Source organism: Athalia rosae, chromosome 2 (genome assembly GCF_917208135.1).
Source record: "Athalia rosae chromosome 2, iyAthRosa1.1, whole genome shotgun sequence".
Lineage (NCBI taxonomy): Eukaryota > Metazoa > Arthropoda > Insecta > Hymenoptera > Athaliidae > Athalia > Athalia rosae.
Genome location: NC_064027.1, coordinates 25,367,294 through 25,777,959, shown reverse-complemented (window position 1 = coordinate 25,777,959; position 410,666 = coordinate 25,367,294). Strand labels below are relative to the sequence as shown.

General features: G+C 39.9%; 43 protein-coding genes, 5 long non-coding RNA genes and 1 other non-coding gene across 91 annotated transcripts; 24 read left to right on the top strand and 25 right to left on the bottom strand.

Moving 5' to 3' along the window:
* The first annotated feature begins 20,267 nt into the window (after positions 1-20,267).
* LOC105687824 (protein-L-histidine N-pros-methyltransferase) lies at positions 20,268-43,833 on the top strand. The gene is made up of 6 exons (XM_012403730.3): positions 20,268-20,743; positions 26,404-26,615; positions 38,995-39,207; positions 39,740-40,130; positions 40,193-40,307; positions 43,352-43,833. The coding sequence occupies exons 1-5, from the start codon at positions 20,438-20,440 to the stop codon at positions 40,265-40,267; spliced, it is 1,197 nt and encodes a 398-aa protein (XP_012259153.2). The 5' UTR covers positions 20,268-20,437; the 3' UTR covers positions 40,268-40,307; positions 43,352-43,833.
* LOC125499884 lies at positions 22,862-25,074 on the bottom strand. Its single transcript, XR_007276922.1, has 2 exons — positions 23,510-25,074; positions 22,862-23,265 (listed from the first exon to the last, which is right to left on the bottom strand). It is a non-coding gene; the product is annotated as an uncharacterized LOC125499884 (long non-coding RNA).
* LOC105687823 lies at positions 40,313-45,814 on the bottom strand. Of its 3 annotated transcripts, XM_012403729.3 has the most exons (7): positions 45,664-45,813; positions 45,036-45,272; positions 44,537-44,921; positions 44,068-44,467; positions 43,873-43,995; positions 43,292-43,424; positions 40,313-43,208 (listed from the first exon to the last, which is right to left on the bottom strand). In XM_012403729.3, the coding sequence occupies exons 2-7, from the start codon at positions 45,269-45,271 to the stop codon at positions 43,160-43,162; spliced, it is 1,326 nt and encodes a 441-aa protein (XP_012259152.2). In that variant the 5' UTR covers position 45,272; positions 45,664-45,813; the 3' UTR covers positions 40,313-43,159. The 3 variants fall into 3 exon arrangements, with proteins under 3 accessions (XP_012259152.2, XP_048505911.1, XP_048505912.1); XM_048649954.1 differs by having other exon boundaries at positions 40,313-43,424; positions 45,664-45,814; XM_048649955.1 differs by having other exon boundaries at positions 40,313-43,424; positions 45,036-45,813.
* A 140-nt stretch (positions 45,815-45,954) lies between these two features.
* On the top strand, positions 45,955-52,663 carry LOC105687825 (splicing factor 3B subunit 3). Its single transcript, XM_012403731.3, has 13 exons — positions 45,955-46,106; positions 46,325-46,793; positions 46,983-47,155; positions 47,252-47,748; positions 47,931-48,096; positions 48,336-48,504; positions 48,993-49,144; positions 49,397-49,552; positions 49,807-50,098; positions 50,286-50,952; positions 51,038-51,154; positions 51,336-51,714; positions 51,797-52,663. The coding sequence occupies exons 2-13, from the start codon at positions 46,397-46,399 to the stop codon at positions 52,283-52,285; spliced, it is 3,654 nt and encodes a 1,217-aa protein (XP_012259154.1). The 5' UTR covers positions 45,955-46,106; positions 46,325-46,396; the 3' UTR covers positions 52,286-52,663.
* A 2,258-nt stretch (positions 52,664-54,921) lies between these two features.
* LOC105687742 lies at positions 54,922-63,725 on the top strand. 2 transcript variants are annotated; one of them, XM_048649948.1, is made up of 4 exons: positions 54,922-55,437; positions 58,064-59,626; positions 59,693-60,926; positions 61,051-63,725. In XM_048649948.1, exons 1-4 carry the CDS (start codon positions 55,435-55,437, stop codon positions 61,362-61,364), a joined length of 3,114 nt encoding a protein of 1,037 aa, XP_048505905.1. In that variant the 5' UTR covers positions 54,922-55,434; the 3' UTR covers positions 61,365-63,725. The 2 variants fall into 2 exon arrangements, with proteins under 2 accessions (XP_048505905.1, XP_012259017.1); XM_012403594.3 differs by having other exon boundaries at positions 59,693-60,930; positions 61,051-61,294.
* Positions 63,726-64,773: 1,048 nt separating this feature from the next.
* Positions 64,774-67,205, top strand: LOC105687749 (COP9 signalosome complex subunit 1). 2 transcript variants are annotated; one of them, XM_012403617.2, is made up of 5 exons: positions 64,774-64,933; positions 65,164-65,253; positions 65,347-66,468; positions 66,539-66,673; positions 66,743-67,205. In XM_012403617.2, exons 1-5 carry the CDS (start codon positions 64,901-64,903, stop codon positions 66,818-66,820), a joined length of 1,458 nt encoding a protein of 485 aa, XP_012259040.1. In that variant the 5' UTR covers positions 64,774-64,900; the 3' UTR covers positions 66,821-67,205. The 2 variants fall into 2 exon arrangements, with proteins under 2 accessions (XP_012259040.1, XP_012259039.1); XM_012403616.2 differs by having other exon boundaries at positions 65,161-65,253.
* Positions 67,206-67,406: 201 nt separating this feature from the next.
* LOC105687745 (probable ATP-dependent RNA helicase DDX17) lies at positions 67,407-73,416 on the top strand. Of its 2 annotated transcripts, none has more exons than XM_012403605.3 (8): positions 67,407-67,573; positions 68,085-68,447; positions 68,521-69,174; positions 69,392-69,564; positions 69,648-69,707; positions 71,630-71,893; positions 71,971-72,672; positions 72,999-73,416. In XM_012403605.3, the coding sequence occupies exons 1-7, from the start codon at positions 67,557-67,559 to the stop codon at positions 72,636-72,638; spliced, it is 2,199 nt and encodes a 732-aa protein (XP_012259028.1). In that variant the 5' UTR covers positions 67,407-67,556; the 3' UTR covers positions 72,639-72,672; positions 72,999-73,416. The 2 variants fall into 2 exon arrangements, with proteins under 2 accessions (XP_012259028.1, XP_012259029.1); XM_012403606.3 differs by having other exon boundaries at positions 67,408-67,573; positions 71,971-72,144.
* A 401-nt stretch (positions 73,417-73,817) lies between these two features.
* LOC105687746 (DEAD-box ATP-dependent RNA helicase 20-like) lies at positions 73,818-83,311 on the top strand. 2 transcript variants are annotated; one of them, XM_012403608.3, is made up of 4 exons: positions 73,818-74,036; positions 74,199-74,309; positions 75,390-75,831; positions 75,910-83,311. In XM_012403608.3, exons 2-4 carry the CDS (start codon positions 74,278-74,280, stop codon positions 77,536-77,538), a joined length of 2,103 nt encoding a protein of 700 aa, XP_012259031.1. In that variant the 5' UTR covers positions 73,818-74,036; positions 74,199-74,277; the 3' UTR covers positions 77,539-83,311. The 2 variants fall into 2 exon arrangements, with proteins under 2 accessions (XP_012259031.1, XP_012259030.1); XM_012403607.3 differs by having other exon boundaries at positions 73,822-74,036; positions 75,384-75,831.
* A 608-nt stretch (positions 83,312-83,919) lies between these two features.
* On the top strand, positions 83,920-89,924 carry LOC105687748 (ATP-dependent RNA helicase p62-like). 2 transcript variants are annotated; one of them, XM_012403612.3, is made up of 7 exons: positions 83,921-83,979; positions 84,126-84,220; positions 85,041-86,096; positions 86,296-86,474; positions 86,548-86,607; positions 88,699-88,944; positions 89,028-89,924. In XM_012403612.3, coding segments are annotated over exons 2-7 (1,647 nt in total). In that variant the 5' UTR covers positions 83,921-83,979; positions 84,126-84,218; the 3' UTR covers positions 89,132-89,924. The 2 variants fall into 2 exon arrangements, with proteins under 2 accessions (XP_012259036.1, XP_012259035.1); XM_012403613.3 differs by lacking the exons at positions 88,699-88,944; positions 89,028-89,924 and adding an exon at positions 87,440-87,819 and having other exon boundaries at positions 83,920-83,979.
* LOC112695060 lies at positions 84,817-84,954 on the top strand. The gene has a single exon (XR_003150336.1). It is a non-coding gene; the product is annotated as a small nucleolar RNA SNORA57 (small nucleolar RNA).
* Positions 89,925-90,105: 181 nt separating the features above from the next.
* Positions 90,106-103,567, top strand: LOC105687743 (altered inheritance of mitochondria protein 3-like). 10 transcript variants are annotated; one of them, XR_007276916.1, is made up of 23 exons: positions 90,205-90,485; positions 90,676-90,796; positions 90,880-91,009; positions 91,118-91,231; positions 91,310-91,431; positions 91,503-91,699; positions 91,770-91,924; positions 92,240-92,305; positions 92,385-92,542; positions 92,643-93,584; positions 93,670-93,897; positions 93,989-94,038; positions 95,284-95,390; positions 96,897-96,935; positions 97,002-97,205; positions 97,290-97,577; positions 98,317-98,489; positions 98,567-99,294; positions 99,365-100,840; positions 100,918-101,068; positions 101,262-101,368; positions 101,616-101,875; positions 103,489-103,567. XR_007276916.1 is itself a non-coding variant. In XM_048649949.1 (18 exons), the coding sequence occupies exons 3-17, from the start codon at positions 90,701-90,703 to the stop codon at positions 97,556-97,558; spliced, it is 2,877 nt and encodes a 958-aa protein (XP_048505906.1). In that variant the 5' UTR covers positions 90,106-90,241; positions 90,419-90,485; positions 90,676-90,700; the 3' UTR covers positions 97,559-97,577; positions 97,650-98,315. The 10 variants fall into 10 exon arrangements, 3 of the variants coding, with proteins under 3 accessions (XP_048505906.1, XP_048505908.1, XP_012259020.2); XR_007276914.1 differs by having other exon boundaries at positions 98,567-99,644; positions 99,744-100,840; XR_007276920.1 differs by having other exon boundaries at positions 98,567-99,644; positions 99,741-100,840.
* LOC112694783 lies at positions 100,377-101,874 on the bottom strand. The gene is made up of 6 exons (XM_025747256.2): positions 101,690-101,874; positions 101,428-101,616; positions 101,108-101,357; positions 100,891-101,031; positions 100,562-100,813; positions 100,377-100,502 (listed from the first exon to the last, which is right to left on the bottom strand). Coding segments are annotated over exons 1-6 (957 nt in total). The 5' UTR covers positions 101,813-101,874; the 3' UTR covers positions 100,377-100,500.
* On the bottom strand, positions 101,826-102,791 carry LOC105687731 (sperm surface protein Sp17-like). Its single transcript, XM_048651295.1, has 4 exons — positions 102,489-102,791; positions 102,331-102,415; positions 102,151-102,263; positions 101,826-102,083 (listed from the first exon to the last, which is right to left on the bottom strand). Exons 1-4 carry the CDS (start codon positions 102,576-102,578, stop codon positions 101,826-101,828), a joined length of 546 nt encoding a protein of 181 aa, XP_048507252.1. The 5' UTR covers positions 102,579-102,791.
* Positions 103,547-110,207, top strand: LOC105687744 (modular serine protease-like). The gene is made up of 10 exons (XM_020853397.2): positions 103,547-103,949; positions 106,661-107,019; positions 107,109-107,899; positions 107,998-108,108; positions 108,342-108,610; positions 108,701-108,916; positions 108,995-109,159; positions 109,245-109,543; positions 109,616-109,772; positions 109,841-110,207. The coding sequence occupies exons 1-10, from the start codon at positions 103,874-103,876 to the stop codon at positions 110,029-110,031; spliced, it is 2,634 nt and encodes an 877-aa protein (XP_020709056.2). The 5' UTR covers positions 103,547-103,873; the 3' UTR covers positions 110,032-110,207.
* On the bottom strand, positions 105,626-106,667 carry LOC125499883. The gene is made up of 2 exons (XR_007276921.1): positions 105,997-106,667; positions 105,626-105,858 (listed from the first exon to the last, which is right to left on the bottom strand). It is a non-coding gene; the product is annotated as an uncharacterized LOC125499883 (long non-coding RNA).
* Positions 110,208-110,387: 180 nt separating the features above from the next.
* LOC105687752 (dihydropteridine reductase) lies at positions 110,388-112,891 on the bottom strand. Of its 2 annotated transcripts, none has more exons than XM_012403619.3 (5): positions 112,363-112,891; positions 111,474-111,557; positions 111,138-111,384; positions 110,879-111,071; positions 110,388-110,816 (listed from the first exon to the last, which is right to left on the bottom strand). In XM_012403619.3, exons 1-5 carry the CDS (start codon positions 112,450-112,452, stop codon positions 110,717-110,719), a joined length of 714 nt encoding a protein of 237 aa, XP_012259042.2. In that variant the 5' UTR covers positions 112,453-112,891; the 3' UTR covers positions 110,388-110,716. The 2 variants fall into 2 exon arrangements, with proteins under 2 accessions (XP_012259042.2, XP_048505914.1); XM_048649957.1 differs by lacking the exon at positions 112,363-112,891 and adding an exon at positions 111,673-112,194.
* A 41-nt stretch (positions 112,892-112,932) lies between these two features.
* On the top strand, positions 112,933-119,568 carry LOC105687747 (E3 ubiquitin-protein ligase KCMF1-like). Of its 3 annotated transcripts, none has more exons than XM_012403611.3 (8): positions 112,933-113,137; positions 114,159-114,326; positions 114,411-114,550; positions 114,645-114,841; positions 115,130-115,322; positions 115,597-115,817; positions 116,487-117,018; positions 117,376-119,568. In XM_012403611.3, exons 1-8 carry the CDS (start codon positions 113,122-113,124, stop codon positions 117,571-117,573), a joined length of 1,665 nt encoding a protein of 554 aa, XP_012259034.2. In that variant the 5' UTR covers positions 112,933-113,121; the 3' UTR covers positions 117,574-119,568. The 3 variants fall into 3 exon arrangements, with proteins under 3 accessions (XP_012259034.2, XP_048505909.1, XP_012259032.2); XM_048649952.1 differs by lacking the exon at positions 112,933-113,137 and adding an exon at positions 113,216-113,863 and having other exon boundaries at positions 115,148-115,322; XM_012403609.3 differs by lacking the exon at positions 112,933-113,137 and adding an exon at positions 113,223-113,863.
* Positions 119,569-121,251: 1,683 nt separating this feature from the next.
* On the top strand, positions 121,252-124,493 carry LOC105687750 (ribose-5-phosphate isomerase). 3 transcript variants are annotated; one of them, XM_012403618.3, is made up of 8 exons: positions 121,252-121,437; positions 121,523-121,583; positions 121,744-121,859; positions 121,926-122,059; positions 122,173-122,314; positions 122,386-123,509; positions 123,575-123,700; positions 123,781-123,861. In XM_012403618.3, exons 1-6 carry the CDS (start codon positions 121,276-121,278, stop codon positions 122,578-122,580), a joined length of 810 nt encoding a protein of 269 aa, XP_012259041.2. In that variant the 5' UTR covers positions 121,252-121,275; the 3' UTR covers positions 122,581-123,509; positions 123,575-123,700; positions 123,781-123,861. The 3 variants fall into 3 exon arrangements, with proteins under 3 accessions (XP_012259041.2, XP_012259067.2, XP_048505913.1); XM_012403644.2 differs by lacking the exons at positions 121,252-121,437; positions 121,523-121,583; positions 121,744-121,859; positions 121,926-122,059; positions 122,173-122,314 and adding exons at positions 123,992-124,136; positions 124,221-124,493 and having other exon boundaries at positions 123,192-123,352; positions 123,449-123,509; positions 123,585-123,700; positions 123,781-123,914; XM_048649956.1 differs by lacking the exons at positions 121,252-121,437; positions 121,523-121,583; positions 121,744-121,859; positions 121,926-122,059; positions 122,173-122,314 and adding exons at positions 123,992-124,136; positions 124,221-124,493 and having other exon boundaries at positions 123,211-123,355; positions 123,449-123,509; positions 123,585-123,700; positions 123,781-123,914.
* A 612-nt stretch (positions 124,494-125,105) lies between these two features.
* LOC125499882 (odorant receptor Or2-like) lies at positions 125,106-126,858 on the bottom strand. The gene is made up of 3 exons (XM_048649958.1): positions 125,796-126,858; positions 125,494-125,652; positions 125,106-125,418 (listed from the first exon to the last, which is right to left on the bottom strand). Exons 1-3 carry the CDS (start codon positions 125,868-125,870, stop codon positions 125,365-125,367), a joined length of 288 nt encoding a protein of 95 aa, XP_048505915.1. The 5' UTR covers positions 125,871-126,858; the 3' UTR covers positions 125,106-125,364.
* Positions 126,859-130,063: 3,205 nt separating this feature from the next.
* LOC105687781 lies at positions 130,064-143,907 on the bottom strand. Of its 3 annotated transcripts, XM_048650668.1 has the most exons (9): positions 143,770-143,907; positions 143,278-143,315; positions 143,052-143,186; positions 142,206-142,406; positions 141,842-142,092; positions 140,904-141,110; positions 130,969-131,147; positions 130,768-130,867; positions 130,064-130,357 (listed from the first exon to the last, which is right to left on the bottom strand). In XM_048650668.1, exons 3-9 carry the CDS (start codon positions 143,062-143,064, stop codon positions 130,334-130,336), a joined length of 975 nt encoding a protein of 324 aa, XP_048506625.1. In that variant the 5' UTR covers positions 143,065-143,186; positions 143,278-143,315; positions 143,770-143,907; the 3' UTR covers positions 130,064-130,333. The 3 variants fall into 3 exon arrangements, with proteins under 3 accessions (XP_048506625.1, XP_012259089.2, XP_048506624.1); XM_012403666.3 differs by having other exon boundaries at positions 143,278-143,901; XM_048650667.1 differs by having other exon boundaries at positions 130,781-130,867; positions 143,278-143,901.
* On the top strand, positions 135,671-140,433 carry LOC105687782. Of its 2 annotated transcripts, XM_048650669.1 has the most exons (5): positions 135,671-136,028; positions 136,084-136,172; positions 139,585-139,662; positions 139,904-139,976; positions 140,067-140,433. In XM_048650669.1, the coding sequence occupies exons 1-5, from the start codon at positions 135,749-135,751 to the stop codon at positions 140,324-140,326; spliced, it is 780 nt and encodes a 259-aa protein (XP_048506626.1). In that variant the 5' UTR covers positions 135,671-135,748; the 3' UTR covers positions 140,327-140,433. The 2 variants fall into 2 exon arrangements, with proteins under 2 accessions (XP_048506626.1, XP_012259091.1); XM_012403668.3 differs by having other exon boundaries at positions 135,680-136,172.
* A 198-nt stretch (positions 143,908-144,105) lies between the features above and the next one.
* Positions 144,106-146,796, top strand: LOC105687779 (5-aminolevulinate synthase, erythroid-specific, mitochondrial). Its single transcript, XM_012403664.3, has 2 exons — positions 144,106-145,637; positions 145,713-146,796. The coding sequence occupies exons 1-2, from the start codon at positions 144,348-144,350 to the stop codon at positions 145,968-145,970; spliced, it is 1,548 nt and encodes a 515-aa protein (XP_012259087.2). The 5' UTR covers positions 144,106-144,347; the 3' UTR covers positions 145,971-146,796.
* Positions 146,797-146,902: 106 nt separating this feature from the next.
* LOC105687780 (tubulin alpha-1 chain-like) lies at positions 146,903-149,076 on the top strand. The gene is made up of 4 exons (XM_012403665.3): positions 146,903-147,041; positions 147,207-147,429; positions 147,514-148,343; positions 148,417-149,076. The coding sequence occupies exons 1-4, from the start codon at positions 147,039-147,041 to the stop codon at positions 148,711-148,713; spliced, it is 1,353 nt and encodes a 450-aa protein (XP_012259088.1). The 5' UTR covers positions 146,903-147,038; the 3' UTR covers positions 148,714-149,076.
* On the bottom strand, positions 149,001-152,879 carry LOC105687778 (NHL repeat-containing protein 2). Of its 2 annotated transcripts, none has more exons than XM_048650664.1 (10): positions 152,703-152,879; positions 152,303-152,499; positions 151,407-151,573; positions 151,161-151,320; positions 150,669-151,084; positions 150,352-150,581; positions 150,044-150,269; positions 149,768-149,962; positions 149,588-149,701; positions 149,001-149,510 (listed from the first exon to the last, which is right to left on the bottom strand). In XM_048650664.1, exons 1-10 carry the CDS (start codon positions 152,756-152,758, stop codon positions 149,121-149,123), a joined length of 2,151 nt encoding a protein of 716 aa, XP_048506621.1. In that variant the 5' UTR covers positions 152,759-152,879; the 3' UTR covers positions 149,001-149,120. The 2 variants fall into 2 exon arrangements, with proteins under 2 accessions (XP_048506621.1, XP_048506622.1); XM_048650665.1 differs by having other exon boundaries at positions 152,699-152,838.
* Positions 152,880-152,950: 71 nt separating this feature from the next.
* Positions 152,951-153,662, top strand: LOC105687784 (HIG1 domain family member 2A, mitochondrial). Its single transcript, XM_012403670.3, has 2 exons — positions 152,951-153,200; positions 153,294-153,662. The coding sequence occupies exons 1-2, from the start codon at positions 153,062-153,064 to the stop codon at positions 153,452-153,454; spliced, it is 300 nt and encodes a 99-aa protein (XP_012259093.2). The 5' UTR covers positions 152,951-153,061; the 3' UTR covers positions 153,455-153,662.
* On the bottom strand, positions 153,656-182,494 carry LOC105687777 (rhotekin-like). 5 transcript variants are annotated; one of them, XM_012403654.3, is made up of 9 exons: positions 181,109-181,364; positions 177,499-178,604; positions 156,836-157,026; positions 156,549-156,758; positions 156,265-156,444; positions 156,084-156,178; positions 155,791-156,005; positions 155,431-155,701; positions 153,656-155,358 (listed from the first exon to the last, which is right to left on the bottom strand). In XM_012403654.3, the coding sequence occupies exons 2-9, from the start codon at positions 178,387-178,389 to the stop codon at positions 155,153-155,155; spliced, it is 2,259 nt and encodes a 752-aa protein (XP_012259077.2). In that variant the 5' UTR covers positions 178,390-178,604; positions 181,109-181,364; the 3' UTR covers positions 153,656-155,152. The 5 variants fall into 5 exon arrangements, with proteins under 5 accessions (XP_012259077.2, XP_012259083.1, XP_012259079.1 ...); XM_012403660.3 differs by lacking the exons at positions 177,499-178,604; positions 181,109-181,364 and adding exons at positions 160,865-160,893; positions 161,178-161,396; XM_012403656.2 differs by lacking the exons at positions 177,499-178,604; positions 181,109-181,364 and adding an exon at positions 182,348-182,494.
* On the top strand, positions 170,774-171,935 carry LOC105687785 (probable pancreatic secretory proteinase inhibitor). 2 transcript variants are annotated; one of them, XM_012403671.4, is made up of 3 exons: positions 170,774-170,925; positions 171,012-171,269; positions 171,739-171,935. In XM_012403671.4, exons 2-3 carry the CDS (start codon positions 171,041-171,043, stop codon positions 171,768-171,770), a joined length of 261 nt encoding a protein of 86 aa, XP_012259094.1. In that variant the 5' UTR covers positions 170,774-170,925; positions 171,012-171,040; the 3' UTR covers positions 171,771-171,935. The 2 variants fall into 2 exon arrangements, with proteins under 2 accessions (XP_012259094.1, XP_048506627.1); XM_048650670.1 differs by having other exon boundaries at positions 170,832-170,899.
* A 179-nt stretch (positions 182,495-182,673) lies between the features above and the next one.
* LOC105687730 lies at positions 182,674-183,492 on the bottom strand. Its single transcript, XM_012403582.3, has 3 exons — positions 183,221-183,492; positions 182,978-183,150; positions 182,674-182,900 (listed from the first exon to the last, which is right to left on the bottom strand). Exons 1-3 carry the CDS (start codon positions 183,345-183,347, stop codon positions 182,718-182,720), a joined length of 483 nt encoding a protein of 160 aa, XP_012259005.2. The 5' UTR covers positions 183,348-183,492; the 3' UTR covers positions 182,674-182,717.
* A 46-nt stretch (positions 183,493-183,538) lies between these two features.
* On the bottom strand, positions 183,539-184,364 carry LOC105687769 (NADH dehydrogenase [ubiquinone] 1 alpha subcomplex subunit 13). Its single transcript, XM_012403643.2, has 3 exons — positions 184,213-184,364; positions 183,927-184,077; positions 183,539-183,856 (listed from the first exon to the last, which is right to left on the bottom strand). The coding sequence occupies exons 1-3, from the start codon at positions 184,310-184,312 to the stop codon at positions 183,649-183,651; spliced, it is 459 nt and encodes a 152-aa protein (XP_012259066.2). The 5' UTR covers positions 184,313-184,364; the 3' UTR covers positions 183,539-183,648.
* A 584-nt stretch (positions 184,365-184,948) lies between these two features.
* LOC105687828 lies at positions 184,949-198,230 on the bottom strand. 2 transcript variants are annotated; one of them, XM_012403733.3, is made up of 5 exons: positions 197,127-198,230; positions 190,228-192,205; positions 186,912-186,997; positions 186,607-186,731; positions 184,949-186,505 (listed from the first exon to the last, which is right to left on the bottom strand). In XM_012403733.3, the coding sequence occupies exons 2-5, from the start codon at positions 191,379-191,381 to the stop codon at positions 185,933-185,935; spliced, it is 1,938 nt and encodes a 645-aa protein (XP_012259156.1). In that variant the 5' UTR covers positions 191,382-192,205; positions 197,127-198,230; the 3' UTR covers positions 184,949-185,932. The 2 variants fall into 2 exon arrangements, with proteins under 2 accessions (XP_012259156.1, XP_020709044.1); XM_020853385.2 differs by having other exon boundaries at positions 197,671-198,230.
* Positions 198,231-198,792: 562 nt separating this feature from the next.
* Positions 198,793-202,135, bottom strand: LOC105687800 (ubiquilin-1). The gene is made up of 7 exons (XM_012403689.3): positions 201,974-202,135; positions 201,658-201,850; positions 201,252-201,540; positions 200,483-201,151; positions 200,280-200,406; positions 200,078-200,216; positions 198,793-199,985 (listed from the first exon to the last, which is right to left on the bottom strand). Exons 1-7 carry the CDS (start codon positions 202,073-202,075, stop codon positions 199,909-199,911), a joined length of 1,596 nt encoding a protein of 531 aa, XP_012259112.1. The 5' UTR covers positions 202,076-202,135; the 3' UTR covers positions 198,793-199,908.
* Positions 202,136-206,655: 4,520 nt separating this feature from the next.
* Positions 206,656-210,696, bottom strand: LOC105687798 (nonsense-mediated mRNA decay factor SMG5). The gene is made up of 4 exons (XM_012403687.3): positions 210,419-210,696; positions 207,600-210,202; positions 207,192-207,527; positions 206,656-207,088 (listed from the first exon to the last, which is right to left on the bottom strand). Exons 1-4 carry the CDS (start codon positions 210,490-210,492, stop codon positions 207,021-207,023), a joined length of 3,081 nt encoding a protein of 1,026 aa, XP_012259110.2. The 5' UTR covers positions 210,493-210,696; the 3' UTR covers positions 206,656-207,020.
* Positions 210,697-211,642: 946 nt separating this feature from the next.
* Positions 211,643-214,934, top strand: LOC105687801 (aldehyde dehydrogenase, mitochondrial). The gene is made up of 8 exons (XM_012403691.4): positions 211,643-211,803; positions 212,034-212,285; positions 212,615-212,860; positions 212,954-213,200; positions 213,260-213,594; positions 213,658-213,960; positions 214,383-214,540; positions 214,627-214,934. Exons 2-8 carry the CDS (start codon positions 212,181-212,183, stop codon positions 214,772-214,774), a joined length of 1,542 nt encoding a protein of 513 aa, XP_012259114.1. The 5' UTR covers positions 211,643-211,803; positions 212,034-212,180; the 3' UTR covers positions 214,775-214,934.
* On the bottom strand, positions 214,930-218,767 carry LOC105687799 (myotubularin-related protein 10-B). Its single transcript, XM_012403688.3, has 11 exons — positions 218,629-218,767; positions 218,470-218,553; positions 218,112-218,306; positions 217,899-218,054; positions 217,667-217,791; positions 217,186-217,341; positions 216,795-217,099; positions 216,568-216,714; positions 216,315-216,487; positions 216,062-216,232; positions 214,930-215,998 (listed from the first exon to the last, which is right to left on the bottom strand). Exons 2-11 carry the CDS (start codon positions 218,530-218,532, stop codon positions 215,531-215,533), a joined length of 1,959 nt encoding a protein of 652 aa, XP_012259111.1. The 5' UTR covers positions 218,533-218,553; positions 218,629-218,767; the 3' UTR covers positions 214,930-215,530.
* A 64-nt stretch (positions 218,768-218,831) lies between these two features.
* LOC105687811 (nucleolar protein 11) lies at positions 218,832-221,322 on the top strand. Its single transcript, XM_012403704.3, has 4 exons — positions 218,832-219,172; positions 219,339-219,870; positions 219,961-220,997; positions 221,080-221,322. Exons 1-4 carry the CDS (start codon positions 219,041-219,043, stop codon positions 221,206-221,208), a joined length of 1,830 nt encoding a protein of 609 aa, XP_012259127.2. The 5' UTR covers positions 218,832-219,040; the 3' UTR covers positions 221,209-221,322.
* LOC105687812 (cytochrome b-c1 complex subunit 2, mitochondrial) lies at positions 221,308-223,583 on the bottom strand. The gene is made up of 7 exons (XM_012403705.3): positions 223,426-223,583; positions 223,021-223,157; positions 222,755-222,946; positions 222,452-222,668; positions 221,948-222,379; positions 221,636-221,857; positions 221,308-221,557 (listed from the first exon to the last, which is right to left on the bottom strand). Exons 1-7 carry the CDS (start codon positions 223,468-223,470, stop codon positions 221,471-221,473), a joined length of 1,332 nt encoding a protein of 443 aa, XP_012259128.2. The 5' UTR covers positions 223,471-223,583; the 3' UTR covers positions 221,308-221,470.
* Positions 223,584-227,901: 4,318 nt separating this feature from the next.
* Positions 227,902-232,409, top strand: LOC105687810 (tonsoku-like protein). 2 transcript variants are annotated; one of them, XM_012403703.3, is made up of 6 exons: positions 227,902-228,080; positions 228,213-228,470; positions 228,574-228,742; positions 228,810-229,219; positions 229,294-231,315; positions 231,396-232,409. In XM_012403703.3, exons 1-6 carry the CDS (start codon positions 228,032-228,034, stop codon positions 232,334-232,336), a joined length of 3,849 nt encoding a protein of 1,282 aa, XP_012259126.2. In that variant the 5' UTR covers positions 227,902-228,031; the 3' UTR covers positions 232,337-232,409. The 2 variants fall into 2 exon arrangements, with proteins under 2 accessions (XP_012259126.2, XP_048506029.1); XM_048650072.1 differs by lacking the exon at positions 227,902-228,080 and having other exon boundaries at positions 228,329-228,470; positions 228,550-228,742.
* On the bottom strand, positions 232,407-233,507 carry LOC105687841 (U6 snRNA phosphodiesterase 1). 3 transcript variants are annotated; one of them, XM_012403752.3, is made up of 4 exons: positions 233,368-233,507; positions 233,123-233,265; positions 232,724-233,067; positions 232,407-232,662 (listed from the first exon to the last, which is right to left on the bottom strand). In XM_012403752.3, the coding sequence occupies exons 1-4, from the start codon at positions 233,457-233,459 to the stop codon at positions 232,606-232,608; spliced, it is 636 nt and encodes a 211-aa protein (XP_012259175.2). In that variant the 5' UTR covers positions 233,460-233,507; the 3' UTR covers positions 232,407-232,605. The 3 variants fall into 3 exon arrangements, with proteins under 3 accessions (XP_012259175.2, XP_012259174.2, XP_025603040.2); XM_012403751.3 differs by having other exon boundaries at positions 232,407-232,646; XM_025747255.2 differs by having other exon boundaries at positions 232,407-232,646; positions 232,724-232,770.
* Positions 233,508-233,579: 72 nt separating this feature from the next.
* Positions 233,580-236,050, bottom strand: LOC105687842 (cytochrome c oxidase subunit 6B1). The gene is made up of 3 exons (XM_012403753.2): positions 235,929-236,050; positions 234,006-234,098; positions 233,580-233,925 (listed from the first exon to the last, which is right to left on the bottom strand). The coding sequence occupies exons 2-3, from the start codon at positions 234,083-234,085 to the stop codon at positions 233,757-233,759; spliced, it is 249 nt and encodes an 82-aa protein (XP_012259176.1). The 5' UTR covers positions 234,086-234,098; positions 235,929-236,050; the 3' UTR covers positions 233,580-233,756.
* On the bottom strand, positions 234,054-235,926 carry LOC105687840 (probable splicing factor, arginine/serine-rich 7). The gene is made up of 2 exons (XM_012403750.2): positions 235,784-235,926; positions 234,054-235,424 (listed from the first exon to the last, which is right to left on the bottom strand). Exon 2 carries the CDS (start codon positions 235,330-235,332, stop codon positions 234,517-234,519), a length of 816 nt encoding a protein of 271 aa, XP_012259173.2. The 5' UTR covers positions 235,333-235,424; positions 235,784-235,926; the 3' UTR covers positions 234,054-234,516.
* A 72-nt stretch (positions 236,051-236,122) lies between the features above and the next one.
* LOC125499907 (low-density lipoprotein receptor-related protein 2-like) lies at positions 236,123-241,984 on the top strand. 2 transcript variants are annotated; one of them, XM_048650074.1, is made up of 9 exons: positions 236,123-236,234; positions 236,993-237,272; positions 237,341-237,895; positions 237,983-238,321; positions 238,836-238,967; positions 239,037-239,153; positions 239,236-241,327; positions 241,440-241,676; positions 241,776-241,984. In XM_048650074.1, exons 4-9 carry the CDS (start codon positions 238,039-238,041, stop codon positions 241,852-241,854), a joined length of 2,940 nt encoding a protein of 979 aa, XP_048506031.1. In that variant the 5' UTR covers positions 236,123-236,234; positions 236,993-237,272; positions 237,341-237,895; positions 237,983-238,038; the 3' UTR covers positions 241,855-241,984. The 2 variants fall into 2 exon arrangements, with proteins under 2 accessions (XP_048506031.1, XP_048506032.1); XM_048650075.1 differs by lacking the exons at positions 236,123-236,234; positions 236,993-237,272; positions 237,341-237,895 and having other exon boundaries at positions 238,184-238,321; positions 238,836-238,971.
* Positions 241,985-242,417: 433 nt separating this feature from the next.
* LOC125499908 lies at positions 242,418-245,016 on the bottom strand. The gene is made up of 2 exons (XR_007276948.1): positions 244,879-245,016; positions 242,418-243,416 (listed from the first exon to the last, which is right to left on the bottom strand). It is a non-coding gene; the product is annotated as an uncharacterized LOC125499908 (long non-coding RNA).
* On the top strand, positions 243,386-276,006 carry LOC105687774 (low-density lipoprotein receptor-related protein 2). 3 transcript variants are annotated; one of them, XM_012403652.3, is made up of 22 exons: positions 243,386-243,476; positions 256,381-256,500; positions 257,595-257,726; positions 257,968-258,222; positions 258,303-258,557; positions 258,643-258,759; positions 258,842-260,933; positions 261,031-261,903; positions 261,999-266,227; positions 266,311-266,940; positions 267,017-267,412; positions 267,507-268,068; positions 268,143-268,386; positions 268,453-269,060; positions 269,191-269,483; positions 269,573-270,090; positions 270,177-270,414; positions 270,540-270,794; positions 270,906-271,412; positions 271,492-272,467; positions 272,553-272,652; positions 272,739-276,006. In XM_012403652.3, the coding sequence occupies exons 1-22, from the start codon at positions 243,458-243,460 to the stop codon at positions 273,018-273,020; spliced, it is 13,701 nt and encodes a 4,566-aa protein (XP_012259075.2). In that variant the 5' UTR covers positions 243,386-243,457; the 3' UTR covers positions 273,021-276,006. The 3 variants fall into 3 exon arrangements, with proteins under 3 accessions (XP_012259075.2, XP_048506027.1, XP_048506028.1); XM_048650070.1 differs by lacking the exon at positions 243,386-243,476 and adding an exon at positions 245,112-247,039; XM_048650071.1 differs by lacking the exon at positions 243,386-243,476 and adding an exon at positions 251,704-251,788.
* An 8,255-nt stretch (positions 276,007-284,261) lies between these two features.
* Positions 284,262-287,898, top strand: LOC105689060. 3 transcript variants are annotated; one of them, XR_007276754.1, is made up of 10 exons: positions 284,262-284,960; positions 285,042-285,096; positions 285,213-285,371; positions 285,489-285,701; positions 285,770-286,069; positions 286,148-286,252; positions 286,315-286,475; positions 286,600-286,993; positions 287,082-287,454; positions 287,508-287,898. XR_007276754.1 is itself a non-coding variant. In XM_048649193.1 (10 exons), exons 2-10 carry the CDS (start codon positions 284,850-284,852, stop codon positions 287,348-287,350), a joined length of 1,767 nt encoding a protein of 588 aa, XP_048505150.1. In that variant the 5' UTR covers positions 284,262-284,648; positions 284,806-284,849; the 3' UTR covers positions 287,351-287,898. The 3 variants fall into 3 exon arrangements, 2 of the variants coding, with proteins under 2 accessions (XP_048505150.1, XP_048505149.1); XM_048649193.1 differs by having other exon boundaries at positions 284,262-284,648; positions 284,806-284,960; positions 287,082-287,898; XM_048649192.1 differs by having other exon boundaries at positions 284,263-284,655; positions 284,806-284,960; positions 287,082-287,898.
* On the bottom strand, positions 286,083-286,606 carry LOC125499773. The gene is made up of 2 exons (XR_007276755.1): positions 286,330-286,606; positions 286,083-286,257 (listed from the first exon to the last, which is right to left on the bottom strand). It is a non-coding gene; the product is annotated as an uncharacterized LOC125499773 (long non-coding RNA).
* Positions 287,684-316,038, bottom strand: LOC105689137 (proto-oncogene tyrosine-protein kinase receptor Ret). Its single transcript, XM_012405947.4, has 19 exons — positions 315,418-316,038; positions 299,217-299,444; positions 299,009-299,130; positions 298,379-298,514; positions 298,029-298,294; positions 297,365-297,533; positions 297,196-297,293; positions 296,262-296,533; positions 295,998-296,171; positions 295,733-295,905; positions 295,458-295,655; positions 294,908-295,007; positions 292,687-292,855; positions 291,315-291,619; positions 290,406-290,607; positions 289,965-290,094; positions 289,679-289,880; positions 289,431-289,609; positions 287,684-289,365 (listed from the first exon to the last, which is right to left on the bottom strand). The coding sequence occupies exons 1-19, from the start codon at positions 315,473-315,475 to the stop codon at positions 288,932-288,934; spliced, it is 3,615 nt and encodes a 1,204-aa protein (XP_012261370.2). The 5' UTR covers positions 315,476-316,038; the 3' UTR covers positions 287,684-288,931.
* Positions 316,039-327,181: 11,143 nt separating this feature from the next.
* Positions 327,182-338,929, bottom strand: LOC105689073 (synaptic vesicle glycoprotein 2B-like). 4 transcript variants are annotated; one of them, XM_012405829.4, is made up of 12 exons: positions 338,324-338,647; positions 330,435-330,491; positions 330,180-330,341; positions 329,882-330,044; positions 329,456-329,577; positions 329,097-329,341; positions 328,791-328,975; positions 328,529-328,712; positions 328,319-328,433; positions 328,054-328,213; positions 327,824-327,951; positions 327,182-327,513 (listed from the first exon to the last, which is right to left on the bottom strand). In XM_012405829.4, the coding sequence occupies exons 1-12, from the start codon at positions 338,376-338,378 to the stop codon at positions 327,461-327,463; spliced, it is 1,629 nt and encodes a 542-aa protein (XP_012261252.2). In that variant the 5' UTR covers positions 338,379-338,647; the 3' UTR covers positions 327,182-327,460. The 4 variants fall into 4 exon arrangements, with proteins under 4 accessions (XP_012261252.2, XP_020709773.2, XP_048505192.1 ...); XM_020854114.3 differs by lacking the exon at positions 338,324-338,647 and adding an exon at positions 330,582-331,142; XM_048649235.1 differs by lacking the exons at positions 327,824-327,951; positions 328,054-328,213 and having other exon boundaries at positions 338,324-338,929.
* LOC125499783 lies at positions 337,436-341,179 on the top strand. The gene is made up of 2 exons (XR_007276759.1): positions 337,436-337,571; positions 338,923-341,179. It is a non-coding gene; the product is annotated as an uncharacterized LOC125499783 (long non-coding RNA).
* A 31,396-nt stretch (positions 341,180-372,575) lies between these two features.
* Positions 372,576-395,060, bottom strand: LOC105689095. The gene is made up of 5 exons (XM_012405855.3): positions 393,952-395,060; positions 389,396-389,816; positions 376,538-376,656; positions 373,152-373,245; positions 372,576-372,974 (listed from the first exon to the last, which is right to left on the bottom strand). The coding sequence occupies exons 2-5, from the start codon at positions 389,600-389,602 to the stop codon at positions 372,804-372,806; spliced, it is 591 nt and encodes a 196-aa protein (XP_012261278.2). The 5' UTR covers positions 389,603-389,816; positions 393,952-395,060; the 3' UTR covers positions 372,576-372,803.
* Positions 395,061-410,666: the final 15,606 nt, after the last annotated feature.

The window sequence follows — 410,666 nt, the reverse complement described above, 5'->3', positions numbered from 1 at the left end:
AGATTATCAAGGTAAAATTGATAATGCGTTTTTCGGTTGTATAAGTGTCATGATGAAAATCCAAGACGACATAAAAAAAAAAAGAAAAATGAGAGAGAAAAGAGAAAATTGGTAGATAAATTGAGGGATTTGAAGGAGGAGAAAAAAAAGGGAGAGGAAGAAAAATTAAGCCACGTTTAGACGCATAATATTTATGATTATTATTAATATTTAATGACGTAATATCAACTAAGCGGGCGCAGGATCGGCGCAATCATGTTCCTACTAGGTTTCATATCTAAGCAAGTAAACTAATATTATATACTACTAAATATAATAATATGATGAATACGATGATATTATATATTATTGGATATATATATATTATATATATATAAACGATATGACTAGCTGTAGCCTGTAATAACAACAAAAATAACAACAATATAGCAACAAAAGCGAATTCAAACCAAACATTGCGACTATGAAAATGAAAACGAAAAAATAATTATCACATTTAATAACGATTAAATTTTTCCTCCCATTATTTGATTCGAAAATACATTTTTCCACATACGAACATAAAAAATACACACGCACACACACTCACACGCATCTCATCAAATACTTAATATAAATCGTCCCGATTTACCTCAATAAACAGAAAAAGCAAAGAAACAAAAACTTCTCATTTTCCACACTACGCTGAAAAACTCCGAAAAGCTCTTGTTGGCGCATAGAAGACGAAAAAAAAGCTAAGAGGAGAACATATGAAACAAATTTGATGCAGTTCACAAAATTTCCTGAATTTACTGTACGTAGATCTAAAGAAAAAATCCTGACTAGTTCCTGCAGCATATATTATATATATATATATATATATATAATATATACGAAGAGGGTATATATTATATATATATACACGAACTTATTAAAAAAAGAAAAGAGAAGAAAAAAGTTACAAAAAGAAAATAAATAAATTAAAATGAAATCGATCTTTGCGATATATATAATATGTATATGATGCGAGTGAAGTAAGAAAAAATTGTGAGGACAAAAAAATGAAAAGAAAGAAAAATTATAAAAAAAAAAGAAACAACAGAAAAAAAGAAGTGAAAAAACAATTCGAATTCGAAAAAATATAAACAAAACAGCTCTTATATATACAACATTTGGTTCCTATATACATATAATATAATAATAAGGTATTATATGTGTAAAAAGAAAGAAGAAAAAAAGAAATGAATAAAATGAATGAATAAAAAATAAATAAATGAGTGAATAAGTATAATTATTACAAAACAAGAAAAAAACTAAAAACAGAATAGACGAATGGGTTGATAATGTTAATCGTCGGTATGCAATGCAAACGTTGGAAGAAAATTTTTTTTAAATTCATCAGAAACTATGATAGAAAAAAATATATAATATATTTCCCTCGTATTATACATAATAGATTCGTCACTTGTACATATATTTTGACTTTTATACAACGATATCAATAATTTTATAATGAAAAAGAGACATTTATAGAGACAAGTATGACGTATGTTGTTATGAAAACAAAAAAGAGAAAAAAAAAACTCAATTAAAAGTTTCATGGGATGAAGAAAATCCGTGACGTTTTTATAGACATGTATAAAATAATCGAGGGTAGATATATCTATATAAATGGCATTTATCAACGGGGTTATCAACCCCTTCGATTATATGAAGTCTGATGGTTTTATTTCCGGTTTCCTCGCGTCCCATTTCCGGAATACCTTTGATATCAGTTTCTATATCCTCATGCAGAAACGCGGACCAGAACCCGGAGGATTTACATAAACCGTGGAGGAATATTGGTACAGAATTCAACCGTGCAGTCTGATTTATTGTACGTAATAAATCCATGGTTTGTGTAAAGCAATTTATATATACCGAACGAAAATTCGAAAAAAATTCTCTATAACAACCGCAATGATTTTTCTTTGATTTTTTTTCATTCTCTCGCAGCATTATTTTTTTTTTTCTCTGCGTTACTCTGATACACGTCTTTGAAAATTTTTGAAATACACGCAATAATTATCAGCTCTGATCAGCCGATTTTTAATATTTTGTTGCACCACGAAATTGATGAAATGGTTTTTTGATGATCGGAATAAGAGGAAAAACTGAATAAAAAAATGATAGAATTATACGGAAAAATGAGGAAAGAAGACACAATAAATTATACAAAACACACAAATTCCCTCACCTCCTTCCCCCCGAATTGTACACTGTGTATCGCAAATCGTCTGGATTTTTCTGAAATTCAATTTGGAAACTATAAACTGTAATGAACATCAACGTATTCTATTAAACGCTAGTTTATCAGAAAATTAAACATCACCGAGTCATTTTATTATACAACGAGAACACGATATTTAACCTTTGACCTGACCTCACCTGCTATAAGTTTCCAGTTATTCACCCAACCTCACATTCGTGACTTCTTCCAGTCCCACAGTTTTTAAGAGGCATTTTTATACGAGCAAGGAAGGGTGGACCTCCATTTTGAATTCTTTTGTCAGATTAATGACGTATATAATTTTGTGGAGCTTCTACGTCGTCGATTCGGCAGAAACAAGGTGAGTGAAACTTTGATATTTATCTTCATAATATTCAATTGCATTTTCGACTCGTTAGCAGACGGTCATTTCAACCCCCTTGGGAGCGCTCTTACCTCAAAATCCATGAAATAAATGGCGGCTCGAGGAGGACTTTAATGTTGTCTGTGTTTCTCAGGATATATTTAATCTGGAAATTACGCCATCTTTTTTCGTCAAATAAGCGATAATTGGGGGTACTCGGAAGAATTGCACTTCTCACGTAATTGCTTTTCTTCAAATTAAATTATGACTCGTTGCCAGGTAGGCTACTTCCAAAGCAGGAATTCGTTCTATTTTGAAACAATTAAATAAAAATACGCGAGATACAATTTTTAAGAGGACGGCGAGCTGCTTTATCACGAAAAATATGGCGGTGCCAGTTTCTCGAGGGAAAAAATGAAATCAGGTAATAATATCTCAATTTATTGATCCGGAATATTTACCGCGGAATATTTAAGTGATGGACAAACATGATTAACAAACAATATCGCAAACAAGTATTACGCATATCATTAAGGTGATTTATTAACACATATATCGTTGTTTATAGGAGGGTCACCTGCAAACAATCAACTAAAATATCGCAGAATGAAATCAACCGATTTTGTTTTCGTCATTCTAGTTCATCCGAGTTTCCAAAATTTCAATTCAAACGCACCGCGGACAATTCCTTCCACAATTAATCGACGAAAATTATTTTTTTCTTCTCCTTTTTTTATACGCATATTAGAATATCTTCTTACATTTATCCACCTTCTTTTTTCTCATCTCTCAAAATTCGACCTTCCCTCGCTCTCCCCGTGTATATCTAATACAATTGTGAATGCAAATTCCTTTCACGGTTCACCCAGGGTATTTTCAAGTTTGTTTTTCGTCGGGTATCGACATTCTTTTTCAAATTCTCACGGGAATTTGCTTTGCAGAGCGTCGCGACGCCGCCGACTCGACTATAATATAGGCTGCCCTCTTCCTTTTTTTATATATAGATATATATATATAGATTTATTTTCCTTTCTTTTTCGTCAAGTGCCATCGAACTGCGCCGTGTAACGGGCGTCGCTACACCCCCGTCATCTTTATATTACGCGTTACCGGGTCTACACCGTGAACGTACATACAACTTCATGCACACAAATTCATGTATTACATAGGTATGTATTTCCCTGACTCCTGGCTTATACTCCCAAAACACCCTGACGCTCGTGCAGAAACGAAAAAATCAAAATCGAAAAATTCTCATGTATGTTATACGAAGTCACGGAAGCAAACGGCTTTCGATATTCACGAGACATCCATAATTCCTCGACATTATTCCAGAAATATGATCGGTTGCCAGAAATTATCTACGAGGAGAGAAAGAAAACGGAATCGCGACGGGCGAGGTGTTGATCCGAACGACAATTAAGTCAGAACTCCAATTATCTTATCACGTGAATTATTATTAACGACGGACGACAAACTGTACATATCGGGTTACGTTTTTTGCATAAAATATACGTACGATATATACGCTAGGTGCGCGCGTATCGTGTACAATTTATACGGGAAAGTGTGATCTGGAAGACGCGCGAGTGAGCGAGTGTGCGGCGACGCGTCTGTGAAAGTGTGTAAAATATCGGAGCGATACATCAAGAGTATTTCCACCCATTCCACGGTCCTGACGCCCCCTTCAGAAACGTCCCGTATGGATGCGCGAAGAGTGTTTGCCAGCGAGATGGAAGGCAAATTAGGTTTCGACGGGGATCGAACTCCGACGGTATCGAAATAAAGGCAGCACGTAAAATATACGCCTCAGCCGACTCCGACTTTCTCTCCTCCCCCTCGACCCCCCCCCCTTCCCTCCCCCTCCCCCTCCTTATTCCCCCATCTCCTCTCTTACTACTGATTCGACTCGACGCGCGGCACGTCGAGGAGTAACCTTTGCACGGGGTGTCATCCCCCCTTACGTCATCCTTCCAACGGGGTAGGCAGCACCTCGTCCCGAAGTCGCGTTTGCTCTTCCCCGCCGTCTCTGCACCCCTTCTTGCCAAGGATATACGTGTATATTTTCCGCACAAACGTATACGCCGCCTAATGTCCACGTGTGTATTCGTGAATGTGGAAGATCGCACCGGTGCGATGAGGAAGAAGAAAAAAAAAAAAATTAGAAATGCGTGAAATGGGGTTTGCGGGAATAGTGTGTCGGTATATCGTGCGGTAGGTTGCACGCTACTCCGATATCCACCGATACATAAATACGTGCGATACGTACATACGTATTATACGTATCATGGATATAATATATCTGCATGTATTTGTATGTTGTATATGCCACAAAATTGCGACCTCGATATCTTCGAATAAACAGGAATAACATAAGACGAGGCCGGCGACATGCACGGCGAAAATTGCGTGACAACGACGCGACTAATTTTTTTAAATATATAATAAATACCCCGTTGCAGGCGTGGTATGTTCTCATATACTTAAAAATGTATTGCGCGTTGTATAAATGCGAACACCGATTAAAATTACTCCGTTCACGACGACCCGTACCGATTCGTTTGTTTTCCTTTTTTTTTTTCTTTTTTTTTTCGTCCGTATACAGGCGATACATATATGATACGGGGGGTGTTACCGGGGATGAAACTTTCCTCAGGATTTAAAGGATATAGAAAAGAAAGCTCGTATCTTCTCGTTAGTCGCCTAACGACGTATAAGGATATTTATACCTGTCCCACGGGTCTGGCTGGGATCAGAGTCACGTTTTTAATTTCTACTCTTCCCCGTCCACCCCCGCCATTCCCGGACGCCGCCCCAACTGGAGAAGAAGCTTTTTCCAGGACCTCCGCGGGACGCCGGTGATATCAAAAGCCAACGATGTTAAAATCCATAAACTCAATCGTAACAGCGATGAATTGTTATTGTAAAACATGTGAAACGTTGGGGGGGGGGGGGGGGAACGAGGAAAGAAAAATGGACCGAGGAACCCGGTGGACGTTTCGTCTCCTGAAACCGGGAGACGGAGGAGGAACGCATAGTACGAGGGGACGACCACCTTCTGCACCACCGACATATATCTTGTGGACACTTGAGGGGGTAGAATATGGCGTCGGTTCTCTTCTTACTTAGCATGCATGTGTTTGCCTTTAATATATTTTTCGTTGGTGTTGACCGAGCCGCACCCCTTGTAGGTACATATGTAGATGGGTGAAAATTGTGGTATTGGTAACCATCCCATCGAACGCTCGCCTATATCTGAGGGAGCAATTGATCATTCTACAGCAGGAGCCGAAATCGAAAATGAAAAATAGAGGGAACAAAAGTATGAGAAGGTGGGAAAAGGTGAAGAAACAAAACGACGCGGGTGGGGGTGATCGGGTGAATTTGTTATACTTTTCGTACAAAGATTACACGGTTTACTACAAAGATTTTCCAAACCGAATCCTGCGCGGGATTTTCCTCCTCAAGGATTCTTGGGATTATTTCGAGTTATTTCGAACAACTCTTTTCCGTGCATCCTGAGGGTTCGCCTGAAGAATTTTTCGATCCCTTGATTTCTCATCCTCGCGTAAATAAGCGAACCGGCGCACGTGCGGCGATCGAATTATGAAATCCTGGAAAAAAGGAAGAAGGATCAACGTTCGAAATCACGCCGTTCCTCGCGCTGTCCTTCCATACGTTTTTCCATCACCTATATGAATGTACACACCCGTATATGTATAATCCCGGAGGACTCGTTGCTCTACGTCTCATCGCAAGCCACTCAGAGGGGACCGTCTGGGCATGTTTGTCCAATAAGAGTAACCGGAATGAGGATCCTCCCGGTGTACGTACACCGAGGAAAGATCTGAGGAAGGAAAGAAAAGTGGATTCCATCGTTGGTCCGGATAGGTTATCCCAAACTCGCTCGTACACACGTACCCCCTCCGTGCATACGTAGGTACGTACGTACGTACGTACACCCTGCATTCACGTACACCTACGTACATCGCGGGGGTTCGTTTCTCTCTCGGTTTTTTGCCTTCCTTCGCAGGACGCGGAGAAAACCAGGGTGGGTGTCGCGAACTCCTCTTAGCGCATTTCAATATACGAACCGAGAAGAAGAAGAGGAGGAAGAAGAAGAAGAATCGCATCGGAATAAGAAAAAGCCGAAGATGCAAAAGAAGGAATAAAAGAGGAGAGAGTAGTAGTGGAAGCCGTCCTTTGAGGTTGAAGGAAAGAGGGCGCTATTGATTCCTCTTTTAATCTCGTCGTATCCCGTCGTCCCCCCTTCAACCCCTGCATCGGCTGGTACGACTTCAGGGATGAGAGGAGGGCCGGGACGCATGCGGTGGAAAGTGGGACGGGGGGGGCGACGGGGGGGAAGGGTAGGTTACTTATTTGAATGTGTCGTCGCGCGCGCCCCGCGAGACAAAAACGAGAGAGAATCCGTGAAATCGATGTGACGCTTCCCATCCCTCCTGCGCCCCTTCGACCCCCCCCCCCCCCCCCCCCCTGCCCCCCTCCGATGTCCTCCTCCTCGGAAAGAGAAACCCGCGGCTCTTTATACTGCAGCGGCACGTTACCTCGACACTCCTCCCTGTGTGTATCGCTTATGGTTTTTACATACGCTAAATATATAATATGCACACACGTGTGAACGTAGTCGTGTCCTTGTGTGTTGCTATTGATTGACCGATGGAAAAGAAACGGGGAGTAAGGTGTCCGAGAAAAAAGTAGAGTCTGGGCATCATCGCGTCACTTTGCTCGTAACCCATACGTACTCGCGCGTAACTTTTTCGAACTTTCGAGAGCCCGATGTGTCCGTAGACGGAATTCAAAAGGGGAGAAATTACGTGCGGTACAAGAGACGGGGCAAAAGTCGAGGGCGTGGGGCAACCGATTCGGAATTACGAGGGGCACTGGGGGAGGGAGGTATCGGGGATCGTTCGGCGCGGAAGGGTGAAAAAAAAAGGGGGAAAGGAATTCCTCGCGAAAGGATCCGCGCGTGGTCTCGATAAAAAATAATGAAAATCGCCCCGATTACATTTCCCCGCTAATAAGGGGATGCGACTATCGAACTGACGTGCGCGACTACGCGGGGACACGTAATACGGCATAAATTCTCGATACTCATCGTCGAATTGAACCGGTTTTTAACAACGCCCGTGGAAACGGATACTCACCGATTACATCTACTAACGGATTCTAATGCCACGGCCGCAACCTGTGTTTGTTTGTTCCTTTATTATTTCGTTCATTGCTTTTTTTTTTTTTTTTTTCTTTCTTACGATCATTCTTTCTTATCCCGTTTCTACAGCTGCTGCTGCTGCTGGGTGCCGCTGGTGTATACCGTACGTTGCCGCAAAGACCACGTTTCATATCTCGGCTTCAACCAAACAAAACCAAACCCCATTTCCCCCCTCTTTCTTCCTCCCGGGAATCGGCTCGTTCCTTTTCTCGCGCTATAACAGTGTAATCCAACCATCGAGAGACACGGTGTTTCTTGTCTAAATTATTAATTACTACAATCAACACCGTAAACCATGGATTATATATCAGACAGCGTATTGTTTTTCATTGGTAGAGAAAATTTTTCAATGTCATTAATTATCGCCGGTTATAACATATCCGAGGTGTGGGCTGTAATACGCTATATACGGTTGTGAAAAAATTCCCCCCTATCTCGGTTACCACCCACATCGTGACGTGAAAATTTCTTCTTTCCACTTCTTCGTTTATTTAACGCTCTCGCAAAAATGTGCGGAAAAAACTATGTGAGAAATAAGAACAAAAAATGAAGTAGAAAAGTAGAATCGCGCGGGGTGAGAGTAAAAAAGTATTCTTTTATACATACACGTACAGCAGCGGGGTGTACGGGGGGTTGGAACGTCGACGCGGGTGGCGATGACGCGGAGGTACGGGGAAGTTATTTTATTTTTTTTGTTTTTATTTTTTGTTTTTTTTTATTTTTTTATTTTTCTTTTTATATTCCGTATTTTCCTCTTCTTTTTTTCCGCGAGGGATTCACCGAGTTGGGGAGTCGCCCTATTTTTTTCGAGCCGAAATGCGTGGGGTAAGATATTGATTTTTTTATTTTATAATTAGGGGTGCGCACCCCTTGGCTGCCAGAAAAACACGTCACCCAGATGCAGAGCCAGGGTTAGGTTCCTACGCGTACGCGTAACTTTGGCACGCGTGTGCGCGTATATTCCGTGTACGTGTGCGCATAAAACATAAAGGGACGGGGAGACTAGAAAATCAACCATCCCCAACAAATGTATAGGCTATACGTCGTCGTGGTGCTGGCTGAACGAACGATCACGCTTATTCCGCCGCTGCACTGCACGAGAATTACACAAGAGTTATAATACGAGAAACGTCCCCTGGATTTCAGGGGGTACGAACTCCCAACCCCCCCTGTCCGCCCCTCCTCCGCCGCATACCCCCTCGATCGCTTGTACATCTGACTCAATGCTCTCTGTGCCTATGGAAGTTTTCGCGCTCCATGTTTTCTTCCGTTTTCCAAAATTTGCTTCCAAATTCGAATCCGCGAATCCGCAGGTGTCAGTTCAGTTTTCAACGTTAAATTTTCGGCCGACGTCCGAGTTTCGGGTTTTTTTTAAGTACCTTTACTCTACTTTTTATAATCGTACCAGATGGAATTGGAGGTACTTCGTGGAAAATTTGGACGTTATTTTCAGGAGGGGGTGGGGTGGGGTGGTGTCGTAGGGAGACACGGGATTCCGGTAGAGTCCCGGGCTATCGAAAACGGTTATTCTCGTTTAATTCTCGTCGATCGTTTCGCGTTTCTTTGTTTGTTAATTTATTCGGCGTCCACTATAAAATGGCATCGAGATTACTTTGGCGTTGGTTGATCGCGCGCGCGGTGTGTCTGCAGTTTACAAAGGTTAGCAGTCACGGCGATAGCGGTTGGCAATTAGCTTCGGAGTTTCAGACAGAGTCCGAAACCCCTCTCTGATCGAGGCTTTGAGCCGAAACCGTGCTGGTTCTTTCGTAACGAGGCAATTAAAAATCCACAAGAAAAGGAACCCAGCTTCGCGGGGATAAGAGAACGGAAAAAAAAAAAAAAAAAAAAAAGCACACATAATCTTCGTCCTCTCCCGATACGCTGACCACGCTGCCGCTGCGGCGCGAGCGAAACTAATGAAGAGAATTGGGAGATTCTGAAAAAAATGAACCAAAAAAAAAAAAAAAGAAACAAATAAAAAAAGACCCCCCGAAAAAAATAACGATTTCGCGGGTTTTTTTAGGAGATCTGTATTCGCTCTTATTGATTCTCGATTATTTGTACATAGAATTCATAGGATTGGAAAAATGGTTAGGAATATCACAAAAAAAGAGGAATCGTGAACGCTGAATCGGATAATTTTGAAAAATTTCGTTGCTTGGCTCGAAAAGTTTGACGATTCCGGTGCTTGACCGCCCCACCTTCGATCCTAGGGGAGCTGTACCGGAATGTATGATTCGGTTGACGAAATCCGGGACTCGCAGACTCGCACAGTTGCATGATATCCGTAAGAGTAAATATACGTGTCTTCGGTTCGTCTTCTTTCGATGCGAAGAATGATGCCCGCAAGAAATTCCCTCGGTTTATACAATCTATCTTGCATTTTTAGTTTTTCACTTTCTCTCGGTACACATGTGCGCCGTACGTAATATCTTCTCTGTCTCTCCGTGCAGCGATTCTCCCGTATTACTTGCAATGAAGGGAGAAAATAGAAGAATAAGAAGAGAAAAAAAATAGAGGAGAAAAATTAGAAAAAAAAAAAAAAAAAGAAAAAAACAAGGAGAGAAGAGAGAGGAGAGAGCAGAGCGTCACACTTGCACGGACGCACGTATACACAGGAGTCGATTTTAGTCGGCGCGTTTCAAACCCTCCGCACATACACGCCGCACACGTCACACACAAAGATCTCTAGGTTCGGTTCGCTTGTCACATACAGAGTATAATATGCAAAGTCCCGCCCCCACTGCGTTACCCTGGCAACGAGAGTTCCGGCGCGAGAGAGGTATAAGGTGGGTACCCCCTCGAAAACCCCCGTTACATATATATATGGATATGTACATGTACATACACATATACGTACGTAGGTAGGTACAGTGTGGGTGCCGGATGAGAGGAGTATGAGAATGAGAATGAGAATGAGGATGAGGAGCGCGAGAGGACAAGGACGAGGAAAGGAGACGCCGAGAGTAGTAGGATGAAAGAGGAGTCGGGGGTGGCGAGGAGGGAGCAGACACTCTTGGAAATTTGTATAACTACCCCCGGGGGCGGTGGGTGGCGAGAGCGAACTCGGGGGCTACACCACATCGATCCGAAACCCTCCCCCATTCCGCATATTCCTTCCCCCCTCGTAGAGAAGTGCGGAGCCGGGGGGGGGGGGGGGGAGGGGGGGAGGGAGAAGAAGAAGAAGGAGGTATAAGGTAGGTAGCTGTAGGTAGATAGGTAGGTATGTACCCACCTCCGTCATCTCAGAAAGGCAGCCAGCCAGGAAGATCCTCGTCCCTGTTCTCCCCTTCAAACTCACCCCAATTTCACCCACACCTCCCAACCGCCATTTCCCAGAATTATTCGCGAACTCGCGCCGCGCGAGCGGTCCACGCTAACGTTTAGACACGCGTTTTTTCACCCCCTAAAACGCTGTCTCGTGAAGGAGAAAATGAAAAGGAAAAAAAATTGTATATTTTCAAGACGTGGAAAATAGGCGCGGGGTCGAAATCCATATCTTGATTTTACCCTGTCTTGGGGTTTTTTTTTTTTGGGCAATAAAAGAGAATATTTTTACCGAACGTTATTCAGATGAAATAGCTAATCGTGAATCTTAGCAATCTGTATACGGAGAACGAACGAAATCGCCGATACGTCCCGAAGCCTCCTCGCCTTAGTTTTTTTTTTTTTTTTTTTTTTTCACCGGGGAAACGTCTCGTGTAAATTTTTGATTAGTCGATTACGTTTCCATAACGTTCCGAGTCCTTGATAATTTCACGCACCTGTACAGATTTTCTTCATCTTCTTCATCATATTTTCTTATTTGTACAGGTATACGTACCTACTCTCGTGTACGATGTAATGACTGTGCCTATGCGAAGTACACTACGCGAAAGGCTTACGCTGACCACCTGCGCTCAACGATCTTCGATGCTTCGCGCTAATTATCCTCGCGAGGGTATAACATAACTTCATATTATACAAGAATTAATTGCGCGCCAACGTTCGGAGCACTCGAAAATTCATGCGATGCTCGTCAGAAGAATCAACGGTACAACACAGGTGAGTACAGGTGAGTACAGGTACATAGATGGGTCCCGAGAGTAGAGCAGGACTTTATTCACAGGATCCCCGTGATCGCCGGGATTTTTACGAATTTTCTCCGCGACACCGAAACGCCATGAAAAAACGGAAGACAACCGAAAGTTTTCATTTTTTAGCGTCGATCGAAACGAGCCGCAAAATTTTGCGCTAATCTCGATCAATCGATGAAACAGTATCTTCGCCTGTATCCTTTTCATTTTCGGATCTTCGAACCGTTCGATGGAAGATTTTCCTTCGATCAAAAAAACTAATGATATAAAACTGGAGCAACGTACGTACGTACGTACGTACGTACATATAAAAACGCTATCGAATATCAATGGAAAAGTGAAAACGACTGCGGCCGGCCGTTGAGATGTACCTACTTATTTTATACCTACGGGAGGGCAGAGTATGAGACGTGTAAAATCCTTTCGTTTGGGTGAGTGTGGCGTGGGTGGTACCTCCGCGCGTCGGACCCTCCGGGCAGAATTATCATACTAACACAAGTACAGCGGTAGGTCTGATCTAATCACACTCCCATATACATAAAATAACCACTCTACGCTGAAGGCTTGCTTTTGCGGCGCGTTGTGGTCCAGAGCGATAGCCGTAGCCCGTGTAGCATTTGAGACGGGGCGCAGCTGTATGGTATACACACGTACGTTACAACGTACGTTGATTCTCGGTTCGTCGAGAATTGTGGAGAGCGGGAAGGAACGAACAACGAAGGAAGACGACCAAGAAGGAAGGAAGAAACGGAACGAACAACGAAGCGAACGTTTCTACATGAGGCGCGGTACACACCGTCGGCGCGCACACATACAGTAGAGGCGGATTGTTTTCAGCTGGGACTCTGCCGAGTATAAATTGGCCAATTATTCGGAAATAAGGTAATTATATAAGAGGGAGTGATCCTCGATATAAGGGAAAGGGGGGGGGGGGGGGGGGGGATCCGAGGAGGGAGGAGAGATCGAAGAGAGAAATCAAAGACGATTACCTGCCTATGAACCGAAGCGAAGCTCGAAATCAGAGAGCGTTGCACCACCACAACCGACGTCGAGGTCCACCGTCATCATCCGCACTCCCTTATAGGTACACCGAGGACCAAGAATTTCTCGCTTCTTTATGCCCCGAGGGGGTCCGAAGGGGCAACTTATATATTCCTCCACACCTCAACCTCCCGAACGATGTATGTATATATATAAATCCATAATTCAGGGTGGTTCTTGTTTAGGGTGTGGAAGAATTTTATTTATCTCATTTAGTCTTCTTTCCTTCCTATTTATTTACTGTTTTCACTCCGTTTGTTTGTTTTTTTTTCCTTCTATTTCTATTTCTATTTCTATTTCTCATCGACGTTCGAATTAATCGACTCCGCGAACACCTGCGTGTAATAATTTACATGTGATACGATAAAGAATTTCGCAGTCGCGGCATTTACCTCGTAAAAAGTACAATTAATTCGCCGATATTCTCTGCCTTTGAGATGCAAATCGAAAATGAGGTATATAAAAAAAAAAAAAAAAAAACAAGGACAGTACAAAAACACGACGAGGAAAAAGGGGAGGATTTGTGGGCACGCGCGCCTGGGTGGCGGGTATAGGTACGGTCTTCGCGTCATGGTGGTTGGACGGGCACGACCACGATGTTTGATGTTTATCGTTTATATCCTTGGGACTGCATATAATTATAATTAAAAGTGATCAAGTTCCGATACGATTACGATACCGGTATAATATCTACTTACACGCGTATGTATGTACGCAATCGTCGAAGTTGGACGCGTAGGTAACGCGCGCGCGCGCCTCTTCCAAACTCGGTTCTTTCTCTCCGTGTAATAAAAATAGTTCGATTCTCCCATAAATTCTATGCATAGCTACGACTATGAATGTACAAGTGATCGGGTTACAGACGTCTTCGCTCTGAAAAATTTTCTCACCGATTCACGAATCCGAAATTTTGCACTCCGGGTAAAAAATTGTCACCGTTCAACGACCCGCTCGCTGATGTCGTACCTTGGGAAAAAAAAGAAAGAAAGAAAGAAAGAAATCAAAACGAAGGAATAATAGAAATTAAAGAATAAAAAGCGCAACATCTTTATGTGTTGGATAATTTGAAGGTGCGCGCTGTCGAGGTTTTCCGTATCTTATAGTTAAAGCTGGAGGAACGAGCAGGTATTACAGAGGAGGCGAATAGTGGCATAATACCCGCTTGAACTCAAGTTATATATTCCGGATGAGGATAGCGAAGCACAGCGTAGCTCCGACTTAGCTCGTGTGGAGGTGGAGCTGCCGTTGCTGCTGCCGTTGGCCGGTGCTGCTCCGACTCGAAGGGTATGCTAATTCCGGCCCGGGGCCACCACGCAGCCCTTAATAGCTGCCCGAGAGTTTCCGAGCTCAATTCCGACCGCTCCATGACCTCTTCCTGATACGCTGATGCCCGTGCCGATGCTGATGCCGATGCCGATGCCGATGCTGATCCCATATTTCCAGAACTCGCATCTCCGCATCGCCGTACACCGCCGCCGCCGTCGCTGACCGCGCCTTATTATTTTAATAGCCAACGTATTAAAAATAAAAGTAAGGAGAAAGAAGAGAAACACCCTTTCTCTAATATACGAACGAGATATACGCACCAAATTGAGCTAACAATTTTTAAATACCATTTTTCATGACGGATCTTCACACTTTTTTCATTTTCTTTTTGTCAGCCGGAGAGAAGTACACGTGTCTACCTATAGTTCCCAACGCAGAAAGTGAGTCTTCCTTTTTTACTCATCCATTCAATTCGAAAGAACTTTGAAACTTGTTGGGTACTTTGTACAGATTTTCTGTTAATCGAATGATATTTTTTTTTATCTCAACAAAAAAAAAAAATTCTTGGTTCAACTACACGCAGGTATACATTTTTCAAAGAATTAATAGAGTATAGAAAGAAATCCCTAACGTGAGCGATTTTTTCATTTCGATTTCAAAGTGACTTTCTATTTTTTTTTTTTTTTCGATTTCTCTTTCGGGCCACCCTGTGCACAACACGTTGCAAGGTCCCTAATTAATACAATGTGGGGTTATAAGACACATAATTTCTTCGCGGCGTATAGGAAAATTACATTTTTTTTATTCATATATTTTTTTTTTTTTTTTTTTTTTACGATCCCAATGTGCCCGTTTTATCGCCAATTAAGTCTCACGACTTTGGAGCGCTCGAACGCAGCGCGGTGCAGTTTTAACGCTCTCATTATACATGTATACTGTGCTTTGATATGTATGTGTGCACCTGCATAGGTACAGGTATAGTTACAGCAGCAAAAGTAACGTATCTTCTCGTCCGTAAGACAGCGAAAACAGCAGTAGAGAGAATTCGAACGATGAACGAAGTGCAAACGTGCAAACTTCAACCGAGGAATGCTATATGGTATACGGATGCGGTGGATCGGTATACCTCTACTGCACCGACACCTTTTCACCTTAACCTTCGACTTTCGTGTATGAGAAGGTTTTCTGATATATGCACACAGGCTGTGAGTGTATTTTAAAACTTGCGCGCGAGTCATCGCGGTATATCGTACCGTTTCATTATCTGTTTGTGCATGCGAAATTCGGTAGTGAAAAAAAAACCACTTTTCGTTTTTCGGCTCTCGTCATACTTGAGAAAGAAAAAAAATCGAGTAAAATTTCGACAATCGTTGCGCTCTTGTTGGAAAATTCAGTTAAAAAAAGAACGCATAAATCGTCGGGACGTATATATTCGCGTGACAAAATTATCAACGCGACCGCGTGGACTGTTTCTTTACGGTCATACACCGTAAAGATATTAGATTAAACAGTCGTCACGTCAGGTGTAAGTAAGCGTGTCAGAATAACGTCTCTATCGTCGTACGGGACGAAAAAAAAAAATAACAATCGCAAGATAGTTAGAATTGAAAAAGAAAAAAGTATCGTAAACGGGTTCCCAAAATCCACCGCTAACGGAGTTGAAAAATTTCTAGTTTCCGTAACTGCGCGAATGGATCGAGTAAAGAAAAAAAAAAAAATAACAATTCTTTCTCCGTTCTCGTATAATTTCGCGAATAAAGTTTCGGTGTAAATAAGCGACTACATATACGTACGTACGTAACGTGTACAACATCCTTGTATTACTGATAAATTTTTTAAGAGTAGGGCAATTAGGAATTTAGCACGAAAGTTGCAATGAAAGAATTGTCGAAGGAGTGCTACACAGGTAGGTATACGGGGGAAATTTAATGGGTTTTTGAGAGCCGCGCGGTAGGCAGTTACTCTGTACCGAGGAGGGCAGGCTTTCAAACCTTTGCCAAGGGATACGAATGTTGTTCATTTCGTTTCATACCGTGTACGTGTATGCGTATTGCACGTCACACACGTACACGGAGCTCGTTGTATACCTTGTACGGAAGATATCTACTCGAAGGGCGAAGTTTGAGTTCGAAAAAAGGTAAAAAAAAAAAAAAAACAAAAAACAAAAAAGAGGAGGCATTGGCAGGCGGTTTGAAATACACTCGACTGAATTATGAACCGTAAAAAACTCACGTTGGCAGCTTTTGCGCTCTTTTTTACCGTACACGGTAACCGTATAGGCATTACGCTTGTAACTTCTACCTACTCTCTCTCTTATCCTATATCATTTTTGGATATTTTTCACCTCGTTTATAATTACGAGTCAACATTTTTTTTCTGCCAACACTCTGAACTCGCACCTGACCGTTGAGAAGGGGAAAAAAAATAAAAAATAAAAATGAAATAAAATAAAATAAAATAAATAAAATTTCAGCGCGGTCGTTCGTCGCGCTCGACTGAGAACCTGAAAACTTTGTCAACCGATCGTTATATTCACAGACGGATGATATTCTTCGCTGCGGATGACCCAGCGAATTAAAGGCGGACCCTTGAGACCTTGGATAGTCCTTTTCAATGCCATATTCGCGTGTCATCGTCGCCCTGCGGATACGTAAATTTCATCATTTTTCTTTCCTCGCTCGGCTATGAAGGAAGAAGATTTTGCTAGAGAAGTTGCGGGAAATAATACGGAATCCTTAACATTCCGAAGAAATATAGGTGTACGCGAATATCGTATGGTATGGTACGTACGTACGTACGTACGGTACGTTTGTACCATAGCGCGTGCAGTTATTACGAGCGGGAATAATAATACTCAGTCATTCCGCGGTACGGCGACGAAGACACGCTGAGGGAAGAGAAGAAAAAGGGAGCGGCAGGGAGGAGGAGGAGAGAAAGATCTCGTGTAGTATAATATCGAGGAATGGAAATATAATGGGAAATGAGCAGAGAGCATCGCATCGCGTAGCCGAGGATAACTCTGAAATGTACGTATTTATATTATATACGTATATATACCTGATGTACATTAGAGAGGAGAATTGTTCCATTCGCGGCGCGTGATATCGATGATATCGAGTGCAACGAAGAGTTGAGTCGGGTTTAAGATCAGGGTTATATATGCATAGGTATACACCTATGTGCCTACGATATTTACGTGTACCGGTGTACGTACGGCTACGTATAATACCTGAGATAATAAGGTTGTGTAGATATGTGTACGGTGCGCACACCGATATAAAGCTACCGGCTACTTCGTCGAAGCATTGAAAACCGCAGGCGGCATTATTCAAATTGAATTCAGTATATATATATATGCGCATGTGAGCATGATTATTATTACGAAGCAAAAAAGGATGAAGGAAATTTACTCCATATACGTGTACGGTGCCCGTACGTACATTTTATGTATAACGCGTACGGTCAGTACGTTACATACATAATTATTACGGGAGAAATTAGCGCCGGGAAAGTGAGAGGGTAAAGCAAATTACCTCGGGACATCGGCGAATAATAATCGTCGCGAGTTAATTACTCGAAGATCGATCGAACTTTCTCAAATTTCTTTAAATTCTTGCTCCGGGTAGGAACATTTTTTTTTTTTCACGCCAACTCGATGAAACCAGTCGATCCCGCCAAGCGGTCTTACGACTCCGAAAAAAAAAAAGGGCCCCCTAAAAATCTTTGAACTTATCAAATCTCGCGGCATAAATTTTCCTTTATTTTCCTCCGAGCTCCTCGATTTCTGGTCGGTTATACGAAGCGGAAGCGCGGGTGGTGGATAAGGACTCGGATGCGGAGGATGATGAGGAATGAAAATTCCTGTTGCGGGAATGATTGAGTTAGGCTTGAGAGCTCGGATAGGAGTTTGAGGTTTGAGGTTACGCGGCTGCAGGAGGATCATTATATCGTCGTCGACGGTTTCGCCGGCGTATCGCTATGTCTGCCTTCATTTGATGCCCGTTCGTTGCAGTCCCGGAGGAAAAGGGTCCCGCGGCTAAAGGGGAGGGGGGAGGGGGGCGGAGGGGGGTGGAGGGGGGTGGAGGGGGAGAGGAAAGGGGAAGAAAAAGGGGAGGAGGGAATCTGTTCGGGAGGCTGAGGGGGTGGTCGACAAAAACGAGGCATTAGCGGCGACAGGCTACCGTGCTGAGCTGTCCGCGCGCGGTCCCGCGCCTTCATCGTTTTCTAGATTTATATACACGCACACGTCTACGGTATACAACAGAGTCCTGTAGAATTTTTACTTATATCAGGGAATTTTTGTACGCCAGGTATAGACCCGAATCGGCGTTATTACCCCGTTACACATCTCGAGACGCGTCTGCGGAGTATTTTATACATGATGCGAATTTATGATACATAAATTCATTTACTATACGGGTATATAACTGTACACATGTTCATGTACCGTACACGTACATGTGCTTCGCGTACGATGTGAGAAAAAAGGTCCGCACACGCGTAAAAGACAAGCGCAGCAAGGACGCGTTATAACGATAACGACCCGAAACGCATCCGCATTATAACAATTTTGACGACAAATTTCACGTGTATGGGTAGATGTGTCGTACGTGTGTATACGTAAATATATGTTTTGTGTACATGTACAAGGCACCCGATGCATCGGAAACCACATGACGCGTGAAGTACAGAGGCGCATCATCTGCGGAAGATTTATAAAAAACGAGGAAAAAAAAAAAAGGAGAAAAGAAAAAAATCCATTTTCACACAACCTGACTGGCATATTAAAGGGTCAAATAACTGGACCCTGTATGTACACGTGATACACCAGCACCTACAACGAACGGAGGTGAGGGTATTGAGTTGTTCGAATTCACGTGTTCATCTCGGATTATACAACAGGGTAGAATTTTTAAACTTCTGGTCGGAATGAAGAGGAAAAAAAATCTGAGGTGAAACGAAAACAGGTTGATATAAAATTCCATCGATCTGAAAATATCATGTAATAAATTTAGAGGCGGAAAAAAATCAAAGACTCACCTTAATTTTAAGCTTCGGAGCACGCGAGCTGTGATAATCATGAAATTAAGGGTGCGTCGCTCGTTTTTTGAGGGAAGCTGTCGAGAGAAAAAGGGCGAGAAAAAAAAAAAAAAAAAAAAAAAAAAAATACCGCGTATAGTTATAATATATAAGAAATGAAGAAAAAAAAATTCCGGGGGTAGCTATATACGTATAATATATATACACATAGCCGCGGGGGCGGTTGTCAGAGTGTCGGGGGTGTCAGGCGGCGCGGTGAAAAATTCGCCAATTAAAAGAATCTCATTTCTTCAACGCGCCCGTGTGCACCGCTCGCCTGGGTAACGAGCGCCTTGGCTACTCGCAATTAACGTCAGAAGCGAAAATGATTTATGGTGGGTGAAGGGAAGGGGAGAGTCGGCGAGGAGCTTATCATAAATTAATGAATTATCATTACTAAAACTGCTGTGCCACGAGCCGCGTGCGGTATATAAGGTGGTTTATGTCTATACCTATATATGTATATGTATTTTTATGTACAGGGGCGCCGGCTGGTGGCTACAGGGGGTTGATGGCTCGGAAGGTATAGGAAAAAGGGAAAAAAAAAAAAAAGGGAGGGGTGGAAAGCATCGATACACCAACCTCTGAAATATTCATCGCAAAAGGATCCCATTAAGCTCGTTCTCTTCCTTGCTACTACTCCTGCTTCTGCCGTTACTCTTGAAACCCACCCTCAGCGTATAACTGCGGAAGCTAGAAAATAAAACGACGAACGCAGGAGATGAAGAATATAATCGCAGTTTTTTCATCGCTAAGAAAATCCGCAACCGCCGAATATGAAGAAAAAAGAAAAAAAAAAAATCAACTTCCCACGTTTACCCAGTCCTTAATTTGATCGCAATTCGAATCGTGGCGGTTGTCAGTCGAAATATAATCGAAGTCAAGGGTGCAAGGATAGCCGGTAATTGGAGTTAGAGATTTCTGTTTTACCGACGGAAAATGTGCGCGAGTCGAATCGTTTGGACGTTACAATTTGCCCCGTTAGGTAGCGTCTGTAACGCGGTCAACATGGCCACGTGCTGATCGTTCCGCTTGAGTATTGGGAAATCTTGTCGGTGGAACTGAGATAAAATATTGATAAGAAAGTGGCCCTTTCAACAATGAGCGAACGTGTTAACGGTGCGGTTCGTTACGTTTCGTGATATACAAAGTGAATGGCTGTATTATTCGTCATATTCGTTGGCATGGCAGCAACGTCGTCGTCTTGTACTGCGTGTACGTCATGCGCTCCTCCCGGGGGATCCCCTACTACCTCTTTTTCATCTACTGCTTCTAGTTCTACTCATCCCATTCCCGTTGCGCCGCCTGCCGCTCCTGCAAACTCCCTTACTCGCAATCAAACGGTTGACGCCGCAACCAGGAGCGTAACCAAAACTTACAGACCACACGGGAGTCTGGCGAGATTAATATTCGACAAGCAAAGGGCCGACGAAAGGCTCCAGGCCTATGACAAGACTCAGGTAATTCGAAAGTATTTTTTGTTTGAATTTGAAATTCTTTTTTTTCCCGTATTTTGTTTTATTTTACCGAAAATTTCACATTCTGCGCAAGTCGACGAGACCCAGATCCAAGATACGCGATTAAAGTGCGCATGGTTGTCCTAGTCCAGGAACCTGCTTCTCTCCCCGCGTCGATTTAATTCCAAGAGCGTATCAAACTCCAACATCACCCCGTACCTTACGGTGAGATTTATTATCCCCGTAATCTGGTCGTAAAATTTTCAATGTACGTAGGAATATCATCGACGCGTATCATCTATCGGATTCTCGATGGATAGGACAAGGGGGTAAAAAACCCCGTTGGAAACGCAAAGAAAAAAGGTACATCCCTTTTTTTTTCCATACTGTTTAAATGGCAGAGTTGGAGAGAAAAGGTTTTATTATTGTAGCCAGAGGCGAGGATGAGGTGTTTAAAAATTGGAATAAGCACCTTACTCGGTATAATACATTTTAAAAAATGATGAGAGGGACGGAGGGCGCGGGGCGAGGGGGAGGGGGAGGGGGAGGGGGAGGTTGCAGAGGCTCTTCTTGGCAATAGCGTCGTCGTTAAAATTACGAGAATTAGTATTTTCGCGAGCGCTAGGTAATACCGTGAAGAGGAGAAAAGGACGGACGAAGGTGGGAAAGGGGATTGGAAAAGAAGAAAGGGAAGGGGAACGCCGGTAATAATTAGTACAATTATCGTACAAGGCCAACCACTAGGTTCCCGGCGTCCTACGCCCTAGCCCATAAGAGTCTGGGGAAGAGTCTTGAGGCATGTTTGGTTGTTGCTCGGTCTCGAGGATATTCGAGTCGAGAGTTGAGTCGAGTCGAGTTGAGTCCGTCCGTGAACGGTAATTATGCGTAATTACGTCGTCGATATTCCTGAAACATCTCTCGCCGTTGCTGTTGCCGCTGCTTGTATATGTATATGTATATTATATACGTATACATACACATATACGCGATGTATGTACGAGAAACTTCGGTATCTTTATATAATACCACAGGCCTATTTATAATTACCGATGCCGATGCTGCTGCGTGCAGCAAAAGTCTCGCTCTCGGTGCAATTGAGAATAATCAGAGACAGAGACGTGCATATAATGTGAAAAAGGAGGAGAAGAAACGCTTTAATTTAAGCTGCGAGTCAGGGGCGTGAGAAAAAAAGGCACTCTTCTCAATTCGTCTGTTTTGATCCTGCGTCAATCTAGAAAAATCGACGGATTCGAGGAGATTAGAATTTGAGCAGATCAACAGATCTCTCGAAAAGTGTCGCGTTTAGCATTTATTTAATGGGAAAAACTTTCTGTGATCTCATTTTTTTGAGTCACATAAAGTAGGGATATCATGTAGTGCGTATATACTTAGTGTACATGAAGAGGAACGTATACGAGACGGTTTTTCTCACGTTATATATATATGTATAATGTCTAGATTGCAAACTGCAAAGTCTAACTAACCGTGATCGGTATTTTCTGTTCTTTCTATCCCTTGTCTTTTTTTACTATTTGCTCACACTACGAACGCAGTTCCAACTGAAGATGATAACGAAGCTAGCTGCAAATCGAGAACGCGAACTGAAATATTATAGATTTTTTCTTCTTCTTCTTCATCTTCTTCTTCTTCTTGTTCGTCGAGGAATACCAAGTTTCCGATAAAAACCCTCAGGGCCATCAGAATCTGCAGTGCAGTCTAGAATTTTATATCCAACAGACGAGAATTCACACGTGCTTTGTTTTTCCTTTATTTCATTTCATTTTCTTTTTTATCGTACAGTATGTGCGTATCATACGTCCAGCCAAACCCCATCGACTTACAGATAGACGTCTCATATCTTCCAAGCCTAATTTTCCAACTTTGGAACATTTCGAGATTGCGAAATCGCTGTTCTCGATCAAGTCAATGCAGTATACTAAACCGGTGTGCCCGATATATCGAATACCACACAATTTGCTATTTGAAATTTTGTTTATTATATTTTTTACACTCTAAAAAATACATAACGAACGATAATATGTGTACGTAGGTGTGTAAAACATTGTTGTCTGATGGGGTGAGTTTTGTGCTCAGCTGAAGTTTTTTTTTTTTTTTATTTTCTTTTTCCTCTCAACCGTCGTGTGTTTTGCCCCTGGAGCTTCATCCATCACTCACTTAATATTTCAGGGCTCCTCTTTCCCTTTTTTTAAAACCTTAAAACACCGTCGATATACATGTTCGTATATATACCCATACACCCGTCTAGGAAATATATGTATACCTACGGGCAGGCACTCGACCTAAGAGTAAAGTTTTCCGATGCCACCGACTACATGAACTCTCCCTATATAACACTCAAATGGGGGTTGACGATGCGCACGTGCTGCACTTTTAGTACACCGGATACCTATACATTTTACATTCATACGCCATATTTGACGAGACAAATTCGAGTACACCTTCCATCGTAATTAAATATATTCAATTTGTATCGTTCGAAAGATCTCAATCGACGTCAAAGTCCTCTGAAAATAAGGAGAAATAAAATTTTTCCAAAAAACTTTCCGCTATCTACGTCAATTGACGTCAATAAGCGAACGAGAGACTTGAAGATTAATTCACGCCCATCTGACGTCTGTGGACCGAGATGAATCGAAAGCATATCGTGCGAGTTACGTCTTTGCTTAGACATTGATTAGAAAAAAAAAAAAAATTGGTATGAAAAAGAAGAGATGTGGATAATCACGTGACTTTTGTACCGTTATTTACCCATAGATCTCCTTTATTTCTGGTGCATCTCGGAGCACGACCCGTGGAACCATAAACAACCGCACGCCATTTACGCTCGGGGCGGCGAATTGTAGGGATGTTTGACCGCTCGTAAGTGGAGCTCTTCAGATTCCTCGGGCGTGTTGGTACGTGGCCATGGCGCATTCTACGCGTACGTTGTTCCTCCTATATATTTCTGCCCTCCCTCCCTCCCCCCCCCCCCCCCCCCCCCCCCCCCCCTCTCGTCGGCACTCCGCGATGTCAGACACAGTAAAGACCGAACTAATCGATTTCTCTATCGACTCTCGTCTTATCCGTACAACCACGTCTCAAATATACACACGCAACGCACGCCAGATTTTTCAAAGGCTACACAAATCGCCTACGATTCTCTTCGATTTCGGGTCTCACAATCGAACAATTCCACCTCGGGATTCCGTTATCGCCATAATTTTTCGCTCCGGAAAACGAGAGACAATAAAAATTTGGATGGAATTCGCAGCTCGCGAGTATTCGAACGGAAAAGAAAAAAAAAAACAACTGTTACACGCGCATCCGCGTTCGGAAGACGGGTGCAGCGCAGCATCCGGATAACGTGCGCTCGGGGATGATCGCGTTAACCCTTTTAATCAACGTCGTCGGGAGCATTGAGAGGATCGAGGGGGAGCGGTAGTTCCGATCTGAGTTTGTCTCTTTGGTAGCGCGTAACTCTTATTATCGAGTGACCAGAAATCGCCGCTAATGACGCGAAGAGGAATGCCCCTGCAGGACGGTTTGTGCCCGCGGAACCTCAACGCACACAACAATATACATGTATACTGTAACGCGGGATGTGCATCGGCTTCAGCCGCGCGCGGGTAGACGCGGTGTTGAAAACAGCTCTCACTCTTTATGCGCTTCTCTACACACTTCTGAGCTTCTCCGGCTAAAGGCGGTAGCCCCCATGATTTGTAACGCCCGGGGGAGAACGGAGCTGACAAAAAACCGAATCAAAGTGTGATGACGCTCTCTTTTTTCCCTCCCTCTCTCAACGCCCGGTATATTTCTACATCTCTCATTCTCTCTCTCTCTCTATATATATATATTTCTCTCTCGCTCGATTCAACGCGATATAATTAGCGACACATGTGCGCCTCCGACGGCATATGGACATACGTTATGTACTGTTTTATACATAGCGAATCGCACAATTAACGTAGCCAAGAAACGCGCATTATGTCCACCGATAATTGCACCGCGTGAGGGATTTCTTGATCATTTTGCTGGCAATTTTCAAACGAGTATTCCGTAATTGAAATTTCACAAAAAACGGGCTGATTCGTTCTCGATTCTTTCCGAATTCCGAATTCTCCGTGGGGAGGGGGTAACAAATGTCTTATCTCAATTCCGTTCAATTTCCTTAAAAATTTTCAACGCGTCTTTTGGAAATTTCAACACTACAGCCGATGCGTAGAGGATATACAGTTGCAGCGGTATATAGTTTAACGTTATAAGGCCACAACCACTCCTGGAATTTCTGATCGTGGCTCCTGGATACTTACGAACACCTATACATACGTATATATATATATATATATACGGCGGTAATGTATATAAAGTCTCGTGCACATCCCCACACCAGGGAATATAATATACCTGCCTACTACCGCACATCACATCGCATCACCGTAAACAACTCCTTAGGTTGCACACCTGGCGTGAGGCGTTAATTACTCTCCTCAGTTGCGACCTGCCCACCATATTCCGTCCATCTCCATCATCATCATCATCATCATCATCTTCCTCTCCTTTCTTTGTCTTCTTCTTCCTATCCTCGTGTGATCCTCCTCTCCTCCTTTCTCCCGCTTCGGACGGTTTTATCTCAACGGCCTAGGTGGTCGACTCTCTTGTGCGGCAACTCGAAGTGGGGGGGGAAAGGGGGAAGAGGGAGAACGCGGGGGGGAGGGGGAGGGAGGGAGTTTTCTGGGGTGGTTCGACGGGAGGGGGAGGAAGAGGAATGAGTGCGAGAGAAGGAGAGCAACAAGTGTCCCCCCGTTGCGAAGCAAGCGCGAAAGCCCTTATATATACCTAATTACCCTCGCCCCATACAACGGGCAGCGATATTTATACACGCGTATACTTGTAGTATACGTCTCATCGTTCGCGCAATCATGGACCATGTATATACGCGCTTATAAAGTAGGTACATGGGTTTTACGCGTACGATGTACATATGTATATATGTACATATTTGTGTACATAGTGTGGAGTAGCTAATGGTAATGGTGGCGCAGATTGAACGAGACAAAACTCGCGTTGATTACAATTTCGTTTAATTTCAACGTCCGCTGACGCAGATTAGCCCACCACCGTCCGACCGTTTATACGTTATACGGATGATTGTATGTATTATATGGTTGTATGTGCAACCGGCTACCGCCGATGGTGATGGTTGCGCAGCTATTATACCTACTGTACATTTTGTATATCGGTATAAGTTCCCGTATACATACGTATATATATATATTAAACCATTCAATTGGATTCATTCCCCAATCCGGTCGGCTATCTCGCATAATTGCTTATTACCACCGTAACAAACAACAATCTAATCCAATCAACCTCTAGATTTTATAGTCGCACCCTAATTAGATACGGCGTGGTATATAACATAAACCTATTATGTATATATACGTACGCACGCACACGCACATACCCATGTATATACGTACACATGTATCTACACCGCTCGAAACTCATCAGGAATAAATTATACCCACCTGATGCAGATATATATACATACGTATGTATACATATATACATACATATATATATGCTATACCTGCAATGACTGATTATATTTTGATTTAATTTGTTTCTTTTTTTTGTAATTCGTATTCTCCTCATTTTTCCAGTGGTACAAAGTGGACCAATCACTGATTCGGGAGGACCTTGGAAAACTGTGGGTACCTCTGGGGGTCGGCGTCAATGAGGATCAACCGGACGAAGCCGCGAATAATTTTCTGGAAAATTCAACCGAGAGATCGGATTCACTGCCTCTTCAGGCGTGGCACTCGCTCGCGAGGTCGGCACTCTCCTGGTTCCTCAGCAGGACTTCCATCAACGGGTGAGCTTTTGTAAATCTTTGTATTTCGTCGTCGCGCTGCCATATTTTTCTGTCGAATAATTTTCGACGATCCATTGATGACCACGGATCGGAATTTTCACCCGTTTTGACCCGGGCGAAAAATTCCAACTTCTCGATGGAACGCGGTGTTTGTTTTTCAGCGGTTCACGCGGCGCACGATACCCATAACCTTTCCTAATCCAACCTCTGCCGTCCTAATGCAAAGATAATATATCACGTTCGCTGTGGATGTGTGTATAAGAGTGTACAGGTACGTAGGACACGTATGTATATATGTATATATATATATATGTATATATAGGTACACGCGAAGTGAAAGGTGATGAAAGAGGGACTTCCCCTTTCCCATATACCGGTTAATTAATAACCTCCGTGGAGATAGAATCTTTACCCTGCAGGACCAAGACTATATACACACACATATGTATATATATATATATATATATATGCGGCTGGTCGCTCCGCGAGGAGGAAAAGGTTCTTTGGTCTCCTCGCGTATTATATACCGTGATCTGTGTTACGCGCGTGTATCTATATATATATATATATATATATATATATAGATATATATGTATATATACATGTTCTCCCATATATACGCTTACGTACATATTTTATCCACGCATACATATTCGCTCGCGGTATATATACGTACGTATTATGACTAACTTGTAGCACGTGAGGTGCGGGGAAAAGGTTTGACCGAAGAAGGTTATTGATGATCGGGTTTGCTCGTTGCTCTTTTGGAAGCTCGACTCAACGGTTCAAAACCGTTTATTAAAAACTAACGCCAGTTATTAACCTCTGATATTTGATGCCCGTCAGAATCATCCAACCTCCTTCATCTCCGGCACCGTATCGAGAACCGGAAGGGCGTAACCGTGAAAAGTAAACGGAGTCGAGAGAAATTAATCCATTACGCGTCCGCGGTCGGGTGAAAATCATACAGTTTTGGGTACGCGTCTGGAATACGAGGTGGTGATTTCCGATTTTCGTACCTCGATATCCATCCACTGGGCATATATACAATCGCTGCAGGAGCGCGTCTTTATTACGAAATTTTTTGACCGTGAAACGAAGCAGGAGAAAAGAAGAAAAATAAGAAAAAAAAAAAACAAGAAAAAAAACATCGACGAAGGAATTGTCAAATCGTTATTTTCGTTCAGTTATTTTATTTTATTATATTTTATAGTTATTTTTTGCTCTCGAGAGCAATCTTCGTACACCGCGTGATATGTGGTCCCTTTGTGTAACACCTTCACACTTTATTTATACAATATACACACACATCGAGCTCGGGGAGTTCGTAATTAAGCGCGTTCGCCACGCACGTCCTTTCGACTTTTATTAACTCCTGCAGTACACGTGATCCTACTCGATCCTGATGCGGTAGGACCAATATATATGTATAAAACGTACGTTCGCGTACGTATATGATATACCCGTGTATTATACAAGGTGAGTTTCTTTTCACCTGCACCCTTTGCCGTATCCAAAATCATTGGAAATTTGTGTGACCAAAAAAAAATATCTCAAGGATTCAAATTTCAGGAAAAATCAAATTCGGGGTACATCGATTATTTCCGCACGCGGTGCGATGACTTTTACCAACGTTGTCGGTAAAAATTAAGACGACAGAATTCTTTTACCCCGATTTTTTTCTCTTGCTTCAATTTTTATGTCATTTTTATTTTCGATAAATTATAGTGTTCCTCGATAAATGAATTTCGATTCCCTCTCGCGGGTTCAACTTACGCGTCAAGAGCTGTATGCGTTCAATCGTAAAGCACAGGGTATAGCATTACCGCAAAATTGAAAACTATGCTTGAAAATTCTTCTTCTTCTTATTTTTTTTTCAATCCGATATAACATTACATGGGCTGCCTCGTGCAATTTTCTTTTAATTTTCTCTCGGTAAAACTATCGATGATAACGATAATGATAATGATAATGATGATGATGATGATGATGATGATGATGATGATGATGATGTCGGACTGATGCGCAGGGGTTTAATTTAATTCACGAGTGCAACAGGGTAACACGGTAGCCGCTGTCTCCCGTACCACCGTTGCTACAGCATCATGTGGAGAGGAGAAGAGTATATGGTATCTGTGAGGAGTTGATGTAGCATATTACCTTACTCCTTAAGGAACGAGCGAAAACCAGTAGCCGAGCTTTTTGTCCGCGGTGCACAGCACAGCAGCAGGTAGTGTTTAGTTCCGCGCACCACCTGCTGCTTCTGATTCTCGTTTCTCCTTCTTTTACGCACCTCATACTCGATATGTATACCACCGCAGGTATACCACACGCGTGTATGTATACCACTCGTACTCTCATACGCACTCCTACGGAGTATTTTAAACCCTTCTCCTCCCTCCCCCCTTAATTTCTACCCTGATTAGACCCCCGAGTGATTTTTCGTCCTCTAAAATAGCTTCGCGAGGCATGTACACATGTTGTACAGGATCTATCCGGATTTTTTTTGCTTTTTTTTGCACCTCGAGATATCCAACGCGATCAAATGTCGAGATCAAATTTGAAATTTTATTCGGCGGGGTTGATCTGTGGATAGATTTAGTTCGTCAAAAATTTATCAAATATCAAGTGAAAATATTTATTCAATTACATCTCATTAAACCTCATTTTTTTTATCTGCGATTGCATCTGGAAAAAAGACCAACAAAAAAAAAAAAAAAAAAATAAGGGATCCTTTATTTGAGGATGACAGAAAATGCAGTCAGAGGGTTGAAAGTTAATTTCAATCTCGATTCGTCTATAATTAGTCGTTTCAATTAAGGGTTGAAAATTTCATTTTTATATACGACGGTACTTTAACGTCTTGTGTCGGACTATACAAATTTGCGACTAATTGTAAATGCTGAAACACCGTACGAACGAACGTCGGGAAGAAATTGATATTTTCTGATGCATCATCACATATGTCCCTATCCCGCCGATGCATGGTCCTTAAAAACTTTATTTTCTGTTTTTTTTTTTTTTTTTCTTTGTTTTCCTCCCCCCCGTCTTTCGTATACACAAGTATTCGTCCTCGTCATTATGCAGTAGCGGAGTATAGAACTCGACGCGATGGAATTCGTAATTTTCAGAAACGACAGAAACACACGCCAACCGCGTCGCTAGCGCTGCTGCACACGGCGGAAAAAAAATTCCACCACGAACCCTTTATGTACCTTAATGCTCCCCCGTATATATACCTCGAAAAAACGTATATACATATGTGTATATACGTGTGTAGCGTATGATGCGAGCGGAATCCCAAAGGAAGACCGTGTGTCTGTATAAAATTGATTATTTCAACGATTCTTCTAAACGACGTTAATTCCGACCGAACGAAATGCAAGGACCGCCAAGTCGAATCCACGTACACCGGATCTCTGGAAATTGAACGTGAATGTGCATAAAAAAAAAAAAAATAGAAATTTTTTATCCTCTTCGAAAATTAATTAACGCCCCCACACATTAGCGAATGTGTATTGTGTATATATGGAGGAAAAAAAGATTCGCGCACGTACGATATAGTCCTCCGATTTTCCACTCGGAGTCCTCGTTCCTCCTCTTCCCCTAATTCCCCGGACTCCTCCCAGCGTTCGATTGGCCTTATCGTTGGTGGCTCCGGCGGGCGGTCAGTAATTATCATTAACGCGTTTGCGCGGTGGCACTACGGACCAGAATCCGAGCGGAGCTTATGTACCTCGCTGCACGTGTATAGGTATACCCATGTACCTTTTAGTATATATATATATACAGAAAGTTCTCCAATTGCTTCAGCTCCTGCGGAACACACCGCGTCCTTCGTCCCGGCAAACCAGCCGGCAAGGGAGGAAGGGAAGAGTTTCGCACCCCGCGGTAATTAACGAAAAGCGCATGCGCCACCTCTCGCCGCTCGTACGTGTGTGCGTGTGTATTTTATTTATACACACATATATATATATTTGGATACATACCTACGTGTACACGTACGTATTCCTCCCGCGGGATCCTCACGGGCGACACACACACACACGCACACACTCTTTCGCGTCGAGGTCCTACAGGACTGGCTGCACCGGGTGTGTTCGTATACGTGTGTTTGTAAATATGTATCGGTGTATGTACGTGTTTCGCGTACACGTATCCTCCCCGAGAGCTCCTCCCGGTCTCACCCCGATGCGCCTGGATATTCCAGCCCTATTTACTCGGCGGTACATATATATATATATTTCGCGTGTATATCGCGCGACGGTTTCTTCGCGGGAGGGTCGACCAGTAATTAAAGCTCAGGGGCGGAGCTTGTACGGGAAAATTTCTGCTCTGCGACTGCGCTATTTATTAATTAGTAATCAACCCTGTTTCGCAATTTACGGATTATATATATATACATATATACCGATCCAATTACGTACCTCGACTAACGCCCGCGCAGATGCGAGAATCTGCACACCGCGGGTGCGGAATCGAGGAGTCTGTATATATAAGTCGTATATACACCTGTAAAAGGGAAACAAAATGGCGGATTTTAATCACAAAAATTCATAATTGATGAAGTTACACTCTACGCAATGTATACGAGGCCGTTTAATACCTTCGGTGCGGTATACACTGACAAAACAATCTTTCCATGTACCTCATACCGTAATTGTTTTTGCTCACAGGGTTTTCATTTCTCCGTGATTTATATAATTAAACGTTATCGGCGCATTTCATGTGAAATTTTATTGGACAGCGAAGGATGTGTGCGTAGAGAGGCACCCGCACATTTATAAAATTTATAACGAAAAGAAACGGCATCGTTGTATCGCATATGGCACGACCAACATTGCATCGTGTGTATATGTTGCTGTATTCGTCTATATACTCGAATGTGTCCGTACATACATATATATATACATATACACGGGTGGAAGATAAATCGAATAATATGAAGAAAGTGAACCGCGCGCGGCGATTCGCTGCAGGGACCAATCAGAGTCGTATTTAGCGATCTATAAAAAGTTGGGCTGGATATAAAACCCCCCTCCGCACGTTACCTTATAGCCTGCACATCCCCAAGGATCCTCCTGCACCGCTGCACCAGCAGTCAGATCGCGACGTCCTCCATTATTATCCATTATATCTCGGTATGGTGTATAGATACGCGCAAAACTGTACGTGTATCCGTTTACACACACACACGCGCACCGTCGTAGCCTACATATATTCGTATTATATACATATTTTATTGACCTCACACAACGTCCGGCAAAAATTGAGACAATGAAACTAAAAATCTGATCCAGCGTCATGGAAGTTCGAATACGTAACGATCGCTGATTATCATTCCGCAGACAACAGAAAGACAGAATATTGTACGTAGGAATAGAAAATAATTGATTAGAAAAATTGATCAAAAACAGGTATCAACAATTTCTTTACAATATCGTTTGTTACACCTACTAATTACATAATGGTATAGTGTACGCCATGTTCGCCGACATGTTGTTTTCTATTTTGTTTTTTCTTTTGAGCTTTTTTTTTCGATTCGCCTCATCCAGGGGATGGCGATGAACGTCGGGGAAAAAATGTGAAAAAGCTATCCCGCGGGTTCGCCGCTATATATACTATATACATGCACGCGCCCACCACCTCCGCGTATACCCATTTACCAATGCGTATGTATTCCACATACGTATGTATACATACATATGTATAAATGTCCTTCGCGTGGATGGACAGAATTAATGTGTCGTATAGCGCGAGTTGTTTTCTCCTATTGGATTTTATAGCGTTCACCTTTACGTATATGTCCCCACGTATATATGTATCATATGTATAAATACGTCGCGTGTATACGTAGACGTATCGTATCCGTACACAGTCTTTTGGCCCTCTCCCGCTCACCCATATACACACACGTCCACGTACAGAGTCGCGAGGTCCCTCTCATCTACGTCGCGTATATATACGTGTGCGGCCTGGCATAACGATCCCGTTTAAGAATCTGCCTCGCTGCCTGGGCTCCCTGCTGCACCCCCTCGTCTTCGATTCCTCTTTTTTCCCCTCCTCTTGTCCTTCCTACTTCTTTTTACTTTCCTTCGTCTTTTCTTAGCTCTCTCCTGCACATTCACCCCAGTTAAGCTCGCCGCTTCGTCCTCATCGTCGTCGACGACGTCGACGGGGCGAAATAACAGGGGCTCCTCTCTATCCCTCTCTGTTTTGCGTCGTCCTCCCCTCACCCCTCACTCCTCCGCGCTCCCGTATAACTCGCCCCCGCGCTCACATGTAGACGAGAGAGAGAGATTCGCGCGGATTGTGCCGCGCGCACACACACACGCACACGCGTCACGGCGGAGCAAAGGACGCGCTCGCGGGGGCGAGCGGGGGGTAGAAAACTGGGAGAGGAACGGAGGGGTGATGAGAAGGAACATGTTATACGACCGATACATGCGCATCCGTGTACGATATACACACACACGCCGGGTACATAGCCTAGGTATATAAATTGCAAGGGCGGCGGCAGGGGGGAGGGGGAGGGGGATATAGCGACCCGCGCGCGCGACATTTGCAAGCTCGCGTGTATAATTGTCCTTTCCCGCCCTGGCTCGGGGGTATTTCGATTTCCCCTTTTAACGCTTGGGGTAAAATTCCCACTCCTCGGTATATAGTTATACCTAACTAGGTATTCTCAGTGGGCGTGGCAACCTCCCTTCCATGTAACGTTAACGGGGTGGTCCATGGGTACGCCTTGATTTCTCCCCTCTCCTCCCCCACGGACGATTTTATGTATCTACAGACATCTGTGTGCGTTGGTACAGCATCCGTGGACCACGACGAGAAGGAGCGGTGTCGGTGTACCGGTGTTGTCTGTGTGTGCGTGTGTGCGTGCGCGTGTGTGTGTGTGTATTACTCTCCTCACTTTGCTTTTGGTCCTGAAGGCAACGCGTCGCGACGCCTGAAAGGACGAGGACACCGAGGCCGGGGGGGAGTAAGTTGGAACGAGTCGCGTCGTGTGCTCTCTTGGTGGTGCTGCGGCCCTCTCTCTTTCCTTCTTTCTTCCTTTCTTTCATTTTCTCCTCTTCTTCTTCTTCTTCTTCTTCTTCTTCTTCTTCTTCTGCTTCTGCCTCTTCCAGGTCGTTCCCGATGCGAGTCTCGTTCCTTTTTTACCTCCACCTCCGCGGCTCCTTCGTCTCTTCCTTCTCGTTCTCCTTCTTCTTCCTCATCGCCCCACGGAGATGCTCGCGAGATGAAACGGAAAGAACTCGAGGGGTATAGCTAACGAGACGACGCCGACGCGGGTGACTGCTATACTTATACACCGAATGCCTATAACTACCACCATTTCCACTACGGCCGCCTTTGGAGAAGAGGAACATTGAGGGGAAGCGGGGGGTGGGGCGGGAATGCTAAATACACGGGACCTCTCGCGAAGAATATTTTCCCCCGCAGGATTTCTCATCCGTTCCCGCCATCCTATATGTCTCCCTGCAGATGATGATCGCGTTCTCCTCATTTTTATACCGCACATACCTACACCGCGATCCCAGCTGCGACAATTTCTTTTCAATTCTCCGTCCGTCGGGACGTTGATGATAATTCGACGAAAAATCGATAAATCTGGCAAATTTTTCGATAACCGCGGTTCACCTGCTCGTTTCTCAACGCATCGCGTATACCGTACCTTCGATTATACGTACAGCGTCCACATGGCAGACGTATATACGTACGGAGGTCGATCTCCGGGGCTGCAGGAACGCGTCAGGAGAATGACTGGACGAATTCCTGAGACCCGAGTCCAATCAGATCGCGTGTCACTCGCTTCATTAGCTCGGATAAACCAGCGTGTGCGGCCAGGTGTCCAAAACCCATTGCTGCATCGCCACGTATGTATATATATATACATATATATTTCTTATGTATATACATTCGGTCATACCTCCGAATACCTAATGGACAGTCCTCGTATCAGCCAACGCACTAAATATTGTGTAATAAATTCATAATTCATCGCAAAAAATCAGCCCTCACGATCTCACTCCTCAGTTTCGGGATTCACGAATCGAATTGATCATCGTTCTTCGCGCGCATCCTTTTTGTTTTTTTTTTCATCCTTTCTCGTTATTTTTATTTTTCTCTGGTCATTGCGATTTCGTGATACATAAGTAATGACGAAAATATAATGCATGTGACGGAGTGTATTTATTGTACGAATACTTGGCATTATACCTACATATACATATGTATAGGATATTTATAACACGGTGGCGAGGTTTTCTCAGCGTGCATCGCCTATATCTTTATAAATATCTATATATATAATGTGGTCTTCTTCCCGTTTCTCGTTATCTTCAGGTACACACAATATAGGTGTACGGATTATACGTGCGATTCGCGCATGTATTGTATACGGGTATTTTATACTTTGCAGTAGCTGCAAGTATGGTGATGGTCGTGTTTATATTGAATTTATACGGTGCGACCCGCGCCGCGGACTGTCTAGTCGTTAAAATCCTCATGCAGCAGCAAATGCTGCGGCTCAACATGGCTTATTATATTGGGTATGTACAGGGAATACATAATATTTATATACGTCGATTTATATGATGCGCCATTCCTATATACCAATTATTGCTAATGTCGTTATTTATACCTTATGGAATATCATTCGTACACATGCAGCGGTAACTAGCTGCAGCGGATCAAAAGAAATTATAATCTTGGCCGTATACCTCGCTTATTAATTTTCGTTACATTACGACCGAATGCATCTCTCCGATTCCCTTCATTCGAGCCAAATTTCATAAATCGGATATTCTGAATTTCTCCAAAACCAAAAAAAAATACACGCGCATTTTTCAAAAATGCGGACTTGCACCGCGTGTGCACTCCGCAACGTTTTATGAATCGAAAATTTTTGAATTTTTTTTTTTCAACGAGTCCAACGCAATAACATCATCGCCTACCGCGTGTGCAATATACGATCCGCGGTATAAGGAAATTCCTCGCCCTTCTCCTTTTTTTCTTCATTCGTTTTTTTCGACGTATATTTTTGTCTCCTTTTTTTTCTTATCCTCGATTGAGCTCGCGGCTGTGTCGTATCGATTATTGTTGTTTGCCCTGTTCATAAAATAGGTGGGTATAAGGTATAAGGTATTATAGTATAAGGGCGCCAAGGCACCAACAGTAAAAGCTAAAACAGCCAAAGCAAAAGCAAAAGCAGGAGCAGCCACAGTGTTAAGGATCAGGCGCGCGCCTTCGCGGACCGACCAACCGTTTACCTAATAATAGCAATAATATGGAAATGCGACTGGTATCAGCCGCCATCTAAAGAATCCTCGCTGCTCCAAGCCTATTGTTTGCAAATCCCGTAGTTTAACTCCTACCACCTATACATCCTTCCTTCTCCTTCTCGCCTTCCTTCCCGCCACACTCTCCATCTTTCTTCCCATCTCTCTCCATTTTTTCATCATTTATTTTTATTTATTTATTTCTTTTTTTTCTTCTTTCAATCTTTCTCTTCTTCTAATTTTTTTCTCGTCCTTTTTTTTCTCCACTTCTGCCGCGCAGCTACTTCGTCCTGGCTGCACTGCAACTTGCATATTATACATCCTGATGCCGATATTTTTTTTTATTTTTTTTTTTTCTTATTCTTTTCGGTGTTTTTTTCTTTTCCCCCCCTTTCTGTAGCCGCGGGGGTTGTAGCCGCGCAGACAACGTGAATTTTCCCTATAAAATTCCCCACCTCCCTTTTACTCCAGACAGACGTCACCTGATTTTCTCTCTCATATTCCTTCCTTCATCCTTTTTATATGTATACGTTATGGATTTATTCGATTCGGTTTTTGATTTTTTTCAAATTGTTTCTAGTTATATTTTTTGTTGTGTTTCCTTTTTATGTATATACGCGGTTTTTTACCTTAGATCTCATCCTCGCGTCATTATCATATGATGAGTATATATCTAATAAATATATATTGTATAATATCTAATCCTCATGCAGCTTCTGCTGCTACTGAAATTGATTATTGTTAAGTCTGTAGTTTTTTTTATCTTTCCTTTTTGTTAACCATGCAGATTGAGTCAATTTCATTTCCAAATTTTTTCCCAAATTGAACAACTATGATTCTTGGGGACAGAGAAATCTTCAAATTTGAAATTATAACAAAAATTATTTGATAATTCAAAAATAGGGTCGCTGACAAAATTCCCAAGTATACAGACATACCGAACTTTCATTCGGTGCACGACGTGTGCGTCGGAATAGTTTTTTTTTTTTTTCTATTTCTCTCCGATTCACAAGTGTAATAACATCGTGTACGATCGTAAAATATTGTGTAGGTACAAAGAGCTCTAGGTATGCTATGTATATGCATATGAGCGTAGAGTTTCTCAGCTCAAGACGCGATATATCGACATACCACGGACCCGTCCAGACTGCTTGTCGCCGGTTGCTTCGAGCTGCACCAGCTAACCGAAGAGCTACTCGCGCTTTCCGTAGTGCAACCCGTACATAAGTTTGAGCTATTTAATCGACGAGTTACATAAAATATGTACCAAACTCTTCATCCGTCTGGCTCATTGTCGCTATGTAACGCGTACGTGTTGATATTGAGTGTGTGCAGATATTGGGGGTGTAGCATTTTATAAACACATCTACCGATCCGCGCCGGTGGTGGTGAGAGAAAATTCTAACGATAACGAGGAAAATTATAATGTTCCAATAAGGCACTGTACTTATGGTAATAAATACCTATACGTATAATGCATAGATTGCGAGGGTTGAAGAAACAAAAATTCATTATTCATACATGTACTTATATACACATGTATCCACGCAGACGTACACAGGTGTGCGGATGCGAGAGAATGAGGGGAAGAATAAGAAACGCGTCGGGTCGTAGGAAGCGAGATATCTTTGGCGTTATATCGCGTCGGTTTTAACACAATGGGATATCGAAGAAGAAGAAGAAGAAGAAGAAGAAGCTGCTGGCTGCATGGCTGGTCAGCCGACCGGCTGACTAAAGCGAAGTAAAAGAGACTAGCAAAACTCCGCGGAGCAGCAGCAGCAGCAGCAGCAAAAGTTGGCGGAGTCGTCTTCGCGATGCTTCTCAGCAGCACCCCGGCACAACGGCGAAGCAAAAGCAAAAGTAAAAGTAAAAGCGGCGAATTAATTGTCGATTGCGCGCGAGCTGCTGCTGTTGCATCTATGTATATTATGTATATGTACGAGCATATACATCTGTACATAGTTTATATATGTATACATATATAAACAGTATGTGCGATGCGAGGGCTTGATTTGTGGTCCGCACGTGTGTGTCTTGTACGCGGCGTGGAGTTTTGCCGGACGGCGATTCTCCTGCAGTTTTGGAATATACATATACGTATTGTGTATATTCGTATGTACACAGGTATGTATTTTATATACATACGTATGAGTTGAGTATATACGTGTATACCACACGACAATAAGGGCAAATAAAATCTGCAGAACGCTATACCGCTGGTTAAACTCCTGCAGGTTGTCGTTGTCGCTGCGCTATACAGCCGCGTATATGTATGTCCTACGGGATAAAACGCGAGCGACGCGATTTCAGAAGAGGAACAAAACGCGTATGCACAAGCTAAAAGCTAAAAGCAAACAATGCGGCAGCCGAATATAAACCTATATAATACATACGTATATATATACAAGTAACCTCTGTATACGTGTACACATATGTACGTATATGCGCATATATCAAGATACACGCGCGTGTGTATTTTACCTCCTATATATACCCCCATCAGCTTCGTCTCGTCCTGCACGGTTCCCTTCTTCTTCTTCTTCTTCTTCTTCTTCTTCTTCTTCTTCTTCTTCAGCTTCTCCGACTTCTGCTTCTGTCGCGGTCGATTCTTCTATAGAAGCGAGCTTTTTGCTTTTTTTCCGTTTTTGATTTTTTGGTTTTTTATTTATTATTCAATAGGGCGAGGTGCTCGTTAATTGATGGCACCGGCCCGCGTCTCTCGAGAGTCGCATTGCGGCGGGCAGGCAGCATCCTTTTCTGCTTCGAGAACGAGAACCAGCAGATTCGCTTATTTATAACTTTGTTCCTGAATGCCCACGATCAAAATCTGCTACCAAACTTATACTGCTGTACACATACATCGCTTTCACTGTCCCGCGTGATCGCAAATTTAAGCAAAAGCGACGTATGAAAAATAAATTAAGTAAAACAAATCTACCAATGAAAAGTGCGCTAAAAAAACTCCTGTCATGCATAACGAGTCACGAACACATAATTATCCATCTGCATATTGACCGGCGTGACGTCTTGATTGTACGAAAATTGATTTCTTCGACTCGACTTTGAACAAATATCGTTGATATTTCTGATTGCAGACTCCTGGGTCGGGGATCTATGCACGTTTTTTCATCGGATCAATTCGAGAAACTGATGAGAGCCAGTAAATATTCGGGAGAGTGGAACTCTCTCGTTGATCTGGGAGCCGGTGACGGAGCGACCACTTCTCGGATAGCTCCTCTTTTCAAAAAAGTATACGCGACGGAAATTTCACCGCCAATGAGATGGACTTTGAACCGTTTGGGATTCACGTGAGTTTGACGAATAAGTAGAATGTTAATTTAATTTCAGAAGCTTTAACGTCGCGAAGGATTTGAAATAAAACGGGGGCGGGGTGGGGGGGGGGGGGGGGGGGGAGAAGAGAGATTCGCAAGGTTTTATGGTCGTTACCACGGGGAGAAATCTTAATTGAAGTCGTTTCAATCACTTAGAAGTTATCGTTAGTTCGACGCTCAAGGGCTGCAGACTTCAATACTTGGGGATAAGTTTAGTGCGCTGCACAGCTGCAATTGCCAATTGCCAATTGCCAATTCGTTCGTCTTATTCGTCTTCGTAGGAACGAGTTACTAGGGCGGTTGCTTGATTAAAGTAGATCTTTATGGGAGTTTTACGTATGGTCAACCCGAAGCTGCCAGACACAATCAGTTCAAGTTCTCATGCGATGAAGAATATACTCTAAGACGACCGCTCGCCAAAGATACATTTCGACAATATAGAAAACCTACCGCCACCAGCGAATCTATGACGAAAATGATCAGTTGAAATGTATTCATAAATTTTTAGAGTATTAGACGTGGAGAAGTGGCACGAAGAGGCAGGTCCTTTCGACGTGATCCTTTGCCTGAATCTACTGGATAGATGCGACAAACCGAACACGTTGCTTCGACGTTTAAAATCGACGTTGTCACCAGGTGGCCGGTTGGTCGTGGCTCTTGTTCTGCCGTTCAGTCCCTACGTAGAAGTCGGTGAACGAAATGACCACAAACCGTCCGAATACCTTCCGATAAAGGGTAATGGTCTTGAAGGGCAAATAGCGAGTCTGATAGACAGAGTCTTCGGCCCGCTGGGACTAAAATGTCTGGCTTGGAGCAAACTACCTTACCTGTGCGAGGGTGATTTGGGGCAAGCTTTTTATTTCTTAGATGATGTAGTCTTCGTACTAGAAGCGGAAAAGGTGAGAGTTTCGAGTAATTTTGGGTATCAACTGTTCCATAAATTACCAATGTAATAATACAGGATGCGTCGTACTGTGACCGGCCCTTATCAGAGGATGCAAATGTCGACGCTATGCTGCAAAATCAAGGATCATAGGAGCGGGATTGGTCATAAATAATTATAATTCGATACTCGGGTGAGTCACACTTGTAAAAACTTTTTATTATAATTATATCAATTAATAATATAATATACGCTGGAATACAGAAGAGCAATACTGGCAAGCGACGACAAATTTTTAATTATTTAATTTTTTTTTTTTTTCTTTTTTTTTGCGGTTTTCTTTTTCAATATGCAGAGACAGCGGAAGTAGGCATTCTTTGTTTCGTTTATTTGTTTGCATTCATGAACGTACAGCGAAGTGTAATTTGTATCGTTCACATGTGCTTGTGGACTTTATAACCGAGTGCGGCAATTCATTATATTTGATCGTAACTACTATATGAAAGTATAGGACGACATATGAACGTATTCGCCCTTGTTTCGATCCAGATATCAAAAATTCTTCCGGAATGTGATCGATATCAAGAAACGTTATAGCAAAATTTCAGACTCTAATTGAATATTTTCCATTTTTTTGCACATGGGAACTTTCAAAGTGTATTTCTATATTTTTTTTTTCTTCATTTTCTGAGTTTTTTTTTTTTACCATCGGTATATTAAACACTTGGTACAGTGATACTTATTATATTATTATGTAAATTGTCATAGCGATGAAAATCAGCTGACCACATAAATTACATATGTGGTAATCAGTATCTTTTTATAAACGTATGCGACAATTATAATTCATTAGGTAATTAATATACGGTAGGTAGATAGTCAGATATTATAATATTGCAGCGGCCAAAAAGTACGAAATTAATATATAGGTATATGTATAATAGTTATATACTGTACAACATACGCAACGTAAATACATATAAAAGAGCGACCAATTTTTTCAATTTTCATTCGTTAAAACATACTATTATTATTACTATTGTTATTTTATTATTTGTTTTTTTTTAATTAACTTGTCGAATATGCAATAACTAAATACATTCATAATATAATGATAGTCATGATAATAATAACAATAACAATAATAATAATAATATCGTTTTCTTTTTAATTTATTAATAACACATTTACGCACACTCGTACATTGATTCTTTGCTATTTCATAGCCGAGGTTCACAAACTTTCTATTCGATATTTTTGTCCCGCACACTTTTACACTTTCATACTAAAAATTCACTTACACCTACCCTATAGTCGGAAACGTTGCTTAAATATTTCAATATTTTAATTTTCTTCATTCGTTAGTGAAACTTTTTTTTTCACCATTCAATTATATTAAACAATACTTATAACAAACGGTGCTTTTTCTTACTATCAATTACAATTTTTTATGCGACAAATCTTTTCGTGACTTTTTTCAATTAACAATAAATCATGATTGTTTTTTTTTAATTTTTTTTTTTTTAAGATTATCATAACTATTTTTTATTATCGTACACTCATTGAAAACAGTTCTACCTTGTATAATATATAGTCGAGTTTAAATATCTATTCAGAGTTAATTCGTGATATAAGCGAACGTTTTATAAATAATAACGAGATATTATTAAACTAATTGTCAACGAGTAGATATGCTCCATCTATCTATGTTTGTGAACCAAATAAAGTTGAAAAAGAAATAAATTCGGAAACAGTTCCGAAAATTTGAATAAAAATAACAAAATTTCGCTAAGATGAGTGGAAAAGAATATATGTGATTATACGTGTGTAGCTATCTACTTATTTCTCGCATTTTACATTCATGTAGTAATCTCGATTGAGAAAAATTAGAAAATTGATTCGATTGTTTGCTTTTTTTGTTTTTCTCTCCGTTAATGTTAATATAATATAAATAAATCTCTGAAATAAAATAAATTATTCAAAATAAGCAATAATCTATATGCATGTATAGGATCTAGGTTTGATCAATATAATTTCAAACTGGAACATAATGAAAAAGAATAAATAAATAAAATAAACTGTCAGGGCACCATCGATTCGTCGTCTGATGGATGAAAATTTTTCAGTCTTGTTTAACGGACCAAATATATATTATAATATATATATAAATATTTGTAATAATTATGTATAAATGTTTGTCGTCGCAGGGTTTTTTGAAGCAATCTAGGTACACATATACGGTTTTCCATCATTTCAAATTACCCTGTCATACATTACATAAATATAATTATGTAATAAAATTCATTGCGAAGAAACGATTAGAGAGAAAAGAAAGAACCGTTTCCAATAAAGCTTTTTCATAATAAAATTTTTGAATCCTTCTTATGGAAAGATTTTTTAGTTTTTGTTTCATAAATATATTGGTGATATCAATGTTATGATTACTCTTACTTAACGCTCGATAAAACAACTAAACTAGCCGAACATACAAAACAAAAATTGAATCACATTAATACTGATTAAACAAACGCCAATTTCTTTTCTTTCTTTCTTTGAAAATTTTACATCGCACAAGGCGGGAGAGAAGCACCATGAGCAGATTACACTCAAAAACTGAAACGTGAATAGCATCTTTAGAATAAATAGACTTACCGATGAAAGATGAATAGTCGACTCCGTAATAGTATTGTGGCAACGTAACTATAAGTTGACGTAACAAAACACAACGTAACACAACACTCTGATAACAAATTTGGTCTAAAGACGCGGATGCAAACTTTTCTCTTTTTTATGAATCGTTTTTAATTTTTTTCTTTAATTTAAAATTTTTTTTTGCACCATCTACGTTTATCACAGACCACGCATGACTCGTTTTGGCTCCTGTATCTCCTCAACTTCTAAATTCCATCAACCTTTGAGCAATCCATGGGGGGAAATGAACGAATTTTCTTTAATTTTTTCCAATTTTTAACCTAATTCAACGGTCCGCGATACTCCGACTGACTAGAACACCGAAAAGATTCTTTTAGGCCACGAAAACACTGCCTAATCTAACTTGCGTTGTTCGCACATCTCTTCTAATCCTCCTGCTTTTCTGTAACAGAAGAGAAATCAATCGTCAGATATGTAGTTATAATATTTTGAGCCACAAATTCAATAAGATAAAAAATATTGTACAGCGTAGGGTGATAGGAAGATCCAGAATGATCTAATCGATGTTTATCCTCGTTTTTCCAGCTAGATACTGGGATGTGAGGTGGTGGTAGAAAACTCCTCAAAGATTGCACAAGCTGTATCGTGTCGACGAGTGCTGAAAATTGAGATATGTCATTATTCCAAATTTATGACGTTCCCACTAATTGGAGATACATGAAGAAAAAATAAAGAAGATGGAACAGGTGAGGAAATCACTCCTCAATCGTATGTTCATTATCTACATTTATACTGACTGCACAAAAATCATCACGTTATCGCTGTTAATTGGTGAATAGATTACTCTATATTTGATGAATGATAATCAAATAGTCTCTTAAGTGACATATTCCAAAAAAAGACTAACAATTTATAAAATGTCCTTTCTATACTCTACAGAGGACATATTATGAATTTAAAAATGTAGTATTGCAAACAGTAGATATTGTTTTATTAGTATAACTTAATACTCAATAGGTATGTGGAACTGATTATATGATATACAATAAAAAACAAATTTCGCGCAATATTTATTCTATTAAATTGAGAGAAATTCCAGCACTCACTCTTTTGCAAAGCTTCCGATTGTTTTCCATAAGGTTTACACATCGCTGGGCGAACGCAAGCCTTCATCCTCGCCATGTTTTTCATTACTTCAGCAAATGCTCTAACTATCTTTTCTTGTCCACCTATACGAACAACAGAGAATTGTTGAATATTTAAGTGCAATGAGGCAACAAGCTAGAGATATTCTCTCTTACCCTCCGAATTTGAAGATGAAGACCGAGATCCTTTTTCACTATCTACGGACCAAGCTCCATTATGAAGAGCCAGGAGATCTTTATTAGCATTCCCCAATCCCTGAAGATTGCCTAAAGCTCCAAGGCCTCCAAGACTGTCGAGATTATCTAAATTAGCTCGCAGGAAATCTGTCAATTTATGATCCGATATTGGAACGGTGGGTATAAGTGACTCATAATGTTGTTTGTTGCTGGTGCATTTCTTTTCCTGTGAACTAGGCCGATGTGGAATATTGAGAGAAGGACGACTGGGTGGACGCTGGAGATTCATTTGATTTGCATTTCGCATCTCCGACGAACCACCCAAATCAACTGCCGAATTACCCATATGGGTGTTAGGAGGTGGAGCTCCGCTGAGAGCCTACAGAAAACGAAAAAATTGAGTAACAAGAATTTTCAACCTCAGACAAGGCTAAACTTGATAACCTACTGCCTGAAAGTCAGCGTTATGAGGAAAGCTGGAGCGTAGAAGAGACGCTGTCGTTTCGTTGTCTTGAATATAAGTTGGCCCCATGTGATTCATCTTTTGGGTCATTTCAAGCTGGTTTTTATAATAGCGGCAGGCTGGGTTTGGGCAATTCTGTACCACTTCAATAATGAACTCTTTTTCCATTCCAAAACACTCCCGCCCAATGGTATATGATTCCATAACTGCTCTAACTGTTCCTTCCATTCCTAGATGAAGCCCATGCGGTCCATTCATGTGCTTTAGCATGACAGCATTGGCAAAATGTTCGTAGGGGAGTATTATCTTGCCATTTTCTCTCAGGACCAGCCTGCCTTGTGAATCCAATGCCACTCTTGATGCCATCATTCTAAAAGTGGATTCATATTTGTTGGTTCTACAGTTGCTTGAAGGATGTTGATCATTTTTGGTATATTGAAAAATTGTTAAAATAGTGTAAATTGAATAGTATCATTATTCTTACTGAAGGTAGGCGGCACTAGGAAGCATCGATGCTTCTTTAAGTTCTGTAAAGCATTGTAATAACTCGATGCTGGGATTCCAGCCTTTGTTTTGAAGATAGAGCTGAAGGAGCATATACATTTTTTCTGTGACGTAACCAGCGCCATTTGCACCCCCAGGGTACCCACCTCCAGGAGGTCCCATCTCTGTTTGCATTCCCTTGGCTACGATGTTCTTCATGGTTTCAGCTAAGTCCATTCTAATAGCGAGAAAATTATATACAAGTCTGGGTGTTTGTCGATCACTTCCCCAGATTGTTCAAATCTTTTCATCGATCAATGTTGAATTATATTTGATGTTACTAATAACAGTAGTAATGAAGATATTAACTATGAACATGTGTTTCTAGCAGACATGGTAAGTGATATAGTAGTTGACTAGGAAAATAATAAGCCGAATGATTTCGTAAAAATAAAAAATAAAAATACTTTGACATTCGCACCCCTAATAATACCAAACTCGAGTGATGTTTATTGCTTTCGGCCATTGTTGTTTTCTACAAATGCAAGCAAAGTTGGATAGCGTTGGAAAAACATTCTGCTCAAAAGAGCCGCCCCCCGCTGTGTTTGCAAAGTACGAAATATACTTACCCCAGCCTATTCGAAAAATTCACAGCACCCTTTTTATCACAAATTCAGGGCCTAATCGCCCCTACCTCTCATTTTATAATTAATTAACTACTTTGCATTTGCAAATAACATAAATCGCAATTATTATTTCCGCGATTATAAGTTACAACTCCAGCCGCCAGAGGCGGTCTGCATATAAAAAAGTCGTCTGGTCTTCGCTACGTCACTTCCACGACGCTGGGTGGCCTCAGAGTTTCGATACTGAAATTCATTTCCGGTCATCCCATTTATTCCAACTTCCAAAGACGACGCCGCTAACTGACGCCATTTCACTTCTCAAGTTGCGTTCAGCTGGGTTGGTTGTATACTCTTCACACACATCTTTTTCGCAGTGAATCAGAAGGGCGTAGTAAAGAATCCGCTGGCATCGGCGGATCCTTAACGACTACGAACTAACGAACAAGGTAAACTTTATTGACGAAATAACCATTTCTATATACATAATATATTTCTGTTCAAGACATATTCTGTAAAACAGAAAAAGACATGAGAATATTTACCGGCAAATTTTCTCACGTTCTCGTACCGCCATCTTGCCCAAAAAAACCATCATTCCTAATGGACTTGAAAATATTCATATTCATCTTTTTAAAGTTACATTTATTCTGAATACTTGTTTCAGAATGGCTACGTGGTGATTTTTGCTTAACGCAGTGATCGTCGACGTGGAAACTACCGTTTCCGAACCATCACGATGTATTTATACAATCTAACGCTTCAGCGTGCCACGGGTATAACCCATGCCGTACACGGGAATTTTTCCGGCAGTAAAATGCAGGAGATCTTGGTCTCGCGTGGCAAATCTCTAGAACTTCTAAGGCCAGATCCAAATACGGGAAAAGTCCACACACTGTTGACTGTCGAAGTATTTGGCATTGTTAGATCTCTAATGGCATTCCGACTCACTGGAGGTACCAAAGACTACATTGTGGTTGGATCAGATTCTGGACGAATCGTCATTCTGGAGTACATACCTGCCAAAAATGCCTTTGATAAAGTCCATCAGGAAACCTTTGGCAAAAGTGGATGCAGAAGAATCGTTCCTGGACAATATCTAGCTATAGACCCTAAAGGAAGAGCAGTTATGATTGGTAATTATGATTATAAATTCCACTGAAATTTGAAATGAAATGTTTTTCGTATATGATGCTGATCTTCGGATCCGTGTTTCACCTGACTACCAGTGATTACAATCTACATTTCTGATACCTCTATGAAATCCAATGTGATTTGTAAACAAGATATAATTACGAGATTTAATTTGTTCTTATTTGTTTTAGGTGCTATTGAAAAGCAGAAGCTTGTTTATATCTTGAACAGGGATCCAGAAGCCCGTCTCACAATCTCATCCCCACTTGAAGCTCATAAAAGTAACACATTGGTCTATCACACTGTTGGCGTTGATGTTGGTTTTGAAAATCCAATGTTCGCTTGCTTAGAAATTGACTACGAGGTAATTATCTAAAAATGGCAATCGTTAATGACAAAATTATTCCTTTTTTTCATTAAGCATCCAGTAAATCCAATGCCTAACAAATTCTTTCTCCAGGAAGCAGACAGTGATCCTACTGGAGATGCAGCTGTAAAGACTCAACAGACCTTAACCCTGTACGAGCTTGATCTTGGATTAAATCACGTAGTGAGAAAACATAGTGAGCCTCTGGAAGAGCACGCTAATTTCCTGGTTTCTGTACCTGGCGGAAACGATGGTCCTAGTGGAGTGCTCATCTGCTCCGAAAATTATCTGACCTATAAGAATCTCGGTGATCAGCACGACATACGTTGTCCAATCCCCAGACGCAGAAATGACTTGGACGACCCGGAGCGTGGAATGATCTTTGTCTGTTCTGCAACCCACAAGACAAAGAGCATGTTCTTCTTTTTGGCACAGACTGAGCAGGGTGATATCTTCAAAATCACTCTGGAGACGGATGAAGATATGGTCACGGAAATAAAACTTAAGTATTTCGATACCGTTCCAGTTGCCACCAGCATGTGCGTCTTAAAGACAGGGTTCTTGTTTGTGGCTTCAGAGTTCGGAAACCAGTGAGTATAAAATATATTTATTTCACATCATTATGCAGCTGATATTAAATGATGTTTTTATCAATCCGTGTTTCAACTGATTAACATTGATTATAATTTTTGATTCTGATGGTTCTATGCAGCCAAAAGTTATTCATCAATTCTGGTATGCCGGTAAAATACTTATTCCAATTCTGTTTCAGCTACTTGTATCAAATAGCTCATCTGGGTGATGATGATGATGAGCCAGAATTCAGTTCTGCAATGCCACTTGAAGAAGGTGATACTTTCTTCTTTGCACCAAGGCCCCTGAGAAATTTAGTCCTAGTTGATGAAATGGACAGTTTGTCTCCAATAATGACCTGCCAGGTAATAGACTGATACAATTATAACCATCTGAAATCATATTCTGCATTCACAAGTAGGCGATTGACGATCTTACGTTTTTTTCCTGTGATTGAATGCGATAATAAAATTATTCCTTGTCGCCTTCGTCTTGCATTGTTACACGCCGAAGTGAATCAAGGAATAACAATTTGATCCCAATAAATTACCCAATACTTTTTCTTGACTGTGGATCGATGTAATATCATTGTCGATTTATACAGGTTGCTGACTTGGCAAATGAAGATACACCTCAGCTGTACATGACTTGTGGGCGAGGGCCAAGATCAACACTTCGTGTTTTGCGACATGGTCTTGAAGTATCCGAAATGGCTGTCAGTGAACTTCCGGGTAACCCTAATGCAGTTTGGACAGTGAAACGAAGAGTTGACGGTTAGTTGGGCATATTATAAACTCAAAAAACGTTTGGTATATAGTGAGTCTTCTATGAGTAAAGGGTATAGAGTTGGAGGGTTCAGCCAAATCCTTTTGTTAGCTCCAAACATTTTTTCGTAACCCCATGACATTGAACTTAAACATAGCCAATTTGCTCAAGTTTAATGAGAAAAAAAAAAAAAAAAAAGAATATTAACGAACCTGGTGGCTTGATACACTTTTATCAAACACCAGTTCTCTCTTCCAGGCTACCAGGGAGCTAGTGGTTGACTGAAGCAATGCTGAAAGACTAAAAGGTGAGGATCTTATCGATCGGCCCTGGGACACGTCCGATCAGACAAAATATAAAACTCAAATTCAGCGTCGCTTATTTATTGCCAAGACTATATTGGCGTTGCCGAAATCACCCTGCTCATCTGTACTTTCTAGGCCCGTTTTTAACACCTACCTAATAATCTAGACGAATATTCTGATTTGGGTTACAGAGGAGTATGATGCTTACATCATAGTGTCCTTCGTCAATGCCACTCTTGTGCTTAGCATCGGTGAGACTGTTGAGGAAGTCACAGACTCGGGTTTCCTTGGCACAACACCCACTCTTAGCTGCTCCGCCTTGGGAGAAGATGCGCTAGTGCAGGTGAAATTTTGTTTGCTCCTTCAATTGATAATTTTGATGTATTGCACTGCGGTATCTCCGGCGCCTGGTCAACCACGCGCCGGTCGCAAAAACAGTGCTATATAAAATTTCGGGGTTTCGCATCGTTGGAATACACAGTAGTTTAAAAGTGTAGTCCTGGTAATTTAACTCTGACACGCCCAAGATGTAACATAGTTGTGCGCAGACATTATCTCAAACGCATCGAAATCACATTCATGGTATTTTTCTCAGGTATACCCTGATGGTATTCGTCATATCAGGGCTGACAAGCGTGTGAACGAGTGGAAAGCACCCGGGAAAAAAACCATCGTCAAATGTGCCGTGAATCAACGTCAAGTCGTCATTGCTCTGACGGGTGGTGAACTCGTCTACTTCGAGATGGACCCTGTAAGTTAGATCATTTCTCTCAGTTATCAAATTATACGGCACCGTTTGTTCTCTCTTTGGTGATTCTTTCTATCTTTGGAGATGTAAATGGTGCAAAAATTAATCTGCCCTTGTCGCCTCTTCTCGATTAAATCTTTACTGAGCGGAGTGAATCAAGAGTAAACATAACAAAAAAGACGAAAAATTGTGACTTTTATCATGAAACTGTTTTAATTCTGTAATTGGATGTTAGTTGAACTGGGTTTTTCTTCTAGACTGGACAACTGAACGAGTATACGGAAAGGAAGAAGATGCCTTCAGAAGTTATGTGCATGGCTCTTGGTAATGTAGCTACTGGGGAACAGCGCTCCTGGTTTCTGGCAGTCGGATTACAAGACAATACTGTAAGAATCATTTCTCTCGATCCATCGGATTGTTTGGCACCTAGAAGTATGCAAGCCCTACCCGCAGCTGCTGAAAGTCTCTGCATCGTGGAAATGGGATCGAAAGAAGCTGATAGTTCCGAAGACTCCGCACCTCAACAGTCTAGCTTGTACCTGAACATAGGTAAGGAGCAACTAAAAAATTTTCTTGAAAGCAATTGTCCGGTACAAAAAGTATAATTTATGATGACAAAAAGACAAGTTCCCTGAACTTTGATGAAAAACCTGCAGTGCTGACTATTTATTAATTTTGAGTCGTTGAAACTTATCAAGATGTCAGCATTTCTAATGTTTTACGTTGTGATTTTCAGGATTACAGAACGGTGTCCTTCTCAGAACTGTTCTTGATCCAATATCAGGTGATTTAGCAGATACGAGAACCCGTTATTTGGGGTCAAGACCAGTAAAGTTATTCAGAATAAAAATGCAAGGTAACCAAGCAGTATTGGCAATGTCTAGTCGGTCGTGGCTCAGCTATTATTACCAAAATCGTTTCCACCTCACTCCGTTGTCCTATGAAAGCCTCGAATTCGCTTCTGGATTCAGTTCAGAACAATGTCCCGAAGGAATTGTGGCCATTTCTACTAATACCTTGAGAATTTTGGCCCTGGAAAAACTTGGAGCGGTTTTCAACCAGGTCAGCTTCCCGTTGGAATACACGCCTCGTAAATTTGTCATTCATCCTGACTCCGCCAATCTGATAGTCCTCGAGACCGAGCACAATGCTTATACTGAAGAAACTAAGCAACAGAGACGCCTACAAATGGCCGAAGAAATGCAGGAAGCAGCTGGCGCAGAAGAAGCGGCTGTAGCCAGAGAATTGGCCGAAGCCTTTCTTTCTGAAGAACCTAACGAGGCAGTGTTTGGAGCTCCTAGAGCTGGACCTGGCTTATGGGCATCCACTTTGAGAGTTGTAGCACCTGCAACCGGACAAACTATCGAGCTTCATCGACTGGAACAAAACTTTGCTGCTCTATGGTAAGCGGTATTTTATTCGTCCATTTAATTGATGAAATTAATGTTGGTTGGAATCAGTTACTAATTAATTCAATATGATTCACAGCTTGGGATTGGTGAGATTTGCAAACCAGGGTGATCAGCAGTTCCTGATCGTTGGTGTAGCCAAAGATTATCAATTGAATCCCAGAATGAGCAACGGTGGATTTCTATACACATACAAGTGAGTAAGCCTTGTCAATGAATAAGTCCAATAAATTTCTTGCTCCTTATGTTATGATGACAAATATCACACTAGTATCTGTATCCTGATGAAATACCTGCAGTGCTGAACACCGTTCAACTAATTTTTCGGCACCGCTATGGTAAGATTGTAGTTACGATCATTCAATCATTTGTTACAGAGTTAATGCAGACTGCACAAGTCTCGAACTGATGCACAAAACTATAATGGACGAAGTTCCCCTCGCCATTTGTCCTTACCAAGGTCGAGTTCTAGTGGGAGTCGGAAGGATGTTGCGTCTCTATGATATGGGAAAGAAAAAACTATTACGTAAATGCGAGAACAAGCACATTCCGAACGCTGTTGTATCCATCAATGCCGTTGGACAGCGTATCTACGTTAGCGATGTTCAAGAATCCGTCTACGCAGTCAGATACAAACGACAGGAAAACCAGCTGATCGTATTTGCCGATGACACTCACCCACGATGGGTAACAACGACGTGCGTTCTCGACTATGACACTGTAGCTACCGCTGACAAATTCGGGAATATCGCCGTGGTTAGTTGAAAACTGAGATCGATTAATAATGATACGTGTGCGTTGAGGAATCATTTGTCATGAAGGATGTGTTCTTTTTCAGATCCGACTGGCATCTGGGATAAATGACGACGTTGACGAAGATCCCACAGGAAACAAGGCGCTATGGGATCGAGGACTTTTGAACGGAGCGAGTCAAAAAGCTGACACGGTAGCCTGTTTTCACGTCGGAGAAACTGTTATGTCTCTTCAAAAAGCGACTTTGATACCAGGAGGTTCCGAGAGTTTGGTGTACACGACTTTGAGTGGAACGGTCGGCGTTTTAGTTCCATTTACGAGCCACGAAGATCATGATTTCTTTCAACATTTAGAAATGCACATGCGGTCGGAACACCCGCCACTCTGTGGTCGCGATCATCTCTCATTTAGATCGTACTATTACCCGGTGAAAAATGTAATCGACGGAGATCTCTGCGAACAATTTAACTCCATCGAACCGGCTAAACAAAAAGGGATATCCGGTGACCTGGAAAGAACCCCATCTGAAGTATCGAAAAAGCTTGAGGACGTCAGAACTCGATACGCTTTCTAAAAGGGTCGGAAGTAAATTAAAATGCCGACCCCCTTCCCCGGTCTACTACGTTCTTTGACTTCGGTGATGAGAGATGAATGTCTGTCCCAGCAAAGATAGCTGTAATTTGTCATTCATTAGATTTCACTTCAGGATCAATATTGTAAATAATAGAGAAGAACAGCCGAAATAGTTTTACATTCGTGTTAAGTAGACATATTCCGCTCATGTTCGTTTATGTCCGAATCATTTTATATTCCGAATATCTCTTTTTAGTCTGTAAGATTTCCTTTCATCATTAGTATTAATATATTGGTCTGTATTTCCAATAAGCTAAGTATAATTAATTTTACGGTTTGCGATAATAAATGATAATAAAAACGAGAAAAAAAAAGTTAAGCCTGATGGAGAGAGAATTTTGCGGAAGACTGTCCTCATATTCGTGCAGATCCCATCAGCTCCGTTTGTGCGCCCTTGAGAGCGTTATGAAGGATCATCTCCGTCGACGACGTAGATGAAAAGGCTTTTCTGCAGTTATACGCGGCTAGTCACGAGAACCGCGCGCTTCGTATGTTATCGATCATTACCTGAGCGAGAGCCGAACTCCGCAGACGAGAGGAATGGAAAAGAAAAGTGAAGGAGGGAAGAGGGAGTCGGTTGGTACTTGAAAAACCTCTCGTCTAGCGTCCAAAACCAAGCTCAAGAGGCACGAATGTTTTAAACCACCGCAGGTACAGAATATTATTGGCCTGGTCGCCTTAGAGTTAGAAATTTCTGACGGTACGAAATTTCTGCTGATTTATTATTGTCACCGTTTGATATCAGTTTATTTATTTATTTATTTTTTTTCTCCATTCGCTCTTTGTCGTGAAAGCCACAATATGTGCGCAATGTGATACAGAAACTGGACATATTACACGCGGTTTCTCTTTGAATCATGCATCGACGTTCCGAAACTGGCGCAACCCGGACGTCATCGACTTCTATGCTTTCTGACGGTGCAAACCGTCGACGGGCGTTTCTCCCGATAGCCAAAATCAATGAATTCGTTCGTTGGTTCGTTTTATAAAAACCCAAACCAATCTCTTCACCCCTGTCGAAAGAGTAACTTTTCAATAATGTAAACTTTACATATCCGGGTAACGGATATTCAAGTATAAAGCATTCGTGCTGGTTTCAGATTACATCTTCCAATTAAAAATTAACGGCCCGCACGTTTTCGTCGTGTTTTGGATGCCCGCGCCAGTACGGCTATCCTGACTTTGCTGACCGAATTAACTCTGAAATATTGATGGGTACACACAATTTGTCCCTTTGGCAACCCTCTCGTTAAACCTGCAAACAATTCTCAACCTTTTCCCATCAAGTGGAGAGATATAATTTTCTCATTACGATTTATGAAAATGAGTCGAATAAAATACGCATGACAAAGCAGTGTCGTTTTTTGATTTATTCAACGAATTTATTGAAACTGATTGATGCTTTGGGTAAGGCTGTTGAGTTAACGACTTATTTTCAACGTGATTAACATTTTAAGAAGGTTTTGAGATGAGAAAAAAAAAGTTTTTCCTTGCACCTTTTTTGCAAGCTTTCGTCACAGATATGAGGCAAATTAACGGGTAGATTGAAATACATGAATAACAGTAATGTTTTCAATTTCTCTGCAGCAGCGTGCTCTTGGAAATCTGGATAAGGACCCGGAAGTAGTTCAGATTTACGCGGGGCATCAACCTCAGGCTATAGATCTGCTTGCGCAGCGCGTTATAAAAATGCGGTATGCACATCATCCTCGTTATCTTCAAGGGGGAGGAAAAAAGAGAAAAGCATATTTACAGAGAATCATTCTTCGCCACCCCAATATACCGTGTACGTGTATATTCTCTTCCTGCTACAGAATTAAAATCGTAATTATAAATGAAACTCGTATATGACAATAGTCTACTTTTTGCAAGCTCGCTGTTATTCCTCATCAGATTCAACGAGGACAATATAGGAGATAAAAATCAACAATGATTCGCTCTGTATTTGTTTGTGTTGGCAAAACACAAATCGACGTTCGTCATACAAACTGCACAGAATTATAAACTTACGTCTGCGTACTAGTGTTACGAAAATCTAGGGGTGTCAAAAAATTAACAATTCCCTTCAAAACTTACAAAAATTACGCTAACAATTCTCACGCGTGTAAAAACAGTCTATAAATTTTATCAATTAGTCTTACATTTAAAAAGTTTTCCGCTAAGCCCAGCTATTTTCGATCAAAATTGATCATTTCCTTACTGTATTCTACTGTGTTCTTCTATCCTCGACGAAATTTTTTAATTTCAGAGAGCGCGCGCGTTAATTTTACTGGGTGAGGGGTCAAAACTCCTTAAGCGTCTAGGGGAAGTTTCAGGATTTTTTCCCCCTTTTTCTATGAGATGCGGAAAAAGAAGAGGAGAATGATGTAGAGGAGGGGTTGGGGGTGGAGTATTTCGGGGACACGGTGTACGTAAGGGCGACACGACGATCGATGCATACGGCGCCCAGCGGCCAGGCTCTCGGCTCTGCCCCCAGCACATCGTGCCTCGTGCTGCGTGCACCCCCAGCGTAAAATTCGCTCCCGGGTCGCCCGTACCGAGGGTGCGTGCAGGTGGGGTGCGTGTCCTCCACGCTTCTTGCGGTCTAAGGAAAAGCGAATGAAAATTTCAAATTCCACCCAATAAACCATTATTTAGTGAATTCCACCGTGCAGTGCTCCTAGAAAAAATTGTTCATAGTTTCCAAAGCAATAATTTACATAATTATTATCGTCATTAAATTTTGGTGCAACGTGTTCTACGGTCAACGGCGTGCATGATAAAGTTTAAAAGAAATCTCAGTGTCATAATTTATACGATATACCTATACTTATGCCACATTCGAATAAATTTATATAGAAAAATAATAAGAAAAAAAGAGAACGGAATTGAAACGTGAAAGAAAGTGCATGCGGTATAAGGCAAAGAATAACTACAGCCTGCAATAACTTAACAATAAATAACTGGCGGTGAACATTAAATTCATCATGCTGCTGACGACGTTTGTGATGTTGCATAATTGTTCTTCGATAAAAATGACACGCGTTTTTTCGCACCGGAGATCTCCAGACACCGAGGAGTTCGCGGCCTAGAGCTGCATGACGACCAAGCATGGTGGGTCATCGTCATCCGTGTAACCGATTTTTCAGTTTTCTGTGTTTTCAAACTTGTTGGAATTATGGAAAATTAATTTTTCTTTGAACTTAATTACGTGCAGACATTAAAACACGTCTCATTTTTGTGAGAGGGACTTGCCCAGAGTCTAACAATTCATTTTATGGTACATTCACATGGCATACTTTCAAAAAATATACACAAAACAAATTGTTTATCTCATTCATCATAATAAGTGCAGTAGCACTATTCGCGAAATATTATTCGTCTATTCACTGGTTTGTTTCGCTGCGAACTTCGAAAAAATCCCAAGAGTAGTTTTTTTTTTTATTCCAGGTGTATTAATTGGTTAAAATTGAAAAAATTAAAATAAAGAATTAACAAAATTCACGATTTACTTACGTTTTTGATGAGATCAAAGTGTATGTTGAATGTAAGGGATAATAATTCTCTAATTAATAGAGTTTGAATATTGTTTTAAAGATAAAAAAATGAGTCGGACATTTATCTATACCACATGTAAACTAGTTGCGCGCCGCATAGTTCGACATTATCACTATGGCATATACTTAATAATCGTTGAATAAAAAATTCTTTGCATAAATATTCATGTTGAAATACATTATTCTTTCTTCTGTGCCGTGCACAATGTTTCGCGGGTATTAAATTCTCCGTAATTCAGGCTAAGCTGCGGAATGAAATGTTATTGATTATATTCAAGAGCAACGAACTGGTTGATCGGAACCAATCTTTTTTTTTTATCTAGTTTTTTTATTTTGTTGCGTAATTAACTTTGCAGAGCTTATCCGCTCGAATCTAATTACAAGTGCATGTATTCTGTACACATCGCAGGGCCTGGAATCAGGCGCAAATATATATAATTATGCATATGTATTTCGTTAAATAATTTCTACAATTTCTCTATACTGCCGATAACGTACAATTATGTAAGAATTAATTTAACATTTCGCTAAAAGTAAAAGCAATTAAAACTTATCATTAAAAGTCTTAGTTTGTTTCGACGTTGAGACAAATCAAAATATCACATCAAACAGCTTTTTAAGTGGTTGGTAGAGACTGAATTGATATTTTTTTTTAATTGGTTTTCGCATTCAGTTTGTGCAAAATATATGAAATATTATTTCCGGTAAAGATTACGGAGGTCACGTATCCTTTCTATTTGACTATGCGGGATCGCAAAGGACGACAAGACAAACGTTATGTACAGTAAAAAGTGGTTTATAATACGCGATGTACGTACGTACATTGACTTATATTATACAAACGGCGGACGTGAAAAGCCAGAGCTTTTGTTCAACTGCAAACTTCTCTTGCGCTTTCTATCTATCCGTCTCTCTTCTGCTTCTTCCTCTTTATTATCTCTTTCTCTCTAATATACGCGACCTAACGCAATATTACCCCATCTCTTTTTGTGTGATTCACTGTCTCTCTTGTTCTTTCTCCCGTAATTCACACTCGCAAAAAAGCTCTCTTTAGTATACCTTGACACCTTGTAAGAATGCGAGGGTAGAGATGAAAAAAAGAAAAGGAAGAAGAAAGCTCTCTCAAAACTGTGGTTTGAAAAGCATTGTTCGAGTATATTTGCATCCTTTAAAGGACAAAGAGTCGCGTAATCGGCAACAATAAAATATCCCAATGTTACATCATCACCGCTAGGCACTCTAGATCTTTTATTTAGATTCAGATTCGGAATTAGGTACTAAAAAATTTTACGGTTTACCTGAACTTCGTATGACAAAAGAAATCATTTCAAACAACCAAATATATAAATTACTTTCCATGCTCGGATTTGGATTGGCTATCGAGTGATGTTTTTCAATAGCTCTTTATACCGTATCTTACATGATATGTACGTACAATGAACCGTTTATTTTAAAGCGCTATTGTTTGCCAAGCAAAACTCTGCTGCAGCGCCGGCCTATAATCGAGCTTGTAACTTTGCCTGTTGCATGTTCTGTCGAGGGGGTTTGCTCGATGGAATATTAAGCGATTTTCGTGCAGAATATGTGTTTACCTAAAGGCAACACATGCCCATTAGAATATAAACGGCTCTTATCGGATGATATTTTGAACGATCATTTGGGTCGTAGCACTCGCGTCGAATAGTTGCGACCGATTTCACGTTTAAACGTTAAATATTCTGTGTATTTAAGATTTGTTTTTTACAAACTGCGCCTCGGACTCCTTTTTCCGGAGAGTGAGGAGAATGTAACAAAAAAAAATCAAGCAAACTTTTCGGGCCCGACATCGTTTGAGTGCCTCGTACTTCCCGTTGTCTGTCTTTCAGGATAAGTTCTCTTCAGTTTCCCGGTTCACGCGATGAGGGGAAAAAACACCCTTTTCTTTTTTTTTTTTCATTCCTACACGCGGACAATGGCTCGGAGGGTCCTGAGAAACTACACGACAACTTACGGGTGATAATAACGCTCTCACCTAAGGGAAAAACCACCCTCTTCACCTAAACCACCCGATAAAAATGACGAAAAAAATGTATAAAGTACCTCTCGCCCTTTATGAAACGTCTCATGATACTCTGAAGAACTTTATTCTTCGTATTATACATCGGACAAAATTATAAATTTTTTTACCTGTTTTATTGTTTCAGGGCAGAGTTGATGCTGGGGGAGGTTGGAAAGGAGCCTGGATGAGTGTTTTGGTGAGCTTGGCTATATTGGAAGAACGTTTTTCCTTGGGAAAAGTTGGAGCTTCCGGAAGTTGTGGACTTGCAGAATTTACATGCAAAGATGGTCGTTGCGTACCTTTGGACGCTTATTGCAACGGTAAAGATGATTGCGGAGACGCCAGCGATGAGCCAACGCTTTGCACGCCATGCAACAGAACTTATCACGGTGAAGAAGGAAGAACTTATAAACTCATTCTTCAAGGACCTTTGGAAGTTCGTCTTCCATTCCTCTGTCACCTGACATTTACCGCCGGTGGTCCCGGTCATGGTGAGCTCGTTCAACTCCTCTGGGACGCTTTTAGCGTTGGTCGTTTCGATCCAAACGCCGAAGATCCTATTGGTAATTGTCCTGAGGGAGGCTTACAACTCGCAGAACTTGGGAGACCGTTCACCGGAGGTTCTTGGTGCGGTATTGGAAAAGGTCGAGCTTCTTACTACAGTGAAACAAGCACAGTAACAGCTTCCATTCGGTTATTCCAGGCGCCAACTTCTGTTCCATTCGAATTCAGTTTGAGATACCGTTTTGTAGCGAGAAACGAGGCTGTCGCCAGATTAGGACAGCCCGGTATCCCCTTCGAAAGAGGCACTTCTGTTCCAGGAACATACTGCTCCAGGAATTTTTATGAATGTTACCGAAAACGGTGCCGGGTACAGAGTCCCAATTACCCTGGAGAATATCCGAGAAATTCGACCTGTCTCTTAAGTCTACGACAAAAAGAAGTTCCCACGTGTAAACATGCCATGATGTCAGTTAAACCGAGCACCCCTGGACCGGCCGGACTTGCAACAAACAACGCAACGTTAAGCGTCTGGCAGGATTGCCCCGTTGAAAGAGATAGAATTATTCTGAGGGACGGTGCTGGGCCCGATGACCCTATTTTACTAACTTATTGCGGAGGTCCTTTGCCGCGTGTTACAGCAAGGGGCCCGACAATGCTGGTCGAATTCCGAAGTTCCGCCTTAGCGATTCCCTTAGGAGCCTCTGCGATGCGTTTAGAGCTGGAAGCGGAAGTTGTTTTCGTAGATTCCGATGGGCTGGATTACGCCCGAGGCTCCCAAGGATGCCATTTCTTCGTAAATGGAACCGCGAAGAGATCGGGAATACTTCGAGCACCTCTCCATTCCTTACCACCTGGTTCCAGTTGCACGTGGAACATCCAAGGTTTAGCCGGAGACAGAGTTTGGATCTACTTTTCTTCGTATTCTCAAAGGGACCTAACTGGGAACCTGGAAAACAATGGGACCATTCAAAGCGATTTGTGTGCTGTTAAAATCACCTTGTGGGACGGAACTCCCAGTAGCGGTCCACCTATCGTATCGCTGTGTGACGAAGCACCGAAACTTTGCGCACATGCTGCCCTGAGAAACGCTACAAGGGCCACAAGACCATGTACATCTGAAGAAAGCTACCTCACTCTCGCACCCTCTTTAACTCTCAGGATGGAAACGGCTCCCGGTACTGTTCTACACACCGTAAACTTTCAGGTACGATGAATTAAAATTTTTTTCATATCCATCAACGACGACCGGTTGACTCTTCCATTCTTTTAGGCGAGATACGAATTCGTGGCAACTCTTCAAGGCGGTGACAGCTGGACCGAAGGTCCTTGCAATCGAGTCTGGCGTAAAGTTCGTACGGGTATGATTTCCTCTCCAAGAGACATCCGATTATTTGGACGGGGTGGTGCAACACGTTTGGAGTGTCATTATCGAATAGAGGGAGGGCCAGGAGAACGTATTAGACTGACCCTTCATAATGCAAGCTTGGGGGAGGCTACTGCCTGCGTAAGCGAGCCAGACCCGCACACAGAAAGACCTCGATGCGCCCCTGAAATTGGATCGCGGAAAGCTCACCTAATGCTTTATGAGGCACCATGGCCCGATATCAAACTACCGAGAGCTTGCCTGTGCGATAATACCTCACATTTACCCTTGACTCATGTTTCGGCTGGACGTGCCCTTGAAATAGGATTCCTAGTTGACCACCAAGCGCCTCATGAAGATTTTGAAACCCTCTTTTTCCACGCTAGTTTCGAATTGGTGAGAGCTCCGGAGTGTCCGAGGAAACAACGTGTCCGCGGAGAAGGTGGAGAGCTTAGATTTGTATCACCACCTCTTTCAAGGCCAGATATATACTGCGAAGGTCTTCCGTGGTTGGTAGAAGCCAGAGAAAATCGCTCTCTTTTTTTACTGACCTGGGGATGGTTTCTCCCTTTGGAACCCCCTCCAATTGTCGACCTCGCGGCTACCGGAGACCCACCCAGGTGTCCAACGTTAAATCGAGTGCTTTTGTACTCTGGGAGACCTCCAAAACTCCTTAAAGTTGTTTGTCCAGCTGAACCAGGAGCAAGGGAATACACCGTTCATGTATTCTCCGAAGAGTGGCTTGGAAAAGGTGACGAATCCTGGCCAGGACCTCCGAAACCTCCAACTCTTCTGTTGGATTTCATAGCCCGTGAACCTGGGCAAGCAGCTGCTTCTTGGCTGGAAATTTCAAAAAGCAGGGCTGCTCTCCGCAGGCAACTTCGCCTTCCCGAAAAAGGACCCGAAAACGAAACTGCTACAGGAAATGGCGACTGCCCCCATAGATGTCCTGAACTTGGTGCTTGCATCGCTGCAAGTTTGTGGTGTGACGGAAGACCTCATTGTCCTTCAGGACACGACGAAGAACATTGCGGAAGCGGAGCAAGGCTTCTGGGCATGTTACCGTCGGCGATGTGGCTCGTAGTCGCAGGAACAGCTGGCATAGTGACAGCGTTTTCCTGTCTCCTGGCTATCCTAATTGGCAGGTATTCTTATCTTCTGTCTATCCTTGGTGTTGTCTTCCCCTTGACCCCCCCCTACCCGATGTTGTTGTCTGTTTTTTGACGAAAAATGTTGCGACTAATTGAACTCCGCTACTGCGATAGGTCCAAGAATAGGACGAGGAGACTTCACGCCGAGGGAAGACAAGAGTTCAAGGGAAAAAAGCCGAGGCGAGCACCAACCGAGGAAACACTTCTGGGATCAGCATCCTGACAACAGCAGCCCGGTTTCGTGGAGTACATCCACGTCGACCGGGAGACGACAGTCTAGAGATACCATGTTGTATTTTACCGTCCAAGTTACTAACTTAAATGAAAATAATACCCCCAGGTGCCAAGATTATAATTCACCTGGCACCTTTACAGGGGCGTATCTCTGTGATACACCGCCACGATCTATTTTAGATGGGGACTTCTAAAGCGGGATGTGCCCCCCTTCGTTTCTATAATCTTATGATCGATAAATTATCCAATGACCTGTTTAGCTATATTTATTATGCGTAGGTAACGTTATATTATTATATTTCATCTACGAATAATCCGACACTCGAAAGTTTCGCATGCAAAGCCAAACGACTATATAAATAAATTAATAAATTAATAAAATACCAGAAATCGTAAATTCGTTGACTGGAATAATAAAGAATCGTGATTATTAGTTCAAAGTAGTGCCTCCAGTCTCCGAAAATATGATTTAAGTATATAAAAAACCTCATCGAAATGAGATATGTAGAAAAATTGGCAACAGTATTTGCAGTTAAAGAATATGAAAGTGCATTGAGAGAGAATTCGAATAATTTACTTCGTGTAAGTGATTCTCTACTTTTATATAAGAAGTGTACCTAATTCTCTCTCTTGGGATTGCGCTGCAGACCAACATCAGCAGCGGTAGTAGCGGAGCTTATAAATTCACCATTAAACCAACCCTAGTGTCTATGTCTCTCGCTCCGCTGCCACCCTTTGTACCAATAGACTGTATGTACGTACATGAATCTTGCTCGCTCGCTTTTACCCCCTTTTAAGAATCCCTCTTTATGTGGAGGTGACCCACACTTACACTGCACATACCACTTCTGCAAACACATACACATTACTACGAACTATATATAATATAAGTACAATTCCACATAGTCTAATTATACACATAGGTATAACTTGAACGAACTCAATTAGCACACTCAAATATGATATACAGAGGAACATTCATTTACATGATTATACATGTAATCACAGCGCGTCCTGCATGACTACCTATATAGGTGAATACAGACTGCAATTTAATTAATTAATTAGATTATAGTTAGTTAGATTTATTTTGTTCTTGACAAAATATGGATCGATGCAGGAATTATTAAATGAATTGCAGGACGCTCATTAAAGAAGAAAAATATGCTACGTTAGAGCGATTAATCGTTCACACTGAAATTATTATAGATACAAAATATAGGTAGCTATATAATAAAAAATAAATTGAACACATGAATTTTTAATATTAATATATCTAAAAGTGTGGAAAGAAGAATATTGACTTTATTGGGCATATATAAATTATATTATAAGATATAAAGAAATACATGATCCTGTAGATAAATTATTGTTATTAAAGTTTAACTAGTATAATATTAGAGATGTACGTTAATTAGTTCATGGCAACATTATGATTAAGAATTTTACTGCCAAAATTTCCAATTCTTGCATTAAAAACGCAGTTTAGATTATGTAAAATAGAATACCACGTAATCCAGTTAACAGCGAGCACGCATTTTTCCTCATACGTAATTCCACAAGGTTTATAATTTTATATCCACTTATTCAGTATGTACATGAATATACATAATAGTAGTAATACGACATTTAATGCGGTTGCTTAATTAAATAATTAATTGATTGGATTACAACTGTACCTCATCATATTATATTACCTAATGAATTGATTATTTATGTAAAATACAACGCGTAGAAAACATTTCGGCGCTTCCCGCACGCGGCGATTCTGATTTGGAAAATTTAAAAAGAAAAGTAAATCAGTCTATTAATTATGAATAGTAGTAGTTGTAATAGCTGTTGAATAAATGATATTGATAGTATTATTAATATAATAATAGAGATAGATACATATTATATTTAGTTTAATCACACATAAGAAACCACCTTGTAAATAATATAATATAGTTATATACATATATACATATATATTATATAAAACAAATATACACATATATACCGAGGTATATGAATAAAAAAGTAATTAAATTCGCTGCACCGTTCGCGCGGGTCGGTAGAATTTATTACGGTAGGACCCCGCGGTCAACCATATAAACATAATACTCATTATATCGATAATTTGGCATATACATAGATTGTTTGTGTATAAAAAGAAAAGGCAAGAAAAAAAAATGGAGAAAATGTACGCGAGTTATCACCAAAGTTTGATTACATTCAAATTATTCAGATTAATCGATTTCAAAACAATCTCATAAGTATTTGAAGAATGATCAAGGCAAGATTAATATTCCTGATAAATCACATCGCTACATAATTATACATTTACAAGTATAATAAATATAAGTATAAATATTGCGAAACGCGCGACCGTCGTAAAAGTGCAAATCGATTTTATGCTGTACGATTAAATCTATGTACGTACAAGTGAGAAACCAGGTCATCTGTATAGTATTATACTCAAAAGAATGAGCAGTAAAAAGAAAAAAAGAATCACCACCACCTGTACTATATACTATATACGAGTTCCAATAAAAATCATACATCTTGTAGTAAAAGTGATTTTTATACCTATTGGTGTGTAAAAGAAACTACACATACTAGGTATATGCATATAGGTATGTAAAAATATGACCCAGCTCTATCATAGATACGGCTTGGTCATTGACCTACATTAAAAACTTGGTTGAATCGCTGCATCGTTTTCAACCCTTCATACATGATTCTTTTTTTTGGTTTCGACATTGCTCGACGAGATGTATTCTTCTACCCGCAGAGGTAGTTACAGCGGAACATCGCGCAATAGGAACCGTGAAAAAATCCGATTCAGCGAATGACATTCAAGACTTGCGAGGATTCATTGAGACGACTATACGTGTACAAATACGTACTTGGAGCTTTAAGAATTGTTTATTCATTCGGCTTTGTTACGGATACTTTACTTAATCGATGAGCATTAAACTTCTTATAGAAAAAATGGCGCAAGACTACGGCACGGTGTTCAATAGGCTACAGCCTCGTTACCGTTGCTAAATGTTCTCCAGAGGCGTTTGAGCTTTTGTTCTAGCATCTAGGGCACATGAGAAGAAAAGAGAGACTTTTCAAGTATTAGAGTATTCAACTCGTTACAACATTGTGTGAGTTTCATTGTTCACTTTTATAGGTGAAATGGGTGAAACAGTAAGACTTCTCTGGAAAAAGAGAGAAGAAGCGCTTGAACGCAAGAAACGGGGGGTTCTTGATCATGGGATGAGGTGAAAAAAGGGAAATAAAAAATGGCAGAATCGATCAATTTGATAGAGGAATTCAGACGTTTAAAAGTTTGAATTTATTCCACCCCACTCTTTGCGGCAAAGTTAGTACTTTAAACCACCAGTTGAGGCCGACACCGCCTGAAACAATTTACAACGAACAAATTCACGTCTCGGTACGTGGCTATGTAACATCAGCTGATAAAAAAGCAATAAGTAATTATTTCACCTACCTACAACGAATAAACTTCAGCTGTTGACTGAAGATAAGTGAACAAGACGACAGATCTTCAGTCAACGCTTCAGCCAATAGTCGCTGCAATAGTACAAAGTTTTCTCTACTCGACGCTAGTTGGATTCATTTTGGATTTCTTCCTTCTAACAGTTTGACGATAAGAAGTGTCATAAGAATCAGACTGGAAAATTATATTTTTGGAAAGAATTAAGAGTGAGCGAAACTCAGGGCACGAACTTTTAACATAATGCCACTGCCGATTCAGGCTGTGCTTTTTCAGGTAAACGATCTATTTTAATTTTATTGTTATCATCAATTCACTCGGTATGATAAAATCAGAGTACCTACTAGCTTCATAATTAGGGTTAACTTTAACAGATTTGAACATAACACTTAATTCCCTGTGAATTATGATACCGAATCCATTGTATATGCACTTACAAGTCTATTTAGAGTCCCCTTAGTCCGTCAGTTTCCTTTATTTTTGACAATCTGTTTATCTTACAGCAGAATGCAATGGAGCCCATGCAGGTTGACGCTCCTACCGAAGACAATGACAACACAGAGGAGGAACCGTACATCGTGGAAAATCCCTCATTAGTATGGAAACTTTTTCTTCAATCGATTGATTGATCAAAATTATATCTAGAGATTACGATCACCTATGTACTTATACGATTGTACATTTTCCAGGACTTAGAAGTTTACGCTAATAGCTACACTGGTCTTGCAAAGTTGTATAGACTAATCTATATCGCAGATCATTGCCCTACTCTGAGAGTTGAGGCTCTGAAAATGGCGATAGCTTATGTGATGACAACATATAATACCGGGGTCTATCAGACTCTGCATAAAAAATTGCAAGAGGCTGTTGGAACACCTGGTTTGCCAGATATAGCTGCTCAATCTACATCTCAAGACATACCAACTATTCAACACATGTGGCTGGAGTCTCGGACAAAGAAGGCAGCTTTGAAATTAGAAAAGTTTGACACCGATCTTAAAAATTATAAGAGTAATTCTATCAAAGAAAGCATTCGAAGGGGTCACGACGATTTAGGAGACCATTATTTGGACTGCGGAGATTTAAGTAACGCTCTCAAGTGTTACTCTCGAGCACGTGATTACTGTACAAGCGGTAAGCATGTTGTGAACATGTGCCTTAATGTGATCAAGGTATCGGTCTACCTACAAAATTGGTCGCACGTTCTCAGCTACGTTAGCAAAGCCGAAACTACTCCTGATTTTTCTGAAATTCATGGGAAGGATAACAACCAGTCAATTATTACAAAGCTGAAAGTTGCCGCTGGCCTTGCCGAACTTGCCACTATGAAGTACAAAATGGCTGCTCGACATTTTCTACAGGCTTCTTTAGATCATTGTGACTGCCCTGAGCTGCTCTCTCCGGGAAATGTTGCCTTGTATGGTGGTCTTTGCGCACTGGCTACTTTCGATAGACACGAACTACAGAAGCAAGTCATATTCAGCAGTTCTTTTAAATTGTTTTTGGAACTCGAACCTCAACTTAGAGATATTATTTTCAAGTTTTACAACTCAAAATACGCTTCGTGCTTGAAGTTATTGGACGAGATCAAAGATAACATTCTTCTTGATATGTACATAGCGCCTCATGTTGCCTCATTGTATACACAGATCAGAAATCGTGCTCTCATCCAATACTTTAGCCCGTATCTAAGCGCTGATATGAGAAGAATGGCGACTGCTTTTAATAGAACTGTACCAGCCCTCGAGGATGAACTGATGCAGCTCATTCTTGATGGACAAATTCAGGCGCGCATCGACTCGCACAATAAAGTAATCAATGTTTTTTATGCATTCAGATATCAATTTGCTGGAGTGTACTAATGTTGGTTTGATTCTGTAGATTCTGTATGCCAAAGATGTTGATCAACGTAGTACTACATTTGAGAAATCAATCAGCATGGGAAAAGAATATCAGAGGCGTACTAGAATGCTCATTCTTCGAGCTGCGATGCTGAAGCATCAGATCCACGTAAAGGTAAGTTCTTCCGATCTATTGAAAGGGCGTTCTATTACAACTGGTTTAAGATAATGCAAAATTCTTCAGAGCCCACAGCGTGATACAACCCAAGGAGGTGAGATGTCTGTGGCGCCGGGAAACAGCAGTCAGACATCGAGCACCTGAAGTAATTTATTTTGCGTCTTGAGAATGTGATTGAATGAAAATAAGCGCATCACTGCTAGAGCTAAGGCTTTTATGTAAATGAACTCTTTGCCATTGTGTTCTCTGAAAGTTTGAATTTTTTCGTACGTCATATTAACTCACCATTGTATATAAATATGGCCTATACGTTATAAATAAACCACCTAGTGTCAATCAAGAATCGCAATATTACACCTAAAAAAGGCATTTCAATTGTCAAAGAACTCGACCGGCTCCAGTGTTAGTTATTCGTACCTAATTTGGATTGCATGGTACAAAGAGTCACTTCTCATGGGAAGCTTTGTTTGGATAATAATTTGCACATGTCTAAAACTAATTACCGATTAATAAATTCAAATTTTTTATATTTTAGAAGAATACAGTATACTTGACCCTATCCTTAATATTTCAGTAAAATCTGAGGAATGAGATCAGTCAACGCCTGGAAGTTGAATGTGTAAAATTGGAATATTCTTTTGACTCTTTGCGCGCCGGAAGTAGTCAGAGGAATCGTTAATATTTTCTTCGATCATGGAAAATTTCGACTACAGTGTCTCGACCCTCGAATAGTCGAACTTGGCAGCTTTTGCTTGCGTCTAGTAGACGACGCGTTGATCATTTTCGTGAATGTATTTTCGTGGTTTTTTATTCAAACTAAATCAAGCTAAATTTCACTGGTGATTAATAATTCATAAAAGACAAAAAAATAGCGTAACAAATGGGCCGTTTTCGGAGGTACGTTATCCAGATAATTAGCAAATTTTCAAAAAGATTCACCGACCCTATCTGCACGATGGCTTAACAAAATGGAAGTTGTTTCGCCGAAAGTGAACCAACGACATACGTCAAGTACGTTTTTCCTTTCAGTGTTTGAGTTTCCCTCAAACATCCGGTCTGCCAATATTAGAGTGGCAATAACATAATTTTACAGGAGTGAATGAATATCACATTCTGACTCCTGAATAACCTCATTTCGCTTTAGTATGCTTGAATTCAAACTCGCCATTTTGTACGGCCATTCACCTCCTTTGCGCATTCGTGAAAGATGAATCGATGTTCACGTTACAGCGAGCATTCATAAACGAATACGCTACATAAATATCTGAAGGAAAATTAACCCGCTACGATTTCATGACAAGATGGGTCAGTCACCTTCGAACAAAAATAATTCGCCCTTTTAGAATATCTTTCTGCGAATAACATTTCAGTCTTGTACTCTAATGCCCTGCAATTCTTTTCCACATAGCCGCAGCCGGGACAAAGAGAGGAGGCGTAGAAGTCGTAGCCGCTCAAGAAGTCGCTCCCCCCGCGATCGAAGGGGCTGGGGTGGCGGAGGCCCAGGAAGAGATAGAGGCGGAGGTGGAGGAGCCAGAGGTGGGCGCGGACAGCCGGGAGCAAATCTACGAAAACCAAGATGGGATTTGAGTCGTCTTGAACCATTTAAAAAAGATTTTTATGTACCTAATGATACTGTTCAAAACCGAGATCCTCGTATTGTCGAACAGTACAGAAGTGACAAGGAAATTACATTGAAGGGAAAAAACATACCAAACCCAGTATTTACCTTTGAAGAGGCCGGATTCCCTGATTATGTACTCAAGGAAGTAAAGTAAGCATTCGAGCTGTTATGTAAGAAAGTAATAAATCTCCCTGAACATATTTTCAAATATCAACCTTTACAGGAGGCTCGGTTTTAAAGAACCAACATCGATTCAGGCGCAAGGATGGCCGATTGCCTTAAGTGGGCGAGACATGGTCGGAATAGCATCTACTGGATCGGGAAAAACCTTGTCTTATATACTGCCAGCTATAGTGCATATAAATAGCCAGCCAAAGCTGAGCCGTAAAGACGGCCCCGTGGCTTTAGTTTTGGCACCAACTAGAGAATTAGCGCAACAAATACAGCAAGTCGCTGACGATTTTGGACACTCGTCAGGAATTCGAAATACATGCCTTTATGGCGGTGCGCCAAAAGGTTCACAAGCTAGAGATCTTGATGGGGGAGTAGAAATTGTAATAGCTACCCCAGGCAGGTTGTTGGACTTTTTAGAATCTGGTAGGACTAATTTAAAAAGATGCACTTATCTGGTTCTTGATGAAGCAGACAGGATGTTAGACATGGGATTCGAACCCCAAATAAGAAAAATTATAGAACAAATCAGACCTGACAGACAGACACTCATGTGGTCTGCTACTTGGCCTAAAGAAGTGAAAAATTTAGCCGAAGATTTTGTCAAAGACTACACTCAGATCAATGTTGGATCTCTGCAGCTTGCTGCTAATCATAATATTCTACAAATTATTGACGTTTGCCAGGATTACGAAAAAGAAAACAAGTAAGTTACTGATATTAATTTAAATCACGATTTGCGTACAGATTCATCGGTACTTGTATGGCTACTAGTACCCCAAATCACACGTGCGCTACATAAATTGAAGATAAATTAACTTGGCTTCATTTCATTAAGAAGTCTAGTCAGTCCTCTTCAAACAACCAAAATAGAATTGCATGTGTATGCTTGAGGTAATTTTTTTATTTTTCTTTCACTACAGATTAAGTACTCTGTTGAAAGAAATAATGGCTGAGAAAGAAAACAAAACGATAGTTTTCATAGAAACTAAGCGCAGGGTAGATGAGATCACGAGAAAAATGAAGAGGGATGGGTGGCCTGCCGTCTGTATACATGGTGACAAAACACAACAGGAAAGAGATTGGGTTTTACAAGGTAAGAGTTGACCTAATCAAATATTTATTTAAGTCCTCTGCTCCATCTTCAAACGATTCATATACTAATTTTATCTATTTTAGATTTTCGATCTGGAAAAGCACCAATACTGGTAGCAACAGATGTAGCCGCTCGGGGTCTTGGTGAGTTGTCAGCCTTTAATTGTTTTTTTATAATCATTTATTTTTTGCATACAAATATGGTTTTCGTGATGTAATGACACTTCATAAATACGAAATGCCGCGGGAATTTTACATCAAGCTATTTATATTACCGTTGTATATTTCCTTGGAGTATGTGAAAAAATAATTATTCTTAAAAATAGTGAGAGAATTTTTCAACCTGAGACGATTTTGCTTCAAATTCAATTTAAAGATTCATTCTTACTACCTTGGGTCACGTTATACCTATTTTGAAGCTTGATAATATGCATTATTTAGCGTGATTTCCCATGATATTGTCTTCCCGCAGCATTGATGCTTGGGATGACTCGGTCGCAGTACGTGATATAATCAATTCCTTATCTATCTACACTTTGTCTCCATCTGACGATTATTTCATTATTAAATTTTACATTTTTATAATTTTTCAATTATTTACTTTATATTTGCTTACTTAATTTTTTTTACATTTACTTGCTATGTTGTTTCACAAATATACAATAGAATTTAAATAGAAGAGGTTAGAAGGGAAGCAGAAGAAATTCTTTAAAATGCATCTGAATTTCATACTCTCGTCTTGTATTTAGAATCAGTTTGGAATCTCCTATCTCTGGTAAAGAAAAATTCCTACAATGCCTTACCAGTGATAAAGAGTGGTGGCAAGGCGGTAATATTTATATGTTAAGAACGAAAACTAAACAACTAAGAATCTAAGAAACTTGAAAGTGATCTCAAAACTAGAAAAAAGGTATCTACATATAGCTAACGCGGCTGGATGTTTGTTTGCATTGCAGAGGCACATTGCGCGCAGGCCCACGCGGGGTAATGCAAAGCATGGGAGGCTTCCCGCCTCTTTGTTTGGTGGTGCACTGGTTTGCATTGTCTGCGCTGGCTGCTGCGCGTGCCTCTATCCGTCAATTGCGTGATGGGCTAATCCGGGCCTAATCGGGCCCTACTTATTCTACCTGCGTACTGGATATCTCACTCCTACGCTACTACGCTGTACGCCACCTGGGCTGGCCAAGTTGTTGTTGCCAGAGTAGAGTCCCTTCCTCTGGCCAGTCGTGCTAGTCTAACCCGACAGCGGTCCAATGAGAGGTGGAGGCATTCTAGAGCAGATGCCTGATCCTCTATCGGGCCCTAAGCAACCGAGCCGTGGAGGCTGTTGCTGGAGCGAACGCAAACAGCCAGGCCCTGCCCGTACGTTGCTTGCGAAACTCGCCCACTGCCTAATTTTAGTATGATTACAACTATCATATCAATTGATCATCCATCTTTCCATTCCTACTTTCCCATAAACTCTCAAACGAAACATTCCACATCATTTTATCCACCTTGTCGGCGTAACAATTTTCCTGTCATGTCATGTTATCACTAACCAAAGCACCAGACATCTACTATATATACCTATACATATTTATCTATTAGATTTGAAACTAGGACTCATATGTTTTACCCTTAATGCCGATTTAGCATCAAACTTCTACTACATGATTACTATACGGAGCACAATCGGTTTGAAATTGAGATAATTAAATTGCTCATTCGGCATTATGGGTTATAAACTTGATTATAGAAGAACTTTGATTTTGGTTAAAGTATTCGTCGTGCAATCGATGCTCTTCAGAAACAATTTGTTCTACATATAGATCACTGTCATCCATATAAAATTCGTAGTTTGATACTAGAGTCTTTATTTTATCTTATAAACTTTGCCTTTCAATGAAAGCTTGCCCTGTATTTCAAGATTCATTTTATTTTTTCAAGAGTATTCGATGGCACAGGTGATATGTAACAATGAATCTAAACAATGTAAAATGTTTCTAGCAACAACAATGTAACGGACGTATATCTACAGGTAACAGTCTTAGAGAGCCTTTCCTAACTGTACGTGTTGGTTTCAGACGTTGAAGATGTTAAGTTTGTCATCAATTTTGACTACCCCTCATGTTCCGAGGACTACGTGCATAGAATCGGCCGAACAGGTCGGAGGCAAAAGACCGGAACAGCCTACACTTTTTTCACTCCGAATAACTCTAATAAGGCAAACGATTTAATCCAAGTTCTGAAAGAAGCTAATCAAGTCATAAACACCAAACTCCTGGAGCTTGCCGACGGCAGGGGTAGTGGTGGTGGAGGAGGCGGTGGAGGTTTTGGAAAACACAGAGGTAAAAAATATTAATGTCAGTAATCACGTACATGTATTTCTGAAGCATCAATTACATTTCACTTGCGTATTTTTTAGGTGGAGGAAGAAATAGATGGCGTTCAAAGGGTTGTGGACGTGGTGGTGGAAGGGATCGCAGCTTCTCGAGGAGTCGAAGCCATAGTCGTAGTCGTGAGAGGAATGGTCGAGGCTCTCGGCGAAGCTACAGTCGGAGCTACTCCCGCAGTCGCAGCCCCATAAATAATCGCACAGGCAAGTCCTCAGCCAGTCCCACCAACGGCAGGGGCTCTGTTCCACCCCCGACCCTTGCAGCTGTTCCCTGTTTGAATTTACAGCCGCCTCAACAGCCTTCACCAACGTTGCCCTCCCAGCCTTCTCCGGTTTCATGCACTCAGCCACCTCCTCCGCCTACGCCTTCCATGTCTTCCGCAATGGAATCTATGAGACCTCCGCTACCTTCCCATGGCCACGTTGCATATGCGGGTGCCGGGCCACCCCCTCATTTGAATGTAATGGGGGTGATGGGGCTAGGAGAAGCTTCTCCTATGCCAGGAATGAACTTGGGAAACTTGGGAAATATTGGTGGAGGTTACCACCACCAGCACAGGGGTAACCCACCGGAAAACCTGAGCATGGCCCCTCCTTCAAATGTAGTTGGAGGAGGTGGTTACCCCAACATGCCTCCCCCGACGTACTACCAGCCGCCTCCGCCGCCTTTGCATCCCACCAATGGCTTTCATCATTAGCTGCGGTCCTCCTGCTGTGCTGCGTGGCCACAAGGTTTGTTTAGATCATCGGGGCGTATTCTCTCAAGAGTCCGGGTACTTATTTTAATCACGAAGCTCAAATTGTTTAGTTTGGTGGTACAGAGAACAGCCAGTACTCTTTAACTTCATCGCATTTTACATGTCCGTTACAGCTTCGCCCGTCGACTAGTGTCAACTGTATCATGCGGCTCCACCCTGTCAATGTTGACATCCTTACGACGCTAGTGTCCAATCAAAAATACTAGTATCCTCCTTTTTTGGGCTATCTGGTTCAAAGATATCAGAAGAATTTTCGCCCTGTCCAAAGCAAATCCACTAATATATAACATCATTTTTCAGAAGTTATCGGGAAGAGCTACTGGAGCAGCGAAAGATGATCCACAGTTAGCGGTTTGCAATAAAATTGCTACTCGGTGAGCTCACAGTATCATCTCAATCCCTGCACGACGACCGAGGACCGAGAAACAGTAATGAAGTCTATTATTTGAAAATACAAGTGACTCGTAAATTTTAACCCATTAACGCATTTTAATATTTGAAATAGCAGAAATTTCAATTGTAACGTTCATGTCACAATCACGTAAACCTATAGGCAACTTAAGTTTTATTTTTAATCGACTCGTAGAATGATAGAGAATAAATTATCTGTGTTCACTTGCTGCTCATTCCTCTGTAATTTATAAGTCTAGCAAGGATTCATTAATCAATGTACAGTATTTAACGTGAATATTATAACAAATAAAATTTGTTAGTCATATGATCTGCTGTGCTAATATGATTCCTTGATATACTCGACGAAACTGTTAATGACCGTGACTTCTTCCACCAATGAATAATGCCTACATGATCTTTGGTCCCTCTTTTCTGTATTGATTTTATTCGAACACAGTCTCGTTGATTCTAGAACCACCTACTCTTTTTTCATTCTTCAGGAAAAAAAATTGCATTGCTTGTTGGAAAATCGATAGTTTGAAGAGGTGCAGCTCGGGAATTATTGGTTCGAAATGTTTATAACAATCAGTAAAATTCAATACTGTAAATCTTGTAAAAGCTCTGATTCGTTATTGATTATATAAATATTATTTTACACGATTATATTGTAAATAAATAATAATTCCTCTTATTACATAAGAATGCGCACGTCGATGCGCGATGTGTGAGCTAATATCGATTTCACAAAGCTACGGGCTTCGGTTGGAGAATAAAATGTGACGTCATTTTTAGTAGGTAACATGATTGGTTCATGGAATTCATGCGCCGAGATAATCAGCTGCTAGCCGGAAACGGATTCTAGTAGAAGGCTGGTAGCTTGCAGCCCGCTTCCATCCTCCTAGTGCCTGTCAGCCATTATCGTTTTGTTCTCGCCGGGTTTCGTAGGTAAGTCGGTACAAATTTTGAAGGAAATCTAGCGATTGAATTCTGACATTCTCGGTTAAGTTTCCCCGCCGTAAATGTTCCTTCTCCATCAAACGTTCTTGGCAAAAATTGAATTTACGGGTGAAAGATCTCTGGAGTTTACCGAACGTTCATTGTCCTCAGGTTCGATTGGGGGTAGCTGACACACATTTTCACTTAAAGATCATCCCAGGTAACGCACTGTGCGTAAAAGCTGTACGAGATGTACAGCAACGGATATTCCAATCAAACATCGTGAGTTTTTAATATTGCAACAAATAATTATTCATAGATTTCACACAATTAGTACATATTTCGATTTAATCGCCTATCGCACGATCAATAATACCTGGGCTCGAGTGAAGGACCGAATTTCTATGCGAGCATCCGCCATTTTGTTCATCTAATTTCTATTCTCCTTTTGTATATTCACATGTCTGTATCTTTGTACAGATATATTGTTCGGTTGCCTCGACTTTAAATCGAATATGCCGTTGATCTGATTCCAAATTACTATGATTTCCAAAATGACATTTCGTCGTCCCCTTCGCTATTCGTTAACCGGATTAATAATCTATTATAGTTTCCTGTTATGAATATATTATTAAAAATATTTCACAAACTATCGCATGGCCCACTTTCCCAGTAATTATTTTTATAATTACACAGCCGCTAGTTGAAGTGAGCCATCTATCTTTGATCCCTACCTAATCTTTTCTTGCGAAACAAATCATTGGAGATGTCTGCTCATTCCCATACGTTATAGATCGTTTATACTAGATTATCAAATCCCGTTATTCAGCTCTTATTACCGCTAGAGACAAAAAAAAGAGAACAATGGTTTCTCAATTCACCTCCTCCAAGAAATTGCTCAAACTTTTTCTGCCATCTTCATTGTTTCGGTTCATTCAAAATGAGCAATGGAAGAAATTTTACAGCCCAATAAGAATCTATGAAAGAAAATGATACCTCTCACCTAAAATTAAGGAGATTTATTCAATGATATGTTGCTTTTGTAACAATAAACTAGCTTGAAAGTCAGTAAAGGGATTTTAGGTCTCCACACTCTGAGTACCAGATTGAGGTAAGTCGTGTTTTATTTTTCTATAGTGTTTGACTAGATGTTATCAAGAGAAAGTCAAGCATGCCACTCTGATAACCTGTTAATTTAAATCTCTCATATACTGCGGTGACATAAAAAAAGAATCTGAAGATATGTCTACTTAACTAAAATGTGCTTTCCTTGCCTGAGATCCTTGCCATCATTGGCTATCCGAGGAATATGGCTATGATTAATAGATTCAGACGAGTTCATTCTGGTGAAAAAAGTTACAGATCCAGAGGAGACAGAGAATATGGCAACCGAAATGGCGGAACATACTGGAATAGCCAACAACAGCCGCACGGAGATATGGGCGGGCTGAAGCAGAACCAGAAGAAAACCCCTGGAGATCTACTGAAAAAACCTGACTGGGACTTGAATTCTCTGCAACCAATAGCCAAGAATTTATATGTCCCGCACGCAAATGTCGTCAGTCGTTCTCCGGACGAAGTGAACCAATTTCATGCTGGAAAAGAAATCACTGTAAAGGGCAACAACACTCCATTTCCCATTCAGACTTTCGAGGAAGGAAATTTCCCAGATCATGTAATGGAAGAAATTAGAAAACAGGGGTTCAAAGAACCTACAGCTATCCAGTCCCAAGGATGGCCCATAGCACTCAGTGGGCGCGATATGGTTGGAATTGCCCAAACTGGATCTGGAAAAACTCTAGCCGTAAGTATCAAGTCATTTTGAATTTGTCAGTTGTAATTACTATCACTAACAGTTTTATTCGATCGCAATTTTATTTAGTACGTGCTTCCTGCTACGGTACATATCAACCACCAGCCACGCCTAGGGAGGGGAGAAGGACCAATTGTCCTGATTTTGGCACCGACTCGGGAACTTGCACAACAGATCCAAAGCGTAGCCCGTGATTTTGGTTCATCATCTTGCATTCGCAACACTTGCATCTTTGGAGGATCACCCAAAGGGCCTCAGGCTCGTGATCTAGAACGTGGTGTAGAAATTTGCATAGCTACACCGGGACGACTGATTGACTTCCTCGAAAAAGGTACAACTAATCTCCGTAGATGCACATATTTGGTTCTTGATGAAGCAGACAGGATGTTAGATATGGGATTTGAGCCCCAGATTAGGAAAATTATCGAGCAGATTAGACCAGACAGACAAGTGCTTATGTGGTCTGCTACTTGGCCCAAAGAAGTACAAGCCCTGGCCGAAGATTTCCTCAGCGATTACATCCAGATCAATATTGGGTCTTTAACTCTTGCTGCAAATCACAACATTCGTCAAATTATTGAAATATGTCAAGAGCACGAGAAAGAACCCAAGCTATCATCCTTGTTGAGAGAAATCGGGGCCGACCGCGGTAACAAAACGATAATATTTGTGGAGACTAAAAAGAAAGTTGACGACATAACTAAGGCAATCAAACGTGAGGGGTGGTCTGCGATAGCTATTCACGGAGACAAGTCACAGCCTGAGAGGGATTACGTTCTGTCAGAGTTTAGGAATGGAAAAACTGCCATTCTGGTCGCGACTGATGTGGCTGCTCGCGGTCTTGATGTCGAAGATGTAAAGTATGTTGTAAACTTTGATTATCCCAACAGTTCAGAGGATTACATACACAGGATAGGGAGAACAGGACGTTGTGAAAGTGCTGGTACAGCTTACGCTTACTTTACTCCAAACAATGCAAGACAGGCTAAAGAACTAGTCTCCGTATTAGAAGAGGCTGGTCAGCCAATAAATCCTCAGTTATCAGAAATGGCTAATTCGCAAAGGAATCAATTTGGAAAGGGTCGTCAACGATGGAATAACTCGCGAACCACAAAAGACATGAATGGAGGATCAGGAAGCCCAAGAAACATAGCAAGTCCGAATGCAAACAATTGGCAGAATAATCAACAAAATGGAAGTCAGGATAGATCGACTCCGCGCCAACAAAACGGTTACCAAAATAACCGGCAAACGAACTATCACAATAATCAGAATGGCTATCAGCCGAGACAGCCAAATGGATATCAAGCCGGCTATCAGAATGGCAATGGCAGTGGAGGCGGAGGTGGAGGTGGCGGTGGATATCAAGGAAACTATTATAATCAGAATGGTGGTGCGCCAAGGTATCAAGGAGGAGGACGTGGAGGATATCAAGGTAACAGATATAACACCAGGCAAAACGGTTACAATGGAAACCAGAACGGACAAGGAATGTACTCGATGCCTCCACCCTTCATGATGCCGCCAGGAGGTCACACAGACGCAGGTATCCAAAGTCTTGTAAACAACAAGTTCTTCCAGACGAACAGGCCTCCGCCAGGAACGAACCCTTGCGCTTATCAGTCGATGGGATACGGTCAGTTCCAGCCTGTCCCACCCTACGGATATCCCTACCCACCAACTCCAGTACAGCAGTGACGTCTTCCGAGGGGAAAACCCTCGGGGACGCGGGCCAAGTAAGCGAGAAACTTGAGATACTTGATACTTGATTAATAAATATAATATTTGTCTGTTTTCTGTCTGGTTAATATTTCAACAATTCAATGTAACTGGTAGGTCCTTCATTTCCTTTTTTTTTTTAAACTCAATTCGTTCTCAACGTAATATTGATCGTATGTTTTTGTTTCTACTTTCTATTGTTTCTACTTTATATCTACCTATATTTAGGAAAAAATTTTGTTTCTTCATATTCGTCTTGTTCTTGATTCTTCTACTTATTTTTCAATATCTTGTTTTTCCTTTGATTTGTACTTCTCTGGAATGGTGCTAAGTTTAATGTGTTTAACTGTATCAAAAGTTTGAAGATCTGTTTATATTTGAAAATTATTAATACTACTGAAATTAGTTTTGATAAATTCTCTTTTGAAAAATTGAGTTCAAACCATCTGCCAACTAACTGAATGGCGGTTTGTCGGGCTCTCTACTTAAATAGTTTAAAGTTTAAACAAAGATTGTGCAAATTTGACGAGTAATCGTTGAAGACAAAAAAAAGAAAAAGAATAGAATGATAAAACGATACTACGCTACTTTTTGAGGCACATTCCAGTCGAGTCTTGATAGCTTGTTAGTAATGGTATACTGATATGAAATAATAGTAATGATATGAATATGAATAATAATAATACTATTAATATTAATATTAATTAATTGGAAAAAAAAATCAATAACGATATGAATAAATATTGAATGTGACCACAAGTGTAGTAAAAGGTGGTCATCATCATCACTATATGATAATCGATCTTATGATAACTATGTAATTATACCTGTATGCTTTTCTGAAATGCACGAAACATATAGAAGGGGGGGTGGGTTAGGTTTAATAAGTTAATTTATTTATATTATGTATACAGGCGATGCTCTACTCAATGTGAGGCCTTTTGCATAAAAATTAAGCCGAGCGCTTAAAAGAAAGAATGAAAAAACCATATTGTACTCTGACGAGACTGGGTGTGTCTCGACGTAGAAAAAAAATTCTTGATATAGAAATTCGGGGATCACTAAATACTAATTAATTAAAGTAAAAGTAAACTTTAAAAGCTACTACTTGGGGGGGCCTAATATCAGGCGCGTAGTCATATGGCTGTGCATCTCAGAGCAAAAGCTGAGTTTATTTTTATATATATCAGAAGTAATTTTTCTTGTTAAAATGAGAAATATTATTAATAATATTAACATTGTTGTTTGATATTTATGCAACTGGCCACCCAAGTTGCCAACACTGCGTAACTTGATCGCAAAAGAAGAGTAAAAAATAATGGCAAAAAACGCGTAACGATAATAGAAACAAAGGCTAATAATATGGCTAAAAGGCTACGGTTCAAAATATCCCTCATATGTACCTCTGTTTAGTTCGGATTAAAAAATGAAATTGACCATTTTTACTTTAGTAATTATACGAATCTAGGTTGTTATGTATAGATAAATTCGTAATAAGCTGCATAAGATATACACCTTGTACATGAGGCTAGCAGCCCTGAGCCGTGTTCCATATTATATACTATATTGTATAGTACAACCGTATTATCGTGCTATATAATGCTAGGACTATAGGTATTGTACTCTCGAGAGATAAAAAAAAAATAATATACTGCTCCGAAAAACCCGCTCGCATAAGATGCAGACGAGTGAGAGAGAGCTCTGGACTGTGTTACATTTTTTGAGCCTCCAGCGTCACTAGGTTTTTACCCGCTGTGAAAATTTTATAGGATCTATAAATCTAGGTTATTATACACACAAAATATATTTGAAGGCAATGAATATATATATCAAGATGAAATCCATCATTTTCTCATTAAAGAATAGCTACTAGATTATCAATTGTCAAATTATCTGACCAATTGAAAAAAAAGAATGACGTAATTCCAATCAGAGCGTAGCAGAGTAAAAATGATGAGAGTTGCTTGATTTTACAGAAACTATTTTATCGATAACTTTTCTGTTTATCAATTGATATTAACATTTCCTTTCTTTCATAATGAGAAAAGTAACAGCTAGGTATTGAGTTTATTTTGTATCACCTGATAAGATGGAGTACAATCACCATTTTGTGTTGAGAATGGTATTATTTTATCACAACATAGGGCTTTGCTAAGTATTCAAATTATCAATTATTATTCAACTACTAAAGTGCAGGTTCTACCTATTTCCAATTCAAACAAAGACTTGTGAAATAGTTGGAAAAGAATATACATATTCCGCAAGTTTTTTGAATATGATCTGGAGGCTTATGCACATTGCGTACTCCCTCTATCTAAAAAACAAAAACAAACAAATTATGAATTATTTGATCTGGTAGTTCTGATCAAGGGTTAACACGCCACGGCTTTTTTAATTTATTCATTAGCAGAGTGTAAAACCTTGGATAGATGGAACGAGGCGCAAGGGGATATTTGATAATAAATAACCAAACACACAGGATAGCGGGTGTACGCGTATAGTTCTGTGATATATAAAATATAGCGTATTATAGACCCACTGCTGTATTTTACATGATGGTTATACATTATTAAGGGAAAGATTCTCTAAATCAGTCTTGAAAAAAAAAAAACATTTGATCAATTTGTATGGTATAATCATATAATAGGTCTTTATAATTCTTATGACTAACAGATTAAAATTAACATATTATATATACTTTTTTTGATCTCCTAAAATCATAAAGAGAAATTTGGAATATTTCCTTTTATTTCGTTTGCTAGAGAGTCGCTGAGTTATATAATGTGGTGAAAAAAAGAAAGATGCGTGCAAAGGAAACTAAACCATCTGGTGGTGATCAAAATTTATTATACACACAATATTATAGATTAACAGAAGTACACACACCTTTAACACCTACAAACTAATGTCGTCTCTCGCCAATCGATGAGAAAGATAGGTGTGCTTTCTAAAAAAGGATTATATATCCCAAGTCACAAATTGGGGCAGTGAGACTGACAATTGTTGTACCTCGCTTTTATCATCGCATCATTATTATACATGTATGTAATTGAACACTTTGTAGTAGTATATAAGTTGTAATTTTGTCGTTGATTATTTTGTTTCTCTTAATATTTCTTCACTCACTGCTTTGTTTTAACGAAGAAACAAACGAAAAATGTGGGCGTTGTTGGTTTTCATCAAAGACAAAGCATAAATATAATCTCGCTGCCCTGTTTGTAAAATGAATTAAAAAAGAAATTAATTCTATTCCATACTAACGAATGAATATAAAGAACAAGTTGAAAAATGTGCGTGGATGTCGCGGCTCAGTATTGCTCTGGTTATATTTGTCAACTAATATATATTTACCTACATCATAAAATTGTGTGTGGGATATATATAAGTACCTAATCCAACCTAATTTCATATTACGCTGAGTGCTGTGATATCACGTACGTACATTAAAACTTTTTTAATTATTAAAAAAGTTAATGAAAACAAACAAACAATATACGCATATTATAATGTTACGAATTATCTCCTTTATATACAAAGACTGAATCTCTCGCCAATTTATATACAATACAAATACAAGTTTAGCAGCCGCAAGTACGCGTTACATACTGTACACTATAAATACCTATTTGTATATTATAAATTACATACTATATTTTAAATATATCACTGGATACACTATCCCAACGGATGGGGTTGAACGATACAGCTGTACTATTGCTTAGTTTGATAGTTGGGGGCACATTCGTATGAACAGAAAACAAAGCTAACAGTTAGTTACATTGAATTGAGAGTTAGCAGCTAAAAAGGCAACGTTCGAGTAGAAGTTTCAACTTTTGATGCACTGCACTGATGCCAATTAATAAAATCATTTATCGGATGAATCTTGTGAAAGCTTTTTAATATTCGTAAATGACAAATATTTTTTTCATTCCTTGCAAAATCAATCCTTTCTTCAATATCTCTGGAAACTACTTTTTTGAAATAGTAGTCTGACTTGGAAATAAATGAAATTTGAAGCGGCTCTAATTTGTTACACATTTTTTTTTATAAAAAACGAGTGATTAGATCATAGTGTTTACTCTTTTATGATGATGAAATACGGCGCTAGATAAAAACTCCTACCTTTCTCGTGCGTTTGAGACAATTTTCATAACACCATATTGGTAATACTGAGAAATAAATAAGTGAATGAATAAACTCATAGCACAACACATATTATTTCGCCCTGGATTGTTAGAAAACGAAAAAAATGAACTAATAATATTTAAATAATACCTATTTTGTATGTACTGCAATATTATTATCAGCTGTATTTTTTGTCTTGTAAAAATTGTTTAATCCATAATCACATTGTACCGTCATCTACTTTCTATTAGTTACAAATTATAATCAATTGGACATCGAGATGTAATATCTCTTGGTAAATACCTGAATGTCCAACGGTTTAATGAAATTATTTTGTCTCAAGGCCTGTTCAGGAAATACGTTTTTGTCTTTTTCTTCCTCATAGTAAAAAATCTCATCATTTTCACTAATATTATTGTAATAACACAAGGCATACGTTACAATATAAACGTGTGTGATAATGATAATATTTATGTACACAAAAAAAATCTAGTCAAAATTGTTTTAATATGATACTTAAGATTTATAGAACGATTAGAGCACAAAATCCCTTCAGTTAAAATGTATAATTTTATTTGATGAGCTTGTGATGAATCGTTCATTTTCTGTCATTATTACTTTTTTCTCTCAATTTTATCTGTTTGTTTAAAAGATAAAATATGAAATTTTTGAAGAGGCCTTTATAGCGTTATGACTTTTTTTTTGTTTCTTGTTTTATTTAATTTCATATTCTTCTCTTATTATATATTATTATCCGTTGAGCAGCCACTATTTTTGCTCAATACAATCAAACTGTTGCGGTGATATTATGAATATAAAAAAAGGTATTATATTGTGTAAATGGAAACGAACTTGACGGGCATGTATAAGTTTTTATATTTGATACTAATTTACGACAAAAAAAAAAGGAAGGATCAAACGTAACACAATGAAATGAATACTTCTGTAAAAGAGAGTAAAATTATTCCTTGTTCGGTAGCCGAATGCTTATTCCAGCGACGCTAGTTTTGACTTGGAAAATATAATGAAATATAAAATGAAATGAAGAATAAGAAAAGTGAGAGAGAGAGAGAGAGAGAGTGAAAGAATATTACTGTGAAAAAAAAACATTTATTTTTTGACCATGACATGATTCAAGAGTAAAAAAAAGAAACGAAACAAGTAATATTTAGTAGTGTATATGATGATATGAATATATTGTGCATCAAACCCTTGCTGAGCAAAAGTATCGTCTATCAATAATCATAACATAAATGTACTATGTATGATATTTAATTGCCTTTGCTGGTTAATTATTGTTGTACTTGGCTCATCATCATTGTATGGTTATTATTTCATTATTAGGGGATAGAAATCTGTTTAAATAAATAAAATAAAATAACAAAGTAAAAAGAGAAGAAAGAAAGAAAATAAATTATATAAAATTTAATAAGATCGCAGGAAGCAAGAGACAGTCAAGCAACAAACAGAAGCAACATATAAATAAAGAAGTAAAGGAAAAACAATTATAATAAAATACTACTCTAAATTCAGGTTCTCTTCTGTAGGTTTCACTAAAGTGCATTTCTTGTATGTTATACAGTATTATGATAGAAATTAATAATAAAAAAAAATATTGCGATTATAATTACGTTGACTACATCATTTAATGAAAAACCCTTTATCTTATCCTCGTTTTTCTCATCATTGTTCATCTTGAACAAGTGTTCATCGGTATTCTTTAAAAATATGACAAATATTGAATAAAAGGTGAGCTCATTTCAAGTTTAATTTCTGTATTTGAAATGCCCAATTTCCACTGCGATGGGTTTTCGTTTAGTAATTCTTCAGCCAAAAGAATGTCCAGTATACATTTCTATTTTTTGGAGCGTTGCAGATTTGGCCGTGTAAAATAGTTCACAAATATTTGAAATCATCAAGATATCGCTAGTTTATCGATTCCAGAACTAGAAAAGTTGAGATATCTCAATTGATGTTAGATGTGACTTAATTTAATTGATGGAATCGTGTTTCTGAGGTCCAAATATCATGGAAATTAGACGCTGTATCATTTATACCAGATTTGGGGAGTTGTTTGTGTGCGCCCAGGTGAATAAAATCATTACGTAATGTCTGTTTCGAAACATCAATCAATATTTTCGCGCCGCAGGAAAATGATGGCGAGCTAAAGGCGCGCGCATGACGTCTGCGATGTTTCCCCTTCTTTTTTTTCGATTTGGAAGGGGAACCGGGAATCGAGTGAGTCACTTCCTGGATTTGCCATACCCGTTCTTTCCGTTCCTAGTCGCGGCAGAGGTAAGTCGTATTTTGCTCATCCATTGACTTAATGTTAATATTTCACGGTGTGACTACAACTATAATTTGCCCAATTGGACTGGTTACTTGTCTAACCAAAATGTAATTTTGCGAATTTCTATCTAAAATATTTCAATTTTTTTCAGAATATCTAACGCCGCGTGCAAATAAACTCTATCAGAAATTTCCATCAATTCAAAGGAACAAAGGAAGCAGTTCATACTTCATCGAGCATTATCATGTAAGTAATACAGCTTTCACTATTTTTCAAACCACTAAAAGATTATTCGAACAAATCTAAACGGTAGTAGAAATTATATTGTAATAAGTTTGGAATTTTTTTCATTTATCAAGCAAGTGCGTCATTTTATCATCGACGTGAGTCGTGAGTGGCACGTGTAAAGCGCACACGCGTAGTTATCGATCCAGTATTAACCCGTCAGACAGTTACGTCAACTAATTAATTATCAGTCTCGGGAAAGCGATAGCAATAAGTTATTGCACACATTAGGGAATTCAATTTTAACCCAAGCGTGCTCGTTACAAAATGGCTACCTATTCGCTACTTTAGAGAAGAGGACCCTGCTGCCGCGAAGGTCTTAGGAATAGAAGATGGCGGCCTATGCTATAATTTTGCCTAGCGTACAATTGGCCTAAATAGTTCTTGCAAATTTGTATATTTCTTTCATCTTGCTACACAACCAACTCAAATCCAATTCAACTTGCCCTTTTGTGCATTTCTTAGCATTCATAACGTGAATTGACAATTTATCAGATACATGATTTCCAATGGGAATTTTCTCCATATCGTTCGTACGTTCAATCTCGCTGCACAATCCTCCCATTTTGGCATGCCTCTGTTTTGTTTCTCAGCAGAGCATGAATGCTTATGGGAGGTACATTAATAGGGGGAACTTATGCCTTCGGTGTCCACACTCTTGCGTCTGGATCCCATCCTCAAAGTTCTCGACAAAATCGATAAAGTTACAAAATATATAACCTTGCCCTTGTCTTCCCCATTCCTTGTTCATATCAAGTTAACAAATTTTTATTTAATGCAGGACTTACGGAGGATCTTCAGGTGGGTATCGTAGCAGCGGTGGACGTGGTGGTGGTGGTAGCCAAAGAAGCGGATATGGAAGCAGCAGCGGTGGTGGAAGTAGCGGGGGAGGAAGTGGCGGACGTTTCGGAAGTAGAGGAGGTGCAGGAAATGGTGGAAGCCGAGGTGGACGTGGAGGTGGTGGAGGAGGCAGTTTGAGGAAACCCAACTGGGACTATGAAAACCTCAAACCGTTTAAGAAAGATTTTTATGTGCCACACGTAAATGTTCAGAGCAGACATCCACGTGAAGTAGAAGCCTACAGGGAAGAGAAACAAATTACTCTGAAAGGAGACGCTTTGCCAAATCCTATCCAGTTTTTTGAAGAAGGAAATTTCCCAGATTACGTCATGACCGGAATCAGGAAACAGGGATTCTCTGAGCCCACAGCCATCCAGGCTCAGGGTTGGCCCATTGCAATGTCTGGACGCAATATGGTCGGCATTGCTCAAACTGGATCTGGAAAAACCTTGGGTTATATTTTACCTGCAATTGTTCATATAAACAACCAACAGCCTCTAAATCGTGGAGATGGACCAATTGCTTTAATTCTCGCACCTACCAGAGAACTCGCTCAGCAGATTCAGACAGTTGCTAGTGATTTTGGTTCTCTTTCATACGTCAGAAATACATGTATCTTTGGAGGAGCCCCCAAAGGAGGTCAGGCTCGTGATTTAGAACGTGGTGTAGAAATTTGCATTGCCACACCTGGTCGTTTAATAGATTTTCTCGAGAGGGGAACTACCAATTTACGGAGATGCACATATCTGGTTCTTGACGAAGCCGATAGAATGTTGGACATGGGATTTGAGCCCCAAATCAGAAAAATTATTGAGCAAATCAGACCTGACAGACAAGTTTTGATGTGGTCTGCAACGTGGCCAAAAGAAGTTCGCAACCTTGCTGAAGAATACCTCACAGACTACACCCAACTGAATATTGGATCACTTACTCTCTCTGCTAACCACAACATCTTACAGATCATTGACGTCTGTCAAGAACATGAAAAAGAAACCAAGTAAGTTTTTCACAATTGAACTTGAGTACTTTTAACTTACAACTAATTTCAAAATGATGAGAAAATTTTATGAATTGCTGTGATTCTTACCACACACCAAATACCTCTAAGAAGAACTGATTTCTGTTTAATAAGGATCTTTTTTTCACCAATGTTAGCACGATATTGTTCCTAACAGTCCTTTAATCAAAAATTACAGATTAGGCAGCTTGCTACAAGAAATCGGCAATGTCAACGACGATGGAGGAAAGACAATAATATTTGTAGAGACTAAAAAGAAAGTTGAAAACATCACCAGAAGTATCCGCCGATACGGATGGCCCGCAGTTTGCATGCATGGTGACAAATCTCAACAAGAACGTGATTATGTTCTCAGAGGTAATTCTTATTCTTCAATCTGTTATCCTATTTTGTTGGATGAATTTGAATCAATGCTTACTTTCTGTTACAGAATTCCGAAACAAGAAGGGTTCTATCCTTGTAGCAACAGATGTTGCTGCTCGTGGACTAGGTAAGTTGTTTTTAACTGATTATTCGAGCTATCTGATTAAAATTTTCAGATATTATCTGTGTCCCTCTTAAATTTATTTCTTGCGTCAAAAGGAATAGATCGATACGCGTTTTCAATTAAATTAACATGAGATAGGCGGGTGGCGAAGTAGCACAGACTGGTTATATGAAGTGATGCCTCACTATTTACGATTTTCTCGAGATATTTATTAACATTACTAATGAAAACAATTCGAACGTTTTTAATCGCGTGTGTCCGCTGTAATACAGAGTCGAATTTAATGGAATGGAATTGCAGGTGGACAATGTTCAAATGAGGATTAACATACTTGTAAATAAAAAGATTACGACGTTTTAGGCTAGAGAAGACTTTTGTAGGCTACATTTGCAATCCTCTCAAAAGTTGACAGCCTTTCAAGTTCACTAACATCGATCTCATCAGGACGACTGTTTATCAATAATCATAGTTAACTGAATTAAATTTGATTAAGATCCTCATTGGCACTGATTCATTTCTGCCAGGTACATCAAGGACTGGATTTTTCTAAACCTCTACCATTTAGCCCTAGGCGAGGTACTGTGTAAAAGAAAGTAGTGTTCTAGTCCATAATCTAACTCGGTCTTAAAATAAACCAAGATAGCTTCGGTATTATACCTTATCAGGTAATGCTGAGAGATTTTGCCTGAAAAATACCAGATCCTTATAAACCGTGGTGAATTTCGTTCTATTTCATCATAGTAAAATATCCAAAATAAATTGATTATTTTTTTAATTATAAGAGTGAGCATCTTCGAATTTATGTTAATCAGTCTGGTTGTCCCTTTTGTTTCAGAGGCACATGGTGCACAGATTGTTTTGAGTGTACATTGAACAAAAAAAAAAAAAAGCAAAGAATTCCTGACTGTAACTCACTCACTGTCTGTGCTCTAAAGCTATATATGCAACTGAATATATAGATGACGTACTTGCACAATGTCGTTTGTGTAACTGTACGTAATGTGCCTCTGTGTACTGTGCCTGTGTACCACGCTATTAAATATGGTGGTGCGCGGGCGAATTCGTGCTGGCTGGCAAAAAGTATCTTACCGGTTTACTTACCTACGGTACAACCAAGACACGCTATTCATAAAGAAGCCCGACGTTCAGCCAATGCGAGACAACAAAACTATTCATTTTGCTACTATCGCTACTCTCTGGAAATATGTAGGACAAGAATCTTTGTCAATTGAACTTGCATTCAAGAGTTATACCTACAGCGATGACCCGCCGGGATGTCTTATGCAATGTTCAACATTACAAAAAACGGTTTGTATTTTCACCATGCAGCTAACATACATTCACACTATCAAGTCCTGTTAAACTAATTAGGTTCTATTTCAAAGGCAGATCATATTGTTCGATTGAATGAAAATTTTCCTCGTGTTGGGTGACCTGATTCAGATCAGATATGTTTGTAATAGAAAATAGAATTTTTTTTCTTTCATTCTCTGCCTGAAATTTAGAACCTGAAGTATAATTAGTATGCTGCTCACTCACATGGATATGGCAAAAGTGGGCTAAACGATATGGAAAGACAAAAAATTTTTTTTTAATGAATATCGTGCGTGTCTATATCCACATCAATCGGGTCGTGTGTCATGTCTATGCAGTGTGAAAAGGATATGTGTGAATATTAGCTGACTGTTGGCATCGGGCGGGTTTCCAATCCATCTGTGTTTCTTTCATATAAATAAATACATACGTCTATAAATTTGATGAGCTTATCGATCGCCTTGTAGTTATCGTTTTGGTTTATTTTATCAGTGCTGATTTCCTAAGGAGACGGTTTTATTTGGACACGTTTGAATAAATGGCAACTTTTGTCATGTCTGTAGAGTATTACGTTCATTGGCTTTGATATTAAATCTATGTATACATATGAATGTATACAATTATTTATCCTGCTTGTTTGATTTAAAAGAAAAAAAATTGTTTTCGAATTTGTAAATGATGATATCGATGGCAATTTTCGGATATAATTATCAGTAGTTTATTATATTTATGTATTTGATATATTTTCACTAAATTTTTATTAATTCACCCTCCCCATAGATGTTGATGATGTGAAGTACGTGATCAATTTTGACTACCCCTCATCATCCGAAGACTACATCCACAGAATCGGAAGAACTGGACGTTCTCAAAGTACAGGAACAAGTTACGCATTCTTCACACCTCAGAACAGTCGACAAGCCAAAGATTTGGTGAATGTACTACAAGAAGCCAATCAAGTTATTAATCCAAAACTCACAGAAATGGCTTCCCGAGGAGGTGGTGGTGGAGGTTATGGAGGAAGAAGTAAGTATTCCAAATTTACAATTCCCATTTATTCTAGTGAATTCTCTCATATCATGGATTAACAATCTTTGTGTATCTTGCAGATCGATGGGGTTACGGAGGTGGTCGTGGAAGGGAGAATAATTTCTCTGGATCGCACAAACGTTTTGACTCTGGTCGCAGCAATGGATACAGCAGTTATAACTGATTTAGTATTACTTAGCTTCTGGGCCGTAATGCTGAGCATAAAATCGACCGCCACTTAGAAGCTTTGGCATAATTGACAACACTTGAACTGTGATCTAACAAAGAAAGGATAACAAAAAAAATAATTAAATAACGATATTTAATACCTTCTATTCCGGTCGGTTAGTAACCAGAATATGCCAGTTTTTAACGCTCGGCAAATTTTACCCATTGAATTCAATCATAAATGATGTATCTATTTTATTTTTATTTTTTTTTTTCATTTTCGGTGACTAGCAGATCAGTGTTAGTTCATACAAATTGATTAAAGACAATTGTTATTCAAACCATCGCCGATTACAATAATCCATATTAATTATTAAGAGCCGAGTGGAGGCACGGACCATAAAACTCACACTTCAGTATTCATTCCAAAAAAACAAAACTTGAAAATGGAATGACCCCTATGAAAGTTATTTTTGACTTCTCATTAGAAACTGAAAGATGCTACAGAGTTGGTAAAAACCAGACTGAACTTGTATGAAGATTACATACAGATTAGCTGGTAAACTCGAAAGATTTTTTTAATCTCAATGAGATAAAATATTGTCAAGTAACTAAGGAGGGTACAAACGTGAAAGCGATCTGAGGGTTGCTGACCCATAGAAAAATTTAAATTATTCTCTAGACCTATTTTCTCTCATCTTTATATTCTAATTCCTCGAGAACAGAAGAAACAAACATCTGTCATTCGTACATTTTGCTGTGAAGTGTACGACACATCTTAAGTACAATGCAATAAAATTTAAAACAAATTAAGCACTTTTTATTTGAACATTCCTTACATTTCAACGCTAGTAGATACTTATTTACAGGAATAAAAAAGTTACGTATTCAAGGAGGAGCGAATTATAATTATAATCAGCGACACGAGATTAATTACCGGTGAAATTCAGAAGTTCTGGCGCTAGCGACCAGAATATGGCGTTGAAAGCACCCTACTGCACAGAGCCTACCCATTCCGTTTTCTTACCCAACCCCACGTTCTACACGTTCGCTCGCTGGCGCCAAAGCTTCTGTATTTCACCGGTAACCAACTCAATTCGTTAGTTGCGTGGTGTCAAAGAGGAAGGTAGTGCTTAATTATTTTCGATAATTATCATTGTTCCTTTACATCACGCGCTGAATAACGTCATGAATAATTATTGAAGACCACGGTTCGTTAGGGGATATTGATGTTTCTTGAATGAAACTTGTGGATGATACCGTAGTGTAAATCACGATCCTGTTCATCCGTTTTTTCTTGCAGAAAATCGCATTCTCGACTTGTCAATGTCGCAGTGCTTGTCAAATGACCTACAAGTTCTATTTCATTGGTAAGAATACCTCTAATTCATTACAGCGTTATCATTGTGCTCTCAATCTGCACCTTTATTATGATTTGATGAAAACAGAAATGTTTGCTTTCCCTGCCATCTATTTACTCTTCATTCAGTTTTGCTACACTTTCCATTCATTGAGTTTGTGGTTGGAAGATACCTTAGAATAAGTTCTGTCATATTCCAGATGAGTATCAAGTAGTTTCTGGAGTATGAAAGCAGCAGCTCATGCCGCTGCAAGAGTCGATTCTGTACTAATGGCAAAAGGAAAGCTCCGAGGTTCTGACACTAACAACAAAGCAAGAAATGTATGCATTGCTAGTTATTTATATTCAATTATGCAATGCTACAGTCATGTTTCCTGGCTTGATTCCATTGTTATTTCTCCTAGTTTGCTGCAAATGGTGGATTCAAAGGCCAGGAAATGTATACGACAGAATTTGAGATCAATGAAGCACCTCCAAGTGCCCGAACACTACTCACTAAAGGCTACGTCCAAGAAGAAATCAACTCCTATTCTGGTAAGATTTTGACAGTTTATGAAAAACACTCATAAACATATGAATAAACTACAGTTTGTTATGTTTGTGTTTTGGAATTGGATAATATTCGAAATTACGATGTTACAGGGGCTATTGTATCCACTCGTGGGCGATTTATGACCGAACAGGAAAAAGCGCGATGTTCTAACGAACGGTCTCTTTACTTGTACATACAAGGGCATAATAAGCATAATATTGACTGTGAGTATGCTCAATTATAATTAGTAACAGTTTTGGCCCATACTTGAAATTCATTCTCATCTATGTAAATTGTTTTAGTGGCCATACAAAAAATTGGTGAAATCATCAAAACTGAGCATCAGAGTTCTCTCAACAGGCCTAGCAGGTTCACAAATGCACCTCCACCATTAATGAGTTTACACTCAGCGACACCAACTGTAGTATGTTTTTCTGCTAGCATATTTGATACTTTGAAGTACTAACTTATTAAACCACTTCAATATTTCACCAGGAAAAAATCTGTGTTGGGATAGAGAATGCGCCTCAAGGATTTGATTTGCGGGGTCGAATTATTGGTGCTGGTGGTTCAAACTTACTCTATATTCGGGGTGAAACGGGAGCAACAGTAACACTACGAGGACGAGGTTCCCAATTCGTTGATCCTGTTTTAGGTGTAGAATCACCAGAGCCTCTGCATCTATATATTGAGTGAGTATATAGAGATTTTTTCTTGCCTTATATCAATAGAACGTTCTCATAATGTTTGCATCAATGATAGACACATAAAAGCAGAGGTGCTCCAAAATGCAAAGCAGTTGGCCATCAATCTGATACAAACAATGCAATCCGAACTACAATCTTATATCCAGCAACAGCCACCTCCTATTCAACCACAAGTTATAGAACAACCTCATATACAACAAATCCAACAAGGTAAGTGCATAAAATTTTGTGGAATATATTGTTACAATGGCTAAATCTTAGATTAGTATTTCCTCCGTGTAATTTGCATGGTCTACTTCGACGGCAGGCTATATTACTTCGGTTCTGTCAGATCGTCAGCTTGCCGTTGTCGTGATACAGGTTTGATATAAAAAAGACAATAGAATCTGTTTTGTACTTGAAAGGCTTGGTTTGCCTTTTTGAATAAACTGAGATTCTTGGAGAATATTTTCCCATGGATTGTAACAATATGTTATTTTTTTAAAAGCTTCATTATTGTATTTATGATTAACACATTGTTTACAGCCCAGTTTCAGACCATGAATATCGGTGCACTGGGTCAGCCAAATGTTGTAACTATTCAGCATCAAGGTAATTGTAGAAAGTGACGTGAAAATTTTTCAGTAGACTGAGATGGAGTTTCATCTTTTAATTGCTATTTTAATTTCAGATTTAATACAACATCCACAAAGTAGCGTTATGACTCTTCCAGCAACAATTTTGACGGCAACTGTTGCTGGAGGCCCAGGAGGCGGTGTCAGTGTTCCTCCACCTGGCGTACATATACCTTCTCATTCTGGACCCTGTGTTTCCTCAGGACAACCTCAGGTATGAAGTGAACGCAGTTACAAAGACGAGCTTGATTTTTTTTTTGGCCCTTGGAGTATACAGCCAAGTACTCTGTAACTTTTTTTTTTTTTTTTTTAAGGAAATGCAGACTTTTATGTCTCCACCTCCAGTTGGGCAAGTGCAGCTTATCGGACCTCCTCCGACTGTGAGTCAAGTCCAGTACCAGATTCATCCTGCACAGTCCCTGCAGATTCAGGGTATCCAAGTTCCACCTCCTGGCTCTCAAAATTCGCCTCAATCGGTGACGCAAATGTATGTCATGAGTCAGCCACCTCCACCGTCTCCAGCTCAGCAGAATTACATCGCTAGTAGTAGTGTACCTGTCAGTAGTGCTGTTTCTTACGTTTATACACAGCCCAACATTCAGAGGCCGTCGACCCCTTCGCAGAGCTTGATCGAGACCGTGAACGTGAATCTACAACAACCTCCGCCATCTGCTCCCATAAATATTACACAACAGCCACCACCACCTCTTCTCCATCTCCATTTTCCTCCGCCTAACTTCCCGCACAACCAACCACCACCCCCCATACCTCAAACTTATCAGATACAATACCAACAAGTACAGGCACCTGGCAATCAGTCGCAAACTCAGTTTGTTCTGCAGCCTGGAGAGCACATAGTTCCTCAAATGCAGCAAACGCATGAACCGCCTCCTTCGCAGCATACGATGCCGCCGCAATTTGAGGGACAGCATCCACCACAATTTCACCTGCAAGTGCCTCCGCCTTCTACACAAACTTTTTTAGTACCTAATGCACAATCTGCACAACATCAACAACCCCCACCTCAACTTGAAGAGATTCCGCATCATCAGCAAGATGTCAACCTTGAACAAGGACCTCCGCAACCAGTTCCACCCCCACAGATGGTTCCTCCACCATCTGCTAATCAGGGACAAAATTCTATGAATATTATTACTAGTGTACCACCCCCAACACAGGTACCACCTCCACAATCTGCTCCTTGGCTCTATCAACCTCAACCGCACCAAATGCAACAATCACAAGCCCAGATCCAGGTGAGACTCGATAACATTATCATCAGTCTAGAATATAAGTGATCATAAAATTCACGATCTTTTAACCGTATTCCGTTGGGTACAGCTGCCGTCGGCAAGTTTGCCGATGCACAGCGTACCTCCACCCCAAATTCAGGCCCAAATTCAGTATCACACACAGCAAATCCAGTACCAGAATGGGCAAATGCAGGCACAAGTTCACTACACAATTCAACCACCCCCGATGCAACAGCCTCTTGATCAAAAGCCTGGATCTCCAGAACAGAAGCACCATGGAGTTAAGCGGAGATTTTCTGATGCAGATGGATCTCAGGTAAACTATGTTTACGACTAAACAATAAATTTTAATCGAGGCCCTTGAAATTCCAAAATACATATCCATGATGATGTTTACTTCTGTGCAGGAGTCTCTGTTCCAGTGTGGACCACCACCAATTGAAAGGCATGGTACCGGGTAAGTCACAACGCCATTTACTCATTTCCAATGCTTATTATTTCTGGCTCTAAGGTTCACAGTGTCACAATGTTTGTGAAGAAATTACGGGTTCGTCGGCGGATATGTTTGTCGATTATTATATATCACTTACGCAAGAAGAAATTTATTTTATTGGGACTCGTGCAGTGGTTCGAAGACGCAGCCTTATTTTTCTTTTTTTTTTTTTTCGTAACTCATTCCTGTCCCGATGATGTCTTATTCCCGAAAATGTGATTCAGTATGTTTAGAGCTGGGATTCTGGATTCCAACAATTAATCAAGATGAATAATTGATTTGTTGATAAGGTTTCTCTTTGCACAGAGGTCTGCACCAAGTGAGCCTCTTGTTATCAACGAGTGAATGGATAAGAGCAAGATAAAGCTGACTAATAAGGACCCCTCGTTAACAAATATAATTATAGCGCACCGTATATCAATATCGTACAGTAAATTATGAATTAACAACCCAACTTTTTTTTCTTCAGGAAAAGAGACAGGCAGTTTTAGTCAAACTTGTCCCAATCTACTATGAGATCTTTAAATTGCGAAGACCAGGATCTCAATAAGTAGAATCAAGAGAGAAAAGAAAACTTTTCCTTACATGATATCAATATTTTTTACAGAACAAACATTATCGTCGGCCTTCTGAGCATATGTATTATTTGAAGTTCACAAATTGCGTATCAAAGATATAATTTATTCGCACGCGATTTTCTCAGACGTTAACATTTTTTACAGATAAATAGCTACCGCTAGGACGCCGATATTATCAAGTAATTGTCTAGTCTAGAGAAATATTCATTAGACCGAAAAGAAAGCCACTGGTACTGGATATAGGAAAAAACCAAAAAATATTCTGTGGAACTTACTACTCTAAGGGTACCAGTATTAATGCACTGTCAATGCTTTAAATTGCCGAATGTTGTGCTCAGTTGATGGAAGCAGAAAACTAAATTTCTCAGGCATGCACAAATAGATTAGTAACGTATGCGAGCTTTAAATACCTGAGTAGCTAGTTTCAAGAATATTTATAATAGCATTACGTGAGAAGTGAAAAAAAATCTTTGATGAAATTCGTTTACAAATAGCACAAGCACAGATGTATCATAGCTATATCCACCAGATTGATTTCATCATTTCAGAATATTCATGGGTGTATCCAGTTGTACTCGTACTTGAAATGCTTATTATTCATTACTTAATGAAGTTGACTGACTTGTTTAAGCAGAGAAAATGACCGGCATCAGCAAATCTCAAATGGCCCACCACCGGGAGGTATCGGCGCAGCAAATGGCAGCCGAAACAAGATGCTTATACCGTCTCCACATCCAGGTCTGTAGCTAAGAGTATTAGAGAAGGGAGAGTGTTGAATGCCAGGTAGAATTTTTATGACAAACTTTTGTGATCATATCCATATTTTGCGATCTACTCAGCTTCGGTTTTAGTTTTTAGAATCATTTTCATTTTTTTTTAAATATTGTCTTCCAGTGTCTTCGTTTTCAGGCTCCAGAATTCACAATCTATAATTTCAATCTCATTCCATCACTCTAAAAATTAATTGTAAAAAAATGATGATCAAAATCCTTCCGTTGTTTGAACTGGTATCCATCACTGCTTGCCGATACTCTTAGACTGTAGTATACATTGATTAAATTGATGCAATGATGACGATAAAAATGTGTAACTAGTAGTGATTTTCAGGCACGCATATTGATTCTTGTTTCAGTAATTCTGATATTCTTCATCACTTAATCTCATTTGTAAAATGATTTATAATGCCACCAATCGAATGAAGTGTGATTAATCGTGAGAAAAAAACAATAATGATTTACTTTGCACGCTATTCGACAGAAGTTTGCTTTCATTTTAGTTGAAAAACTTGAGAGGCTGCTGTTTTGTTGGAATAAACACATTTAATCGATCATTGAATACTGCTGTCACCTTTGTAATCACGAATTTCTCAGTTGATTATCATTAATTTTTTTCATTTGACTTCCAAATCATTGTTCGTACTTTAGAAATATTACAAAGCTTTTCTTGTACAACGATCAAGATCATTGGTTTATTTTAACAGAATTTTATTCGTTGTCATTTTCTTCGAGACACATCCATGGTCACTAATCAATGGATCACCTTCAGTTTCCTTACTTTTGTGATACCTTACTTTTCAGTCAACAATTTTAACTCTAGGTGTGTCCAACTTTACTTCTGATGTGGCTACTGGATCGCAGTTCTGGATGGATATCCATGTTTATTCTTGTGTTCACAAATTGTTTGTTATGTATAAAGCAGAGGATTTTATAATAGATTTAAAGCTGAGCCCAATCCACACATCTGAAATCCAGGATGATGTGAACCTACACAACAAACATCGATGTATATGTTATGTTTTGTTGGGGAACATTGAGAAACAAAAATATTGTGTGGAAGATATTTTTGAAAATAATGCGTGCTATTCTTTTAAGTTATAGTTGATAGATTTCCTTTAATTTTCAGCCATAGCTTGCATGAAATAAATATTACCGAAGCAGCCTTGTTGCAGTTCGATTTCTCTCAACAACAAAAATTTAACTCTCGAATACATAATCATTAATCTTTACAGATTTTGGAGGATGAGCTAGGAGTCTAATTTTGTTTCAGCATCAGCAATGACCAGTACTGCATGTAAAAGAAGTTGCAGAAGTTTCCTGTTTGTTACAGCTATATGATTATTTGAGATCTTAAGTTTTTCGTACCTGCTTATATTATGTATGTAAAGTAACGGTATAATTTTTCACATTAACATCACATAACCCGTTCAGAAACATTGGTTTTACTAAAACTATTTTTCTCATTCAGGTGAAAAGCGGAATGGGGATAAAAACGTCACCGGACATGGTATGTTTTATTCAAAAATTCGATTCATTCTGGTTACTCGATCGTTTTAAAGCGTTGAATAATTAGTTCTAGGAAACGAGCAAACTAATTCTTGCGAGTCCAGTGGAGTAGTTCCTGCTGGACCTCCGCCCCAGGCTCCGTGGCAAGCTTGTCACATAAGAACTCCTTGGGGACGGCCTCCACCCCCACCACGTGACGGAGAACACCATGTGCTTTATCCAGCACCTCCACCAATTAATATGCCTCCTCCACAGATCAGACCCCACCGAAGTAAGAAAGCTCGTTGTATTCGTCCCTTAAAATATTTAACAAAGTTTCAGGATATCAATTAACGGAATTTCATTGAACTTCTAGATCAAATAGAGGGCAGTCGATCTCCACCAAGTCATCAGAATGTGTTGACCGATCATTTATCTAGCCCAGAGTATCACCAAATTCCACACTATACGACAAAACCACCCCCTTACAATTCTGTGCCATTAATGCAAGCTATTTGCAACCCGCCGCCTCCTCCTCCTCTTCACCATCAACGGCACCAACACCTGCAGCAGACGCAGCCCTACCAAGTTCCGATCTCACAATCTTATCAGCCACCAGCGTCTTGTCCGCCATGGATGAACTGAGAAAATTGATTCACATTGAGTGAGTAAAATAAATTTGAACTACGATATCACTGCCAACAAAAAACTAAAAACTTGCTCATTTCATTTTCAGGCAAGCGTATTGACTTTAATCATTTATTATGTACATAAGTATTCGATAATCAATTATCGAATTAGTTATTGACAATGGCCTAGTAATTACTCGTTAATCTCTTTACTAAGAATTTTTGTACAGTTGTTTAGCAATTTTTCGAAATGCTTCATACATTGGTGCTATTCCCTTAGCTACACCATTAGGTATTTGATTTGTAGATATATTACTTGTTTGAATTGAATGTGAAATAGAGTTCAGGACAAACGATGGTACTTCGGGAACAACTTTAACCAAGGAAAACTCGCTAGTATAAATATTTATCCTAATTTGCTAGTGAAATTTTTCATCTGTTGAAAAATTTACACAGTGTAATATATAACTGCATAATATATTATGTACAATTGAATCTATATATGTATCTATACATACATATAAACATATGTATACGGTATTTACTACAGCACAAACTTGTTTTCCTCAAATCCAACTTATTGTTCCTATTTTTAAAGTGCCTATAAAGAATCCGAAAGCGTGCAAAAGGCAAACATTTTTGAAACAAATGCATGATACTTATACTACATTCAGATAATATCTATTCGATCATAACCCAGAACATCTAAGCAGAATATCATTATAAAAAGTGCTCGAAAGTCATGTTGATGGTTGAAGAATCTTTACTTTGTAGATCAATACTGCAATAATTATTGAGAAATGCCACAAATTTGTCCATCCCAATCTCGTCAGCTTGCTGCAGCTTCTATAGCATTCCATCACGCACGACAGAAGTTTCCGAAACACTTGGGTATTTGCTCATGCTCCAGGGATGTTTATAAAACTCCTCTTGAAGCCTATCCCATGGTAATACTTCTGGAACTGATAACACTTTCTGTTTTTCATATTTTGTCTTACTTCATTCTTATTTCCTTACTCTACAGATTAAGAAAGCTGTGATAGCACCAACCAAGGAAGATTTAGTTGACTCAATACTTGAGTATAATGCAACAACTGACTGTTCTTATTCATCTCGTCCTCCAGGGAGAAAGAACTACAAGTGCTTTCCAACAGTTTCATCTTTCCGAACAGCTTCCTGGACGAATGGATATCCCGTATGTGGAAGAGAGCAGAAAAATAATGGTAGAAATAGTGAACTAAGACGTAAAAGTCTTTGCACTACATGTGGGAACAGACACAACTGCATCTCGTCAAAAGACGGGGTTCAGGATATCCCCGAGATCATGGTTGATGCTGGTGGTGCTATTGTATCTAAAAAACCTCGCAGCAAGATAGCAGCATCTGTACGGGTTGTAAATTCCCAAGAATCTAATCAGACGTTTAATCACATATCACGGAAGCCGCTACGAGATCAGAAGACTCATGAGACTACTTCCAAATCCACCCACAGTTCAGCGGGCCGGAGAAAACGTAGACGCGCTAGACACAGACGCTCTTGTGTGTATTCCGGAATTAGACTAAGAACGCCTGGCAGCAGATCTCCTCCGAAAACCCAAGGATGCTCAATGACATGCCAGTTTCACCGGTTTTCTTGTTCGTTTACAGCACTCTGAATAATTATTTGTTAATTCCATTCTTTATTTGTTTATTCCCTCCTCAGCAGCCAGTAGGAGGCAATCGTCAATACCTCGAAAGCTTCAGAATTCAAAATGTAAGGGATTAATTTTCCATCAAATTCGGTGAAAATTTTTCACTTCTGTGCCATTGTTACTTATGCATAGACTGTCATCAAGAAGTCTTAGCCAAGGATAGAGAACGACGATGTGATGAGCCAGAAAAATCTTACTGCAGTGACTCGCCAACCCTTGTTGACTTCCCAGCTAAACTTCAAATCTGGAAACATAGAACGCAGCAGAATTCTTACAGAGAATCACGAAATTCCAAATCGACAGAAAAAAAAAGCCGCCAAGGTGCATCTCAACAAAAAGACGCTCACTATCAATTGGAAAAAGAAACTAATCAAAAACAGACTGAACATTTCCAGTTGAATGATAATAATAGGTGTGTTATTTGATACTTCAACATCTATTTAGTTGCAGCAACTGAACTTCACTATTCCAATGCATATCGATCCTTCTTTTTCCTTTTTTTGCAAAGCAGGGACTTGAATTATCCGGAAAAGCATATAGCAGCAGATGTCTGCCTCCGACCATCGGTAATAAAAGCTGCACAGTGTAAAATGGAGCTTAGAAGTAAACCAGAAATAAAAAGCTATTCGACTGGGAGTCATCTGTCAAAGAATTCAGATATGAAGTCCACGTGGGAGGAAAACTTGAATATTATAAACCATAAAGACTCAATTTCAATACTAATGGACAAGTTTAAAAAAAAAAATAAGCAGCGCAATCTCAAGTTACAGAATATTCACGAATTGAACTCCGTTTTGGGAAGTAAGGCGAGTTGCGGAGATGGTGAACCACATCAGCTGGATGACATAACTAAAATTCGACAACTATCTGACTCTGTTACAAACCAATCTCTACAGCCTTTTGGTAACATCGAACCCAAGGATCGTTTTCGACTTCGAACGAGTCTATCTGTCTTAAATCCTGTCACTAAACTGGGTAGGGTTGCCAATCAGGCCCTGAAAGAACATAAACCTCATTTTCAAAACTTTCATACACGACTCAACAATACCAAGAGAAGCTGTTCCCCGAAAAGTACGCAATGGGGACCCGCTTGTTAGCCTGCCTTAATTCAGAGAGATTTCAGTTTGGGAATAAATTATGTAAAGAGAGGAAAGAAATTTTACTGAAAATCTTGACATAGTTTTGTATGGGATACATTATATTTCTTAATAATCTTTGCATTGAATCTCAAGAGTGGCGATCTTCTATTTTTGGCTCTCCTTAGGTGATTCTGAAAATAAAATACAATGAATCGCGTGAAAAAGTTATTAAAGAAGTAACAAAACATACATTCAACAGCCTTTTCATTGCCATCTTGCTCTACTTCTGTAGCCAACTCATTTTTTTCATGAGCTTCATGGTGTTCTATTCCAACTGGAGCTTCAACAGCAGGTTCTAAGATCGTAACCGGTTTGATCTCTGGCTCATCAACAGCTACTGATTCTTCTTGATCATCGCTATGTTCATGAGGCTCAGATTCTACCACAACTTGCGCCACTGTCATTTGTGCATCTGCTTCCAAAACGTCTGTGACTGCGAGATCTAAATATGCAGACGTAATCAATCCAGGTTGGTAACTGAATTTTTTTCCTTTTCTTTCGTCTGAAACTATAAATTACCTTCTTTTTCTTCACTGATTGGTTCAGCAACGACTTCAAACTCTTCATTAGCTTCTACCTCCTGGATGAAATCCTCTGCATCCACTGCCTCTATCTTCTCAACTGCTGACTCAACTCTGTCCTCATCCGAATCCTCTGTTACTGAAGCAAAAAATAATACATCCGGCTTCGAAATCTGGTGAGAAATATCATCAAGTATTTTCTTTTTTTGATTTACACTGTTCAGAAATTCTAATATTCCTCTGCTTGTTCTTATATTGTATCTGTATCTCGTCAGCGGCTTGTTCCATCTCCTCACGCGATCCATATTCCTCTGGAAAGTTTTCACTAGACTTGACTCTATCCCATATTTGTCCTCGTATATTTTCTAGTATCGCTTCAACCACCATCGACTTTGAGGATTCCTCTCTTCTTGCTTTTCCATCAGTATGCATATTATTGCGAGCACGGAAGCCCCTGAAAGCAGCCTACGAAATACGTAAGAGAATTTTTATAATTTTATGAAAAAATCAAAATAACTTCAGATCTTATTCTCGCCTGAATAGTCGTTGCCGCTTCGTTTGCGCGTTCTATTGTGTGTTTTGAGTCCTGATACATCATGTCCATCCAAGCTACCGCTTGGATAGTTTCCCTTGGTTCTAAAACCCCCTCCCTTGGTCTCTCGGGTTCTTCATTAGCTAATTTTAATCTTATGTTCCTCCTTATATAATAACCACGATAAGAAGACTGCAAGCAAAAAGGAGAGTCAGATGAACTGACGTACGTACAAGGTGCGCCAAGCTATGCGAAGACGTATTACTTGTATAAGAGTTACTGCCTTTGCAGCCTCTTCTTGAGAGACACCAGCTTTTCTGAGGATTGCTATGGTGTTTGCAACTGCTCTCTGCCACTGGACCTCACCTCTTGCTTCTCTAGCTAACATTTCTTCGTAATGACTACGAAAGGCTGCCTAAATCAGATCCAAAAAATGGGAAACAGAAAAAAGGTTTGTGAATATTAGAAAAAATAATTTTGGCATTTGAATGTATGGTTGCCTGGATCGTTGAGGCAGCTATTTCTGCATGCTCCCATGAAGTGCCGGTTGTTTTCAGAATTTCCCTTATACAGATCCTGCTATTTTCCTCAACCATTTTCCTTTCGGATGTTCCGTCTTGTTGGACATCTACCAAATCCAGATAAGATCGAAATACCTTCTGTAATGTTAGAAATAACGGTGAAAAAAAGTACCGATCAAACGACGTATTTCGGGTTTCCTATTACCTGAATCCTTGTCGCTGCTACAGCGATTTGTTCAAGACTCAATCCACTCTGGTAAAGAATGCCAACGATGGACTCGCTCCCGATCAAAATATTATTGACAACTCTCACAGCAACTGTAATCAGGGTCCGTCAATTATATAAAATTGAGGCGATATATGTAATCCAGTAGAACAGAGAGACCCTTGGCATTTTCACGTGTTATCAAAAGCGCGTCTATGTAGTCTGCGATGAAGGAGTAAATCTCTTCCGGCTGAGCCCTAAGTACCTGCGACAAACAGTTTGGGCTATAATCCAATTCATTTAAAAATAGTGACAAATTTTTTCTATAAAATTATTACTTCACGAGAAATATCTGAGCATAATTCTCGCAATCCTTCGGGCAACCTGTAAACATGTCTTGCACCATGTTTCTGGAGAGCAGCGTACATTCTCAGATACTAGAATATGCTAGGATATACCAAGAAAACTACCGCCATGTGACAGACAAATTTCGCGCTCTTGATTCGCTTTTATTTTCTTGTAGCATCTTCTAGATTTGAAATTAAATTTTGCGGCGCGCCACAGAGCGTCGATCGATCAGTGATCGATACTACACAATTTGCTCATTCGTTTACTGAAGTCTCATTGGCTGCGATGAAAGCATGCTGAATATTTGTAAGGCAGTTCGGTCGTCACGTCAGTAGCGTCGCTTCCCGCCACACGACTATCACGCGAAGTATTTTCGCCGTAAAAATGACCACAGCGAGCCAGAATAAATTACAAATATTTATCACAGTTGATTGTATGAATTAAAAACTTATTTGAAACAGAGTATTTAACTCCCTGGTACTCTAGTGTTTTCGGTATAAAAAGTAATGCTCAAATTACTGTGTCTTGTGTTCCCAAGTTTTCTGGCTTACAACGACGAATAAACCGGATTTTTACATTTGCGAAAATAGGCAAGTAGTCAAACCGAGAAAGTCAGCGATCTAATTATGTGGAATAAAATTAGCATCTGAATATTCAAAATAAAAATTGTTGCTACTTATTTGAATACGCTGTTTAATATTCGAATATGTGTATATTCATTACTCCTATTTGCTTACGAATCATGTTTCGCTGCAAGAATGAACTATTTGTATCGGTAATAATTAGTTTGTAATCAGGTTATTACTGTCTATCGGTCTCTGTAATTCATATTTGTGTACATATTTTGGGCAAGTGTGTTCGTTAAGAGATTACGCAATAGCTGATAGTCAACCTCCGGCATTTTCGATACCTTCGGGACATCCCGGAGAATCCGAAAACCAAATAACCAGTCATGATCGTATCAGTTAATACCGATTAATATCGTTACAGCTGAGAGCTGAGAACCGACCATCAGCTGAGCAGAGGCTGTAGACCAACGAAGAAAAGGAAATAAGAAGAAGAGGAAGAAGAGATCAGATACCAGCTTTACGCTTTGAACTTCGCTTCGAACAGACGTTAGACGGGTTCCTTTTCAGCGCCAGATGCTCCTAGGGAGAGGAGGGGTGATAGTCTAACGCCTAATCTACAAAGAACTTTAGAAAAAAAAGAACGAAACCGTTGAACCGTGGTTCACTATAATAAACTAAGTGCCATAATTAATACTTAATAAATTAGTCCAGTGAGGTGAAAATCATTTAATTCTTACGCTGGATTTGTGAACCCGGTTAAGTCCTGTTACGATTTTGCTGCAGTTTTATTACTGCAGGTTTTCTACATGCTGTTTAATACCAGAGCCTGTTTTCTGCTGGCTGCTGTTGCTGCGGCGGTCATCGAGGTGTCATGCGGTGACAGTGAGTAAAACATGCAGTTGTATTTTTGATTCTTGATCGTTAACGACTTTCTTTTAAAAATTATCAATATCACTTATCTGTATAAAGGGTATAATAATAGCTGCGTTCATTGGATTTTGATGAAGACATATCATCCATCGACGACGAACATGTACATAGTTAATTACCGCCAAATTCTTAACGTTGAAATCGTCTAATCGATTATTGAATTAATTATATTCATTCCCCCAAGGGGAATTCCTCATTTATTTACATACATCAATTTATTTATTTATTCATTCATCGATAGCTGTTATTCTAGGATTAAAATTTTTTTTTTCTATCTGATACCCAGAGATTGTTTCATTATTTGTATAATTTACAGAATTAGCTGTATGATCGGCCAATTATTATACCCGCTTATTTATTGCCGTATACGAACTGTTATGTAAAGAAGATACGCGACTGTAATCATACAAGCAATTGATGATTTGAACATCTTTTATAACGTGGACACATTTATTAGCGTTGATGATGAATTCATCATGATTATTATTATCGCTAGTGTATATCATGCAGAAAAAATAATTGCAATTATCTGCATATATCTGAAGAAAACTAATATACGGAAATAAAAGAATCTACACGCCTTGCGTTCGGTAAAAATTTTCGGGAAAATATTCTCAACTAATGATTTAGAACATCATTACGCTACAAGTCACCAACGAGGTGCGATAATTGGTATTTATTGTTACGCGGGTATACGACATTGGAGTTAATCAGACGCTTTGAATATTTTCTTCAGAAATATTATATCATTTAAACAAAGCAAAGGTCAATCTTTTGTAAATAAATGACGTATGAATTAACAGCGAAATTAAATTTGTATAGCCGCTGGGCATCAGTACGTTGTGGCAATTCCGGATATAGTTTCTTTTTTTTTTTTGTTCAAAATCAAAAAAATCTGCAGGCACAATGCCATGCGCTCGAACATATCATACGCCAATAATAATCGGTGGCTCTTTAGATTTTGCAATCACCAATAATTATGGGGAATAACGCGATGGTCACGAGAAACCGGTTCTTGGAACTGTATCAATTAAATTTCATATCAATGTTAACATAATTTAGGCGACACAGAGACCCGTCATTTATTTATACATTTACATACTTATAACCGTACATATATCGTATATTGTGAGAGAACGGGATTGATAATTTTTATATTTTTCTGTCTTAACGCGTTGAACGCGATTCGCGAATCTCTGGGATTAATAAAGTTCCGAAGAACGTAGAATGCAACTTATAACCAGTGATTTTTATTTCCTTTTTAAATTTTCCGAAATTTATTGATCGTTATACACAGTTTCTTAATATAAATCTGATTACGCATCACAAGTAAATTTTATTTAATTCTTTTCCACAAGATCGCAATAATTTCTTTCCAATTTTAATTACTCACCTAATCAAATAATTGGAATTGAAAAATCTATTCATATTTATGTCGTTATTTGTTGTTGTTTTTCATTTATTGCTGTTACTATCATTTTATTCTCTGTGCATTTTTTTCTTCATGCGTGATAGAATATTCGCCGTTTCAATACTTATTACACTTATCAAATTAGTCTCATTGTCAGTAGATAGAAGTGGAAAAGGAGGAAAAAATTATTGATATGTATTTATATACGGTGGATATAAGTGACCCCAAAACTTTCGGGTCATTGTAAGACGTGTTTATTTTCATTTTGCAATCAGTTCACTCATTTAGGCAATGATGGTATTACACATTTGAGGAGTATATAAAAATTATTTGGCTCTTAGTTGATCGTAAATTATTCCTACGATTCTTCTTTTTTCTCCAAACTTATGCGTCTGAGTTGCAGCTCGATAAAGATTGCATGATCGCGAATGTAAGAATTCCAAGAGGCTGCTGTAATTCAATCATTTCATGCAGATAAAGATCCTTGACATTCATAATAGAATCAGGGCCCTTCTATGCTATTTTTATTTATCTATAATATGTTAAAGTTATGTGTACCATATACAACGTCATGGAATTTTATCATACCTATTAAACCGCGAGCTCATCCCGGACAGATGATTCGGGGAAGGTCTTTGCCGTGAATCGCGAGGACGATGAAATTTTACAATATTTTGTTGGCTGACTAAAGACTACTACGTAATTTGGAAATGCCAAACGTCAAAGCAGACGCATAAAACAGCTTTTATAAAGTTGCTGCCATTAACTACTTTCGACCACTTTATAACATCCCGTATATACCATGTTTTCGGTCAAACTCCCGTACCATCATTACCAAGCGCGATAACAGTTTTTTTTCCTGTTTTTCTTATAAATTTTTTCTTTTACATATAATATGATACATTTACATATATATATATACATGTGTACATATAGGTATATTTAATCTGGGATATATATGTACATATATTGCTCGATTAAACGTCGAAAACACTTCGTGTACAATTCTTTTATTTTTATTCTATTACATTTTTCTTCGTTTTCTTTTAAGTTAAAAACATAATTATATCCAGTTTCAGAATACTAACAAAAGTAAGACTTGGTGGCCAAACGAAAAATTAATTGATGATCAACTTTTTCCCCATTTTTCTGAACTTGGAACGAAAGATGCGCTTTTTTGTTTAAAACGAATAGCTGACGGATAACATAATTATGAGGAATAACATAAATATGCACCTCTGCAATGCTTTAGGTGATGGGACGGACAAACGGGAAAAGAGACAATTAAACCTGAATTTTGGGACCTCGGTTGGACGAAGCTCCCAAAGTTCGGTGGATACTTATGGAGCCTCCAGAAATGCAGGAACCAGAGGACGAGGCCAGGGATTTGCAGGACAAGCTCCAGGAAGAGGATCAAGCCTTGACAGAAATCCCAATCTCCAGGGAGGAGCCGTTGGTGCTTATTCAAATTCTCAGGGTACGCCAGAGATTGGAGGGCGCATGGGAGGAACATCAGAAAATACAGGTCTAAGCGTAAATCTGTTAGGAAATGTTATGCTTGGATTAGGGGGAGGATCACAGACAACTAGTCTTCCTGGGGGAACGGCGAATGTAAGAATTGAAGGAACATTCTAAGTAATACTTGTAACTTATTGTTAGTAATTGGAACAATCTTCTGATATTAGAATAAACGATTTTAGACAGGGTATAATCGTGGTGGTCAACAAAGTAGCGGGGGTCTCCTGAGCCTCGGAATAGGTTCGCAGACGGGGGGTGGCGGTTTGTTGGGTCTGGGAGGTGGATCTCAAAGTGGAGGATCTCTCCTTAACGTCGGAGCATCGATGCAAGCTGGTTATGGGTCGGGGCAGAGCCCTGCATATAATAACAGGCCAATTTCAGGAGGTCAGGTACAACCCTCCGGTGGTTTGAGTCCTAGCTACGACAATGGTGCTTTGCAGCCCACTCAATCAGGAGATGGATATACGATCGGAAATCCTCAGGGCAGACCGGGAAACCCGTCAAATCCACAGCAGGGAAGACCAACAGGCCCCCAGCAAAACGGGAGACCTCCACAGAGTAACGCCGGTCAAAATGGGAGACCAACTGGACAGTCACAAGGCTTTCAACCTGGAAGACCAGGTGCTGAAACTGATGTAGGTCAGAACTATAGGCCGACGGGAGGATATCCGGATGGAGAACAAATTGTGAGACCTGGACAGGCAACCGGGCACCAGAACACCAGACCAGGCGATGTAGCTGATAACTCGCAAGATTATGATTCTATAAACGGCTATTCTCAGGGTAGGCCTACAGGACCACAGAATAATGGAAATAATGGCAATAATGGCAATAATGGCAATAATGGCAACAACGGAAGACCTTCTGGAGGAACGCAACCTGAAGATTTTGGAGATGGAGTCGATATCTACAACGGAGGTCCTGCTGCTGATGCTCGTCCGCAGCAAGGTGGTGGCAACAAGAAAAAATGCCGGTGAGTATTGTCCTTTGAGATAGTTGAGTTTCTTTTTCAGCTGTATTGATCGATGGTATGAAAACTTGAACACTAAAAACACAATGATTTTCTTGCAGTGGAAACCAGTACACATGCAGAAATCGTGAATGCGTTGCTAAAAATGCAAGATGTAACGGTGTTAATGAGTGTAGAGATGGATCTGATGAAGTGAACTGCTTCTCGGGACAGTGAGTTATCAATCTTTGATTACGATTTTACTATCGTTCACGCGTTACGTTAGCAATGTTACGTAACATCGAAACTGGGTAAAAAATGAACAAAAAAACTTGATTGATAATTTCTTGCTCTAATAAGAAACAATTTTTTGTTTTCAAGATAAAAATTGCCATGTTCTATACTGGCCAAGCTATCATAAATATGAACTTTGTAATTTGTTGCGACGCAACTAAACTTTTTCCAGGAACCGTCCAGCAGTGGACTATGAAGTGACAGCGTCACCGTTTGGTCCTACGACAGCGAGTCCTTCGCGCGGTTGCAGGTATCCAGAACCCTTAGTGGGGGGTGTCTTTGAACTCGACACTTGCAAATTACCATGCGACCTTTCACCAGGTACTAAAGTACCAATCAGTAGCTTCCTTACCTACAAGTGCAACGAAGGATACACCCTGAAGGGGAATAATGTATCCTTCTGTCATGATGATAAGTGGTACTTACCACCAACTTGTGTCAGTAAGTCTGAAACTTGTTAAATTTTTATGGAAACTAGAAAATTTCCTTTGTTCGAACTGACTTTGAGTTAAATTGATACATTCATTCTAGAAACTTGTCCACCCCTGAAATCCAACAGCGTGGACATTGTCTGCAAATTGAAAGGAGAGACTGTTTCCTGCGAATCAGCAATAACACCTGGCACAAAGGCAACTCTTGCTTGCAAACCTTCGTACAAAATACCGCTTTCTGACGATCCTGCTTACAGAGAAATCAACTGTCTAGAGGACGGAGTCTGGGATCGAACGCTTTTCCGTTGTCTACCTGGTAGTTTTTGACTGATTCTAAATATAATAGTTTTAAAATCAACGATAAGATAACATTTTATATTTTCATTCAAATTAGAATGTGGAACAGCAATCGCTCACGGCAACACCTTGATCGTCAACGGGTTCACAGCTAAATTAGGGGTATTCCCATGGCACGTGGGAATATATGATAGAGGGTCCTCCGACGACTATCAACACATATGTGCAGGGACTTTAGCGAGTCATAGTCTGGTGATATCGGGTAAATAAACAATTGAATAACTGAGTAATTCATGATAAAACGATGAGCGGTTCATCATTATTGTTTTTGCTTTTACTTTTTGAAGCTGCTCATTGTTTCTACGATGATACTGTTAACGAAGTTACGGATGCAAGCAGATACGCGGTGGCTGCTGGAAAGCATTATCGCAACTACAATATGCCCGAGAAGTACGTGCAGAAATCTGACGTGAAATCTATCGAAGTAGCGAGCCGATACTTCGGAGCTAGTGGAAACTTCGCCGAGGATATTGCTCTCGTTCGTTTATTAACTCCTTTCGTTCTTACGACTTTGGTAAGACCGATCTGCCTAGACTGGGACAATATGTATGAAAGAGTACAGCTACAAAGTGGGCAGGTTGGAAAGGTGAGAAAAATTACATCAGTTCAGCTTTTATCGTTACTCGATTCAATTATATTTCAATTCTGATTTTCTTAGGCTGTTGGTTGGGGAAAAACTGCAGAGGGGCAACCAAGTGTCGAACTTCAGGAGATAAACTTGCCTTATATTCCATATCAAGAGTGCGTATCTGCAGTTCCAGAAGAATTCAAAGGCTATGTAACCGCAGATAAATTTTGCGCTGGTTACTTGAATGGTATGTAAGCATTTTATTTGGTACAAAAAAAACCAAAACAAAAACATCAATCGCTCTTTTAATTCCAGGGTCAAGCCTCTGTGAGGGTGACAGCGGCGGCGGCCTTTGTTTCCAGTTACACGGTCTTTGGTACCTTCGGGGTATCGTGAGCGTAAGTCCCGTCCATGAAAATACTTGTGATAATAATTATTACACAGCTTTTACCAACGTTGGACGTTTCCGGGAGTGGATTCGTGCTGCGTACGTCAACGAGTCGTGAAAAAGTGAATGACTAAAAATGGTATGAACAATACGTAAAAATTCAACTTTGCCGCTGACGTGAAAATGCATTTGTCATAAAACTCCGACGTTTTAACTTCAGAACGAGAATTGTATAGGTAAAAAAATGTAGGTTTCACTTCAATTTAACAATGAATATACATTATTATACATCAATGCGAGACGAAAATTTATTTGACGATAGCTAGAATAATTTTATCAGTGACTAAAGTTGCTCTACGTTTTATAGTAAATGATAAGAATTAGTTTCTCGTTTCAGTCCCATAGCCATCTTCACTTTGATATAAAGAAAAACCAAAGGTCCAAGGTATAGTAATCCAAAAAGACAAGGAGCAATGTTGTTATATAACTTCATTCATTTCCTGTAGATATACATAATCAGAACAATGTGAGACCTCGAGTCTAAAAATGAGATGCTCGGGGAATCATTACAACAGATCAACTCCAACAAAGTCACAATAAATATTCGAATATTATCAAACATAACTAGTTATCATTTGCACGACTTTTCAACATCGTTTTACGATTAAAGATTACACAAGGGCTGGTCCACGTTCAGATATTTTACTTACATATGCACAAATATTTTTATCTTGTCTCAATTCCCATCTATTAACCTGGTCTTTAATATCAAATGAGTTTGCATTTTACGTTTGTTCAAGCAATTAAGCCGTGATTAATTCGGTTTTGTTCGCTTTTGTCACTAGTTGAAGAAGACTACCATTCTCTGGCCTCTCTTGATTCTGTCCCCACTTCACGAAAAGTCTGGAAAAACATATTTGTGTCATCATAATAACATTTATGAAGTTTTATGACAAGTCTCTTACTCTGCAACAAATTCCAGAGGAGTCCAGGTGGATGTATCTGCCTTAGGCATCCATTTTCGGTTCATTGGAGTGTCTAAAGTAATTGGCAGGATTGTCGCGACCAGGGCATCCTTTGGGAGACCGCCTTCTTCTGATGCCAAGGATTTTGTTAGCTGATGAACCGCAGCCTTAGCCATTCCATACCCGATCATACCTGGTAGGCCAATGGTTAATTCTAGTTGTTTTTCATATTATTTCACTTTCCTATATATTCACCAACCTGGTGTTCCGGTCAAAGCAGGCTTTGCACCAGTCAGAGTTAGAAAGCCTCCTTCCTTTAGATGATGAGCAGCGACACTAGAGGCGATTACAGAACTCCAAACACTCTGCTTCCACATCAAGTCACTGTTCTTCACAAAATCTTTACTCGCTGCATTCCCACCTGCCCAACCACCTGCCACACAGACTACACCATCCAACTTTTCTCCTTTCAAAATATCCTTTATCTGGGCAAGGATTTGATCCTCCTAGAAAATAGAAGTGGATATGATGAATAATATGTTCGATTTTCTTGGTGGTAAGTGAAATAAATATAGACATTTTTAATATTATGTACCTGCTCCTGCCATGAGGCATCTATTGGGACAATGATATTGGCATCAGCCTGATCATTCTCCTTCATGTCAATTGACCCAACCCACTGAAATGGTAAATAAATGTATGCATGAAAGAATGGCTAATAACAGGAAAAATCTAGTATTGCTCAGTAAATAGTTATTTTTAAGAAGATTGTTATAATATATAAATTTTATGACCTTTGCCAGATCTTATCTGCTGATATTTGGTCATCCCATATTATCAAGTTTGTTGCTCCATAAATTTCAATTACAAGAACTCGAGTTAATTTTTTTTTTTTTTTTAATTAATTAATAGCGAATGGATTCTGAAATACAATTCAAGACACCAGCTGTCCAGATTCAGATATATTTATAAATAATAACGTGAGGATAGATCATATCCTACTTGTGAAAGGTTCTGGTTGAATTCCTGCCTTGGCCTTGATATAGTTTCTGCTTTAGTTGCAACATATTTAAAAAAAACTCAGGATTGAAATTAACTTTCTCTCATCAAATGGATAGATGTGTATAGTGATACAAACGGAATTCTCAGTGAACTTATTCAAATATTCATGTTAACGCAACATTCATTGCATTCTGAGAAAGATCTAAACTGGTTTTTGAAAAATGAGAGATAAACGAAAGCTGCTCTGGTAAACAGGATTTAATAGCGATGAACGGGGGGAAAACCGGATAGGGAAATTTGCGGTTTAGAATTTAAAGCGCGTATTCGAGATATGAAATAATTCAAAAAAATTTACTGTCATCTTCGTTAGGAATTTGTTTCAAAGTGTAAAGTATAACACAGTATTCGAATCAACAAGTTGTAGTAGTATTATGATTCTACCATGATCAATGAAGGGATAATCTTCCCCCAAAAATACTCACCCAATTTTTTGTCTTAAACTGATTCACACAGACTGAACCAAGAGCCCCCTTTCCTCCGTACACAAATACACGTCCCAGAGCAGTAGCCATCGTTGAATTAAATGAATTTACGTTCAGAAATCAAACCAAAGCAGTTGAGGAAATGAATGGAATGGAACGAGTAAACCGGGCAGCTGAAGTTGCAATTCTTGACCAAACGATGGAAAAGGGGCGGGGAGCGCAGTCGTAGATTGTGTCCTCAAGGCGGCGCTAATTTGAAAAGATTCCTAAAAAAGAATCTCCTGGGTTCGAAGCTATGAAAAGTAGTATGATTTTTTTTCGTTATTTATGCTGCGTGTGCATTAATTGATGCGCATCAATCGTGTCGTTTTGTGATTAACAAGACGCTAAAACTTATCTGTTATTCAACGACGATCACACCCATTCACCGCGGTTGGGATATTCGAGACAATTGCGATCGCAAGATGTAAGGGTTCGTTTTCGTTCGCCTCAATTCGGCTTTCGTCGGTTTTTCTCAGCCCGCAACGCACTCTGGGAGAGTATATCTAGTGTGACGTCACAGTAGCCTAGTTGGGTTAGGTTTTACGCTGGAATTTGTAACGAGAAATTTTTTGTTCAACACGGTTAATGTTTTTACGTTTCACCTGTCCAACAGATTGCTGTTAAACTTTATCGGCGTGTTCCAAACATTCGTGTTTGGTAATAAGTGCTAGCGCGCAGCTCGTGCTACGCGGCGTATATGAGATTATTAAATAGAAAATGAGTCGACATGACGGTACGTGTGTTTCAACTTCTTTCATGCGCTACTGCTGCTACTGAGTGCTGAGTGGTGGTGGGCTACCTTTACGATATTGAGCCTCAAAATTCAAGGAGAATTCTCCAATCAGTTTATAATCGGAATACATTAAAAATTTCATCCATCTGGGATGGTCAGAGCGCATCCCTCGGGTGTGCCGTTCTCGATGAATACCTAAAATAAATTAATTTTGTTCCTCGGTTTCTTAGCCCCCTAGTACGTACAAGAGCGAGCCAAAGAAAGAGCCAGATATAATGTCACTGTGCAGATGGCAGCACGCATTATTAGAGAAATTTGTTAGAAATTTTTGCAAATTATTCCTGAAACATTTTTCATAAATGAATTGCGCTTCGGTTGGGCTTTGGATTAGTTGTCACCTAATCTTTTTTCTCGCCACCCAAAATAATTAGCATCCTACTTTTGTAATCTGCAGTGGATTTACATTTATACCTGATGACAGCTGATTACTGTAAAGACCAACTGTCAATTAGAAACTCCGTTTTTATACACGCTAGTTAAATTTTCAATATCTTCCCTTCACTTTCGTGAGACGACTCATATCGTAACATATCGTAGTTTGTTACTTCTATCATCAACTTCAGACTTGATTTCCGAGCATTCACTTTCCTGAATCAATTCCTGGAAGTAATTACTATATTTTTTCTATTGAAAATTCATGAATGACGATGAGGAATAATCACGAGGGTAATTTTAAATTTCCATCTGGCATAGTAGTTTTTATTTTGTTCAAAAGTAGCTGTTTTACGAAAATAAACTTGACTGGGGAAATTCTTTTGGCTTGAATCCAAAAAAGAGGTGTTCTCTTAACCTGAGGAGCATATTTATTGTTTATCAATGTATTGCTTGTAGTAATTATCATGTAATCACTCAGGTTGTAATTGATACAGAAATATAATCTCCGTTTTGACTAACAAATATTAGTAGCTTACTCTCTGTTGCATTAATCACTTGAATAATAGATCGAAACATTTGTATTTAGGGGTAAGCTGCGACTCCTGCCTCAAGGGTAACTTTAGGGGCCGTAGGTACAAGTGCCTGGTGTGTTACGATTATGATCTGTGCGCAAACTGCTATGAGGCAGGTGCAAATACAACTCGGCATCTTGTCGATCACCCTATGCAGTGCATTCTGACAAGATCTGACTTTGGTAATATTCGAATTATCTACCTAAAACTTTTTTTGCAAACATATAATCCAAGAAAGAGGCTATAAAGTATTTACTCCTAAACAGAACTCTACTACGGTGGAGAAGGAGTTAGTGTTGAGCAGCCACAGTCCTTGACTTGTCCTTACTGCACCAGAATGGGATTTACAGAGGCAACTTTGCAGGAACACGTTGCTGCGGATCATCCGGACACATCCTTTGAAGTGGTAAAATAGAATTCGTTATGCCTTAATGAGTCCCAATTTTCTTGTCTGCATGTTACAGTGTGACTGAAGTAAGTGCTTTAAAATTCCTGAACAGATATGCCCTGTATGCGCGTCTCTGCCAGGGGGGGATGCGAACCTTGTGACCGATGATTTTGCGGGACATTTGACCCACGATCATCGTAGTGGTCCCAGAGATTTAATCTCGTTTCTCGATGAGCCAGCTGCTAGTCGCCATAGTGTTCGACGAATACCACACCCCTCACGAGGTGTGAGTGCACCAAGACCAAGGAGGTATGCTAGATTGATAATGGAACCTCACAGAAAATAGTGAATCATTTGAAACCGAATTGGGATGTTCATAAAAATTTCTGAATCAAATAGAAAAAGGGACTTGGCATAACTGTACCCTACACATACTATCTCGTGCCGCTCATATTTTCAAATCAATCTTTCATTGAATAACGTTTGAATTTCCTTGAGCTACTATAAACCTTTAGATTTCCCCAAGTTTTTATTTGCCCCTGGATCCTAATCATCTCATCTTAGATAATTTTCATTGGAGTGAATTTGGACCTGCAGGTCCAACATGCATTTCAGTTCTTCGGGAGGACTAAGCCCCAGCAGTCGAGACAGCATTGATCCCATAGCAGAACTGCTTACACAATTATCTGGGGTACGTAGAACAGGAGCGGGTACTGGTCAGGGTTCCTCAGCACCTTCGCAACTTCAACAGCTGCAAATGCAGCTGCAGCTGGAACGCCAGCAGGTCAGGGTATGTGCAAAAAATCTCATCACGATTCAAAAATTTTATGAATACACGAGGTTTAGAATTTGAAATGATCTTACAAAGATTCTCTATTACTAATGATGAACTTTAGCCACAAGCCCATCTCTTCATTATTGATTTTGACAGATAGTAAGCTGATATCTTTCGTGTAGCATACTCATTTTGTTTTGGTACAACTCCAAGTTGATTTGATTTATATTAGGCTTACGACAAATCACTTTGTGTACCCACATTAAATGTATATGCAAATACAAAACAGGCTGCAAGGCAGCAGTTAGAGAGATTGCCAAGGAGGCAACCACAAGTGATTGGCACAGTTAGCGGGGGTGTGGCTAGCAGTGGACATTCAGCTACAATGGCCAGTGTCGTCGCCAATAGTTCCACGAGCAACAACAATGCTGCTGCAAACGGTAATAATGCTGCTAATCCAGCTAATGCCTCGTCGCTGAATTCGCAGAACTCAATGTTCCTGTTACCCAGGTGAGTTGATGTATAAATCGTGCGAACTTTGCCCTCTAAATTTAGCTTAAAGTTAAGGTTGGTGAAGGTATATTAAGCTCTGCTACTCTTTATTTCCTATCTGTGTCAAGGCGGCATAGTTCTGAGCTATCTGTACACTACAGAATGCACTTACAATAAGAACAAAGATACAAGCTTCACTATTGCTTGAAAGTTTTAAAGCAGTTTATTAACGGATTTTCTTTGAAATTCTAATTTTTTATCTGCTTTCACTATTCAGATATAAAGACGAAAAATGTGATAAGATAATATTTTTCTTTAAATTCATGATTAATGGCCCTCATATAGTAAAAATGGTAGAATTTATGTTAAATGAAAAACCGCTGCCTCAAGACCGAATCTATATATAAACCAAGAAGTGCATGTCATGTTTAGGTAGTCGGCTGCCAAACCAACTGAGATATTTCATTTCACCCAAAAATTCTACATAAAAACAATCTTGCTTTAAACATCAGTGTTGTTAAAACCGAAGTGAAAGATGGGGATTAATCTGAACTCAAAAAATCACTAACAAAAACCGAATCTTTATCATTTTGTCTTCACACTCTGTGTTAAAATGACTGCTGATTCTCCAACAGATTTGTCAGAGTCAATAATTATAGTAATACAACCACCTCCTCGTTTGCGCAGATGCATGACGAATACGCTATCCGATTCCCAGCTTCAAAGTATAGAGAGAGAGAGTGCGAACAGGAGTTTGTTCGCGCGTGAGATAGTCGTTGGTACTTTATCTCAAGCTTTACCCGAGCTTACTCAACAATCGGCTGTACAGACTCCAGGATCTACGACAACGACCTCCCCAGAAACACCGAACGCATCTGTTGTACTTTTACCAGCAAAGAAAACTAGTAACTCGACTAATCAAGAAGTGAAAAGGGATCAAACAACCACGAACAAATTAGCTGCTCAACAAAATCAGCAGCAGCAGCAGCAACAACAACAACAACAACAACAACAACAACAACAACAACAACAACATCAACATCAAGTACATCCTCCAAATTTACAGGCTGCTGCCGCAGCAGGGAGTCAGTCCCAATCCGCTCCTTTTATCGGATCACAAAATCAAGGCTTGCCGCCTAATCCTAATTCTAATGCTATAGCTGCTCAGAATACGCCTATTGTTCAGACTCTTATGCACAGCGTGTTGCCGCAACCACTGGTAAGCTCAATAATACATTATATTGTTACGGTACTGACGTGACACACATTGGACGGATTCACATCGACTATGTTTGGCTCGGACTTTGACAAAATGCTGACCGATATCTGACGGGCTGTACGACGATCGTGTAAATTATCAACAGTCTTGCCCAAGACACAACTGTGACAAGAGGGTTAACAAACCAAAAGGGATAACTGTGTTTGTATCGCAAAGCGATTAAGTCTTTGAATAAAGGGAATTGTGTGGAACAATAAACTGTGTGTCGTGTCGTTTACAACAATATATTTCAACAAAGTTGTCGCACAACTTTTTATTGATTAAGTTCATTTACCAAGTTTAATTCCCTTCTTTCAGGTATTGCAGCAGCCTCTTCCGCCAGCTCCTATAAGGAATACTGGCACAGGAACTATTAGGGAGCCAGTAGCTGCTCCAGCCCCGGCTTACTTGCGAGGTGGTGTAGGTCCTGTTAACGTTACAGGAGCATCTCGCAGAAAACCTGTCCGAGCAGTTGACGGGAGGAACCAATCCACTGAGCCACCACCACCTCACTAACCCCGCCCAATTTCCGTGCTCCCTCCACCCCAAAAAAACAAACTACCCCTACAGGCCCTTTAGCACTAGTCCTAGCACTGTTTAGAACACCTCATCATTATTGTTATTATTATTATTATTATTATTATTATTATTATATCATATATTAATAATTATTTCAAAACCCCTTACCCTACCCTTTTCTCCTGTTACCTTAATTAACCAGATTCAAATCTTCTCAAAGCTACTACCTTTCTCTCGACCTTCCTGTTCCTACCCGAGACAACTGATATCAATAAATAATATTTGGTGAAAGGTAGTCTGCCGAATGGGGCAGGATTTAGTTGTGATGCCAAAAAAAAATTTCTTTTTTCTCATCTCAACTATGAGAGATTTTTCCTTACTTTTTGACGACAAAACTAGTTGACGGGTGAACGTAGACTGTGATACAGCGATATTGTTTGAAGATGAATCTGAAGACTTCACTAATTGGGATAAGACTTGGGAGAACTGCGACGAAAAACGAGTAAGGGGATTTGTTATCATTATCATCTTTTTTTTTGTCCTAGCTTTAAAATTATTTAGATGCTCAAAAGTATCGGCGGACTACCTGTTGCGGAACTACCTACTAAAAAAAAGGCTTTAGATAAAAATAACAATTATATATTATTATTATTATTATTAATATTATTATTATTGTATAATTTAAAAGAATCGAATGATCGTGGGGATTTTTCTTTGATTCTAAAAACAAAATACACACTTTGTACGCTGTGGCTACCTAAGTAGAGCTGAAGAATAGGTGAAGAACAAAAGAAAAAAAAAATGTTTTAACAACAAATTGTAGCTGCTTTGGAATTAAAACAGTCAGAATTATCCTGTTGTTCTATAGATAGCGGCTGCACTTTCCCAATGTATTAGTATTGATTTTGATTCCTTATTTGTCATATCTTTAACCATTACCTAATTACACCTATCTTATTCTTGGGAGGTATTTGAAAATAAATATGAATGGTTACAGTAAAAAAAAAAATTGAAAAAATATAACACTCGCTGCAAATAACAAACAAAAAAAAACCAATAAAAAAACGAGGAAAAATTACAAAAAATGAAACGGATCAAATTAATTGTATGGATAAAAGATTATTTGTCGAATCATGTGAAAAAGAATATGAAGAGAAAAGATAGGAAAAAATTTACAGTAAGAATAGTTAATAAAAGGTAAACAAAAATAAGATAATGATGAAGAATAAAGGATAGAAAAGAAAAAATAGGAACTGGAATTTCGGAAGCAAAATATATTGAATAGCGCATGTGAAATTTTTTTTTTCATTTCAATTTCATATACACATTACTATAATAATTACCTAACTACTCGTCAGATAGAAATTTTCCTTATTCGTTGAGTATGTTTTACCCATGTGCTAAGTACTGGAATTATCTCCTGGTCAATACGTTGCACATTGGACTATAAATGTTTATAGTTTAACAAATGAAATATAACGACACACGTTTGAATAACATCAATATTTCGTGTCGCATCATTTTATTAACATACAAAAAATTAAGTAAACAAATATATTATATATTATAAACAAATTAAGCTTCAGTGCATTAACACGGTGAGTATTTTATCATCAGTGTTTCAAAACTTCGATACATAAAAGAGAAAAACGAAAAAAAACTTGATTGTTTTCAACATTGGAAAAGAGAAAGAAAAGAAACGATGAGTAAATAAACAAAAATCATACAATTATTGTGCAAAACCATGAAAAAAAATAACACCGCAGATAAAATAAATGACAAATAAAACATCTACTTGACAGCATAATGAGAATATCCTTCGTTGTGAAAGTGAGAACGTTATTGTATAATTAGTACTCGCTCCAATGCGGTTCTGATTTATCAAAGCCAACAAAAAAACAAGAAATAAAAATAGGAATCGAGGAACCACACTTTGTAAAATAGCTTGAGTTAAATAAATGATGAATATAAAGAGTTTTAAAATAACTAGAATTTAGAACATGGTGTTAAACTTACTCAGTTTCAAATTATCTTATCCCTTTATTATCCCCAATTGGTTGTACTGCCTAATTTTGAATTCACATACGAAAAATTGTACATCAATCCCTCATCATCGTTCGATCTCAGAGAAAATTTTTGATTTGATTTCTTTCTTTGTTCTTACAAGACACTCTCTGACTAATATACATATTAATGATAGATGTGATCATAATGGTTGTACTTTAGATTAGAGCTTTAAGGCTCGGGGTGGTGCAGCAGTACTCTGAAGAAGCTGATTGTAATATAAATATATAATTATAATTAATTATTAATTGTAATTAATTATTAATTGTAATTTTTAATCATTATTTATATATTTAGAGTTTAAACAAATCCATGCTCATCAGAAAGACAGCGTACGTTCAATTTTTGTTTATTAGTGATAAAAAAGTAGAACAAAAAAGAACAACACCAAAAATATATAACTTACAATTTTCAGCAGCTGTTCAAGAGGAGATGGGAGAATTGTTATAGTAGATTATGATCGTTGTGTAATTATGTAATTGTTAACTGCAAAAAATTGGACGCGATAATTATGACAGAGAAAAAAGAAAAAACTATCTCGTTGTTATACTATACACCTAATTATCTATTTTTGGGCATTGTCACGCTGTATCCTATAATCTGAGCTATGGATATGAAGCGTGTTTGTTGCGAGGAAAAAATACTACAAATTCGAGAGATAGAGAAGGATGCGGCGTATATAAAAATAAAAATTACATAAAAGCAAATTGAGAGAGCAGAGCGTAAATGTATTCGTAATCATTCTACTTATATTGCTGAATCGATTTATAGTCTTATATCTTTGGTATATCAACCTGTGCTGTCTTCATCGACTGCTCTATCGTCATTGACCGAATATTTTGCAAAAATCTTACAATTAAGTTACCTGATATCTCTCTCGCAGTTCAAACAACGACATGCATTTAACAATGATATCAGATTCGTAACTGCTACATTGAATTGATTCTTATTATTTAAATTTTTAATATTATCATGAAAAAGAAGGAAAACAATTTTCTTACGTGTAGCATAATTTCAGCAATGGTTTCAGCAGCTGCCACTTCAGTGTTATTCTATGCGATAAATTTGAGAAAAATCTGCCGTTATGTATGATACTGTAATTGATATATGATACACGTATAATTTCTCTAGTATAATAATATCGTAATAACGTAAGAAGATGTGATCAGATTTTTAAGAATTGCAGATTAAAGAAACTTTTTCGTGACAAACTAAGAATAACACAAAAAATATAATTGATAGTAACTTACATACTAAAATATAATAATTACACGTATACACATTAAATAAACAGCTCTTATACAATTATTATGCATATACTAATTAACTAAGTATATTATTATCATTATTAATATCACTATCATCGTCATCATCATCATTATTATTAATATTACTATCATTAATAATAATGAAATGTACATTGTTTGGTTGTATTTCGTGCTACGTGCATCTCAAACGCTGAATATATTGTAAAATTAATCAGGGTTTGATTCATCAGTTACGCACGTACCCAATTTTTGCGATTTTAATTTCCCCGCCTCAAATCGATCGATCGTTGATTTGTCGGATGTGCTGAGTTTCGATATAATTTTACAGCGGAAAAGGTATATATATATAGGCAATGTCTGTTTTCAAATGATTATCAAATATTTGTCTAATCTTCACGCGCTCGTGTCAAAGTTCGTTAGTGTTTCCAGAATAAGTAAAAGATCTATAAAGTTCTTATCAAGAGAAATGGGGCCTCTCGAGAGTGCGAAAAAAGTAGCGGCTTACAGAGCTGTTGATGAATATGTTAAAGTAAATTATAATGATTCAAAAGACAGCTAGCCTTAACCTTAATAACTTACACCGACAGTTTAACTAACGTATCCTTTATTTACAGAATAATACAGTTATCGGTATTGGTAGTGGATCTACAGTGATCTACGCTATTCACAGATTAGGTGAGAAAATATTTTTATCGCACGTTTGATGCAAAAATCTCGTTTTTGTGCGAAAAAAACCTGTCATTTTTAAGAATTTAGTGTTTGCATGAATCTAACAATAACTCTCTGAAGAGCGTCAAGTGATAATTCGCGTTGTCATTCTATTTTTTGTTCCTAGCTGAACGACAGAAAGAAGAGAACTTGAAGGTTGTTTGCATCCCCTCGTCTTATCAAACCCGACATTTAATCATCAGTAACAATCTACCTGTTGGTGACCTTGAAGCTCATCCAAAGGTATCAATCAGTCGTTATTCGTTGCATTTGCTACATGTATTCCTTGTTTTAATATGTTCTTTTTAGATTGATTGTACTATTGACGGAGCTGATGAAGTCGACGCAGATATGAATCTTATTAAGGGTGGAGGAGGCTGTCTGTTGCTTGAAAAAATTGTTGCCTCATGTTCTGAGAAGTTTATCATTATAGCTGACCATACGTAAGTCGAATTAAGATAGTTGATTGCTACTTCTTGCTCAACCCTTACGTTTGGGTCAAAAGAATAAGAGGATTGTAGAATAATGAATGTTCTTTCACTCTGACAAAATCCAGAAAAAACTCTCAAAAGTTTGGAGATAATTACAAAAAAGGAATACCTATCGAGGTTGTCCCATTTGCACATGTGCCTATAAAGCTGAAAATAGAAGAGAAATTTGGAGGCACCGCAGAAATCAGAATGGCTAAAGCCAAATACGTAAGTAAATGTAGGTTTAATAAAAAAATGTTGAATGTTCACATAAATTAATATTTATGAATCTTGAACAGGGGCCTATCGTCACCGATAATGGTAACTTTATTCTTGACTGGCACTTTCCACTTGATGTTGCCGACTGGAATAAAGTTTACACCGACCTCTTGCTCATACCTGGAATAGTGGAGATCGGACTCTTCATGAATATGGCTGAAAAAGCATATTTTGGTATGCCCGATGGAACAGTTGTTGAAAGATCTGCTACATGATTTCGGAAATCCTCACTTCGGATCACGCGACAGATTGGGATCAAATCCGCTTTATTAAATGCGGCTAACAATTGAAGAATTCCAAATTTTTATTGAACATATATTCTTAAGAATCTATTTTTTACGTGACAAAAATTTATTTCTAGACTAGATTTTTTGTTACTTATTGATGTACTTCGAATTCTGTTATTGATCATGTGAATATGATATTATTATGCTGTGTCGGGCGAATGTCTGAAAAATTGTTTTTTGAAATATATATGAAAAAAAAAAACGTTACTAAATCACATTTCTTTTAGTTCACGACGGGCAGCGGGTATCACAACTTCATAAATTGATCCCCCAATTGTCAGATACCAAAAGTAATCATACGTTGATTGATCGGATTTTAAGAAATAATATATGAGAATCTCGAAATAAATGTCAACATTCTACTTTACGCCATGTCATAACAACCAATGTGGCATAATTCAAATTCGTAAACTTTTATGGCTAGTGTTATCATAATGATGGGATATACAAGCTGCGAGTAGAACACGTTTAGATAACAGTAAAAGAATGTTCTTTATCCCCACCAGACCGGACTTATCTCAAACGATGACCGTGTTTATATTGTATCGATGTTGAAGGCAGTCAAACTAATAGTCGTTGATCCATCAGCATTACTACGAAATCCGCTGCTCCGAAATTTAATTTAATAATGGTGAATCCTACGGTTATCGAAAGCGCGAAGAAGGCCGCCGCTTATAAAGCTGTCGATGAAAACATTGCGGTGGTTTCAAATTTTTTTATAAAATAATAACAAACATGAGTTACATTTATTAAGAGTCATGCATAATATATTAATGAGTACGTATTTGATTCTCAGGATAACAGCATAGTTGGAATAGGTAGTGGTACCACGGTTCTCTACGTAATTCAAAGATTAGGTGTTTATTAAAAATAATTTATTCATCGTGTACAATGAAAGAAACGTTCATATATTGAATTGAAGTTTATTACAGTGGAGCTAGTGAAGGAGAAAGATTGGAAAATAACGTGTATTCCAACATCGTTCCAGGCGAGACAGCGGATTTTAAGTAATGGTCTGACTCTCGGTACTCTAGACAATTACCCAAAAGTATATAATATTTCAAAAAATTATTATCTCTTATCCGAAACGAATGAACCGAAATTTTTATTATAATTTCTTTTTGCCAGGTTGATTGTACCATCGACGGAATAAATGAAATAGACGAGTCGTTCAACATTATAAAAGGCGGAGGTGGTTGTTTGATGGAGGAAAAAATCGTCGCATCTTGTTCGAAACGGTACATCGTCGTCGCGGATTACACGTAAGTTATGATCACCAGCAGAAAAAAAGTTATTACTCAAACGTTCTTTCATATCAAGTGCTGATTTACATTTTCAGTAAAGATTCTCGTAGGCTCGGTACGCAGTGTAAAGACGGCTTAACGATCGAAGTATCTCCGCTGGCATATGTGCCGGTAAAAAATCGTATCGAAGAAAAGTTCGGTGGTAAAGCCATCGTCAGAATGGCTGGACCAGCAAATTATGTGGGTGAAAAATATTATAGCGTGTGTTTCTAACTCGCGTGTAATCGAATTTTTTAATGATCACTATTAAATTCTTCACTATAGGGTCCTTTCCGATCTGATCATGGGCATTTTTTTATTGATTGGCACTTTCCGGAGGGCATCGAGGACTGGGAGAAGATAAATACCGAAATAATATTAATGCCAGGAGTATTAGAGACTGGACTCTTAATTAAAGCAGCACACAAAGCGTATTTCGGAATGCCAGATGGTTCCGTTTTTGAAAGAACGCCATCGTAGTGACTTGTATTCTAATTTTATATCTTTTAAAGGCGAAACAGAGATATAACAATAAAAAAGATTACGAGATTAGAAGAAGTTGATCTCCTTCGTCAGTTTTATTTTTCATTTATTTATTTTTTCTTCAGCCTCCCATTTTTTCGGGTATAATCCACCGTTATATTCACATTATTTCACAACTTTTTACAGTAAAAGTCAACAGAATCTCGGTGACGATTGGAAGCATGGTTTGGCAATCGAAGTGGTTCCCTACGCTTATCTACCATTGAAACAACAAATTGAAGAAAGATTCGGTGGTCAAGTCGTTCTTAGAATGGCGTTTGCCAAATACGTGGGTTTTATTTGCTTATAGAATTATTATTTTTTGATCTTCGTCAGAAAAAAGAAAGAGAAGAAAACGTTCCATTTTTATCACTTGTTCTGCTACAAGGCCCGCTGGTAACGGATAATAGAAATCTTGTACTCGATTGGCATTTCCCAAACGGTATTACTGACTGGGAAAAAATCAACAACGAATTATTGATGATCCCTAGGGTATTGGAGACAGGAATATTCTTGAAAAATTTCATCACCAAGGCATACTTTGCGATGCCCGATGGAACTGTCAGGGAACAAGACAAAGCCTGAGTAAGTTTTTACGATTGATAACGACAACATTTTTGAGACCCCTCAACAATTTATATATTAGAATAATACCGCGAATCAACGATTGATTCCTGAATGTTGCGACACATTATCGAGCTTCTCAGCTTGTGGGAAAGAAATATATAATTGGTTGGATGAATGTAGATACGGATTAGAATATTTTGTGTTTATTATATTTTATTTCATTTTTCATTTACAAATTCGCCTGCTTTACATTCACTGTTATATTTAGCTAAGTTACAGATAGCGTATTATAAGTCTAAAACAAATCGATCTACTCTTTCATTTCTTCTTCCATTTCTTGTTAATTCTCGACCTTCTTTAAAACGGCAAAGCAGGAATAAGCTGCTCTCAATATCTGCGGAATAAAATTGACAAAAGTTTTCTTTTATTCTTAATCAAATGACTTTTAAAATTGAAAAGGGGTTCTTACTGTGGTGAAGGTATCAAGCGTCACATTAGCGAAGCCGCCAGCCGTTATCAAAATTACTTTTTGGGATCGGTGAGTTATCATCCTGATTCCGAAACGGAATCGTTTGGATTTTATATCCGGCCAAGCGCTATCCCAGGCTGCGTTGGCGACCGACACACTCTGCATTATTATTTCAAGATTTTTATAATTGTGTACATTATTATAATTCACTATAATTGTAACGAAAAATGATCGAATGATTTAATAATTGTATATTTATCGATAAAAGAGCTGTGTTAGCTTGAAATCGTGATCCATATTACCTCCAGCATCATATCGTTGCCGAACCAGCAATAAATGAAAAGTTGGAATGCGGTAGCTCCAAGATAAGAAAGCATGGATGCGAATTTGGTGGACAGAATTGGCGTCTATGAAAAGTAAATGTGCCTGATTATTAAATGACTGCACAAATTTTACTACCGAAATCTACTCTTTTATTTTCTTTGTCCAAAATAAAGAATTTCCTAAGATAAAAGCCTTTGATTTTTTTCGATTTTGGATGAAAAATCAACTTTTTTCTGTATGAATTTTCAGCCCAGTAGTCGAAATCAGTGAACTGAATTACTGAATTACCCCCTGTAATAATGGAGTGACCATATTTATTCCTCCGAAAAATGCTCCAAAGGGTTTAACTCCTGAAAATCAGCCGTTACTAGATTATTTTCGAAGATTTATTAATCTCGTTCACCGATTAAGGCATAAATATTTGTATGGTACCAAATAATACCGTCCATTTGTAAATGTAACAGCAGTGTTCACTATTTGCACATTGGTATATCAGGAAAGCAACGATTGTGTTACATCATGTTTTTTGATCTCAATTCTTTTTTTATGTTTCAGCGTAGAAATGAGCAGCCTGCAAAGCAACTCAGGCCCACAACCAGCACACAAGACTCATCGCAGCACGCACAGAATAATTATCAAATGTGTTGAGTAATGAATGATGTTTAAATTTTTCATGTACCCATAAGAATAGTACTATGGAAAATGATCAAAATAATATTCTTATGATATTGTAAAGCAATCATTATACAAAAATAATTCTACGTGTAAATAAATTCTCAACGTACAAATCAATGTATTAACTCGTATTTTATATCGATGATTTATCAATAAACAATTACTATTTCTTATATCAATAGTTCAGTTCATTCGAATTCGACCCCTGCAACTATCATGCACTAAGACCCCATGTGCGTCATTGTGTGCATTCAATCATGTGTATTCCATCCTTCTCCTTTACCCTAGGATAGCAACATCACCTAGTTCCTTGCAGGACTCATAAGATACCTGCCTGTGCATTCAATCATTCAATCATGCTTTCACACAAGCCAGAGGAGATAATGCAGAGCTCTAGAATACCGGCCCTGAAAATTGAAAGTTTGCCTAAAAGTGGAGATTTGTATCAGGAGAACAGGAAACCCGAGGAGGTGGTCCGAAACTTGGTGCCTCATCATGTGCATGCATTCAATCCTTCATGATTATTTCTAATCTGATAGAGAGAGCGATGGATTCTTTGCAGGACTAACTATATGCTTGCCTATGTATTTATTTATTCAATGAAGCGTAGATACAAGGGGAAAAGAATAATTTCTAGCTTTAGAACAGCGTCTTCGAAGTTTAGAATTTAGGGCAAAAATTTTTCTGGGTATCAGGAGAACAGGAAACCCGAGGAGGTATTCCGAGACCTGGTGTCTGATAGGGTGCATGCGTTCCACCCTGTTTATTTATTCCTAGTATGGGAGAGAGAGCAACTGATGCATTGCAGGACTGACTGCATGCATGCCTGTGCATTCGATCATTCAATCATGCTTCCACACAAGCCAGAGGAGATAATGCAGAGCTCTAGAATACCGGCCCTGAAAATTGAAAGTTTGCCTAAAAGTGGAGATTTGTATCAGGAGAACAGGAAACCCGAGGAGGTGGTCCGAAACTTGGTGCCTCATCATGTGCATGCATTCAATCCTTCATGATTATTTCTAATCTGATAGAGAGAGCGATGGATTCTTTGCAGGACTAACTATATGCTTGCCTATGTATTTATTTATTCAATGAAGCGTAGATACAAGGGGAAAAGAATAATTTCTAGCTTTAGAACAGCGTGTTCGAAGTTTAGAATTTAGGGCAAAAATTTTTCTGGGTATCAGGAGAACAGGAAACCCGAGGAGGTATTCCGAGACCTGGTGCCTGATAGGGTGCATGCGTTCCACCCTGTTTATTTATTCCTAGTATGGGAGAGAGAGCAACTGATGCATTGCAGGACTGACTGCATGCATGCCTGTGCATTCGATCATTCAATCATGCTTCCACACAAGCCAGAGGAGATAATGCAGAGCTCTAGAATACCGGCCCTGAAAATTGAAAGTTTGCCTAAAAGTGGAGATTTGTATCAGGAGAACAGGAAACCCGAGGAGGTGGTCCGAAACTTGGTGCCTCATCATGTGCATGCATTCAATCCTTCATGATTATTTCTAATCTGATAGAGCGAGCGATGGATTCTTTGCAGGACTAACTATATGCTTGCCTACGTATTCATTTATTCAATAAATCGTAGATACAAGGGGAAAAGAATAATTTCTAGCTTTAGAACAGCGTGTTCGAAGTTTAGAATTTAGGGCAAAAATTTTTCTGGGTATCAGGAGAACAGGAAACCCGAGGAGGTATTCCGAGACCTGGTGCCTGATAGGGTGCATGCGTTCCACCCTGTTTATTTATTCCTAGTATGGGAGAGAGAGCAACTGATGCATTGCAGGACTGACTGCATGCATGCCTGTGCATTCGATCATTCAATCATGCTTCCACACAAGCCAGAGGAGATAATGCAGAGCTCTAGAATACCGGCCCTGAAAATTGAAAGTTTGCCTAAAAGTGGAGATTTGTATCAGGAGAACAGGAAACCCGAGGAGGTGGTCCGAAACTTGGTGCCTCATCATGTGCATGCATTCAATCCTTCATGATTATTTCTAATCTGATAGAGAGAGCGATGGATTCTTTGCAGGACTAACTATATGCTTGCCTATGTATTTATTTATTCAATGAAGCGTAGATACAAGGGGAAAAGAATAATTTCTAGCTTTAGAACAGCGTGTTCGAAGTTTAGAATTTAGGGCAAAAATTTTTCTGGGTATCAGGAGAACAGGAAACCCGAGGAGGTATTCCGAGACCTGGTGCCTGATAGGGTGCATGCGTTCCACCCTGTTTATTTATTCCTAGTATGGGAGAGAGAGCAACTGATGCATTGCAGGACTGACTGCATGCATGCCTGTGCATTCGATCATTCAATCATGCTTCCACACAAGCCAGAGGAGATAATGCAGAGCTCTAGAATACCGGCCCTGAAAATTGAAAGTTTGCCTAAAAGTGGAGATTTGTATCAGGAGAACAGGAAACCCGAGGAGGTGGTCCGAAACTTGGTGCCTCATCATGTGCATGCATTCAATCCTTCATGATTATTTCTAATCTGATAGAGCGAGCGATGGATTCTTTGCAGGACTAACTATATGCTTGCCTACGTATTCATTTATTCAATAAATCGTAGATACAAGGGGAAAAGAATAATTTCTAGCTTTAGAACAGCGTGTTCGAAGTTTAGAATTTAGGGCAAAAATTTTTCTGGGTATCAGGAGAACAGGAAACCCGAGGAGGTATTCCGAGACCTGGTGCCTGATAGGGTGCATGCGTTCCACCCTGTTTATTTATTCCTAGTATGGGAGAGAGAGCAACTGATGCATTGCAGGACTGACTGCATGCATGCCTGTGCATTCGATCATTCAATCATGCTTCCACACAAGCCAGAGGAGATAATGCAGAGCTCTAGAATACCGGCCCTGAAAATTGAAAGTTTGCCTAAAAGTGGAGATTTGTATCAGGAGAACAGGAAACCCGAGGAGGTGGTCCGAAACTTGGTGCCTCATCATGTGCATGCATTCAATCCTTCATGATTATTTCTAATCTGATAGAGAGAGCGATGGATTCTTTGCAGGACTAACTATATGCTTGCCTATGTATTTATTTATTCAATGAAGCGTAGATACAAGGGGAAAAGAATAATTTCTAGCTTTAGAACAGCGTCTTCGAAGTTTAGAATTTAGGGCAAAAATTTTTCTGGGTATCAGGAGAACAGGAAACCCGAGGAGGTATTCCGAGACCTGGTGTCTGATAGGGTGCATGCGTTCCACCCTGTTTATTTATTCCTAGTATGGAAGAGAGAGCAACTGATGCATTGCAGGACTGACTGCATGCATGCCTGTGTCTTTGATCGTTCGATCATGCTTTAAACCGGAAGTGATAATGCAGAGCTCTAAAATGCTGGCCCTGAAAATTGAAAGTTTGCTAAAAGGAGGTATTTGTATCAGGAGAACAGGAAACCCGAGGAGGTGGTCCGAGACCCCATGTGCCTCTCATCGTGTGCATTCAATCATGTTTAAACACCCTCAATTTGGGGCTTTCGGTCCAAAAATTAATTTTCATGAAACGATGTCAATGAGTGATGGATGGAAGAGTGTGCTCAATAATAATTAAACAATCAATGTGTGTATAACAGTAAATGTTTATTGATAAATCCTTGGTATAGAGTAAATGATAAATAATAAATTAAAATGCTTGTTATAGATTTCTTTTCGCAAAGTAGTTAGGTAATCTGTGAGACCAATGTATCACAATCTCATGGATAACAAGTTCTTATCTCAATCATGCAGAGGTGTATCATAACTAAATTGTACGCAACAAATTGCTCCACCCATATGATTCCGTAAATGTGTCGAGGAGTATTGTGTTTCAGATATAGGAGCCATAGAAAATACTACATAGGCTGCCGATTTCTCATCTGAAAAATAGAGAAAAAATTATTGGCGAGCAAAGATGACGAAATTGAACCGCATCCCAGATTGAAGAAATTATGATATCTTGATCAGTTTCGAGTTTGGAGAAATTCATCCAATAAATTCGCTTTTCTGATATAACAGGATTTCAGGAAACGTTCCTCAGACCATTTGTGAAATTATTCAATAACCAACCCTTGCAGGAATCTCGTCATTATACAAACTATACACCATATAAAATATATTGAATGTATAATATCTATGCTTAACACTAATTAATTTTTTTAATGTTTTGTCCTATTATTAAAAGGTTCTGATATTTAAATATTTGTTAATCAGATATGATTATTTGTCGAGGTAGCGTGATTCTAAGTAGATAATTTTCCATGAAATCTTTTTAAGTTCAATAACTCACACTAGAAACTTGCCATAGCAGGGCGCAGATTGCCAATAAACTGCAAACGAACTGCAGCAGAAGTTGATAACTAAAAACCGACTCCAAATTCTCGGATAATCTGAAATAAATCGTTGAATCAATTTTTCGGCCACAGAATTAACTGGAAACATCTCTATTATTTGCATTTCAATTGTAACATAATATTTTCTTTACACTCACTTTATTATTGCTTGATGATGTGCAACGTTTTTCTCTACACTTTTTTCCATCCTTTCAGTCAAGTTAATATCCATATAATTTTCTCTAGTTTCCAAGGAATGAGTCTGATTCACAATAATTTCACTCTGGACATGCTTTTTAAGGTACCTCAGATTATGCGAAAGCAATTGAAACTGTACCTAGCAAAATTATATACAAAGAATTTAAATATATAAGAAAAAGTAAAACTCAGAAACGAAGGAAATGATATTTTCATCATGACTATCAATTTATTTTGCTTATTCATTGATCGTATAAAATGCATCAGCAGCATGAGACATCATATCTTGCGGTTTAAACTCGCCATCTTCATTTCGTCGCCATTCAAAATGATCCTAAGATTTCCATATGAATCACATTATACGATTATGATAGCGCGTGCATATAGGTTGTATTATTCGATATAAAGACGTCATAACTGCGTTACAGACAATCCAACGTGTTTATGATGAATAATAATGGATTATTGTAATTTTGAATTTTACTTATATAGCAACGATTCATTTGTTTCTTGAATCAAATTTTACTAATTTTAAATACACCAGACGAAACGAAAGGCAAGAGACTTTTATATCATATATATGTATACAGATAGATACATAATGTGTTATAGGACAGTACACATATCTGTCATCTTCAGGGACGTCAATCCTGATTTATTTTTTATTTTCTCCCTCAAACTCCGCGACATCTAAATCCGAGGTTATCGGCATTACATGACGCATGTATTTGTTTCGAGCATATAACTTTATATTTTATCCATAAATATATATATTGTTTTCCCGCGCCAGAATTTAGACGGGCCTATAAATATATCCTGATCGGCTACGAAAATTCCCTAGGGAATCGAATATAAAATAAAGGACATACGCATTACACATATTGCTGATTCCAGACCAAATGATATGTAAATAGGATGAGTGAATTTTTATGTTTGTCATTATTAATATAGATCTTAACATTATTATTTGGCTAAAAAATACGCACTTTTAAGTGTATCATGAAGGTGACGACCATCGTATCTAAGGCCATAACCATTACTGCGGTATAAGCGATCGACACGACCTGGTATGCGAATGTAAATTCATGAATCGGTGATAATTCTGTTGAAAATGGATACCAAGCGTGAAAAGGCAACCCTCTCACACTACGCTGATGATTATGATTCGCGTCAAATTGTTCGGAAGAAAAATTCTCCGACGTATTTAAATTGTTGATCAATTCAGAATTCATCACCTGCTCGTCGTGTGAAATAAATATTTTTTTCATATATGTTGCACGTTAGCACGTATGTATATAAAACCTGTACAAATTTTTTTTATCTAAAATTGTGATTAGAAATTTTACCTTTTTTGTTCCATAGATCGCCGTCAACGTACTATTCAACATTAAACCGATGACAAATGACGAATAAATGTAATAAAGACATTTTGATTTAAAAACAGCTTTAGTTATTAATTTATTGGCTGAGAAACTGTCTCTTTCTCTGGAGCAGCAGCAGTCGATGTGACGAAATTTTTCTCCCTCGATTTCATCTACCAAACTTTGGGAAGATTGCATCGTAATTTATTTGTTATTAACTATTTATTTATTTGAATGATTTTTTCGTCAACTTTCATTATAGTGTGTCATGATAAAGAAGGAACGAATATTAATTACATGAAAATATATCGCTCACCGCATTAGATCGACTCGTTTGACCATAAAAAGAGCGATTTTGAAAGCCGCCATGGTGTGATTGATCATGTAACTGATATTATCGGTAAGATCGTCTAGATTATTTTCAAGGGGTATAGCTATGCCTTTAGTGACGGTATTCAGAACAACGAAAAATAAGTAAACTCCCCAAAAATAAATCGAGTAAAATAACCGTACGAAGAAATTGAATCTTTTGAAATCCAATGGATGCATTCCGGTAATCAAACAAACATTCAACGGTAATGAAAAATAATCTACCGCAGGTTTTATCGATTTTTTAACCTTCATGATGCCGATAATTATTATCAAAATTGTCACAATTCACAACCCGTACGAAAATGCGTGTACGAAAAATTATAAGTGAACAATGATCACCCGACAGGACTAGAGTGGATATTTATACATCTTCCATGGTAGAAACTTTCTAGACGTGCGAATTTAACGGCTGATACTTTTGAGGAAATTATACCAATCATATTCTCATTCTTCTTATTCTTCTTCTTCCTCTACGGTTCATTTTTCTTCTTATTATATTCGAGAAAGAGAGAATATAGAAATATTTTATTCATGTTCATATGTTCACTGCAGGGTAGGTACATAGAATTCTCTATGGGCTATGATTTTACATCGAATACATGAATGTTTCAACTGGTAGATTATTAAAAACCCCTGTTTAGTCTAGCGAAAGTCTTTTTAAAAATTCAGGACACTTAATCGAATAACGAAAAAAAAAACGAAACCATACGAAAAAAAAAACTCAACAAATAAAAACAGAACAATCGTCCGAAGGAATACAAAGTCTTTATAAGACTGAAAAAATTAAAAATCAAAAGACGAGGGCGCGCTCGCAGACTTAAGCAGCTGCACCTATAAAGGAACGATGGAAAACTTTCAGAGGATTTTCAGTCTGTTTATGAATAATTTTTTAACTCGTCATACATATAATATTATGAACATCATTTCATGAAACAGAGGTCTCTTCGTCCCGAGTAAAAAACGATAATAATTAAGAATTCGAATTTTATTTGAAACACCATCATCTAGAACAAAAATCAATAGAACGAATAAAATATTAAGCAAAACAAGAAGATATAAGAAGATGAAACAATATGGATACTCGCACACAGAACTGAGGTAAGAAATTTTATTCATTTATTTACTTACTATTCCTTCAATTTTTATTATTCTCTTTTACAAAAGGTGTTAGAAAACTTTATACACGAGGGAAAAAAAATAATTATTATTTTAAACTTCACCGTACAGACATAATTCTTTGATGTATAATGAAAATCATATATTTGCAGTGACGCTTATCCGCGATAAAAACGAAACGCAAAAAAAAACGTTGTTCCTACTTTCTTTCTTGTCGATTTTATTATTATTACTGATATTATTATCATCATTATAATTATAATTATTCGTATCATCATTATTAGTATTGTTATTATAATAATTATTATTATTTTTGAAAAGTATCCGTACACGTAGACGACACAGACGGTATAGATATAATGTCCAAAATTATTATATTTTACGTTATAATAAACGATCTGCGTCCGTGTCATCACGTATGGGTATCCATAGGTATATAAGTATGTCTATGGAATAGAAGCGAAATCTTTGTCATTATATTACCTATATTATACATATACATACACGTGATGATAAATTATCGGGATTCTATTCATCAAATAAACCTGATCATGATGTCGTTTTGATCCATCATAATCAGCTTACATTGATTCCCCCACCCTCTTATTCATCATGATTAATATGTAATGATTGCGCAACAACATTAGTTATAAAGGGTTATATATTAAAAGGGGTTATCAATAATTCGACTTTGATTTTCTAAATTTAATAAGTATTAAAATTAATGCTTTAATTCAGAAAAGATAAGGTAGGTGAAAATTCTATGAAGAATATAGGAAAAACAATATAGCCATAGCTCGCCTCCAGGTGTCTGTGATTTTTTTGTTTGTTCGTCGTGCTTCATTGAAAACTGTGATTCTATCTCAAGTAGGGAAAACCGATGTTTTTTTTTTATGATTAAAGGCTGAAAACTTAGCTGTCACACGAAAACGTATACAAATTTGAATTCAATCGGCATATTTTTGTAACAGCATACGAGTTCATCGCATGTATAATATAAAGGAAATGTAAAATGGTGAAAAAAAACGGGTGAAATCAAAATTTTACAATTCTGAAATTGAAGTTTGAAATTGAACAAGAATAAATTAATATAGTGTGAACGACGATTTAACAAACTCATAGCTCAAATAAAAGAACAAACAAACAAAAATTAATAGGTAAAAATAATTCTATGTAACTAACCTAGGTACATTGGAGTCGAAATTTTTTACTTTCGAAAATATATAATATTTATTTCAGTTACGGATATATAAAACTGACCGCGTAAGCATATACTATAATATACACACAGCAGGTTCCGATGGCTTAACGATGTTAGTATGTTACAACTACTCAGGGACTAAAAGCCACCAAGCAATTGTTCTTGTTTTTCCCTTTTTTGAGTTTTTTCTTTGAGTTTTTCTCCTCTTCTCTCTCTCTCTCTTTTTTTTTATTTAGATATCATTTATGAAGTACGTACCCCACGCGTAATAACATCGAGTAAATACACTTCCGGCATTATGGGTATTATGTGTACGCACATTATAACGTTTCTCAGTATACCAAAATAATTCAAATATATTCAAAAAGTATCATAAAGAGAAGCTCATATATGTTCTTTTTTCCATTGTTTGTTTCATGTAAGAAGTAATTTTAAAAGAAATAAATGAAAAAGTTTTTTTTTTTACCGTCGTTTGTGAAAATCTATATTTGTAATCGCCATTTTATAATTCTAATTTGGAAAAGAGATTGGAAAAAAATTAGCGTAAAAAATTTTTAATCGTTTATTCTTTTTTCTAGTCAGTTTCGTTTTTTTTTGGCAATTAGTAGGGGATGAGAATCACATCTCATTCTTGATGCTTGGACATGCAGTAGATTAATTGGCGAAATATTTAGTCAGCGTATATACTACATGACTTGTATGTATGTACACGTACATATACTGTTGTACATAAATTGTATGTATAAATATACAAATGTATATTTTATATATCTATATTTGTATGAAGAGGGCGTGTTCGGGGTTAAAGCGCATGTCAAAATAGTGGAAGTAGGGGATGTAAAAGCAGTTACCGCGGAATTTAACCCGCAAAGGAGAATCAACCGAGCGCCGAAAGTCGACGATAGACGAGATAGAATATCCAAGAAGAAGACCAAGAAGAAGAAGAAGTGTAGTTGGAGAAATTTTATCGGTACAACATATTTCTATTTCGAGTAGTATAATTATTCAGAGGAACGAATTCGCAGGGAATAACCAGTACCCCAATAAATACCATTCGAGGATTCATCAAACGCTGCAGAAGAAGAATATCGTTATGAATACCGAAGCGATTAAGGTATGTGTAATGCATTGTACATAGTATATAATGTATGTACCAACATAAAAATTGAATACCTCCATTAATTAACTAGAAAACTTGTATAAGAATAATTCAAATAATCTGCATTCTATATTGGAATGTTTGTTCCGGCAAAGATTCCAATAGTTAACTCAATATTGTAAAATAGGACAGGTTTATCTTTCGTTCCCAATATCAAAGCTGTCTAATTAATTTTCAAAGTCGCGCGCGAATCTCGATCTTGTAAAATATGTATGCAAAAGGTTTATATTTCTGACTAACTAAGCAGGGCTTTTCGAATATATCCTTGTTCATACATATCATGTCAACAAAACGACGTGATTGAAATGAAAATAACAAAAAAAAAACCGTTATCATTATCTGGAATCAAAATTTATCACACGGAATTTCACAAAACGCAAGAGAAAAAAAATAATTTGACCAAGTTGAGATGAATAATTTTTACACTGAAAACAAATTGTTCTCCCCTCTCGGAGGGAAGAATACAAAAATGCATTTATGAATTCTCGAATCGCTCATTTTGCATGCTGCACATGATGCGAAGCTTTTTCTCGCTGGTTTTTAAAATTTGATTAAAAGGTTTTTCTTTTTGTACTTCAAGTAACGCGTGACTCTCCACGTGTATGGCGGATGTGCAACATGCTTATACGGAAGGCAATGAATGAACGTAATTTTCTCCATACCATTTCAAAACTAGTAGAAAATCTTTTTCTACCTACACAGACTTCAATTGCTTCGAAATAAAGCGAGAATCGTTTTGTCAACTGCACCTTTTGTGGAAATACTTAATAAACCAGACGGACAAGAATAAAAAAGACAACTGTCCCATTGTTAGTACTTTTGAATGAAAAATGGAAAAAATAAATAATTGCGAAGAATAAATTGCTTTAGATGAACCGAGAAAAATTAATAATTGAAATTCACGATTTAGAATATGTATAATTCAATTTTTCCAATACCAATGTAAAGATCCGTGCTGCAGAGACGATACAAGATATCGTTTCGATTTTCACCGCATTTTTTCCTTTTCCTTCTACTGTATATACATACATTTTTTCTTATTCCATCATGTGGAATAATTCCGAATTGTTTCACATGAGATTTGTCGCTTTCATCGGCTTTACGCGTCAAACTCAGCTCCCACCTCCGTGCACCTCCACTAGGTATTGCATATTTTCATGGGGGATATAAATATTAAACAGATTTTATTACATGGTAGAAAGAAGTAAGCTGAATTGATCCTCTTGCGGATGGAGTGCAAAAATATCAGAAGAAAGAAAACAACAATTTATTCGCCTTATATGTTAGTAAGAATCTTCTCAGAAGATTTATTTCTAACGCGCGAACATTCCAAAATAGAAATTAATATACTTTCAAACTTACATATTTATGTATATATTCACGCAAGGATATGTATACATCATGAAAAAAGAGGATATCGTTGGTTCTTCTGTAATTTTTCATCCATAACTTTTCTTATAAATTTGGTTTTATTTCATTTTTTCTAAATAGGTTTCAACAGACTTGCGATCATCATTAATTAACTCTTCCGTTAGCGTACGTCGCACGATTATGTTATTATTTATTATTGCAGGCGTACGTAAGCTTTTATAAAAACTACGACGATTTTTCATTTACTTGGAAAAAAAAGACATAGTGCATATAGAGCAGCTGTTGCAATCGTGTTCATAATAATAACTATAAGCGTTGCATGAATTCAAAATTCAAAAGACGAGTCGGGAAACAATCAGCAATTGCTTGGTTTTTTTTTCCTTTTTCCTTTTCCTTTCTCTTTTTCTTAATATTTCTGTGCCTTTTTTTAGCCTAGCTTCACGTGCACGAAAAATCTCTTTTTAAATGAAGCTTGCATCGTGATTGTTAGAAATTCTTACTGATTAAAAATGTAGTGACAGAAACTCCGCTTCTATATATATGTATTGCATATCCTTAAGAATAAAAATTCTTTGATGTTACCCGTGGGTACGATTTACTATGCTATACACACATACATATACCTAATCTTATACCGGGAACAAAAATGAAAAAAAGGATCATTGGTAACAATAATGACATCAGAAAAGATAAAGTAATCATCTTACCCGGATAATTTCATAACGAACAATTAAAGCGCGTGGTGCGCAACAAATTATTACCCATTTTAACTGCATAAGAGTAGATTATATCGTTTCCTTTCGTCCCATTTCTTAATCTTTTTTTGGCGTGACTCGAAACGATAATCACACCAAGCTTATTATTATCAAGATAGCAAACAAAAATAAATTTTAATTGTTGATCCAACATCATAAAGCCGATATATTACACAGAATCTTCAACCATTTACAATTTTAGATATGCAAAGTACAAACCAAAGAATAAGCGAAAATTTAAAATTTCAAAAAATAAATGAATAAATATATAAAGCCCCAAGAAATTGTTTGCCTAAGGCGAAGTATACAACCTATGCAGAATTGCGGTATTTCAAGTATAACGATATCCTCTAGGGGTGCAACATTATGCATAGGGTTAAAAATTGAACATTATCCAAACCTTCAACTTATGCGATACGGATAAAACAGAACGAAGGGGGGGGAAAAACGGAGAAAAAAAAGTCGCGAAATTGTCTTGGCATACAATTTTCCAACACATGTATATCGAGAAGGGGTAAAAATTACCCAAGCATCACAGGAGCTCTGCTTCATGTATTTGACACATTAACAAGGTGCCGTTTAAAACATGATATTGTGAGATTATTTAAACAAAATGAATAGACGTCAGTGACAACCTTTTATAAAAAGCAATTAAATTTTGTAATCGATATACTGATTCAATATTTCAGCTACATCGTTATATACATTTCATGTAATCTATTCTTATTATATTATAATGGTTTTTTCTTTTTCTTTGCTTATTGTTAGCTTCATTTTTGCTGTACGAAATTTAATCCGTCGAAACCCTTTTTCTAATTTCTAATGGCATACCACGTAAAGCAGCCTGACGTATAGGAAGATACGTGTGACGTGCCCGTAATGTTAACAATATAATAATGACGTGCTAATTATTTGATATGATGTTCTCCCTTGCAGTTGAAATTTTCGATAACGATCTACAATTATCGGAACATCCGATACTACATAAGCTAAACTCATTATTTGTTTCAATACAGCTTATTATGAAAATAATCCTTGAATCGAAACAACGTAGTTAGATAATGCAATGATAATCGTATCTATTAGAATTTTATCTTAAAAGACAATGAACATAAGAAAAGATAAGCAAATAAAAAATAAATAAATTGAATGATAAAAAGAGTTAAAAAAAAAACAATCGTTGTAAAATAATTTTAATGTGGTAACGCAAAAAAAAAATGTGGTTCATTTTCCAATTATAGGTTTCCGGATACATCCGATGTGCTCTAATGATCATTGTTCTTGTGAACGTTGTTAACGCGGCAGTACCGCAGGACAGGGTATGCTATTAAATTAGTTAAATTATAATAAAAGCTTCAATTTTCAATTAATTTACCACTAGCCACCCACCAATTCTACAAGATTTTCCTTTTACTTTTCCAGATTACACCTCGCAATACGCTAACAAGAATAATAATAGTATTTAAAAAAATGATAAAAACAATTCTTTTTAGCGAAACAAACTATCGATTTTTATATAATTACTAATTTTTTATTTGTTTTTGTTTTTTTTCATCACAGATAGATTCCCAGATCCTGGACCCGTTCGTAGTGGACGTGAAAGCGAAGAGACCATTTTGCAATGCATTCACCGGTTAGTTTGGGAAACAGCTTTGATAATAAAGACTCCTGAATGTAACTTCGAAAAATCCGCACGTTGATTGTTCTTTTCTAATTTTTCAAGGTTGCGGACGGAAGCGCAGTTCTCCGGGCGTAGGACAAAATTTTCAGGCATCTTTCGGTGCGGTCGCTGGTGGAAGTGAAGGTATGAAAATTGTACGACTTCCGCTTCCCCTTTACCGTGCCCTACTTCGTGCAGCGTCTCAAGAAATGAATAATCAAATTGATCAATCAACCGGTGATTATAGACTTCAAGATGTTCCGATTCAAGAATTCGAAATACCCGCGCAAAAACTTGGCGCTCGCGATCAGTACGAAAGTTAATTTATCTCCGTTTAAAAATTATACAAAACAAAAAAAACAACAAAAAAAAAACAAAAAATGAAACCAACAGACAAAAACAACAAAACATACCTATACGTACATATACATACATATTATCGAGACGATTATAATTAATATACGAATGTAATAAATGAAGATAAAAAAACTGTATAAGTGTCTAACTGTACCTGTTCAAAGATTAAGAAAAATGATATGTATAATTAATTAAAACCGATTCTGTTATGAGAATTGATTAATGTCTGAGTTTCAGAATTATTTTAATCATCGATTGTTGATACTTCGTTGCATATGTAGATAGATTTTTTGTGTTCTTCTAGTCATTGTATTAATTGATATAACATAATTCCGTTGCCAACGAAATCTGTATAACGATTATATGAGATATACGTATGTATTTATTATAAATAAAATTATTATTTCGCGTTATTCAATATATCTACGTTATTACCTTCTTCTTCCAAAATAAACAGACAAAATTTTCCAACAATAATCAAAGGAAAACGGTTAATTTAACGACTAAATCACCCTCCCAAATATACATTCTGTGATTACTCGCCATGTGTGATTGTGAATATCGTTCATGGTTGTTGTCTGGCAGTATAAAACTCAGAGGAAAACCAATTCCAACGCCTTCAGGGTTGTCGGTATTCATACCCTGCAGGATCATCGGCCGCCTCCAAGGAAGGGAATTCCTCGAAAGCGAAGGATCCGATATTCGGGAACTTAAATCTTGACGATCCGCTTCCATTGAGTGATCCAAAATCTGGTAAATGATAATATCAATATATAATAAATTTTTATCATATGATATGATATGATTTTTCAAATACCAAAATCTATATCGTTATTGTATATGTGTACGTATTATTTCTCGGGTTGAAATCTGGTGGAGAAAGGTTGATAAGGGAATCGCGGATAAAACTTGAGATCGTGATCAATTTCTAGATAGCAGTAGTTATAGATACGAGCACGTAAGAAGGTCAGCATCAGCTCATTCGGGAATAACCCTTTTCGTCCACTTGACGGTCCGTATGCCCCAGTATCACAATCTTATCTGCCTTAAAAAATGTATTATCTTCAAAGTGAAATCAATCCCACGCGTTCAAATTGGCCCATTCAATTTCCTTTGAACTACGATAAGATCTGTACATTTTAATACGGAATTCATTCGCATATATCGCATCCCCGAAAATACAAGGAAGCCCATAATCATCATCGATAATAAAAGAATTAAAATGACGATGACAATAGGTAATAATAATAATAACAACAATAACAATAATAATAACAAGAAGAAGAAGAGTAAGAATAATGGTAATCATAAAGAAGCAAATAAACAAAATGAAAGAAAGATAGACAATGTTAAAACCTCTGTATTAACATTTATTCCCGTGATATTCTATTGTAGGAGAAGTTTTCTCGTTCCTGTTATTTTTTGAACGACGAAGAGATAATAATATCATAACGGTCAAGAGCGGGAGAAATTCTCTTTACCTCTATTCGGTGCTTCAGAGAAAATGGCCATTCAAGTGTCGAGTCAAATGGTCCACGAGTTACTCCAGCTCCAATGTTGACGAATGTAACATCGCCTTGTTCGTCCCTTGGGGTCACTTTAACGTACATCGCGTACCCACCAGGACCAACCGTGAAGGTAGAACTGCGTTCAAACCTCCCAGATTCCCAGCGAGACGTTTTTTCAACGAAATTGTCAATACGCAAAAAGTAGGCGAATACTCTTGCTGTACCTGCACGTAAACGAATACCAAAAAAAATCGATATCAATCGAAAACTTATAAGATAATACAATAATATTATTGTAGGCATAATAATTATACATATTGTATATCTCTGATTATACCTAACGGCATGTTTATGTAATGTATCGTTCCGTTTAATCTTTCGATTTCATCGTGCCTAGGATCAATAATTGCAGTGGAATGAGATGTTTTTGATATCTCATTTTTTTTCCTCATAACCAGGTAGTCCAGCTTGTGGTTTATATTATCGAATTCGCGTTTCAGTAAACTTTCCAATTGCTGGAAACGCTTTTCTACAGTTTCTGTAATCAAATATAAATAAAAAAATATATCAAATAAAAGCTTCCGGATTATCCACTAAGTATAACAAACAAAAATCTCTTCCGGACAACGGTATTTAGACCTTATTCATGCGTATACACATGGGCATGAGACTAATAATTAACCACCGGATAAAAACATGCAGAGTATACTTTTACTTGTAATGCATATTAGCTGGAAGGTCATTGAATTAATACTATTCTGAAGAATGAAAGTAGATATAGTAATAATGATAATAATGACAATTGCACTATAAACTTGCACATAAATACGAAGCATAGATCATGACTGTTTTTCGTAAGCTACTACTACTATAACAACAATAAAATTCCTCCTGCCACATGACGTGGTAAATTGTTCTAAAAACTTTAGATATATGCCTCAACTATATGTCTTCCTATTTTGCAAGAATATTATGACGAAGGGTAAGAATATAAAAATCTGGCGTTTCCAACGCGTCCCGTCCAAGATTCGGAAAACTATTTCTCAACTGCAGTTCTTTTTCTTTCCTTTGATATTTTGTATCGGCCGAATTGTATCCACTAATTATTTCAACCAGTGGAAATTGACGACAATGTTTAATTCATTTTGAATTAATTATTTTAAATTAATTGCAAGGAACAGACCTGCGCTGCACATCCCTGTAAGCACTCTCGTAACAGTCGCCTGTGCATTTGCAACCAATTCTTCGGTGCTGATTTTGCAAGTTGCATGTTGCGTTTCAGTTACCGCGCCAGTGATATTGTTGGTGGATATTTTAACTGTAAATTACACAGAATTAAAAAAATCTCCAATAAGCAATGGTTTTTTTTCAGTAAGCCAGCCGAATGTTGCCAATTATCCGTTACTCACAATCATGTTGCGATAATTGATCCGCATGAGCACAGAAACTGTGAAAATGATGATTTATTACAGCGAAAAAATATAAGAAAATTATATAAGTCACGGATAAACTCTGCATTTTTAATACTGCTGTTCTCAACACCTTTAGGGTGTATGTTGAAATGTAGAAGCTACGGAATGGGACGGACCAAAATAGATCAAGTTGGTTGATTTGATTTCTCATATTATGCTTTAAAGCAGCTTAACTCGACGTCCTCTTTTTCAATATTTCTAACTAGTTGCGTCAAACATTGCAAAAATCCTATGTTTATGATAAAGAATAGGAACTTCAAACTGGTACTAAGCATAGGTCGATCTGCCAAGGACCGATAATAGAATAAAATAGCACCTGTAATTTGGGTATCATAATTGTTCTACAAATAAATCAATCATCTACAATTTTTGAATCACAATCGAATTCTGGGATCGAATCTGATTAATGAGATGGACTTTGAAATTTACCCCGCGTGCTACAGCTGTATACACACACGGAGGATGTTGAGCAGACGACGAGAAAGTCATAACCTGGGAGTGAAATCTTGTTGCTACAGGGTTTCAAATATTTTCTCTGCAACGCGATTCGCTAAAAAGTCAAGATGATCTAAATTTGGCTTGTCATCGTTGATAAGCAATCGAATATACGACGCCGATTGATCATTATCACGACTGTGGAGAATGCTCGCGAATATATCAAATCAATTTGAATATAAAAGCGATGTTTCTCGCACGGTTAGTAGTGACCTAGGTTGATTCCGAGAGAACCTTGACGTTCACTTTCGGGTTCGCTTGCACAGCAGCAGGCAATAACTTTGTCAGTTTGTCCTCGTTTCGCTTGAAGTTACGTTAACACGGTGGCTGAGTGGGATTAGCCAACGTATTCGCTCTCTCTGCATTCTCTTGCCAATTGCGAGACAGTCTAAAACAGTCTTGAGTTTATTCAAGTGTTCACATAATAATCGGTATTTTGAGGTAGTGCCAGAGTCAAGGTGATTCTTAATACATCTACTATTCTCTGCAAAAAATCATAAAAGAAATCAAAAATGCCCTGTCCATTTTTGACTCGCTTATCAAGCAGCTATGTAAGAAATTATGGAGCTTCGGTGATAACAAACTATCGTCAGCATTGCCCAGTGATGTCTCGGCTAGCTAGTTCATCTGCGGATACTACTAGCCGTGAGAAATCCATAACTGATCATCAGCAGCAAGCCAGAGAAAGCCAATGCCCATTTTTGTCTGTAGAACAAGGTGCCGTTAGAGAGGCAAGTACAGCTGTTCAAGAAGATGTGATAAAACTTGACTCAAATTGCACGACTGCATCTGACAAAACCTTTCCCTATGAACACTTTTTTCATGAGCAAATAATGCGCAAGAAATTAGATCATTCTTACCGCGTGTTTAAGAAGGTGAATCGACTTGCCGAAAAATTCCCCTCTGCAGTCGAGTACTCGTGGGGAGAGAAGCCAATAACTGTTTGGTGCTCCAATGACTATCTGGGAATGTCTCGTCATCCGGAAGTTACAAAATCGGTCAGAATGGCTCTGGATAAGTTTGGAGCTGGAGCTGGGGGCACAAGGAACATATCAGGAAATTCCATGGGACATGAGCTCCTTGAGAAACGTCTAGCATTGCTCCATCAGAAAGAGGCAGGATTGCTTTTTACCTCCTGTTTTGTCGCTAATGATTCCACCTTATTTACGCTAGCAAGAAGTATGCCAGGATGTCAGATATTCTCTGATGCCGGTAATCATGCCTCAATGATCCAGGGAATCAAAAATAGCGGAGTTCCAAAGCACATATTCAGGCACAACGATCCCAATCATCTAGAAGAACTTTTATCTAGTGTGGATCTCTCGGTCCCAAAAATTGTAGCCTTTGAAACTGTCCATTCTATGACTGGGGACATCTGTCCTCTAGAAGAGCTTTGTGATGTTGCAAAAAAATATGGAGCCTTGACTTTTGTGGACGAGGTGCATGCCGTAGGACTCTACGGGCACTCAGGAGCTGGAGTGGGTGAAAGGGATGGCGTGCTGCCTAAGATGGACATCATTTCTGGTACTCTGGGTAAAGCCTTTGGAAATGTGGGTGGTTACATCGTTGGGTCTGCCAACCTGGTTGACATGGTGCGCAGCTACGCAGCTGGTTTTATATTCACAACTTCGCTCCCGCCTACAGTCCTTTATGGGGCATTGACCGCAGTAGAAATTCTAGCTTCTGATGAAGGGCGTTCATTGCGAGAAACGCAGCAGCGAAATGTCGCCTATTTAAAATCAGAGCTGAACATCGCCGATCTTCCAGTAGAGCTATCACCTTCGCATATCATTCCTATAAAGGTAATGTAAAGATTGTGACCTTACATTGCTACTTCGCGAATAAATATTTAAAGTAAATCTCTTTTTAAATTACAGATTGGAGATCCGCAGCTTTCCGCTCAGCTAGCAGATACGCTGATACGACAAAAAGGGCACTACGTTCAAGCGATCAATTATCCAACAGTGGCAAAGGGACAGGAAAAATTACGACTTGCGCCGACGCCTTTCCATATGCCTTACATGATGGATAGTCTTGTGCGAGACATTCTCGAGGTTTGGAATACTCTGGGACTTCCAAAAGCGTCAGAATCTAAACCCGCCGAACACATTGCCAGGGTGATCTCTGTTCATTGACGTATGCACTCATCGGTACCTAAGAAAAATAATTGCTACATAATAATAATGATAATAATATATGCTATACATATTTTAGTATTTAAAAATGTGCGCTTGCATTGGTATGTGCGTCACATGCATATATTGAAAGAATCAGGTAATTTCCGAGGATGGCAATCAGCTCAGAGTTTTAACTTTTGAACTCTCTAATATGCAAGTCATAAAAGACATCAGTATAAATTTTCGCTCGGAAAATACGACTAACTTGTTTGTGCCATAGTTGACTGTCATCATTATGTAATAATGCCGTGCAGCTGACGTATTATCAATGGTGATTTAATTCATGACCTGTTTTGCAATTTATGGCGACCTTCTGGTTCATCTGTTGCGTAACAGGGGCAAGCTTCTAGAATGTTCAGTTTATTTATCACGTGTCAAGGCTGATTGACGTCTCGGATTTTCAATTAGTTTATTTCTTTGTTTTTATCACTTGATAACTTTTTTATTTTAAATCGGACTTCGGCAGAATATATTTGAATTTGATATTCGATTTTTATTTTTGCAAACATTTCGAAGGTATTTATGATCTGAAATGCATCCATACCTGTATTCCTAAGATAGGCGCAACGAATATAATATATATGTATATTTTCGTAAGTTATAATCAGAAGCTGGAATTCGGATGATAAATGTTATATTTAACAGATTGAAAAAGAAGTATGGCAAATCTGTACTTAGATTATATAAATAGAAAAATAACTACAAAAAAAGTATACCCCTCTCGATTGTCTATCGCAGAGAAATTATGATCTGTTATTGATGCTAAATATATGATGAATGTAAATTTTTCTGCTTAATAATTAATCCCAAAAACCTTGCAGGTACTACGTGAATGAGAAAACACCATATAGAACAGTCTTTTGAAATAAAATTAGCTCGCATTGTTGTGAGCTTCATCTGCTTCTCCATAAACAAATGTTATTGTTTTAATATTCATCCGCGGTAAAGAATTTAACGGAGAAGCACGTAGCTCTCTCTTCATTTCTGGTTAAAGTTTCAAAAAGTTAATCATCACCACCACAAAACATGGTAAATTAATTTGGAAGCAGTAATTACGAGTTTAATAATTCAATCTAGACTTTTTTTCACCTACCTATCAAAGTTTGATACAGTATACTCACTATATGCGAATCATCTTTTATCAATTCCACATAAATTTTCCAAGTCTTCAACTATGTCTATCTGAATTTCTAGCGCGAGTGTCTATCGGTACACGTAGGCCAGGGTGGCGTGCAGATTGGTAATGCTTGCTGGGAGCTGTATTGTTTAGAACATGGAATTCAACCGGATGGTCAAATGCCATCAGACAAAACTGTCGGAGGTGGAGACGACAGCTTCAATACTTTTTTCAGCGAAACTGGAGCCGGGAAGCATGTCCCCCGTGCTGTATTCATGGACCTAGAACCAACTGTAGTCGGTAAGTAAAAAGATATAATCATAGATCTACATGGCCTATTTTTCAGAAGCAAAACTTTCATCCAAAATATTTCCATCCCCACAGATGAAGTGAGAACCGGCACCTACCGTCAGTTATTTCACCCCGAACAGCTAATTACAGGAAAAGAAGACGCAGCTAACAACTATGCAAGGGGTCACTACACGGTCGGGAAAGAAATTGTAGATCTAGTATTGGACAGGCTCAGAAAACTGGCTGATCAATGCACAGGGCTCCAAGGATTTCTGATTTTCCATGCATTTGGAGGAGGAACAGGATCTGGTTTTACAAGTCTCTTAATGGAGCGCCTCTCAGTGGATTATGGGAAGAAGTCTAAATTAGAATTTGCAATTTATCCATCTCCACAAATTTGCACAGCGATTGTTGAGCCCTACAATTCTCTGTTAACTACACACACGACCCTTGAACATTCAGATGCCGCTTTCATGGTAGACAATGAGGCGATATACGATATCTGCAGACGAAATTTGGACATCGAAAGACCCACGTATACGAACCTGAATAGATTGATAGGTCAAATCGTTTCATCGATTACAGCATCCCTCAGATTTGATGGAGCACTCAACGTGGATCTGACAGAATTCCAAACAAACCTGGTACCATATCCAAGGATCCATTTTCCACTGGCTACATATGCGCCGGTAATATCAGCAGAGAAGGCTTACCACGAGCAACTGACAGTCGCAGAGCTTACAAACTCATGCTTTGAGCCTGCTAATCAAATGGTGAAGTGTGATCCTCGGCATGGCAAATACATGGCCTGCTGTATGCTCTACAGAGGAGATGTGGTACCCAAGGATGTAAATGCCTCGATTGCTACCATAAAAACAAAACGTACGATACAGTTTGTTGACTGGTGTCCCACAGGGTTCAAGGTAATTTTGAATTCCCTGTGTAATCGAAAATTACAGTTTCGACACTTGTGTATTTCTATTCTTCTTGTTAAAGGTCGGAATAAACTATCAGCCACCGACGGTCGTCCCAGGAGGAGATCTAGCAAAGGTACAACGAGCGATTTGTATGCTCGCTAATACTACAGCAATTGCAGAAGCTTGGGCTCGTCTGAATCATAAATTCGATGTAATGTACTCGAAGCGAGCGTTCGTTCACTGGTATGTTGGCGAGGGAATGGAAGAGGGAGAATTTTCCGAAGCCCGTGAGGACCTGGCTGCGCTTGAGAAAGATTATGAAGAGGTTGGCCTGGACTCGGTCGAAGGTGAAGGAGAGGGCGGAGAAGAGTATTAGCCGAATATTACTCAAATACGACTTAACTACGTTGATGGTAGACCCGCGTATTTATACCAGATGGAAGTTGTTACGTATCGATAGTAAAAATGACTTTTATCATGTTCTTCTTGCGTTAATAAAGGATTGATTAAATTTTCGAGTAACTACAGACGACTGGATTAGTGTTGACACATGGATGTTGTTAAGCGGTGTCGCTTCTATTGAGCTAATCAATTAATTCTAATTAAAATTTGTTTCAAAAAATGCTATCAATCAAATAACTTCATTAACATACGATTAAAAGCTTGGGTAACATTACGGTTGTTGTAATATATTTCATCTTGTTAACGATGTTGCATTAAAAAGTATACTCCAACTCCATTTCACTAAATATTTACATTAACCAATCCTTCAGCGTTTAGCCATTACTCTATTTTTAGTACTTTGTTCAAATTTACTTTGGACGGAGCATTGGGCTTCCTGTGCACGTTCAAAATCGCTTCTAGTTTCTTTGGTATGCACTCGTCGATCTTGCACATTACTATGTCCAAAGTAACATGCAGTTTTGTTTCGACTTCTCCTTCCGGGATGTCCACAATTATCGGAGTGGTCAAATTGCCTTTGGAAGCACTCGTTATCCACTTTTCCGGTAAATTTACAGCCCACCTTTGCGGGGCATCCGTATTCAGCTTCAAGTCATTCATGAATTTTACCTCAAATGAGACTTCCAAGCTGCCTCCACAAGTGCTAACATCTGTGTCGAAGTTGTAAGTGTCATCAGCAGCTACACCATCCCTTGGTAGATCAATAGCAATCTGTAGAAATTCAGCAAACATTAATCATGATAACGAATTTTGAAAACAATTATTTCAATTCAATAATAGAAACTTACAGTCTCTATCTTGTTGTATTCGATTTTTATCGAAACGACGCGGTGATTATTAGTATCAGCGACATACAGTGTCTTGCTCTCAGGATCTATAGCTAATCCGCTCGGTTCATCGAACTAAAAGATACGATAAAATTCGATGGAATACTTAATCAATTTGTTTAACGGTCTAGTATTTCATACCACGTATTTAGAATCCGGTTTTCCTGCTCCATAACGGGTTTTGCAGTTACCAAAAATGTCGACCGTCTTCACTTTATGATTGTAGGTATCAGCTATGTAAACCACAGACTCCGTGGGGTCCCAAGCAACACCCAAGGGATGTTGTAGTTTCACTCCGTACAATTTTCCATCTACATCTCCAAAGTCATGCAAGTTCTAGAATCAAATACAATGCTGTACAACAATAAACAGATTATTCTCCTGACTGTTTTAATCAGAATGACCTCAAATATTTACCGCAGGGTTTTTATCCGCGCCGCAAACTGCGGCCACTTTACCATCAATTAAGTGCACAACTCTGATAGAGCTGCTCTCACTGTCTGCAAAGAATAGCAAATTTTTTTCTACCGCTAATGCCAAACCAGATGGTTGCGCCAGACTAGCCGCGTGAGGATATGAATTGTTGCGATTCTCTTCCCTGCCATTTCCAACTATTGCCATGCAAGTACCTGCTTTAACCGACCTAGAATATTCAAATGAAAAAGTCAATTAGTATTTCTGAAACTAATAAGAGATGTTTATTTTCACAAAAAAACAACACTCACTTTTTTTTCCACCAAATTGTATCTTCCATAAACAAAGCCCAAATCTGGTGCGTACCAGCAATAGCAATTAGCAGAACTGGCACACTTTTATTTCCCTGATCCAGTTGGTACAATGCGATATCCCAAGGAGATGATAGACTCTGATTTATACCAAGTTGGCCTCCAGTATAATCATGGCCCTGCTCTCCTGTGCCTGCTAATGTTGTAACTGTTTTTGAAACTAGATCTATCTACAAACAGAAAAGATTGTGTTATCACAAAAGAAAAATAAGTAAATAGCATAACTTTTCATAGGAAATGCTATAGGCGAGCACCACCTTTCTAATTGCGTGATTTTCAGTGTCTGCGATATAGAGATTATCTCCGAGACTACAAATTCCTTGGGGAGCGTTAAACTTGCTGGTTTCATAGTCTCCGTCTTTAAATGCAGGTGCGTAACCACCGACGACATGTTCAACTTTCCCTTTAGTGTCCATAATCAAAATTCTGTTGTTTCCTGTGTCAGCAACCGCGATTTTGTTTGTATTTTTAGTTTTAAACAAGTGCACTTTGCCAGGAAATAGTAATATGTCTTTAGAAACTGGAAGCAGGTGCTGCGACGGTTTCAACGGTAGAGAATGATCAGATATTTCGTTTAAGGATTTGAAATACCGCAGGGCTACTTTTACATATAAAAATAGTTCCTCTCTGTGTCCCTCGCCAACTAAAGCAAACAATGGCTGCCCTTTAGGTCCTGAAAAAAATTTATGCAATCAAATCGGCGAAGAAGTGCAAGGAATTTAATGTCATAAATTATAGAGCTGATGTACCTAAAATCACCAAACTGGGCCAGCAAACAATACCAATATCCCGCCACATGGAAAGTTTGGCATCGTTAACTACAGGGTGCTGGATATTGTACCTTTGCACAGCAGCTAATATCTTACTGGAATCCCTTTCATTGGCAAATTTTGCACTGTGAACTCCAATCTTAAGAGGATAATTATGAAATAAAATTAGTAGGCTCGTGGAATAATTCGGGTCAGTCATAATCTCGAATAATACAATGTACTAACAACAGCTAGACCATCTTCTATGGAGAATTTCTTTTCAAGAGCAGCCAGGTCCGGTAAAATATGCATGCAGTTTATGCAGCAATAAGTGAAGAAATCCAATACACATATTTTCCCTGCAAGATCCTTGCGCATCGAGAGACCTTGTGATACGTTGAACCATTCTAGACCTACAAAACATTCAGGAAGCATAAAATGTACATTTAAATTCAGCAATCACCTTGCTCACTATCTGAAAGTGAAATCCGATTCCTGGTTTGAAGTGAAAAATGCATCTTGATACAAACAGGTTTATTTATTTCAAGGGCTTGTACATAAGTTAGGTTCATTAGTTTCAATCATTGAGGGGCAGATCATATTTTTCGTGTAAACTAGAGACAGTAACTCCATTAGCATTCGCCATTGCTCCAATGATTATTTGAGCGGCATCTTTAATATCGTTGTATCTGTGCAACTGTTCCATAGTTTCTTTTGCAGACGATCCTTTCACATATTCAGAATTTAATTGTTCTAGTTCTTCATCCAAATTTTTCTCGACTTTCAGAAGTTCTAAGTACTCTTTCATCATCGCATCTCCAACTTTTTCTGTAACTCCTTCCTTCTTTTTGAGTTTGTCATTGTCCTCTTCAGACTCGGAATCGTAAGTTAATGGTCTCTTGAGTCGTTGCATTAATTCCACAGACGACATTATGGGAGTATTTTAAAAAGACCTGTTTTTTTGGGAAACACTCATGAAGTTCAACCTAACCCTGTCTTGAAACCAGGGTTCTATTAATTTTTCGAATGATGAGCCAGGGTTTTACCAAATATTATAGATCAATTGAGTTTCTGTTCGCTTAAGCTATGGATTATGTGAGAATGATTTAATTTTGTTAAATGGAAAGGATTTGAATTCGTACCTTTTTGGAACTCGTTGACGTAGGCGTCCTTAGCGGCAAATTCTTTTATATGTCGTAACGCGATCCTCTCTTTTTCTTTAGGGTCCTTGACACTTTTCAAATCTTGTCTCACCTCAATTGAAACTTGGGTTAATTCCGTTATAATATCACGAACACTCATTTTCCCTGTAAGATCACCACCGTCACTGCCCCAAATACTGCAACGATTGCAGCAAATCATCCAACCGTTTATGGTTTGGGTGTGAAATTGACGATTGTCACACTATTATTGTTATGTTATACATATGAATCACCATGATAAAGTTCTAACAATGTTACAGCGTTGACTGAAGATTAGTGTACAGAAAGAAAAAAATAATACACGATAAAATTACTATGATGTACAGTAATACGTACGTACGTTCGAGAAACAAGTGGAACTCTTTTGACTAATGCCTGGCAGATGAAAGTAAACATTTCATTGACCCAATTATAATTATCACACCGTATTGTGGGGTTAACAATAATTATTAAAACTATTAAATAACAAGTAAAATTCAAAGAGGATTTGACAGTACGCCCGAAGTTATGCAAACACACACACCTGACAAATGGTGTTCAAGCTATCGAAATATCGAATCTAGAATGTCACACATCCACTTTCAGAGCAGTACCTAGCTCAACCTAGTCAACCTCCAATTTCTCCGTTGTAGACAAACACAGTTTGACGGAACAACCGAACGTGTCTTAACCTCAACTGCATATTATTAAATCGTGAGAATGCCTGGACCAGCGGAACAGCTTGACGAATTAGACTGGATTCAACTTCGTCAGGATATGGATGCGGTCGGTCGAGGTGCTGAAACATTTACCGAAAAATTTAGTCGTAAATTTGGCGAAAATCCGCTGGTTCCTATTGGTAATATTACTTCAATTCCACTATCATATACTATTCATCATTTTGATTATACATACAGATAATCACGTAATCGTGAATTATTGGCTTTCATAGGTTCTCTGGCAACAGTAGGTGCACTAAGCTATGGGCTGTACAGTTTCAACCGCGGCAATCGTAAAATGTCACAATACATGATGCGACTACGTGTTTTTGCGCAAGGATTCACCATCATAGCGTTTGGGGCTGGAATTGTGATGACTGCCTTCAAAAAATGAGAAACGCTCTCACCCTCTCTGTAGTCGATCTCTATTTTGTGTTGTCTCCACTATTCTCATGCCATAGTGTAAATATTCTAAATTAAAATGTCAGTGAAATTGCTAAGTCTATCTGTCCTACTTTAGGATTTTGAAGATCATATATATATGTATGTATAAAACTTTATTTATGTAATAAAAAAAATAAGAAACTGCACGATATTATAAATACTCTGGCTTTATTACATGTATAGAAATCATTATATGTGTGGTAGATATATCATCTTATTATAATTATTATATAAAGTATAGAGATTACAATATTAATATCATCATATTCTTGATTATTTTGTAATAATAATTTTTATAGTCATTGTATACTTTTTTGACGTTGGAATTACAAGGCGATGAAAAAATCTACGTACAAAACGTTCATATTTATTGATTTATTTTACCTACAGCGATATCAAAGAAAAGATATTTTACTACTTATTTTCGAGAAGAAAATTTATGAACCCATGTATAAACGCGAAACGAAAATTTTTTCCTATCATGAAAAAAGTTAATAACAAAAAAACAGCAATGAAAAGAAATAGGGTAATTATTAGAAAGTAACGAAAAGACAACTGATGGCTATTGATTACACGTATTATGGCAGTTCGCTAAGATTATGCGTACACTTGTACTGAGTTTCAAACTAACGATTCATTAGTTATGTCTACTTACGGACAAATTCGCACAATCATTAATAGCAGAATACTTCTAAACAGGTGGCTATCATATCGGATTAAACACTCTATAATTTACGATAGAGAATATACGACAGTTCAGTGCATATTCGATGACAAAATTCGCATTAATAAGTGAATTTTGAAAAGAGGAAAGTATAGACTTCCCAATTCCCTCTGTGAATAAACTTTCAAACATGAATGATGATTACACATCGGAGAATACGATACTATGAATATTACTGGCAAACGTACTCTCCTTTTTTATCTATATTCGCAAGATATGAAGAAAAATTTCATGGGTTTATCACGAATGATTATCACCTATTCCCTAGAAGTCTAAGAATTTTAAAGAGCACTTCGTGATGGACCACTTTGTTACCTCTCAGAATAAATTCGTTAAACTTTTCAACTCTAGTCGAACCTAAGCAACATCTTTTTTACCGCAGTACGTCGCTCGACGCAAGTAAACGTGGTTTATTTGCGCGAAACAATCATAAAACCGAAAAACCTAAAGGTCAAACAAAAAAAACCTAATAATATTAAATAAGGATAAAACGAATGAAGAAGTACCCGGTTTCAAAGTAAAAATTATTTTGTTCTTTCGTTTGTTTCAATTCAAAGAAAATATTGAGTATTGTTGGAGATTTCTTCCGGATTAATTAATATCATATCTTGTCTACTAAGAATTTTCATTCCGCTTCTACCGAATAATTTTTCTGTAGTTTACTTTTTCATTTTCACCTTCTCTTTCTCGTAAATGCAATTTCGATGGACACCCAATAGCTTCGGTCATCCCTTCAATAAACGTAATTCAGTCTTGAGCGTGTTCTACACGCAAGCAATTACATAATCAAACGCTGCTCTGTAATTTTAATGATTAAGTCGTCGTTTGAGTCAATATTTATCTATGTATGAAGAACTCAAATTTTTGATTATTAATCCTCAATTGGCGCTCTAAGTCCAAAAGCTATTTGAAGGGACGTTAAATTTAGTCGTGACTTTTATTTGAGAATGGCCAATGTGATCGTAGAGTATTAGTCCCTAATTTTCTCGATCCACTCGTGCTCAATGACCTAGATCTGAGGCTCGGAGGGCTGCTCGTGGAGCTGCAGCTACTCAAACTCGTGCTGGGTGTCAAGCCGAATATTTCTTGAACGGTCGGACGTGTTGCCGTATAATCCGATTGAACAGATTCTGAGAAAAGTCAAAAATGAATCCAGGAACGGAAATAATTTCGAGAACTGATACGAACGTTGGAACACTTACCTATCAATGGGGTTTCGTCGTAAAGAGAACCCTGTCTTTTATTACTAATGAAGGAGTTCCTTGCACTTTCTACAGATGGTACTTCTTGGATAGTTTCGGCTGCGTGTTTCCACCTTAAGTGATCTTTTGCGTGTGCCACGAGCTGCCTTACCCACTTTTGAGCCTCATCGGCGGTGTCCAATTTTATAATAGTTATCTTTTCCGTACCATCAATGGTGTTGCTGATCCGGAGTTCTCTCGACAACGACTTTGAGGGTTGGATTAGTGTTTCCTGTAAAAGAATAACACATGTAAAATTAAACGATGAATTTTTGCCGCGAAGGATTTGAAACTTGATTTCTTGTGTAAATTTTTGCTCACTCTGTTGATCGGTACGTTGCACCACGGGTTCTGGTCCTCTTCGGCAAGTTTTCTGGAGTCCCAAGCCTGCAGGGTAAATCCTTGAATTCTAGCCCAGCAACTACGTCCATCTAGTACAACGTGACCGCTGCATGCTTCTTTGGTAACACATTCGGGTTGCGCGGCCAGCCGGCAGCAAAAGTGTCCGAACAAAGGAAGCGAGTGGCTTTTATTTTCTGGAATAAACGTGGAAGGTCAAGGAATATTCTAGAAACGATAGATCGATTCGTGAGGGTCTTTGTTCGAAACCTTACCTAAGTTATTGAGAACTAGATCGTGAGTATGAATATTATCCTCAGTGTCGTCTAACGTAAGTCTTGCAGAAGCCATAAGTTCAAAATGTGGTCCACTGAAACAATGAAAATGAATTAATTACATACCCGTTCGATCAATGATATTTCAAAAATTACTCCCAAACTTATATCTTCGACTCACATTTTTCCAGAGTTCAATTCATCTCTCAATGAAGCGGCGAGTTTTTTCCCAACGGTTCTGGATATTGAGGAATGAATCGATCTCTTGATTCTCCGCGGCGTACTTGCAATGCTTAGATCTTCCTGCAGGATGTGGCTGTATATTTCAAGCGTGACCTCAAAATCCGCCGGCACATTGTTGCTAATAAGATAAAAATAAAAAATTAGTACGAAGCAAAACCAATCGAAAAATTATTATTTCTTTCGTTGCAATATTTTTATCCAAGTAATAATAGGTGAACTTACAAGACGAGGATATCGGGGAAGGTGACGTCGGTGAGGGCTCTGTCTACTGGGCAAAGAAGTGCGGTGTCATGAATTTCGGTACCGACACGAGCTAAGCAAAAGACTGCGAATCTTCGATAATCTCCACGATTTTTGAAGTGATCCGAATCCCTCCACATCAGAGGTACCCGAAGATCCGAAAGTGAAACCCTTGCAGTGCTGACAGGTAAACTGGCGTATAGAAAATTAGATGTTAGAATTTTGTAGTTGAACAATTGGTCACTTTTATTCGTCATAGATTAACGTACCTTGGTTTGTTCGAGGGTTCTTTCTTTCGTCGTTGAAGTTCCGCCATATAAGCTGACATTCGTTCATTCGATGTCAGCAATGCCCTCGCGGCCTCGAGACTTTGTGCCCTGTGTCTAGCTGCGGCCAAAAGTCTCGCCGATCCCTCCCGCATTTTAATCTCAACTTCGATTTTTTGTTCGAGATCATATTCCTGCAAAAATAAGACAAAAGAGAACATAACATTTAATTGATCTGTACGAAACAATTTATGGAAGATGGTATAATATAACGACATTACATTACAGACTAAACATCAATGATACGATATGTATTACATCAGTATTACATGAGTATTACAAAACTCTCCTCGCAAGAAGTTACGAAAAAATCACAACAATCAATTTATTCTTTTATAACATTAATCAAAAATTCAGGTCGAAGCGATTTCTGACCCAATTTACACCGTCTCAGCGAAACAAAAAAAATATAAGAAAAAGAACCTGCAGACTACAAATTTAGAAAATAAAAACTAAAGTTCAGATAGAAAAATCTCGAGTCAACTATGTGCGAAGTTATTTATGTCACGATCGTCTGTTCTTTCCTTTTTCATTCCTGTTTCTGCGTTAAAATTTTCCTTTTATTTTACACAATCTGACATTGTCAAAAGCGAGCTATATCCGAGAACGAGCTACTGCACCTGGTTTAAACTTTTAGTGTCGTTTATTTAGCTCGGTCAAGAATGAAAAATAAATTAAAACAATCACGCGGCGTTGAAATCTCTCCACGCCTCTTCGAACGAAACGACGTCGCTTTGGGTTTTCCCTTTGACTACATTATCCGACACATAGAAAAGCGAATTGCGTTACACTTTATAGAGTTATAATTGTAACATGCGATAATTAATTCTCAATATCTTCCAGTGAATCGACCGATAATAGTATTTCCATCGATCTGGAGGGTTGCTGATTTTCTTTTGCGTTAATTACATCCGGTTCGTTAATTTCAAATATGATAATCAAATTTTATATTACTCCGTTTGGTTCTATCGATCGATAAATCTATAATAAGGTTTAATATTCGTGTTCGAGGTAGCGAGTAAATTAACTGGAGTAGAAGGAGCAAAAAATCTAAAAGGAGAGGTAAAGATAAAGAAAGCAAATAATAACGGCAAGGTGATTTTCCATAAGAATACGTATAATAGCAGATTGAAAGCTCACCGTCTGATATTTCAAGGAATTGTTAAGGCGACACATTTTTATGCTTGTTTTTGAATTTCCAAAAATGTAAAATCACCGTACACTATATAAATCTATAAAAAAAGCTCGACTGTATAATTTATTCGAAATTAACCAAAAAAAAAATCGAAGAGGTGTAAAGAATTTTTTTCCAAGTGTTTGGAAAAATCTGAATAATTTAATGAATATGAAGTTTGGAATTTTTTTCAGAGTGCACTTCCTTCGTCACCTTCACACCACCACCTCCTCGTCAAACCAAAACCGCAGAAGTGACCGACTATAATTTCTGCGACGAACTTATGTTTTCTCTGCAGTTTAATTATACATGCTTAGTTAGTGAGTTATAAGAGCCCTGCACAGGCAGTTATATGTTTATATATAGGTATATAATTAAATTGAACCGGTGGCACAAGCTATACATAAAGTACAATATACTTGGAAAAAGTAACCACGGAAATGTGAGACTACCTAGCCAGTTTTGAATTCCCGGTATAAAAGAGACGCGATATTCAATTCCTAACGTTAAATAAGTTAGGTCTATAAAACACTGAGGAATCAATAAATTCAAATTCACATAATATGATACACATAGCTATGTATAAAGTATACGTATGTATATAAATGCGAAATCTGAATCGTCGCGTGCGTGGCATCACGCCACTAAACACCTCATTCGAGAATCGCTGATTCTTGAGTAATACCGAAATAAGTTTCGAGGAAGAAAGGAAAAGCTCAGCTGAAATTTGATTTGAAAAATTCAATAATGGAAAAAGCACGTGCTCACAGGTGCGGCTGGCGTTGAATTTCATTTTTTCGCTCATGTTTTAATCACGACCGTACATATCCATATGCATAATCAAATATTAAGAATGGTGCAGGTACAATGAAATGGAAATTCGTGAAAGAAAAATAAATAGAAATCCAAAATCTTTCAAGTCTTCGTCTGCTTCATTTTAGCATCCATTCATTTATTCATTTTTCTATTGCAGATGTTATAAATTGAGAGCGTGCAAAGTACGTATAGATATACCTATGGATATGTAGAAAACGCGGAGGTGTTGTTGATGATCGCAGATGGTTATAAATAATCATTTATTATACAACAAACTTATTCACGGACGTCAAATTTAAGATTGAAATCTCTTTTATATACCCATATACTAGCTGGTATATAAATTTTCATCAAGAATAATAACACTAATAATATTTCATGATTCAAATTTTGCAATTTCGAGGTATGACAGAGAAATCACAACTTATCTCAGCTGGTATACAACCAAATGATCTACAGATATGAAATTATGTCAACAATTATGACAAAGAAAAAGGAGAAAAGAAAAACGACTATATTGAAGTGCGTTACACTTCATACGTGCAGTAAACAGCGATTAGTTTATAGCTTTGCAAGAGTTCAAGTAGAACATAACCGTTATCTTCGAGCTTTCGACTTATGTATATTACAGTTTGCAGTTAAGTGAGTAGCGCACAACAATATTTAAAGGGCGGATAAAAAAGCCGAGTTCTTAATGAGTTTGACCAAACGCACTTGTACCATTATCTATTCTATATGTTACTATATTACCCATGCTGCACACGCACGATTAGTTTTTCACTATAGATAGAAAAACAAGTAACCGACAAAAAAAGTATTACGGTTTTTCTCGGCACTTTAGCCCACAGATATCACAATCTTTACGATGCTGCGGCAGCTGGCCGCATAATTATAATAATGATCATAATTATTATTTTACAATAATAATATCCAAATTCATCATGTACGGACTTTATTGCGCGCGGTATATCAATACTTGATATTGGTATTTTAAACTGTGCATAAAAAATTAATTCATGAATAAGGGGAACATTTTGTATTCATATAAATTTTTTTTTTGTGTTAGTTTTTCTTCCATTTCTTGTTTCTTACTCGTTTATTTTCTTATCATATAATTATGAAGAGGGATAATTGCTTTAAATTAATTGAAAAGTGTTGGTCTTCTGTTTTCATGGAGTGTAGAAAGTATAATAAAAAAAAGCTGAAAGATTACAAGGTGCAGATCTTTACGCATATGAATTTTAGGGATATTTATACCGCGTATAATAAAATGAAATTAAAGTAAATTTTTGTTTTATTTGATCTGCAGAAGCGGCAGTGCCACGTGTTCGAAATTAATCTCAACTGCTATACCCACATATGCATATGGAAATAAAAAAAAAATTATATCATTCTAAAAACTCGTATTATATACATATATAACGATAAGCTTTGGATTTTCTGTGCGGATCCGAAGAGCCTTGAAATAAAATGAAATTTTTATCCGCAGGTAAGTATAGTTATGTGCCGCATTACAGAGGTAGAAGAATAGGGGGGAAGAAGTCGAAAATAATAGTAAATGAATAAATGAAAAAACCAATATAAATTCCTTTTCTATTCTATGAGCAACATCCGCTCATGCTGACGGGGTCGGTATACACGCAGTAAATATATATAGAAAAAATTCAACACGACGATATGATATTCTATGTAATCAAAGAAATACAGCGGTATACATCAGCAGCGTGAACCTCAGCGACGATTGGAATACTAATTAAATACCATATATTTTAGGGAGAAGAACGACCGTGAAAACAAAAACCTGACTCGTATATAAACGTATAATTATACCCACGTAGAGTCCCGAATCGAAAATATCGAGAAGAGATCGACGCGGGTAATCAAAAAAACCGAAAGTAATTCGTTAACGATTCGTTTTTTCTGCTTCTAATATAACATTTTGATATTTCTTCTTTTTATTCTCCACATTCGACATATTTTACCTTGTTAACAGGTTTAGAGATGATCAGATCTGCAGCCATCGCGTTGAGGATGTGAAGTTGATAAAAAAAAAAAAAAAAAAAAAAAATGGAAAAAAGAGCAAAAAACTTTTTTTTAATATCTCTATAGATCAGGATCTAATTATAAAGAGTATACAAATGTAATATCTTGATTATTTTTGAGGTATAGGAAAAATAATTTTTGAAAAATTAAGAAACTTCATCATTCTTAAGTAAATTAATCAAAATATATTTCGCTACTTGTGGTCAATTAAATCTCAATAAAAAAATGAATAAATAAAAAATTTATACACACCTAACGCACACGATAGAGGAAAGTTAACGAGCTTTATAGAAAAACTCAAAAAATAGAAGGAAAATCGGAGAGAAGTATTAAAAATCTTAACGAAAAACGTCAGAATCTTGCACCCTTATTTATTGCAAGGCTGATGGTAGCGCCGGATCAGCACTAGCAGTAGCAGCGGCAGCGCGGTTATCGGTATACTGATTGTACTTGCGAAGAGAAACGCGAGCTCTCCTAGAAAACTGAAACGCGGGTTGCATAGCATCACGTTAGAGGGTGGTTTTAGCGCACCTATATTATGTACATACAAACTATGCCTATACATACACATGGATACCTGCATTGAAAGTTGCTCTATAGAAAAATGGGCGGACCTGCGTGTCCGAGACCATCGCACAGGGGGATGGAAAGGAGTTGTTATTATCGCAGTTATCATTATTATTTTTTTTTTCACTTTCGGTCCGTGTTCGGTCGCAAGGCTAAGGGTGTAAAAGGAAGTTGGAGGGGTGGAGAGCAGGACGGACGCTCTTGGCGCCGTCGAATATCGATCGGTGTCGGGCGTCGGAGACTAGGCATGGTGGTGCAGGTCGCATGCATTTCCTAGATTTTACAAAATGTACCGTTACGCGCAGCAAACGCACGCGTTTCTTTTTCGGATATTATTTAATTTCACCGGTTGGATTACTCCGTTTTTTCAAGCTAGGGGTACGTTTTACCGCAATCGGTAAAAATCGGAAATTAGATGCTTATATCGACATCGAATTTTACCTTCTCGCAACGCTGTTGCAAATCTAGGTGCACGTGAAATAACGTGAATTGTATAATTATTAAAATCTCGATTGGCATAAAAACTGAAAATTTCAGCACATCTGTAGGTATACGTACGACGTACACGTATCTATGTATAGTTCAATACTATCGTAGTTGCCAGTTTGTATGTGTACATGCTCAAATGAGAGCCTTGTTAAGCCCTGTTACGGAGTTCGTAGGTCAATTCTACCGACGCAGCAGAAGCGCGAATGTCGATTGTACATATTTATATATACATATGTATATGTATACGTATAGGATACATAAATTTATTTACGCTATATGGCTAAAATAAACGCGAATATATGTCGTGAAGCACCCAAATAGAAATTAGACATGACTCTTTACGTTGAGTACACCTATGTACAGTTGACTTCCAAAAAAACGTCATCAAGTTTAATTTTCAAACAATAATCTGACATAATACCTGTGCGCGTAAGGTACGTACAATATTATCATCTACATCGCTTGTACGTAAGAAGAATAATTTACGCATACAATACACGTAAGATTCTCGTCATATCATCCTAATGTGAAACCTCAAAGTTTTCTCTCATGATTTTTCTCCGCGCGACTGACGAGTTGAAGTTAAATTTTTTTCTATTCAATCTCCGAAGCGATCCGCGAGGAGAAAAAACAAAGACAAAAAATTCCTCGAGATTAAAATTCAAACTGCGCGACAAACCACTGATAAAATCCCGGTAAAATAATTTATATCATTGTTTTACAGACGGAGATTGAACCGGTCGCGCTTTGTCATATATTTTTCTGTTATCTGGGGTGTTCGTTGTCAGCAATCGCAACAATCGTCGTCACGATACTAATAATAATAATGATAATAACAACAACAACAATAACAATCGGAGATGAGCATTATCTTGTTATAGTTAATATCGTTAGAGGGTCGTCTCTGCGTGAGCAACACTCAACGGAAGAGAGTGTCCCGTTCATTTTGGCCCTCCAGGAATAGACGACCGGGGTCCAGAATAGACCCTCCTCTTTTCTGCTGCAGGTCGTCGAGCCGCTTAGCCTGCAGCAGCTTTCGCTTTTCTACGCCGCAATATACAAAGCTTATAATATACCTATATATATATATATATATGTGTGTATGCCTATACGCATCCATAGGTATGCGAAGAAACACCATAAATTTCGATGCACCGGCTATGTCTCCCTTTTACATACTACTTTAAAAGAAACATCAAATAAAATCAAAAAATAAAGAAAAATCCTTTCTTTTTTCTTCAGGTTTAGTTCAAACAAATCTTCACCTCAAGAATATCATCTCTGAACTACTGTGCGCTCATATACGACTCAATATCAAATTCTATACGATCTTCAATGATTCGAATTATTTATACAACTGGAGAAAAATAAATTCTCATTTATTCGTTAATAATCTTCATAAAATGATCATCGTTATATAAAGCGCGCGGTGTCAGTAAACTTTAATTATGGAACGCCGAATATGTATATACGTACATAATCTATATGTATAATATGTATATAAAAAATCATTTATTTTTGCTTTTTGCTGAATTTGCAAAGACTGTATTTACACGCACGCAATTTAATAATATTATATGGGTACACATAGTCCGATGTAATAATCGTTCGATTTTATATATGAATGCAATAAGTAAGCATACATGTAGTACCTATATAATGTACATATAATTATGTATACCAAATAAATGTCTGCAGCTCGATTGAAAAAAAAAAAGAAAATGGAATCTGCTGACATAAAATTAGGTATACCATACTCGCGAAGAAGAAAAAGAGAGCGAAAAAAGAAACAAAAATTCTCAAATCTTAGTTCAAAAATCTCTTCAAGGATTGATCGACTATAAGATCCAGCGTGACGCAAAAAGATGGAATAGAACACAAACTATAATCGAAGTAAATTACCTATACTACATGCGGGTGGCGATTACTGCAGAGGTAAAAAAAATCGCGATCGACAAATGAATGAAAAAAGGAAAAGAAAAAAACAAAACGAACGAATGAATGAATGAATAAATGAATTAATAATGAATGGATGGTTGGTTCGGTCATATTGTTGTTGAATGTGCGATTGAGCCAGTGGATGGAAGCGAGTGGTCAGCAGAAATAAGAAAAAATGAATAAAAAAAAAAAAAAAAATACAATAAAAGAGCCTGCAAAAGGTTCGGTTGACTCATAATTGGGTGTGTGTATATATACGTACGTACGTATACACATGTATTTGTTCACGAAATGAAACACAACTTGCCAACGATGATGTCAGTAGTATTGTAGGCATTTCGGCCATTTTATAAACTTATACAATATTTTTTTAATATAATGTGTACATACAGACGTGGGGGCACCGCTCGCCGAATGGCGAAAACTTTGGGAGAAATGGGGAGAAAATAGATCGGTAATTGAAATTTTGGAAAAAACCAATAAATCGAAAAAGGAGTGAAATTGTGCACAAGCAGCCCACTTGGAGAGAGAGAGAGAGAAGAACCGTTACATTATTCGACCGTTAATTTAAATTCTATGAGATGAGTTTTATTTTTGAATTAGAGGAGTGTCAGGGTCGTGCGTGTAAACGGTCTCAAACGAGGTTGGTCGTATGGAGATGATATTGGAAGATCGACCTATTAAAAATAAAATAGATAAATAAACTGCGATCCTTGATAAAACAAATAAATGTCATGTATACATAAATCCCGTTTGCGTTACCTTGAGATTGTGGGCAATTTGTCTGATGTAGTAAAGATCCAGATCCTGTAGAATTTCAATTTTTCCCGGTGTATTTCCACCGTTAATTATACCATTATTGGCGCTAGAATTGTTATCGCCGCTGCTGTGACGATTTTTTGCCAAATTTTGGGTCCCGCTTGACTTTTTCGGATGATCTCTCAGACTCAAGGCCGCAAGTGGCGGAAAACACGAGTCCATTTTGGACGCGATTTTTTTTTATTCTTTTCCCCTTGGTATCCTCCAAATGTTATGACAACACTTTCGACTCTTCACGAACGCGATGAATATATATTACGAATAGATAAATAGAAAACAGTTCGTTGTAAAATATAAAATGTCACGTGAGGTCAGACGAATTTTTTCAAATTGAGTAGGCAGGTATAACAGAACCTGTGTGTTGTTCAGGCCTCGATCATTCAAGAGGTGACGTAATACCTTCTCTCCATTTAAATGGAGAACAAGAATACTGTGAGATCTAGTCAAACACAGGTGTGTTTTATGGCTACGGGGTAAAGGTGTTTTCCCTGTTGCTTCCGAGGTTGGCGGACTCACTTCACTCGATATTGCCCTATTTTTTTTCTTCTTCTTTCCCTTTTACGTCACATTTTCCTAAAGCTCTTCTATTAATAATACCATTGTACGATAGCACTTCAAGTAAAACAGAGAAAAGAAGATTGTTCAATAAAACGGAATCACTATCGAACACACACATGAAAAAAAAAGAGGCAATTTCTCTTCTCTTTCTATCCGCGTGGGTTATCAGTTGGAAAACACTGTACGAGGACACCACAAAAGAAACAGGGATTAATTGTAAAATTTTACTGCGATTCGAATGATTATATTTAAAATGTTCGACGTTAGTTTACGTATATTTAGGATGGAGTTGAAAATGAAAACCGCGTGAGTGTTTCTCGTTATAGTTGCAGCAACATAACATATACAGATATACACACGTACTTGTATATATGCAGAGGTCGTTTGGCTCTTGTTCAGAAAATTTTCAATCCCGCCAGTCCGACTGGCATTGAATTATCAATATGTTAGTTGTTATAGCAAAGATGTATATATAGCTTTGTTTATTTTCTTATCGAACAAAAAAAAAAAAAAAATTTTCATCATTTTTACACAAATAAAGAAACAGAAAATCAGGAAGATAAAATTTTCTATTTTTCTTCATTAAAATCACGTACTCCTTTCAATGATCGAAAAATCATCCAGTTTGTCGTATATTTTCACATTAAAAAACAAACTAACAAATAAGAAGACAACAATTTTAACTCGCACACTTTTATTTGTCGAAGTTTTACGTGTGACGATCAACCGCAGACATTACACTATATCGATTTTTTTAATTTCAATTTAATTTTGTTCAGCACAGTTTTGTTCTCACCCACAGTTTTAAAGTTCTGTGTCTCAATGACGCCTGGCGTCCGTCACTGAGAGCTTGAGAGTCCAATGTGGTTGGGTTTTGTGTGATGGTAGATGCAGGATCGTTTTGGTCCGTGGTGGGGACCAGAGCAAATCAACAACCCGAGCAAGAGAGGGCAACGTATGTATACACGGTAAAATAAGGATAGAAACAAAATAAGAGAGAGATAGAAAAAGATCGGGGAAAAAAGAAAAAGAAAATACAAAAAACCACGAATATGAGAGAGACGCACGAAGGGATCGGGGGATACGCACGTGCGTCCACAAAGGGACCAGCCGGCCGGTCGACGATGATCAGTGGTTGTCAATTATCAGCTTCCATGGATCTGTCATCTGTTTTTTATTTGTTTTTGGACCACTGAATTTTTCTTCGTTCGATGCGATGGACCGATTTTTGCTCTTGGGATTCGATCCGATGACTTTTGAAAGCGTTTTTCCCTCACGTCGCGCTGAATTTTTCAAAATCGCGTATCGTTCGATCATTTGTACGGACGTCACGCGAGGATTTTTCCCTCGACAATTGAAGAAGAGCGTAAGGGGGATGAAAGCGTTAGTGATATTGAAAATTCTGTGTTAGAGAGGCTGCGAATCTCTGTTTGGTAATTCATGTGCGGTGCGTATACTATACATAATATACGCTGGACCACAATGACGATGGTTCTCTAAACCTGATGCGTTATGTGGTGCTTTTCAAACGTTTCTTCCCATGGTTCGCTGACAAATAAACTAACCAACCAAGCCTTATACATATGCAAGCCTTTCAGTGCGCGCGGAAATCGATATACAGAAAACTTGACGAGATGAGATAAAAGAGAAGGCATCAAAATCAAAATTTAACAAAATATAAATGAATAGTTCAAATTATTTTTAACGCATCCTTCACGTGAGGTTTTGTGAAATTTTCGTCCCAGCCATTTCTCAAATGGAATCTTACAGATATATGCTCCGGAATAATTGAAAAAAATTTTAATTAAAACCGTCAAGAGATCTTTCTCGAAGATATTTTACCACGTGTGATAAATGGTCATAGTTGATTTGTCATGGAACGTACCATACATAAAAAGAGAAAGAGGATAATGAGAAGAGTATAAGAATCGTATGTGGGAGGTTGCCAAGTGTGATCCGTGCACCACACGCGTTACGTTATATATATATACATAATTCCATATAGTAAATATAGACTAAAAGAATCATATACCTATATCTGAACTGCAGTATTAATATAAGTAAGAAGAAACCAGAGTCCCACGTGACGGCGGGCGCGTTGCTTTTGAAATGAAAACAGAAAAAAAAAAAAAAAAATTAAACGAAATAAAATAAAACATATGTAGTAAGTTGAAACAAAAAAAACAGAAAATTAAACCCTCAACAAAAAAGAGAAGGAAAAGGAAACAACCTTTACAAGTTTTTTTTTCCCTTTTCCCCTTCTTCTTTGGAGCGTGACATATTTTTTGGGGGGATGCAGGCGCCTCTCCCCTATTCGGCACACATCCTGTCTTACAATTAGTTAAGAGTCCTTTTTAGCAGGATAAATATCAGGAATTTTCATCAGGATGTATATGCATGCTACGTATAACGAGTGGAACCGGATGTCCAATATAAGGGCTCGCAGTCTATTACATAATACGCGTTGGAAGTGGATACGAAAAACATGACGTCACGTTGTGCATCATCATCCCCCGAGGATACAAAACCTGCGCATTTATAAGGCGGGATAATTTATGAAATAATTAATCTCGTAACGTTTTTAAAAATGTCGAGCTGTTACTTTCGCACGTACAGCTTGAGCGGAGTCGATTTTTTCGCATCGCATAGCGAGACCCCTGATCGTGTCCTACCCCAACGTAACTCTCATTGCCCACCGAGTGTTATAAATCGACTTCTCACCCTTTTTTTCCAGAACACTGTAGTTTCACGGTTCACCGATCAAGAATACATCATCGCACATCGTACTCGTCGCGAAAACCTACAGGGTGGCCCAAAAGAAACTCGAGAAACAAATTATTGTCTTCAAAGATTTCCAGAGTTAGAAGGAAAATTGAATTCCCATGTATCTCTAGTTTTCTTTTCTCATCTCACGTTAAAATTTCAACACAAACTTCTACCTCGATTTCGTATTGTTCTAAATTTTTTTTTGGCTACCCGTTAGATGGGTTACACCTCGTCCTTCTGATATCTCTAGTAGTCTGATTCCTGAGGGATCTTTTTTCATCATTTTTCATAACGCTGCAGTGGAAACAATATAATAGGATGAATTGCACGTTGCAGTCGCAGTGTAAAATTAATTCTTTTAATGAGAGATCATCGAACTAATTGCAGTTTCGAAAGTTCGCTATAAACTAAGAACAAAAAAAAAACAAAAAACCATCGATTAATGATTTCATTAATTAACCAGACCGTGTACTTAACATCGAACAGTGAACTCTGTATGTGCATATAATATACAATGTCATACGTAATCACCGCATTGAAAATAATTACACGTAAGTAACGAGCGACCAACAACAATAATAATATTAATAATAATGATGGGAATAATGATTATTTCGTTTGTCGGACTGACCTATGGCATCGTTGAATATTATATCGCTCCGACATACCATGCAACTTCACATCACCATTCGGTTATTGAAGCAGCAATAGGAATACGTATTTTAAAAGCTCCCGCAGTTTGACCAGCAACAGCTGTTTATTTTTTCATAGACGCGTAACATTATAAACTCAAACTAATTGAATTATAACATACGCGTACATGTGTACACACGTATGAATATGACGACACCGTTTGAACTTTAGCAAGCTTTTTTCTAGTGATTTATTTATTTTTTCTTTTGCTTTCTTTTTCCGTTTTTTTTTTTTTTTTTCAGCACGATTATCATGCCGGTTTGCACCGTACGACGACATTATGAGCATACTTAAATACCAAGTCAGAGCGACCATGAGTGTATACCTATATAGAAACATCCGGAATATATCGTTAAAATAGTTCGTGATCGGAATTAGGAACTGTGTAGAATATCCTAGCGCAGTTATTAGAAAAAAAAAAGAGAAGAAAGAAACCGGTAAAAAAAAGCTCCCACGATTCTCCATTCGCAAATATTCGCAGTGTTAATGAAACAATTAAGTTTTATGAAACAAATAATGGTGAGTTCGAGAAGAATTCAAGTTAGAGACCAACGATGTTATACATTAGAAGGTTGCGAAGGACGCGAGCGACGTAGAAACCGGAAATCCTGAACGCAACTGATAAATTAATGAAATCGCTCGGTAACCTTCGTGCAGCAGGAAAAAACAGCATATGCGGTATGAGCGTGAGCGCACAAGAGCACGTGCATGTGGTACCTATATAAGAATGACAAAATTCTCGTAAACCGCACACGATGGTTGGTCCGATAAGAGAAATGAAAAAATCGAATGACACGACCAAAAGAAAAGAAACTTTATCACAGGGTTTACGAAAATTCGCAACTTGCGATTGCCGAAAAATTGTGAAATTGATCATTGGAATTTAGTTGGTTGAAATTATCATCGCTACATTGATGATCTCATAGAATTTGCTATACGTACGCCGATGTGTCCGATATAGTTATAATTAAATTATACATCATCTCAGGCGTTATTACACTAAATGTGATAAGAAACTCGGGCCGGAGTAAGCGATACTAAAATAACGTTTCCGGCTGCAGATTACATACTATACATGTATACCTAATTAGGTATGTATTATATATACCGACTAACCGCAGACGTCGCTTCCGAGTAAATGATCAATTACTCACGAAATATTTTGACAAAAGGAAGACACAAAAAAAATTTTAATAAAATAAATTACCGCAGTAATGATTACTTTTGGTTTACCTATACACGTGATTGGGTAATTAGGTATATTCTACGTATATTAAAAAAATACTACACGAAAGATTAAAATACATGTTGAATTTAGAATCTATATGAATTACTTGTTGAAAAAAGTTTTATCCGGATCAGATCAATTGGTTGCTCAAATTTGAAGCTCGTAGAGAAAAATTATTGAAAAAAAGAGTGAGAAGAAACAGAAAGTTTACTTACCGTCCGACGGCATATTATTTAAACTATTCATTCTACGTGTCGGTAAGTTTTCACGGAGGGTAAAAAAGAATAGATAAAGAAATTGTTACTAACAATTGGCGTTGTTGATAAAGAAGGGAACCATACAAGAAACTGAAGATCTTTATCGAAATCTGACATGTATCGTGATTTTAATCTACGAGGGCCACCACAAATCTCTCTAAACTATTTTTACAATAAAAAAAAAAAATCGTTTTTAATTTGAATACTTATATCTAAGGAGCCAAAAAATTATTATGTATGTTAAAGTCCTTGAGCAACTATAATTGCCTAATTAATTCTTAAATCAAGTTTTAGAGGATGTCCTTTTTTTGGTCTCATTGTTTTATTCGAATTTCCATTTTTCTTTTTATCAATAGTTATTATCGAGCGGTCTAAATGATGAAATGATGGAATGATAAATCGATCAAGATAACGAACCGGGGATGAACAGATATTCTGGAAGGGGAATACAACAAATTGTTACAAAATTAATCCCAGACGCCTTCGAAATAACAAAGGGAACAAAAAGATTACAAAATATAATCTAATCAATCATTGATAACAAAACGACTCACGCACTGAATCATCTATCCACACGGTCGCCGTTGTCCCAGTCTGTTTTAAATACTCGGTTCAGAATCGTATCCAATAAATTCCGGTCAACCGTTGGAAGAAAAAAATTAATAATATAAAAGTGAATATACAGGTACCACAGATATTGTTCGAATTTCGTACCGCGCAACCTTAATTACTTTATTAAATTAGATTGACGTTATCATTTTCATTTTTCAGGAACAGTACATACAAAAACCACGTTAAAGATGAATTCATCATTCAAACTAAGCTTCCTTCCAATCGCATTATTAATTCTACTATGCGCATTGAATTATTCAAATTCCGAATGGATTCAACCAATGAATAGGCAACAACCAGCTTGCGTGTGCACTATGGATTACACGCCAGTTTGCGCTTCGAACGGTCTCACATACCCGAATTTGTGCGCTTTTAAGTGCGCTCAGAGAGAAGCAGTCGCCAAAGGACATGCCGCAGGTGAATCAAAATGACATTCTATCTAATTGGAACAAGAAAAAAAAAAAAAACACATTGTCGAAAAGCTGAAAATGAAAAAACGAAACAAATTTTTCATTTCAATGATGTGGCACAGTATTGAAATTTCGACTACTCCAAATCGCACGATATCGTGTTTTTTTTTCCATCGTATTGTTTTCCCCCCACATCCCCTACGCGTACGTATAGAATATGCTAATACGAAACTGACACTGATAATCGATAATTCCTAACGAATTTAAAAGGTTTCTTTTCTCGCGTATTTTGTTACTAATGCTTCTCACGCACGCGATACACAATCCGCACACGATATACAAATTGCGTATACACACACGGTACATACACACGATGATACAGGGAGAATAATGATTCGACATGAAGATAAAATTGACCACGAAGATATGAATCAATTATATTAATGATGTAATTTTTTGTTCCATTCTCACAACAGATCTAAGAGTGGTGCGCGATGACCAGTGTTAATTTGGAGCAACGTAAAAAGGAATAAGATATACCTGCGTAATCGATTTGAGTTGACGAAAGAATTTCAAATCTCATTAATTGATCAATGAAATGGGAAATAAAAACTAGAAACTAACAAAGAAAAAAAGAATGTTACACGAAAAGAATTATATTATTGTGTAATAACGTATGCGTGTATGATTAAATCAATTAACGATGAATAAAATCTGATGAAAAATGCAACAAAAAAAAAAAAGAAATACATTTTTTTTTTTAAACCAATCAAAAAAGATGGGTAATAAAAATATACGTATACGTATAAGTGCGTTGACAACTTAACGTCGGGCATCATTCGAGTGTGTAGCAATAATTGCACATACGCAGATATTTAACACCTTCGTTGATCCTTGACACGTTTTCCCGATGCATCTAAAACTTCCATTATTATGCGTATCGCAGTGTAGGTAAAACTACGTTCATTGATCGCGGTTCATCGTCCGCATGATTAAATATCTGCAGCGAAGAAGATTTGAAAAATGAATAAGTTATGGTATGTATAAGAATAGGAGAATATCTTTGTTAAGCGTAGGTGAAATTATATGCAGTCGCAGTAAATCATCTATGCACAAACGATTACAATAAAACCCATAACGTGATTTGCGAAATATTTCGCAATTATATTCACCGATTATCTGCATACGTGCGATATTAAACATCTATACGACTGTGATGAGTTGTGAAAAAAAAGGGTAAGTGAGATTCGATCCGATTTTGAGATAAATAAATTTCTCTACTGTATACTACCGTTATACGTGATATCGATCGATTTGTATAAAAAAAAAAAGAAAAGTACATATTACAAAATTATCGATTTTTTATAATCATATCGTTTATATTCTAAATAGGCATCGCGATGCTCACACGTATGTATATCTATGATGCTATGCGTTTCATAATTAAGAGGCGCGACTTTTTTATATAATAATAATTAGTATGGAAAATTATTTCACAACCTATTCCTCAATATACATACATATATGTATTCTTTGAATATGCATATATATATTCCGATGATGCAACAAAAAAATCGATTTTCCTACGTCGATCTTTGTTAATATTGTTTTATGATTTGATTTTTTTTTCTCTAATTTATCAACTTTAAAAAGCATCATATATAATCATGCGATCGTCACGTTCATTTTGACTTTTTTTTCAATGAACTGCTCATTTTTTTGTTCTTCTTTTTGTCTTCAAATTGACTCGAGAGTTGACTTTCTTCAATTTGTGTATTCGAAACTCGTCGTATTTATTATACATATTGTCTTTAAATTCTTCTGACAAGATACGCTGACTTTCCTCTATTATTGCTGTACGTACATTCGGCATAGCTTAAACGGAGAGAGAAGAAAAAGTAAACGAAAAAAAAACTTCCGTATTCCGGGCGCATCTCTTACATTCGAGCATGTGATGCAGAAGCCGCCCCAGATATTGTAATTCCGGTTTTACTTTATTTAACGACATGCAAAAGCTGCTCTTTCTGGTATTTACATATTACCTATATATATATATATATATATTCCTTTTGCGATTTCTAGATCACGCGGTATTATAGGTACGCTATATGTGCAGCCTATTTAATGGAGCTTTCCTCATACACGTACGCGCCGACTCGCTAGGAAGTAAAACAATTTTGTTTTTTACACAATTTTATACGCTCCTTATTAAAGTCTATAACGCGTTCTCTCTCTCTCTTTCTCTATGCAATTTCAAGATCATGGGGGGTTGTGTATCCAAGTGAATTTGTTACGGATCAATTTTCTCCTCGATCAGATCTGTAATTAATATAGGAACATCGAACTTGGTGTTCGTCTTAGACTTCAATAGTTTTTTTTTCATTTCATTATTTTCATCAATTTATGTGTCTAGATTCTTCCAAACCACACGCATGTATAAAATTTAAAATAATGATAACGATGATGATAAATAAATGAATAATTGATTGAGGAAAAATGAATAAAATGGTCAAGGTTGTGGAAGCTCATTAAACTGATATGAGAAACCCCATAAAGATTATATTTGCAAAATCGGTGCAGCAACAGCATTGGCGTTATTACGAGTGATCCAATTTCTTCGGCACAAGGCAAGATATTAAAATGCCCGGTTGCAACTGGCCTAGTTGAAAAACTGAGTTGAATATACCTATGTAGTTATAAATAATAAATGCATATGTACGTACGGCATAAGTATATAACTACGTGAAAATTTCAATGGCATAGACTTTTCAAAAATAAACCAATTAAATCAATAAAATACGATTCACACGGAGGTATATAATACACACGTATTACAAGTATTTCGAACACCGAATTTACCGTTGCAACTGCACTTATGTATTGAAGTGGGATGCAATTCGCAACTTCCATTTCCAATTTCAGATAATGATTGCGAATAGTTTTCATAAAACACCATATCCAAATAACAATATCATTTTGAGAAACCTTTTTCTTTAATTTCTCTAAGTTTCTATTCTTTTCTTTTTTTTTTTCTATTTGCATTCGAGATATATAATATGATATATACCAGTTAAAAAACCAGATGAAAAAATTAAATAAAAGAATAAAAATCAAGAATGAGACAAACCGTATACAGATATACATGTCACTATTAAAGAAACTAGTAATAAAGTTTTTTCAAAAAACTTTGAAGTTTCTCAAATAATTCGTGAGATTTTGTTTTCCCCATTTTGTTTAAATATAGAGACATATATACCTGTGTGAATGTAACGTGTATACACATAATATGTATACGGTACATATCTCGTTCTATTAACACAATTTCAGCTTGAAAACTCTATAGTCGTTGACTGTAATATCTAGTTTCTAATTTCGTTTATATATCGTTGCAACGGTGTGCAGTAGCCTCATTGTCAATAACAACAGATGACTTGGGCATTATAGAGAAAGAGAAACAAAAAAATTTTTTTTCATAGGTATACGTACGTACGTGGTACATGGAACTTATCTCGTCTGCAAAAAAAAACGAAAAAAAGTATTTGCAAGAAAAAAAGTAATCGATCAAAACTCGGATCAAGCTCGAATCGTTCGGTACGTAATGATTAACCAAAATTTCTATTTTCACTTTCTATTTTTCTTCCTACTACCCATAAAAGTTATACTATACGCATACTTTGAAATCTGGTATTACAAGATTCTAGCTCGTCCTAATCGGATGTGTTTAGGACGTGAATGATAATAATAATATAAATAGTCGAACGTGCGAAACGTGCGTAACATAAATAAGAAAAAAAAAGTTGATAGACAAAATCAAGTAGTATAACTTTCTTTACGTCTAGTTCGAGGTATATGGATTTTAATCGGTATTCCAACATAATTGGCAATAAATTCTAATTATTCATACGTACGTGATCTATTAATATTGAAAAATGAAAGGAAATCGGAATTGCAAGTACATTCAATCAATATTGTGTGTGAAAAAAATGTAACAAAAAAAATCAAAAAATAATAAATATAGGGCCAAACGAAGACCTATAGGTATTTAGTTTGGTACATGATAATTGTAATTTTTGTGAATTGAAATCATAGTAGAACCGGTGAACAAAAAGAAAGAATATAAAAAAAAAAAAGATTGAAAAAAAATTAAAATAATCTCGAACTACGTGCATAGATTTAATCACTGTAATAGTTCAATTTTCATTTTTACTATGTAAATGGAAAAGAAAGTTGCTATACACGAGTAGAAGTATGTAACTCTAATTTTCCGAGTAATTATTCATAAATAATATACTCCATATTTATTAATTAATGATTCGAGTAAAGGTAATCGATACAGGTACGGCTATAGATGTAAAAGCATATCCCTCGAGTCGAGAATTAATTATAAAACCGGTAAAGTTGATCACCTTTCGCATCGTAGTTACAGATATCAATGCGCGTACGTATACCGTACACCTCGTATGTATGTACAACTGCAAGTGGAATGAACCGCAATTAAAAATATGTGTAAAAAAAAATTGATCAAACGGAAAAATAAACAAACAAAGAAAAAGGAAAGAAAGAAAACTGGTTCGGTGACACGAGTTATAACAAGGTTCCATATACTCTCGGGATCATGACGCCGGTTGAGCTGTACATGCACCTTTATACGTAGCTGTGTACACCTCGTGCTAGGCAATATAAATTTATGTACAACATGCCTGAGATACATCAAGAAGTGTATGCCCCATAGGTATGTAAGTCGGTAGGCATACCTCTACGAGTATCAAGTATAATGAACGAGGAACGAAAGTTGAAATCGAAAGTAAAACATATAAGAAATACGTTCATATACGTATAGGAGGTGTACTGCAATATATTGCAAGCTTATGGTATTCACACACTGCAGTCATACAGTTCAAGAAAACGTTATATACGCACCTGCATGTGTAGAAAATATGTAGACGTATACCGGTATACAGGTATTTATTTATTTTATTTCCCTTTTCCTATGTATAGTATATTGCATTGGAAATATTTTCAATCGGATTTCGCGGTATTCGCGTCCGGTTTGAAAACTGAGGAAGCATTCTAGTTTCGATTATTGTTTCCTTTGATTTTTCGATCCTTTCGAAAATATTACAGCGGTGAGTAGACGAGAGAGAATAAATTAATTCTTTTTTTTGTTCCTTGTTTTTTCGATTATATCGGATCGCGGGAAGGCCTCGCGCGGCCCGACGATTTATAAGCTTATCTTCATATGCTTATGGGGGACTCATTGAATGGGCCAACTTTCTACATAGGATATACTATAGGTTTAAGATACATCACACAGTCACGTGTACCACAAATGTAAGCCACTTCATGACATTTAATTTCGTAACCATTTGAACACGTATAGGTATATAATTGCCATCGATATCCTAATATATGTAAATTTTAATATTGCAGAAAAGCAGAAGAACAAAAAAGGAGAAAAAAAAATACACAGATTACAGATGAACAAATGCAATTTGTTACGTCAATTTCATTTTACATTTTACGGGATTGAAATTTAATTTTCTGTGATTATTTCAATGACGTATACACGTGAGAATTTCATCCGGACATATTTTATACCGTAAAATATTGCCCTTGGTTCGGTTTTCTCACTCGCTATAATATTCACCATCGGTTAGAATTAATCTGCACGTGTACAGCTAAGTTAAATTTGAGAAAAAAATGCCATGTATGAAATAGCGCTGACTAACCTTCGCTATTTTGTGTACAAACACCTATATACAGCTGTAGGGAGTTATAGAATATAATATACATATATAAACGAATTATATCGGCATGACTGAGCAACGCACACACTGCGGAAAAAATAATACAATAATGTTATCTGATTTGTTAGGCACATATTTGTATGTGTATATGTATGTTATGTACTATGTACTTATTAAAATGCAGGACTATTAGCACAGACGGTATGTAATACGGTTGATATTTATGCATATGTATATATATATATATTTAATAACAATCGTCTTTGCAAAATGGCAGTAGACCAAAGTTATTTTATTTTATTATTATTACCATTATACTTTTCACGACACAAAACTTAAAAGGTTACCAGCGTCGCTGCAGTAACAGCAGCGCAATGAAACAAGACTAAAAAAATATTATACGAATCTAAGTCAGTTGAAACAGAAAAGGTGAAGGAAAAATTAATTAATTAATAGAATCAAATAAAATTAGAAACTGATAATGCTCACCCTGTATCTGTTGAGTTTGTTATTTTTTCTCAAAATAACTGAAGGGTTAATACTGTTGTTCGGTGTTGAATTTTGTTGAATCGTTGCACCGTCAATTTTTAATTGAATTTTTTGAATTTTATCATGTCGCTGTAGCGCGATGGAATCTTCGTTTGATTCACAGCTGTTTTTTTTATTGATCGATTGATCGGGTGAGGATACCTCAAAAATTGGACTCAGAATTCCGTGATGTTGATTGTAACTACCGTGGATATTGTTGTTGCCGTTATTAATCTGTTGTCCGAGATGATCGTTCGCAATTGCCCCATTTCGTATCAATTTTCTCGTTTTAGCTTGTCTCTCGATTAACTTTTCCTCGAGATTAACGGCAAATTCTTTAATGAACGGCGATGAGAAAACACTGTTGTTAATATTTCCTTTCTTCGGTAGAAATGAATCGTTTTTTGTCAACGAACCGTTTTTCTTATCGTTATTAGCGACTACGTTATACTTGATTGCTATTTGATGCGGTTGTTTGTTAATTGATTTGTTGTCGTTGTTGTTGCAACGTTCGGATGACCGATCATTTTTAGAATGCAGGATTTGCAGCTGTTGTTGTTTTATTATTTGCTGCTTCAATTTCGGAACCATATTAGAATCCGATCTTATTCGATCTTTTTGTACGACGTTCAATTTTAATACTCCAACGCTGTTGCTGCTGCCGTTGCTGCTTCCGCCGATAGGGCGACGGGAATTTCTACGATGCATGATATTAGCTGGTAAATCCGATGAATTCGATGAATCTAAATCATCTATCTGCACAACTTTCTTGACAGAAGATCGCGAATCTTCTTGACTGCATTGTAAGTCCTCCTGTGCCTCCGGAACGACGTATAAACGTATCTTGTGCATTTTCACATGAAGATTCAGTATTCCTTTTTTTTCTTATTTCTGCCGATATTATTATAACATTATTCGGTTTGATCTAGACCACGAAATCCAGCTTCCTGGTGACATCGAGTGTAGTCGAGATATGAAATTACGTGTTATCAAACTTGTATTTTTTTAATTGTTTTCTCTCTTTGTCTCTTCAGTCTTTCAAATCGATGACCGTCCAAATAATAAATCTATAAAATAAAAGATTACATAAGAAATCTCATCGTTTCGTCAAAAGATATTATTTAATTGATACAATTAAAACTATATGTAGTGGTGATAAACTGCAGCACGTGCGGGAGGAATAAGTTTGCTAATTATACAGGTTCTCTGTGATCTGAGATTCTGAGATCAACATACGTAAAAATACAACAAAATATTACCAATAAAATTTTTTTTACTTGTGACTAAAAATTGAGATTTAAAAAAAAAATCGCATGTAGCTTCGTAAGAAATGTAAAAAAAAATTAATAAATAAATGAGGATGGATAAAATAATTGCGCCACACTCGCCGTGTTCAATTACCAAATTATTGTGATAATCATTTTCATAGAGTATAACATGCAGAACTTGTTGATGTAGGCAGAAAATATTCTACCTAATGAATCGCATCGCAATAGTTTTAACCTTTTTCGTTTATTTTCTCGCATTTCTTATTCTTATTTCATTTATTTCTATTTTTATCACATGCAGGTATAGGTGTACATGTTATAACATATTATAAATGATGCAGTAGGTGATTCGCACGCATGTAGTAATTAGCGACCCTAATTATGCATACCAGCTCATACGTATGTTACGCACCCATAGCATTAGTTACAAAACAGGCGTGCGTGGTAAGTAAAGGCGGAAATTTTTTTCTCGGTATGTTTTTTCTTTCTTTCTCATCTTGTTAGTCGATGTCTTTTTTTCCTCTTCTTTCTCAGAGAATTTCCACGCCTTTTTTTTATCCGTGTACGTGTTACGTGTATTATATACGTATTTACTTGCACCTACCTCTAACGTGCAGAAAAACTCTCACTCTATATAGATATTAATTCTTCCTTATTTCGTTAACAACAATTGTTGTAGTAGATCTATTGTATATGGTGTGCTGTATTCTTATCGCAACACACATAACAATAGTCGCAGATATTTTATTAGCTTACGTAACCGCATATTGAAAAAAACAAAAAAACCAAAATTATTATTTCTATATTATAATGAAACAATGGAACGAAATTTTAGGTGTACAATTCCCCTGCAGAAAAAAGATGTGGGATCATCTCGTCTGATTTGCTTGGAGATACGAGTGTCAAAAAAAATGAAAAAGTAAAATGACGACGAAATATGAACGTAAGTACATTCCACCATACGAATTAGTTGGTATAAAAAACGCGTAACTGAAGTGAAGCCATGTGCATTGGAACATATCGCACGTGGCCTAATAAAACGGCGTAATTATCGTTACTTTTAAATCGTCGTCCTGCGTATTTATTACACATTATTAAATACTTCACGTCCATGAACCAATCCCGTCCTCTGTTGGTTAGTGCTAACTATCCAGTCCTTCCTATTTCTACATTCCCAATACCGTAGGCTTATACACAGCGTCTTATTTGGAATTCAAAGTGACCGCACTACCTAATTTTTTCATCTCGAACCGACTTCACCGTTTTTCGGGGCCCCGTGAAGTGGTGCGATTTTCGTCTGAACTATATCTTGACACGGGGAATAGTTTTCCCGATAAATCTGATCCTAGTCATTCGAAATGATACACCCTGTATTACTTGCACAGGTATCAAACCAGCTATGCCTATAATAAATGATTATACTTTGTGTGCAGATCGTATAACTCGAATGAAACAAGCGCCTTGCGTAAGACACGCGTCTGAAACGACCCACTGCAGAAAAATTAGATATACACGACATGAATGCATGCCGACGTACGCATATGTGTACCTAATTATAATAATCCAAAAACGAACAAAATATATACATATAATTTATACCCTGATGTTTCACACCAGGAGTGATACATATATTTGTGCAGTTTCTTCCATTTTTGGTTCCTTTTTTTCTTCGGGTGTCGTTTAGCTGCCGGCTTTTATTACACCTGCCGCATTGTTACGTTATCTAAATTAATGGTAATCTCGTAATTGTATTCTTTTTGGTTTTTCTCTTTTGCGTTTAACACTCATGACCGCGGTTCGCTATAAGAATTGAATTATTGAATTATACGATACACGTAGTACACAAGTAGTGAAAAAAATATTTCCCTAAACAGGAATATGTGGTAATATGATTATCGTATCTGATAATAATTGATGCTGTTTAAACATCGTCGTTTGAACACGAGTGTATTTCAAATATACACATTGGTAATATGGCCAACAAATTGTATAGCAAAACTCACAATCAGCCTCTGTAAATCCTGTTTGTTGTTCTCGCGCCGTGCGTAGGGTGTTATTTTTGTCTCTTTGTAAGTAGGATTCATATAGATATCCCAAAATTTTATGGCATCTCATAATAACGAGATGTTTACCTATTTTATGATTCTATCTATCATGTTATTCGGTTCAATAGTTTACGTCAATAATTTATGACTGTAAAATAATTCTCATAATTATCAAAATTATCCTCCCACAAGAGCGTTATCATTATATTACTAAAATATTAGTTGGACTGTTACAAGAAATTGAGAATTCATACTTACGATGAATGCAGCGGTTATAATCCCAACAATCAATCGGGTCTCGAAGTATCAAGTCCTCTTGTATTTTCCCAAAAATATGTCACAAGACAGGTAAAGAGGACGCATGTTGGCACTCGCGGTCAAAGAAATTTTTTTCTGTTATTCCGAGGCAACATTTATACACAAGCGAAAGATCTTTTTTGAATTATTACGAACGCCGCTTTCGGAGTCCGCTGCGCGATGGATTCGACGGCACTGACACTAAAGATCACTTCGATGCTTACCTAGACCACTTCGATAGCAGGGGCAAAAGCGAAACGTGAAACTTTACCAGGAGGGAAAGAAGGAGGCCGAGGGGAACCGGGAAGGGAGACGATGAGGAGAAGAAGGGACCGTATTTATTGAAATTCAATAAATAGGTGCGCAAATAAGTACCAAATTAATATCGAAGACTCTTTAGCAAGAATAAAAAATTTTGAGGGCAGACAATCGGTGTAAAAGAGGGGAAAAAAGTTAGAAGTTACCGAAGCGTTTCGTTCTAGAGGTAAACAAGATATTTGAAGCCTACAAGGTGTATGCGACCTTGCGACCGGTTTGTACTCAAAATCCGAAACGAAACGAATTATCGTCAACTGAAGGATTTACAAATAATTAATTCCTCGTTGACGGAGTACAGCGGAAACAAAAGTTGAAATAAAAATATGCAAATAAACAACACAATTTTCATAATCAATTACCAATTAAATTCTTCATGTGATTCATCTCTAGACTGGATTTGTATGAAAATTGTAGAAATAATGAATTCATAAGTGTTCGAAGAATATTCACGAGAGATCGCCATTTACGCATTCGAATTGTTCGTAGTTCTGACATTTGAACAATCAATTACCTGTCGATTTTATCATAACACACCACCAGCCGTGGTAACTGCGATCTACAGTGTTCTTCAGAACCAATGGAGAAATACCTGTTACGTTGGAAGACCCGGATTTGAATCTCGTCAAACCGCAACGAACGAGACTGCAACCGTACAACAATGATGTGGTTCACTTCTTGGACGTCGATCTTTTGCATTGATCAGACAGATGTATCAGAGATTAGGAAATTCACATTCTAATAAGCGGAACACCGCTCGAAAACTGAAATTTTCCTCTCATAACTGATGAAAAGCCTTCGAATCCGAAGCCAAGGAATGAAGCCGACAGCAGCAACAAGTGGCGACTGATGCGATCGTCGATTAATATTCAAATATCAACTTACCGCTTGGCTTTTTGCACTCCGAAGAGTCTCGCGTCTCCTAACTTTGCACTGATAGTCACTCAAGCCCCGAAGATAGTTATTCTCTTTATCATTTGCACTTATAATCGGCTTCCGCGAACTGTTTACAATCTTCTTACGAGGCGCCATCTTGGCAATACGTATGCAGCGACCTCCCTGCACGAGGTAAAGGAGGCAAATAATTCAAACGGTCCTAGGCAACTTCAGTTCATTCTCTGATCTTGATGCGCGCGCAGTTCAAACCGATCCTAATAAAGGTGTATAGTAGTACTGAAATACCGGGAATTCTGTGAGAGAATTACAAATTATTGAAAAGTATACAACAGAATTTATTAAAATGAAACTGTCACTTTCAGTAACCTCCCGTTGGTTCTCTTAGGGCTAAATCCGGTGGTGTAGTGAATGAACAAGATCTGCGAAAGGGTTCATTGAAGTCTTTGATCTCTGATCGCACCCTGAGCGTTCCTCTGTCAAGTTGTGACTTGTAGTAAGACTGAGCAGTGGCACCGCCATAGAGAGGATATTTGAGGTGTTTCTGCAAGAGAATATATTTTATTTGTAAGAACTATAACCTAACTATTTCTTTGGTCATTTCATTATTTGATTACCTACCTGAGTGTTGCACTCAGTTCGATCCATAAATGGTGTGAATTTTGAGTCACAAAAGTTATCAACGTACTCCGAAGGACTCATGGTACAAAGTGAAGGTTCTGCAATCGTTTCGTTCACTATTTCTTCGGAAACACGTTTGGTAAGAAATGTTTTCATCAACTCGCGTCTCCGGCCTGTTAATCAATTGATAAATAGATATGACTCATGGAACTAACCTAAGATTTTTAAATCACAAGCCTATACCAAGTATTCGTGGGTGTGTAATGGGTGGCGGTACATAAGAATCATTAGTCACCGTTTTCCACCGATCGATTTTGTCCTCTTGTGAAATTTCAGACTTTTCTGCCCTGTATATGTTGGTGGTATCCATATTAATGTCATTTAGACCCGATAAAATTATTCCTTTGCATTTTCAATACATTCCTGATCTTCCATCAGTAGGGAACAAATTTTGTTATGTACTATCTACTGTATCATTTCCATGGCAACGATGTTCAAACACCAGAGGGGGTAACTTCGGGATAAATTCTTGGGTAAATTAGGAATATTTGAACACTAACGTGATATTGATTAGTTACTTTTATTTCCTGTATTATAATAATTACAATTGGTTGCACTATGAAGCATCACGAGTCAAATTGAACTCTGGGTGATTATTTTTGCCTCTCACCTCAAGTCCACATTTCAAAATCTAGTCTGTTGATATAATCGCGACGCGATGCAAACGCGTAGTACTCGAATAAAGCTGGTTCGGTGAGTTTATCGGCAGGGGTAGTTTTAAATACTGGTGATCCGTACCAAGTCCCCACCTCCCAGTTTGGCACATTCTTCATGAGTTCACCTTCCGCTTCACGGTTGCGCTTCAACTGCTTCAGGAATCTGAAAAGTTCTAATAATCAGCTTACAATTCTAAGATACTCCAGAAATGTTATGTTCAAAACTGTCATACTCTCGATCTCTCTCAGCCAGAAGCATTGGATATATTGCAAGTCTTGCACTTCTCATTTCGACCTCATGTTTTCTGAAGGCCTTATAGGTCTGGGCATAAACGAGTAATGCTCCGGTGGTGACTGCAAAGTAGCCCAAGATCGCATTTCGTCCTGTGGACCATAAATATCAGTATTAGTTATGATTACTTGGTGATGAGGAAAGAACAAGGTTACATAATATAACCCTTTTATTGTTGAGGACACAAGACGGTACTGGGCCTCCGACTATTTTGCATGAAATCTCACCCGAAAGAATAGTTCTCAGCTTAACCCTTTCTGTGTGGAGTGGCCCGTAGCCGCCCGCAGGAGGTAAATCCTGAGGAGTAGTTTTGGCAGCAGTCGCCATCTTACTACCACAGCAATCGGCCCACTTGCCTCTTTGACTCTGCGCTGTCTCTTTAAAAAAATCAGCAACTACCCCCACCCCTTCGTCTCTAGAATCCGTGATCCATATGGTGCTGCTCTAGAGGTGCATTCAGAAACTACATTTGCCGCAAAGTGCAATTGTAAATTTATTTCAAAATGCAAAATTATTATTTTCCCAGGTCCAACTTACAATGTTTGGTCGTGCTGACCACGTCGCGAAAACAGATTCATTAAGCATCCATGGTATTCTTCATTAGATTCCGTCTGTGATCCCTTACTTTTTTGATATCCACCTTTTTTCATCAGGGGAATGAATTTCGCCTGAGATCGCGATGAGTTGGTAGAGAAAGAGGATTAGGTGTTGGTCATTCCGAAAGAACGAAGAAGTAATGATTAATGAATATTCTACTGCACCCCCATAAATAAGAATAACTCTCGCTGTAAAGAAAATTTGCATTTTCCGTGACTCCGCACGTTTGACGGGACTTAGAAAGTTATTTCAAAACCATAAATTTTCCCCAGCCTTTTGAAAATTCATGCGTGATGGATCTGGTCGTTGCGATATTTCTCTTGGACTCACTAGTAACATAACGTACAAAAAAACGTGAATGGTGCATTAAAGTTTTAGAATAATTTATTTCTTCTTAACTACGAACTACAGAACTGTACTTTTTTTTTCTTTTTTCGTCATTCGTTTACTGGTTTTCTGATATTATAGTAGTAGTACAGAAAGCTAAAACACTTTTGTACCGCAAAATTATTATATTACTTTATATTATGTGGACCCAATAAGTTATTTATTTTTATTTTTTCTCATTATTCATTGTTTTTTCTATGTAATTATATTCGTATATAAAAATATATACATATATAATACTACATACTACGTGTACAAATTTCTACTCAAATTATATATATTTATATATAAAGAAGGTAGATTCGATTAAAGCTAGACTACTTACAAAAATGGCAAAAACATGTATACATAATAATAGTATATCTTTGCTTATTACTTTTTTTTCTTTATATTAATTATATAATTTACATATATTCACTTTTTTTACCCTGCCCTGTACAATACAACCAAACGAACCATATAAACAAGAACAGGCCAATTTTTATCATTATTAAAACTGTGACAAAAATTTTCCTAAAAGGCAATCCAAAATTTACCGACCGGAGATATTGATATTCATTTATATCAAAGCCCGTTGATCGGGTCGTTTTCCCTTACTCTCGCTCTCTCTCGCTTTTTGCTACTTTACGTTCTCCCTCTCTCGCTCTCTTTTGCTCTCTGGCATCTGTACAGATTATTAATAATATAATAATGAAATAATATGTGTGTTTCCTCAACACCTAAGAAACATTAAAAGGTATATAGAACTAGAAAGAATAAATTAATGATGGAAGATTATGTTATACTATATTATCTGTGGATATTCGCTTTGCTTAAGCTTTTGATTCACCGCAATGATTACTATCATCAATAATATTAATTGTAGTAGATTAAAAACAATTTTATTTACAATGGCAAGCTAATAAGACAGTGCATCGTCCCCTATTTTCTTCAATTCAGGAAGAAACTTTTTAAAAATTTTATTCAAACAAGAGTCGACAATTCATGAGGACTGTTAGTCGTAGCAGCACTGCTAAGATCCAAAGTAGCTGTCGGAAGTCCTGGACTAATACTACCGCTGATTTCTCTAGCAAGAGTGTGTGATCTATTATGTTTGTGCGTAGGACTAGGTGGCGAAAGATCTCCTCCTGGTGTCGGGGGTGTCGCTACGTTACTCCGATGAGAGCCAATTTGGTGTGAATGATTATGTTGAGAGGAGTTAGTTTGCGGAATTGACATTGACATGGAAACGTGATGGTGGTTGTGATTGTTGGGATGGTAAACCTGACCTTTAGAGTGAGGCAAGCTAAGAGTCGCTGTTGAATGATTTGGGCTTAGAGCGTTGGATTTTTGACCCATTCGAGCTGTAGAATTAGAATTTTGTAGCGTCGATTGCAGGGCTGAACCTCTTTGATGATGCTGCTGGTGCTGACTTTGCGGTTGTGAATTCTGGTCTCTGTGCTGTTGTTGCTGCTGTTGCTGAATCTTCTGTCTTTGGAGAGCTGCAGCAGCCTCGCATTGCTCACGAGCAAGAGCTTTTACAGCATTCGTCTTCTCCTGTTGAAATAAAAACCAAACATTTCAATAATTAATTATAACTCATCTTCTCTCTGCGGTGTATAATAATTTTCCATGCCATAGCTGGTCCAAATATTCACCCTTTGCCACACGAAGACGTTGTGTACCATTGCGCAGCCACAGAATATTATCCCCAGACCGATGAAAACCGACATTACTATCGCTGGCGTTAATTGAAACTGTATAAAGGTATACAATATCATACCTGAAGCAGAAAAATAAAAGTGTATTCATCATTTGAACAATAGTAATAGGTCAGCAGTACCATATGATTCCTTTTATTGTTTCTTTGTCACGTTTTCTCTTTGACATATATAGCGTGTTAAGAATGATAACAAGATACGTGACAGGTATAACTATGTTCAAAGAGTATAAGTAATCTTACCAGTAAGAAATACAGGTATACTGATGAAGAATCCTCCAACGGCACAAACCCTACTGATGGATGATTGTTGCAGGTAAATGTTCGTTCTGAAAAGTCAATAATATTTTGTAAGTTTAATTAATCGATGGAATGGTGAAAAGAATTTTAATTCTGTATCGGAAGTAGTGGGATAGTAAGAATAATAATGTACATATGTATATTGTATGTATAATTTTTATAGTGCAACGACCATGCTATGGGCAGGTATAAAAGGCCTACGGTGTTGCGTAACGCAAATGTAACTGTACACAACCCATGCCGAGTTGATGCGATGCAGTAATAATATGTAAGGTATATAGATACACAATTCCTCAGCCTCTCTGTTTTGCCTCACTACTTTTCACAACTCCTGCATATAGTAGAGGGTAAATATTGAAACAATTAATAACTACTCAAAGTTGAAAGAAGATGGTAAAAAAATACTAAGGATAGTTTTCTAGGATTCCAATGGTCATAGATGATCAATTTGATGATAAGATATGAGTACTGATCAAAAATAAAAGTAAAATGTACAACGAGGTGAGAGAACGATGACGAGGCGATGGTAGGAAGTAAGTAAGTAAAAAGAAGAGGTGAGATGAAGGGTCAGTGACCTGTGCAGGTACCCTACCTACCAACCTACGGTAGCAGGCTTATAGTAACATCTCGTGGGAATATTTAATCGCGGTGTTACAAATGAAGCTGATTAAAAACGATCGAGGGTCCTGAAGTCAACATCCTTTTAAGTCTATATACTTTTCTTATCTTTTATCTTCTTCTCCGACGCACATTAATTGATAAGCCAACCGAACTCCTTCATATTGCATAAAAAGTATAACATGCAGTTATAAAGCTGAAATGATATTATAACGATAGCAATCCCGTTTTCATTCCATTCTGTGTATCACAACAACATTTACAAGCGTCTACTCTGCACGGAAGCGGAAATTGTTGTGGGCGGTCTTAGAGTTCCCGTTTAAAGAAAAAGAACGAAGAAAAAAAAACAGCTGGAGAGGGATCAGCACAGTTGTGGCATATAAAAGTGGAAATCCATGCCAGGTATTACAAACTCAAAAGGTTTCTGGATTCAATTACCATATCCAGGGTATGACCTAACTCTGACAAGCATATAACTAACCGAAACAACCCCATCAACTTTAAACACTTCCTATCTCATTGTCAAAAAAAAATTAGAAAAAGAGAGAAATTAACAGCGACAGCTGCTAGTGCGGGATGATTCAAATGGTATGAGATAGTGATCTAGATTCATCGATGTTCTCGTTCGATGTGACGAGGGTATAAAAATAGAAATTCATTGTACATTAGGGAATTTAAATGCTTTCCAGTTTGACGTTTCAATTATTATTCCAGTAGGTTCCGTAATATAGTTAGTATTTGTGTTACTTATTTCAGCAACTGTAACATAGCTACAAAAACTAAATATACCTAGATGTAAATGGTTAAAATAGCTCAGTCTGCAGTAGGGAAGACTTAAAATTATAATTCTTATCCTAACGCCTGTCCCAAACTTGTCAGAGATTATACACACAAGAAGCTTAGTTCCAAAGGTTTTACATGCGATCACGGTATGATGAAATTTAGGGTACGAAAATAACGAGAATAAAAATCTTCAGAGACCCAGACTTGGTCGTTTCAGACTAACTAAAATAGCAATAACAAAATGACATCATACAGTTCATTTCTTCTTCTCTTTTCAGTTTAGATGCAGTGTATGCGTTGTTAATACATAAACACTGAAACGTAGTTTCGAATTTTCCACTGGGAAGATAGAAAAAAAAAACGAGTGAAGCGATAAACGGCTTTAAACCAGATAAACACCATACTAAAATCATATCTATAGGAGTTTACACACATGGCCTGTGCTCGTGTTATATCCGCCCACGTAATATATTGCATTTTCTTTATTTTTTTTTATTGGTTTTTTTTTTCATAAGTAAACCAAATTCTCTCTATGAATATAACTCATTCGAAATTTTTACATGAATCATATGCACGTAGATTCTTTTTTTTGTAAATTTTTTGTAAATTTTTTTACGGATACTACATATGGTGAATGACTAACTACGTACGTTATGTAGTATAGGAAAATGACGTGTTAATTTTTATTGAATTCTTTTGATGATATTGCCTAATCAAATCGCTATTTCCGCACGGTGCCTAGTTCACTCCTTAATATATTACTACGTAATAGATATATTACACAAATACACGTTCGATAAATATATATGTATAGGAATAGGTATGCAGACGATATTAATGTTTACTCTACAACCGTGAATGCCTTGTGCACGCGCAACTTGATCGCCCACGTGATATCCAATCGTTATTCCAAACTTTCACTCACTACGATAATTTTCAACCGCGACGAACAAGCAAAGTAACATAAAAAAGTAGTAATAAGAATGATCAAAAAAAAAAGTGATGATCATAATAATATTGTTCATAAAACTAATCACTAACTTTTGTCAACATTATATATGCCTTCGGATATACTGTTTTTTAAATATTTTTTTCGTCATTACGAATATTTTAGTTTTTCAGTTCTAGCAGCTCTTTTATAGTCTGCGCCGTCTGCGATCCTATAGAACATCAACTTCAGTTCTCTCAAGTATAAAGAACCCTAGAAGAACTTCTGCTTCTTCTTCCACTTTTTTTTTTTACATATCATGCCTACGCATATCATTCCTTCGTAGACCACCTCAACAACCTACCTTCTCAGTCATACCTTCTCTGATAAATACACGAACAAAAAAAAAGAAAAACCAAAAAATCACTACGATTATGTTTCTGGCTGGCAGCCCACTTGAAACACTAAAAAATCTTAATTCCTTTCTCAGTAATTCAAAAACTGTAGAGCGACCCCATTTATGTACTACCCATATAAATAAAATCCAATCCTGATCCAATTTGATAATATTAAAGTTCTTTCATATATATATAAAATTGGATCTTGAAAGTCAAAAAAGAAGGTGAGCGGACACCGACGAAAAATGATCGTGGAGCAAGCAAACGTCTATAAATTAGCATCGAGTTATCGTGGGGAGTTCTTAAAGGTGTTCGGTTCCCGTGGGCACGATTTCCGTTCCCACGCATCCCACACGACTACTCAGAATGATAGCCTTGTCTATATTATAAAAATATAAACTGAGCTATCGAGATTCGATTCATTTTTTCTACGCTGTGTTTCAGTCACCTTCCTTTAGATCCCAATTCGAACAAAGTAAAAATAGCAAAACAATGAACTCGTAATTCAAGTAGTAAATAATAATCTGCTCACCTATGCCCCTGATAAGAAGACTTGACGAGTTCAACGGCGAACAAAAATTGTATAGCGCAGACGAGAAGACAGCAGAGATTAAGCGACAATGCTAATGCACAAAGTGCTAAGGTCACTTCGTAAACGATGGCGTATTCTTCGGGGCAAATAAGACTGCTACAAGGTGTATCGTTCAGGGGTGATATTTTTAGCAAAAATATAAGGGACAATAATGCGAGTAGTAAAGATACCAAGCACAGCAATCCCAATGATGTTAACATTTCCTTTACACCCGCAGCTTCTTGCTGATGTCTACTGCTCTGAAACTGATGATGCGAAAGGGAGGATGTTAGGCTCGTATTCAAAGGTACTATGCTCGGTCCAGCAATCGAAGAACCAGTCTGAATTCTCCCAACATTTCCCGAATTTAACACAGGAGCAGGTGATGGCGTAGCATGGCTCGGTAGCCTCGATATCCTTGTTATATCTAGTCCTCCGTTTACTTTACTCCTGTCTCCATGAGTCTCTCTTTCAACCGACGAGGAATGAGGAAGTCCGTGGTTGTGATGATGGTGATGCAACGAAGAAACATTATTAACCAATCCAATTCCCCCTACAGGACTGGCGCTGTCGACCGAATGTTTAGAAGTCGATAGAGTCGACAGATTCAAAGGGTGGGAATGCAGCAACGAATGATTCTGCAATCTTTGCTGTGACAAATTATTCACACTCAATTGCGAATGATTCAAAGGATGGTGGCTAGAAGACGGAGTATTAGTCGCTGGATGTTGAGATATAAGACCTCCAGCTCTGCTGATATGAGTCGATGAATTTCCACCTATAGAATCATAGGCATCGGCGCTACCCCCGCGTATGGTGGACAGTGCATTATTTCTATGCTGATTGTGATGATGCAGATGTGTACTAGAATTGCTATTATACTGTTGAATCTGATGCTGCAAATCTTGATGATGTAGTTGATGGTGATGAACGGCGTTACCATTCGCCGTTGAATTATTCAAAGATGTCTGTAAATGATGCAGGGTAGATCCTGACGACGAAGCGTTTGAAAATTCGTTAGTATGATGTTGCTGCTGCTGCTGATGATGATGGTGATGCTGCTGCTGCCTTGAGGTGGCCGTTGCCGGCTGCCCGGTCAGTATGTGTTTCAGCATAACTGGCCAACTCTGACCTTAAAGAATTTATTATACCGCAGCTTTAATGTAATCTGCATCGGTATAATAATCACATCGTTAATATATTTAGTGTCTCTTTCCGTTATTTCACAACTGTATAACTTGCTCTTTTTTTTTATATATTTCTTTTTCGTAAACTATTTTTATTATATTTAATAATGCAGGGAACCGATAATGACCGATATTAGGAAGTGCCCGGGCTAAGGGTGTTGCTGCACATAAGCTCGATCATTTTCTTTGTACTTTTGTTTTAATATTAATTAAAGATTTATATTTGGGTAAGTCAGAAAAAGAAGAGAAAAAAAAATCATCTACATCGCTAATAAGATATACGTATAATGTGTCAGGACCCTTCACGGAGCACATGTAGTACTCGCACACTTTGGCGGGGGACTAAGAATATAAAAACCAATTTTCACTTTCACTTTTCATTCGATACTTCTTAATTTTCACTCTATACCGAAGTGAATAATCTTTGTATTTGTGTGCATAGCTCTCTTCTTCCGAGGTCGTTCCTACCTCCAACCCCTTTTCCTCTTTTTTTTCAACTTCCTCTTCCTCTCTTTCTTGCTCTTCTTCGTGATCTTTTTCTTCCTCCTCTTCTTCTTCTTCGTCTTCTTCTTCTTCTTCTTCTTCTTCTTCTTCTTCTTCTTCCTCCCCCTCCTCCTCCACCTCGCCTCTCGCGCACCTATCCACCAGGGTACGCGGCCCTCGGGTACTTTTTCCCTGTCCGTCTAGCCTCGCCCTGGGCCAGTCAATTACCAGCATACCAGCTCCAACGGTAGTCGCTTTTTTGGCCACCCCTAAAAGGAAAATAAGACAGAAAAAATAAATACGTTATTAGTATAACTGGAGTGAGAGCATATCGAGAATACCGATATTTTCTTTTCATACGTTCTTTTGAAAAGTTCAACCATGGGTCTATAACATTTTACACCGAACCCGAACTGCAGATAACCCAGCTATTACACATCCATAAGATATAAAATAAAATTACATATTCCATGTTGTAATATTATTTATTACACCATTTAACGACTTTTTTCATTTATTTTTTTTTTTTTAAAGAATCTAGAACGCATATCTATAAAAATTTCTAATAACGACTCAATCATGTATCTGGATATAAGTTAGAAACTTTCAGCTTATATGTACATATTAATCAATATCAACTCTCCTCTTTGCATATGTACTATTTCATATTTTTACAATAACGAAAATAGTCATGACAATCATTATCGTTATTGTTATTATTATTGTTCTTATTATTACACGTACATTCATGTACGCGATTGCGATGGTGTTGTCAATAGCGAGACAACTTGACTCATAGAAACTGGTTCCGATCGCATTCCGGACGTCCACCGCAAGTAGTAGTATTAGTAGTAGGGAGTTAAGTTCCACACTAAAGAAATACGACACTACGAAGAAGCTGGATCCCACGGGATGCTCAGCTGCAGCAACAGTAACATCGACAATTTTCAAAATCAGCGTTATTTCATTTGTATTAGGATAATGCCAATAATTTGAGCACGATTTGTCCAAATTTCTTTTCACATCCGAAGTAATGATTGAATGTTCGTTTCAGAATGAAGATTCACGGAGTATATAGTATCGAAATTTCGAAAACGCGGGTTTTTCCTTCTAACTGAACTGTAAGAATAAATATCTCAGGTGAAATTTGAAATTGAGAGAAAGAAACATTTCTAGATACGACTACGATATTTTAGTTTCAAAAAATAAAAGGCAATAAAATAGAAATTCCTACAATTCTTTGAATACAAATAATAAAGTCCCCTTTCGCATAAGGACGGCTTCGTAAACCGCGAGAAGAAGTCTTACAGAAGTAGATGGATGTATTTCTGGTCTAGTGTCAATATTATCCCGTAAATTCAATTTTCTAGGATCTAAGTTGAAAAATCCGGCGGTCAGATAATACCGTACAGTTGTTAGGTATCTAAAGGGTGTAAAAAATCGAATAAATAGAAGAGTAACCCTCTGCAGCAATGAGACGAATCATCGATTGCAAAGAAATGAAAATAGAGAGAAAAAATTTACAATTAATCTCATTAATAACGAACACTATACGTGTACTGACAATGAGTTGTCACAAGAGAATTGAAATAAGTTCTCGTTAAATATAATTTCTTATTAAAAAAATATACAATTTCTTCACCAACATATATTTGGCGAGTGCTACGCTGTACATAAATTACAGGTATTATACTCGACAACGTTTTTTTTTTCATATTTTATCATTGCCGAATTCTAATAAGGTTCCATGCGGATCGCGGTCGGTATAGCGCTGTGATCTCAAGACGAGAAAGATTAAGCTTAAGGGACAGAGCCTACGGCAAGGTGCTTTAATAAAAGCGTTTTAAACTTGTATGTTCCACGTACACATATAAAATATATTTAAAATTACAATACTTATGTGTGTCTTTATAGGTATACCGTGTGTATGGAGTATATAGGAATGAATTTATCCTCTCGGCTGCACGTATTATATTTGTATACGATCACCTGCAGGTGCTTTCCTTTTAACTTCCTTTCGTCGTTCGTTCGTTCGTTCGTTTGTTCGGTCTACCTGCTGCTCCGTAAGCAACCCGCAACCCGCAACCTGCAACCTGCTGCCCTGCGCAACCTGCTGCTTTTGCTGTTACTAAAACTTCTTATAACTATATCTATATACCTATATAAGCTGCCCATACTCGCGATCCTTACGGTTTATGGCGTCTGACGTTCTTAAGAGTTATAAAACCGACGGAGAGAAAATTCTCACGACAATAATAACAACAACGACAATAATTATACAGCGGAATGAATTCGAAGAATACATCGAAAGATTTCAAGATAATAAGAGATGATAAATAAAAATATTCAAAAGAATTGAAATCATTAATGAATATTGTCGAGAAATTTTCATGATTTACACTAAAAAATTATACTCCTATCCCAAACCGGAAGAGCTGGATCATTTCTTCTCATTATTTATTTATCTACTTCTCACTTTTCAACTTTCTGGGGAGTGAAAATAGATGTTGCCTATTACCCGAAAAAGTAGGTACATTTTCCACGACTTGGTAAAAAATTTGAACAAAAAAATTAAGGAAATCTTGAGAATAGAATTGATGATTATAATAATAATTAATTAACAGTACACCGCGACTATGTCTACTGCTGCTGTTGTCACTTCTGCAAATGAGACTTTACTCTTATTTGCAATCGTAGAAACCCGTGTTCGTCTCATATTTCAAATGAGAAAAAATACCTGCAGAGAGGAGATATGGATACATTATAATTATAAAAAAAAATACGTATACTCATATAGAATGATAATAATAATGACGAATATACCTGTATCTGTGGCTTAGGTCGGCAAAGGTAGAACTAATTTATATAGAGACGGTATTTTTTGGATTTGCTTGACTAACAGAGACTGAATTAAAACGAGTAACGTATAAGCCGGGAAAAGCAGCTGTAACGACAAAAGAGACGGGGATGAATTATTATGTACATACATGCCTAGATTATGGTCTGAAAGATAGAAAAATAGAAAGTAAAAAAAGGAAAAAAGAAAAGAGGGAATGACGAAGAAGAGTGTAAACCATTGATCGGGGGCGGGGAAATGAGAATAAGGAAGGTTGAAAGAGAGAAGGTGAATAGGGAAGAAAAAGGAAAAAAAAAAAAGAGAAAAAGAATACAGCGAAAGAGAAAAAAGGCAGCAAAGACAAGGGCAAGGCTACGCATTCCTGCGGCTCGGATGACGTCTATAGAGAGCGCGGAATATGAAGAGGATGATGAAGAAGACGAAGAAGAAGAAGAAAAGATGATCTACCGACCAACCATCCTGAACGAAACCCAACCGACGGGGATACACACAAAGTTAAAACTCTCTGAGATGAGTCAAGTTAAAATTCGCACGGTTATTTTTCGACTCATATCATTACTCATCTTGAACCACACATAACAAACATCACAAATCGTGAGATGGCGATGATGGATTCGCGGAAATATAACAAGCTTATTACAATGCAACAAAAAAAAAAAAATTATAAAAAAAATTAACTAAAAGGAAGCGAAGGTCAGTTTTCTGGAACGCAAAATTATAGTTGAAAGAAAAAACGATACAGGTGACGCGATTATACATTCTAGCTGAATCAACTCTCGATTTCCACCGACAATTTCGATCTCCCGACGCATACACACGTTCGTTAAGGTGTACTCACGGTGATAAAATACCGATTCAGATTATACAAACATAAAAATGTCTCTGAATCGTTTTTTTGTGTTACATAATTCCGCAGATACATTATGTAGATTGATTTCGCGTACGCGATGGACGATTAAATTCTACCACGTGGAGTAGAACCGTAAAAAAAATATAACCCATGTGACGATTATAATATTAAATTTCAAATGTACTCTCGTCGGAAATTAAATGAAATCCGTTTTTGAGATTATATGTATTTCGCCATGAAACTCTCTGTCAAATCCTATGCCGTTTTTTTCTTCTGATATTTCAGTCTCATTGATTAGAAAAATTTCATTCCTGAATAATAACGTTATGAAATTCAATCTTGAAGGGCTTCAGTTATCTGTATATAATATTCTTCGGATTGAAACTGAATTTTTTTTTGTTTTTCTTCAACGTATGGGTTGTTCCCCCCGTACAGAAGCTGCTGGCGCCCACTGGCCCATGTTGTAAGTATAGTGAGCGGGTCAAGGACATTTCGCACTCTCAGAACGTAGGTATTTTAATTTATTACAAGAGTATTACTATTATTATACGCAGAGAATTTTCTCATATGAACATATAGCAATAGACTATACACGTGTTTAACACAAGCAGTGGTTTGGTTACGTTATTTATAATCGCCGTGTATACAATATATATATATTTATTTATTTATATACGCAATTCTCCGTGTCAGTTTCTATCCTAATTTTTACATCTACTACCACTGGTAAAAAAAAAACCTTGTGGGCGTGGGACCTGGTTTAAAAATTACGAAAAAATATTGTTTAAACAGATGTCTTTTGCCAAGAGATTCTTATGCAAAATTTGATTATTCAACTATATTTTAGACTCATAATATTGCCTAAGATCGTTATGATGATAGCTTGAATTATGTCCAAAATTTTTGTCTTCAAGAAACAAAAGAAAATAGAAATTCAGAAAATTCTTTCATCTTAATTCTCATTCAAGAATAATGGTGCATAAATGAGCGTTGGAAGCTCGAAAAAATCTGCCTCGGTAAAGTTTAAATTTCCGATGGCCACGATGGCGGGGCACACCTTCTCTCTTCAAATTGCCCTCTGGTCTGTTTGATTTCCAAATTAACTTCGGGAATGAGGCATGACTGAGAGAAAAGCAATGAAAAGAGATGCACACGAATGGACACAAGCGCGTAATTTTCCAAATGCATTTCAGGGGAAACAATTTTCAAAAAATTATCTTCGAATGGACTTGAAGCATACAAAAGAAAAAACGTCCTACCTAAAATGTGGCGCCAATTACAAGGAGGTGATTAATTCACCGCTGTGTTGGTTGCGCAGCGATAAATTTACGAATTGAATATTATAGGAGGTGAACTTGGTAAGAACGAAAGCAACAGCCAGAAAAGCAAGCAGGCAGCGGGGTTTCGAGTCTCTCACCTCGCGCTCCTCTCCGACAATCTCAACACAAGTAAGTGGAGGGCAAACAAAACTCAACAAACTCACCTCGTGCTACATTCTGTTGATTTTCAGGAGGTTCGGATTTTTCGGTGCACACAAAACCCGTAACAGCAGCAGCAACCAATTCGTACGTTTTGACAAAAGACGTCACAGAAAACCACGACTATTATGATATGATAAGTATTATTATTATCGTAATGATCATCGGTTTCGATGCATAATCATTATCTCGATTTATTACATTTAAATTTAATGTCTCCTGTACGCCACATGAACTGCATATCTTTTACTTTATACTCCATGAATTCCACTACAACGCACATCACCGATGCACTAGAGAAGCACAATTGTATCGTGGAAATAAATTATGAATATATATTGAAGAAAATAAGGAAATCACTGATTATTATGTCCCGTTGATCGATTTTTAGTGTAATTCTTTGAAGACGCTTCTTCGTCTTATTCTTAAGAGGAGCGTCGTTCCCGCAATGGTTCAACCCTTTGCTTTCTTGTCAAGCAAGTATTATATTAGTTGTTCGTTTATTCAACCCACGTATATAATATACCGTATAGTATATAATCTACATACATGTGAAGAAGAAGAAGCAGCAGCTGCATAACTGACAACAGGCCCAGATATTCCAAAACGATGTTATCCAACAAAAAAGTCAAGAAAAAAAATGAATCACACCTGGAACAACTACACACTTTCAATGAATTAACCCTATCAATAAAATTAAAACCGTTAAGAATCGTTCGAATTTTCAACACCACAATCTTCGTTTGTTCATTTGAAATATCACTGTCGATCCAGATGACGATGACGATAAATATTCAAACTTGGTTCGATCAATCTAAAACAACGTTTAAATCGCGTTCGAATAACTCAATCTCTTGATTCCTACGACACTGATTCAATCGAATAAGTCTTCCGAACAAATTATTTAATGCCACAATAATAAAAAGATCTTCAACCGTCGAACCGATTTGAAAGGACGCAGAATTGAAGACGCGTTGAAGGCGAAGCAAGGACGAAGACGCAACGAATCTCGGGACAAACAATAAAGATAAACCGGCTTCAAATTAGCAAAAAAAATTCTGGAGCCGATGCGAACAGCTGCAACTGGCGGCAACAACTGAGCTTCGTAATTCGTAACGGTTATGCTCTTTGCGACGACGGTGTTGTAAAGAAAAATTAAGATAAAAAGAGGGGGAAAGTGGCGCTGCCGGTTACCTCGATCTCTGATTGGCCGACTCTACTTTGGCACATGGACGATACACCACGAGATCGGTTTAAATTTGAATTATTTGAACAGTAGCAGATGATCGACAATATCAGAGATTCTAATCATCTCGTATCCAATATATATTTCAATATTGTACTGAATGTTATTCAAAAAACGACGAAAGTATGGCTTTTCTATCATTGTTATTATTTTTTCTTGTTGTGACAACGGAAAAAAATATAATGATCCAATTACAACGTTAATTTAGATTATTATTATTATTATTATTAATCAACCACATTTTCATTTTTAATCGCATACATAAGTCATATATGTATATATATGTATATATATTTTTATATATACATATATATTATACTATATATATATCATGTATATATAATAGCTTTTACAGAATGTCTCATTTAAATTCGAAACATACTAAACACCTAAACGATAATACGTACGCATACTCATTCAAATAGGTTTATGTCAATCGTCTGGGAGGGGGGAGGGGTAAAATGTCCACAATATATCGTTTTTAATGATAATTTACAACTTTCACCTTTTTTTTTCTTGTTTCACAGTATTATTATTATTTTTTGTAATTGTTTTATCTTATTTTTACTTTTTTGCTGTCAACTTAATATCAAGTTGATACCTCGGTCTTGCTGTCTCAATCAATCCATTTCTGATATATTCTGTATGATAAGTGATGATTTGAAAATGTCCTTTTTCAAAGAAATCTGTCTGTCTGTCTGTCTCTCTATCTCTCTCTTTTTTGCAACTTCTAACTTATCTTCCTCTCTAGTTTTACGGCCACCTATTTTCATCTATTTTATAGGTTTTGTAATCCAACGTTCTTATATTGCATGTTTTTTCCATTTTTTCTTCCTGCTTTTCTGCTTTTTCTACAAATCTATCAATTTGTAACCTTTATTTTTCACAAAACACAATGCCTAGTGCCTTGCTCATTAGCCTGGTGAATGCTACAATTAGACAAATCGAACATCTCATATAGTGTTATAGTATTAATGGTAATAATGAGAATATCATTAATAATAATTACAATTAACATAATAATATTAATATACTAAAATCAATTCATTGTGTCGTAAAGAATTTTGCACTGAAAAAATATATATCGTTACAATTATTTAGCGTTTTCATCTTCTTTTTTTTTCTCTTTCTAAATCCTTTTTTTCATCTATAGCACATCAAATAATACACAGACGCGAAAATAAAAACGGCAAGGGTGGATAGGTATTATTCGATTGAAACCTAATATCATCGATTTATAAGGTAGCTTGTTCGACGGACAATAATCATTATAATAGTAATAATAATGATGGAAATAAAAAGAATATTTTTGTTTACAATACGTTGAACAGGCACCGATAATATTATTGAAAATAATAAAAATGCACATTGAACGAGTCATTAGATCGTGTATTATCCTGCTTATTAACTGGATCATAGGTTTGGGTTTATAATTTTTGTAGATTACCGAAAATATGCCGTCTCGTCTGATCGGAAAAGGTCAGACCTAAATTGGGTAAATTAGGTATTGTAATGGAAATGTTGGGGTTACAGATTGGTGGTTAGCTCATGGATAGTTGTCCATTGGCCAATAGTCTCTCAACAGCGGCGTTTATGTCACCAAATGTTGCGATTAGCGCTGAAATAATATTACATTAATACATCGTGAAATTTCACAAAGTGGTTCATGATATTGGCGAAAGAATGTATTATTACTAAAACACTAGTTACCTTGAAGGTTGGCGTCTCTATTAACGAAGCCCATTGCGGTAAGCTGTTCGAGTTGTGTTCTATACCGTTCCTCAGGTGGTGCGAGCTGCTGTCCACCACCAACTCCATCTGCTCCTTGATTAAGAGCCATGCTCGAAACCTGAAAATAATTACGATGTAGACATTTCGTTATAGTGGGAGTATATAATTTAGTATTATGTACCATGCGAGCCATGAATTGTGAAAATGCGTCCTGTTGATTGGCATCAGTTGAGGGTGTGGTTGTTGCTGACTGTTCTGTATTACCAGATGATGGAACAGGTGGAACTGGTGGAATACTGAGACCCATGCTACAGTTCAAAAGATAATCAAATTAGATTTCAAAGAATGCAAGGAACACGAGATTGAGTAGACTGAACAACTCACTTATCAACCAGCTCTGGTGCGACGGTTCGCAGCTGTTCCATGCCTTGTTGTATTTGTCGAATCGCAGCAAGTGCATCAGGGTTAGCAACTACGTTCTGAATGTGGGGGTTTTGCATCTGCTGAACAAAGGCTGGCATCATTGCCCGCATCTGTTCCTGCATCTGAGGGTTACCTCGAAGCATAGGGTTGGCCGATATCACTCTAGATGCCATTGCTGGGTCTGCAGCCATTGCTTCCAGCATAGCACGTGTGTAGGGAGCGTTCAGCATATTCTGCATCAACTGTGGGTTCTCCATCATCTGCGCGGTCAGGCTCTGCATACCCGGAGAATCAAGAAGACCACCCCCTCTGATCGGACTCTGAGCAGGCGCTTGACCCTGAGTTGTTGGAGGCGTCTGACCTTGACCCCAGGGATTTGGAAGTGGATCCCGATTCTCCTGCCCTTGCTGGGGGTTCGCTGCATCTAATGGTTGGCTGGATTCCACTAGTGCTGCAAATGGATTCCTCTCGTTTGCCGCAGCAGCTAACATGGGCTCCTGAATGTCTCTATACATTCTTCTCAGAGCACTGTATCCACCGGGGATACTTTCAAGGTTAGATAATGCCCGATCATGCGAACGCATCAGTTCTTGCAGCATTGATGGATTCCGCGCAAGCTCCATAGTTTGTCTGATAAAATAACCAGTGTAAAGCAAATTCCACAGTTCAGAGGAGTTTGTGGAAACTCGAAGTTCAAATGAACGGCACCTATGTGAGTAACCTAACTTACCTAAGGAGTTCTGGATTATTGAGCATGTGACTGATTTCTGGATTACGTTGCATGAGCTCTTGCATCTGTGGATTTGAGGTAACCAGATTGCGCATGTTCTCCGGGTCGTTCATTAGGCTTTGAACCAAAGGGTTGTCAAGAACTTGCCTCATCATCTCAGGACTAGAGAGCAGCTCTCGCTGCATACGTTGTTGAAGTTCCATGAAATTTCCGGAGCCAAGTCCAAGGCTCTCAAGTCCACCCAAACCACCCAAACCTCCGAGGCCAAATGGGCTGGCGTTGATGTCAGCTGTAACCGATCAATTCGTTGCCATGAGACTAAATTTTGCATGTATTTCTTTGAAAAAGTAAGTGTCCTGAGTTGATCGTGATATATGATTGATAGTCATGTAGGCGGCTTGCTCACCAGTGGGCCGGGGTGGTGGTGGTTCGGTCTGGGAGGTGGCTGCCCTGGGAGCTTTGATAACCAAGTGAACAGTCAATCCATCCTTGACGTTGTGTGTTGCAAGTGTCTCGTGGTCCTTCATAATTTTACCAGCAAATATGAGGCAGATCTGATCAGATTGGGCATTGAATTTCTTCGAGACAGCATCTTTGAACTGCGTATAAAATCGTAATTTATAATAAGCTTGGGACTAACCAATCGTGGGGGAGAAGATACGGCGATATACGGGGGTGGGTTCTAGGCGGGTTCCACTATGCTCTATGATATCAAAACTTACGTCTTTGATCGATGCATTTTCCTCTATTTCGACACTTTGTTTTTCCTTCGGCGTTTTAATATTAATCGTAATTTTCTTCTGGTTCTCTTGGCTCTCTGCCATCTTGGATTGGTAGATGACTCGTTACTTTGGATGCTTTCGATTTTACCACTTTTATTACGGGGAAAACTTCAGTGACTGCAACCTAAATGTCACGGAAATTAGCGCTGCCTTCGCCCGGGCATCCACTTAGAGCATATATTACATGGAGGGAGCATAGTGGCAGAAAAGTGTAGCAAGCAAGTAAGACAGAGAGCGATAGCTTTCGATCATCCCCATCTCTTTCTAACACGATAGTAGCGTAACGCAACTGTGGAGGGCCCTGAGCATGGTGAAAATTTTTCTAAAAATTATATAAATGTATTTTGTAGCATTTAGTATATGCAGGAAGGTGATTCAGGAGTGGTAATCAGAAAATACTTGAATAACAATTTTGTATTTACTGATGCCTGTGTACAATCATTCGAGAATACACTTTACGTATCCGATCTATCGACTCTTGACGTCCTTTCTCTTCATGATTTATTCGTATATGCAAATACGTTTGAACAATGAGCTTTATGAGTTGAAATCTATGATCGCTAAGCGGATTTTGGTCGAAAATATGATTTGTTTCAAGCAGATGATGCGGTACCGACCGTATAATGACTGTGCTGAGCTTGTTGAAAATATTTTTCTGGGGTGCATACATAGCTCGGAATCGATTTTCTGATAAACAGCAGATGGCCACAACATCAGGAGAAGCCGTAATCAAACCGCCCCGGGTTTTTCTATTCAGTAACTTAGAACTACTATTATCCGATGTCAGCAGAAAGGGGCAGATAAAGCACTTTAATTTTTTGATAACAGTTCTAACAACAAATCCAGCAATATATTGTAGGATATGGTTCATGTATTCCGTGCTCGCTCTCGTCCATGCAGGATCGAGGTAGTCGTCATTTCCAATGGTATCCAGAATTTCTTCCTGGTAACAAAGCTCATCAACCATTGATATTTTTGATGCAGTACTAGTGACTTGCAGGATGGTTGTGCTGTCGAGTGCAGTAGCGTTGGCTCGTTCTGAGCCTTTCACTTCGGCATGAACTAGCAATCGCTTGTATGCTGTTACAAATTGAAAGCAGGTAGGATTATTATTGAATCCACCGCGACTACGTATTGCACTAAAAAACACCTCGAGATGGTCCTGCGACAGCTTATATGTCAGCAAGTATTTCATAGGTGCATTGTTAGATGTGATGTACTTGTCATATAATTTGATGACGCTTGATAATGATGTAATAAGGCCTATAAAGCCAGTTTTCCGGTTTGATTCTATTATTAGTCCTTCCGAGTCTCTTAGCGTTTTGATGTACCGAGTTATTTTCTGTACCTCCTGTCTAACACTAACAATGTTGTCTGGGCTTATGCCAGCTCTGGACGGTGTCTTACAATATCTATTGCGTGAGTTTAGAATATCGAAAGCACTGTCAATCATGAAACAGAATCTTGCAGTGGCTTCGGCTCCCTGAAATTTAGGCAACTTCAAGTCTTTTTCCGCAAACAGCAGGGCATGCCCGACACTGCTACTTAATGTTTGCGCAGCCAGTTTCACATTCATTTTCTCGCGCTGCCAGTTAAGGTGTCGTCTTCTAAGGCGAGTAGCTGCATGTAGACCTTCCTCTTCTTGCAGATCAACTAAATGTCCAATATAGCTCCAAGATATGCATTTATTGTTTTCGTCGACCAAGTCTCTATCATGAGCAGTGCCCCTTACAAGCTTCACGGCATGAGATGGGTCCAATAGAATAAATATAGGTTCTCCAGTCACTGGATGAGGGAAATGAAAACGATCACGTTCCGATAACCATGTTTGTGCTCCCAGAATGTTGCACATAGCCATATTTGATCCAGCACCATCGAAAGTCAATGAGGTAACAACAACGCCAGTCTCATGAACAACTCTCAAACACTCATTGACCAAGTTAGCTTTTTCATGTCCTCTCAACGTAGATATTAAAAAGTAGGCAAAAGGGATTTTCCAATGACTGTTTATGCACACTAGCATAACCACTAATGCGTTGTTTGCCTCGTCTAAAGAATCATCATCCAATCCTGTCCCAAGATCGATGTAGCCCCACATTTTACCAGCAACACATTCAGTCTTCTTTTTTATCATGATTTCATCCATTATCATGTTACATAAAACCACATGATTATTTTCTTGTGCTGCGGTAGCCTTGTTCTTGAGTGCTATGACGCTTTCTTTGGAAATACCAGGAGATGCATCGACTTTTTGGTACCATTTGCGTATTGTGTTAGGGTGAGGTAAGCTCTTGCAAAACACAGTGCGGACATAATTGTAAGCCTTCGAGGAATAAAACTGTAGCGTTGTAGCAAAGCAACGTAATGCGGGTGGAAACTTCTTTTTGGATTGATGAAGTAATCGTTGTAACATCTCTTTTCCAAACTGGGGCATAGATACCTAACACAAATGAAATAGTCGACTGTCATGTTGAATTTGTACATTTATGTTCATCAGTAAATTCGATAATGTAGAATTTGTATGAACAATTATTGATTAATTTAGTGCAATATACAATTTTGACCAAAAATAATAATTATGTCGAAATTGATTAATAGTAACATTGAAACATTAGTATTTTTGGATGTATATTAAGTAAATAATAATTGTGAATAATTATAGGTGTAAAATCTTCTATGTTCAAAAAATTGAAAATAATATCTAGGTGCATTTTATGTAAAATATAATTTAGAAAAATATGAATAAATAATTAAATAAATTGTATCTAATTATAGAAACTTGCATTACTTGCAATTTCAATTGGAATATAATATTCTCCACCGTTTCACTTTCAAATTTATTATTCTTGATTTCAAGTAGCTTTCGTTCACTGATACTTCTAAGCTCTGATTTTCATCAGATTAGTTGGAGAGATATAATAGTACAGTGAATTTCAAGCACAATTATTTTCGTTTCAACTTTCGACCTGAACATTTACCTCGAGTAAGTTCGATGTTTCTTTAGATATGGAGTTGCGTTTAGTTAAGTGTTCTAAAAGGCCTTGCAATGTTTTAATTTTCTTCATCATCCTACATTTGTACGTTTGCAGAGTACGAATCTTACGGCGCTGTAATAAAATTTCTTCTCTACCCAATTCGAGTACTTTGCGTACTTTTGGTGTACATTCGAGTTCATCCAGGTTCCAGTCAGTGAAGTAACGTTTGTTATATTTCCTCTTCCTGTTTTGAGGATGTGCATCCGGCTCTGATGCTTTCCTGAAATCATCATGGACAAATCTTGTATGATGTATAAATGTAGCTATGACTGTTAAATCATGTTCTTATTAGTGCTGATGTTATCCGAACAAATCTTACTCATCAATGTCATTAATGGTCACTCCAGAAGCTTTACTCAATTCAGAATTTGAAGTTGATTGTCCATAGTCTATTTCTGGAGGTATCCTGAAAACATAACGAAGCATATTGCTAATTTTTTGGCTTTGCTCGTCATGTACAAAAAGTCATATTCTATTGTAGTTGTGAGTCTCAACTCAACTCAACTCTCGAACATAATACGTGAAAATAAAGAATCTTACTCAATGCTTTGATTGGGATTTTCAACTGATGATGAATCCGAATTAGGAACTTCTATGGCTTCTTCTATTGATCTGAAAATGAAATGGTGCAAATACAAAGTTACCATAGATTATATATCAATTTTATAATTACTCAGAAACTTTGTCTCCAGACAAAGTATTGTCGAATATAGTCGGCACAGCATCAGATTTTAGTCTCCGTTTTCCAAACGGGCCCACACTGAAGCAAACGCGATCAAAATGTCTACTGCACAATCGATCTGATGTGCGTAGCTCCACGTTACATTTCTTCCACAGGGTTTCTGTCCATTCTTTACCGCGCTCATTGTTCTTTGGTAACCTATGATAGCATGTAGAGATGTTTAGAGTTTTATTAGCATTAAGACTAGAGAATGATGTACTGTAAAAGTAATTTATTATCAGCAGACAAGCTGAAAAATGTTAGGAAGGTTTAAATACACTTTCCTACATCATTCTAACCTCAAAATGCAATAACTTTCGTATATCTATGCGGTACTTACTGATGGAAACTAACGTCTAATGTTTCACTGGTCCCATAAGTTGCCTTACAGTTCGGAACGCGACACGTATATGGCATTGTGTGACACTAATTAAAAACATTTGCGTTTTACACAAATATTTTTGGTTCGCATCAGTTCGCACGTATAATATGTAAACAAACTCGATCGGCACCCCTTATTTCTGGGGTCTGCCTGAGTATCATACGATACTCTCATAAAAGAGAGGGGACGAGCCTTCAGCCAATCGGAGCATGCCAGAAAGAGATGGGGATGATCGAAATCTATCGCGCTCTGTCTTACTTGCTTGCTACAAGATTTTGGCACAGTAGAGATAGGCCATGCTCCCTCCATGTAATATATGCTCTAAGGGCATCCACGTGTCCAATGTTGATAAAATTCCCTAGATCACGTGGGCTAGCTCCTTGCTAGCTCAATAGCAAATCATGGGAATTTTTGAACGACGAAATCGTATCCATGCCAACTACAATGCTAACTATTATACCTTGATTGTTTTGATTTGATGCGATGGGTGTAATAGGTTTTTATTGATATGAAGAAATATCCGCGTTGGATGTACAATTTTTTATTTGAACTTGGAAAAACTAAGAAAAGAGAACAGAACGAAATAGAAATAGAAGAGAGAACGGGATTAATTAGATGTTCTTTTTTTTCGACGTAGCGGCCGATGATTCTGCTTGCACCGGCATTATTTTATGGATAATTCGGGATAGCAGTTGGTTTTCGGTTGCGGGTTTTCAACCCCTCGCACTCCTCTCAATATTCACCCCTTCATGCGCTCGTTCCCTTTTACTCTTTAGGCTGGCGAATTCATGGTATCATTATCCCGCACGAGAATTGCAGACGCTGTGCTCTCGTCATTCTTCAGGAATTTCAACCATGGCTTTTGCTAGATGCCTTCCATTTAGTGTGGAATGACTCTATGTGCTCCAGATTCACCCCTGAAAAGCAAATCCATTAAATTTGTATAAACCATTGTTTGCAACGATTGACCTACACATACATTCATATACTACATTCATCAGATAGAAAAGTCCGATTTACCTGCACTCTTTGCTAATCCAACAGGACTGAAGTTAGCGGTTTTTTGTTCTTCTGTTGTGCAGCCAGTTAGCAACGTCACGACAGGAGCCTCAGCTTCATTAGTGAGACTAACCTTTGTCTGGTTTGTAAGATAGTGGCAGCATTCAATTATTTGGAAGTAGAGCCAAGCCTCTTTATCTTTGGGCCGTGGTCCCTTCACCAGCGGAATCGGAAGTCGCTCATGGGGCCTTTGGGCTCGCAAGAATCTTGATCCTCGTTTCAACTGCGCTTCCAACCATCTTGTTGCTTCCCTTGCTTTGCCGCTCGTACGTTTTACTTCATCTAATGCAGAGACAACTAAAAAACAAAATAATATTGGAGAATCGGTGTTGAATAAACAAATTTTATAAATTTAGAAACTTTGCTTACCAACGGAAGGAATGACTACAATAAATCTTTTGGCATAGACAAGACGCTTGAGCGCTGGTGTGTGTTTGGAGAGAGCCTCGTGATCGGGAACAAGATAAGGAGACATCAATTTTGATCGCAACCTGCTTTCCAGAGCTCTGACTTCAGCCTTAAGCCAGAGCCGACCCATGTGCCTCATCAGTTTTCCTTGTGGATGATCTGTTTCAGTTTCTTTATCATTTCTCGTAGAATCTAAGTTTGATTCACTGTTACCAGCATCCATAATGGTGAATAAACGCCTCGTTTCATCATATGTTACACCACTGTCTTTAACCTCACATAAGAAATGGCCAAATCTTATTAGTTTTAACGATCTCACCAGTGTCTCTTCGTTTCTGTTAATTTTATATTTTCTCAAAAACTCCCAATCTAGTTTTTTCTGTGAATCTTCAAAGACTTTGAGCCCTTTCAGCTCGATGTCTTCCTGTAATGGTAGGACCTCAACTACTTTAGTCAAGTCTTGTCTACTCAGATTTTGGTAGAACTCTGCTCCCCTTGGGCTGGCATATAAGCTGTCTGTATCTATGTTGATTAAATTTAGCAGGGTTATCACTCGTTTCAATAGGGTTTTTGAGCTCTTCGCACAAGACTGGACAACATCGGGATTACTGGCTAGCCAATCGAAACAGATTTTAATGGAAGCTAACATTCCCTCATCAACTAAAACATCGAGAAGGCCAGCAGGGTCCAGATTCTGTTTTTTCAACTGTGCAACATAAGCTACGGTATTTGTGGAGCTGTTACTTCCATCGTAAACACTACTGGAATCAGTGTTTGTTGTTATGGTGATTGCACTGCCAGAATTTATGGTCGACTCTTTATCGTTTTGTTTAGAATCCACCTCCTCGTTTTCCAGATTCATAAATGAATTAGCATTTTGATCGCTTTCACAATTTTCATCAGTCTTATTTTGAGAGGATTTACCTTCTTCTTTCTCATGGTTCTCTTTCTCAGCATCGGGTGCTTGCTTCTCAGTTTCTAATGTAGTCGTTTCACTGTCACTGAGATCTTCCGATAATCCATCATCGGACATAACAATCTCCTCACTCAAAGCGTCTTCCTCAGTTTCAGATATATCAGAGTTTAGTTCATCGCTTGAGGACCCATTTAATCCAGCATCTACATCACTAGCATCAGAATCTGAGCTGTTCTTGCGCCTACGAGGACGTCTGAGTTTAGATAATAAGCTTTTCGATTTTTCCTTCGATTTTTTAGAACTGTTCGAAGAAATTTCAAAGCCACAGGATTGATCCGTTGTATTATCTAACTGTTTCTGGTTATCGTTACAGTCTAGAAAACTAATTTCAGAATTGAACAATTTTTTTTTGTCCTCGATGTTATCATTGCTTATAATCTTCAACTCATCAGCCTCATCAATAAAGACTGGATTAGTAGCGAGGTATGTATCTCCATTAAGCATAGCAATGTTAATCACAGACTCTTGTAACCTTTCGATAGTTGCTTGTAATAACTGAGATAGGATCGCCAAAGTAAAAGCAATAACTCCTCGGGCGTCAGAAGAATCTTTGCTCTGAAGTTTCAGTATGGTCATGAAACAAATTGCCACTATTTCAAATACCATCTCATGTGTCAAACGGTCAGGCTCCTTTTCGCCAAAGTTTTTTACAAATAATTCAATGCTATCTACATCATTTTCTTGCTCTTTTTTATTATGAGAAGTAGACGTTTCGACAGCTAAACAACCTTCAATGTCCATTAACAGTTCTTGACTGAGTTGATTTATGCGATCAGGATTCGGAGTAGGGGAATTCCATAGTTGCAGCAAAGAAAGTAATCGAGAGATGCAACGATGCAGTGGTTCTTCTTGTTTTCCAGTAAACGAGTGGGTGGTTATCATTCTTTTCAAATTTCCATCTGCACCTTCAAACGATTCTGGACACAACATGCATCTGGTATAATAGTATACTGCATCTAGTCCATAGTTCTTGTTCCCAGACATAGTACCCAGCTGATTATGTGGCATTCCAATGTAGGGATTGATCAAGACTGCCATTTTGTAGTATCGATGGGCAATTTTTGGGTCCCAGTATGGATCCAAGTCCAGTCTGTACCTAGCTACATCTCCAAGGCAGATTAAACTTCGGTGAATAAATCTTATGGCACATTGCCTGACTTCCTCAGAGTGCATTTTATTTTGTAATGAGCTTTGTTTATGACTTGTCAATCCTTCTTTGTTATGGGGGTATGCAAAGTCAATAACACCCATCAATTCCAAACTGCATTCCAGCTGGAGCCGTAGAATCAAGTGATGGTAAAATCCTACACCCACAGCTAAGTGTGAGGACAAAAATGCCCTCTCAGTCTCATTCCAACCACTACCCCTTCGTAGCTTCTTAGCAGCAGCAACAACATCGTAGAAGCCTCTTCTCCACAGAAGCTCTTCTGTTTTACGAGCATGTCCTACAGGATCTTTGAATATCAATCTCTCGCAGTAATCTCTTAACTTAGCCCTTAGATGTTCTCCGGATGGTGAAAATAAGTCCACAACTGAGAGAGATCGGCTCCTCTGCTCGTCGAGCCTCTGGGCTATGTCCGTCATGGCCCTGTCATTAAAATAGTCTATAGTTAGAACATATTGGAGAAAAATGAAATGAATTCTACCAAAGTTAGGTTACGGTCATAATCATAATTATGATATGCTTTTTACGCAGGCCATTTCATCAGAAATGAATGAGCCTAGTTTTCTTTCAATCACTTAAATTTTCAACTTTGTGAAATTGATACAGATAGTAGAATTTCAGTAGAATCTATTACAATACCTGTATAGACGCCTCGTTTGATCGAGGCTGTCGGTTCTGGCATCCACCACAACAGCGTTGAATGATTTCTTCATTTTGGGTGTCAGCTCATTTTTGAATTTCAGCTAATCTTTTAGTTCGCTACTCAATCATTTCAACACTATATTACAACCGATTATTATGGAAACGCTCATCGCAACTATTGCCAGATTTCAGGCACGACAAAATTTGCCATTTGCTCTCTCCCATTTTTTCATTTCCGAGTTTCACCCCCACTCTTGGGACCAGAATGGCAGCCACCATCGTCCGCTAACGCGCTATTTTGGCTTTTAAATATGTATTCTGACAACTGACAGAACCTAGAGAAATTCGGAGTACCTCTCAAATTAAAAGTGCACGTAATGAATAGCGAGTACATAAATAATTTTTTCTTAGTAATAACAAACACTGGCTTATCGGTGATTGATGAAACTCTCGGTTGGCGTAATATAGGAAAGTTGTAAGACCCAAATATGTTTTGTGGTAATTTAATTTTTTTTAAATATTTGGGGCCATCCATAAATTATGTAACACTTTTCCTAGAATTTTGAATACCTCCCCGCTCCTATATGTTAATTTAATTTGAATAGAATGTTTGGGGTCATCCATTATTTACGTAACGCTCTTTTTAATAATTTTTAACACCCCCTCGCCACCCCTATCTAACACTGGACAACAATTTGGGATCCTCTTACGATTGCATAACAAAATGAAACATTGAAATTTTTAACATGAAGTTGAATGAAATTATGAGTACCATAATAAAATCCCACATTTATCATAATACAAAATATGATAAAGTTTAAACTCATTGCTGTTACGTGAAATTTTTTTCGTCCAAGACCCGTCTTCTCCCTGTAACAGATCGTCACAAATGGATGGCTCCTCCTTGAAATTCTTTGTAATTTCAGTCTCGTCTACGCTTGTATAAACGAATTAACGAAAACAGTCATCTACAAGACAATAAGATTCCTTGAAAACTACAGTCACAACCGCCACAATGAACGAGATTACAAATCTGTCTGCTGTCAGAGCAGGGAAACTTCGTCACGGGGGTTCAAAAAGGGTTGCTTGAAGTATAGGGAGGAATAAAATGGCGGAATCTAAAAGTACTCTCGTTAAAAATCATTTTGAAAATTCGAAATCTATGAACACACGGAGAAAAAATTCTAGTCGCAAATTCCCGCATCATCCTACCGGGGTTCGCATTCACGAATAGCGTGACGCAGTCGCAGAAAGATATCATGCATTAGTACAGACACTGATCTTATATAAAGAGTCAAATCCAGTGTCTGTCATGTAGTCGAGTACCGACAAGTGTTCACGCTAAGGTTCACGGATTAACGAGGCTTGGTGATAACATTGAGGTAATAATACACTATAATATACAGTAATACTATTCTATTACTCTGTTATCATTTCGAATAAGTGAAACGCTTTATCGGTCGAGACGTCCGCTCCCTTCTCAGAATGCTCAGGTTCTCCCAAACTCTCTATCTTTCTGTCGTTACGCGTATAAAATTACTTTGCGGTGCGTGCACGCACATATGCATTTATAATCAGGCTTTAAAAATATAGACGAATCTATGGGTTTCAGGAGGACCACTCATCGTTTGTCTAGCGAGTTTAAACGGCGAAGACCGATCACTACGAGAATACGAGATCATTTGGTTTTTTGCGTATCAAATATAGAATAACCTGCACCATATCTGTTTGATATAAATTTGTTGTACACAGCTTTATCATGTTTCGTTTACTCAATAGAGTAAAATTCGGGTCTTGCGCCTCGTATTCCACCGCTCCGGCCATCCCCGCACCTGAAACAACACCAGCAATTCTGTACAGCGGAGTAAGCTATATATTAATTCATGAATTTTTATTACATATTAGATAAGACTTATGAAATTGCATTGTTTCAATAATGTCGATTTTCTTCGTCACCGTCGACGACGCCTGATACCAGATACACATCGGTTCATCTGATTTTCAAAGACACACCTCACGTGTTATATCGTCATACTCGTGTCCAAATTGTTCAGAATGGAATATCATCTATTGTTGTGTAATCGCACTATCACATCGATGATAATATGATGTCTGGAAGATCTTAATTAAATCGCGTCTTTTCAACTCTGCGTTTGGAATGAACTTTTAATTGAGTCGTCCTTCTGATTCCAGATTTTTATAAATAACGAATGGCACCGTTCAAAGTCCGGAAAAACTTTCCCGACGATAAATCCGTCAACTGGAGCGACAATAACCGACGTCCAGGAGGGTGACGCCGCGGATATCAACATCGCCGTACAGGCAGCGAAAAATGCCTTCAAACTGGGCTCGCCCTGGAGAACGATGGACGCCTCTCACAGAGGAGTCCTCCTGCACAAGTTAGCTGACCTCATGGAACGAGACCGAAAATATCTCGCGGTATAATTATTTGTACCGATATATTCCAACGCTAACTTTAAAATTATATCTGTCGCGTTTGTTCTATAATTTGAATTATAATCGACTTTCCAGTCACTGGAGACTCTAGATAATGGAAAACCTTATGCGGTAGCGTACGCGGTTGATCTTCCAGCGAGCATTGCTAGTCTTCGTTATTATGCTGGTTGGGCAGATAAAAATCACGGAAAAGTCCTTCCAATGGATGGAAACTTTTTCAGTTTCACCAGACACGAACCTGTGGGAGTCTGCGGGCAGATTATTCCATGGAATTTCCCACTTCTTATGATGGCCTGGAAGTTGGGTCCCGCATTGGCAACTGGTAGATTTGTTCTTCGATTCATTGCAAGTAGAACAGTATGTCACGTTGATCGTTTTCAGGTAATGTGATTGTCCTGAAACCTGCAGAGCAGACAGCTCTGACTGCCTTGTATGTTGCACAACTCACTAAAGAGGCTGGATTTCCTGATGGAGTGATAAACGTTGTACCTGGATATGGGAAAGCAGGGGCTGCACTCGTTGCACACGATGAGGTTGACAAAATAGCGTTTACAGGTTCAACGGAAGTGGGGAAACTCATTCAGCAAGGATCTGGCACAGGAAAATTGAAGAGAACTACTTTAGAATTGGGTGGAAAATCACCCAATATTATTTTCAAAGATGCGGACTTGGATCACGCCGTAGAGTCGGCCCACTTTGCTTTATTTTTCAACATGGTAAGGTGAATCATATTTCAAATATTTTATAAAATAACGCACCTCGATATATACATCCATCAGGGTCAATGCTGCTGCGCCGGCTCTAGAACTTATGTAGAGGACGCGATCTACGATGAATTTGTGGAGAGAAGTGCAGCTAGGGCAAAAAAGAGGACTGTTGGAGATCCGTTTGACCTGAAAATAGAGCAAGGACCACAAGTAGATGAAGAACAGATGAACAAAATTCTAGGATTGATTAAGACAGGAAAAACTCAGGGTGCCAAGCTCGTTGCAGGTGGAGAAAGAGTCGGAGATAAAGGCTGTTTTGTGGCGCCAACTGTTTTCGCAGACGTCCAGGATAATATGACCATTGCCAAGGAGGAAGTAAGCAAACTATCCTGTACTAAAAAAGAAGTGTTCACTAGATGACATTTACATTTAAATATACTTCTGTAAATTGAATACTTTTTAAAATATTCGAGTGACTGGTTTCCCTTGAGTATTTTGACCTCAGAAAGACAAATTTATCAAATTAGTAGAGCTACGAATAAAATCAAGCGAGATATCTAAATTCTTTTGCTTTTCCGAACGAAAAATCGTCGATATTTCGATGGTTTCAGCAAGTAAATCAACTTACAATTAGTGGATAGATTCAGAAAATTTTTTAAAACATGTGAACGAAGAATTGTAATATAACTGACCATGATTGAAGCCGAAGTAACAACAATGAAATGCAGCGTACAATGCTAGTTTGTGTAAACAAGCCTGAGTTCTCTAACTCATGAAACGAACGCCCATGTTTCCAGATTTTTGGGCCTGTTCAACAGATTCTGAAGTTCAGTCAACTGGATGAAATCATTGAGCGTGCAAACAACAGTGACTATGGTTTGGCAGCTGGTATTTTCACCAAAGACCTCGACAAGGCGAATCATGTAATTCAGGGGTTGAGAGCTGGAACTGTTTGGTAAATCATCAATTAATATTCTTGGGCTTTATTTTGGACAATGAAGTCTACAAATTTCAATAATTACGTCGTGAATTGTTAAACAGGGTGAATACGTACAATATGATGGCACCTCAGGTTCCATTTGGAGGATACAAAATGTCTGGACATGGAAGAGAAATGGGAGAATATGGCCTGGAAGCGTACACTGAAGTGAAGAGTGTGATCATGAAAGTCAACCAAAAGAACAGTTAAATATCTGTGATGAAACTTGAAGGTGGCGTTCCTGCAGATCTCATCTCAGATGAGATTTTTCGTTTTACCAAGCATGTGATTATTTTTGTACTACCAGAATTATTTTGTCAAGAGCTCTCAATAATGAGATGAAAAATAAATATTATTAATGCCCATTCAATTATATCTCAATTATTTATTGACTATTAAAAAAATATTCAGTTTTACAGAAACTTAATATTATACAACTCGAGGTAAGGCTCGCGGTCTTTTAGCACACCTGACGTAATTCATATACATGTGCATAGCTAAAATGGTATATACATGTATGGCTAAAAGTAAGCTCTTTTCATTATAAATAGAAATAAATTAGTTTTTGATGTATTACTATAACGGTGCTGCCTGCGTAGTTTTATACTGCAATCAAACTCGTCGTCGAAATGGCGACGACTCCCTCTGTTGCCGCGCTAGTTTGTGTAAGAAATGTTTTTTTTTTTGTGGCAAAAAATGCGTCATAGAACTTTGAAAACTTGGAGTAGTTACCACGTGTATTATAAATAGGAATAAATTCATCAATATCGAACGGTAAAATTTACTTCGGTATTGATGTATTATTAAAACTGTGCTGCCTGATCATATTTTAACCGATAGAATGTGGTTGAATTGAAACTTTTGGACAATGGGAAGATAATTTCATGTGATATAAGTAGCGCGCGATAGTAAATATGTAGTAAATATTAAACTAATGAAAAAAACTAATTGAAAATTCTTACCAAATTAGTCGGGTGCTGTGACCAGCGACTGCACGTCGAATAAGCTCTCTGTTACAAGGGTGGAACTGTTCAAAATAGGGGTACTTATAACGTTACCGGATTTTTTATTGCTGAAAGGGTAGAAGCTATCTATGTTCATCTGCACTAAATACGTTGTCACCTTATCCACGGGGGAGCCACAGCTTCCGTTGGCATTGACTTTCAGTTGATTTATATCGTTTTGCACAATTCTGGAGTACAGTTCTATGTGATTTCTACCTCCATTCCGAATTTCAAGCGGCGGTATCCATCTGAAGTAACATTGCGACCATAATTCGAGACAGGGAATATTGTACACTGGTTCTAAGTTAGACTTTCCACTTTTTGCAGGCAACGCACTGTATAGAGGGTTGTAGAATAGAAGTATGTCTGAGTCGTTAAATTGCTCTCTCCAATCCCACACACTTCGCAACACCAGAGGGTTTCCGGGGTCCTAGATAAGTTTTAGTTTTTTTAATATCAAATTCCAATATTTGTTGCAATTTTAAAAACTCACCACAGCAGCGTCATAGCGATCTTTTTCACAGTTAAATATGAATGTGTCAAAGATACAAATATGCGCTGAGTCCCATAACGTAGTGAGGTAGGTTTCGGTAAATTCAAATTCGGCTGGAAATTGGCGACACAGTTGCCATACGCAGTCAAGATAGAGGAGAAGCAGCGGCGACTAATAAAAAACGAAAAAGATATTTGGAGGCTGATTTAGCTGTTTTTATAGTGTTATCGATGATTAATTATTCTTGACATACCCTATCTGAATTTGCTTTTATAATATGCCCGAGTCGATCACAGAATGGATGCCCAGCAGCCACCCATTCTTTTTGTATAAGCGATTGAAACCCGGTAATGGTCCGGAAATAAGGGTCGAGTAGTAATTGCACTAAGCTCGAAATTATGCAACATAAATCTCTGCTGTCCCCTTCTGAAAAAAAATTTCCAAAATAATTGTAGAAACTACATCAATGTATTTTCAGGACTTCCGTTTTCACAAAGATATCGTACCTTGCAAAACTACCGATGTTCCGGTGCTCAGATATTTACTAGCTTCTACCGATTTTTCAAGACAGTAGGAAACAGATTTAAGCCACTTGGTGCCTTCAAGTAACGAGTAAAAATTGTTATCCTGTAGCCAAAATTGCCGTATATTTTCTGCCAAAAAGTAAGAAGTTTAAATCGAAAATAAGAAGCCGGTCAACAGAGAAATATCACACTGCAAAACACCAACATACCTGGAGAACAAAGGCTGATGAATTTTGAGAATCCTGCAGCCAGAGATTTGACAGTCAAGTCTTTTTTTAGTTCAATAACTTCAGGTGCCACTTTTTGCGGGTGACTTTTTCGGATGTTTTCAATCATAATATTCTCCTGAGTCCTTTCGGTGATAGTCGGCAGCAATTCCGACATCCTGACTAGAGCAGCACCTCGCTCATTGGACCAAGACCAAACTGGCGGTCGACTAGCTTGAAAATGCCTAGCTGCCCTCATCAGCTGACTGTCTGTGACAGATGCTGGTACTACAATATATTGCGATAAACTGCAAATAATAATCATTGGATTACACTTCAAGATATGGAAATGTTAGGGATGCTTTGAATCCCGGGACTAGAAGCATTCAGCTACCTAATGGAGAATTCAAATTCTAAGTTTGCAGTCGATACTCTCCATGCTTTGTTTGCGTTCCCTCTCAACCTAGTTGTACGCTGAAGTTCGTTTTCCCAGTCTGAACGATCTCTGAACAAGCAGACGCTTTTTTCCATGCTGTTGTAATATGGCTCTCTGAGAATTTGGAAGTTTCTATTATTTAATTGCACCCATAATTAAATTGTACAGTTGTGACGAGCGAAGAGGGCGGTTGGTAACATTACTAGTAGTATAAATGTGTTATGTTTCATTGTATTATTACAGCAATTAGTAAGAATAGCATTAGTGATTGTTATTCATGTTAGACTGAAGCTCTCGATAGACTCGATCCAACATTTTTCATTTTTTTGTTGGAGTTTCATTTCTCAGCCTTGACACTTATTTCCGAGAGGTTTGGTCTGATATGACTAGCAAAACGGTAAGTGAAAGATATGGTAAGATGATTATTACTTATACTAACTTGTAATCGTATGAGAAGAGGAGTTGATGTCTACTAGGGAAAGCGTGATGCAGTAGAATGGTAAGTAGATTTTTACCACAACCGACTGGCGAAAACTTAAATGAGAATGACCACGTCCTCATATTCTGAAACCTCATATTAATTACTACTTTTGATTCCACGGCAGCGACATGCCTAGGTAAATGAATACACATGTAGTAGAATAAGATATGATAAAAAAAAAAACAATCACCTTGCAAACTATGAAGATCCCTTCGACTTTTGATGGTATGGTGCTCCCAGAACTCAGTCGTCGTTTCTTATCCCCTACTATGATGTAAATATCATGAATGTTGGACAAACACATGTCTGTATACCCATAGAGATGATTTTGCTGGTGAGTTACTTCCTGCAACCACAATAATGGTAACCTTGCAGATTGAAGGTAATAAAAAGAATGACTCACCTCATTGCTGGCATCATCTGTGGTGACGAAACTGAGCTTAAAATTTGTCAGGGATAGGATTCCCGAAATTCCTTGTGACAGATCACCAACAGGTGCAAACATCAGAACATTTTGTGCCGTTGCAATAATTACTTCTCCCCCAAGTAACTTGACATTGTTTTCAGTTAGTGAATTTCGACGGCTCGAACCAAGTGGCTGTAAATAAATAAAACAAACATATGAGACAAGTTGAGACGACTGTTAGTTAGGTTGGGTCTCCAGTATTTACACTGTCATTCTACATGCATTGTGGTTTTGGCAGTCTGAGATTAGAGTAAAGATTGAATTTGTATTCGACTTGAATAACATGGGGCCATACCTGCATTTCATGTTGCTCGAAACCGACGTAGCTTATGAAATTATTACCCGTCTTGCTTTCCATCTCGTACTAATTATGATCTAGCTAAAAGTAATAATCCTATTTTATGGTTATCCGGCAGTTAAATCATGAAAGCGATGGTAATTAAAAGACAATGACCATCAAATACAACTGCGGTGTGGTGGAGAGGACGGACGAGATGACATATTTAAAACACAATATCAAAAATTAAATCCACAAATGTTTGACTGTTATTTTCCAAGACACTCGAACTGACTGGCAGTCGCACGAGCCGACCGACAATCGTCAGAGGGCACTGGAAACGAGATTTGTGAGATAAATTATCCATGAACATCACTACAAACATCCACGACATTACTACAGTCAACGCTACGAGGATATATCTATACTGTTAAAGCTGTATAGGGGTCGCAACTGGTCGCAAGTGTGGTGGAGTTGCATCCAAGCTTCACTACCTCTACCACAATTTCCCTACCGTTGTCATGCTCTTGAAAAAACGTGCTTCAATAAATAACAATGCTCACGTTATAGATTATAAAATACTTGAAATATGGCTAAACTTAGCTCGTATTACACCCTGTGTCCACTCATAGATCAACAAAATCTTCTAGGCGTTGAAAAAGACTCAAAACCTGGATGTGTCGTTGTTACTTTAGGAAAAAACATTGTTATTAGATACAAGGTAAGGTTATATCATGAGTAGTTTTTGGTTTATTTTAACATGTGAGAATTTCATGTATTATCTGATGACAAAATATTGATATCTCGATTTTTTTGTTCAGAATATGTTACTCGATATCCAATGAATGAATTAATGCTAACGATGCTAAATTCAAGCTTTTCTTTAGCTACAAGATTTAAAACAGCTCAGCAGCTGGTCGAGCAGCGATCGCCTGACAACACAAGTTATATACGACGAAATTGATAACCGTTATGTGGCAGTATTCAATGAAAACCACATCAGGGTATGGAATGAGCATGACAGTGACCTGGACAAGGTGAAAAAGCACAAATTCCAAAGTCCGTTTTACACAATTCTCAGAGCAGACCAATGCCCTCCAATCTTAGTTCGTCAAAATGGAAGTGCTGCTTCTTTGAGTTGGGCTTTAGCTAATCGAAAGTCTTGGAACACCAATGGAATCCTAATAAAAGGAGAAAATATCAAGGACTGCAAACTGATAAATATAAACAAGAAATTGTATCTGTGCATGCTGACTAACACGGACGAATTTCACAATTATATTATGGTTCCTTTAAACGACAACACCTACGTAGAAGATGGTGATAACGTGACTAGAATCAAGATGCAAAGAACTTCCGAGAATCTTGTAGGCCACACCATCACACAGGATAATAACAATGCCTATCTTCTTACATTGTGTAAGTGAAAAAATTATTTCAGAGATTCAGCTATCTCTGGATCTTTTGCTTGTCATGTTACTAATAATTTGTAACTTTTATCAACTCTAGGGTCTCATGGACGACTTTACAGCTACCCGTTAATCGGTCACTCAGCCCAACCACCCCCAGGAAACTTTTTGAGCGTAGTAACTGCTCTGAGCACAAAGCACCCAGTTATTATGGTTCCGTTAAACAATATAACTATTGCTGCTTATGGAGCAGATGTTTTGGAAGAAGGAGCAGTCTTGATTATCTACAATCTCTCTTTCAAGTTAGCTCAAGCCACGCAAAAACTCAAACTCTACACAAAAGATGCAAAAATGTGGAGAGTTGAGGACAAACTGCTCCTAGCGGCAAATCGTCATTTGGCAATTGCGCCATACAATCTGACCCCACAGAGGATTGAGGCAATGGTCGGATCCTCGCGACACATACCATCTGGTAATGACAAAGTCAATGGAGAAGATGACATCGTAGTTGTACAGGAAATGGAAATTGCAAGTTGGGGTACAGAAACTACAAAGAATTTCAAGCTTCCGGGGTCTGTACCAAAGGAATTAAAAAAACAGCTATCCATGCTAGTTCAAGATGGACTTCCTGAAAGTGCTATAGTCGAAATTTTAATTCCTCCTCTTGTCAAGTCTAAAGATATAAAGAATATCATCTGGTTTTTAAATAATTTTGGGGATATTCCGGAACAATTGCTGGTTCAACTTTTGTCTTTTTGCCTCACTACCTCTGACGATACATTTGATTCCATTCAAAATGGATTCACAGATTCACCTCAAATCGTTCAACCTACTGGACGAGTAATTCTACTCAACAGTATACTCAGTGTTAGTTATTCGGACGTTTGTTTGCTGACACATCTTAAAGCCAGCTTAGGATTTAACGAGATATTGATTTTGCTGAATTACCTGAGACACACTCTTGATGCATCTCAAGAACCAGCCACTCATCATCCTGGAACTTCTGAGCCTACCGAAGAACAGCTTCTAGATTGGGCCAGTCTGTTACTAGATTCACATTATCAACAGTATTTGTTATCCCAGGATCCCAAGATCTGCACATTGCTGGAGCAGCTCACCGCGGTACTTGATCTACATGTGAGTGATTACTTTTATTGAATGTAACGATCAAAATACATAAATTATTGTGTACTTTCTTATACGAACTATTCTATTTCAGTTCCAGTTCATCAATGATTTAGAAACCTTGAGGCCCATGATAGAAAGACTACGGGATGGGAAATCCCTTGTACCAACACTACATAGTTCTATGAAATATTATTCAATAGAAGAAGTAAAGCTCTACTAGACAATCGAGATCGAGAGCCTTGAGTTATTTATATTTGTACACACACAATAAAATTCCAACAATTAATCATATTGTTGCTCCTGTTCCCAAATACAGATATTCGCTTTTCATTTATTTTATTTTATATATTATATACACAATTACAAGAATTGTAATACCACGGTAATCGCTGATTTATAATCAATGGTGAAGCAACTTGCGCGTGGCTTGTGATAAATAGATGGATGTTCATTGTTAATTAATACTAAACGATTGGCTGGTTCTATTGTAATTCGTTGATGTATGGAACAGTGCTAAGATCGCCAATTGCAGCCAATGTCAGATTACCCTTACCAAGTTTGTTGGCGGCCTATAAATGAAAATTCTCTCGTTAAAATACAGTAAGTATGATGAGGGACATCGATCACCAAAATAATATGTTACTCACGTTTTTGACATCAGCAACGGTGATTTTGTCAATCTCGGCGGCAATAGCACTGGTGGAAAGTGCAGTCCCCTTGAGTAACGCTTGCTGTACGAGTCCTTCATGCCTGGCAGAAGGGTTGTCACCAGCAAAAAGAACCGCAGCTTTGAGGTCTACCTTACCACGGGCAATGTCTGCATCCGTCAATGACGGATTCCGCAACCATTTGGTGGCTGCTTTAGTAAGCTAATGGTAAAACGAGTGATTGAAAACTTGTAACAAACATTCAAGAAGCAGGGGAAGCTTATATGATTTTAAACTTTGAAGAATACTTACATTTCCCGCTACGCTTCCAGGAGCAGTTAAGATGAATCCAAATAATCCAGAGTCAGAATAGCTTGCATTTAGTGCGGATACAGCAAATGGATCACCGCCTGCTGCGGACCCAACGATTTTTTGGAGAGGGGCGACAGACGATCCCCATTTAACATGGGGTCCGGTTCCAGCAGCTCGTTGCAATATGGCATAGACAATGGCATCCTTTTCCTTATTTAATCCCGTGCCCTCAACAGCTACCGCAACACTGGCAAGTTGGGAAGAACGTTCCTTACGAAGTTCACCACCAAAATACTGAGCAGCTGTTCCACCAGCATCACTAGAACCAATTTCAAGTTCGGAAGCAAACTCGCTTAGTTCATCTTGTTCAACGCCAGTTGCCACGATCGCACATCTTGGGCCAGTGAACCAGGTATTAACGAAATGTTGAAGCTGCAGATTAAAAAGTTACATTAGACATGAGTCAAGAATTTTGTCTGATCACAGAGAGTAATTTTTTCTTACAGTCTCAGGGCTTATTTTCCCGATGCGTTGCTTGGGAGAGTAAAGTGAATACCCAAGCCCTTTGCGGTAAGCAGCTTTGTGCAAGAGCTCAAGTACACGAGTTGTTTCTGGAATTGTGGAAAGCTCATAGCGTAGTCTTGGGATCTGGTCATTCAATTCCCATGGCTTAAATGCCTGGCGTATAGTCACTTCTTCCAAAAACTTTAGTCCAAGTGACCTAAAAAGATGATTCATAACACATTAGCTAAGGTTTCATCACAGGAAAAGAGTTAGATTCAATTATTTCATAATTAACAAACTCACAGTTTATCACGAGTGCACTGGAGAGTATAGGCAATGCTTTCACGATCAGCTACAGCAGTAAGATTTCCCCCAATCTGCTGAATGTTTCTCGTAATACCAAATGCAGTAGAACGATGTGTTGATAATCCTGCAGCCAAACGGAGCATGTGAGATGTGCCCTGAGTTTCGTAGGTTTCATTTCGTGATCCGGCCCTGTGAAAAGGATTGTTGGCAATGGTAATGAAAAAATAAAATACAAATAGTTACAATAGATGTGGTTTACCTACTTGAATACAATGGACACTTGGGCAACAGGGCTTTCAGTATCAACTGTGGCAACAGTGATCTTGTTGCCGACGATTTGGATATCCGGAGTTAAAGCAGGCGCACATTGCGTAGCAGCAGCAGCTGCATAGTGCCTTACCTATGATTAGAATATAATACTGACGTTGAGAGATTATATTATAGTGGCAAATCTTTCTAATGAAATATAGGAGAATTTCTGTTATTAGATACTAATAGATGGTTTCAGATAAAAATTGACGATATATAGGCTAAAGTAATATCGTTTACATAATAGCTTCGATTCAGAAGAATGGAACGGATCAGGAACTGGCATACGGAAAGATAGTTAAAAGGACGAGGGTAGAGCACCTTCTAACGCTGGAATAATTCAAGGTGAATTAACTTACCGCTGTATTACGCAGAAGAGGAGCTCGAACTGCCGAGCAGGCCATTTTCGTGCTGAAATTTACGACAGCTCTCGATCACAGGGATCGTCTGCAAGAAGTCGAAGGAAGCAGCTACAGCAAGACCGACAGAGGTCAGTTAGGTATGCGACTGGCGCGCTAGAAAGTGGCTGAAATCTTAGAGCATATATTACATGGAGGGAGCATGGCCTATCTCTACTGTGCCAAAATCTTGTAGCAAGCAAGTAAGACAGAGCGCGATAGATTTCGATCATCCCCATCTCTTTCTGGCATGCTCCGATTGGCTGAAGGCTCGTCCCCTCTCTTTTATGAGAGTATCGTATGATACTCAGGCAGACCCCAGAAATAAGGGGTGCCGATCGAGTTTGTTTACATATTATACGTGCGAACTGATGCGAACCAAAAATATTTGTGTAAAACGCAAATGTTTTTAATTAGTGTCACACAATGCCATATACGTGTCGCGTTCCGAACTGTAAGGCAACTTATGGGACCAGTGAAACATTAGACGTTAGTTTCCATCAGTAAGTACCGCATAGATATACGAAAGTTATTGCATTTTGAGGTTAGAATGATGTAGGAAAGTGTATTTAAACCTTCCTAACATTTTTCAGCTTGTCTGCTGATAATAAATTACTTTTACAGTACATCATTCTCTAGTCTTAATGCTAATAAAACTCTAAACATCTCTACATGCTATCATAGGTTACCAAAGAACAATGAGCGCGGTAAAGAATGGACAGAAACCCTGTGGAAGAAATGTAACGTGGAGCTACGCACATCAGATCGATTGTGCAGTAGACATTTTGATCGCGTTTGCTTCAGTGTGGGCCCGTTTGGAAAACGGAGACTAAAATCTGATGCTGTGCCGACTATATTCGACAATACTTTGTCTGGAGACAAAGTTTCTGAGTAATTATAAAATTGATATATAATCTATGGTAACTTTGTATTTGCACCATTTCATTTTCAGATCAATAGAAGAAGCCATAGAAGTTCCTAATTCGGATTCATCATCAGTTGAAAATCCCAATCAAAGCATTGAGTAAGATTCTTTATTTTCACGTATTATGTTCGAGAGTTGAGTTGAGTTGAGACTCACAACTACAATAGAATATGACTTTTTGTACATGACGAGCAAAGCCAAAAAATTAGCAATATGCTTCGTTATGTTTTCAGGATACCTCCAGAAATAGACTATGGACAATCAACTTCAAATTCTGAATTGAGTAAAGCTTCTGGAGTGACCATTAATGACATTGATGAGTAAGATTTGTTCGGATAACATCAGCACTAATAAGAACATGATTTAACAGTCATAGCTACATTTATACATCATACAAGATTTGTCCATGATGATTTCAGGAAAGCATCAGAGCCGGATGCACATCCTCAAAACAGGAAGAGGAAATATAACAAACGTTACTTCACTGACTGGAACCTGGATGAACTCGAATGTACACCAAAAGTACGCAAAGTACTCGAATTGGGTAGAGAAGAAATTTTATTACAGCGCCGTAAGATTCGTACTCTGCAAACGTACAAATGTAGGATGATGAAGAAAATTAAAACATTGCAAGGCCTTTTAGAACACTTAACTAAACGCAACTCCATATCTAAAGAAACATCGAACTTACTCGAGGTAAATGTTCAGGTCGAAAGTTGAAACGAAAATAATTGTGCTTGAAATTCACTGTACTATTATATCTCTCCAACTAATCTGATGAAAATCAGAGCTTAGAAGTATCAGTGAACGAAAGCTACTTGAAATCAAGAATAATAAATTTGAAAGTGAAACGGTGGAGAATATTATATTCCAATTGAAATTGCAAGTAATGCAAGTTTCTATAATTAGATACAATTTATTTAATTATTTATTCATATTTTTCTAAATTATATTTTACATAAAATGCACCTAGATATTATTTTCAATTTTTTGAACATAGAAGATTTTACACCTATAATTATTCACAATTATTATTTACTTAATATACATCCAAAAATACTAATGTTTCAATGTTACTATTAATCAATTTCGACATAATTATTATTTTTGGTCAAAATTGTATATTGCACTAAATTAATCAATAATTGTTCATACAAATTCTACATTATCGAATTTACTGATGAACATAAATGTACAAATTCAACATGACAGTCGACTATTTCATTTGTGTTAGGTATCTATGCCCCAGTTTGGAAAAGAGATGTTACAACGATTACTTCATCAATCCAAAAAGAAGTTTCCACCCGCATTACGTTGCTTTGCTACAACGCTACAGTTTTATTCCTCGAAGGCTTACAATTATGTCCGCACTGTGTTTTGCAAGAGCTTACCTCACCCTAACACAATACGCAAATGGTACCAAAAAGTCGATGCATCTCCTGGTATTTCCAAAGAAAGCGTCATAGCACTCAAGAACAAGGCTACCGCAGCACAAGAAAATAATCATGTGGTTTTATGTAACATGATAATGGATGAAATCATGATAAAAAAGAAGACTGAATGTGTTGCTGGTAAAATGTGGGGCTACATCGATCTTGGGACAGGATTGGATGATGATTCTTTAGACGAGGCAAACAACGCATTAGTGGTTATGCTAGTGTGCATAAACAGTCATTGGAAAATCCCTTTTGCCTACTTTTTAATATCTACGTTGAGAGGACATGAAAAAGCTAACTTGGTCAATGAGTGTTTGAGAGTTGTTCATGAGACTGGCGTTGTTGTTACCTCATTGACTTTCGATGGTGCTGGATCAAATATGGCTATGTGCAACATTCTGGGAGCACAAACATGGTTATCGGAACGTGATCGTTTTCATTTCCCTCATCCAGTGACTGGAGAACCTATATTTATTCTATTGGACCCATCTCATGCCGTGAAGCTTGTAAGGGGCACTGCTCATGATAGAGACTTGGTCGACGAAAACAATAAATGCATATCTTGGAGCTATATTGGACATTTAGTTGATCTGCAAGAAGAGGAAGGTCTACATGCAGCTACTCGCCTTAGAAGACGACACCTTAACTGGCAGCGCGAGAAAATGAATGTGAAACTGGCTGCGCAAACATTAAGTAGCAGTGTCGGGCATGCCCTGCTGTTTGCGGAAAAAGACTTGAAGTTGCCTAAATTTCAGGGAGCCGAAGCCACTGCAAGATTCTGTTTCATGATTGACAGTGCTTTCGATATTCTAAACTCACGCAATAGATATTGTAAGACACCGTCCAGAGCTGGCATAAGCCCAGACAACATTGTTAGTGTTAGACAGGAGGTACAGAAAATAACTCGGTACATCAAAACGCTAAGAGACTCGGAAGGACTAATAATAGAATCAAACCGGAAAACTGGCTTTATAGGCCTTATTACATCATTATCAAGCGTCATCAAATTATATGACAAGTACATCACATCTAACAATGCACCTATGAAATACTTGCTGACATATAAGCTGTCGCAGGACCATCTCGAGGTGTTTTTTAGTGCAATACGTAGTCGCGGTGGATTCAATAATAATCCTACCTGCTTTCAATTTGTAACAGCATACAAGCGATTGCTAGTTCATGCCGAAGTGAAAGGCTCAGAACGAGCCAACGCTACTGCACTCGACAGCACAACCATCCTGCAAGTCACTAGTACTGCATCAAAAATATCAATGGTTGATGAGCTTTGTTACCAGGAAGAAATTCTGGATACCATTGGAAATGACGACTACCTCGATCCTGCATGGACGAGAGCGAGCACGGAATACATGAACCATATCCTACAATATATTGCTGGATTTGTTGTTAGAACTGTTATCAAAAAATTAAAGTGCTTTATCTGCCCCTTTCTGCTGACATCGGATAATAGTAGTTCTAAGTTACTGAATAGAAAAACCCGGGGCGGTTTGATTACGGCTTCTCCTGATGTTGTGGCCATCTGCTGTTTATCAGAAAATCGATTCCGAGCTATGTATGCACCCCAGAAAAATATTTTCAACAAGCTCAGCACAGTCATTATACGGTCGGTACCGCATCATCTGCTTGAAACAAATCATATTTTCGACCAAAATCCGCTTAGCGATCATAGATTTCAACTCATAAAGCTCATTGTTCAAACGTATTTGCATATACGAATAAATCATGAAGAGAAAGGACGTCAAGAGTCGATAGATCGGATACGTAAAGTGTATTCTCGAATGATTGTACACAGGCATCAGTAAATACAAAATTGTTATTCAAGTATTTTCTGATTACCACTCCTGAATCACCTTCCTGCATATACTAAATGCTACAAAATACATTTATATAATTTTTAGAAAAATTTTCACCATGCTCAGGGCCCTCCACAGTTGCGTTACGCTACTATCGTGTTAGAAAGAGATGGGGATGATCGAAAGCTATCGCTCTCTGTCTTACTTGCTTGCTACACTTTTCTGCCACTATGCTCCCTCCATGTAATATATGCTCTAAGGCTGAAATCACTGATTTCTAGTGGGCTGAAATTGGCTGAAATCCACAGATCTCTGCAGCTAACCAAGGATTTGATCCAAACGTACTGACAGTATAAATAAAGGTTCACAGCCGATTATAATATTATAATAGGAGGATGAATAAAAATACCACAAACAATATAATGTACACGACAGATCAGGAACGTAAGTAATGTATCACTAGCTGCATTATTTATTCATTCACTGTTACACTACAGTTATTTATTTATTTCCATATGATATATGATAACACATTCACGTTTGATCAATTTTCATGCTGATTACTGAATTTTTTAGGGCTGTCAAAGTTAAAGATCCGTGCCAAGCGCAATGGTAACATACAGCAGCTAGTAAATGTGACCAACGAACTGGGAAACCTTCATTTTCAATATGAAAATTATGATGCCGCTATCGAAGAGTACATGGAAGAAATCGAGGCCTGTAGGATTATAGGAGACAAATTGAAGATGGCTATTGCTCACCGCAGGATTGGGGAAATTCAGGCGGATCAGGCAGAATATGAGGAAGCCTTGAAACATCAGAACCTTTATCTTGGTATGAGTTCTCTTAGTCCACCTTCATATCAATATTGGAAAAATTTCTTCAGTATCTATGAAAATCATGTGAAACTCAGAATGTACTTGGATAATATAAATAGAAGGAGCCCAGGAATTGAAAAATGAGCTTGAGGAACAACGAGCATATACAACATTGGGGCGCACCTACTTTTGTCTTGCAGAAAGCTTTGTGGAGAAATGTGAAGATAAGACTAAAGCATTGGCTGATGCCAGAAAAGCCTTGACCAAAAGTCTATTTCTGTGTGAAAAGTAAGGAAGTACAGAAGTACCTGTAAAATAAATACCTACGAAATTTTCTGACGAGAGATTTTTCTAGGCTAACAAATCTCAAAACCGATGAGATGAATGAAATGCGCGGAAGACTTCTGTTAAACCTAGGGTTGGTGCTAGGAGCTCAGCAAGAGCTCGAACAGGGTGTAGACTTAATTGAAAAGGCAGTGAAAATATTCTCCAAATCTAAATTGAACGAAGACTTGTGTAAGGCTCATCTATCCCTTGGAACACTCTACAAAAAACTAGAGAAGAATCAGCTAGCTCTCAATTATTTTGACCTGGCAGCAAAAAGTGAGGACATATCCATGAAGGTAGATGCTCATTTGTCAAAGGCAAAGTTGTTTTTGAAATGTGGTGAATGGAGGAATGCTCGCAAGGAATTGGTAAAGTTTTATCCAACCAAACACCTGTCCCAGTCACTGAGGGAGCAAATAATTAAATTTCTGCGCATCGGTAAAGCGAAATATTGATTGGTGTAGCCAATTTTAACTGAATGATAGTATCTATATCCAATTGTTTGTTTCCAGCTGTGGTTCTCCAAACAGGAGAAGATCAACTTCAGACATGTAAAGGAGAAGGGATCGGGAGTGAGTTCTATGAAAAATTGGGTGATGCAGCTGTAGCTGCACGCTGTTATGTTAAAGCCTTGGAGTATTATGAGAAAATGCTTGTACATGCTGAAAAAGAAAACTCAGTGAAAGGCACTTCTGCAGCCTTGATCTCCCTTGCAATGACATACAAAGATTTGGGAAAATATGAGAAGGCTTTACCTTTTGCCAAAAGAGAGCTAGAGCTGTGCACGGACCCTTCTGAAGCTTGCAGATCAGCTGTATTTCTGGCCGAACTTTTACTGTTCACGGAAAAAACGAACACCGAGATCTGTGATTTGTATGAGTGGGCATTGACCAAGGCAGAAGCTAGTAACCAAGCTGCCCAAAAAATCTTGGTTCTGAATGAGTATCTTCACTATTTAAAGAATCAGCAATTTGGCGATACGGAAGTTATTCAGCATAGACTGGAACAGCTGATGGAAACCAATCCTAACATAGACTGTGATGTGGAAAGCTCTGAAGAACCAGTTATCGGAGCAGATATTGACCTGGACCAACTCTCTGATGTGGAAACACAGAATACGAATAATGACAGGATTAATAGATCTCGGAGAACACGAAACCAAGGAGGATTCACTATGAAACGAAATGAGAGGGGAGAAACGCCTCTTCATGTGGCTTGCATCAATAATAAAATAGAAATGGTGGAGAAATTGCTGAATACCGGTCATCCAACAAATGTTAGGGATCACTTTGGTTGGACACCACTACATGAGGCAGCTAATCATGGATTTTTAGACATAGCAAATTTGCTGATAAAAGCAGGAGCTGATCTAGATGATCCCGGGCGTCCTAGCTGCGGTGGAATTACTCCTTTACTGGATGCAGCTTCGTGCGGACATTTTTCCATTATAAAATTGTTGATGAAAAAAGGAGCAAATATCTATGCTGTCAGCAAAGATGGGGAAACGGTGTTAGATTCTCTAGAAGCATGGCATAAACGAGCTGGGAGCCTATCCGCGGATGATGAAACGGAGTATGAGCATATTGTTCATGAATTATCAACAAAAGGAGTCACCAGGAAGAGAATAAATTATGAAACTACTAAGGACAACATAAGGCGACATAAGAGTCGTAATAATGTAATTGATGAAGATGAAAATGAAAATGGAGAGAACGTCATAGATACACCGGAAATATCACCAGCTGAAGATTATAAAAGGACTATTGATGTACTGCGTAATAGAGGAACTTTACCAGGAGATGGTCTTAATAAATCGTCAGATTCTGAAAAGGTGGTAGCACCACTTCTGGACTCTGAGCAGGTACTGCTGGATGACTGGATGGAGGATGATTTATCTTCCTCGAACCTGAACTCGTCGGATCACGTATTCAACCCTTTTGCTGTTACCAAGAGGAAATCTACAGATTCAGCACCAATTGCAGAAAGAGCCACCAAACGCCAAAGGCTACAAGTAGGTCATGAAGACTCAACTTCGAACATGTCTGATAATGAAAGCAGTGGTAGCACCAACAGTGATATAGTTATGGTCAGCAAGGTGAAGCATAAATTTAAAAAAAAAAAACGACAGGTATCTCTACAATCTAGAGGATTTTCAAGAACGATGATGTCCCGGACCCCCTCGCCGTTATGTGTTATCACACCAACTCTTGCTGTAGAAACTATTCAGCCAAAAGATATTAGACTAGAAGTATTAATAGAGGAACATCTGTATGAATTACAAATTAGCGAAACAAAGGATAACTTAACACAGGAATGGATAATTAGAGAAATACAAAAGAGATTCGAAATCGATACAGGCTGTACGCCGCATTTTGATCTTGTGACACTGGATGGCAATATCATTACTTCTAAAGATATGCTAGATGCTCTCCTCTCTAGCAAAGATGTTGTCAGGTTAACCAGCAAACTGAAGAACATTGATGTACCTACTATGTTTGATCGATATAAGCAAATCTGCAGTATATCTAAATCTGGTAAGAACTCCAGGAATTTCAATGATATTTTGTGATTTAAATTAAAATTTAGATGAGTTTTAATTGATTTGATTTTTCAGATATAGAAGCGGAGACTGTTACGCATCTTAAGTCGTGCGAAAATTCTGCAACATTTCAACTGGTGAACAGCAAGATACCATCTGAGAAATTAATTCCACTATTGAAAACTCTACAATACCAACATCGCCTACAAGTGTTACATTTATCAGGAGCAGCTTTAAGAGATATCGGCGATGCGCTAGGTCGTTGTTTAGCTCGACTGAGTTTTTTGCAGGAATTGCACCTGGAAAAATGTGATATAGACGTGAGCTGTTTTTCCAAAATCGAAAAATTACCTCCAGAACTACGGGATTTGGATATAAGCTACAATCCTCTCGGCAAGGAGGCAATGACGCAATTACACCAATTACTTTCTCCGCTAAAATACCTCCAGACATTAAACCTGAGCACTTGTAGTCTAGAAACATTCATCCCTGACACATGCAACGAAAATCTGATTAGCTTAAACGTGTCTTGGAATTATGTTAATCGTGAAGCACTTTTGTCTTTGCTACAACCCCACATGCACACAATAGACCTATCGGGTGCACAATCAACTTGCGAAATAGTGACAGTACTACTAGACCACCCAAAATTTACTCTCAATACTTTGGTATCTCTTAAACTCTCCTGCTGTGATTTAAGGGACAGAGATTTAGAGCTAATTTTCCAACAGACTTTGAACCTCAATGAGTTGATGGTGAACAATAATTCGAAACTAACAAAGTCATCAGTTATCCGAGCCCTGCAACACAAACCCACGTTATCACTCATAGATATCAGTGGATGCTCAGAGGTGAAAGAACCCCCGGATCCTGGGACTACCATTTTCAACCCAGGCACATGTAAACTGTTTGTTAGCATGGCTCCAGATGTTCAGACATCATGGCTTAAATTGTGGTGTGATCAGGCCGTGGTCAAAACCCTACCTCACCATGTGGTTGTTTTTCAACATCATTAGTTGAAAGCTAGATATTTATGGTACGTTGATGCCTCTGTACAGCGAACAAAATAAATAATATTTAATGAAATGAGTTTTGATATTTCCGTTTATTTTATAAATGTCAATTATTAGGTAATCATTACCCAAGAGGAAAAATGTACAATTTATTACCAATCTTACAATTAATGTTACTGATTTCTAAATACTTGTGTGATAACTGTTCGGCCAAGAAGTTGCTTACGCTTTCATTAAGTAATGGGAGTTCTCTGTTCAATTTCTCCTCCGCATCACCCAAGCACCAGAGAATACTGACGTGGAAAGAAGCCTCCTAGAGAACAGTGTCCCTAATTTGGTAATTTGGTAATCTTTTTTTGCTTCTAGTTTGAAGAAGCATTAGGAACTTACCTGATAGAATGGTGGCAGTTGATACTCGCTGAGCAGATTATCAAGCTCTGCAACAAAGGCTTTGAGTTTTTTACTCCTGTCCTTGCATTGAATTGCAAGGAATGTCCTATTCCTTTCCTCATTACAATATACTTTCAGCTGATTGAATTCAACAACCATTTTTTCAGTGGATTTGCATATTTTCTTTACACTCTCTACAAACGATTCGATCCAGTGGAATTTCAATATCAGACTTTTGGTCAGACTCAAATGAAACTCTTGAAAGACCTTCAAATCGACACTTGCTGCCCCCAATTTATGAGGAATTCCCTGAACCCAGGCACAAAGTGCCTCATCACCAGGGTCTGAAAATACTTGACTGAATATCTGAAAACTCTGATTAGAATCTCACACACTTACGTTCAACGTAAACAAGAGTGGCCCAGTTTCCTCGTTCATGTTTGAAAGACCTGGATCTTCCATCATGCTTAGAAGGATCGTCTAAAACGGTTTCGTGATGCTTAGTGCCTTTCCAGGATAGAATGCTTTGAGGAATGGGCAGCCTGAAATAAAAGATGCAGATTAGGTGATTGCGAAAATAACCTAATCTGAGTTGAGAAACGTGTGGGGTGGAGGGCACCATAACCTTGATATATGACACGTACTTTTCACTGGGGTTTTTCGCTATAGGTTCTTCCTCGTTTTCTATGTCATCAGATTCTGATGAATATGACTGAATTAAATTCAGGCCTGACATCACTTACTCTACTAAATTCTCTACGGGCTTTAAAATATTCGAGCGATACTTTTCACACATTAAAACTTGCAGGACTTATGTTGGAGGAAATCGGTAAGCAAACATAAGTCCAATAGCATGGAAGATGATATTTTTTAATTTATTATCGATATTATGTTACAAACAAAACAGGAATTGCATGTAATATTTTGAATCCTGTCGTGTTTACAGTAATAATAGTTATGCATTCACTAACGATGGTAAGGCGGTAAGCCAGAGATATACCGGCATGACGTCTATCCAATCCCTCATAACATTTTACAAATTACCAGGAAACTTTCCCTCTTCCAATTGTGTATTCCACTGATCTACCCAGGCGATTGGACAAATGGAAGTGAAAACTTTCTTGAAATATTGGCAAGGTTCATAGTCCTCACCACGTGCCTTCTGACAGCGGTGGAAGTCCACATAGCTCTGCCAGCAATACCTGTTACAATATGAATTCCAAACAGATTAGAATCTCTAAATAGATCGGTAGTCAACATTTTCTCAAATTTGAAATATCACCTGGTCTGGTTCTGATTGGGAAACCTTGGGTCATAAGGTGCAGTTTTCAGGTCGTTGACAGACTTGATAGCTTCAGGCATTGTAGGTTTTTTGCTGAATAATCGTGACGATTAGCGTGTATTTTTATAAACCTTAAGAATAATTTTGAGTATTCTATGCAAATGTAGATAGAATGAATCAATAGTAGTAGTAATAATAGTAGTTCGCCGCCTTGGAAGTTGCTCGCAATTCTTTCTTTAAATTTAAGTCTCAAAACTAGTCTCTCGCTCTTCAGTTCTCATCACTCATAAAGTCTCTCTTGTTATCTTACTTCACTAACACACATAATATACACATAGGATATATATCTATATCTTTTTCTTTTCTTACTATCGAACTGTGACAAAGTATTAATACGGAACGGTCCATGCCAGAGCTCGATTTTCTTTTCATTGAACAACTCATCTTTCATCATTCCATTATGGTTCGTTAATAAAAATAAAAACAGTAAAAATAAAGCTGAATCCCGATTTTACTTGACCAGAGGTCTTGTGTTGTCTTCCTCCTGGCAGCAAACTTCCCGATACTTTTTTACTTCTGCCATGTAAAGCGACCAAGCATCTTTTGGTTGCTCAGAAGCAGTTGGCTCATTCTTAGGCTTTGCAACCATTCCGGTTTTCAATATTCTGCCTCCACGTCTTTTGCCGACCATTAACGGAGGTGGCGGAGCAGCTTTTTCTTGAAGAACAGAGGTAGTTGGTTGCTGAGTAGTTGTCGACTGCTCCTGCATTTTTTTAAACATCTCCATAAAGCTACCATCATTTTTGAATGCGTTTGGCTGAGCAGAAATTATGGGTTGCACAGCTGCATTTGTATCAGCACCATCGTCGTGTGCATCTGACTCGTACGATGCCTGTCTATGGTGCCTTCTGCTCTCTCTGTATCTATACCGATCTCTACTTTTGTTTCGGCTTTTGCTACGTCTTCGTTCCTTGGATCGAGACCTTCCTTGTGATCTCGACCTTGATCTATCCCTTCCTGAGTGCTTACGAGATCTTTCTCTGCCACGTTCTCTTTCCTTATCTCTGTCTCTTGATCGAGAACGCTTATGAGACCTCGTTGAGGAGGATCGTGACCCACTTCTTCGCCTTCTACGTTTTTCCGGAGGAGGTGATCTGGTGTTCCGTAAATCAACAGATGGAGATGGAGGAGATGGATATCTTCTCAAACTTCTGTTTCTCTGGATCTCGTGCGAACCAAAACTTGAACTATATGGGGGAGGTGAGGGTGGTGTAGGAGGTGATTCTGAAGTTCCTCTGGCCACACGATCTACTCGTTTCAAGTCCATGGTAGCTGTTGTCTCGCTCGCTCTAGATGCTGCCACCGAAGGTTGGGTTAGAGCTATGCACCACGCCAAGCTCGACTGAAGCTGACAGACACCTACAAGGATAGAAACTGCCTTCTATGAGTACATGACGCGCTTATACCTGATATGCCGTATTTGAATGGCTTAAGCGACATTCGCGAGAGACATAGATATTTCATATTATACAGTAAAAACGGGAGTAAAGATAAGACTACAAATTGGTGGGCACAAAATACATAAGGAAATATAGGTGTACATGCAAGGTGAGAAAAATACGAGATGAGAAAGCGAGAGAAAAATTTGTGGCGAGACATTTGAGCTATTCCATATGGACAATCTTTTAATTGATTGTTCAATTTCCGTTTAATTTATGAGTCAGGTGTATTAAGTTTTGGATCTCGAGACAACAGCCTAGTCGCAGAATTGAACGAACCATTTTTATCTGCAATTGTGGTATTACGAGCAGACTTCCGCTGACGTGAATTACCCTCACTTGTAGCTTATTTATTTATATATTGTGTTGGTTTGGTCACCGTATGAATCACCTAATATTAAACAAATTATTTCTATAGCAATACCTGTTTCAGCCCTTTGATGAAAACAAAATGGCTACTGGAAAATACAGACGGAATAAGACCAGAAGACGCGTTACGTCATGTATTAGTGATCATGTATTTTATAAAAGCGCGCAACCCGGCAGGTAAGAGAAACAACATTCGACTCTCGATCCATGTGCAGTTTCTTTTATCGAGAGTCCGATTTCCAGCCGTTTTCCAGCGCTCTACACTCAAAGCTTTCAGAAGCTGAAAGCTCCCGCTCTTTTGTGTATTCTATTCTGTGTGGCTGAAGGTTGGCTGAAGATAAACTGAAGTGAAAGGGTGCAGGTATTTATAGTCAGAAATTTTTGTTGACCGGAAAGCAGAGATAATAAAGGGCTTTCCCAAAAGTGATTTTTCATTCTTTAAGATCGATTTTCGCATTATTCGGGATGCCGGTTAACGTGGGCGATGTCCTTGATATACATTTAACCCATCGTTCCGACATCTTGAATCGTTGACTGAAGATTTATGATTTGAGGCTATAATCTTCAAATTATTGTAAATCTGGGACTACGGTAGTTTATTTCTATCAGGTCATTCAATATCTCAAGCGTCTTGCATCTTAAATCCTTAATTGGGCTGGAAAATTCATTGGCATGTAATTTATTTTTCGCCGCTATATTCAAACTGCGAATCTCGATTCGATCGATCGATCAAAGCGATAGTTTCACGTTGACTGAGTTCAGAGGTACACAACGTGGTGGTTCGAAATTCAAAGATCTTTATCTTTTACGCTTTTCATATTTTTGCAAAATTTGTCGACGGTAATTATGATGTCAGATTTCTATCACGCTTTTCATACATATAAGATATTTGCAATTAGATGGAGCTATGTGAGTCGCAAAATGAGTCGAGAATTTGAACTTCCACGCTTATTTGACTTGAATGTTCTTTCGAATCAATGAATCTTACTCGAGTGATGTTCGCATTGACGCTATCGCAAGTAAAATTCATCATCCGTGTATCATGATGCCCTAAATCGCATAGAACAGTCATTCTCCTACTTGAAACTTAATTAATACGAGTTAAAATTATTTTTTCAGATCATTCATTACTTCTCGATCAATGAAGAGCGAGTGACCTTCTTCAGTAGCCATAATAATAATACGGCGATCTAGGTGATGTTGTGAATAGGGAAAATCAGATAAAACACGGACCGGTACAACCGGTCGGTACCTAACACACGACAGTCATGATCATCGCGCTTTATTGGACTTTTTTGCCTTTGGATGATTGCCCATTGTACTCCAGTTGGGCGTTCGTATCATGACCCTGTGGCAGTTGGTACCCATTGATAATTACCCGTGCCAGGATATCGTACAGGTATTTCAAAAGTCCATGACTACCCTGAGTTAATTTTTCTTTCTAAATTTATAGACTACTGTCCGCAGGATAATTTTCATTAACTCGCAGTGCGACCAACGCGCCCCAACTTACTCATAAAAATATAGGTATAAGTTGTGCCGATCGTGCAGATCTTTTAGTTGTATGATGCGGTGATGGTTTTTTACGGTACAACTTTTTCCGGTCCAATTTACGCCGATGAGATTTATCAGAGACGATTTTTACTGGTAGAATATTTTTCCTGGTAGAATATTTTTCCAAGAATCGTATATTATCTTTTATACAAGACATTCACTTGTGGTGGGATGCTACTATCTTCTGACTACAAAAATTCGGCAGGAGTCGCGAGCTGACCGCGCTAGAGCGAGCGCGACCTTGATTGTCAGCGAGCGATGCTGCGTGGTCTTTTACTTCATACAAATAATACAGTTGATTAAGAGTTAATCATAAACCGTTATCATATTTTAAATTGGATCATCGCGACTGTGATTTGCATACGTTGAATTAGTCTTTACATACCAACTGGTATAATAGAGACGTTTAAAACAGTTTTTATAACAACGACGGCGAAAACAGAAGAAAGAAAATCGAATATAACTGAGGTACGAGAAATAAATTTTATAAATAAATTTGCATAACATTGTATCGTTTCAACGTATATTTCTCAAATTCATTCGATCAATTTTCAGCTGCAGGGTGCAGGTTGGTTGAAAAATTGTGGTCAAGTGAATCAGCGAAGTAAAGTATGGCGGTGGAAAAACCATGGCACAATGATAAAGGAGTAGAAGAATTGGGTGCAATTTATAATAAAAATATGAGTATGACCCCTGCAAAGGGATTTAATACAGTCGGTTATTCTCACAATAATAATGACTCGAACAAATCATCATCTTCGCGATTCTCTATCAACTATTACAACTTGACTACGATAGCAATCATAATGAGATTTGTGATTTCAACGCATCTTCAAGGGTCTTCAGCTTTTGCTTCTACCCCAGCAGCTGCTGGTGCGTCTGAGACTAGCCTTGGTGAGTAGACCATTGTGGCGTTTATGCATTCTGAGGCGTTCACAGGTGGAAATTGACTGGAATATACTTGCATATTTTTGTAACTTGCGAACTTTTTTACGAAAAACAAGAACTCCTGGTATTGGAGTCTCTCAAATTTTGTCAATCATTTATATCTGGAATAATCAGAACTTTAAGTTCCTACGATCCTGTATATATAGATATTGTATTAAATATAATTCGAGATACCGAGGTGGTTCGTCTGAATAGGACGTTTCAATGTGCTGACAGGGCGTCTATTTCAATTCTTCTAGTTTGTGATTACCGTAAAGACTACAAAAATGGGGAAGATGAATACCAAACGTGTTGTGAGATTCATTCTATTGAACCCATGGCACGTTCATCGTTTTAAATATCCAGAAATAATATAAACTAGGGAGCTGGATTCTATGAAAATGAATTAAAAAAAATGAAAAATAACAATTACAGTAAATTACTATCGGTTGGTTTATCTACTTGATTTGGTTATTTCTAGTACCGCCCAGCTGCGAGTTTGGACAAATATCGTGTGGTCAGTACGAGTTCAATAAAACATACTGCATAGAGCCTCATCAAAGATGTGACATGAAAATTGATTGCATCGATGGCAGCGACGAAGCTGATTGTTGTAGGTATACAATGGATTATTGTTATTTATTTGACATTATTGAACCCAACTCATGAGAATCTTTTGTAGTCACCAAGGAATGCCCATCTTTAGGCTGTCAGTATAAATGCCAAGCTTCACCATCCGGAGGTACTTGTTACTGTCCAGAAGGCTATGTCCTCTCAAATGATTCAAGGATCTGCGTAGGTGAGTCTTTGCCTGTCAAGAATAGGCTATCGTTACAGTAGGCTAGTCAATTGGCTGACAATTCCTTTTGTCGAATCTCCAGATAGAGACGAGTGCGCGGAATGGGGGTATTGTGAACAGAAATGCCAGAATACGGAAGGTTCTTACATCTGCAGTTGTCTTCATGGATACACTCTACAAGGTCATAATCAATGCAGAGCCGAGCGTATATCTGCGCTCGAAATTTTACTGGCTCAAGATCGCACTATATCTCGTATGCCAGCGACAGGAGAGGACAGAAAAATTATAGCTAATACTACTGGAGCCAGTGGCGTCGATTATCTGTATTCTAAAGACCTCCTCTTCTGGAGCGATGTTAAAACTAGAAAAGTTCATTCCCAGCCTCTTAACGATGATAATCAAGAAAATCGTGGGGCGGATATTTCTCTCCCAGGAACATGGGCCCCAGTCGCTATTGCAATTGATTGGATCGGCGAGAAACTTTATGTGACGGATTCCGTGGGTCAAAAAATCGATGTCTTTGAACTGGATGGAAGATACCACGGTATTGCAGTTGGATCGAACCTCACTAGCCCAGCAGACATTGCTCTAGACCCAACGGTTGGAGTAATGTTTATTGCAGATAACAATCAGGTTCTCAGAGCCAACATGGATGGCACTTTTGCATTCCCTGTAGCTTCTGGGAATATTAACCAAGTCTCATCTGTTGCCGTTGATGTTATAGCGTCCAGAGTTTACTGGGGTGCTTCTACGGTTGGTTTTATAGAGACTGTGGATTACCTTGGGCATGGAAGTATCACAGTGCTATCGGCGTATTACGCCTCTATGCCAGCTGGGCTTACGCTTTTCGAAAATAGAATATTCTGGGCGGATATCAGTAAGTCAGCTGTTATGAGCATTAATAAAACCTTAGGAACTAGCTCGATTAAGAGTATATCCAAGGCAAGCAATGCATCTGCAATCAAAGCTCTGCACCCACTTATTCAGATTTCTGTTCCAAATCCTTGTGGAAACAATAATGGTGGATGTCAGCACATGTGTATTGTAACGCCTTCAGACGGACATGAACCTGGGCTAAGTTATCGATGTGCTTGTACAATAGGATGGTCACTTGCAAAGGATTTGAGAAATTGTAATTTGGCACAAGAATTTCTCATTTATTCGCAGAACAGATTCATCAAGGGGAGAGTTCTTGATCCGATAATGGACGGATTCAACGATGCCATTCTTCCCGTTGTTTCTAAAAGAGCAAGATTCGTTGGGGTTGATTACGATGCCTATGATCAGTACATTTACTACAGTGATGTTCTTCAAGACGTCATTCACAGGGTTCATCAGAACGGAACTCGCGGAGAAATTGTTTTCGCTAGTCAAAACGCGGCTATTGAAGGTCTTGCAGTTGATTGGGCAGCCAAGAACTTATATTACATTGACTCTAGAAAAGGAACTCTCAATGTTCTCAGTACCAGAAATGTAACGCACAGAAGAACTCTGCTAAGAAACCTGAAGAGACCCAGAGCTATTGTCGTCCATCCTAATCAAGGGTATATTTTTTTCTCTGAATGGGATATGCCGGCGAATATTAGCAGAGCTCATACAGATGGTTCGAATTTAATCACCTTCAAAAATCTCACTCTTGGATGGCCCAACGGTCTTGCTATAGATTTCAAAGACGACAGACTTTATTGGTGTGATGCTCTACTAAATCATGTTCGACATTCTAATCTGGATGGTAGGGATGTCAAGACAGTGAATTCCAGGCTCATAACGCACCCGTTTGGGATAGCTATCCATGAAGAGTGGATGTATATCACAGATTGGAAATTAGAGGCTATCGTCAAACTACACAAGGAAACGGGGGAACAGGAAGTTGTCCTCGTTAGAGAACCTGCGACGAACAGACTCTACGGGGTAAAAGTTTTCAGTCGCAATGTTCAGAAACGGGTGCATACACATCCCTGTATGATCAACAATGGAGGATGTGAGAAACTATGTTTCGCTATACCGAATAATTCATCTTCCGAATTCGGTGAACCACATCTGTCTGGAATATGCGGCTGTCCATATGGGGAAAGACTTGAGGATAATCAGAGAACTTGCAGTGCCGATCCAGACGCGGAACCCCCGTTACAAGCCTGTCCAAATGCCTGGGATTTCACTTGTACCAATCAGAGGTGCGTTCCCACTGTTCCAATTTCGGAATTAGCGTTAGTTATCTTCAAAACTATCCTAACGAATAATTTCATTCATCGACATAATTGCTAAATACTATTGTAATAATTATAGGTGCATTCCCATGTCTTGGACTTGCGACGGAGAGGACGATTGCCTGGATAATAGTGACGAGGAACGAAATTGTACAAAAAGTACGTGTGGGACGCGTCAATTCCAGTGTAAATCTGGCCGTTGTGTCCCTATGACCTTTAAATGTGATAGAGAAAATGATTGCGGCGATTCCAGCGACGAAGAAGGGTGTCCGAATGTAACTTGCAGCGCAAGTCATTTTTCTTGCAACAATCGGAAGTACGTCGTCTACTGTCATAAGTCTGAATGAAATCAATGTTAAAAATTTCATGAATCACAACAATTCTCGCATTAATAATACCATTTCAATGATTATAGCTGCATTCCCAAAACATGGGTTTGCGATGGAGAGGACGATTGCGGGGATAATAGTGACGAGAAGGAAAATTGCAAATAAATCATTTGGAGTACTGTGTTCTCGACCGCAGTATCAGATGGTATCAGCAAGTTGAAATGGTTGAAAGTTCATATCCGCGGATTTAGTCTGTGACCTTAAAATGAAAGCGACAAAAACTCACGACTTGATATTTAATTGTTTTTTAATTGTTCCTAATTGTTCCACTATTTTTGCTAATTGCAGTTCCCTACTTTTTATTCTATGAAGAGAAAAAAACAACGAAACAGTCGATGCCAAATGGCTGTGGGAGTAGGGCTCTAGCATTTTACCAGATTTGATCGAGATCAAAAGGGATTCGCCCTCTGAATGAACACGTATTTTTAGAAAAGGCCAAATTCCTGTAGGGCGGTCAATCTTTTACCGTCTGTGTAGTATTTCGAAGTCGGTGTTAAGGTATATTATTTTCCATTGCTACCCATTTGCTCACAATTTACGTCGATTCGTAGAGGGCGCCTTGGTGATTACTGGCAACAGATTTCGAGGTAAACAACGTGGTGGTTCTAAATTCAAACATCGGCTGTCATTAAAGAGTTCAAATTACACGTTATCAATATTATTGCAAGTTTATCGATAGTAATTGTGCTGTTAGATTTCTAACAAGACATTTATTTCAGGTATTCCTGTAACAAGATTCGAAATTTAGTCGATTCTCACTCAAGATAATTGACTACATCGCGAGCCATGTGATTCGCAACAAGTAGTCAACAATTCAAAACTTCAAAGCTTGTTTCATCCCCTTACACTTCATATGTCGTGATACAGGTATGTATGGGAAGATGGAATCATCACGAAATCTACGTAATCGCACGACGTTGGTACAGGCTTACGTAATATAATGTAAATTTACAAATACCCGTAACAAATTACCCGTCATCATTTCAATAATATGAAATATCAAATCGGGTGCTTCATTATCTGTGCACGATGATTTCCAAAACCGCATACATGGCAGGCATTGTACTTGTTGAAATAATAATTGTTTTCAGATCATTGATTACGATTAACGGAGAATGGGTCACCTTGTTCAGCGCACGTAATGAATTAAAGATGGGGGACTACAGCAAATATGGCGATGGCGATCAAGGCGATGCGTTTGATATGGCAAATGGAATTAAATACGGACCGGTATAACCCGGTACGCATCTATACGAAGGACGATCATGATCATCAGGCTTGGTTGGAAGTTCTGCGCTCTCGCATGATTGTTGGCAGCGTCTCATCGTCAACCGCAACAGAAGCAGCAGCAGCAGTATCGTCGCTGTTCGTCGTTCTCCAGTTTAGCCGTTCGTGTAGTGACCTTGTGGCATTTGGTACCCATTGGTACCTGCCTGTGCCAGTCAGGGAAGAACGGCGTTAGTCGCACACACCGCCGTTACCGTCGCCAGCGTGAACAAGCACATACACAGAGAAAAGAGCGAACAATATAACCCAACGTATAGTATATTATCGCGACCATCTCCTTGCTGTAATACTCGCCTCTACTCTCTACGTTTCAGCCCTGTACACCTCTCAGTTCATAATCGTACACACATTCGTCTGGCTGAACTATACGAGTTTTTCCTCTAAACAAAATTTTTCGTCTCATGATATTTGCATCGCATGCATGGAAGTCATTTCTAACTGTAAGCAGTTCACTCGTTCTTATAACATTGATTCAAATTATCACGCGTTGTGCAATACACTAATTCTCCAGATGAGAGAATTCTTTTTTTCCTCATGAACATTATCAAGTTCAATACTAGTTTCATATCATCGCTATCGAAGGAATCGTCATTGTGTTCTTACTTTGACACACAAAATAGGTCTATATATGCATTCATTTCTTTCGTGGATTGTCAACACATATTTTTGAACGCTTACAGGAAATGTGTCATAAAATTTGTCTGATTGTCTAAAGATACGCGTTGTTTGTCACTCGAGTAGCGTGCAGCGAAAAAATTTGGATACCGTCATCTTGTCCGAAGAATTCTACATAAAATCTTAAGGCCACATTATTACAGCTTACACCTATTAGCTCGGCGCATACGAAAATGAAAAAAGACTACTAGGATTCAGATCAGATCATGGTCAACTTTTTTCAACCTAAAATATAACGGGTCTTGGAATTTTGTGTAACACGATTCATCTTTGACATTCGATTCGGAAGATACCGGTTTTGAAATTTCAAAATTTATTCGCAGGCGTACGTTTACTTGATTGAAAAAAAAAAAATTGAGAATAATTCGTTTTTTTATCATTTCACAAATGAAAAATTACTGGAAATCTCTATGGTACCATGTAGAAATCACTCCGTTGTTAGAATTACTGCGATAACGTTGTTATTCTTACGACTATAAATTCACGTAGCTATACTGTTCGTATAAATTTTCACCTTATACTATACCTACACTAAAAGTAGAATGAAAATATAAAATTATCTTTGTCATCTACGATCATGTGACGAGCATGATATTATTATTAGGTATGATAATTTTAATGCGCAGTATAATAATGCTACTCGTGGAGATACCGAAAAACAAGTATTATTATACCTATATATCTTTCTTTTATTTCTTTGCTGCGATGCACAGATTCAAGACGTTCGTACGTTGGAAAAAAAAAAAGAAATAATTATGAAAAATTGCTCAACTAATCGGATTTGCTAATGAAATTTTAGATACGCCAATAAGTTTGCATTATTCATGCACATATCCATCATGCATGCATTTATTACGTATTGTACATAGGTACATGTTGGAGACTGGAATTCTCTGCGCTCTGCACGAGCCATGATAATACCGTTTTTCTTGTAAAATGTAAACCATAAGTATGGTATCATATACATACTAGCGTGCTACCGATGTAATGCCGGTGCACATTTTTTTTTTTTTTTTTCTTTTGTACAATATAATGGGTATATAGGCATGTATAGACGGTCGATAATTTGCATATATGCTGCACGCATCACGAGCCCGGTTTTTTATTTTTTTAATATACGTTTTGAATTTATGTATGTGAAACGTTAAGACATCGGTGTTGGAATACCTGTAAGAATCCACATAGATAAGTTGAAATTTCGCTTCTTTCTCACGATGGATTTAATGCCATTTGTATAATACACACCACACTAGATTTTTATAATATATAGCAAAAGGTTATATCCCTATGGTATATACTATAATATACATATTTGCGCAATGGAGAATTATCTAGGATCAAGAGAGGAGGAGAACCTCAGAGAAGTGATCGGTGATGCCTTTGCAACTCTAGCTTATAGCTTTTAGCTGCTGAACCGGTGAACTGAGCAGCTCAACAGCCTAGCTAGCTATAGATTCCTGGCTCTCGTATAGATATACACCTACTTTATAACGTGCGCGACTTGACGCGAGGAAAGTTCACCGGACGTCTATGGTACCTATAGCAGCCTGTGCAACACCAGGCCTTACGCATAGATGTATCTATGTATAAGTGTGGATGTACATATCATATACATATCCATACATATACCTACAGTATACATACTCTGTAATAATTCGTACGACGCGGACGTCTCCGAGAGACACCGACGCCTCCGCCGCGCTGCTTATTACACCACGTTCGCTATACTATATGCGATATACATACATATACATACATATACCTATATTATACATTGCCTAGTTTTACTTAGGTATACCCTATAGCTATGTTATATACATGAGATGTTTGTTGAACCGTTAAACGGTCGAACTCATCTGTAATTAGGTTTTGACATGATGAGTTAAAAAAATCTATGCGATATAAATTATAAGCGAATCTATAGAATAGGATATTAATGTTATTGTGCCGGGTTTAAAATTTTTGCAAATTGTTCGAATCGGTTTTAAACGTCATGCCGATAACGAACAGGCGATACACATGAAACACCTGTGAATTATTCCAGTAACGAATTTCAAGGTATAGAAAGCGATCTTGAATTGGAAGAATAATTAATAATTGAATCAATAAGGAGAGCGAATGAACAAACAGCGTTTTTCTGCGTCGTGATCGTTTTCTTTTGACTTTTGAATATCCGCAAGGTACATCAGATCTGTAAGCGTAGTTGTGAATGTAAATACTTGCTTATACCTACATTGAATAGGTATACGTGTATTCTACATTCATTTGCCCCGGTGGGGTGCCGCCATGTTCTGTCTAAGGATTCGTCGACAGTCGCCTGCTGACCGCGACGGAGTGAGCGCGTCCCCCTTTAAACGTGAGGATGTTAGTTAGCTAGGTTTTAGCGGTCGGTGGTTGAAACAATCCGCGTGTGGCGTGCAAGTTTTTTTTTAATTATTTTGTCTAGATAATAAGTACATGACAAACCGTTATTAAATTTTGATTAATTATCTCATAATATTATCATGTATACGTTAAATTTTTTTAAAATTTTGCAATGATTCTTTCTATACAATGACATAGAAAAAAAAGAGAAGAAAAAAGAGACTCTGTAAAATTGAGGTGCGAGAATCACCGGTAATTTTAAGGGGTAAAATTTTATAATAACACTACATCGCGCGACTGTATGTTTTTTTTCAAATTTAGCATCGGAACAAGAAAAAAAAAAATTCATGTCATGTAATAATAATTATTACCTTTACTTGAATCTGTGTAGCCGGTAGATGATTTTCGAAGGCAGTAATGATAGTAGAGTAATAAAAAAAAGAATTACAATTATTTATCACTGACGTTGGTGAGTTCTGATAATAAGAAAAACTCAATAATTTAGTGTTAAAATATTATATACTTAATAAATTGTGAGCTGGAGTGTGGGCAGCTGAGAAACTGTGGTGTAGTGAGATGGCGGTGGAGGCGATTTTAGAAGAACCACTGCACGGGGTCAGGGTAGTAGTGAGAAGGTCTAGAAATCCTCCTAATACTCAAAGGCTGGAAAGAGACAGATGTAAAAAAAAAGGAATAGGAATAGAACATAATGGAGAAATAGAAGAACGTAAAGCTTGTAATAAATCTACAAGAATTGCTATTGCAACGACCTTAAATCAAGTCGGTTATTCTCGTAATAATAATAATGACTCAAGAACATCATCATCTTCAGGATCTTGTATCAACTATTACAACATCACTACGTTAATAATCGTAACGGGATTCGCGATTTTAACGCATCTTCAAGGATCCTCAGCTTTTGCTTTTACCGCTGCTGCTGCGGCTGCCCCTAAGACGGGCTTAGGTGAGCGAAATATAATTGACATTCATCAATCCTATTCATTATTTTCTTCGTCTTATTATTTTACATCACGCTGATATCCTTATTCATAAAATCAAATTACATCTACACCGTAAGACGAGGTGCTATGCAGGTGCGTGCGTTGACTGCACCACGCAGCACCACAGCTCCGCATATCCGCCCGTTTTCTATCGTGACACGAAAACCCGGTTCGTTTAGTTAGATACATTCGTATACTCGTTGAGTTAGATTCTGGTGCTCCGAAAGCCTATGTAACATCCACACGATTATACACCGTATGAAAACGTGCCTGTATACCTAGTCCTCCGATCAAACCGCGTAGTCTGTTCCATGAAACGGGGGTAAAATCGCAGCTCCTGCGGGCATTGAAGTCTCTCGAAATAATACATACCCAGTAACAATAAACCACGCGAATGTTATATGATATAATATAAATTCAGGGTTCAACTTTTGATAAATAATCCGTGAATGAATACCTTGTTATATACACATATATTTCAATATTCATAAATAAATAAATAAATAAATAAATAAATAAATAAATAGACTCTACGAATCTCGTTACAAACGATCGTTATTACGTTATAATAGCTTCCGAGAAATTCGATAGGACAAACTCAGACCATCATTCAATCATACTAGCTGTATACTAAATAAATGTAATTAGGTTTCGTTATAACTATATAGAACTCATTATAAAAAGACGACTAATTTGTATCGCATTGTTTTCCAGTGTTCTCATACAAACACTATATAAATGAGGCCTAATATATGTATATATGTATATATATTTTTTGAAAAACATCCTACAAAAGTTCTCATCTATTCTATTTTTAATTAATATAATATTTATCATAACTTTTTTTAAATTTATTTATACACTATAATTTTTTGCATTACCCGTCTCCTTCTTTTTACGTGCATACACACATGGGTACAGGTGTATAAGCATATCGTCATTAAAGTGAATCTGAAGGTTGCACAGGTGCAGTTAAATTTATTCTTCGAGCCGAATTATCATTATCGTTTTCATTATTAGTATAAATATGACTATTATCATTATAGCGAAAACTCATCGGTGTCTGATGTTAGTCAATTTCATAAATATATAAGATTAATAACAAGTGCAGCGTTTGCTTTGCGAAAAATGAAAGAAAGAAAAAAAAGAAATACCTCAATTGAAATTAATATTTAATCATCGAAATGAGTACGCAAATATGTGCATGCATGTAATATATTGCATTTGTGTATCTATATGTTACAAATGTTTTCTCAGAATATTTTATAATATTAATAATAAGACGTGCAATATATATATGCATATGACGGATCAGGTCAATTTCCAGAATAAAGTGCATACCTAAATATATATGTGTACGCACACTTGTACACGATATTATACCTTCATATACATGGTATAATTAGTACATTTGTGTGTATATTTGTATATCTATATACATTTTTTCGAAAAGTAATTAGGTTGAATTTGGGATAATATTTAACTAATTGCAAGAATTCATATTTTCGCAGTGTCTTCGACGAAACGAAGACAATAATAATCATGTTAATATAAAAGTAATGATAATCCGAAATCACCTGCAGTAGCATTTTCTCCACGTCGATCGAAGTGTATTTATACGATATGATGGATATTATTTTTCCGAAAACTTATGTGGAATACAATAATCTTTTTAATAATAATACTATATAATAGAGGCCACATACTAAATATTGACCGTACATAGATAATAATTACCGAACTTTTCAAACGATATTCAAAATTGTGATGCAAATATTTTGATTATCATTATTTTATTTAATATATATTTTTTTTGTAATACCATAAAAAGAGGGAAAAAATCAGAAAAATTGCTGTGGAAAATTTTTTGTTTCGTATACCTGATACCAACATATTATGTATGCATTTACGTATATCTCAATCATACCAATATGTGTATACGTATATATGTTTATAATTACATACCTGTATATATAGGTATACGTATGTGCATGTGTGGAATATTGAATATATTTTAGTTGGCGGTCAAGGCGTTCGGCGATCCGGATAGCGTAAATCGTTTAAATCTCTTTCGCTACTCTAAAACTAAACCGGTTTTGCCAAGATTCTTAAATTAAGCGTCGATCTTTCGTCCTCCTAAGTATACTATACCTACCTATGCATGTATGCCTATATCTCTTCAATGTACCTTTGATCCTGGTGCTGTTGCACCAACTTACTATCCCGCTTTTGGTACATAATATACCTAGCTATATCACCATAAAATTCAACAGGTATTCATTTTATATCTATAGATATATATAGACGCACATACCTATGCACAGGTATATAACATGTAACAGGTAAACTTTATGTACAGACGTAATACCTGCTATCCTTAATTTTTTGTTCCCTTTTTTCTCTTGATTATTATTATTATTATTATTTATAATACATCGTAAATTGAGGGTCCCTATGTTTCTTCATTGCCGATTATTTCTGTGAAACTAAACGTAAAAGTTTTTTTTAACACGTATATCACGCGATCGTGCGGATTCATAGAATAAGTTTTTTTCTTCTTTCAATCAGATGGAATTTTAAAACAAATTTGTTCTTGTCTCGCGATTTTCTTTTTTTTATACTATGTGCAATTCTAAAATCCAAGAAGTCGTGACGTACGTGACTCCATTGTATTGTATATGTGTCTTTTAAATACAATTAAATAAGTTTAGTTTTATCGCTTTTATCACTGTTTACATATACATGAGGTATTATATTGTACACGTATTATTGTATATGCATAAGGTATGCAGCTTCGTTGGAGATTACCTTATATGCTAACTATACCTATAAAAAATGAGCAATAATTTTGATACACAATATGTGTGTAAAACAGGAGGAAAAATTCTTTCTTTTCATTTTCATTTCGAATTTTATATTTTACCGATCAGAAATAATTTTTCACTGTCGTTTTGTAGCATAAAAAATCGAAATTTAGAACTTGTGAATGTTTTTTTTTTTTTTTGCTTCATTTTTAACATAAAATTTTAAAGCCGGCCTAGTATGAAAATTCGTAAAACAATATAATATGTTGGTATTATACGTTATTATATTATCTATTATTGAGCGTGTACATACTATTATAGGTGTATCACGTCGGATAGAAAAGAATTAAAAAACAGAAAAAGAAATTAAATCAACGAGTTTATGAATACATGCAATTATATGTGTACATGCACGTGTGTACGTATGTATGGTATACTGATCATTGTGTTGCGAGAAGGTTATTATTGCTATTATTATACCGCCGGAAACTATTTTTGGTAAGACGTTTATTTAATTAGTCTATTATATAAAGCATGGAGGATGAGAATGAGAGTCAAAGAATGAGAATGAGCATAAGAATGAGAATGAGAATGAAAGAGAAGTATAAAAGTCTGACGCGAACACGCAGACATTGCTGATGATGATGATGACGATGGTGATGACGGTCTCCGTGTCTCGTGCTGGCTTGGTACCATCGCGCATCGGTGCACCAGCCAAATAAATGTAAAAGTTTCCCATCTTTGGTTTTCCTTCTCTTCTTCTTTCTTCTTACAATTAGGGGTGGAAGAATTATCATTCGATAAAAATGACGTGTTCGTATTCATCGTCCAATACTCAGTTTATTCGATTTTTATTCATCAATATCATATTTTATTTAGACTTCCTGATTTTTTAATTTTTATTCATTTTTATTCATTTTCTGGAGCCCTCTCGATTCATTTTTTCTTCAGAACAATTAACTTTCAAATATATTTTTCATGACATTATTTTTTATTCATCTATATATTTATTGTTATTTAATTTTTTTCTTCAACAAAATTCAGCAGTTTTGAATTGCAATTTTCGTCGGGCTCTACTGTATAATATGAAGGTCTACTAGGTTCGTCCGTACATACATATGTATATAATACAAATGCGATTTTGATTGTCGTATATTATGATTCATACTCATAAAGGTTTGATTGTTATCGATGTCTCAATATTCATAACTCGGGATCAATTATAATCGATCCGTTATACATATTACCTACTTTGATTATAATTATTAACCCAATAGAATGGAAAGGAAACAATTATTTACACCTCGCATTGCATGACAAAATTTAGCACCCGATATGGTATACCATTTAAAATAATTATCGAAAGCTAATCGTAAGTACCATGAGGATCCAACTCACAAAAGTGCTATGAGCAATAAAAAAAGGACAAAAATCACGAACTATTACGACTACATTGTTCGAACAACATATGATCATGTGTGATGGGTGTTATACATAATTCTACGCAACTTGTTGTGACCTTATTATGTTTCAATCTAAACTTCGTGTCTTCACGCAGTGAATATTGAAAGAATAGAAAAAAATCAAAATTCATTTTCGCGTCAAATTCATCAAAGACTAGAGGTTTTTTATTTTATCAATTGGCGACAAATGAGGGGTGAAAACCGTGAAATCGTGGCACTGTATTGTACGTACTCACGTACCTATATGATATGATATGATTGTATATCGGTAGCAAAGGTAGAAAGGTAGAAGTGGCGGTTGGTGCGGCAGAGTAGGCGGGTTTTCGGTCGTTCACCTCGACTAGCGGACGGCCGGATAGCGGGACCGCGACTCGAATGGGCCCGGCGTTGGGCCCCGCGCTACTCACCACGACGATCCTGACGACGGCCACGTGCCCCTCTATAGGTATCACTTCTTCTCTTTTTTTAAAAAAAAACAATCCCTTTTCTTTCTATCCATCTCGTTTTTGTGGTCGTTGTTTTCTTTATTTATTCTTTGACATTGCGCTTACTCCCAACGATACGCCCGGCTAGCATCGTTATTTGCAGTCCAAATTTAGATCGATGATTTCATTCTTGGATTTTTCCAGGCCGAAATTTGTGATCGTTATTTTGTTGGACTATGTTATATGTACATACATTATACCTATAAATGCCTTTGGTTGAACAGTTTGGATTTATTTATTAATGCTTAACGTGCAAAATTATGATTAATACATGTATACGGTGTCATTGTACCTGATGATATTGTTCTATTTTTTAATTGTATGTAATACGATATAAATGTAGAAGTGAAATGTGTAGCAATATAGTAGAGCTGTATATTATATTCATGTAGATTGCAGAATTGCAGAATTGCAAATCGCGATATTGCACGCCTCAAAAAATTCGATTGCTTAAGATTGATTTGAATATTCTGCACTTCCGGGAATACGTATAATACTGCATCGAATTATCCTCAAATATTTTCGATTGCTTGCCCCCGAATTGCCCTCCATAAATTCACTGCGATCGTGAAAATCAAAATTGCAGATCATCCTCATTAGCACTGCTGTGCAGATCGCGTTATTCCGTTAGTGAATTTTGTTTAAATTATTATTTTTTTTTTTTTAACCGCGGACTACTCGGCAATCAAACAATTAGATTTTGTACAATTCTTTTTCAAACAATCACATGAAAGTTTCTTTCTCGTAATGTCCGTTTGTGGAAGAGAAAAAAAAAATACAGAAGAAAATAAAACTTTTCACATATAGAAGCTTCCTACCCACGCGTTGAATTTCCTTTCATACAAATGTATTTAAAAACTGCAGGCTCGCTTTTTCGCTCATGATTAGTAATTGGTTTTCTTTTCATTTTTTATTTTGGTCGATCGTAATAATTAATTATAGTCATCGTGTGAAATTATCAGTCTGCTTATCGGTTTTCTATCACAAACATTACACATGATTCATTCTTAACTTTTAATGTTAACGGTAGTGTTCATTGTACTTATAATACATTATGATATTACGCGTTTGAAATTCTTGGAAAGTGATTAAAAATTTTTATATAAAATATCATTATGATCGACATCATCATCATCAGAATTAATTACCATCGTTCGATACGATCGAGGGGTCATTTAACTTCGTTTTACTAGTTTCTTCACTAGTTTTCGTATGTACATATAATTAAATTTTCATTCTTTCATCTGCAGCATTTTGCATTCAGACGCGCAGCAGTTGGTAGATTTTTTTCTGGTTACTTCTTTCCTTATCTTTACTTACTGTATACTTATAACATACACACTTATGTGTAGATGTATACGTACTGCATGTACTGCAGGTGAAAGTTCAAGTTTCCCACGAGACTAGAGACAGAGAAACAGAATTATGAGCTATGGTATGAGTACGGTATAACTATATCTGTACATCCCGCATGGGGGATCGTAATATCCATAAATGATAGTGTAGTTTTCGTTGTTGTTGTTGTTGTTATTATCATGATAAATTTTTGTTACCGCAGTAATTCTATGTACGCTAATAGCTTGAAATTAATTTTTTCTATTATTTTTTTCTCATCTCGTCAAAAAATACATTAGAATTATAAATAGTAATTATTGACCTAGTTGAGATCGTCATAGCACATTATCTGTTATTTTATTTATTTCTTTATTTTCTTTTCAACAATTATTTATCCATCTCTGTTATCTGAATTGCGTTTTTTGGAAAGGAAAGAATTTGGGTGAGAAAATTATAGAAGATTGAAGCGAATAAATTGAATTAAATTATTTTCGAAGGTTCGAGTGTCTCGCATTATAATTCTATGTACGTACGTCTGTGGGTATATAGGTATTGGTATAGGTATCAATATACCTATGCGTATACATATCTTCCTATAGAACACCACACGAGCGATGCGATGGTACGTCGACAACTAGGCTGACCTAAAGCTCTCCATCTAGAAACTGCATCTGGGTCAGAATGAAATAAACGACAGAACGAAATTAAATGAATAAATAATAATTAAATGTAGACGATACATTATCGACGACATTATAACGTATGTGTAGAAAAAAAATCGAACTTATTCAAGTTTAATTTTTGCGCTACTTGAAATTTATTTGTTTACTGATTTTTTAAAACGATTCTTTCATTATTGCGAATGTAATTCTTTCCCCCCTTTCTTATTTCCGTTTTTGATGGGCATTTATAAATGCGCAGAATATGGAAAATAAAGTAAAAATTTTCTTGTACATATTTCATTACACGTATGGTGTAATAGCATGCGATGGTAGCGGAAACGCTCGCGTTCCGCGTTCCGCCTACCTCCACTTCGATGACCCTGAAAACGTGAAAATGACTCGATGGTATAATGAAACTTGCAGATTGCGTTGCCTGGAATTCAATCGTTACCTATAAGAGTTTTTGTGCCCCTTACAAATGACTTATTTTTTTAATAATTATGTGCACACCCACATAGGTATAAAATATTCATGTGTTCATACACATGCGTAAACCAATTGATAATCACAGATTTCAAACAATTTATACATGTATTAATTCAAGGGGGTATTTATACGTGTATTTAACTAACACCCATGGAACAAATTAACGTGTAATGAGATTTAAACCCAACTGGAGTCTCGACGATTCACGACTCAAGTCTGTAAAATGTCTCAAGTCGTTCTCCGCAAATTCTATGTTATAGGTATGTACGTGTATATCTCTATACAACAGCAAAGAAGCATAAGTCGCAAGTCGCAATTCTTCCGCTTGCTTTCCGTACCAGCCGGAGCAACCTGGCACCGGGGCTGCTGCTCTGACTGCCGCCATGCCACCTCATACCATAGTATAAAATGCTCGACACAAGTTACTCGCTACTACTGCACTTACAGATTCCCCACTGTATACTCGTCGTGAATATATACATATGGGGCATTCCATGCCAAATAATCTAGCCCCGTCGAACCATGACCATATTCTCTTCATTCCGTTTTGTACCCACGTATACGCATAAGGTTTTGGAAAATAGTACGCGTTTCCAAAAGAATTCGAATAATTCGAATTGATATGAAATTATTTAAATTTGGAGGAAAAGTGGCACAAGGAAAAAGAAAATTAAGGGCACTTTAATACGATGTTGAAATTATTTAGATTTATAGATATATTTATGAATCCCAAAAACCGGAATCCCCGCACTAGGTACCGTGTTTCGGTCAAGAAATCAGTTTTCTTAATTTTTTGGACTTTTTTCTTTCCAAAAGTCGAAAACACTGAATAATGCCACTAAGTTTATAGTTTGAATAATTTATAACGAAATGTGTTTTTAATTGTTCAGGTTCACAGGCCGGGTAATCTTGCGTCGAATTCCTTATGTGTTTAACAATGAAGTTGTACATTATATCCGTATCTAACACTTTTGTTAATTTTTCAATGTGCAGTGCAATTTACGTGCAGATACACCTGACTCACATTATGAGATTTTTAAAGAATAAAACACTGCAATTCATATTTATATGGTGAAGCCTGAAAGGATCTTATCTTTGAGAGAATACGAAAGAAATAAAAAGCAACGTTTGGGTGGGAAAAAAGAACTATTTCGTGACGAGATAAGTAAACTTCTTCACTAGAGGGAAAATTTTCTGTTTATTTTACTGATATGTATGTGCACTATAATAATAAGGGGGAAAGGAAAAAACCCATCAGGTGTGAAACTCTTGTGTGGTTTCGATTTTATTTTATTTTTAATTTTACTCATACATTTCTGGTTCATCACATGGTCTTTTTGAGTTTTTCTTTTTGTTCAATTAATTAATTAATTTTTTTTTTAATCCATCAAGTTTTCTTGTTGTTGGTCGGTCTTCGCATACTCGGAGAACCGAATCATCTACACCTTATTAGGTATATGCATACGTGTTCATACATGAATGGTAATAAAGGTGTTTTATTTTACGTACCACGCCTTTATACTTATATTTTATACATGAGTCCTGCGACTTCGAGAAACCAGTATAATGATTATACCCATGTATACACGTTTGGTTTTGAACCTCCACGTATACACCTGGCAGGTATATAGGTATCGTAAGGTTTTGGTCAATGATTTTTAAGGTCAAACCGCACTGGGGGAAAATAACGCTATGTACTATATACGTGTGTATATAAGTATAAAAATTCACCGTCAACGTTCATCAACACGCGTTTCCTTTTTACGTCCTTTCTTTTTTTTCCCCCGTTGTAAGATTTCATCTCTTCGCGTCATATCAGCTAGGTATTGTTTCTTTAATTTTTCTACTGCAGAGAAAGAGAAATCTTTTAAAAAGAATTTTATTTTCCTAGAAGATTATTTTTCATTTAAAGGACTGTTTTAGGAAACTTATATGCATATATTTCTCTAGAGTATAACTTTCCGTTCGAAAATATAGTTGTGTATCTTCGAATCGGTAATATTTTAGGAAATATTCTCGGTTTTGTTTGTTGTACATGTACTAATTATTTACTGATTTTCTAATTTCAGATGGAGTAGCCTGTCCGAGTGGGACTTTTCAGTGTGCTGATGGAAAATGTATCCCGACTTTTCTAGTTTGTAATTATCAAAAGGACTGCGAAAATGCGGAAGACGAATTTCAATCGTGTGGTAAGATTCTTTTCGTGTAAAAAGCTATTTATTTTTCAAGCATCATTGATTTTATACAACATTTATATCTATTTACAACTATGGCACGTTCCCTATTTGAAATAACCACGGATCAACGATTTAGGGAAACCTATAGCTCGATTTCATCCAAGCGTTGTAATTATTCCGTGTAAATTTTAATCAGGTATAGACAATTATCCATCAGCTAGTTTTCTATCATCCCGTTATATATTGATATTCATATTTCACACCGCATAAAATCGTTATTATGGAATTAATTCTTGATAAATTAAAACGACGTGATTTTTTTGTTGTCTTTTTACTCTTTTTATTCCTTTATTACGATTGACGGGGATCAAGAGACGGACAAATGACACTTGCGTATAAATAATATGTATGCGGTAGTTCCTAATAAAGTATATGTACATACGTGATGCCTTTAAATATAAGTATGAATGTATTATATGTGTAATATGTATACTACCTTGAAACTGCTTTGCCACGATGCGTGTTGTACAGCGTAGGGATCACAATTCACGACCATGGAAGTAACGGTGCGTAGGAATGTCCAGTTATGTCTTTGACATATATATATGTATAGATTATATACGTATTGGTACCAAATACATACGCACTTGAATATATATGCGTAGATATTTTTGAATCGCCTCATTCAATTTTTGAACTAGAGACGTTTTTGGATATCTCTAAATTGAAGAATGTCTCGAATATGGGCAATTGATTGATTAGTCATACTATGTTACATTATAATGTAATTAATTGTGCACTTGTTATCAAAGTTGCGATGAATGAGTAGCTGGATTACATAGTAGAATGAATAATATGCTTGATTGACATAAAATAATTTAAACTTCAACTGTAAACTATCCTCTTTACCCTCTGATCTTATTAATAGTAGCTATAGTTAGGCACGTAATATATCTGCTAATGAAATCAACTCACTTCTCAGTTTCAACTCAATTAAACTATTGAAGCAGCAGCTTCAATTTCTTACATTTTTTTCTGTCTTTTTGCTGCACGGGTGAAACTGTGGATTATTGATTTATTTATCTATTTAATTTGTCTAATTTTAGCACCACCCGACTGTGAACTTGGACAAATATCGTGTGGTCAGTACGTTTTTAATAAAACATACTGTATACCCCCGCATCAAAGATGTGACATGACAGTTGACTGCGTCGATGGCACCGATGAAGCTGAATGCAGTGAGTTAATTGAATATTACAAATCGTTTTTACAGACCGTTTCTTACTGCATGCTGTATGTAATTTTACTCACCACGATGCTCTTGTAATTCGATACAACATCCAGAGTACTCTAGCTACTGTGCAGTGGCTATTGGATACCGCGAATAACATAATCTGTGTATCTGTCTTACGGTACTTGAGGTGCATTTCATGCTTTTGATACATTTGAAATAAATAGTAAACTCTTGTTTAATTGTAGCTTACAGAAAATGTCAACCGGACGATTTTAGATGTGGTGGAACAACTTCAGGCCCTTGCTTACCTAGGGATAAAAGATGCGATGGATATTTGGATTGTAGGAATGGAAAGGACGAGGAGGGATGTCCTGCTGCATCCAAACCGCCTTGTAGACTTGATCAGTTTAGATGCAATACCACACAACGTTGCGTTGAACAAAGTGCCAGGTGTAATCATAAGGATGATTGTGGCGATAATAGCGACGAAGAACACTGCAGTGAGTTTTTAAATGTAATAACATTAATAGATGGGAAAATTATCGGTTTTCATTAATTCATTTTTTTTTTCACCTCCTAGGTTTTCCACCCTGCAAGAGTGACCAGTTTAGATGCGCAAATTCTTTGTGTATTCCCATGGTGTACAGATGTGACGGATATGAAGTTTGCTCTGATGGATCTGACGAAGCAAATTGTACAGCAACGATTTGCCCAGGAAATAAGTTTATGTGCCCAAAGGGAACTACTAGGGGTACACCACTTTGTATAGACAAAGCCCAGTTATGTGATGGGAAAAAAGACTGCTTCGATGGAGCTGATGAAGAAGCTGCATGCTGTATGTGTACTGCAAGTTATTATTAAAATAGTTCCTGAGAATTTCTTTTACATCACTAGACTTCAGTATCAATAATTCTTTGCAGCAACCAGGGAATGCCCATCTTTAGGCTGTCAGTATAAATGCCAAGCTTCACCATCCGGAGGTACTTGTTACTGTCCAGAAGGCTATGTCCTCTCAAATGATTCAAGGATCTGCGTAGGTGAGTCTTTGCCTGTCAAGAATAGGCTATCGTTACAGTAGGCTAGTCAATTGGCTGACAATTCCTTTTGTCGAATCTCCAGATAGAGACGAGTGCGCGGAATGGGGGTATTGTGAACAGAAATGCCAGAATACGGAAGGTTCTTACATCTGCAGTTGTCTTCATGGATACACTCTACAAGGTCATAATCAATGCAGAGCCGAGCGTATATCTGCGCTCGAAATTTTACTGGCTCAAGATCGCACTATATCTCGTATGCCAGCGACAGGAGAGGACAGAAAAATTATAGCTAATACTACTGGAGCCAGTGGCGTCGATTATCTGTATTCTAAAGACCTCCTCTTCTGGAGCGATGTTAAAACTAGAAAAGTTCATTCCCAGCCTCTTAACGATGATAATCAAGAAAATCGTGGGGCGGATATTTCTCTCCCAGGAACATGGGCCCCAGTCGCTATTGCAATTGATTGGATCGGCGAGAAACTTTATGTGACGGATTCCGTGGGTCAAAAAATCGATGTCTTTGAACTGGATGGAAGATACCACGGTATTGCAGTTGGATCGAACCTCACTAGCCCAGCAGACATTGCTCTAGACCCAACGGTTGGAGTAATGTTTATTGCAGATAGCAAACAAGTCCTCAAAGCAAACATGGATGGTACATCTGCATTTCCTATAGTTTCTCTGGCTGCGTACCGAGTGTCAGGTGTTGCTGTTGATATCATAGCCTCCAGAGTTTACTGGTGTGATTCTTTACTTGATTACATTGAGACTGCGGATTACTCTGGCTACGGAAGAGTCATGGTGTTGCGTGGGAATCATGTTCCTTCACCCACTAGACTAACGCTTTTTGAAAACAGAATATTCTGGTCAGACAGTACTAAGCAGGCTGTTATGAGCGTTGACAAAACCTTGGGAGATAGCTCAATACAGAGTATATTCAAAGCAAGGGATGCAAAGGCTGTCAAAGCTCTGCACCCACTTATTCAGACTCCGGTTTCGAATCCTTGTGGAAACAATAATGGTGGATGTCAGCATATGTGTATTGTAACAGCTGCGGGAGGACGTGAAACTGGGCTAGGTTATCGGTGTGCTTGTACAATAGGATGGAGGCTTTTGGAAGATTTGAGAAACTGTAATTTGGTACAAGAATTTCTCATGTACTCGCAGCAGAGGTTCATTAAGGGGAGAGTTCTTGATCCGGTAATGGACGGATTCAGCGATGCCATTCTTCCCGTTGTTTCTAGAAGAGCGAGATTCGTCGGGCTTGATTACGACGCCTATGATCAGTACATTTACTACAGTGATGTTCTGCAAGACGTCATTCACAGGGTTCATCAGAACGGAACTCGCAGGGAAATTGTTCTCGCTAGTCAAAATGAGGGTGTTGAAGGTCTTGCAGTTGATTGGGCAGCCAAGAACTTATATTACATTGACTCTAGAAAAGGAACTCTCAATGTTCTCAGTACCAGAAATGTAACGCACAGAAGAACTCTGCTAAAAAACCTGAAGAGACCCAGAGCTATTGTCGTCCATCCTAATCAAGGATATATCTTTTTCTCCGAGTGGGATAGACCCGCGAATATTAGCAGAGCCCATACTGATGGTTCGAATTTAATCATCTTCAAAAATCTCACTCTTGGATGGCCCAATGGTCTTGCTATAGATTTTAAGAAAGACAGACTTTATTGGTGTGACGCTCTACTAGATCATGTTCAACATTCTAATCTTGATGGTACGGATGTCAAGACAGTGAATTCCAGGCTCATAAGGCATCCGTTTTCAATAGCTATCTATGAAGAGTGGATGTATATCACGGACTGGCGATTAGACGCTATCATAAGACTGCACAAGGAAACCGGGGAACAGGAAGTTGTCCTCGTTAGAGAACCTGCGACGAACAGACTCTACGGGGTAAAAGTTTTCAGTCGCAATGTTCAGAAACGGGTGCATACACATCCCTGTATGATCAACAATGGAGGATGTGAGAAACTATGTTTCGCTATACCGAATAATTCATCTTCTGGATTCGGTGAACCACATCTGTCTGGAATATGCGGCTGTCCATATGGGGAAAGACTTGAGGATAATCAGAGAACTTGCAGTGCCGATCCAGACGCGGAACCACCGTTACAAGCCTGTCCAAATGCCTGGGATTTCACTTGCAACAATCAGAGGTGCGTTTCCACTATTCTGGTTTATAAATAAGCATTTATTGTCTCCAAAAGTCTGATATATCGAAATAATTACTAACTATTATTCTAATGATTACAGGTGTGTTCCAAAATCATGGGTTTGTGACGGAGATGATGACTGCTTGGATAACAGTGACGAGGAACAAAATTGTACAAAACCTACGTGTGGAACACATGAATTCCAGTGTAAATCTGGTAGATGCGTCCCCATGACCTTCAGATGTGATACCGAAAACGACTGTGGCGATTATAGTGACGAAGCAGGGTGTCCAAATGTAACTTGTAGCGCAAGTCAATTCACATGTGACAATCATAGATGTATCCCAGCCACATGGAAATGCGATTCTGAAAATGATTGTGGCGACAGTTCAGATGAAGGAGAATTCTGTGCTGCTAAAACCTGTGCCTATTTCCAATTCACCTGCCCTAGATCTGGCCATTGTATACCACAATCTTGGGTGTGCGATGGTGATAACGACTGCTTTGATCATCAAGATGAAATGGATTGTCCGCCGGTTACGTGTCTGAGTACCCAGTTTACTTGTGCAGATCAAAAAATGTGCGTTCTTGAATCGTACAAGTGCGACAGTATTTCGGACTGTAATGACGGTAGTGACGAAGTTGGTTGCCCTTCGCTTGCACCTGATCAATGCAATCCTGATAAACAGTTCCAGTGTGCGGGATCAAGTATTTGTATTCCAAGAAACTGGTACTGTGACGGCACTCCTGACTGCGATGATAAGTCAGATGAGCCTCCTTCCTGTGGCGAGGTAGACTGCCAACCCGGATACTACAAATGCAATAATTCAAGATGTGTTTTTAAAGCATACATCTGCGATGGACATGACGACTGTGGGGACGGATCTGATGAGGACTCTGGATTACATGCCTGTGGTCCCCCTCCATTCAAATGTGAATCACTTGAGTGGCAGTGTCCTAATGTTACGAACAGGTATAATTTTCAAGAGTGCATACAAACCATTATTCCAGCATTTCCTTTGAGTTATTGTGGCCCTTATTGATTCGTATCATTTCTTTTTATAACAGGTGTGTCAATATCAGTACTGTTTGTGACGGAAAACCGGATTGCCCTAACGAAGCTGACGAAGGTTTAGGCTGTGACTTAGAGGAATGCACACACCAGGGAGGTTTGTGCAGTAATGGTTGCATCCAAACTCCTCTCGGAGCTCAATGTACCTGCCCTGCTGGCGAAACTCTGAGTAGTGATGGATTCAACTGTGAGGATTTGAACGAGTGTGATCCTCCTGGTCACTGTTCACAGATTTGTACGAACACTAAAGGCAGCTATCACTGCAGCTGCGTTGATGGATATATTTTAGAGCCCGACAAACATTTGTGTAAAGCTTACAACCACAGTGCTGCTTTCCTCATAATTTCCAACAGACATACTATTCTAGTTGCTGATCTCAAAGATTGGGCTTTGGAAAGGGTTCCGATAAACGTTGAAAACGTAGTAGCCACTGCCAGTAACATGCATACTGGAACGATATTTTGGTCAGATATGAAACTGAAAAAGATATCTCGGCTCGACAGAGGAAATGATCCACAAGATGTTATTTCAACCGGTTTAGATCTTGTAGAAGGACTGGCGTACGACTGGGTGGGACAAAATCTTTATTGGCTTGATTCTAAGCTGAATACTATCGAAGTTGCCCGAGAAAATGGATCCAACAGGATGGTTCTTGTTAAAGAAAATATCACCCAACCTCGCGGCATGTGTCTGGATCCTAGTCCAGATGCTCGTTGGCTTTTCTGGACTGACTGGGGAGAAAATCCAAGAGTTGAGCGTATCGGAATGGATGGCACCAGCCGAATGACTATAATAAGCACCAAAATTTATTGGCCTAATGGTTTAACGCTCGATGTAGCTACACAGAGAGTTTATTTCGCAGACAGCAAACTCGATTTCATCGATTCCTGCTTATATAATGGAACTGGTAGATTGCAGATTTTGGCCAGCTCTCATTACCTGCTGCATCCGCATTCTCTTACACTATTCGAGGACACTTTATACTGGACAGACAGACAGTTAAACAGAGTTTTATCAGCGCACAAATTCAAAGGAACGAATCAAACTGTGGTCTCGCATTTGATATCCCAGCCACTATCGATCCACGTGCATCATCCAGCTTTACAACCGTCTTCACAAAATCCATGCGAAAAATCACCCTGTGCTCATCTCTGCCTTTTGTCACCAAGTAATCCTCTCGGTTACACCTGCAAGTGCCAGGCAGGATTCAGACTATCACCAAACGACGGAAGATGCATCGAAGAAGAAATACCCTATCTTATGATACTGCGAGGTTCACAAATTGTAGATGTTTCTTTGGTAGCAGGAGATGTCACCACTGGACTTATCACACCTGTTGTTGGAGTCGAAGGTGGCAGGTACATAGATTTCGACAGACGAGAACGGATGATCTACTGGCTCCAAGGAAGGGACGGAGATGATGAGAACGGAACGATATTCACAATACCTTATGCCGGAGGAAACAAAACTGAATTCCCTGACCCTACTGGAAACTCTGGTATTGTTGGCTCAGCTGCTACCATGGCGGTCGATTGGCTTGGAAGAAATCTGTTTATAGGAAATCGAGTAGCTTCAAACATAGAGGCCATAAAACTTGATGGAAAGACACGATTCCGTACCATAATTATTGCAAACAACGGCTCCAGAACATCCGTTGCTAAGCCTAAGTCCATTTGTCTGGATCCTACCGAGGGTCACGTCTTCTGGATCGACGACGGCGGATTCGGAGTTCCCGTTAAAATTGCAAGGGTCAATATGGATGGATCCAATGCTATTGTGCTCATTGACAATGTAGAGCGACCTGAGGCTTTGACGATTGATATACCAACAAAAACTATTTACTGGAGTTCCCAATATCCAAGCTTTATTAAATCCATGAGCACAGATGGGCAGGAAGTAAAAACCATTCTCTCAACTGCAAACAACATTGCGGCGCCGAAGTCCCTTGCAGTTTATGAGTCTAGGCTGTATTATCTTGATCCTGCATTTGAAAAAATTGAGAAAGTGGACCTCCCCAATGGCGATAACCCACAGATAATTATTGGAAATGATTCTGACCTGAAAACTTTAACTATTTACAAGAAACGAGCAACTTTCACTCATCCCTGCCTCACAAGCAACGGCGGCTGCGAACAAATATGTCTTCCAGCTTCTGCGAGAACTAGAGTCTGTGCCTGTAGCGTTGGATACAAAAAAATTGGAGATACGACCTGTGAACCCTTCAAGACATTTGCTGTCGTAAGTCAACTCGATGTCGCCCGAGGGTACAGTCTCAAGGATGCTAAAGAAGCCATGGTGCCGATCGCAGGATTAGGTCACCACATCCTACACGTCGATATACATTATGCAGCTAACTGGATATACTGGGTAGAATTCAACCGAGGTATTTGGAACGGCATATTCAGGGTAAGGCCCAATGGAACGGAGGTGCAGCCTGTTATCAGGGATGGAATAGGATCAAATGGAATACGCGGACTCACGATCGACTGGGTGACTGGAAACCTGTACTTTTCAAACGTTTTTCCACACGAAAATTACGTAGAGGTATGCTGGCTCGATGGAAGTAATAGAAAAGTTCTGGTTAAAACAACAACTGACGCGCCTCGTGAGCTGGCCGTTAATCCAATTAAAAAATTACTTTACTGGATTGATTATGGACAGCACCCAAAGATCGGAAAAGCATACTTGGACGGAAGTAACTGGGTTCCCATTGTTACAACGGGTATCCGCACTCCCAGGGATCTTACGATTGATACCATGACACATGACGTTTATTGGGTGGATTCTACCCTTGATATGATACAGAAAGTCTCGTACACTGGGGGAAATAGGCAGCCGATTCGTAGAAACTTACCAAACCCAATGGGGGTTGCTATTTATGGCGGTGATGTTTACTGGGTGGATAGAAACCTTGCAACCGTTTTTAAGGCGAGTAAAATACCGGGAAATACTACTCTACCACAGCCCGTCAGAACCAATCTTGACAAACTGAGAGACATAGCAATATTTGATCAGAGCAGTCAGCCCTCGGATAATACAAACCCCTGTGTTCGTATTCCAAATGGTGGGTGTGAACAGTTGTGCTTTGCTTTTCCCTCGGATAATGTGGTACCTTTCAAGTGTGACTGCGCGACTGGTAAACTCTCAGAGGATGGAAAGAAGTGCGAATTTGTTGAGGAGTATTTGGTGTTTGCTACCAGAACAGAGATAAGAGCCATCAATTTGGACCCCCATATCACCAGTGTCCCATTCAAGCCTGTTGGAAATTTAACGAATGTTGTTGGCATCGATTATGATTATCAGGATAAAAAATTGTTATTCACCCAAATCCGACCTTGGGCAAAGGTCGCATGGATGCAAGCTGACGACCCATCCTCCACAGATATACATAATTTGATAACAAAAGGCATAAACCCCGAAGGGATTTCATACGATTGGACACAGAAGAAAGTATACTGGACAGATTCATCGAACAACAGTATTTATGCCATGAATATCGACGGATCGGATTTAGTCATGATCACCAGAGTTGATAGACCCAGGGCAATCGTTGTCGATCCTTGTAACGGGTCTTTATATTATACAGATTGGGGACGTTTCGGAACTTCTGGTAAAATTTTCCGCACCACAATGGCTGGATCATTGAAAAAAGCCATTATCGAAAAAGATTTATCTCAGCCTAGCGGATTGGCAATTGATTACGATGACCGCATGCTATACTGGACAGATGCAGTTAGGGAAAATATTGAAAGATCGGATCTTGAGGGAGGAAATCGTGAAATACTGGTTGCAGCTACAATATATCCATTCGCAATTACAGTATATCGACAATACATTTATTGGACAGATCTTCAGCTGCGAGGGGTCTTTAGGGCGGAGAAACACACAGGAGCCAATATGATCGAGTTAGTTAAAAGGCTGGAAGATTCCCCAAGAGATTTACATGTTTATTCTGCTGCAAGACAACAGTGTACTGTTAATCCTTGCACAATTAATAACGGCGGCTGTGATCAATCTTGCCATCCCGGACCTAATGGAGCTGTGGAATGCAAGTGCGATGATAATAGCAGACTCGTAAACGAGGGCAGAATGTGCGTACCCAAAAACGTTACCTGCGACTCAACGAAATTTGCGTGCAGAAACGGCCGGTGCATTTCTAGAATGTGGGCGTGCGATGGAGATGATGATTGTGGGGATCGAACTGACGAGGATACAACATATTGCTGTGAGTTTAATTTATTTAGAAGAAACTTTCTGAAAATTTCGTACCCTTTAGCTCATAGTTTGAACTTGTCTTTCACTTTCTAGCTCACCATTCTTGTTCTCCAAACGAATTCCGTTGCAACAATGGTCGCTGCATTTTTAAATCTTGGAAATGTGATCACGAAAATGACTGTCGAGATGGAAGTGACGAGCTCAATTGTACCTATGCGCCTTGTGCAGATGGTGAATTCACATGCGCCAATTTTAGGTGCATCCCGCAATCCCAGGTCTGCAACGGGATCAACGAATGTAAGGATAATACCACCTCTGATGAAACGCACGAGAGATGTCCAAAGAATACCACTTGCCCTCTGAATCACCTTAAATGCGAGAATACGAATATTTGTGTCGAACCTTATTGGCTTTGTGACGGCGACAATGATTGTGGAGACAACAGTGATGAAGATCCTCTACATTGTGCACAGAGAACTTGCCCACAAAATAGTTTCCGCTGTCCCAATCATAGATGCATTCCTGCTACCTGGTACTGTGACGGAGATGACGATTGCCTGGATGGAAGTGATGAACCCCCAGAATACTGTAGATCAGAGGGGAGAACTTGTTTCGGTGATCTTTTCACCTGTGACAATGGAAATTGTATACCAAGAATTTATATTTGTGATGGAGATAACGATTGTCTGGATAATTCAGATGAAGATGATCGACATCAATGCAGTTAGTTTATCAATTGAAGATTAAGTATTTGGTATTTTTTGCTTATTTCTATTCATACTCACGTATTTTCCCATAGACGACAGAAAATGTGACGAAGAAACGGAGTTTACCTGCACAGCTAATAAGGCCTGGAATCGACCTCAATGCATACCAAAAAAATGGCTGTGTGACGGAGATCCAGATTGTGTGGATGGAGCTGACGAAAATGCGGCCCTACATCACTGTGCGGAACCCACTCCTTGTGCAGAGTCTCAATTCACCTGTGCCAATGGTCGATGCCTTAATAAGGGATGGTTATGTGATCACGATAACGATTGCGGAGATGGAAGTGATGAAGGCAAATTCTGTAACGAACAGTACAAAACGTGTACACCTATGGAATTCACTTGTCAAAACTTTAAATGTATCAGAAAACAGTTTAGATGCGATGGACAAGACGACTGCGGAGATCATTCTGACGAAGTTAATTGCGGTATGTGAAAGCGAAATTTCTAGATTCTGGGTAAAACTAAATGTTTAAGATTAATCTCGGAAATAAATTCTTTTATCTTTTTGTTTTTTTTTAGTCAAGCCAAGCAACAACACTTGCACCCCAGGGGAGTTTCAATGTAAATCTGGAGACTGTATCGACGCGCATCTGGTCTGCAACAAGGAGCCGGATTGTGCGGATGAGAGTGATGAGCCGCCTCATTGTAACGTCGATGAATGTGCTCACGTCGAAATGAATCAATGCGGTCATAAATGCGTTGATACTTTGACCGGATTTTACTGCGAGTGTAATCAGGGCTACAAACTCCTGGATGACGGGAAAGCGTGCGCTGATATCGACGAGTGCATAGATACACCACAGGTTTGCAGTCAGGAGTGTGAAAATACGCCTGGTGGATTCTACTGCAAATGTAATGACCAATGGTACGAAAGAGCTGCCGACGAACATACATGCAAACGAAGAGACAACATCGAACCTTGGGTTGTATTTACGAATAAATACTACGTAAGAAACATGTCAACGGATGCTTCCAAGTACAATCTCATGCACCAAGATCTGGTTAATGTTGTTGCATTAGACGCGGACTACAAAGAAGAAGTTCTATACTTCTGCGATGTCACAGCCAAAACGATATACAGGTTTGTTGAATTGAGCGTTTCTATTTCAAGTTATTGTTTCAGCTCATTTACAACGGTAAAACTTGCATTTTTAGAGCACCGCTAGCTGGTGGTGATAAGGAGATAGTTATTCGTCATGAGAGTCATGGCCTCGAAGGTATTTCCATTGACTGGGTCGGACGAAAACTTTATTGGCTTGACAGACATTCTAGACGTCTAGATGTCTCCGAACTTGATGGAACTAGTAGAATGACTTTGAAATCTGGAATCTCCGACCCCAGAGCTATTGTTGTACATCCCGGAACCGGATATTTGTACTTCACGTCCTGGAATCTTCAGGTAATTACGATATGAATGATTTGTATGGGATTTGAATAATATTTGTTGTTCGCTTATTTTTCACAGGCCTATATCGGGAAAATAGGAATGGACGGCAGCAACTTCACTCGCATATTGACTTGGGAAGATGATATCGCTTGGCCGAATGCTTTGACTATCGACTACTTTACCAATAGAATATTTTGGGCCGACGCTCATCTTGATTACATAGCATTTGCCGATCTGGAGGGACATCATCGTCGTGTAGTTCTTTCTGGTTCTTCAGTCCCACACGTTTTTGCCATAACTGTGTTCGATGACTCAATATTCTGGACGGATTGGAACCTGAAAGCTATTTTCAAGGCGGAGAAATTCTCTGGAGAACATCTCACCCTTTTGAGGAATACTACGCATAGACCTTATGACATACATATTTATCATCCTCTCAGGCAGTTGCCATACAGTAATCCCTGTGCCCAAAACAATGGGGGCTGTTCACACCTCTGTCTCATCTCTCCACCAGCTAATTTGTACCCAATCGATAGCTATGGGCTACTTGGCACTACCTCATACAAGTGCAAATGTCCGAATCAATTCATATTGGATCAAGATGGAAAGACTTGTATAGCAAATTGCACGAATGGACAACATCATTGCGGACCTCCTGACGAGAAATGCATTCCCTGGTTTTGGAGGTAGGTCAATCTTAAATCGACAATTTTTCGCTTTTCGAAGGGGAAAAATACGGATATTTCAATTGGTGTTGGTCGTAGCTTAATTTAATCAACGAATGCTAATCTGAGAATGTTCCCATTCAATTTTCAGATGTGATGGAGAGAAGGATTGTAAAGATGGATCAGATGAATCCGGGACCTGTCCACCTAGGCAATGTAGAGCTGGAATGTTCCAATGTGATAATGGTAATTGTACCCCAAGTGTTACGGTATGCGACGGACTAGATGACTGCGGGGATAAGAGTGACGAGGCAAAATGTTCGCTCGAGTGCCCATTGTTAGAGTTCAAGTGTAAATCTAATGGTCGTTGCATTCATGAAGCTTGGAAGTGCGATGGCGACGCTGATTGTAAGGATGGTAGTGACGAAGATCCAGCCATGTGTCGTAAGTTTATCTTATAGCTATAATCAAGTAGGTATTAGTATTATTTTCATCCACATGATACTAACAAAGGATTACTCTGGCATTCACAGACAATAGAGAGTGCGATGAAGAGACTGAATTCACCTGTAAAAATGGCAAATGTATACAGAAATTATGGATGTGCGACTTTGACAATGACTGCGGGGATGACAGCGATGAGCCAGCATTTATGTGCCGTCAAAGAAATTGCACAACTGGATGGCAGCGTTGTCCTGGTCAGTCCAATTATCGCTGCATTCCAAAATGGCTGTTTTGTGATGGAAAGGACGATTGCCGCGACGGCTCCGATGAAAGACCTGAGAACTGTCCAAAGTGCGATCCAAACACCGACTTTAAATGCAATAATAATAGATGCGTTCCCAAACCATGGTTGTGTGATTTCACCGATGATTGTGGAGATGGTGGGGACGAAGCTGATGCCATATGCAAAGATAGATTCAGGGAATGTTCGGAATCAGAATTCAAGTGCTCGAATGGAAAATGTGTTGCGTCTAGATGGCGATGTGACCATGAAGATGACTGTGGAGACAACAGCGATGAAATTGGATGCCACGGTTTCACTTGCAAGGTATACCTATATCTGATATATCTATAGAAACCATTCTGCACCCGAAATTTTTTGGTACGGAATTAAGAACTTTTCCTTCTTTATAGAATGACACTTTCCAATGTGCAAGCGGACATTGCATCGCTTCATATCTTCGTTGCGACGGGGCTCGAGACTGTCGTGATATGAGCGATGAAATTGGATGCCCACCTAAGTATCCTGGAGACCGATATTGCCCTCAGTCTCGATTCCAATGTGACAATAATCTTTGCGTTGCATTATCTGATCGCTGCGATGGTAGTGACGATTGCTTAGATGGCTCCGATGAAAGTCCTGCGATGTGTGGTAAGATACTCATTACCGGTCATAAGATTATACCGGATAATCTATGGCAGTTCTGAATAACCAAGGAAAAAGTTAGAGGATCAAATTCGATCGATCTACTATTTATATCATTGCTTTCTTCACAGCCATGTTCAACTGTGATCCGATAAGAAGATTCCAATGCGCTAATCACAGGTGTATACCACGATATCAACTCTGCGATGGAAGAGATAACTGCGGCGATGGATCTGACGAAAATAATATAACTATGTGTACAACCCGGATCCGTCCTTGTGATCTCACCACGGAATATGCATGTGCTAATAAAAAGTGCATTGATCGATCAAAGCTGTGTGACTTTGCTGATGATTGTGGTGATTCTTCGGATGAATTGGGTTGCCGTAAGTCTTAACTAGTAAAATATAATTATACATTTGACCACATACATGTATATGTATGCATGAGAATGTTTGGTTCGCATCTGGCAAAATAATATTTTCATTCTTCCTCAGATCACAACAAACAATGTTCTGAAGAAAATAGGGGAGGTTGCTCCCATTATTGCCAGAATATAACAGATGGCGGTTATATATGCGCTTGTTTCGCGGGATATATAATATCTCCGGATAATCGGAAGCACTGCGAAGACGTTGACGAGTGTGCGAAGGGTCTTCACCACTGTTCACAGCTCTGCGAGAATCAAAACGGAACTTATTCTTGTTCGTGTCGTCAAGGGTTCCTACTTTCCGATAGTGCAAGCGGGGTTTGCCGTGCCGAGACAACGGAAATAAATATACTATTTGCAAACGGACCTGAGATACGAGCTTTCAATATTCACAAACGCGAAGAACTCGACGTTGTTGCCGATGAAAAAAGAGTGAAAGCCATCGATTACGATCCTATAATGGAATATGTTTTCTGGATCGATTCTCACGATGATACGATCAAGAGATCATACATGGTCAATGCCAAGAAAGGTGAAGTTAAGATCGGATACGCCCAAGATCTGAACATAAAGAGTAAGTTCAATACAAAGTCCATTATCCGCGCATACACTTTGTCGCTCCTACATTTTCTCATCTCTGTTTTTGTCCGTAGGCGATTCGAAGCCAATGAATCTAGCGGTCGACTGGATATCGGACAATATCTACTGGACAGAGATCGACACCTCAGGAACAAGGCCGCACGGAAGAATTATGGTTTCCAAATCTGATGGCCGATATCGAAGAAGTTTAGTTACTCTAGGGCTTGAGAACCCTACGGCGATAGCTGTCGACCCAGAATTAGGAAGCATGTTCTGGGCTGACGCAGGCACTCAACCTAAGATCGAAGTGTCGTGGATGGATGGGAGCAAGCGTCGACCAATAATCACAGAAAAATTAGGCAGTCCCTCCGCTCTCGTAATCGATTACGCTATGGATCATACTTTATACTGGGCGGACAGCAAGGAAAATGTTATTGAATCAGCCAGGCCTGATGGTGCTAACAGAAAAGTAATCTTGAGAGGAGAAAACTTGCGACATCCAATTTCTTTGGACGTTTTTGAAAGCAACCTTTACTGGACTACTAAACAGAGCGGAGAACTCATACAACAAGATAAATTCGGGAGAGGAGTTCCCGTCACCATAGTAAAGGACATAAACGGTCCCGGAGGAGTCAAAGTTTATCATGAACTTCGATACAATATTTCTCTCAGAGATCCTTGCCACACCACACCCTGCACACATTTATGCCTCGCAGTACCAGGTGGTCATCGATGCTTGTGTCCTGACAGTGCCGGTCCTAGACAGCCTCAAGCTAGCGAGAGAGTTTGTGACGCTGTAGCTGAAAGGCCGAGACCCTCACCTAGGCGATGTTTGTGCCAGAATGGTGGACTTTGTAGAGAATCTCAAGATATTGACGGTGAACTGGAGTGCGTCTGTCCAACAAATTACCATGGAGAACACTGTGAAGTCGGTATATTTGCTGCTAGAGCTGGTAGCACCACAGCAGCTATTGTTATTCCCATCATAGTTGCTATCCTTCTTCTATTTGGTGCTGCTGCTGTGTTTATAGTTCTCAAAAAACGACCATTGTGAGTAATTATTCATGAGTAACGACTTGTTTGTTTATTGTTTCTCTAGGCTGAATAATGAAAAATGTTGCATTTTAATTTATAGTGGGAAACCCGGAGGCTTAGGCAGTTTGACGGGGGCTCAAAGTGTATCGTTCAGACAAGGAAGTAATGTTGAATTTGGTGGATCAGATCCAGAAAGAATGGTTTGTATCAAGTTCACTTTGCTATATTTGTGATTTTTTTTATTTATTTCTTGAACTTTTGATAATTATTTATATTTTTTCTATAGGAGCCACTCGATGTCGAGTATAATTTGAATGACGTAAACAACAAGAATCGAGATTTCAGTAACCCAATGTACGATGCTGTAAATTCCGATCAAGCAGGAGCAACAAATGGTACGAGCACCGCCAGTGGAATTTACGAAGTTCCCGCCGAAATGAAACCATCCAGTGTGCAACAAAAAGATCCTCCACAGTTGCACTTAAAAAGACGAGAATTAGATCCAACACCCATAGACTCAGGTAAAGATACCCAGCAATTAGTCGAAGAGGATAAGTCAGAATGCTAATGGTATCCTAGCTCATGAAATCTTTTAGCAATATTCAATCTCGTTCCTTTTCAACTATCAAGTAGCTAACAAAAACAAACCTCCAATATCACCAGTTTCCTCTGAAATTCAATTATAAACAGAATAACACTTGGAAAACAATATCTTAAAAGAAAAGTAGATCATCGATGAAATTTCATAATTTCATAATTAATATAAATTGGGCAGCTCTCAAATAAAAGATTAATATAATATACTTTTTTTTCTCCACGAGGCAGCTTGTATATATACATGAATATATAAATATATAGATAAATGAAGATTTTTTTGGAGAGCTATTCACTTTTACAATCTAATAAATCTAACGAGAGGATCCTCCTGGTAGTAAAATGAATTACAAGGTAAGAAGAGAAAAAAGAAAACAAGATAACTTTTCATAGAATCTGACTAATGAGTTTTCTAATGAGTGTAAAGAAAGTCTTATTTCAATACGTATTAGAACCTTCTGTGAGTAAAAGAATTTTTATTTCTTTCACTGAACGAGCGTTTGATTTTGATTTTTCTTTTCTCTTAGTTTCCTCTCAAATAAAGTTGCCGTTGCTATAAATTATTTAGGAGGATACATGGCACTAAAGTCATAATCGTGTATCTTGGTGTAATATTATATTTTTATTTTATTATAGGTATATTATTTTTTATTGACAGTGCGGTGTGTAGTTTGTTATCAATTTTTACTGCTATAAATATAATATACTACAGATGATGATTTTATATTTGCTATCATCATTGAATCACTACGCTACTGCGGATTATTATTATTATTATTATTATTATTATTATTATTATTATTATTATTGTTATTATTGTTATTATTCTCATCATCATCATCATCATCATCATCATCATCATCATCATTATCATCATCATCATCATCATTACATACGTCAAGGCGTAATAAGTTTGATTAAATTGTGTCATTGTTTTTATTTTTTTTTTGCATTTTATTTTATTTTATTTTTTTCATCATCAAATGTGATTTGTATTAAATTTTGTAAATAATACATGTAATAATTTTATTACTCCTATGATATTATACCCGTCATACGATGCGAAAAAATAGCATTCCCAACCAGGTGAATTGAGTTTTCTCTCATTTCTTTTTTCTTCGACTTTTCGATTGAAATATTAAATACAAATATTCGCGAATGTTTGGATATTCTCGCGATTAGGAAGTTATATTAAAACGCGCACATCACGAACTATCTTCCAATCTTCTCTCTTGGAATAATCCCTGCGAAAAAGAAGTGAGAAATAACAAAAGCAAATAAACGAATAGTCGGACCAATTAATTTGAGTAGAAATATAAATATGATTATATTGTTACATACTGTTATAGATACACATACGATGAGTAAAAGAAAAGAAAAAAAGAAAAAAAGAAAAAAAAACGAAAAAGCAAAGAATAAATAAAAAAGAATACTTTATATTTATATCTATACAACGTATTTCTAGGTATATAGTATATTTTCTTTTAAAACAAATTCTGCATGTGGCCAATAAATGAATGCATCATGTATCTTTGATTTGATGATGAAGCAGTCGGTTTTTCTATTTTTTGTTTTATAGTACATGAAGACGTGTTTAATCAAAGCAAAATGAATGAAGGAATAAATCACAAAAAAAAATATCCGGGAACAAGTGGTAAAAAGAATCGCGTTTTATATAAAACACGTGCCGCTGCATTTCTTTTATTATTACCATTATTATCACTGTTATTGTTACTATTAAGACTATTATCGTTATTATTATTATTATTATTATTATTATTATTATTATTATCATAATGTGGAAAGCGCTCACGGAATCTTATGAATGATTAATTGGTCGACGAAAAGTGACTAATATATTAATTTGTGTATTATATTTTAACTATCTATAGCTACATATGTACGTGCAGTATAATTGTATACAGCGAGTGCGAGTTAATGGTTAGATTATTATGAAAATATTACGTGGATTTCCGAATTATCATTATTATATTTTGTCTTTCTAATGGATATATCAGATACCGATGATGGAATTTACAAAATCCGAGATGGATTATTTGATCATGGTTAAAATTATTTTATTTTGTAAAGTTACATAACACATATTACTTATTTGATAGTGATATGATAGTCATGTATAATATATGTACTTATTGCATACTCTTTTTCCGTTTATTTTCTTCGTTATTCAATAGATTTTACCAGACGATCTGAAACAATGATCGTCGTATTTGAGTGGAAAAATCTACATAAATTTGTACAAATTTTAAATTATTTCTTTCCACTTTTGTCATAAGCTGTACGCAATTATACTTAATATTATGTATATATATGTAACATACGTATACATCTATTTTTTCTGTTACTGAAAGAAAAGGAAACGAAACAAGAACCAATTGCATAGAGAATTATTTTGATCAATGCTCTGACTATAAATTGTGTATGATTATTATTGAGAGAGAATGTAAGAATAATGGTAGGTGCTGATTTTATAACGATGTAAATAAATATATTATGTAATAACTATTGAAGAGAGGAAAGAAAATGGAAAAATGACATCAACGCATGCTGTGAAATATTGAGCCTTGTTTTCGAGCGCCTCAACGTATACATGTTGTAAGTCCACTTATATTATATAAATATTATACATATTATACGTACAACTATTTTCTGTATCTCTTTGTTGTTTTAATGAATTGACAGAGAATGATGATTTAATATATTTTGATGCAATAACATATAAATGTGCAAATATCAATAGCTGATACCGTCCAACTAATGAACAAAAACACCTTGATGACAATGACAATAATAGTAATAATGATAAGGAATTATTAGTCTTATGAACAGATAAATGTATATACGTTATATTTTCTCAGTATCGTATAGATATATGAAGAGCGGTGCGTATGAGTTTTGTATTCATTGATTGATAATTATTAAACATAGCTGCAAACACCCGCTTTGCTGGTTTTTTTTTCGTGGTCATATAATTATTGATTTATATCTAAGGCAAGTTCACCATTGATTATCTTTGTTCGACTGAAAATTTACTGTATAAAAAAATCTAATACATTCTAAACCGATGTGCATTATTTTCAACTTATTGAAGAAATCTGAATATAATTTAGAGCTTTCCGGATCATTCTTTAAATTGCTAAAACCATCCAACACATTCTAGACTCATTTGAAACATTTACTATCAAATTATAATAGTTTAGTATATTTTAGAATTTTACAGATTATTCTCGAAAATTCTAGACTAATCCAGAACGTTCAAGATCAGTCTAGAGCAATCTAGATGAATAACAGTAACATGATTTCAAAAAATTCAATTTCAAACCCCGTATCTTTTACCATTACCATACCGATAGCGCTGGTGTAGCGGCGCCATTAACTTTTCGAACTTCGAATTGTTAGTCTCCAACTAACTCGTTGCTTATTTTACGATACGTTATAACATCGGATTCCAAGACTTGTGAAAAAAATTGAAAAATACTACCTCTTCTATATATAGCGATGCTTAATTGAACGAATTCAGCAGAGTAAATTACACAAATCAGTTGGTAAATAAAAGCGTTGGTGGAAGCCTCGAAAGCCTCGAACCAGCGCGCACCCCTACGCAGCCTCTGATTGGTCTAATATTATTCGAAATACTTGGCCATTTTAACAAGCGTTCGCGCAGCAGCGCCATTGACTCGTCGAACTTCGAATCCGCTGCTTCGTCTCCACGCTACATCTTTGTCTCCAAGTAAGTCGTCGCTCATTTAACCATCTTCGTTATAATGTCGGATTCCAAGACTTTCGAAAACTAATTAAAGAATCCAACCCCATCAGGGTGTAACGCTGCTTGATCAAACGAATTAAACATTATGATACATTGAATTAGTTAGTGGAAGCGTTGGTGGAAGCCTCGAAAGCCTCGAACCAGCGCGCACCCCTACGCGGCCTCTGATTGGTCTAATATTATTCGAAATACTTGGCCATTTTAACAAGCGTTCGCGCAGCAGCGCCATTGCCTCGTCGAACTTCGAATCCGCTGCTTCGTCTCCAAGCTACATCTTTGTCTCCAAGTAAGTCGTCGCTCATTTAACCATCTCCGTTATAATGTCGGATTCCAAGACTTTCGAAAACTGATTAAAGAATCCAACCCCATCAGGGTGTAACGCTGCTTGATCAAACGAATTAAACATTATGATACATTGAATCAGTTAGTGCAAGCGTTGGTGGAAGCCTCGAACCAGCGCGCACCCGTACGCGGCCTCTGATTGGTCTAACATCATCCGACATACAACAGATCCTTTTCGAAGCGGCGCCATTACAATATCTCGTCGAACTTCGAATCTTCTACCTCGCTCGAAGTATCTGGCTTCTCGTTTGATTACACGTTATGATATCCTGAGACTCGTGATAATCAGTGCGTATGAATATCCGCAAGCATTCGTACCAGATCTCCAACTTTTCTACTAATTGTAAGTACAATGGTGAGCTGTGATTTTATTAACTTTTTTGCACTTTGCCACAACCTAATTTCGTGCTGCATGGCACTCGGGTACTTCTGGTTGACTCGTTAGTCGTTCCCGCGTTTAATCGGCTTCATGGGAAATGAATTATCACGTCTTCTTGATATTTCGATTTGGGATAAACATTTCTTTACTTCAAAGCTTGAGTTTTTTTTATTTGTTGGCGTCTGTGATGCAATTATTCAAAATTGCTGCGTGTAAGGAGTCAAGTAGACGTGAAACTTATTTTTTTATCACTTGGTGGTTAGGATACCGGGGTGTGATTTCGTCGGAGATACGACCTTATTACAGTACGATTTATATTCTGATTTCTATTTGATTTGGTATGCAATACTTATTTGTGTATTATTGTGCATTCCAGAACTCAGAGCCTGAAGCACACAGCTGAAAAGGATCTTAAAGCTTCTTGAAGTGGATCCCTGATTACTAGACTTCCGGCAGAAAAATGGTGAGTATGAAATTCGATCGTTTTTCGGCTGATTATTTCCGAATTCCTTGGTTCGTGTTGCTTGTGTATACGAAAATCATTACAACAAAAGTTTTTATATCCTGTTGCAGATAATAATTTTCGTGCTGGGTGATCATCGATCATCAACTTCAAGTGGAAAATCTCTGTAATTGGAATTTTCCGAAAGAATCCGATAGCTACTTCAAGCGGATCTCTAATATTCACCAGACTCAGAAAAAATCGGTAAGTTTGAAAATTTTTTATCTGATTTCTCACAAATTCTAGAATTCTTTTTACAAATTTTTGAAATTCTTTTCTACAGGCAATAGTTTCTCCTGCACGCTATTGAGTCTCCTCATCTGTTTGATCATCAACCATCGATATAATGTGGAAAATTTCGGTAATTAAACTTTTCCACAACTATTCATTTCCTCCAATTCACAAATTTTTGATTCTCATAATACGTGGATCTTTTCCTTATCATTTTTACAGCATCGTTCTTCGTGGGAGCATCTCATGAGCTTCTCATCCTACTACCCTGACTACATTCAATCTACTACACTCAACCTAAAACGGTTCTACCTATTAGATGCAGCTGTAGCCATCAGGGAAGCAGAGACATCCGGGTAAAATCCGAGACCCCCGAGCTCGGGGAGAGCAGATCGGGTCCGGTCTTGGTACCGGCAGCGTTGGGTAAGTCCCAGCAGTTGGATTTCCTCGATTTCTTTGCCAGCTCACACGATGGTGAACGCTGGCATCGGGGTCGTTGTACGTATCTAGATTTGAGTATCCTAATCCCCATCCTTATTTCACGTGGCGTGGCGGTAATTTTAGATTTTAGAATCATTTTATTAGCTCAGGTAATCGTAGGTTTGGTTACCGTTGAGCATAGCGCACCTGCACTTAGTAGAGTCACAAATATTGAATTATCTCAGAAATGATCATTCTGCGGTCAGTAAATCGAGTAGCTAGTCAGTTAACGAATAGTTCATGAATTATGAACTATTTGAACAAAAAAACGATCATCGATCAACCTTGTAAGCAAGAGTGTGCGGCTCATAGGCAACGGTAGAGACCATCGTTCGATCGGTACGCGCAATCTTTTGAATTTAAAATAAATTTTAGTGGTTGATTTCGTTTGCGTCGATCACTCAACGGTAGAAAAAATTTAGTCGTTCGAACGGTGGTTCTTTACCATAGTATCAATCTCTATATAAGGATCAGGTATGAAATTTAGCAACTTCAATGATTTAAGAAATTTGCGATTTTATAGCAAAACTTACAAAAATAATCCATTTTGTTATTATCAATTCTATTCCACTTCAACTAATCAACTGTAACTCATAAACGGAAAAACATCTCTTTTTTTCTCCCTGATTCTCTGCTAACTTTAAATATCCGATTAAGCTTCAAGCAACTACCGCGGACATCATGTATAGATTAAGAATAAAAATGAAATTACGATTAATTGTAAGTCTTAACTATGGTTTTAATAAATAAGTAAATTGAAATTTCCAAAATCGCTAACTATGAAAATAATATGCTTGGGCAACGTTTTCTCTTCTGCTTCTGAAATCTTCAGAAATCGAAAGATTTGACTGACTTATATTTATAATTGGGTTTGATTCCCGTTCAAACAAGGATATTACTTCACTACATATTGTATTTTTTTTAACATTAAGAAAAAAATTGAATTACTTATAAGAAACCTAAAGGATGGTTCGGTAATGGATATTACTTCGTTGCATATTGTATTTTTCTTAAAATTGAGAAAAAAAGGAAATTACTGATAAAGAACCTAAATGCATAGTTAGGTAATGGAAAAATTACCTTCAGAATTAATGTCAAGTTTCAATAGGTCAAGACTGCTTGTAGTAAATTAAGAAACTTTATGTATGGAGATTAACGAGATCTATGATGTTTTATCATACAAGAATTTTACTTTCCTAACACAAATCTTTCGAACCTCCATTTTTTTTATTGAGTACACAAATAGATATGAGATGAATTAGAGACATTCCTTTGTTGTAATGAAATTCATTTCCCAAAGATTCTATTGGAATCATATTTTAGAAAATCATTCTGCACTCAGTCAATGTGCACGACGAACGACGAACGTTCACGATCAAAAAATGAATGATGGTAATGATCATAATTATCACGATGATGGTAATAATCTGTATCCATGGAAATTTATGTGTACATACATAATCGTATGTATGTGTGGATGTGTGTAGAGTCATTTTGGGTAGCTGAACTGTACACTTAGTACAGTCACACCCGATGACCATGTATGTGGAGTCATTGAGGGCAACTGCGTGCAACGGGTGGGTGTACGTGAAGACGTTATTCAATAGTAATAACAAGTTTGCGTACCCTTAGCTGCTGCGCTCAGTTATACCCGATGACTATGTATGTGTGTAGAGTCATTTTGGGTAGCTGAACTGTACGCTTCGTACAGTCACACCCGATGACCATGTATGTGGTATGTATGTATATGTTTATTGATATGGATGTAGATTGTTATCATTGTCATGTCTACGATTTATATAGTATACTTCAATTTTTCATAATAAATCAATTTCACTAGAGTTGTATATTCATATATATTTCATCATGGTCATGTTTTGTGTATGAATAAATGTACATAAGTACAAGTACAATTTGCGATTCTATTACGAAAGTTACATCAATTATCAATTCAGTTATTCTGCATTCTTCTTCGCTTACAATTAAACTAATTAACCGGCACTCATAAAGAGACAAAAATATCTTTCAACATCTCTTATTTCTCACTGATTCTCTGCTTACTTCAAATATCCGAATAAGCTTCAAGCAACTACCGCGGACATCATGTAGATTAAGAATAAGAATAAGATTACCATTAAATCTCGATGAATAAAATAAGATTTTCCAAATTGTCAACTATCACAAGAATATTCTTTGGCAATATTTGCTCTTCTGAAATTCGTACAATTCGAAAGAATATACCTAATTGTGAGTACCATTCATGATCGGGTTCGATTCCCGTTCAAAGAAAAATATTAGTCTACCGCATATTGTATTTTTGGTAAGCATCGAAAAAGAATAGAATAACCTGTCAGGAACCTGAATGTCTAGTTAAGAAATTTAAAAATTAACTCAGGAATTATTGTCAAGTTTTCATAAGTTAAGACTGCTTGTAGTACATTAAGAAACTATACGTATGTAGATTAACGAGATCTAGGATGTCTAATAATACAATAATTCTTCTTCCCTTACACAAATCCTTCAGCCCTTAGCTTTTTTGTTAAGTACACAAATAGATATGAGATGAATTAGAGACATTCCTTTTTTTGTAATGAAATTCATTTCTCAAAGATTCTATCGAAATCAAGTTACTAAAAATCATTCAAAGATTATGAATGTTGAATGAATTTCGGCTAGCAAAAACACACACTCTTTCAAAATTTATTAAATTACGGCTTCGGCCGGGGCATGGGCAGCCCGTTTTTCTTTTCACACATAACAGGTTGTCGGTAAGTTTTTGAACGAGATACCACGGCAATGAATGTGAGATGCGAGTGAGATGGAATGTTTGTGTTGCGCCGGCGCAAGTATGAATGGGGGTTTTCGTCAGTAAAATCATTTCTTGGATAAATATAGGTGAAAGGCAGGTATAGGTAAATTCATGCATCGCGAAGGGTTTTCATTTTGCATGTACATATATGTATCTGCAGTATGTATACGAGTGTGCAAGTCATCATAGTTTTAACCGTTGGGTGGGATGTGGGCTTAACAAAATGGGCAGGCAAGAAATCGGAAGTGCATCTTTTCTTTCCACAGCGATTCCAAGTGATCAATTAAGTAGAGTTCATCAAACTGCATTATTTAATTTTGTTCAATCCTTCACTCGATATTTTTTTTAATAATTCTTTTCACGTGGTCTCTTTGATCTCCCTGCTGATTGTGAGATCATAGATATATTCTAAGATCTAATAGATCCGCTTCCTTCCCCAAACAACGTTCACAAACCCAATCAGACAAATCAAATAAAATTGAGTTTTTTTGCTTTCCTGTAATATTTGTGGTCACTTGGGATGGGCAAAATACGTCCGCTTTGCTCTCCGTACCAGCCGTGGTGCATGGAAGTGAGGTGGACGTTGAGCTCGAAGACTTCGCGTCGAAGAGGATCGCCGACCGCCACGCCACAAATCCTTTCTAAACCTTCCTCCCTTCCATACCTCGATGCTAATTGGAATAGAAGAATGCGATTAAAAATTGCATTTTTTCGATTTCGATTAGCAGAAATATTCCAAATCTGACGCTGCTCGTGCGGGCATATAGCGCGAGGACGAGGAATTGCATGTTTTGTGTTTGCATGTTTCACAGGTATTATAAATGATAACCAGCGTGACTTGCCATCTTGCAAGGCGCTTCAAAAACTTGAAATGAAAACCCAAGCTCCGTCGCTGCTGCTCGTATGCGCGCGGACTTGGCGCTTAAAATATCCTTAGCAACGCTTCGTGCGTTTTAAACCCAAAAACCGCAACAATTGTAAGGATCCAGGTATACTGTTGCACCTTTTTGTGCGCGGTATAACTTGACTTCCACGCGATTATTTTTAAGACACTAATCAAAATTTTACCTTGCAGATTGTTAGGCCCCTATAGTGTTAAAACTAATGAAAATTTCTTTCAGATGTTAGGGTTTAGTTTTGAGTTTTGTTGCTAATCAGATGTTGTTTACAGGCTGCCTCTGGTTGCTAATGCAGTTTGCTTTCTGATTTCAGAAATCTAAATCGCTCTCGAAGAAGTTTATTGAGTTAAATAAATTGGAATCGATACAAATATTTCGTGGGTTACAAAAATACATTCCAATTGCTAAATCGCTACATAGCACTGATCAGCTGGAAATCAAACGTTTTACCTTTACCTTTCAGATTCTTAGTTTGAATATCAGTTATATGTTGTTAACCTACTGTCTTTGGCTACTAATGCAATTTGCTTTTTGTTCTCAGAATTAAACACTTCGTACATCTTGTACGTCAATATCCACATTTGGAAAATCGGACGTTCAATAATGATATGTCGATTATACTTGTTTGTCTGTTTCAGGTTTAATGGTTTATAAATGACTTAACAATTGCGTTGTTTGTTTGCAAAAATTTTATCTCAAATTTCACCTATTATAATAATGACATTTTCATCACTTGTCTGTATGTTCCAGGTCTCGTGTTTTATGAATTAATTGACAAATGCTTTTTCTTGTTTCAGAACTTGTACCGTTGCGATTCATAGTTTTTACTGATTTATTGTATTGATTATTTTTTGATAATGTTGTTTAGTTATAGGATGATTGAAAATAATGTTGATTATTTATTTCTCTGTTCTATTTCGTGTTTTATATGTTCTTCGTGTATTGTTTTATGTACGTACATGGTTTGTGTGCAACTGTGTGTAATTGTCTTGTGGAAATTTTTACTGTCCATATATATTCATACGATTTTTATCCATGCAATGCTCATCCATCTGTGTAATTTATTATGCAAATGTCATGTCTAAATTTAAGACTAATGTGTATTACTCTTCATTGTAACATAAAGTGTCTGTTATATTATTTTTTTTCTCATTTGTATGCTCCAGATTCTACTTCGCCGGACTTGGGATGCTGAGCTGCTAGTGGTTTGCATAGGGCTCTAGGCACAGTATGTAGAATATACAATATATTGCATATTCTACAAACTGTACTTCTGGCGATCGTTCCACTTACAAGTAGGAAAAAAATCGAAACGAGCCGGGGACGCTACCTCATTAAAGGTGGTTTGGAAACGCGTCATTTCAGGTGGTTCTAATTGGTGATACCATGGCCCTAAAAATTGGATGTTATTACAGAAATAAATTTTTTATACTCATGGGTGTAACTGAAAAATGTTTATTCAAACTTCACGAAATTAAATAATCATTTAGGTTCGTTGAACGTGAAGCAGAAAATCAACAATTGATTCATACAAATATAACTTTGACTCTTACAGAAGGATTGTTCCAGAGGACGATGCCTCATTCTTGTGTCTAAAATATCTTGTTCCTAAGATTGATTGTCTATGAATGTAAAACTTGTAATTAAGTATGTTTTAGAATATTTTTTTTAATTATCTGTCAAAACTTTGCTGTTATTTCAGAAGTGGGATCAATCATTTATTATCTTCATATTTCAAACAATCTCACATTTCACCTGCATCTCAGAAGATAAATGAGAAAATGATTTTCCTGGTTGTGACCGGTTGATTTATCGATGATCTCATTAACTGCAGTCGGTATGCACCCCTAAGTCTGAGGAATACGATGTCGACATACCGGCGATAGTGCATATCGGCTCTGATGCAGTTGGGAACACCGACACACAGCGTCAGCTAGATGTCCCTACCGTACGCAAACTGCATGCTCTGTTTGTCTTGCAAGCGCGTTTGCCTCCACGCTGCATCGCATCAGTCTGTCAGTTATCGCAGCAATGTCCGCGTTTATTGTTGTATAACCTTTCAGTTGTCAAATATGCAAATCTCAGAAATGCGTATTACATTGTTGAAATTATCTCAATCATTGACTGGCAATGTTTTCACCTACCTGAGTTAAGAAAGGATTGTGTGCATTGAGTACAGTGTATATACTGAAAAAGATATTTTGCTTACATTTGAGCTTCTTGTCAGTCCAATGAAAATAAATTTGGACTTTGGGATTGTTCATCGCTAAAAGTGATTCATCAATGATTTTCCTTGAAACAAATGATATAAAGAAATTTGAATCTTTCAGACCACACCCAAATACAGAAGATAAATCCTGCAGTCAACCTTAAAATGTTGGCCAAAATTATGCATTCATGTCTGTTGTGGTTCATACTTTTTAATGCTGTTCTTGGATCACGTTCAGTATATTTCTGTGATACATGCAATGAGATATATGCTGAGGTATTTTTTTTGCTGGATATCTTGCCACCGATTGGAACTTAGTTTAATTTTTGCTTACTCAATCTATTATTTTTTGCTTAGAAATATTATTCAGATGATAATCGGACATGTTATCCCACCAACTGCACTTCTAGTGGTAAGTAAAACCATGAATTCCTAGCAGATAGATGGGTGTATATTTTTCAACTTAACTCTTTTAAAGTCTGATCAACCTTTCTTGGTATCCTAACTTTTATTTGATTCACCATTCAGGCTGTGATAATAGACGTTTCAAGAACTCACTGAAGCCCTTCCAAACCCAAAAAAGCCTCGGAAATTTTCAATTAAGTTTCTACGTATGGCCAGAATATAAAGTCGGCAGAGTTAGTACCACTGTCCTGAACTTGACTGTGACAAATATCACGTTTTATGGTGAGCTTTTTTTTTCAAAGACATTTATTGACTGGATCAATGATATTCAACATTGAATGTATTTGATATAAAATAGTCGCAAGGTAGAGTACTCAACGAAATTTTATTTTTTTAAAGAATTGACAATACAACTGAGCAACCCAGTAACCCCACCGTATTGTCAAACTATGAGGTTGAATCCAAATGTAACTGGGCAATTGCCAGAAAAACTGTCATTCAACTTTATCATGAAACCTGGGATGGACACAATTCTTGGATTTGAGGCAGTAGGAGAGAATTCTAAATACGTTGGAGAATATCGGTTTATACCTTTTGCTCCTTGGGATATCGGTAACTTGAATATAAAAAATTGTCAATGAAAAGATTAGCTTGATACACATGACCCTTCAATTTTTCAGCAAAGGCAAATTTGACCGGTTATCCAATATTTATGTATGTGGATACGACTTGCTCTGATAGCGTACAATTGTACGTACAACCGATGCCTGACCACTTCAATGTAAATACCTATGAAGGGTGGTTTAAACTTAATAAGACTACGGTTGGAGAACCGTTCTACTTAGTTAAAGATAAAATGACTCACATACAGAATACTTATACAGAGGACAATGGTCTTTATCACTTTGAGATTATTCCAAAACATCCTGATTGCGGTGACAGAGGCTGTAAACCAATCACTAGTGCAGCATTTCAAATGAGTAGGTCATTCGATTGATGTGTACAGAGATTTATTTCAACTATTCTCAGGATCTAAGTAATTATCTTTGATCTTGCAGAACAGAGCAGTGGACGGGTGATTATAATGATAGTCAGTCCAGTAGTGGCAGTGGGTGTGTTTATCCTCGCTTCCACGCTGGGATTTAAATGGTGGAAGCGCAAAGGTATGCTGTAATTGATCAATTCAATGGCTGAATAAAATGAGGTTCATCATATTACTTCGCAGTATTTCTACACTTACCAAAAAGAGGGCCAAGTATTCTGCTGATGTATGACCCTGTCTGTGATGCTCACGTTCGTGTTATGACCGAATTTGCAAAATATCTAAGGGCCTGCCACGTAGATGCCATGATCGACAAATCTGATGTTCCAAACGAACAATCGAAGGTAGGCATGATTCCATATCTCAGACCATTTTTGTAAAATAATCAATATGGTAAAGAAGCATTATAGTACGAAACCCAATATCAAGTACAATACGTATGATACCTTCCTGGGAATTACTTTTTAGGATCCAATAACTTGGTGCACAAAGGCATTTCGAAAGGCCACACTTATTTTACTTGCATTATCTCCGTCAGTAGACAGTTCTGTCCAAACTACCGAAACGGCTTATCGAAATCTGTTTAATCATACCCTCAACTTGATAAAAACGTGTCATGAGCGAAAAAATAAAGAAATTATACTCATCAAATTCCCCTACACTGAAACGGACAGAATACTAACTGTCGAAGGTTTAATCAGTGACAAACCTATCAAGATGCCTACAGGCCGGAAGCTCCTCTTGAAGAAAATTTATGGCGTATTTTACAAAGAACTTGATCGGATATGTACTAAAGAGTTTGATGAAACTATAAAATCGGCAACAGAAAACATTCTTCATCGACGACCTCTCACTCCTTCAGGTAAGATAAAATATGCGTTAAAATATAACTACCCATAGACATACCATGCCAATAATTCTACGTGTCATTCACCTTATGTTTAATCCAGATGAGGTCACTCGATTGATGCCCTCAGAGCGTGATCGGGATCCTGAATCAAAGAGTGATGATGAGTCTTCCGACACTTTGGACATGATTGAAGCGACTGTACCTGATAGTAGTGAGGGTAAGGAAAAACCTGTAGTAGATATGCACACTTTATTTTGGGGACGAAGCGATGACAGCACACAAGATCCAGAAAAACCAAGGACACCACAAAAATCGCCTGCGCCGGCATCTGCAATAGATATCCGGCAATTATTGGCGTTCGATCAATAATCGCGGTTCCCACTGGTGTAGCAGATATATGTACGGTGACGTTTGTCAAAATGCACCATAATGACTGATTATGAATTGATATTGACAAACGGAGTTGCATACAGGTAACTATAAACCCATATAAAAAGACTGGTCGTGATTTTCCCTGTATTAACAGCACTAGAAATCGGTAGCTGGCGGTTCCAAAACTTGGTTAATGGATACCATAAGGTAGCACAAGAATCAATCAAGTACAAGAAAGTAATGGGAACTAATGTTTTACAATTTTTCATATCCGATTCGGTTCCAAAACTGATTGCATTTTCCAAAAATTTAAAAATAATGTTGATTACGTTTTTACATTCGACATAAGTGTGTAATTATATTTTATTACATAGTAATTACAAGCCAAGAATAATTGCAACTTACTTACTACAGTGCCACAGATTCATCTTGCTTTTCATAAGAACTTTTATTGTTATATATCGTAAATAGATGATGTTAAAACTAGTTTGGTTTTTAAATGTATAAAGTCATATCGATCAAAGTAATTATATAGATTACTGGAATGTTTGATTCTTTTTCCTCGTTTCTTTTCTTCGTTATTTTTTTTTACATAAATACAAACAGTAGATATTATCGCGATGTTATAGGGAAATCAATTTTTACATCATATATTTTTCATCATCAAAATCGGTAATGATAAAATAGATCAGAACAATGTGATAATCATTTTTTTTTCATTAAATCTTACATTAAAATCGGAAGCATGATTTGTTTGATAATCAAAAAATTGACGTAAGTGAATCAAGTGAGATTATATTGTAAGAAATTTGAACGATCAATTTCATTTTCATTTCTTTCATTCTAACAGTGTCGCGTGATAGTATGATCCCTGTCGTTAAACGTCGAAACCATCATTATTATACAAAAAAAAAAACACTTAAAAATTAATTTTGTACCAATAAAAAATATTCTACGATTATCTTTGGCTATTTTACAATGTAGATGATTACATTCGTTCACTAAAACTAAATACTATATTGAATGACAAACAAAATGATCTCAACAAACTCAAATAAAACTAGCCGTTCAGTCACTCCTTTTTAGAAATAATTTCGTTCCAATATTAAGTACATAACAACAATATTCTGTAACCTATTTGAGAATATGATAGCCTGAACTATAAAAGTATTTGGTAGTTTATACCATTTGTTTTTTGTTTTTTTTTTTGGTTAAAGATTTACGTATATTATGTATAAATATAAATTTTCCGTATAATTTATGATTCGTTGACTGCTTAAAATAACCATTTATATATATAACATGTATATTGATCTTTTCAAGGTGACTAGGGGGTCACCGGAACTCTTTCATGCCCCGAATATTATTTATCTTTGGTCCTAATCACTTCTCTCCCGAGTATACAGGATTTCGTAGTTAAAATACCGCACTCGAACTTCTCCTGTATCAGTTATTTCCATGTATTTTATTTACACATATTAACGAAAAAGCCGGATACGACCATGCTCCAATCATTGATTTTACGTCTTCCCACTTTTCTCGCTTATAATATCTTACCAACATTCATAAATTTTCGATTTAACGACCATTCAACCCGTTCAATGAAATACTGTTGTCTATTTTTTCGATAGATTTCTCAACGTTATTAAATAACAGAAGATCTTCCGATCCTTCTTTACCTCTCTTACCGTCCATGTCGATATAGGATTGAGGCCGTTCATTAGGTGGTGTTCTGACGTTGTTATCCGTGTTACTGGTGACGCTTGTATTCCGGAATTTAATTGGACTTTCATAATGATTTTGTTCAATCGGTTGCTGCTGAGTAACATCGTTAACGTAGGGAGGTTTCACAGGTTCTTCTGGAAACGACGCTATCGGATGTTGCCACAATGCCTGAAGTTTGTTCACCTTGTCACATTTTGTCATTTCTTCAGCTGGTGTTTTTGCCAGATAATTTACATCCGTACACATAGCATTGACATTACCGTAGCCCAGATCGTCTGTTCCCGAACCTTATAACGAATGAATAATGGATGAAATGAGTGAAATCGATGATTGAAGTTATTTGTTTACTCACTCGTAGGGCTGTCCAGCGCATGCAATGAAGTAAAATACGCTCTATTATGAACCGTTCTCGGATTTAGATCAAGATAATCTACTCCATCTTCCAGCATTCGTTCCCAATGACAAGTTAGTTCCTTGAAAGAAGGTCGCATACCGGCTTCTTCGTGCCAACAAGAAACCATCAGTTTGTATCTGTAAATAAAATTCCGATTGTCATGAACCCGAATTTTTTCATCCAATCGAGTTCTGAAACTGGCTTACAATTGATGAGAACAATTCGCCGGTTTTTCCATCCGATAACCGGCCTTCAGAAGGTTGTAGAGATTGTGGACATCCACACCGGGATAAGGCGAAGCTCCGAGAGTCACGAGTTCCCAAAGGAGAACACCGAAGCTCCAAACGTCCGATTTGCTTGTGTAAACGTGATCAGCGAGTGACTCCGGTGCCATCCACTTTACAGGCACTGAGGATACGGTAAAGAGAGTTCGATGTGACAAGGGTTTTTCAAAAAAGGCTTACTTTTCTTCCGTGGTTTCGGCAAGCTTACCTCGACCCTTGCTTCGTTTCAGATAAGCATCGTCTTCGTATACGTCTCGGGTGAGACCAAAGTCGGAAATTTTACAGACTTTTCCCGTCGCGAGAAGAACGTTACGGGCTGCTAGATCTCTGTGTACGAGCTGAAAATATTCGAAAAATTCAGTTGAGTTATGTACTGTTTTAAATTGCCTGTTGCGAAACTTGTCTAATTGAAAAATGTACGCTTCAGTCCGGACTGCCAGAGAGTATTTTTTGATTGTAAGCCGATACGAATTGTTTCGGAGCTAATTGTTTTTCAGAGTATGATAAATTAATGTACGGTTGTAAAAATATACGGCCGAAGAGGGTTCCGTTTCGATCGATTTATGCTGCGGTATCATAACTGAAACGAATTTCATGCCGGTATGTGGATATCGTGCGTTATTTGAAAATACCAATGCGATTTGTTCACCTTTATATCGGCCAGGTACGCCATTCCTTTACTAATTTGCCACGCGAATGACAATATTTCACGAGGTGTAACACCGTAGTTACAAGATGAGTCGATCGCGGAATGATCCTCTCGGTTGACACCTGGAGACGCGGAAAGTAGTGACGTAGAACACGGCGCTCTTCCTTCGGATTCCAAATGTCGACTTCTCCTCAAGTAATTTCTGCATGGGGAAGAATTATGTTATAAACACCGCGGAATTTTACTCAACGTTTTAATGAAAAGAAATTCAATATACTATACACATATAATATTCTCGGGGTCAGAGAACTTTGACAGACCACATAAATTCTACTTCAATTCAACCACCCCGCACAATAAACGGAGAAAGCAGAAATTTAATAATAGAAAACTGTGAATGGACCATTGTCCAGTCTACCAATGTTCGGATGGAATTTGCAGGATTATTTATATCTGCACACTGTATGGATTAGGGTGGTCCATGTTCGGTTCATTTTCTCATTTTGTTGCTCCCAATAGCTGAAATTACTTCAAATAAATGAACGAAAATACATGCAAAACCCGAAACTTTTAGCTCAATTTTTTGCGGTTTCCCGAAATCTTCGAATTTCCCCATTTTTCGGGACTTGACGGTCATTTTTTTGTTTCCATTACTATGCTGTGCAACACAGCTGTGACAGCGAAAGAATAACTGATAAGTATAAAAAATCGTATGTTATGGAAATGGGAAAGTTCGAAGGCATCGGGAAGCTACTTAGAATTGAGCTAAAGCTCCAGCTTTCGCTAGCATTTTTTCAAAATTCATTTGCAGACATTTGGGCTATAGGGAGCAACAAAATTGAAGAATTACCCAAACAAGGACCACCCTAGTACGGATATATACATATATAAAAACGGTTGATTACAAACCTCAAGGATCCAAACTCCGCGAATTCGATGATAAGATAAACCGGTCCCCCGGGTGATGTGCAAGCACCCAGGAGTCTAATGACATTAGGATGTTGAGCTTCTTTAAGCAGTTGATATTCGGATAGAAGATCGGCGAGTTCAGAGGCGCAAGCTCCTTCTTTAAGAGTTTTTACAGCCACTGTAGTCGGTCCCGGCCAACCCCCAATGTCGACAGCTCGAGCGCGAAGAACTCTGCCAAATTCACCCTCGCCAAGAACCTGTTCGATGGTCAGCTGGCTACGCAAAAATTCCCACTTTGGGTCCGGCTGAAGAAAAATGAAGTTCATTAGTTCGAATTTGTTTTATACTTTTTCATTCTTATTTCGATACGGATAATCAGATTATGGCGAACGGTAGGAGGTACGTTATTTACGGACGGAGCCAAGTTGTTCTTTCTGCTGATGTGAGAATTAAATTATTATGGCGCTGAAGAAACTGATACTATACACTGTTTTGTCTATATACCGGTAAAAAAAACTAATGAATGGGATTCCAAACAAAATGGAATTCGTGGAATAGAATCTATTCGATGGAGTTTGCTGATTTATGATATTAATCAATGTATCGTAAAATCCATAAATTTTTTCGTACAAAGTCCTACCATACAAAAGTGGCAGGTTGAAGGGCGTCGGTCATATGTCACGCGAGAAAATATGAAATGACGTACTAGATATACATACGTTGAAATTAATAAACTACCTACGCGAAAATCGATTTCTAATTACGTGGGAAGAGAATCCTGATAAGAATGACACAATTAAAAAAAAAACAAAAGGAAAAAAATTAAAAGTTTTCGATATCCATTTGGTAATTCGAGTATTGAGATCGAAATGAGGATTGAATTACGCGATGATCACCCCGACCCAAGATAGCGAATTAGAAACATTCTTCGAAGGTATAACAGTCTACCGAATCGAGCTGCGCCGGAGTCAGCGCAGCCACAGGCGTAGGCACTTTGTTGCGAGGTGTCACCTTGAAGGCTGTAGATCACAACAAGACGCTTACGCCTGTGGCTACGCCGATTCCGGCGAGGCTCGGGCCCGCTCGGAGACCGAGAAATTCGAATATTTCGACGCGTGCGTGGATTGCGACCAGTTTCACCAGAATCGCATTGTATAAGATATTCGATGCGATCAAGGTATACTCTAAATGGTGTACAATGCACAGTATAAATGACAGAACAAAATGTATGTAAATAACAGGAAGAGTTAACGGCGAAATAAAAAAGGATTATAATCCTTCCCCACGATTTATTGATATTGCAGGACAATAATTTAGCGAACTTTGCAATAAATTAAAAAATTGCACCGCCAAGATATGTGATTTCACTTACCGGACATGATTTTGGTATTAGTAAAGATCGATTTGCCGTGGCAAAAGAGTCAAGGCCGATGAGAAGACCGTCGCCACGGTCTACGTAATCGGATGGCAGAATGCCCAGTCCGCCTGCACCACCATCGGCATCGTGTTTGCACTCCCGGCGTGATCCTTTGACCGCCATTCTGAAAATGATTTAATTCCTTGATACGTACAAAGAAAGTTAACTGCTTTGAAAATTGCTGACAATGCAGTTCTAGTGCTTTGATCGATTATAAAACGAAGAAACGCGATAACCGAGTTTGATCGATCGTCGTTTCACGATTAAAATACAGCGGAGTAGAAAAAGTTAACAAATTTAAAAATAAAGTGTTCACGATGAAATTGCATCCCGAGGTAGGTAAAACCTCATATACGCCGGTGGTTTGAGAACGTTAAGTTGGAAAGCATATACAAACTTTCGTAATCTTAGCATAAGAGTATGTCGGGTGAGGATTTATATTGCTTTTCAAGGTTCAACTCTCCCACAGTTTGAAGATTCTATTCTCATTGCCATTGCCCGCTACATTATTAGTTAGGAGTTACATAGAGTCAAAATTTGACTCCCGGAAAATACATGTATTTCTCCGTTCAAAAATTTTGTCGCGTGGGGGGTCGCGTGAATATCGATTTAAAGAAGTTGAACTTCTTGTTCGTCAAACTCCTATTTTGGTCCAAGGATCTCGCGCCAAACCTAACTGGGAATTCCGAATTAATTTCTAAAGCGACAACTTCCCGAAATCAACCTTCCCCGTAGTCACGTCGGTTATAAATCCAGTCATTACTGTGCGGCTGAGTTTTCTCGGAAGGCTAGGCAAGAGGCTCGCTCCACCGTCGCACCGTATATACTCTTATACCTCCCGGTATTTTCGCGATCGATAAAACGACGTGTTACTGATAAGGATCTTTCCGCCCTTCTCGGGGTCGTAGGTAACCAAGTATACACTTTATAGTAGTGCGTGTTCACCTTACAGTATTAGCCCAGGTCCGGTTTCTTCGCAAGCTCGATATAGATTCCGGACCAACTAACAGTGAGTGAAATTCGAAAAGAATTTTCGAGTCGTCGGGATCAAATCTAACTTAAAGAAATCTGTGCAAAGAAAATGAAGAAAAAAAAAAAACAACTTTCTTCGGTTGACAGAAGAATACGAATTCTTATATTTAATGCCACGGAATTTCTCACCGTATATTGCATACGTACATACATATCATAGAATTTATTTCATATCGCTGCAAAGTTGACGCGTCGGGCGAATGTTTTACACGAGTTTATGCCAAATAAGATTAAGTTATCGCATGTTTTTTACCGTTTCGTTTTCATACGTATATGTATATTTTCTCAACTCATACGTACAACATTTGCACGTGCGTACGATGAATTCACGGGTTAACACGTGTATGTATGTATATACGTGTTATAAGTTCGAACAACCAGCTGCAACGACCGCTGATGCAAGCGTTGTGTAAACATAAAATGCAAACAATTTTAATGCGACTACTTTAGTCTGTAACGCGGAGGTCGAGCGCTGAGGTATAGCGGCTTAGGTAGTACATACACAAGTTTTCTACGGTGTACACAAGGTTATGCAGTTACCAGTTTCCTATATATTTTATAATATCCATCGCATTTGTTATGGTCGTAAGGAAAGAGCGATATCTCCTTCCGCGCGTTCTTATCGCGATGGCAGTTTTAGTCTTTTTACTTTAGTTTTTGTTCATTAAACATTTTTTTTCTCTTCTTTCTCACGGGTCGCGATAGATCACGTGCCGTTGTATTATAAAAACTCACCACCTTTTCTTCGCTTCTGTGTTAACGTGGCAACGGAAAACTGGCAATTAACCCATGGAGCTGATCGCAGATCTAGCGATCCGGATATCGCTGTATTACCTACCTGCTCCCTATCTCTAATCTCAACGGACAATTCCACGCGACTTCCTCAACCAATACGAATTATATAATACGAGTATTCGTCCCGATTCCGGTAACGTGTTTCAGGAACTGAAAACGGAATCCACTTAATTCCCAGTGGACTTTGGATACGTACTATGCCTGCAGGTGCAGCGGAATTCAAAACTCTATTAATCCTGTGATGGAATGTTGATTCGAAAGCTCGAGATGAAAAAATTGAAGAAAAAAACATTATCGAGACTCCGGTGACTACGAGTCGATCAAACTATCGGAAAAATAATTCACCCACCTGTATCTCCAAGTAACAAATATCCCGGCGACGACAACCAGAACGAACATACTGGCGCCGATAACACCGACAAGACAGGTCGGTCCGCAGGAACTGGTCACTGAAAAAAAATTTCAATTCATCGCACTTGTTGGTTGATTTTTTTTTTTTTTCTTTCACGTAGGGATTAAATTTGAAATGATCCGGGAAAGGTAATTCCGAAATGGCGTTCGGGGCGAGCTAAGAAAATAGTTGTATGTACGTAACGGTCGTTTTTCTTTGGCGCGATATCGCGATGCCCTTCTGGCATGGGTGTATTTTTCATCCCTGGATTAATGTAACTTCGGGAGGATCCGATAACCTTTCGCTGCGGAGACCGCAACGATGTAATCGAGACTCGAGAATCTTAGATTAATGCTCAGGGTGGAAACTAGAGCCTGATTCAAGGAGACCCCGTTATGCTTCGCGACTAAAACCTGCGACTTTATCGCTCATATTATGCATCTAGATATAGAAAAATCGATGTATCGATTAATCGTCAGTGAGATTGCACGCTTTTTTTCTAACTCACTTTTTTCGGGGCTTAGAATCGGCGAGGTTCTATCGTCCTTTTTGTTCTCCCTCCTGTTTCCTCCTTTTGACGACGCGCTACCTTTTTGATCATCTCTCAGGCCGCACGTGCAAATCGAAACGTCGTTGCAGGTGCACATCCCCAATCCGGCGTATATTCCACGTCCTTCTTTGTTCACTTCCGCGAAATGGAGTTCGGCTGTGATGAGACAAAATTTTTGCGTCTACGTAACGAACGAGAAACAGATATAATCCATATGAAATAAATAGACTTACACTCCAGCGTGCAATCTTGGGGACAGATACGTTGATCGAGTTGTTCGAGCGCGTCGCATTCGTGATCGGGACAGTGCGATAAAGATGGCGAACACGTTTGGTACTTCGAAGTCATGAGCGAAGTTACTGCATTGCTACTTCTCCAAACGCATTCCGGAGTATACGTCCCGTTCCTGAGAATGTTCAAGGATGCCCAATTGAAAGACCAACGTACCAATCGATTCGTTGTCGAGATAAGAAATTATTTTTTATTTGTGTTTCTCACGTCAAGGAACCGCTACCGACGCCGCAGCTAGTTTCGCATATTTCCTTCGTTTCGGAATTCGCACACGAGTGCGATCCGACCGATGTTCGATTACAAGCAGACCCATTGACCAAACGAACCGTCAACGAAGTGGTCGACACGCTACCGCTCGGATAACGCCATTCGATTTTTACTCTGAAAATTGAAATTCTTCGTTTATTCCTTCTCGGAAAATTTTCTCCGCACATTATTTTTTAACTCGGAGTTACGCTCGTGGTCGCTTACGTTACAGACGCCGGGGCGGATTTGAGCTCGGTGGAATTCGCGACGTAGACGATACCTCCGTTTCTGGTGATGTTGAAGGCCCGCGAGCCCCGCAGGGTAAATGCCAGGGCGGAGTTCGGTACTACGGAGGGTGCGACAACGCGAGAATATTGCGAGGCACCGCGGGCGACTCGAATATCCTGAAAATATGAGATCGGCTGCTGCAAGGGGATAGTCGTCGTTGCCGATGACGCGTGCCGAGTCGGTCCTTGAAATGACAACGTGATGTTCACCTAAAAAATACGTCATCCGTGTACACGATCGAAGATATTATACGTGGACGTCTCGAACATGCCCTATGCGACGGTGTATGTCCGGTCTGACCATGGCTCCCAGCCAATGGGGTGAGTTCGGGGGGACGAAGATATCATTAGTAACTGTCCGGTACAAGGCAGAAGAACTGGAAAACCCAATTTCTCGTTCGATGTTATCTTGGCGACAAAATATCGCTGTGGGCTTTTCGTAGGGGAAAAGACAGAATTCCAAGGTCGCTTTGTTTGATTCAAAAACTGATTAGTCTGATTTTCTCTACGACCGTTTACCCAGCACATGTGGGTAGGGCATTGATTTTTGCAATTTATTAATTACACATGTGGGCGTTCGTCGTCGCCCACGCGTGTATCACCACGCGACGTTTTAAAAACTTGCTCTAATAGATGGCACACGATGGCACGTACGTGCAGCCTATATACCATATCGTTCGGAATCATGCATGGAATGCTAATTTCAAAGTACACGAAAAAGAAAGTTTCGTTGTGTTTATATACGGTATAACGTGTAACGTGTTTTTCGGGGAATAATGGCGAAATTTTTCCGCACTCAACTAAAATTAAGAATTGGAACGAAATGTAAATATACATATATATATATATATAAAATTCTTCGAATTAATTACCGATTTTTCGCCATGTCCGTGGAGCAAACTGTCGTCCGTTACTTGAAGAATCACTTTGTACGGAGATCTCGGTAACAGGGTCATATTAGCGTAGATTCCTATAATTCGAATGGCGTGTCAGAGTTTTCAAGAAGTTGTCAAAAGAGGCGAAAATTCGACCTTCACTCACTGGTATAAATAACCGTGGACGCTGGAATCGAAGGATGATCGACGAGGAGGGGCTCATACGTGATATTCAGAGCGTTGTCGACGTCCCCCAAGAGTCGTACTCTGTATTTGTTGGTGGTCAAAGTATCCGCGTCTTTTACCAAAAGGTCGTTGTCGTCCAGTCTGGCGCCCTGTTGGGGAATACCTCGTCGTGTAAAAGCTCACCACGTTTCCTTACGAAATCATTAAAATCCCCCCTCGCGCCAAAATTTCATCCGACTACCGTCACTTTCGAACTGAAGGAAAACGAAAGAAGAGTGAACGTACTGCCGCGTGAGTCCCGCGGTTTAATCAGGATCAGCCGGGGGGGCTTTAATCCTTCTCTCTCCCTGACGCTGGCAACGTTTCGTTTCGGATCTTCTTCCCTCTAAATATCCCCTTTTTTCCTCCCTCCCCCCCCCCCCCCCCCCCTCGGTATTTCTACTCCCTTTATTCTCTCCACGATCGTCTACACACGCCCGATATTTTATCACCGTGGTATAGGTACTACCGAATACAATGGTTCAATTATTTCAACAATACATCTCTGATTAAGCCGTTCCACGATCGTTCTCCCCCTCGGGGAGAAAGGGGAAAAAAAGAAAGAAACATCCGCACCGTCGAACATCCCTAGTTTCTCCGCTTACCGCGACGAAATCTCGAAGCTGTATTTCCTTGAGTTTTGGAAATTGTGGTACGGGCGGGTTGTCGTCTTCGTCGAGGATATCGACACCCAAAGTTGCTTCCAACGCGTGTTGGACGCCCGTCGTAGCCTCCCAAACGACGCATCTGACCCTGAGATCGATGTGGGGTCCGGGCCCGGTACCGTTTAGCGCTAAATTCGGTAGAGTGTCCCGATCGAGACGGGCGTTAGAAAAAAGGCTGCTGTTATTCAGATGAAAGTATTCCGTGCCTGCGAAGAAAATTTTCCAACGGTTTACAGATCGACGAATCTCCGAAATTATCGGTTGACCCCGACCGGCGGCCGGCCACTCACCGTTCAGAAGTTCGTAACGAGTGACGTGAAAATCTGGGCATAACGTGCGAAACACGGTTGGCCCGATGGTACCGAGTTGCGTCACAGGTTTGTTCTCGTATATTCGATACTTACTGGTGCTCCAAAAACAAATGTCCTGAAACGAAAAGAAATCAGAGTCCGATGACTTTCATATTTTCCTCCCCTCTTCCTATCAGCTGTTCGATATAAAATAGCCACCCCCCCCTCCTATGGATATACCACCTAAAGTGTTTCTGTATAAACATTGAAATTTATCCGTCGCGGGAATATCGTTTGACTTTTAAACCCCATAAACTGACACACGATATCGTAAAATTCAGTGTCAAAACCAAATGCCAAGCCAATACACTAAGATGATGTAGATACGAAACTCTATTTTTTTTTTCCCTCTTTTATTTTTTACCATTCACTCGCCGTGTACGGGATGGAACATTCGGCCGGCCATAAAAATATAATCTATACAAAAATAACCCAGACAAATTTTCCCTCTCGTGCAATCACGTATAGGTACATATAACGGAGAAACTGTGCAAACGGCCAATCTAAAATTCAGAAGGCAGAGAAAAATAAAACCGTACAATATCGTTCGATCAACACGAAGATTATTACCTGCACGTAAGTTGTACAATCGATATTATCCTCCTTTACAAAAACTGGTTGAACTTTGACCTTCAAGCCGGCATCGGTCCTGCCCCTTGCTTTGGCTTGAACGATTACAACTTTCGACGATTCTGTGTGAAGGATAAAATTTTATAAGCTCGGTTTTTTTTTTCCCTTTTAACACTAAAAAAACTTGACCTGTGGGGAAGTTCCTCACCGTTTCCGAAAGCCAAAATAAAGGTCAAATTTCCGGACGACGGATCCAAGCCGAAGGCTTTGTCGGGTGGCGAGGCTATCCAGTATTTTATATCCTTGGGTACGACGGAATCATTTCGTAAGGCTCGTACTTTGAACAAGGTGACGTTTGTCAACAAACTCCCACCACCGCGAGCCAGGTAAGGTAATCTCAAAGACAAATCGGACTGAGGGAAGTAGAGAGCTGAAACTGAAATTTATAGAAAAAAAAAATGAAAATCCAAGCTGCGATATTCTCAAATTCACAAGTGCGTGAAATTTTTGCGGTCGTCACACAGCATCTGGGGATACGGAAGGTACCCACCTCCCCGTATCGAGGTAGCGTGATCAGACGTCGGTCAACAATATAATACGAATCATAGTGTTCGATTCCCGATATCGTATACACCGAGAATCAATTGAGCGTCGTAACATTTGCGTAAATGCAAAACAGTTTTACACAAAGTTCCATGTTTCGAGTCGCAGGAAAATGAAGAGCCGCACGCGGCGCAGTTTTAATGTCCGGATATCGAGTTCTCGGTACAACCAACCTTACCTGGTTTCGTCGTTACCGCGGTATACGTGCATCGCCACGAATTTCTCGTCTGAGAGCATTGACGGCATAATTTTTTTTTTTTTTCAAAAAACGTCCTTATCGCGAACACGAAAATTCGGACGAGGCGAACCGAGCAGTCAATTTGATTCATTACGCATTTTTTGCTCCCTCCGTTAGCCCGCCCATTTGATAGTATACGAAGAAGCTTAGTCGGTTCTAAAGATCTTTAATATTCATATAAGTTAGCCTCGAAAAACATAGCGCCTTGCGGTACACAATAGCGTAGAGAAATGAAAAAAAAAAAGCGACTAACAAAGAAGGTGAAAATTTGGAAAAGCGGATGTGAGCCGCAGGTTCAACGTCGAAGAATGAAATAATCACGATAATTTTCCTCGCTTACCTAACGCGTGTCGAGGTGATCGTTTAATCGATGTTTACAATTACCGGGTAGTAATAATTCCTATCGGCCCGTGAGGTTTGCGTGTGAACTTCTGACAGACAACTCGCTAATATTCATAGGAAATTTGTTTTACGTTTTTTACAATTTTTTTTGACCTTTCGTTTTTCCTCCAATTTCGCGAGTTCCGTTGCTGGAAAAATAAAACACACACACAAGATCCCTGGCTAATGATGTTCTCGTTGTTTAAAACAAGTAAAGTAAGAAGAAAAACGCGATCGAAGCTCAAGGGAGTCACTACACTACGTTCCTACGTACAGTTGTAACCACCGGAGCTATTACCGAATTAAAAATTTAGATCTTGATTAAAAGTACGCCGACGTTTAATACCCCAAACCGTAGGGATGCAGTAGGAAGTCGTTCGCGTGGGTAGCCCCACGTATCGTAAAGTTAGCGCTATACCGCCACACGGAGTACCGGAGTCCTGAGCGAAGACGCATAAAGTTTATCGGTATCCCATAGAAGCGCGCGAGAAAAGCTCCTGCTGACTGTCCGTACGAGACGGGGGGGGGGGGAAAAAAAAAGGCGATGTGGAAAATAGACATCGTTGCGAAAAGATTATTCTCGGTAACAACGAATACATTCTGACAAAATATTATTTCTGCATACGGAGAAGAAATGAATAATTTATTCAGTTAGAGATAAGGCTAAAGTGAAGAAAAAAAAAAAAAGAAAACAAATCAGTTTTCCCAACATTTCAACCCTTGCTAAGCCAACTTTATTAGGGTACTAAAAATCCCCGGGGCTAGGTATAGGTATACCTGCTGCACTGATCCGAGAAATTCTGAAAAAAGACTTTCGTGCGCGGAGTCGCGAGCGAAGGTTCGTACAGCTAGCGTTCGGAGTTCACGGTGAACCTCTATTCGAGTTTAGTACGTCTAAAGCTAGTCTAAGTCGGACGCTTTATTATCCCATTAAGCTTTCTTTATCTCCCCCGTAGCAAAACTTAGTTTTATTTTAAATTCACCCCACTCAAATAATCGGCGTGGATGAGCTTCGACACGATACTTTTTTGCACCATTAGCCCGTACGGAAGCACTACTATCCACCCGTGAATGTATACGTGGGTACGGAAGTTTTTAGGAAAATCCGAAAGAACCGGATGAAAAGAGGATCGAAAAGAAAAAAAAAAAGAAAAAATAGGAAAAAGAAGATATCTCGCTGCGGTATACGAACTGCACTTCAAAAACGATATTATCCCGAGATCAAGCGGTTTAGAGAGGAAGTAAAAATAATGGAAGTAATAAAAAAAAAGAAAAAAGAAAAAAAGAAAAATCGTCAGCGCGACTTATTTCACGCTTTCAGCGGAATCACATCAGAGCCGCGTATAAGACAGTAATAGTCGGGCGGGTATAAGTACAAAGATCTTAAGGGCGGTGCGGTCGATAATAAAACGAAAGGATTACGATAGCTCAAGGGGACTTATCTCGCGTGCCTGAAAAGCGGCGTTATAAGCGCGGCTAAAAGACGCCGAGCATCGGCCGACACGTTGAACCGTGGAGCGGTGGAAGAGCCGCGTAGCGCGGTGGTGCCCGTAGGTAGAGCGAGTATAGCGACGGTAGTAACGCGCGGGGACGGTTGTCGAGGATGACGGCGTAGGTGGAAATCCAGGAGGGTGAGTCCCTCAGGAATTGGTATTCCGAGTCGCGAGTCGTAAGCGTAAGCGACCTGCTGCAAGGGCCTATTTATACGCCCTTTCGTAATATATGTTTGGCCGGCCCTATACGTACGCCTCCCTGGTTTGTCACACCCGGGCGCGTGTTGCAGTAGAAAACGGTAACACGATATTGTCTAGGGTATTTTTGTGGCTCCCATTCCGCTTATTCGCCTTTCCACCCACGAAAGTGTAATATCGGATGGAAAAAATTTCATCGAGTCCACCCGGAATCCCTGCCGAGTCCTCCGGCATCGCCGTGAGAAAGGAGCGAAAGGAGCGAAAATTTTTATGCGGACTCGCGACACGGACCCCCTCGCCACCGTTGTTACCGCGGGGGTCGATTCTCAGCCCACCTGAGGAAAAGGAGCGCAAAAAGGCTTTCGGGGCGGAGATCAAAGTTTGAAGTAGCCGACGGGCGGATCTCCACCACGTGTTTCGACGTACCGAGAAACAAGAAGAGTCGCTCACGTGCGTACACGAGTTTTTTTTCGTCGTCCCTAATTAAAATTACTTCTCTCTCTCTCTCTCTCTCTCTCTGAGTTATTGATGCAAGTTTAAAAAGCTCAGGTTTTCGACATTGACCGAATTCCTCTTCCTCCTTTCTCAAGTTTCCCCATCAATTGTTCGTTGGATTCTGGTTTTTGTTATTCCTTTTGTACAACGACAGAATTTCTATCTTTATTTATACAGCGGGGTCGAGTCAAAGAGTTTAGCTGCCCCCCAAAAAAAAACACACGGTACGGTAGCTATAACGCGTTTGATCTGTAGCCAAGGAAAATTTGAAAGCAAAAAAGAGAAAGAAAGAAAACAAGAAAACAAAAAACAACTAAGTGCAAATGTACGGAGATCGGTAGATACGTATATTGCAGACGCGAAAAAGAGGATCACATGTCGCGCTGTACGCAGGATAGGGAAAAAAAACGGGAAGTCGAGTCGAAACATCGATAGGTGTATACCTGGAAACCCTATATTACTTCTCGGGGCAGTTCGAGGTACGATTCCCGAAAATGGAACCGTACGGTGAACCCGATACCTAAGCAGCCCTAGAACAGTCGTAGGAGACTGGCGTAAGACCCTTGCGCCCGCGTAGAAATATTCTTCTCGTTTTTTGGCGCGCGCTTTGTGAATCAATTTCTCGTACGATTCCGACTGCAGTAGCCTAACGGTCGTTACGCTTGGCTTAATGCGGACCGATTAGCCGTAATGTGGTTCCGATCGTGATCGAATATCCCTATCAGGATTATTTCGAGTCGTGAAAGGACAACCGATCGGTATAGCCGTGTGCTGAAACGCTTCGAATAATTTCGTGATCCGTTTATACCGGAAATGGATATTGGGTGGTACTTGGAAATATTTTTATACTCATCGACGGCAGGAAGCGTTTCGATAAATGAGTCGGAAAATTTGTTTAAATTGCGCGTTAGGTTTTAACTGGATAACGTTGCTTGTGGTTTTCTTCCTTGTACATCGTCGTGTGAAAAATAGTAGGGGAATAGCGAGCGAGAGGTTTTAAGAGATAAAAGTTTTGAACTTCGGCAGTCATAGCTGGTTAAGATGTTATTTTTATATCGTTTTAGCGGTTTTCACCACTTAACGAAACTGAAGTACCGCTACAGGCAGCAGCGTTTTTATATAGTACAGATCTGATATACCGACACCCGAGAAGAGAGAGCTGCACCGACTGACTGAGTGACTCCGGATTACCGTACCATTTCTCCCCTGCGGTTTAGGAATCTTATACCCTTACGAGCATCGAAAAGTAATTAGTGACACGCCTCCGCAAAGTGATCGTCTAATTTATTAAGAGAAACTTCTTTTTCTCATTTTTCATCCATCCTTTCTCAGCTTCGCCGTTGCACCGTGTACCGCGCGTTCTGAAATTCTTTCAATAAATTTCAACCCTCTTACGCAGGGGACGCGAGTTGCCACAACACACTCATCGTGTATATTTGCTTCTCTTTGTGTTCCCCCGCGGATTTTTTTCTTGTTATCGCGTTCGCGCGACGATGGAAATCTTTACGGCTTCCTCGTACACCCGGAGCAGCCACCCTGCATCGTTGTTTTGACGGTGTAAACAACCGACACATACCCGTATGATGTATTTTTAACGATCGTACGCCCGAGAGATCAGAATCCTATCTCGCAACTAATAGGCGAGTACACCTATCCGGAAGGCGGTAAATATTTGATTTAAAAAAATGTCCATTACCGCTAGCGGGACGATCGAGAAATCGAGAGGCTAGGCCTCCGAGGGATATACGATTACAGTATAAAGTGGCGTAGCGTTAACAATAATGTACGCTGCGGGTTTGCTCGTCGGCTTCCTCCTTCACCGAACAAAAAAAAAAAAAAAAAAAAAAAAAGACTGGTCGAAGGTTGGAAACGAAAATGGGTGTATCCCCGGTCGGGCGTTGCGGTCCGAGGTAAAAGTACAGCGAATCCAAACGATTGATAACCAAGGTCGGTTGGTATCTTCGAAGAATTCTTCGAAACGGAGCGCGGGCAAAACGGAAGACAAACGTCCGTTCCGTAATACACCGGAGAAGGAAGATCAAATTAACTTCCATTATGAAACACGTGTCGAACGGCTTTGTCAACGAGACAAGTAGGATTATTTGTCGTTGGTCCTAGACGCAGCGCTGCTAACAGCCCCTCCCGGTATCAAACGAATCGTAGGAAGAGCAGCGGCGGCAGAGGCGGCACTATAAACACAATATGTCATCAACGGTCGTCCACGTTTCTTCCTACATAATTCAAGGGCTTCCAGAACACACATCCCGTCCCGAACGACGGATTAGCCGTTTAATAAAAATGTGCGTTACCCCGGATTAACTGCCAAGGACTTCGATATCCGATCCCGCTGATCCTCGCGTTGCGTCGCAACCTCCGGCTATAATCAGCTGCGCGATAAGATGATGGAGAGAAAAAAAAAAAAAAAAAAAAATTCGGACTAATCCCGCGCGACGCGTTGAATTATTTGGCGGAACGGCGAAACGATTTTTTCTTTTTTTTTTTTTCTCCGTTTCACCGCTAGAAACGTGAAGAAAGAAATATTAAATGGAATGAAAAAATGTTTGCTGCACCTAATTCACCGACGCGCGAATGCAAGTGGGTTTTAGGTTGTACGTACACACGCGTATATATGTGTATATATACATATTTCGTACGGTGCTGTATATATATGCGCATACATAATAATATGTATTATAACTGGATAGGTCGTTGAGGGTGGTTTGTCAGGAAAACCCCATGGGTCTATCTCGCGGCCGCGCCCTACAACCTAAATACAAAAGCGTATACAGAACGTATGTATATATAAGTTTAATATCTGTATATAGAAAATATTCCACACCACGACTATATACGATATAATAGCAATGTGATAATATGAGGGACAGTGTTACCGCCTCATACCGCACCCGCTAATTAAATAGCGTTGCTACATTTCTCAACAGTTTCCTCATCCCAGTGTTTATGAGCACGTTAAAACGCATTACTTTACACGTACACTAATTCGTATGTTTAATTTATTTATCAAATTTTTCCTTTAAACATTTTTCAAATTATATTTCATCAAATTTATTCGCTTCGTCGCACAGTTCTTCCCCGTGCTCGGGTAGTTTCAAGGGATTACCGAAGAATAGGACTTATAATAATAATAATAATCATTCGCACGTAAAGGTGAAAGACAAAGAACAAATTTACATTCGGATTCTATGGTCGGTCAGAAAAGAGCAAAGAACGGCGCCTAAGAAGACCAAGAATATTTCTATCTAAACCTTAGGTACCCACCACGTATATTGTACGTACACGTATTCGTAGACCTGTACAGGTATACGCGTCAAGTGAAAATAGGGTACAGGTGTACGAGCCACGGGGGGTTAAACTTAACCGTGCATATTTGTATGATGGATCGTGTTAGCTTTTGACAAATTTTATTTGCGAGCTATGAGGTATAACGGGGGTAGAATACCGGGAGATTTTATCGCTCCTCGATATATAGATACCTATATTTAGATAAATGATTATATTACGGTTATTACGTACATATGTACATGGATCTTGATTGTAAATAGGATTACATCGTTCAGCACGAATATCAAATTACACTTTGCTACGACAATCGTCGTTATGACGTTAAATTCAACGCTTCGATTGGTACATCTTTGTCGGCTAGGTGTAAAAATATCACAAATAATGACGTTTGCGCGCATTTTTCACATCTCTACTGAATAATTTCGACAAGATCATAGACGTATCGACAAACTGAGTTCCATGTAATCGGTGATTGATACAATTGTGACCTGAAACGTGTTAGGAACTAGTGATCCGTCTATTTATTTATTCGTATAACAACCCGTAATAAAAATTAACGCTCTCGCCGTTCGAATGCAATCAAGTGTAGGTACGACGAACGAAAAGTTCCCTCATAACTCACGAGCAGAGCCTTGAATCCTTGAGACCTTGAACCCTTGGCACGAAAAAACCATATAAGAGGTACACGCCTGAACTGTAATTTATAAAATATATCCACTACCGTTATTTTAACCACTCTTATCAACGTCACGAGAATTGTGCATTAAATAGCAATAGCGAGCTGCAGCGCATTTCACCACGCTTGCACGAACGGTAGCCTATAGCTATTTGTAATATACACGCGCCGAACGACATATAATTTGATTATATAACACAGTACGTATATCGCACAATCGGATATCGTACATCGGGGAAAGAATAAAAGTGGTAGAGAAGAAAAAAGAAAAAAGAAAAAAATAAATAAATAAAAAATTATCCGCCACCTCGATTGAATCTGACGATTTCGTTTGATTTTTTTCGGACAACTGACTTACGTGAGCGATGTACGCGCGGGTTTGAAAGGGAGTAATTTTGGTAGACCGGGGGGCGCGGGGGATGCGAAATTACGTTCGACCCCGTTTAATGGATACTTTGAACCCGCGGGTGTGTTGCACCGCGAGCTTTCGATAGATCGATATAGTAGTTGTTTTATAAGGAATAGAGTTGGTTACGGGCATGCAGATATAATGGTATCACACATAGGTATACCGATGCCGGTTGCTTTTCAGCGATATCCAGGGACCTCAGCTAGGGGTTAAGGCCACAGTCTTGCATGTTTCGAGGCAATAAGCTACCTCCGACTCTGACTACAGACAGCAAACAGAAGGCCCATCCAATCGATAAACCTTAACGGTTACACGTATACGAGTGCATTGGTATTGATACATTATATATACTATATGTATATACGCGAGTACGTTCATTTTTTGTACGTATGTATGTAAATAACCTACGCGTCGTATTCACCCCGCTCGATAAAATGCATCGCTATTCTTTTCGAAGATTGTTTTATTCATTTTTTTAATTTTTATTTCATCCTGTTTTTCAATTTTATTTCCATCAATTTTATATCGCGAAACGGTGCAGAGCGATAAAATTCGTGGGTGAAAGTTGAAAGAATTGGAAAAAAGCTCGGAATAACGCGGATCTGGATTAGCATGAGGATTCGACGAATAACGGGATTGAAAATCGGACGTAGTCGTTCTCCCCACTTACTATAAAAAAAATATTATTTACGCGACACCTGTATGTGTACGTAATTACGTGGTCGTAAAATGTGAACTGCAGCAATGTGTACGTACGTGTGGGTGCGGGTGTATCGTGCATAGGTGAAATTTGACTTGTCCTTCGCTGCGCCAGGATGCGTTTTATGCCGCGTAATGCTAATGTTCCCTAGAGGATCGATATCGCAGGGGTTCGCCCTGTTTTCTTTTCATGCGTTGCTTTCCAATTTTTCGTTTGTATTTTATTCTTAATTACCGCAGCTCACGTTCACTTTCGTTCGCCTACTTTCTCTTTTGATTTTTTTTACCTCTTCTTTTAGTTTTCGTCGAGCTCGGAAATTGAATAAATTCGCTATTATCTCTCCCTCTCTCCTTCGGCTCCCTGGTCATGGCCATTTCACACCTGTACCTTCCCTAGATTCGTACAACTGTTGACCCTCAGACGTTTGATACGCGAAAAGAAACATTGATAAGGATTTAAAACAGGTGTCGAACCGTCCAAGACCGATTCGTAATGTTACAGTTCGACCCGGCTTACTGATATGAGCAGGAATTTCGATTTTTAGGTCGGTGGCGAGGTAAGTCGATTAGGTATCCCCCACCGCCACTTATTGTCAGCCCCAAAACACGCCGCACCCCCTTCGTCGATTTTCCGATTCTTTACATCCGAAATCGAGCGAATCTTGATACCTTTGCGTCGCGGCGCAACACGCAGCTTCATTATCTGTATCATCTTCTCTCCTTATAACTGTCTTAATTCGTCGAATGCGGGGGGCTGACTACGAATGTATCTGACAATTATAATAAACCCATAGCACGAATGCCCTTCGAGTGTCCATCAAGATAAAATCTATTTTCAGAGATCAAGCACCGTCGCTCCGTTTGCCATGATTCAAAGTAGTCGGCGTAAAGGCTACGCGGGTATGAATATATATGAATACGAGACATTTGTGCTTCTTGACGTCTAACATGTACTGTAAAGAGTCCAGATACTATAAATAACGGGGTTAATTGGTCGCTTACGTCGCAGCGGGGATGAGAACTCGTTACGCGGGGCTTCGGTTACAGCGAATTGCCGATATGAAAATTGCCCTTACGAGTTTTGAAGAAAAAAATTAAATTATCGCAGCATCGCGAGATCTCGTGTCTTCCCTTCATATCGTACCGTATAACCCTCTACCTACATTCATTATTCACATCCGTATTCATGTTCATATTTAGCCGGATTTCTCTCAATAAACTTCACCCAGATATTACTCTCAACGAGCTACAGCTGCGGTCTGCGCGGTACGCTTACGTTGATCATTTTTTTTTTTCTCTCTTTCCGAAAGCTATAATATTTCGTCCCGTTCGAAAAACTTTGGAAAACTTCGAGAGCGTACCATTTTTCATCACGCACATTCACGTTCTTCTTTTATTTCGTTTCGTTTTCGTCGTACGTTTGTGAAAAATGAATGGAATTCTAGTTTTCCGCGGACCCGTAATACCGGGCTCTTTGTTACGCTGCATCGAGGATATCCTGAATCAATGTCTCTATTGGCGATAGCTTATCTATGGCGGATATCAACCGACCTTGCGCCTTTTCTGATTGCCTATCTATATAGCCATCGACCGAGTTGACCGTGACGCGGATAGCCGGCGATCATCAACCTAAAAATAAAAAAAGAAAAAAAAAATACGTAACAACGCGAGATCTGGTTACGAAGGGGTCTGTCTAGTTCCGATTATTCGATCTTCGGCGGAGTCGTATCGTATTCGATAAATGCAAAGAACGAAGAAACCGGAAAAAAAAAATTTCCAACGACAAAACAGAGATCGTGCCAAACCTTTGAAATTGCGTGTATTTTCTGGAAATATATCCAGTTTCTACCCACTGATTATAACGAGTGGGTGTAATACACGGCGCAATGTACGTACGTACATATAGATCATAGACCGAAATGGAGTCGGACGACCAATCGATTTTGAAAAAGCATCAGGGACCATCTACGATATCGGTATTGGTATACAGGATCTATGATATGTGCCCAGCGACGTCACTTCGGTAAAATGTGATCTGCAAAACTGGAGTTTCAGAGGTGAATTCGAGTCGCCCCGTAGGCGAAGTGTATATATGTAGGTCCCGTGTATGTACCTATATGTAATATTTATACACGACGCAAATTCTTGAATGACGTCATACATACATAACAAGAGTTGTACGTACAAAAGCTCGGAGTTCCAACTTCCACGTTGTATATGTATACCCAATATTACTGCATCGTCCGTAGTCAGTTTTCTATGAATACAGAAAATACTGTGACTTCGTTTCACGACGCAGTATTCAGATATATATATATACGTATACGTATACTCTGCCAAAGAAACGGACACCCGTGCACACAAACGCATTATTGTACATTTGTTGTGCCCCAAACGTCAAACTTTTTGTACAAATATTCTTATCAGGTGTTTGTCGTGTCTTGAACTTCTACCGTGACGTGTACCGGAGCAGGGCCTTTTGAACGGCCGTGCGGTTTTGTTTTTCGTACAGAGAAACTGCGCTCATCGAGGTATTCCAATCTCGAGATTGTAGCCGATATCTTCATTGCCCATTCGGGGAAATCTTGGAACAATTAGTGGAGCTAAAAACGCGATGAAAGAAAAAGTGGAAAACGCCGCTCGCGCTGCCCGCGGGTCACCGAATGCTCGCGACATACGTATGTACATGCATGCGGGTGTAAATAGTTTTTGCGCGAAATTATTTCTTCCACGCACACGTACGCGCGCAAATAAAACGAGTTCGTGTACACATGTTCCGTGGGTATAAGACGCGGCTGGTACGTCACAGTGAAATTTAATTAACGCGTTCTGTTTGCTCACCTTACCCACCGACCATAACACTAAAATAGGAAACGCAATATCCTTCTGCGGTCTGGCCGCGTCGGCGAGACAGTTCGTTTCAGAAATCAGCCGGCGTAAGTTCGCGCTGACTGGAAACTGGACTCGCCTTCGCACTGCGACCCCACGACGACTCCGCTCCAATTTTCACGAGATTTCATTTCTCTGAGTTTTTCCTTTTGTCAGAGATCGTCAAAAATTATCGTTTGTTAGACGGCCTGTGCGCGTTAGCGATTATTTAACAACTGACCCCGAAATCCCGACGGGATCAGTTGCCCGGAACGATGAAATAACGCTCCGATTCTTCTTTTTCGTATTATAGTATAGGAAGACCCGATAGTTCCTGTCAATATCACGGGCCAATCCGACGCGACGGAAGGAATCAACGAACTGACATCACGCTTCGTGATACACGTACTACACGTAACTATATATCTCATGAAACGGAATGATAAATCGATACATATGCTATTACATTAATTCAATTCTATTTTTTCGCGATTCGGGTGGGGAGCTTTTATATATATATTAACGTGTGTGAAAGGTACGAGTTACACGTACACGTACATTCGCCACGTAGTCTTATTTGTATTTCTGCACCCGTCAAGTCTGATGAAATAACTTTGCACAGCGTCGAAATGTAGAGATACGTAGGAGTAGAACAGACGGTATAAATAAATTATTGAATAGATAGCGCAATCAGCGACGACATTACCGGAGGGTTTGGGGTAGAGGGAGTAAGATGTCAATCTGAAACGAAGAGGAGAGATGGAATTACGTTTTTCTCAATACCATGTAAATTGAGGAAACCTTTGAACCGTAATGACGACACAGCCGGCCATACATATATCAAATGTATCAAATGTATAGCCAAATCTAACTATAGCGCGAAGTCATTCGATACTCGAGAGTCAAAAATTTTACACCGGATTTTCGGAAATCCGAAAGTGCCAACTGTTTTCCGTTTTCGAGTTACATATTTTTCCCCGTTATATTTCCGCGATGAAAAAACGTAACTAAAAAAACCAAAAAAATCGACTGCACTTCTGCATCTTCGAAAATCCGGTGTAACTTTTTTTTTTACTCAAGTGCTTCCGAAAATTAAATAACCGAAAACGATCTTCTATCTGCTTGGCAACGCGTCGGCTATATCTATTCTCAAAAGTGCGGCGCCAGGTTCACGTAGGTTCGTTTCCAGCATTCAAGTCTCCGATTCGAGAAGACGAGGCGCGTACGCGCGTACATAAAATGGTTGAATTATAGTTAAGAATTTTACCGAACACTCTTCGTCAATTGCGATGTGATTTCCACAAATAGAATCGAATATGTACACGAATACGACACGTAGAAGGCACAACCATTCGTGTACGAAAACTGTCTCAATGCAGATCGTCCGAAATTGGAGTCCGATACGCGCGATTCACGAAAAGCGAAAGAGTTTCGCCCGCCGTCTTCGTTATCGATAGTCATTCGGGTCTCTTGGGTCAACAGACGACGGAATCAAAAGAGGGAAGAAAAAAAACGAAATGAAAAACGAAAGTACATAGTGCAGCGACTCGACGCGATCCGCCCACCCCTCGCGCCCAAACGATTGGAAGATAAATTTTGTTGAGTAAAATTTATCTACGCCCACAAATTCTATTATTATCTGTGGGCCGGCGCGGTCGGAATTTAGGGGATGAATTAGAATTCCTCAGAGGGCCCAAGTGATTTAATGGAAGTTTACAAGTCTTACTTGCGACAATCATTAGCGGTACACACGTACACATATGCGATATACATTTACGCGTATAATAATCTTACGGCGATAATCTCTGCGCGGTCCTTTTTTTTTTAAGATCATTAGGTGTTCTATGGGAACGAGAGATCGACGTCGAATAAATTTCGACACGATCACGCGAAGTTTTTTTGTTTTCTGACGCATTGAAACGAAGTAAAAATTGTTATTTTTTTTTTTTTGTTTGATTTTTTTGCTGGGTTTTTTTTTTTTTTTTTTTTCTGCACTGTAAACACATAACGTTAATGTTATCTTTCGGGCCACTCGTCCGTTCAATTTTTGAAACGTGTTAACGGAATTATCGCGATTAAAAACTAATCCTTGCGAACACGCGACACCGTTCGATCCGTTCGCATGTTCGTGAAAAAGAGGAGAAGAATAAATTCACGAATCAAACAATCGGATTCTCAGATCAGATTCCGATGGATATCGAGTTCGTCCGTGGATGGAAGAATCGAGTAATTTTAAATGGTTAACAAATGTTTCTCGACGCTACAGCGCCGCACTTGTGCACAAGACAGACGATTAATTTTACTGAAGTTTCTTACGCGGTTATACGTATACTCGTCACGTCTGTATACGCTATACGTATCGAGTCACCGGAGTCACTAAATAAAATCTAGTCACCCCGCAACAACGATCTACGATATTTATCTCTTGATTTACTGTACGGAGGGAGGATTATATTTTAAGAATTACATTTCTCATCTCAGCTGCATGTAAACTTCACTTTGGTATAAGAATCGTTTTTTAGCCTCATTTTTGAAACAAAAATAATGCGGGGCAACACGGGGTAGCGGGTCGGAACGGGGTAGCCCAAAAATTTGGTAGAAATTTTTGTTCGAAATGATCGAAAAGGAATTCAAATATCGCTATGGATTTGAACAAATTTATTCCTTTTTTTTTTTAATCTCATGAATACCTACCCCGTTTTGATAAAATGAGTATAATAATCCAATTTTCGAATATAATATCACCGAATCTTTTACAGCGTGGTGAACAATTTAAAGAACTAATTAACAGAACACGCCCCAACGACGCGCAAAGCTGTATAAAACCTATAATCGTCTGGTCGAGAATTGGAAGGAGAATTTTGAGAAAGTGAAAAACGAGATTAACGTTGGATCATTCGATGGCGATGTTCTCTGTAATGTCGAGAGTGTGATTAAGTTGGTTCAGTTCGCGTTTCTGGTCGCTCATTTTAACATCGGCGTATATCTCAGACGAATCATAAGTTCGTCGGTAAACTCTGGCTAACAATAATAGTTTTGCGGGGGTCGAAGGTTCGGAATTGTACGCCCGTGACATTTGTAAAGTTTTCAAGCGAATCCGGTACCCCGAAGATAATCGCCAAGAAAAATCTTGATACTCTCATCGTCAATTATACGTATACAATATACGCGCGTGTAATAATCCAGATCTTACGACTGTGCTGCAGTTACCCCGCAGAGAAAATACAACAATTCAAAAGCATCGGTGGAAACAAAGCGCATTTGCATACACATATCTACGGTACGCATCTGATGCGATTTTCGAACTTCAGACCGCAGCGTTTATACCCCTGTCGCTAATTAAGGCGTACAACCCCGGCACGAAGGGAATTTAATTCAACGTATCCACACCGAATACAACATCCCTTGATTTGAACGTCGAGTAGACGCACACGCGTGCGCTGATATTCACAACGAAATACAACAGGATCCAAAATTCTGAAAGACACACGTCCAACTTGCGCCCATCCATCATCGTTAGCGAATCGTCGTTACGGCAGACTGACCGAAATTTGAAATTTTCACATCACCAAAGATTTCGGATAAATGAATTTCATGAAAAGAGAAAAATGAAACGGATGAGGATGAAAGTTGGCGCTTATTCGCGTACACCCACCTGGTCTCTCGAGAGAGTCTTTGGGTCAAGCGGTCAGCAAAGTACCTACCCTTGTGATCGGTGTATGGAGTAGCAATTGTTGACATTGCGACGTCATAATCCAGCGGCACTCGGACCCCGTCACGTTCCCTTTGTGTTTTTGTCTTTGTTTTGTTTTGTTTTGTTTTGTTTTTTTTTTGTACTGTGGTACTTACGTACGTACGCACATTAGGTTCTACACCGACGACCTTAGCTCGTTGTCAGGACGAGCACCATTTAGCCGATTTTACCATTCCGGCAAATGAGAGGGAAAGAAAAGGTTCTCGACGACAATTCACAAGATCATGTACCTAATTGGCTAATCGGTACGAGGCCGTGGTCCCTATTATACATCTGAAATTCTACAAACACGTTTATTTTAGGTATCGGGATCCGTTGTAAATTTGAAGCGAGCGTTATAAGGGCGTGCGGAACGACCGTATTACAGAAGTTGTCGAATGCTCACGTTTTGTCAAATCGGACTTTCCGAACAACGCACATAATGACGATGATAATTGGAAATCACTGCTACCTCGGTGCCGCGTTGACGTGCGGTGAACAAAAAAAATATATTGACCCTCCGTCGAACGTAACGAGTAATTAAACAAAAGCATAAGTATTTTCATCGATAATAATATGCCTAGTTTCACTTTGCATACAATGCTTTCGAACGGTTGATTAAGTTTTAATTATGCATTTGGCGCAGTGCGCATTAAAATATATAGGCATCGAGATAACCGATCCTACATGCGGATAAATTTTCAGCCGTAAACCCGTTCACCCGCGGAGGGAATTTTCCGAAAACTTTTTTATCTCACCGGACGGGGATGAGAAAAATTGAAAGAAAAGAAAAAGAAAAAAAAAATTAAAAATAAAAATCAAAAAATGAATCGAACGTCCCGATCCGGCAGAGTTAAGCACTAAAGCTGCATTCTTCGAGTAGTTTTCAGGGATTAAGATCGAGCGAGTGTTACGGAAAATGTTTTCATTTCTCTTGCGGGGCGATGCTAAGCCGGCTTACAAAATTTATTACAGTAAAATGGGTATATATAGTTGCAGATGGTCGATTCCTGAACAATATAGCGCACGGTATATGTGCGGCGTTACTTTCGGTCGTATTCCACACTGCGTATCGAAGAGACAAAGAATGCACCATATTTGTTTGACTATGTGAAAAAAAGAGAAAAAAAAACACAAAAAAAAAAAAAATAGGTAAGAAAGAAACGGAATTATACGCACCTGTGCGTAATGCCACAGGTGTTGGGATGCGAGTATCGATGATCTTCCCGGCCCTCGAAGAGTATCGCTCCGTCGAGACGAAACTTACTAACAAATGCCGATAATGACTTTGCGAGAAACAATTATTGTCTTACCTGCAACACATGTCGTTAACAACAGCAACAATCTGACAGTTCTCGTATCCATCGTCATATCGCCAGACGGTTTATCTGGATTCACCTCGCCCAACAACAGTTTCCCAAAAAGGTCGTCGTTCTTCACTCAACTCTCATGGCCACGTTGGATACCTTTTTTTTCTATCCCTGCATCAACCTACCCCCGAATAATTCCGACCCCTAATACCCCGATCGGCGTGGAACGGAACATCTCATTCGATCAAAGTTTACGTTACTCTTTTTTCCTCCTACTCCGCAATCTAATCACTGCACTTGGAAAAGAATCTTCGCATCCCGACTACCCGCTGATTCAAAGACAGACAACGAAACTCACATCACCATTGTCGAACTCGTGAGGGTGTAAGAAAAAACTTTTACCAAGTTTTTTCGTTCGGCTTGATATTTCTAATTTAATACCGGCTATAACCGGCACCCCTCGTATCGTGAACGTTCACCGGCTTTGGGTTTCAGTTGGGCGCGATGACGTGCGCGGCTGTCAAAAAGTGGTGGCGGAGAACGAACGCGCCAGGTAGGGTGGTACGGATGATCGGTTCGCGTTGTGGCGCAGCGGCGTGACGGCCGATACTAAACCAGCGTCGCGACGCCCCACGTTATCAGGAAGTTTTCGGAGATCCGCGCATGCGTTGCCGTCGATATTGGCCCCGGGGGTTGACGTTTCGTATTTGCCGTTTGGTCCTACGACGGTATTTTTTTCAAAGGACATCCATTCGCTTCGCGAAAATATTTCTCCGTCGTGCTCCCGATACCTTTTTCCTTCCGACTCCGTTACAAAACTTGTACGGCTCCTTATCGAAAACCAAGTATTTACGTACACCGGTTTTCGGAAGCAGAACTAAGGATAAGCTACCGGAAATTTGTATCTCGTGTTCGTTGAAAGCCACGTGAAAAGTGAGCGTAAATTTCCAAAAAAAACCGAATATCGGATTTTTGGAAAATTCTCGATCGCGAAGTTGTCCCAAAGTTTAAATCCGTTGGATGAATCCCGATCGTCTCCTCCTTCGTAATTGCTGTGATAATTTAAGATCATCCGAACTGCAGGCGCGTCAAATAGTTGCAGGGGTTGTATAGGTTTCTTTCGGAGTTTCTTTCTCCCTGCTGCAGCGATAGCAGCAGCTATGCTCGACTGACTATTGGTTTTCAGTCGATACCACACCGGCCTGCGACTTCTGTATATTTTTTACAAGACAGAGGGGAGAAAAAGTGAGAGATGCAGGGAGATGGAGAGAGAGAGAGAGAGAAGGATCGTCGACCACCGGCACCCTTTTTATATTCTAATTGAATTAAAATATCGACCGGAACTTACACTAATCAGATGATCGTGGGCCCGCCAAAACCAACACTGCATACAGTACGTGTCGCAGCGAAGCGAGGATACCTTTGACCGAAGGGGTTGAATATCTAAACGCTAGAAAATAGTCAACCCGCGACTCCCAGAGAGCCGTATTTAGAATCTACGATAGCATACAAGTTCGGTTCTCTCATTTTTTTCTTCCATCTCTTCTTCCTCTTCTTTTTTTTTCTTTCTTCAACTTCTCAAGTTTTTTTTTTCCAACCAAGCGATCCGGAAGGGTTATTGGCTTACCCGCGCGCGAGCACGTATGATTTAAGATCCACCGTACTCGTTGCACTGGAAGTCGTATCATATGTATATACACACACATTCGGAACATTTACATCTCCGTCTCGAAAACCCTACGCGCAGGGCGTCCCGTCACTCCTGTGATTTACTCGTGGCTCGCAAGCTCCGTTCGAAATCTGATTTTAAAAAAAAAATTCTCCTCGTACAGAGAACGCTGCACAAGAAATACATCGACGTTGCGTAATGTGTGAGTAAAATTTCACCCCGATATTCTACGGTTATGAACACAATAAGTGCCGAAACGTGTGTATACATATATATATATATAAATAAAATATACATTTATAATTCTTATTATTTTCAAAACTCGAATACTCCCCGCGCGCTGCCCTTCGCCATTCGCATCGGCGTTGCGTAATGTGAAGTCAAATATCAGCGTAACGTTACACGGTTACGTAGGGCTTTATAATTATACGTCTGTATACTTGTTCGTTCTCTTTTCAAACTCTTGTTTCGAACGAAAGCACGTGACGTGTAAAGATGTGGATGAAGATTGTCGATTTGTAAGAGAGAAAAAAAAAAAGGTTCATTCTGATGCGCGGCAACCGGCGCGACAGGAGGGTTGGGGAAATAAGGGGAAGTAGAGAGCAAAAAAAGGACGACGACCGCCCCCCCCCCCCCCCCTCGCCCTCCTCGCGCGGTGCTAAGTAGCCGCCGACCTCGACCGAGGGAACGTGTATTAGAGGTCCTCGTCAAAACCTGGAGCAGCTTAACCCCGAAGGACTCGCGTGCCGCGTAGTTTGTGTCTATGATTTATACGAACTCCCCCGCACGTGGTTCACGAACTCACGTTATTTTTACGTGCATGTTCTACGCGTCACGCGTCCACGCACCCCTATGTACGTACCTAGCCGAAAGTATAATGCAGGAGCGTAAGCCACCCCATCGCTGCCTCATACACGTTTCACGGTTCGGCTGAGAGAAAAAATAATGAAAAAAAGATGGAAAAAATTATTCGACAAAAGGTGGCGTCGCACATCGACTTTGTAATATCGTATAATGCGGTATCTTACGTCGCTGGGTGTAAACTTTGCGTATGTACGATGAATATGAGGAAAAGGAATTAAACGCGGAAAAGAAATGTATGGAGAAAAAACGTAATGAACGAGGGACAAAAGACGCCGCTACAGTTTTTACAAAGATCTCAGAAAACGTATCATATTTCTATAAATCGTAAAAGACTTTTCTTTTATTCATGTTTTTTACCGTTTTCCCTGAACAAAAATATATACGGAGCATATGTGAGTTACGATTACGTGCTCTGTTTACTAGGAAGCTGCCATGATTAATTTCTCGATATTATAATCTAGATGTGTGCGCACCCACGGGGTGATTTAGATTTATTGTGGGAATTAAATATTTATTTTATTACCTATATACCATATATATTGTTTGCGGATGAGGATAATGAACAGGTGAAAAATTACACGTAGGTAGGGAGCATTGTTATATCCGGTGCACAATAATGCACGCGTTTGGATCACAACCTTTGTACCGAATGGCTCAATCCTCTTATTAATTATGTGCGTTGAAAATAATTCCAGAATTCCCCGTTTTGAATAAAACAACGTTCGGGTCGTCCTGCACTTTTCAATTCGCATTTATATTTCCGCCAATTCGAGTGTACAGACGCGATGACAAGAGTTACGGGAAGTCGTCATCTTTCTCACTCTCTTCAAAGTCCACACCTTATTACAGTCGATCCTCGAACGTTCTTAGGAATTCTTTCCCTTCTTCTCAGCCGTCTGAGTTATTTTATAAATAAATATATTTTATACATACACGCATTGTACCATTGTATCCCCATTCTTTGCAAGATTTTCCAAGTGCGAACCGCTCGATTTTTCACAAACTTTTCAAAGTCGATTAATACAATTTTCTTTTCATATTTTATTTGCCATCTCCGAGCGCGCAAAAAATATACGGCCTGGTGCATCACGGAGAAAAATATTTTTCTTGTATTCAACGATCGTCACATTTTCAACGGCGAAAGGACCTTTGGACCGACAGAAGTATAATGTATATATCTATCAAAAAGGAGACGCGCGTATGTTGTCAAAATATTCGAAATATATTCTACACAATGGTTCGATTCGAATGGCACACCGAGTAGGTACGTGTGTATTACACAGACGTGTAATGTGTGACAACTTAAGTACACTGCACGTGACTAATCTACCCCGTAGCTGTGAGAATTTTGATAAAATGTTATAATGCACTTTTATCATAGACGTAGGTATATGTATATATACGTTAAACTCATAAGTTCCTGCGGGTACGCTCCCTAAAGTTTCGGCAACAGAATTTTGCCATTTCAACGCAGACTGCCCAACGTAATAATGGCCGACAGCACGCGACGCGATTTCCGCCTACGTATACACACCTATACTCCAGACTCATTCGGATTAACGAGATGGAAACGAGTTTTCAGTGACGATCTTACACGTGTGACGTAGTCCGGAAATACGTCTGTATTTTATTTTCGTATTGTCGTTTCGATCGATCCTCCACGAAGATCGTTATTGCGGAATGTTATAATATGCGATACATGATGCAGATTGTCGTATATCATTAATTACCTCATGTACAATACCGACCTCGTAAATGGACACTTGCTATTAACGAAGATTACTTTGACGCCTTTGTGTATCTGGGCTTCGCCAATAATACGATAAATATATATATATTGTGTCATTCGAGCTAAGCGTCTTTTTCCACGCCTCGCGATCAATTAATTTCATTTATATTATTACGCCGTCGACGTATAGGTATAGGTATACGATACGTCACGAATGATCATAGGCAATAATCCACAAGGAATAAAATATTATTTAGCTACATTGATTTATCTTCGCGCCACGTACGTTCTATCGATTTATTCAGAAGTGTAAAAGATTCGACTACAGCAGAGAAAGTAGGTCTTCCGCAAATCCATAGTTTGTTTGTTTTTTTTTTAAAGCTACAGATACACGCATATTTCCTTCGATTTTTTTTTTTTTTTCCACCGACAAAACGATCACTTTATAATATATACGCCTTAGCTTTTAGCGCACCCCGTAACAATAAGAGTTTCGAATGTGCAGTACGGTAGGCGCCGAAGCAAACTCTTCTTTAATTATATACGATCGATTTCTTCCTTCGGAAGATACGTTGCAGCACGGTTAGCCGCTGATTACTCCCGTTAGTCTTAGGATGAAAAAAGAAATTAAGGAGAACGAACAAAAAAAAAAAAAAACAAAAAATAAACAGGGAAAATAAACCGCCTGCAAAAAGGTAGGGAAGAAAATGAACGTCGGAAGTAACGAGCCAAGAAATGGCGATAAAAAAAATCTATTTCCAAGAGTAGGTGTATCCCCGCCGCAGGAATATAATGGGTTCTTCGACACAGCAATCACGAGAGTGACCGTGCGCATTATATTTTGCAGAAATATTTTCACTCAACGATATACGATGTGTACGCGCGCACGCGGGCCGGATTAAAAAATGGAAAAATGGAAAAATGAAAAACTATTTTCCGACGTTCGGATCGTTAGAACGGATTAATTGTTGTACGCGATTATGCCCAGTCAGCGTTTTAGCGATTATTTTTCGACTAAGCTAGTGGGTGAAAACTTTCCACGAGGTATCCACGGTTATCGTACGTATGTGATTGAAATTTATTTCCGGGCAAGAAGATGTCTGTCTGTGTGAAAAACAAAGCCGGTTAACCTACAGCGAGAGATGTGCGCAGATTTTTGGCGACCACGAGTCTAGCGGTTATTATATGCTACGCGTATGTTTGTTCAGAAATGTGGGATACGCGACACGTAAGCTACCGTAACACTGTAGTTGGGATAAATCCTTGAGTCCGTAAGGATGACTCACGGCTAGAAAGCCTTTCGCAGATTCGGCTCAGGGTGCCACATTGGCGTTTGTAACTGTTGGGCTCTATATTTTTCTGCGATGTGTCGTTTTCGGTATCACTCGCCGAAATGTCGTAGAGTTTGGATAGAAATCTGCGCGGATGAAAACGGAATGAATAAATAAGCAAAAATTTTAAGCAGCGCTTATCTCCGAAAGCTTCATACTTCGCGAATTGCAGCGTGGGTGCAGCGTCGTGACGAATGCGATTCGTGAAAGTTTTTTTTTTAAAATGACGGAGAGAGAAACGTGTTCGGAAAACTTTTCGCTGTATCAATCTCGAGGATTTTGTTCGTCAAACTACGGCATTTTTTTTGAACAGCGATCCGTAAACGGTCGAAAGGGTGTCTTTCCTGCAGACGAAAGTCTCTGACGCTGACTTTATTCTCGCTCCGGGAAACGCCGGTGACTCATAGCCAGGCTTTCTGCAATAACGGTCCAGATTCTGATCCTCCCTGGCTCTGAGTCGCACCCGCGAATGAACGAGAGGTTCCAATTGTTGGGTATACGAAAATCTCTATGAATTCTTTTCGCCGTACATTTCCCGCTATCCTTTAAAAAATACGCGCACTTGTACGTACAATATGTAGATTTTCACTGAGCTCGAATCTTGGGATTGGAGTCTTCACCGGTGTGTAGATGAGGAAAGTTGTTGGCTGCAGCGTTTGCAGTTTGCTAAAAAAAAAAAAAAAAACCGTATAAAATGCCAGTGGCGGAAACCGTAGGAACCATTGTCTGGGATTAGCTCGGTGTCGTGTCGCCCGCAAAAGCTACTGTCTTTGAAAACTGTGGCAGATAATAATCAGTCTTTTGAAACTGAAACCGTGGCAGCGTACTATTTTACACATTCCTCGCCACCGTTGGGTATACACGCGGCACGCGGCCGTCGTAGTTACATACAGTTGAGCTAAAAATTAACTTCGCGGTCGGCTAACGAAGATTACAGCGAAATTATGTTATTTTTATATACGAGATCGTGACGTCGGAAATTACCTGCGATGAAGGGCTAATTGGCGTAGGTGTTTGCCCAACACGCTTTAGCGTTGCTCTAATCGTTGCCGCGTACATTCCACTTCCTAACGGCGACTTTATTACGAAAATTAAAAGAGAACAAACCGTCCGCAGAAATATTTAACATTATAGAGACTCGTGTTACTCGAACTAGATCTCGTTGCGATCGCCCATCTGTAATACGGGGCTGCGAATTTTTTAGGTTTGGCGCAACGATATGGTGAGATTTATACAATGAAGTGTATTTTGATTCGATCGATTAGACGACAAGCTCGAGTGGCGTGGAGCGTACGCGTATACGTACGTACCTACATGTACGTATCTCCGTACATACGACATACATTATGTACAATCAGACAACACGCCCGCGCTCGAACCTGCACGAAATTGACGTGTGATAGATATGCGGGTCGAAAAGATTATCGAAAGGTCTCCGTACCCGCGCGGCACAGTTTCTAGCGGATTCAATCGAAGAGAAAAATTTCCGTCGTCCGCTCGAGATCGGATTTACAACGATCGCGGTAATCGGAAGGTATATGTGCGGAGGTGGTAATTCTGCGGCGAAATATCGTTCAATTCTGTGTACCCAGGTGTCGAGAGAACGCTTTTACACAATCGAACGTTGTGCGGTGTGTGTGTGTGTGTGTGTGTGCGCGTATACGAGTCGAATCACTTTCGAGGGAAGGTCCGACGCCTCGATGTAGCGGTGTACCACGTCTACACGTTTACGGGGGAGACTTCGCAGCTGAGTGTGCACGTGCGTTTATTGTGGGTGCTACGAGGACGGACGATGGTAAGGAACCTTAAAGCGGTAGGAACCGAATAAATATGTAAATTTAGCAAATATAACCCGTGTCGGACCGTCAGTCGATTCGCGCCTATTATTATACATAACCGTGGAGTATGAGAAGATACATGAATTATTCATAAAGTTTGACTGTATATTATGAAGCTAACGACACTCGGTATTTCGACGTCAACGTCGCCTCCTTTGCGCGCATCTCGCGAGATTATCTCGAGAAAAAAAAAAAATGGCAGAGAAAAGTTAGGACGCCCAGAATTGAATAATGGTATTAATATAGCGATCGTGATTCGTCATTTTTCTAATAACTATCTTCAATTTCGAGCGCGGTTCGTCCAAATTGCATGCTTCATTTCCTTCGCTCCAGGTACCACCACGCAAAAAGAGAGAAAATAAAAATAGAAAAAAAAGAAAAAAAAAAAACAAGGAAGAGATATCCAACCCCTCTGAGTTTTCAGCTCTAAACCGGATACCACGACGACGGGGAATGTTTTAGTGCAAATTAAATTGTCTTCGTGCACCTCAACGTTTCGTCTATTTATATACATATATATGTATGTGTTGCGCCTTGTCCAGGTCTCTATAGGACGATTTCATAACCGAGGAATGCAGCTCCGTTTCGAATCCTCTGAACGTTTCACTTCCGGTCTCCTGCGTATCGTTTCAATTCTCGCTCGCTCGCACTTACCTTTGGTTTATATTCACGGCTGAGCAGAGCTGCTGCAGATAATATACACGTATATACGCCAATTAGAGGCGTCTGAGTATGCGGGGAAAGAAATTACGAAGTTTTGAACATCGGCATTTTTCATACGCTAAGAATATTCGCACACTCGTGTTCACGAATGAAGAAGAAACGAAGCGATCAATGCCTGTTTTATTTATTTTATTTTTTTTTTTTACGGAACAAATTCGCGGTAGAATTTCATACACCGTTTGAATGGAAATTAATTTAGTTTAATGCGCATTGTGTTCGCATATACACTTATATATATATATAATATATAGGCCGCGAGATAGGTGCGTCCGTGGTATGATTATACGCACGTAATATATATACATGAATAAAAATGTACAAAGCAACACGTGTTCGCAGGTTAATTACAATTACGTTCAGTTGGACCCACCTATTCCAGTTTAATTAATTTTTTATACTTTGTCTTTTAACATTGGCCTAATTTCGCAACGTTGTGTAAGAAGGGGAAAAACAAGCGAGACAAAAAAGCTGCATGAACAAATAGACGTGAAACATATATATATTAATATCCTTTATATAATCCTGCAAAGGATATTTCGAGATATATGGTATTTACAATAGCGAGACCTATACTCTGAGATATTATGCTCCGAATAAAGAAATTTAATATGCGTAAAGTTTCGCTGTTTAATTTGCCTGATAAAATGTATACGGTCACAAAGGGTATACCTATACCTGTATACATACGAATGTACAATTGTGGGACTGAATAAACAGAGGATATTTTAACGTCGCATTAATTCTCTCATCGCGTGTTGGACCGTCTTCCAAATTTCTTCCGAAAGAAATATCCGTGAATAGGCTATTCAAAAGAATAATAGCGAGAAACTACCGTTTCCTATTATATGGACCTTTCAATGACGGAGTCCCTCTGAATTGGGGTGGTTTGTTGTTACAAAAGGTTTCCAACTGACGCTGCTCTTCAGTGAAAAATATCGAAACCCACCGGAAAGAATTTTCCTCCCAGTTTTGACGCGGCGTTTTTTTTTTTACCGATCAAGGATTATCCGCGACAACAACCCCCATTTCAAGGGAAGGAATCGCTCTTGCCGGTGGTAGGTGACAGATAAAAGGACGAAGTTCTTCCGTCTCTATCGTCGGTAAGCCGACATCGTCGAACGGTATTGATACCATGTACCGGTAGCGGCTTTGGAGAACCTGACTTTACCGATTCCACGTAATCGGCTTATCGTAGCGACCGAATCATCGATCCACCCCTATCCCCTAGCCGGCCCAGAGCCTCGATTTAATGTAAGGATTTGAATGAAACGCGAATTGCAAGGTTTCGCAGGATCGTATTTCATCGTGAGTGGTCATAACGGTCGAATCGAAAGGGTGAAAAAAATGGCAAACGCACGAATAAAAGCTCCCCATCGAATGGTTTCGAGGTGGGATATTATTCGACGACCCAGGTGATCTTTGTAAGCCGGAATTCCGGCGCGAGTGCAGCGATAACGTTTAAACTCGAATATCCCCGGCTCGTCATATTTTACCAGAAGTAGAGGTGGTAACATAACGAGGTTGAGGGGATGTGCGGACGTCACGTTCGTCCGATAAAGCTGGAGGAGGATTCTGTCGGCACGAAGGCGCCCGTTACAGATGGGACATTTGCTCCGCAATTTAATATCACCCCGTGTTTTCCACTTTACCTAGATACATATTTTTTTTTTTTTTTTTTCCATTTCTCTTCGTCGCACACACTTACAGCTGGAACAGCATCCGACGATACGGAATTTTATGAGCAAATGCCTGAGGGCGCAAACGAACGACATCGCACGTACAGAAAATTATTTCGTATTATTCGAAGGAATCGGTGTGCGCTAAAATATTCTACACATAGGCACGGGCCTCGTCGAACGCTGCGCTCGAAGATTTTTTTTTCAATCGCCGAGTCTTTCCGCGTAAGATTTAAAATCAGGTATGCAACCACCCGTTCAACAAAGATCGATTTGAGGAATAAAGAATTCAACACAACCCACGTGCTGACCTCGAATTTATATTCGAGCAGGAGGTTTATAAGGTTATACGTATACCGCGGTATATATTGGAATTCATGGTTTTTGCACCGGAGAAGGATATTTTCTCATTTAAATCACACCGTAGGTTCGCACCCTCCGTAGCGTTGACTTTCCTCTATCACATTCTCCTTCTCTCTCTCTCTCTCTCTCTCTCTCTCTCTCTCTCTCTTCGTTCACTTTATACGCCATAATCCAGTAAATTTAATTGACACAGCACGTAGGTAAATACATACCGCAACCCCACGCCGTTGTAACCCTCGATATACCCCCGTACACACACGTCGAACACGGTGTCGCGACCCGTCCAAAACCGGCTTCTGCGAAAACTTGGGCGTCCTCAATATTTCGGGGTGGAATTTGCGAACGCGCTTCCAAAGCCCCGCTGCATTCACATTCACACATTCAACCAAACGACACATCCACGCCCGTGTTCGTCTATGAATATAACCGGATATACAATAGAGACGTACGCACACGTACGCACGTGTTACCTACCCTCGCATGAAACGTTCGGTCGCACGTATATAAGTGGTGTACACTTGATCTCTCTCTCTCTACACGCTCGAACAGGTGAATACATGCACGCACCTATGTATACGTTACATACACGGGCATGTACATCTTTACATCGGGTAGAAACCTTCCGGCCAGCGCTAGAGGGAAACCTGCGGACCATGTGCCCCGGTGTAATTAACAGGAACCGTAAACAACCAAGTATAATGCCCGGCTTAAAGCTAACGTTCACTTGCCACTCGACGTCCACCGTGCTATCCGTTCCCCTTCTCGACGTTAAAGTCACGCATATTGGCTACATGTACCTGCTTAAATCTATAAGCACCTGTATTATATACGATCTATATCGCGACAGCGTTATACCCGCTAGGTCATACCTTCGAAATAGACCGAGTGACCCATCGGATTCCGGGATTCGAAGAAAAAAAAAAAAAACTAGACGAAAAGTTATAAATCTTTTATTAAATTTTCCCACATCAAAGCTGTCGAGAGTCACTTTGATATGTCTAAACATCGGTTTGGAATTCAATTACCTAGCGTCGCGTATCGATTGAATAATTGCAGACATTGGAACGGAACAACGAAGAAGAGGAAACGAAAACTTTTAGCTAGCCAAAGCGAGAGGAGAAAATGAACGGGTAACAATCGGGCAGGATGGAGTGTTGCAGCATCGAAAATCGATTCCGTCTCCGTAAATGATTTATTTATTTATTTTTTTTTTCTTACGATTTTTCTTTGTTCGGTGTCCGATATTGTTCTCTCTCTTTTTTTTTTTTTCTGCACACCTGTGCAACGTACGTACGAAGTGGTTTATTTTATCCACGAACGACATTATGCAGGTGGATAATAATTCGAATACCTGTTTCATTAAGTATTTATTATACCTACGCGTCATGAAAATTCATCGAATAACAAGACTCCGGCGAAGCTACGGAAACCTCCGTGTGGTTTATGCGTCAGTGTTGTAAGGTCAGTAATCGTTTATGTAAAGCGATGGACTTACGACTGGTTTTTACCATTCGCGTAGTGCCAGCAACTCCGCACTCATGATTCCTTGGTATCGAGAAAAGTCTTTCGAACGATTTCTTGTACATAAAAATTAATTTATTTACACCTGCTGCGTATACAATGGTACTATACATGCGAGTATAATTATAGCCATGTTATTTGTAGATACTTAAGTGTAATACTGTCTTTTATTTTACAATTTGTTTTCCCGTTCTTTGCCTCGATGTTTTTTTTTTTTTTTCTTTTTGCTCTTTTAACTTTATTTAATACTAGATCGGTTGGACTCGTCAATAATTACATTTCTCATTTAAGTATATCGAATTAATATCTAAGATTATAAATTAGTCAAGTTGTTATTCTAATTTTCCGGAATGTTTTTTCAGGAATATCGTCACAACGAACGCCACTGCAACAGAAATGGGAAGATCAAAGTTTTTTCAAAAAATCCCAACGGCGGGACCGCGGAAGAATCCAAAGCTCCGGGATATAACCGAGTAAGAACTACCCTCCCGTGACCCACTTACTGGCGAACAAACACAAGTAAACCCCGAAAGCTTAGAGTGTGTATACCGTTTCGCTCGTATGCACTTAACTTAGCGCTATGCGACTGCCGTTGCCGCTGCAGCAGCTTACGCTAGTGCACCGTACGTACGTACGTATGTACGTGCTTATGCGGGATTTATCGTACCGCCGTACACGCGGCATGCATTACTCACACGTGAGAAATCCACCGATGTAGTAAAACGGGGCGTCACAAGTCAAGTTAAGCAGGATTGGAAACAACAAATTTCCAGTCACTGCCCCCAGTCTACCAGTCATCACGGATATGCTCACCGCCGTCGCTCTGTAAACGTGTGGATCGAGGATAAAATTGACGGTGGTGTTTTTTTTTCCCCGAAAATCTCCAACTCGCAACGAGCTGCGTCGGTTTTTTTTCGACTATTACCTGAGATTTGTGGGCACCACTTCAACGATCATCGCGGTTATAGCGTTCGTGGATATCCCCGTGAGCGCTATGATAGCCGAACAGAGGATCAAAAAAACTTTTGTCGTCGGCGACCAGTTCAGAGCAAAGTTACAGGCACCGGCTGCCACCAGACATATGACTGAAAATATGGTAAAAAAAAAAAATAAAAAAAATAAATATTCCTTCTCAAAAAACTGTGGCAAGAGCAATGGCTTTCGACTTCTCAAAAAAATTAATCTCTTACACAATATATTTTTCTTCCCAACCTTGTTGATGATGAATCCGGCCAAAAATGATCCCAGGACAGCGGACGCCGCGATTATCGTTGCGTTCGTGTAGACGGTCGGCGAAACGGCCATCTGAAAGTTGGCGAAAGAAATAAAGTGAAGAATTAGTTTTGCGACGAGTCTGGACGTTCGATTCGCGACATAGCGATAGCGATTATCGCACCGACCGGAACGCAACCCTTCGTGAGATTTTTGTTCGCTACGGCGGTCTCGGTTCTGAAAGCTTCGATAGCGTCCGCGTTCAGTTTCTCGCAAATTGACGGAGAACTGAACAAGCCTTCAGATTCCTTGGGGTCAAAGTTGTTCAGAATAACGATCAGCTGGGGCAGCCAAGATTTCATTATTTGCATCCTGTAAGGGGAGGAAGTTCAATGACATTGCGTATAACTGTCTTTTAACGATTGTTGGAAATTTTAATGACCCACTCACCCCGACGTGCTAGCGAAGAGAACTACGTTCACTATGAATATGGAAATGATATAGGGCGTTGAAAACATCGACTTTCGTTTGGAAAAAACTACCTTCTGTGGATCGTTGGGATTTGACGAAATTCCGGAATGCACAGAGGCGTTACGCTTCTGAACGTAACGTTCTTGAAGCTGCAAAGCTTTGACCTACGAGTGTGGAGAAAATTAGAGGGACGAAAACTTGAAGATTTTCGGCGGATATATGGATTGTCCGAGTGAGATATCGTCGGATGGAATTTACGACGATTGAAAACGTTGAAAAATTTACCGGATAAGTGTCCGCCGATTTTCCAGTATTCATCGAGTACATTTTTCTAAATATTTTGAGCGCTTCCGACGAGTTACCGTTGGTCATTAGAAACTTTGGACTTTCCGGCAAAAAGCCGATAGTCAGGAAACCGATCAAAGGTGGTAGTCCGGATATAATCAAAAATATCCTCCAAGAATCAAAAACGAACAAATTATCAAACAAGGAAAACGACCAAGGTAGCGGAAGAACAGCCCTCGCAAGCGCTGTGAATAATAGAAGACAAAGAGTTAGTTTCGTTTTCGTTTTTTTTGGTTTTGATTTTTTTTCTGTTCCTGCGAACGAATTTCCCTGTTAGGAACTTTGATTAATCAATTAACCTGGTACAGCGATGTTTCCCACAGCAAAAAGCGACCCGGTCCACATTAGAACTTTGCTGCGGTGTCGCTCGGCATGGAATTCGGCGATGTACGTCATCAGGATAGCGAAGGGACCTCCGATGCTGTAAATAGAGCGCGAGTTGGTTCCTCCGTCGAAAGATACGATTGTCAGTTGTTTGGGGTTTTCCCCGAATGCCCGGGTTTCGTACGTTCGACGGGCCGTTGCCCCGGGCAACCATGCAACCTATAGCACAGCTAGAGGCGACGTACATTATAACGATACTATACGTGTGCCCCGTGTCATTTGTCACGAAGTACTCCCGCGGTATCGCAAGAATTTAGCGAGTACTTTAGATCCAGTCGTACATTTCTTTTTTACGAGGCCCGTTTCGCGCCTTTTCTTATTTCGTATATATATATACTCACATTACACCGCTGACGAATTTAAACGCCAAGTAAATGTAGTAACTCTGAGACGCGCTGCCAAATATATTGCAAGTGGCGTCTAATATGAGACCGAAAAGTAAAAGGTGCCTTCTTCCTACTTGATCCGCTATATAACCCCAGAAGAAAGCCGTGCATATCATTCCTGGAAAAAAGAAAACCATGTTTCACGCTATTTCATCCTTAACGGCTGAAAGCACGGACCGACAAAAAATGGAGCAAAAAAAAGAAACAAAAACAGAAAATAAACCAAAGGCGAATAATGTAAAATTTCACAGACCTCCAAAGGTGACGGCGGCGAGGGTTCCTTTCCTAAAAAGTGTCAAGTCAAGCTCGCACTCGGCCGATGGAATTACAAAAGCTATCGTCGACGTGTCAAAAACAACCGTCCATCCGGCCGGTATTGCCGCGAGAAGAAGGAGCACGTTAAAAAGTCCGTAGCCTGAAGAATTTTTGTTTTCAGAAGCAAAAAAAAAAAAAAAAAGTACGTGATATCTGACGAGCAACTGCGCAGATAATAGAAGATAAGACTCACCGGTCGCTGACACCGCAGCCTCAAAGTCTACGGGGGTTTCCGTACTCCGGTCATCTTCTGTATGGGGAATTCAGAAGGGGTAGCTCGATTAAAGGGTTGGAAAATAATCGAATCTAAAATCATCGTTCGTGATTCCTGTCTTCTCACCAGGTGTCCTAGACCCTGCCTCAACGTGAACACTGACCGCCATTCAGTCGAATTAAAACTAACGATTTTTCCGATCGGTTTTTTCGGATCGGTCGTATCAGATCCGCACAAACCGATGAGCTTTTCAAAACAAAATCGAATCAACTCCGGCGGAGTGACAACGATATTGCGACCTTCCGCCGTATTCTTCGCGTTGGCACTAAACGATTCGTACGGAGATAATTATCATGAAGCGAGTTATAATCAAGATGCGGAAGAATTATATTTATGTAGGGGAGAGATGGGCGAAACGAGGTTCGGGGCGGGGCGGGAAATGTACTGGTACACGTGACTAGTACACGCTAATGAGCTACCACACCGCCATTCGTACAAATTTCAGCCGCATTTACGCCGGCAAACGGAGAGAAGTGTCCCCGACTGCCGCAATTTTAGTACTCGTTGTACGTCAAATCTTCGGTCTTTTGATCAGAAAATTGGGTTGGCCGTTGCATGTTTTGAGCAGGGAGGCAAGCGTCACAATTCGCATTTATTTGCATGCGTCGATCAGACCACGTTTCTTTGACAGCGTCTAACGTGCGAAGAAAAATTGGTACCAAACCGGTTTTGAGGGCGTCTCACAGGGCGGATTTGCACCGCCCTTGAATCGGTGATTCAAAACTACTTTATACTCACACACAAACGATCGAGATCGCTCACAGAGTTTTATCACACGTTATAATAATCAATAAAAAACTAGTCTGCCCACTTGATCATCTCTGTCGGAGCTAAAAGTAAAAAAATCAACGGACTCGGGTGTACGGAGGGCAACTGAATCTTTTTGTCGGATTACAAGTGAAATGAGAGAGAAAAAAAAAAAAACGAAAAAAAGAAAATCACCAACGGTCCGTCCACATTTCGACGTAACAAAATCGTTTCGGTAGCCGAAAAAGCACGGGATCGCCGAGTGTAAAGTGTCAGCAGCGTCGCGTCACCGTACTGGTTTAATTATTTATTGGAGTAAAAATTTTCTGTGCGCACATCGGTACTCTTAACGTTTTTAGACAAACATGTTAAGTATTTGGAAGAATTGAAGGTCTGCCGGTCGCGCGTTATGTAACATACAAGCACGCCAATCGCTAATCGTATAATCGTTCGACGCTTGCACCGTACGACGCGCTTCAAGGAAGACAGTTTTGTTGCGTCGCAATGATTTCTTTTTTTTGTTTTTTTTTTCACCCTAGAATACCCGGTGCGATCATATCTCGTTGTTAGCTTAATTCATTGACCAAAGTTCAATTATTCGAATCGTCGGCGGCACATTTGACACACTTACATATCAATGAGCACACCTTGATATTGCAAACTCAAAAATGTCTTCGAGTTCCGAAGTGACACTTTTAATTTATTCGAAACGATAATGGGCGAATCGAATCGTACCCAAATCGAGAACAATCAACGAGAGATACAGCGACGATGATAGCGAAACTAACGCCGTAACATGATCATAATTTATCGTGCGACACAGAAAAACGGTTTTAGCTATAACGCGTCGTACGGTGCAGGCATCGAACGAACATCTGATCAGCGATCGGGCATGCTTCTATGTTACATAAAACAACCGGCGGATCGTTGGCTTCCCATCGCTCGACATGTTTGTCAAACAGTAACTTAAAGTCTGCCAATGTACACAAAATTTTTACTCTGATAAATAATTATACCCGTTCGGTGACGCACTCGGACGTCGATACCTCACACTTACTCGGCAATCCCATGCATGCTTATTTGACTATCGAAACGATTCGGTTACCTTGAAATCTGGCCAGACTGTTAGTTTTCTTTCAATCGATTTTTAACCTGACGAGATTCAAGATTCAGTCGGCTTCTGCACACGCGTGTGCATCGATTATGTCTTACTTTTACGCAGACCCGCTATCTCAGACGACGAAGTTGTCAGACTGATTTTTTATCGATTATTATATCGTAAAGAAACACTGTAAGCGATCTCAATCGTGTGCATAAGTATAAAGTAATTTAGAATTACCAATTTAAGGGCGCCAAAACTTTGCCCTTCAAAGCGCCCTTGGAAACGGGTTGAAGCCATATTTCTTTGCAGGTCGCAATAATATCGAATGTAACGGGGGCTGATCGACGTACACATCAAGTTACAATTTGTGTCGCTAGCTCCTTTACTATGAATGAGAGAGAGGGAGAGAGAGAGAGAGAGAGAACGAGTGGATTGATATGATTTTGATCTAGATTATTCACGATCGAGTCGTGTTGACATCGCGCGGCACAACAGGCTAATTGTTTGCATTGGTATCAATCATTTCATATGCAGAGCACCGCCGTACATTGGTTACGAAATATCTCGGCACTTGTGAATCTTTTCACATCGACGTATGAGTACGTTGGTTTTTTTTTTCACCTAAAATTAATTGCAAGTAGGGGAGATCGGGGCGAAACGAGGTTCGGGTAGGACGGGAAATGTGCTCGCGCACACGTGAACGCTAATGAGCTACTATACCGCCATTCGTAAAAAAAATTTCAACCGCAAAACGCCAGCCAGTGTAGAGAATTGCGTCGCTGCTGTCTCGTGAGAAATAAATGAATCTCTTTATAATTTTTTTCGAAGTTTTCCGACAAATTAGGAGGTGAGTAAGTAAATTTTTCAAATATTTTCAATCTGATACCGTAGCAGCAGCGTCGAATTTTTATATCAGGCACCGTTTGTAACCTTGATTGTTTCAGGTCGGAAACGCTTGGTTTTCCAACAAAAAATTTATCGTTGGGGCAAAACGATCGGGGCATAATGGGATAACCCGTCCCGTCTTGACGCGTGGTCGGGTTGACGAGGATGACAAGGAAGCGCATATCTCTAACCGTCGTCAATCCGACTAAATTCTGTGCTCTTCTCACCCCGTGTCATTTCCCATTTTGCGCCTGGATCGCGGCAAAATGGGAAAATTGACCTCCTCGTCGGATTGTTCCCGAATTACCAAAAAACGAAGTGATTCAGCCCGTAGAACCTTTTGATCGTACTGGGTGATTTATTTTAATCGCTCCAGGTCGATTTTTCGGAAACTAAGTGAGACACACAAAAAATAGTTCGGTATATAATATTCAGGGTTCAGAGGCGGACGAATCTTGGCGGTATCATCATTTCCGCGAATGGAGCCGCAGAGGTCAGGTGAAGGTCAACTTGGTTTTTCTAAAGAGAATGACATATTTTTTTTGGTCCAGAATCTGAACGAGCGTTAAATTCTGCACCAAAAAGTACCCGCACACGTATGGTCCAAGTTCAACGAGCGCTTAGGTAGAGCCGGTCAAAAAAGTGTGCTTTCAACTGGTACGCTGGCGGGCGCTGTACCTCGACCGCGACGCGTGGTCCCACCTGCAAGCACACTTTTTTGACCGCGTCTACCTAAGTGCTCGTTGAACTTGGACCATTTGTGTGTGCGGGTACTTTTTGGTGCAGAATTTGACGCTCTTTCAGATTCTGGACAAGAAAATCTGTCATTCTCTTTAGAAAAACCGAATTGACCGTCACCTGACCTCGACGGTTTCATTCACGGGAGTGCAGATATCGCCAAGTTCCGTCTTCTTTTACACCCCGAATATTTTATAGCAAACTTTTTATTGCGTATCTAGTTTCAGCTTGGGAAAAATCGGCCTGGGGCGAATCAAAATGAATCACCCAGTATGAAGTTGTTGTCTGTGTAAAAGTTGTCCGATTTCAACAGTTTGTATTTTTTTAATATGATGTTTTTCTCCTCATATATCCCGTTTTGTCACGGTTTCCCGATATATATATATATATTTACATGCGTGCACGTCATCTAATTGTTAACCGTTTGTTTCTCGTCGTTGTAACTTGATTTCGAAATATTCGCAGCATTTTCTGTATTGTAACAATATGTCTTATCCGCGCCGAATAATAACGCGTTTTGAAAAAAAACCGATGATCACGATAATCCCGTTGTGTTTGTTCGTATAGCTGCGCAATCCGTCGCGAGGTACATAAATATAATGTACACGTAAAATGCACCGCACATCAGTAGCGGAATTAACGCGCCGGCTCCGCGGAAAAACCGGATATGCCCGCGGAAGACTCGCTATTTTCCCCGATATTCGCCGACAAACTGGATATCACGGAATCATCTCGTATCTGATTGTCCGTGATTTGTTGTTTTTTTTTATCTACGGGCACTGAATCGGTTTTTTCAATGTTGTTCAGTTGAATTTCTCTCTCGCACAAAAGAAATCTAGAGATCGCGGTGATTGCGAAGTGTGAGAAGATTAAATTCATCTATCGGCGGTAATCAGAAAGCGCACGTGTCACAGGTGGACACGCGACGAGTAGCCTCATTGTCAATCAAAGTCGTCGGTTGATTTTCCACTTGACCCCTACCCTCGCCGATAAATTATACATTCAAAATACGATAAATTGATAAACGCCGTAAATTCTCATTTACAAACTTATCTGAGATACGATATTGTATCGGAGCAAATATTTGTGCAGCAGAAATCACGAGGTGAATTATTTGCCAACATTCATAATTACGTTATTTCCCCCTTTTTTTTTTTTCATTTTCCTTATCACGTATTATCAACGAAATTGTCTTGACAAATAAACTCACGCATACCTACATACGTTTGCATACACATCCTAATATCGTGAAGACGTAATCGTTATCGCGTTTTGTTTATTTGTTTTCCAGACAGATGTGGGTGGATACAGCTCAGCTCGACCAACCTCCGGATCGTTATACCCCCCTCGGATTAGATTAACGCTTTATCTTCCGTTTTCACCCTTGTTCCAACGCACGTTGAAGTTCTTTTTTTCCATTTTTCCGACCACCTACCTCTTCCAACGCGATCGATTTTCAATATTTACCGATCTTCGAGATCGAATGAATTTCTAGTTCCCAATTCACAAGATTCGTTTGCGTTCTAATCCTAGTTTCTAAATAAAAACAAATTTTCTAATTTATATTTTCCGATGGCAAAAATTGGATGTAAGGGAGAAAAATTTGCGATACGATAATTCGGCCATAATCCGAGGGGATGAGGTCCGGGAAGTCGATTCGAGTCGGGTTCCCCGATGTACGTACATATGTATACATACATATTATACGCGAGAATATTTTATGGGTAAATATATAAAGTTTCTTCTCGATTTTTACGAGGGGATCCCTCGGTGCCGCGCGAATCTTTGCGAAGACGGTTTGATGCATATAATCTATGATGATCTGGCGTAATAACCGAGCACTGAAATCACCGGAGTGGGACGGTCGCGACGGAGTGGGGAAATGGCGAATAGAGTGGAGCGGCCGTACGAGTCTTGTGACGTTCGTTGGGCCGTAATAAGGTTAATTAAACGGTCCGTCGATGATTATGTGTACCTTACACGAGAGAACGTTCAGCACAAATCAATCATATCTGCTGATATCGATCGGCGCGCGCTATGGAAATTCCACCGTATGTGGCGTGGTATAGGTATATGTATATAATGTACACCTATAATCCGCGCTACTGAGCGTTTTCAACGGTGCATTTGACCGGAACGAAACCTCGTTCGTATTCGGAATCATCGCTCCTGCAACCTGCGTTAATTGGAAAAAGAGCAAAAAAAAAAAAAGAAAAAAGCAAAAACGACGAATGAGAAATATAATAAAAAGGCATCAAGGGATTCTGTAAAATAATGCATGCATTGAAATAAAAAAAAAAAAAAAAAAACTCCCCGCTCGGTTGATTGCGATGGGAACCGTATATCAAACAACGTTAAGTCCGCACGTCAGACGGAAAGCTGCATTTCCCGATTTTCGCCGGATTAAATTGTACGCTTTTTGTTCCCGTAAAAATTTCACCCATCAATTACGATAGCCAGCTTTGAAAAATCGGTACGATATACGTTGTTTTCCTCGATCGCGCCCTAGATAGTTGAATTTCAGAAAAAATTTCATTCACAGGGTTTTACATATTTTTCCTGTCCCGCGCGGTCAGAGACGGGTAACGGTTACTTTTCCTGACTATTTTCAATAAAAAATTACGGCCTAGCGACGGAAGGCTTTTCCACGATTATATCTCTTCTATTCCCTGCCCGTTCGAACAATAAGTAGTCGAAGATAATTTGAAATTTTTTTTCATTTTCGAAACGTTTTATCACCTCGAATATCGAAATTTTGACCTATGGTCCCCCCCCCCCGGAGGAGACTTTTGTTCTTCTCGGGGAGTAGATTTTTATTCGTCGGACGATAAAAATTCGACCGGTCGATATAATTCGACCTTGAATTTCCTGGTTCGAAGTCGATTCAGCGGCTCTGTAAGTTTTGACGGATCTTCGTCGATCGCGAGCCGGCGAATCGCCCGGCAAAACGGCGACCAATCAATCATCCGTTTCCGCTGTGCATACGCTACATCGGTCGTTCGTACGATCACTTCAATGTCACGTGAAGTTTTATCGCGATCGTGCGGGACAGATACGGGTTATATGAAGTTTGTAAGAAGAGGAGATAAAAATTACAACAATTTGAAAGGTTTACTTCTTTTGACCCCGACGTACGTAACGCGCGCTACGTCGCGAACGAATCAGATACGTCAACCGGCGTAATTTCTACGTTGTTTACCCGCGACGTAGTTCAGTCGTCCAACGAACGCATACAAATTGAAGCAACGGTGAAAATCGGTATCGTCGGTTAGCGTTGCAACTTAATTTTGTATCGCGTTACCCGCGTGTATCTGGAATTTTCCCCTCTACCGAAGAAGACGGGGGTACGAACGCAACGCGGGCGCCAACAACATCCCCGCGCAACGGTTAAAATTTTCGCGAGAATTGAACGACCGACACGCGCAAGCGAATAATAATTGCTCGCTCGATATCAAAGACGGAACGAACTTGGGTTGAAACCGGCGTACGCGAATAGCTCTCTTTGATCAATTAACTAAAGTAACTGTGCTCCATAGTTGTACGTGTTCGTAGGGAATGCGCCGTACAAATATTCCTATTCATATGTACGTACAAATTCCTCAAACGGCTGATGCTATTCCTATACATCTGCTGGTACATTGAAATGTGTCGGCGGAGGTCGCGTAACGAGTTGTAATTCATTGGCCTGATTCGGAATAATTTGAGAAACACTTTGAGGTCAGATAACGTTTTTGTATTGTACTATCTCGAAGTACCGAATAAAATCGGTCGGAGAAAGCCCGAAATAGTTTACCGCACAGTCGCCTCTCCGTCCACGTCGTCTTTTATACATATACACGACGAAGAAAATAGTCGTCCGTCCACGTCGTGACGTACGGTTTGTGACGTAGAAAATTTTTTCGTTGGTATGGAATATCCGTACATATACTGTATACGTATCGACCATTGGAATATGATGTAAAAATATACTTCCGCGACCGGCTAACGACATATCGTGCATTATCGTGGTTTCATAACAGTTAACAATTGCTTACGTCAGCATCCTGCACGAGTACAAGTATATCTCATTCCTCAGATACGGAATTCATTTCGCCAAACTATATCGGTCATGGAGAGATTATCAATTCGTTCGTTTCGCTCTCCAATGTCAAGTGTTTTATTCATTTTTTCCTGCATTTTTTAAACAAATTGGAAAATAGAAAGTGAAAATCGCCGGTACCGATCATCGGTTGGGAAGACGATCGCGGCGTCTTCTTTGTTTTTTTTTTGTTCTTTTGTTTTTTTGTTGTTTTTTTTCTCAATTCATTGGATAATTATATTCAGTTATGACACTCACCGCGTTCGGTCGTTGCTACCACGTGGTACTGGGTCTTCTCACCGATCAACGCCATGATAGATCCTTGAACTTAATTATGTGTAGCGGGAACGGTCACTTTACCGTTTTCAAGAAAATCGGAGACGGTAGCATTCTACGTTCTAATCGTAGATGATATTTCGTGTTATTTATTGATTTTTTTTTTCTCCTGTCTATCAAGGGACTTTGATCGAAACGCTAGCGTGAGTTACATGAATTTCTCTATCCAGCTTATGTCGCGAACACTGCTTTTTTTGATGCACGATATTTCGCGACGCTCTTTTATATAAGTTGGGCCCACCGTGCCTTGGGCACCACATTCACGAAGCGCCATCTATTGCTTAACGAAATATCACCCAACCATAATACCGAGTTTCATGTCCATCGTACATTTACATACAATCATCATCGATCCACGGACATAATTATATCGTACATTATCTGTACACGGACACTTACATGTGTGTCGATGATAATGTTACGGTTACGGTCTTTCCGAGATTTCGAACGCGCTTAGTAGTTCATGCACATTTTTCCTTCTACGAACTGTCGTAAGCTTGTCCGAACAACTACGATTTCAGGTGAACAACCCACGGACACAGAGCATCGCCTTCAAATGCTACACGGCTGCGACAAAAATCCGGCAAACGAACGGACAAAATAAACGCAAAGAAACGAATGCCACCCCGCATCGATTCGTTGCAGAGTACGCGACGACGTCATGGGGGCCGGACTCAACGGGTCCGGGGACTTCCGTGACGTCAATTACCGAGAACCCGCTGGACACGGCCCTAAAAATAGTCCTGAAGTCGTATAACGACATCGTTGGATGGTTGGATGTCGGTGCCATTCGGATGGGGGAAACTTACGTTTGCCAAGCGAGCGCGTATCGTCCCTCGGCGATAAACTGGTCTGAAAATTTTTCACGATAGTTTTCCCGTAATAGTTACGTTTTCGGATACAGGATATTCCGTTATTCGCTCGAATATCAACAATCCGCAACTGTATCGGGGACGTGAAAGTTATGGGGCGGCGGTTCCGTAATATCGCGCTACCCGAACACGAAAAAGCTCGTTGCTAAGCAAACGAATTACGATTTACCCAAATTATTTCACGCGCTTAACTTTCTTCATCCCCAATATATATATATGTATACGTACGCCTATCGGCACTCGACAAAGACAAACTTTCCCACCCTTCGCGATACCTCCGTGCGATTCGTTGTCCCTCTGCGACGAGTCGGTTTTTCCTCTTTTCCTCCCATGTCATTTTTGGCACCGATCCCTGTGGATGTGCAATCGCATTCAGTTCGTGACATAATTTTTTCTCATTGTTAGACAAACTCCGCTCTGACATAATGTTTGCGTTGTTGTATATTTTAGGGGATAGTAGAGATGTAACGTAATACTTATTGTGATTCTTGAGCAATCATGAACGATATACATGTGCACACACAATATATCTAAGAGATTACCTGACATAATTGCGGGGTGAATATAACTACACGTGAGAGATAATGAAGAGAAAAAATTTTATATTTAAAAAATCAATTCGCACGTAGGCGTGATGATATACGAGAGGCAAGCAAAGTAGTAGTTTCTGTGGTTTATTTTTATCCGACGACGCACGAGAACGCTCCGTCGACAAGTTTTCATTACATAATTACGCGCTGAAGGTGGATACCTATTACACTTTTTTTTCTCCTCTTTCAATTTAATGCACGTTGTTTCATATTCTTACAAAGGGAAGTACTCTCGAAGTATATCGCGGAGTACGCGATGAACTTTGAAGTCCGGGAAATTTTATAACACCCATTTTCGTTTGTTCTCTTCGTGCATTCCGCCACGTATATAGGAAAAATGATCTTTTCTTTCAAAGTTAGTCTCTTTGTAAAACGAGATCTCGTTATGCGAGAAAAGAGAAAAAAAAAAAACACACGCACGGGGTGGCGGTCGTTAATTGTACTTTACACGGACGGCGCGGGCGAGACTAAAAGGTAACACTCCTCCGCGTTGTTACTCCGTTTAATGATGGGCGGAGGATATCGGCTACTTGTCATTTCCGACGTTTCGAGTTCCCTTTTTTACCGTAATCGTAATCCGTATTTTACACCTTCTAGTTTAAAAAAATATGAACCCTGAATAAGAATTAACATTCTTGATAATCGAGGGTAAGTTTTATTCGAAAAGATCAAATCCCATTCTTTTTTTTTCTTCATTCGTTTTTATATCTCCTATCGTTTTAAGCTCTATTTTCTCTTTTCTATTCTATAGATCGCAGAGTCCGAAATGACGTTAGCTGCGGTCCAGCCGGAGAAAATTTTAGGTGGAGAAAATGCAACGTGAATCGGGATGTAAAGGATTTACATCTGCGGTGGTTCGTCGGTGTCACTTTTCCACGTCTTGACCGCCGTCCACCGCGTACGTGGGTGAACTGTTATAATTGGATTAATTACATCGATACACGTGTAGGTGAAGCAAAATTGTGCCAATTAGCGTTCGTTATATCTACCGGTCGAGATTCCTACCTACAGGTATATCCTCGCTATATAAGGGATTTTACGACTCCAAAGGAGCTTATCGTTCTACCATTCGTAATCCCTACGCTATCCGAGTTTAATACTGACAGTGAAGAGTGAAGAGCCTTATTTCTAATACCATTATTATTGCGGAGCAAAAGTTTCGTCGACTGTGCAGAGAGAGAGAGAGAGAGAAAAAGAGAGGGAAATGAAGAGGGAGAAGGTGGCGTTGCGACGTGCACATATTATGGAAACAAACATATTTCACATTGTCGGTTATAATCAGAATAAAATCCCTCGGGATCTTGAGGAAAAACGAATCTTCATAGTGTTTCCCATCGAATAGAACACCGTAAATTACTCCTCCACTTTTATTTCGTACGACGATTCGAATCAGAATTCGTTTTTCCTTTTCTTCAGTTTGTTCGTATATCGCGTTGAAGGTACACAGGAATTTTCGCATCCCGACAGGCGGCATCGAGACAACCGGACAGACCAGAAACGCGACCGTTCCGATAATTCGCGAGGAATACGACCCGGGCAAATTTAAAAAATGACGTCGCTCTCCTACGTCTGAATTTTCCCTTCTTCCCGACACGTTCGCCTTGTATCTACACTCGGTGTAAAATCCATTACTTCGTCCATTACCGCATACCTGCCGCAGCCGCCGCTGCGGCAGTTACTTTTACTGCATCGGTGTTGCTCTCGACGCGCGGTAGAAAAATGTATTTTGCAATCTTTGTGGCTTTTTTTCATTTATGACGCGACTTTGTTCGATGCACAATACTCGTACATACACCGAGTCTATGTACGAAATCGTTCGTTGCAGCTGCGGTCGGGTCCTTGAACTTGACAAGGAATTTTTGATGTATTCAAAGTTTTGATTGAATTTTGATTACTGTGCGGCCCGGGTAAAGACAATCCGGCTTTCACCCTTTCATCGAAATGACAATACGTTCGCGATGCGAACGGCTACCTACCCTCACCCCGGATGGGGTTTGCGGAAAGATGGAGGGGAAATTTTGTTCCCGCTGTAAACATAATACGCAAATATATATATATATATATTTGTGTACTCTCGTCTTAACTAACGACCAGAAATAAATTAACCGGGTTAATTGTACCGCGATGTTTTCCTTACAGGAGTTCAAGATATTTCGGCAATTATTCAGAAATTGGATCTAAATATAATTTCCCTATGCCGTTGGAAACAATCACATCTGCAACGACGCGACCGTGTCGGGTGAGGATTTAGAAAGCTTCCCAAATTACCTAAAATATACGTCTCCGACTCCGTTACGTAAATTTTTCACAGTAAAAGGATACCTTGCATACATACGTGGGTCAAATATTTCGTACTCAAAAATGAGGATCCCTGCGACCCCGTTCGCGCGCGAGAGGGAAAAAATTAAGATAAATTCCTTTCAATTATTTGTCGGGGCAAAAGTTCTTCGCGAACCTCACGCGAATGAAGATAAACTTTTTTGTTTATCGATTCGGTTTGCGCGAAGCGAATGAAAAAAAAAAAAAAAAAAACGAGTGAAATAAATGAATAAATAAAAACGAAGTAGGAGTAGGACTTCGCCGGAGAGGATAGGAGGGAGAGAGAGAGAGAGAGAGAGAGAGAGAGAAAGAGGGGGAGTTATGATATTCCGTTTTCAAACGAGTGTAGAGGGTGTTCGGCGGCAGGAGGAGCAGCTACGGCATATAACGCGAGTGACAAAGTTCAAAGTTTATTCCGAACGAGTTCTGAACGCGAGTTATATTTTCTTGAAGATGATACTTTGAGTGTGAGGGACTCGGGCAGCGTCTATCCTCGGACGCGATTCGGAGGGAAAAATTTTCCTATATTTTTCGAAGCACTCCTCGCTCGCTCGGTACTCAGGTGGTGTACGGTACTTATACGTACTCTTGATATTCGGAATACCCCTACCGGCGTATCTCTCTATACATACATATACACAGAGCAATGAAGAGTTCGACGCAACTTTGAATGGTACAAACTGTCCTCCGCCTCTCCGCGACCACGTACACCGAGCATCGGAGTACACACCGTGCGGTTTCCGTCTCGCGTAGAGCACGCTATGATTTTGTCAAAGCTTTCGCCGCCCCTCGACGTCTGCCGGGTAATCAGGTTGACCCGGTTGCTCGGGGATGACGAGACTCCTGGAGAGATCACATGTTGAATTAAACAGCGCAGGTCAAAGTTTACCGCTTTCCAACGCCGCGCTGCAGGCACATCGGCGAATCCACTCCTCTTCAAAACCTCCCCCCTCCCCCCTCCCCCCCGTATCTCCTCTCCTCGAACACCTACGCAGAGACGTCGCTTTTCCCGACGTACGTACGTAACGTACGTAGCTACCCATATAACTACCCCCGTTGCACACCCTACGTGTTACCGATTGGAAAGGACGACGTTGAAACGGGTGAGCAATTACCTGCCCTAATTCTCGGCAATTACCTTCGCGGGATTTTCACGCCTCCCGTCGCCTACTTCCAAATAGATATCGCCCAGATTTTTCGTCCGCAGGTTTTTCGTTTCGGGCCCCGGTCGGAATAGCCGCCTCGTTATTTCGCGTCGTCGAATCTTCTGAAAAGAGATATAGGCGTGGTACGTACGTGAACGCGAAGACGATCGAGCCGTTGCGTTTACGGGGTTCGCGCGTTCGTCTGAAAAAAAAAAAAAAAAATAGAAAAACTTGCCACAGCCGTCATATGGATCCGTAGTGCAAATTGCACAATCTGTGCCATATTCTAAGGGTTTATTCGCAAAGCTTTCCGACGCCGACGTCGATGCCGATGCGAATGCATCGAGCGATAGAGGCGGGCTATATACGTACACCGCCACCTGAGTGCTTCCCAAAACCCAAACTCTCTAGTCAAACCAACTCCCTAATGAGTTTGCCGGAGCATTCGATGTGGAATGCGGGTTCTATTCAAACTTATTCCCTTTGCCGTGCACACACGTAATACGTATACATATGTATGTACGTGTGTGTGTTACGTGTAATACCTGACAAGCAACGTTAGACGGAAACACCGAACTTCCGATCGTGAAATATCTTCGGTGTTCTCGGAAAACCGATCTCCCGTGGGATTTTGAAAATTTCAGTTCGATTTTCAGAAGGAGTTTCCGCGTCGCGGAGACCGTTACCTTCTCGTCCCCCCCCTCCCCCTCCCCCGCTGCCCTCGCCCTCAGTTCAGGCGCGTTTTGAATCCCACCTGCCGAAAATCGTTGCTTATATAACTCGCCCCGGATACCGTGAACAAATGAATTTCTCGTTATCATTTTCGAGGGAAACAGACGACCAGATGCCGACTCAGCATCGCATGTTCGGTGGGACCGTTAGATAGCTGGTATAGTTGCTAGGTAGTTAGTTAGGTGTATTAATATTTTCCCTAATTTAGCGTGCCACCTATATACACACAGCTACACTGCGATCAATATTTAATCACGGGCGTCGTTATTATCCTCCGAATTACGACCTATTGAAAGCAACGAGCAATTAAAAGTTGGACCAACGACGAGCCGCGACGAGCCGTTCCGCCTTTTCGGTTGTACATTGTACCGCATTTACACACACAGAATTCACAACCCTGTGATATCCGTTGTACACGTATGTATACATTAATTAGCTGCTGAAAAAAGAAAAAAAAACAAACTTTAAAAATGAGCCCCGATTGAGACTCCGCGGGTCTAATGGATGGCCGTAAGTGTTAATCAAGTGGCAAATATTGAGACTCGATGCGCGACCTCTAAAATTCGTCCGAACGAGCTCGAATATTTCGACACGGTCGTTATCAGATCTAACGCTAATCTTTAGACTTGTGAGAGACGAAATCGGAATAAAAAAAAAAGAAAAAAATCTTTTCGGCCTGGCTTAGACTACACATGTGTACACGTAGACGTGGTAATTGCTGATTCGACTGAACGAAATTACATAATCGATAGAAACTGCATAGCAGGTCGTACATACGATTTCTGCCTCTTGACGAAAATCGACGTGACTTCGGTCTGAAACTGGAACGAGCTCGCTCGTTCAGCTATAATCGTTTGATGTGAATAACAATTACCGAAGGTGAAGACACTGTGCTTCGGTGATTAAACACCTCGCGAACTAACACGAGTCGGTATATGGGGCGTTTCACGTCAAACGGGCCACTTTATTCAGAAAATTTTTTGAACTCAAAAATTCAACCCTCTACTTCAACCCCCGTGAATTTCAAAATGAGCCAAAAATACGTTCTACGTCAAAATGTATTGGTTATTTTGAAATGTAACGAAAAAACTGAACTTGAGGAACGTTTTTTTGGCCGATTTTTTCATCATCGACTCTTCGAACGAATCGGTTGATATTGCTAGGTAAAAACATATTTAAAATTCATTTTTATCGAAGAGATCAACCGTTGAGTAGAGAAGGAGGAGGCGAAAAGGATTCGGTATAGGCACTTCGTAAATAGGAGACACCGTGATAACACGTGAGGGAGGAATTGCGGGGTCCTTTGTCGACCCTGTCCTCAAATTTCATCAATCAATCGCGTGCCGCGACACCCGGTGCCGCCCGGTCGACCCAGAAGACGGGTGAAATGACCCCTGTAGTAACTACCCTCCCCCCCCCCCCCCGGCGAATATCGAGCAAGTCGAGGAAGCCTGCCGGATCGGTACAGGGTAGAATTTGGGGCGAAACGAGCGGCGGCCGGGACGCGATGAAATTATTGAAACCCACCCTGCGCGATGTAGCGGAGTTAACGAATGCAGACACTGTGACGTCACCATCTGCCGCTCTTCATTTGCATGGATATACGCAAGCGTTTGTATCACCTGCGTGTACTAGCTGTACCGCGAGTGCGGCAAGAGGAGGAAAAATCGAACAGAGAGAAAAAAATTACAGCACTCGAATCACATCGAAATTGGCAGCGCGAAGAACCATTTTTTTTACATCGAATGCGTAATACGGAAACGATCCGTTCGTCCACCTCTCGAAATACGTTAACCAAGTGCGCGCGAATCGCATCGCGACTACCCGGAAAAAATTAGAATTGGGGTAAAAATTGTATTTGAAAAGGATGCGAAAACGAAATTTCGAGTACACGAGATAATAACGACGATCATCGATTCGATTAAAATTGAGCTCAATCGAAAACTCTCTACGGATTTATCCGATAAAAGCGTTCCGAAATTTCCATGGAGTTATCGTCGTCGTCTTGGGTAGATGATATTGATAACACTCGTCCCTCGTATCTCCCGCTCCGTCTGGCTTTCTCGTAGCTGTGAAAAGTCGAGTCTCGGCGTCGTTCCGTTCTCTTGATCGTCGCGGATCGCATGGATTGGTTTGATTATAAAATCACGTTCGTTTCGCCACGGTTCTCCTCGAAGCTGTGTAGTCTAATCCGTTTTCAGCTAGAACTTGGTTAAAGTTTCCTCTCCGACCTAGAAATATCCGAGCCGGTTCTACGACGCAGATGATATACCGGTTAGATTTTCTCGACCGTCGTCGCCTTTCCCGCTTAATATTCCGCCGAGAAGCTATAAGCTAGCTCGAGGAATCGAGGGGACCTCGCGTCTGTTGAAGTGGAGATAAAGCGCTATTCCAATTAAAGTGTAAAATCTGTCCCCAAATCCGAATTAGTAAACTCGCACCTGCACGGTTGTATAAACGACCCGAAGCCATTTCTGGCCGCGAAATTATTGTTATTCGTTATCGCGTATTTAACGGAAAAAGAGGCAATCGATGACGTCGTTCGATGATCACGCGGCACGAAGAAACGGCCTCCGACGAAGTTATCGAGCTCTACCTTCAATTTTTCACGTCCTTCGTCCCCCCCCTCCCACGTTCTAACGTAGAATACGTTTCTCCGCGTCTCACGGGAGAATAGATAATTGCCCGGAAAATTGACGTTTTCACCGGTGAAAGACAAAGCTTTCGACCCGCGCCGATGTACGGGGTGTCCCAGAAATTATAGGTATAAAAAATTATAGGGGTAGGTAATCGAGGGAGTCAAGCTGATTAAAAATTATCCCGAAAATCATGCGGTCTCCTTATTGTAATAAGTAGCGTTCGCGAGATACGGACCGATTCAAAAAGTGACGACTAGTTTCGGCGTTAATAAAATTTTTATTAAGAAATACTTTTTCTTCCGTGTATCGCGAACGCGATTTCAGAGACATAATTTTCGAGTTGACTCACAGTCAGCTCGACTCTCCTCTGTTACCTACCCCTGTCATTTGACGTACGTCGGTAGTCCCGGGACACCCTGTATAGCGTCACTCCGCGTGTATAGTTATAGAGGAAGTCGACGTTACGAGGACATTGTTTGCTCACCAATGGGAGAACGAGGGGGACAGGATCAACGGAAGGTAGTAGGAATCCCGGTACTAATGAAAGGATTGTTGGCTACCGTAATCGTGGTTGGCTGCTGGAGTATCCCGGTAGCGGTTGTGAAAGAGTTTTATACGTCTGTCGCTTCGCATAATATTGCCTCGCCGCTTATTAAAATGTTGAAAACCTTCGGCTGGCTCGGTAGCGCGCCGAGGAGTAATATACCTATGGCCGGTTAATGTAACGTCACGGTTGAATGCCGTAACGTATAAAAGTCGTCGTCGTCTCGTCTGGCGTTTGAAAATCGCCATCGCCGGTTCAGACGTTTGATTTGGCCGAAATAATTTTTTCGACGATTAATATTTCGATTCGTCGAGTCCCGTCGGTGCTGCCTGCCGCGCAACGGGGGCGTCTTACGCGTCCTCGTCCGAAATATCGGCGACAAGACGAATCGAATCAAGCGAGTTTCTCACAAAATCCTCAACGGCGCGTTGCTTAGAACGTATTACGTATACACTGCAAACGTGTATATAGATATATGTATGTGTATATAGAGAAATAATTTTGTCGCGGTAAACGACGTCGCGGAGCGTTGGCGCGTCGCGGGACGGGTTTGTCAGCGTATGCAAATTCGCCCGGGCGAGCATCCCCCTACCTGTGCGCTAAAAGCTAATGATACAAAGATAACCCTATTTACTCCGGCGACCCCCACGCCTCCAAATTAAGCTCGTGGATTGCAACGCTTCGTTTGCACCATCCGCGGAGTACCCTCGGGCGTTCGACGTTCGCGACCTCCGAAGTCGTACACCGCGGGATTTACCGACGTGCGTCGCGTCGTTGCGAAAAATTATAACCGCCGTCCACCCGTTAAACAAAAAGTATCGAACTCGTTATTTTTTTTTTTTTATCGAAAACGGAACGATTTAATCGCGGGTGACGGGGGGGTGTCGGTTAAACGTTCCTTCCCACAGGTATGTACGCGGCGTACGGTGAAGTACGACCCCCAGTGCTCGCGTTAGGCAGTCGGGAGCCGGCCGTTTGTCAGCATCCCAGATGTAACGGGGCGCAGAATTAGCAATTTGTCAATTACTCCTGAACGGCTAATGGAATTTATTTTCCTGTATAGGTTGTTTTACCACCTAACTAAACGGCAACTGTTGGTCCCTCGTCCGTTTTCTTGATCGCTAATTGTCGGTGTAATTAAGTAATAACAGGCTTCGTTCGAAAGATAGCTGTGGTTGAATAATTGATCACAGGTATGATAATTTCGTAACGCTGTAGAATCGGGTATCTCTCGAACGAAGGATACGTCGGCGTGTACAACAGCCTTTGTACGCGTCCGTTTAAAAGAAGCACTTTGGGGAGCGGCCGTTTCCGCGATGAAAGATTTCCCCACTTCGATATATAGAAGAAGTGAGCGTAACAGTTATCTACTTTATATACCAACGTATACTGCTGCATCCATTTCCACTTTTCTTACAACTAAAGTTAAAACTTCCCCCCATTTTACTTTCGTCGAATAAGAGAATAGAAACGTTCTATAAAAGTTAAATGAAATTTTAGAACCGCCGAAAAGTACTCGACCCGTTTTCTCCTCAGCGATAGCTTGCCCCCTCCCCCCATATTCACCCCCTACCTCCCGTTCAATTTGGGTCAGGTTAGGCGTTATTGGCACGCGAAAAACATAGACCGTCTCGTATGCCTGCGGAAGAAAAAAGAGAGTGGCGGTAGCGACAGGGAGTCGAATTGCCTCGAATGGAATTGTCTTCGAGAAATAGAAAGACCTACCCCGGTAAATATATATTCCCGTTTATACGGCGTTCCTATTTTCATAATCATACCGTAAATTCGGTCGAAACCAAATGAGAAAATTGATAATTTCCCCAAACAATCGATTACATACCTATACGTATCCGCTACTCCTCTCAATACCGATACCCACTCCTAATGACATTTTCGATGGAAAATTTCCTCTCGCTCGGTATGGCGGGGGGGAGCGGAGGAGAAGTAAACGAAAAAACTCGACGAGCCGCCGCTTGCGCGGTTCACCGGCTACCATTTTTTACGACACAATACACTTTACGGAAAACAGATAGGCCGGGGTGTTACTAACCCCCTTCCTTCCTCGGAGGGTTGGAGCGAGAGGGGGGGAGGAATGATAAAAGTTGAAAACTTTCGTATCGACTCGTCGCGTTTTCCATACGTCGCGGGCTCGCCGTCACGAAGTCTAGAAACTCCTGGGGTTTCGCGACGAAGAGAAATGTCGATGCCCCGGGTCCTGCGGGGTACAAAGGGCCGTCTACATCTCTCTAAGATGATGGATATCATGAGGAGATGAAAAAAAAAAAAACGAGTACGAGGACGTGGATGCAAGCGGGACAGACCGCGTCGAACCGCCGTGAGGCGGGGGACCCCAGGACCCCATCTTTTAATTCTTCTTATTCGTCGCGACGTTGTACGTTCTAGTTCAAAAGTCAATGAAAACTCGCGAAAAAAAAAAAAAAAAAAAGAAAACAAACAGAGCGACGTTCGCCGCCCCGAAACTCGTCGATAAATCTTCCGGCGTTAAGACGTCCCTTTATCGGCGTGTCATCGACGAGTCTCTATGTGACCATCGAGTTCATCTCAACGTGTAATTTCAGACCTTGGGCTGCGGGGGTGCTCGTGTTAAAATGTTTCCCGTGCGAAGCTGTATTCTGACACGTTAATCCCCCTACAGCCGGCGTATAGGTATGAGCGGGGAATTTCCCATCAATTTCCATCTGATAGATCGTACAGCGAAGGGGGGAATATCGGGGGTTACGTTGCGGGTAAAAAGAGAAGCTGCTTCCTCGGCTACGTACTATACGTATAACCGCGATATCGCGAGAGGCATTGTGCTGAATAAAAGAGCGACGAAGTCTCTCGTTCCGGATCCGCCAATATGAAATATCGGTTCGTAAAGCGCTCGGCGAAAACGCCGAGGCTCCTGGAAAATTTCTCCCTTTGATTCCGCTCTCTTCTGGAACACATTTCCCTCCCTTTCCCTCCCCCGCGGGGGATATCCCTCAACGCTCGTCTGGATGCAGGCGGTGCGACCGCGGAGGGCTTTGCGGAACGCGGTGGCCCTTATCGCGCGTATTTGTACCGCGCGTATAGTCAGCCCCCTGCCAAAATCCGAAAGACAGACGTAACGTCGAACGTCGATTCCTGGCGTCTCATCCGTATCGCCTCGTCTCCGCAAAGTCAATCGTGGAATTTGTCCCCCGGTTTCCATTCGCGTCACTTTTTCCGCCGTGTACGGCGGCGTTGTCTGCCCTCTCCGCAACGGGCCGCACGGGGAACAACACCTCGAGGCCCCGCGTCGCGTTGAAACGGTACGGGGTGCACGTGGGGAGGTTGAATCGTGGGCTGTAAGAGAGATATATCTCGTCGGGGGGGGGGGGGGGGGGAGAAAAATAAATAAAAACTTTTACCGACCGACACGTCAGGTTTCCAAGGTACGTACATATATACATACAGCGAAGGAGGATGAGATCCGTAAGTGGGTTACAATAACAGACACCTGCGGGCAGGAATCGAACTTCTCGACGAGCGAGAACGTTCCTCGCCCCTCACAGCTCGAACGAACTCTGTGGTGCGCGCACATATGCACCCGAACATCCACCCCAATGGCCAACCCGAGAGACCGCGTAAAACGGAGCCTCGAAATATCGGAATAGAATATATATATATCAGCCGTTGATACGGTCTGATGAATTCACTTCGGATGCGAACAACGTTTTAACGTTGGAACGTATGAGAAAGAAAACGAATGAGAATTCCGAAAGCGTGAACGCGGATTATACGGAATAGGTGTTGCATCGTATAGTTCCAATCTTAGTAAGCGCTTTTAAGGCAAGTGATACAAACAAGGTAATCTTGAGGCTGGAGAGACTGTCATTTGTCTTACCGTTCGCCGGCGTATCCCCCAAAGTAAGAACGATGTATACCTTACCTCTTACAACGGTGATGAACGATCCACTGCTTGGCATTTACCGGCGCGCCGCGCTAAATGAGCCAAAAACTATCAACGCGATAGGAAAACCCCCCCGTCTATATATATACAAGTCTGACAAATGCAACCCCATGTAAAAGTCATGGAGAAGGAACGAAAAAAAAAAAGCCAGTCACCGACCACTGCCTTTACGCCGGCGAACGATCCCCCGTGGATAATTACGGTTTGCAAAAAAGTTTTGAAGAAAAAGAAAAAGAAAAAAAAAAAACTCGAAGAAAGTAGACGGAAAAGCGAAAGGTTTCGCGTTAGTTATGGACGCCGATGATCGGTACCTCTGTTTTTACGGTGGTGCGGGAGGTCTTCCATTTTTATTGCGCGAAGTGTATGTGGGGTAAAATGTGACACGGGACGTAAAGCGAATCTTGAACGGATTTATACACCGCTTGCGAAATATACGTCGTCGTCAATATAGATATTTTTTCCCGAGTTGCAGCGGTGGAGGGGAGGGGAGGGGTTCTTCTTCGCGGTAACGTCGACGTTTCAGCCGAACCGCGACAACGTCACTTGACGCCATGTATCACCTTTTCAATCCCCACTGCGACCCGTTTACCACCCGCAGCGCCCTCGGAATAAAATAGAAAAAAAAAAACAAAAAAAAAAAAGAGAGAGGGAGAAGAATAAAGAGAGCGGAAATAGAAATGAAAAACAAAACCAAAAAACCAGAGGAATGAAATAAAAAAATAAAGTAAAATAAGAAAGAGATTTCACTTTCTCTCATCCAAAGTGACAGCTGCCTACCTGACGTCCCGATGTCTGCTTCTACCTCTACTCGCGACGTATCCGAACCCGTGCCGTCGAACAACATATTCCCCTACACTTCGATTGTCCCACGGGAACGCGGGGGGGATAGAGATAACAAAACTCACGTGCCGCTTAAAATCTTTTTGCTCGAGTCACGTCAGATCCAAACGTGTAACGTTACCCAAGACGTTTTATATCTACGTATACGTACGTACGATGCGTTGGTCCCGCCAACCGAGCGACGGATCCAATCTACGGAAATAACTCCCTCCGTTTCGCGGTCGTTCGTATATAAGAATAGAATTTTACCCGCGCTCTCTCAGCTTTTCACGAATTTCATTACGCCTCTGCACAGAGGTATGTCTATGTACAAGCCCTCGCCGCTTCAGGGTCGAAGGGGGTGGTTCGACGAATCAACGAATAAAGTAATATTGTATCAAGATTTATTTATTGTATTTAATATTTATTCGAAAAAATGCACTCATTCCCGGGGACGTTCGATCGTCGCGTACACGAATTTAAAACGCATAGCCAGGTAGAGGAAATAGTTTCACGGATCTCGTTTAGCTGGGTCAACAAAAACTTTCCTCCGACACTGATCTCTGCACCGTTACGAGGGACCGTAGTCGGTACGCTTCTCGAGGGGGTGGGTGGGGGGTGAGAAAGGCCGTCGCGGGATAAAGAAGCGAACGTGTAAGGGGTGGCGGAGGAGGGTAAGGCGTTTCGGAGCTAAGAGTGGGCCACGGAGAGCATCTCAAGTCGGTCCGAGTAACCCCGGTCGATGACGTCATGCATTATTCAAGGCCAATTCCGGGTGCGCTGCCGCGCCTCCATCTCGTTCCCGTATCTTTCTTCGCATTGGCAAAGGAGGAGTTTTAGGCCGTACGGCTCTAACTGAGAGGCAACAATGCGCCCCGCGACGGCCATATTCGAGATCTAGATTGGTATCGTAGCCTCCAGAGATCCTGACCTTACTCCCGGATAAAGGGGAAAAATGGGAATAAGAAAATATACGATTCGGGGATAGACGTGTACGAACCTCCCGAGCAACACTCGATCTCAATAATTAATATCATCCCATTCGTATAATCCAGGTGGCGCACGGTTATCGCGGGATTCCCAAACTCGAAAGGGATCCCGTACCCCAGCTCCGGTGTACCGATGGGAATTCGGATATACACCGGGCGTGTTGTGTATAGATTATGCAGTTTCTTCCTCTCCGTTCTCTCCTTCTTTTTTTTTCACGAATAATTTCTCAAACAACTTTCGGGAGCTGGTGCATTAGAGAAAGTTGTACGGCAAAGGCGATCAATGAGTATCAGCAGCGGTGGGGTGGTGTGGCCGAGGGATGAAAAAGTACGGGGAAAATATTCGCCGCGAGGTGGTGAAATAAATTTTGAACAAGGAGAACTTTGAACAAGGCTACGCGAAGGGAGATCCTTTTCTCTCTCGGCAAGGGCGCATTAAAGCGGGGGCGTGTCGTTGCCCGGGGGTAATTCGACCGGATAGAAATGGTCGGGGGGACGGGGGTAGGGGGTTGGGGGGTAGGGGGGAGAGGTGCGGACGCCTTTCTCGGGGGAATGGTGCATCCCGCAGGAGCGTTCGAAGAGTCCTCCTTACCTCCAAGATTTAGCCTCGAGGGGGTTAGCTACGGTCAGATAAAGAGAGTTACGATAATTGCTGTGTAAAAAGGACGACTGGGGGAAAGGGTCACCGATAGTCGTGCGACGCTCGACAATTTGTTCGGGACTACCATATAGTACGTATAATATGGAGAAATATATATATCCGCAGGATTGCGGTTCCGAGCTATACACACGTAGCCGAGTACACATATGACGTGTACGCGAGTAGGAGGGAATTACCTGGAAATTTCGATTTACTGCAACGCTGAAAATATGGCAAAAACTTTTTCTACGTCTGGACGGGAGATCGACCACCTGACCTGACCGGAAGTAGGTATATATAAATATTTTTCTCCGATGAACCGCAACCGATGACTTACCCTCCGCACGCGCGTCGAGTCCGCGTTATAACGGAAGTAGAAAAAAAAAAAAAAACGACCGTTGCACAGGTACGGTGGGGGCACGCGAGTTAGTGGGAGAAACAGGCGTGAAATTGAAATTCTTGAGTGGAACTTCATCCGACTCGAAAAGAATCGACCAGGTCGCGTCGCGAGAGTGCCTCCGAGCCAACCCCCCCCTGGTTGCCCCCTTTCTCTTTGCTCCACTCCCCCCCTTTTTTCCCCCCTACACGAACCGCCGCGGAGACGATTGGGTGCAAAAGGGATTGCGACGGGTAAGGAGAATTTGATTGAAGCCTCAGCCTTTTACGTGGCTTGCCGGCTTCGGCAGACTGCCCGGAATTTCGTGCCGCCGAAGGGGCACCTCCTTGCACTCCCGCATCCGCTTTCGTATATTTTACGTCTGACTCGGAGAAAGCCGCGGGGCTTTTCTACTGGGTTATAGGTATGTGGTGACCCGCACGTCGCAGCGCAACGGAGAGTCGGAGAGAAATAAAGAACCGAACTGATAAAACAGAAAAAAGGAATTAAATAAAATATAAAAGTTTCCTCAAAGGCCGAAATACGATCGGTTACCAGCTTAAGGAAATGAAATAAATTCAGGCAAACACAGGCTGTGATTCCGTCTGAAAATCCCGCAAAGATTTACCCTGTTTTTTTTTCCTCCTCGTTACGTCTTCTTCGAACTTCATTTTCTTTACTTCTTCTTCTTCTTCTTCTTTCACTTAGCTTCGCTAGCTCCTTTCATTTTCCGACATTTTTTCCCAGGTATATTATATATCCGGCGGGAATTATCGGATAACGAGGATTTTCTAGAGTGCTCGTGGGTCAGAGAAGCACCGCTCCGACCTGCGCTAACAGGGTGAACAATATTTATAAGAATTTTAGAGAATTCGAAGTAACGGGATCCGAAGAGTCGCAAGATTTGTAACGAAGAAACGAGAAATTCGGATCGTTATAAATTGCAAAAAAAAACGAAAGACAAATCCTCATTCGCTTCGCGTAGAAAAAAAAAAAAACCCAGAAAATAAACCCCGTTCTTGTAACACGTTTTTACGTTTCCCTGTTACACGGCGAACGTGAGACCGTATGGCGTTAGAACATGCTATGAAAGTATACCTTTTTGTTTTTTTTATTCGATTATCGGTGTCATGCTGAAAACCTTCCGAAAAAAGTGAAATAATAAAGAAGAAAAAAAAAAAAAATACGGAGGCACGTCCGACCGCAGAACTGGTGCGGAGCTTTGGGGAAGAGTTTTAAAAAAGTTTTTCCGGTCTTTTCACGGATGTGCAGCAGTTTGAAAAAAAAACAAGAATAAAACTAAAAAAAAAAATTAAAGGAAAAAACGGAAGAGACAAAAAAAAAAAAAACAAAGGATTCTGAAAACTTTTCCCTCGCGTATAAACCGCGTCGACAACCCTCGTATTTTTCATCCTCCGGGAAAGGGTTATTTTATTATTAGCATCCTGTTGAAGGATATCCACACCTAATCTGTACCGCGTTCAACGTGCACGCACACGATGTGACGTGAAAAATATTTTCGACACGTAGATTTGAAAGAAAACTTGAGATCTCCAATGATATCAACCGATGAATTATAGTTTCAAACTGATTCGAAGCGATAGTAATGAAAGTAATTTTTTCTTCTATTTTTCTTCTGACGAGAGAGAGAGAGAGAGAGAGAGAGAGAGAAAGAAATAATTATAAAAATGGAAGCGGTCCAACGGGGGCTGATTCTTTAACGGTATAATCTTGTTTATGGGTAGCTCGTTGAAAGTTTAAATTGAGGCGTAACTATGGTTTATGTCTTAAGCGAAAGCGAGGCTCGCAAATAAGTTGTAAACTGAAAGTCCTGTCGCACCGTCGGCGGCGATAGGCTCTCTAAAGCTCTCGAGCAAAGCAAGACCCGAGACCCGATCCTTCAACTAAAACTTCGAATCTCGACTCGCTCGAAGACCACTGAAAGCGTCGATTAACTTCACCCTAGTTTCGATCCGAAGCCTCCGCTACTCCACACTTCGCCTAATAATTATTATTGTCAAACGTTTGCCTTTCGGTTACTCCGTGAACGCTCGGATTACGCGTGGGCATTAACGTTCCCAGCCCGCACTCTGTGCAGTCTGAAAACTTGCGTAATTATCAGCCGAATTTAAACTTCCCGCAGGATGTGCGGGCGGTAGTCGTGTCTACCGTATTAACGACAATACAGCCAGCCCCTAACAACGTCTCCGTGCAGCGGCACCGCCGCTTTACGCTAAATTTTATTTCTCCGTTAAATCTACGATCCGCATATTTTCACACGTTATACGGGGTTTGAATTACACCCCTAATAAGTAAGGTGGAAGCCACTTTTGTACGCGCTGCTCTAGTTCACCCGCTAATTGGCCTTGCCTTATATTCTCTAGTTTACGCTCGAGCAAAGAAAAAAAAAAAAAAAAAATCCGGAGAAACTAGCTGCGGAGTGTGAAACGAAATAATAATAATAAGAACGCGGAGAAGGAGAATACCGATCCTCGCGAAATCCCGAGTATACACGGATATATCCGTGAAAAAATTAGCGACATTTTTTTCTTCTTCTTCTTCTTCTTTTTATTTTTGTTTTTTTCTCTCTTAATTCTATTTTTTTCACCCGTTAAATTTTGTAGCTCGTCTCGAGATCATCGTTCTTTATTCCCCCGCCAATTAATTATACTTAACAAAAGGTCCTCCTCGTCAGGTATAACACCGCAAGTATTTTCCTGGTTCCCTGCCACAGTTATATGCCCTGGGGTTTCTTCCCGCTCGCTCGCGGATTCTCGTCTCCCTCGAGAGAATTAAAAAAAAAAAAAAGGGGACCATATATAGCTTCTACGTCAGCAGTTACACGAAGCTTCCCCAGGAATACTTTACTCGGAGAGCTTCGAATTTTTTTTTTTTTTTTTTGTTGTTGTTTATTTTTACTCGTTTAACTGCTTTAAGGCTTATGAAACGTATGGTAATTCTCACTCGTTTACGCGAGGGATCATAATGTGTAGAAAAGATTTGCATTCGGAGTTGAAAACTTTCGCTGAAAAGTGTCGTTCGATCTTTTTATCGCCGGTCGGCCATGATTTTTAAAGAGAAAAGTTTCGTCGTTTTTTTTTTTTTGGTTTTTTTATTTTTCTTGTTTTCGGAATAGCACGTTTAATTTGTCGGAGGAATCGATAGCGTAGCAGAGACAATGAGCACAGTCGAGCGAACATTTCGGGGGTAGGCTATTTTGAAAGAAATCCACCCCGTTATAAAGCCGTCAATGTGAGACGACGAAGAAATACAAAGAATCCTATGGGATTAGGGTGAACTGAACGACGACCTCGTTCATCCCTCCGGGTTTCTGCCCATTTTATCACAACCTTAGTCCCGAAGGTTCGCCTGGATCCCATTTACAAACGAGTACTTTCAAAGCCTGAAGGGATCATCGTTCTCCAAACTATTATTGCCCGTGGCATTGATTATTGCCGCGGTTTGCGAAACTCCTTCTGTACGTACGTATACGTACGTACGGATACCTCGAGAATCCACATCCCCCTATTCACGGTTGATTCGAGAGTGAAATTTCCAGTCATTCCGATCGCGTGATTTCGAATATATTTGATAATACTTGTATTTCTCGTGCGGCCGCAAGGCGGCTAGCGAAAACTCTTCTCGTTTCCCCATTGACGTGGTGCACCACAACCGATCTAACCTGACCCAGGCTTATCCCACCCTGCGTCGAAGTTTGCTCTGTCGAGAGTGGGATAAAATAATATCACCACGTATACACGTATGTTTACGTGACTACCGCAGTTATACTTTTACCGGGATATATGTAACCACCACACGTATATATGTACGTATATATGTATGTATGTATATATATATCCATCGAGCAAACAAGGAAACTTTTATTGAAGCTTGTTGCCCACTTTAACTCTCTCGCGCAACCTTCTCGCCAGGACCATCGAATCATAACGCTCCGATAAAATTCACCTTAAATGAAATACGTCTCTGCGATTAATTACCAACGAATGCCAATTCGGACGACTGATTTTCATTTTCTCTTATATCGTTAGCCGCAAAAGCGCTCTCGCCGAACAAATAAAAAGTAATAATAATAAAGTAATTAGAAAAAAAAAGAAAAACAAAAAAAAGGACGTAACATCCACTCGTTGCCTTCGTTACGCCGAACTTCCGTCGGAAGTATTGGAATCATTTCGTGGGGATATAACGAAAATATTGTGGACTGAAAAGGCGTTGAAATAAGCTGTCGTTCGATGCGCTCGAAAATAATAACGTTGTGGTTATATCGCGTGTACAGGGAGAACGAAGTGAAATTGATTTCTATGGAGGGTAGAATTTTGAAGAAGTACGCGAGGATGTGGATAGGCCGATCGATCATTCTTCGACTGTTAAAGTTCGGAAATGTCGATATGGTATATCTGTGTGCGCCCGGGGGGGGCAGGACGTTCGAACCCATCCATCATTCGCCCACTTCGATACAATACAGACGACGCCGAACACTCTCCGGAGAGCCGAGGCTAATTTCTATGGCGTGGACGTCGAATCAGATTATAGGTTGCAAACTTACGACCCGCAATGAAAGGTACGTAATATCAATTTCCGGTTTAAACCAACGCGGAGCGTAAATCTTTACGCTTGGATTTCGAAAGCGCGGTTGTCATAAATCTGGTATCGTTTGTCGCGGTCGCTCATCAACGACCTGGTGATTTATCAGCCGTGAATTGTAACCGGCAATTATAGAAGTGTGGTTTTCCGACTCGCCGCCTGCTCGCTAATTGTCAAACTTTAATTCGCGAACTGATTCGAAATTTGAAATTGTTGCGCCAAGTCCGGTTCAGTTTCTTCCATTTTTTTTTTTTTTTTTTTTTTTTTTTCGGCCGAATTTCCCTAATTATAGTTCGATAGCGATTGTGTACACGGATACGTGTATACATATACCGGTTATTGCAACCCTCGTATTCGGGATGGATGGGAGAAATAAACGAATAAACGAATAACAATAAGTATAACGATAATTTTTGAAACCGCCGTAAACCAAACCCAATTGTAACAAACCGGTGGAATGTCGATAATTTGATATAATCGGATTACCGTATATACAAACGTAATTGAATTAGGGAGGATATAATTAACCTGTCTGGTCATTTGCAGTGTAGCTGGGAAATTGGAGTTACCGGTTACCGCTGTTCTCCTACTGAATAATAATGATAATTCCTGCGCAAACGTACGTATATGTATATATATATATACGCACACGACGTATCTCCACGCCTATATACACACGTGAACGATTGAAACGAACGATTTTCTTCTCTCGCACGTGTCCCCTTCGATTTTTTACAATTGTCGCTGAATAATGGCAGACACACGCGGCACCGACGATTTCTTATCGATCGATTTTTAAACGCGTTCGCGAATACGTCGTGAAATAATTTTTTTTCAGCGTCACATCAGCCACGACTTTGCTTCGTGCTCGTAAATCGTGTGATTCGTGTTCGGAATTCGCTTTTCGCTCCCTTTATTTTTATTCTATATTTTCATTTATTAATTTTTTTTTCAAAAATTCAATGAACCTGGTCGTTAGAAAGATATCTACTGTTCCGTTTGCAAAGGGTGAGAAAAAAAAAAAAAATGCGGTCGGTGTCGCTTCGCGACGTATAATAATAAAGTAATTGAATTTTCCACCGTTGTTCGGGAAAACTGTCTCTCTCCGAAGGGGGAATTCCGGGCAAGTCGAGATTCCACTGGGCTCGGACGTCAGTCTGGTACCACCACCCCCAACCAGCTGCATTCCTCTTCTGCTAACTTTACTCGTGGTGTTACTTCGGCTTAACTATTACAAAAAAAAAAAAAACAAAAAAAACTGTGTTGGGAAAAAGGTCGAAATGAGAATAAAATCATTATTTCGAAATTTTTTTTCGAACCTCCACTCTCCGGAGGTGAAAAATCGCGTCCTCGGAACGGCGGAAGGTAAAACTATTCCGGAATATGTCGACTTCACCATACCGTAGATATACCTATACCGTCCGTTACACGGACTTTTGAAAGCTCCGAATAATTTAATGGAGGGTAACATTTGCTCGGTGTGAGAACGATACAGCTGACGTCTTGGATCTTTTTAAATTCTTTGAATATGTATGCCGACTACAGCGAACGTTCTTCTTTCGCGGAACGGACACGCGACGAGTTTCGAGTCACGCGACTTTAGTTTCGTGACTCGAGTAGCTTTTTATCCTCTAGTTCAAAATTTCATATCTACAGACGGTGAGGGTATCTCGCATCTCGCAATCAGGTGCGAAACTGTAGCCTATATTTGATGTGTTTTAGGACCCCGTACACCGTCGGCCGACTTCACCCCCCAAGACGCTGCCGTTTCTTGGCTCACTTACACGATAATATCACCTTAGCTTATCTGAAATTTGTGGATTTCGTTGGATTCAACGTAAACACCGTGACTACCGACAAAAACACGGCCAGTTAACCGAGATCGTTAGCAAAGTTACTGGAACAATGTGCTACGTCTTGGCAACAACAATGGTAACTGCAGTTTCCTCCAACAGTTTCAGAGTAATCATATCCTCCCCGACCGTAGGAGAGCTTCCCTTGTTTCTGCAGTCGTACGAAACTAACGATTAGCTGACCTATAGAAAGCCTCCAGCGAGGCAAACCCATGTAACTATAATCAGCGTCTTGGAGTACGTCTAATTCCTTATCTTGGGAAAGTTTGAATTTCAACGCTTTAACGTAGTAAAATATGTTTTGTTAAACTTTCAGGGGGCCCCCCTCCCCCTTTCCCCCTTCTTCCCCCGTTTCTCCGCAGTACAACGTCAACTGAAATCTTGAAATTAACAACTCGGGACGACGTGAATTAACGGGGCATTATATTGTTCAGATTTTATCCGAGGGGGTGAAACGTCTCTTCCTTTGGAATTAGCCAATTTTAATAATTCTTCGTTCATTCCGCCGGGATATACGAGGCCGATTAAACTTTGAACGGGTTCTCAAGCCCGAGCTCGAGCTCACGGCTCTCTACGACTCCTCCTCACGATCATTGGCTCCCGGTTAAAAGAGACCCTCGATTCAGTCAACCGGCTACCCTTCACCCCAAATCCTACAATCGGGTCTTTCCTTGCCAATGCCGCCATCAGCGATTTATAAAAGCTCATTTGCAACGCGCTGATTCCTTCGGGGAAAAAGCTCCCTCCCCCTGTGTACACTGCGTATAATATATCGCTTTACGTTGCTCCGATTCCACTCGTTCGAACGGAAGAAGAAAGAAAAAAAATAAATAAAAATATATTCTCTTTAATTGAAAAAAACAAAAGGGATGAATTCTCATTCGCGGAGGATTTAATCGAGTATCGTTCGAAACACACGGCGGGGGCTATGACCGAGGAAAAACGGTAAACGAAAATTTGAAAAAAAAAAAAAAGAAAAACCCGCCGCTAGAATTTTTTTTTCACTTTTTACTCTGTCTCTTTGTACTCAAAAAAGCACCTCTCCTGCTAAAACTCTGTACCTACGTCCGACAAAGGATAATCAATTTACACGCCGCTTCTGAATTATTCTAATTTTACTTCATTGCGTTACCGCGGCAAGCGACGTTGCTTTGAGGTATTTTTTTTTTTTATTGTTTTTTCTGCGGCTTACGTATATACCGAAACGAACTCTCCGCAATCCTCGATACAGATGTATACAGACGTATTATTGCGCTTAGGGCGGACGGGGACGGTCGTTGAAAATCGGCGTCTGGTCCTCACGGGGACCCTCTTCGTTCCAAAGTAGCTTTTTGCGATCGAGTGGCGCAGGATTCGGACTAACGGGGAATCGAACGTTATTTCAGCTCTTCCCGGTGCGTCGGAACGAACGAAAAACAACTCAAGTTCACGGAGCCCCTCCTTCGACTCACCCTACCTCCCCAGGGGATCCGCAGCTTTTCTTGTTAAATAAACACTCCGGTGTAATGGAAATATTTTAACCGAACGTGTCACGCTCTTCGTAACCCGCTGCGTCGCGCGCGATATCCGTAGCGTAAAAAACGTCCACCACCCGCGCGTCGTTGCCTACCAAGGCACAGGAAAGTTGGCGCCGTCGGTTGAGGAGTCGAATTCACAGGCGTATTTTTGTTTAACCCCGTTAGGAACAATTCCAGCGGGTGAATTCGTATTAGCAACAGTCGGAAATCCTAAAATGGACAATAAGCGCACACGCATACGGCGGCTTATATAAACTCAGATCTCGTACGGATGTGCTCGGAATCGTTGAGGAGATACGGTGAATCGGCCGCGTTATCTGGAGACAATTAAATTAGCCGCTATTGAAATTGAATCATTTCGAGCCACAATACAGCGCGAACGATACTCGCATGTTAAGTCGACGGATCTTATCCGGTAAGACGACGCCGTTCTCCTCCTTTTGAGATCTGGAGGTGTTTCGCTCCGCGTATATAATACGTGTGCACCACTACGAGATTCTCTACGTACGCCTGTACCCTCCTCACCGCTAAGTGGATACGAATCTATTTACAAGGGTGTCCTCTGCGTCGAATAACTCGCGACGTCGAGCCGCATGTTAATCGGATATCAGACATTCGCACGTTCTAGGGAAACGGACGAAAAACAAAAAACAAAAAAAAAAAATAGAACAATCCCTCCGGATCGCAAAGGTTGAAACAAATCTGCGAGACCGGTACGTAGCGAGGCGTCGCCTCGGTGCGGAAAACGTATGGCCAAACCGAACGCGTAATGACCATTGCCAAATTGATCTTACACAGAGAGCGAGTTAGCCGAACGTATAATTGGCAATTAGCGGAGGTAAGACGGCGCTAATGAAATTCACTGTATAACCCGACGAAAGACGGAGTCATAGTCGTGGAATAGGAAGAGCTAGAATGCACCTCAGAAATTACCCTTATTAAGCGCGGTAAACGTCTCGAATTAAGCACGTATGCATTTACTTCCAACATTTCCATATACGTATATCTCGGGCGCGCGATCGGATCCTGCAGGCGAAGGAATAACGACGAACGGTACATACCTACGTCCTGCGGATTTGAGACGATCAGCCCTGTCGCCTATGACTCGGTAACGCCTCATCCCCCTGTTCACATATTTAAATACCCTTAACGGTGTATAACAATATCCGTTTCACGGACGAACGGTTCAATGAAAATTTTATCTCGCAAGTTTACTCGTGCCGCGATAGGTTGGGAGATTTTGATTTTTTCGGCAAACATAATACTAATTAGCCGGTCGTTTATAGCTAGCGCGGCAATTAGTCGGAAAACGGGCGACGAGTAAACCGGCTCTTGAGGCGCTCGCTCGTTTACCCTCCGGCCCGACGGGGGTGTGGAAACCGGGGGATTCGCCGCTGCAGCGGCGGTCGCTCAATTAAAAATGAAGCGCTCGGTCAGCCGGCGATGAAAAGTAGAGGAGGAGCAAAGAGTAAAATCTCCTCGTTTCAAGATTAGGAAAATTTACCCCTCACGAAAGACTTCTCGAGCCGAGCAACCTCCCGGGTGAAGTCCGTCCCGCCGTATACGCCTCAAAAGATCGCCCTGTGGGTACCGTTTCCTCGCTTCTCGGTTTATCTGCCCTGTACCGCGCGCGAGACGACGTCCCTTTTTTTCTCTCCCTTTTCTTTCCCCCCCCCCGGTAACTAAATTCCCTTGTAAATTCGCACAACTGCAGCAACAACGTTTAAGGCGCGCGACGTTCAAATCCCATTAAGGTAACGGAGCTAACGACGATATTATCGGGGCACGCGGTCGCTTCTGAACAGGAAATTTAACGGCCAATCTGTACTCGTTCATCAATTGTATTATGGTACCGAGGAAATGCGGGCCCCCCACCTCGTCCCGCCGAAGAAGCTTTTCGCTACATTGTGCCCGGTAACTTCGTACCTACTTTGCCGAACGATAATTCTTCGCCGCGTACGTTTGTACGTACGCCGACTGTACGTTCTCGTATCTGATCGAGGAAATGATAACGTTTCCTGGTTTCTTACGCGAGTTACCGCCATTTTTTCTCTTTCTCGTAGCGCCTCTCCTTCTTCTTCTGCCCCCCGAGGACGGAGCTAGTTATTTTATTTACGAAATTGTAATTATACAACGAGCCAAAACAAAACAAAAAAAAAACAGGATATCCGCGTACGCTTTGGAAAAAATATGGAAAGAACGAGGGAAATAAAATGTGCGGAATTCCGAAAGTTTATCACCTTCAAAGAACCTCTGAAAGCTGCCGCTAAGATCGGGCTTTACCCTTCTCATAGACGTGATGCAACCTCGTAAGTTTTCGAGACTCAAGTTTTCGACGTTCCGTTTATATATAGGTACGTGTGCCCTAAATCCCGACGGTGAAAAGGGATTCCGACATTTTTGTTGGGGAATCCAAAGGAAAAGTTTGTACGTACGTACATCAATTTTCCGATGGTGTATTCTCATCGCATTAACCGTAATACTATACGGAGTCTAAAATTCCGTAGAATGAAGTATCGCCGAGGTAGAGGGATGAAAGAAAATCGAGTATTCTCAGGGATACACGGTGTTAGGCACGCGAGATAAAATTGGAGGACGTGAAACGCTTTGTTACGAAAAGTGGCTCGCCGAAACTGAGAGATATCGTCAATCGAACCGCGACTACGCTTACTTGAAAAAGTTGAGGAGTTAAAAAAGGGCTGCGGAATAAAAGAGGTCTAGGTTTCAAATAAAATCCAAACAGTTCCGCAGCAGAGTTTTCAAGAGGAAATAGAGAAAAGAGGAAAGAGGAGAAAACGGAGAGAACTCTGGATGGCGGGAATGAGGTAAGAGGCGAAAATGGAATGAGAAGGGGCAGGGGGGGGGGGGGGGCGCGGAGAGCCTTTGTATGCAAAGCGAACGGGCCGAATTTACCGCGCGGCGGTTATGTAAATGCTTTCAGATTTATGTTTCAGGTATTGCACATTGAATCACTGATTTAGCGTATTTCTCCGAGCCCCTTACGCCCCCGCCACCGTAACCGCAACTTTCCGAACGAACCCCCCACCCCCCCTCCGAAGGTTACGCGGCGTTGAGGACCCTATATACCTTCCTTCCATTGAGTATACGACGAAAGTCCTCGCTCTCGTTCGATTCGTTTCGATAAAGACATACGCTTGTACACATTTGTGAAAACGTTGGATGTATAAACGTAATCATCGTTTATCTTTGACGATCTCGCAAATCTATGAGCTACAATCGATCGGCCCCCCGCGCGTACACCGATTATAATCGCATGTATTTAATTATAAGAGGGCTGCTCCGTTACTCCGAGTTGATTAACTCCGGATTCTAAGTTCCCCGTTAGATGTTCGAGCTGCTTTTGCCAATCAGTAGTTACGGAGATTAGTCCTATGTGAGATCGAAACCTTGAACAGACATCAAAGTGACACACGCGCACACGTCGATGTACGTAGTATATGCACGTTACTTCGTTGAAAGCCACCGAATCGAAATGAATTAATGATTCAAACGGATGTCTGGGATCTCGAAGTATTCAAGTCCGATTGAGAATCGGTCGTCATTATTCCTTCGCGATAATTTTCGGGGTATTAAAAAAAAAAAAAAAATGCGGAAATCGAGACGTCGGAACCGTATGTGTATATACGCGAGATGAAATTTTTCAGATCCCAAGAATTAGAAAAATTTTTTACTTTCGCGAACAAACCGCGACCGCGAAGGCCAACTTTTTGAGCGGAAAAAAAAATGCGAAGTATTCCTTTGACGGAGTTTCGCGTCTCTCCTCGTATCGCGAAATGATAACAAAGACGACGGGGCGCTGTCGAATTTTTGCGAAAAAAGTTTTCCACTCGCTACGAGAGTCCGTGGATTCTCTCGAATCTCCGGTGCGTGGAAAACGTCGGACGACCGCGATAACTTTATTACCTCCAGCGTACCGCCGCTGCGGCTGAGGATATGCAACGTATCGTTTATAACTTCCGGTACGCTGATGCAAATTGTGCAGCAGCAGGTGTCGACTACGGAGCGTCACGTGACCACCGCCTTCATTAAATCACAGCTTGACGTGATTCCCGCCTGCGAAGTTTGAGCTCTGTCCCGAGTACACCTAGCAATAATCAGTGTCTGCCGTCGCCAGCATCGCGCGACACAGGTATGTATGTAGTACCGTATAGCTTGTTATACTTGCACCGGACGCTTAACGTCGCGACGCCAGATGTTGTCATATGTGATACCGGTATAAAGATACGCGTACAAGTTTAGGCAAATGTATGCGGCTGCATGTATGCCACTTACTTACCTCTGCATGACCTCCGTGTTCGCCGTATAAGCTTCTCTCCCATGTCGTTCTCTCGGCTCTCTCAGCTCTCGGCGACGAGAAAACGGGAAATGTGAATTTTCTGACAAGGGTTGCTTTTATGCTGTGTTACAATGTGAGTAAGAGGGAAAAGGAACTCGTGATGAATCAGGGTACGACGTGTGTCGGGGGCACGCCTTCAACATTTTTCGCTAAAGAGACTCGGGGTATAATATGGAGTAAAAATTTATGCATATTGTCAACCGGGAAATTGGTTTTCGGGAAGAAAAAACAAAATGAAATTCGTACAGCTGCACCGAGTGCAGCACAGGATCAAAAAAAGTATGGCGCTTGAATTGTCTCATTATGATATTTATGGCAAAAAGGGTTTTTTTATCTTCCGAGTGAAGGGTTGTAAGAAACATACGTATACGTATGACAAACGATTATAAATTGCGTAAATGTAACATTTATTTGGCATAAATTAGGACGATAGATACATTGATATTAGATATAGATACAAAATGAATTGACTTATAGACAGGACTGTAGTGAAAATACAATATCAACGTTTTTTTTTTTTTTCTTCTTCTTTCCTTCATTTTTTCTTTCATCCTGTAATCGCCGCATCGCGCGTCACGATCAGAATCCTATTAACCTTTATTTCTTTTTTTTTTTAATAATATTTCACATCTATTTTCAATCGGTAGTTACAGAGTTGATTATTATTTGTTATGAAAAAAAAATAAAGGATTGAAACAAAAATGAATAAATTTAATCAACAGATGATTCGAAGTAAAAAAAAAGTTTTAAACTTGGCTGCAGGAGCGTAGGACAACGCTCGCTTTCTCGTAAACATGTACGTATGTGTACGTATAAATATTATACTAATCTTCAACCCTCTATTGATCAGAAAAGAGAGAAAATTATTTCCAACTCAATTCAAACGATGCTTACAATTCATTACATCTTTCGTTCCGTTTGATTACATCGTTTCTCATTTTTTTTTCGACCGATTTTAAACCGTTGGTTGGGGTAGGAGTTAAAAAAGCTCGAACGGGGCGTTCGAAAACTATTTTTGACGAATTTAACGTTAACTTTAATTCTATGTACGAGCGGATTCGGAAACTCGGGATGAATTCTTTTTCATCTCCACATTTCTATCGCTGTCAGTATGGCAGTCTATGCAACGGCTGTAAAAATTTTAATGACGTTGTTGACACCGCGTCGTTACGACCGGTTACCGCTAACTGCAGGAAGCTTCGTTTCGTTTAAAATTCTGTCAGACATTTCGGTTATCGGTTTTTATTTTCTCAACACCCCGCACGAGCGTTTTCTTTTTTATTTTTTTTTTTTTTTTTTTTGGTTCGTAAAATGGTATGTGGAATAGTAAATGCACACGATGTAGACGGTATTACCTACGTTTCGAAGCCTGTAACTATACTTTTATTTGAATTATTTTTTTTTCCATTTAGTTATCCTTCGGCGTGCGATTGAAAGTTTTTATTATTTTATTAAACATTATAGACAGGTTTTTTAATCGATATATTTAAATTGAGTTTCTAGCCTCGTAGAATATTTTTAGAAGTGAGAAATATTTTTCGTTTTTTGTTCTTTTATCTTGACGTGACGGTTTTCGAATACTAAGATATTTTTGAAAATCCGATGCGGAAATTATTTTTTTGGGGGAAAAAATTTTAATACAATTATTCCGATCCCATGCGAATGGACCAGCTGGTTAATTTCAATACGTAACGAATAATTATCAACATTGTTACGAATAATTTAATTATTATTTGAGCGTCTCTCATCAGCGTTAAATAATTATACACAGCACTGCTGAAGCAGCTAATGGAATAACTAATTGTATATTTGATATAGCGATAATAATTTGAATTAAATAATTTTGAAAAGAAATAATTTTAAACTTAAACATCTTGAAAATATCATTTGTTATCACTACTTATATGTTATAATAATTCATGTCGTATTCGTATTTGTTAGTGTATAATATGATGCGATTACCGCTACGCGTCTATAATACGTACAATAGTCAAACACAATTGAACCATCATCGTTATCATTATTATAGTTAATGTTACCGTTATTTATATGATTAGTATATCGATCACAGCCATTGCTTTGAATACGAATTTTCATTTCGTATTTTTAAGACCAGTACAATAATATATAATAGTTAATGTTATGGCGTACAATAGTTTGTAATGTTGTATATAAGTTTGATAATATCGAGATCTACGTACTAAATAACTACACACCTATTGAATGATTAAATCTATATTCGGTTATCGGCAATTGATCGTTTATTTCATGTGATACATGCACTGTTTTCTTTTTTACTTCGATATAATTACGGTTGAAAGTATTAATGGGGAAGGAAGGGGAAAAAAAATGCGAGAAAGATGAAGTGAAATATGATAATTTTTGAAAAAAAAAAAAAATTTTCAATTGATTTCGAAAATTGAAGGTTGATCATTCTCGCTGCCTAGAAAAATAGTTCTTGATACGCTCAATTGTAATAATCGAGCAACGAAAATTCAACATTAAAATCATCAATCCTATTATTTCAACGTAAAAGCATCGTATGTGTTTTCAGGTATACGTAACATCGATCGAGTAGTTATTAACTTTTATCTATTAGGTTTTCATTAATTTTTTTTACTTGTAGCAAATTTCAACTACTTCGTTTACCTGCTAATAATACACGTCTACTGACCAATATAGTTATATTATCGATATACTTCGAGATGAAAAAATTCTATCAGACCCGTATTATATGCAGCTGCGATTTAGGTTATGCTGATTTTTTGCCGTTTTAATTTTTAATATCATCATAATGGGTAATATTTCAGTGACTTTTTGGGGAGTGTGAAAGGTAGAGAAAAAGATGGAGAGAGAAAAAGAGAGAGAGAGAGAGAGAAAAGAAACTGGGAAAAAGAAAGTATACCAAATTGAAGCGTGCAATAATTTTTCTTTTTTTTTCTGGGTCTAAGCTACCACTACGTAGTTAGGAGGGACCGTGATATCGGACGTGAATTTCACTTACATCGTTACTAGAAGGCTAAACTACGCACAGAGGAACGATAATTAATATATCAATTAATTAATTACAGTATTAGTAATTTAATTACACAACGATCTAATCGCGGCGGTGTAAAGACTAGAAATTTTACACGCAGCACCCTGCAGCGAATTGCTGTAAGAAACCAGGGAGAAGGAAAAAAAAATTACGAGGAATATGGATAATCGGAGACGATTTATAAGAAATTAGGAACTTAATTTCTAAAGTATTTTTTTCACACCATTTTATCGCATCCTCGTGTATTTTTTTTTTTCTCCATGAGAAGGGAAAAGGAAAAAGAAAAAAAAAACAACTGCAGAGTTGGTTAACTAATTTTCTCCAAACTGTAGTCCTATAGTTGTCTAAGTAGTATAATAATTTTTCTACGACTTGATTCGACTAGGATATCAACCGTTCACTTACAAATGTTACATTACAGTATGACGAGCGAATAATAACTAGCAAGCTAGAAAGTGGAGTGAAGTGATACGAGAAATGAGAGAAAGAATAGAAGTGCAGATGGGTAAAAGGAAGTATAATATTCTGTTAGGTATAAGTAACTAGCGAGCTTATGTCTATTTGACTAACACACCGAGTAAGTTGCTGAGACTTATCTTCACCTCATTCTCCGCTCCGTTATCATCGTACTATTTACATCATTAAAAATTCCGTCGTCAGATATTTTCCTAATATTAGTCCGGGGCTCTGAAAAATCTATCGATCACTTTACACAATAATTGCAATAACCTAATTCGTCGTTGACAGTCGCAGTATAACAATGACATCGTTCCACGACCCCATTTATTTTTTTTTTTTTTTATTCACCCCATCGTTTCATTTTAGTCTTTTCCACGGAACGCGAACTATATGCCCAAATAACAGGGATCGCAAGCTTATAATATCATATAATATATGGTTCATATACATATATAATTTTGTTACATACCAGACCCTGTAACGCGCTAGAATTTTCTCTCTAATCCTTAATGTGTGTATATATATATTTTTTTTTTTTTGGTTTTCGTTAAATAGATAAAATTTCATAAAATAAATAAAAATGAACGTTCGATTATTCCTTTGATATAAATTACGACTGCAGACCGACAGATTATTATAATTTTTTACTGTGCTTTTTCTTTATCCTCGAGACGCGATAAAAAAGCTTTGCGTCTATGTGGATCAGATCATATTGAATTTTAACATCAACCTTGTAGAGATATTCAGTTGATCGTTGACATGCAATCGGTTTTTTTCCATTTTCCCAGTCTATTCGCCCATTCATCCGTATAATCCACCCTCCATATAACGCGGTGGTTCTTCCAAGTTTTTTTTCAGAGTTTTTGAATTCTGCTATCTCCGAAGCTTTCTCTTCGCGCGGTGTTTTTCATTCCCTTCGCTTTTTCTTCGACACATTTTTTTCGCTTCTATTCGCTTCGGGCGAAGAGAGAAGCGCGCGGCAAACGTAATGAAAAAGTTGGTTTTTTTTTTTCTGTTTTTTTTGTTTTTTCTCTTACTTTCGTATACCGTAACACCGTCAGATGCCAAGCTTTAATTACACGCGTCGTTTCTGAAGAATACCAGCCACGAGCTTTCCCGTCCTCCGTATTCTGTATTTTGCTGTACATGTTGTAGCTGTACAGCAATTGCCTGCATATTTGGTAATTCGGTGGACAGAAATTAACCGGTTTTTCCTATTACCTTAGATTTTTAGTCGAGAATTCGGTTAACTTTCGTTTCAACTAATTAATTAAGTTAGTGATTTTGAAAAAAATCGGATATTCGATTTTCTTTGGCAATTCATTACTGACATTTGAGCATTTATATTATAGTCTGTGGTATTATTATTAATAACGATTTAGGTAATTTTGATTCGGATGAATATTCGCTATACATCTATCGATAAGCCTTAATTACAATTAACATTACGTATATTCACAACTAAAAACGATTGAAACTTATCGAGATATCGTACCGTTATTTTTTTACTGTCTTTCATTTCAAAAATTTAGTTTATCGTACATAGGTATAATACTTCAAATATTTCTTATCAGATACGAATATCAAGATTTTCAACTGTTACCGCACATTACGAATGACCCGCAAAGTTGTTCACTCCCATGGTGACACATTTCATGTTCAACCCCCCGCGAAACATTCATTTTATAATGATTATTGATGTCATTAATATTATCGAAAAATCTTACGCGCTAATACTTTGGTATTACGATTATTATTATGAATATTATTACTATTGTTAGCAATTTTTTTCCATTATTTATTATCATATATTATATCGACCTCACATTCACTTTATTTGGTTCATCACTCGTTTCGTTTTTATTTTTGACTCATCATTCGTTTTTTCGTACATAGTTAGAATCGTTCCTCCAAACAACCCTCATATATATAAATATTAACATATACATATATACACATGTATATCTGGACGTTTATTGTTTCGTCGGGGTGCCCCAAGATTTAATTTATTGAATTTCCATCGAATCGAAATAACTTTCACTGCAAGAAAAAGAAAATTCTCATAACCCCTTTGATTCATTTGTTCATTTAATTTTCTACCGCGTACGCGTGTTGTGCATGGTTTTGAAGTAGAGCCCTTAATTTTTGATTTTTGATTTTTGATCGTTTGTCGTTATTTTTACTAGATGATGGTATTGATGCGTGCCCGTTTTTAATTAACCTCGGAACATGACTACGAATTAATTATTTGATCGACACCGTAGCTCTGCGCGATGATTTGTATATATATTTGATACGAGTACTTGATAACGTAACTCTTTGAAAAGCCGAAATGCCGGCGCCGTAATACCTACTGCACTTCGGTAGATGAAAACGAGTTCATTAATTAACACGTTATATACCTATACGTACCACACACCATATGCATACGCGTGCATATACGTGTATATAAATACGTGCCCGGTATTTGATTACTCCTGGCTCGTAGTATTATATTTCCTGAGCTAAAATTCTCTCCTCTCCCTAGGGGATTTTTTTAACACGTAGGTATACAATGGTGATAATATAATATAACACTACTTTTTTCCCCCCCATGTCAGGTATACGCATATACGTATGCACTTCACTTCTTTTCTCTTTTTGTTCATACGTAATACATATATATGTGCTCTACATATACGCATATATTATATATTATGTTTTTTTTTTTTTTTTAGAAACGGGACGGTAGTAGTGCAGTAATTATACATGTATAATATTATACAACTATATATATTATTATACGTCAAAAAATAATTAAACAAAAATATGTTTGTTATTTAATTTGTTGATTTTTTTTTGTTAGTTTTAATTTATTTTTTTTTCAATTCAGTTTTTCTCGTGGTTCGTATTTTCTCCCGTTTATCGAGGGGCACACCTTATTAGTACGTATAGCGTTCGTAATCCCCACAGTCCGACGATGTGGGTGAAGCTGGACACTAGGTATTGTGCGTCGTGTCTTCGTAAGCCTTTTCGTAATCACGTCTTCGAATTACGGCGAAATGTGTCATTTGAAACGAGTTGGTTTTTTTACAGCCACGTTCCAGGGTTCCCGTCATACTGTATCCCATGTTGAAATCACTCGACGAAACATTCGACGTGAGGTACAACTGGGAAGCAGGTAAAAACAATATTGGACTTCGATCTTATCCACCCTTTTTTTAGTCATTTTTTTTTTTTTTTTCCTTCTGTCATCGTTTCGTCGTTCGAAACGTTCGAACGACTGCGCTAATTTCGCCGAGGCAGAATTTTGGGAGGACATGAAAAAAAAAACATCATTCAAATACCTTGAAATCTGGGTCCGTTGTCATCCTTTTGAACGAACCCATAATGTACAACGTCCCCGTACCGGTGTCCACCATTTTAGCCTGAGTACTGTATCTGTAACAGAAACGATGAGAAACCCTTTTTGCGTGCGAAATGCAGAGAAATAAAAGAAATCTCTCGGCGTATACAGGGTCCTTCTTATTCCGTGAGAGGAGATTTTTTGAAGATTGTATGCGTATCACGAATTCATGCCGGGTAACCCGACGATATTAACGGTAACAACGGTAAAACCAATAGGAATGGGAAAAAAAGAATCGCACACTACTAGTGACGCCGCGTTCGTTAGTGGGAATTTTTTAAAGGGCAAAAGTGTGTTTGCGGAGTCCCGCCTATGCATATATGTACAGAGGGGCTTCGTATTCGATGTATGTTGTTTGCACGTCACGTCACCATACCCTAGCTACTCTGCTCTACTCCGTTTCTGCCTCCGTCGCGTTACGTTCCGTTCCATTCTGTTTCTGTTTCTGTTTCTGTTTCTGTTTCTGTTCCCGCTACCGTTCCACATCCAGTTCTCTTCGTTACACGACACGCTCTCCCGAATTCTCCGTGCCGCTGAAACGTTACCTCAAATCCCGGATAGAATTCAACGAGCGGGAGCGGCGTTCGGGCAACCTGGATAAATCATTAGACCGTCACTCGGTTCGCAGAGACGACAGCGCGGTGTATGGATAACGGGCCTCATGCCGATCGGATCCGCTGTAGATATTTTACTTTGCACGGTGAACGTCTGTCACCGCGCGTGTACATCCGACGACGTCGCATTTGTAGTCGGAGAAGAAGTAATACGGCACGGCTAAGTTTATCGATGATAACGTTAATGACAACGAGAGCAGCGGCACCGACAATGATGATAATAACGACACGTTAGTCGGCTGGATTCCGGACACCCGTCAAAGTTCGGTATCCGAGGATTTACCGGGATTACCCGCTATCCAATCGACGGCCTGGATATTTTCCGGCTGTTTGATCTCGTGAAATTCGAAAAGTTAACCGATCAGACTGCAGGATAGTGTAAGGGATCGATCCCCCGGCATCCGTAGAGATTACCGAAACTCAACCGGATCACTCGAAACTACCGATATATACGTTCCAGCCCCCCACCTTCGACGACATCGAGGATCCGATTTTTTTCTTTCTCACAGTGAAGGGAATCGGCGGGACGAAAAAGCTCCCTTAGTCACGACGTATCGAATTGCGTCTAATTTGCTTCCGGTGAAATTTAATTACGGTACAACCGAATCCGAAGCTGGACGATTTAATCGCGAGTCTGCGACGGCCCCCCCGTTTCGAAGACGTCGACCGAGTAAATCAATGTCTCGCAATTAACGATGCCCCTCACAATTTATAACTCCGAGCGCAGGGCCGTGTTTCTGGTACGTGTAACCGGGGGATGCGAACGTGTTGCGACCTACTTTTGTTCTACCTAAGCTACTGGAATATCTTAACCGTTACACAGGTGTGGTATACGTGTATATGTATATGTAGACGTATACCGTGTAACGTGTGCATAAGCGACAACCGTGGAGATTAGAACCATGTAAGATATTAAAGCGACGGAAGCGAAAAGTCTAGTTTCTCAGTTCCGTACAGACTACCCCGACACACCATACACCGTTGTGTATATCTATACTGTGAATTAATACGATCCAAGGAGAAACGGCGGGGTGAGAGCGTAGACCCGGAGAGTAAGAAACTACGGTCCAGATCGAGACTCCAGATAGACCGGCGTCAAGGACTGATAATTTATCTCGCTAACTAACGGGGATCATATACAGAGGGGTGCCGAGTTATCGCTGGTGTCGAGTTCGGTACGTTCCAGTAGCTGATCGCGGCTCGATCCTTCCGGTCGCCGACGTACCGAAAGAGTCGCGCGACTCTGGCCAAAGAATAAAATATTTCCATACGGAAACGCCAACGGTATTGTACATATCCACACGGACTTCTTTTCTTCTCTATGAAAACCCTGCCAAGACCTACTTTTTTTCGTAACCCCCGTTCAATTTTTCTCTCGAGTCGACGACGCCGATGCCACCGTTCCAATTTTCTACTCTGTCGCACGAGAAACTGAACAACGAAGAATAAGAAGACGGCAAATTTTCTTCGGTCTCGGTATAATTTATTCCGCGATGTCGACCCCCCCGATATATCGTTACAACGGTTGAAGAGGCGCGTGTTTACGTCGTTACGCGGGTGTAAATGAAAATGTATGTACGAATATCGCGACAAGGGATCGAAAAAGAATCGTTATCTCCGATAATTCCGAGGGAAATTTTTATACCGATATTATTATTGTACCGCGTACGAGTCCCTCGGCGATTTTCGTACGTTGAAACGAAAGGAAGAAAAAAAAAAGAAAAGAAAACAACAAAAACGTGGAATGCAGCGGGAGAAAAATAGAATATTGGACATTAAATGGAGAGAGAAAAAAAAAAAAAAAGAAAAGAGGAAGGGAAAACGGAGGCAAGCGATGCCATTTCGTAGCTATAGTTCAGCGTGAATTATAACCGCGATGCCGCGGCGGCAGCAACGTTCGCGTGTACGCGTTACACGGCTCCACGTACCCATCGTACAGTACATAATAACGTACAAGAACTATAGCTAAATTCGAAACAAGTAGACGCGGCTACGTATCGGGGAGTCGGTTGGTTAGGTGGGTGATCACGTAGCTACTGAAACAGGCGGAGGAACTATCCCGGAATTGGTACTCCGTGATCTGAATTAAAATCGCGTACGTTCTCCTCGAGAGCGTCAACGCGCGTCGACGACGTATAATCAGACCGACGATGAATAAGAAACGAATACGCGTGAAAACGTACCGGATTTCTATTTAATTTACGTGAAAAAATCGGCCCTCTCTCGTCGCAGCTTCATACATTATAATATACAGCACGCGGTGTAATTGATTGTTCGGATATAATACTTAGCCCGTATAACGCGTCCCGACTTATGATACGAATATCGAAGGCATAAAGTGCCCATAAATATTATACGATATCGTCCTCACGGACTACGTGCCACGTGACGATCCATTGTCCGGCTGTCGTTAGGTTCTCTCGATTGTCCGTCGGACAAAGTTAATGGTGAATTCCCCGTTCCGCCCCATTTTCTATTTCCGCTGCATCGAAAGCAAGCTGGATTGTAGCAGAGACTTGCGAATAGACTCGAATCGTTTCAGCTCTGTGTACGTTTGTACCCTATACGAAGTATATGTTCTTTCGGAACGTCAACCGACAGAAATATAGAAATAAACGGGGTCAGAAGTATGGGGGGGAAAAAGTTTTTCTTCGTAGACGTATCGATCGAGCGGGTGGCAAAACGTCCCGTGGCCGACCTTGATGTCCGTTACCTTCTTGTTCCGGCAACTTCGACAACTTTGCATCGATTTCTGCTCCACCAAAAGGGCGTCAGGGTCCAGTAGGAACTGCTGGCGCTCCTCGCCCAACCCTCCTCCGGGAATAATAGGACCTGCGACAAAAAAATCGGTACTGCCGTGACGATTAAATTCGAAAGATGAGGGTATTGTCGGAAGGGCGTAAAAATCGCTAGTCCCGGTACACGTTGCGTCCGGATATTCCGAGGATTTACTAGAGGCAAGGGTACGAACATCCCGAACACCGTCGGCCCAGCGGAGTTCGGGATGTTCGCACCTCGGGCGGAGTCAATTAATGTCACGGTTGTATAACGGAAGTTGTACGATATCACGTGACAGTGTGGTTTCCCTTTAAGGGCTTCGCGGCAGGGAAGCGCCCGAGGGTGTCGAACCGACGTGAGGAGAGAGCAAAGGGAAAAGGAAAATAAAGCACCGAGTCTGGGTGAGAAGGTATTCGGGAAAAAAAACAGAAACAAAAGCTCACGGTCATCCCCGCAGGCAAAATTGGTACGAAGCGCGAAACGGGCAAAAACTATCGACCCTTCGAGAACCGGGGGGCGAGACGGGGGGGGGGGGGGGGGGGAAAAAAAAATAACGGCAAAGGGTTGAAAAATCGAGAGGGAACATTTTCCAGCCTGCGGGTTACGCGGGATTGAGGGAAGAAGTATGACAAGGAGTATTCCGTGGGGATTTCCCAGCAGCTCACGATCCCGAAATAAAATAAGCCAGCCGCGAGAGGAGGCGCGCGCGCGCGCGGGCGGGAGGGTAGAAAGAAGAAAAAAAAAAACATCGTTGCACAAGTGTGTCAGAAATTCGAGGGTAAAGGAGAAAAAAAGGAGCAGCTCGACCCACTAGTCAACTAAAACTGACGTCGCTGAACGAAGCAACTATGTGACGAAAATATTGAAATTCTTTACCGAGCTCGATCCACGTGAATACGAATTCCTGGTAGCGGATATACGTGAGATAAGTATATATGCTCCGTAGGGCACGATCGCCCTATGTACCTTACCCTACCCTACCTTCGTACGTGTGTGTAATTTATGCGATCGCACCTTCGAAATTTTCACCTACGTAGGGTCGCCACATGCATCTGGCTTACCGAACCCCCGATGATAGCTGGATTACCCGAAAGGTCGAATTATCACAGGGTCTGAGAAAGTTGGCATCATATATATATATATATACACGCCGATTATTCGCGATTCCGAAATCTCTATCAGCCGAGACAAATAAACGCGGCGATAACGATTGCATGTAACCTCTCGATCGGTCTCTCGTATTCGGGCAAAGACCCTATACGCGGAAGACAATTCACCGCTTTTCTCTCCATTCCCTTAATACCGCGTACGTATATACCTATACACCCATCCGTATGTATTATTTGGGGATGAGAACGGGGATTGAGACTCCGTAGTAAAGGGTCGTCTGGAGATTTTATCAACTTCCATCCCCATCTCCAGTCGCGGTGGGTATATACGGAGTAGGGGGATACGTACCGCGCGGGACCCCGAGCCAAAATCTTGGATCTATCGCGCGTAAACAAGAATATGGAGAACCGACTCGAGTCTGCCCGAAAATCATCCCCAACCCCCCCACCCCCCCCACGCTTCGTTCGACTCGATTTGCTGAGTTCGTTCGCTTTACCAGGAGATTTATTTTCATGCGAAGTCTGCAGCCGTCGAGAGTTTGTGAGCATCGGACTTCGCTTGTACGTATATTACATGAATATTCGTGAGCTTACACAAGCGATATACGCGGGTAAATTTTTGGTGTGCGGTGAGCCGAACGGGACGAATCGAGGAATCCAACTCGAACGATCGGCGAGCGACCGGGAAGGGGGGGGGGGCAGGGGGGGGGGGGATCGGTCGAAACTTTTTACAGGACACTAACGATTGCAGCAATCAATTTCGCTCGGAATGCAGCCATCGTAACTTGTTTACGGGTGAGTGCTATTCCTGGTTCTAATTTAGCTACTACCTAGGCCACCTACAAATATTCATGCTATACTCCCCGCGTTACTCCTACCGTATACCGTGGCTATACACACTGCACAAAGTCCATTAATTCAGGTCCGACCTGTTTCACTCGAAAATTTACTCCATCAGTTTGACCGTACGGCTTCGATTGAACATCCCAGTTTGCTAGTGCTACCGGTGGGGGTGGTGGGGGGGGGGGGGGGGGGGGAGGGTTTCGGGCACCCCAATTATTTGCATAATTTCACCTTCGCCGGATCGAGGTCGTCCGATGTATCGGGCTACGTAGCTCCTTCGAACATCGTCCGGATTCTCTTCGAAAGTTCGTTCGAAAAATCGTTCGATTGCAAAGAAACTGGGAATCTGTGCGAAACTTGTATCGTTAATTGTGTTTTTCTCATTCCAACGGTACAAAAAAACAAAAAAAAAAAAAACTCAAGGGGATGAAACGAGTTGCATAAATAATTCCAGATGATCCGAGTGTTGAAACTAGTTAAGCTTTATACGCGCCACTGTATACATATGTATACGTATACCGAACGTTGCAGCAGCCCGGAGCGTGCGGCTCTTGGACGCGGCCCGGAAGAGAGCAGCCAGACTGCCGCTGGTGCTGCAATATGGTTGTAGTTGTAATCCTCTTACGATGCGCGCTAAACTAAAACAAAACCGTCGACAGGAAATGAAAGCTGCTTCCTACTCCCCGCGCCACCCCCCCCCCCCACTTCTCCCTTTGAATGAGAAATACGGGGCACCGCGGCTCGGTGAAAATAATTAGGGAAATATACCTGCCGAGGTTTCTGTTGCACGCCGCGGCGCTTCGTTTTTCAACGTAGGAGGCACGCGCGCCGGTATTCTATCGATCGTTCGAAATTGAATGAATATAATGCCCCGAAAATCAAATATGAAACGAACTTCATCTCCATAATACGTACTTCAGACTCGAGTCGTAGGTACGTTCCGCCAGTACCTAGCGCGCGCGTTATACATATATAAATCAGTGGAACTCGAACGGTAAGACAGGCGGGAATCGAGGTGCAGGGTTATATTTTGGTAAAGTGCAATGCAAACGCGGGCAAAGTTCTCCGCCGGAACTCGTCGAGCGTCTCTACCACGCCTAATGTGTGTGTACATACATACGCGCTTCGAAATTGGCTGGGGTAGGGTTGTGTAAAAATTCGAATATAGCGTTCGCACGTTGTGCAGTAATCCGCTATCGCATATAGTCCATAGGAGACTCGCGAAACGGCGAGTTTGCTTTACTAATTTCGCCATCGCCGACCCCTCCGAGTGGTTTGTTCGGATAGAGACTTCTACCGCTTCTCATTAAGTACTCGTACATGTATATTGTATACCTATACACACGCGTCACTCAAAACTGCGCCCCCTCGTAAAATCCGACGAGGGTGGAAAGAGCCCCCGATGCTCGGTACGTGGCCGCATCGTCTTGCGCCAAGCAATTTTACAGTTTGAAAATAGGAAAATTCCACGCAAATCACCGTCGTCTCTCTGTGATCGTTATTTTCATAAATATGATAATCTTAAACGTTAGATTCGATCGAAATCGTTTCCGCACCACGCGGCGAGTCCCATTACAATAATCCGGATTGAAATTTTTTACGCGATATAAGCTCCAGTCTAGTCTCGATTATCAAGGTTACTGACCTACCGCGCGCACACGCCGTTCCACCCCTTCCCCTCGTCTAAACCTCGTCAGCCTTCCATCCGATCCTCTCCACCGTTTCACATCGCGTTTTTCTCATTTATTGCCTACTTTGTCGTTAACGACGATTTCGATTCACCGATAAATCACGTATACGAAACGTATTATCCCAGATATATTTATCGACAATTTTCCACGGATCTATCGATACCGCGCAAAGAACGCGAGGGCAGAGAGAGAGGGGGATGCCGGTACGAGGGGGCGCAACGTGATGAACCAATGGTGCGGTTCGCTGGGCCAAGAATCCGGTCGCTTATCCTGGCAAATTTGGCTACCCCATTTACTCACCTATCTCCGAATCGCCTAGGTAAATCATCCGAGAGTTCCTCCGTCGCTTTGCCAAACGACGAGGGCAGATTGACTCGGGAAGTTAATCTCCCGCGGGACCAGAGAACGCACACTGGGAGGTTTCGCCGCGCGGATATCGTTTCGAATAATCCGGATATCGTTCGCGTTTTCTCTTTCCAAAACCTCCCGCGCTGTATTTTTCTTTCGACGTGTCTGCCGTTCGAGTTGCCTCGCGAAAATTTTCGCCTCCCCGTTCGACAATTGATCCGGAATTTACGTTGACCCGGGTCGGGGTAAACGGGATAAATCACCTCAACGTACGTAACTCCGACGCAATAATTATCCCGTGTACACAATCGTTCGTATACGTACAAGTGCAGCTTGCGGGGATCCGATGTACGTGGGCATTACGTTGGCGCGGGGATTTCCCGTCGACGGAACGGAGTCGGCGAATGGGTTTGTAATTGAAGACCGTGTGTGTGTGTGTGTGGCTCCGGGGTAAACGCGGTATAATCGTAAACCGGTACGAAGAGGAGGAGGAGGAGGCGGAGGATATAAGGGAGGGAGGGGGAGGAGGAGAAGAGCCGGATGAAATAAAACAGGAAACTGGGGCGCGCGCCAATTCTTGAAGGTGTATAACCACCGGCGTTTGCCGTGATTCGGACTACCGTACCCGTAACTCGACCCCGTCGCCCCGTCTATACGGACGCGACGCGAGTGCTTTTTCTGGGTCAGAAATATTCGACACCGTAAAGGTTTACCAGTGCCTACGAATTAGGGCTAAGGGGATCATCGCGGGTATCAGTTTTCTCTGACTCACCGCGGGGGTCGGTCGTCACCCCCGAACGAGGAGAATACGCTGGCATTCCAGTTTTTTAAAATAAGACGAACGCGCGAAATTTTTTTCGTCTCACTCTCGTACGTTCGCCTACACCAGAAGCTAACGCGACGTGTGTACATATACTTGGATCTCGACGCTTGGAGCGTTTCCACCGGGGTCGTGCATTGATTTCAATCAATCCCTTTTGCAATCGGTCCCACATTCTCGGTTTCATCGACATTTCCCAGACTCGCGGAACCCCCCCCCCCCGGAGAAAATTGGCTTGTCGCCACTCCGCACCGTCGCGCACTTCCTGCGCGAATTCTACACCGCGGTGTACGGTGCGCGTTGATCAGAATTCATTTTACAACGGATAAATTGCCTCCGTTATCGAAGTAAACGCACAAATTTAACCGGCAGGTATTATGCGTCGTGTCGGTGCGATCGGATCCGCGGGAAAACAATGACCTGTGAAATAGCCGAAGATTCTACGCCGGAGAATGTTATTAATAAAATTAATCGAAGGGTTCGCGAACCGGTCGAGCTTGCGGGTGCGTTATATTCGAACGAATTGAGGCGGGTAATGTGCGTTTCCGTCAATGGTTAAATCCGGCGAAGAGGAATTCGGAGGACATCGACTGTACGCGCGGGATGTGGAGAGGATGATGATAATCGATGTACGTACGTTGTACAGCGTGGCGCAAAGTATCGCAGAATAAGTAGGGAATAGGGGAACGAATGTAGGCGAGGGAGGAAGGAAGGAAGGAAGGAAGGAATTAATGGCGGCTTTCATTGCGCGGCGATCAATCCTACTCGTAAACTCCAATTTTCTAGATAAAGCTGAAATTAATTAATCTGTCACTCGGTCATTAATTCGCGAAAAGCTCGTAACAAACAATTAAACTGGGAGACACGGTTCTCCTCCCGAATTCGTCCGTCCGACGTTGTTACCACTGCAACGTTACAATACCGTACCACCACCTCCTCATCGTCCTCCGTCTCGACTGTACACATAATTAATAACGACTCGTTAAATCGCTTCGTTGGTAGAAAAATCTCGGGAAATTCTATAAAAAAAAAAAATAACGTTCGAAATCGGACGAAATTTTTTTTTTGTTCGAACGTAACCGCGCGGGTGTCACGGTGCGGTGTATCGGCGTTAAAACGACGGAGGAACGAACGGTGCTTAATTATCGGAATATCTCAAGTTCGTCGAAGAAATTCCCGCGGAGAGTGCGGGAGAACTTTATCCGGACCGTTTCACATCCACTCGTCGCTCTCTAATCTCTTATAATATAGAAATAAATTTTCAACGGGTAATATTCAGTCCCCGTGGATCGTGGAAAATTGTACACGGAGTAAACGAGGCGATAATTGAAGCCCTCGATCGTCTATTCTCCGTCCTAATTGGGTGAGCGATGTACGGGCGGATATGCGTCTACATATTTTTTTAATATCGCGTGTTGCTGATACCGCGCGCGCCAATATAACCCTCGAATCCGCAATTTCCTGTCCGAATTCGAACCCTTTGCTGACGATGCTGCGACCTTGTTATTCCAGTTACGAAGAAGGGGTGTGTTATAGCTGCAGGATACAGGAGCGTGGGCCGCCAACTATACGGTTACCAATATTCGGAAAGTCAAATTTTTTTTTTTTTTTTTTTCCCTACCCCCCCCGCACCGCGTACGTGGGACGACGAAGTATTATTCGTATTTGCGTTTCTCCGAATCCGTCGTCGTACACCCACTCGGTGGGAGAATATTTGAAACGATCGCTGCCGACTATAATGGAAGTCGAACAAACAAAGCCAATGTCGCGGGTTGTACGCGTCGTCCGATTTTATAGACAATCGTTGTCCGATCCCCCGAATACTTGGGATATGATTAGTATACCGGTTGGCGTTACATCCGATCGGGTTTAATACCTAGAATTAGGGATCCCATCGATCGAGTATCCCGCAGGTTGTAAATGAATGTGTTTTCGGGAAAGCTTTTCCCAGTCGTCCCTCGGTCGAACGTCCCCCTAAAATACGCCGATCGCGAATATGTACCTTTTTGCGAAAAACGAACTCGACACTTCCGCACCACCGCAGAGCTCCGGATGACCGAAAACCCGACGAAAGGCATCCTCGAATTTTTTCTTTCACGCTCTCGGCTCTCGGGTTTATTTATTTCCACACGCGAACTTGACACTGGACGCTCATGATGAGTTGTGATCGAATTACACACAAGATTTTTCCGTATAAGTTGAAACGAAGTTTCGCAGTTAGTCGACAGTTTGCGGCATATAAGGACGCGTAACTTCATGTCTGACGCTGGGTGTAAACCAAAAAGGAGATTCAAAGAAGCTTGCGGTTATATAAAACATACGGCGGTGCGCACCGTCATTCCGGATGGCGGAGTGGCGAAGGGGATGGAGAGGCCGGCCAGCCTGACGATGAATGGAGAAGGTGTTGCCGCCTACAAAGGAGTTGAAGGGGTTGAAAGAAAAAAAAGAGTCGTTAGAAACAATTGGTAACGATTAAAAACTCCGACATCGCAGCTACGACGCATTAACACGTATGCGAGGCCTTCCCCGGGTCCCCTATTTTTTTTATTGTCCTCCTCATCGCCGGCGGATGAAAAAAAAAAAAAAAAAAAAAAGAAAATTTATAAAATCTCTCGGGCTCCGATGGCTAATTTATTCGATCCGCAGTCTTTCGCATTACTCGGCGATAATCTCGAGGCGTGTTGAGAAAACAAGGAAAAAACAAGCGAGACTCTCGATGACGTTACGGAGTAGGGGAGGCCTCCGGTTTCATGACTTGATCAAAGAAATTTCGTGAATTCTTTAGCATAAATTAATTATCTAACTATTGATTAACGCCGGGTTTATAGCCGCGGCGCTTTGCCGAATACCGGACGACCTAACCGAGGGATCGAATGACCTTTTTGCACGGCAGATTTAGCCAGGGAAACTGCTGGGAGCGATAAAACATAAGATCGAATGGGTCACTTCGCGCTCCATATGTTACATGAAACCTTTATGTTGCCCGCGCTATACATCCGCGAAAAGACAAATGCTTCAGAAATTTAAGGAATTCGAGTCTTAACTCGCGCGTGAGAAGGATTCGCGTATATATATACGTATATATCTTTGCGTTACCAGGGTGAATAATAAATGACAGCGAGGTCGGAAGGGAAAAGTGATTCCCCCGGTGAAAATAAGAGAGACTTATACCATAACGGGGAGAGATACAATTTTATTCATCTTCTTTTTTTTTCCTCTCGCTTTTCATCATTGGAGAATGAATGGAGAATCGGCTAACGTAATTTCAAACATTCGCGACTAGAGTCCGCGGGGAGCGAAGCATCGCCTAATCATTCATTAAAATTTGATCATCGCCATTCGCACTGCGGATCGCAAAACGGTCGGCCACTCAGAAAATTTTAATTAGGCGTGACGTACGATACGGCGAGTTGAACTTTTTACCCGTCGTTCTCGTTTGTAACTCGACGTGTGCAGCGCTACCGTCCGGCGTGTCCATTATTCGTTGAAGGGTTCTATACGCACCGACTACTCTGATTGCGATTTAATTGAAAAAAGAACCCGCGGCGAGAGCACGGCTTTGAATAAAAAAAAAAGAAAAAAAGAAAAAAAAAAGAAAGGAAACAAACGAATCGAGCACACGGGGTGTGTGTAGAATTCTATTCGCTACTGTCCGGCTCTCCGTTTCGTTCGAGCGAATTCGTTTCTTCGGAGTTTTGTCGGGCGCGCGCGGTTCCGGATTCGCGATGGATATTCGATCCGCGAATCTGTTCGTAGTTGGACGTTTTCGTAAACGGGGAACGTGACTTTGGAAACAACGGTCTGTCGGCAGCGACGGGGTACGACCTATGCCAAGGACAACGTTGCAGGATATCGAGTACAGCTGGAACTATTATATCGCTATCATCGGAAAGCAAAGCTTAGCCGAGGCCCCTCCGGACGGATCTCCCCTCCCCCCGCGTCGCCGAGACCCCTTGACGGGCGAGAGCGGAGGGTGTTGTTCGGGTCGGTTGTCATGGTAACCATCCGCCGCGCTGCAAGCTGGCGGAACGGGACCCGTCCGTCCTCCTCTCTTTCTCTCTCTTCTCGTTCCCTCCCTTCTCGTCTCTTTTCGCGTTCCGCGCTCTTCTCCCTGCTCCGTCAACTACCCTCCCTGTTCACCCGCGCCCGCGCCCGCATCCGATGCTGAAAACGCGGCCTGCGCGCGTCCTTTATACTTTGTACCTTTCTTATTTCTCTTTTCTTTCGCTTTACTTTTACTCCACATTTCGTATCCTTCCTTTCTCGACCGTACCGATGACGCGGTACCGGCTCATGCAGAACTAGCGTTACAAGTACTCGTCCTCTGTACATACGTATATACACCGTATACGGCGGAAAACCGGAACTTTAATGAGACTGGCAGAACTCCGCTTGTTAAAAACTAATTACTTTTACCGTCGCCAGCTCTTCTGCTCAGCTCGTCTCTCGCTCTCTCACTTTCTATTTCTCTCTTTCTTCGTCCACGTTTCACCACCCGCCGCACGTCTGCATAGTGCAGGATTTAAAAAGCTGCTCGCCGGAGATGAACCGAATTCACTCGCACGTAATACCGACGTAGGAAAAAGGACGGAGGTGAAACGGGGGGGAATGAAAAAACAAGAGAAAAATAAAAAAAAAAGAAAAAAAAAAAGGAAGAAAAATCTGTCTAGCCACCTCCGGCACTTGCGTTTTACACGTACACGGGGGATAGTTATTATTTCGCTAACAGCCCATAACCAGCCCCCTTTGTAACCCCTTCTGATAATTTCGTTTCGCGTTAATTGAGTTGACGCGAAAATTTTCCCCGCAACAAAAATAACTTCACACCCCCGAGACGTTCTCGCGCGAGAAAAGAATTCACCGCGGGATCGGGGCTGACGGAAGGAAACCTTTATTCTCAACGAATGTATACGTACGTATACGTATACGTATATACTTGCATACGCGTGTATATCATACGTATCGATTCTTTAACACCCGGTTCTCGTTCACGATTAATCACGACGATTATACGCAGAGCATCGCGCTGCCCACAATGCCTTACGACCCAATGGCGCCTCTGTCAACCTACAAAACACGTGTCACGGCGTTAAGTTCCTATATAGGAAGTTGAGATCGTTAATCATGAAATATTTTACATGTATACCTATATCCGCTCTGTGATGGATTGAAACCGACCGGCTATAGCCACTCTTTTCTCGTAATCCGTCGATTTTTTCGTTGTATATTTTTTTTTTTCGTTTTATTTTGCGGAAAGTATTTCACTCGTCTAGGAGCAGGGAGGGTATGGGGGATTTGAAGAGGGTGGAAAAAAAAAAAAAATAAAAAAAGAAGAACTTTATTTCGCAACCTATAGAACGCAAGCCTTTTGAAAACGGTAGTACGAGAGGCATCTCGAGTTTCAGTTTCAACTCATCTTATTCCGAAAGAAAAACAAGAGAAATGAGCAAAACGGGTCAAGTTTTATCGCGCAAACTTTGCGCGACTGAAAGTCCAGGTACGAACACACACCTCCCAGACTTTGAGGTAGCGGGGGGGGGGGTAAGACGCTCGTTGAAAAGAGCCGAAGAAAAAGGGAAAAATGAGCGTCGTGAGAGGTAAACGTGGCGTGACTTTGGCTAATCGGTAAACTCGACCGAATGGCTGCAGCGCCGAAGCTTCGGAGATATAATAATACAAGTTAGGGACGAACAACAATGACAATTCGGCCGACACGCGAGGAGATTTCCAACTCCGAGGATCCTTGCAACGAAAAAATTATGCGGAACTACCGGGCGTTACTTTTTATGAATTATTATTTTGACGATCCTCTTCCGCCCTCGTCTTAATTTTCTTACGTACGGTAATTGTGGAATTGCTCGTTTGTTTTTTTTTTTTGCTACTAAATTCAATTCATCCCCCGAGGGAGTAAGGTAACACGTACGTATACAACTTTTTCCGATCGTTCGTCGAGTGAGGCCGGACGATGGCCCGGGGATATTTAAGCAACGCTTATTCGGAATTCGATAGGTCCATTGACGAAGGAAAAGGTGATCCGAGTATCGAATCGATACGTTCGTCGAGATATTCAAAATACCTCGTGATAGAAAGGATGATTTTCGAACGAGTAATACCTCTTACTAATTTTCCCTCCCTCGCATTTTGGAATCTGGAAACAATATGAGCGCGTTATTTGTTTGTATTTAGAGAGACGGGGGTACGGCGCTGAGAGAGGATTTAATAACGCGTAATTAAATTCTGTTAAAATTGAAAAGTTTCGTATTTCATTTCACCTTTTATAACCGTTGAGCGTGCTCGACGATCTAATGACTTTCGGTAACTAGCGGGAGAAGTATATTACATTTATTCACTCTTTGACCACGTTAACGTAAACCAGTCGATCCGCCGTGCGATCATCTGAGTTACTCGGGAAAAGACTGTACAAATATTTATGAATCGAGGAGAAAATCCCGCCCTTGGCGTGATTGTTGGAGCAATAAAGCCGCCGAAATAACTCCTGGCGAGACGTGGAGCGAAAATAAACCGAAAGAATGCGTCGCAACGACGTACGGTATACGTACCGCACGTGAGCGCTGATGGTAAAAAGGTAACGTACGTACAACCGAAAACGTCTTTTCGAGACGCGAAGTACGGTGAGCTTGGTACAAAACTAATACGATGCTGAACAAACGACGTCCCGACACGTCGTGGAAAATTCTAACTCCGTTGCGGAGCGCGCAAAGCACCGGGAGACTCGCGGTTTTATTGTCGGGCGGTTGTCGCGTACCTACATATAATTCTACACAAATTTAAACCACTGCCAAAGCTGTTGTTCTTTCACTTTCATTTCAAGAGGGCGACGAACTGCGACTTTTCGGCTGATTTTCAGAAGCTCGTCTTCCGCAACGGGCGGCTTACGTTGAAGAGAGAAAAAAAAAAAAAAGAAATCGAAGGACCCCCGATGTCGTTCCGTTGCAGGTTCAACGATCGAAAACGATAGCGGAGGGATCGTCGAATCTCAGAAAATTATAAAACGAGGATGAGTCGAGTTTAGCGACGATCGGCGAGTCGTCGCTAATCACCCGGCTTTCGATTCTGTCTAGCAAAATGTGCAGTGGCCGTACGTAACCGAGGAAAATCCCTTCTAACGACCGCGCGAACTTTGAGAGTTCTCGTGATTACGCGCGACTTCTGGGATAATTCTTGATATCTCGTTACGCCCGACGAGTCGCGGGGACTTGTTCCTCGCGGAGGGTGAGTCGAAGTCCCAGTAGTAGAAACTACGGAGGGTAGAAACGGGACGAGCTGCCAGAAAGCAAATTTTGCGGTTATTTAAATCAGTAAAATATATATTTCTTCCTAAAAAAAAAAAAAAATGAGGTCAACGTGATTTATCGTACGTCGCGGCACGAGTTACCTTCGCATCCATGTTTTCCGACGTCCGTCGAATAGATTTTGCTAGTAAAAAAAAGACAAAAAGAAAATTTCAATATGTAGATTAAAGACTGTAGTAGGTTGCGAGTTTTTGACGTTTCGCCAAAAAATTCAATAATAGCCTTCGTCCCTTCGTTCGTCTCGAGCTTTTTCCAGACCTACGTACGTACACCGATCTGAGCGCGCGCGCACACGACTGCAAGTAAACTGCAACTCGTGAATTTCTGCAATTCGTGCGCGCACAACTGCGAGTCGGCTGTATTCGAAATTTATCGAGTTATGGGACACTATAGGTACAACCCGCAGAGGATGCTTTTCAACGGCGACAAACCGACGCCAACGATTTTCCTGCACAGCAATGAAACGGTGCTCGTTCTGCACAGGGGACGGTGTCCCTCCAGAGCTATGACTTATCGTTCACGTAATTTCTACGCCCCGATAAAAAATATGCGCCCCGACATGCATTGATACATTTTCATCCCCCCCGCCTCCCCCCCGGTTTACGTCGCGCTAAGAAATTCGATCATCGCGGCTTCGAATCGCAACGCAAGCTGAACACGTAGTAATACCTTGTTCGGATATCCGTTGTATCGCAGTAGTTTCTTGCAGCATTTCCCTCTGTTCTCGTAGTAGAACATCTGCACCATTTCGGAATGGTCCGTCGCCGCGCTGACGGTGAAAGGCCCACCTCCGCTGCCGTTGTTGATACTCGAGTTCTGCGGGGGCGGCAATTGCCGACGCCCGAGAGGCACGCAGGGGCACCACCCTGAGACCATCCCACGGGCCCTGAATCGCCCCTGACCCGAGGGGCCCCCGTCCTTCGCCCCACCCCAACAGGGACGAAAGTCCCGAGTTAAAAAAACCGCGTACTTCGTCCTGAATCGATCCGCCGTCACCTCTAAACGGAGGCTACGCGGAACATTCTGTCGGATCCTTTCACCTGATCTCCGAGGACGATGGAAGTCGGAGTACGGAGCGTTTCGTCGTCACCTGAAACAGAAGAATTATCGTCGCGCGTCAGATGAATCTGTTGATAATTTCAATTTCCTATCGTCGTTTCAGTTTTCATTCAACACTCGTTGAAATTCTTCTCAATTCTTTCCAACCGAAGTGGTGTTTTTTTTTTTTAATCTCTATTATCATTGTGTCGGGAGGTGGAAAGTTTAAATGCAAAAAGACGACGACGCGATCTAAGAAAAGAGGAGATCGGAGGGAGAGGGAGGGAGGGAGGGGGAGGGGGAGGAGGGGGGTGGCAGGTAGACCGGGAAAACGAGGAAGAGGGTTGCTGGCGCACTCGAAACGCCCAGGAGGACTCTCTCGAGCCACGACGGAGCGTTTAAGCGCGCGACTCGCGCTCTGCCTATTAAGAGAGCTGTTATTTTACGCTAGTAAAATATCCCACAATCGGAGGGGCTTTTGAGAATTTTAATGGATCCACAACCAGCCGTATTTTCCGTTACCCCCAGTTTCCCAACGAAGGAAAATTAACGAGGTTTTCCTTCTTCTCTCGGACCTGACCTAGGCGGAGGTGAGCCGAGCGAACTTCTGCTCGCCGAGTATATGTATAAGGTAGGGGGAAGAACGAGTCTGAGACAAACGCCTCTATGGTGTACTCGCCCCAATGGAGACGAGAGAAAAGTATGTACGTACCCTATATACCGATAGGAAAAAAGAAGATGAGAGGAGAAAGACGGAAAGGTACGAAGGGAAAAGAGAGAGCGATGACTTCGCCATTATTCCATTTCAATTGGCGGAGGTCGAGGGAAGTGGATTCCCCTGCTGAATTTCAAATTTCTAACGTGCACGGCACATTGCACATTATACATATATAACGTCTAGGTAACAACCGTCTCAGCTAGTGCAGTCGGGCGAGGTTATAACCAAGCCGACACATGAAACTCTACTTGTAATATAAGTTCCCGGAGTTTCAAAGTACCTTACCACCTTATATATATATATAACATATCACCGCCTTACCTTCAATTTCCCGCATTACTTAAGAAACTAGTATAATAACCCATCTTCGATATCTGGGTTAACTCGAGATCGACGATAACAAAAATTCACCAAAGTTTCAATCGCGAAATGTCGCGGGTAAAGCGCGTGAAGGGATCTCGAATTTTCAATATCGTTGTCTCGTTCGGAATGAAAAAAGCTCCGAGCTTTCTACTGGGGAGCACTCGAGCCCGATGACTTCCTTGCTCGCAATTTTATTTTATTTTTTCTCCAAGCATTCGAGGAAGGACAATTAAATAAGAGCGGTTGTCCGTTGAACGGACCGAATCCCCTTCGTAAAATTTGCATAAATTCATCCGTTCCAGAGTACAGAAACTATTCGGCGAAAACTCTGAGACTTCTTTACTTCCTTCAACGACTCCGTACACACGGCGTACGTATTACCGCGGCTGATTCCACACGGTACGAAAAATTTCTCTCGCGAAACGAACCGAGTAAGGGATGAAAATGAGAGTGAGGAAAAGTGAGAGAGCGAGAGACAATCGTTCGCTGCACGTCACCCGGAGTTTCGTTCGGTTCACAAAAAATCCCGCACGACTCCCTGAAAGGTTTTCACGCCCAAAATTGTCCTCCCCCCGACCGTTTCGACGCGAGCGCATCGAATTATCCCGACAGTTTCCCGAGGTGCTGAGCAAACATGATCGAATTAACGGTAGGATAAGGTAAGACTTCTGCGCTTTCGGGTCGCGGTTAAAAATCGAGTCGAAAAAATCGAGTTGCACCGAAAGGCGAGCGGCGCGAGCTTTCAGTTTTTTCGTTTTCCCGTCCATCCATCCCTCAATACCTCGAAAATGTTTTACCGAATTTCGTTAAGCAATATCACAAACCCTCCGAAGGAAGTCTTAAATTAGCAAACTTGTTCAGTCGACTTTCTCCGAGAAACTTCGGTCCTTCTTTTTTCTCTTTCCCGCTTTCTTTTAATTTTTTAATCCTCTCGCCAACTTTTCACTCGCTTATTCACTTCCGCGTGTATTTTGCAACTAATTCAGTTGAAGTGGGATTCTCGAGTCGACGGAAGTCGGCTCTGACTCCTCGCCGCGGAAACCCCCTTAGCTATCTTCTACTGCAGGCATCGAGTGAGCGAGTCGCAGGTACTCGCTTCGCTGAAGAATTGGCATTTTGAAAAATCAAACGAAACTCGTACTCGCTCAGCGTAAAGTAAACGTAAAGCCATTCGGTGTATCAAAGGTCGAACGTACCAAAGGCCGCAGTTCGCCGTATAGCCCGTTAGTTTCTTTTTCCCCACATACTTTCGCTCTTGATGTGTTCAGAAAAAAAAAAAAAAAATGCAGCTTTGATATCAGCACAGCGAGTCGTTGAAAAACGGAAGATATGGGGGTGAAATTGACCCTTGAAAATTCCGTCGCGAACGACGACGACACACGGCAGTTCGCACCGATAGCAACTGGTGTCCAGTCTGAGCTCTCTGGCCCTCAGGATTCAGGAATATCGGGTACGGAGCACCTGACACGTGTGTATATATATAGTAGGTAGATATCGCAAGGATGCCTTCGCGCTACTCTGACTGCGATGTTTGAAAATCAATTCAGAAAATATGGGCAACACCGCGGAACCGAAGGAAGGAAGGAAGGAAGCAAACAAATCTCTTTCGTTCGAATGAATAAGATTTTCTTCCCCTTTTTTATTTCCTCTCTTTTCTCGTTACTTTATGGGATAAAACTTTTGACTTCCCACACCTCGTTGAGAACGTCAACCCTTAGGCGGGCGGGGGGCAGGGGTAGCTTTTACGCACCCTCCGCATTCCTTGGAAAACGTTCTTGCCAATTCAAAGAGTATGCGGACGTTATGAATCATTCATTGATTTATTAAATATGAAAGTCTTCTTTTTTCTCTTGTTAAATTATTCTCACGAATGTCTAAGTGGGAAGTTATACAATAAGGATATCGCAAAGCCATTACGTTACGAGAGAAGAAAAATCCTTTCTCGGTTTGATTGATTTTACCGTAAGACAGTTCGACCGCGGTGCGATGTTGGCGTGAATTATGCGGGATGGTATTGGAAGAAGGCCAGAGATGTTCGAGGAGAAAAACTGCGGTACGGGGTAGAAAGTCGGAAATCAACTGAAAGAATAAGAAAAAAAAAAAAACAAAGGAGCGTACGGGGTAGGGGTCCCTTTCTTGCAACGTGGTCTAGAAATGTCAAACTCCCTCTCTCTCTCTCTTTACTCGAGTGGTAAAAAGAAAATCGGATCACTTTTGACGCTGAAATCCCCAACCGCCGACTGTCAGTTAGATAAGAAAACTAAAGGAGGAAGAATAAGAACGTATCGGTTAACTTTCTGACTCTGGGGAAGTTTCTTTTCTCTCTCGATTCAGCCGAGGAGAAACTCCTAAACGAATATAACGTCGATTCCGATACGTCCAACCACGGTATCCGACTTATCAACCTTCGGAAATAATTCTTCATCAAGTTCCGAGGATCGATATTAATACCGGGTTCACCCCGTGACGAGAAATTAGCCGATGGGCGCGCGCGATTGCCGCAGAGAAAATAATTCCCCAACGAATAGCTCGCTGTTGCTCCGCGGTATTAAGACACCTAATACGAGACACGTGTCGCTGGTGGTTCGGTAGCGCGTGTCAATGTTTGTTTTCCCTTCTTTTTAATAGCTGAATCTGTTCTCTGTTCCGTAGCGCTTTCGAACCGGCGATGCGGACGATGAAAAAGCTACGGAATACCCGACGTCATCGTCGCCGTCATCTGGTCTCCGTCGAGACGCTTCGCTGAGGATTTTCGAGAGGAGGGGGGGGGATGAAAAAATTACACCGGACGAACCGCAGCGATCCTGAGGTGGTGCGTTTTTATTCGAGATCGTTAAAAAGTACGTCCTGCGGTTGCGGGGAGAAAACTTTTCTCCTATAAATTGGAAGCGAAGAAAAGGTAAGAAAAAAAAAAAGAAGAAAATCAAAGAGCTGGTTTTCTCATTATCGCAGTGAAAATATTTGAGTAAACTTTTATCAACGACGTTGGGATGAAAAAAAAAGTTTACGAGACACGTCCGCGGTGTCTACGTGAGACGAGAATTGAAAATAATTAACTAGGCGAACAAAAACTGTGAACGAGATAGTCTGCGTGAATGGTGCTTACAGTTGTTTTCTGTTATTTTTGTTTGTTTCTCGTTTTTCTTGTTGCACTGCACTGGCGAGACTAGGGTGGTAAGTTTCTTCTTAGAATCCGTGTTTCAGGCGCACTGCGTTCGTTACTTTTTCCCGCATTAAAAAACTGTCAACTCTCAGAATAAGCTGACGCTGACATTGCGCCCGGTATTTCCGGAGTCCATTAGCCTGTCTTTTTATTTAGAAAATTTTCGAACGCAGTCGAAGAGACGGGAGAACAACGAGCGAGATTACAGTCATTCCCGACTCCGTAGCGCAAGCTTTCTTCAAACGAATATCGGGGGATTCGTGATTCCCACTAGTCCTTGCTCCGGGACTCCAAATTTATTCGTCATGGCACCGAGAAATTCTTCAAATTTTATTCCCCTCGCCAATCAAGTCTCAATACGTGCGATCCGTTCGTTGTTCAATAAAAACTATTTCGCCCGATCATTTCTAATACGTACAGATGAATGAAAAACATTGTCTAGGATAAACTCGGTTGAACTCGGACGATCAACTCTCTTTGAGTTCTCGAATTTTTTCGATATATTTTTCACTTCCCGATTCGCGAAGCACGTACATCAGACCTGCTGGTCTTCGGTGATTCGACGATCGTTTTTCGTATGTAACGACAGCGATTTCGGTCTGCGACGGGGTCGACGAACGTTCGGGGATCAACTAGAATCTCATCTCGATTCGTCGAATATCGGCGTAAATTTTCGTCATCGTTCGTTATCTCCGTTGAAACAACGGCGGGACGACGCGCGGTCGTGCATGTCACGACGAGCACCTGGATTCGTTGATCCGCGAATTTCGTGTGCTCGGCGAAGAACGACGAACGCCGAGGGAAGTCCGTTGGGCGAAAAGTCTACCGGCGAAACGTAGCCGCGCGCGATAACTATTTTTTTTTTTTTTTTTCTTTTTTCCGCGCTCTCACTAATCTACGGGGCGTCGAAACGACGAACGCTTTCTACGGTGGCGCGGGGCGTACTGACGTCGGTTACGTCGGAGACGTCCGGACGACCGAATATCGTGCGCCCCCACGAAGAATCGTGGAACGTATATACGCGGATCACAGCCGCGTTCCGCACCTCCGGGGGTTATCCGGGCCATGTGCGACGATTCTCGCGCGCCTGCGTTTCGCCGCTCCCGGTACGTACTACTCCCTTCTCCACCAACCCCCCTGGCTACTGCAGAGACTACGACGCGACGGGGGCTGACGTAGACGGGAAGGTAACCCCTCGGCCCTCGTTCGCCGCGATAAATAAAAGAGAGCTTAATTGAAGAAGACCCCCCCCCCGTATATACTCTACGTATACGTAGATCTCCAGTTGTTTTTTTTTTTGCTACACGTTTCTTCAGCAGCCTTTTCATTGACGCGGAATTCCGCGGTGTACGCGCGGGGTACCCCACATCGCGTACACGTACGGCCGCACTTCCTCTAATTTTAAGCAGTCCCATACCTCAGTACCGATTCCTGATCGGCGTACCGATCGACGACAGAAACGTCGGGTTCGAAGACCTTACCGCCTCCGCGTACCCGCTCGTATACCGCGTCGGTCTTACCAAAAATGGTTTACGGGACGCGCCCGACCGACGCTCTCGGATATCATCACGCGCCGTTCGTTATTATCACCGGTAATTAATGTCACGTACACGTCGACTTGTAATGCCATCTCAGGAGTACGCCGTACGTCGCGTATATGGAACACCGGTGTGTGTGTGTGCGTGCAGCGCTGACCGATACGCACGGAGAAACGTCGTCGCGGTACTCTCGACGCGTACGGGCGGGGTCGGGACGGCGGGGATGACGCTCTCGAGACACGTGCTTAGGGTTCACGATAATTTACAGGCGCCAAGACGCCTCGGTAAAGTATAATACTCCCCTTACGCGGTGCGCGAGACACTTACTCGGCTGTGCGAACGAGACCTTATTATATTACACCAGACGTCGAACAATCGCCGGTTTATATTGTACGTAACGCGGTGATTGACGTGTCTGTTCGAATGCAGAACAGCGACGCTTCAGAGCCAACCGTTTCTCACCGAAGATATTCAACGTCGCTTTCCCGTACTCGTATCCCTCGGTTGTAGTAAGATTCGACAAAATGCGGCATAATCACGCGTAGCCGAACCCGTACGTACAACGCTCGTTTCGTTCGCGAAGCGCGAACAAGCGCGCTCCATTGTTCGATGATAACGGAGGACGACGCGTGACCCCGCACCTTGCGCGATCTCGATCGTAACGCAGGGCGAATTAATAAGCGCGACGAGACTCGGCGTGAGAACAAGGGTTCGCGTCGCCCGCCGCGAGGGCCCCCCCCCCCGACCGTAGTTGCACGGGATCGGTCGCACGTTCCTACTTCCGGTCACCCCTTTTTTTTTTCACGCGTACGTGCGAACAAGTGGCGCGGGATAATTTTTCCACTCTCGTACAGCGTGCGACGGCCGTCTCTACCGCACCTACGAGTACACCCGGACGGTCCGGCTATCCTCGCCGCTCGTCCGTTTCGTCGTCGTATTCTCCCTCCGACGATCAGAACAGCGCCCGCTCCCGTCCGTCGTCTCGGACGAAACGGAGGGCGAAGAGGGGCGTATCGCGGTCCGGGAGAAGAACGTTGGAGAACGGGAGAATTATTGCACGTAACAGATCGCGACGACGGACATTCTTTGCCGTCATTAACGTTGATCCCGAGCGATATCGTTCGCTTCTGGACGTGAAAAAATACGTCGATTGTGGATGTTTTTTTTTCCGTGGTTTTCGAAAACACAAAAAAAAAAAAACAACAGGGATATTCGAAACGGGCGCGTTGTCCGCTTTTTCGATACTCGGAGCGCTTGTGTCGGTACGTACGTCATAGACGAATAGCCTGTCAAATTTGAAACCGCGTCGGTCTGTGTGCGAAAACGTGTCACCAGTTTGCGGTGTATATCACGTGCATTATAGATAAAAATCCGGTAGTTCGACGCAGCTATGTATATATGTATACACAGACCGTCGGACTCTACCGCGCGAACTGTCGGTCTTTGACGAGACGTGTTATCAGGATTTCGTTATAAAACTAGAAATGGCAGGTGACCATCGGTATTTATTCACCACCGTTAATATCGCCAAGCATTCGCTCGACCGTTAGTCAATATTCATACGACGCGCGTATCGCTGACGAAAAATCAGCACCGATCAAATATCGGGCGACGTTACAACCCCCCCCCCCCCCCCTACCGAAAAACGTGTATAGTCCAAAGTATATGTTTTAACGTTATCTCGTCCCGCGCAGCGATAAGTCGCAGATTCGGGTTTTTATTTTTATACTTTTACCTTATTTTTTTGTTTCCTTTCTCTTTTTTTCTTTTTTTTTTCTACCGCCATACTCGCGCCCCTCTGCGACGTCGAATGATGTCGTTACCGTGGGGTTTGCTAAGCTCGGTCCGCGGGGGGAGGTAAGCCTAAAGCTCCGCGAATATACATACGTATGTACGGAGATATACATACGTATGTATACGTACACGAAGATAGTAGAATCCGCACGGGCGCGAGCGTATGTGTGTTTCGCTCGCACGTACGTACATATGGGTAAACCGAATGGAGTCCTGTCGGCAAATACATTAGCCCGATTGTGTCATCGCATTATACTAAACGCCTCGTCAAAATTGGATGCATAATGAGCTTCGCCGGCTCACGTGGCACTATGTGACGCAAAGCCCTACGCGGATTATCGTGAACTACAAGTTCCTCCCCGTGAAACGTAACCGGGAAATCGTTTAATGGAACGGTAATTTTTAATGCTTCGGTTTTTAATGCGAGAGAAAGAAAAAAAAAAAAAAAAAAAACGGGACCTGAAGATGATAAAAAAAAATTTGAGAATTTTTGCGCTGCTTGTGTGCAACGACATAAAACAACCTCTTCAGATATTCAAGTCACCCTTTTCAGTTTTGTTTCCACCCCCCGCGATACCGTGCGTACTTTTTTCGAGCACCGAGGCTCTTCGCGTACAAGGTTTTACCCTCCTTGATTAATAATCCAACTAAAAACCACGTCGGGACATTGTCTTAACGTTTCTATGGGGAGAGGGGGGGTTTCGCTCTTCCTCCTTCCTTTTCTTCCCCCTGCTGCCGCTGTTGCACAGGGGAGAGAACGTGAACTCTTAGGATGACTCATGGCCCTATCGACTCTTCGAACCCCCGGCTACACACCTTTAAAGGATCATTACCGCATCTACTCCCCATTTTTATTCGCCATTCGTTTCGTGCTCTTCATTATTTTCTTTATACATGTTTTCGTTTTTATTTTAATTTTGACATTCGCACGTCGCTGAAAGCCACCACCCCCCGTGTGCCGAAGATTTTTTTCAACTACTCAACATGTGCCGCCACCGTGATTACGTATAGCGCTAATATTCCCGTGAACAATTTCGCAAATTCAACCCGAAGAAGCGTTCATTCCGAAAAGTATATGTATCGCCCAACTACCTATTCACAAACGTGGTCATCATACTCACCCCCCCCCCACGTATTCACTAACGGAATTAAGCGTACAATCCGCCATATTGTAGGATGCGGTACACCTATTGAACGTTGAAACGTACGTTACACACGGAAAAATTCGTAACGAATCATTCTCCGCATTCGCGAACCCCGGAACGAATCGCTCGTTCACCCCGGAATTATTTTTACTTCCGTTTTTCCATCGTAATTTCTCTTTACTTTTTTTATTTCTCTCGTTTTCATAATTCCAAAATAATTGGATACCTTTCGCGGCGCGATTGAAGCATTTTCGTCCGTCTGCGCGGGAGTGTTCACATTATGCGAAAACAAAAAAAAAAACAAAAAAAAACAAACATACAAAACGTACGCATCGCAGGATTGAATGTGACGTGGCTCTCTCTGGAAAATCCGTAAAGTGCAGCTCGAGGTACAAAATCGGAATGCAGGGGGGGGAGGGGGGGGCTCGGTCCGAACCATGTTTGTTAATAGATGTGCCGGGGGGTTGTCTATGGTCGGTACATAATTGTTCTCGTTTTTCAGAGCTTTGTTTGCAATTTTCCGCTCGCCGCTGCAATCGTAACGGCCCTTGTGCGAGAATATGGAAAACGGTGCGCAACGTACATACGTGTACTTGTACACAACGTGTTCACCTATACGCGCGCACGTGCGCCGCGGACAAAAAATGAATGGGGAAGAGAAAAAAAAAAAAAAAAACAAACCAACCAACAACAACAACGACGATGATGATAATAACAAGAACGAGAAGAAAAAAAAATGAAAAATAACAGCCGTACGCGGAGGCAAAAATGGTCGAACGACCGAGCGGAGAATAAATTTTTTTCCATTTCTCTTGCGATGATTCGTTACCGGGAAAAGAATCACTGCGAAAGCGCGGCACATGTTCTAATACCTGCAGTAAAATAGAGGTAAAAGAAAAAAGAAAGAAAAAAAAAAACGAAGGGAACCGACAGTTATTGCAGAGAAAAAAATGGTAAAAGGAATTCGAGAGAAACAGGGAGGGGGGGGGGGGGGAGAGGAGAGCGGGTATTTACAGCGTCATATGGGGTCCTCTTTATCGAATTACGATGGGAAATGTCGTTTGAATTTTTTCGCAATCACGACGCGAGGCTGTACCGGAGGTAATTTTCTCGGTGTCCTCGGTAAAATTATAACGTACCCTCAGATATCTGGTTCGTCGTACGGTAATCGGTTATTGGTTGGATGTTCTGTATACATATATATATATATATATATATATGAACCTTATCGAAGCTTGCATCGGCTACATCAGTGTAATTGAATTCCGAGGGATGGTATTTAAGGGTAATAGAGAGCATTGTGACCCACGGAAAAGCAGGATCCTTTCAATTTTCCTCGAGCAAATTGAACCGGCATACCGAGAAGATTGTCGAGGTACCGTGCGATCGAAAAATTTTCTCTTTCCCCCTTATCCCGGACGAAAATTCTTTTGAAATCTTCGGAAATTTACGCCGTTATTTGCGCGGCGCCGATCGGCCTATACCGTCGCGTGCGTCGCCTCCGTGCATTTTTACCTCTCACGGTACAATGAGCGACTCATCCACGACCGGGAAGAGCATCCTTGGAATCTGTATATCCGGAAGTCTTCGCTCCAACAAAAAAACGGTACGTTTAGCGTTGGTTCGGTACGCATTTGATAAACTGGAGTCGGACACCTGTTGGAAAAATTGTGGCGCGAGGTAAGTAAAAGCATCTTGGCGAAAGTGTAACTCTTGCGCTATTTATCTCTCTTAACAAAGCGCCTGGCCACTTTAAGCGGCGAGGGTGCCGCGGCTATTTCATCATAGACGGTGTATTGTGTGTGGATCGTTTGAAGTAGGAGCGCGCGAGTGAAAAACGGTCGATCGTAGGGTGGTAAAGTTTATTTTTATTTTATCTTTTTATTTTCCATCTTTATTTCTTTCAATTTGCCGGGTGATGCTGATGCGAATTTTTCGACGCCGACTGGATCGATTTGACGGTCGAATGAGCGAAAAAATTTTATTGCCCCGTGACGAACTTTTTTGTATATATGGGCTACGGCAGCAGCGTCTACATTCCTACAAACTCGTAGTCAAACTGAAACTTCGCCGTATATAAATTCGCGAAGAGTTGTTACGTAATAAATAGTTCGGTGGATATAGTTGAGGTACGAATATTGGTAAAAGTTGTCGCACTGTTCTTTGGTATATATATATATAAAGTATAGAAGGTTTAATGCGAAGAGAGCCTCCGAAGCGAATCAAATAAACGTTTCTTGAAATCGTTATTTGCTCTCGGTCTTTTTCCCAGCAGTTTCAAACTCAATTTGAGTAAATGTTGAGTCTCTTTTTCTCATCGTTGTTTAAAAAAAGGGAAAAAAAAAGGAAAAAGAAATTCCCAACGTTCGCCCCGAACCTGAAAACTGTACAACTCGGGATCGGATCACGCTTCGAGTCATAATCGACTTTCCATTCGAACTCGACGTACCCGAACTGGAAATCGCGCGCGCGCAAAAAAAAAAAAAAGAAGAAAATGTAACAAAAAATCCCCGGGAATAATATCCTCCCCCGTCGTTTGGTTTCGTGGTCACCGATACTTTGATTGTCCGTTATATCGCGCTGGTGGCGGGGACGTCACCCGATGAGGGTTTTTTTTATAAATCATATCGGATACGGAATTGCGAGGTAAAGATGGGCGCCGGGGATGCTGACAGCGTTATCTGAGTCCGAGCTGCCCCGGACGTGAGCACAATAGACACCCGGAGGATCAGGAGCCCCGAGTATTTGGAAGAACTTGAAGCCGCCCCCGCGACTTCGCATTGTCGCGTTATCCCCGGCGAACAAAATGACTCCTTTCGAGAGGTCGAAGCACTCCGACGTTACCCGCGTCCTCACCTTTGACCCGACAACTAGACCGGCGCCGCTCTCCAGAAATGAGAAAATGAAAAAGAAGAGGAGAAGAGAAAAAAAAAAAAAAAAAACACGAAAAACCGAACTTAAACGGATACAAGAAACGACTGCACCGACTGACTTACTCACACCCATTGCGCTGCCCTCGCCTTTCTCTCTCTCTCTCTAGGGATACACGGGGGACGAGTCGATGTATGGAAGAAGGATTCGGATCGGTTCGTATTTCTCTTTTCATCGGTCTATCCTTCTCTCCTTCCGTCGTCCCGCAACTCTAGACGAGATATGTATCTGTAAAGAGAATCCATTCCCTCTTATGAGACTTGGAAAGCTGCTACGAGATATAATAACCAATTTCAGTACGCGCTCATAGAGCTCATCTCGATTCTGATTTCCATGAAAGTAGAATCTGCTGCATTCGTATAAAGGAAATGGAAATTCTTACTCGTACGGCGCGGCTGTGAGCCACAGTTCGGGTTCCACGTATTACGTAACGATCGTTGAAAAAAAAATCAGACACTCGAAGAAATTTCAATGAGTACGGCTCGTTTTCTAACAATGAAACTAAAGGTAGTTGAGTATCTCGTGTACCTGGATGAATCTTTCTAGCGTTGAGCGGGAAAGATCCGAATTCAGATTCAGGAAATGTATCGAGACACGGAGGAGTGGTAGGTAGGTAGGTGTCTAAAATGCCGCAGACTGCTGTCTGCGACCGTTGAGATATTTTCGGGATATCTGTACAGCTTCTCTGCAGCGGAACCGTAGCAGTAGGGTAGCGGAGGATCGATGTGCCGTGAAGCAGCGAAACAAAAGAAGACGTAATGCTAGCGGTTGCACTCAAGGCTCCGTTTCCGTTCCAACCCGTGGCAGAATATAGTATACGTACACACGTACGCGTACACCGCGGGGCGAAAATTTTCGAAAAAAAAAGTCTTTCTGAAAAACGACGCGAAAGGATTTCTTTTGTATCCCGTTAGCCGGGTCACCGAAGAATTTTCGTCGATGTTGAAATAGAGGCGAACAAAAAAAAAAAAAAAAAAAGTGAAAGAAAAACAGGAACACCAGGGTTAGGCGAGGGGTGTTATTGATTACTGATACCGGGTAAATTTCAGGACCACGTAACGCCCTCGGGAAGATAATACTTCCGAAAATCATAACTAAGGAAGATAACCGTCATAAATACAAAACGAACGTTTCGAGGATGCTGGCTCCTGCAACACCGGCGAAACGCCCCAATTGAGGGACGTGGACCTCCGTAACCGGGACACGGCCAAGGATGCTGCGAGGGCATTTTATCTGACGTGAGTTGTTGGCTACGTAGGTTCAGGTGGGGGATCCTTCTTTTTTTTTTTTTCCTCCTCTTTGAGATTAGTTGGCAGGTGGAGGACCTCTGGAGAGAGAAGAAGGGAGAGGGACAGGGGGAGGGGGGGGGATGTTTCGAGTGATAAAAGGGAGCCAGCGGTCATTTCTTCGCGGACGGAGCGCTACGTACCCCGCTCCCAAAGACAAGAGAGGTGAGCTATCGTCGGAATACTGAGAGACGCTGAAAAAGAGGTCATCGAAACTCCTCGAGGGGGATAGGACGGGAACCGAAGCACCGGAGACATCCGACCGGGGAATAAAAATCTTAGTCCCCGGTGTGTGCGAACGAACGGAAAACAATTTTCATCCTTCGAAAAGTGAGGAGAACGACGTCCGCGGCAGATCGGCCGTTACACGGCAGCGTGAAACTTTCTTGTATGAAAATATAGAATGTGCATGGAAATATGATGTTGAAAAAAATTAAACCGATATTGCGAATCGCGAGGGGGGGGGGGGGGGGGGAAAGGGGTCGGTATGTGTATAAGCGCGCTTGGGAACACAAGAATTCAGTTAAACTTCCGTAAGATAGAACTAAATGGAAAGAAAAAGACTGGGAGCCAAGAATAAAGGCAGGAGGAAAAGAAAGGAAGTAGCAGTGCCCGAGGTGCTGGGAGCACTTCTTCTTCGATGCGCACGCTTTTCCAACGAGGGGGGGAGGGGGAGGGGAGGGGAGGGGGATGGGGAGGGCGAATATATCTCACGAGCGTATAGCCTTCGGGGAAAATCGTGACTTGACGTGGCAAATTTACCACCGTATAAGAAACCGGTGTGGGTGTACGTCGGGAAATCTAAACGGATAACGAGGATAGGAGGCCGCCGATGAAGAAGTGAAAGAAAATTTTTTTCATACGGTTTTTTTTCCTACCGGAATGAAAAATGTGTTTAATATGGAGCCGGGGGTCATTTAAAATTTTCACCGTGGCCGCGCGCGGCTTCTCGAAATGAAGGTTGCCGACGGGCTGATAGTTTTTAGTCGAGTTTACGAAAGACGGTAAACGCGGGTCGTTCATCACGCGTTTCGGTCTCACGGGGGAAAGCGAAAGACAAGACAAACGACCTTGGTTTGCACGGAGCTTCTGGATGTGTTCAGCGGGAAGACGTCGCATGCCGCCGCCAACATTCGACCTCCGCGAATGCCACCGACGAAAATTTCGCAACGTAATATCGCAGACAATTATTGTACCACTCGGTCCTTCAATTTCAACGAGTTTCGGGGTCGACTCCCTCCGGTGAGCCTTTAATTCCCACAAAACAGAGGCATTCCTCCCGGTATGATGTAACGTATAGAGCTGTATAAAATCCACTAATTGCTTTCGCGAGCCAATTATTCGGAGGTCTCGCGATGTAGCCGCCGTTGGATCCAAAAACTACCGAGAATTTTTTGGCCACCCACCCACCCCTCCCCCCTACCCCTGTATGCGCCCCGTGCGATGCACCGCGGAGTCGACTCGACTGATTTTTTTTTTTTTTTTTTCACCTGCGGAATTTTTGGAGAAATTACATCGTTTCGTATCGGAGTTCGGTAAAGATGTAATTTGCGTTATAAAACAAATGAAGTATGTAATAAAAGATTCAAATTGTAATGGGTATTATCTCTGCAGCAAGATATTTGAGTAGAATGCGAAAAATATTTTCCAACTAATTCTTTTGTTCGGAAGAAAAGATGGAAGATGCTTTGCATTTTAAGTGGTACATACTTCTCGCTTTTCTCTCTCGAGTGGAAGCGGCCGGACCAGACCCGCGAAGCGGAGACGAGAGGAATTAGATGGGGAAAAAAAATAAATAAATAAATAAAAAAATAAAGTAAATAAGGAGTATGAAAAAACAAAGAGGGGGGGAGACGGTGGTCGGGGATTTTTGTATCGATCGAGATCGTTCGCGAGCCGCTCCGATGGAGAGCCGATGGAAAAAATCTAGGAAACGTGCGGTAAGGGATCGCGGTGGTAAGACGTTGAGATTACAAAGACTGGAGATAATCCTTCCGGTTGCCTTCGCAGATTGCGTAATATCGAGGCTCTTTGATAGAACTTTCGGCGAAAGAGTCTAGGGGAGATTTTTCGAAGGGATGCAATATAAAGATTGGTTCTGCGTGCGTCGATAAAGACAACGGGGACATTGAACGCGCCGGAAGCCAGAGGCGGGTTGAAACAAAGGGAAAATAAGAAAGAAAAAAAAAAAAAATAGCGGGAGAGAACATACGAAGAAAAACACACGTGAGAAAGAGAAAGAGAGAGAGAGATTCTACCGTAAAAGCGTTTCTTCCGCGATCGAAAGAAAGCCCTCTTCGTTTTGGCTCTTTGAAAAATCAGGCGAGAAATTCGCATCGAGAAATATTTGCCGCTCGAACGGTTCGACGGCAGCCAACCCGCCATGTGCAGTATACCCGCTATACCGGCAACTTTTTGCCGTCTGATAATCGGGGTAGAAATAGCGCTTCTAAAAAGGTTTCGAGGGCATTGTTTGCCGCTCTACAAGTTCTCCGCTGACTCGAAAGAAACAAAAAAAAAAAATAAAAAAATAGATTGCTTATCAAACAGCAAAATTTAAAAAACAACGACATCTCGCGTGCGCGTACCTGCGACCGTTCGAATTAATCTGTCTGGAAATTTGAGAAAAAAAAAAAGAAGACGGGAAAAAAAAACTGCCGAGAGAAGAAGGAGGAGGACTGAATAACGGGTGTTAGTCGGAGAAGAGTTAATCGTAAGACGTATTAATTATTTATCCAAGGTCGCAGCGGGGAGTAAGTCGGTCTATATTGCAGTCCTATATCAGAATTAACGCGTCCACATCAGCTCCTACAGGATGAGGTCGGCGGCGGTGAAACGGGAGCACGAAACTCTCTCGAGCCGGCCGCCTATACCGGCTCCTCTCACTGGTAGAAAAATAACTCCGTAAAAATAGCTCTTTCGGGCAATAAATAAATTAGCGAGACTAATTGACAAATCGGTAATTCCGCGGACCGTTTCGCTACAGGGAATGGTTACGGATAGCGCAATAACGCCGCAAAAGGGAGCAGATCTCACCGCAGAAACGGTAGCTGTACGGCGAAGTTTTATTTATTTATTTATTTATTTTATTTTTTTTATTCTATTTTTCCCGAACACACACGCGAACGGGTCACACGTCCGCGTCAATTTTTTCGGCATCAAATTTCGGCAAGATTATTAGCATCGCTTACGAAATTCACCGATCCACGGTCGGCGAATGATTTGATTCGAATTTAATCCCGACGATCGAGGGATCAAAAACCGTCCATTTACGGTTGTGGTAAAAATCGATTTGACACTTGAATAAATTTTTACGCTTGTTAACGACTGTTGCGCGATGGCAATTCGTAACCTCGACCCCGTTAAATTTCACGGTGAGAGCGATTAAAAGCTCGATTGTAAACGTTTCGAGAATGAATTGAAATGAAATTCTCCGCATGCGACGGTTTTCGCAAAAAATATCGGCAAATAAAACGAGGAAAATCGGACGCTATGATAAATCGAAATGTTTTTCATTCAGTCACAAATGGTAACGAGAAAGTGCTGAGATAAATTATCAATATCCGGACCACCGCTAAGATCTCGGCTGCGTGTCGCGAAATATATATATAGTAAGCTGCTAATTGTGTTTCGGAAAAACAAAAGCTCGCTTTATCTGGCGGATGACTTTGAACGTTCCGGATTAGCCACGAGGCGTCCGCTTGGCTCCACGGCGATTCCCCTAACGCGCACTTAATGTTCCGGCACTGACAAATCGGCCGGCGAAAAGAAACCCTAAATAAAAATAACCCCATTCCCCTCCCTCCCTACCCTGCGTAGTCCGGAGTTGTCAACGTCCCCGCAGCTTTCAACAAAAGAGCGGGTCTCGGTCTTGCCAGTTTCCGAAAAAAAGAAAGGAATAATGGAGAACAGAAAAAAAAAGCTTCAGCAGTCACGCGACTTGCGCGGCTTTTTTTAGTGGCCGAAATCCATCCCCTAACTTTGAATAACGACGCTGACCGAGAAAGGATGCTGCTAACAGTTATCCGCGTTCGACTTGTTTACGACGCTTTTCTCCTTCTAACGCCGCATCCAAGGTACATGTATCCTCGCACAACTAAAATGCAAAGTCAGACTCCCAGGGCGGTCGATAAAGGATACAAATTACTCGAATCCATCGAACGCATCGGATACCGTAACCAAATGAAATTTTCGAAGCACCCGGCGAACAAACAATCGGACGCTCCCGGGGGTGTCCCACACGTGTTCGGGAACGTCTATTCGAAAATTCGAAAATTTACTTTGCGATTTCGGTGAAACGCTCGATTCTTCTTTCTCATTTTCTTTCTGGACGTGAGCATAAGACGATCATACCGCCCGATTGGCTTCACGTCCCTAATCTCGCGCACTGCAATTTCCAACCAATCTTCTTCTGCTGACGTTGCTCTTACGCGTGACACAAGTATGCGGTGTATACCTAGACGTACCTGTGTACGTGTGTACACGACCCCCCCCCCCTGCCCCCCATCCTCCTCCCCCAAATGTTTATATCTGCTGCACGTATTACCTAGATATAATACCGTACCCGCTTTTCTCATCCTCCTCTCATCTATCCCGTCGTATACCAAGTTCGCGTTGCCCGAGACCGGGACTCGAAAAGTAGGGTGACAAATTGAGGGCAAGAGGGTGTTATATTTGCCATGCTCAGACGTATATTGCACATCTACACGTATTGTGATTCAATCTCACCTCACGTATGAACTTGTATATAGTTTCTGCAATTTATGTCTGAGCGGGAACAAGGGCGCGCTCAAGAATCGCTTCGTAAAAATATACTCGAAATACGTAACGGAGTTCGCGGTTAATTACAAGCTTATGAAGCAACGATATAATTGCCGAGTTCCGCCTCTCGATTAAATCGAACTTTCAACAGATCGAGGAACGTGGACTGTAACGTCGTAAATTATTGCGACGATCGATCGCAGGGGATTACACTTCTACCGATCGCTAGAGAATTTTCAGTTGTTCGCTAAATTCTCTAGTTATCCGTAGAGCGTGGCCGCGGCGTAGACGCGTAAATTTTTGTTATCCCCTCGGAGGAGAAAAAAAAATCGTTACGAATCGTCCGATAACGATTGATCGTAACTCGAAACCGAGGTTATATCGCGTGGCAGGACAATTAATTCGGCTATCAACGTGTTTTTCGTTCCAACGATTTTTTTCGTACGAAAGATTAAAGAGAAAAAAAAAAAGAAAAAAAAAGCAAACAAGTCGAACAACTAATCAGAAGTTTCGCGTACCGCCGGCGATCGAATGCCAAAAATAAATGTCCATCCACACACGGGTGTTCCGTAGGCGAAAAAAAAAAAAGAACCGTTACTCCACCGAAACAGGAAAGGATAAGGCAAAAAAAAAAAAGATGTCGCGTAAAATTACAATTCGCATGGTTTTGTTGAGGAGACAAACAAGGGGATAAAACATTTCGTGGTAATAAAAGATATGATCTCAAGTTTTAGCTCCGCCTCGATATTTCCTACCCCTTGGTAACGGGGCTATCTTTATCGCCGGATCGCTCGATTCGAAGTATATAGCTACGGGTTTCCTTACCGACGGAACTTTTCATTGCACAGAGATTAAACAATACGGATAGCTCTTTCCTTAGTAAGTGTAACACGGTTTTAGGAACCAGAGCAAGAGAAATTTTTTTCAGAAAATAACGGCCCGCTTTCTGTTTTCATTTTTTTGTTTCTCTTCTTTTTCAGATGCTCCGCAAAAGATGCCGGTTTACCGCGCGGATATTACCACTGAAGAGAAAAAAAAAATGACGCTACTCGAACCACCGCCGTTACACCGCTGTAATAACGCGATAAGGTGGCCTTTATTTCTCGCTAAAATACAAACGATACAGACCTATGAACAAGGGTTACGCAGTTTGCGAGGGTTGGATTTCGGTGGTACGAAATGGGACGGAGATTTGGACAGGTTCGGTAGCCGGTCTTCCCGTGCCTTCGATAAACGCGAATAAGCGCTTGGAACAAAGCGCGGCGCGATGAGACCGGTGTATCATCGTATAGGTACGTACGGTACGGTAGGGTACGTGCAGAGGTCGAACCGTACAAAACTGAACCAACTCGAAAGGAGACGGATAATCCTCGGGGGGAATCCTCGAAGGACGTCGAACGACACGCACGCAATCGGTGACACGCGCACGTCTCTTTCGCGTCGCACACCACGATGCACACCGATATATATATATATATATGTATATATATACCGATACGATTTTCACGTACGCGTATGTATACTATACGTATCCCCGAGATCTGAGGGACTTTTTCCCTTCCGGTGATGAGAACGCCGTATCTGATCGAAACGAGAACACTCACCGACGTGACATTTCGATCGGATAATCGAAATAGAGAAATCTGTTGGTTTTTTTTTTTTTTTTGATATTTTATCGTTATTAAATACTTCCCAGGGAGACATCGAGGGTCGTAGACGGTTCGTAGTGTAAATAAATAAAGGGAATATAAACGTTAAAACCCCGAGAAAAGAATGGAACCGCCGCCGTCGCCCGATATAGAATAACGTTGTCCGCGCGGCCGTACCGGGTAAACCTCCCGAGATAAGGGATTGGAGAAAAGCGAGTGGAATTCCCCTTAGGTAAAGGGGCGACTGGATTTTTATGACGGAGGATGTAACGCAACGTCACCGATATTCTCGTACAACTTATTCTCCCTTTGAATGTACCCTGCAGATGCGCGCCTCTCCGATGCACCGAACTCGCGTACTCGTACGCCTCTGTGTATATCGGTTCGTAAAACTTCCGCATAGGTGTACATCGTCTACGTATCTCTAGGTAAACCGGTAGCACGAGATAGCCAATTGTGTTACCACGATTTGCAAAGCCCCGCCACCACCCTGCGAATAGACCATAACTACCGGTACTTAAACTGACGTGTGTATAGAAACTTGCATGGTATTCATGCGGTTTTACCGTATAGTACCTCCTATAGTACCTCCTCAAGTTATCCGAGGGAATCTATGCAGTAAATAAAGGGGTCCCTTTACGTTCGTGTGCAATTGAAAACGATCGTCTCGGTGGCTATTCGCGATAGCTTGTAACGGACCGTTAAAAACCACGTTTTTTAATCGACTGATTTTTTTTTTGTCACTCAGCTACGACTCGTCGTGTTTCCCTCGGATCGAAATTTTCAGTTTCCTATACACTCGGATTTCGGGTTATTCTCCCTGGAGGAAATGAGGCGGTGGAATACAGTTGAAATTACTGTGTTATATATATATATATATATATATAACTGCTCTTCGCTAAACATAATCATGCAAAGTACATACGGTCGCAGGGGATAAACCGACTATAGGTGGGTAGAGTTCACGATCGGTAATATATATATCGCGAGCCGGGCGTACATTATAGCTTTGTTCGTCGAACAATATTCATCCAGACCCTCCGGAGAGTCGCAAGCTCAAAGATGCGAGGAGGTACGCTCCTTCGGGAAAAATTCCTCCCTCGGCCCCCTTTCGTATTTTCACCCTTGATCCTCGGGGTCAGCGCTAATTTAATGTCGTTTTTTTTTTTTCTTCATCCACTTTTTATCCCGGCGTGAGTGAAAATCCTATCGGGCATTTTCTTTTTTTTAAAAAAAAAAAAAAAAAAAAAAAAAGAACCACTTTCCTCCCGCTTACTTTTTGTTCCATACGAAAGAGAAACAGGAATGTACGATGTCGCGGTTCTACCTTACCGTTCCCCCCCCCCTCGTTCTTCCTGCCCAGACCTACTTCCGCGCCTTTGAACGGTAGAAATTCTTCGGTTTCACATACGAAGCTCACAGTCGTTAGAAAATCGTACTACGGTAGACTGTATACTCTATCCCATCCGAAGTTCAACCGTTCGTCTCTCTTTGTGCTCGGTGTGCTCCAATTACCGTTGCGGAAGCGGACCAAAGTAACCCCGGACTTAATTT

Excerpts from the sequence above, each read along its gene's own strand:
- LOC105689095 (XM_012405855.3), bottom strand. The coding sequence starts at position 389,602 with ATGGTCTCAGGGTGGTGCCCCTGCGTGCCTCTCGGGCGTCGGCAATTG. Across the intron at positions 376,657-389,395 it reads ACAACGGATATCCGAACAAG|GTCCTATTATTCCCGGAGGA; the intron begins GTATTACTACGT and ends TTTTTGTCGCAG. Across the intron at positions 373,246-376,537 it reads GAAGTTGCCGGAACAAGAAG|ATACAGTACTCAGGCTAAAA; the intron begins GTAACGGACATC and ends TTTCTGTTACAG.
- LOC112694783 (XM_025747256.2), bottom strand. The coding sequence starts at position 101,812 with ATGTTAGCTAGAGAAGCAAGAGGTGAGGTCCAGTGGCAGAGAGCAGTT. Across the intron at positions 101,617-101,689 it reads AGGCAGTAACTCTTATACAA|TCTTCTTATCGTGGTTATTA; the intron begins GTAATACGTCTT and ends TTTTGCTTGCAG. Across the intron at positions 101,032-101,107 it reads TATTAGAATTTCTGAACAGT|TAACAGAGGATTCGGATGAG; the intron begins GTAAATCAAAAA and ends TTTTTGCTTCAG.
- LOC105687798 (XM_012403687.3), bottom strand. The coding sequence starts at position 210,492 with ATGAAGAAATCATTCAACGCTGTTGTGGTGGATGCCAGAACCGACAGC. Across the intron at positions 207,528-207,599 it reads TGTAGTCATTCCTTCCGTTG|TTGTCTCTGCATTAGATGAA; the intron begins GTAAGCAAAGTT and ends TTTGTTTTTTAG. Across the intron at positions 207,089-207,191 it reads TGGATTAGCAAAGAGTGCAG|GGGTGAATCTGGAGCACATA; the intron begins GTAAATCGGACT and ends TTTGCTTTTCAG.
- LOC105687825 (XM_012403731.3), top strand. The coding sequence starts at position 46,397 with ATGTATTTATACAATCTAACGCTTCAGCGTGCCACGGGTATAACCCAT. Across the intron at positions 46,794-46,982 it reads AGGAAGAGCAGTTATGATTG|GTGCTATTGAAAAGCAGAAG; the intron begins GTAATTATGATT and ends TATTTGTTTTAG. Across the intron at positions 48,505-48,992 it reads AGTGAAACGAAGAGTTGACG|AGGAGTATGATGCTTACATC; the intron begins GTTAGTTGGGCA and ends TTTGGGTTACAG.
- LOC105687842 (XM_012403753.2), bottom strand. The coding sequence starts at position 234,085 with ATGCCTGAAGCTATCAAGTCTGTCAACGACCTGAAAACTGCACCTTAT. Across the intron at positions 233,926-234,005 it reads CCCAATCAGAACCAGACCAG|GTATTGCTGGCAGAGCTATG; the intron begins GTGATATTTCAA and ends ATATTGTAACAG.
- LOC105687781 (XM_012403666.3), bottom strand. The coding sequence starts at position 143,491 with ATGAGAAATCAAATCAACCAACTTGATCTATTTTGGTCCGTCCCATTC. Across the intron at positions 142,407-143,051 it reads TACAGGGATGTGCAGCGCAG|AAACTGTAGAAAAGCGTTTC; the intron begins GTCTGTTCCTTG and ends ATTTGATTACAG. Across the intron at positions 131,148-140,903 it reads GATATTCACAATCACACATG|GTACAGTTTCAATTGCTTTC; the intron begins GCGAGTAATCAC and ends TAATTTTGCTAG.
- LOC105687810 (XM_012403703.3), top strand. The coding sequence starts at position 228,032 with ATGAATAAAAATACCACAAACAATATAATGTACACGACAGATCAGGAA. Across the intron at positions 228,081-228,212 it reads GTACACGACAGATCAGGAAC|GGCTGTCAAAGTTAAAGATC; the intron begins GTAAGTAATGTA and ends TGAATTTTTTAG. Across the intron at positions 229,220-229,293 it reads AATTAAATTTCTGCGCATCG|CTGTGGTTCTCCAAACAGGA; the intron begins GTAAAGCGAAAT and ends GTTTGTTTCCAG.
- LOC105687801 (XM_012403691.4), top strand. The coding sequence starts at position 212,181 with ATGTTTCGTTTACTCAATAGAGTAAAATTCGGGTCTTGCGCCTCGTAT. Across the intron at positions 213,201-213,259 it reads GGGTCCCGCATTGGCAACTG|GTAATGTGATTGTCCTGAAA; the intron begins GTAGATTTGTTC and ends GATCGTTTTCAG. Across the intron at positions 213,961-214,382 it reads TGACCATTGCCAAGGAGGAA|ATTTTTGGGCCTGTTCAACA; the intron begins GTAAGCAAACTA and ends CCATGTTTCCAG.
- LOC105687748 (XM_012403612.3), top strand. Across the intron at positions 86,608-88,698 it reads TGTTGCTGCTCGTGGACTAG|ATGTTGATGATGTGAAGTAC; the intron begins GTAAGTTGTTTT and ends CCCTCCCCATAG. Across the intron at positions 88,945-89,027 it reads TGGAGGTTATGGAGGAAGAA|ATCGATGGGGTTACGGAGGT; the intron begins GTAAGTATTCCA and ends TGTATCTTGCAG.
- LOC105687730 (XM_012403582.3), bottom strand. The coding sequence starts at position 183,347 with ATGGATACCACCAACATATACAGGGCAGAAAAGTCTGAAATTTCACAA. Across the intron at positions 183,151-183,220 it reads TACACACCCACGAATACTTG|GCCGGAGACGCGAGTTGATG; the intron begins GTATAGGCTTGT and ends ATTGATTAACAG. Across the intron at positions 182,901-182,977 it reads GAACTGAGTGCAACACTCAG|AAACACCTCAAATATCCTCT; the intron begins GTAGGTAATCAA and ends ATTCTCTTGCAG.
- LOC105687824 (XM_012403730.3), top strand. The coding sequence starts at position 20,438 with ATGGCTGTATTATTCGTCATATTCGTTGGCATGGCAGCAACGTCGTCG. Across the intron at positions 20,744-26,403 it reads AGGCCTATGACAAGACTCAG|TGGTACAAAGTGGACCAATC; the intron begins GTAATTCGAAAG and ends TCATTTTTCCAG. Across the intron at positions 39,208-39,739 it reads TTGAACCGTTTGGGATTCAC|AGTATTAGACGTGGAGAAGT; the intron begins GTGAGTTTGACG and ends ATAAATTTTTAG.
- LOC105687812 (XM_012403705.3), bottom strand. The coding sequence starts at position 223,470 with ATGGCCTGCTCGGCAGTTCGAGCTCCTCTTCTGCGTAATACAGCG. Across the intron at positions 222,669-222,754 it reads CAGTGCACTCGTGATAAACT|GTCACTTGGACTAAAGTTTT; the intron begins GTGAGTTTGTTA and ends TCATCTTTTTAG. Across the intron at positions 221,558-221,635 it reads CCGTTGCTGATGTCAAAAAC|GCCGCCAACAAACTTGGTAA; the intron begins GTGAGTAACATA and ends TTTCATTTATAG.
- LOC105687800 (XM_012403689.3), bottom strand. The coding sequence starts at position 202,075 with ATGGCAGAGAGCCAAGAGAACCAGAAGAAAATTACGATTAATATTAAA. Across the intron at positions 201,851-201,973 it reads AAAATGCATCGATCAAAGAC|TTCAAAGATGCTGTCTCGAA; the intron begins GTAAGTTTTGAT and ends TTTTATACGCAG. Across the intron at positions 201,152-201,251 it reads AATAATCCAGAACTCCTTAG|ACAAACTATGGAGCTTGCGC; the intron begins GTAAGTTAGGTT and ends TTATTTTATCAG.
- LOC105687782 (XM_048650669.1), top strand. The coding sequence starts at position 135,749 with ATGACTTGTATGTATGTACACGTACATATACTGTTGTACATAAATTGT. Across the intron at positions 136,173-139,584 it reads TGAATACCGAAGCGATTAAG|GTTTCCGGATACATCCGATG; the intron begins GTATGTGTAATG and ends TTCCAATTATAG. Across the intron at positions 139,977-140,066 it reads ATTTTGCAATGCATTCACCG|GTTGCGGACGGAAGCGCAGT; the intron begins GTTAGTTTGGGA and ends TAATTTTTCAAG.
- LOC125499907 (XM_048650074.1), top strand. The coding sequence starts at position 238,039 with ATGGCGGTGGAAAAACCATGGCACAATGATAAAGGAGTAGAAGAATTG. Across the intron at positions 238,322-238,835 it reads TGCGTCTGAGACTAGCCTTG|TACCGCCCAGCTGCGAGTTT; the intron begins GTGAGTAGACCA and ends GGTTATTTCTAG. Across the intron at positions 241,328-241,439 it reads TTCACTTGTACCAATCAGAG|GTGCATTCCCATGTCTTGGA; the intron begins GTGCGTTCCCAC and ends TAATAATTATAG.
- LOC105687784 (XM_012403670.3), top strand. The coding sequence starts at position 153,062 with ATGCCTGGACCAGCGGAACAGCTTGACGAATTAGACTGGATTCAACTT. Across the intron at positions 153,201-153,293 it reads AAATCCGCTGGTTCCTATTG|GTTCTCTGGCAACAGTAGGT; the intron begins GTAATATTACTT and ends TGGCTTTCATAG.
- LOC125499882 (XM_048649958.1), bottom strand. The coding sequence starts at position 125,870 with ATGCTTTCTTATCTTGGAGCTACCGCATTCCAACTTTTCATTTATTGC. Across the intron at positions 125,653-125,795 it reads GCAACGATATGATGCTGGAG|AGTGTGTCGGTCGCCAACGC; the intron begins GTAATATGGATC and ends ATAATAATGCAG. Across the intron at positions 125,419-125,493 it reads CGCTTGATACCTTCACCACA|ATATTGAGAGCAGCTTATTC; the intron begins GTAAGAACCCCT and ends TTTATTCCGCAG.
- LOC105689060 (XM_048649193.1), top strand. The coding sequence starts at position 284,850 with ATGTTGGCCAAAATTATGCATTCATGTCTGTTGTGGTTCATACTTTTT. Across the intron at positions 286,070-286,147 it reads TAGTGCAGCATTTCAAATGA|AACAGAGCAGTGGACGGGTG; the intron begins GTAGGTCATTCG and ends TTGATCTTGCAG. Across the intron at positions 286,994-287,081 it reads ACGACCTCTCACTCCTTCAG|ATGAGGTCACTCGATTGATG; the intron begins GTAAGATAAAAT and ends TGTTTAATCCAG.
- LOC105687752 (XM_012403619.3), bottom strand. The coding sequence starts at position 112,452 with ATGGCTACTGCTCTGGGACGTGTATTTGTGTACGGAGGAAAGGGGGCT. Across the intron at positions 111,385-111,473 it reads ATGCCTCATGGCAGGAGCAG|GAGGATCAAATCCTTGCCCA; the intron begins GTACATAATATT and ends TCTATTTTCTAG. Across the intron at positions 111,072-111,137 it reads TGCTTTGACCGGAACACCAG|GTATGATCGGGTATGGAATG; the intron begins GTTGGTGAATAT and ends TTGGCCTACCAG.
- LOC105687828 (XM_012403733.3), bottom strand. The coding sequence starts at position 191,381 with ATGCTGAAACACATACTGACCGGGCAGCCGGCAACGGCCACCTCAAGG. Across the intron at positions 186,998-190,227 it reads TCTTCTTATCAGGGGCATAG|AACGAACATTTACCTGCAAC; the intron begins GTGAGCAGATTA and ends TTGACTTTTCAG. Across the intron at positions 186,506-186,606 it reads ACGTCTTCGTGTGGCAAAGG|GAGAAGACGAATGCTGTAAA; the intron begins GTGAATATTTGG and ends TTATTTCAACAG.
- LOC105687777 (XM_012403654.3), bottom strand. The coding sequence starts at position 178,389 with ATGCACAAGATACGTTTATACGTCGTTCCGGAGGCACAGGAGGACTTA. Across the intron at positions 156,759-156,835 it reads GAACCCTCGAACAAACCAAG|TTTACCTGTCAGCACTGCAA; the intron begins GTACGTTAATCT and ends TCTATACGCCAG. Across the intron at positions 156,006-156,083 it reads TCTAGTTCTCAATAACTTAG|AAAATAAAAGCCACTCGCTT; the intron begins GTAAGGTTTCGA and ends CGTTTATTCCAG.
- LOC105687811 (XM_012403704.3), top strand. The coding sequence starts at position 219,041 with ATGGCTAAACTTAGCTCGTATTACACCCTGTGTCCACTCATAGATCAA. Across the intron at positions 219,173-219,338 it reads ACATTGTTATTAGATACAAG|CTACAAGATTTAAAACAGCT; the intron begins GTAAGGTTATAT and ends GCTTTTCTTTAG. Across the intron at positions 220,998-221,079 it reads CCGCGGTACTTGATCTACAT|TTCCAGTTCATCAATGATTT; the intron begins GTGAGTGATTAC and ends ATTCTATTTCAG.
- LOC105687841 (XM_012403751.3), bottom strand. The coding sequence starts at position 233,459 with ATGTCAGGCCTGAATTTAATTCAGTCATATTCATCAGAATCTGATGAC. Across the intron at positions 233,266-233,367 it reads GCGAAAAACCCCAGTGAAAA|GCTGCCCATTCCTCAAAGCA; the intron begins GTACGTGTCATA and ends CTTTTATTTCAG. Across the intron at positions 232,647-232,723 it reads AACTGCCACCATTCTATCAG|GAGGCTTCTTTCCACGTCAG; the intron begins GTAAGTTCCTAA and ends ACTGTTCTCTAG.
- LOC105687778 (XM_048650664.1), bottom strand. The coding sequence starts at position 152,758 with ATGTTTACTTTCATCTGCCAGGCATTAGTCAAAAGAGTTCCACTTGTT. Across the intron at positions 151,321-151,406 it reads TAGAAGATGGTCTAGCTGTT|ATTGGAGTTCACAGTGCAAA; the intron begins GTTAGTACATTG and ends TATCCTCTTAAG. Across the intron at positions 151,085-151,160 it reads GCCCAGTTTGGTGATTTTAG|GACCTAAAGGGCAGCCATTG; the intron begins GTACATCAGCTC and ends AATTTTTTTCAG.
- LOC105687743 (XM_048649949.1), top strand. The coding sequence starts at position 90,701 with ATGAAAGCAGCAGCTCATGCCGCTGCAAGAGTCGATTCTGTACTAATG. Across the intron at positions 91,700-91,769 it reads CCTCTGCATCTATATATTGA|ACACATAAAAGCAGAGGTGC; the intron begins GTGAGTATATAG and ends CATCAATGATAG. Across the intron at positions 94,039-95,283 it reads ATTGAAAGGCATGGTACCGG|CAGAGAAAATGACCGGCATC; the intron begins GTAAGTCACAAC and ends GACTTGTTTAAG.
- LOC105687799 (XM_012403688.3), bottom strand. The coding sequence starts at position 218,532 with ATGGAAAGCAAGACGGGTAATAATTTCATAAGCTACGTCGGTTTCGAG. Across the intron at positions 217,100-217,185 it reads GAATTTGAATTCTCCATTAG|TTTATCGCAATATATTGTAG; the intron begins GTAGCTGAATGC and ends TATTATTTGCAG. Across the intron at positions 216,715-216,794 it reads CATCAGCCTTTGTTCTCCAG|AAAATATACGGCAATTTTGG; the intron begins GTATGTTGGTGT and ends ACTTTTTGGCAG.
- LOC105687785 (XM_012403671.4), top strand. The coding sequence starts at position 171,041 with ATGAATTCATCATTCAAACTAAGCTTCCTTCCAATCGCATTATTAATT. Across the intron at positions 171,270-171,738 it reads CGCCAAAGGACATGCCGCAG|ATCTAAGAGTGGTGCGCGAT; the intron begins GTGAATCAAAAT and ends TTCTCACAACAG.
- LOC105687745 (XM_012403605.3), top strand. Across the intron at positions 69,565-69,647 it reads AAGAGATTGGGTTTTACAAG|ATTTTCGATCTGGAAAAGCA; the intron begins GTAAGAGTTGAC and ends TATCTATTTTAG. Across the intron at positions 69,708-71,629 it reads TGTAGCCGCTCGGGGTCTTG|ACGTTGAAGATGTTAAGTTT; the intron begins GTGAGTTGTCAG and ends TGTTGGTTTCAG.
- LOC105687750 (XM_012403618.3), top strand. The coding sequence starts at position 121,276 with ATGATTATCAAATATTTGTCTAATCTTCACGCGCTCGTGTCAAAGTTC. Across the intron at positions 121,438-121,522 it reads CTGTTGATGAATATGTTAAA|AATAATACAGTTATCGGTAT; the intron begins GTAAATTATAAT and ends CTTTATTTACAG. Across the intron at positions 122,060-122,172 it reads ATCATTATAGCTGACCATAC|AAAAAACTCTCAAAAGTTTG; the intron begins GTAAGTCGAATT and ends GACAAAATCCAG.
- LOC105687749 (XM_012403616.2), top strand. The coding sequence starts at position 64,901 with ATGCCACTGCCGATTCAGGCTGTGCTTTTTCAG. Across the intron at positions 64,934-65,160 it reads TTCAGGCTGTGCTTTTTCAG|CAGAATGCAATGGAGCCCAT; the intron begins GTAAACGATCTA and ends TTTATCTTACAG. Across the intron at positions 66,674-66,742 it reads AGCATCAGATCCACGTAAAG|AGCCCACAGCGTGATACAAC; the intron begins GTAAGTTCTTCC and ends AAAATTCTTCAG.
- LOC105689073 (XM_012405829.4), bottom strand. The coding sequence starts at position 338,378 with ATGGCGTTGATCGGTGAGAAGACCCAGTACCACGTGGTAGCAACGACC. Across the intron at positions 330,492-338,323 it reads GGTAGCAACGACCGAACGCG|AAGATGACCGGAGTACGGAA; the intron begins GTGAGTGTCATA and ends TTCCCCATACAG. Across the intron at positions 329,342-329,455 it reads GGGAAACATCGCTGTACCAG|CGCTTGCGAGGGCTGTTCTT; the intron begins GTTAATTGATTA and ends TATTATTCACAG.
- LOC105687747 (XM_012403609.3), top strand. The coding sequence starts at position 113,839 with ATGACGATGAGGAATAATCACGAGG. Across the intron at positions 114,551-114,644 it reads CGGACACATCCTTTGAAGTG|ATATGCCCTGTATGCGCGTC; the intron begins GTAAAATAGAAT and ends ATTCCTGAACAG. Across the intron at positions 114,842-115,129 it reads AGTGCACCAAGACCAAGGAG|GTCCAACATGCATTTCAGTT; the intron begins GTATGCTAGATT and ends TTGGACCTGCAG.
- LOC105687780 (XM_012403665.3), top strand. Across the intron at positions 147,430-147,513 it reads CCTAGAACCAACTGTAGTCG|ATGAAGTGAGAACCGGCACC; the intron begins GTAAGTAAAAAG and ends CCATCCCCACAG. Across the intron at positions 148,344-148,416 it reads GGTGTCCCACAGGGTTCAAG|GTCGGAATAAACTATCAGCC; the intron begins GTAATTTTGAAT and ends TTCTTGTTAAAG.
- LOC105687840 (XM_012403750.2), bottom strand. The coding sequence starts at position 235,332 with ATGGACTTGAAACGAGTAGATCGTGTGGCCAGAGGAACTTCAGAATCA.
- LOC105687746 (XM_012403607.3), top strand. The coding sequence starts at position 74,278 with ATGTACAGCAACGGATATTCCAATCAAACATC. Across the intron at positions 74,310-75,383 it reads GGATATTCCAATCAAACATC|TTACAGATCCAGAGGAGACA; the intron begins GTGAGTTTTTAA and ends TGGTGAAAAAAG. Across the intron at positions 75,832-75,909 it reads GATCTGGAAAAACTCTAGCC|TACGTGCTTCCTGCTACGGT; the intron begins GTAAGTATCAAG and ends AATTTTATTTAG.
- LOC105687742 (XM_048649948.1), top strand. Across the intron at positions 59,627-59,692 it reads TACACACCGTAAACTTTCAG|GCGAGATACGAATTCGTGGC; the intron begins GTACGATGAATT and ends CCATTCTTTTAG. Across the intron at positions 60,927-61,050 it reads TCTCCTGGCTATCCTAATTG|GTCCAAGAATAGGACGAGGA; the intron begins GCAGGTATTCTT and ends CTACTGCGATAG.
- LOC105687769 (XM_012403643.2), bottom strand. The coding sequence starts at position 184,312 with ATGGCGACTGCTGCCAAAACTACTCCTCAGGATTTACCTCCTGCGGGC. Across the intron at positions 184,078-184,212 it reads GCTGAGAACTATTCTTTCGG|GACGAAATGCGATCTTGGGC; the intron begins GTGAGATTTCAT and ends TATGGTCCACAG. Across the intron at positions 183,857-183,926 it reads CTGGCTGAGAGAGATCGAGA|ATTCCTGAAGCAGTTGAAGC; the intron begins GTATGACAGTTT and ends AGAACTTTTCAG.
- LOC105687731 (XM_048651295.1), bottom strand. The coding sequence starts at position 102,578 with ATGTACGCTGCTCTCCAGAAACATGGTGCAAGACATGTTTACAGGTTG. Across the intron at positions 102,416-102,488 it reads GCTCAGATATTTCTCGTGAA|GTACTTAGGGCTCAGCCGGA; the intron begins GTAATAATTTTA and ends TGTTTGTCGCAG. Across the intron at positions 102,264-102,330 it reads AACACGTGAAAATGCCAAGG|TTGCTGTGAGAGTTGTCAAT; the intron begins GTCTCTCTGTTC and ends CCCTGATTACAG.
- LOC105687774 (XM_048650070.1), top strand. The coding sequence starts at position 246,652 with ATGGCGGTGGAGGCGATTTTAGAAGAACCACTGCACGGGGTCAGGGTA. Across the intron at positions 266,228-266,310 it reads CGAGGATACAACATATTGCT|CTCACCATTCTTGTTCTCCA; the intron begins GTGAGTTTAATT and ends TTCACTTTCTAG. Across the intron at positions 270,415-270,539 it reads TGAAAGTCCTGCGATGTGTG|CCATGTTCAACTGTGATCCG; the intron begins GTAAGATACTCA and ends CTTTCTTCACAG.
- LOC105687779 (XM_012403664.3), top strand. The coding sequence starts at position 144,348 with ATGCCCTGTCCATTTTTGACTCGCTTATCAAGCAGCTATGTAAGAAAT. Across the intron at positions 145,638-145,712 it reads CGCATATCATTCCTATAAAG|ATTGGAGATCCGCAGCTTTC; the intron begins GTAATGTAAAGA and ends TTTAAATTACAG.
- LOC105687744 (XM_020853397.2), top strand. The coding sequence starts at position 103,874 with ATGCTGTTTAATACCAGAGCCTGTTTTCTGCTGGCTGCTGTTGCTGCG. Across the intron at positions 103,950-106,660 it reads CGAGGTGTCATGCGGTGACA|GTGATGGGACGGACAAACGG; the intron begins GTGAGTAAAACA and ends GCAATGCTTTAG. Across the intron at positions 108,917-108,994 it reads GCTTTTCCGTTGTCTACCTG|AATGTGGAACAGCAATCGCT; the intron begins GTAGTTTTTGAC and ends CATTCAAATTAG.
- LOC105687823 (XM_048649954.1), bottom strand. The coding sequence starts at position 45,271 with ATGGACTTAGCTGAAACCATGAAGAACATCGTAGCCAAGGGAATGCAA. Across the intron at positions 44,922-45,035 it reads CCTAGTGCCGCCTACCTTCA|AATGATGGCATCAAGAGTGG; the intron begins GTAAGAATAATG and ends ATCCACTTTTAG. Across the intron at positions 43,996-44,067 it reads TTCATCTTCAAATTCGGAGG|GTGGACAAGAAAAGATAGTT; the intron begins GTAAGAGAGAAT and ends TTGTTCGTATAG.
- LOC105689137 (XM_012405947.4), bottom strand. The coding sequence starts at position 315,475 with ATGACGATGGATACGAGAACTGTCAGATTGTTGCTGTTGTTAACGACA. Across the intron at positions 295,906-295,997 it reads GTCGGTAGCGGTTCCTTGAC|GAACGGGACGTATACTCCGG; the intron begins GTGAGAAACACA and ends GAACATTCTCAG. Across the intron at positions 289,610-289,678 it reads GCGAATTGTTCTCATCAATT|ATACAAACTGATGGTTTCTT; the intron begins GTAAGCCAGTTT and ends TTTTATTTACAG.